General features: G+C 36.9%; 1 long non-coding RNA gene and 1 other non-coding gene across 2 annotated transcripts; both read right to left on the reverse strand.

Annotated features, from left to right (window-relative positions):
- Nucleotides 1-1,472: 1,472 nt before the first annotated feature.
- On the reverse strand, nt 1,473-486,262 carry LOC123601529. Its single transcript, XR_006714150.1, has 4 exons — nt 486,108-486,262; nt 239,536-239,646; nt 17,995-18,049; nt 1,473-3,972 (listed from the first exon to the last, which is right to left on the reverse strand). It is a non-coding gene; the product is annotated as an uncharacterized LOC123601529 (long non-coding RNA).
- Nucleotides 174,834-174,944, reverse strand: LOC123602775. The gene has a single exon (XR_006714551.1). It is a non-coding gene; the product is annotated as a U6 spliceosomal RNA (small nuclear RNA).
- Nucleotides 486,263-547,489: the final 61,227 nt, after the last annotated feature.

A 547,489-nucleotide genomic window follows, 5' to 3' on the forward strand; every position in this document is an offset into this window, starting at 1 on the left:
CCCCACCCTAGATCTCCATGCCTCAAATTAACACAAATTGGATCTTCTCACAGTGTTCTGCCTTACTTCTATAGCCAACAACTTACTGTAAATTGAGGCCCCAACCTCAATTTACTTAGAAATAGATTAATGCCAAAACCCAACATATATGTAAATTGCTCTGTCACAATGATCTTACCCTTAAAAGACACAAAATTTATTTTATCATTTTATTGTTGTATCTCACAAAGAGGGGCAAAGGCAAATTTTAAAAAAAGATACAGAGTAATAGCTGTAATGCAGACACTTGTGTAATTACACCTGAGCCAAGAAATAGAACACAGCTATCAACACAGATGTTCTTGTGAGGGTACTTTTCCTACAGACAGTCACACACATACATAGAAATAATGATATAGTGGAAAAGACATGAATTATAAGATTACACAGACCTGGGATTAATTGTATTTCCCTTACTTATAAACTATGGGATTTTTAGCCAAGTCACTTAATCTCTTTGGCCCTCAGCACTCACTTTTGTAAAATGGGAATGATAAAGCCTGCATTTCAGTATCGCTGTGAGATTAATATAAATACATAAGCATATATATTGTATGTGGGGGCATCTATAGTTCAGTGACAGTAGCTATTACCATTAGTAATTATATTTCAAAGCCATCACGATGTATACTGGCTTCAACACATGATAACTTCACTCATTTTAGTAATTTAAATTATAAACTTTTGCCTTGGCTAAAAAATTTGTCTTTGGAATAATTACGTATCTGAGGAATAATGATTTCTTAAGCAAATGGATATGTTATATTAGAATATAGAACATTTATTTAAATAACCTTTAAGCATTGTTTGTATACACTGCAAATTCAAAAGTTTTGTTAAAATATACCCAGCAGACTTTCCAATTTGATTGCACATTGTTGTTTACTAAAATATTATAGAAATGATATTTTACTGAAACATTCTAAGTTGAGACTTTTAATTAATTGACCATAATAGACTATCTCCAATTAATTGGATTTAGTGCTTTGATGGAGTATTACTACATTTCTATTAATAGTCTTTTGTATTGACACAGTTTTACAAATATGATTAAACTGAATTATTAAACAATCCCCTTATAGAATAAATTTCACACCAGGCTATTCTAGCATGTAATTCTTGGGAAAACCTACACATAAGCTGATAAGAGAGTGGTCCCAAATTTTCTAGAATTCTCAGGAAATACATCAGTCTGTTTAAATTACTTTTCCACCTGTGTTTCTTTCATGATGGCAAGATTAGGAAAGAGCTAATGGGAATATATTTAGATAATTAGCATTTAACCCTTTATGTTTAGTTTTGACTTATGCCCTACACCTGAGAATACATGCATGGACAATTATTTTATCTTCCCACAACAGTAAATACATGTTCTTGTTACATCTTGGGTTTGGGTCTCATCTCTGAAACTCTTCCTATTTGATATTGATATCTTTATATCTTTTAGATTTGGTTGTGTCACTCTTAAAATTGAAATAATAATACCAGCTGTACCTATAGCATAGATTTATATTAAGTATTAACTGACAATGTATGTAAAGTGCACTCTTTTAAAACCATAAATTCATATACTCATGGAAATTATGACTGCTATTTTCTCATCTGGACAGAGTTTAGTTAACTCAATTTTTATGAGTTGTGATAGTCTTGAGATGGATTATTTTACAGATCTTTCTTCACTGTTTACCTTACTTTGTGGATGTCTTTAGAATGTAAAAGGAAAAGTCATGTTTATGGCTACATACTTTGTGGATTAACACTTCCAAGAAGAATCTCAGCCTTCATCATTTTGTTAGGTCTATCAAGCGGGATCTCACCACTCAGGAATGCACTAGTTATGATTCAAAAACTTTCACAATTCACTTTTGCATTAAAATGGATAATACTCATTACTTTGACTAAGACTTGTAATTAAGATTATTCTTTAAATCATCTGACTAAAGATAAAGTGTGGATACAGCAACAAGCATATTAAGCTCATGTAGATCCATCAAGGAAGTTGCTGTAACATGGTTTCCTCTTCCTGAAAGGTTCTTACCTTTCTCTTCCTGTTGAAATCTGACACATAATTTAGAACCCAACTTAGCTGTTACCTTTTCTATGATAATTCCCCAAAGAGAATCAATGTATGGCCTTTCCTCATCCCTAAAATCTACCTCTCCTCTAGTGCATGTCTGCTGCCTCTCCCAACCATTGGTTCCTGGCCTCATTCATTCAGGTCAGGAAACTAGCCTCACTCATTCTTATATCCTTTGGGTGATCATAATGTTTTTCATGTTTGTCATTGTGGTGGTATATGCATTTCCCCCAATTATCTGATATCATTTTCTTTCTCATATTTTTCACTTGGGCATATGAGTACCCAGAATAATGACTATGTTTCCAAAGCTAGGTGTGGCCTTGTGACTAGGTCCATCTAGGTCATGATTTAAGAGCAGAAATTACATCAGAAAATTCTGGGTTGTGCCTCTTAAAAGGGAATGTACTTTTCTTTAACTTCTTTTCCCTTTCTTATGAGTCATCTTGAAACATGCAGATGAGGGCAACATTCTAGAGAGCATAAAACAACATGATATAAGAAGACTGCCTTCACACCATGGGGCTACCATCCTAATTCTGGTATTCTTATACTCAGGTGGTTAGTAGAGAGAAAAACAAAACTTCCACTATGTTTAAGCTTCTATTGTTTTGAGTTTCTGTCATGGCAGTCAAACTTATACCCTAATAAATACACTTCCATACTGGGGATGCAAATAATTCAGTTTGGACAGAATATATGTTTTCTAACACCCCTTTGGGTATTATTTGCTGGTATTTGTTCTTTTAGCTATACAGATTATATAAACTCTGGATTACAAATACATTTAGGTTATCTGTTAATAGTGATGACATTTTTTCAGGTATTTAACAGCAGTCTCTTCTCTTCAGGAATAAGATTCCAAAAAGAGATTGTAGAAAGAGCATCACTTTCTCGTTGATATAATGTTGACTATGGGTCTAAATCTAGACTATATTAGAGATTGTTTTGTTCATTTTCTTTGTCTTTCCATTTTCTGAGAGGCTTCTATATTTGGGATTGCTTTATGTATTATTTATCCTTTTAGTCTCAACAATGAATATTGTTTTCTTTGGGAAAGCCTTCCCTGAACTTACAGACTTATTAAAAATTAATATAATATAGTACTATATTTATTATTACTGAAATTACTGCAATATTATAACACTTTGTGTAAATTTTAATTTGATGCCTGATCCCCCAACCAGACTAAGTTCCACGAGGGCAAAGACAATGTGTATAAAGTTAACTGATGTATCCTAAGGGCCTGTAATATTCTATGTATTCAATAATTATTTGTAGGAAGAAAGGAAGGAAGTAAAAAAAGAGAGAAAGAGGAAAGCTACCTAGCCATGAAAAGGAGAAGAACTAGAAGCCATTTTGGGGATCTGATTATTTGAAATACCCATACAATGAGGGAAAGTATGTTTCTATAGGGGAGGGGTTTGGGTCATTAAGATTAATTTCCTCAGTTCTCTTCATTCTGTGTGGGTAATTATAAAAGAAAAGAAATAAGACTGTCCTTTTTATTATTATTATTATTTTCTTCCATATTCTAAACAAGTCAAAGCTTAAAAACTTTGCCTATTTGCAAATCAGCAATTACCTCCAAAAAATTCTCTATAGCGTGTTGGGATTTATGTCCAGGGTCTTCCCCTTTTTCTTATTTCTTGAACAAGAATTTGCCAAGAGGGACTTGATCAGGCCCACCTCTGGTGCTGCCTGCCTGACTGAATTTCCTGGTTCTCTAGGTGGTGTTGGAAATGTCACTTGAAGGAGTGCTGCCAAGCTAGGAAATGACTGCTTATGACTCCACATGCAGATAGGGACAGGTGTCTTCATCTGGCTGCTGGCAGTTTCTATGCCATGAGAAGTTTCTGTAAAAAAAGAATGATAAAGTCGCTTTTGAAATAGGGATTTTAAATTTCGAGTACATCTCAAATCAAAAATATTTGACAGAGTTGACCCTCCTGCACACTGATACACTTTGTTCACTTGGCTTCCAGAATACCACATTCTGCTGGCTTTCTTCTACCTCCTGACTATTTCCTCTCGGTCTCTTTTACTCATTAGGGTGCCTCATAACTCATTTCCAGGGTCTCTTCTCTTTCCTACTTGTACTTCCTAGAAGAATTTATTTGTATTCACAGTTCTGATCATGATGTCTGTTGATGAGTTCCAATTTTGTATCACTAGTTATACTGCAGACCCATGCACCCAACCATTTCATTTCATTTGGCTGTCCACAGTCACCACAAATTCACCATAACAAAAAATGAACTTCTGTCCCACCTCCAAACTTGCATAATCTCAGTTTATTGAAACCCAAACTTCGAGTTGTGGAAGGAAAAAGAAAAACGTGACATTAAGATAAAGCTTTGAGTCTTCTCTCTTACATTTTACTGCTGAGCCAGCAGGACATCTTGTGTACTCTACCTCAAGATATATCCATACTTTGGCCATTTTTCATATGACCTACAGCATATTTTGCCTGCATTATTAAATAACTTCCTATGTGGTCTCCCTGATTTTACAAAATGTTTTGTCCTTATCACCAAATCTTCAAATAACAACCAGGTGATTCTTTCAAAATGTAAGTCAGATAATGTCATCTGTCTCTCCAAACACTGTAGTGGTTCCCCATTCCATACCATGTTACAGCCAATGTCCTTTTCTCCACAGCTTTGTGTTATCTGCCCCCATGACCTGCCCAACCTCATCTCCTTTTCTCCTTGTTGCTCACTCTGCTTCAGCCATGCTAGCCTGTTCCCTGGTGTTCAAATGCACTGGGAAGCCTCTCATACCAGGGCCTTTACACTGGCATTCCCTCTGCCTGGAATGTTCTTTCTCCAGATGTCCACATGGCTAACTCTCTTACCACCTTTGGGCCCTACTAAAATATCATTTCCTCTGAGATCTAGCCTGCACCACCCTACTACAACCTAACCCCTCCAATTGTGTTGGGTTTTCTTTAACCATATTAATTTCATCTTCTAATATTTTCTCTAATTTATGTATTTTTGTTCATATTCTGTGTTGTGCATAATTCCTATGATAATATAAGTTTCATTAATGCAGGAATTTTTATTGTTTTATTTAATGACTGGAACTTGTTTCTGACACACAGTAGGGGGTTAATAAATATTTATTACACAGATAACAATTTGGTAGGAACAGGCCAAGTTTGCCTGCTATGACCACTACTGTTCAGTATGATATCAGCTGACCAAGTTGGTGAAAGAGAAAGAGGAAAAGAAATGAGTTATAAATAACAGAAAGGGAGAGCCAAAACTGACTACATGCATATATGATTATCTACCTATAAAACAAGAAAGTCACCTAAGAGATCTATAAGAATGAATGAGAGAATTCAGTAAAAAGGATACATTAATGTTCAATATGTATTTTTTATTAATAATTTTTCTATGTGCCAAAAGTAACCAAATTTTAAAAATAAAGTCATGGACAGAAAGATATCATATTTGCAATATCAAAAAAAAAATAGAATAAAATGTATAGGAACACACCTAATATAAGAAGCTCAAGGCTAACAATAAGAAAATTGTCAAATAAAATATCAAATAAATTAAATAGCATACCAATATCATGAACAGGAAGATGTATTATTATAGACAGAAATATTTCCGAAAGTAATTGATGATTTTAGTGCATTTGCATCAAAATACTGAAAGGAATTTTATAACTTTAACAACTTATTTCAGTTCAAATGGAAGAAAAATCTTTAAGTATATTCAATACACTTCTACCAATGGTTAAGAGAGAGAGAGAACCTGTATTATTAGTACAGGATAGACTGATCCATGATATTTCAAATTTATTAGCAAAAGATTGACTATTAAATCATGTGCAGATAATTTGCTTTTTATTTGGAAAATAATAAAGTCAAACTGTAATTCAGACATACATCAAGTTCAATTTGCAATGGACAAAAGCTATAACCAAACTACATAAATATTGTGAGAAATAATAAGAGAATATATTATAATTTTATAGTAGAGAAGGGCTTCCTTAAGAAAGATACAAAATCCAAAAACATCTAAGAAATACCTTACCCCCTTTGCCCTCATAAAAATGAACAAAAATAATTTTTAAAAATAGGTTAGCATAGACATCATTAACATTCTGGATAAATATCCAGGATGCATAAAGAGCTCTTTCAAATCAGTAGAAAAACAGACAAGCCTCCCAGAAGGCAAAATATATGAAAATATAGTTTACAGAAAAAAAAGAGAAATAAATATGGAAAAGCTTAATCTCACTGATAGGGAAACCTCAACTGAAAGAGAGCATTTTTTTTTTTTACACATCTAATGCATTAAAAAGTTTAAAATACTGGCAAAATTGGGGCACCTGGTTGGCTCAGTCAGCTAAGCATCTGACTTCAACTGAGATCATGATCTCACAGTCAATGAGTTCCATCCCAGCATTGGGCTCTGTGCTGACAGCTCAGAGCCTGGAGCCTGTCTCAGATTCTGTCTCCTCTCTCTGCCCCTTCCCTGCTTGCACTCTGTCCCTCTCACTCTCTCTCAAAAATAAACATTAAAAATATTTTAAAAATAACATTAAATATTGCCAAAATGGAGTATCAAACAAATATATACAGAAATGGAAATATATCATCCACTCCGGGTAATAGGTGAAAACGTTTGAAGCCACTTATTTAATGACTCAAATCCCCTGCCACTCTCTCTTAAATATTGCCTATAAACCCAGAAGTCTCAAAAGCTTGTTTTTTTTTCGTTTGTTTGTTTTGTTGTGTTGTGTTTTGCTTTTATTTCTTTCTAAATAAGGAAAAAATTAGGAGGGAATATAACACTCTCTCCTCTTTTTGATATAGATGTTATTCTTTCTCCTTGATTCCAATTACTCTTATCAACTCAACCATTTATTGACCACTTAGGGCCTCCCAGTTATAAATGCCATAGCAAAAAAAACAAAAACAAATTTTATATATACATACACGTACACACAGTGAATCAGAGTCCATGGGCTATACAACCTATTGGATGAAGAAGAGCCTCTATAAGTATCTCTTATTCAAGATAGATTGTTAAGTCCTCTGATAAAGGCACAATACCAACTGCTATGGTACCACTGGGGAGGAAGAGATTAATTGCTTCCATTACCACATTTTTAAAATCAATTTATCAGGATCCCAGCTTTGCAATTAAAGGAAATTTTCCAAGGCACTTAGAACAAAGTATCTTTATGTAAATTTTCTTTCACTAATCTCCTCCAGGTCCTTCCACTCAGTTACAAGTGATGGGATTTTTTTTTCTTTTTTCTTTATTCCTTTTCTTTTCTCTCCACTCCCCACCCCTCTCTCTGGTCACAGTATGACTCAGAATGAAAGACCGACTTTGGATACAGTGTTGATGCCTTAAATGGCTTCACTATTGCCATTTATAATCTCAGAAATATCATATAATAAAGGTCATTCATTCTACTAGCATGGCAAAAAGTTTTGGAGAAAAATTATGCACATAGGAAATTTGTGAATTCCTTACACTCTAAAATTGTGAAAGATTTCTACCAGTTATCTCTTTGGGAGATAATGTTCTGATTATTTCTTGTTTCTTATTTGTTGAAAATTATGTAATTTTTCCAACTTTATAACAAAACATTTAGAAAGTAAATTGAGAACAAGAAGCTAAATTTTGCTACCAATTTACAAATGAAATTTCTCAATTTTTATTTACTTATTCTTTCAACTAATATTTGTCAAATACCTATTAAGTTCAAAGAACTCTTCTACATGTCAGGAGACAGAGGTGAACAAAATATGCTAAGTCCCTAAACTCACTGGATTTGTTTCCTCATAGAAGAAACCAACAATAAATAAACATAAACACAGCACAATTTCATATAGCAATAGGTGTTAAAAGTGGCAAGAGAGGGATGGATTCAGGGGATAGCAAGTGATAGGAGAAAAGGCTAAGATCTACTGGTAAAGAAAAAATAAGTGATGTTTGAGTAAAGTTAACAAATGAGAACACATTCTATGTGGATATGAGGAAACACCATTCTAAGCAGAGAGACTCACAAGTGCAAAGACCCAGAGGGAACCAGGTATATTCCAAGAACTCTTAGAATTGTTACAGTTTGCCAAAACTGAGAAGGTCCCTAGGATGCTTCTCTTTCAGTGCAAAAACAGAAAATCCTGTAAAAACAATGAGTTGGAATCCTACCTTAGAAAGATACTCTGACCAGAGTGGATGAAGAATGGACAAAGTGGTGGGAGATGAGTTTACTGAGGCAGGCAGGTGCTGAATACTGTGGAACCTTCAGAATCAGGTAAAGAGACTGTACATTTTAGTGTGACAGAAGTTTGGAAGGATATAATCAGGAGAACCATGTGATCTATTTGTTTTATTGAAATAAGTAGGCATCCTTCATAATGGAAAGGCTTACTGATCTGAAGGTCAGGGTCAGAAAATTCTGGGCAGAAAATTCACCAGCCCTCAACAATATATTTAGAAATATTTTTTGTAAGTGCTTTACCACTTCTCTGTTAAGAATCTGGAGCAAACAGCCTTCACATAGAAGAAAATGTTGAAATAAACTACCGTGGGTTTGTTGACATAGGTAAGAGATCTCAGATTCTGGCCATGACCTATTCATCACCTCTCAGTCATTCTGAACTGAATGTGATCACTAATATGATTTGAGACCAAGAGCTCTTTATTCAGCAGAAACACTGAAGGTTTGTCCCACTACAGTTTCCGTGTTAATGTCTCTGTTTTTATAGTGTATTTCCTGGAAAGTCTCAAAGCAATTTCTCTAAGCTATGAAAATGTCCTTATGTTTTGGCCCAAATGGAGAAATATATCCCTTCATGGCTAGAATGACTACCTCTAAATGGACTGCTATGTTCAGTCTAAACTGTAACAGCAAAATACTAAAGTCTAACTTTCTTTGGTGCTGTCCTTCTCTCCACTGTGCTTCATTTTGTCTGAAGCACAATGCTCAGAGAAAAAAAAATTAATTAAATGATTGACAAAAGGGGGTAAAAAGATGGTGATATTACCAGTCAAGCAAGTAAAGGATGCAAGAAGAAAGAAAAGATGAAGTAAAGGTAAGAGAAGAATTCCATTTACCAAGGAAAAGCTAAAGCTTGCTCCCTCTTTTGGAGATCATAAAAGTCCTGTACATTTTCAAGTCCTTTTCAGTGGAGGAGCTTCTCAATAAATGGATGACATAGGATCCAAAGATGGAAAAGGTAAAGATAGCAAGAAAGAATAATTTACATGCACTCTGTTTTCTCTAATTTCCTTTGACATCACGTTCTCCATGAACTAGTCACTGCCTCTTTCTAATCAGAATGTAAAATATTTCTTCTTTGGAATAGAGAGTTGGAAAAAAATTAAAATTATTAATAATAGCTTGAAACAGTTATATCAGAGTGGATGGATTAATGGTGAATTGCTTTTATTTTAAATTTTCTTCCATGCCTTTATTATTATGCTAAAATTGATAAAACCAAATTATAGAATGATACATATAGATACATGTAGATGGAACCAAATTTATTGTTCAATGAATCTAGTTTAAATTTAATTAATTGGATTTTTAATGAGATTTAACATAGGTATATATAACAAAGTATATAGAGTACAAGGTATAAATAACATTAGGTTATATGTGCATAGCCTTACTGTATTTATAACAGATTTCCCACTTATCTATATAGTGCATTTAAGAATCCTAACATTTGGATTATGTATTTCATGAAATATTCATGTCTTCTTTAAGGAAAAAAAAATCTCATTTCACTGAAGTAGGGCAGATAGACTGCTTAGGAGATTCCAAGTCTCGAGTATCAAAATCATCAAAATCATCAAAATTTTATACAAAGAATGGCCCATACACAATGTGGTTTCCAGGTAGGCAGATAAGAGTATATACAAACTAAAATATATAATTATGTGCATAATCTTAGGAAGAGACTTTACGATAGAAAAAAAGAAGTAGGAGTCATTGAGTAAAATATTTCAAAATCAGATATGTCTTGGGAAAAAGCAACAGAAATTTCAAGAAGAAATAGGACCAAGTCAAGGATTGGTATGAGGGAGAAATTTCCTGAAAGCTTAAATTTCTTTAAATAAGCTTACTTATTTTTTTATAAGCTGATCACAATGTCACATTAGTTTCAGGTTTGTAGCATAGTGATTCCATATGTCATGCTATGCTCAGCACAAGTGTAGCTTGTCATCATACAAGAATAGTACAATACCATTGACTATATTCCCTATACCATGCCTTTTATCCTCATGAATCATTCCATAATTGGATGCCTGTACCCCCCAGTCCTCTTCCCCTCCCACCACTGTTTCATACAACTGTACAACAGTTTGTACTCTCTATTATAGGTCTGTTTCTGTTTTTGTTTGTTCGTTTATTTTACTTTTTTAGATTCTACATATATGTGAAATCATATGATATTTGTCTTTTTTTTAATGTTTATTTGTTGAAAGAAAGAGGGAGAGGTAGAGTGAGGGACAGAGAGAGATGGGGACAGAGGATCTGAAGCAGTCTCCATGCTGAGAACAGAGTGCCCAATGCAGGACTCAAACCTAGAAACTGAACTGTGAGATCATGACCTGAGCCGAAGTTGGGTGCTCAACCAACTGAGCCACCCAGGTGCCCTGACATTTGTCTTTATCTAATTACAACTAGCGTAATACCATCGAGGTCTACCCATGTTGTCACAAATGACAAAATATCATCCTTTTTACTTTATTTTTTTCCAGTATAGTTAACAGAGTGTTATGTTAATTTCAGGTGTACAATATAGTAATTCAACAATTCTATATAGGACAGTGCTCATCAAGAGAAGTGTACTCTTAGTCCCTTTGCCCTATTTCACCCATTCCCCATCTACCTCTCCTCTGGTAACCATCTATTTGTTCTCTATAGTTAAGAGTCTGTGTTTTGGTTTCTCTTTTTTTTTTTCCTTTCTTCATTTATTTCTTAAATTCCACATATCAGTGAAATAATATATTTGTTTCTCTCTGACTTCACTTAGCATTATAGTCTCTAGCTCCATCCATTTTTTTAGATAAAATATGCAATATATTTTCAGATCAGAAGGGCACAGTCAGGAATTCCACAGACAGAGGGAATTCTGTCTCTAGACTGACTTCAGACTAGAGCTGAACATCTACTATTCCCTGGATCTCCAGTTTATCCCTAAGATCTTAGACTTTATAGCCTCCACATTTTTGCAAACCAATTCCTTTAAAATCTCTCTCCCTTTCTCTCTTGTGTCTCTATTAACTATAGCCAATATTATTGGGGAAAATGAATAGAAAGTTTCTCCCTCTCTCTGTCTGTATATTGGTTCTGTTGCTCTGGAGAACTCGATGAATGAATAGTCTTTGAAATATTTCTGTGATCAATACAAAACTGCACACCCCATGTACTTTACTATTGGTCCCAGGGAGCTGGGTGCACATTATTTCATCAGTAATTTTATGTCTATAGCAAATTTCTGGGATAAGTACAAAGAAAGCGTTACTGAATCCAAGTTCTGCTGCCAGTTGCCTGAAAGATCTTTTCTGAAGAGACAAGTTTTGATTGGGAAGGAATCTGAGATTTATTTACGAGGCTGGCAACCTGGGGAGAAATTAGACTCTTGTCCAAAAACCAACTTTGAGGTGCTACCTGGCCTGGTGGTTTGTAAAGGGGTTTAGGGTGGTTATTCAACAAGGGGAGTGCAGTGGCCTGCAACGTTTCTTGGCACGGGATGACTTGATGGTGCCAGTTATAAACATTATCTCAGTGCTTGGCAGTTGTTTTGAGGGGGTCCAGTTCTGGTTAAGTGATGTGCAGGAGGATTCTTCTGTTCTTTTTGCAAAGGAGGGTAAGGTCTGGGCTATAACAGTAGCTTCTATAGTGACTGTCCTTCTTGCTCTCGAGCTCATAGTTTTTTGTTTGTTTGTTTGTTTGTTTGTTTTTTCCCACTCTGAAGCCAGATGAAGTCTCTTAAGACCTTGGTAACATCACCTACATCCTGGGTAGGGTCCCTGGGCATGGTCGCTGTCGGACTCTGTGGGCTGAGTGAAGTGATGACAGCTGAGCTACTGGAGCAGTCATGGTCACAGAGGTCTCCAGACCCACCTCGCTGGTGACGTTATCCCCCACCTCGCTGGTGACGTTATCCCCCACCCCAGACCCACCTCTATACAGCGGGGACAAAGCCTCCTTTCACACTCGGGGCGCACTGGCCCTCTGGAACCTCTCACAAGGTGAAGACACCTGCCCTCTATTCCCTTTACTACTATGTCTCTGTCTCTCTTGCCATTTTCTATGTGGTTTTTATGTAATTTCTTATGCAGAAGATGCTCAGTGAGCTCTCGCTACTTCTTCAGGAGGAATTGCTCTATAAATATGTGCAGATTTGTATGTCCATTTAGGAGTTCAGGGTCTTCCTATGTCACTTTCTTGGACAGTAACCTTAAATCTAGATGATTTACATTTAAAGTAATTATTGATAGTTGTGTACTTATTGCCATTTTATTCATTGTTTTTTGGCTGTTCTTGTAGTTGTCTGTGCCTTTCTTCTCTCACTCTCTTTCCTTGTTATTGATGATTCTTTAGAGTTCTTCCTGGCTTTTTTCTCTTAATTTTTTGTGTAGCTATTACAGGTTTTGGGTCTGTGGTTACCATGAGGTCCATATGTAAGTAACATCCTATGTATATAAGCAGTCTGCATTAAGTTGATGGTAACTTAGGTTCAAACACATTCTAAAAGAACTTCATTTATACTCCCCACTCCATGTTATTTGTGTGTGTGTGTGTGTGTGTGTGTTGTGTTTTACTTGGTATTAGCTTTAAAAGTGTTCTACCTTTACTGTATGTTTGCTTTTACTCATGACATTTTTTTCTTTCAAATTATGGTTTTTTACACTTAAAGTAGTTCCTTTAACATTTCTTGTAAGGCCAGTTTAGTGATGAGCTCCCTTAACTTTTGTTTGGGAAACTGTTTATCCCTTCTTTAATGCTGAATGGTAACCTAGCTGGGTAGAGTATTATTGGTGGTAGTTTTTGTTTTGGTTTGTTTTTTTGTTTGTTTTTTGTGTTGTTTTTTTTTTCTTTTTAGCACTTTGAATCTATCATTCCACTCCCTTCTAATGTGCAAAGTTTCTTCTGAAAAATCAACTGATGGCTTTATGGGGTTTCAGATGTATGTTACTAGTTGCTTCTGTATTGCTGCTTTTAAAAATTCTCTCTTTAAGGGTGCCTGGGTGGCTCAGTTTATTAAGCATCCAAATCCTGATTTCAGCTCAAGTCATGATCTCAGAGTCATAAGATCAAGCCCCAAGCTGAGATCTACTCTGGGTATGAGAGCCTGCTTTGGATTCTCTCTCTTTCAAAATAAAAATAAATTCTCTTTGAGATTTTAATTATTATGTGTCATGGTGTATACCTCCTTGGATTCATTTTGTTTGGGGCTCTCAGTGCTTCCTGAACCTTTTCTGCCCCTTTCTTCTCCTTCTGGGACCCCTAGTTTGTTCACTTGATGTTGTCCAAGAGATCATTTAATGTAGCCTCATTTTTAAATTATTTTTTTTTTCTTTTTAAGGTTCATCTTGCGTACATTCCATTACCCTGTTTTCCAGATCATTGATCCATTCTTCTGCATCCTCTAATCTGTTGCCTCCCTCTGGTAATTATTCATTTAATTTATTTTAATTAATATTTTAAATATTTTCTCTCTTTATTGAAGTTCTCACTGAGTTGAATCTACTTTTCCTCAGGTCTTGCAAAATTTCTGTGATCATTATTTTGAATTACTTATCAGGTAGACTGGTTATCTCTTTTTCATTTAGTTCTTTTTCTGAGGTTTTATCTTGTTCTTTCATTTGGAGCATATGCCCCTGTCTTCTCATTTTGCTTGAGTCTTCTTTTTCCCCTATTGATTAGGTAGAACAGCTATATCTCCTAAACTTCAAAGAATGATCTTCTATATGGTTGTCCCCTGTGTAGGCTGTATGTGTCTGATGACTTTGGTTAACTACAGCTGTGGCTGCTATAGGTTGGGGGTGGTGCTGGCCCCAGGGCACTCCATTCTGGGATTGCCCTTATGACATGGCCTGAGCTGAAGTTGGTATGGGTTGCAGTGATTCCAGTGCTCTTTCCAAAGTACACCCAGGCAGGACAGCTGAATTGGGCATGGGCCAGGGTAGTCTCTGGGCTCTCTGCACAAAGAGCAACTAGAAGGAAAACTGAAGCTTAAGTGGGTACAAACTGGAGTGTTCTGGGGTGCTGTGCTCAGGGGACACCCTAATGAGGCATCTGGAGCTTGTTGGGGGAGTCTGAGGTGCTCCATGCTGGAGGTACCCTGTGTGGCAACTGGAGCCAAGATGGGCATGAACTGGTGGTTTCCAGGTTGCTATATACACAGGACACTGGCTGGATGACTGAAGTAAAAGCAATGCAGACTGGGTGGCCCCAGGGCTCTATGAACGGGAGTGCTCCTGTCAAGGGCTTCATCTGGAGCTGAAGCAGTACAGACCTGGGATGTTTGGGGGACAGGGAGGCTTTGTGCCTGTGTCACTTTGGTGAGAGAGCTGGAGCTATAGTGAGCACTGACCAGTAGTGTCCCAGTGTATGTCAGGATGCAGCTGCCTTTGTGGGATGGCTGGCACTGGTGTGGGCCAGGGTACTGTGACTTACTGAGATGGCAGACTGGCTAGGGTGCCTGGACGCTGCTTCCATCTGCACTGTCAAGATGGAGGGGAAACAAACCACGGTACTCACCAGCCCTTCTGACCCAGAGAGAGTTCCAGCAGCTCCCTCTCCATTTGGCAGGGTTATAGGACTAATTCCTTTATTTTAGTTGCCCTTTTAAATGATGTTTTTTTTTTTTTTTCCTGTGCCCCAGGGCAGAAGAATGTGCTCATTGTCCCAAAGTATTATCCCTCCCTGCTGAGGTTTGCAATGTCAGAGGTGCAGGTTTCTTTTGTAACTGTGTCTCTATCTTGATCTTTTTTGTCATTATCTGTGTGGTCTATCATTTGTTTTTCAGAAGCTGTTCAGTCAACCCTCAGCTCTTCAAGAAGGATTGCTGTATAAATAGGTGTAGATGTGTTATGTCTGTTGAGAAGGTGAGTTTAGGGTTTTCTTACATTGCTATCTTGCTATCCTGCTTTAATTTCTAAACTTAGTAATACTTAGCCAGGTATGTGCTCAGGACCAAAGAGGCAAATAAGTGAGATTTAATTGGCCTTAAGAAACTCTTTTAGGGACTCCTGTGTGTCTCAGTCTGTTAAGCATCTGGCTTTTGATTTTGGCTAAGGTCGCAATCTTACAGTTCAGGGGATCCAGCCTCACAGCACAAAGCTGCTTGGGATCTCTCTCTCTCTCCATCTCTCTCTGCCCCTTGCTCACTCATTCTTTCTCTCTCTCTGTCAAAATAAATAAATATACTTTTTTAAAAAGTTCTTTTAGAAGATATTAGATTAATTTTCATTTATTGAGCTTCTATGTGCTGGATACTGGGCACTTTATTATCTCATTTTATTCTGAGAAAAAGAATGGGTATCTTAGCTAATTTAAATGACTCTTGTAATACATATCATTAGCACTCATCCCTATCCAGTTTTCATGTTCTTTCCCGCACCTAGAAAACAACAATTCCTAGGTGACTTGAAGTTAGGCAAAGCCATAGGACTAGTGCTAGCCAGTGATATGTGAGTTGAAATGAAAACAGCCACATTCTAGATAGGCCTTTATGAGCTTGTATGACACCTCCATACCTTTGTCTTTTCTAAACAAAGTTGGATGGGAACAACCTGTATCCTTTAGACGTTGTTTGAAAGAGCTTCCCAATCCACATTGGACTTATTATGAGCAAGAAATAAATCTTTCTTGCAATAAAGAGATGAGATTTAAGGATTTATTTACTCCCACAGAAAAGCAGAAAATCCTAACATACACACTTAACTAACATACTAATATACTTATAAACTAATATATAGATACTAATATATATAATAGTATGTAGAATATACATAATAGTATATATATATATGTCAAAGGTTAGGGTTAGATATTAAAATCTATACTTGCCTAACTCTAAAGACCAAGGTCTTTCTACTCTATGATATGGCCTCTAATAAGCAATGTAAAAACTGCTGTTACATGGTGACTTAGGCTCTATGTGCTCTATCAACTTAGAATAAAGTAGATATCATTTTTAACTCAAGGTCCCAATGGTAGGATAGCTGGGATTCGACTTGGATCTTGAAAAATGTAGGGCATTGTCAACAAAAAGAAAGGAAAGCCGTATAAAATCAGACCTTATGGGTGGGCATGAGTATAGTCTCCTTGGGGAGGAGATATATATACTGGGAAACCATAGAATATAAGATTAGAATGCAAGAAGAGCTATTTTCTTGAGTACCGCAATGCTACCCTGAGAAACTTCTATTTAGAACAGTAGAAAATGGCTGAGAAAGTACTAGACCAAGAGTCCAGAGCACTGGAACTGTTCATGCTCTTGTCAACAGATTTACCTCAGCTGAACACAAGGATCTCCTACTTAATGTATGGGGTAGATTCTGAATATGTTCTAAGAACCCTTACAATTCTGTATGTCTTCAAGTATACATCTCAAAGTTCCTTTGCATGAATTCACTAGTTACATTTAGGGAAAATTAAAACCAATGGCATTTGATAATCATCAGATTTTTAATAAAGTGGTAATCATCTAGAGTTATAAATGTTCCCATACTTATATCAGCACATAAATATTTTTATATTGATTTTGCCACAAGGAGTAATGTCAGTGGAATGATTCTGCTGCTAATAGTGATAGATGTCTACCTATATACAGGCTAAATTGAATAACTTTTTTTTTCTATTACAAGTAGGTTCTATCCTCATTGCCTTCTGGTGGGCAATTTATTATCACCACTTTCCTGGAAATTGATCACAAATTCCTCTAGTCCTCATTTCATCTTTCCCCAAAGCATTTCTTTCTTAGGAAGCCGCTCTGTTCAGAGGCAGTGGGAAAGGTAGCATTATATGACTGCATATGAGCATAGGCATACATTGACTGTCCTATAAATGCTAGCAATCTGTTGAACACTAAAGATTATATAAATCTTAGCAGCTTTACTGATGCTTCATACACAAGCAGCTGTTGTTTCTTGGTCGCCTGATTAAATATGCTGCAAAATTTCTCCCAAGAAAATCTCACCAAAGTTGATTCCAGCAAATCCTTCATAACATCTCTGCTAGCAACTTCAGTTTCTAAGCAATTCAAAGAAAAGACACAATCAATAGCAATTCTTTGAAGGGGGCTCCTCTTTCTCCTTTCAAGACAAGGTATTTATAACACCAGACCAAGTGTTCTAGTCTTGGCTCTGCATTAACCAGCAGTCACTCAACATTTTCAAAATGAACTTCTGAATATTTTAGAGACATGTGGATTGGAATGTGTTTTTGACAATATGTCTCTCTCGATATAACTGTATCTGTTTCTATATCATACATATATGTGTGTGTATACACACACACACATATATATATATTAAGTAGTATAATTATGGACTATATTTAGAGAAAAAAAAATAATAAAAATTCCTAAAGCTATTAAAAATTCACATTACATTCATTAAATTAACCATCTATGAGACATTCACTGGGGAAATCAAATTAGAAGTCTACCTAAGGTTCCAGTTGAAGATAGCAACATAGAAAGACCCTGAACTCATCTCCTCCATGGACACACCAAATCTATGTTTGTTTATAAAGCAATTCATCCACAAGAAGAATTGAAAGTTGACCTGAAGAGCTTCAGCACAATAAAAGATAGACCACACAGAGAATGGCAGGAGAGCTTAAGACATGATAACAAAGAGAACACCCACCTCTGATGTAGTCAGGAGGGAGAATACTTTGGGATTATGAGCAGATTCATCTGACCTGGGGAATAGAAAAAAGAAAAAAAAAACTTCGGTTTAAAAGAGCTACAGGAATATAGAGGAGCTATCCCTAGTACCCTGCCAAATGGTAGAGAAGTGACGGAACTCTCTCTCTGGATTGGAGGGGCTTGAAGGTGCCATGACCCCCTTCCACCTTAATAGTGTGGAGGAGAGAAGGGTCAGGCTGCCCTAGCTGGCCTCAGTGAGCCCAGACCCCTAACCCACTGGAGCCCTACCTATCCCATGAAGGGAGACCCTGTGCAGTGCACACTGAGATAGCCCAGTCATTGCTCATTGTAGCTCCAGCTGTTGTGTCAAGGTAACACAGATGCAATGCACCCCCAGAATTCTACAGGCCCACATCACTATGGCTCCAGCCTCCCAGCCAGGGCATCTACTGCTTGGAGAATCTCAAGAAACCTCAGCCCATTTTCACCTAGATTCTGGTCACCCTGTCAAGGTATCCCCTGTGCAGAGCTCCCTGGACACCCTGACCTGAGCCTACCTTGGTTCCAGCTACCCCACCAGGATACCTCCTATGCTGAGCAATCCAGGAAAACCTGGACTGCATCCTCTTCAGCTTTAGCTGTCCTACCAGGATACCCCCTGCAGAAGCACCCAAGAAATCCCCCAACCCATGTCCCACCTCAGCTCCATCTGCTGGAATGCCCCCTACATGGAGATTCAGCAGACCCTACCAGCCCACATGGAACTTGGGCTCCAGGGATCCCACAAAGTCACCCACTGTAAGAGAGACCCAAGAGACCTCAGTTTGCATCCACTTCAATATCAGCTATACTATCCAGATATCCTCTGCACAGAGAGCCCCATTACTGCCCAGGCCCACATACACTCTAGCTCTAGGCATCCCACCAGAAAAGCCTCAGGACCCTCAAAAGCCATACCAGCCAAATTGACCAGACACACAGTGTACACAGAGGACAGCCATACAAGAAGTAACTGTTCTAATTCATAGACACAAATACAGATAATGAAGCAGAGTGGAGAGACAGAGGTATATGCTCTAAATGAAAAAAAAAAAAAACAATACAACACTTCGGAAAAAGGGCTAAATGAAAAGTAAGTAACCAATCTACCTGATAAGAGATTAAAATAATGATCATATAGATGCTCACCAGACTGGAGAGAAGAATGTAAGATCTCATGGAGAACCTCAACAAAGAGATAGAAAATATCTATCTATACAATAACTAAAATGAAAAATACACTAGGGATAATCAACAGTAGATTAGAGGATGCAAAGAATGGATCAGTGATCTGGAAGACATGGTAATGGAAAGCCTCTAAGCTGAATAGCGAAAAGAAAATAGAATTTAAAAGAATGGGGATAGGTTAAGGAATCTATTGGACAACATCAAGCAAACAAACATCACATGATAGGGTCCCAGAAGTAGAAAAGAGAAAGGGGCAGAAAACTTATTTGAATAAATAATAATTGAAAACTCACCTAACCTAAAAAAGGAAATACTCAAGCTCAGGAAACACAGAGATTTCCAAATAAGATAAACCCAAAGAGGTCCATACCACCACACAATATTTAAAATTTCAAAGGTTAAAGATAAAATTTTAAAAACAGCAGGAGATAATCAAAAATCTATATACAAGGAAAATCCCATAAGCTATCGACCGATTTTTCAGCAGAAGCTTCACAAGCCAGAAGGGAATGGTATCAAATGCTGAAAGGAAAAAAAAATACAACCAAAAATACTCTAACCAGCAAGGTTATCATTCAGATTTAAAAAAGAGAGAAATAGTTTAACAGACAAATGAAAATTAAAAGTTTTATTACCACTAAACCAACCTTGGAAGGGAACTTCTTTAAGTGGAAAAGGCCAAAATTAAACATAAGAAAATGATGAATAACATATAATGTAACAGTGTATACATATAACATGGGAGTAAAAAAAATATATTTTAGGATGGGTTCAAACATAAGTGACCTTCAAGTTAATATACTGCTATATACTTAGATGTTATATGTGAACCATATAGTAACCACAAACCGAAAACCTACAGTAGAGACACAAAAAATAAAGAGAAAGAAAGCTAAGAAAAATGCAACAAAAAGTCATCACAAGGAAAGGGAGCAAGAGAAGAAGAAAAACATACTAAAAAGACAATCAGAAAGCAATTAACAAAATGACAATTAGTATACATCTCTCGATAATTACTTTAAATGCAAATGGTCTAAATGCTCCAACTGAATGATAAAGAAGGTGGAAAGGATAAAGAAACATCTATATGCTGCCTATAAAAGACAGACACATAAAGACTGAAAGTGAAAGATGGAGAAAGGTATTCCATGTAAATGGAAGAAAAAAAAAAGGTAGCAATACTTATCTCAAACAAAATAGACTTTAACACAAAGACTGTAATAAGAGATAAAGAAGGGCCTTACATAATGATAAAAGGATCAATTTAACGAGAGAATATAACAGTTGTAAATATCTATGCAGCCAATATTTGAGCACCTAAATACATACAGCAAATAATAATGGACATAAAGGGAGAAATTTATAGTATGGGATTTCAACACCCAACTTACATCAATGGATAGCTCATCCAGACAGAAAATCAATAAGGAAACATTCTCTGAATGACATATTAATCATATAGACTTAACAGATGTATACAAATATACCATCCCCCCAAAACATAATACACATTCTTTTTAAGTACACATGAAATATTCTCCAATATAGATACCATTCAGCCATGTTACTAAAAAGCCAATGAATCACTGAAGAAATCAAAGAAGTAATCACAATATGCATGGAGACAAATGAAAATTAAAACACAATGGCCCAAAAATCTTTAGGTTGGAGCAAAAGCAGTTCTAAGAGACAAATCCAAAATCATACAGACCTACTTCAAGAAAAAAGTAATCTCAAATAAATAACATTACACCTAAAAGAAGTGAAAAAAAAAAAAATAGCACAAAGCCCAAGATTAGTGGAAGGAAGGAAATAGTAAATATAAGGGCAAAAATAAATCAAATAAAGACTAAAAAATGGTAAAGATTAATGAAAACAAGAGCTGGTTCTTTGAAAAGATACACAAAATTGATAAACGTTTGGACAGACTTATCAAGAAAACGAAAGTACCAAAATAAATAAAATTAGAAATTCAAGAGGGGAAAGAACTGACAACACAGAAATACAAAAGATTATGAGACTACTACAAATATTGCATGCCAACAAATTAGATAACATAGAAGGAATACATAAAATCATAGAAACATACAATCTTCTGAAACTAAATTAAGAAGAAATAGAAAATCTGGAATGACCAATTTAGTGTTGAAATTGAATTGTATATCAAAGAACTCCCAACAAAAGTGCAGGACCAGATGGATTCACAGATGAATTCTACCAAACATTTAAAGAAGTATTAATACTTATTGTCTTCACTGTTCCAAAAAACAGAAGAGGAATGAAAGTGTTCAAGAACATTCTGTGAGACTGGCATTACCCTGATGCCAAAACCAGACAAAGACTACAAAAAAAAGAAAACTACATGCCAAATATCCCAGATCAACCTAGATGTAGATCCTCAAAAACATATCAGCAAACTACATGCAACATCACATTAACAATCACTGAGCAGAATCAAATGGGATTTATTCTGGGGATGCAAGGATGGTTCAATATTCACAAAGCAATGAGATATACCACACTAAGAAAATAAAGAATATAAATCATATGATCATCTCAATAGATGCAGAAAAAAGCATTTGACAAAATCCATCATCTGTTCATGATAAAAATTCACAAGGTAGGTTTAAAGAAACTGACTCAACATAATAAAGGCCACATATGACAAACTCACAGACAATACCATACTCAATGGTGAAAAACTGACAGCTTTTTCTAAGATGTCCACTTTTGCCACTTTTATTCTGTGCAGTCCTAGAAGTCCACAGCAATCAGACAAGGAGAAGGAGAAGAAGGAAAGAACAAAGAGGAGAGGAGAGAAAAGGAAAGGGAAAAGGAAAGAGAAGGAAGGAAGGAAAAGCAAAGCAAAGCAAAGCAAGCAGGCATCCTAATTGGTAGGGAAGAAGTCAAAGCGGTACTATTTGCAGAAGACATCGCACTACACATAGAAATGCCTAAAGCTTCCACCATAAAGCTATGAGAATAAATGAATTCAGTGTATTTGCAGGACACAAAATTAATATACATAAATCTGTTGTGTTTCTACACACTAATAACAAAGTATCATAAAGAGAAATTTTAAAAAATTTAATTTACAATCATACCAAAAAGAATAAAATACCTAACAGTATACTTAAGCAAGGAGGTTAAAGACCTGTACTTTTAAAACTATAAAATATTGATAAAAGAAAGTGAAGATGAAATACATAAGTGGAACACATCCCATGCTCATGGATAGGAAGAATTAATATTGTAAAATGTGTTTACTATCCAAGCCAATCTATAGATTCAATGCAATCCCTATCAAAACACTAGCAGCATTCATCATATAACTAGAATAATACTAAAATTGATATGGAACCACAAAAGACCCCAAATGTTGCCAATAGAGTCTTGAGGAAGAAGTACAAACCTGGAGGTATCACAATTCCAGATTCCAAAATATAAAGCTATAGTAATTAGAACAATATAGTAGTGGCAGAAAAATAGACACACATATAATTGGAACAGAATAGAGAACCCAGAAATAAATCCATACCTATATGGTAAATTACAACAAAGGACATAAGAATATACATTGGGGAACACAGTCTCTTCAATAACTGGTGTTAGGAAAACTGGACAGCTACATGCAAAATAATGAAACTGGACCACTTTCTTACACTAGCCACAAAAAATAAACTCAAAATAATTAAAGACCTAAATTGGAAACATAAAGCCATAAAACACCTAGAAGAAAACATAGGCAGCAATCTCTTTGATGTTGGCTTTAAAAACATTTTTCTAGATATGTCTCCTCAGCCATCAGAAACAAAATAAACAATTGAGACTATACCAAAATAAAAAGCTTTTCTCAGTGAAGGAAACCATCAACAAAACAAAAAGGCAACCTACTGAATGGGAGAATATACTTGATAAGGGGTTGATAACCAAAATACATAAAGAACTTACACAACTCAATACCAAAAAACACAATCTGATTAAAACTGGGTAGAGGACCTGAATAGACATTTTTCCAAAGAAGACATACAGATGGCCAGAAAACATATGACTAGATGCTCAACAGCACTAGTCATCAAGGAAATGTATATCAAAATCACTTGAGGTGTCACCTTACAACTGTCAGAATGGCTAAAATAAAAAGGACAAGATATAAGTTTTGGCAAGTATGTGAAGAAAAAGGAACTCTCATGTACTATTGGTGGTAATGTAGATTGCAACCTCTGTGGAAACAGTATGGAGTTTTCTTAAAAAACTAAAACTAGGGGCGCCTGGGTGGCGCAGTCGGTTAGGCGTCCGACTTCAGCCAGGTCACGATCTCACGGTCCGTGAGTTCGAGCCCCGCATCAGGCTCTGGGCTGATGGCTCAGAGCCTGGAGCCTGTTTCCGATTCTGTGTCTCCCTCTCTCTCTGCCCCTCCCCTGTTCATGCTCTGTCTCTCTCTGTCCCAAAAATAAATAAACGTTGAAAAAAAAAAACAAACTAAAACTAAAAATACCTTATGATCTAGTAATTCCATTAATCGGTACTTACCTAAAGAAAGTGAAAACACTAATTTGAAAAGATAAATGCACCCCTATGCTTGTTGCAGTATTATTTATAATAGCCTAAATATTAAAGCAACCAAAGTGTTCATTGATAGATGAATGGATAAAAAGTATGTGAGATGTGTGTACATACACACACATACATCTATGTATCATACGTATATAATAGAATATTAACTAAAAAGAATGAGATCTTGCCATTTGCAACTATAGAGATGAATCTAGAGGGTATTATGCTGAGTGAAATAAGTCAGAGAAAGACAAATACCATATGATTTCAGTTGTATGTAGAATCTAAAAAAGAAAACAAAAAAATAAACAAACAAAAATGCAGAAATATACCCATTTTACAGAGAATAATTGGTGGTTGTCAGAGGGGAAGGGATGGCACAAGGGAAAAATGGTGAAAGATGGAAGGTACGGGTTTCCAATTGTGGAATGAATAAATCATGGGGATAAAAGATACAGCATAGGTAATGCAGTCAATGGTATTGCAGTACTGTGGTATGGTGACAGATGGTACCTACATTGGCCATGAGCATAGAATAACCTATAGACATCTGAATTATGTTGTACACCTGAACCTGATGTAACATTGTATGTCAATTTTAGTTCAATTAAAAAAAAGTCTAAAATGTGGTTTGGCAGACCATTATTCACAAGGACAGCATTCTGCTTAAGTCTATGCAAGGATTTTGGGAAGTTTCCTGATGCCCAGTGCTTAATTTACACTTACATCTCAACTGAGATGTCACTTCCTCTAAGACTTGCTTAGCATTTCTGTATCTGAAATGCCTAGATTGTCCCCAGTAATTACGATAATCACATTTGCTTGATTCTCCATTAATATGTACTTTTAAGAAATGAACCATTCTGTCTCAATCATTGTATTCTTAGCAGTTAGCACAGTGCATGATACATAGTGTGTTCTCAGTTTTAAAAGTAAATTTTTGTAGGAATTATTTAAAATTTACATGTTTGATGTATTACCATCTTAGAAATGGTACACATAAATTACAATGTCACATTATAATGACAGATTTTCAGCGAATGCATGGTACTTCATCTTTTTCCTGAGACTTTTATATATGTTATTCCCTAATCCTGGAGTGCTTTCCCCAGTGAATTCCCTAGTGGCTGTCACTCCCCATTCCAAAATCTGGTGATATAGTACCCCTTCAGATACTCTTTGACTACTCACAAATCCAAATCCAAATACATGCTCTTGTATATCCACTAACATCTCCCATTGCATTTATAGTCTTTGCCATTTTGTATATAATTGTTTAAATATTTGTTTAATGTATGTTCTCCCACTAGAAAGTAAGTCCGATGATGGCAGATGAATGTTTTTGCCAATCACTGTATCCCATCATCAAGCAGAGTGCATGGCACACCGAAGGAATTCAATAATGATTTCTTAAGTTAATGAATAAGTGACTAGAAATAGATTTAAAAATGAGAAATTCCCAACAATATTCCAATATTGTTCAGGGAAATCATATATATTATTTACAATAATAAATATAAATTTATACAAAAGGAAATTCACTAGACTTTAAAAATGGAAATGGAAATGATTCCTTAAGAGTATATATATTTTTTTTTTAATTTTTTTTTTCAACGTTTATTTATTTTTGTGACAGAGAGAGACAGAGCATGAACGGGGGAGGGGCAGAGAGAGAGGGAGACACAGAATCGGAAACAGGCTCCAGGCTCTGAGCCATCAGCCCAGAGCCCGACGCGGGGCTCGAACTCACGGACCGCGAGATCGTGACCTGGCTGAAGTCGGACGCTTAACCGACTGCGCCACCCAGGCGCCCCAAGAGTATATATTTTTTGTTATTACTTGCACTAGCTTCCTGGTCACCCAGAGGCCTTCAGATCTGAAATTTGATCTTCTTTATTAATATACATAACAGGCAAGGCTATTTGTACAAATACCCAGAGCTAAGTCACCTGCCAGAAACATCCTCAACTATATAATAAATGTTTTATAAATCAGTTCATTGCATCTAGTCACTATGAGATGATAATCAAGAGATAGGCAATATTCATTATATACATATTCATTCACACATTCATACATTCTTCAAGTTATTTCCTGAAAACCTACTGGGTGCCAGCCCTGTGTCAGATATTACTTTGGTCTTCTTAACCATGTATAAGGGGTTAATATCAGGCCTGGGCTGATACAGAATTGGGAATTCAGTGTCTGTCTTTGCAGTACTGTTTCCTTGGAAACTACAGAGTTAAGATAAATGTGGAATGTTGGTTCTGCCTTGTCTGCTATATGGAAATACACCTGGATTGGAGCAGCTGGGATTGGGCATGCAGGCCTTGGGCCTTTGTAAATAGAGGTATAAAAGATTGCTGAGAAATTAGAGAGCAGTTTCTCTGAGTCAGAATGACCCACACACATCTTGGCTTTCCACAGAGGCGGCCATGCTCACCCCATATGGACACAAGGACTAAGGAATCTGTAAACTCAGGTAGCTGCAGGTCTTCCTTGAGATGAAGATGGCATTAAATGATGAAACTGCTTTCTTGTGAAACTAAACAAAGTAGGATTGGATTGAAGCCTATTTGTGTTCCAGGAGTTAGACTGCCTTCCCAAGCTTGTAGCAATGCTGTGGTGGTACACTGACAAACTTGGGACTGATCCCCCAAATTCAGAATTACACCTTCACCCCCCAAAAAAAACCTCCTTTTGTGGTACAACTCCTTTATAGTACAAAGGTCCCACTTTGCATCTTGCTGGCTTTTCCCTTTTGCTTTTGTCTACTCTGTGGCATCTGATGCTCTTAGTAGCTCATGATGATCAGCATCATGATAAGAGACAGACCTGCATTCATGTATCAGACCCACTACGTCTTGGCTCTGTGGCCTTGGCAACTAATTTAACTACTTACATAAGTTTTCTTCTGCAAAATTGGTTCATACTAAAGAAAGAGGAGAGCACATTTGTTAAAAATGGAATCTTTACAGCCTGATTGAATAAATGTAACTATCACTAATAAATAAATGGCTGGGTGTCCAACTTGTGGCCAGGTTACTGAACTTTTCTGTGTCTTAGTTTCCTTAAGTACAAAATGGAAAGAACAATTGCACGTATATTATAGAGTTGCTATGAGAATTTAAAAAGCTGGAATATATAATATAGTTGATGAAATGTCCAACACATAGTAAATCCTCAATAAATGCCAGCTATTAATTATATTTATGTTCAAATTACAACCTAATATTTATTCTTTCAGTGTTTCTACTTCATCAAAAGCAATGAAATGATAGGTCATTACCCTGGAAAGATTAAGTAGTGAAAAAAGGAGTACAAATTCCACGTATGCATGACAGAAAACAAAAAGCAAAACACAAGTAATACAGAATGGTTACTTTTCCTCTTATAGACTGGAGAAACAATTAAATGACGTTAAAATAAATAGCATAATGCACAAGTAGCAAATTAATTGAAGAACAAGAAGACCAGGGTATATACAAAGTCACCATGGTGATCCAGAACAAAGCATTTCAATTGGCTCAATCTATTTAATACTTATTCCTCCTTGTTTCACCGAGGATTTGTACAAATTGATACATTTCTTCCTTTCTCTGGGAGCCTCGGTTTTCTCTTGTCTCAAATGAGAGTGTAAGATGACTTCTATGGCCATTTGCAGTTTTTGTTTTGTTTTGTTTTTTAATATATGAAATTTATTGTCAAATTGGTTTCCTGGCCATTTGTAGTTTTAAGTTTCTATTACCCATCCAAGCTAAGAAGAATGAAGCAAAGGACTTTCAGATGTTTAGTACCACTGGATAAGAATTTTATATATACATATGTCTTGTTCTTAGTAGAAAAGAAAACAAGGGAGATAAAAAATGTAACTCATCTTCTCCTTTAATTAATGATCCCAGAGATTTTTAAAATGACTTGTCTATCTTATACTCTTCATCAGCTTACTTAAAGCTTTTGTGAGGAATTTCCATTCCCCTAGGGGGAAACAATATTGACCATCTTCCAGAATCTAAAGTCATGTTTGTCCCACACAGTCCAATTCTGAAATGTTTTTGTGTCATTTTCAGTAGTTCAATAAACCATCTGCAGTATACCCTCTCTCAAAAAAAATAAATAAATACAGTCTTTAAAGTCTAGATTGTCTGATATAAGTATGGTTACTCCGGCTTTCTTTTGTTGACCATTAGCATGATAGATGATTCTCCATCCCCTTATGTTCAATCTGAAGGTGTCTTTAGGTCTAAAGTGGGTCTCTTGTTAACAGCATATAGATGGATCTTGTTTTCTTATCCATTCTGTTACCCTGTATCTTTTGATTGGAGCATTGAGTCCATTGACGTTTAGAGTGAGTACTGAAAGATATGAATTTATTGCCATTATGATGTTTGTCCCCTCAGAGAGTCCCCCCTTAAAATTTTTTGCAGGGCTGGTTTAGTGGTCACGACCTCCTTCAATTTTTTCTTTGTCTTGGAAACTTTTATTTTTTTTATTTTTTAATTTTTTTTGCAGAAAAAGTTTCTTTTATTTTTTTTTAATTTTTTTTTCAATATATGAAGTTTATTGTCAAATCGGTCTCCATACAACACCCAGTGCTCATCCCAAAAGGTGCCCTCCTCAATACCCATCACCCACCCTCCCCTCCCTCTCACCCCCCATCAACCCTCAGTTTGTTCTCAGTTTTTAAGAGTCTCTTATGCTTTGGCTCTCTCCCACTCTAACCTCCTTTTTTTTTTCCTTCCCCTCTCCCATGGGTTTCTGTTAAGTTTCTCAGGATCCACCTAAGAGTGAAACCATATGGTATCTGTCTTTCTCTGTATGACTTATTTCACTTAGCATCACACTCTCCAGTTCCATCCATGTTGCTACAAAGGGCCATATTTCATTCTTTCTCATTGCCACGTAGTACTCCATTGTGTATATAAACCACAATTTCTTTATCCATTCATCAGTTGATGGGCATTTAGGCTCTTTCCATAATTTGGCTATTGTTGAGAGTGCTGCTATAAACATTGAGGTACAAGTGCCCCTATGCATCAGTACTCCTGTATCCCTTGGGTAAATTCCTAGCAGTGCTACTGCTGGGTCATAAGGTAGGTCTGTTTTTAATTTTTTGAGGAAACTCCACACTGTTTTCCAGAGTGGCTGTACCAATTTGCATTCCCACCAATAGTGCAAGAGGGTTCCCGTTTCTCCACATCCTCTCCAGCATCTATAGTCTCCCGATTTGTTCATTTTGGCCACTCTGGCACGAGGTGATATCTGAGTGTGGTTTTGATTTGTATTTCCCTGATGAGGAGCGACGTTGAGCATCTTTTCATGTGCCTGTTGGCCATGGGAAACTTTTAATCTCTCCTTCTATTTTGAATGACAGCCTTGCTGGATAAAGAATTCTTGGCTGCATGTTGGAAGTCTTAGCCTCTGCAATCAAACAACACAAAGAAACAAAAGGCATCCAAATCGGCCAGGAGGAGGTCGCACTTTCACTCTTCGCAGATGACATGATATTCTATATGGAAAACCCAAAAGATTCCACCAAAAAACTGCTAGAATTGACTCACAAATTCAGCAAAGATGCAGGATATACACTCAACACACAGAAATCAGTTGCATTCCTATACATCAACAATGAAGCGACAGAAAGAGAAATCAAGGAATCGATCCCATTTACAATTGCACCAAAAACCATAAAATATCTAGGAATAAATCTAACCAAAGAGGTGAAAAATCTATACACTGAAAACTATAGAAAGCTTATGAAAGAAACTGAAGAAGACACAAAAAAAATGGAGAAAGATTCCATGTTCCTGGATAGGAAGAACAAATATTGTTAAGATGTCGATACTACCCAAAGCAATCTACATATTCAATGCAATCTCTGTCAAAATAACACCAGCATTCTTCACAGAGCTAGAAAAAACAATCCTAAAATTTGTATGGAACCAGAAAAGACCCCAAATAGCCAAAGCAATCTTGAAAAAGAAAACCAAAGCAGGAGACATCACAATCCCAGATTTCAAGCTATACTATAAAGCTGTAATTATCAAGACAGTATGGTACTGGCACAAGAACAGACACTCATCAGTGGAACAGGATAGAGAACCCAGAAATGGACCCACCAACGTATGGTCAACTAATCTTTGACAAAACAGGAAAAAATATCCAATGGAATAAAGACAGTTTCTTCAGCGAGTAGTGCTGGCTGGGAAAATTGGACAGTGATATGCAGAAGAATGAACCTGGACCACTTTCTTATACCATACACAAAAATAAAATCAAAATGGATGAAAGACCTAAACGTAAGACAGGAAGCCATCAAAATCCTCGAAGAGAAAGTAGGCAAAAACCTCTTTGATCTTGGCCGCAGCATCTACTTACTCAACACGTCTCTGGAGACAAGGGAAACAAAAGCAAAAATGAACTACTGGGACCTCATCAAAATAAAAACCTTCTGCACAGCGAAGGAAATAATCAGCAAAACTAAAAGGGGACTGACAGAATGGGATAAGATATTTGCAAGTGACGTATCAGATCAGGGTTAGTATCCAAAATCTATAAAGAACTTATCAAACTCAACACCCAAAAAACAATCCAGTGAAGAAATGGGCAAAAGACATGAATAGACACTTCTCCAAAGAAGACATCCAGATGGCCAACCATGAACAAATGAAACACATGAAAAATGCTCAACATCACTCATCATCAGGGAAATACAAATCAAAACCACAATGAGATACCACCTGACACCTGTCAGAATGGCTAACATTAACAACTCAGGCAAAAACAGATGTTGGTGAGGATGCAGAGAAAGAGGATCTCTTTTGCACTGTTGGTGGGAATGCAAGCTGGTGCAGCCACTCTGGAAAACAGTATGGAGGTTCCTCAAAAAAACTAAAAATAGAACTACCCTACCACCCAGCAATTGTAGTACTAGGCATTTATCCAAAGGATACAGGTGTGCTGTTTCAAAGGGACACATGAATCCCAATGTTTATAGCAGCACTATCTACAATAGCCAAAGTATAGAAAGAGCCCAAATGTCCATCAATGGATGAATGGATAAAGAAGAAGTGGTATATATATATACAATGGAGTATTACCCGGCAATCAAAAAGAATGAAATCTTGCCATTTGCAACTACGTGGATGGAACTGGAGGGTATTATGCTAAGTAAAATCAGTCAGAGAAAGACAAAAATCATATGACTTCACTCATGTGAGGACTTTAAGAGATAAAACAGATGAACATAAGGGAAGGGAAACAAAAATAATATAAAAATGGAGGGGGACAAAACAGAAGAGACTCATAAATATGGAGAACAAACTGAGGGTTACTGGAGGGGTTGTGGGAGGGAGGATGGGTTAAATGGGTAAGGGACACTAAGGAATCTACTCCTGAAATAATTGTTGCACTGTATGCTAACTAATTTGGATGTAAATTTAAAAAAAGTAAAAAACAAAACTAAAAAATGAAAAAAATAATAAAATAAATTTAAAAATAAAAAATAAAATAAATTACTCTGCAGTATATACTTGCTTTTACTTTCATGCTTCCCCATCTAGAAGGAGATGGTGAGGGAGAAAGGAAGGGAGGGAGGGAGAAAGGAAGCAGGGAAGAGAGGTAGTGGAAAAGGGGGAAGGGGGAAGAAGGAAAGGGGGGAAGCGGGAAGGGGGTAAGGAGGAAAAGGGGAAAGGGGGAAGGGAGGGAGGGAGGGAGGGAGGAAGGAAGGAAGGAAGGAAGGAAGGAAGGAAGGTAGGAAGGTAGGTAAGGGTAAGGAAGGAGGAGGGGGGAGGAATGAGGGAAGGAGGAATATATAAATGAATCTGGTCTCAACTGCAGAAACTTTTCTAGTCACCTCCCACCCACACTCACCCAGCTCACCTGGCAGCTGTTCATAGCAATCATTTCAATTAAAGCAAAAATCATTTTAAATCAGAAAGGCTGGCTGGCTTTGTCTGTTATGTCTTGTTGCAAAGTTTCCTCAAGTTCCACAGATGCACTGTAGATGATTCAAACTCCTTTGTCATTTATTATGTTCCTACAAGAGTTTAATGTGACTGGGCTGGTTTAGAAATAATTAATTGTCTTTCTACAGCTGAGGAGGAGTCCTTCAGCTATAGCTCTCTGGGGCCAAAGAATGCTATGGAAATGTTCTCAGCCATCCAACCAGTGAGTGACTGCATAGACACAAGTAAAATCATAGGCTGGGAAGACTGATGTATAATAGGACTCTGTATGGAAATTCATGATCACTATACCATTCTCGGCTGGGGATAAACTCAGGAAGTTTACGTGGTGCATAGATGTACTGTGCCAGATCTTCATGAAAATCAGAAGCTATAATGTTGCATTACCCTAAGGGCTTTGGAATTGGAATGACCTCAGCTGAAGTATTCTCTTTAAAACTTATCTACTTCATGTTTTTGAAACCCAGATTTCCTATCTGAAAGACAGGGAAAATATTATGTACTTTATAGGATTTTTATCAAAATTAACCAAGTCAATTCACATAAGGTGCTTATTATTATGTTTGGCACCCAGTACTGGCTCAATAAATGCTTATCATTGTTATTACTTAGCCTACATCATGGGTGTGACTCCCATTGATTCATTCAATTTCATGTGCCAAAACACTCATCCCAAAGTTCTAGGCTTTTGTACATATGACACTTTTTTTGTACATACATACACTTTTTTACATATGACAAATGTGCCAGCACTATCAAAAAAGAATATGGTCATCCCTATTTCTACAGAGACATCTGGCATCTACATTTACAGAGACATATTTATTTCTGAAAATGGTTTGTAGCATCATTTTAGTATGCTTTATAATCATGTGGAGGACAATCTATGACATAATATCCATGTACAAACAGTATAAGATAAAGATCTAGAAATGGTTCAGGTGTGATGGAAAAATTCTTCAAATCTAAAATAGAACATTATCTAGAATCTTGAGGTCTGAGTAATAACTATTACTTGAGTAATAGCCAATATTAGGCTATTAAAGTTTACTATAAAATTTACTCTAAAGCTAGTCATAAAGGATGGATTCTAAGATCCTATTAATATTTTTATCTACATGTCTCAATAGCACCACTTTAACCCAAGTATAAGTAGTCAGGCAACACTTCAAATGGCAATGTGATCTGGGGGAAACTGTTCTCTTCCAACTATACTATTAGTGATGCTTCTGATTAAAATCTACCTAGAAAAAGGCTCAAGATAATTTAATATTCATAGACAGAAATAGCAAACATTTGATAAGCCACCAGAGATACTAGGATATTTATAAAGTTTTTGGCATAATAAAATAAGTATATAGTGTATGTGAGGCACTCTTATGCATTGTGCTTTTATGATTTCTAAGGTATTGATAACATTGGACATCTGTGAAACGTCAAAATCTTTGTGATACATCTCCAGCATGCATTGGCTGAAGAAAACTAGTTGATCCTATCTTCCAAGTGTGAATTTTACATATAGATAGAATTGGAACAAAAATATAGTATCAGGGGCACATATATTTCAGTTTTAAGCACTGTTTTACTAAGACACAGATTTATCTGTTGGGTACCTTTATATTCAAGACACAGAACTAGGTACTTTATATATGTTCATTTCATTTGATGTTAATCTTAGTCTGACACATTACTGTCTCCATTAAAAGGCTGAGAGAGAGAGGAGCACCTGGGTGGCTCAGTCAATTAAGCATCCAACTCTGGGTTTCAGCTCAGGTCATGATCTCAGGGTTCGTGGGTTCAAGCCCTGTGCCAGGCTCTGTGCTGACAGTGCAGAGCCTGCTTGGGATTCTCTCTCTTTCTGCCCTTCCCCACTTACTCGCTGTTTCTCTCTCTCTCAAAAATAAATAAACTTAAAACAAAAAAAAAGCTGAGGAAGAGTGAAGCTCAGAGAAGGAAAACAACTTGCCTATGATCTCATAGCTAAAATGCCAGTGCTGGGAAAAAAAAAGAAATAAAATAAAATAAAATGCCAGTGCTGGATTTTACATTCACTAATACAAATCTGATCTCCTCTTTCCTACATTAAAGAAAGGGGAGGAGTTGAGTAATGGGGTCTAAGGGATACTTAATATCCACCATATAGAGCTCCTTCTTGAAGCAGGCACCTATTCCAACATCATAACAATTGCAAAACATGAAAGGTCTTTGTTCATACCTTTATTTAATGAGTGCCTATTATTTGTCTATCATTGTTCTAGGCCTGACAAATACATATAGAAAAAGAGAAAGGAGGGAAACAAAATGATCTTTTTTTAAGAAGGTTATAATCAATAACCATCTATCCATCTAGCTTTGGAACTCTGTTATTTCAGACTAGTGTTTGATCCAACAGTAAATCTTCTGAATGATGCTACATTTTGAAACAGATCTATGACACATAGGATATATTGGTAATCCTACAACATGATCAATTCTCCCAAAAACATAATTAAATGTTAATATGTTGGAAACATTATATTAGAGGCTTATAGAATGGAGGAAGACAATCATACATTTCATGTAATCTTGCTATTGAATAAAAAAGGGTTGGTTGAAGACTAGTCACTAATTACCACATTTAAAATAGCCAATGATTTAATCATTTGAATGATAACCTAAAAATAATCCTTTTTTGAGAAAAAAAAAAAACCTAATGGAACTGAAGCTCTAAGATGGAAAAAAAAATTGCTAACCATGGAAACAACTATCAAAATAAGCCTTAGCATGTAGACTTAATTACTGACTCTTGTAAAGTATGTGTATAAATAGTTTGACTTTGCAAATAAATGCTATCTGACAGCTATTTAGTAAAATGAAATTTTGTTACAAAGCCTTAAATTTTATTTAATTATGTGTTACACATATAAAATGAGTCCAGAGAACAACATGAGAATCTCTCATTCGATTATTAAATTTCTTATGCCTTACTAGGTGAGGCTGCCTTTTGTTGCTGTTGTTCCCCTGTACATGCCATGGTGAGAGGTTTATTTTTCTAAAATACAGCTGCAGTCTCTTTGTTAAGACCATATCACTCCACATACGTTAAGTTTCAGGAACCCCTTGTCAACGAGACCTGGATTTTACTGAGTTGGAATTCAAGACCTTCTAGGATCTCATTAAACTCCTTTTTTTCCAGCATTATCTTCCACTTTCCCCTTCAACTGTGGCCTCTGTTTTGATATATTGTTATTTGCATTCCCCAGTCAGTGGTTTTGGGGGAGGGCTTTTCTTTTGCAAACCCCATGCTCTGCTCTCTCTCCACTTCCCTTTTCTCCTCTCCAAGAAAAGGTCTCCATCCCCACTGCAGGACACATGGCTTTTCTCTCCCCCAGTTCTCCTCTCCACACCACATCCTGGCCATGTTCTCTCCCTCAAATTATGTGGATTGTTCTCTTAATCCTCAAAATGAAATCCTGGGTATTCAAAATGATTGTATGTTGATCTAGCTGTGTTAGAGGGATGAGACAAGTCCAGGGTCCCCCTACTACTCCACCGTCTAATTCCTCCTGCATATGCTTCTCTGTCTACATGTGATTCTCTTCAAGACTCGCCTATCCTAAAAGGCTGTGACAAAACCATGGTGGGTCCCAAGCACAATCACCCATAATATCCATTATATCTCATAAATGAACACAAATAAACACACTTTCTAAATTGAAAAAAAAAAAACTGCAAATGAAGGCTTGGTGACTAAAAATGAACACTCATTATGAGGTTGTTTACTAGCATTTACTACTCAATCTGCAACTAAGCAGTTCAAAGGGAATATAGGATCAAAGATACAAGCAAGGGAACAAGACTCTCCAACGCCTTTCCTATTTTACAGAGATGTACACTGAAATTTGGGTCATTAATTAATCCATTAGAATGACAAGGCTGCTTGATCAGAGTAGCTCAGAACCATAGACTTACAATATCTGCCACACGTGGCTGAGGGACAGATCCTGTCAAGATTCAAGAGTGCACTTAATGAATTTTTTGTTATGCTAGAGTTTCATATTTCTGCATTCTTCTTACAACTGCACCTCTGGGCCTATAGGTAGTGGGTGGTGGTTCACCATATAAATAAAATAAGATGTGCTTGCCCTGCAAACATAGCACTAAGACAACTCACTTAGGCTGGGAACGCTTTCAGCTAGTCCTTCAACTTGATCACTACTTCTAAATGACTTGTAACCTCTTTCAAGATAATGTTGCAAGGTCAAGCTGGCATACCAACCATGTGGGACATTTTCTAGGTAATGCCATTTTTTTCTGCATCAGAGAATAACCTACCCCTCCAAACTATCAATAGCTCCTTGGGCTGCTCTCTTGGGTTTTCGCATTATATTTTCCATAAAAACCACTGGAGTGGATGTAAGTGTATTAAGCCTGGACTTGGCCAGAAACTTTATTGTGCCACTTATTAAAAGAACAAAAGAGGTGAATGAAGTGTTGTTGATTTACTTTGCTGCTTGGACAAGAAAGTTAATTCTCCTATTTCTAATGTCTGTGGTCCCCGCTCATCTCTCAATCTTGACCCTGAGTGCCCACCAGGATGATGAAGAGAGGTCAAAGGTAAAGCCACAAATGCTGTCAGATAGCCAAATTATAGAGATATTTATGGAATAAGTGCACATGCTTGGCCCACTGTTACAGGAATGAACTCAGAAAGAAGCATTTCTATATCTTTAAAAAAAAAAAAAAGAGGAATAGGGCAAACTGGACTTTGCACAATTCTTAAACAAAACAGTAACATAAATACCAGCTTCTTTCAACAAGAAAGATAAAGCCAAGAAAATAAGGGAATGAAAGAAAAGACTTATTTAATCTATTTCTTTATGAGATGCATGTTCACACCAACCAGAAAGGAGAGGAAGTAGCATCCAAAGCCAATAACTGTTCTAAGCCCTGAGGGCACTTGATGTTGCTCTTGTGGCAAGATCCTCGCAAGCTCCCAGGAGGTCTCCAGTTCACCAGTGAGGAAGGACATCAAGAAGTAGAGTGTACCTTGCCCAGGATCACATAGCCCCATGGGGCAGGGCTAAGATACAAACTAACTCTGACTCTGAAGTGCATGTTGCCTAATCTCTCTTGGCTGAGCAACTCTCTTGCTGTTTTGTAATAATTACTAGAGGATGGCGTATTATAGAATGACTATTTAAGGAGAAAAGTGAAACAGCTCTGGGAGACTAAAAATAGATTGAGGTTGTGGAGAGGTTCCAGTACCAGTGAGGTTAATTAAAAGTAGATATTTAATAAAGTTTTCACTGAAACACAGAATGGCAGCTGTAATCAAATCCATGGGAAGGGTAAAGTATACAGGCTCCCAGTGTGTGAAGGACAGAGCTATTTCTGAAATCAAAACAGTAACACGAAGAGATTACAGTTTGACCCATTTCCTGGCATAAGAACTTGGTATTTCCAGATTGCTTCAGAACACCAATAACCCTACCACAGCTTGAAAATATTACTTAGGATCAACTGATCTGCAGGCAATGTTGAGAATGGATGCTGAGGCACTTGAAACAGATTTATCTATTACTTAAATTAAAAATGTTATTAATGTCTTATATGCAGAGATGGCCTGGGGGCCAGATGGCTGTACAATCCCATATTCTAAAGCTTATAAAGCATATTAGATTTGAATTTTGAACTTAAAGTTTCCATATTTAAAAAAGAAATTATTAAAGCCACATATAGACCCCATTCTCAGTAATTAAAAATGACTCTTAAAGATTTCTTTAAACAAACAAACAAAAAAGCTAGCAAACAGCACAGATTTATTTCTAGGATGATTTGTGAGGGCAAGTGATATAGCATGAATGGTTGTTTTTCCCGGATACTTATATTCTCCTCCAGTGCCAACTAGAGGAAGTCAAAATGTTTTCGGTTATTAGGGATTGAACCTTGTTTCTAGAGGCTGTAAATCATTGTGTTTCTAAAAAAATAAATTGCTTTAGGAGCATATAAAAATATTTTTATCTACAAAATGAGAAGCCATTCCAATAAAAAGTGAAAAATGCAATCTATGGTTCAGTGATTTGGAAACATCTGGATATTTGTTTAAGTACAGCTCCTTGAAAACACATCATATTTGGCTTTGCGTATATGAGCCACGGAGATGTTTTTCTGAAATTATCACTTTTATATGAGTTAATGATAACACCCTTTAAAGAAATATTCGAAGATATTCTAAACATTTTCAGAAATATATACAAAAATAAGCAACTACCCTTAAGAGACAGTATATGGCTTAACAGCTTGGACTTTGGAGAAGGACAGACCTAGCTTTAAATGCTATTTCACTAATAGTGATTTGATTATAGGTAGTTTATTTTAACTTTTAAGATAATTTTCTAGTGGGTAAAATGAGAAATTTAAATGAAATAATGTATACAAAATATTTATATAATACTTGAAATATAGTAATTACTCAATAAATGTTAGCTCTTATTATATTAGATTGAACCACAAAATTGTCTTTTTTTGTATGGCAAATAGTCAAACATTGGCAGCTGCATATACTTCAGTTTAGCATTATAAATTCCAAAAATACTGGAATTAGTGAAGGCCTAACTTTCTCCACTGAATCAAGAAAGAAATTTCTCAAAAGGCAAGAAGCATCCAACAATAATAGTAAACATACAGCAATACCCATAAGCTCAGAAATGGCATTGAGTTTTCAGAAGAGGAGATGACAAATGATACATGCAAGAATAGGGTAGAGGGAAAATTCTCTGATAAACTTGGAATATTGAGTACAATAGAGGAGTAATTATCTACAGGGTTATAGTTTTTATTGGTGATTTTTAAAAAAAAGTATCTTAATGATCAAAATGGAATAAAAAAACAAACAACATGGAAAATAGTAAATTCAATTACTTTCTTTTTTTTTAATTTTTTAACATTTACTTATTTTTGAGAGACAGAGCATGAGCAGGGGAGGGAGATACAGGATCTGAAACAGTCTCCAGGCTCTGAGCTATTTGTTAGCACAGAGCCCAATGTGGGGCTTAAACTCACGAACTGCAAGACATGACCTGAGCTGAAGTCAGATGCTCAACCCACTGAGCCACCCAGGGGCCTGATACTTTCTTGATTGAGTAAACTTTCTATCAATCCAAATCAAGATAAACTGTTCAATGACAACAAAGGTTTCTTCTCCCTATTCATATTCTTTTTTCCAAACTTTCTAAAAAAAACTATCTAAGGACACATTTATTTCAATTCTCTCACATCCCGAACACAAAGTTGTAAAAATTCCTTCAATGCTGAAAAATGTAGGTAATTCTTTATATTTTTAAAATTCTGATAAGTTGCAGGCAATGACTATCCTGGTTTTCATATACTTTGAAGTAATTCTAGTGATCAGATTTATTGTGGTAGTGACTGAGAAATGACCAAGGATATTCAGGAAATATAATAATTGTATATTTAAATTTACCCTGATAAGAACCAAGGGTTCCTTAAAACCTTCCTTCCTTCTTTCCTTCCTTCCTTCCTTCCTTCCTTCCTTCCTTCCTTCCTTCCTTCCACTAAGATATACTGAACTTCCTGCAATTGGGCATATAATTGTGAGCAAAAACATTAAAAAGTTTCTGTTTTCATGAAATTTGCTGTCTGGAGGGGGGAACACTCAAATGAATAAATAAGTACTTCAAATTGACATATGTGTTACGCAGAAAACAAACAACATACTACAAAGGACTTTATCTGGTATGGGTTAATGAATTCCATCCCCAAGGAAGTAGCATTTGAGGTAGAAGATGAAGGGTGAAAGAGTTAGCTTGGAAAAGCTGAAAAGTAAATGGAAATTCTGGGAAGAAGGAAAGGAATATACAAAGGTCCTATGTCTAGGGGGGAAAAATGGCTTTTCCTATTATATGAAAGGCCAGAATGGATAGAGCACAGAGAATGAAGGAAATAGGTCTCTAAGATGAGGTTGGAGACATGAGCAGGTTCAAGACCACGGCTCTGGAGGGCCATATTAAGGCTTTTTACTTATTTTATATTGTTTTGTTTTATGTTATTGTCTTTTTCTTATGGGCTAGATGGATTAAATCAAGGGGTGAAAAAATCATCTTTATGCTTTGAAAAATTTACTCTTAAGTAGGGTAAGAATAACAAAGAGAATCAGGTAAAAGACCAATACTGTCATGGTGGTGACAAAGAACTAAAAGTCAATTGGGGCCAAGGACCCAGAGACAGTCTTCTTTTGAATCACTTCTTTTGCCTCAATAGGTGGCATAACGATGGAGGAAAGGGTGGGGTGCATTTCCCAGCCAGAAGCTTGAAGGCCAACTCACCATGGTCTCTGATTTCTGTTTACCAAGTTAGTATATTTGGAATCAAGGGACAAGAAATTTTGGAAAAACAAATTTTTCAGGAAGTTTTAGGGTTTTTTTTTTTTTTTTTTTTTGTTTGTTTGTTTGTTTTTTTTGGAACAGAGCATGAGCAAGGAAGGGGCAGAGAGAGAGAGTGAGGCATAGAATCCTTAGCAGGCTCCAGGCTCTGAGCTGTCAGCACAGAGCCAGTTGTGGGGCTTGAACTCACAAACTGTAAGATCATGACCTGGGATGAAGTCAGATGTTTAACCAAGTGAGCCACCCAGGCAACCTAAGTTTTAGTGTTTTAAGATTTTTCTTTTTTTGAGAGAGAGAGACAGAGAGAGGGAGAGAGGGAGAGATGGAGAGAATGTGTGTAAGCAGGGGAGGGGCAGAGGAAGAGGGAGAGAGAGAATCTTAAGCAGTCTTCAGGCTGGGTGTGAAGTCAGGACCTGGGGGCTCAATCTCACAACCCTGAGATCAGGACCCGAGCCAAAGTCAAGAGTTGGACTCTTAAATGACTGAGCCACCCAGGGGCCTCTAGTGCTTTTTTAAGGCAGAAATTCTCTCTACTTCATAAACTCAACTATCAGGAATTTAGCACTGAGTTAACTTATGATAAAAGATGCCTTCTAGAGTTTTTGTAATGATTATGTTTATTTATTTTTGAGAGGAGGGGAGGGTCAGAGAGAGAGGGAGACACAGAATCTGAAGCAGGCTCCAGGCTCTGAGTTGTCAGCACAGATGTGGGACTGGAACTCATGAATTGTGAGATCATGACCTGAGCCGAAGTTGGGATGCTTAACTGACTGATCCACCCAGGCGCCTCTAGATTTTTGTTTGTAAGAAACAAAGTTACCTGTTGAGGGGTCTTTGCCAATCAGCTCAAGGAGAATTTTAAAAGGCAGTGGAGGGAATGGTTGAAAAGACTCCAAGAACTGCATATGGGATTTGACAAAAGCAAATACAAACAGTGCTTATAGGAACTGGAAATGTTTAAGATAGCTACACTATCTTTCTGAGGCTATATTTTCTCTATCTGGTATTTTCTTCATACATGTTCCATTCTTCTCTGTAGACTGACTGACTTCCTCTGCTTATTCTTACCTCAGCTCACCCACAACTTCAAATTATTTATGGCTTTGCTTTGCCTGTGAAGCTCCTAGTCTGACACAGAGTGACTTTCCAATCCTAGAGCCATTTTCCTCTGAACTTAGGCTTTTTGTGTCTGGGTTCAAGTTATCTTTTTGGCATCTAAATGAGTAATTTCCGTTTGTGGTTGCTTTTCTCTTAGTTTAAATATCTACCCCAGAAACAATTTGTTATCACACTAGGAGAGTTTGATAAACATGACTGCCTACTTTAGAGTCTGTCACCAAATCAGATCAATTTAGAAGAGGTAGCTGAACCTAAAAGAAATTGAGTTCATATTATAGATTAAAAATGAAAGAATAACAGCTACAATGATTTTAAAAACTCAGAGAAAGCCAACAACTTGAGTTTCTATACTCACACCTCTAGGAAGGATATAAAAGGGCAACTCGGATAACAATAATGCCTAGCAACTTATCTGTAAGTCTCCCCTGATCAAATGAGACTTGAGCACTGGAGATCTTTTATCTGTTTTTGCAGGATTACATTCCCTAATAACCCAACCACCTAAGTTATGAAATGCTGTAATCAAGCTTAACGACGGAATGTTACTTCACACTTTCAGTACACACATATAATTTGCCTGAAGCTGGGTTTTGCAGTTTGCAATGTGGAGAAGCCAAGTGCTCTCCTGGTCTGAAACTCTTTTTTTTTTCTCTTAGAGACACCATCACTGGACTACTCTTGGAAGATGGAGGAGAGAATGAGACATCACTTTTGGTTGAGTGGGAGTTGATAGTGGAGGAAGAAGGCTGGGGCTGGCTCACCAAGTACACTCCAATTTTCAAATTTCTGGACTTTTATGGGCCGCCAGATAGACACTCTGGAGCCATCTAGTGGTGTAACATCATTGATCTAAAATGTTCAGAAGAGACGGGTTTAGCCTTGAAAAAAGTCCATATGCAGACAATGTCTCAGAATAATCTCACATGGAGGTAGCATCATTTTAGGAAGGCAACTCTAGCTGTGGGTGTCCTGGTCCTAGGAAAGCAATGGATATCCTAACTCTGACTCATTCCCTCTGACTACAGCTTCCTCTAGCACTGTTCCAAGCTGTACATCATTTAGTGACCTAGGTGGGGTGGAATTTAGAAACACCAGTTATTTTTTTAGCAAGTCCATCAAATACAAGACTGAATGTATCCAGTGGAAATGAGGTTTTGCTGGTGACTTTATTATTGACTCCTACATATACTCTACCTGTTTTCAGATGAACACATTTGGGCTGAGGTTGAGTTGTCAAGGGAGGGGGGGTATTCAATAGCTTTAAATTGTAAGGGTATTGCTATGTTTTGATGGATATTTATGGAACTTGAGGAATAGAAGGACTAGTGCCATTTCCTGTTCCTGAAGCTGAAAAACAATCCTCTCTATGAAGATTTGGACTAGGTGGGACAGATTTGCAATACTTGGAAAAGGTTTTTCTTGGAAACTGCAATGATAACTTCTTTCTATTCATTTAACCTCATTTCTTTTATTGGTAATCTAAATTAGGCTCTATGGCAATTGTTTTCAAAATTGAGCATGTGTTCATCACATCAACTGAAGGTTTGTTAAAATATATATTTCTAGACCCTACTCTCAGAGTTTCTGCTTCAGAAAGGTCTGGGTTTGGGGTCCAAGAATTTACATTTATAACAAGTTTCCAAGAGATGTCAATATTAGTGACTGAGGAACTGTACTTTATGAACTACTGATGTGAAGAATCAAGACAGAAAGGTTCAGCCTTTATTGTTTCACTGACTTAAGGACAAGACCCACATGTTCTGTTAGAGTTCCCCAATGAACAGCAGGTTTTTATTCTTGGTAATTCTTCTGTTTTTAAAAATAGACCTGATTCTTCAAATGAGATCATTTTCAGAATCCCAATATATTAAACAGAGAGAAATAAAGCCACTCTGATTATAATGAAGGTTGCAAGGGGTGCCTGAGTGGCTCAGATGGTTAAGCATCTGACCTTTGATTTCAGCTCAGGTCATGATCTCAGGGTCATGAGATCAAGTCCCATGTTGGGCTCCACACTCAGCATGGAGTCTGCTTAAGATTCATTCTCTCCCTGGCTCTCTGCCCCTCCCCCACTTGTGTATGCATGGACTTTCTATAAAAATAAATAAATAAATAAATAAATAAATAAATAAATAAATGTTTCTTAAAAAATGAAGTTTGAGGAACAACAGTGGCACACCTGCTATTCCTCACTCCCACAAATATCCATAACAAATATAGAATCACCTCTGCAGAACCCTTAAGCTATCACAGAGCAGTTGGAAAACAGCAGTCAATAGAACTGGTGTCTGCCTAACAGTCACCAGTTACACAACTTATCACACGGTTCTGTTTATGATCCAGACCTCTCTCCAGTTGTTCAATCCCAGTCTCAAATACTATTTCCTACCAAGTGCCCCCTTTTTACCTCATCACTATTTTTCAATGGGTGGACCATGAGGAAGAACTTTGAATAGAAAAAAAAATGTGCATTTATCTTTTGAGGATAACACGTGATTACAAATTTTGTTTCACAGTACTAGTCAAAGAGATACTGGGAATGAATGGTATAAAACATCAACACTGTATGAGGAGTATCTTCTGCACAGCCTGGTTCTTGAGTACCAATATTTGGAAACACTTTTAAACAATATCTTTTAACTGAAGATTCCTCTCCTGTAGTATCCAAAATCGGGCTTATTATAAAGCAAAGAAAGAGACAGAGGTTAAGAATGGTCATCAACTGGGACACCTGGGTGGCTCAGTTGGTTAAGTGTCTAACTTTGGCTCAGGTCATAATCTCACAGTTCATGTGTTCAAGTCTCGCATCAGGCCCTGTGCTGACAGCACAGAGCCTGGAGCCTGCTTTGGATTCTGTGTCTCTCTCTATCTCTTCCCCTCCCCTGCTTGCTGTCTGCCTCTCTTGAAAATAAAACAAAAAAAGTAAAAAAAAGAAAAAAAAAAAAAAGAATGGTCATCAACTTGCAGGTTTTCTAAGCCTCAGCCTTTATTCAGCTACCTATGGAAATGTGTAACCATGTGAATATTTATCTAATGTTGATATTTCTCTTTTTTCCCCCTCCAAATGAGTTCTTTAAACTATTATTTAAAAGCAGAAAGGTGGAAGGTTCTGTATCTCTGAGCACTGGGCTTGCTTTGGGATATAAATCTAGAATAAATTTGCTTTGGGCTGCAGAGAATTGTATTATTTTCTGTGAGATAGGAACCAAAGAGGAATAGTCTCATGAATTAACTGTTAAAGATATAACCTACTTTGATAATCAAGGGCAAACAGATCAATCATATTAAAGGCAGGGATTACTTTGTTACTGATATATCAGTATTGTAAAGGAGAGTTTCAGAATAAGAGAAACTCACTGAGATGTACTAGTTCACTTTTGGCTTGTTTTCTTATTCCCATAGACTAAATTATGAATTTCATTGAGCATGATTCAGATAGTCAATATTCTTTCTCCAGAAATTTCCATTACAGCCCCTATACCCATTCTCACTGATCATTTCCTTAATCTGAACTATTGGAAGACCCTAATCTGAAATCACTTACTATTTCATTACATCTAATACACACTTGATTGGATCCCCTTGATGGGGAATCCAAGCCTCTCTTGAAGAGGCCAAAGGCAAAATTAGCTAATGCAAAGTGGATTAAGAAGTTATAATAAGTGGGATGACCCAGAGGTAAAAACTAACTATTCTTACAAAAATGAGTCCTTCATCTATCACTAAGGATCAACATTAGAGAATCAAAATTTATATTTTAATTCAAGAGGAGAAAAAAGGGTTAGCAATAGGAGATAAATGTTTAAAAACCAATTTCTAAACAAATCTAGGGATGTGGAATTAAAATAAGAATAATGTGAGTGTATCCAAAACATAGGAAAATATATTTTGTCATATTATACAAAACAGGCACAATAAATGTTTGGTGACTCTATTTCATAGGTTTGTGTTGCAAGGCATATGTATTAAAGTATATATTCAGAATACGCATATAATATGCCATTATAATTCCCCAAATGTTTTGTCTACTCTTTTGCATTCCTTAGATTAGACACACCTCAGATGTCTGAAGAGCAGTCTAACAACAACAACAAGATCATCCAAATTGAGTTTCCAAGGGAACTATAATGGAATATACATGGAAAAAACATGATAGAATCTTATCATTTTCTCCTCCAACCCCTTGGAAGTTGTTGTCAATTACAACATTACCAAAGTTGCCTACTTATTTAGTCTCGAATTAGTTCACTCTGGATATGGAACATAGAAAACCTCAATGCAAACCCTTCAAAGAAATTCTTCCAAAGGCATTCATCAGGGACTCTTTACATAGATTGCTTAGGGACCCTATCCGTGGCAGGGTATGTGAGGTGTGACATCAAAATATGAAGGTAAATTGTCCAGCTTCCTATCACAAGGTGATATTGGAATTATAAAACCTCACCCAAGATTTACTGCACCTGTTCTAGTCACTCTTTCTCATAATCAGAACCTACATGTAACTCTGTCTGTATCCACTACTTTTATACTTAGGAAGGAAAAAGAAAAAAATATTTCTCCCTTAGATGCAACTGCTCGGTTTCTTATGGAAAAAAAAAATAAAGTATCTTATAATACACTGAGGAAATTTGGATAGTGGTCCAAATAAATCCTCCAAACTGACAGACCTATGATTTTTCAAGGGTTGTTACAAAGACTATGCCCTTAAGCCAAACAAGCATCATCTTTGGGGAGATTTTATTTGTGTGATCAATTCATATCTGGACAGGTCTTCTGCTGGTTGGCATAGCAACTAACTGAAGTTCATTGAACTTTTAGATGTGTGTGCTAACAGTCTAAAGCTGATTTTCCCCCCATTGGGACCAGAAAAGGCTTTCTTTGTTAAACCTCTCAATTGCATTCAAAAATACATCACTTTCCTCAAGCCTACAAATACACACATTCGAGATTTAAAAAGTAATATTAGGAAAATTGCTTCTATCATATAATACCATAATAATTTTATTCTATTTTCTGAGAGAAAGGCTAATGTTAAACATTATCCTGTTTTCTATTCATTTCTACGTCTTTCCATGCTAATCTTAGGAGATTCTTTCCAAGAATTTTTTGGGGTAACATTTGTTGAAGAAATCTGGGCAGTGATTTTTCAGAGTGGTGGTATTTACTCTGGCCTTGATAAAGTTTTCAATTTGAAAATGTTACATCTCTACTTTGTAGTTAGATAAGGATCTCCATAATTTATTTTCATGCTGTTTGTTAAGCAATGAGTTAATCAATGCATATTTAGAGGGGACAGCCTGTCATGAACCTATAGTAAGCACTGTGGAAGACGGTGAAGAATAGATGTCATTGTTTTTAAATAATTTATAATATCAAGCTACCTGGGTGGCTCAGTGGGTTAAGTGCGCAACTCTAGATTTTGGCTCAGGTCATGATCTCCTGGTTCGTGAGACTGAGCCCCGCTTTGGGCTCCATGCTGAATGTGGAGCCTGCTTAGGATTCTGTCTCTCCCTCTGTCCCTCTCCTCTGAGCTCCCTCTCTCTCTCTCTCTCTCTCTCTCTCTCTCTCTCAAAAATACAATAATAATAATAAAAACAAACACCTTTTAAATAATTTAAAACATATTTTTCTTTAAAAAAAGGACTAATGGAAAGGGAATATTAGCAAAGATGTTTCTACTACAGGAAACAGTACAAAATATACTTTAAAAGGACAAATTTCTAGTTCTATCACCTTCTTGTGGGTTAATTCCCAATTGTGAAGGCATTATTACTGTGGGAGTTGAAGAATTTTCAAGTGTAGGCTGTTTTTTTTTTCCTGAAGATGTAAAATCTGACCTATGTGTACCTTAGAAGATCATCTTACTATTTAAAGATATAAGAAGAAAAGATAGCTTTTAAAAATTACTTCCTTGTAAAGAATAGAATGATAATTATTTGTTCCAAGGATATCCTCGGTCCTTATTTAAAGTCTACAAGAGTATTCAATTTTCCTAATTTCAAAAATATTTTATTTGTCTCACTTCTTTTTTTCTGAATTATGGGAAAAACATCTCAAACATGATTTTGTAGTCATTTCTAGATACTGGATCTGTTGGAGGCCATGCTGCTCTGATGAAATAATTACCATCTGACTACTCACGAAGACTATTTTCTTCTAGCATGGACCTGAGCCAATCTACTGCCGATGAGGCTATTACACTTCAATGACTTTATTGATTAACAGCGATTAGGTCAAGTTGCTGACGATGTGCAACTGACCACTGCTATTTATATATACAACTACTCAGTATCCCCAAACTAAGGCTTGGTTGCCTGTGGTTTTGTGGGCAGCTAGACTCCGGCCTCCTGTGTCTGAGGGTCTTTGATAATGAAGCTGGTGTATTACATGGATCTTCATTTATAAATGTCCTTTTTGAACTGAAGGGGCTTCCTTTGTTTGATACAGAAAAAAAGGGGTGGGGGGAGTGAGAAATGTTTAAAGCAGGGGTTGCAGAAGGCTGTGGGCATATGGAGAAAAGGAGAGTTGAGTGCCAATTCTGAACAAAACCCTGCTATGGGATATTGAAGGGATTATGTGTGTGGTGAGGTTTAACATTAACCTATACTGCCATCCTGTGGAGAAAGGGAGAAATTTTTATCCTAGTGACCTAGCTGAAAACACTGTGGGGAACTTAAAGTGATAAATAGGAGGCCAAAGCCTGGCTTCAAACAACACACGTTTAATTAAAAATATCTCGAGTCCACTTTCCCGCTCCAAATGACAGGCTTTGGGGCATTTTCTAGAGTATTAAACAAAGGAATCCTCTGAGACTACTAACAGTCTCCAAGGGCCCGAGGCCAAAACTCTTCCACAATAGAAAGGTTGAGGCTCTGAACTTAGGGTCCTTCATCCAATCTGACAAACCAAGTAAAAACAATGAAAAGTTCACAAACAAAAGGTTCTAAAAGTTAGATTAGAGAAAAGAAGAAAAGGGAAGAGACACAATATCAAGTATGAGTGGAAGGGAAATGATAGAAGAAAACATTAGATTTGAAACCAAATGACTCTGCATTTAAGCCCTGACAATCATTTACAGAGGGTTCTTAAAGGAATCATCCCTGTTCTTATCAAAGAAAATATGTACAAGGTGGAGTTAAAGGGGAAAAGAAGACATTATTTAATAGTCTAGCTTTGTGTTGTGAACTAATTTCTAACAAGGTTTTCTCATTCCTGATTTGTTTCAAGCATCTGTCAGCTGTTTTCACAAAAATGTGACATAACGACTCACCCCCAAATCCAGTGTCTTACAAAAATGAGCATTTACTTCTTGAAAGAAGGAATGGAAATGTGCTATAGGTCTCATGCTGCTTTTGCACAAGGCTGGGATGTAAGTGATCTAGGCTGGATCAGTCTTGATTCAAATCCAGCTTGGAAGAGTTTGTTCCAGGTCTGCTCCATGCGCTTCTCTTTATTCTGGGACCAGTGAGCTATTACAGTGTGTGTTTCTCACGGTAATGGCACCAGTGCAAGAATGCCAGCCTTTGATCATGACACATCTACTGAAAAACAGCTGGCTAACCAAGTCATGTGGGCAAACCCAAAGGCAAGAGGTGGAAAAGTATGCTTCCCAGAAGGGCAAAAGGGTGAATATGTAATATTACTGAGAAGTAGAGAATTAAGACCAATAGCTCAATCTACCACAATTTATCATCACCGTTTGTATGTATTGTAGCTTTCCCCATACTTTGGTGCCCCAAATCTTCAGATCTTCAGTGGTGACTAATTATAGGAGTAGAGAAAGTGAGCATAAAGCAGAATCTCAGGAGAAAGGTAGGCGTATTCCCACCACATATTCCCTACCACATATTTGAAGGAAAACATGACCCAAACAAAGTCGTGCATCTGTTTGAAAAAAAAAAAATTCATTATGCAAGTGTCTTATATTTTTCAATTTCCTTAAATTGATTCCTTAAATCCCTTATTGAGGAATATTTCCTATGACAAATTAAATGAAATAGAGATGTCAGGCTGAAGTAAGGAATTTGAAAGAGTCTGCCAGGTACAGAGGAAATAACAACTATCAAAAGATAAGCAAGATGGGGCGCCTGGGTGACTCATTCAGTTGAGTGTCTGACTCTTGATTTTGGGTCAGGTCATGATCACAGCATCCTGGGACTGAGCCCCACATCAGTCTTTGTGCTGAGTGTGGAGCCTGCCTGAGATTCTCTCTCTTTCCCTCTGCCCCTCTCCCCCACTCATGCTCTCTAAAAAAAAAAAAAATTAAACTCTTTAAAAATAAAAAAATAAAAAAACTCAAAAGGTGAGTAAGAGATGGATAAGAATGAGTACTCCCCCCCTTCTTTAACTCCTCACCTCCTACTCATACCCAAACTAACAAACCTGCGTCATTTGAGCTGAAAGAAGAATTCATCTCTGAATATAGATCTGAGTTAAAATCATTCTGCAATGGTCCTACTGTGGCTTTTGAGAACAATGCCATCTCTTAAAATAACTGTTTTCAATCGTGACCTTCAGCATGTCTGAAAGTTTGCGATGATGAATAGTGAATGGCGAATGGCACGCTACAGAATGCAGCCCCTTAATTGCTCACAGAGAAGTCACATAGGATTTTCAATCCTTCTGTTTATGCCAATGCTTGGAAAAGATCACTGAGTTTGGATCTATGTAGAGCTACCAGACTGAATCAGAGATGAAAATTTCCATTTGAGCCAGCTACTCAGCCTTTCATGAAACAATTTGGAGAGGCGGAGGCAGGAAACACAGTGCATAATGATGGTGCGCAGACTTTGGCATCAGTCATGCGTGCGCTTAAATTCTCGTGTTACCATTTAATAGCTGCGTGGCCTTGAGCAAGTTTGTAATCCTTTGCAGTTCAGTAACTATATCTGCAAATTAGGAATCATCATCACTACCAGGGGTTGTTGTGAGGATTTAGCATGCTAATATATGTAAAATATGGCACAGGTAAGTACACAAAAGAAGACAGCTGTTGTTGTAGCTATTATACTGCATTAGGGAATTTCTTTTCAGCAAAGAATAAGGTAAGAAACCAGTCTGCTTTTGCAAGGACAAACTTGAGCCATGGATGGAGCAGGGTGGAGGCTGTGGAATTGGTGAAGAAGGAGTCCGATAAGATGGGTAGGTAAGGGAGGTGGGTCTGTAGGGAATCTATCTGGATAAAATCGAGACCAGAAACAGTAAAACAATAACAAAAACTACTTCTTCTCTGAGTCTGAGCATTGCAAGTTGGCTCATGCAGCATCAGATTCATGTTAACGATCCTGAATTTAGTGACTATAGTGGAAAGTATGTTTTTCAGCCACAGGAATAAAAGAAGAAAGGGTGTGATAGTTAATTTTACGTGACAACCTGTCTGCCCCATGGGATGCTTGGATACTTGATTAAATATTATTCTGGGTGTGTTTTTGAGGGTGTTTCTGGGTGAGATTAACATCTGAATCAGTAAAGCAGATAGCCCTCCCCAACGTGGGTGGGCCTCATCCAATCTGCTGAAAGCCTGAGGAGAAGAAAAAAGGCTAAGTGGGCATTCAACTCTCTTTACCTCCATGTCTTTGAGCTGCTACATTGGTTTTCTCCTGCCTTTGGACCCAGACTGAAACTTCCACCATCAGTGTTCTGGTTCTCAGGCCTTTGAACCTGGACTGGAACTGTATCATCAGTTCTTCTGGGTCTCCAGCTTGCTGAAGATCTTAGGACTTCTCAGCCTCTACAACCTCAAGAGCCAATTCTTCATAATAAATATATTTATGATACATATGTCACATGTGTGGTTCTGTTTCTCTCGAGAACCTAGACTAATACAGAGAATGCCATGCTTCTAGACACAACCCGAAAACAGTACCAAAATTATCTGGACTCAAGATGTGAGGCAAATATACTGGGAATACACCTCCAATATCTGTGTTATAGGGAAATCAGGTAATCATCAACATCACAGATAGCTCTGAAGAAGAAAAGCAGGAAGTTGTCAGGAAGTACAGCTAGAAAAAGCTTTGGGGGGCATTATTAGAAAACTAGAAAATAAGGACCTTTCCCTCCAAGTAGAGTGAGTATGGCAATGGGGAAATTATAGGAGCACTGGGGAGATTCTGGGAGACAACAGAGAGACTGCTGACAGCAAATCGCAGGAGTCCCACCTGAATGGGGAATGGAAGTGCGGGGAAGAATCCCCATTTGGGGAAGGAATGGGAACAATATCACCAGGATTTTTAAATTTTGTCAGAACATATTTGGAGCTGAGGATTGCAAGTAGGCCTAGATTTAAACACAGGGCACAACATGATGTCTTCTTGGCAGTAACTAGGTAGAAGCCTGGTCACTAGGACTAGAACATAAGACAGAGAAGGGCTGGAAGCTGATATGACTAGATGACAGGCACCTGAGATTCCAATTAGAGTCCTCTGAAAAGATCCAGACAGAGGACAACCCTGATCCAGGCTGGGCACTGCCTGGGGGACAAGAGACCCTAACAAGACTTTTGTAATGACCAGACTGCCAGGTGGGCTTTTGAGCAATAAATCTCCCCAACATCTCCTTTTCCACACTTGTCTTCATCCTTCTCCAGGACTTTCTATTCATGAAGCTTACCTTGGTGAAACCCCATAAGGTAGTATAGCTTTATAGACCAAATCCTGAAGTTCTGGCTCAACTCACTCTACTCATGATATAATCTCAAATTGCTCTTTAATCTCTGAGTCGTGACATTGTTACTGACTTTCTCATTTTTAACCTGGCTACCCCTCAAACTTTAAACTTGATGTTCAATACTGTTTTCTGAGAACCATTCTTGAATCCCTTCCTTGAATGTGTTGAAGTAGAATAATAAGTACACAGGGGTCTAATTATTGAAATAGACTTAGAAATTAACTTTCCCCATCTCTGTCAGAATTCTTGAAGGCAAGATGGATTTATTGATCAGGTGCATGCATAAAGGCTTTCCTTTACCTTGCCCTTGGTTTAGAATATGTCTGCTAAATGATCACTTCACCACACTCTGGACAGAACCATGTCAATCTTTACCAAACGAAGAATAAGACAGTAAGTTTCCTAGGTATGAAATACACAATTCAATTTTTTTAAGAATTAGCATGGGATGCCAAGCAGCCTGACAGGGAATCTTTGGAAAATTAAAGCATGAGATGAGAACTTTTAGACAAAGGGTAATTGTTACCACAATAGACTGTCTCTCCTGATACTCTTTCATCCATAGATACGTGCAATCACTCTGCATGTTGAAGTGTATTTGAAATTGGAAGATGAAAAGTTCCTAACGTTGAAGAGGTTTGAAGTTCATTACAAATACCTCTCTTTTGGAATTAGATTTGAATTGGAAAACTTTTCAAAGTCTAGTGTTATAGGGGCAATAAAATATTTTAAAAGTTAGCAAGCCAAATGGCTTCTCTTTCTTCCAAATTAATTTTTCTCCAATAGCAAACTAGGCAGAAATTCTTTACCATGACTGAATTTCAGAAGGTTGGAGGTTATCAAAGCAGTTTGTAGACTTTTTCTAGACATTTCCCTTCCCCCTGTTCTCACACTTATTCTCCAACCACTTAAGATGAATCAGTTTGAATGAAAGCAACAAATACATGTGAGCAGATTCTATGGCTTGAAGGCTGTCCACTATCTGGTAATGCCTAGGGAGCCTTTCCCATTAGGGGAGTGTTTGGACTATGACTTCAAAAAACAAAGACATCATGGAAGCAGAAATATGCTATGATGTTGTGATTTATAATAAGATATATATTTGCCACTTCTGGTGCAGAGCTCATAAAACCCTTGGACTTTCCTAAGTGATGAGACAAAGGTGTCTTTTGTTATTTTAATGAGGTGACTTTGGACAGCATCTAAGGATGGGGCTGGTTGCCAGGAGAACCAACCTGTAATTAGAGGGTTGGAACTTCAGTCCTATCCCCTTGATCTCTGGAGAGGGGAGAGGGCTGAAGATTGAGTTCAGTCTCCAGTGGCCAATGATGTAATTAATAGCTTTGTAATGAAGTCTCTACAAAAACCCAAAACAAAGGGCACCTGGGTGGCTCAGTCGGTTAAGCGTCTGACGCTTGATTTTGGCTCAGGTCATGATCTCATAGTTCATGAGATCGAGACTTGCACTGGGCTCATTAACAGTGTGGAGCCTGCTTGGGATTCATTCTCTCTCTCTCTCTCTCTCTCTCTCTCTCTCTCTCTCTCCCCCCTCCCCTACTTGCTTTCTCTCTCTCTCTCAGAAATAAATAAACATTAAGAAAAAGAGGACTGTGTTCAGAAATCTTTGGGGTTGAAGAATACATGGAGATTTGGGGAGAGGACACACCTGGGAAGAGCATGGGAGCTCTGTGCCCCTCTCCATCCCTTGCCCTATGCATCTCTTCTATCTGGCTGTTCCTAAGTTATATCAGTTTATAATAAACTGGTGATCCAATAAGCAAAATGTTTCTCTGACTTTTGTGAGCCACTATAGCAAAATAATCAAACCCAAGAAGAGGATCCCTGGAAACTTCAGTCTATATAGCCACTTAGACAGAAGCACAGGTGGACTTACGACTGGTGTCTGAAATATGTGTGGCGTAAGGAGGGGCAGTTTTGTGGGACTGAGCCCTTAAGCTGTGGAATCTGATGCTATCTTCAGGTAGATAGTCACAGAAGTCAGTTGAATTGTAAGATATCCAGCCAGTGCCTGAGAAATGTGTGTTGATGTGCGGACCTTCATACACATATTGTAATTGGGTGCCGAATTATACGTTTTAAAGGCCTTTCAAGTGTGGCCTGACTTTACCATCCCATAGTATCAGATATCCTGTCCTTCCCTCTGAGCTAGGCACCAGAAAGCCTGTTATTAAATATCCTCTTTTTTGGATACAGCCACCTTGTTCTGAGACCAAATGCGCTGTGTAAGAATTTATAAAAGATGTTGAGAGCAAAACATTCTTAAGTGAGTTACTGCAAGAAACATGTCCCATGCATTTAAATGCTGAGCTCAGATTATGCTTGCGTGTTTATAAAAATCCTTTATTATTTGAAGAAAATGCTCTAAAATGTAAACAGAAGCTGCCTTTGGGTTGCAGGATTACAGATGGCATATCCTTGGATTTTTTTCTTTTCTGCCTTTATTACTTTTTTTTTTTATTAAGTGTGTGCTATTTTTGTAACCTTAGTACAAAATTAAAATCCTATCCATTTTTTGAGCACTTTAATATCTTCCTATTTGTGTGTGTATGTGTGTGTTAATGTGGCTGCATCTCTGCATTACTATATCACAACAGACTATTTTCCTGTATTATACTTTCCTCTTCTTTGCTCCTCGGAATTATTTTTAAGCTATAATCACTGCAAAAGAAAATCCTGAGGTGGTTTACTTTTCTCACATCCAACTACCACTTTAATTTATTCTAAATGAATTCAGTATGTCAACAGTAAGGCATCATTACACAACAGAACATTCAAAAGACAATATACTTCCTTTTTTTTAATGTTTATTTATTTTTGAGACAGAGAGAGAGAGACAGAGCATGAACGGGGGAGGGTCAGAGAGAGAGGGAGACACAGAATCCGAAGCAGGCTCCAGGCTCTGAGCTCTCAGCACAGAGCCCGATGCGGGGCTCGAACTCACTGACCGTGAGATCATGACCTAAGCTGAAGTCAGACGCTTAACCGACTGAGCCACCCAGGCGCCCCAACAATATACTTCTTAAGTAATATATTGCATATTATACCTGCTTCTCAAGAGACCCGCAACAAGGCAGGCATCTCCAGAAGATTCAGCTTTACTAAAGACCAAGCATATATAATGAATTATCTATGACCCCAAGATTGTTCACAAATCCCCAAGAGGTCAAGATCATGGGGTCCTGAGAATGTCAAGATGTTACTTGGAAGCATTTAGAACAAGGAAGTGATAGATTAATTGAAGATTACGTGACTTCCCATGAATTGGGATGTATGCTCCAGGTTTGAGTTAATCTGTAAAATGTCACTTAGAGGTGGATATGTTATCCTCATTTTGTGGATGAAAGCACTGAAGATCAAAGAGTAAAGTGGCTTTCTTGATCTCATATATTCATTAAATGGCAGATTTCAGATTTCAGATCATGTCCTCTGACTACAAACTTCTAATCCATGACTGTACAGAAGAAAAGCCAAGAGTATACAGAAGTGTAAGCTGTTCTATATGTACAGTTGTGGGGGGGATTGGGAGGGAGAACACAGAATGAGAGCATACAAGGGGGTGGAGAAAGTGAATGTCCAAATCTTACCTATCTCTAAACCATAATGACTCTAAAGAGTCCTTTTCTTCCCTCCCCCCCCCCTTGTATAGCCTACATTTAAGTCCAATCTCTTATCTAGGTTGGGCTATAAAACAAGTGTAGGCTAAAACACACACACACACACACACACACACACACACAAACACACACACACACACACACACGAAGGAAGGAAGGAAGGAAGGAAAAGAAAAAAGGGCTCAAATAGTCATTAAATCTCAGAGAGTCTAAGATGACTTCTGAACTTTTAAAATTACCTTATTTTAAACAAATTGTCTTAGAAACTCTTGATTGTTTTTTTAGCAATGTGAGGAGGATATTGGTATTGGCAGGGCTAGTTATATAGACTGAGTAGGTGAGTCTTCAACTGAAAAATAATTTAAAGGGATACTTTGCTTCAAAATATCTGTAATCAGAGTATACCAGGATTTTAAATCAGACAAAGGGTTTGAAATCTAGCCTTGACCAGTAAAGGCTAGAACAAGCTACTTCACCTCTCTGGACCCAGGAATAAATGCCTAAGATATATGCTTACCCTAGGGTACACTGAGAGGTAATGAAATAACTGGGCTTGGAGCCCAGGTTGATTGATTCCTAGCCAACCATGTTAACCAAGAAATAACCCACAGTAGACCCCAAGTAATTGATTAATACTTTCTACTTTGACAACCTGCAGCTTAGAAGCTGTACTCTTTTTTCAGTCTTAATGATCACAAAAACTTTCTGCTACAAATGGTAAACTCTGAGAGCCCTGGAATATTTCCTTCCAGACCCCAGCCTCCAACACCATTCCCTCACCAGCATAGAACACAGCCTAGAGAGAAAAGAGAAGCGTCTTTGCTGTTTTAATAACCCACCAGCTGTCAAACACTATGATGTTTGCACATTAACTCACATGTTCATGCATGTTATCTCAAATCATCCTACCAAGTTATGTTATGATTATTGCTATTTTCAACTAAAAACTGGAGAAACTGAGGCCCAGAGAAGTGAAATAACTTTCCAAGTACCATACTACTAGAGAGTGACTAAAACAGGATTGAAGGTCCATGTTGTTTATGTGTCTCATGCTTTCTTCCACAGAACACTAAGGAATAGGTTCATTAGATTTGACAAGTTTTGATTAACCTACATGGTGCCTAGCCTACCAGGAACATGTCCTTAGATCCAAGAAAAGAGGGAAATGGAGAAGCCCATTCTGCACAGCAGTCTGCACTGTTGTCTTTCTCTCTGAACTCTACATTGGGTGGTAAAGCAGGTTCCTTTTCTACTACATGGGAGGGACAGACAAAAAGTGTAGAAGTAGGAAAGTAGCAGCAGCTCTGCTATCTAGAGTCCATGTGCCCCACGGGGGCCTGGAGTGCCTCCTTGGTTACCCCCTTCTCCGTGTGAGCTCTGTTGGTTTCTCGCCTGGGGTTGGCCAGGACTCCACAATGAGTGGGTTGAGGAATGCTGGCATGGCTTTCCATTTCTTGTCCTTTACAAGGAATGCAATTGGCTCTGGTTCAGCTGCCTCACAAATAAAAACCTTCCACAAAACAGCACTAGGAAGAAAAAGCAAGTCAAATCCTGCAGAGGGCATGGACAGCAGAAACCCTGTGTCTGTAACAAATAGGTTTATGATATTTCCTGAGGCCTTTAAAAAAAAAAAAAAAAACACCTTGCTGAGCTGCCTCAGAGAACAAATAGTTGTCCGCTAGGTGGCAGCACACCTTACCTCTGGCTTCCTGCCTGCTGCTTTGGAGTGCTTGCCTTTCTCAAAAGGAAAAGGGAGAAAAGCAGGGCATAAGGTGGGTACAGGGTGAGGGTCGGGGGATGAAAGGAAAAGAATATTTCTTGAGTGTCTCCAGTGTTCCACATTGTGATATATATGCTTTAAAATACATTGGTTCATTTAATCCCCACAGCTTATTGAGGTAGATATCCTTGCCTTAAAGTTACTTATGATTAGTAGCAAATATTGAGTATTTAGTTTATGCCAACCACTTTACTATATATTCATTATCTTATTTAACTCCATTAATACCACTTCCCCAAATGGGTATTATTACTAACCTTCTTTCACAGATGAGGGAACCAAGGTTTAAAAAGAGTAGACTTTTAAAATCACATAATTACTAAGCCAGGACATTGACAACTGAACTCTGGAAGGATAATATCAGAGTGTATGAGTGACTGAACACACTCCTTGTGTAAGAAAGACTAAATAACTCCAGATGTAAAAAGTAACAGAGCTAAAACCTATGCTTCTAAATATTTTTTCCTAAGTATAAAATGAACACACACACACACACACACACGCACACGCACACACATACACACACACATATATTTTATACAGAATTTTTACATATAGGAAACAGATAAAAAGAATGTAATTATCATCTGCAATCACACAATCCAGAGATAACTCTTATTACTTCTTCCCTTCTATTCCTCTCTGCAGGTATATGTATTTATCATAGTGAATATCATACAGCATATATAGTGTTCGAATAACATTTATTTCACTTAATATTTAAAAATTTTCCCAGACCATTAAAGTATGTTGAAAGTAAAATATTCCTTGGAATGCATGGCATAACTTAATTAATTATACACATATTTCAGAATCTGAATTGGTTCCAAGTTTTCACTACTCTAACTTTTGTTGTAATGCATAGCCTTAGCTATAAATCTGAATACCCATCTCTAATTTGTTCTGAAGACAAGTTTCCTATAAACAGAACTGTCAGGTCAAAGGATCTGACCACTTTTAATTCAATAGCTACTACCAAATTTATTTCCAGAAAGACTGTATTGATTTGCATTTGCTCCAACACTGTACATTTTCAGATTCATTTTCTCCTTTGCTTTTGAGCCTGTTCTTCTGACTCTTATGCATTATGTCACCTACAATTAGATCCCTTCTTTCTAGAATTATCAGTGTCTCTATCATCCTAGACTCCTTTGCCCTGCTTTCAAATATACACTACACTTCTCTTCTACCCCAACTGAAAATATTTTTTTTTATTTGACCCTGTGCTCCTTAAGCTGTACTCCATTGCTCTCTGCCAGTTCATTCTCAGTTTTCTGAAACACATGTGGTGTGTATCCTTTGGTGCTCTGCCATGTATCCACACAATGCCAGTTCCCTCCAACTACAGTTCTACCTTCTTTATTCTAATGTATCAGACCTCATACAGGTAACTGTTCACCTCTCACCAGTCTTGATCTCCATTATTACCAATTTCTCTGTATAATTTAGCGTCATCAAACTTTTTACCAGATTTCACTCACTTTAGTCCCTATGATATTGCACTTTCCTTGTTTGTCTCTTATGTTTGACGAACATAGCTTCTTTTACTAGAAGCTATTCCTTCTCCTTGGAAATCCTCAAACTTTTATCAGATTCCACTTTTTCTAGGCCCAGTTGAATACAAAGCTTGGCTATTTTGATGAAAATATAAACTTAAATTATAACAAACTTTAATCTCTCAAATAGGCATAAAATTTGTCCAAGCAGATGGAAAAGGTAGAATATATAGAGAATATTGAAGGCAGAATAGTAAAACAAAGATAGAGTTAGGGATGTGAATACTATTCTCAAGAATGGCTAGGGGCGCCTGGTGGTTCAGTCAATTGAGCATCCAACTCTTGATTTTGGCTCTGGGCATGATCCCAGGGTAATGAGATCCAGCCCATGTCTGGCTCTGTGATGAGCGTGAAGCCTGCTTAAGATATTCATTCTCTCTCTCTCTCTCTCTCTCTCTCTCTCTCCTTCTGCCTTTCTCCCGTGCTCACATGCTCTTTCTTTCTCTCTAAAAATAAAATTTTAGGGGCGCCTGGGTGGCTCAGTCGGTTAAACGTCCGACTTCAGCTCAGGTCACGATCTCGCGGTCCGTGAGTTCGAGCCCCGCGTCGGGCTCTGGGCTGATGGCTCAGAGCCTGGAGCCTGCTTCCAATTCTGTGTCTCCCTCTCTGTCTGCCCCTCCCCCGTTCATGCTCTGTCTCTGTCTCAAAAATAAATAAAATGTTAAAAAAAATTAAAAAAAAATAAAAATAAAATTTTAAAAAATCAGTAAGAATGGCCAATGTGGCATTTCACCTAGCATGCCAGGGCATTTGTTAGTTGTTCAAATTAAAAGAGGGAGAGTGTAAAAAAAGAGCATTCAAATGTGAAACAATTTGGAAAACATGGCAAGATGCTCCATAAATTTACCATATCACTTTACAGAGTGAGTCTTCGAGAAGCCCTACGGTACAAAGACCTGTTCTTATACTTATTTGACCGTTGGGCCTTTTGTGGGAGAAGACCTAGTGGGATATGAGCATGGGAAATTCTGGACCAAGAGGATAGGGTTCCCAATGATGAGGTTATAAAGTTATGGAAAGCCAGTTCGTGGCAGATCTTAGCTGTCCAGGAGTAATAAAAGGGCATTTTAGATGTTTTGTCCAGCTTTGAAGACTGACTAAAAGTATTTAAAAATGGATTAGTCAGACAGAAATTTGTTCTTTAGATAGATAACTTTTCATATTATGTAATCCCAGTTGTGCAGCAAGGAGATGAATTGAGAGGATTTTGAAATTGATGGAATTTCTCTACTGAAAAAAAGAGGTACTGCTCAATTCTCATCATGGTGCCTGAGATAGAGAGAAAAACACTGAAAAGAGATGCAAAGACCAAAACTTTGTAATTGATTAATAGAGAGGGTGAAGCAGAGAAAGGAATCATATGGCACTCACATCTATTAATTCACTTATTATGGATGTTATACTTACAACAAATGTCTGCAGTGCTAGTAAGTACAATTATAAATGTCAACTAATATTCTATAGCCTCTACTGTCAAATAATTCTTAGTATGTTAGTACAAGAGAATGCTTAGAACCCTATGTGTATCTGTATCTGTATCTATCGGTATCTGTTTCTATCCACATGGATAGAAATTTTAAATGTAAAAAATTAAATATATAAAAATACATAAAATTCATATAAAAATAATTACTTATACATAAGATAGATAAATAATACATAAAATATATATAATACATAAATGTATAAACATGATTATACACAAAACTACATAATGTATTCATGTACCTGAAGCATATTTATAAAAATAATTTTATGTTAGATGGGTATATATAAATAAAATATTGAACTGTAAGGGAAATTGTATGTGTTTATATGCATATATATCATGAAATATTCAAATTCTATAAAGAGATAAGATAAATCCTGTGAAGCAGAAGGTAACTGATATTATCATACCTCTAAGAAATCATGGCCTAATACTGATACAGCATTCAAAATTCTGCCTCCAAATCACTCAGCCCATTATGCACTATTTCATTGCACTGTTCCTTTTTTTATTTCTACAATAATGACAACAATCAATTCATCAATACCTGGTGAGCAGAGCATACTACCACCAAAGAACATCTATTGTGAAAGATAAACCAGATGCTCTGAGCTGAAATGACACTAAAATATCTATCTATCTATCTATCTATCTATCTATCTATCTATCTATCTATCTAAAAGAACACAAGGGGGAAAAAAGAAAGACAATGTGTTATCTGGAGGGAGAAAATTCACTCTCTTTGCTACAATTTTAGAAAATGGAATATAACAACCTCTTTTGGTTTGGTGTCTGTGCATGTCTCAATATTTTTATAGAAAATGGTAATATAATTCCCAGTCTCAGAAGTGAGCTGACATGGCCAGCAATTTTTAGTAGCCTCTAAAGAGGATATAAGGCCAATATGAATTACAGCTTTGAAGTTATCTGTGTACTCACCAGCATTATCCAATGAAATAAAACTCCAAAGTGTTATCTTAGAATCACAATGAGGCAGAAATGGACAAAACACTTGATCTCACGATATTTTGCTTCTCCTGGACAAATCACTAATTAAACTGGCAAGCATGTACGTAGCTGGCCAGTTGAGGAAGCCTCCTGCTAAGAGTAGGAGGACAGTAATACAAAAGTTTTGGGGTTGGAGTCAAATTGTAATACCTCTCTCCACTAATGACTAGACGAGTAATCTTAGGCAAGGCATTTGACCTCTTTGAAACATGATTTCCATTTTAGAAAAATGGGGAAAATAATCACAAAACATCTTATACGATTGCTATGAAGATTTTCAAAAGTGAAAACTTTGTGTCTTTCACAGAAAAGGAGCTCTTAGTTCTTGGTTATCTCACCTCACCCGACATCCTTGTTTTACTATACGGTCAAACTGAACCTAAATTCTTTGTGAATAGGGATATGGTTCCAATTGTTAGAGAGGCTGTGATCCAGCTAAAGAAACAAACAAACAAAAGTAGACTAAGCAATTTTTCATAAGGCCCATTCAAAAAAAAAAAAATCATGAGCTACTTCTCAATACATTTCACTGAGTCGTGTAAACAGCAAATGTTTCAGGCTTAAAATAGTCTCCCTTCATAAACACTGATCTAGGTGTTAAAGGATCCATAAAGTTCAATTAGGCAAGGAGCATTAGGCGAGAGCCCTCCAGTGGGCAGAGGGTTTCATCAAATGTGAAGGCAGAACAATGCATTTTAGAGTTAAAAGAGAGAACCCTTTCTTGTAGAATTGCTACTTGACTATATTTCATCTTCAACAGCTGGAACAAAAACTTTTCCACCTTAGGCCTGATTGAAAGGAAAGTTCATTAATAAAAAGAGAAACGTGTTAATTAAAAATGAGATGAAGGATGTAGCCAAAGAAATAAAAGAAAAAATAAAAGAAAAAATAAAATCACATTTAACCTTTCCATTCTTAAATATCATAAAAGGAGGAGGAGGGGGGAGGGGCAGGGAGAGAGGCAATAGCTAGTGTTGGTGCAAGTATGGGATAATAGCCATGCACACATAGCTGGTTGGCACGAATTGGCACAATCTTTCTGGAAGTCAATTTGCTGTTATTTAGCATAAAATTTTGAGTTTTTCATATAACTTAGTCCAACAATCCCTAAGAACTTCATCTTTTAAAATATAGTCATGGATACACACAAATGTATGGTTAAAAGAATGTTCATGACAGCCTTCAAATAGCAGTGAATCCTTGTCAACAGTCTACATACCTTACCATGAATGGCTGATTTAATAATTTATGTCATATCTATTCCTGGAAATTCTATGAAGTTGCTAAGCATGCTTTACATGTATAAGTAATGCCACATTACTTATGTAATGAATGTAATGTAATATAAAACAACAGTGCAATGTAAGTCATTTATAATATGTATATAAATGTATACAAGCAGAAAGAGCAATTGTTTTGACGTTAGTTGTCAATTGGTGATGTTTTTACTTTTAGTTTGTACATTTCTGTCTTCTGAATTTTCTTCAATAAACAAATGTCCTTTGATTAAAAAGATATAAAAAAAAACAAGTGAAAACTGAAAAAGACAAGAGCAAATGAGGAAATACTATTCAGTGTTAGTGGGAAGTAGTTCTTCAGGATCTGTATATGAGATTAAAATATGGAGGAAAAGACAGTGAAACTCTGAAGGGGAAGTGGTTGGTGTTTAGCCAAATTCTATCTTGTGTGATGTGTAATACATGTTTTATTCAAAAGTAATTAATATGCATCTTGAGTGGGCGTGAAATGGTAATGGAGACTAAATGGAGCATTTTCAGGGATATTCAAGGCAAACAGCTGATTTTGTGACATGGGAGAGTCTTGGTCTGTAGCCCCTGATAATAACTACATCTTGCAGCAATCCTAAGTGCCTTTCCCTGTGGAATTTTCTTTCTGTTATCATAAAGCCTTCAATAACATCTTATTAAACTATAGCTTTGCCTTATCTGTCCCATGGGGCATTATTAAGAAAGGATATATGCATAGTATCAGGATTATAGGGTTGTAGTGAACAGTGTCCATTAGATGGAAAGAAAGATAGATGATGAAGATCAGATTCTCGGTTAGGGTAACAGCAACACCAGGACCAACTGGTGGGTTATGAAAACATCTCCAGGATGTCTAGAATCAATTATATGTACAGTTAACCTGTTGTTTTGCATTCAATTAAAATATAAATGGTGAATTAAAATCACAGTGGTTTAATATTCCAGGTCTTCATACAGTCAGTGATACCTGGAGAACTCAGACCCAGCCCCATGTCATATGGTACTGTCTTGTTCCCAAACATCAACTGATCCCAATTCAAGAACTGTCATTAGTCCATGATGCACAATAATCATAGATAAGACTTAAAATGCACAAAATGCAGGTAAGGAGGCAGAGGAGCAGAAAAGAAGATTTACTTAGAGATGGAGTGCTTTGATGTGAGCTTCTCCTATGTTTTCTCTTTATACAGCTTCACTGATGGCTAGATGGTGAGCAAATCCTTATATTTACCCTTAAGCGGGGGCTCAGCGTAGGTAGTCATTCCAGTTATTTAGTCTATCTGATCCTCAGTTTCATTATCTACAAAAATAAAACATAACATTCTCTTTGCTAGACTATTATAATGATTAAACAGTTAAAATACATAAAAGACTTGGCAAAATATCTGATTCATAAAATAGGCACTCAGTAAGTATGGAAAAGCAGCATAAGGCGGGAGAAGTAGTAACTCTCAAACTCCATTAACACATTGGGGACCCCTGAAGGGCTTGTTAAACAGATTTTGGGGCCTTCCAAATAGTCAGATTCTGTAGGTTTGGGTGGCACCCAAGAATTTGCATTTCTAGCAATTCCCAAGTTCTGCTGCTGCTGTTGGTCCAGATACCACACTTGAGAAACACTGGCCTATGGAATCAGATACACTTGAAATCTCATCCAAAAGCCATTCTTTATGATGTCTGTGGTCAGGGGCCAATAACTTAGTTTCTCTTAGTTTCTAATCCCCTATCACTAAACTGGACATAATAACACTTACTCACAGGACTGCTTTGTAAAGGGCGCCCTAGTAGAGTTTGGGATATAGTATACGAGTAATAAATGTAAACTATCTGTCTTCAATTTTAGTCTGTTTCATTTATCTGAGCTCTGAAATTACCAACCAAACCTCTCAGCACTTTCTAATTTTTATGAAACTAATTCTGTTAGATTGTCTTTTCTACCTGACAGAAAGTTCTTCAAGAAAAAAAAAAAAAGATATTATTTTATATATCACTTGCCCCACACAGTGCCTGGAATATAATAGATACTCCCGCAGTTAATGAGCATTATCTTTATTAAACTGGGTCTTTCTAAAATTTTTTTTTCAACGTTTATTTATTTTTGGGACAGAGAGAGACAGAGCATGAACGGGGGAGGGGCAGAGAGAGAGGGAGACACAGAATCGGAAACAGGCTCCAGGCTCTGAGCCATCAGCCCAGAGCCTGACGCGGGGCTCGAACTCACGGACCGCGAGATCGTGACCTGGCTGAAGTCGGACGCTTAACCGACTGCGCCACCCAGGCACCCCAAAACTGGGTCTTTCTAAAGATACTGTATGCCTTCATTGTCTTCTCTTTGCTAATTTTTCCAAAATAAAAAGTTCAGATAAATAGAAAGTTGGAATAATTTTTCTCTGTTTCAAACATAACTCACATATCCTTGGCTACTGGTTAATCAGAAAACAAACAAACAAACAAAGAAAACTATTCCTAACATTTGAGCAGTTGTTGAAAAATAATGTAGCAAAGTTTCTAAGATGTGATATTAACCGTTCTTTTGGTCAGTGTTCATGGAAATGCTGTTCACCCTTGTTTCTCTACACACCTGACCTCCATATTATCTTGCTCACAACTCCCTTGTGACCCATTCTGTCATCCAATACTGGCACTCAGGGCTATCTTCGTAGGTGTGTAACCTGTGCAGTACACAAAGCCCCATGCTTAGAAAGGCTCTGTGCTTGGTTAATACTTACCGTCACCATCTATCTGTTCTTCATAATATTTGAACAAAGGAACCTGAATTTTCATTTTTTACGGGGCACTGAGAATTATGTATATGACCTTGCTGGCACAAAAGCTGGGATTCTAGGGAGATGAGACTGCTGCATCGACAATCAAAAAACTGCATATATATATATATATATATATATATATATATATATATATACATACACACACACATATATATATTCATTTATTCATTTTCTGGCAATCCATTGATAGGTTTCTCAATAACTATATAACCTTGGGAAAATCACTTCAATTTACTGAGCCTGGACAACCTTATCTATAAAACCACATCTAAACTTAGTGCTCTCTTATGTACTTCCAGTTAGTAACTACTATAAAATCTGTTAATTTCTAAATACAGAGAACTTTACAACTTAAAAAAAGGAACCCCTGCTTTAGAGAGACACATTTTCTAAATCTATCGAATCTATTTAAGAAGAAAAACAGATGGTGAATGTATCCTAAGATGCCATTATTTCTCATATAACTATATACCTTGCATTTCCATGTAATTTCCTGGGGACAGTCAATCTGAAAATCTTTCTATACCTTAGTCTGAAAAATGACACATCAACAACATGCTGAGTCTCCTAATTACCAGGAATGTAGGGCCCATTAAACTGTGAGCATGCATATGCACACCTAATTATGTTTATGCCTACTTATAAATCAGCAAAGTGAAAGCATATGCATGCTGAAAATTACCCATCATTAACTTTCCTAATTGCACACATATAAAAAGGGAAATAATTCACTTCAGAGTATGTTTTCATCCTTTGGGCAAAGCATACACTCATCTTGTTTAGGTTTTGAAAAATTGTCTTCTTGCTCATGAATGGAAATCAATTCTTTGGATGCCAAAACCAACATAGTTCTTCCCTGGGTGTTGAGCCAGAGAAAATGAAAAGATTCAGATACGAATGTCAGAAGACTAGAGCATGGATCTGGGAAGCAAACAGCACAGAGAGGAGATACTAGGTAAATGAAAACAATTCCATCATTCTGATGAAGAGCACAGTGTAGATGATGACAGGCCAACCACAGATACAATGGGATGCAACAAGGAGGGACAGATCCTCAGGGAAAAAGAAGCATTAAATTTAGATGTCGGACAGAAGACTCAATTTCATGACAGTAATTGAGATCAATTGGAGCACTGTCTGCTCTCCTCATTCACAATTTCCCTTGTAGTTTCTCGAACAATTACTGTTCTATTACTGGCAGGATTAAGATAAGACAGACAGGAGTTGTGCATGTCTAATTGGGCTTCCATATATGGTTTATTGCTGTCCTTAGAGACGGAAAGCAGAAAAAAGGGAGGAGGGCAAAAAAACAGTGCTTTTGATGTTCACAATAATGGGAAACCATTCTGGTACTAATTCAGAGGTGCAGAGACCTGAATAATAAAGCTGAGGATGTGTCTCCTGATAATTCTTCTCTAGGCACTGTGCATGCATTATTTCATTTAGTCCTCACAACAGCACTGCAGAGGCTTCGTTACTGTCCCCGTTATACAGATGAAGATGAGGGTAAGGAAATCACCCAAATGGCCCAACCACTAGTTGGTGGGGTAAAGAGTCAAATTTCAGCTCTTTCTGACTCCAAAACCCTTGTTTCATGCTATGCTGCCACCCAATTCAAAGTAGCTCAAATTCCCAGATTTAGTCACTTTCTCTTTGCTAAAGATTCAGATAGACTTATATTTTCTCTTCACTATATTGACAGTTTTTTTTTTAATAAAGCATCTGAATTAATGACTTTCTAAAATGCAACTTGTACCCTATGACTTTACTGACTTCTATTGACCTATGCTAGAACAATGTTTTCCTTTGAGCCTAACCACCATCTTTGAAACCCCTCTTCTATTCTAGTGTTTGCCAGAGTGTAAGTCAACTTTCCCTCAGGAAGAAGGTAGAAGAATCTGACCGAGTGTAAGTCAACTTTCCCTAAGGAAGAAGGTAGAGAAATCTGACCTAGACTCTACCAGTAAGATTCAATTGTGCAATATTTTGAATGAGAACTAAATAGCCCAAGGAAGCCAGGTCTGAGGCATTGAACTTTGGGAAAGCAGAAACTTATATGAGTCCAATTCTTCATGGATGGTAATGACATTGCTTCTGGTTTCCAACCATGGACATCCCAGTTGTTCCATGGCACCTGATATGGGGTTGAGCATTGATTTTGCACTGGGGCTCAGTTTCTGGCTCTCTCAACTCCTGAGGATTCTGAAAAACAATACTCCAATAATTCCCTTTTCTTGCTTTTACTAAGTAGAGTGCATAGTATTTTGCAACTAACAACTCTAATTTTGACACCAACTTAAGGAAATATGAACTCTCTTCCTTGTCACCCATAGTCTTCCCCACTAAAAAGGCTCCAGTAACATCCCCTATTACTTTGTTCTTCATACCAGTGTTCTATTCAGTGTGACTTGTACAGTGTTCCCTCTACTTGGAAATCAGTCCTATTCAATTAGACTTTGTGGTAGGCTTCCTGCACCTGAATCCACAGACTGACCAGCTTCAAGGGCCATCCAACGCTCCCAATTATTTTAGATATGAATACCTAGGCCGAGCCCCTGTTTGAGGGTAAATATAAGGATTTGCTCACCATCTAACCACCAGTAAAGCTGTGTAAAGAGAAAACATAGGAGAAGCTCACATCAAAGCACTCTATCTCTAAGTAAATCTTCTGTTCTGCTCCCCTGCCTCCTTTCCTACATTTTGTGCACTAGAAAAGACCAAGTGCTGGAAAATCTAAAGGTCACATTTACCTTCATTTCTTCTTCCTCTGTGTCAATTTTTCTATTTTTAATACATTCTATGTGACCCACTCTATCACCCAAGCCAAAACTCTGAGTCATCCCTGATTCTTTCTGTACCTTTAGTCCTTCAATCCTCCTAAATGTATCCCCCTCATATATATATATATATATATATATATATATATATATATATATATATACTTTAAATCTCCTATGTTCATCTGTTCATGCCCTATGGAGTAGCCTCCTGCTGTTTTTCTTGCTTCCAGTTCTCTGGTGTTCCTCTGTTCTTCATAAGTATAAGCAGAGAAACTTTTCCAGAACACACATATGATCACGTCTCTTCATGGCCTAAACCTTTTCCAATCAACCACTAAATCCAACTTTCTGGCACTGTGTATGAGACCTCCATGATCTGCCCCACTCTGTCTCCACCCCCCAAACCCACTTCATCTCCTGTGCTGTCCCACACACAGTATGTTACAGCCCTTGAACAAACTACAAAGACACATACATTTCTCCAAACAATCCTGCTTTCTATCTTCTTTTGCCATATTGTCCCACTTGGCTATGCATCTTGTATGGTGTGGCTCAAAAATCTCAGCTTTAACACATCAGCATCTTTAGACTATTCTGAGATCTCCCTCTGTGCCCCCACACTCCTAAAGCATCTTAGTCATTCACCCCTCTCTCTCTCTGCATTTATGATCTGTTTGTGGAGACCCTGCATAGTCTCCACACCTCCTTCTCTTCACCACCAGGAGGAAGAGACAGATTTGATGTCTGCCATGCTGCCTGGCTTTGGTCAGTGAATGATGCTTGACAGTTTGTGTAAATTTTATTATCCCAGCTGACTTCCATGATATTCTTAAATCTTATGAATTTGTGAGAGAGCCTTTTTTCACTCTTCATTGAATCCACCTGAGTCTAACAGTAGATGGGACACATTTTAATGATGATGATTAATAATGATGATAATTCTTAGCTACTATTTATGGAATGTTTAATACTCATCACAAAACTGTAATAATATCATTATCACTTGCAGCTGAGGAAAATGAAATATATAAGAATTAAGAAAAGTGCCCAGTGTCACAAAGCTTACACATTGCAGAACCTATAACTGAACCTCACTCTGTTTGATCCTCTGGCCCTTCTCCATTGGTGGTGATTTTCCACAGGATAAATCATTAGGACCTCATTCACGTAACTGGGACCCCAGAATTTCCTGCCTGCATGGTTGAGGGCCTGTGCCGCTTCTCTAGGCCTATTATTTCAAGAGTGGGCCCAATCACTGGTGGGGTGGTTGTTTGTGCTGGAGTATGAATAGGGCTTTGACCATGGGGGCTGTAGTGTCCATACACAGGCACACAATCTCCTTACACAGTGCAAGGGAGCTGACAGTGGGAAGGAAAAGTGGAGGGCAGTTGAATAACACAGAGATATCTGATTCTAGGTTTGAACCGGGGGTCTGGTGTTGTTAGAAAGAAGGAGGTACAACACATTTTATTTACAGTTTTTAGATTATGACTTTCAAATATTTGGATATAAGGTATGTTGACCTCTTTTTAAATACTTAATTACTTATTGAGAGAGAGAGAGAGAGAGAGAGAGAGAGAGAGAGAGCGTGCGAGCGGAGAAGGACAGAGAGAGAGAGGGGGAGAGAGAATCCCAAGCAGGCTCCATGCTGTCAGTGCACAGCCCCACACATATGGGAGTCAATTTCATGAACCATGAGATTATGACCTGAGCCAAAATCTTGATGGGGTTAGAAGCATGGAGACATGAGAATTTAGAGATCAAATTGGCAGGAATAGCCAATGGGATTTTTAAGATCTCTTGAATCTGCTATTTAAATTACTTACTGTGTATCAGTTAAGCTTATAGCCATGTAAGCTCCTATTTGTATGCTCAAATCTCCAGTAAAATTTACCTGTACATCTCTGCCTCATGTAAAATGAACTTGTAGGGAAAGTGTTTAAGAGATTGAGGCTGTTATTGACATCTGTGTCAATGAGAATACTGAAGCAGGAACAGATGCAAGGCACTTCTAGAAGCCAGAAATCAGAGCCAGAACAGACAAGGAAAAATACAATTTTTCAGAATGCGAGGAAATCTTGAAGTGTTAGATTTTCCATAGAATTTAGAACTGTCTTTGGAGCCAATTTTATCTTTTTTAAGTAGGTAGGTAACCTCAGCTGGTATCTCAGATAGTCTAACATTTTCTTAGTTCCTAAGAACTTGCAGAAGATAAGAACATTAATTATCTCATTTTATCCACTTAAAAGGTCTGTGAGGTGGGCTGTGTTTCCCATTTACAAATGAGGAAACTGAGGCCCAGAGTATAAAATAACCAAGATCACAGAACTCGACAGACTTGGCTCACAGAGCTGTCTGGCATTCTAACTCCTCTTCCTAACTAACCTCATGTCCTTTCCTCTGGGACTCACTCATATTTGAAAACAAATGCTAAAAAATGGACAGCTAGCACTTGATCTTTGTTATTGCTCTTTCTCCACTGTGCCTGTATGCTGCTGCTGAGTCCAGTCAGAGCCTCAATATGCTACTAAACACATTACTCCCATTAGAGAATTAGCAGGTAAAGTAAAAACCTATTCCACATCAGTCTGCAATTACTGGTTCGGACTTCTCCCAGAGCTTCATTGTGCTGATGAGGAAACAACAATCAGAATTAAGGAGATTTTACAGCAATGATTTGGCCACAGTACTTTTCAAAAGTTTTAGCTCTGGCTTTCACGCCTGTGTCCCAGTCTTAAACTTTGACCTCAAGCTTCCTACAAGACATTCCAATGTGGATATACTTGTGATTGGATAGTCCCCAAATCACACAGAGAAGCACATTTGCAGGAGTCTTGGTTGGTAGTGATCAATCATTCATGTTACATGAGTATATTTTACATTATAAAATAGTTTTGTGTGTTCAAAGAAAAACCCAAATATTTTCACTTGCAAGAGTTGTTTTCCTTTTTTTTTTTTAATTTATTTATTTTGGAAAGAGAGAAAGAGAGCACGTGCATGCATGAGTGGGGGCAGGGCTGAAGGAGAAGGAGAGAAAGAATTCCAAGCAGGCTCTGCCAGGGCAGAGCCCATCCCAACACAGGGCTTGATCCCACAAACCATGAGATCATGGCCTGAGCCTAAATCAAGAGTTGGAAATTAACTAGCTGAGCCATCCAGGCGCCCCAAGAGTTGTTTTCTGATTGCTGTGTTAGATTAGATTAGAAGAATGTTTCTTGCGGTTTAGCACCGTGCTCTTGCACGTTAAAGAGAGTATCTTGGTTCCCTTTGCCACCACAGATAAAGTAGGTCATTGTCAGAATCCTTCCCTTCCTCTTTCTTTTTTCAAAAAAATTTTTTAATGATTATTCATTTTTGAGAGACAGAGTGTGAGTAGGGGAGGGGCAAAGAGAGAGGGAGACACAGAATCCAAAGCAGGCTCCAGGCTGTGAGCTGTCAGCACAGAGCCTGATGTAGGGCTTGAACCCATGAACTGTGAGATCATGACCTGAGCCCAAGTCCGATGCCCAACTGACTGAGCCACCCAGGCACCCCACTGCCTCTTCTTTCTAATGTTCATTACCCCTATACTTGCCCCCTTATCCTCCATCACAGCTCCTGGTTAATTTCTTTCCTTGCACTTATCATGGGTGGTTTCATGATATCATCTCCACTCTGCTATAACCTCCACAAGGCAGATATCACATCTGTTTGGTTTACTAGGTTTCCAGCAGAGCACTTAACACATATTAGGTGTTCAACTAATATTTGTAGAATCAAATAATCTAAAATATATGAATGAATAAATGGATGGTGGTGCTATATTTATTGGAGACTTAGGAATCAGTCTAATGAAATCATACCCTACCCATACCTTCTGTTCTAATAAACAGACATGTTCTTCTGGACTGCCCCCATCCCCACTGTCATTTGTTTACCAGATTTAGGAACAATGTTCCTCTGTCCCCGAGTCCTTGCCTTGGACTGCTGCTAAGGACTGCCTTCCTCTGTCTTTCATTTCCTAATTCTCATAGGAACTACTTTATGTCCCTGAGTGCAACCAATTCTGTGTAGGTTTTCTTTTCTATTGTTTATTTACCTGACCCCACTATACTCTGCCTAAAATGAGGCTTGTTCTTCCTTTTCAGTGATGGTGAAAGTAAGGCAATGATTCATGAACCCTAATACCTGAGTGTTTGCATACCATAGCTACTCATATGCATAGGGCCATACCCTAGCATCAGAGTCTCTAGGGCTAGGTATAAGGAATCGATATTTTATAACAAGCTTCTAGGTGATCATGATAACCAAGGGGTAAGAGCTACTAGGGCAGAGGAGACCCCACAATCTGGGAACATGTGAATTTTGAATATTCCTTCAGAGAGGGATTAACTCAGTGGCTTTAGCTAGTTACCCTGAGTTTGTCTCCTGCTCTGCAAAATGGTAGAGGGTGGGGCAACCTACTGGTTCTTACCCCACCCCCAGTCCATTCAGAAGTAGATCATCTTTTAATATTGAGGGAAAATTCTGTCAGGGCCCAGGCCCAACATTTTTAACTTAAGCAAATAGTTTTCCTAGGCTCCAAATTGTAAGATAAATCCATTTCTTTAGAAAATGTATTCAAATCACAATAAACCAAGTAATAATTACACTTAAACACAAATGTAGTACAGAATGTATGATTATCCAAGTAATATATAATAAGTAGATTAAAAGAAAAACTTGTTTATACACTTTTCTACTCCTTCCAAAAGCCCTTTCCTTGCTGTCACCAGCACCCCAGTCACTGGCTCTACTCCCTCCCCTCCCTGCTCCTCCACCCAACACACACACACACACACACACACACACACACACACACACACAGTTTCCACTGCCAGCTGACCAGTGTCCTTTTACACTCTACTTCATGTGGGCTACAAGACATGCTGACTTAACACCATTGGAATCCCAAGGCTAGTAACTAATGTCCCCATTGTGGGAGCCAGTAGGAATCTCGCTTTTGCTATTGAGCTAATCCTTATTATCCTGTCCTAGAATGCCACATTAATCCCTTATTACAAGTGATATTACAAACAATGCATAGGAATTTAAGGGTCATTGTAGATAGTGCTGTAATTCACCACATTAAAAGTTAAATAGAAATTAGCGGTAGTTTAGTGTGGGTAAATAGGAATTTTCTTGTTCTGAAGGTGGAACAATAGCTGTTTCTTTGCCTCATTCAGACTTAAGGCCACTTCCTGCTAACCTTGACCCACTAGGGAGGGTAAGGCCCATCTCTTCCATCATAGGGTAAGGTACAGCTTCCCCACTCCTGACTGGACATTTCCCAGTGGTGTCTTTACCTCAGGGAATGTACCTACATCACCTAATGAACACACTGCCCTCTCCACACAAAACTAATCAACAGTCCAGCCTTTTCAGGCATCTGACAGTCAGACTCTCCTCCTGAATGAGACTACTCTTTTTCATGTCCAAGTACTGACACACCCCCTGCCTTCAGGGACAACTCTGCCTTTTGGTGCTAAACACAGACCAGGGTGGAGTTTTCCTTCAGGACTTTTGTGGAGGCAGGCAAGGGGTGTGTAAAAAAGAATTTAAAGTGATAGGGCAGAAAAGCTTAGCTGACCTGGAGGGCCAAAGTGGGAGGGAATGAAAAAAAAAAAAAAAAAAAGCACTTCTTCATTTTGTTCTCCCTCTTGCAGAAGGAAGAATGAGATAAAAGTTAATTTCACTGTGTATTTTCTTGCCACACTTGTGGTTCTCTAATGTTTCATTGAGGTGAAAAGACTATCGAAATTACAAAGGATCCAGCCAACACCAACTAAATTTTCAGTGTGCTTATGTCATTAAAGAAAATGATTTTTAGTAGATTATCCATTTCGAAAATATTGTTGGGGGAGAGGTGCCTGGATGGCTCAGTCAGTTTAGCATCTGACTCTTGGTTTTGGCTCAGGTCATGATCTCATTGGTTCCTGGGCTCAAGCCCCATGATGGGCTCTGCCCTGACAGCACAAAGTCTGCTTGGGATTCTCTCCCTCTTTCCCTGCCACCCACTTTCTATCTCTCTCAAAGTAAATAAACATTAAAAAAAAAACAATAAATATTGTTGGAGGAAATGCTAATAGGTATGTTTCATTCTCCAAAAGTAGTGTTCAAATAATTCTAGGAAATTTTCTGCTATTCTCCTTTTAGAGAGCCCCATTCATATTTTTTTTTAATTTTTTTTTCAATGTTTATTTATTTTTGGACAGAGAGAGACAGAGCATGAACAGGGGAGGGTCAGAGAGAGAGGGAGACACAGAATCGGAAACAGGCTCCAGGCTCTGAGCCATCAACCCAGAGCCTGACGCGGGGCTCGAACTCACGGACCGCGAGATCGTGACCTGGCTGAAGTCGGACGCCTAACCGACTGCGCCACCCAGGCGCCCCTCCCCATTCATATTTTAAAAGCTGGTCTAAATCCTGATATAAAAATCCTATTAAGCATTGTTTAACTCATTGTTTTCCCATTTCATTTATGTCCCCATCCCCTCAGGAAGAGCCTGTACCTTACTGACTTTAGAGATTGTGTTAATATTTTGAGCATGTTCAACTGGAAAAGATACTGGATCTGCCCTTGCCCCTCCCAACCATGTGTAAGTGTGTGTTTGGGGCTTGATAACCCTCTTCAGAGATGCTATGGAGACATTGGCAGAACTGAATTTCTTGGCTTCCATCTCTCTCATGTTGATTCTAAGGAAAGACATTGCAATTTGGAAGTAAAAATAGCTTGGGAGATTGTAAATGGCAAAAGCAGAGGGAAAAGGAGGCAGAAAATGATAAGAGATGTAGCTAAATATTTATATATACAAAAAATGAAAACATGAGAAACGTTCCTTCTGAAATACATAATTAAGCTCAAGACAGAGTAGGCAGATGGAGTCAGTAATTACAGGTTCCTAATGTATCTAAAATTCCTGGAGAATGAAAGTGTTGCTACTGATTTTGTAGTTTCACAGTTTATAGCTTGTTGCTGTTTGTAATAGGCTCTGCTCCATTAACACTTGATGTTCCAGTTAGATAACTTGCATTTTAAATATCAACCTAGCAGAGCAAAGCTATACAATTTCTGACCTACTTAGACTATATGTGAGAAAACACTGTATAAACTAAGGTTATTATACATGTATCATAATTATTCCTATTACTATTATCCTCACTCCTATTAACGAGGCAGCTGTGGTGTCATAAAAAAAAGACCCAGGATCCGGGACCTCACATCATTCCAACAAAGATTTATTGAATGCTTGCTACTAGCTAGATACCCTCCTGAGCCCTTGGGATACATTACTGAATGAAACAGACTTAGATTTCTGCCTCATGGAACTTTCATTCAGGTAGGAATTGGGGAGACAGAAAATAAATAGTAAAGCAAAATAAATAGGTAAATATATAGCATATTAGTAAATAAGTAAATTATATGGTGTATGAGAAGGTGATAAGGATGATTATAAAAGATGGGTTTTTTTTGTTTGTTTTTTGTTTTTGTTTTTTGTTTTTTTTTAGGCAAGTGAGTTTATCAACAGACTAGTCAAAGCAATGCTCATGGGAAACATGACATGGGGGCAAAGACTGAAGGAGTCGGCTATGTGGGTATCTGTGGGAAGGGAAGAGGGAACAGTCAGTGCAAAAGCTGTAAGGTGGGAGATGGCCTGTGTAGGAATAGCTTGAGATGAGTATGTCTGGAACAGGCTGAGAGGGTGGGAGCTATAAGACACATGGGGAGATCATATAGAGCCTTGTTGGCCATCATCAAGTTCTTGACTTTTATTTTGAGGAAAATTGGGATCTGTTTCAGGAATGCAGAGGAGTGCAGTAAATTGACTTACACTTAAATTTGGGACCTGGTTGCTAAAGGATTTGTTTTGAATTCTCTTTGAATTACACAGGTTCATATTTTCTTTCATGTGTATAGAAATAGAAAATAATACTGGGGCACCTGGGTGGCTCAGTTGGTAAAGTGTCCAACTGCAGCACAGGTCATGATCTCACATTTCATGAGTTCGAGCCCCACATTGGCTCTGTGCTGACAGCTCAGAGCCTGAAGCCTGCTTTGTTTCTGTGTCTCCCTTTCTCTCTGCCCCTCCCCTGCTCTCTCAAAAATAAATGAACATTTAAAAAATTGAGAAAAAAAAGAAAATAATACCAATTCCAACTACCTAGCTCTTAAACAAGGAGAATGAGGTAGGTGTTTTACTTTTTACCAACAGAGTTCTTCTTCAGAAAAGCACTCTAACATTTTTTTATAAAAGAGGTTCCAATTTGTTGCCATTTTGGAAGACTGCCAAGTGCATGCCAGGTCCACCACCTTTTCTCCACTGCCATACAGAAGTAATGTTTCTAACCCTGGTGTTAAGAGAGCAATCTCTGTTACAGTGAGAAGAGTTACACAGAGAACTCCAGTCCATGACTGCACACTGGAACTCCTCCCCCCATTCTCATGATCAGGGTTATAATTCTATTGCTTTTAACTCTAACGTCTCCATCCCTTTCAAAGTTAGGATCAACTACAGAAAGCCAAATCTGCTACCCACACCAATCACATAAGCAGGCCACTCATCCAGTTAGCCTGGTTCCATATTTCCCATGCCCACAACCTCCAACTGGAGAACACTCAAAGCTTTCCTTTTTATTATTATTATTATTATTATTATTATTATTATTATTTTCATTATAAAGCTTCCCCCACTCCCCTGCTTACTTTGGGGTATGCCAAGGGCAAACTATGGTAATGGACTCCCTTGCTAGTGCAAGCTTTGAAAAGACAGCCTGTTTCATGGGCCCTGTGTTTCTTTCTATAGAACCATCTTCATTCCCCATAAAAAAGGAAGGAAAGATGGAGAAGGGCAGGGAGGAGAGAAGTGCCCCAGAAAAAAATATGTCAGTTTAGTCTCTGCAGTTTCTCCTGTTTCTCCCATGAACTTTGTGGCTTAAGGCAAAAGCAAATTTAATTAATTAATTAATTAATTAATTAAATGTTTATTTGAGAGAGAGAGTCGGGGAGAGGCAGAGGTGGGGGTGGGGGAGAGAGAATCCCAAGCAGTCTCTACACTTTCAGCACAGAGTCCAACATGGGGCTAGATCCCAGGAACCTCAGAATCATGACCTGAGCTGAGATCAAGAGTCAGCCTCTTAACTGACTGAGCCACCCTGGTGCCCCACAAAACAAATTTTTTATATCACCAGAGTCTGTGGGTTGGAAGTCCAAATATGTGCTAGCTGAATCCTTTGCTGAGGGACTCAGTAAGCTGGAATAAGTGTCTTCCAGTGTCTGCAATCTCATTTGAGGTTTGGCGTTCTCTTCCCAGATCACTAGCTGTTGGCAGATTTTGGTTCCTTGTGGTTGTAGGACTTAGGCTTTCAGCTCCCAGAGGCCACTAACCATTTCCTGCCTTCTTTCTACCCTTCTCTACAACAGGGCAGTTTTCTTCCTTCAAGGCCTTTAGAAACGGCCCTCATTCTCCTCCTCCTTTTCCTCCTCTTCACCTTCCTCCTCTGCCTCCTTCTCCTCTTCTTCTCCTTCTACTCCTTCTCTTTCTCTTTCTTCTTTTGGAGGGTTTGCCTGATTATGTCAGACCTATAGCAGGATAATCACCTTCTTGAATAACTCAACATCAACTAATTGAAGACCTTAATTACATCTATGAAATCCCTTCATCTTTGCCTTATAACATAACATGATTCCATCATATTTGCAGGTTAACTCCAGGGAAAGACATTATACAAGAATGTGAGGCATTAGAGGGTTATCTTAGAAATCTACCTATCACAGATGGAATGACCATATTAATAGATTTCAGAGTAAGAAAATTACTTGAAGTAAACATTAATATTACCTATGGATAAAGTCTGGATTCAGCAAGAGAACATGATAATCCCAAACTTATGTATACCTAAGGACAAAACCAAAATAACTTTATGTGCACCTGGGAAACAAAAATTGAGAGTAAAGAAAAATAGAGAAATCCACAAATTTCTTTGGAGACTTCTACCATTCTCACTCAGTAATTGGTAGAACAATAAACAGGAAGTCATTAAACACAAAACAACTGAACAACACCATGAACCAAATGGAGATAAATGACATTTATAGACTATTCCACCAACAGTATATAATACATTCTTTTCAAAGGTACATGGAAGAACAGTCACCAAATATTCCATATTCTTGGCATTAAACACATTTTAAAACAATATATATCATACAAGGAATGTTCCCTAATCACAATAAACTTACTAGAAATTAATCATTGAAAGATACCTAGAATAGCTACAAATAATTGGAAGTTAAACCACACTCCTCCAAATAGTCGATAGGTCCTAGAGAAAGTACCAAGGGAAATTAGGAGCTATTTTTAACTTAACTACAACGAAAAGGCAACATATTATGAGATAATGAGAGCTAATTTTTTTCTATTCTATTTAAAGTCCTGATTTGAATTTTTTAAAATATTGCTTTACATTGATCTGAACTAAGTAGGCTTCCTTCGTTTTGGTATCAAAATATTTGACACTTAAGTTGGGTCTTCCAGGTAAGCATTCTATCTTTCAAAACAAAGCTAGAGTGAGATCTGTTGTGAAATGTGTTATATAGTATAATTTCATAAATACCTTGAACTTACTATCATCATCAGATTTTTCCATATGATTATTTTATTCTTAGAGCACAAATGTTTTTCTTTTATTTTTCTTTCTTTTTTTTTTTTAATTTTTTTTTTCAACGTTTATTTATTTTTGGGACAGAGAGAGACAGAGCATGAACGGGGGAGGGGCAGAGAGAGAGGGAGACACAGAATCAGAAACAGGCTCGGAGCCATCAGCCCAGAGCCCGACGCGGGGCTCGAACTCACGGACCGCGAGATCGTGACCTGGCTGAAGTCGGACGCTTAACCGACTGCGCCACCCAGGCACCCCTTATTTTTCTTTTTAATTGAAGTACAGTTGACATATAATATTAGTTTCATGTGTGCAACATAGTTATTCAACAATTGTATACATTGTGATATGCTTACATTGGTAAGTATAGTTGCAATCAGTCATTACACAAAGTTAATTCAATATTATTGGCTCTATTCTTTTAATCCCTGTGACTTATTTTATAATTGGAAATTTGTACCTCTTAATCCTTTTTACCTATTTTCCAGTCCCTCATCCTCTTTTCATAAAAATTATAGAATTGTACCAATTAGGAAACTAAAACCCAAGGATATGTGCCAAGTAGGCATATAGCTGAGACCAGAGAGAGCCAGTTGTTCAGATTTCTTATGTGTCCTCCTTCCATCAAATTATCTTATTATCCTCATAAAGCAAAGAATAATTTCATATGGCTGAAGACATTAAAAACAATCATTTCCTTGTTTATATATTAAACACAATGGCCTATTGGTAACTCCTTCCATAACTGTTTCTTCCATTCTTTTCTATATCGTTTGCTCCTCCCAACTCACTACTCATTACATGAAATGCCAGATTCAGAGAAAAGCAATTCACTTAAAATTAACCACAAAGAAAATTACTCATATTTTCATGTTCAAAACCTCCACTTCCTTGATTTCCTTTTCCAGGCTTTAATTCTTCAAGACTCTTCCATAACTTCATTAAGAAGGCCACTACACTACCATCATGTTCTTTCTTATTAACACCATTATTTCTAATATTTACTGAGGATTTAATAAGCACATGCAATGTTTTAATGCTTGACCTATATTATCTAATTTAACCTTCACAAAAATTTCAAGTGACAGAGAACAGTAGAATTTGATTCTCTCCTCTAGGCTGGATCAGAGTTAGCGAAAATAAGTTGAAGGATGAACTCAATTTCCAATTCTTTTAGAAAAACTAACTTCTAAGTCAGAGTAAATATAGATCCATATTTACAAGTTGCCCTGAAGGAAATATCCATCTCCCTGACAAGGCTTTTATTTTTGAATGTCTGTTCTCATTACAGACATCTATTTGTTTCATTTTTTAAGAGAAGAAAGATGAAATTACCGTATTTAGCCTTTTCTTCTGTTATTCCTTTGGGTTTTGGAAAAGTTCCTAGGATTAACTGACACACAAAGACAGGCCTGTAATCCCAGAGAGGCTGCACCAAGAAGGCATCATGGAGCTATGGCTGCAGAATCAGCAGACATCTGGGCATGGAATAAACATAAGAAGAGTACTAAATACTGTAGGTGTACCTTAATACCCGGTTGTTGGTAAGACTTTGGTGGAAAGAACACCAAACTAAAATCTAGCTCAGCAATTTATAGTAGTATTTTACATGAATTTGTGCAAGCCATTTTCTTTTTCTAGGCCTCAGCCGTTTTTCTCCTTGAGAAGAAGTGCTTAATTGGAAGGGAATCTGATGTACCAGTAAGGACACCAGTTTTGGAGTCCAAAAGAACGGAGTCTGGATATGAGCTCTGCTACTTACTAGTGTCCTTTGATAAGATATATGATTTCTCTCAACTTCAGCTGTGCCATAGGGAGTTACAGAATGGAATTTTTAAGAATGAGTGTTATTATTTCAAATATTTTATAAAAAGTTTCATAGATACTCATTTCTTTTTTTTTTTTAATTTTTTTAACGTTTATTTATTTTTGAGACAGAGAGAGACAGAGCATGAACGGGGGAGGGTCAGAGAGAGGGAGACACAGAATCGGAAACAGGCTCCAGGCTCTAAGCTGTCAGCACAGAGCCCAACGCGGGGCTTGAACTCACGGACCGCGAGATCGTGACCTGAGCCGAAGTCGGCCGTTCAACCGACTGAGCCACCCAGGCTCCCCCATAGATACTCATTTCTTAGGGATGTTTTAAAGATTAATCTAGAACATAGCTAAAATGCTAAACATATAGTATAAACACAATGAATGTATCGATATTCTTTTTTTCCAATAGTTGATACTTCTTTCATTTCTATTCCAGAGATAAGTGAAGAAGTCAATCCTATCATCCCTGCTTGTATGTATGTATATGTGTACATATATAGATATATACACACATATATGTGTGTATACATATACATACATACATACATATATGTAACACACACACATAGAAGATAGTATCATAATACATAAATGAACAGCTGATATTTAAGAGAAAATAAAAGTCCCCAAAAGACATCATAATGAGGAATGAGAAGGATGAGTCTCAGCTGTACCTTGTTAATTGCTATATATTGATATTCTATAGAGATTTTACATATAAGACTCAATCTTGACTCTCAGCCCAAATATCATTGTATCACTATCTTAGCAAAAGCTAAAGGAAAGGGATCACTGTTTCTTTTGAACTTCCTTGTAGTCCTTTGATTATAATATAATAATAATTTCCTCCCATCCAAAGCCTGTTCAGTAAACTAATCAGTTTGGTGTGATACTGCCAACATTAGATTTTCCAGACTTTTAAAAGTCCATCGGTAGTAGCTTCACCATTTCTTAACTACCTTTCTTTTTATAAATTAACTTTAATGACTTATAATTTACAAATAATAAAACATACAGATATTAGAAGCACACTTTTATGAGTCTTGACAAATGTGTATATCTATATACATACCACTATGATATAGATACCAATCATGATATAGCATATTACTCAATGAAGAAAAGTTCCCTCATGCCCTTTCTGTCAATTCCCTAGCCACTACTCCAAGAAACCCCTAACTAATGTCTATCTCTATAGTTTTGCCTAAATTATCATATGAATATAATCATATGGAATCTACACTATAGATAGATAGATAGATGATAGATAAATAGATAGATAGATAGATAGATAGATAGATAGATAGATAGATAGATACAGTACCCAATGTACTTGTGTTTTGGCTTCTTTTGTCCAAGATAATTCTTTTGAGATTCATCTTGTTGCCTGAATTCTTTATGGGACTTGGCTTGTTCCTTTACACTTCTAAGTAGCATTCCATTGCCTATTTTACTATTTCCTTAGCTTTTTTCTAAAAATGAATTTGTGTTCCTTTATTTATTGTTGTATGCATGTGAATTTTAAATTAAAATATAATTAAGACAATAAAATTAACTTTAAGAAACTTTTTTAATTTTTTTTAATTTATTTTTGAGAGAAAGAGAGAGAGCATGAGCAGGGGAGGGGCAGAGAGAGAGGGAGACACAGAATCCAAAGCAGGATCCAGGATCTGACCTGTCAGCACAGAGCCCAACACAGGGCTTGAACTCACAAACCAGGAGATTATGACCTGAGCCAGTCAGACATTCAACTAACTGAACCACCCAGGCGCCCCATAAAATTAGGTATTTTAAAGTGTACAATTCAGTGAGTTTTAGTATACCCACAGAGGTGCAACTACCACTGCTTCTAAATTCAGAACATTTTTATTTCCCTAAAAGAAGTCTCATATCCATTAGCAATCATTTCTCATTCTCCTCTTCTATCAGCCCCTGGAACCCAGTAATCTACATTCTGTCCCTATGGATCTATCTATTCTGGAAATTTGATATAAATGGAATTATATTATATGTCATCTTTTGTATCTAGCCTCTTTCACTTAACATTTTCAAGGCTCATTCATGATGTGGCATGTATCAGGGGACTAAAGTCACTGGAATTCAGGATGATTAGTCGACAATATACTGAAGTACTGAGCAAAGCATACAATAGTTTTGTTTTGTTTTCTTTAGAATGGAATTACTATTAGACTACAGGGGTGAATTGAATTTTGGTACTGCAGGAAGTTTGGAGAATAAAAAGCCGAGTATCTGAGGCCCTTTCTACCTATATTATGTTCTACTTTTCCATGAACAGGTTGAATCTAAGAAAGCACTTCATGAGGATTCATTGAATATTATTATTTGCATGACTTTATACTCAGAATAATGTAAATAATATTAGCACCTCAGTGACATGATGACTCATTTAAAAAGAAGTGAGACTATTGAGGGAGGTGGTCAGGAAAAACAGAATTTTGTACGGACTGTCTTCCTGTATTGTGTTTAAGACAATAGTCTGTACTCTGGAGATTTCCAGAAGAAATAAGCTTACAATTAGTTTCTTCAAAACCAGGCAATATCCAGATAAGCATATCTAAGTGTTGCACCATCACAAGGATAATTTCCTTAAGATTAATAAAAGTATCGGGGCACCTGGGTGGCTCAGTCGGTTAAGCGTCCGACTTCAACTCAGGTCACGATCTCGCGGTCTGTGGGTTCGAGCCCTGCGTCAGGCTCTGGGCTGATGGTTCAGAGCCTGGAGCCTGCTTCGGATTCTGTGTCTCCCTCTCTCTCTGACCCTCCCCCACTTATGCTCTGTCTCTCTCTGTCTCAAAAATAAATAAACGTTAAAAAAAAATTAAAAAAAAAAGTATCCACCTCTATATCCAAACATCCATCAATTCATTCAATATATAGTCATGGAACACCTACATTACTCAAGTTTGGTGCTAGATATACAAAATGCAGAGACTAGACATAATTCCTGTCCTAAAGGTAAACAGAACTGCTCCCACTGCTTTGGGAGAAATACGTGTTCAATGAATAGAATATAAATGGAAAATTATATTCTAGCAGTCAAAGACAGCACTAGAGAGTTAAGTAAAAATCAGACTTTTTTGGCAACTAAAGAATTTGAAACTATAAGGAAGCGTTTTTAGGGAATTGTACTGGAAAGTACCATGATTAGGTTAACATTTCAGGAAAATCACACTGATAGCAGCGTAATGGAAGGATTTGTTTAAGAGATCAGTTAATTGCAGGGGCAAGGCTAAAGTATCACAGTTGAGGTCCACTCCAGTCCTGATCATGTTACTTATCAGTTCAAAATCATGAATGGCTCATATTCAGTTTTGAGGTAGGTAATGGGTTTATAAGTATTGTGGTATGAGAAATGGTGATACTTTGCAGTGGAGTATCTTCAGTGTGGTTTCACTGAAGTTTCTCATCTGAGCTTGCTTGTTTGCATTTGAGGATGTCACAGAGGATACAAGCTGTATAAACCAGGAGCTATGTGAAATTAGATGTAACAACAAATGCCATTTAAGAATATAGCTGAAATAAGTCAGACTAAGAACAACAAACACCATATGACTTCATTCATATGCAGAACCTAAAAACAAAACAAAACAAAAAACCTCACAAATGAATAAACAAACAAAAAGTAGAATCAGACCTGTAAATACAGAGAACAAATTGATGGTTGCCAGAGGGAAGAAAGATAGGGGTGGGGCAAAATGGGTGAAGAGGATTGGGAGATCTAGGTTTCCAGTTATGGAATGAGTAAGTGTCGGGATAAAAGGCACAAAATAAGGAGCATAGTCAATGATATTATACTATCCATTTGTATGGTGACAGATGGTAGCTACACTTGTGGGGAACACAGCATAATCCATAAACTTGTTGAATCACTAATTTGTACACCTGAAAGTAATGTAACTCTGTGTGTCAACTACATTGCAAAAAAATTATCAAAAAAAAAAAAAAAAAAGAATATAGTTCAGGGTGCCTGGGTGGTTCAGTTGGTTGATTTTGGATTAAGTCATAGTCTCAAGGTCTGTGAGTTTGAGCCCCACACTGGGCTCTGCACTGACAGTGTGGAGCCTGCTTGGGATTCTCTGTCTTCCTCCCTGCGTGTGTGCAAAAGCAGAGGAAGCCCTCCCTGCTCTTGCACACACGCATGTGTTCTCTCTTGCTCTCTCTCTCTCTCTCTCTCTCAAAATAAATAAACCTTGGGGGGAGAAAAAAGAAAGAACATAGCTGAAACTACAGAGAACCAGGCATTCAGATTTTCTCTTTTTCTCTGTTTACTAAATGCTCGTATTCCCCTTGCAAACCAGAGAATACTTTTATAAACATTCTAAAATTAAAATTTTATTAAATATTGAAGAGGGATATATAGAAAGATGTCAGCTTAATGAATCCAGCTTTCTTCTAATTCCAGTATGAATTACAAAGCAGCCATATCACTGGATATAAATAGCTAAAAGGCAGCTGATGCCAATGTGTGGTAAAAGCCTCAAATTTGCGATCCAGAAATGAGTGTTTGCTTCCTTCTAGACTTTATATAGGCCTGGGTAGTAATATAGCAGAAGTTTGGGTAGAGAGAAATCCAGCAGTTGCCTGGATCCCAGATAGGGAAGGAATTAAGGAAGAGATCACCAAACACTAGTATTATTGTTCTCCATTTTCCTGACCCCCATAGTGCTGAGAAAGAGCTACATAGGTAGGCTGAGTTCTCTCCATCTTTGACACTTCTTATTTTCAATATATTTTTAAACTTTTATTTATTTAAGTAATCTCCACACCCAACATGGGGCTCCAACTCACAACCCTGAGATCAAGAGTAGCATGCTCTTCCAACAGAGCCAGCCAGGCACCTCCATCTTTGACACTTATAAAGAGAGTGAGTAAACATAAGGCCGATGACATATTGGCCTGCCCAAATGGCCACCCAGCCTTTCGCCACCTAGAGCATTATCTCCATTCATAATAATGAACAGTTGAAGAATACCAGAATTCCTAAGGGGGTTAAACAGCTAAAGGAAGAAATTCAGAAAAGTTAAAAGAAAACTCTAATGAAACAGAGCTTTTGAAGGAGAAAGACAACAGCTAATTTAAAAAAGTAGAGTATAAGTGCATAAAAATTACTCTTAACCCATGGATCAGAGAGAATATTGACAAGAATTGTAAGTCATATAAGCTTTCGTAGGAAGTAATGAAAAGGAGAACATTTTCTACAAATATCCGTAAGACATTACAAAATATATATTCTGAAGGAACCACACAGCTTTAAATTCATTGATAAACAAATGAGTAAGGTAAAAAATAAAAGAACTTATTATCCATCTGCAAAGTTCTATAAAGGACTACAAAACAATTCTAAATATGTTGGAAAAAGAAAAGCTATAAGCAAAAATCCAAATGGATAACATAGGAACTCCAAACTAGTCTGAAGAATAAATGAATTCAAAAGTTGTCTTTTTTTCAAAGGCCAATGAAACAGATAAACCCCTTTGTGAACATGATTAAGGGAAAGAAAAAAATAAACATGTACAAAATGTGACATTTAAAAAGAAAATAAGTAGAATTGGATGTGGGATGCAAGAGAAAGAAAGAAGTGAAAGAGAATTTAAAGAATCTGTTCTTAGTGACTGGAAGGACTGTGATGCCATATCCAAAATGTGGCTATGACTAAAAGGCTGAAGGCAATGATTATGAGTAGAGTTTGGACTTGTTAATTTTGAGATACTTATTATATATTAAGTGGTGATGTTGAGTTAGTATTTAGATACATAAATTGCATATGCAAGATGTAGTCGTTTTCATAGTTAACAGGCCTGGTTGGAATCATAAAATTTGGGAGGAAAAGAATGTAATCAAATAAGCATTTATAGCAAAGGATAAGATGAGATTACCAAGGGAATGGGTTTACTTATAGTATATTTAGAACTCTAGTGTGGTAGGGTTCCCCTCCCTAAGGAGAGAAACAAAACAAAACAAAACCCTCAAGGCAACCTGGCTATATGCTTATATGACAACATCCCTCAGACCTTGTAACATGAGACCACTTAATAAGACTACATGCTTGGGAGACAAAGAAATAGAAAATGTATAAAAAAACTATGCCATGTGGTGTTTGGGGCTCAGTTCCTGGGTAAGAACCCAACTGATCTGTGCAGGCATGATTAAAGTTGCTTCCTGGAAAGAAAAGCCTTTGTGTCATGACTTTCTGTGCAAGAATCCTGCTACACTAGGGCACTGCTATATTGTTTAAGTGAATAGAAAGGAACCAACAACATAAACTGAGAAGGAGAGGCTACAAAGGTATAAAGAAACAGGTGACAGCCATTTCTTATAAAGCTAAATATAGCAAGTAAGATGAGAGTTAAGAAACAATCATCTGGATCAAGATGATACAGTAGTCAATTTTACATTCTCATTTTATTTGACCTATTAGCAGAATTTAACTCAAAGAGGTAATTTCTTCCTCTATGAACAAAGTCTATATTTGTCTTCCATGAAACCTCTGTATCCTTAGTGTTGAGTAGTAAAATTAACAGGTATGGGATCATCTTTGGAGATGGGGCAGGCTTACCTAGAAAATGTGAGGTGAATTGTCTTTTGACTGCTGATAGAGTCCTAGAAGAAAGGGTTGGCTTACTCCAAGTATATGGATTTCTGTGACACCCTATGGATTATACTGCTGGAAGGGTAGAGGATGAAAGGAGTTGACTTCCCATAAGAATAATACAATAAGTATTGACCAAGTAGGTCTTTTCTAACAAATACAAGTATGGTTTAATTGCAGAAAATTTATTAACACAATTCATTTCATTAATGAAATATATAGGTCATATTAACAGCTGAGAGAAAAGCTATTATCAAATTCAAGAGCCATTAATATGAAGATAGAATAAGAAGGAAAAACTTAAGAATGATGAAGAGATAAAACATATTTAACAAAACTCAACACCAAACATAACTTGAAATGTTAAAAAAAATATATCAATAATAATCAGAAAATATATAGGGATTACCCTATCATTTAATAATGCCTTCTAAAAACTGCTGAACGTAATTAGATATGACAATAAAATAATCGACATAAATATTGGAAAAGTAAAACTACACTTTATTTTAGGATGATTTTATGGTATGCTTTGAAAACTCAAGTACTATTTAAAAATATACATAATTTATAAGGATTTGTTAAAGTAACTACATTATCAGATATTTGTACCAAAATCAAGTTTTCTCTATATAAATAATAATAAATACAAATTCAACAAATTTATTCATAGTATAGAAAAAATGATAAAAAATTAAGAATACATTTAACTATCAAAGCATAGAACTGTAAAGACATGACTTCCGGCATGAAAGCATGGGGAATTCACTGACCTACTTCTCAGTAAAAATGGTGAAAATTATGGAAAAATAAATAATAACCTTGGAAATTACTGTAAGGGCAAAGAGCCCTTGAAAAAATTTTAAGAAAACCCATAAAAATTCAGAATGAATTTCATTTTCATAAGAGTATGAAGAATTTTCAACATGAGAACACTCTCAAAAATAGTAGAGGATTTGACAGAAGTCAGTTAGGAGGATATTTGTGGCTCTAATGAAGATACAGTCTAGACTGTTGGCTAGCTAGTTTGTAGGAGAGAACTGTAGAATCAGAGAATTAGAGGAAGCCCTCTTAGAGTCAAAACAATTATCAAATGCTTACCTCATAGTATTCCATGAAAGAAGTCACAATTTGATTGCATTTGTTTGTATAGAAATGTATACCCTAGAGCATTATTGAAAATGCGTTTGGTTGGGAATTAGTGGAAATTAACGGCTGGGTATGGTCAGGGAAAGAATGGAAAAGAGCCCTACCAGTACTGCTCTCCTTATAGCATGACTGTGGGTGTACACAGAGCTGTGTCTCCCTGAGGAACAACATCAGAGGTTTCTCTCTATGGATGTAAAATATAATTCTGTAATATAATCCAGCCAGCAACTAAACAAATCAATAAGCAAATGAAAATAGCAAGCCCTGGACGGAGCGGATCAGTACTCAGAATTGTTATATTATCTAAAAAGCACAATTTCCAGGGGCACTTAAGTGGCTCAGTCGGTTGAGGGTTGAGTCTCCGACTCTTGATTGGCTCAGGTTATGAACCCAAGGTCATGGGATTGAGGTCCACTTGGGGCTCCAACCTGAGTTCAGAGTCTGTGCTCTCTGCTTTCTGCTTCTCTCCCCCACTTGCACTCTTTCTCTCTCTTTCAAAAAAAAAAAAGTACAATTTCCAACAACAAAAAAAGGATGCAAGAAAAAGAAAAGTGTGACCCAATCAAAAAAAAAAAAAAAAAAAAAAAAAAAAAAGGCACACAGTAGAAACTACCACATTACTGTCAGATGTTATATTTAACAGAAAAGAGATTTCAAAGTAGCATTTCTAAATATGTTCACAGAACTAAGGAAAGTATGATTAAAGAAGTAAATGAAGAATCACTATAATGCTCACCTGAAACTAATGTAACACTGTATGTTAGCTAATTGGAATTAAAATAATTTTTTAAAAAAAAAAAGAAGGAAAGATATTATGAAAATGTCATAACAATAAAAGAATATCAATAAAAAGATGGAAATTATAAAGAACTGAATGGAAATTTTGGAGTTGAAAAGTATAACTCAAAAATTCACTAGAGGGCCCCAACTTTAGAACTGACATGATAGAAGAAACAATTGGTGAATTTGAAGAAAAAATTACAGAGATTATTCAACCTAAAAAACTGAGGGAAAAAAAGATGAAGACAAATCAATGGAGCCTTGAGGAATTATGGTATAATGTTATCATTAGTCATACTAACATATATGTAATAAAAAAAGAGAGGAGAGCAAAAGGAAGAGAAAAAAAATATTCAAGAAATATAAATGAAAAGTTCCCAACGTTATTTAAAAGAAATAACCCCTACATCCTGGAAGCTTAATGAACTCCAAGTAGGATAAAAGTAAATAAACCCATAAAAAGACATCATATATTAAACATGCTAAAAATCAAAGACAAGGCAAAATTTTGAAAGCAGTAAGAGAGAAATAATGGACCATTGACCACTGACAAATGAATCCAAATAAGATTAACAGTTCACTTCTCAGGAAAAAAACAATGGTGTTCACAAGTAGTTGAAAACTGATACCAATACCAATCTTCACTTATATTTCTTTCAGAGCATTACCAAAAAAAAATTAAGTTTACATTTTTTTCTATATTCTCTTTTTCCCCCCCTATATTCTCACACCTCACATTTTTTCTATATTCTCTTTTTCCCCCCTTATATTCACACACCTTACTCCCCCCCTATATTCTCACACCTCACACCAAAAACGGTTCTTTCCAATGAAGAACAAAACTACCAGCTCTTGTCTTTTTGTCCTTTCTTTTTTATTTCCATTTCTCCAGTATTGTCTGTTTGTACCTATTCCAAAACCCAACTTACAAAAAATGATAACTCTCTTTAGGGCTTGAACTTAAACAGGAAAATATAAAATTCTCTTTTTTAAGGAGGGTTGGACTGTCGGAGTGCTGAGGAATATCACAAAGTAGCACAGGTTAATCTGTGGGACCTCATTCAGGGGTTATTTGGGTTTTCACTCTGAAAGAGAAGTTTGAACCAACATCTGAAGGATGACTAGTATTAGCTGGATGAAGAATGGGAAAGAACATTTCAAGCAAAGGGGATTATTTGCACAAATATCCTGAGGTAGAAATGAGAATGATGCATTGGAGAAGCAGAAAAAGAATTTTGTTGCTTGAAAAGCAATGAGTAAAGTTTAAAACAGCCATGAGGTAAGTTTTGTGGTTTACACAGGTACAGAATGTGTTATATTTTCTATTCCATATTAAGCCAGTGTTTTTCTCTATTTTCCTTCCCATAGTGGACATTTCATGACTCTAACTCTTTCAATCATGAATGATTAACCTACTGTCATTGACCTACCTGGAAAGGATCCACTCAAGTGCAATATCTTAATTCAGAGAGTTCCAAAGAAATATGGCTTTATTATTTTTAAGCACAGGCAGAAATTGGCAATGTTTACATGGTACTTCTTACAACTCCTTAGAGGGATGTTTAAGGGGGTGGAAGAGGCTATCAGTAATTAGTAGCAACATTTGAATATAATTAGACCTTTGATGCCTTATAAACTGATTCTGAATAAAAGTTTAAAGCTATGTTTGTATTCTTCATTTTTTTTTCAGAAAAAAAGCATTTCTGTCAAATTTCAAATAAGGAAGTGAGTTAAAGAGGTTTTACTAACATCATTTGGCTCACCTGGGAGGCCCTAAATACATACGCAGGATTTCCTAGAAGGCAATCAGTGTTGATTTTAGATCAGTAACTAAGGAAGCCTCCCTGCCTGAGGTGAGAAAAAGCAAACCAACAAACAAAAAAAAGGACAGAATTTCTTTCACCTTACTTAATGATGTTTTTGCATATCTTCCCCACCTGCCATGCAGCATTTAAATTTTCTCTACTTTGGAAATTTCTATCCTGATTGTGTCTACTTCTACACACTGCGATTTGGGGGGCAGGGGAGGGAAGAAATGAGGAGAGAATTATAAGGAAAAATGTGCCAGCTCATCAAGACTGCTCCCCTCCCAAAAGGTGATATATATGCACATAATTGTGTGAGGGAAAGAGGGACAATTTTACCAAGCATGAGTGTATGAAGTCTAGTGAACATGAGTGTGTTGAGTATTCTTGTATTTTTGTGATTTTTGCATCTGATTCAGTGTGAAAGATGAGAATGTATGTGATATATATACATATATCTCACACATATGTGTGTGTATATATCTTTCAAAACTTATTCATAAAACAATAAACTGAGACTTCTGGTCTATATATTGCAAGTCTCTTTTCTTTGGATGTCTGCCTGTAAAAAGCTTATGAAATAGAGACTAAATTACTTGTTTGAAATGTCTGGTTACAGCTACTTATTTTCTGTTTTTTAACTGTTACTGATCAACCTACTAATCAGGAACATTTATTAATTTTACTGTGCTGAGAAGGAAGGGGTGTTACATATGGAAACCTTCACTTTAAAGAACTCAGCAACAAAGAGAAATTGCAAGAAGGAATCAAGCTGCTAAATATAGTCTACTCTCTTGAGTAAACAAATGAAGACAGTTCTTTTCAAAGAGCACTCAAGAGTAAAAGCTGGTGAAGCACAGTGTTCTTGCAGGGAGAGATTATAATTCCTTTTTACTAAGTCCCACCTTATGGGCTACACATGTCAAGAAGGTGGTTTGTCGGTTGACTGGGTTTCATTTTGAGCCACTGTTTATCCAGAAACTCCCATTCTCTCTTCTTCTTTCTCATCAGTGAATATTGTGGAATAGAATGTATTTATTTCCTATTTGATAGTCTCAGATGTACAGAGATGGGAAAGAAACATGAAGAAAAGAAGGAAGGAAGGAGTGAATCCAAGAAAGAAAGGCACCGAGGATAAGCTGAAAAGATAAGAACATGAGAGTAGCCAGAGGTCTAGATCTAATAATTATTTGGCCATTCAAGATATGAAATCATATCCTCTGCCCTTTCAGTTAGTAGACTAAAATAGTTGTCATCAGTTTTCAAAATGTATTCTGTGGATGATAGATTACTTTGTGAGGTAAGAGGTAGGATTTTTATCTATTTCATGATATGAATTTGATTGGGAAAAGACTCTATCTCTAATACATATTTGAAAATCCTTGGATTTTTACTAGTCTTTGTTTTAAAATCTAGTTTGTCTGATACAAGTATGGCTACTTTGGCTTCCTTTTCACCTCCATTAACATAGTAGATAATTCTCCATCCCGTCACTTTCAATCTGCAGGTGTAACTAGGGCTAAAATGAGTCTCTTGTAAACAGGGTATAGATAGATCTTGTTTTTGTTTGTTTGTTTGTTGTTTTTTTTTTTAATCCATTCTGATACCCTATGTCTTTTTATTGGAGCATTTAGTCCCTTTACATTCAGAGTGGTTATTGAAAGATACGAATTTAGTGCCATTGGATTACCTGTAGAGTTGGTGTTTTTGGTGATGTTCCCCAGTCCTTTGTAGTCTTTGTTGCTTTGGTCTTCTTCTTCTGCTTTTTTTCCCCCTTCACTGAGAGAGCCCCCCTTAAAATTTCTTGCAGGGCTGGTTTAGTGGCCACAGGCTCCTTTAGCTTTTGTTTCTCTGGGAAACTATCTCTCCTTCTATTCTGAATGACAGCTTTGTTAGATAAAAGTCCTCTTGACTGCATATATTTTCCCATTCAGCACATTGAATATTTCCTGCCACTCCCTTCAGGTTTTTCAGTGGACAGGTCTGCTGCTAACTTTATGTGCCTACCCTTGTAGAAGGACCTTTTGCCCCTACCTACTTTCAGAATTCCTTCTTTATCTTTGTACTTTACAAGTTTCACTATGATATATCATGGTGTTGCTTTTTATTTTTTTAGGGGAGTTCTTTGTGCCTCTTGGACTTGAATTCCTGTTTCATTCCCCAGATTAAGGAAGTTCTCAGCTATAATTTATTCAAATAAACCTTCTGCCCCTTTTTACCACTCTCCTTCTTCTGGGACTCCTATGATACAGATATTTTATTTTATGGAATCACTAAGTTCCTTAATTCTCCCCTAGTGATCTAATAGTTTCCTTTCCCTCTTCTTTTCAGCTTCATCATTTTCCATAATTTTATCTTCTATATCACCTTTTCTCTCCTCTGCTTCTTCAATCCTTGTTGTGACTGTATCCAGTCAGTTTTGTATCTCAGTTATAGCATTTTTTTTAATTCAGCCTGACTAGTTTTTACGTCTGTGATCTCTGCAGCAAGGATTTCTCTGGTATTTTTTATTTTTTTTTTTAAAGCCCAGCCAGTAGTTTCTGACCGTTATTCTAAGTTCTTGTTCAAATATATTGCTTATGTCTGTTTTGAGAAAGTCCCTGGCTGTCATTTCTTCTTGACCTTTCTTTTGGTGAGAATTCCTCCATCTTGTTGTTTTGCTAAGTTTCTGTCTTTGCATATTTTAAAAACTTGTTTCCTGCACCTAAGAGTAATGCTATATTAAAAAGGGGTCATACATTGTCCAGGGTCTGGCACTTCAGGAAGTGTTTCTGGTGTATGCTGTGTGCACTCTGCTGTTGAATGTGGGTTGCTCTTTTCAGTAGTTAGTCCTCTATAGGGTTCCTCCTTGCTTGCAGTGGGGGAGTGTTTGGCCTTTTAAGTAGGCATGCTTTGATTTGTGTGTTAGAATAAGCCTGGAAAAAAAAGGGGGGAGGGAGCCTGATCCTAAAAAATGAGAAAAGGAAATGGAATAAAAAAAAAAACCCAGAGAATCAAAAACTGTAAATCTGTTTCCAAAGAAAACAAAAGGAAGGAAGGAAGGAAGGAAGGAAGGAAGGAAGGAAGGAAGGAAGGAAGGAAGGAGAAAAACTGAAGCCTGATCCAAGAGAGACAGAGAGAGATAGAGATAGAGACAGAGAGAGAGAGAAGGAAATGAAACAGACAAACAAGAAATTATGAGCCTAATTCCAAAAGGAAAAGAGAAGAAATAAAAACATGAAAAAGAAAGAAAACAAAAAATGAGCCTGGTTCTATTCCCACCAGAACTGCAGGTTTCATTATGAAACACTCATGTTTCAGTATTCTCATGGGATTCAGGGTGCTGCCTGTGCTGGTCTTCTGGAGGAGAGGGCTACTACATTGGCTTAGAATCAGTCTTTTCCCAGTAAATAAGCAGTTGCCAGACTCAGGGGGGCAGGCTTTGGTGTAAGTGGATCCCACCTCCATTGGGGGCCACTGTGCTGCTCACTGACATCCCATGGTGTTGGTGTTGGGCAGAAAATGGTGCCACCCCAATCTTTTGTCCTGGACTGAGGATCTCACCCCCCCCCATCACTATTCAGGCAGCCCTTACAGAATATTAAGGGCACTCACCTCACTCTGTACCACAACTCTACTGAGCTGGGATTCAAAACCTGAAGTCTTAAAGGACCTGGCACCACATGGACCCACCACCCTCCTCTAGAGTGGAGATTCTTCATTCATGTCTGAAGTCCTTCGTCCCAGAAAAACAGTCCCATACCTGCACAGTTGGGGAATCTATGGCTTAACACTGCTAAAAGCAGCAAAAAGGTTATATTCCCTCTGGGTGAGCCTCTTTCCCCAGCTGATGAAAGGCCTCTTGCTGGCACCTGCAGTCTTTTGTCCTTGGAGAGGCAATATACCCTCCAAAAGTATTCCAGGAAAGGTAATATTCTCTCCCAATGTGCCCTGGAGATCCCTACACCACACTATGCACTCTGGGGCCAGCTCCTTCCTTCTCCCCAGGAGTGCATGCCACAACTCCACTCTGAAGAAAGTCATGAACTTCCAAAACTTCAGAGTTTGAGCTGCAAATGCTGTTTGCAAAAACAAAACAAAACAAAACAAAACAGAACACCTGTGACACTTAGTACTTCCTACTCCCTGGTCTGTGGTCCAAAGAGGTTTTCCTCTTGTTTGAACCTAATGCCACACTCTCTCCACACTTTTCTCTTTCTCTCCCTTTTGTCTCTCCACAAAAAGCTTTCTCTCCCCTCCGCGGCACCACCATTTTTCTCTCACCCAATTCACTTCCATGCATCTCACACCCACCAAACTGTCTCCCTCCAACCTCGAAGCTCCTTCTACCACTTCACAGACCAATTTCCTGGGTCAATATCCTGGGAGTTATAAATGATTTGACCTTAATACAGCTGTGTTTGAAGGAAAGCCCAAGGACCCCCTACTTCTTCATCATCTTAACTCCTCCCCCAGAGATTCTCTTACTTCATCATAGTTTGGTCTCTTGAAGGTGACAGTTTCCTTTTACAGTGTCCAGGAGTTCAGAGAGAAAAGGATTTTTTAAAAGACCACACAGGAGGTATTTTTAAGATTTCAGTGATCTCAAAGGGAGGCAAAATACTGTCACAGATACTGCCACTTTTTTTACTCTCATTTTATCTATATTCCCTTTTTACACCAAATTAAATTCCATGGTCAATTAATATGATCACTGCTTCACATATATTTCAATTTTTCCCTCCATCTAATGTTATTGGACTCTTGCATTAAAAATGAGCCTTACTTAAATGCAACTCCTCACCCACTCAGAGCTTAATCAGTATAGCTAAATGTGGCTGGAGAAAAGCATATTAACCTATTTTAATATATTTTAGCCACTCAGGTTAAAATATGACCACAAACATCAAGTATGCCCTTTATTGCTCTTAAATCAAGCTACATTTCCCTAGTCCACTCATTTTATTACTTGCCTAGAGGGTTATTTCAAACACTCCTTTCTCTCTTCATATTCAATTTTTACCCTACTTTCTACTTTACTGGAAAACTTGAAGCAATCAGAAGAGAACTTCCACAAACTTCCCTTCCACAGCTTACTTACATACTAGCAGTTGTGTCCATTAACTTACTTTGTCTTCCATCACTGCATAGGGATTATTCATGCTTCTATCTAAAACCAACCCCCATACTGACATATGTATCACCCTTTCACCTGTTCAGGTACATCACTCAAAATGCTCCCCTCTGGGGGTGTCTGGGTGGCTCTGTCGGTTAAGCGTCCTACTTCAGCTCAGGTTATGATCTCACGGTTCATGGGTTCGAGCTCCATGTGGGGCTCTGTGCTGATGGTTCAGTGACTGCAGCCTGCTTCGGATTCTGTGTCTCCCTCTCTCTCCAATCCTTCCCTGCTTGCACTCTGTCTCTCTCTCAAAAGCAAACAATAAAAAAGTTAAAAAAAAATGTTCCCCTCTGTCTTCTATGTCATCATTATTACACCTTCAAACATACTGCTATTTCTTCTATCTTTAAAAAAAAATCTCTTTATTTCACTTCTCCTTCAACTCCCATCCTATTTCTTCATTACCCTTTATAGCAAGTCATCTAAAAAATACTGTATTTGCCCACCAGGCTCTTTCTTCCCATTTTTTTTCCAATCCACTGCTTCAAACTGGTCCCACTACCCCACTGAAACTGCTGTTACTAAAATATATGAATAGGGGCGCCTGGGTGGCGCAGTCGGTTGAGCGTCCGACTTCAGCCAGGTCACGATCTCGCGGTCCGTGAGTTCGAGCCCCGCGTCGGGCTCTGGGCTGGTGGCTCAGAGCCTGGAGCCTGTTTCCGATTCTGTGTCTCCCTCTCTCTCTGCCCCTCCCCCGTTCATGCTCTGTCTCTCTCTGTCCCCAAAATAAATAAACGTTGAAAAAAAAAATTAAAAAAAAAAAAAATAAAATATATGAATAATCTCCACATGTTCAGTTCAGTAACATATCCTGACTCCTCATTTTTACTTAATCTGTCATTAGAGTTTTACACAACTTATCACTCCCTTCTCTTGTAAATTCTATTTAGTTCTAGGGTACCATATGCTTTTGGTTCTCTCCCTTCCTTCTCATCTGTTATTAGTCTGTTTTGCAGGTTCCTCTTCTTTCTCAATTACCTCTCAGTTCTTAGACCTTCTGTCCTCTCTACCCATATCCACTACCAGAATGAAATCATCTCTAGTGTCATGGCTTTAAGTAATCATCTATCTATCTATCTATCTATCTATCTATTTCTATATCTATAAATGCTAATGATTACCATCCAGGTTGTCTCCTTTGAAATCCTCATAAATCCAGTCAGTATGTTTCCCTGAAATCTACACTCTTATGTCCAATTTCCTACTTGACAATTTCCCCTTGGATGTCTGATTAACATCTTACAATAACAGTGTCCAAAACAGAACTCATAACTTTCTGCCCCACTTCTAAACATGCAGCATTCACTTTCCTCATGTCACTTGAAGCACACAACTCTATTCTTTCATTACTCAGGCTGGAAATCATGGTATTCTTACTTTCTCTGTACCCCATGTCAGTCTAAAACAAAGTCCTCCACTTAAATTTTATATTCAGAATCACATCGCTTTATACTTTTCCAATCTAAGCCACTATCTTTGCTTTCATGGATAACTTCAATTGATTTCCAACTGATTTACCTACTTTCCCGTTGTGCCTTTCCAGTCTATTTCAGCATAATGGCCAGGAAGATCGTATTAAAATGTAACTGGGTCATGCCTCTTCTTTGCTCAGAACATTGTGGTCTTCTCCATCACACTCAAAATAAGAGTTACAATAGCCTGTGAAACCTTATACAACCTAACTTCCAATTAGCTCTATAAGCTCATCTGTTACTGGTTTTTTCTCAATCCATACAGACACTACAACCTCCTCACTTTACAGGTATATGCCAAACATGTGATTGCTTAAGAACATCATACAGCCTTTTCCTCTGTCTATAATTCTTTCCCCAGATAGTCACATGTCTCATTACCTTTTTCAAGACTGCTATAATGTTAATTTCCTAATGTATACCACCCTGGCCATCTGTTAAAACCTGCACACTTAATATCTAGTACTCATAAATCTAAAGTCTTTGTATAATTCAAATAGAAAAAAAAATGAATCACTCTAGATCTTTAAAACAGAGGACATTTAATATAAAGAATTAATGACAAAGTTTATGGAAGATCTGAGAAGCCAAAAAAGAGGATGGTGAGGCAACCCAAACATTAGCAACCCCTAGGACTAGAATCCCATAGGACTAGAAAGACTAACAAAGGGTCACCAGTGCTCAGAATCTGGGACTTTCTGGTTTGAGATAAAATCATGATGGAGACTGCCCACTATAGCTGAGACCATAGAAGAAGGGACTATGTGGCTAGATGCTCCAGAGAACAGAAAGATGCAGAAGGAGAAACACCTGAACTTCTACCCTCCTCCCAACCTCAACTGTTTCACACTGGGCAGACCCAGATAAAAGTCAGAAGGCCAGGGAGCTTAATAAATATAGTTCCCTGTAAAGCACGACCAAAACTGATCTTGGCAGAGAGTAAGTAGGCAGTTAACTTGAACTTACTGTCTTCTGAGTGTACCAGATAATGCAAATGGCTTGTTATCTCTTTACCACCACAAGACCAAAGGTCCACAGGGGCATGGATTCCTTCCATTTTATTCACTGGGATATCCCTAGGAGTTAGAAATATATCTTCCACATAGTAAGTGTCAAACATATTTGTTGAATTGAGTGAATATGGCAAAATATGAGGTTGAAAAATGAATTTAATTCCACAAAACTGGATAATTATTTTTATGAGGTAAATTTATCTACCTAACATGAAAATTTTTATTTCCTAGGAATTATCCATAAGGACTTAGTCACCCTTGGATTAATACAGGTCGCACCTTACATAAATCTGTGACAGCCTTCCTCACGAGATATGGGTATTGGGTGGCACCACTACTTTACTTTAGGAAACTAGATATTCCTAAATATTCCATATATTAATCAACATCGAATATTCATATCAATCTTATTTGTTCTCATTTTTTTAGTATATATTTACTAAACGTCTGTCTCAGGCTTTACAAATGTTGGATTTCCAAAAGTGGCACAATTGTTGCTCTCGAGAAGAATACAGATGAGGATTTATGAGGCCAGAAAAAAAAATAGATCAAAAGTTTAATATTGGAAAGCATTGTATAAACCATAAAATGCTATGTAATTCTTCTTTCCTCATCTGATAATTTTTAATAGTGACCCTCAGCTAGGGCATAATTACTACCTATTTACAAATATTGTGTTTCTCCTACAAATAAAAATTTTAGGATTAATGTGGAAAGTGCTCTTTAAAGAGAAAGGGTAGATGTTACCTTCTTGGCTCTGTTGAAGAAAAAGCCTTTAAAACTTCTTTTTACACCTAATAGCAGATGTTTTGTTTCCCTCTTTTAATTACTTAAGTCCTGAAATGTTTAATGTACATCCTTGAGCCTTCATGTATAAACTTCTGTGAGAATTTAGTGATAAATTTCGTGTTACTTCCTAAAATCCAGAGACTCAAGAGTTTATGTACATTAAACAGACCTATAAGGACTCTTCTGAGAAACTTCTAAAATAGAATAGCTTCATTTCGTTCTTCCTGCTCTCCCTCTCTGCAATTATTGATGAGAGGATTTCCTCCCTCCCTCAGCTGTTGACTTCCATAGCAATATGTTGTTGGAGTTCTTTCATTCCTCTCTAGCCACTCCAAAATTGAGGACTCTCCCTCTACTTGCCTTTGACATGCATCCTTCCCAAAATGCCCTTCACCACATCCCAGGATTCCACTTCTGTCCATTCTCTTCCTTCTCTTCCATTTTCTCACTTCTTCTGTTCCCTTTCCCTATCCCTTATTCTTTAATCTCCTTCTCTAATCTTTTAACTTTCTTATCTGCCCTATTGCCCACTCCTTCTCGCCACACTTCTCCTGGGGAATCTTATATACTACTGTAATTTAAATACTGCTCTTAAGGGGTACCTGGGTGTCTCAGTCGGTTGGACATCCAACTTCAGCTTAGGTCATGATCTCGCAGTTCATGAGTTCGAGCCCTGTGTCAGGCTCTGTGTTGACAGCTCAGAGCCTGGAGCCTGCTTCAGATTCTGTCTCCCTCTCTCTCTGCCCCTCTCCTGCTCACACTGTGTCTCTCCCTCTCCTTCAAAAATAAATAGACATTAAAAATAATTTATAAAGACTGCTGTTAATCTGAGAATGTTAAAATGGACATACCTCTCACACAACTCTTACATGGCTGCCAGACTCATCTTTCTTACTGCCAAAGAACAGTTCTACTATCCTCCACACTCCTATGCGCTTTCTCGAATACCTTCCCCACAACCTCATTTTTTATTGCATCATGCTGTAATGTGAGGCAGTGGCAAATGAAGGGACAACGGACTCATATCAATAGAACTTTTTTAAAGTTTATTTTATTTATTTATTTATTTATTTATTTATTTATTTATTTATTTATTTAAAGAGAAAGAGAGAAGGGAGAGAGAGAGAGAGAGAGAGAGAGAGAGAGAATCCTAAGCAGACTCCACACTGACAGCACAGATGCCACAGGTCATGTGGGGCTCAAACCCATGAACCATGAGATGATGACCTGAGTCAAAATCATGAGTTGGATGCTTAACAGGTTGAGCCACCCAGGCGCCCCATGTAAATCGAACTTTCAATCTTGGCTCAACCACTTGATTGCTGTGTAACCTTGTGCCATTGTTTGATTTCTGAGCTTAAGACTCAAGAACTTTTGTAGCTTCCACCACTGCTCTCTGAGAGAGAGAACTTACTGCATTGAGACCACCATGCCATCAAGAAGCCCTAGAAGTAGGGGCTCCTGGGTAGCTCAGTTGGTTGAGCAACCAACTCTTAGTTTCAGCTCAGGTCATGATCTCACAGTTTGTGAGATCGAGCTCCGCATCAGGCTCTGAGCTAACAGTGCAGAGCCTGCTTGGGATTCTGTCTCCCTCTCTCTGCCCCTCCTCTACTTGCATGTATTCTCTCTCTCTCTCTCTCTCTCTCTCTCTCTCTCTCTCAAAAATAAATAAACTTAAAAAGGAGAAGGAGAAGGAGAAGGAGAAGGAGAAGGAGAAGAAGAAGAAGAAGAAGAAGCAGAAGCAGCACGAGCAGCCTTAGAAGTAGATGGAAATGTTCTAAACCTGATTTATGGCAATGGTTGCAATACACAATAAAGTTATTAAAAATCATGGAATTCTACACTTGAAATAGGTAAGCTTTATGATGTTTAAAATATATCTTAATAAAACTGTTAAAAATCAAACAAAAAGAGGCCCTGAATGAACACCACATGGAGAGAAAGGCACAGTCCTCCCAGGTATCCCAGCTAAGCCCAGTCCCCAAGCAACTACTAGTTCAACAGAGCCAAATGAGTATGTCTAAGCAAGACCCGTCAAACCAAGAATTTTGAGACACTTTAAAATCAGAGCTATTTTAAGCATCAATAAATCATTGGTATAATCCATCTGCATAGATTATCCTTATTCTAATTTTTAACACATATCTGGAACTCAGGTTACTTCCTTGAATTTGCAACCCCATACACATATACACACATCTACAAACATTAAAAGAAAGTGCACACATTTATATGATAGACATTACTGAAGGGCTCCAGAAAGAATTTACAGAAGAATATTAGGTATCCTTAGGGGCACCTGAGGCTTAGCCCATTAAGTGTCTAACGCTTGGTTTCAGCTCAGGTCATGATCTCACAGTTCATGAGTTCAAGGGCTCTGTGCTGATGGTGTGGATCATGCTTGGGATTTCTCTCTCCCTTTCTCTCTGACCCTCCCCAGCTTGTGCAGGCTCTCTTTCTCTCCCCATCTGTCTCTCAAAAATAAATAAATAAACATAAAAATTTAAAAAAATAATATTAGGTATCCTTTTTCTTAAAGTTCGTTCACTTTATCACTCTCTCTTCCCTCCTTTCCTCTTCTTCCCTTCTCCCTGCTTCCAAATATCTGTATGATACACCCTTACTTACACAGCATGGCTTACTTCTTGGTTTCCTTATGTTTCATCATCTGAGGTCTCAGTTTTATTCCCAATGATCTGTCAAAATATTTTCCTAACTAAAAGCAATCCCTACAAAACCATCCCAGAGCTAACTGTTACGATTATTCATTATCTTACCACTGTATGTATGAAGATTTTATATATATATATGTATATATATATATATGTACATATATACATATATATATGTACATATATATGCATACATATATATGCACATACATATATATGCACATATATATGTGTATATATATTATATGTATTGTATATGTAATGTATATATACCATCCTGTACAATGACTGACACATATAAATTCTAATAAAGATTATCATTCTTCATGCCTTCCACATCTTGTTTCACCATATGTCAATCTATTCACTATATATCACTCTATCTAGTAGGTGGTTAGAAAATTTAAAAGCGTGCTGACCCTTCTCTACATCTGCCATTATCACTCTAATCTCTTGTGTTATTGTTTCCTTTTCAGCAATACCTTAAGCATGTATCCCCTTATCCACATGCCTGCACCAAAATTCTAGGTCAAACTCTCTTCATATGTCATCAGCATTGGCATAATCTCACCTTAATTTTCCTTTCTACCTTTAATTCATATCTCTTCTAAACAATGCTCCAGGGCAAAAGTTGCTGAATTATTTCACACAAGCCAAATGTGGCCCAACATCTATTTTTGTAAATAAAGTCTTACTGGAACACAGCCATGCCCACACATTTCGTGTATTGTCTAAGGCTGCTTTTGCATTTTAGCATCAAAATTGAGTTATTATGAGAAAGATCATATGACACACAAAGCCTCAAATATTTACTCTGGCTCTCAGAAAAAGTTTTCAGCAACCCCTGTTCTACAATCTGCCATAATGCTCTTTTTAGAGTACAAAACATTTTGCATGGCTCCTTTATTGTTTTTAAAAGTAATATAACTTACTATTTAACATTTTTTAAGCTGGAGGAACATTTGTCAATTTGTTAACAGGACTTCAACACGGATAGTGAAATTGTATTAATAAATTTCTATAACTTGGTATGTTGTAACTTGGTATTGAAATACTATTAACATGAAATACTATTTTATACAAAATCATGGATGACATGTTTTATAATAACAAAAAGTAATGATTTGGAAAGAATGTAAACTCACTTCTCTGAGACTTCCAATGATTATTTTTGCTTTCAAGAAAATATCTCAATCCTTTGTAAAATGCACAATGCCCTCATAATTTCCCCAAACTTCGCTTTCCAGCTGCCTATGCTCACTATGCCTCACACTCCCTCTCACAGACTCTAGCTTGGTGGATCTTAAACTTTAATGGGCTTAAGAACTGCTGAAAATTCAGGTTTCTAAGTTCCATTATTTAGTATATTTGCAGTGAGACCAAGAATTTATACTTTTAATAAGCACCCATGCTAGTAGTTTATGGGTCACATTTCAACACAGCTTTGCATTGTGAAATCAGACTTGCCTAGGTTAAAATCCTGACTCCAATATTCACTAGTTACCTGACTTTGGGAAAAATGACATAAACCCACTAAAGCTCAGTTTTCTTTTCTTTGAAATGGGACACTACACGTTTTTGCCTCATTAAGTTTTTTGTAAGGATTAAATAAGATGGTACAGATTAAAGATTTAACACAGTGCTTGACTCTGAATAAATATTTGGTAAAAGTTTTTTGTTTTCTCTATTGCTTCCTTGTTATTATCAATGATATCATTATTTTTTTAAATGTTTATTTTTGAAAGAGGGAGACAGAGTGCCAGCAGGGGAGGGGCAGAGAAGAAGAGAGACACAAAATCCAAAGCAGGCTCCAGGCTCTGAGCTGTCAGTACAGAGCCCAGTATGAGATTTGAACTCACAAAGCATGATATCATGACCTGAGCCAAAATTGGTCGCCTGACTGAGACACCCAGATGTCTAAGTCAATGATATCATTACTTTAATTATAGAACTCTCTTTGAATCATAATGAATTCCAGGCCATTCCCCACGTCACATATATGTCCTCAGGTCATATTCCCTTGCCATTACACATTAGTGTCTTTTTCTGTAATATCCTTCTTCACCCCAGCCCCATGTTTGTTTACTGAGTTAACTTCTACTCATCCTCTAGTGACCAATTCATACATTACCTTCATATATCTTTCCCTTAACTTGACTTTCCTCACCAAAGCTAAATCCATCTCTCTCTCTCTCTTTCTCTCTGCTGCATCCTCATAATACTCTGCATGTACCACAGTACTAGTACTTATTATATTAAATTTTGCATGTTTTTATGAGCCCAGAAGAGACTGATCTCTCTGAGAGTAGGTATCCTGCCAAAATCTATCTTTGCATTATCATTATTGTCATCATTGTGGCCACCGTTTATTCTGGGTCCCCATGAGATAAATCTCATATTAACCATGTGTTTCTGATGCCTTGACATCTGGGGAGTAGCTAACCTGGAGTGCCTGCCTCTCCCAGGACTAATTAATTCCTAGAGATAGGAAACGAATCACCTGTTAGAACTTTTTTTTTTTTTAATACACAGAAACCCACCAATCCCGAGCCCTAACCCCCAACCACCTCCTTTATCAATCTGTTACATTTAAAGCCGCTCTTCTGCCCTAATCACCCCAGGACCAGGTACCAGACAACTAGAGGTCGCCCCTGTGCCGCAGCGCCCACTGTAATAATTCAAACTGACCCGTCCTAAAACTGCCTATCCTGCTTGACCCATTCCTTCCCAAGGAAACCATAGTGAAGCCTCTTCTGCATTTTCCTCTCACTTGTGCTGCTTCGGGACACCCTGGTGGTTGTGTGTGTGCCCCACCTCAACCCCCCATGGAGTGGTGTGCCCCTTCCTTTTGAGATTTGAGTGTTTTTTCAATAGAAGTTGTCTCCTGATCTGTTGGATTTAATATGTTTAATGTTAACATAGCTAGTAAAATCTATATTTTAAAGCAGGCCCTTTCATGAATTTTAAAATTTTATTTATTTTTTATTTTTTTTAACGTTTATTTTTGAGACAGAGAGAGACAGAACATGAACGGGGGGAGGGTCAGAGAGAGAGGGAGACACAGAATCTGAAGGAGGCTCCAGGCTCTGAGCTGTCAGCACAGAGCCCACCGCGGAGCTCGAACTCACAGACCGCGAGATCATGACCTGAGCCGAAGTCAGACACTCAACCGACTGAGCCACCCATGCGCCCCTGTGAATTTTAAAATTTTAAAAACCACTTAAAAATTCTTACTGTAGCCATGTGCAGTTGGTTTCTTACCAAGATGAGAAAACTATACACAAGCTGTTTAAGTAACTTGTACAAGGTCACATGACTAGTAGGCAGCAGCCATAATTCAAATCCAGGTCTCCAGATCCTGAGTTCTCTTTTCTGTACAGCTTCTAACACTTCTCCATCACACCTGCCTCCTCTCAAGGATTAACTCAGGCATGCTTACTAAAATATGTTGCCTGAGTGCTAACACATTGATTCAAAGTATCTATGTTAGTTTCATTTATCTATTTTTTTCTATCTGCTCCCTTACAATATCAACAAAATCTACATCCTTTGGGGGATTCAGAGTTGGGGAAACTTATGGGAATTCTTACATGGTCCATTGAAAAAGTGGCTTACCTGATATTTCTAAATGACTGCAGGAAAGTTAATTTTGAAATGAAATTTGAAGAGAATGCTAATTTGTTTGGATGAAGCTAGTTTTAGATCAGTGTAAAAATAATTAAAGTAAAAATACCACCTCAACTTGATTCATTAGCTATTAACAGGAAACTAGTTCTATAAGTGATAAGAATTTGACATTGATTAAAATCTACTTGATGCTAAGCTCTAGGAATCTCTATCCCCCAGCAACTAGGACTATCAACATGGAATCAAAGAGATTGGAAATAAGGGCCTCTTCAGATCAAGAGAACAAGAAAAAAAAATCTCAAAGAAAGTTGGAAAAAAAGGATTCATGAGGAGCAACTCAAGTATAAGAGAAAAATCTATGTACTGTAGTCTAAAATCTCCTGAGCTGAGATTTCAGTGACAGTCAAGCTTGTAGCTATGAGACCTAGGACACATCACTTCCTTTCTTGGAGTCTTTTCTCATCTGTGAAATGAGGTGGAATCCATTAAGTAACTGCTCCCTGCAGTTCTTTGTATTTACCCTGAAGTCTGGATTCTATTTAACTTCTTTTTAATTTCCAGTATCGCCACTAGGTGGCAGCAGGAATTAAATAATACCTCTGCCTTAGTTTTCTGGTTTTCAAAATGCTTTTTGCAAGAGTGGGTGGGGAATCATTTTGGAGAATAATATCACTACCACTGCCGCCACAAAAGCATGGTTAAAAAAAGGGCTTAATGCTCACAATAATTAAAATAACCTCGACCACTTCAAACTCACTAGAGTCAGCATATTACTACCTCAGTAAAATGTCCGATTAAAGAATTTATTTAACCTGCTTTCCCAGTGGAAACATTGTCACAAGGTCTAAATTTTCATTATTTAATAGATTAAATTTATTAATTCTATGAACCCAAGGCACACATATACAACTACGTGCTCAATATTTCCATTTGGATGCCTAATAACTACCTCACATTTAAACAAAGCACTCAATTTCTCTCCCTCAGACCTGATACCTTACCAAACTTAAACCATGTCAGAAAACGAAAGCAACATTCTTTTCATTGCTTAATCCAAACATCTGGGAGCTGTAATTATTTCTCTCTCTTACTCCCATTCTACATCCTATACATCAGGGATGCTTTGACTCCACCTTCAAAACGCATTGCAGAAGTTACCACTTAATTTCCATCTTCACTGCTACAATTGCTATAGATAATTATCTATCCGCCATTATCTATCACAGGGATGACTTCAAAAGCCACCTACCTGGACTCTCCTTTTCTTGTTGTTACCCTACAACTCACGATCCATATGTTAACCAGCATGGTAGTTTAAAATATACTTGTCACACCACTTTCTTAAAATCTTCCCCAAAATTAACAGTGCCCTTAAAATAAAGTCCAAACTCCATAACATGACCTATGTATTTCTTCACACTTAGAAGGTTGCCTGCTCCTTTTACAATTTACACACTTGCTCACAGTGCTCCAGAAATATTGAACTTCTCCAACCCCTTCACACATGCACACCAATCGCTCACTCCTGCCTTAGAGCTTTGCATTAGTTATTTCTTCCACCTGGAATGCTCTATTCCCCATTCTGTCCACTGCTGGCACCTTCTCATCATTCAGATCTCAGATCATCCACATTTTACCTAGCCAGACCACTAATAGTGCCAATGGCCACTTTCTATTGCATTAACCTAATTAGTTCATATCTCTGCACTTGCCGCTCTCTGCATGATCCTGTTTGTCCATTTGTTAACTTGTTTATTGTCTTCTCTCACAAAAATGTGTCACTTAGGCTGGGAATATGTCCGTTATTTACCACAGTGCATTATACTTCATGTCTATAAGAGCATCGCATGTACTCAATAGATTTTAAAGTAAGTAAATTAATGAATTATGGACAGAGTTGGATCTTTCTTTAGAGACTGAAAAGACGTACCAACATGGCCCTGAGGAACAGGATCTCTGTATTGATCTTTGGTCTTCACTGAATCTAGTCATCGAGAATAACTTTGTTCTTTCTTGTGAAAATCCTCTTCTCACAAGCAAGTGGCATCCTTAATGTTTAGCAAATTTTTCTCTTTGGAGAACATTTAATAACAAAATCATGTTGTGTCCTAACATCTATTAACAATGACATGTAATAATGGAATTCTTACTCTGGGATAAGCTCTGGGCTAATACTTTACTTTCACAGTCTGTTAATTCTCATAACATCCCTATGATTAGGCTACATATTTTATGTATGTATAGGCTACATATTTTCTTAAATATTGTAGTCAATATGGCAAATGAGAGTGGGAGTTGTTGCCAGTCATGCCCAGGTTTTACAGCTAAGATGTACCGAAGCCAAAGTCAGCCTTCCCAATGTGGCCCCAGAGGCAGTCCACTTAACTGCTTTATCTTGCTCCCAGAGTTAGTTTCCCTTGGCTTTTGTCACAAATTACCACAAACTCAGTGGGTTAAAAAAAGACAATTAATTCTCTTGTAGTCCTAGAAGTCAGAAGTCTGAAATCAGTTCCACTGGGCTAAAGTCAAGGTGTAGACAGAGCTGGTTCCTTCCGAAGGCTCAAAGGAAAGAATTGATTTCCTTGCTTTTTTTCAACTTCTAGTGGCCATCTGCATCCATTGGCTGTCACTCCAAACCGTGTCACTCCAATCTCTGCTTCCATCATCACATCATTTTCTCCCCAGACTCTGATTCTGCCTGTGTTCCTCTATATAGACCCTAGTGACAATATCAGACCCACCCAGATAATCCAGGATAATCTCCTCATCTCAAGACCCTTAATTTACTCACGTCTGCAAAGCCCCTTCTGTCATATAAATGAACATAAAGGAACTTTTACAGATTCCAAGGATTAGGTTGTGGATATACTTAGGGGGCCATTTTTCAGCCTCCAAGATTCCCCATGCTGGCTGGTGGTAGGAAGGAGACACCAGGCAGACTCATTTGCTACCTAAATGACTTAGACACACACAAGCCTCTCTCTATATGCAATTCAAGCTAATGCTTCAGTAAAATTACAGAATACAGAACATCATGGAACTTTGGCATCACTCATAAGTAATTTATGCTGAAAATGCTTGTAGTCCAATATAATTGATAACAAAATGCCTACAAAAACTTTGAGACTATCTAAGCCTGAAAGATATTAAACACAGATATTTAAGACTAAGTCTTAATGCATCCCCTTTCTGCTTTCAGTTTGAGCTTCCTATCTAATAATCCCTCTGACGTGCTATGGATGATTTTTACTTAAAAGAGAAGACTATTTTACAAGGTTCAAAAGCCCTTGCCTCATTGAGATATGACTTAAGTGAATTAACTTGAAAGAGAATTGATGCTCGGTTTTATTAAACCAGCTCCTAGATGCTAGTTACAGAAAATGAACAATGATATCGCCAGCAGTAAAATACCTTGTAAAGTGCCCAATAGCTTCTATAAATAAATTTGCAACTCACTTAGGATGTAAACAGTACAGAGGAAGCCTTGAATACATCAGCAAGGCTGTAAAATGATGCTTTTGCTTTCCTTTACTTCTGACCTCTCAATTCCAAAGGCTTCTCAAAAGTGGGTTTGTGGTAGCATATCATCCCCAAGTTGCTGCTCTCAGCATGTCTGGCAATATAGAGCTTCCACTGAAACTTTCATTTTATCATATCCCTGGAGGCAGAACAACTTTCCAAGTCTAAAGTGGTTCTGTAAGAGGAATAGTTTAAGCACAGGACCATGTCCAATCAAGGTCAAATTGTCTCTCATGGCACATTTTTAAAAGCCACTACAACTGAGAGTTTCAATTCATTTTTCTTTTGCACACAGATGAAAATATATGATAACCCTAGGAGAAATGGTCATTTTGCTATAAAGCAACATTGTTCAAATTCTTTTTGGCAGAAGGTGAGGTCATATAGTAAGGAAAAAAAAAATGTCCCATTGCAAACGTTGTTGAATAATACTTTATTCTGTGTTCCTTTTCAGGAGATTGAAATAGCAGAGTAACATTGTAAAGGCTCTGAGAAGTCCTGCAATAAGAGAGCATCAATTACTTTGTTTAACCTAGCATTTTAGACCACTAACTCCCTTATCTCTCTGGATATTGACTACCCACATCTTATAGAAGGATGTTCTGTGGTACACATTGTGTAAAACACTGATCTAAAGTGTTTCATGTAGATGGGGTGGTTCATGTAATACAGGAACAGTAACATGAAAAAAAAAATGATGGTTTCTGAAATAGATGGGACTAAGGAATACTGATTAGAAAATTCAGAAATTAAAGGAGTTTCAAGAATAAGCCAAACTAGATCAGGTAAAATTCTAATGAGTGGATTAGATGCTCCTTGAGAACAAGAGTAGTATTTCTTATCCAGTTTTTTTTTTTAATTCCTAAAATATATCCCTTTATTCCATTAAAATGAAGGCTAGATCTTTATACCAAAGGTCTCTGAACCTGTCATTTTACAATGATTTCAAGTTGTACCGTGTGAAATTCCTGGTTCTCCACTGACTATATTTGGATATTTGGTAGAAAAGTAGATACTCTCTCTAAAAATTATAGTTTATGGAAGATAAAAATACAGTCCCTGTAATCAGACTCCCTTGAATTCCAATATCAGTTCTTCCAGTTAGTAATGTGGCTTCGGACAAATGAAGTGAATGCTAAGGAGAATTTCACGGAATTCTAGTCTTAAAGGAGTTCTGTGGCTACATAAATTTAGCAAACATTGGGCACTACATCTACTTTCTTGGAAAGTGAATCAAATGCTGAAAATAAGCCAGATTAACTGTAGTCCAGTTTTCCAAGATCTATGTGAATACAAAAATTCCATACATGTTTCCCACCCCCAGGCAGTAAAAATAGATACTCTGGGGAACTATCATGGAAAGTCCTTTGGAAGAAGATAGCGATAGCATGGTAAAATGAATACAGACTGTAGACAGTGACCAACTTAGATTGAAATTTTGGCTCTGCTACTTGCTAACTGCTTGACTTTGTATGAATTATTTCACCTCTCTGGGTTTTCAGTTTAGTTGGGGTCTTTGAGGCAGTTCATGGTAAATCAGATCCCTCCTCTCTGCCCAGGTTTTCAGGAAGTGGAAAGAAGAATTAAATATAAATATTCAGGCTTTCATATGTCTTCATATGACTTTCATGGTCAGGGGTTAGGACATGGCTGAAGGTTGATTAATCCCGGTGGACTTGATAATACAGAAAGCATCCATTTTAAAGAGGAATAAAGGAGGAGCTGAGTCCATCACGTCTGGATGTGTACTAATCAGATAAATCCCTTCAGCTCTCAGGGGCTGAGGGATGGAAGTGGTGGCAAGAAGCCAGAAGTGCCACACCCATGACCTTCTCTCTAAGGAAAAGAAACCATCCCCTGTCAACAATGCTATTTCATCTCTTATAAATATCTACACAAAACCTCACTGTCCACATGCAAACCCAAACATAAATACTTATAGCAGCTTATAAGAGCTCCAAATGGGAAGCATACCAGATATCCTTCAATAGGTGAGTGACTGAACAAACTGTGGTATATCCATACAATGGAATAGTATTCTGTGAAAATAAGAAATGAACTAATAAAGCTACAAAAAGACTTGGAAGAACCTTGAATATGTATTGCTAAGGGAATGAAGCCAGTCTGGAAAGCCTACATGCTATACAATCCCAAATATATGGCATTAGAAAAAAAGAAAATAAAAAGATCAGTGATTTTCAGGGGTTTCAGTTAAAGGAAGGGGAGGGATGAATATGCGAAGCACAGAGATCATTAGGTTGGTGAAACTATTTTGTATGATGCTGTATTGGTAAAGACATGATGTTATGCATTTGTCAAAACCCATACACCCGTACAGTACAGGAGTAAACCTTAATGAAATTACAGACTTTCGCTAATGACAATGTACTGATAGTGTTTCATTAATTGTAACTAATGCAAGAAATTAATAAGTTAATAATAAGGGAACAAACATATAGGTTCCTGTGGGAGGGGTTGGCATGGGGTAGGGTATATACTCTGTGCTCAATTTTTCTGTAAATCTAAAACTATACTAAAATAAAGTTTATTAATTATCAAAATGAGAAGCTATACTTAATGAAAGTGAAGGTATGAATACCTTATTTATATGGCTGCTCAAATGACTGAACCAAAGTGTATACTATGTATATATCCTCTACAACAGTAATCAATATTCATAGCAACCATATTGAATCTATCCATCGCATTTAGAATTTAGTTTCTGGGGGTGTCTGGGTGGCTCAGTCCGTTGAGCATCTGACTTCGGCTCAGGTCATGATCTCACAGTTTGTGAGTTCGAGCCCCGTGTCGGGATCTGTGCGGACAGCTCAGAGCCTGGAGCCTGCTTCAGATTCTGTCTCTGTCTCTGTCTCTGTTTCTCTCTCTCTCTCTCTCTGCCCCTCCCCCACTCACTCTCTGTCTCTCTCTCCTTCAAATATAAATAAGCATTAAAAAAATTTTTTTTAGAATTTACTTTCTGCTTTCTAGATTGAGATTATAATCAGTATTTTCTTCTTTTTTTTTTCCAAGTGTTTATTTATTTATTTATTTTTTTTTTAAGAGAGAGAGAGAGAAAGAGAGAGACAGACAGAGAGAGAGAGAGAACAAGCAGGGGAGAGGCAGAGAGAGAGGGAGACAGAAGATCCAAAGTAGGCTCTGTGCTGACAGCAGAGAGCCCAATATGGGGCTTGAACGTGCAAACCGTGAAATTATGACCTGAGCTGAAGTCCAATGCTTAACCAACTGAGCCATCCAGGTGCACCTATAATCAGTATTTGCAATCTCTGCCTAATTGGACATTCCCCCTGATATACAACCTAACATGATGGAGGTAACACAGTCAAGCCAAAATGTTTCCTCTCACCTTCTTGAGGTTTGCAAGGAGAAAAAAGAGAAGATTTCTAGCCAACATTGAGAATGTGGTGTAAGAATCAATACAGAAAGGGATTGGCATATGCTAATAACAGAGAAGGGGTATGATGGAGGTGAATAGTTTGTTATTGACCTAAAAAACAGACTTCATCCTCATCTGCTTGGGGCAGAATTTGCACTTTGATAAGATCTCAGAAGGTGGAAGAAAATTTGAAGACCAGGTTTGTATGTAGATGCTTCAGTGTATTTTCCAGAGATCAAATAACCATGCTTTTTGTTTTATACAACCAGCTGTGTGTTGTACTGATTCTTATCAAGAAAGGCTAAGCATTGAGGGACTAGGATGCCCATTCAAAAGCGATCCACTAATCCTCTAAGAAAAATCATTACAGGCCAATTGTATTCGTTTTCTATTGCTGTGTAACAAATTACCACAAATTTAGCAGTTTGAAACTACACCCATTTAACAACACTCAGGTTTTATAGGTCAGAGCCTGCTATGCCCAGCTTGTTTCTCTGCTTCAAGGCTTACGAAGCTAAAGTCAAATTGTCTGCAGGGCTGTGTTCTTTCCTGGAGGCTCAAAGGGACAATCTGCTTCCAGGATCATTTAGGTTGTTGTCAGAATTCAGCTCTACGCTGTTGTATGACTGAGCTCGCCATTTCCTTGCTGCCTGTCATCTGGGGGGCAGTTCTCATCTCTGGAAGCTACCTGCCTTCCTTGGCTTGTGGCCCCCTTTGTCCTCAAAGCCAGCAATGGTGGGTCGAGTCCCTTTCGTTCTTCTAATCTTTTGTCCTTCTTCTTCCATTTCATGTCTCTCCGATCTTCTGCCTTCCTCTTCCACTTTTAAGGGCCCATTTGATTATACTGAACTCAACCAGATGATGATTAAAACTCTGTTTTAAGGATAAATGATTAGAAACTTTAAAATTCCTTTTGACATGTAATGAAACATATTCAGAGACATCACATTGGGGGCAAACTATCATGGAGGCCGAAATCCCACCCGGCATACCTGTCTCACTTTAAATTTAAAACATAGGATTGGAATTTAAATACACACTGCTTATATTCTAATTAATTTTCTTTGCTCTTTTGATTTAATAGGTATACCATTGCTGGGGGACAATCTGTTGACTGAAGGAAGGAAGATTTGATACAAAGTGGTGTTTGCTTAAGGGATGTCCTGTCCCTCAAAAGAAATCAAAAAGAAAAGTCTCATTACTATGGAACAGTTGCCTAGGAGACTCAGATCCCATGAAATGTATTGTCCTGGGATTCCTCCCCAAGTGCACCTCACACCTGCACCTCAACCCACACTTATTTACTCTGAGTTTTCAAATCACTTACTGGCTTCTTAGTAAAAGGAGTGAATTCATTATCTGTGAACCCAGTCTACCAAACTGGTTTGCAAGGGATCACGCATTATCTGCCTTGAATTTCTTTGAATCCTCAGAAACAAATGCTCCAAAATATGAATAGGACCATACAATTACCAGGAGACAAAACAAGAAATTCAGTTACCTACAAACAAAGGAAACAAAATCTGCCCACTAAAAATGAGAGAAGTTAAGGAAATTAATAGAGAGAAATATCTTGGATGATTTGCTATGTGATCTATCGTTTCCTAATTTTTGATCATTTTCCTCATTTCTGATGAAAACTGGAGATACCAAGTTTCTTTTCCTACTTCTTATCCTGCGATTATACTAGCAACAACATCCCTTTTATTATATATCTTCATTTACAGCATTGAGTTAACATGTTTAAGGACTATTAATCACATACTACTTCCCTGATCAGTACTTATGCTGTAGCTATGTAGAAAATGAAATTATCAAACCAGCCATAAGGAACCTCAGGTTGGAAAGGAAAAAAAAAAGGGTAATGACTCAATGACCACAATACAAACAAGTGTGTTGAGTTAAAGTGCATGAAAGGGTATTCCTGAGACAGCTATGGAATTCCACCAAAGTCATCAGACAAACACATCACTGTAAGAACAGTTACGAATAGAGAGAATGAAATCTTATTTTATGATAGAAAGCTTCTCAACTTCTCAGGAAAATTTGACTTTCCACACCTTTTTTTAGGATTCACTGCATCTTGGAGACCCATGGCCTACTGTGTTGACTGAATCATTCCATGCTGGTTTGCTTACCTAACTAGGTGCTACAAAATAGGCACCACAGCAGTAACTATAAACTGATTCTATAATTGGGTGGTTTCTGTAGCTGCAGGACATTCAAGATAATGACATGTGCATAACAAATACTCTTTTTATATTTGGTTAAAAATATTAACTAAGATGAATGTGACTAGTAATGTTGCAGATTTTAGACTGAATACTCAAAAATTAAGATCAATAAAGATTCTGGGATATTCATATAGGAAATCAACCCTTTAGGGGCACCAAAAAGGTGCATTAGACATCCCTTAGTTAAGCATCGGACTTTGGCTCAGGTCATGATCTGATGGTTCCTGGGTTTGAGACCCACGTAAGGCTCTCTGATGTCAGGGCAGAGCCCGCTTGGGATCCTCTGTCTCCCTCTCTCTGCCCTTCCCCTCTCCCCATCCCAACTCAGGTTCACATGCTCATGCTCACTCTATCTCAAAAATAAATATTAAAAAAGAAAGAAAGAACATCAACACTTTCTAAAATTTCCTCTTATGAAAGAAAACATTCTCTTGTCATGCTCCAAAGTACCAGAAGAAGGCAGAAGATGCACATGGTTGAGACTATCCAATATCTCTGAATTCTGTTACATAAAGTAGCCTTTTTGACCATATCTTCCTTATACTTTTCTGAATTTAAATTGAGTGTTTTAATCTTCATTCAGAATTTTTCCTAACAAAATAATAAAAATATATAGATTTCAGTTTTACTATGTAGTGATACTTCTAAAGTCTGACGATTCTCTACTAAGGAATACTATATATTGAAATTTTAGTTATAAAATAATATCGAACATTTGTTAACTGTTTATGTGAATGGTGAGTTTTCTAAGGATTTTACAAGCATGAGATGTTAGGCAGAATTCTAAAATGTTACCCAAGATTTCCCACTCCCTGGTGTATGCATCCCACATAATCTCATGGATTATAATTCTGATGGATTTTCCTATATGATTAGGCTATGTTATTATTGGCACAGTTGACCTTAAGATAGGGAGATTTTCCAGGTAAGCTGAGCAAATCACATAAGCCTTTTAAAAGGAGAAGATTTTCTCTGGTTGGTAACTGAAGGAAGTCAAAGATTTGAAGCATGAAAAGTATTTGATGTCCCATTGCTGGCTTAAAGAGGAAGCAAGTCATGTGTCAAGGAATATGGTGGCCTACAGATGCTGACACTGGCCTCCAACTGATAGCCAGCAAGCAAACAGGAACCAAAGCACCACAACCACAAGGAAACAAATTCTGCCAGCAGCAAGAATGTAAGTAGAAGTCTATTTACCCTCAGAGATTCCAGCACTAACATAGTTTGGTCTACACTCTGATTTTAGCGTTGTCATACCCAGAGCAGAAAAATGACACATGCCATGCCATACCTCTGACTTATAAAAACTGTTAGATAATAACTAGGTGTTTGCAGCCTCTAAATTTCTGGTAATTTGTTATAGGGCAACAGAAAACTATAAAAATAAACTCAATTCTCATAACAAACCATATGAAATAGCAACTATTATTCTTATTTGTATTTTTTTCCAGTTTTATCAAGGTACAATTGACAAAAATTGTACATATTCAAGGTATACAACATGACGATGTCCAAGTTGTTGCAGACGGTATGAATTCCTTTTTATAGCTGAATAATATTCATGTGTGTGTGTGTGTGTGTGTGTGTGTGTGTATAATCTTTATCCATTGATGGTCAATTAGATTGTTTCCATATCTTACTTATTGTGAATAATGCTGCAGTGAACATGGGAGTAAAAGTATCTTTTTAAGATACTGATTTCATTTCCTTTGGATTTATATCCAGAGGTATAATTGCTCAGTCATGTGGTAACTTTAATTTTAATATTTTGAGGGATCACCATCCTGTTTTCCATAATGGCTGTACCAATTTACATTCCCACCAACACTGTGAAATGATAGATACCTCACTGTAGTTTTGATTTGCATTTTTTTGGTGATGATGTTGAATGCCATTTTACATACCTGTTGGCCATTTGTATGTGTTCTTTGGAAATATGTCTATTCAGGTTTTTGCTTATTTCTAAATGGCCTATTCGTTTCTTTGCTATTAAGTAGTATGAGCTCCTCATATATCTTAGATATTAAGCCCTTATTAGATCTATGGTTTGCAAATGTTTTCTTCCATTCTATAGGTAGCCTTTTCATTTATTTTTCTTGGCTGAGCAGAGGCTTTTAGTTTGATATAGTCCTATTAATTTATTTTTGCTTTGGTTGCTTATGTCTTTGGTGTCATATCCAAAAAATCATTGCTGAGACCAAAGTCAAGGAGCTTTTATCCCTGTTTTACTCTAGGAGTTTTATGGTTTCAGGTTTTATGTTTAACTTTTTTAATCTGTTTCTAGTTAATTTTTAGTATAGTGAAATATAAGGGTCCAATTTCTGATATTCTCCTTTTTAAAATTGAGGCTCCTGGGATAAAAAAAAAACGGATGGTAACTTGTCCAAATGATACCGGTAATAAATGGAAATGCCATGATTTAAAACTAGACAAAATGAGGGGCGCCTGGGTGGCTCAGTCAGTTAAGCGTCTGTCTTCGGCTCAGGTCATGATCTCACAGTCTGTGAGTTCAAGCCCCACGTCAGGCTCTGTGCTAACAGCTCAGAGCCTAGAGCCTGTTTCAGATTCTGTGTCTCCCTCTCTCTCTGACCCTCCCCCATTCATGCTCTATCTCTGTCTGTCTCAAAAATAAATAAGCGTTAAAAATATTAAAAAAAAAAAACTAGATAAAATGAATCCTATGTTCTCACTCACTAAGCTTGTTCACCTCTGAAGGGAAATGCTAGTAAACTCAGAACGAAATATTTAAAAGTTATTCAGCCACAGGACAAAAATTTACCACAAATTGACAGAAAGCCTTCCAGTGTATTTGTAAAAATAAATCCTTAAAGGGTATACTAGAGGGGGACCTGTGTGGCTCAGTCGGTTAAGCATCTGACTTCAGCTCAGGTCATGATCTCGCAGTTCGTGAGTTCGAGCCACGCATCAGGCTCAGAACCTGGAGCATGCTTGGGATTCTGTGTCTCCCTCTCTTTCTCTGCCCTTGCCCCACTCACACTCTGTCTCTCTTTGTCTCTGAAAAATAAATAAATGTTAAAAAAAAAAAGTTTAAAGGGTATAGTAGAAAGTAACAAGCATGTACTAAAAGACACCAGACTTGGACTTCATTATTTATCAAATCAGCTTAAGGAGTCAATTAACCATTGTAACTAAAAATATTCCATCTATAACTGATAAGAAGTCTACCTTCCAGCCTTATTGTTCAGTTATAAACTATATTATATGATACATTTAACAAATATCAGTAATGTTTTTACAGAAGAATGTTTAATAAAATGATAGACTCATGATAAAATGTTAAATAAAAATGGAAATTACATACATATAATTAAAATTCTCTGTGTGTGTGAGTGTAATTATCATGCTTATGTATGCATTTTAAAAAGTTTACAAGCATACCCACAGAAGTATTTGGGAAAATTTTAAGGAAGTACATTCAAATGTTAAACTCTTAGGGTTTTAGGATTACACTTTGTTAATGCTTTTTTTTTTTAATTTATTTTTGAGAGAGAGAGAGAGAGTGCATGAGTGGGGGAGGCAGAGAGAGGAGGAGACAGAATCCCAAGCATGCTCCAGGATCAGTGTGGAGCCCGACATGGGGCTCCATCTCACGACTCTGAGATCATGACCTGAACTGAAATCAAGAGTCAGATGAGTAACTGACTGAGCTACCCACCCAGGCATCCCATCCCAGGATTATACAATGACTTTTAAAATCTCTATTATATTTCATTGAAATTTATAAACATAAGTTAATATAAATTTATTAAATTTATGCTATATTCTTTGCCTACATGAGCATTATTAGGAAAAAAAAAAAGTATTTGTATCCTCTAAGAAGGTTCCCTCTACTCTCTCAGTATTCATTCTCAGATGCCCAGGACTTTCACCCTGTTTTTCACTACATCCAATACTAAATAGCAAAGGTTTTCTTGTTCACCTCTCCTGCTAGACAGAGCTTTCTGTCAAGGACTATATCTTGTCCTATTGTATTTTTAGCACCAGGCACATTGTCTGGCACATAATAGGATCTCAATAAAGTCTGAGTTAATTCTATTCTTTGTCATTTAAATAATAATGAATGAATCTTGAGAAATAAAATCAGATAGTGTGTTAGAATCTATTAAATTTTTGGCCATGTTATAAGAATGGCATATTATTTTGCTATTTCCTGGATCTTAATGCCATATTAGAAAGGCTGGTCAGATTCTGATAGGAGCCTCTTCCAGCCTTCTAGTAAATACCCATCCCTAAATTAAGCACAGGCATGCAGATTGTGTCTGTAAACAATTTGTTTAATCTAAAAGGAAAAGTGATTATCCAATTAAAATGAAGAAGGGAAGACTAATTTAGAATGCGCTCACTTCTAATGAGTAAGAGAAAAAAATCTATGATATTATGGAGCAGGTGTTGAGAGAGAAAAGGGGAGAGACAGGAAGGGAGGAAATGTATGTGTTTAATGAGAGCCTCAGGACTAGAAAGTACCAAGCAGAAAGCAGAGTTGAAAGCACCTCATAGACAAATTGACATTCCTTCCAGACAGTCTTAGATTCTTGGTGAAAAAAGACTGTGGGGGCTGTTGAGGAGGAATCATGCTGTGAAGAGTATATCAATACATATTTTATAAAGCTCCTTTCCTGGGAAATTTTCAGATCACACAAATAGTTAAAGAGGTATCATACTTATTTTTTAAGTCATTTTTTTCTGCTTCTGTAAAATTTTGACCAGTGGTCCCATTTCACCACACAAAGAAAGGATAAACAGAGGAATGATTTCTAATGACAACAAATTTGAGTGGCCTGAATTTTGCTTGCTCTTACACTTATGGACTGAATTATGTCCCCCTAACTTTTTTTAATGTGTACTTATTTTTGAAAGAGAGCATGTGAAAATGTGAGTAGGGGAGGGGCAGAGAGAGGGGGAGACACAGAATCTGAAGTAGGCTCCAGAGCCCAATGCAGGGCTTGAACTCATGAACTGTGAGATTGTGACCTGAGCCAAAGTTGGAAGCCCAACTGACTGAACTAACTACCCAGGTGCCCCTCTCACTTTTTTACGTCCAAGTCCTAAATCCCAACGTGACAATATTGGGAAATAGGGCCTTCACGGATATAGTTTAGGTTAAATGAGGTCATAAGGGTATGGCTCTATCCAATAGGATTGGTGGCTTTGTAAGAAGAGAAAGAGACCTACAGATCATCTTCTATCCACAAACAGAGAGAAGACAGGTTTCTGCAGATCAAGAAGAGAGCTCTCATCAGAAATCCACCCTGCCCACTTCTTGATCTTGGACTTTGAGCTTCTAAAACTATATGAAAATTAATTTTTGTTACTTAAGTCCACCAGTCTATGGTATTTGGTTATGGCAATCTGAGCTGCCTAATACATAGATCTCTGTGGTAGCAAAAAGTCAGTTAAGTTGGGGCACCCAGGTGGCTCAGTCAGTTAAGAGTCCAACTCTTGACTTTGGCTCAAGTCATGACCTCACGGTTCATGAGTTTGAGCCCTGAACTATGTTCCATGCTGACATCACAGAGCCTGCTTGGGATTCTCTCTCTCTTCCTCTCCGTCTGCCCTTCCTGCATCTCTCTCTCTTTCTCAACATAAATAAATAAATTCCTCTCCCCTACTCATGCTCGCGCTCTCTCTCTCTCTCTCTCTCTCGCTCTCTCTCTCTCTGTCTCTCTCAAAAACCAAACCAAACCAAATCAAACAAACAAACTCAGCTAAGTCAATAAACTGTGTGATCAACTGCATCTTCTCAGGAAATGTGACTCAATGTGACTGCTCTCCTCTTCCTGCCTCATTTCCTGGGCTGGGATCAGATAGACACTGCCAGGAACCCCTTACTTGCTCATGTCAGCACTGAGACTATAAAATAACTAGACGAGATAAGAATAAAGCCTGCAGGACAAAAGGAAAGAGCCACTCTCTGCCTCGGTGTTTGATGTGTGAATCCTAATCTGTCCATGGAAAGGGAAGGGCCATATCTTCGTGGTTAGGTCTGCAAGAAGGACATAACTGTGATTAAAAGTTTAAGAATCATGGTCATAGACTTGAATACTAAAAACCTAAAAGACAGAGACTCAAATGATATTCCAGGCCTATTAAGCACTCTATATTTGTAGTTAAAATTTGGCAACCAGCCCTAGCATAGCTTTCTAGTCAACTGGAATAGAAAACATGAAAGCCACAAGAATTTTTACTTAATAGGCAAGTCAAACAGGGTGACACAGACCTCTTTCTCCCTGAATCCCTTCCTAGTTTCTAAGATAGAATTCCAAGGTATGAATGGAAGATACATCTCTCCAATTAGGAGACTTTAGGCCCCTTTTATTGTACCAGTCATATTAAAGAAAACAGGTCATGAGTTTGATTCTCCAAATATAAGTGTCAAAAAGAAGAATCAGGTGGACCATTCTTCACAGTCACAAGGACTAGTTACCTTTCTCCACCTCCTATTGTGTACAAAAGGATTAATGTTTTAGCCCCATCACATAATTTTAGCATAGCATCTTGTCTTTGATGTGAGAGTTGGGACTTTAATCTAGATTATAGTACACTTAAATATTATGCACTGGTAGAATAGAATGCTATGATTAAAATGTCTCAGTTCCCCCATGTGCCATTGTTCATTCCATTTTACACATATTATATAAGCTTTACAGAAACCTAGTATATTGTAGTTATCTGCTATTTTTTGCATCTTAATATCCATTCATTCTCAACCTTTTTAATAAATCTCAATTTCCTTCTGGGAACTATCCCTTCTCCATTTTGTTAATTAACTTCCTGTGGATCGACAGTAGGGGTGAAGCATGTGACAAGTCTGAGCGGTCAGCAGTTCATAAACAGTATGAATGACAAAGGCATTTCCCCTAAAGTTTCTATTTTACATGTCTATTTTCCTCTTTGACTGAACTGGGATATACCTTTGGGAGTTGCTGATTTTGGTGTCTTAGATTAAACTGCTACAGATGGAATGGATGAATGAATGAGCGAATGAATGGTAAAGTTATAAAAGCAAAAAAGTAGAGATGCTATAAAACGCTATAAAAAGTAGAGATAGAAATTGGGTTCAGGTGATCTTATTTGAATCCTGGATCAAGCCTCAACTTCAGATGATATGTTCAGTTACATAAAGATTTTTAAAAAGTCTTTTCAGCTGAACCCAGCTTAAACCAGGTTTTCTGACACTTGTAACAGAATACTCACTATTACATCTCATTTTATACACAAGTCCCTGAATCTTAGAGAAACTGAGATTGTTAAGTAATTTAGCCTAAAGCAATACTGTTATCACAAAAAGAAAATTCTAGGCTGTATACACAAACATTTGGAGAACCTGAGTGCAAAATTCTCCATGTCTAAGCTGAAGATAACTAACCACCAACTGGTTTGGGGAGTTCATCAAAAGAAATGTACTTTGAAGGACATTGGCCTTCCCTTGCTGTTTTTCATTCAACATGTACATTGTCAAAGGAGGATTCCATCCCAGGTTTGACCAACTTTATAGTCTATACATAATATACTTTTTCATGCAGCACAATCAATAAATGATAACATTCTATCACAGAGAACCTGATCCTTTCTCATTGGAGCCAGGAGAAGAACAAGTAAAATATGGGAGGAGAGGTTATTAGTGTTCTACGATTAAGACTTGTGGGCCTGGAGGTGCGTGGGTGGGTCAGTCAGTTAAGCATCTGACTCTTGAACTCAGCTCAGGTCATGCTCACGGTTCATGTGTATGAGTCTGTATGTCTCCCCCTCTCTCTGCCCCTCCCCTGCTTGTTCTCTATCTGTCTCTTGAAATAAATAAAAATAAACAAAAAAAAAAAAAGACTTGTGGGCCTGAAACACATACTGAATTAGAGTATGTGAGCTGCCTTCAGAACATGTAACATAGACCTTCCATTCTTAAGCCTCTAGGAGGCCTTGGAGGGGATTGGGGTATCAGAAGAATCTGGGCCTTGGTCAGAGATGGCTAAAAAGACATGGCTGATGATATTATTTGGGAGGATATATGTGTATTAGTAAAATATTTTCCCACAAAATATGTTCCTGGCAGCACTACTATCAGAGATGCCCTACGAACATATTCTTGGTTACAACCAAAGAAAATTGAATTTGGTAAAAGAAAGAAAAAAAAACATATTGGGAAGATAGTGGTTAGCTCTTAAGTTGATAGTTAGTTGAGCATCCACCTTGGTTAATAGCAGGATCCTTTGTAGCTGGGAGCACAGCAGTCTTGTTAGAGAGAAGTTTTTCCCTGCCACCAGACACTAATTACCACTAGCACTGATGCACTGTTCATAAGATGTTGTCCCCATTCCATGAGGGGACTTCTAAACTGTGCCTCTGCTTTCTCCCATCATTGGTTCCAGATGAAAGTCCTTTGGAAGAATCTACTGGCAAAGCTTAGGTTATTTCCTTAAATTCTAGCTGTCTTGTTTGAAGGAAAACAAATGTTGGGTGTTTTTTGGCTCCTGTGGTATGAGGCAGAGCCCTGATCCATGTAAAGACTCACTTCAAATCAGAATCTTAAAACATAAAAATAAGCAAATAAATAAGCAATGAATACCTACTTCTTTCTGTAAAATATTTAAAACAGAACAATGGAAAGAACTGATACTCTAATTTTCTCTTGGATATTCACAATTTTCTTTATGTATTAAAGTCTCAGAATTCTTACAGCAAAACAAGTGAACAAAATGCCTGTTACCTCTACAACTCAGCATTCCTCAAACTTATTTGAGGAATAATGATAGAATAAATTAATGCATTGGATATTTTTCCTCAGGTTGTAATTTGAGAACAGTTATCTTGAACCTTTTATCTATCTATTTACCTATCTATCCAGACATTTTATGTATGTTCTCCTTTAACCTTCTTTTTTTTTTTAATGTTTTATTTCATTTTTGAAAGAGCACAAGCAGGGGAGGGGCACAGAGAGGGGTATGGAAGATCTGAAGTGAGCCCTGTGCTGACAGCAGCAAGCCCAATGTGGGGCTTGAACCCACGAACCCACAAAATCATGATCTGAGCCAAAGTCAGAAGTTTAACCAACTGAGAAACCCAGGCACCCCCTCCCTTTACCTTCTGTAAAAGTATCCTGAAATGGCAACCTAGAGACAGAAAAAAACAGCCTCATTTTTCCCTCCAATTAAGATTATATCTAATACCAGGATCCTTTGGAATTCATGAACAGAACTTAAATCCTGAATCAGGGTTTACAAAATAAAAGAAACTAATAAAAGCCAGGAAACTTCTGGTGTTGAGATGCTAAAGGAATGTCAAGGAGAGGACAAGAGATCAAAGTATAATGGCCAAATTTCATGATGCACATGACATCCTTTACCAGGATTATGTAGGAGAGACTCTAGCCTATAACCTCATGTGTGTATTCCTTAGTTATATCATGGATATCTCAAGTCTAGTTCATGTACATATTTTCCTTTTCCCTGGAATACTTTCCTTCTGCTCTCTTCTCACCTTTCAGGTTATCAATCTAAATAGACTTTCCTCTTGAAAGCCTTTCTTTGACTTCGCTTGCAACCTCTTTCTCCATTGACTAAATTAGACTAAATTGACTAATATGCTCCCATGACATCATGTAAGTTCTTTCCCACTTAACAAGTATCTCAGCTTATGTGATCGCTCATTTAATTACATCTCTACATGATGAATTGTATAAGAAAGAAAGCAATGGATCTATTTTCTTCCTTTTTTGGTAATCTCTAAAAATTTCATCCACTAAATAATAGGGTAGATGATATTTGGTTCCTGCCAAGTAAAGGTAGGCATGTTGGTTTCCTAAGATTGCTGTAACAATGCACCACAGGCTTGGTTACTTAAATCAACAGAAATTTATTCTATCACAAGTTTTGGAAGTTTGAAGCTTGAAATGAAAGTGTTGGCAGAGGGCCATGTTCCCTATAAAGCCTCTAGGGAAGGAAATTTCTTTGCCTCTTCCAGCTTCTGGTAGATCCAGATGTTCCTTGACTTGGAGCTGAAGTACTTCAATCTTTCCCCCCTGGGGTCACATAGCATTATCCTTGTGTGTTCCTTATGTAAACACCAGTCATATTGGACAAGGACCCACCCTAATGACCTTGTCTTAACCAGATGACATCTACAAAGGCCCTAATTCCAATAAAAGGTCATATTCACAGGTACTGGAGGTTAGGACTTCAACATACCTGTGGGGACATAACTCAATTCATAATAGTAGAGTTCATGTTCACCTGATACCTCCACAGCTTCCTCCTAAAAATGTTAAGACATAGCACATATTAAGTGGATGTTTTCTCTGTAGATAGACAGATGTGTGTGTGTGTAACAAATAAGTCATTTTTGAGAGAGGACTTTATGTGTTTCCTAATTGCTATGCTATTTTCCAGGAGGGGATTTCCTAGAAGGAATGCAAAGACAGATCTACTATAAATCCCTACTCTTAAAGAAAAGTTATGAGAGAATTGTTTTCCTTCAAATTCAAAGAGATGAGAATGCAGACTAAATCTGACTGGTAATCTGGGCAAATGAATTCGCAAAAAGAGAGAGGAACAAAAACAATCTTGCCATTGTGACAGGAGCAAGAACACGCAATCATCTTTTTCCTTCTTTCTTTTTCCTCACCCTCTTCTACTGCTTCTTCTCCTTTTGTCTTTTTTCCCAGTTTCCCTATAACCCCTACTAAAATTGAAAATGCTTTCTCCACCTACCTCTTTTTTCCCCAGGAAATCATTACCTCTCAATTTCTCCTTTCTTAACCAATGGTATACAATCCTGGCTAAGCATTAGAATCATTTGGAAGATGTTTAAAAATACAAATGCAATGGCTATATCGATGGGGTTTCTGTTTCAGCATCTGTGATTCTATGGTAGTATTGAGGGGAGATCCACTGGCCTTCTAATGCTTCAGGATGGCAGCTCCAGCATTATTATCTTCAGCTGCAGAATTCTGAAGGCTAAATAATTTCTTTAATAAACATTATCTTGAATATTTAGTATTTTTATTACCTTCAAGTTTGGATTATGTCTTTCATGTTATAAAATGGATTAGCCCTGTATTATTTAACTTCAGTAATTTAAATCACCTCCAGCCTACTCTCTCCTTCACCCTCTAGATTTCTACCTCTATCCTACCTAACAGACAGACAGCCCCTTAAGGAGGGCACTGTTTCTTTTATCTCTGTATCACAATTATCTACCACAGGAATCAGCATGCAGTGTATCCTTAATGCATTTAATTAAATGATGAATTGTTTCTACAGTTTGAGTTTCCAGGAAGTAGCAAATTTCTCCTACTCTAAACATCTCAGATTGGCTTCAGCCATAAACCAATCTAAGGTAAAGTGATGGCCAAATTTCAAGTTACATCTCCCATGCCAACATTAAAAATAAATTATTTTCCTTTGATCTCTGCTGCTTATGGGAAGACTATGAGGTAACAGAAAGTTCTTTTCTTCTTTAGGAAAAAAATGTGATACTAATGCCCAGGAGAGATCCAACGTTCTATTTTTATACCTTCTCTGAATTATCAATTTGCTGCTAGGCTTTGTTTTGAATTTCAGGGCTCTGACTGAGCAGGCTCTGTCTTTCAGAACTGACTGTTATGCAAGATCATTTAAAAAGTAGCCTTATTAAAGTAAACACAGTTAGAATCAAAACAACTTTGGTGCTTCTAGAGATATTTCCTAGAAAGGAGTGTGAAAAACAAGTCAACTGCCTAAGAATCATTTTGTTACTTCTAATTAGAAGTCGTTTTCTTCCTATGTTATGATGACCTTTTTAACAAAGAGGTGGGGCTTATTTAAGTAATTCCTCATATTTTCCAGGTACCACGTAGTTTGCACTTTTGCTTCCTGAGTCGATGCTTTTAGTGCCCTTCACAATACTTTCTCAGGTAATCTTCAGGTGCTCCAGATCCTATATTGCAGAATTTGCTTGACTTGGAATTTTCATAAATTTGCATTTAAATAAAAGAAACCTTCAAAACATTTCTGTTGAATTTATAGTGTAGCAAAGGCCAAAAGCCTGGAGAGGCAGTTAAATACAATAGGAAAAGACATAGATTTGGGAGATTTGGGGATCAAAGGACCTGAGTCCCTGCACATTAGTTATGTGACCTCTGGAAGGTTATTTCACATCCTTGAATTTTATCTCCCTTATGTGCAATGTGGAAATACTGAACATACAGTTTATATGCACTTTTGAGAGTGAGAGAGGATCAGATATAAAGCCCTTGACACATAGCAGTGAGTGCACAATAAAATAAGGTTCCCTCCACTTCCCATGATTGTTCTTTCTTCACAAAATTAAAAGAGCTACCATAACAATCTCTTCCCTTTCCAATCATCAGCTTTATTAACTCATATTTGTCTTCAATTGCATCTATATTCTGGCTGTAATTGCTTTAAAAAAGTAACAGGCAATGTAAATGAAATAAAGATACAGATAAATGAAAAGAGGTCAAAATTTAACTCACAAATGTAGTATGGAAAATGTCATTTGTACGTTCATATTTTTTGGGGCATCTCTGATATGTCAGAGACCATGCTTATTATTAACTCCTAATTCCTCTTCTCCAAATACTGGGAATCAAGTAGTGGGGCTAGACATGATACAAGAAGTTCCAATATGAGGTTGGTATTGATATACCTTGAGAAAAGCATAGAAAAAGACTGTGGCCTTTCAAAAAGGGAGTCATTCCTTCCATCTTGGGAAAAGAGCAGCAAGGATTGAATTAGCCCTTGAAATGAAATATGGTATTTGGAAATCGGGAAACTAGAAAGGAAAACATCATCAGTGGAGATAGGAATGTGATCAAAAGCATTGGGAGGACAAGCAATGGTGCATTTGGAGAAGTGAGAATTCAGTGTTGTTGAACCAAGTGGTTCACTGGAAGACAAAAGCCAGTAAAGGGCTCATTTCATGAGTGTTTTTCAGCTGGAAAGTACTATGATTATGCAATTTAGCAATTCTAGTAGGTATTTGAATTGGCCTTAAATAATTTGAAGCTGGGGATGCATCTTCCTGTGTTTGAAAGCAATACATTCTGGCTTCAAGATGACTCCTTTTTGAACGTAGTCTGATGGATTAAAACCTGGATTGAGCATATATATTGAGTTACATCAATAGATGCCCCAAATAACTGAACTGAGAGCACCATGATCCAGGTCAAAACCACACTGAACATTTCCAAAGCCAATAGGTGATGAAATGAGAAAATCAGTTTCTCACCAAATCAGTTACATAATTAGTTATTGGAAAGCAAATGGCCAAAAATGATCTTTTGTCTTGACTCACATGCTTATAAGAACTTTGCTTAACATTTGAGGCACACCTAAAATGCCATTTAATGCATTAAACCTTTTTGTCTCTTAATGTTTCCCCTACGTATTATCTTTGTTTTCCTCTCTTTATATTCACTCTTTTGGTGATTTTATTAGCCTCATGGCTTTAAATATCATCCATTTTTGACAATGACTCTTAAATATATATCTCCATTTCAGATGTAAGTCTTTAACTGCTGATATATTCCTCCAACTCATTCAGCATCACTACTTGTATGACTAGTAGACATCACATCCTAAAATGTCCAAAACAATTTCTTATCTTCCTCCTCAAAGCTGCTAAGCCATCACCCTTCCCTGTCTCAGTTAACACCCACTCCATTATTTCAATTTCCTTGGCCAAAAAACTTGGAGTAATTCTTGACTCTTCTCTTTCTCTCATAATATCCATCTATTCAATCGACTAGAGGACTCTGCTATCTCTGTCTTAAAAAAATCCAAAATCTTCTATGCCTCATTACCTCCTAGTCCAAATCACCATTTTCTTATTTCAAATAACCTTCTAAAAGATCTTCTTGCTTTTATACTTGTCATCTCCCCAAGCCCCAACTAGCTCTCAGCAGAGCAACTAGAATAATCCTTTTAGTATAAAAGTGAACGCATATCATGTTTCTGCTCAAATCCTTGCATTAGGTCACCATTACACTCAGAGTTAGAGAGCCACACAATGGTCTATAAGATCTGTGTGGCCCACCATGCTCTGTTCATACCTTACTGACCCCAGCTTCTACTAATCTCTCTCTTAAATCATGCTAGCTACACCTTATTCCTCCAACAGAATTCACTCCCATCCCAGAGCCTCTCTACCGCTTTTTCCCACTGCTTGGAATGATGCTCTTAAGATATCTTCAGGCTTTACTCTTTCAACTACTTCAAGTCTTTCTCAGATGTTACCTTCTCAGTAAGGCTGATTGTAATTCCTACTTGAAATTGCGACTACACCTCCATCGTTCCCAAACCCTCTTGCTCTTTGCATGTCTCCATCTCACTTTTTCATAGTGTTTATTATTTATTTTCTATGTCCCTACATTGGAAAATATGTTCTTTAGAGGGCTTGCATATTTCCTGTTGGTGCCATTTATGTTTTTTAAGTGCCCAGAAGAATGTCTGATATACGATAGATGCTGAAACAATAGATAATAAATGAAATTGATTAAAAGATCTTTCTCCTTCCCTTTCTACTCGCTCTTTCATTTTGTCCTTGATACCTGTAGCTTCTTGTAGAATTCATTACATGTGGAGGTGCTCAGTAAATGTGTCATGAATTCAAGTGTATGCCACATTTCAGTAGATTCTTTTAGAGTGTAGAGCTTGCACATTATTAATATACAAAACAAATCACTATTTGTTTATCTCTGTTGATACCAGTGGAAAAAATCATTTTATCTTTTACAAAAAGTTTATTTTGTTAGCAGCAGAATCTTGAACTTGAATTATCTGGATTAGTAGCTTTTAAACCATTTTTCATATCTTCCTTATGGTTCTAGGATGTGCCGCAAGGGTTAATGAAAGCAAAAGCAAAAAGTCACAAGGCACTTTCACCCCACCCATCAAGGGTCCTATCTGAACCTTCCTGAGTTTCTTCTCACCCAGGCCGGCTCTGCTATTTCTGCTTTCATATTGAGCTTTTGAGTAAGATTTTGTTGGAATAAAGGATTCCAGAGCAAAAGGAGATTTTGAAAACAACTAAATTAGGTCATTTTCTCAACTATCTACTTATTTTGATCTGAATAGACATCATTTCTCCTTTCAGTCCTTGCCAACTCTGAAGCTAAGTGGAATCACACTGAATACCAAAAATAAAAGATTTAAAAAAATTCTTTCCCTAACTGACACTTTCTATTTTTTTTTAAAACAGGGTGAATGATTTTTTCTTATCTTGTGTTGAACTACAGTTTTATTTTATTTATTTATTTTCCCATTGTATCTTCCCCTTGGTAGACTGAAAAGCTGAATAATAATTGCTACAATTGTGTCCAGGAAAATTCATGTTTGCTATTAAATAAAACCGATAGAGAAGGAAGAAAGAAAAATCAAAATGACAGAACTTATCATGTCATAACATGTCATGCTGTCAGAATCTTTAATTTGATGCATGGAAAAAAAAAAGCCCCCACCTACAGATGTGCTACAACTAGCAATTTTGAGTCATCCAGGGATATTTAACATCTACTTGTATTTTATCACCTTGCTTGGTACTTTTCCTTTTCATTTATTTTACATTTTCCCTTCTTTGGTTTGTAATTGTCGTCAACAAAAGTGTATTAATATGTATCATTGGGGCTCAGTTAGTTGAGCGTCCCACTCTTGATTTCCACTCAGGTCATGATCCCAGGGTCCTGGAGTCAAACCCCACATCAGGCTTCATGCTAATTACTGAGTATGCTTAAGATTCTCTCTCTTTCTCTTTCTGTCTCTCTCTCTCTCTCAATCTAGTCCTCTTCCCTGTTCTCTCTCTCTCTAAAATAAAATTTAAAAATACTTATCATGTTCTTTCTTATTTGTCTGATCCTTATTTTTCTAGGAAAAATAAATTTGGAATTTTCCAAATTCCTTTCTGCTCCTCCTCTCTCCTCTGCTTGGGGCATTCTTAAGTGAGTACTTAGTATGTGTGAGTAGTTTTATCCCATAAGCAACCTGAAATTAAGAGATAATATACTGTTTGATTTCCAATGACCAATAAAAATGTAGATTTTACTTGCCAAATATAATAAATATTTTAGAATCTTTCAATTCCCTGGCTTTACATGAGAATTATTTTGAGACTTTTTAAATGATGTTTTGGCCCCAGTAAGGACCACTTATATCAGAATCTCCCGGAATGAGGCTCAGGCATTGATATTTTTTAAAGGTGCCCTGGATCATTCTAATGTACGGTTTGTGTTGAAAAACAGTTCTCTAGGAGGCCTGAGTTACTGAAAAGTAGACTAGGCATTTATTTTAAATTTGGTTGCCAATGCATGATGCTTTAAGAAAAAATTAAAATACAATAAGAACTGACTTTGCTATTGCTTTACTAGTTCGAGATGACCTAAAGTGACTTAAAGTGGAACCAGAAGTGGATTTGCTGTGAACCTGATGAGATTTAAGCTTCAGAGTGCTCACTTGCTCCTGCCCCTATGAGGGCTGGGAGGTGCCAAGAATTGGACAGTGTTCATGTAGGATAAGTGAGGTAGCAACCAGAAAGCATCTCTAAGAATTACTTGTAAATTACCTAAAGAGATCTCAGAAAAAGGGGCCTGACTCATATAGTCTACAGTAATTTATGATAATACCTTATGCTACATGAATATTCATTTTCAAACCTAATTTTATATTTTTAATGTTTGCATTCCTTCTGTTAAAGAAAGACTCACAAATTGGATGTGCTTGAAGTCTTGCAAAACCTAGTTCTGTCCCTGAATGGGACAATTTTAAAGAAAGTAGAAGAGATTGTTGGTCATATTCCTTACTAGAAACTTCAATGTTAGAAATTCAGGGTAAAGAAAGGTTCTCTGTCTTTCAGTTCTTTTGAGTAGTTTTCATGTATATTTTGAAATGCCATTCTGAATTAGAAATGGCCCCAGAATTTCCTTTTGATAAGACTCCCATTTGATTTTCACAACTGTTTTTCCTGAATTCAACCACAAGACTTTGAGGCTCATTGTTATCATCATTACAGACATTTTATAGATAATATTTTCTTATATATTAAATCATTTGATATTTATAAGATATCTATAAGGTAGGTATTTTTACCCCCACTTTTAGAGAGGATGCAAACTGAGAGATCATTTTCTCTGATCAATATCCAGAATTCAAACCCAGAACTATCAGATACAGAAAGCTATATTCTTTCAGGGCACCTGGGTCGTTTGGTCAGTTAAACGTCTGACTCTTGGTTTTGGCTCAGGTCATTATCTCACTGTTCCAGTTCCACAGAGTTCGAGCCCGCATCAGGCTCCATGCTGATAGTGCAGAGCCTTCTTGGGATTCTCTGTCTCCTTTTCTCTCTGCCCCTCCCTCACTCATGCTGTGTCTGTCTCTCTCAAAATAAATACATTAAAAAATAAACCTATATTCTGTCCATCACTAAACTCTTATTTCAGCAAGACCTGTGTTTCTATATTGACCTGAAATGTAAGCATTATTCCGAGCTTTTCAAATTCCGGATTTCTGATGATATTACAAGATCATGACTGCAATCTTTTTTTTTTTGTTTGTTTTGTTTTGTTTTTATATAATTCTAAGGAAGATTCTATGGGGTGAGACTGGGATCAGCAGAGGACTATGGTGAGAAATTAATATCTGCCTTTATGCATGAAGAAGGGCTGGCCTACATACCAACACAATATTATATTTTCTCAGCTACTGATTATAACCAGCCCCTGATTTCCCTCATTTAAATTTTAACCAATAGTCTGTTGGCCTTACCAACAATTTCCAGTACTGAATGTTTCTCTCCAGACCAGTGGAGAGAAACACTCAACCAGACCACTCAACCAATATCAGTGATGGAACATTCACTAAATATTGCTCTACTTAGATTTCAATGCCATTAGGGAAGGTTAAAACTCATTAGATCTGGGGCGCCTGGGTGGCGCAGTCGGTTGAGCGTCCGACTTCAGCCAGGTCACGATCTCGCGGTCCTTGAGTTTGAGCCCCGCGGCGGGCTCTGGGCTGATGGCTCAGAGCCTGGAGCCTGTTTCCGATTCTGTGTCTCCCTCTCTCTCTGCCCCTCCCCCGTTCATGCTCTGTCTCTCTCTGTCTCAAAAATAAATAAACGTTGAAAAAAAAAAAAACTCATTAGATCTGTTTATTTCCCTTAATTTTCAAGTGAAAGATGTATACTGATTTTGGGCGGACATGGAGGAGCTTTGAAAATTAACTTTGGCTTAATGTAATGGACCTTATATATTGTGTCATTTCATATTTACAAATCTGGATACAGTTTTCTACCCAAATCCACCTCCGCATTTTTGATTTACCATTCAAAAGCGAATTAAGCTGTCCCCTTCTTAAGGAAGCTGTTCTTGATTTTATTTTCTCTTGTCTTTTATACAGCTAATTCTATAACTGAAATAGGAATGAATTTAACTTCAAGTAATGGGAAACTTTAAGAACAAGGGCTTAAATACATGAATATATAGTTTTTCACTTATTAAGAAATCTAGAATATGGAGTCTATTAGCATTTATTTTGTGGATCAGCAATCTCTGGATCCAGCATCTCTGGAATGCTCTTGGCCTTTCTGAAGAAGCACAAGGACTCACATCCATATTAAAAGCCATTAATGAGGGTAGTGCTTCTCTTCATCACCAGGAAAAAACTATGCCTTCCCAAAGCACCGTATCAAGTTTCAATTAGATCTAAATTGCAACAATTATGTCATATGATTCTCCAAGGTAAAAAGGAGTCTGTCAAACCAATTAATTAGTTTTTCCATCTTCTCTGGTAGAGATAATGGCCAGAGAGAAATGGATTGTGTACCGTGATGAGTTACCCAACTATCAGTGTCAGACAGAGTTACTCTTCTTACGTTAACTACAATATCTTTTTCATATTTTGTCCTTTTAATAAATGGTTTGCTAGGTGAGGAGAGAAACGGTGTCTTTCATTGCTGAACACAAGATTTGCACCTGGGGCAGAGTACTCACTACCTATTTACTGAACTGAACTGTGTAGTCCTACCATTCAGTGTCAGCTTGGCTACACTGACACTGCATTTCTCAGAATCTTCTACTGTGTGTGATCTAAGTTTACTGTTGGTACAGAAGTGAAATTTATGTAAGATTTGCAAAGCAGAGTGAGTTGGCAGCCCTTATTCTCTGAAGACTGTCATGGTTAGATACAGTGAGAGCCAGGTATGGAGATGCCCGTGTGTTTGAATTTATCCTTGCCCCTCCCTGCAGCGAGACAGACACAGACGTGCTAGTGTATTTCAGTTTGTTTTCCTCCTCTCCTGTCCTGTGTCCCAGCTCTTTCTCCCAACCACTAGCTCCACTAACCAACAACAACAAGACTGGGAGGAAACAGCTTTCCAAAGACTTCACCATTTCCCTTTATAGTTTCACACCATGGACCAGGCATGTCTGAATCCTGATTTCCCTGCAGCTCCACCCTGCCCTCCAGTGCAGTTGCTTCAAAGGAGAACATTAGGGACTTTCCTGGGATCTTCTAACTCCCCTTGGAAGCCCATGTTCCCCATTATATAAAGTTTAATTCTGTAAGAGATCCTTCATTTCAATCCATTTCCTTGATTTACTCAAACTGATACAGAGAAAATTAAGTGGCTCTTGTTCATGGCACCTCATTTTACCATTATCTATGTCACATTTTTTTGTGTGTGCATTAACAAAGATGTATAAATATATTATAATAGCTACATTATTTTATCCCAGATAACTGTCTGTATATCTGGGTGTCTGTTCTTGCAACTTCAGTAAGAATTATGAGAATTATGAAGCACTTCATGAATATTTGCAAAATAATTTTGTTTTAGAGACTTTGTTTTTAAGGGAACACTTAAAGGAAATGTCATAACCAATTTATTTAATTTCTCAACTCTTAATATTTGATATATAATGAGAGGAAATCTGAAATGAAGCTAAGAAATAAAACTGAATAGGTTCTTTTTATTCAGCAAATTGTTCAAGCATACTTTATGATTTAGTGCTTATTTCCCATTGACTATAGTCAGAATAGTTCTTCACTTTTCATTTGGTATCATGTGTGGTTAAGCAATAAAAAATGCCTGATTTTAGCAACATGGTCATTTTCTCTTCATATTTAAAAACCCATCCTCTCAGGAAGGAGATCATGTTCAGGAAGAAGAGGTGATACACCTCTTCTTTTTTAAACATTTTTTATTTACTGAAGTATAGTTGACATACAGTGTTATATTAGTTTCAGGTGTATAATATAATGATTCAACAGTTCTATACATTACTCAGTGCTCATCTTGATAAGTGTACTCTTAATCCCTTTTATTTTACCCTCCTCTGTGGTAACCATCAGTTTATTCTCTGATTTAAGAGTGTTTTTTTGCCTCTTTCCTTCTTTTTTTGTTCATTTGTTTTGCTTCTTACATTCCACATATGAATGAAATCATATGGTATTTGTCTTTCTCTGACTGACTTATTTCACTTGGCATAATAACCTCCAGGTCTGTCTATGTTGTTGTAAATGGCAAGATCACATTCTTTTTTATGTCTGAGTAATAATTCATTATATATTTTATAGATATTATATATGATTTATATATATATATAATGTTATATATATATATATATAGGTACATAATTCATAGATCATAGTATATATATTCCATTATATATACACAATAGTTTTTATTCATTCATCTATCAGTAGACACTTCGGTTGCTTCCATATCTTGACTATTATAAATAATGCTGCAATAAACATAGGGATGCATGTATCTTTTTGAACTCATGTTTTGTTTTCTTTGGATAGATACCCAGTAGTGAAATTACTGGAACACATGCTATTTCCAGTTTTAATTTTTTGAGTAGACTTTATATTGTTTTCCACAGTGTCTGTACCAATTTTCATTCCTTCCAACAATGTACCTCAATTATATATATTATATATATATATATATATATATATATATATATATGTGTGTGTGTGTACCTCAAATATATATATATATTATATGTATATGTATACACATATACATATGTGTATACATATGTGTGTGTGTGTATATACATATATATATATACATACACACACACATATCTCCATAGCTATAGCCTGCATTTGACATTTCTGGCAAGAACCAAAGGAAGCCTGTCTTCCTGGAGTTTTACCTGGAGGGATCTTTTCAACATTCAGGGGAGAAGGAAATATATTCGAAAATAAGTGCTGGATGCTTGCCTGCAAACACAGGTAAACCCAGAGCATTCCAGGTGTCAGTCAGCTAAAAGCCCAGCAGGGAATACAAAAGGCAAACTAGGCTTTGTTTCTTGAGAGTGAATAGTCAGAGCACATCACTAATTAATTTTATTTTCAAAAGTGAAATTTGTGTGAAGGAACCAGTGGTTACAGGATCACTTTTGTCTTTTCCAGGGAGCAACATACAAGCCTAAGTATTTGACCCCAGTATGGTGGAAAAAAATTTGTCAAGACCCATACGGGAAAAAAATTTGATTAGGAAATATGTTGGGGCACCTAGGTGGCTCAGTGGGTTAAGCATCCGACTTTGGCTCAGGTCATGATCTCGCGGTGCATGGGTTCAAGCCCCACATTGGGCTTTGTGCTGACAGCTCAGAGCCTAGAATCTGGAGGCTACTTTGGATTCTGTGTCTCCCTCTCTTTCTCTCTGCCTCTTCCCTGCTGTGCACGTGCTCTCTCTGTCTCTCAAAGATAAAATAAAAGAAAAAAAAAGAAATATGTTCAAATGGTTTAAAGAAGTAAAGCAAAAACAACTCATCTGTAAAAAAAAAAAATCTCAGTCTCACTTTTATCCTCAGGCCCCTGCCACATTTCCAACAACTTGTAATTGTTATGTATCCTTTCAGTGTTTCTATGCAAGTATAAGAAAATATTAATTCATATTGTAAGTTTCCTCCCGTACATCAAGAAATATACGATTTTATATGAATCTTGCTTTTCTTTTAACATATATTATAGAACTTTCCATATTTGTAAATAAAGAACTTCATATTTTTTTTTACAATCACATAATGTTTCATCTTGTACATGTACCATAGATTAATCATTCTCATATTGACGGAATCTCGGCTTCTTTTACAAAATACACATGCACACAAAGCATCTTATACATATGCAAGTATATCCGTTGAATAAATCCTAAACAGTGGGATTGTTGAATCGGAAGTTGAAGCATTTCTCATGAAGAAAGAAATTGCCAAGTTGCTTTATTAGCCATTGTAATCTCACCTGAGATATATGAAATAGATATGTTTTCCCATAACCTCACCAATATGGCTGTCAGAATTTTTGTTGATCTCAAAATTAAATCTGGTACTGGATTATTTTCAATTTTCAGTTCTTTTATCATAAAGGAAACTTAGCATCTTTTTCTATGTTTAAGGGACATTTGTACTCTTTCTGTGAGCTGTCTTTTTATATCCTTGGCCCATTTATATAATTTTGGAAAAATTTTTGGTCTTTAAATAACCAAATCTACCAAAATTAGCCTTGTAAGTAAGGGCATCCTCACTCTAAAATTATAGGAAAATCTTCCCACATATTCTTCTAAAATTTCTATGATATATTTTTCACACTTAAGTACTTGTTCAACTGGGGAGTTTATACTGATGTGTAGTATGAAGCATTCCTCCAACTGTATCTTTTATAGCTGACTGCCCCATAACCCAGTTATTCCATAGGCTTTCTATACTGTCCTATTGATCTACCCAAACACCACTACTATATTTTGGTAATTAAAGCATTATTATATAGTAAAGAAAAGTTCTTCCTCAATAGTCTTCCTCCCTCTCCCTCATCTTCACTTTGTTAATATTTCCTGTTTGTTTTTACATATGAATTTTAGAATCCTTAGGATCCGTAGGATTGTTATTTTATCAATGTAACATTAAAAGTTATAAAACAACTGTTTCCAAGTTTCTTCCACTAAGGTTTTCACATTTTAAAAACTTATCTCCAAGTATTTTATCTTTATCAATAACAATTTATTTTCTTTACTTCTATTATTTAACTATTTTTCGTTTCTACCTATAAAACTTACTAAATTCTGTTTATTTATTTTACCTTACAACTTCATTGAATATAATTCATAGTATTTTTTTTCAGTTGATTATCTTGGTTTTCTAGATATGTAAATCATTTTGTCTGAAAGTAGTGATCATTTTGCCCTCTTCTTTCCAATTCTTATGTCTTTAAGTTATTTATTTTATGAAATATTATTGGTTAAAATTGTAATACAATGTTAAATAGTATGGATGGTGGTGAGCATTTTTACCTTATTCCTAACTTTAGTGTGTCCCTATTAAGCATGATATTGGCTCTTCTTTTGAAATATACATGGTAGCGGCGCCTGGGTGGCGCAGTCGGTTAAGCGTCCGACTTCAGCCAGGTCACGATCTCGCGGTCCGGGAGTTCGAGCCCCGCGTCAGGCTCTGGGCTGATGGCTCAGAGCCTGGAGCCTGTTTCCAATTCTGTGTCTCCCTCTCTCTCTCTGCCCCTCCCCCGTTCATGCTCTGTCTCTCTCTGTCCCAAAAATAAATAAACGTTGAAAAAAAAAATTAAAAAAAAAATTGAAATATACATGGTATATCATACTGAGGAAAGATCAGTTAATCTTCCCTTCCTGTTGAGACGTTTAAAATCAAGAATGGGTGAAATTAAAAAAAAAAACCCTTTTCATAATTGTAAGCCTACAATAAAATAAAATGCAATTTATTTCATTACATTGATTTATGTTATATTAATATATTTCCCAATGTTGACCCAATATTATATTCCTGCTACAAAACACACTTGGTCCTGACATATTAGGTTTTTAATGACCTACTGAATTTTATTTGTTATTATGTTATTTGTGATTGTTTTCATCAATACTTATAGTAAAATAAAACCATAATTTTCTTTTCTTGCGCAGTCTTTGCCACAGTTTGGTAGTAAAGTAATGCTAACTTTAAAAATAATTTTTAAATTGCCTTTTTTTCTGTATTGAGGACTATGCTCCAATCTGGTTACTATGGAAGATGTAACATCATTGGAATCATCTGATCTTTAAACATGTGAAAAGAATTTCCCTTTGAAGTCATCGGGACTGTTTCTTTGTGGTGGGAGGGGAATATCTCTTATACTACTTTTGCTATTTTTTCCCTAGGAAAAATGTGTAAACACATTATTTTCTCATTCTAAAAGGTTTTGGTGGAGGGTTGGGGGGAGAGAAAGGAGTCATTTGGCAAGTGACAATGAAACACTGGAGAAATGATTATTAATTACTAATTGAGGAAGAAGGGAGACGTTTTTAGGTGATCATAGAGTGCTATTCCTTACATTTAATTTTAACTAAAACTGAAATAGGCAAATACTACCATCTCCACTTTATAGGTGAACAAAAGGAAGTTGTAAGAAGTTATAAAACTTTCTCAAGAACAGAAGCAGGAGAGCATCATTCAAACTCTTGCCTCTGCGACCACAAAGCCTAAATATTGTAGATTGCACTATTTTTTCTCTCTCCTGCTTTCATAGATGTGATGATTAATGTATAAATCAGGAGATATAACTATCAGTTAGTTATTAAGGTTTTTAATATCAAATAGATAATCAACAGCTTACATAATAACTCAAGTGGTTGTCATATCTGCATGACATGTCAGCTCAGCAAACAAAAGGAATAGGATGTAAAGACCTCTAAGGCATTAAGGGGTCTGACTGGGTAGTGAGAATTGGAGTTAGCTTTTGCTGGTAGTACTAGGACATGTTGGACAGAATCGTCCCATACTGAGTGGCTTATTAGTGTAATCATCCTGTCTCTTTTCTAGTGTCACATTGGGCCAATTCCTAAACAACTACTTAAGTTTTAAAAAAAAGTATTTTTATAACAAATGCAACCTATAGCTGTATTGACTTCCTTAAATAAATCTCAGACTCTTCTGGTAAAAAGAATTGTCGAACCGCTTTATCAATATCTTAGTGCTGAAGCTCATATGGGAATGGTAAAATATTAACCAAAAGTGTGAGAGCTTCCCCCAAATCCCAGCTTATTCACTCCAACAATAAACATGTATACTCCAATCACTCTTCATTTGAAACTTTATTGTTCCTAATTCTAGAATTATCAGCCTGAAAGCTTTTTCCTGTAAACTTATATCTTGAAATTTTGCACCACAGATTAAGCTATATAAATTTCAGGTTAATCTAGAAGCCCTCAATAGTGTGTTACCAAGTTATAGAAATTCTAAATAGCAACTGAAATGAGATATAAAAATAAGGGAACTTAGCACAAATCACAGCACACGTGAGTTTCTTCCATATTCTAGTGTTGTGAAGTATCTTAGACTCAACAACAAATTTGCTCATTAACTCCAATAATTTCATGAAACATGTATTCTTCTAAGACTTTGGAAGAAAATAAATCAATACCAATGGTTCTATTGAACTAATCTTTATTGTCTCCTCTTGTAATTGGTGGATGTCAGGGGAAAAAAAATAAAGCGAAATCAAATTACCTTGCTGATTTTTAATTAAATCCATATGCCTAACTAAATAACTAAATGTGATAAATAACAGCTTCATATCAACACACACACACACAGATACCTACCCATATTCTGTTCAGAAGATTATATAATTGCATATTGTGACTGTTTCCAAGATCATTAATAAAAAGTGCACATTCAGGCCAAAGAGAGACCAGAAGTAAAATTATCAATACTTTAAGTTGTTAAAACTATGACTCTCATATAGATATAAAATGAACATATATTAAAAATAGATGAAGATGCCACTATAAACCTACAAGAGAGAAAAAATAGAAAGACAAAAGGTGACAATATTAATTGCTGGTAAGGGTGTCACACAACAGGAACTCTCATTCATTGTGGTTAGGGATGCAAATGGTATGGCTGCTTTGGAAGACAGTTTGGTGGTTTCTTACAAAACTAAGCAGTTTTCCCATACCATCCAGGAATTGTGCTCCTATGTGTTTACCCAACTCATTTCAAAATTTTTGTCTACACAAAAGCCTGCATGGAAATCTTCACAGTAATTTTACTACAGAATGGAGGCACTAAAGATCTTCTTCAATAGGTAAATGAGTGAACTAGGACACAGCCATGCAATGGAATACTATTCATCAATAAAAAAGAATGAGCTAGCAAGTCATACTAGCTCTGCACCTTAAATGCATATTGCTAACTTAAATAAGCCAGTTTGAAAAGGTTACATACTGATCCATTCATATGACATTCTGAAAAAGCAAAACCATAGTGTAGCAGGATTCTTGCACAGAGTTGTGACACAGAGGCTTTTCTTTCAGGAAGCAATTTTATTCATGCCGGCAAGTCTCAGTTGGGTTTGTACCCAAAGGACTGAGCCCCAAATGCCACGTGGCATAGTTTTTTATACATTGTCTACTTCTTTGTCTCCCATATATGGTAACACACAAACATGCAGTCTGATTAAGTGCTCTCATGTTACAAGGTCATGAGGGATGTCACGCACACATATAGCCAGGTTGCCTTGAGTTTTGTTTTTGTTTTTGTTTTTTCATTCCTTAGGGAGGGGACCCTACCACAATTGATATTATAAATGGATCAGGAGTTTCCAGGAGTTCAGATCTGTTGGGGGTAGGAGGGGTGGAGGGTTGTTTAACAATATTAGAAGCACAAGGGAGTTTTTAGGATACTGAAACTATTCTGTATGATGCCATCACAGTGGGTATGTAACATTAAGAATTTGTCAAAATCCATAAAATTGAACAGCACAAAGAGTAAATGTTAATGTATATGACTTAAGTAAGAAAAAAAAAACTATTTAGAAAGCTGAAGCTGGGGCGCCTGGGTGGCGCAGTCGGTTAAGCGTCCGACTTCAGCCAGGTCACGATCTCGCGGTCCGTGGGTTCGAGCCCCGCGTCAGGCTCTGGGCTGATGGCTCAGAGCCTGGAGCCTGTTTCCGATTCTGTGTCTCCCTCTCTCTCTGCCCCTCCCCCGTTCATGCTCTGTCTCTCTCTGTCCCAAAAATAAATAAACGTTGAAAAAAAAAAATTTTTAGAAAGCTGAAGCTTCCCAGGGTGGATAGTAGACTGTGGCAAAGAGGGAAAAAAAAAAAAAAAAAAAAAAAAAGGCTAATTGGATTAGAAATATATGAAACAGCCTCACTGACAGGATAGGGGGTAAAAAGTGCTGAAATAAGTGGAGTCTGAACTCCTAAAGGCAAAAAGAAACAGTACATACACTCCATGCTTTAGTGATAAAGTTGTCTACCATAGAGATGTGGGTTAGCAATTGTGAAATCTCTGTCCCTGTATACTAGAATTGAATAATAAACTCTATAGATGGGAGTGAGTTTTCATAGTATTGAAGTGGGGTCTAGGAAGGTTTTTATAACAAGTGGTCTTTGAATAACATACAGAAGAATCTTAAACAGCATATAGAAACTCACAACCAGAAAAAGAAGAAAGCACATTTCAATGAAAGGAAACAGCTTTAGCCAATTGTCCTTAAACCTTTAGGTCTCAAAAACCCTTTACCCTTAGAAAATTATTTAGCACCAAAAAGGACATTAAAAAATGTGCATATATCTATTGATATTCTCATATTATAAATTAAAACTGCTAAAAATTTAAAATGTGCATTTACTAATTTATTTTAAAACAAAATAATAAACCCATTTTCCGGAAACCCAGTCTCCGGAAAACTCAACTTTACACTCATGTGAGAAAGAGATTGAAAAGACATGGACTATCTTAATATTAATATGATATAATCTTAGCCTTGGAGACCTTGCAGAATGTGTCTTGCGGACAGTGTAAAGTAATAATCACACACTTTGAGAACCACTGGCGTAAGAGGCACAGAAGAGAGAAAGCCTCCAGAACATTGAAGGGAAAGAAGGCAGAGGTTAGTAATAATATTATCATATTTGAACAGTGTAATAAAACGTAGCTAAATAAATAATTAACTGAGGGGCACCTGGGTGGCTCAGTGGGTTAAGCATCCAACTTCGGCTCAGGTCATGATCTCATGGTTTGTGAGTTTGAGCCCCGCATCAGGGCCCGTGCTGACAGCTCGGAGCCTGGAACCTGCTTTGGATTCTGTGTCTCCCTCTCTCTCTCTGCCCTTACCCTGCTCATGTTCTGTCTCTATCCCTCTCAAAAATAAATAAACATTAAAAAAAAGAATTAACTGAAAATTAAATTGTCAGATATTGGAGGGGTTTGAATATTATTCAGAGTAGTTTGGTTTATTGGTTTATTTTCTAACAATCATGGAGAGCAGTTTCTTGTGAAGAGTAACAGTATTTATTTTTTTTTATTTAAGGAGATAACTTCTAATAGCAATGTAAAATATAACTTGGAGTATCAAAAGTTTGGAAGTCGGAGAATATCACCTAGGAAGTAATTTCACAGTACTCATGAATTATAATGGGACCTAAGAATTTTTAAAAGGTGGCGAATTTTATAGCCAATATAAGGGTAGGATGAAGAGTACTGAGGGTTAGTAAATATGTGGTTGAAGGAAGAGAGAAAGATATGAAGGACAGGGGAATTTGAGACTATATTTGAAAGAAGCCCATATAACAATACATTTATATTCCCTGTACCTATGCCTTACAGAGGAAACTTGTAGTAGACTTTCCAAAGACAGTAATTTTTTTTTTTTCAGGGAAAGCTAAAACTATAAGAAGAACAATCTTAGCAATAGCATTCCTCTTAGGAAGATGGATGAATATCTTAGAAATATCTTTTGGAATTAGGTCTAAGACCATACGAAGGGCCCTCTTGGGAAATTATATATGGACTCTGTGTGTTTTTTAAAACGGGTCATTGTAGAAATCATGCAAGGATTCTTAAAACTTATCTTAATGAAAATGATGTTTGGTTAACTGGTGGTTTTGTTTTGCTGAGTGGGATATAAAGACAAAAATCCAGAGCTGGATTTCTTAATATAGGAAAATTTTGAAAGATGGTATTAAGGAGTGACTTGTGTCCTCCTGGAATTCATACATTAAAATACCAACACTTAGTGTCTAAGAACTGTAACTGTATTTGAAGATAAGCCTTTTAAAGAGGTAATTAAAGTTAAATGAGGCAATATGGATTAGTCTTAATCTAAGTAATTACATTTGGAGATAGGGCCTTCAAAAAGGTGATTAAGTTAAATGGAGGTCCAAAGGGTTGGGCTCAAATCCCACATGACCGGAGTACTTATAAAAGAGAGACCCCAGGAATGCACACATACAGAGAAAACACCATGTGAGGACACAGGAAGAGGGTGGCCGTCTGCAAGCCAAGGAGAGGAGACTTAGAAGCTACCAAACCTGCCGACACCTTGACCTTTGTTTCTAGTATCCAGGACTGTGAAAAATCAAATTTCTGTTGTCTCCTATTCTATGGTAGTTTGTATGACAGCCTTAGAAAACTAATACAAATGGTGAAAGAAAGAGAGATCAGAAAGATAAATTTGCTTAATGGAAAGGAATATTGGGGAATAAACACATACATTTAATGGGCATTTTGTTTACTTTATCTAGTAGCAAGCAGACTTCTCTTTACCTCCCAGAGCCTCGTTAGTAAAACTACATTACTTGCAGTATTTTGGAATTGGTTAGTTTTTTTCATTTTTTGGTGGACAAGACAAAACTTCAAGGCAGACTTGAGTTCAGTAGAGTTTGCACATGAAAACCCAGTTCATCTAAGTTAAATAAACAACTGGATTTACTCCAGTATGAAATACTGACATGACTGGAGCCATTTTAAAATGGAACTGAAGTGGCCAAAACTGTTTTAGCTGTCTGTTTGAAATGAGCCAAAACCTCTGGACTGGGAAAAATGACAATTATTTTAAGCAATTATTTGAAAAGTCAGCAGGAGAATGAACATCCTGATCACAAGACTGATGGTTGTGGTCTTTCTGAAGATAGCATTGGTAGTCAGTCAATGTATAACCCAGAGTAGTTTTTCTTGTTAAAACCCACAGAAAACTTACTTTTTTTTCTTTTATTCAACTCAGGTAATTGCCCTCTTCCTTTCCTTTATAAAAATTCCTGTTTTAGGGGCACCTGAGTGGCTCAGTCAGTTGAATGGCTGGTTCTTTGTTTTGTCTCAGGTCGTGATCTCATGGTTCATGGGTTCGAGCCCTGCACTGGGCTCTGCACTGACAGTGTGGAGCCTGCTTGGGATTCTCTCTCTCCCTCTCTCTGCCCCTTCCCCATTCTCTCTCTCAAAACAAATAAAGTTAAGAAAATGTAAAAAAAAATGTACGAAACAAAACAAACTCTTGCTTTCACCCTACAAGCAGAGCAGTATTTCAATTTCTACTTGAATCTGTATTCCCTGAATTGCAATTCTTTGACCCCAAGTAAAGATTCATTTGCCTCATTGCAGCTTTCTATTTTCAGGTTAACACGGTCTGACTTTGATTTATATGCTTCCCATACTCTATAATTCCTTTCATTAATCTAAAGACAGAAAATTGACTATTACCATCTAAGGGAAGTTTTTTATTTACTCTCTTACAAAGGTTTAGAACCTCATGTACACAATTTTCTGGAACTTCTGGAAACATTTTTTAAATAAAGGTGATCTTATTCTTGCATGTTCTGAAAACAAATTCCTCTTTAGATTGGTCTGCCCCAGGTAACTGAATTCTTACAAAACAGGAGTGTCAGATAAATTCTAAGAAAAAGTGGTCCTCTTGCTTTACAGAAATGGCAATATAGGGGAAAAAAATCGAGATTCAGGGTTATTTGCATGTGTTACTCAAGAGGTAGACTTTTAACCCCATTTGGCAAAAAAATGAGACATTTATAATCATGCCAACCACTTTCCTAGTCTTTCCTCCAGCAAAAAAAAAAAAAAAAAAAAAAAAAAAAAAAAAAAATCATGGGTATTCAAATCTAAAAAAATAAGAAAAAATGACTATGCATAAATTTTACTTTTCTCTTTTCCTAAATGGATGGCTTGGATTAGTCATATATTCTCTGATTACATTTCCTATTTATACAATCAAGAAAACCATACCTTTTTAAGAAGATCATAGCAAATATTTTTTTTTTAATTACAAAAAACAACTAGTCCAGTATTTGCCGTAATGGTGATTACATTTTCTTTCCTTCCTGTTTCCCCAAATAAAAGAACCACAATAGTCATTCTCAAAAGCTCCAGTTAAATAGAATTTTCCAACAAAATGTCTCAAAATATATGCTATTTCCTTTGGATTGAACAGGTAGCTGAAAGTGGCTTCATCCATTTTGCATACCAAATATATCAGAGTGGAGGTTTCTGTGATTAATTTGGCAGTAAGAATCATTATCCCCTTTCAGAGTGGCCAAAAGAGTCAGACTGGATGTATTATGTTTCATTTATTTCATAAATCTAGAGAAAGCTTTGGCTAAAGAAATGTGACCAATTTATTTACCTTTACCTTCAGTTGCTATGCTCTGGGCAATGATTATAGAAAATGTAAAAGACACAGCTGAAAGCTCCCAGAAGCTTCCAATTCCAAAGACAAAGATAAACCTAGGTAAGATTCTTTCCTCCTTTGGTGAAAATAATCAGCAAGAAATGGCATGGTTTTAATTTTTATAAATTTTATTTATGTTTTCTAATATTTAATGCATGTATTGTTGTAAAGTTAGAAGACAAAGAACATGAAGAAAGTGGAATAAGAACCCACATAATCGCATGATAAAAAGAAACCCTTCTCTCTGATAACCAATTTTTGACAGGTGGGAAGATGTTAACTGATGTCTTCTCACTAGAAAACTGATATATTTGTGTTTATAGTTATATTTAACAAATTCATAAACTAATATTAAATCAACAAACTAAGTGGGATAATCTTGCATATATTGATTTGTAACAATAAGTTTTTTAACTCAATATATCATAGATAAATTTCCAAGACTAATCATGGATCTTTTTATTTGAGTGGATAGCTATATCATGTCACATCTGATTCTGAAGGATATATATTCTTTCCCTTAGTTATTTTTTTTTAATTTTATAACGTTTATTTATTTTTGAGACAGAGAGTGACAGAGCATGAACGGGGGAGGGTCACGGAGAGAGGGAGACACAGAATCAGAAACAGGCTCCAGACTCTGAGCTGTCAGCACACAGCCTGACGCGAGACTCCAACTCATGTACCACAAGATCATGACCTGAGCCGAAGTCTAACGCTTAACCCACTGAGCCACCCAGGTGCCCCTCCCTTAGTTCTAAACATTGCCACAATGGACCGGTTTGCTGGTATGTATTGTGTGTGTGTGTGTGTATTTTTTAAGTGAAATTCTAGAATTGGAGAACCTTAGCCAAAGGCTTTTAAACCTTAGGTCAAACTGTTTTCTAGAAACAGCAATTATTAATCTTAAATAAAACAAACTGTGAAAAGATTTCAATCTAAAATGGAATTGGAGGATATGAAATAGAGAATCTCACGTGTGCATCTCAGAAGAATGAAACTTCAGAACTAAGAGACTGATTTCCTGTGAATACCTAATTTACAGAACACCAAAACTTATCTCATGAGCAGTTAACATCTGCCAAGAATCCCTCCACACCTTCAAGCCAATGAACTTAACTGCTGGGAACCTGGGTGGACTTTCCCCTCTCTGCACTCCTTGCCTGTACACACAGCCTGCCCAAACCCTCAAAGAACTCACCTACAGCTTGCTACAGCATGTGTTTCCCAAATTGCAATTCCTCTACTATTCTTGAGCAAACTCAATTTCTGATAATCTGAGCTTGCCTCAGTTTACCTCTTTTTTTAAGTTGACAAACCAGGTAAAAAAGCGTTCATTCTCCAAAGCTTGTGAAAACACTAGATATTATCTATCTTTTAATATTCTGTATTTTGTCAGTCCTCACAACCCAAAATAACAAGAACACCAACAAAAACCAGTACTTAATGTTTTCTTTAAATGTTCATGATTTTAAATATAAAACTTTATGCTACTTAGCCAAAGAAAACAAAAATACTAATTCAAAAAGTTATATCCAACCCTGTGTTTATTGCAGCATTATTTACAATGGCCAACATATGGAAGCAGTGCAAGTGTCCATACATAAAAGAATGCATAAAGAAGATGTGGTTTATATATAGAATGGAATATTGCTCAGCCATACAAAGGATGAGGTCTTGCCATTGGCAACAATATGGATGGATCTAGAGGGTAAAATGCTAAGTAAAACATGTCAGAGAAAGAAAAATACCATATGATTTCATTCATATATGGAATTTAAGAAAGAACACTGATGAACATAAGGGAGGGGAAGGAAAAATAAGATAAAAACAGAGAAGGAAGCAAAACATAAGAGAGTCTTACTATAGAGAACAAACTGAGGGTTGCTGGGAGGGAAGTGGATGGGGGGATGGGCTAACTGGGTGATGGGCATTAAGGAAGGCACTTGTTGTGATGAGCACTGGGTGTTATATGTAAGTGATGAATATCTAAATTCTATTCCTGAAACCAATACACCACTATATTAAATTAACCTGTATTTAAATAAAATCATGGATGAAAAAATAAAGAAAGAATAAACAATCACACTAAAAGAGAGAGAGAGAGAGAGAGAGAGAGAGAGAGAGAGAGAGAAAGAGGGAGGAAAAACAAAACAAAACAAAATGCCAGACTTTGAGATACAGAGAACAACCTGCTGTCAGAGGGAAGATGGGTGGGTAGAAGGTAAAATAAAGGGGATCAAGAGTATACTTATCTTGATGAGCACTGTGTAATGTATACGATTGTTGAATTATTATACTGTACACCTGAATTATAGCACTGTATGTTAATTATATCACAATTTAAAAAAAGTTAATGACCTCAAACAAAACTCTTTATTTCCATCACTCATATGTATTGTCTTTCAATTGCCTTTTCAAATTCTTTCTCCAATTGTCTTTCTGATCTTTCTCCTACATCTTATTGATTTTAAGATATATATCTATAACATGTATATTATATATTATATGATATATATTTATATATGCTATAGATACAAAATTCTATGTTTTATCTTCTATAAATATCTTCCTATTTTGCTATTTGTATTAATTTTGCTTGTTTTTCTTCTGGGGTGGTATATTCTGCTCCCCTTCACTTCAGTTACTATTAAGTAGTTTTTAATTTTTATTTAATATTTCATCATATCTTTTACCATGGTTTAGAAGTTTTCCTTGTACATTTCAATAACCCACTTTTTTATGTCTTCCACGTTGTTAAAATGATCACATATCTAATTCATTAGAGATTGTGATGTAAAGTATAAGAGATATAAATTTAAATTTTAATTATGTACAATTATTCTAGCACTGTTCACTATTTCTCACAATTCCTGGGTTCAAGCCCAGCCTCGGGCTCTGGGTTGACAGCTCAAAGCCTGGAGCCAGCTTCAGATTTTGTGTCTCCCTCTCTCTCTGCCCCTTCCCCACTAGTACTTTGTCTCTCTCAAAAATACTGTTAAAAAAATATTTCTTCCTATGTACTAGTCTTATATTATTATTCTTAAGTTAATTTTTGTGTGTAGTGTGAAGTAGTAAACACATATATATAAAAGATATACATAAAATATATATATATAAAGAAAGAAAGAATACACATAAAGAATTATCAGTTTTCACGGTATCATTTACGGAGTAATCTTTCCTTCCCATGTTTATAATGCTCAGTCTACATAATATCAAATGTCTGTATATGCAGGGGTTTGTTTTTGACCTATTTTATTTTACGATTCTATTTCTCTCCCTGTACCAATACTATAATATTTTTTAAACTATTATAGCTTTTCTTAAAGAAACTTTTTTTTAATGTTTATTTATTTTTCAGAGAGACAGAGACAATGCTAGTGGGTTGGGGCAGAGAGAGAGGGAGGCACAGAATCTGAAGCAGGCTCTAGGCTCTAAGCTGTCAGCACAGAGCCTAATGTGGGGCTCGAACTGACGAGGCGGGAGATCATGACCTGAGCCGAAGTCGGACGCTCAACCAACTGAGCCACCCAGGCACCGCAAAACTATTATAGCTTTATAATGAGTCTTAATGTCTTATAGGTTGTATCCTCAGCTCCTCAATCATTGTCTTCTTCAGGTATGACTTGGATTATCTTCACTCTGCTTTCCACATGAATTTGGAATTAGCTTGAAGGATTTTTATTGGAATTGGAATTTTATAACTCATTACAATAGTGAATACAGTTTTACTATCCAGAAAATAAAATATTTATACTATTTTAGCATTATTTCAACTCTTTAAATTATATTTTTTAATTTCTCCTGAAAGAACTTACACATATTTTGTTAGATTCTTAATTTCTTTATATATTTTTTACTAATGTAAATGGTATTTTTTTTTAGAGCTGCTAGTGTTTTGTTTTTTCTTTTTTCTTTTTTTTTTGCTATCATACAGGAATATCACTGGAGTTTTTATGCTTATCTAGTGTTTAGTATATTGATGTATTTGTGTTTGTTCTAAATGTTTATCTGTAGATTCTCTTGCATTTTCTATGTGGATAATCATATCTATCATCAGAAAATTACAATACTTTTTTTCTCCTCCTATTCATTCTTAGGTTTTAAATTTAATATGTTTGTCTTGCTGCATAAATCAGAGCAAATTTCTTAGCTTTTCTGGGGTCAATTGATGTGATATTGTGATTCATAGTAAGAAATATATATTTGGTTTTCATCCCCTTTCCTGGCACAGAACTCTTAAAAGCTGGTGGAATTTTCTCTGTGATAAGAGCTTTAAAGGAGAAAAAGTCTTTTGTTATTCATAACAAGCCCCTTTCAAAGACACCCAAATTATGTTAAGGAAAAGGCTTTCGAAAAACCCATAAGGATGGGTGTTGTTGGCCAAAAGAACTGACCTTGACATTAGAGGGTTGGAACTTTCACTTCCTCCCCACACTTTCTGGGGAGGTTGAACTAATCACTGATGGTCAATGATTTAATCATCATGACAAGTAATGGAGCCTCCAAAAAAACCGGAATGGATGGGGTTCAGAGAGCCTCCAGGTTGGTGAATGTGCAGAAGTGCTAAAAATGGGACACCCTAGGGACAGCATGAAAGCTCTGTGCTCCTTTCTACAGGCCTTGCCCTATGTATGGCTTCCATCTGGCTGTTCCTGAGTTATATTCTTTTATAATAAACCAGTAATCTATTAAGCGAACCCTCTCTGTCAGTTCTATGAGCCACTCAACAAATTAATTGCACCCAAGGAGGGGATTGTTGGTACCTCCAATTTATAGCTAGTCATTCAGAAGCACAGATAACAACATGGACTCTTGATTAGCATCTGAAGTTAGGAGCAGTCTGGTGGGACTGAACCCTTAACCTGTGAGATCTGATGTTATCTTCAGTTAGTATCGGATTTTAGCTAAATTATAAAACATTCAGCTAGTGTTTGAGAATTTTGTGGTGTGAGGAAACCCTTACACACTTGGTGATCAGAAGTGTCAAAAGTGTTCAGGACAGTATTGAAAATGAAATGCTGCTTTATGAGTAGAAAAAGAAATTTTTATTCCTATACTATAGAATATTCTTAGTATTCCATTTTTTATTCTCTACTGGTTTATCTTTACCTCTTTTTGATTATTTTTAGCGGTAGCTTTAGGGTTAGCATGCTTAATTTATGCACGTATTAGGGTCAATATTTTACCTTTCACACTTTTTACACTCACTACTCAGTTCCCAAGTCACAATTCTCTCTTCCTACTTTCCTTATTATAGTTTACACTTCAAAATCTCCATTTCTGGAATGCTGTAACTTACAATATTATCATTTAGTTTACCTACTTCTTTTCTTTTGCACTATTGTTGTTATTTATATTTCTGTATACATTATTAACCCCACATTACAACTGTATTATTTTTAGTTTTAGTCATTTTAAGAGAATTTAAAAAGAACAAATACAAATACTACTATGTTTATCCATTTAATTACTATTTCTAGGGCTCTTCATTCCTTTCTGAAAGCATCTTTCCCTTCATCTTAAAAACATGTTGAAGCATTTCATGTAATTCAGTACAGCTAAAGACATACTTTCTCAGTTATTTAATTTGTCTATAAAGGTTTTTCACTCTTGTTTCTATCAGATAGTTTTGCTGAATAATAAAGTGTAGATTGATAGATTTTTTTTCATTCAGAACTTTAAAGATATCATTTTATTATTTCTACCCTTCTCTCTATTTTCCCAATGAGAAGACAGATGTCATTCATCCTATTTCCTCTCATGTACTGTGTTTCTTTTCTCTTTTATTTCAAGATTTAAACTTTAACTTACAGAAATTTGGTTATGATTTGCTTTGGTGTGTGTGGGTTCTTTCATACTTATCTTGCTCAGGATTTGCTGAATTTATTAAATCTCTAGATCAAAGTTTTTAATAACATTTGAGAAACTTTTTACCTAAATTTTTTTTCAAATATTTTTTTTCTACCCAGTTGTCACTTTCTTCTCCTTTCAGTCTCAAATTACATGTATGTTGGACCATTTGATATTATTTAGGAAAATTTTGGAACTCTTTTCATTTTTCTTTGAAGTCAATTTTTTGTTGATATAGCCTTGTATTCATTTCCTCTTTCTTCTGCCATGTGCAATACAGTGAAGCACATATAGTAATTTTTTAATTGCCTGAAGCATTTTTTAAGTTCTAGAATTTCTATGTTATTATATTTCATTATTTCCATTTTCTGCTGGTATATTTATTTGGTTATTCTTTAAGGTAATATTTTCCTTAGATTCTGATTTTTAAAGTGTTAATGCTATTTTAAGTCTTTGTCTACTCTTCCCAATGTTATGTCACCATTAGGTAAGTTTTTATGGGTTGCTTAAAAAAATGGGGTCTATTTTCCTGCTTCTTTATACTTCTGACATTATTGATTATATATGGGGACATTGTGAATTACACTATGTAGATACTATAACTTCCATTGCCTTTCTCTGCAAAGTATTGATTTTTGTTCTGTTACATGGGTTGCTAACTGGATGCTCACTTTGAACTTGTATAGAGTTGGTTTTACAATTTGATAGGGCAGATCTGTGGAAAGCCCACAGTGTTCATCATGCTTCTCTAACCTGTTAGAACTTACCTTTCAAAGTCTTTGATCCTATGTTAATATTGTAAGAGCTTAATTTTAGTCTCTGTTCTTACTCTAGGACATAATCCTTATTACTAAGGCATCCTCTTCCTATGTCTCAACTGGAATTGGATGGTAAAGACAATAATGAAGATTTAAGGTTTCTCCACTTTGGCTGGATCCCAATGTTTCCAGCACTGCTTAGCCTTTAGTATCTTTTTTTGCAATCTCCATCCCATACCAGCCACTTTCTAAACCTGTGGTGGTCTCTTACCTATGTGTAGTACAGACTTCTGCCAAGGACTTGGATGAGACTTCCATACTGAACTCTGGGCTCTGCTTCTGTACAGATCTTTCCTTTATAGTGCTGCATCTAGCTGAATCCAATCATTTTAGCTCTGCCCTGAACTCAACACTCTGCTTTCTACTAGGGCTCTGCTTCAGTCATTGCACTGGATTCAGAATGCTGCAACTGAAATTAAGATATTTTCCTTGGGCCAGGCTAACCCTGGGGCTTACCTTGAGAATGTTCCTTCTCTTAGGGATTAAAATCTTGTATTGTCAGTTGTCCACAGACTGGTAAAAGTTATCTTACATAGTTTGTACAATTTTACAGTTGACTACAGCAGGAAGACTAGCCCAGTACCAATGCCTGCATCATAGCCAGAAGCAGAGATCTTTGCCCTAAAGTACTTTAAGGTATTTCTTCGGCTCACTTTTCTTACGTAAATTTTAATATGATGCAAGTGTGATATATATAAATTTTTGAAACTTTCTATTCTTAACACTAGAAGTATTTTTCACCATTGCTTAAAATAACGATTAACCATCTGAAACACTTGATAGAAACAAATTATGGGATTTGCAATAATTTTCTATAATTATAATTCAGAACTGTAAAAATCTTCTACTTTGTAACCATTCTTGTTTTATACCATAACTATTGTTCTTTCAGACTTTTGTATTTAATCCTTGCTGTCAGTCACCCTGAGGCATAATATATACAGTTGTCTCATGAAGAACAACTCAATTACAAATCGATGCTTATAATCTGAAGTGGCAAACGTGATTTATCACTAGTAATGGCAAATATGACACTCATAAATAACAGTAGGTAATTGAAAGTGAAAAGGTATGTTGCAGATAAATGTGTATTCACCTCTACTCTTGTCCTTCATTTTATTGTATTTATAGCCTCCTTCATCTTTTATAAAATGTACTATCTCCATTAAGAATTTTGAGGGCTTTGTTGAATTAATAACAGACTTCAATATGATCTCTATATTGATATAGCTCATCTTTTCATTTCAGGTATTGGCAGCCCTTTTTCTCCCCTAATGACTATTTAAGCAGTCACGTTTTTGAGTGAAATTGAGGAGATTTCAGATTTCTCTTTTTAGTTTTTCCCCAGATTTAATAAATTGGAAGATATTTAAGGTGTACAATGTGATAACTTGATATAAGTATACACTATGAAAAGATTCCCATCATTGAGTGAATTAACACATCCATCAACTCACATGTTCACCTTTTTTTTCTTAGTAAATTCAATTATACAAGCAATACAGTATTATGAGCTATAGTCACCATGTTATACACTAGATCCTCAGAACTAATTTATCTTATAACTAAACGTTTGTACTGTTTTTGTGAATCCTCCCCATTCTCCCTAAAACCTTGGAAACTTCAAACCAATTTTCTACTCTCTGTTTCTAGGAGTTTGACTTTTTTTTTTTAGATCCACATATGTGATACTATGCAGTATTTTTCTTTATTTCACTTAGCATAATGTCCTCAAGGTTTTCCCATATTGTTACAAATGATAAGAATTCCTTCTTTTTAAAGGCTGAGTAAAAAACCACCATGCTTTGTACATTCCAATATATATACATAGGTCTGTTTTTATACTAATACCATACTGTTTTAATTACTATAGATTTTTAATATAATTTAGAGTCAGGAAGTGTGTTGCTTCCTAGCTTTGTTCTTTTTCAAAATTGCTTTCGCTATTGAAGGTCTTTTGGGGTTCCAGATAAATTAGGATTGTTTTTTTTTCTCTTTAAAAACACCATGGAAATTCTGATAGAGATTGTGCTGAATCTGTTGATTGCTTTGGGTAGTATGGACATTTTAAGAATATTAATTCTTCTAATACATGAGCACAGAATAACTTCCCATTTATATGTTACTTCTTTAATTCTTTTCATTAATGCTTTATAATTTTCAATGTACAGATCTTGCATTTCTTTGGTTAAATATATTATTAAGTATGTTATTCTTTTTGATGCTATTATAAATGAGATTGTTTACTTAATTTCTCTTTTTGATAGTTCATTGTGGGTACATGGTTAGCTTTTGAATGTAAGGATTAATATAGATTTTGGGGGGTTTTCAGAACCACAGTTTGTCTGTCTTTGTATGTTACACACACACTCAAATATACACTGAAAGACACACATACACATTTCTTTCAGAAGTTCAAGCTTTCTCAAACCTTTTACTTAACTATGTAGAACTAAAACTAAGATGTACTGTAGAACAAAGTTTTTTGCTTCAGGTTGGCTATTTGGTATAATTTATTTAAATGTACTAAAATATAAATGAAAACAAATATGATTAATAACTGAAAAATCATCTTGTTATTCTTAGGATTTCTCTGATCATCCTTATTATTCTGTCATCTTACTTTATTTTTTATCAAAACACTTATGACTACCTGATATTATTCATTGTTCCATTTATAACACCAGGAACGGTATGTAACCAACAATAAGGATGTATTGAATTAATAATCTTAGAAAACTTAATTAGCATTTAAATTCCTCAGTCCCCACCAAAAATTTCCACTGAAATCAATTTAAAAACAAATTAAAACATATTCTGAACTTTTCTCATGGAGATATTTAAGTGTCATAATATTATACAAAATAAGAAAGTTTCTGAGTTGCTACATGGATCCAAAGTTAATTTCATGTGCTCCATATAGACTACATTTTAGGTCACAACCTCTATATATAGTTAAAATCCATTTAGGGATTTAGCTTGCTGAATTAATAAATATAAAGACAGATCTAGCTAGATATACTTATGTTTATTTACATATATGATTGTAAAAAGCTTTTTCATTTATATTGAAATTTCTGGAAATTATTTTTAATGGTTACATATTTTACCACCAAAAAATGTAATTGTTCACATATTAGCTACACAAGCTTCTCAAGAACTGTATAAATAGGGCTATATTTGCATTACTTATTCAAATTTCACTGGTTCTTGACATCACCTCCCTATGTAAGTCCTCAAAGCCTGTAGAGATTCTAGAAAGTGTTTTTGGACAGTCCCCAAGTGGTCACATAATAGTATCTCACACTTCCTCATGAATGTGGAGCTGATCTGTAGCCATGTAATCACTGACATTCTTGGATACCCACCAGGCAGTTCTATGCCCTCTGGCCACCACCATTCCTGCTGGGTTCCAAAATGTTGAGGAGGAATGGTGGACAATTATTCCACATTTACTGGGAATCACAGTTGCCGGCAAATACTATAGCCTCAACTAAATGGTGTCACTACTACTTTGGCCTCCGTCCAGGTGCACACGTAGCATACCGGGGTCTACCACAGACTCCCAGGAGCCACCACAGACACTAGAGTAATGTTCCACAGTGTGGGAAAGACTGTCACTTCCCATATTACACCGAAGTACTTTAAACTGTGCCCTGATACCATAGAGGTGAATTAGCTTTATTTAGCTGAGAGTCTTCTCAAATCATAGATTCAGAATCAGCCCTTTCCTTGTACCTACAACTTTACTACGTGACAACGCTGGATATACTTGGTTTGTTTTCTCCATAGGATTAGTTCTTTTCTAGCTTCATCTGTAGTCATTCGTTCAAATTGATTTCTGATAACTCTCCTTCCTTCAGCCACCTTTCCTATTAGTGTATGAAACATAAAAACAAACTAACTGCTACTGTATAACCATTCCTCTGTTGTTAAATGGTGGGTAGTTTATTTTTTTTTTTTCTTTGAGAATCCAGGGATCCCAAAACAGTGGGTGGTTTAAAGTTTTCTTCCTATTGTTAGGAAAATCTTGAAGTTTAAAGCTCTTTTCAGGGTTAGAGGTCAATCAGTCAGCCATTTATCTATTTTTATTATTTTGGAGGCTATTTATTTAAAATAGAAGATGGATCATTTGGGTAAAAGTTTTGATAAATTAAATCTCAATATATATTTGAAAGTAGATACTCTTACCTGAGTTTTGCTTATAGATAATCCCTTTCCTAATCTCAAGAAAGAAATTTCCTCATTAAGCAATTCCTGTGGTGAAATAACTATCATTCTTTAAAACACCATCACTTGCTATAAATACATCTAACTGTACTAATAATGGATCACATTAAAACACCAAAACCTTCTAATTCTTAAAAAAAAATTCCTTCAGTGCTCTTGCTAGCAGAGTATTATCCTCACAAAATTTTGCAATTTTTAAGCTTTCAAGTTTGAATGTCAAGGTTTAGGATCAGGCTTTGAAATCTTATACCCATAAATTTTGTGTGTGTTATATACAAAGAACAGCTCCTCCAGTCTACCGTGAGGTATTAGCAGCCTTGATAGTATGTCATCTCCTTGTCTTATCACTCACAGAGATTAAGTGAATGTCAACCTTCAAGAGTTTCCATAGATCCATGGAAAACAATGTTAATTATATCAGCTCTTCATGGCTCCAAACTAACCAATTCCTACCCTGTGACTCAGTGAGTTGTACACACCAATATTATGTTTTGTCCTTATCACCGTTAATGCGCCAGCTACTGACATTCAAAATTAGTTTTCTAATGTATTTATAATTGCTGACTAATTTTTAACCCTTTCATCCATTTTACTTTTCTTTCTCCTGCTTTTTACCAAAGTGCAAAATAAGACACGTATAGTAGATAAAGCAGTGTGTATGTATAGATGAAAACACTCAGACTAACTTGCCAACAGATTTGGAAGGCACACTGATGTAAATGTTTAAAAAATTTATCTTCTAAGCCTGTCAAAACAACCTAAAAAAAAGTCTTTTATAGGATTATGCGCATTGACTCTGCTGATTATAAAAGAAAATTATCATAATCCTCTTCATCATTATTCTCATCGTCTCAGATATTATTATTGAATGCCTACTAGGCCTCAGGTAATGTTTTAAGCCCTTTACTAATTTATTAGTTTTCTAGGGCTGCCATAATAAATTACATGAACTTGTTGACTTAAAACAACAGAAATTTATTCTCTCACAGCTCTGGAAGCCAAAAGTCTGAAAGCAAGCAGGGGTACATTCCTCCTAAGCATATAAGAAAGATTCCATTCCTTGCTTCTTCCAGCTTCTGGTGGCTGCCATCTTCTTTGAGGTTGTGGCCACATATAGGACCCCCCTGAATAATCCAAATTAAGCTCATCTCAAGATCCTTAATTTAATTACAACTGCAAAGACCCTTTTTCTAAGTAAGAAAACATTCACAGGCTCTGGAGATTAAGGCATGGACATATCTTTTTAAGAGACACGATGTTTACATTATTTCTAATTGTTACAAATACAGAGATAAACTGAAAATGATAGCAGTTAGAATTTTTTTTTAAAGTTTATTTGTTTATTTTGAAAGAGAAAGCAGGAACGGGGGAGGGGCAGAGAGAGAGGGAAAGAGAATCTCAGGCAGGCTCCAACGTTGTAGCACAGAGCCTCACACAGGGATTGAACTCATGAACCGTGAGATCATTACGTGAGCCAAAATCAAGAGTCAGATGCTTAATGGATGCTTGCTTAACCAACTCAGCTACTCAGGTGCCCCAGAGGTTAGCAATTTTTTAAGGTTGCACAGATCATGAGTGGTAGGATTGCATAAGGAGAACCCATCCCACTACATTTTGTTGTGTTTGTTTCATTTTTATTGAGATATTATTGACATACAAACAAGTTGTACATATTTAATGTACACATCTTGATGAGTTTAAAGATAAGCACACAACTCTGAAACTGTCAACATTGCTCTTAACTTGTTCATGTATTCATTTGTATCACTCTTTGACTTAGGTTTCTTCACAGCTGAGATGCTCTTGTTCTCTATGTTCACCAAACCTTACATGCAGCCTTTAAGACAGAGTAGGCACTAAATAACAAATTACTGGATAAATACATGTATGAATTCTCACCAGCAAGTCCTCTACTGATAACAAGCTAGGGCCAATATCCATAACATAAAGTAAATATATCTGTTATTTTACAGGTGTTTTACCTAAAGGTTGTAAAAAATCACTAGCAAAGACTAACTTCTTTCTGAAGACATTTAGTATGAAAATTTAATTCTTTAGACTTAGCTTCTCAAAGAACAAGATCCAAGATATAGCTCTATGAATAGGAATCAGCCATTGCTCACCTTCTTCCAGTTCTTTTTTTATTATATTTTGAAAACTCAGGGATAACTGAAAGAAGATGACCTTGATAAATTACCTCTTTATCTGATCTTTGGCACAGCCACTGCCATATATTGACTGGTGTGGAATTTGTAGAGAACAGCAGGATCCAATTTGTTACCTAGTTATTGCTGGTGACTGAAGATCGTTGTTGTTGTTGTTTTCCTCAGACAAATCGAGTGATAACTGAGAATGGCTAAACACCACGTCAGAACTGCTCAGTCACTGTGGCAATTGTTTTGTGAATGAATCGTTCAGACTGCCTTTCTCTCCTTGAGGGAATTTAGTCACACATTTCAAAAGGCAACTAAAATTTTGGTAACATAGAGGACTAGGATTGAAAATTGTAAGAGCTCATATATTTGATGAAAAATTTTCTCAAAGTTACATTTTTTTTCCCCTGAGTGTTTCATTCTGGTCTTTCTTTGTCATTCATTCATTAACATTGTTATGCCAGGGCAAATACCATCAAGGTAAATCTTCATGTTTTATCATAGACTCCTTGCTTTGTTTAGACGTAATTTCTTCTTGGGTTTTTTCGACATTGGGATTCCTTATTTGTTTTCTAAACTACTCTGAGTTTGGCAAGGACACTTTGGGCATTGCAAAGAAGAGTTCTATCTTAAATTCATATTTCTATCATAGCTCATTAAAAGGGAGTTGACATCAGATTTATAGATTTGAGAATGAAGAGATTTGAAGGAATAGAGTTCAGGGACACTGATATGTTAGTATTGAAATGTAATTGATTTGAAGTATACCATTGAAGCACCCTGATACAGAGGTACATTAAACCACAAGGAATTAACCCTTCCTGATATTTCTGATGTTGAAATTCTTAATTTATAAAATTCATATTATAAAATACTTCAATTAGTGTTCATATAAAAGTAGATTAGTAGTAGAGTGGTAGATGTTTAGCATCTAGTATAATGCCTGGAACATATTAGGTGCTTGAGTATTATAACTTAAAAGAAGTGGAAGGAGGGCAGATAATTTCATACTTTTTCTATATTTTGAGGGGAAATTTTAACATGTAGTTATTAATTTATTACTTTTGTAAGTTTTCCAGTGCCCCGTGTTTACTCCTCAAGCATACTAGCTCAAGAAACTAAGTTGAGACAGCAGATAAGTTTCTCAGAGAAAAATTTGCATTAACCAAATTTATGACACTGTCAGATAAAATCAGAATGCTAATTTCTAAGTTTCCTGGTTAAAACATAATTGTCATGCAGTTTGAAGTACTTGAGTCCTTATTATTTTATCTCTCTTGGCAGACTTCATGAGAAACCATATCATAATTAGAATGCTATGTGGAATCTGAATAAGGAACAGTAGATGAATAGAATTTTAATTACCATCAGGTTTATTCAGTTCAACAGATTAATCTCCACAACATGGGTGGTCTTGTTAACAACACTGGAATGTTTGAATTTATTGTCTACTTTTTTATTTCCTTTGAGTGTTGGTTGGATGGATATAACATTTATTTGTTTCTATCACTGGAATTTATGTGCAACTTCCTGGCAGATCAATCTTTTTTTTTTTCCCTTCAGGAGTATTGATGTCCTCAGTCAAGAGTAGTCAGTTACTGCTTGACAAGAGCAAATCTCTTTATAAGACATTCTCATCTCTCAACATTTTATTCATTGTGTGATTTTTATACTACAAATGCCAGAAAGCAATCTCATCTTTCTTCTTTCCACAATTCTTGGATCACCTCTAACTGAAGATGCTACTTAATTTTTTCTGATTTTAACAAATAAGAATTGACGTACTGCATTGTGTAAGCTTAAGGCATACAGCACGATAATTTGATTTACATATATTGTGAAGTGATTACTGCAATAGATTCAGTTAACATCATCTCATATATATACAATAAAAAGAAGAAAACAATATCTCCCTATGATAAGAACTCTTAGAATTAGCTCTCTTAACAACTCTCTTAGATCTCACACACCATTAGTATCCATAGTCATCATGTTGTACATTACATCCCTAGCCTTTAATTTATCTTAAAACTGGATATTTGTACTTTTAACCACCTGTTTCCAAATATTCCTCCCCCCTACCCTCCTCTGGCAACTACAAGTCTGATTTATCTTTCTATGAGTTTGTTTAAATTTTTTTTTTAGATTCTACATATAAGTAAGATCATACAGTATTTATCTTTCTCTCTTACTTCTTCCATTTAGCATAATGTCTTCAAGGTCCATCCATGTTGTTGCAAATGTTAAGATTTTCTCATTTTTTAGGGCTGAATAATATTCCACTGTGTGTGTGTATGTGTGTATGTGTGTGTGTGTGTATGTGTGTGTGTGTTTACCATAATTTCTTCATCCATTTATCCATTGATGGACACTTAGTTTGTTACTATGTCTTGGCTATTGTATATTATGCTGCTTTGAACATGTGGATGCATGTTTTAGTTAATGTTTTTGTTTCCTTTGGGGATATTCCCACAAGTGGAATTGTTGGATAATCTGGCAGTTCTTTTTTTTTTTTTTTAATTTTTTGAGGATCATCTATAAAATTTTCCACAGTGACTATACCAATTTATATTCCCACCAATAGTGTACAAGTGTTCCCTTTTCTCCACCTTTATGCCAGCATTTGTTACCTTTTGCCTTTCTGACAATGGCCGTATCTAACAGATATCTCAATGTGATTCTGATTTGCATTTCCCTAATGACTAGTGTTGTTGAGCATCTTTTCATGTACCTATTGGTATGTTTTATGTATCTTCTTTGGAAAAAAATGTCTGTGTAGGTCCTTTGCCCATTTTTAAATTCAGTTATTTTGTTGTTGTTGTTACTGAGTTGTATGAGTTCTTCATATAATTTGGTTATCAGTCCCTTATGAGATACATGGTTTGCAAATATCTTTTCTCATCCTGTGGGTTGTCTTTTTACTTTATTGGATTCTTTTGCTGTACAGAGGCTTTTTCAGTTTGATGTAGTTCCACTTGTTCATTTTTATTTTGTTACTTGCGTTTTAGGTGTCATATCCAAAAAAAATCACTACCAAGGCCAACGTCAAGTTGCTTTGTTCTTATTTATTTTTTTAGGAGTTTCATAATTTCAGGTCTTACATTTAAATCTTTAATTCATTTCAAGTTAATTTTTGTGAGTGATGAAAGAAAGGGGTCCATTTCCATTCTTTTACATGTGAATATCCAATTATCCCAGAACCACTTATTGAAGAGACTGCCTTTTCTCCATTTAGTATTCTTAGCTTTCTTGTTAAATAATAGTGGGAAGTATATGCTTGGGATTATTTCTGGGGTCTTGATTCTGCCCCTTTGGTTTGTCTGTTTTTATGCCAGCACCATACTGTTTGGATTACTATAGACTTATACTATGGTCTGAGATCAGAGTGTGATGCCTTTAGCTTTGTCCTTTCTCAAGATCGCTTTGGTATTTAGGGTATTCTGTGGTTCCATACAAATATTCATATTGTTTTTCCTAATGAAAAATGTTATTGGAATTTTTATAGAGATCACATGGAATTTGTAGATTGCTTTGGGTAGTAAAAGTATTTTAGCAATATTCGTTCTTTTGATCCATGAACACAGGATATCTTTATATCTGTGTGTATCTTCTTCAAATTCTCTTATCAGAGTCTTGAAGTTTTCAGAGTTCAGAGCTTTCACCTTCTTGTTTAAATTTATTCCTATTTTATTGTTCTTGATGATATCATAAAGGGACAATTTCTTTATTTCTTATACAGAAAATTCATTAATAGTATATGAAATGCTACTGATTTTTTATGTTAATGTTATATTCCACAGCTTTAGTGAATTCATTGGTTAGATCTAAGAGTTTTTAGGTTGAGTGCTACACATTTTCCTCACTTAAAAATGGAGATGAGAAACATATCTTCCTCATGTTGGTTTCTTTCATGTTGTGTTGTTTTCTTTTCAAGAGGTTTAATAAAATAATACTTTCAAAGGCCTTAACACAGTGCCTGCCGTAAGTATGGACTCAGTAAATGTTTTTTAAAAACTCTCATTCCCCTTACATTTACTAACTTTTCCTGTGGCCTGACTTGTCACAGAAAGGGAACACTGACATAGGAAACTTTTAATAATACATATAGCCCACACTCTGTCTCTAACATTTTCCCCTGATCATGTGAAAGAGTAAAGACCACCTTTATGCTGACTAGCTGGAGAAAGATGTTGGAAATGCTTGAATTACATTTGCTAAGGGTAACCTGAACTTGGAGCTTTAGATCCCAATTTTGAAGAGGAGTCAGGCAAACTCCATAGGGTAATGCACATGAATGATCTTCAAAAATGGCAAAACATGTGGCATATAAAGAGGGTAATCACTATTCTTAGGAGAAGGATGGTAACTTTGAAGATAACATGGGAGCAGTACATACAACAATGAGGCTTTCTGGAGTTGGGGAAGGGACAAATTCCACAAACTTTCATGCAATTCTTCTGATATAAAATCTTGAACAATCACTTGCTTCTTTAACAATAAAATTATCACAAGGCAATCTAACCACATAACAAGACAAAGTGCTCTGGTTGTTAACGCCTTCAGGTGACATCTCCAGAAAAAGAATCGCCCCTACAGAGATTACAAAATGGCATTATTCTTGCTTCACTATTTTCATGTGCAGCAAGAAGAAACTACAGGCTAATGAATCAACACGTCACTTATCCAGCCTCCTCCTCTCAGCAGCCTTGCTTTAAATAATTTCTTCTTTGAATTATTCAGTAATTTCACCAGAAGCACAGCAAGGATTATTAGTTGATCTTTCCTACATCAGGCATGGTTGAAAGGCTTAATAGTTTGAAACTTAACATTATTTCTTTGTTATGTAAATGTTTGTGATCTATCATTTGTTCATGAAATGTTTCATGAAATAGTGAAGCTAAAATAAAACTTTCACTTTGAAACAAGAAATCATTTACTATAATAAGAAGAGAGCAGTCACAGGTTTATCAAGTAGATAAAGTGGTCATGGGGCTTTAAGTCAGATACATACATATTAAAATATACAAACACTAGAATTCTTAGGAAGAAATGGATCCCAGTGCAGACTGCCTCTATATAAATTAGTCCACCTTTCAGCTAAAAACAGTCTATTGGAAAGTTTTGTTTTGTCTTTAATCCATTCTTCCAATTCGAAACACCAGAAATTTCTTTCTGACAATATCTCTGTGTAGAACAGTTGCCTCATGCTGGACATGCCTTGGTTGCTGCCATCTTGGGCAGAATCAATTTGATCTAGTTTGATCTAGATTAATGTAAGTTACTCTATTGGCCAATTTCTTTTGTTGCTCACATTATCAGATTGGACCAGAGCATGTGTTAGTAGTTTATGTCTTCAAAGATTCCCCAATCTTTATGCTTATCTTCTTTGCCTTTGGTTGACTTGAACAATCTGTAGAAATTATCTTTATTCTTTGGAATAATGGAATTATGTATGATCAGTCCATGCAAGTGAAATATGTCATGTCCTGACATTGTAGGGAAGGAGATGCAGGCTGAACATAAGCAGAATCAGGCAGGACATAAGCAGTTCTTAGTAACCAAAGAGGTGTAGGCCAAATAATTAATTGAAAGTCATGCATTTAAATGCATATATTTTCTTGTGGGGAGTTTTTCTAACAAAATATTTACTTAGCATCCCAAAGAGAAATAGTACCAGATATCTGAGAGATAACCTCAAAGCTGTTGAAGCACTGTACATTGATTTCAGGAGCTAAGTTGGCTTTTCTAAGCATGGCCATGTGCAGTAATATAGCAGAGCATCATTTGACTCCTCTTATATAGCTTACAGTCAATGGATGCTCAAACATGCTCATAATTAAATAGAAATGAAAGATGAGAAGTAAGAAATGAGGCATGAAAACAACTACTCTCCATGCCTCCATTGTAGGCTTCTAAACCTGAACTAGGATAAACATAGGAGTGGTGGGGAAGCTTTAAATTTTGATTAAGTAATGGGGTGCCTGGGTGGCTCAGTCAGTTAAGCATCCAACTTCAGCTCAGGTCATGATCTCACAGTTCATGAGTTCAAGCCCCACATCAGGCTCTGTGCTGACAGCTTAGAGTCTGGAGCCTGCTTAGAATTCTGTGTTTCCCTCTCTCTCTGCTCCTCCCCCACTCATGCTCTGTCTCTCTCTCTCCTTCAAAAATAAATAAAAACATTTAATGTTTTTTTAATTAAAAAATAATAATAATAAAATAAATTTGGATCAAGTAATTTACTAATTCATCTGTCAAATTCAGCCCACTCAATAAACCTGTTACACATATAGAAGCTATTGACTATAATAATGAATGGATAGATGAATTAATATATGAGTAAATAAATAAATAAAGACCTTAAAATACATGTGTTCCTTTCTTGGAAGTCAGGTCTGGGATAGCATAGTCATAGGAAAAACCAATGCCATTTTAGGGACTGCTAGAATTAGAACTGGATCTACCATGCCTCTTTTTCTCCTCTTCTGGTCTTTCTCCCTGGGTAGTGGTTTTATTTATTCAGAATCTATATTCTTACAGTTCCACCTACAGGGAGGAAAAGAAACTTTGGGAAAAAATCCCAAAGGATGGCTCCATTGACTAGGTTTTTGTCATGTGCCTATAATTAGACAAATCACTACGGGGGTGGGGGGGGGAAGGGGGAGTGGTACACAGTGACTGGTAAACCCAACAGGAAACACATGGGTGCAATGGAGAAGGAGTTGTTTGCCAAAGAAAATGGGGCATTTGTGGAAGCATTTTGGAAAGACAAAAATACTGAGGGTCTATTCCCTATGTCCTCCAGTTTTGTTCCTAAAAATAAATTGCTAAAGTGCTCCACTCACCGGTGAGAGGGATGACAAGGATTTATGAGCATTGAGAGTCAACAGTTTCTGTCAGTGTTCATGATGACTTACTGACAGCCACAGTTACCAACAACTGCGGGGGGCGGGGGTGGAGAGTAGCATATGCTCTGAAAAAGGTAGTCAAGTAACACTTAACAGTATTTCAGGTAAGGCAATGCTGCTCATTCCTCAGAAACTCTACTTCTGTATGAGTGAAAAATTCTTCAGGCAATTCCCAGGAGTGGTTTTGTTTATAAGAGTATCTCTATTAATTTTAATTTTGTCTTACCTATACAGAATAAGAACTAATGTATATTAACTGCATTTCAGAACACAGATGTTATCAAGCATTTTATATTTGTTTTCAGTTGATTTATTTGGATTTGCAGAGCTAGACTTCTATAGCCAGTTTCCACAGAAACATAGTTTTCCAATATTTTAAGTAAATTGTCACTATGTAAATACTGGTAAGTCTTCATGATACAAAAACTTATCTTACCATAAATGTACAAATAGTATTATTAGAACCATTTTACTTTTTTCAATATTGTAAAATGAACTTATTTTTATAATAAACTTGAAAACATTAATTTCCAAACTTTTTAAACAATCCAAAAAATTAAGGAAGAAAGTTACTCATAGTTTTTAATGGTAATATTTTTTCCTAAATATTTTCTATATACTTAGAGAAATACAATTACCAATTGTAATTGTTTTATTAATTTAACCAACTTAACCCATTACCTCACACTTCTGTAGGTTTTTAAAAATCATTTTTAGTTAATACCATTGGCTTTGCAAGCATTTTATTGGGGTTTATATCTAACTTTTAATGGAATCCTGCATTTATTAATTTTTGGTTGTTATTTAATGGTGTGTTTAAAGCTGAATGTCTTCAACTGGATATTTATATATTCTTCCATAGGTGATTCCATTTTCTGGAAACTTATAGGATTCTTTTGATCTTGTTTTTTGGTTTTTTTTTTTTGTTTTTTTTTTTTTTTGAAGGTCAAAATCCTCAGGATGTATTTTCCACATTTTCTACACTTGCTTTATACTTTTCTAAAAATCACTGAGTCTTTTTTATTTTCTACATTTTTTCCTTTTTTTTTTTTTTTTCATTTGGAAAACTTTGTTTTTAAATTTGGACATTTTTTATATTTTATTTTTTCTTTATATTTTAGCTCTCTATTGTATGTCCGGATTTTTTTTTTTTTTTTGCTTTTTTAAAAAATATGTGTATCTAGCCTGCCTAAAATCAAATTCCATTTTCTTTACTGCCATTTTTATATGTTGCTATTTCTAATTTAACTTAAAAATAGCATCATTAATTTTCTCTTAAATTTCTTAATTTCTTGGAATAATCCCATACTAATTTTGTTCAATTTTATTTTTATCTCCTGACTATCTTATGCATGCTTTAGATTTTTCCTCTTTTCTTAATGGGTTTAATTCAACACTTTTGCCCTACAGATAAACAATTTAGGACCACAGAAATTGAATGACTTTCTAAAAGTCACAGTGAGATGGATTACTCTACATATCCCTCCATGTTGTTTCTCCCTCTCTATTGCCAGTTCCAATAACAAATCCTTGGTCAGACTTTGGGCTATAAATTTTGTAAATTCAAAAAGAAAAACACAATTTAAACAGGGAATTGTTTATCTACCAGCTCCATAAATAAATATGGTCACGTTAAGAGTTAGTATAAAGTAAGTGAAATAAACCAGACCCAGAAAGATAAATACTGTATGATCTCACTTACATGTAGAATATAAAAAAAGGTCAAATTCATAGAATCTGAGAGTAGAATGATTGTTGCCAGGGGCTGAGTGGTGGGGGTGGGGGAGATGGGGAATGTTGGTCAAAGGGTTACAAATTTTCAGTTCTAAGATGAATTAGTTCTAAAGATCTATTGTATGACATAGTGACTATAGTTAATAATACAGTATTGCATACTTGAAATTTGCTAGGAGAATAGATCTTAAGTGTTCTTACCACAGACAAGAAAAGGTAATGGTGAGGTGATGGATGTGTTAATTAACTTGATTGTAGTAAGCATTACACAATGTATACATACATTAAATTATCATGTTGTACATCTTACAAAAAAAAAAAAAAAGAGTTAGTAGAGCATAGTGGTTAAGAACAGAGATGCTGGAGCCATAGTCCCTGGGTTAGAATCCCAACTCCTCCATTTCTAGTTCTGTGCCTTTGTAAAAGCCACTTAACTTCCCTGAGCCCCAGTGTCTCCATCTGTAAAAAGGGATGATAATACCAGTACTTACCTGGTACAAAGGGTTGTTGTAAAGATTAACTGGGTTAATACATATACAACTCTTAGAAATAGGGCGCCTGGGTGTTTCAGTTGGTTAAGCGTCTGACTTCAGGTCATGATCTCGTGGTTCATGGGTTCAAACCCCCCATCAGGCTCTGTGCTGACAGCTCAGAGCCTGGAGACTGCTTTGGATTCTGTGTTTCCCTCTCTCTCTGCCCCTCCCCTGCTCACACTCTCCCTCTCCTCTCCTTTCCTCTCTCTCTCTCTCAAAAATAAATAAATGTTAAAATTATTTTTAATTAAAAAATAAAACCCTTAGAAGTATCTGGCAAATATACCACAGCTGTTATTCCATAGCATTGTTCTTATAGTATTGAACCATGGATCTTTGGGCCATGGAGATGAATCATCGTGATGTGGTGAGGGTGAAGGCTAGCACTAAAGGAGTGCATAAAGACATCTGAAAGAAAAAGGGAAGACAGAAATATGCTGCCTCACTCATGTCCCTGACTGTCCTGAGCTTATTATGAAAATGATAATTTTTCTTTGTTTCTGTCAGTTCCATGCCTGTTATATAAGCACTTAAAAGACCCATATAATATATGGAATATAATTAGGCACATTCTAACAGTCAAAGCATTGGCAGGACCAAGATGGATCACTCCAAACAGATCATTGAAGAGAAAGGACTGTTTACAAAAGAGTGGTCAGGGTAAAGGAAATCAAACAGTCATCATGTATCCTCAGAGGAATAACATCTGGAAGTAACTATGACTCCTAGATGCAAGGAGAGGGAATGTTTGCCAGAATGAAGTGAGACCTGCTGCTTTAAGGAAGGGTTGCTTCACTGAAGCTCTGTCCCTCATGAAGAAAGGCAGCTAATGCTAGCCTGGGCCAGGGCAAGAATAAGTACCCAGAATTTTCTATTTTCCCATTCTCCAATCTCCTACTTGTACCTCTCATTGACTAAATTCAATGATAAATCAAAGGACAAGGATCTCAGCCTCTAAGCCATGTCCTGCTGATGTCGTCAACTGTTTAGATGCACATTAATGACTATATTAGTTTTCACCTTTTGTCTGACATTCAAGCCATCAACCAAATAACTCCAAATTACCTTAGGGCTCTGGGGTGGATGATATGAACTGGCTCATTCAACCTCTATTCCCTCTGCCTTTCAGGGTTCCTCTACTGCACAGGCTGAAAGGCTATAAACCAAGTTTCCTAGACACATTGTTAACTACTGCTCTGGATACAAAACAGGTTCTACTGATGAGATGCACATGTGTGAAATTCAGAATGCAGATATAATGCCAAGGTTATCCTGCTGCCACTGGTCCTGCGTTCTCCCTCAAGAAGGTGGGAACTAAATGCCAAGAGGAAATTAGAGAGCACACACTACACCATGCACTGTCTATTCACCAAATCTGGAAGGCTTAAAAGGCAGTTGTGGGTTGGTAGAAGCAGTGGTGGCAGCATTTTCAGATCACAGCTCTCCTGTGTGGTGTGCTCTTGAACTTTATCCTATTCAAGATTCCTGCTATTTCACAGCACTTTCAATAACTTTGTAAGTACATATTTATCTACATTAAATCCTTTGCTGCTTGAAAGAGCTGGAGTGTGCTTTGTTTCCTGCACTGAACTGTGTCTAATACAAACCCCACCACTCCTACTCTTCAGCACACACCATGCACTTCAGTGTCCTGGGTCGCTATTGGGCATCAAATGAAACTTGAGATTCTCTGATTCTAAGGTCTTTGCTTGAACTAACCTTCCTTTCTGAAAACCTCACCTTTATGTAATGTACTTTTATTCATTATTCTGCTCCAGGTTCAATGCCAATGACAACTCTCTCATGTGACCCTTTTCCTCCCCTCGCCTCCCCTTCTCTTCCTCCTCCTCTGCCTCTTCCTCTTTTATTGTTCTTTCTGTCTCTCTCTTTCCCTCAGCCTGGCTCACAACATACCTCCAAATGTCTATAGAAATAAACTCCTCTTCCTCACTGATCGGATAATATTTACATCTGTCTCATATATTTACGTCCAATTCCCCTAAACATATAAGGACATACCTCATGCCTTTTTGCTTGCTCATTGGATTTTTATGTATGTATGACAAATTTACCAGGACCTATTCCAATGTCTTGGATATAGCTAAAATGTTTTCAGGTTAATTATGTATAACCGAAATTTTGTTTTCCACATGCAGACCTAGTCTTCATAGACTCACACACAAAAGCCTATGACTTGCAAAATTAACACCCTAGAATCGCCATATGTCCTTGATATACTTTGGTATTCAAGCCAAAATAAAGTGTTGCAGAAATTGTCTATGACTTCTCGTGGAGGATGAATGTGTGCTTTTTAATCTTGAGGGCAGGAGAGAAACTAAGATAATTCAATCAACTTATGCATTGTTTTAAATCTGGCTCAAAAACCAGAAACTCACATCTGCCATTACTTTATTCCCAGAGAAGCACTTGTTGACTCCTAGAAAAAGTTGTTCTTTTTATGCTTTTATGTCATCTAAATATACACACAAACAGAGTTCCAGCTCTGTTTGAACATATATATTCAAATAACAAAGTTTTGGGCTTTTCAAAAGCATAATAAGAAGTGAATATATATTAACATGGCTACAGAGAATGAACTATGCCAAGAAATAGAAATGGACGCATTGCAAATTAAAAATCACCATATAAATACAAAATACTTTAAGTGAAGATGCCTTTCTTAGTAAGGAAATTATAGGCTTGAGATCAAGCTTTGGTGCCATACTTAGCTATATAAACTTGGGCAGGTTGCTTATTCATTGAGTTTCATTTTGGTCACACATCAAATGGGAAAACTGAGTTTTAGCTTCTTGGTTCTCTTGAATTAAAGCACAACAACTTCTGAGAATGCTCCTGAATACAGACTAGATTTATAGCAGATGTTCGTCACATCTTGAAAACATGTCACAGGTGTGAAACATGGCATGACAGCCAAATAGGACACTTTTGGCTTTTATCTATCATCTTGGGTCTTTGGTAAAGTTAAATGGCAAAAAGGAATCTGCAATGTAGTACTTCTAGAAGACACTAGTTCCTAAGATAAGATGCCAAAACAGTTGCATGCTTAAGAAGCATCCACTTCCCTTGATCACACAGATGTTTCGCAAGAAACAGTCCAGGATTCAGATGTTCAACCACAGTTAGTACTGCGTTTCCAGAAGTTAAAGCATGGTATAGAATTGGCTCTAACACATTGTTTTCTCCTCAGTAATAGCTTTCAACTTTCTTTCTCTTTTATAGTTCTCAAGACTGAACATCTTCATGTTTTCAATCTGCGATGGATCATCTTAGGCTCATATTTTCTATCTAACCATAATAAACATAAGTTTGTAATCATAATACTCATTTTAAGAAAAGTCGTGGTTTAATGGAAAAAAACAAAGCTTGAATGTTTTTGGCTTTAAAAATTATTTTCAATGATAGCAATTTTAATATAGCATTTTGAAGGAAATTACATTTGAATAAAGTCTAGATAAAGAGCATTTACATGTGGGAACAGAGATTATCTACGAATTGATGAATTATGTTTAAATTGATAACATGGCTTAACCCAGAATCCACTAGGTAGTATCCCAAAAATCATTTTTTTGGGTACAAAAAAAGCCAGTACCAATTAGGTTACAAATTGCAGAATATCCCCCCACCCCCAGTGAATACATTTCCTAAAAATGCTGCTTCATTACCATTCCATTATTCACACTGACGATTTCCATCTGGTACTAAGAACATTGCAATTTTTTGGTTATCAAATCTGTAGCTACTGATATATCTCAGGAAAGAAGCATAGACTATGTACAAATGATTGAATCTTCACCAATGTATTAAATCACCTTAACACCTTAACATGCTCCCCTCCCTCATCTCTCTTCTGGTTTTTGTTTTTGTTTTTGTTTTTGTTTTTTTTTTGGTGAAAGTTTGAACAATCAGGTAATACCCTGCTGATAAGTTAATGAGTGCAGCTGGTTTTATAGCCCAAATTTTCCAGTGGTGCAAATAGAATAGAATACAGATCTGTGATAATGTAATTAGAGCTGCCACTATAGTATATTGGAAATATTATTGAATTGGGAATAAGGAAACTGAGATTGCAGTTCTGTTTTATTATTAACACAATACAAAATAAAGATGTTTGGTTTATGCTGTTGAGTTTTATTTCCTTAGATATCAATAAGGGGTAGAAGGAGGTTGTCTCTAATGTGCCCACTGCCAATTAGCCTCCTGTTACAAGTCATGTGTCTGCCCTAGCATAAACAGGAAGTACTTGTATTTGCTTTGTTACCTAAACATACATTTTTTTTTAAATGTTTTTATTTATTTTTGTTTGAGACAGAGAGAGACAGAACACGAGCAGGGGAGGGTCAGAGAGAGAAGGAGACACAGAATCCGAAGCAGGCTCCAGGCTCTAAGCTGTCAGCACAGAGCCTGACGCGGGGCTTGAACTCACGGACTGTGAGATCATGACCTGAGCCAATGTCGGACACTTAACCAACTGAGCCACCCAGGCGCCCCAACATACATTTTTCTTCTCACACCCACGATATATATTTTTTCGTCATTAGATATGGAACTACTATATAAATTCTTCAACGTTTTAAGAGAAAGTGACTAATGACAAGCATCCCCAAAACAATAATTCTCTAAAAATGAAGATTACATGGCCAGAGCCCAGAGACTAACATATTAAAACTCTACAAATGTGGAAAATCCAAATCAGCTGAATATTGATTGTGAATTTAACATTTTAGTTGTGCTTTAAAGAAGGCTGATAAATATCACTCTATATGAGGCTACTTATACATAAACAGCTTTTAAAAATTACATGATTTAAGTTACCTTTAAATAAATTTTAAGGTACTTTAAATTATAAAGTATGTATCTTTTTTATGTTTATTTATTTTTGAGAGAGAGAGAGAGAGAGAGAGAGAGTGTGTGTGTGTGAGTTGGGGAGGGGCAGAGAGAAGAGGGAGACACAGAAGCTGAAGCAGGCTCCAGGCTCCGAGCTGTCAGCACAGGGCTCCACACAGAGCTCAAACTCATGGACTTTGAGATCATGACCTGAGATGAAGTAGGGTGCTTAACCTCCTGAACCACCCAGAAGCCCCATATCTGTTTTTAAGTTTAGAAAAGAGTCCATTAGACAAATCCAATAAAACACCAGTTTTTAAATGACTTTTCATTTTTCATTTGTTAAGGAAGAGGGAAATACATGAAGGCAAAGGGAGTCTAATAAAGGTAAAGAGACTAGGGAAGAGTCAAATGAGGAAAATCAGTTAATTCTGCTGTGGCTTTGCATAAGGAAAATTGATATTTCCAAACACTCAAATATTAATTCACTGAGATAGTGAGTTTTACAGCATCATTGAATGTCATTGCCCTTTGAAATGTCAATTTACCAATATTCACAGTTCATTAGCTGAATTAATCCTTAACCTTTGGAGGCCTTCTCTTTAGAAGGCACAATTCAATAAAGAAAAATTGTCTTCTGGACAGGGAGCAGCCATGAAACTTCAGCTCCTATGAACCACAGTACATAAGAACATGTGAGAGTACACACACACAGGTGTGCGCGCACACACACACACACACACCTTATACACAAAGTAGACTATCTGAAAAGATAAATGAAAATATTTATAGAAGTTATCTTTGGATAGGAGATTATGGGTAATTTTTGCAAGATATTTATCTTTGTTTTAAAACTTTCTAAACCATGGGGTGCCTGGGGGGCTCAGTTGGTTAAGAATCCAACTCTTGATTGCGATTCAGGTCATGATCTCATGGTTTGTGAGTTGGAGCCCCACATCAGGCTCTCTGCTGTCAGTGCAGAGCCTGCTTCAGAGCCTCTGTCTCTCCTTCTCCTTCTCTGCCCCTTCCACACTCACACTCTCCTCTCAAAAATAAATAATTAAAAAAATAATAAACCCAAAAATTTCTAAAACACATGAATCATTTAAAAATAATTTATTAACCAATTACCTAATTAACATATAATATAGGTAGGAGTCATTTGAGTATTTCAGCTATTCCTTAAGCAAATGGACACTACCACTTGCAACAGTAATTATAGAATTGTACTACACATTAGAATCATCTAAGGAGTTTTAAAAAAATCCCATTGCCCAGGCTGTACTCTATGACAATAAAATTAGCTCTGAGAATCAGACCTACACAACAGTATTTGTTTTCCTTTTTTTAATGCTTCATGATTTTGCATGCCATCCTTGCGCAGGAAGGGGCCATGCTAATCTTCTCCATATCACTCCAATTTTAGTATATGTGCTGCTGAAGTGAGCACTAGACATCAGTGTTTTTAACATAACCCCACCCGGTGAGTCCATTGTTCAACCAAATCTGAAAACCAGTGATATAGAAAACAGACATGTTATATATAAATTCAACGATTTTGAATTCTGAAAAAATGGCATAACAATGCAATTGCCCAGTAATAAGTGTCCAGTGTTGGTATTCTTAATCAAACTCTTTCTGTGATCTTGTCTTGGCAGACTTCAAAATAACCCATCCTTCCTTGATTCATCGCCCTTTTCACACCTGGCTCACCAAGACTTCTGTCAATTCTGTGAACTACTTGATATTCTTCTTATAAATTCTTTTATGACATAAGATACTCAGTTATTTAAAGCCTATACCCCTAAATGATATATTCTTAAAGCATTATTAATGTCATAAATAATTTGAACTAGGCAAAAAGAGAAATTAAACCTTTAAATAGGTAAAATTAAATGGTACATTTTTAATGAAAAAATTTGGACCAATACTATCTATAATAATTAGTACGATATATACTAATTATCATGTATATGACAGTATGTTTTACAAGTAGTTTCTCACTTATGATCCTACCGATATCATTAGGTAATTACTGTAACTATACTCATGCCACAAATGAGTGTTTATGGATAATGCTTATTTGTGGATATGGGTTGTTATGATGGTGAAAAGAATGTAGGGGGAAAAAGGAATTTGAAAGTGATTACAAAGCTGGAAGAGTCTTGAGCTACGTGTTTTGTAAATGCATATTCCTTTCGCAAGGTTTTGGTACATTACTTCAATCATGTTGTTGTGTTTAATTGTTAATAAAACACCCTAAGGTTCATTAAGTTTCTCTTATCCATGACTAAAGAATAAGGAGAAGCCTAAATCTCTGCGTATGTGGTAAAAAATATTATCTGTTTCAGCCTGATTGATAAGTTAATCATCCTATCATACAACCAGGGAATGAAATTCATGTCATATGAATGGTGGGATGATACAAACATCTTAAAATCAGGATCTGCTTTTGATACATCTTTGCATCCCTCATGACACCTAAATACTAGAGACTTTTTTTTCAGTTTTAAAAAATTTGCTGACATTACCAAGCCAGTAGACTCAAAGTTTTTCTATGTATTTATTATTTCAAGATGTATTTAATAGAAATCAGCTATATTTAGAAGATAGAGACACAAAATCAAAAGTAATGATCCTTTCCCTGAAAGGGTGTTCTCCAAAATGAGTTCAAATACTGGGGAAAAAAAGGAGAAATAGTATTATTCTATTTCAGGTGATTATTAGGTGAGATAATAAATAACACTCTTCTTACTTCTATGGTTCAGGCAAGAAAACTATCAAAATTCTATCTCCATTTCTGATCTTTCTCCTAAATCTCAGAATCTTATATCCAACTGCTTAACTGGTATGTACATGTGGACGTTTACACCTAACAACAACAAAATCAAACTACTAGTTTCTGAACTTAAATCTGCTCTATCCCATACTTCCCTAGGTCAGTAAATGGCAATTTCATTCTTCTATAGGCACAGCCAAAGTAGCTTGGAATTACTCTTGCTTCATTTTTTAATCTTTCTTGCACACCTCAAACCAAAGTTTATCAGCCAAACCTGTCATCTTGATCTTCCAAATTCATGTAAAATCTGACCCTTTTTCTTACCACCCTCACTGCTACTACCTTAGCAATATATGACAAGCCAACAGCTAACACTATATTTAACAATGAAAGGTTAAAAGCTTTTTAAATTTTTTTTAAATAAAAAGAATATTTTAGGACTAGGAACAAGTCAAATATGCCCACTATCACCATTCCTATTCAACATAGTATTGGAAGTCCTACATAGACCAATCAGGCAATATAAAGAAATAAAAGGCATACAAATTAAGACAAGAAATAAAATTGTATTTGTGAACCACATGATCTTACATTTAAAAAAAATCCTACAGTCTCAACTATAGAACCATTAACTAATCAACAAATTCAGTAAAGTTGCAGTATATAAAATTGACATACAGAAATCAGTTGCACTTCCAAACATCAACAATAAAATATTTGAAAAGAAATAAATAAAATAGCCTCATTCAGAATAGCATCAAAACTATGCAAACTTAAGAACAAATTCAAATAGGGAGACAAAAGATGTCTTCACTAAAAATTCTGACTCTGATGAGGGAAATTGAAGAAGATGCAAATAAATATAAAGATAGTCTATGTTCATGGATCAGAAGAATGAATGTTTTTAAAATGTCCACACTACCCAAAGCTATCTGTAGATTCAATGCAATCCTTATCAAAATCCAACAGATTTCAAACTATACTACAAAGCTATAACAATCAGAACAATATGATAGTGGAATAAAAAATAGACATATAGAATAGAACAAACAGCCCAGAAATAAAACCCTGCATATACAGTCATATAATACTTGGTAAGAGAGCCAAGAATACTCAATGAGAAAAGGAAAGTCTCCTCAACAAATGTTGGGGAAAACAGATAAGCACATGCAGAAAACTGAAATTGGACCTTGATCTTAAATAAGTCATAAAATTAACTTGAAATGGATTAAAGATTTAAATGTAAGATATGAAAATGTAAAACTCTGAGTAGAGAACAAGGGGAAAGCTTGTCACAGGTAATGGCAATAATTTTTTATATATGACACCAAACTGACAAGCAACAAAGTGAAAAAAAAAATAAATGGGGCTACATCAAAAGAAATGATTCTGCTTAGCAAAGGAAAGCATCAACAAAATGCAAGGACAACCTACAGAATGGGAGAAAACATTTGCAAACCATATATTTGATAAGGGATTAATATCCAAAACATATAAAGAACTCATATAAAAAAAAGCAGTTTGATTAAAAATGGGCAGATGAACTGAATAGACATACAAATAGCCAACAGGTAGATGTAAAGATGCTCAACATCATTAATCCTTAGTTAAATGCAAAACAAAACAAGGAGATGTTACCTTACACCTATTCAAATGGCTATCATCAAAAAGAAAAGAAATAAGAAATATAGGTGAAGGTATGGAGAAAAGGAACCCTTGTGCACTATTGAGAATGTAAATTAGTATACCCACTATGGGAAACAGTATGGAGGTTCCTCAAAAAATTTGAAATAGAATTACTTTATGATACAGCAATCCTACTTCTGGGTATATATCCAAAGGAAACTGAAAACGGGATATCAAAAAGACATCTACATTCCCATGTTTATTGCAGGATTATTCACTATAGCCAAGATATGGAAACAATCTAAGTTTCTGTCAATGAAAGAATGGATAAATCAATTGTGTGTGTGTGTGTGTATAAATGATGAATTATATATTATTCTGTATATAATTTCATATAATAGAATATATATTACATTGTATATTATATAACACATATATTTTATACATAACATATACACCATGTATATCATACTATGTACTTGAAAATTGCTAAGATTTTAAATGTTCTCACCACAAAATAGAAATGGTAATTATATGACTTGATAGAGATGTTAGATAACACTGTAGTGGTGATCATACTGTAGTATATAAACATATCAAATCAAACTTAACACATATTTTCTTTTTCTTTTCTTTCTTTTTTTTTTTGAGAGAGAGTGTGTACAAGTGGGGGAGAGGGGCAGAGGGAGAGAGACAGAGACAGAGACAGACAGACAGAAAGACAGAGAAAATCTTAAGCAGGCTCCACACTCAGTGTGGTGGGGCTGGATCCTAGGACCCTGGGACTATGACCTGAACCAAAATCAAGAGTTGGAGGGTCAACCGACTCAGCCACCCAGGTGCCTCAGACATAACACACTTTAAAGTTGTTGTACACTTTAAAGTTATATGTTATATATCAATTATATCTCAATAAAGTTTGGAGGAAAACAACTGAACTAAACTAAACAGAAATTCAGGTTAACATCAGACTCTTCAACATCAACACACAGAGAAAGACCACAGCGGACACTGTTTTTAAGAAACTGAAAGAAAGACACTATGAGACAACTGTGTTACACTCAACTAAATGGTGATGTTAAGGAAAGTGATATATTTTAGAATATATATCAAAAGAAGTACTCAGATGAACTGCAAAACCTCAAAAAAGTTATATAAGTAAGAATGAGAAAATTAAAATGAACACCCAATAAGAACAAAATAAACCAAAGACAAGCATTATAAAGACACATTAATAACAGAAGTTAACATGTTAGGTAACAGAATAATAATGAGATGAACAAACAAATTAAAAGTTGGTTCTCTGGGAAATAATTTAAAAGAAAAAAAGAACAACAAAAAAAATTGGCATATCAAAAATGACTGTTAACACTAGTTTCTTTAAAAAAAAATAAAGGAAATAAAATAAAGAATTCATTTTTACCCTGTCTTTTCATGAGGAAATATAGTTCATTAACAGTTGAAAAGAGAACCTTTTTTAAAGAAACAGAATTATGACAGCTAATAAATATGTATGTTAGTGTTTTGGACATCAAATACAATAATTGTGTCAGGAAAAGATCATCAGTGAATGCTAAAAAGAGGCAAAAATTGATGTAGACAGGATATTTGCATACTGCCAAAATATCACCACAGATTACTTTATAACTACAATGGAAAAAAATTATAATGGAGTAGTTTGGTTGTCACTCCCTTAAAAAAGTGACCAAATTTAACATCAAGTAAATTACTTGACAATATGTTTCTCCTGATGTGATATAATATGAAGTAAATAACTAACATTTTTTAATGTTTATTTATTTTTGAGAGAAAAAGAGAGCATGAGTAAGGGAGGGGCAGAGAGAGAGGGAGACACAGAATCCACAGCAGGCTCCAGGCTATCAGCAGAGAGCCTGACACAGGGCTCAAACTCACAAACCATGAGATAGATCATGATCCAAGCTGAAGTCAGATACTTAACTAACAGCCACCCAGATGCCCCAGAAGTAATTAAGTCTTAAGAAATATTCCCAACAGAAAAAATACTTAACATGAATGTAATCAAGCTATCATTTCTAACTTTTAAAAAGAAATTCAACAATACACACAATTATCTAAAATGACCCTATGAGGGGAAAACAAACAAACAAACAAAAAACAGAGATCTAAAAGAAAATTGGCCTAGTATCTTGAAAAATTATTACTATTTTAAAAGGGGGGAGGAAAATTGTTTTAAATTAAAAGAAATGTGGTGCATATTTCAATCAAATGCAAAGTGAAAACTTGGTTAAATGTTATCTTGAAAAGAACTTGATAACAAACTATAATTAGTTAAATCATTTTTAATTGATGTGGATATAATATTATGTTATTAAGGTTATTGAGGAGTATGTCTTTATGCAGCATTTTAGGGGTTAATTACCATGATGTCTACAACTTTTTTGAAATGGTCAATGAGGAAACTGAGATATCTATATACATATCTATATGTCTATCAGTATCTGCCACATCTATATCTATCGTAATAGTGCAAAGCATTAATGAGTTTTGAACGTATCTGTAATAGTGTATGTAGGTTGTTCATTGTCATAGTCTTTCATGGTTTGGAAATTTTAATAACAGGTGACAAATAGCGTGCTAATTAAAAAAAAACTGAAGTGTAAAAAATGCAACATTTTACCTACTTCCTTATTCTCAACCTCAGTCAAAAAAGTTCTTTACGTCTAGGTAGACATCATTTCTTCAGACAACCACCATCTGAGGTAAATACTACTAAAAAATTTATGGTTATTTTAGCAACTCCAAACTGAATTAGTACAATTGAAAACTTTTTATATGTGTCACTTTTTAAAGAATCTGAAGTACTCACTAAAAAATTATGCCACTAATCTTGTATCAATAAAATCCAAAAAACCAATCCTCAGCACAGGCAAATTATATTTTTGAAGTCCTGTACTTGACATTCACAAAGGCCAGAGGAATAGTTCATTACTAATTGACTAAAGGAGAGAGGGTGGAGAAGATACTCTTGATTTTCACTTCCCTATGACTCCTGTTATCTATGATCGTTGTGTAGAGTCCATCATCTGTGAATTCAAATTAAATTAGTCAAGAAATTATATTTGGCAGAAGAGTTTACCTGTATGGTGGTTGGGATTGAAGAGCATCCAGCCAAACATAATTTCCTCTTTCTCAGATAATGACATTTGATGATTTGCAAGGATGGTAGCCTTCATTACTTGGATTACTTATTATTGTGTCTTTTATTTTCTATCCATTTTATTCAAAGCTTAATAATTTTCATTTCACTTAGAGTTCTGTGATCCTGACTCACCAGTGCTGCCTTAGATGTGGGAAAATCCTAGCAATATCATGTGCTAAATGTTATCAGAGTTTACCAAAACTTTCCTTTCCAGGCACATGAATGCTCTTAACATTCTTTTTTTTAAAAATATTTTTAAATGTTTATTTTTTTTTTTGAGAGAGAGAGAGAGAAAGGTGAGGGAGGGGCAGAGAGAGAGGAAGACACAGAATCCAAAGCAGGCTCCAGGCTCTAAGCTGTCAGCACAGAGACAGATGCAGGGCTTGAACCCCCGAAACATGAGATCATGACCTGAGCCAAAGTCGGATGCTGAACTGGCTGGGCCACCCAGGCGCCCCCACACTCTTGTAGTTAAGGAGAATCATGTGACTAGATCTGGCCAATAAAATGTGAACAATGGAAAGTGATGTGAAACTTTCCTAGCCTGAAACAGTGAAAAATCACTGAGAAAAACACCAGCAGCTCTGCTTGCTTCATTGAGCAACATTACCCATGTGGGAAACAGAGCCTCTTCCATTGTATATTAATATAAACTAAGTCTTTTTATTTTTAGGCACTGAGATGCAGGAGTTAATTTGTTAGCACAGCATAAGCTAGCCTATCCTAATACACATGGCTTCTTCCTTCCCCTATGAGTGAGGATATTTGCTTGGTTGCTATATTGCCACTGACACGGCCATTTAATTTGGGATTGTTATGCCTGTGAAACTAGCTCAGTAGGAAATCTTAGCATCAGTTCTACATTTGTTTCAGCTAGAGAATCACGCTTCACAGATTATTGGGCCAAAACTGTAGTTGCTCCTGAAATCTGTATTTTCATCACCTCCTGAAGAGTAATACATCTGGCATGTACCCCCAAAGATACTTACTTTACTTGCTTACCCCAGCTATTGATGATATGTGCCTCAAGTAGCATTAGTTCTGCTGTATTTCTTTTGGCAATACTGGGATCTATTCTATTCCTTTCAGGGAGATCCTACTTAAATTTAGTAGTTTGATATGCCTGTTCATTTAGTTCCATTCCTTTTCAAATATACCTAGAATTCACATTTGTTTACTGGAATTCAGTGCCCTTTTAGATTTTAGTTTTAGTTTGCCCTTGGTTTTTGGATCAGAAGTTTGTTTTTTAAATAATCCCTTAGATTTTGAAATCTCTAGTCTCTCACAGTAAGATATGCGAAATCAGTGAATTCTGTTCAAACAAATCATGCCATTCTTCATCTCCCCAATTTGGATAACACTATCCTGATGAGTTCCCACACCAACTCTAAAACTGAACTCACTAGATCTACTTTGATATATTTCCAATGTGTTGTGAACTTTCCTTAATGTCCTCATTCTGTAACTTTCTTGAGTGTGTTGCCTAAAGGGAGAGACAATTGCTAAATTTCAATCTATAATAACCATGTTACATAGAATCCCATCTAATATTGATTTGATTGTTCACACTAATAATATTTTGGTCTTCCCTTTTCATGTCTGAACACATTTTCTTTTTCCTTCTTTCTCAATGTCTATCTATTCTGGACTATAGGATTCATATTTCCCTTTCATATATCATTAGCTTGGTTTCTAACATCTCAAATTTTAAGGAATTCTCCTTTTCATTTGCCTTTGTCAGTTGTTTTTTCTTTATTTTACTTTCCATCATACAGTGCTTTTACTCTGAAATAAAATTAATCCAAGTTTTCCAATATCCTACATATTGTCTGTTAAAAGCCCTGAGAAAATATGATTCCCAGAGACAGCTTTGCAGGCACAACCCTTTTTGGCCACCTACTTTGGGCATTTAGCTGTAGGTATACACTTCATAATAGGGGCTTCCATTCCTCCTTTTCCATTAAGTAAATCAATTGAATTATCATCTCAGTGCCACACATGCTTGCTAAGTGTGAGTTTCTAGGCACAATTGCTACAGTTCAAAGCCACACACACACACACACACACACACACACACACACATCACATCACATGAACTCATCAAGAATAAGACCCCCTTGGGGCGCCTGGGTGGCGCAGTCGGTTAAGCGTCCGACTTCAGCCAGGTCACGATCTCGCAGCCCGTGAGTTCGAGCCCCGCGTCAGGCTCTGGGCTGATGGCTCAGAGCCTGGAGCCTGTTTCCAATTCTGTGTCTCCCTCTCTCTCTGCCCCTCCCCCGTTCATGCTCTGTCTCTCTCTGTCCCAAAAATAAATAAACGTTGAAAAAAAAAAATTAAAAAAAAAAAAAAAAAAAAAAAAAAGAATAAGACCCCCTTACAGTTCCCTACCCAGTCCTGAAGGCTTCTCCAAATTGCAGATAGGAAGAACAAAATTTGGATCAAGTAATCTAGAAAGGACTTCTTACGTTTCACATTAAATACTTTGCGCTAGAAGTTCATACTAACTCTGTTATCAGAGACAGAATGTAGCTGTCTCTTCAGCATAACATCTTAGCCTACAGTTCTGTCTAATAAACATTATAAATGCAAGAAAAAATATTCAGTCCATTAATGCCATAACATCTCTTAGACCCTAATGGTTTGCTAAAGCTCAATGAATTCAAGTTGCCCCTAACTTCATTTTCAAGATTCTCCAACAAGGTCGGATTTTACAAAAACAGCATACTGTGGAAAGATGAGTAGGCTCTCCAGTGAAGACACAGAAGGGGTGTAGCCACTAATTTATTTTTCCATTTCATTAATTTCAGATTTTGTTTCTAACAATTAATTATTTTTACTTAGCTCTGGTTTATAATGCTGTCATTTTCAAGTTTCTTAAAAGAGCACTAAAGTCATTTATTTTTAGACTTTCATATTTAATAACGTAGGCATTTACCGCTATAAATTTTCTAGGTGACAAATTTCACCTTTTCATGGGATTTTTTTTATTACATGTACTTTTCATTAGTTTCAAGATAGCTTATAATTTGTTTTGATTTTATCTTTGATCCTATGCCATTTAAGAATGTTTCTCATATTCTAATTAGTAACTACTTTTGCTACAATTTTATTATCTTCTTAAAATGAGAAACTGGCCTGCACAATCTGCCTTTTAACACTTTCTGCATGTTATTGGCAACCAACACATGCCAATTTTTACAAATTTTAAAGTTACTCATCAAAATATGTAAAATAAATACAATTTTACCTGTTTTTATTAGATCTATGTGTTCGGAAAGAGGTTTATTTAAAATGTACCTCATAATTTTAATTTCATCAACTTCTTCTTGAATTCCATTGTTTTGTATTATAGATTTGTTTGATATATAGAGTAATAGGACTATAATCCTTTCCTAGTTAATTGTGGCTTTGATTATTATGCACAATTCCTCCTTACTCATACCTTGCCACTTTTTATGCTCTTAAACTTTGATTTTTGTTAACTAATATTTATGTTGATTTTTCCATTTATATTTTTGTTTGGATTTTAGGGTCTCTTTTAGTACACCACTGTGTAATCAAATGCAGTTTTATATAAAGTTTCTTTTTTAACAATTGAAATAAGCTTTGGGGGATATCATATAACAGTGTTTTTTGATGTGTGTCTTTGTTTGTTTGGTAACCCACTCAACAGTGTCCCATTTATGGTTGGAGAATTTGCTCCAATCACATTTCCTGTATAAAAACATTTCAGCTTATTTCTCCTACCTTCAATTATATCTATTATGAATTTTACTTTGCTCTTTTCTCCTTTCCAACTCTCTTTTTCTGGTTAGAATGAGTTACTATTGATCTTCCTCTTTGCCCTGTCAATGTGGGGATTTCATACCACTTCATTCTATTATTGCTTACCCACTGTTCCCAAATTCGATAATCACACATGTGGTTCTATTCTATGTAAAGAAATATTGTATAAAGAAATATTTCAATTATTTCTTTGAACTAAATACTCTATATTTCCTCACTACCCTGTCCCCAAAATGAAACTTTTAAAACAAGTTTCTCACCTTTTCACATCTATCACTGTGAGATTTTTAGATGCTTTTCTTCCACCTCATCATCCCAATCCTCAGTCACAAATTCCTAGAACATGCTAGTAACATCTACTTTAGCCTGTTAGGATTTCCCTACAGTGTATTCTGCTATGTTAACAGATTGCTTATTTAACACCTAAATTACATAGTCACAGTCACTCTTCGGCATCTTTTTATATTTAACTATACTTTTTAAGATTTCTTCTTATCACCATTCCCTCTCCTTTTAGAGTCCTCCTATCTAGAGGTCATTATTTCAATTTTTTTTTCTTTTTCTAGAGTTTTATCTCAAGGAAACCACAGATTGGAAATGTTAGTGATACATTCTCTCATTCTTGCAGTGCCTCAAATGTCTCTCAGTCTCCCTAATAGAAAAATTATACCCTGGCTTACTGCAGTATTCTTTGATTGTAGCCTCACTACTCTTTACTCTGCAGGTGTTATTACAAATTCATTGACTTACAAGGTGGTAGAAGAGAAGTCTGTAATTGGTCTGATTATTTTTATTTACTAAGGAACCTGTCTCTAAGTCTGCAAAATTATATACTTAACAACAACAATGAAAAAGTTATCCTTGGCATTTAGCAATGTTATGAGAATATGCCCAGGCAAGGACACTTTTTTATCAATGTTAAAAGGAACTTAGTGATTATTTGCAATCTGAAGCCTCAAGAGAAGAAAGTTTCCCTTAGTATTCGTTTATTTTTTTCCTGTCTTTCATCTATTCATGTTTCCCATCTGAAATACATCTACAAGGACTCCTGAACATATCCTCTTGTCTCCTATCTTTTCTTTCTTTATTTCCATTGTTCTGTAGTTTTACTCTGTATTTTGTTTTTTTTTTAATATGTAATTTTCTAGGAGGCTAATTTTGGTCTCATCAGTGTCCATAATTCTTAGTCTATTTGATGACTCTTTCAGTTTTAAAATTATTCAACTAATTGACAAAATGGCTTTTGTTTCAAATCAACTCCTATTAAATGAGTATATTATTAGATTGCTACTCTATTGCTTAATGTGTTGCCCGTGTCCCCTTATGTCTGATTATCTTGGAGCTTCCCATTTTCTACTTTCTACTTCTCCTTGCAAGCCATGTTACTTTTTTTTTTTTTTTTTTTTTTTTTTTTTTTACTACTACTCTGAGACTTAGTTATAATTTCTGGGAGATGTTATAGAGTGGAAGTTCCATAAATTGTAGGAGATAAAACATTATCTGACCCTCTGCTTTTACAGGTTGGCACTCTCTCCTGAGGCACCAGGAGAAAGCTACTCATCTCTCAGATTTCTTTTACCCCAGTAAGCCACAGATTACCTGCATGAACCTTTAGACCAACAAAGCCAGGATTATTGTTTGTTGCAAGGAGGAATGCCACACACACAAAAGAACTGTTAGGTCTGACCAAACAAAAGAAAACTAGAGTGATTATAGAAATAGGCAGAAAGAGGAGTTACAGGGACATTTAAAGGAAGCAGTGTTTTGATAGGCTTATAGCAAAGAAGGACTATATGCAAAGAGGTCAATGTCAGTGAATAAGGGAACCTGTGGGTCTTCCCCCGAGAACAGTCATCAAAGCCAGCCTTGCCCTTCCCATCTGGATATATGAATCTCTGCAGGCCACCTCTTCTCCATATTTTTAATATTCTGATCTTTGTACTTTACTGCTGATTCCTAGGTCCTGTCAATTTTTTTCTTCCTAGTTTCTTCCTGGAACTCACAGACTCTGAGGACCCTCTTGTACCTTCAGGACTGGCTTTCCTGCTGGCCTTAGCAGATTCTCAACTCAGAAAAGATAGCTATTGGTGCTCCTGGGTGGCTCAGTCACTTAAGCATCTGACTTCAGCTCAGGTCATGATCTCGCAGTCAGTGAGTTCAAGCCCTATGTCAGGCTCTGTGCTGACATCTCAGAGCCTGGAGCCTGCTTCGGATTCTGTGTCTTCCTCTCTCTCTTCCTGTCCTCCGCTCATGCTCCCTCTCAAAAATGAATAAACATTAAAAAAATTTTTTTTAAGAAAAGATAGCTATTAATTGATTTTGCATTGGAGAGGGAATCTTGAAAAAGAGTCGAGCCACTCTCTTCCTAGAATCTTCTAGCAGCTCCCATTTTAACTGTGTACCCCATGATATGTATTTTATGCATATTATTTCAAATATTCCTTGCCAGAAAGCCAATTAGGCTATGGTGTTCTTCTTATTTTATGGATGACAAAACAGAAGTTTGAAGAAATTCAGCAATTTTCCCCCAATTTTACAGATAGTCAATGTTGGCCCCAGACTGTGGACGTGGACACTTCAGTTTCGCCATTCGCTTTCTACCATATGTCATGAATATGTGTTGTGTAGCTGTGTTAAAATCTGACAGAGACACTATCTTAAGATGGACATGGAGCCTAAGGAGGTTCTTAGCACTGATACGCATCTTGACATGCATGTGCTTTTGCTAGCAATCGCCTTATCGAGGGATTAGAGCCTAAACTTCAGCTTTAATGGTAAGAAGAGAGATGCTGTCTCTTCCTCCTCTAGCTACCCATAAGGCCCACTTCCCATAGGCATTGGGAAGGTATTGCTGAGAGCCTAGTTAAATACTTGGCAAATACTTCTCAAGAAACAGATAAGAAAATCTGAACTCCCGGGCCTTATAGATTTCTCTACAATGTAGGAAACCTAGAAATGGATATTTAGAAAATTAGTGGGAAACTTTTGCCAGGAAGAATCCAAAGATTCAGAAAATATTTACTCCCCTATTTTCTGCTGTGAAGCATTTATAGTTTACCTTAGTTTTAGTCTCAGAAATACCCAACAGCATGCAGCAGCCTTTGATGTTTTATTAAAGAAGCAAGTGCTTTGATGATCTACTCATGGGCTCAGGGATTATACCTCTGCTGGTCAACCTTCCCACCCCCCACCCCCGCCGTTGCCAACCACCCCCACTAGAAGCTGATGCTATGACATAGGTTTGGCTTTGTGGTTTTGTTTTTATTTCTTTGCTTTTTTTAAAACTAGCTCATTCTTCAAAATTTGAAAAATGGTCCATGATGAAAACCATAGAAATATTTACTAGATAGTAAGTAAGAAAAGTTTAGGAAAGAAAGAAAGAAAGAAAGGAAGGAAGGAAGGAAGGAAGGAAGGAAGGAAGGAAGGAAAGAAAGAAAGAAAGAAAGAAAGAAAGAAAGAAAGAAAGAAAGAAAGAAAGAAAGTTTAGGTATTACCTTTAAAAAAATGTTTTAGTGTATGTTTATGAGTCTGTGTAAAAGCAAAATGTTTTTCTAAAATCATTAGCAATGCTTTACTCTTGGAATAATTAGTATAGGCTAGATATTTTCCGTTTGCTCCTCTGGATCATTCTCCATCCACCTTTCTTCATCCTGCTCTGCCCCTCAAGATACTGACTTCTTACTTCTGTTGATTGTATAAAAGGACTCCTTAGCTCATTAGTATCCAAGAGTTAGTTGAGTTATATGAACAGAAGTCAGTAAATGGAGGGCACAAGAAGGGAGGCTGAAACACAGTAAAGTTGGAGTATTTATTCTTTCTGTTCCCTTCTTTCTAAGCACCATAAGTTGGATTTTTCCTTTTACCAAAGACTCAGCTCCTGTTTGATGGCCCTCTTCATACAGCTACCCACTTCGGGTAGTAGTAACTGCTTTCTTTCCTTGCATTTTCAGATTTAGTGGTTGTAGTAACTTTCTGCTAGTAGTCAGGAAGTTGCTAGTACTGGGGAATTTACTATTTTTTCCTCATCCCTGATGAAAAATCTTTCCAAATAGTTCCTTTATTAAGCTCTCTCAAATAACCTAGGATGGGCAATGCCATGTGCTTCTTCCTGGAACCCTGACTGATATACAGTTAAAAAAGTATTCATTTGTGGATGGTATAATGTTAACAAAGGAAAACCTAAGGATTAATCACTAGCTGAAGTCAAAATACTTGGTCTTAATTTAAAATCTGATCTCTCTCTCTCAGTTTCTAGAAGTTTTAGAAAGGTTCATTGACCTATGTAACATCAGATTTCTCAAGGATGAAATACTTTCTCATATTTTTTATTCTTTTAAGTTTATTTAGTCATTTTGAAAGAGAGAAGGGGTAGAGACAGAAAGAGAGGGAGACAGAGAGAATCCTTAAGCATGCTCCATGGTCAGTGCAGAGCCTGATGCCTGGGGCTCCATCTCACAAACCATGAGGTCATGACCTGAGCCAAAATCAACAGTCAGACGCTTAACCGATGAAGCCACCCAGGCACCCCTCTCATGGGAGTATTTAAATGGGATAAAAATTGGTACAGTGCCCGGAAAACATGGTAGTGAATAAATATGTGTCATAACAGTTTTTTAATAGCATCTACATAGCTAAGCTAGAATTATGTTTCCTAGAATCCTTGCCTGTATAGTTCTAGGTTACTGTTGACTCTAAGAGAAATGTGCAGAAGTAAAGCAGAAGCCATTTTTCTCTGAATAAAGGTATTGGGTCAGGAGCTCTTGTGGATGCCATTCATCTTTATTAATCTGTTGGCTCACCTTGTTGGTATGAGGCAGCATCAGGACCCACATCTCCTCCAGTTTCCATTAGGACTCTCTTTCAGTTTTTCTGCGTCCTGGGCCAGAGGAAAGAGTGCCAGTGTCTTTTGCAAGTTGCCCACATCATTAAGACTGAAAGCCTTGAGAGGCAGATGCTAGTTCAATTCATCCTCACAAATTCCAATGTGTCCTCACTTTCCCCAATTTTATGTCCATGTTGTCTTCCCAACAATTGATTTTGTGGATTTGTGGCATCTTTAGTTTCCCACCAGACAAAGAGGCAATTTCCACAAGTTTAAAAAAAAAAACTGCCACAACTGTAGTTGGCCTAATCCTTATCATAGTCTTTTATTCTACATTACTCAAAGGGGCTCTGTTCACCTGATTGAATTCAGCCAATACACTGGTCCTCATCTCTTCTTCCCCTATTATTGACATGATCACAAACATGACTGAGCAGATCACAAAGAATATCAGAATCTGTTATCCAATAAAAATGGGGAGACTAAAATAACGTAATAAGTATTTTACCAGGTGGATCATGAAGTTAAAGAAATACAAAAATAAAAATAGAAATAAAAACACAATACTAAAATCTAGAAGTCTTTATTTCAGAAATTAAGCCCACCCCTTAACATTAGTCTGAGATTTCAAGAGTAGTCTGGAGTTCAAGTCTTTTTGGCTTTCTTTTTCTCCATTCTACAGGCACAATACAAAAGCTCTGTTCAGTGTTTGGGAAAGGAGATAGACAATTACTGATTATTAATTTTCACTGGGGTTATTGAGCAAACCCTTGGCTGCTTTTTTTCTCCTCAGATTCCTGTCATTGTCTAGTCAAGTTTAACTTCCAAGGCTTTGCTCCCAGATAAAATTTCATGCTCATTTAGCACATGATACCTTTAGAGCTGACAGAAGTGATCCACCTGGAACAGCCCAGCAACCCTATGCTTGGTCCCAGAAAGTGACAGAAATAGTCTTCTTTGTCTCCTGGATTCTCTATGGGTCATTTAATAGCAACAGTTCCTCTTTATTCTTTTCCTTTTTGAATGGTGCTTTTGTGAGTTGGAGTCTTGATGTAGCTGTCACAAACCTTCCACTTCAGAGGTTAAACTACAAGATCTAATGAGGGGAAATTATTTTTAGCTTAGCCTCTGGCACTATAAATTCCAGAAAATTTTTGAATTAAGCTTTATGACTTTATAGGAAAAAAATAGCAGGCCGCCAAACTGTTTTAACTCTTTCTCCCTCTCCCTTCTTCTAAGTAAAACCTAACTAGGTGGTTTTGTTTTTCAATAGTGTTTTAAATGACTTTTGGTAGCATAGCAGTTTAATTCAACAAAAATTCTTTTTTATGTGCTTGTTTTCTAATTGGAATTTTATCTGTGACAACTACTGTTAGACTGGCAAAGACTCTGCCCACAATCAATGATATGTGAACAAGGATTCTGTTGTCTTCATGTCACAGTGGAAAATAGAATTTACCTGTGCGGATGAATATTGAGGTTGAAAGAAAAATATATATACTACCACTTTATCCTTAAAAGTTGAAGTATTTCTAAGGTAGAATTCCATCCTAACTCAGAGTCAATAAATAAAATGGAAGCTGAGTCATATTGGAAAGAAGCCCAGTTGTGAATTGGGCTTTCTTCTCTGCATTATGTCTTATCCAAGCCCTAGGCTACTGTCCTCTGAATCATGGCTTTGGGCATTTCATTTCTTATTAACAACTTCACTGGAGAGAAAGGACTGGAAGAGATGGAAAGTAAAAGTAAAGAAAGCCCTTGTTTTCAGGCTGATGATCATGAAAAGAAAATATTTATTGCACAACTACTATCTTCCAGATAATGGGGGGTTGTGGGGATATCACTTTTATTACAGACTGGCTGGATAGAAAGCTACAAATTACAAATATAAAGCTAAGTAGCACAACTTTCTAAAAATGTTACAACATAAGCTTTTGTTCTCAAGAAATTTTAAATATCATTAGTGGGAACTGTTGGGCCTCATGACTGACTGACGGAAACTATCACTATTCTCTAATACCAGGGTAGGGTACATTTCAGGCAAAACCTGCAGGAAGTTGGAAACTCTCCTCTTTAAAGTGGTTATGCATAGTGTAAAAGCTATTTAAGGGCGGAGGTGTGCTAAGAAACAAAGGAAGACAATCTGATATAAACAAGATAGAGATCTTAGAGTCTTAGTCTGAATACTAAAAAGAGAGGCCCTTAAATTATTCCAACTATGGTAAAACCAGACTATCAGTCATGATGATAAGGCAACATTTATTGTTTTCTATGGCCCAGGAATTGTGCTAAATCCTTTATATATACCATCATATTTTTAAAAATTCTACTTTAGAGAGAGAAGGGCAAGGGGAGAGAGAGAGAATCTTTTTGTTTTTTTTAATGCTTATTTATTTTTGAGAGAGAGAATATGGGTTGGGGAGGTGCAGAGAAAGACGGGGGCAAAGGATCTGAAATGGGCTCCATGCTGACAGCAGAGTCCGATGTGGGGCTTGAACCCATTAACTGTGTGATCATGACCTGATGTTTATCCAAATGAGGCATCCATTAAGAGAGAGAATCTTAAGTAGGCTCCTCGCTCAGCAAAGAGCCAAGTTGGGATCATGACCTGAACTGAAATCAATAGTCTGACAGTCAACCAACTGAGATACCCAGGTACCCCAATACATAAACACATGTATTCTCAAATAAGTATTACTACCACCATTTTACAAAAGAGGGAACAGAGGATTTAAAACTCCATGTTCACACAGCAGTGAGTCAAAGTACTTAGACTCAAACTTCAAGTCAATTTTATTCCACAGCTCTTGATTTAAATGTTAAAGATAAATAGAATGGCTCAGACAACAAAGAAAAATTGTGCCATTGTGAGTTTAGGTAGATGAAATATTATGCAATCTGAAAGGTAAAATTTGAGTTGAGCCTGCAGGATAGAAGAAGCTAAATGAGAATACAGAATGTTTTTCGAAAATTAGTTGCAAGAACACAGTTATATAGACAAATAAAAAAGGAGTGTTTGGAATCAGTGAGCCACTGGTCTGAAGTTTTCAAAAGGCTTATGGGTTAGGGGTGCTTGGGTGGCTCAATTGTTTGAGTATCTGTTGATCCCAGCTCAGATCAAGATTTCACATTTTGTAAGATCAAGCCCCACATAGGGCTTTGGGCTGACAATGTGAAGCCTGCTTGGGATTCTCTCTCTCTCTTCCTCTTTTTCAGCCCCTCCCCCGGCTAACTCACTCTTGTACTCTCTCTCTCCCTCAAAATAAATAAATAATCATAAAAAAAGTTTTGTGTGTTAATAACATCCATCATTCATGGATCCATGAAAATTTACAATTGCAACATTTCCCCAAAATGATATCTAAATGTGTAAACATTTGGTATAGAAAATTATCTTCTTGGAGATTCCAAGGGGAAGATGGGGGCATAGGAGGACACTGGGCTACTGCGTCCTACTGATCACTTAGATTCCACCTATATCTGATTAAATAACCCAGAAAACTGCCAGAAGACTAGCAGAATGGATTCTCTGGAGCCACGCACAGATGAGAGGCCCACAGAAGAGGGTAGGAAGGGCAGAGAGGTGGTGCGTGCTACACGGACTGGCAGGAGGGAGCCGGGGCAGAGGGGCAGCCCGCCGGCCAAGCAGAGACCCCCAGTCTGCCTTGCAAAAGCAGAGGGGTCGGAGGGAGTGTGTTCTGACAGCAAGCGGGACTTAATATCTGGAAAGTTATAAGTTAACAGCTCTGCTCAGAGAGCGGGAGGGCTGGAGGACAACGGGAGGGAGAGTTGTTGAGCCCCAGACAACAGAGCTCAGCTTGGTGGGAGACAAAGGTGCTCGCCAGGGCCATCTCCCTCGCCCATCCTCCAGCCAAAATCCCAAAGGGAACCAGTTCCTACCAGGGAACTTGCTTGCACCACACAAACACCCAATGCTGTGCTTATGCAGATCCATCCCTCCTGCAGGTCTGACTCCCTCCTGCTGCCACAGGGCCCCTCCTGAAGGGGATCTCCGAAGGAAAAGCAAGCCAAGCCTGCCACTCCTGCCCCTGTGCACCTTGCCAATCCACCCCAGCTAATACGCCAGATCCCCAGCACCACAAGCCTGGCAATGTGCAAGTAGCCCAGACGGGCCACACCACCCCACAGTGAATCCCGCCCCAGGAGAGGGGAAGAGAAGGTACACACCAGTCTGACTGTGGCCCCAGTGGTGGGCTGGGGGCAGACATCAGGTCTGACTGCGACCCGCCCACCAACGCAAGTTTTTCAAGACAGCACAGGGGAAGTGCCCCTCAGTTCCACAACACTCCAGGGACTATCCAAAATGACCAAACAGAAGAATTCCCCTCAAAAACACTTCCAGGAAATAACAACAGCTAAAGAACTGATCACAAAGATTTAAACAATATAACAGAAAGAGAATTTAGAATAATAGTCATAAAATTAATCACTGGGCTTGAAAACAATATAGAAGACAGCAGAGAATCTATTGCTACAGAGATCAAGGGACTAAGGAACAGTCAGGAGGAGCTGAAAAATGCTATAAATGAACTGCAAAATAAAATGGAGACGACCATGGCTCAGATTGAAGAGGCAGAGGAGATAATAGGTGAACTAGAAGATAAAATTATGGAAAAAGAGGAAGCTGAGAATAAGAGAGATAAAAAAATCCAGGAGTATAAGGGGAAAATTAGAGAACTAAGTGATGCACTAAAGAGAAATCATCTACGCATAATTGGTATTCCAGAGGAGGAAGAGAGAGGGAAAGGTGCTGAAGGGGTACTTGAAGAAATCATAGCCGAGAACTTCCCTGACCTGGGGAAGGAAAAAGGCATTGAAATCCAAGAGGCACAGAGAACTCCCTTCAGACCTAACTTGAATCGATCTTCTGCAGAACATATCATAGTGAAACTGGCAAAATACAAGGATAAAGAGAAAATTCTGAAAGCAGCTAGGGATAAACGTGCTCTAACATATAAAGGGAGACCTATAAGACTCGTGACCGATATCTCTACTGAAACTTAGCAGGCCAGAAAGGAATGGAAGGAGATCTTCAATGTGATGAACAGAAAAAATATGCAGCCGAGAAACCTTTATCCAGCAAGTCTGTCATTTAGAATAGAAGGGAGATAAAGGTATTCCCAAACAAACAAAAACTGAAGCTATTTGTCACCACTAAACCAGCCCTACAAGAGATCCTAAGGGGGATCCTGTGAGACAAAGTTCCAGAGACATCGCTACAAGCATGAAACCTACGGACATCACAATGACTCTAAACCCATAACTTTCTATAATAACACTGAACGTAAATGGACTAAATATTCCAACCAAAAGACATAGGGTATCAGAATGGATAAAAAAAACAAGACCCATCTATTTGCTGTCTACAAGAGACTCATTTTAGACCTGAGGACACCTTCAGATTGAAAGTGAGGGGATGGAGAAATATTTATCATGCTACTGGAAGTCAAAAGAAAGCTGGAGTAGCCATACTTAGACAAACTAGACTTTAAATTAAAGGCTGTAACAAGAGATGAAGAAGGGCATTATATAATAATCACAGGGTCTATCCATCAAGAAGTACTAACAATTATAAATGTCTATGCATCGAATACAGGAGCCCCCAAATATATAAAACAATTACTCACAAACATAAGCAACCTTATTGATAAGAATGTGGTAATTGCAGGGGACTTTAACACTCCACTCACAGAAATGGATAGATCATCTAGACACATGGTCAATAAAGAAACAAGGGCCCTGAATGATACATTGGATCAGATGGACTTGGCAGATATATTTAGAACTCTGCATCCCAAAGCAACAGAATATACTTTCTTCTTGAGTGCACATGGAACATTCTCCAAGATCGATCACATACTGGGTCACAAAACAGCCCTTCATAAGTATACAAGAATTGAAATCATACCATGCATACTTTCAGACCACAATGCTATGAAGCTTGAAATCAACCACAGGAAAAAGTCTGGAAAACCTCCAAAAGCATGGAGGTTAAAGAACACCCTACTGAAGAATGAGTGGGTCAACCAGGCAGTTAGAGAAGACATTAAAAAATGTATGGAAACAAACAGAAATGAAAATACAACAATCCAAACGTTTTGGGATGCAGCGAAGGCAGTCCTGAGAGGAAAATACATTGCAATCCAGGCCTATCTCAAGAAACAAGAAAAATCCCAAATACAAAATCTAACAGCACACCTAAAGGAAATAGAAGCAGAACAGCAAAGACAGCCTAAACCCAGCAGAAGAAGAGAAATAATAAAGATCAGAGCAGAAATGAACAATATAGAATCTAAAAAAACTGTAGAGCAGATCAACGAAACCAAGAGTTGGTTTTTTGAAAACATAAACAAAATTGATAAACCTCTAGCCAGGCTTGTCAAAAAGAAAAGGGAGATGACCCAAATAGATAAAATCATGAATGAAAATGAAATGATTACAACCAATCCCTCAGACATACAAGCAATTATCAGGGAATACTATGAAAAATTATATGCCAACAAACCAGAACCCTCGAAGAAATGAACAAATTCCTAAACACCCACACACTTCCAAACATATGAGTCCAGGACCAGATGGCTTCCCAGGGGAGTTCTACCAGACGTTTAAAGCAGAGATAATACCTATTCTTCTCAAGCTATTCCAAAAAATAGAAAGGGAAGGAAAACTTCCAGACTCATTCTATGAAGCCAGTATTACTTTGATTCCTAAACCAGACAGAGACTCAGTAAAAAAAGAGAACTACAGGCCAATATCCCTGATGAATATGGATGCAAAAATTCTCAATAAGATACTAGCAAATCGAATTCAACAAAATATAAAAAGAATTATTCACCATGATCAAGTGGGATTCATTCCTGGGATTCAGGGCTGGTTTACATTCGCAAATCAATCAATGTGATACATCACATTAATAAAAGAAAAGATAAGAACCACATGATCCTGTCAATCGATGCAGAAAAGGCCTTTGACAAAATTCAGCAACCTTTCTTAATAAAAACCCTCGAGAAAGTCGGAATAGAAGGAACATACCTAAACATCATAAAAACCATTTATGAAAAGCCTACAGCTAACATCATCCTCAACGGGGAAAAACTGAGAGCTTTTTCCCTGAGATCAGGAACACGACAGGGATGTCCACTCTCACTGCTGTTGTTTAACATAGTGATGGAAGTTCTAGCACCAGCAATCAGACAAAAGGAAATCAAAGGCATCAAAATTGGCAAAGATGAAGTTAAGCTTTCACTTTTTGCAGATGACATGATCTTATACATGGAAAATCCGATAGACTCACCAAAAGTCTGCTAGAACTGATACATGAATTCAGCAAAGTTGCAGGATACAAAATCAATGTACAGAAATCAGTTGCATTCTTATACACTAATAATGAAGCAACAGAAAGACAAATAAAGAAACTGATCCCATTCACAATTGCACCAAGAAGCATATACTACCTAGGAATAAATCTAACCAAAGATGTAAAAGATCTGTTATGCTGAAAACTATAGAAAGCTTATGAAGGAAATCGAGAAGATTTAAAGAAATGGAAAAACATTCCATGCTCATGGATTGGAAGAATAAATATTGTCAAAATGTCAATACTACCCAAAGCGATCTACACATTCAATGCAATCCCAATCAACATTGCACCAGCATTCTTCTAGAAACTAGAATAAGCCATCCTAAAATTCATATGGAACCACAAAAGGCCCCGAATAGCCAAAGTAATTTTGAAGAAGAAGACCAAAGCAGGAGGCATCACAATCCCAGACTTTAGCCTCTACTACAAAGCTATAATCATCAAGACAGCATGGTATTGGCACAAAAACAGACACATAGACCAATGGAATAGAATAGAAACCCCAGAACCAGACCCACAAACGTATGGCCAACTAATCTTTGACAAAGCAGGAAAGAATATCCAATGGAAAAAAGACAGTCTCTTTAACAAATGGTGCTGGGAGAACTGGACAGCAACATGCAGAAGGTTGATACTAGACCACTTTCTCACACCATTCACAAAAATAAACTCAAAATGGATAAAGGACCTGAATGGGAGACAGGAAACCATCAAAACCCTAGAGGAGAAAGCAGGAAAAGACCTCTCTGACCTCAGCCGTAGCAATCTCTTACTTGACACATCCCCAAAGGCAAGGGAATTAAAAGCAAAAACGAATGACTGGGACCTTATGAAGATAAAAAGCTTCTGTACAGCAAAGGAAACAACCAACAAAACGGAACCAACATAATGGGAAAAGATATTTGCAAATGACATATCGGACAAAGCGCTAGTATCCAAAATCTGTAAAGAGCTCGCCAAACTCCACAGCCAAAAAACAAATAATCCAGTGAAGAAATGGGCAGAAAACATGAATAGACACTTCTCTAAAGAAGACATCCGGATGGCCAACAGGCATATGAAAAGATGCTCAACGTCGCTCTTCATCAGGGAAATACAAATCAAAACCACACTCAGATATCACCTCACGCCAGTCAGAGTGGCCAAAATGAACAAATCAGGAGACTATAGATGCTGGAGAGCATGTGGAGAAATGGGAAACCTCTTGCACTGTTGGTGGGAATGCAAATTGGTGCAGCCACTCTGGAAAACAGTGTGGAGGTTCCTCAGAAAATTAAAAATATATCTACCCTATGACCCAGCAATAGCACTGCTGGGAATTTACCCAAGGGATACAGGAGTACTGATGCATAGGGGCACTTGTACTCCAACGTTTATAGCAGCACTCTCAACAATAGCCAAATTATGGAGAGAGCCTAAATGTCCATCGACTGATGAATGGATAAAGAAATTGTGGTTTATATACACAATGGAGTACTACGTGGCAATGAGAAAGAATGAAATATGGCCCTTTGTAGCAATGTGGATGGAACTGGAGAGTGTGATGCTAAGTGAAATAAGCCATACAGAGAAAGACAGATACCATATGTTTTCACTCTTATGTGGATCCTGAGAAACTTAACAGAAACTCATGGGGGAGGGGAAGGAAAAAAAAAAGGAGGTTAGAGTGGGAGAGAGCCAAAGCATAAGAGACTCTTAAAAACTGAGAACAAACTGAGGGTTGATGGGGGGTTGGGGGGGGTGATGGGTATTGAGGACGGCACCTTTTGGGATGAGCACTGGGTGTTGTATGGAAACCAATTTGACAATAAATTTCAATAAATAAATAAATAAATAAATAAATAAATAAATAAATAAAAGAAAATTATCTTCTTTATTAAGTTGAAAGTTTATGAAAGATAGAAAAAAAAATATCTGACAGCTTATTAGAAATTTCTAATTGAGACATCTAGTTGTGTCAATGAAGTAATATAAATGTCAGATAAATGTGAAATATGCATTTTTTAATAAAATAAAATCCCCAGAACTTATCCAAAATAGGGCCAAGTCTCCATTTCCAAATATTTACAAGACCATTTTGGAATGACAAAATCAGAATGAACTTAGAACCAAATTATATTCTACTTTTTGGTTTATTCAATTTTTTGAAACATTTTTGTCTCCAGCAGAAACTCCTCATGCATGTCAACAGAGCCATACAAACACAAAACTTTGTTTTGAGAAAAATATTTTAGGAAATTTTGACAGCAGCCTCATTGAGCAAGAGCTCACACTGGAGAAAGAGAAGCAAAAAAGTGATGAGGGACCATAAGGCAAGTTGAGGGCCAAGTACAAGGTAGCACAATCCCCCACTCCCCAGAAAACAAATGGTTAATCTGATAGTCTTCATCAGTTTACAAATATCTTAGTAATATTATAAGAAAGGGATAATCTTATCAATAGATTCATCTCCAGGAACTCCCTACTATCTTAATGATAATGTTTTGCAAGAGGAAAAATCAACCTTAGCTTGACAATACCCAGGTCTCTAGTAATCTGTAAATCCTCTTTAGCGTATGGAAATCCCTTTAAGAAACTTCCTCTTGACTTTACCTCCCCCAACTCCACAGTATAAGCAGCCACTCTGCACAACCCCAGTTCAGCTCTTCCTGCCCAGGGTCCTGTCCCAGTGCTTTAATAAAACTGCCTTTTTGTACCAAAGATGTCTTCAAGAATTCTTTCTTGGTTGTTGGCTCTAAACCCCCACCAACACCCCAAAAACCTATTAAAAAGTATTAACTTTATTCTATCAATTACCCTTAGCAACATGTATATAGTGCTCTAGGAAAAGTGGGTCTGAGGTAGACTGAAGGTATGGAGGTCACACCTGTACAGGCTAAGTGAATCATAACCTCAATGTTCCTGATTCCAAATGTCTGCCAGTGTTACTTGTTAACATCAAAAAGATGTTAGGGATTAGATCTAGGGATGAGAATGATGCCATGGCAATATTTCCAGTGAATCTTTGGATCTTTGAATTAACCTTAAATTCTACAACACAAATTGCAGAAAACCTTGTTTCTTTATATAAATCAACCTTTGACACATATTATCAAGAATCTGCAGTAGTCCTTTGACCCAGATAAACATTAGCAGGTTCTTCTTTTCCAATGATTTAGGGATTATTGATTATCAAAGTTTCCTAGTAAAAAACTGTCTGTGATTGTAGATGAAACTGCATTTTATTTATTTGGAAAGAGTAATTTTCTGGTATGTGATTTAGAGGTGAAGATGGTTTCATAGCATGAAAGACAAAGCATAGTATGCTAGACTGTGGTTTTTGTTTTTGTTTTTTCCTGATGCAGATTTTTCCCTTAAATGGAAGATTTACATGCAAGTTCAAAGGTCAGGATAGGCATGGAAGGGGCAAAAAGCCAGCTTTAGCATTACTGTAGCTCAGAGGACAAGTGCAAGTCTGGCAAAAATAGCAGGTTACAGGAGAAGGTTGACACTGGGTCAGAAAGAATTTAAATCCAAGAGGCTTTATCATTAAAGCCTAGGTATATTTCTTTGTTTCTAAATATCCTGGAGACTCATCTTCTTTTATTCTAGATATATTATCTTTGGAATTCAGGTATCATCTTCATTTTACCATATTTTCTGGGTTTACTAGAGGTCCCATAAGGGAATCATGCTATAAGAATACAATTACACTCTCCTAGCATGAAAGGAGTATCTTTAGAACAACAAACCTTAATACCTTAACTTTTCTATCCTTCCCATCTCCCAGAATCCACACAGCTGAGAAATCACATGTAAATCCATTGGTAGCAGTGTTTCAAAAGTAGCAGTTCTTCTAACAGGGATGGTAGGAGGAGGAGAGTTACTCGTCTTTACCTGTGTGCATCAGGGTTTCAGCAAGACATGAGTAGACTGAAAAAGCACTCCAACTATCCTATACATCTTAGAGAAATGAACATCACCCTCTCCTTCTCTAAGCTCCCTGTTGAGAATCTTTTGTGTGGAAACTGTATAGGCCCAGCCTGGTATGGTACTATCTTATCAATAGCCAGACTAACCATAAGTTTAGGCCAATGACAACCATGGACACAAGTAGAAAGGAAAGAAATTAAGTATTCAGTGTTTGATAACTAAAAGGAAGGAAGGAAGGAAGGAAGGAAGGAAGGAAGGAAGGAAGGAAGGAAAGAAGGAAAGAGAAAGATAAAGAAAAGTCTCAACATAGTTAATTATTAAAAAATTAGAACTCCAATGTTCTCCAGGATAGATCACATGTCAGGCTACAAAACAATTTGCAATAAATTTAAGATTGAAATCATGTTATGCATCCCTTCTAAGCATGATAGTATGAAGCAAGAAATCAATAAAAAAAAACTGGAAAAATTACAAACACGTAGAGGGTAAACAACATGCCACTCAACAGTCATTGGGTTAATGAAGAAATCAAAGAGGAAATTAAAGAATACATGGAGACAAATGAAAATGAAATACAAGAACCCCAAATCTTTGGGACACAATGAAAGCAGTTATAAGAGTGAAATTTATAGCAATACAGATCCATCTCAAGAAACAAACAAAAATCTCAAAAACAAAAAACAATCCAAACATATCTAGAGGAATTAGAAAAAGAACAAACAGAGTCCAAGGTGAATAGAAGGAGGAAAATCATAGATATCAGAGCAAAAAAACTGAAATAGAGACTAAAAAGTCAATAGAAAAGATCAATGAAACCAATAGATGGTTCTATGAAAAGATAGGATAAACTTTTAGCCAGATGCATCAGGAAAAAGAGAAGACTCGAATAAATAAGATCAGAAATGAAATAATGAAGTAACAGCTGACAGCACAGAAATACAAAGGATCATATGAAAATTATATACCAATAAATTGGAAAACCTAGAAACAAATAAATTCCTAAAAACATACAACCTTCCAAAACTAAATCAGAAAGAAACAAAAAAAATCTGAACAGACCAATTGTAGTAATGAAATTAAATCAGTAATCGAAAAGCTCCCAACAAACAAAAGTCCAGGACCAGATGGATTCACTAAACATTTTATTCTGCTAAACATTTAAAGAAGGATTAATATCTATTTTTCCTCAAACTATTCCAAACAATAGAAGAAGGAAAGCTTCCAAATACATTCTACAAGGCCAGTATCACCCTGATACCAAAACCAGACAAAGATACTACATAAAAAGAAAACTACAGGCCAATATCCTTGATGAACATAGATGCAAAAATCCTTGACAAATATCAGCAAACTATATTCAACACTACATTCAAAGGGTTATCATTCAAGATCAAGTGAGATTTATTCCAGGGATGCAAGGATGGTTCAATAGTCACATTTCAATGTGATATACCACATCAACAAAATGTAGGATAAAAATCTCATAATCATATCAATAGATGCAGAAAAAGCATTTGACAAAATGCAACACCGATTCATGATAAAAACTCTCAACAAAGTGGCTTTAGAGGGAATATACCTTAACATAATAAAGGCCATATATGAAAAGTCCACAGCTAATATTATACTCAATGGTGAAAAACTAAGAGGTTTTCCTCGACAATCAGGAACAAGACTAAAATGTCAACTCTCACCATGATTATTCAAAATGGTACTAGAATCCTAGCCACAGCAACCAGACAAAACAAAAGTAAAAGATATCCAAATAGGTAAGGAAGAGGTTAAACTGTAGCTATTTGTAACAGACATGATACTACACATAGTAAACTCTAACCGTTCCACCAAAAAAATATTAGTATTAAATTAATTCAGTTAAGTTGAAGGATAAACAAAATTTTATGCAGAAATTGGTTGTGTTTCTATACACTAATAATGAAGTAGCAGAAAGAGAAATTAAGAAAAGAATCATATTTACAATTGCACAAAAAATAATAAAATACCTAGGAATAAACTTAACCAAGGAGGTGAAAAAACTGTACTCTGAAAACTATAATACATTGATGGAAGAAATTGAAGATGACACAAACAAATGGAAAGATATTCCATGCTCATTGATTGGAATAATTAATATTGTTAAAATATCCATACTATTCAAATCAGTCTACAGATTTAGTGCAATCCCTATGAAAATACCGACAACATTTTTCATAAAACTAGAACAAATATTCCTAAAATGTGTATGGAACCACAAAAGACTCCTAGTAGCCAAAACAATCTTAAGAACAAAGCTGGAGGCATCACAATCCCACACTTCAAGACATACTACAAAGCTGTAATAATCAAAACAATATGAAACTGGCACAAAAATGAGCATACAGATTAATGGAAGAGCACAGAGAACTCAGAAATAAAGCTACACTTTTATGATAAATAAATCTATGACAAAGGAGGCAAGAGTATACAATTGGGAAAAATAGTCTCTTCAATAATCAATGCTGGGAAAACAGGACAGGTACATGTAAAAAAAATGAAACTGGACTACTTTCTTACACCATACACAAAAATAAACTAAAAATGGATTAAAGATCTAAATGCAAGACCATAAAACTATTAAAAGAAAACATAAATAGTAATTTTTTCGACATTGGCCTCAGCAAAATTTCTCTAGATATGTCTCCTCAGACAAGGGAAACAAAAGCAAAAATAAACTATTGGGACTATATTAAAATAAAAAACTTTTTCATAGTAAAGGAAACAATCAACCAAACAAAAAGGCAACCTATGAATGGAAGAACATAAAGGTAAATGACAAATCCAGTAAGAGTTAATTTCCAAAATATATAAACAACTTCTAAAACCCAACACCAAAATCATCATCATCATCATCATCTGATTAAAAATGGCCAAAGGATTTGAATAGGTATTTTTCTAAAGAAGACACATAGATGGCATCAACTTCACTAATCATCAGGAAAATGCAAATCAAACCACAATGAGATATCATCTTATCCTCTCATAATAGCTAGAATCAAAGACAAGAAATAACAACTATTGCCAAGGATGTGGAAAAAAAGGAAGACTTGTACACTGTTGATGGGAATGTAAATTGGTATAGACCACTGTGGACAACAGTATGGAGAGTCCCCCAAAAATTAAAAATTTAAAATACCATAAGATCCAGTAATTCCACTACTGGATATTACCCAAAGAAAACAAAACACTAATTCAAAAAGACATATGCACCCCTATGTTTATTGCTGCATTATTTACAATGGCCATGATATAGAAGCAATCCAAGTGTCCATATACAGATGAATAAAGAGGGAATGGCATATTTATGCTCATACACACACACACACACACACACACACACACACACACACACTGGAATATTACTTAACCATAAAAAGATGAGATCATGGGTATGTCAAAACATGAACAGATCTAGAGGGTATTAAGCTCAGCAAAATAAGTTAGAGAAAGACAAATACCAGATGATTTCACTTATATGTGGAATCCAAAAAATGAATAAATGAACAAAGAGCCAAAACAGACCCATAAATACAGAGAACAAACTGATGGTTGCCAGATGGGCAAAACAGGTGAAGAGGAGTGAGAGATACAGGCTTCCAGGTATGGAATGAGTAAGTCATGGGAATAAAAGTTTCAGCAAAAGGAATATAGTCAGTGGTATGGTAATAGCACTGTATGGTGACAGATGGTAGCCACACTTGTGGTGAACATAGCATAACATATAGACCTATTGAATCACTACACTGTATACCTGAAACTAATGGAACACTGTGTCAACTACACTGCAATAAAGAAAAATAAAATTCTGCTCACTGCTTTATGCATATTTTACAGTATGACACTGTCTTTATTTTGAAATGTACTCCATGGGGCCATAGTGTCAGGAGACATTTATGGCTTTAATGTTAAAAGTGGTAAAGTTCTGGGGTGCCTGGCTGACTCAGTCAGAAGAACATGTGACTCTTGATCTCAGGGTTGTAAGTTCGAGCTCCACATTGGGTGTAGAGATTCATAAAAAACAAACTTTAAAAAAATAAAAATAAAGTGGTAAAGTTCTTAATCTTATTCTAGTTTAGGATCAGAGACTCAGCCTTGATAGACTCTGTTGAGATAGTCTCTGTGTATTAGTATTATGATAATTCTGGGGTCCCTCAAAAGCAGACAGGCACCCAGACACATACTCCTCTAAACATGTTGGCATACTGAGGCTTCAGATAGAAAGCCATGAGTCAACCTTTCCCAGTTTGTACTATGTAATTATAATAGGGTGGCTCCTAGAAACCAGCACACAAAAGAAGTGAATGGTAAAATATCATTTGAGGGGACTGGACATCATATTCTCCCTCAGGTGATACACCTTCCAACTCTGTCATGACTCATGGGTCGCCATGATGTGGCAGGCTGAAGAGCAATCAGTTCTTAGATCCAGCTTGCTTTTAATAGGCCTTAATCTGAGAGTAGGTTCTCTTTCTTGCTGTCATATATAAATAGAATCTGAAGAAAGGCAGTTATTAAGGGGGCTGGGCAATGATCTCACCCTTCCCATTACACCAGACATTGGTGTGTATGTATATATATATATATATATATATATATATATATATATATATATATATATATATATATTTTTTTTTTTTTTTTCTCCTTCACTTCTGGGTACCATATTTCAGTATTTGCAAATGCTCAGTGAGGCTGAAACTCAAGTTTCAAGCACCTCAAGTAAAAGAGCAATGTTCTTTTCTGAGAGACTTTAATATTATTTTAATCTGTTCTCTTTGTTGTTATTATTGTAACATATTTGCTTTCAAATAATTTCAGAAAAGCTTATGGAAAAGCTGTAAGAATAGTACAAAAAACTGTATAGTACTCTTGTCCCGACTCTGAAGTTGTTAACATTTTATAATACTTGCTTCATCATCATGTGTAATATTTTTTCTGAATAATTTGGCAAAATGTTGTAGTCAAAATGCTGCATATTCTAAGAATAAGAATATTCCCTTACATAACCACAGCACAATTATCAAAATAATGAAACCAATAATAGCACAGTCTACTATCTAATCAACAGATCTTATTCAAATTCCACTAATCGCCAGAACTAATGTATTTATTGCTATTCCAGGGTCCAATCTGGATGGGGCATTGTTTGTCAGGCTTTGTCTTCCATGATATTAACATTTTTGAAAAGTATAGGATAGTCATATTTTAGAGTGTCTCTCAGTTTGGGCTTGGCTGATGTTGCCTTGTGATCAGATTTAGTTGATTCATTTTTAGTAGAAATATTACACCACTGATAAAATGACCTTAGTGCATTGTATCTGGAGATGATGTTGATTTATCCCCTTCATGGTAATAAATTTGATTGCCTGGTTAAGGTTATGTCTGCCAAATCTCCATGGCAGAGTGATTGGATTTCCTCTTGCAATTAATAAGTACCTATAAAGAAGATACTTTGAAACTATGTAAATATCCTTTTCTCAGCAAATTTTACTCAGCAGTTTGATGATTTTTGCCTAAGTCAATTATTACTGTTTGCCAAATTGTAATTTTCTAACTCAATTATTTCTTGTCAGTTGGCATTTTACCATAAAGAGGAACTCTTTTTCTCCCATTTACATGTTTATAATTAAGAAACCCAGATCTGGGCCCAAGATAGGCTCATTGCTACTGAGGAGTCATATTTCTAGAACTTTTGGGGTGACAGAACTAGAAAACAAATATAATGTACACACACACACACACACACACACACACACAAATACACAAATATCTATCTCTATCTCTTCTATCTCTGTCCCTATCTATTATCTATATCTATCTGTCCTAGACATCTTAAAAACCATGAATTTATACTGACACCTTCAATGCAAATCCAACACCATATGTTTAATTTTCATCTTCTCTCCCTCCATATGCTTAGATTTCTTTTTTACTTATTTGCTCAATACTAGAATATAGAAAGAGTAGTTTCAGAAACATAAACCCACACTGCTTCTACAAACAAATTTAGCAACTAGTGTTCATTATTTGCTTACAGTTTTTTAAATCTTTAGTCTGAGGGTATAGAGAGAAGACACAATGTTCAAAGGTTCCCTTTTGAATTTGTTATTATACCCTCATTAAGTGTGTTATTCGTTTGAAACAAAATTCAGTCTATGAGTTTATTTGTATTCTAAATTTCACCTCCACATACACCTTTGTTGATTTATTTACTTTTTAATTTAAAGTATTAACATGGACCTGAAGTCAGAAATATACAAACAAATACACAGAAAAGTACTAGGCCTTTGGTCTAAATCCTTTTACTTTACTTTCAAATACTTTCTAAATATAATAAAAAACTAGTTTCCGGTTTATATTTCATATATGTGCTTGTGGTATTATTTTTTGTTTTTGAAAAATAAATACATATAGTTTTATTTTTTAATTTTTTAAATATTTATTTATTTTTGAGAAGGAGAGAGAGAGAGCCAGTGTGAGTGGGGAAAGGAAGAGAAGAGAGGGAACACAGAATCTGAGGCAGGCTTCAGGCTCTGAGCTGCCAGCACACAGCCCAACGTGGGCTTGAACCCATGAATTGCGAGATCATGACTTGAGTTGAAGTCGGACACTCAACCAACTGAGCCACGCAGGTGCCCCTATAAATATATTTTTCATTTTTTCCTTACCTTTCTTACAACATAGCTAAAATTAAATATATGTTTCATTTAATACTTTGCTTTTGCTTTTAACAATATATATTAAAATCATATCATTTCATTTCTCATGATTTATTGCGGCTTCATAGTCATCCATTGTGTGGGAGGACCATAGTTTATTTAACCAAATTCCTAGATATGAGCATGTAGGTTACTTCTGATATTTTATAATTCCAGCCAATAGTGCAGCTAATTACCATATAGATATTTTTCATATTGTTATATAATATGGAATATTAATATATTATATATTAATAATATATTATAATTATAATATACATTGACTATTAATATATACATAATATTGTTATATATAAATATAATATGTATACATATAAATATATTATACGTATGTGAATATAATTGCCATATATATATATATATATATATTTCATATTATTGGCGGTGTGTACAGGGTAACTGATTAGAAGTTGAATTTCCAGGTCAAACACATATATAGTTCTGATAGATTTGCCAAAGTTCCCTCCATAAAACGTTGTGCCAATTTGCATTCCCACCTGCAGTGCTTGTTTCCCCACAGCCTTGCCAACAGAAGGTGTTGTTAAGCTTTATTTTTTGCAGTCTAAAAAGTGAAAATGATATCTTGGTATGGTTTAAATTTACATTTCTCTTATTATGAGTGAAGTTGAACATCTTCCCAACTTTAGGAGTCAGTTTGGATTTTTTTTAAGGATTATCTGTTCATTTCTTTGGCCAATTATTATATCATGCTTGGGTCTTTTCCCCTCTAGATTTTAAAGAAAGAACTATAGTGATGGAGATATATATATATATATATATATATATATATATATATATATATACACACACACACACACACACACGGATATATATACACACATATATGTGTGTATATATATATACACAATATTCCATATATACTGGTTCATGATGGAATAATATATATGTAATATTGCTATGCTTTTATATTCCTCAGTTTTGCTCTGGATCATAATGTCATGGAGAGAGGGGATAGCAGAATCCTGAACTTCTTCTCTTTTCTCTGTAACCACACACTTTCTTTTCTTCTTTTCTTCCTAACCTAACTCTGTCTACACTCTCTTGTATCTCACTTCTCCACGAAGAGTTGTCTCTTGCCTAATCTTTAGACAATTTGTCCTTAGGCCTTCTGCCTGGGAAAAAGGCCCCCAATGCCTCTGTAGATGAGCTTAGGTTAATTTGAATATGAAATTTCAGAGTGCAGTGTACCCAGCATGGTTAAAAAGGAGTAACATGGGTTTGGTGTTCCAAGTACATGTGGTCTTGTGAAATTCTTGTCTCATGGAGAGAGGCATGACTAAAAAAGCACCAGAGTGGTCCTATAAAATAGCTTTTCTATTTTCTGTCCTTGTTGAGTCTAAAGACAGTAATGTTAAAGAGTAAAGCAAAAATTTTTTTGCCTATCAAATTTGTATGGTGTGTGTGTGTGTGTGTGTGTGTGTGTGTGTGTGTGTGTGTTATGAGGTACTAATGACAGTGTGGATAATGAGATTTCCATTTCATTAGTGGTAAAACTCTTTGAAAAGCAGTTTGATTACATGTACATATTAACCTAGTAATTACACATTTGGGAATCTAATTTTAGGAAATAATGCCAAGAATCTAAAATCTTTAGTTTTGATTACCATCACTGTAGAATTACAGTTGGTGGTCTAAAATAGGAAACAATAGATATTGCTAGTACTAAGAGATTAGCTAAGTAAACTATGATGCTTTCACCAAGTAGAATATTATTTAGGCTTTAAAATTGTTACTTGAAAAACTATATAATCCCACAGGAAAATGTTTCTGGCAAAATTAAGTGAAAAATAATATAAAAATTATATATAATTGTATACACAATTTGACTTAAAGTGGGTTAAGATAATCTCACAGAAATGGAGGAAAGGATAAAAATTATGCAGAGTATATCAGTGTATCAGTAGTTTAAGGCATAAAATTGTTTTCAAACTTCTCGAAAAAAAATTCTGTGCAATATATCGATGTTTGTTTTGGGGTGTTAAGTCTAAGGGTGAATTATATTTCCTGGTTTGCTTTTCTGAGTTTTCACATTTTTTTGTTTTTGAATTTATTACTCCTATAATTAACAGAATTATGATAAGGAGGGCACCCAGTTATCTCTAAGGTCCTTTCCAGATTCAGCATGGAAATATTTTTACCCATAATCAACAGCTTGCTGTGTTCTTTGCTGTTCCTTCTGTTTCTGCTGCATGTGTATTAATCCAGGATTTATAGTTAATGTCTGTCTTGAAATACATGAACATTAACTAAGCTCTCAAATAGATCCTGAAATTTTTAGGCAGATGCCTGTGCTGTACAGCCAATTTCCTCATAGTCAGTGTTCATTAAATGTGTCTATGATAAACTTGGAGTATAAATAGACTAGACCAAGACCTTTATCATTAAGGTAAATTTGCATTCCCCACATTGCCAGACATTTTGTTCCAGCTCAGAAACATATCAGAGGCAACGGAATTATCTGTTAGAAATTGCCTCACTGGCAATTTTTTTGTTTGCACCAGTTCCTCCTAGTACTAGTACTATGAAAAAAAAAATCTTTAGAAACTTTAGTTTCATGATAAATTTTCATGATAGATTTAAAAACCTACTCTTAGCTAAAATTCTGTCTATAGCTTAGATCTAGACCAGAATTTGATATTTCTAAAACAAAGAAGGGGGTGACACATCGTTGCAGAAATACATTGCTTGATTCTGAGAACCAAAGGCAGCGTTGGACACAGCATGGACTTCAAAGCCAGCCCAAAATGTGTTCAAATGAAAGTTTCATCGGTTTCTATCTGCCCAACTCTCTACTATTTATTTAACTCTTTTGAATTTCAGATTATACTTCTGTAAAATGTCAATAACCTTTGTTAACTTACAGGCTTGATGCAATATTAAATGATGTAATTTTAGGCAATATACAGTAGTTAAATAAAAATTTTAGTATCCTCATAATTGTACAATGATACGAATTCCAAGAATGTAACATAAAGAGTCACTAAATGTTAATTATTTTCCTTCTGCTGTGGAAATATTACACTAATAGATTCAACTAATGGGGGGAACACTTGTCCAAGTATGGATTCTTGCAGTGACTCATCAGCTGAAATCTCAAACATTAAGAAATGCTAAACTAGAGAAAAGATGAATTTTGGGGCTTCAAAATTGTAACACTATCATCAAGGCTGAAATAAGAAGGAAAAAGATACTTCATAGGATAAATGATAAGAAATTAGATATAGGAAGTTATATTCAAGAACCATTTTATTAATAAACTATTATTGGTTAATATGAGATATTACTTATAGTAATATATGCATATATATTTAATTTTTTAATGTTTATTTAGTTTTGAGAGAGACAGAGGGAGGGAGGGAGGGGGAGGGGGAAGGGCAGAGAAAAAAGGAAACACAGAATCCAAAGCAGGCTCCAGGCTCTGAGCTGTCAGTACAGAGCCTGACATGGGGCTTGAACTCACTAACCGTGAGATCATGCCCTGAGCTGAAGTCAACACGTAACTGACTGAGCCACACAGGCACTCCTATTATAGTTATATATTTAGACTTGCATTTTAGGTTATGGTAGAATTTTGTCCTTGTTAATCCTAAAATTGACTTACTTGTACAAAATAATCACCTCTTTGGTTTGATTTTCATATTATAAAATGTATACAAAAATAACTTCTCATAATTTTATTATGAACATTAAATAAAATGATGCCTTTAAAGCACCTAGCCATATGCTTGGCATTTGTGGATGCTCAATTATCATAGTCTCTCTATAACATGCACAGCTACTCTAGAATAAAATTCCGTCCCTGAAGGTAGACATTGAATGCTATAACTAATAGCTCAATATACTAGGCAGTGAGAAAAATCTAAGCCAAGATATTCAGTTTCTGACTCCAGTCTTTTTTTCTATCCTGACCTAAACATGGCTTCCTACAGCTCTGATATACATCAGGTGGGGCTGTGATAAAATGGATCATCTCTCAGCTGCATTTTCACCCTGGAGATATGTTCAGATTCAGATAGTACTGGGTGTTGCATAATTAGGAAGGTGTGGAGCAAAAGCAATTTGGCCTTGCTTTAACCAAAGCTTATCAGACTCTTCCAGATCTTCAGATACAGAAACATAGACCCATCTATGAGATCATGGATCTCTAGATGCCTATCTATGCATTAACACCACTTTAAGGAGCTTCCTGGGAATCCTGTTGAGTGGCCTTAGAACACACAGTGTGTGATCTGAAACAAAGAGCAGCTGTGGCCCATATTAGCTCTATGGCTTTACATAGTTTCCCCCAAGTCTCCATAGTTTCCTTGATTTAGTTTACCCAAGTCTCATTTGGAAAACTTGGAACAAAATTTCTTGTCCTGCCTACAATAGGGTCATATGAGGGTCAAATGGGGTAATGGATCTAAAAACACTGTGGAGAAAAAAAAAGTAACATTCTTTATAACATAAACTAGGATTATTATTATCTTCAGAGATTAAAAAATTAAAGGCTTTTAAACAATGTTAAAAAATATTGCTTTATAAATATAAGGAATAGCATACTTGTAGGGGCAGAGATTGAAGCTGCTAAGACTGACAAGGAGGTAATTGACAACTTTTGGAAATCACAAGCTCTGTTGGGGATCTTCCTCTGCTGGCATCCATTCTCTTGTTCCTGGTGTTGTTAGGATTTAGCTACTGGAACCCTGAATTTGTTTTCTTAACTGATATTTTATCCTATAAGTGCCTCTAACTTTATCTAGCCAGAAGAAAAGCAATGAATAGTGAACATGAAAAAGAAGCAAGATGAGAGAAGTAAAAGACTGGACAGAGAGAGTTCTTCTGCACAGTGCTCCAAGACAAGAAGTCTACTCTCACCTTACCGCCTCCTGTAGTTTAGATGTTAGGAACTAATGACCACCAAATCAAACATCATGGCTCCCATCGTGAGTGTGCTGGTATTCTCTCTGCTCTGTGGTATATTTACGTGTTTACTGATTATTCCAAGATGATATTTATCACTCTCTGAAAGTTTCAAGGGCAAAAAAATACACTAGAAATTTGGGAAACACTCAAGAAGCTATAAAATATTACCTCTCGATAGCAAGACATTTTATAATGATATTGTGTCCGGTGGGCAGGGCTGTCAGTGTAACATGAAGATTAAATCCTCACTGGCAGTGGATTTTTATCTATTTCCAAGGACAGAAATGTAAAAGGTCATTTTCAGGAAGGCAGCCTGTGCAGAAAGTGATGGGGCATAATGCTTGTGGATGGCTAGAGAAGCCAAATACGAGGGGATTTCTGCAAGGTAAAAGGTCACAGATGCTGTTACAGGAATGACTCAAGAAGATGGCAGCCTACATTGGCAGCCTACATTCACAAGAAGCTATCCAGATGAAAAGAAACTGAATTCTTAGAATTGCCATGAGAGCTCTTGCCCTTGATTGTGACACAGTTCTGACAATTCTGAGATCACTGCTAACTCACTACCAGTACTGGGAAACAGATAACTTTACAGGAGTTTAATCTTCTCTTATAAATGCATGATGTCAATATGCTAAGGTCCATTGCAACAGGCCATGATTAAAAAAGTATTTTCCCAAAGTACAGGTGAAGAAACTTAAAGTTTAGAGAACTCACAGAGCAAGCAAGTATTGAAGCAAGCTAGTGTGCAAATCCAAACCACTTCAGCTTCAAAGTCAATTCTGTTAATCAGCTTATTATATGTGTATAGGTCCTATTCATAACAAAGTATGAACCTGCAAGGAGGAACAGAAGATTGAGGAACACCGGATTTTCTGGATGTTAGTTTCTTTAATTTTTAAGGGAATTAGTGACAATACCTAAGGTATGATAACATTCAGTAATGAAGGCAAAAAATTACCGGTTTTAAAAGCCTTATCTAAATATTAGTGAATGATTTATTTCCAGTGCGTGAAACATTGTACACATGCAATAAGTTTTACTAACATAATTGAATCAAGTGTCTCCAAATTCCTGTTTTTAGGTATGAGTAGGTTAATTCCAAACAGGTTAGGCACCACCCTAAGAATTGGCAAATAGCAAAACAAACAAAAAACCAAAAACATGGTATATTGGAAGAGAAATACAATGGGGATTGTAGTGGAGACAGGGAACATATATCCCCACATTCCATAAACACTCTCAACACTGAATTTTGATATCTTAGAGGAAAGAAATTAAAACCATCAGAAATGATTTAGTGCCTAAAGACTGTCAAAGATAAATGAATCACCTGTGTAAAATATCAATAAAATAAGTGTTACATTTTCCAACAAGTATAAAAAAGAATCACTGTTTCGTTCATATATATGTCTTCAGCTAATTTTATTTATGTTTATTTGTTAGAAATTATGCTAGAAACATGTTAGAAATTATGTTAATAACAAAGGTGAATAAGACAAATGTGATTCCTCTCCTAATTGAGCTTACATTCTAATGGAAGATATAGAAAGAAAATAAGCACAAATTTTACAATTTAAGGTACTGTAAAGTGCTATGAAGTAGGCAAAAAGAATTTAGGACAGCATTGGTTATTAAGATAGGATGTTTACAGGCTGATTTTTTGGACATGAGACCAGATGGCTATAGTATTAAAAGGATCATCGCTAATTATTGGCTACATTCAGATTCCTGGTATGAAAAGGTAACCCAACATCCTTACCTTCTTTTGAGAAAGTTCAACTTTTGTTCTTAAGATAACAGAAAGGATTTATTTTCTTAAGAGTCAGTTATTTTTAGTGCTAAAGAGTTCAAATGTAGTTCAAAATGCCAACCTGATACATTGACTAGGAAAATATGGCAAAGCATAATTTCTAAGAATTAATTATATCATCTGATACATGACAGCAGGTTTTGCTGGTCTAAGAATTGTATCTAAAAGAATATACACCACAAATATAAAATGAAAAGACCATATTGTGTTTAATAAGTACACTTATAGCAAAGAGAAGGCAACTATAGTGAAATGGAGAAATTTGGAAATAGCCCTAAAAATATAAGCAAATCAGCTTATCTCATTAAGCCTATTTTTTTCCTATCTGAAACATAAATGTGGGTAATAAATTTGGGGAGGAAATGTTTCTTTGCTACTTCTGATGTTTCTTTCCAGGTGAAGGAAAAACAGTTTGGGTAACAATTCTGGCTTCTCTCTGCCCCTTTATTTGTTCTGCTCCAGGAAAAAAAAAAAAAACTAGATGACTTCCTTGAAATGGTAAATTTATGAATAACCTGGGCCAGTTAAACATCTCTCTCTCCTTTTTGGGAAGGAGCTATGAAAGAGGCAGGCTCACCCATAGGGAGGATGCAGTGGAGAGCCAACTGGCAGGTAGATAAATCAGTCAGTGTTAAGATACTTGATGATATTCTTCAAGGTCAAAAATCAAGATAACAAGGCAATAATGTGCAGATATCCTTAGATTTTTATTTTTCAATATGTCATATTCTGGTGTGGAAGACAAATTCTATTCAAACTCTCAACAATAATAATTTGTGATTTACAATTCAGTTGTGGCATTAAAATATGACAAATCTGAAATTGTTGCAAAAAATTCAACTGCATAGAAACATGTACATTTTTTTATTCTAGCAGTATACTTCATAACTAAAGCTCAATCTTCAAAACTAGAAATAATAGTGAAAGCATAGGATTGAGGCCCAGAAATTTTTAAGCAACCAAGAGACACTTCCAGGATACCTCAGCTTTAGGTGAAGGATGCTGTGTTCTATTGATCAATAAAGGACTCATTCCTGTCTGCTAGGTAATGGTCTCTGCTATAAGTTGGATTGGGTCCCCACCCCAGAAAATCTCCATTGATGTATTAACTCTTGGTACCTGTGAATGTGATCTTTTTTTGAAAATAGTCTTTGCATATGTAATCAAGTTATGATGAAGTCATACTGGAGTAGGGTGGGCCCTCACTCTAAAATGAGTGATGTCCTCATAAGAGAGGAGGAAAGACTCAGACACAGGTACACAGGGTAAGAAGACAGCCATGTGATGATGGAAGTACAGATTAAAGTGATGCATCTATAAGGCAAGGAACACCAAGGATTGTTAGCAAATATCAGAAGTTAGAAAAAGCAAGGAGGGGTTCTCCCCAACAGAGATCAGAGTATGACCCTTTAAATACCTTAATTTCAGACTTGTAGTCTCCAGAATGGTGAGACAATAAATTACTATTGTTTTAAGCCACCTGGTTGTAGAATTTGGTTATGGAAACCCTAAGAAACTAATACAGTCCTCACACCTAGTTACAAGAAAACCCAGGCATCACTTCCTGCTCCACTGAAAAGATCATATATCATTATGTAAGACTTCTGTTGTATAGCCTGGTCCTCCTTGAACTTGGAGAACACAACCAAAGCCATGCCCCAGTTGAGTGTGCTTTCTCAGATGCTGTTGAACTCAGTTCTACTTCCAAGAACTTGCCCAGACCAGTGTTGGTAAAGTAGTGTTGTGCCAAGGGGCTGTGTAAATGGAGAAGTCATGGAGGTTGAGAGGATGGCCAAGTGGGCTAAGAGTGAGCTGACTCTCAAATTCAGGAGAGACTCAGAGTCTCCTACTAATAAGGTAATAATCTGTGATTTACCAAAGTAACCCTGTGTATTTGAGTCTAGATTTAAGGGCCCAATACGTGAAAAATCACAGAATATAGTAGCTAAGGGATTTACCATCTCTCCCTATTGATCTGCTTCTAACCTTTCACCTTTGCTTCCAGGGTTTAATCATTCTAATACCTTGGACCCCATTCCTCTCAGCCACACATATTTCTTCCTTTTATTATGTTTAGTCTCTTGCCTATAATATCCTGCATATTTTTGTCTCCATATTTATAGCTGATGATGTTTCTCCAATCTAAAGATTCTCCTTGTTCCTCTTTGTCCATCCAAATGCAACCTTTAAGGCTCAAGTTATATAATCTACCTTCTCTATGAAAACTCTGCCAGTTATTGTAATCACGATCAACTACCTTGTGTGATCTTATTATGCAGTCCTTGTTCCTAAGTTATTTTATAACTTGATGCTATTACATTTATGGTGTGTGGTGGGGGAGGTGGGGAGTGAAGACAAGGTGGTAGCCTTATCTTTCAAGAGGATGCTTGGCTCATTTAGGGTAGGTGTAAATTAAATCGGTTGTACAATTTTAATATTCTCTCTAGTACATAGCAAAGTGAGGACTATAGCAGGTAGTCAATAAAAATTGGGTAATGAAGAAATCTAGTGCTATTTTAAATGAGAAAAAATACAGCTAAAGTGTAAATGTAGAATCTGGGTCAATCATGAGATTCCATTATTCTAAAACTATGCAAATCTTGATTGGTCCCCGATGAAAGTAGAAAATAAAGGAAAAAAAAATATTTATTGAACCGCTGTACTATGTCTCAGGTACTGCACCAAGCAACTTACATGTATAATCCTCCTAATCCTCTTTAAGATCATGATCATCATTCCCAATCTAAATATCAGAAAATTGAGAATCAAAGAGCTTCTTGAAGAACCAATATTGAGCAGAAGATCCTTGCATGATACTATGCTCTCCTTCTCTTTCAAAGTCATGTTTTAAAACATTTTGAGGAGCAGAGCAAAAGAATGCCTTTGGACTCTGTATGGGAATTCAAGGGTCACATTAAAAATAAATTGATTGACAGCAACTACATGTGTATGACAGGGCAATCTTGGTTCTTGGTGACATATGGGGCATTGTCCTCCCAAGAGATAAATGTCAACCAGAGGTTTTCTTGATGGAAAACATTATAAAAGAACTTCTTTGAAGGAAAAACATCTACTATTAAAGTCATTTCAGAGACATTAAAAATGTTCTTTATTCTCTTAGACTATAGTGAAAAAAGCATTTAACCTATCAGCCTGCAAATTGACCTTGTGGTCTTAGAAAAGACAGGCTAATCATTTTAAAAGGTTACACTTCCTCCCACTTTCAGAAAAGAAGAATGAGGCTCAGCGATATGGAATGACTAGAAGAATTATGGATGTTCCTCTTCAAAGTTGATGATTCCCTAGGCTCAGTAACAGTTCCAGGCACGGACATAGTAGGTGGGTGACGGATTCAAAATAGGTTCTTTTTCAATGTAGTATAACATAGTGATTAGGAAGCATATCTAAAAATGTACAAAGAGATATGCAAATATCTCATTTTTAAGTGCAGCCAACTATAGTGATTAAGAATAGAAATGCTAGAGTCAAGCCAATATTTTCAAATTTTGGCTCTACGTCTTAAAAGCTATGTAACTTAGGTCACGTTATTACACATTTCTGTTTCTTCATCTATATGAAGGTAATTATACTGCCTAATTTATAGAGCAGTTAAGATTAAATAAGCTCATATTTATAAAGTGCTTATAACAGTGGTAAAGAGTTATAACTGTGTTTTTATGTAAAGTACTATTAATCCCTGACATTATTTGTAGAATCATAAAATATAAATTATTTTCTTCAAAATCTTTGAATCTAAATGTACATTTTTTTTTTTTATTTGAAGAAAACTCTTGCCCAGGTTACACAGTGAAGTATGAGCAGAATGAAATCTTCCAACTCTTAGCGACTATTCCGGATCTTTCCCCAATTCATGTGGCACTTTCAATATTGTCAGCCATGAAAAGATGCCATTAGCTCTTCTGTTTCCTTCCTCTTATGCTGGGAGCTTCCCAGTTCTAGAACCCAGTTTGGGAACCTACAAGCAGGCTCCTGGGGCTTCAAAGCCTTCCTACTCACAGAAATTGAGAACCAGGAGGACACTATCCTCCAGAACTTGTGAGTTAGTAAATGATTTCCTGAAGGCTGTGATCAAAATGTAAACTATTCAATACACAGGGACACTAATTAATTTATCTGAAAGAAAAATGATTGATGGAGAATGGGACAAGGACAAGTAGATTGTTAGGAGATAATCAGTTTTTGGAAAATGTCATGGGTAGTAAATGACTTAGGAATTGGAGGTGGGGAATATGAGCAGGGTTCACAAAGAAAGAAAACACTAGAAGCCAGGCAACCCACACATTAAGAGAAAGAGTTAGCAACGCACATGATGTCTGCATATCTTTTAAATGTAGCTTTTCCTTCTTCCAGAATATAATTAATTGGACAGAGAAGAGTAGTGATAAAAGAACAAAAAGGACAAAGAAAAGATGGAAGGCAGGTCTGCTGGTACCGTGTGCAGATACTGTGTTGCATCTTCGTCACAATAACCCTATGAGGTAGGTTGTTTGCAACCCCACCTTCCGATGAGGAAACTCTGTTTAAAATAGGTTTTAAAACTTGCTTATTCAGCTAATAACAGGCAGAACTGGAATGTAAAGATAAGGTCATTCTGTGGTGTCCAAATGCCTGGCTCCCTCTCTATTGTAAAAATCCCTTTTCTTTTCTCCCCCTTGCTGAACCCAATTGAATGGGTTCTCACTTCGAAGCACTTCTTTTCTTACCACTGTCCCTGCCAAAAACTCATCACCCTGTATTAGAAGGCACTTGACTGCAGTCAAAGAGAGAAGAGAAACCGCTCTTCTCTAGGTAACTATTTTTAGCACAAATGAACCGACCCACTGGTTTGTCTTAAACGATGCTGGCAGTATTCTCGGGGCCTGGGCTAAGGCTGAGAACACACTACTGATCGTGCTTACAGCTGCAACTTGCACCTCACTCTCATTGAAAGGCAGACTACAGGGCCTGGTTCCACGTAAATTTGCATGAACTGGATAATTGTCTTAACTTCTCAGCCTGATCATCATGCTCTTTGCTACATTTAACATTATTTACTTCCCTAAATAACTCAGTTGCTGAAAATTCATCACATCCCTGTTTATTGGAAACAGAGAAAGAGGTCACTAAGAATAATATTAGAATGGATTTTGGAGGCTCCCTCATACTGAAAAACATCCTGTGGAAACCAGTTCAGAATTATATATATAAAAAAAACATGGCGAGTGAAAGGAAATATGATTCTTTACTTCACATGCTCCACATGACCCAGGTAACTCCAAAGAGAACACAAACGATAAAGGTCAGTTTGTGGCTGAAGAGGAAGACATTCCCATTCATAGTGAAAATTTTTATGACCAAATGAACATCATCAATAGAGGTAGTTAGAACATGAATACCAGTGTTGGGTCATAGATTTTTAATACACAGAACCATGAAATTTTCCTCCAACCTTCCCTGGCTGCCAGATGCTTTTCTGAATGATAGTGGTTAGGGATTCTTTAAAGCGCATGTCATGGCCTTGTAAATAATGTTCTGTTTTGCTTTTGCAGGTTTATGAATAATGTTGTATTTTGTTTTTGTGTAATTAAAAAAAAAACTCTTCCTCTATTTTCTATAATTGCTGTCTCTTCTCTGAGGCACCAGAAGATGATATTTATTAATTGACAGTAATTAGTGCTGAACATGTACACAGTACGGTGAAAGCTACAAGAAAAAGAAACATAATGTAAGAAAGATTCAATGTTAGCTTGCACATCAGTTCTGGCTCTGTCACTTGTGGGTGAATGAATGACTCTGAGAGAGTAATTTATATCTATAAGCAGCAGCTTCCTTAACTAACTCATAAGAAGATAAATAAAAAAGAGGAAATCCATTGCATTCTTATGTGAAAGGAGATTTGGGAGGAGAAAATGACATAACGCTGGTAAGTTGTTCAACACAGTGCTAGCCACATAACAAATGCTCCTGTGAGGGGAGCACCCTTACTTACTGTGAGGGGCACCCAGGTGACTCGGTTAAGCATCTGACTTCTGCTCAGGTAATGATCTTGTAGTTCTTGAGTTTGAGCCCCACATCTCCCTCTCTCTCTCTCCTCTCTCTCTCTGTTCCTCCCCTCTCATGCTCACACACACTCTCTCTCAAAAATAAACATTTAATAAAAGTACTTACTATGAGCAATAGTAAAATGGGCAATTTCTAATTCCATATCATCTTATTGTTTTCTGTAAAACAAGTGACTGGATATATAAGTAAACATTTTCTTTCATTTAGAGTAGCTTTTGATAGATTTCTTTAATTTTTTGCTATATATTGTTTTGTTTATATACCTACACTTATTTTGTTTATGACATTTTGCTTCCTGCCTTTTGAATGTATTATTATGTCATAAACACATTTACATATTATTCTCTATTCTGTGGCTAGACTGTATCCCATGAAGTATAGATACTGTATCACGTTTTGGTCATGGATGAAGTCATGAAATTTAGAAATCTTAATGCTTCATTCATTCCTTGCCCAACACTCAGGTCTATCTTTTGAATCTGTCCGCTTATCTATCCTTACTGTTGTAGCCCTCATTTAGACCATTTCACCTCCTTTATATTTCACCTGAAGATTATAACAGCTGCTTTATTGAACTTCCTGTCTCAGATCTTGTCCCTTTTATTTCAATCATCCCTCACTCTGTAAACAAAATAGAATCTTTTAGTGTCAAATTTCTTCTGTTTCTCAGAGCCTTTTCATTTGGAGTCTCAATAAATGCATTTAAACTCATTGACCTCAACAACAACAAAAAATCCTAACTCCTTGAGGTTTTTACAAGGCCTTTTAAGATCTGACTATCTTCTAAATGTATTGCTTCCAAATGTAGATAAATGCAATTTTGCACAGAATTTATTTTTTTAATAAATAGGTTAAAAAAAACTCAAATTTAACATGGAAAGGCAAACATCCTCAAATATCCATTTAAAAAATACTAAAACACCATTTTAAAAATACCGAAGAAAGATATGCATTTTTAATACTACATGAACTAGATTATGGTCTTAAAATTGTTTATTTTTTTAAATGTTTGTTTATGTTTGAGAGAGAGAGAGAGAGAGAGAGAGAGAACGTGAGTGGGGGAGGGGCAGACTGAGAGAGAGAGACAGAATTCGAAGTAGGCTCCAGGCTCTGGGTTATCAGCATAGAGCCCAATGTAGGGCTCAAACCCACGAACTGTGAGATCGTGACCTGAGCCAAAGTTGGAGTCGTAACCGACTGAGACACTGAGGAGCCCCTATGATGGTCTTAAACGTAAAGACATTTTATATGGACTCAGAAGTAGCTTAAGATTATAGTGACAGAATCAGAATTAATAAATTGAATAAAGTAGATATGAAAATTTAATATGTAGCAAAAATGGCAGTTTAAATCACAGGAAGAGGAAGCTTTATTTTTAAATTTTGCTAGAATAAAGGACCTCTCATTGGAAAGAAAATAAATCTAGATTTTGAATTCATATATATATATACATATATATATATATATAATGTTAAAACCACATACATGAATCATTAGATATGAAAATAAATAATTAAAATATTTGAAGAAAAAGTGGAAGTTAATTTTTAGTCTATAGAAAATAGCTTCTCATAGAATACATGGGTGGGAGGCCTTTTCTGACTAAGACAGTACCTCAGAATCCAGACGTATATAGATGTTTATAAATAGGCTGTTAGTGTGGAAAATACACCTTCTAAAAATTGTAAGAAAAATAATAGCATTGGATAATGTTTATGACAAAGTATGTGACAAAAAAGTTATTATATTTACTATTTTAAAAAATTCCTCCAATGATTAAAACAAATCAGACAACCTTATAATAAAGTTGTCACTGAATACAAACAGGCAACTCACAGAAGAGGAAATCAAAATGTCCAAAAAATGTGCAAAGGTGCTCAATCTAACCTGTGGTAAAGAAAATTTAAAAGAAAGCAACAATTAAATACATCTTCATCAGGTTGGCAACAATTATAAAGGGCAGTACCATCCACTACTGGTAGTGATGTGGATAAGTACCCAATATGTTCATGTTGGGGATGTGAATGAAACAGTATTTTGTCAAAGCAGTCTGTTTATGGCTGGTCCGATTAATATTACAGATAACAAATAACAAACAGTCAAATTTGTGGAATGTTCTCCAAAAGTACATGGGCAAAAGTAATGAGAAATTATATATATAATACATAATAAGCACATGTATATTATGTATTATATATGTACATAATCACATATATTTGCATATATTTACACACATGCTTATAGTTGAAAAAAGTAAAGAAAATATGGATAATGTAAATGCATATTGTACATTTGTAGGAGAAAATAGTTGAATCAATAAGTATTCATTTTATGGATATATTAAGAAGCATAAACTAAGATTTTGGACAAGAGAGCTAATTTAGAGTGTATGTTTTTGCTCTTCTTGTCAAGGTTCAACTGAATAACAATAAAGAGATAACTACATAATAAAGGGATAAGACAGACATAAATAAAAACAGAGATAGGAGGGATCTTTAAAAATCTTAAGCAAATTTCCACAAGACAGAAAGCAGATGGAAGATAGGAATCTGGTAAAGGAGATCAGAGAAAGCTGTAGCATAAAATAGAGGTAAAAAGGGACTTTATAACCAAGGAGAAAAATAATTTGCCTCAAAAATGCTAGCAAAGTCCAGAATTTAGGAATCTCAGGTACAATGATGGGTAGGATTGATACTATAAATAATAGGTAGGTTACTTTAAAACCTATATAAAGAATAGACAATCATCCTGTCCCTGCGTGAAGAATACACAGATGTTGAATGTCCTATTTTGAGGCATGAGAGAGAAAAAGCAAGAGATTGGGAGAAAAAAAATTCTTTTGATAAAGCTATTGAACAAATCAATGAAAAATATACATAAGTATCAGGGTACAATGAATTAGTTTGTCCATGCTTTATGTATTTACTTGTGATTTTACTTTTTGTTCAATATTACAATTTAATATTATCCTGTTGCAGCTCTAAAAATATGAAGCATCAGTTGATATACATAAGATTCATTCTAGATGTTTAAGTCTAACATTCTTTCATTTATTATTCACCAAAAAAGTTATTGAGCATCCACTATCCTGGGCAGTGAAGAACTTGACACAACTAAAATTAAAAACTTAGAAATGGATAAATATCTGGAACAATCTTAATTACCAAAACTGAATCAAGGAAAAATGAGAGACCTGAATCATTTAATAAATATATTGGTAGTGAAAGGTCTTTCTCACAAACGCAAAACCCACCATAAACAGATGGTTGCAGGTGAGTTCCCCAAATATTTGAAGAATGAACCCTTCCAATAAAGACTTCTAACAAATACTTCACAAAAAAGAAACATTTTCCAAATCATTTTATAAGTATTTATATAAGAGATACCAACTTTATACAAATATCTCATTTTCGGAATGAGGAATCTCAAGCCCAGAGAAAAGTCATACTATTTTCTAAATTTGTTCATAAATTTTTAATGTGACAAAACCACTATGTCATGTACTTCTTTCCCCATAAGGGATAAAACTTGTCATAAATAATATAAGTTTAACTTAAAGATATTTGAAAATCTGTCATCAATTATGCATGACGCTTTTTCTGTCATTTAGTTGAGGTTTATCTAAGTCAACAGGCTTGGAAATTACCATAAATTGAATAGAAATTGTTTATATAATCAATCAACCAACAAAATATTTCAACTCTACACAGGCCAAATCCAATATAATAGATGAATAAAAACAGGATTCTTGCTACTCTATTCCTCAAGAATTAAAAAAATATATATATATGTAGACAAGAAAACTACTGAAAATATAGTAAACAATACCACACAATGATGATGCAAATAGAAACCAGGGTGAGGAAAAATTCCGGTGGGTTGACAGGGACAATTTGGTCTCCAAGGAAGAGGAGACGGATTGTTAGGTAAACAAAGTCTACATACATAATGTGGAAAATGATTTAAAGGCCAACCTAGCACTCAAGTTGTCATTCATGGTATCCATTTCTTTTTCTTCTTTCTTTTTTAATTATGATAAGAACACTTAACAGTAAGACTTACCCTCTTAACAAACACTGAGGTCCACAAAAGAGTATCATTACCTATAGGCATAATGTTATACATCAGATCTCTAGAAGTTATTCATCTTGCATAACTGAAACATAATACCCACTTCCCCCTCTTCTATCCCCTGGCAACCTCCATTCTGCTGTTTCTATGAGTTTGACTATTTTAGATGCATCACATAAGTGGAATCATGCAATATTTGTTCTTCTGTGACTGGTTATTTCATTGAACACAATGATATGAAGGTTCACTTACATAAAGTGACAGGATTCCCTTCTTTATTAAAGCTGAATAATGTATTATTTGTATGTGCCGCATTTTCTTTATTCATCTGCCAATGAATACTTAGGTTGTTTCCATGTCTTGGCTACTGTGAATAATTCTATAATTTATATGAGATTGCAAACATCCTCTCAAGATCCTGATTTCAATTATTTTGGAGAAGTACCCAGAAGTGAAATTCCTGGATCATATGGTAATTCCATTTTTAACTTTTGAGGAATCTCCATACTAATTTCCATAATGGCTGTATCATTTTATGTTCCCACCAACAGTAGACAGTATAATTTCTCCACATCTTCTCCAACTCTTATCTTTTGTTTTTATTTTTGATAACACCCCTCCTAATAGGTGTGGGGTGATATTGTGGTATTGACTTGCATTCCTTCAGTGATAAGTGATGTTGAGCATCTTTTCATATATCAGCCATTTGTGTGTTTTCTTTAGGGGCATGTCAATCTAAGTCTTTTGCCCATTTTTTAATATTGGTTTGTCTTTTTGCTGATAAATTATGGGAGTTCTTTATGTATTTTTGATATTAACCCATTAGATAAATAATTTGTCAGTATTTTCACCCACTCTATAGGTTGCCTTTTCATTTTATTGATTGATTCCTTTGCTGTACAGAATCTTTTTTGTTCAAGGTAGTCCCACTTGTCTATTTTTGCTTTTGTTGACTGAGCTTCTGATGTAGCATTCAAGAAATCATTGCAACAATGTCATGAAGATTGTCCTCTATGTTTATTTTTCAAGAATTTTAGGGGCGCCTGGGTGGCGCAGTCGGTTAAGCGTCCGACTTCAGCCAGGTCACGATCTCGCGGTCCGTGAGTTCGAGCCCCGCGTCAGGCTCTGGGCTGATGGCGCAGAGCCTGGAGCCTGTTTCCGATTCTGTGTCTCCCTCTCTCTCTGCCCCTCCCCTGTTCATGCTCTGTCTCTCTCTGTCCCTAAAATAAATAAACGTTGGAAAAAAAATTTTTTTTAAAAAATTAAAAAAATAAATGAAAATAAAAAAGAATTTTACAGTTTTAGGTCATGGTATCCATGTCTAAATGAATATATTCACAAAGATTTTAGCATAGTAGGCACTGTGAACATGGTTACCCTTGATGATTTATTATCCAATTTTAAGAGCTCAGAAATTTTTATGAAAGATGGGGATTTCAAAGTGCTTAGAGAAACATTAATGCAGAGATACAAGTAAGCACAACTGAGGGAGATTAAGTCTGAGATAAAATCCTAAACTTAAAGAAAAGTCCCATTTTTTCCAAGGAACTGAGAGTGGAGAAATAAGCATCCTATAAAAATGAAAATTACAACTACAAAATCCGCTTTGGGGGAAAATATAATTTGTCAGTACACATTCATAACCACTTATTTGATAATATATTTTCTTTTTCTTTTTTAGAATGAATGTGCACAAATATTTATGTTGCTTTATTTTTCCAAATCTATTTTCCCAAATACAGCTCTGTGTCTCTGTGTGCATCTATAGCAGTCATTCTTAGTGAACACTTCTCCCTTTCCAGGATTGTCCAAGCAATTGGCTTTACATTGTATTTGAGGGTAGAATCTGGTCTTCAGTCAGTCACACTCCCTGATAACAGGCCCAAGCTCACATAGACCATTCAAATACCTGATACCCACCTCTCTCTCTGGCAATCTTGGGAATCAAGAACTTTCATACTAAGCACCAGACTTCCTCCTTCACCTTTCTCTCCAATTGTACTTATTTTTTTTCTTTGAGACTGGAGCACAAAATATTTTGTTCCCCTCTCCTATATACACACACACATGCTCGGACTTTAGAGATATACTACTGTCTTCCCTTTGCCATAATATAGGGGTTTAAAAATACGAGGGCTTAAAATAAAGAAGTCTATTTTCTCCTGGTGACTTCACAGCATGCGTTTGTGTGTGCACAAAACACAGTGTATTTTATTTTCCTTATAAGCTCAGCTTCTGTCATATTTTAACAATCTATGTTTCCAATGAATTATTTGAGCATCATCTTATGAAAATGGAAATTTAAGATGATTCAACATTTTAAAAATCTGAACTTTTTTAGTCCTGATCTTGTTTATTGGTTTGTTAAATTACAATTGTCAAAGAGTATCTGCATGGCTCTAGAAGTCTGGTTTCACTTTTTTTCCAGGCAAACGTGGACATGGGTAGAAGGGACTCTGGATTTAGGCTGAGAGGGGAGAGGGGAAAACATTATCAAGTCTAATGGCAATATAATCAGTGTGTCTTTTTACTAAAACTACTTGGGAAAGGCACTCTAGGAAATCCTTGGCTCTTTGAGGATTTCATACTGGGCACCTTTTGTTTATAACTAAGGTGATAAAAGGATTTAAAAGGGGAAGGTCTTAGTTGTACTCCATCTACAGCTTTCAAGGAAAAAATGCCACTTTTATGTTGAATAAAATTTGCACCATAGCACCGATTTGTATATAAATTGATTATTCTCCTTATCCCACCTCAGAAAAGATGATAGGAGAACGGATAACCTGAAGGAAATCTCTGCTTTGGGGGGAAATGAGATGTAAAAAAGTGGTTACCTGGAACAATAAAGAGGCATCTCACAAGAAGGGTATAACTGGAATTGTTGCCATTTGCTCCCACTTTGGGCAAAGACAATTTCATCTAAGTCTAAGCCAGAGCAACAACTGCCAATAAATGGTGTCAAACCCCAGCTAGGACAAAGAATTTGAATGGTATAACTGAACCCCTGGCCCTACCATCCAGTTAGCTTGTCCAGCTTCCCTGTTCATTTCATTAACCTCATAGTAACTTAGAACCATATTTTACTTGCATGAATTGTTTGGATTGGAAACTGGTATGAATCTTAGTAGGCAAGACAACATAATTTTTTAACTCATATTTTAAACTCATATTTATCAGACCAGCAGAAAAGAGTATCGATCAAATTGGAACTTCTCTTTTGTATTGGATTGTGTCTAAGAGGCTTATCCAGTTCTCAGGCAAGGTATATGGGTGAAAGGAAGGAAATAGGAGAAATAGCCCTTGAGATGTCCATTATTCCAAATGATCATCAATCACTGATTTCAAAGTCACTTTTGTCTTTCTATCGGCCTGTATGGGTCTGGAAGATCTTCTTTGCTATGTCCATAACACAGATGGTAGTCTATCTACAGACAGACCTATATAGATAGTCCTACAGATATATCCACAGCTTATCTAAGAATTCATCTGTTTGGCCCCCAATGGGCCTCACAGCTATGTGCTGTGTGAGGGCATATCACCTCTCTGGACTCTGCTTGGGGAAAAGCACAAAACCTTACTCTCTGGATCAAGCCTCCTTCCATCTCTCTTACTTCAATCTGGGAAAGTCTTTTTTTTTCTCGTTGCCACAGAGATCCCACTTTCTTTCATAAATAAAACTTGGTTCCCATGGAACTTTATTCCGGTACCATTTTTTTTTAATGGTTCAAGGTTCTAGGTCTCTCCTGACTGTGAACTTATCTCAAAATCAGTCACTAAATGTAGAATGGCTTAATTTTAGATCCTATTAATAAGGTTTGTCTGTATGCTTCAACATTGCAGGTATGCATGTTTATATAAACTATAGTCTCAGGCAGAAGCCATAACTTTCTTTTGATCACATTTCATAGGCTAGTGAGCTCTGCACCTGCCCCAGGTTTCATGCAATTAACTTGACTCTGATCTCTTGCCATTCACGTTGAGCTTTGAATCCCATTACTCTGCAGGAGGCAAATCCTAGCTGCATCCAGACCCAGAGGCCAGTAGGCCCTGGCTCTAGTCCTTGATTACTAACTTACCATTTTTCTATTTCCTTTCTAGTCCATGGAGATATTTTGTTTATTTTGAGTTTACCATAGCTTAATTATTTTCTTGTTCTTTAAAAATTTTATATCCTTGCCATGTTTAGAGTTGATTGAAAAGTTGAAGACTAAACTCCTAATATTATTCTGATCATTGGTCCCAACTTTTAAGTTTCAGCTTATCCAGCTGTAAGAGTGTCATTGTGCACATTAAAACCCAAGCAGATAGGCAAGTCAGCAATCCATCCTGTCCACAGTCCATCTGATGAGTGAGGCTGGGTCCATTATATTGCATGAAAAAGGAGCCTCTACCTACCTGATGGCTATTTCTGTATCACTTATTGTAAACAGATCATTTTCAAAGTAGTGGCTGTTGCATGTTTTCACTATCTTTACCATCATATAAAGAATTATGCATACAATAATACTGAAAAATTGTTTCTTGCAATGGGTTGAATTTACTATTTTATCTCAGATAAAACCTAATTTTAATCTTTGGTCTTCAACACTGGCATTGTGCATAGCAAGACAGCAAGACCAAGAAACTCAGAAACCTAAATACCAGCAGTATTCTTTCTGAAATTCTGTTGAGTGCAATGCAAAGCTAATCTTGAACTTTGTGACTATTGTTACCAATTTGTTAAACATTTTAATGAAAATTTTAAGACAGCAAAATTTCATCATTTTCTCCTGTGTTTTAATCAATGACATTTGATATGCAGGCTACTGCCTTGTGGACAATATTGCATTCTATAGCACACCATTTTTTACATTGTGAAGAATTTTTGTCTCCACTTTGGAATATCTAAATAGTTTCTAAATAAAGGAAAGTATCTGTTTGAGTAAAGTGTCTTTATGTTACAGTTGAAGGACCCAACCCATAGAGTGTCTTTTAATTAGCATACAGCTAAAAATTTATAGAACAGCACTTGAACCCCGAAGTTCTGACTCCCAGTTGAATGCTTTTTATCTTATACTATGCTTCCATTTATTATAGTAGTTCATCAGTCAAAAAGGAAGTTTCCTGCCTGCCACTGAGCGGATAAATGCCATTTAATTAAGTATTTGTGTGTTCATTAAAAAAATATATTTGTTGAGTTTCTCTTGTAGTTTAATGTTAAAAAAAACCATGCAGGGGCAAAATACCTGAAATCTGAAATTATATGAAGAATTACTTAGTTAAAATTTTAATAAATTATTTAAACAAAGATATAGGTGGCATGAGTATATGGAAAGAGGAGGTTAAGTTGGTTTAGGATAATAAGACTCCTCAATGAACATTTAAGTTAAGACCTTAATGACAAGTAGGTGCCTTGAGGAAATTGAGATTGCTTTGGACATAACATTTGAGTCCAGAATTCATATGTTGAAATCCTAACTCCCAATGTAATGGTATTAGGAAGTGTTGCCTCTGGGAGGTGATTATGTCATATGAGTGGAGCCTTCATGAAGGGAATGGTGCCCTTAGAAAAGAAACCCCAGAGAACTATCATCCTTTCTGCCACGTGAGGATACAGCAAAAACATGGCTATTTAGAACCAGGAAGCTAGCCTTCATCAGATGCCAAATCTGCCAGCACCTTGATTTTGGATTTCCCAGCCTCCAGAACTATGTGAAATAAACTTCTGTTGTTTATAAGCAAACCAGTCTACGGTATTTTGTTATTCACCCCAAAATGATTAAGACACAGATGGACAGAATCTTTTCAGCAAGAAAAATAAGTTCATATAAGATCCTCATATATGAGGAAATCTTTGTACATTAGAAAAGAAAATGAAGTCCAATGCTAGTGAAATATAATGAGTGATGGGGCAGAACATGCTCATAGATAAAGAAAAGCTTGTCCCACATGCAACTTCCAAAAAGCACTCTCTTTATTGCTGCATGATGTAAATCTGCTCCCAAGTACCCAAGGAGCAGTGATTACCTAGGATAGCTATTCCCCCTCGGTGCAGAGTCATTTTAAATTTCAATATATGATTCACAACTTGCCATTGCAAATGTTCCTATATGGATGCCTATTGTGGTACCTAGAGATGGAGAAATGGGAACAGATAAATAACCTAGCTGTAGAGTTTTGGAACATGGTGTAAGACTTAATTTCCTCTGGATTTCCATAGAGAGAAAATTCAAAAAAGGAATAAACATGCAGCTACAGTCCAAAAGAAAAAAAAAAAAAAGAGATACACACTTTAAATTAGAATGTTTTTAAACTATTCACTTTATAACCTGGCCACGCACTAAAGTCCCAGCAATTTTCATTATCAGAGAATTGAAAAGGTTCCAGCTGCTGAAGGGAATTTTTTTTCTCTTATTTTCTCTTACAGTGAAACTATGGGCCTTAGTTTTAATGCCTCATTCTCCCTGTTAGTTTCCTCTGTATTTGGGGACCAGAAATTTTTTATCCTAATTAATTGATTTTTTATTGATACTACCTGTTCTCTGAACTCTAAAGTTTATGAATTTTGTAAGTGTTGCATTTATTCTTTTCAATATTAGGAATACTAGAAAGAGACTATTTTTGCCCAAGGATAACATTTCTTAGATATTTCTTACCAGTTATCTTTCTTTTATTTTGTTTAGGACTACTTTCTATGAAAGAATTATACATATATATTCGTATACCTTTAAACTTTAATCATCATCATAATTTCACAAAAGAACTATTTATAACCTAATTATGCAAAATTATTGGAGATGCAAATGTCAGCTCAGCAAAAGATACTGTGTGACAAATGATTACATAGTCACTTAGCAATTGGATGAGAAAGTGGCGAATGCTACCACCTATTAACAGTACATCCTAATCCCTATCAGTACCATACATATTAAGGACTTATCCTGAAATAGAAAAACACTCTGAAATAATTTATGAGTGTTGCATATCATATATCTATCTGGCACATTGGAAAGCAACACAAAGCTAGAGAGCTGATAATGTCATTTCAGCATACGGCATCCATGTTCCCTAAACAATATCAAAGTCCAAGCTAAAGGAGAAGAGATTAGTTCCCACAGAATGCAAGAAAACACAATCATGCCCACAAAACCCATGTGCATAGACTGATCCTTCCATTGTCATGCTAGCTTTTGTAATTTATGAATGTCTTGGCTGACTCACTATATTGACATTAATCCTGACCTACTTTTTCCAATGTCAGGGGTAGTTCTGAACATACCTATGTACAACCACTTCCTACTATCTGTCAAAATAACCTATCATTTATTGAACACTTACTATGTGCTAGATACTTCATTCCCAATGTGGTACTCTTACCTCATATATAATACTATTTGATTTTAGTTTCACATATCTATAACTTAAAAATAAATGTATAAATGACTTACCTTAATGTATATAGAAAATATAGCTGGCCTTCTAAATTCAGGATATAATGCTATGATAACTAAAATCTCAGAACATAAGTTAAATAAAAACACTAAATAAGAGTGTAAGTGATAGGTATTCAGCAATGATTGTGGTGGTGTATTTTTTCATTGGGAGGGATAGAATGAATGTTTGGATCACTTTTAGTTAGTTTAGAAGCTATGTATCTTCAATGCCTATATTTGTTAATTTGAAAAAACTTTCTTATAGTTTTTCATACTTGCTGTGATCCCTTTCTTTGATTTGCTTCTTCATAGAGTCCCATTAGCCATACATAAAATCTTCATTGCCTATCTTTAATACTTGTCATTGTCATTTCTTTTTTCATTTCTTTTTTAATGTTTCACCTCTTATAATAGGTAGCTCTCAATGATTCCCACCTCTGGATATTCTCGTTATCCCTGAAATGTAGGCTGGATATAGGGACTTCTAATAAATGGAATACAACAATAACAATGAGATGCCACTTCTGAGATTAGGTTATAAAAGACTATCATTTCCACCTTCTTTGCCCTTCCTTCACTCTCTCATTTGTTCAGTTGGAGAGGCATACCTAGCAAGGAATTAATGTCTAGCCAATGACCAGAAAAGACATGAGGCCTGCAAGAGATACAGGAATAAGCCTGAAAACTGACTTTCTCCTATTAAACCTTGAGATGACTACTCAGGAAGATGTCTTGATTTCAGCCTCATGAGAGACCCTGAGCTAGAAACAGCCAGTAAACTGTAACCAATTTCTGTCTTGCACATACTGTGAAATAAATATGGTTTTTTTTTTTTGTTTCATTTTGGGGTGATCTACTAAGCATCAATAAATAATAGGCATTATTTTTGTCTTATGTCTCTTTTACATTTCACTTCTAAAATTATTTTTTCTTTTATTTCTAGTTCTTTCTCCATGTTCAACTATCTCATACCAGAGTTTTTGAAACAATTTATGTTGTTCTTTCATGTCTTCATCATTTTCTTAATGTCTTTGAGTAACTTTGGAGGTTACAGTTTTAATGTTTTTTAGTATGACTGTATTTAGTGCTACCTGTAAAAACATTTTGCTCCTCATTCTCTCTCTCTTTTTTTTTCAATGTTCATATTTGAGAGAGAGAGAGCGCGCGCACAAGTAGGGGAGGGGCAGAGACAGTTGGAGACAGACTCTGAAGCAGGCTCCAGTCTCTGAGCTGTCAGCACAGAGCTCAGTGAGGGGCCTGAAACCATGAACTGTGAGATCATAACTTGAGCTGAAGCTGGACCCTTAACCGACTGAGCCACCCAGACGCCCCTCTCTTTTTATAATAAACTTATATAGAATTTGACCTTGATATTCACTGAGTGCTCATTTTTATATAAAGTTAGTTTTCGTGAACTTTCTGAAAGCATATTCAAGGTAGCTTTCTTAGCACTTGCTGAGGGTCCTATGTACCCACTCACTCTCAGTGTGGGGATAAAAACTTTATTTTCAGGGACAATTCTCAAATTAGCCTACCAACCTTCCCAGTAAACTCCTTCTGGCTATTTTCAGGCTTGTCTTGTTTCCAGGTCTATAACATTCCATATTGCATTCCTCTACTTTCATACCAAATAAACCACATAACTTTGGTGGTTTTCCCTTACCACTTGTATATTGATGCTTATGGGGATAACTTGTACTGAAATTTGTTGTAAGTATCCATGGCTTTTTTATTTCTGCTATGTACCTTCTTTTATGTTTTTGTGTGGGATTCTCAGAAATTTTAAAACTCTGTCCTGCCACTACACTCATTGTTCCAAAGTCTGTACAGATTGTTCATGCAAATCCCATCTGCTACCTCTCTTTATGACCAAGAGTATACACTGCAAGAGGATAGGTGAGGTATAAGGTGGAAGGAAGAGAAGTTTGTTACAGTGAGGAAATACAGCTTAAATATCTATAAAATATGACATCTAACAATTAATAACAATTAGCTGTAAAATGCCTCTTTTCCCAGCCCCTCTGATTAAATTCCCGGTGGCCTACTTATTGCTGAGTGAGCATGCTCTATCTTCCAAATGAGTCTGTTGACAATAGAATGCTAATTTGTTTAGGCACACAGATTTTAAGAATGTCATGGAAGGGGAAAAAGAGTATATTAGCATTTGGTTTAACTGAAGAGAATGGACTATTTAAGTCCCTTACAGAAAACTCCAGGTTCCCACATACTTTCATTATAATAGATGGAATAGCACTAAAAAGCATAATTACCATTTCAGACATAAAAATATAATAAAAAGCAACACTGGAATCCTAGTTTCTCCCCCCTCCAATCCCTTTATTCCTTGCCATGAGATCATTTAAAAGAGTTAGCAATGTTATCCAACAAATATTTAGCTGTAAGACTGCATTTCCTTAGATATTCTTTTTTTATGATAATGTGGCAGAGAAATGGATACAGCATTCAATTACCAAAGTCAAAATGCATGATTGAGTGCCCCTCTAGGCAGTTGTCCATGCTCCTGGAAGAGACCTGCTTTCCAACGACTTCCTTCTCTCTCTGTATTTATGAGCCACTGCTCAGAATAGGAAATATATTTGTGCATCCCGTAAGAGCTGGAGGCAATGAGAAGGGGAGAATTTATGGCAATAAAAATGGAATGAACTTGTTTTAAAGCCAGGTCTGCTCTTTTAATTGTACATAAAAAATAAGAGTATGAGCAACACAGTGCTGAGAGTTCACACTATAATCTAGGCTGGCTGCATTTTCATCTAAAATGCTCCTAGACAATCACATCTACACTACAAACAACTTTTATTTCCAAAATCAATGGGCTTGAAAGCAAGTTTGGCATGTTTTAAATGCATGTCTGTTGTGTGTGTGTTATATGAATGTGTTTATGTTTGTGCTCACACATACTCAAGCATATAAATCTCTATACTTAAAAAAGGCCAAAGAGAAGAAATAAAAGAGTAAACCCATTTAGAACATATTTGACATTCAGCTGCTGAGGAATTTTCATTGATATCTTTAAAGGAAATAAAAAATATTAAACCTACTTTCCATTTGAGAAAGTATCATTCCACAAATCTTGAGGAAAACTGATGCCCATAAGGATATCGAAGGGCTTTATTTTCATTTTTCAGTGAACTCAGGAAGAGGACAAGACAACCACAATACTATGTAATTGAACAACATCTGCTAGAAACAACATATTTAAATCTCCTATTTTTTCTTATGAAATTAAGCAAAAATAAATAAATAAATAATACTAAGTATTATCTAGTGTCAGCATTAATGATCTTGTCTTCAAGTTACAATCACTGTACATCAAAATTAATAGCAAAAGGTTTAAAAACTAGAGGGTTTGCTCATTAACTAAACTGAAGAATAGAAATCCAAAGCTAAAATGCAAATAGACATTGCTATATATTGACAACAATTTGAAAATTTGTATTTGGTCTTCAGATAGCATGACTGAAATTTATATTTTTAACACATATTTTGGTTTATAAAGACTTCAATGTCAAACATATACATACACATAAATGCTGCGGTATAATGGTAAGTGTGCAATAAACATTTGTGAAATTATTTAATTTTAGCACATACACTCTTAAAGGGATACTTATTATCTAATCAAATATGTTCTATGCCTTGCAGTGACAAAGTCGTGTGGGGAAACAAATGTCATACATGTTATCCACAATAGCCAAAACACAGAAGCAACCTAAATTTCCATCAATGGATAAATGGATAAGGAAAATGTGATATATACACACAACTGACCATTATTCAGCCTTAAAAAAGAAGGAAATCCTGCCATTCGTGACAACATGGATAAACCTAGCAATATTATCTAACGAATCTTTAGCTGTTACACTGCATTTCCTTTTACATCATGCTGAGCAAAAGAAGTCAGACACAGAAAGACAAATGCTACATGATACCACTTATATGAAGAATCTAAAATTGTCAAACTCACGGGAACAGAGAATAAAATGGTGGTTGTTCATGATAGGATTAGGGGAAAATGAGGAAATATTAATCAAAGAATACAGAGTTAGAGCTACACAAAATAAATAAGTCCTAGAGATCTACTGTACAGCATAAAGCCTATAGTTAATAACATTGTTAAACTACAATAAATACAATATTGTACTGTATACTTACAAATACTTAAAATTTACCAAGAGGGTAGATCTTATGTTAATTTTTCTTATCACAAAAAATTATAATAAGTTGAAGAGGGTGGAAGGAAACTTTTGGAAGTGATAGATATGCTTATGGCATAGGCTGTAATCGTGGTTTTAGAGGTACATACTTATCTCCTAACTTCAAGTTGGATTCATTACACGTGTAGAGTTTTTGAATGTCAACCATACTCACTAAAGTGGTGGAAAATATTTACCCATGACTAACCAGTTATAAAATACTTGCTATTTACACATGTAACAGTAAATTCTATTTCCCATGTTATGTCATGATCTCTATTGGTAGATCTTTCCTATATTTAACAATACAGTAAAAAAGTAATTCAAATTAATTTTAAAGAAAAATAACAAATATACAAAGATGTAGCATTTTATAAAGTCTCTAAGTGGGATATTGGATGTGATTGTTGAATGTCTTGAATTACTGATTTCATGAAAAATTCAGATCAGGTAGAACACTATCATTTAACAACTGAAGAAAAAGAAGCCACGTGGATGATGACACAGCAGGTGATTAAATAGCATAAGGATTTTAATATCAAAAAAGAAAATCCTCGTATATTTTTAATAAATTTTTATAACCGTGCTATGACAGTTTAAAAAAGGAACATTTATCTTTTCTTATTTGTATCTCCTTATTTTCCTTTTCCTAAAAACAGCTCACAGCTTCATTTGGAATCTAAATTTTATTAAGTAAAAAATGAGACAGGGTGCTCACCATTCCTATTGAATACAGTACTGGATATCCTAGACAGAGCAATCACAAAAATATAGGTAGAAAGATAGATAGGTAAACAGATAGATGGCATAAGAACTAGAAAGAATTAGAAAGATTAGAAAATCATGTGCAGATGGCATGATTTTATATATAGAAAATCCTAAAGACCACCAAAAAATGGTTAGATCCAATAAATCAGTGAATTTGTAGGATACAAAATTAACAAACAAAAGTAGTAGTGTTTTTGTGCACTAACAATGAATTATCTGAAAAAAAAAATTAAAATTGTCCCCTTTACAAGAGCAACAAATTGTAATTTAACCAGGGGGGAATAAATATATCCAAGGAGGTTAAAGACCTCTAAATTGAAAACTGCAAACCACTGATGAAAGAAATTGAAGAATATACAAATAAATGTAAATATATCACCTGCATATAGATTGGACGAATTAATTTGTTAAAATGTCCATACTACCCAATGTTATCTATAAATTCAATGCAATCCCCATCAAAATTCCAATGGTGTTTTTTACAGAAGTCGAAGAAACAATTCTACAACTCATATGGAACCACAAAAGAACTTAAGCAACCGAGGCAATACTGAGAAAGAAAAACAAAGCAGGAGGCATCATACTTCCTGATTTCAAGCTACATTATAAAGCTATAGTAATTAAAATAGTACGATACTGTCATAAAAACAAATTGATAAGAATCAAGAGCCCAGAAATAAACCTAAATATAGATGTTCAACTAATATGTTCTTTAGTAATATTTACTCATTTGTTAAAGATAATGTCTCATTTTTTTCAAATTTATTAAAATACGTTGATGTCTGTTTTAGTGGAATCATCGAAGGAAGTGTTTTCTTACCAACTGTCGTCAGATATTTCCACAGTGCCCGTTGGGAGGCCATTTTATCTATTAGGCTTCCATTTCATTAGTGTATAAAAGAAAGGATAATAAATAATATCTAATATCCCTTTTAAGTCTAGATTTTAATTAAATAATCCTGTCAATTATTTCATTATGATCTCCTCCACATGTGTTCTTTCTTAACATTCCCACAGCTGCCCCTTTAATTCATGCTTGGACTACACTACTTCATACCTTATATTTTTCCTGCCTTATTTTAACAGTCATTACAGAAAGATGTTACTGAGCCAATTTAGATGACAATGTCAAGAAATAAGCACACACTAATACAGTTACAAGTAATGCTTCCTGCTTTAATTAATGATCATAAAAAATTTTTTGATTGCTGTTGGACAAAGACGTAAGAATTGCTTTAAGCTATAAAAATGCTCAAGCAAGCAATTTATCATAATGGTTGACAACATGAGTTTTGGAGTTAGGCAGTCTTCAGATCAAACTCCAATTAAGTGTTAATTAAATGCATATCTTGGGGCAAGTTAAACCTCTCTACGTCCTATTTTCATTAACTGAAATAGTACTAATTAATATTACTTGGCTGATGGATTAAATAAGATACTACTTATGAGGTAAACACAGTGACTGCCCATAACATAGAAATCATTCCATAACTAATGTGAGTTTCATGATAAAGCTAAGATTATGGTGTACTTTTCTTCTTTTTTAGTTCACATATAGTGTATTTGCAAATGGATTGTTTCTTGCAGATGGGTGCTGAACCAAATTGAGTCCCATTGATTTGAACATTAAAAGACTTCTAAGTTAATCTGAAATACATTCTTTGAAAAAATAAAACACTACATACACACACACACACACACACACACACACACATATGAATTAAGTGAAAGCCATTGTATTACAATTTCAGTAATATAAATCAATAATTTATAACCACTTCCCCCAAAATATGTTTTTAAAACATTTTATATGAGTTTAAAATTAACTGTTTTCTAATTCCCTGAAAATGTCTTAAAGTTCTCTGATAGCTTTCTAAGGCTTGAATGAAGGTTTTATCTGACAATTTCCAGGTGGAAAGAAGTTTATCAAGCAGTCAATTTATCCACATGAATAGTATGTATCAGTGTAATCAGGATGTATTCAAAATACGTGTCAATACAGATTCCTGGCAGCCAGTCATTAGCAACAATATGGCTGTTATTAATGCAAACCAACTGAATATCCTTAAATATTACACATAGATACTTTTTCATCTCTCATTATCATTCATCACTCATAGTACTCACCATTTGTATCACAATTCAGCTTTTTTTTTTTTTTTTAAGGTTGAAAGTTGTATGTAGCTAACAGGCTCCCTTACATCATACTCAGAGATAAGACAAATAGATATCCCATTCACTCAAACCTGTAGCACGTTAACACTAGTAAATCATGCAGGGTTCCTTCAGGAAATACCACAGTCACATTTATAAGAAAATTACGAGGGATAGTGCAGAACCATGAAACCACTAATTGTAAACCTGCTACAACGTCTAAGCCTGGAGAAACGGGACAAGAGTCCCCAGCATCTAGATGGAAAGTCCTATATGGAGGGTCATCTTTAGTGGAGCAGCAACATTTCATGGAAAAAAAAAAAAATACAGCTAGCCTGGAGCAACCTCCCAAGAAGGGATCCAGGGGACACAAAATCCTACCTTTCTCCTCTCTTCCTCTGATGCCATATGACTTCTTATTGACCGAACACTGTATGCAGTCAGAAATCAAGGGAGCTCAGTCTCCTCCACTGTGTCCATGAAGTTCAGATCCTTAAAGCAAAATACATAATGGAGATCACTAAAGAATAGATTTGGAGGGACAGAAAACAGGTACCTGATACAACTAGCTTGTCTTTTCCTATCTCATTTTCCTATCAAATATTTAACTCTGAGACCAAACAAAATTAAAGATGGTTTTAACCTAGGTTTTACTCTGATTTAAACCTTAACAAAAGGACAAATCTCTAAGAATAGAATAAATATGATACCATCTGTCATCTGAATTTTTCCCTTAGAAAGGTTAAATTTCTACTGTTCTTAATATTTAAACATTTACATTATAGGTTAATCCAGCCTTCAGACTGACATAGGAAGAGTGAAAAACTTAGATCCTCCAACCTATTACAGAGATGTGTTTTCCTTAAATCAAAAAGAGTTACTGCACGGTTTGAATTGGGAAGGCACATTCAGTGCTCACATGAGTAATTGGTTCTGATGCTACCAGTTGAGTGCTCTTATGAATTTTAATAAAATATTATTAATTCCAAATGAGCATAATCACTTTGCTGACATTTATTATTTAATGTCAGTCACTGACTCCATGCTTTGCCCTGTGGGGAAACAGCTATAAACTGCAGAAATAGTCCACTAGAAAATAAAGTTCCAAGATACAAATAGGGGAGTTAATGGAGCAGTAGAATTTTCTAATAGTCTGTGAACACAGTAACCATCTCCCAAGAACAGTGGTAGCTAAATGTTTTCTAGGAGACCAGGCACAGCTGGGTTCAGACAAAGTTGTTTATCAAGGAGGGAGATGAAAGAAATATACCTGGAATCTCCCAAACAAAAGAATCCAGTCCCTGTGAGGCCCATGGAGTTCAGGAGTGATGTTATTAAGGCATTGTAAGAATGAATTAAAAAAATCTAGAAATTAGTAAAGGCAATGGGGTGTTATAGGACAATTCTGCTTGTGGTGAACAAAAGTGTATTTTATAATGACAACCAGATAATTCTCCACCCAATCTAAAAATCTCACAGTAAAATCAAATGAGAAAATCATCTCTGGATCTCATGACTACCCTTAAATAATTGGTGTAAGGAAGGCCAGGTGATCAGGTTAAAACATCAAAGAACCAGTACTGATGATCTGCTGTCAGAAAGATCATTCTGCACCTGCTACCTCAATAAGCCAATACTATAGTCTTCTTTAGAGCGGTATGCATTTATTTCCTTATTGAATAAACTATCTAGTTCTAGAAAATCCAAGCCAGGAAGTTTGGGAATCAAGACATGTTGGGGCGCCTGGGTGGCTCAGTCAGTTGAGCACCCAACTTCGGCTCAGGTCATGATCTCACAGTTTGTGAGTTCTAGCCCCACATCCGGCTCGCTGATGTCAGCACAAGTGCCCACTTCAAATTCTCTGTCCTCCTCTCTCTGCCACTCCCCTGCTTGTGCTCTCCCTCCATCTCTTTCCCTCTCTTTCAAAAATAAACAATTTTTTTAAAAAAAGTTTAAAAAAAATTCATGGACTACATGTCAAATAGTGTATATTTGATTGAATTTCCACTCTCAAAATGAAATGCATTGTATTACCTCTTATGCATCAAACTCTGAACCCTTCTTAGACAGCCTTAGAGATTCATCATTGACCCAGTGACATCACTCCGGATTAGAATTCTTCCAGAAAGGATAGCTTCATTGAAAACCCTCTTGGGCCACGGGTGATCAAATATTCAAGAATTACCCAGGAAAGCCAAAATCCCCCTTGGGCCTTTCCAAGGGCTCAAAGCCTTCATTTTTCTCGTGTCTATTCAACTTTGAAAAATGATCAACAGAGTAGAATCTACTAGGGTAAGATATTGACTAATCCTGTCTTCTTCATCTTATGACAACTACAGAAAAGTAAAGGATTCTGTAAAAGAAAAACAGAAATATCTGCTTTCAACAACCTGAACTTTTTGAGAAATTTATATTAGGTGGGGCTTAGAACTGAAATTTTAACTCTTAGAAGGGACTATGTCTAAACCATTTACATGATCAATTCCTGACAGAAATATTAGGTAATCTAATAACTATGTAAGTATACTCTGTGCCTAAATCCTCACTGCAGCCACAAGGGGAAACAGGAGTCACATCAGAAAGCAGTTGGAGGAGTTTAGACATCCACTTCAATGAAAGCCCAAATGAAAGCTCAAATTTAGTACCAGTTTCAAAGGACAAATAGGAAACTCAGAAATATTGATGTTACACAGAGTGTAGATACAGGGAGTAAACTAAAATCTCTACTTGTTTAAGTAAAAGTGATTTTTTAAAGCATCAACCAAAATGTCCCTAAATTTTCAAGGCCTGCACAACACACAAGAAATAGTAAAAGCTTGCTAAGTCATAATTAACATTTTTAGTGATACACTTATCTAAACTTATGTTTTTAGATTTGTCACCAAGACTTTCATAGAGCAGATAGACAAAAAACCTATCTTTATAGCCAGGTAGAATTCCTTCACTTAAAGGTACTTTAGTGGAGGGAGGGATGGGTGGCTCAGTCAGTTAAGCATCCAACTTCAGTTCAGGCCATGATCTCACAGCTCCTGAAGCCCCGTGTCAGGTTCTGTGTTGACAGCTCAGAGCTTAGAGATTCCTTTGGGCTCTGTGTCTCCGGCTCTCTCTGCCCCTCCCCAACTTGTGCTCTGTCTCTCTCTCTCTCTCTCAAAAATAAATAAACATTAAAAAAATTTTTTGGTAAAAAAGGTATTACAGTGGATATAAAATGTTATTGGTTCTCAATCTTCACTATGCATAATAATCAGCTTAGAAAATTAAAAGAAATGGTAGTCTGGGGCTCCTGGGTGGCTCAGTCATTAGAAGTCCAACTTCAGCTCAGCTCATGATCTCGCGGTTCATGGGTTCAAGCCCCGAAGCGGGCTCTGTGCTGACAGCTTGGAGCCTGGAGTCTGCTTCGGATTCTGTGTCTTCCTCTCTCTCTGCCCCTCCCCCACTCACACTCTGTCTCTCTCTCAAAAATTAAAGCAAATACGTTAAAAAAAATTAAAAAAAAAAAAAGGGGGGCACCTGGGTGGCTCAGTCGGTTAAGGGTCCGACTTCGGCTCAGGTCACGATCTCACGGTCCGTGAGTTCGAGCCCGGCATCCGGCTCTGTGCTGACTGCTCAGAGCCTGGAGCCTGTTTCAGATTCTGTGTCTCCCTCTCTCTCTGACCCTCCCCCATTCATGCTCTGTCTCTCTCTGTCTCAAAATAAATAAACTTTAAAAAATTAAAAATAAATAAATAAAAATAAAAACAAATAAAATAAGCATTAAAAAAAAAAAAAGAAGAAAAGAAATGGTATCCTGGCTCCACTCTTGATGGTTCCGGCTCAATTGCTCTGGAATGGGGCTAGTCACTAGTATTATTTTTTGTGTTCCCAACATAATTTGGTTGCACAATGAAGGCTGATAACCACTGGTCTAGTTGAACCTGAATCACCCATTTCATAAGGAAGAGAGGGGCTATGGAATTTATGTGATCCACACAAAATCTACTGTTAGGAGAAAGAACACCATATTTGTGTTCAGAGATATGGTCAGATTTGGTCAGAGATATGAATTAGAGTCATGGCTCTCTTGATGAATAATAATGTGAAATTGTGCAAATCACATCAACTTTCAGTTTTGGGTTACTCATAAGGAAAATGAAGGAAAATGCATGCTTGACTTATTTCACAGGGTTTTTAAGGGATCATCATAAAACTAAGCAACATATACTATGTAAAATTGCTTTGTAAAAGGAAAGTAATACACACTTATTAGGGATAACTGTTACATGTAGTAAAGGCAAGATTAGAAAATTCTGCTATCTTCTGATTCTGTAAATTTTAAACAATTCCTTTTTTTTTTTTTTATCAGAGACATATTACACTACTAGTTATCAGGCATCATACAAATCAGCACATAGTATTAACTAGCTTATCCCCTTGCAGTGGTAATTAATTTTCATAATCATGACCCAGATGCTCCATAAGCTCACTATTCAAACTATGGTTGGTCCAAGAACCAGCAGCATTGACCTCACCAGGCAGCTTACTAGAAATGCATACCATGCCTCACCTCAGACCTATAGAATCTGCATCTTCTGTTTAACAATGTCTCCAGGTGATCTGAGGCACATTAAAATTTGAAAAGTCCCGTTTTATGAGATCTCAAATGTCTTTGGATGATGAAACCAGGTCCGGTGCCATTTGAGCAATTATTTTTCCATTTTAATTCATCAAAAACTAGAAGTGCATTTAATATATGTGCGTAAAGAAGTGTGATTCCATCTGAAACTACTGGATGAAGTAAATGTTCCTTTTCTCTGTTTAAGCTGAAGAAAGCATTACATTAATTTAATCAAACTCTCTTTAGATTTCTCTTCATAATAATCAATTCTTAGCAGCAATTTAGATACATTTGAACTAATCACTATTAGGTCCTGTGGAGGCTTAGGAATTTAGCATTGTCATTTTAAATGAGATTTTGTGAACAGAAGTGATTAGACTCTATAAGATCAAAGTCCCTCATCGACTAATACTTGCCTTTTTCCCATTCTCCAGAGCCACAGACTCATTTTATCCAGCCCAGGTTGAAACTAATTTGTGATTCTAAGGGGTGACCAAAACATGCAGTTTATTATTTGGATTACATTTTCTTTTTTTTTTTTAAGTTTATTTATTTTTAACAGACAGAGAGGCAGAGAATGAGCAGGGGAGAGGCAGAGAGAGATGGAGACACAGACTTGGAAGCAGGCTTCAGGCTCTGAGTTGTCAGCACAGAGCCTGATGTGGGGCTCGAACTCACAAACTGCGAGATCATGACCTGAGCTGAAGTCAGATGCTCAACCAACTGAGCCACCCAGGCGCCCCTGGATTACATTTTCTTAGGGAAGATGAATTCTTGGTGATTTTAATTCAATCAGAATATTGCAATTTGGGAGGAGTTCATGGAGGAGAATATGGTCTCATTATTCAAACTTAAAAAAAAAAAAGGAAAGAAAATAAGTAAATAGTTTTGTCTTTTTTTTTTTCTTCAAAGATGCTATGCTCCAGTTAATTACCTTGTCTTAAGTCATTCCCTAGGCTCTGCACAAATTAGGAGTGTCTGAGTGGAGATTAAATAAGGTGAAATCTTAACAAATGGCAGTTACATCAGTCACTCAGCCATCACACAGATCTTGCATACTGAGTGGCTGGAAATTTTCCTGCAACCCCAGATTTCCCTCCACATCTAATTGGGTGTAAATTGGTGCCTATTTATAGTCAATCTATGAATAGATGTCAGTCCAAAAGTGTCATGGGCTTGAGGTATATTTCAAGAGGCTTATGATGAATTTGTTTCCACCGGAGGTAATGATTTTTGAAAAGTGTGGGCACAACACGTGAACAGGGCAACAAGATGTGGCAGGAAAGATGTTTCCTAGAACATCTTTTCAACCTTTTGTGAAATGAGCCAGCAGTAAGGAAATTCAAAGTGATCTACAGGGCTCTGGCAGAGGAAGGCAGGTAGGGGCTCCCACTTTGTGCAAGTGTCAATTTCACTTAGGAAGGTCTAAGCACAGAGAGAGAATCTAAGGCTCAGACATAAGGTAAAAGCTTGCTCGGGAGAATGAATTTCTTGAATGTATTTCATCCCCCACGTCCACCCCAAGGAAGTTACTGATTGTCAGCTATTAAACATAGGTAGCTAGTCAATATTTCTGGCATAGTTCTCTGGAATGCAACTTGTAGTGAATGAATTAAATAATGCAAAATGTGCAGCCTTACTGCTAGAAATAACATAATCAGCTTTGAATAGAGCCAGGCCTGTTTTACATTAATTTATGTAAGTCTATATCATGTAATATGTCCTTTTCAATTCAATACTGCATGGAGCTGTATCTTTTTTTTTTTTTTTTCACTTTCTACAGGAATATTTCATGCTAAGGCAACAAGAAATGCTCACTGGTACATTCACCAACTTTGTCACTTTGATTATGTTTTCAATGAATTTCTCCCTAGCGGTATTTCTCCCTGTGCTTCCTCATCCCTATTCCAGTCAGAAGGACTCATCTCTGTCAGGGACATAGAAGCACGCTGTACAAACACATTCTTTATGGCTAGATGCGTGTTCTTCCTCAGTTTATAGACAAAGAGATGATCTATCAGATGTAGTGTGTGAAGATGACAGAATGGGCATTTACAATTGACAATAAAAAAAGTCTAAAATGCTCAGAAGTTTCCCTGAACATGGAAAAGTCTCTAAAAGTTTTCACTTTTCAGTAAACACTATTATGGAGTACTTGAGAGTTTCTACACACAATTCACTCTAATTAGCTAGGTTTCATAGGGCACGAAAACACAATTATTCTAGCTTCAGGCAGAGTATAACAGAAAGAGAATCAACCAGACAGATTTCTGTTTCCATTCCTGGCTCTGACACTTACAAAATATCCTCAGATCCTTTAATATCCTCACTTATAAAATGTCCACCTTGGTGTGGCTACTGCAATGAAAAACTGAAACGATAGAACACATCTAGAATAGTGCCCAGTGCACAATAACTTCTTCAGTAAGTGCCATTTTATTTTCTTATTTCTAAAATAGTTCACAGTATTTTCAAGAAGACAGAAGGACATGAACTGTGTGCAAATTAACACAACATAAGGATAGGCTATGGAAATATACTAAAGGATACAATGTGAATGCCCATATGCTATTTGTGACTGATAATTCTGAGACCCCCATCGAGATTGATTTGAGGTTCTAAGGTGATTTTGAGTTTACTAAGTATCATTGAAAAATGGAGTGTCACAGAAACTCAAGCTGTGTGTCCAGATTTTTTCTAGACCTTCTTGTCTGCCGATTCATGAATCTAGCATCCCACACTGAAAAAGCTGTTGCTCCTGGAAAATAAAATTATATTTTGATCTGGAATTTTTTTTTCAATGAAGGGTTCATCAATCCCGTTTCTAGCCAACATCTTCTGGGACATATGTATATAACAGTACCTCAGCTCCTTAGAAGGACTGTACACTCATAAACACAGCATATGCCAACCCAGCATAGCACGTCTATCTTCTGAAACTTTGATATTCTGCCTTTGTGTATCAATAGAGCTATATCCGTGACCCAAATAAACACTAAAATACTGCTATACACTAGGTAAAGAGCTAGCTACTGCCTTGAGCCTTGACAGTGTCCACCTACCCCACAACCTTCCTGTGGAAACCCTACATATCTCCACAATCCAACAACCAAACATGCTTGTGCTTCCAAGGCCCTGCTCTGACACTGGTGCTAGAGTCTGTTTTCATTGAGCAGTGTCTGTGCGGTACTTGTTACTAAACAGCTGTATCACGTATTCATCTGTGTCTAGGTCTTTGTCCTTATTGCTCTCCAGTAGAGCACAGAATAGTGCCACTAGCTTGTTTCCACAACTGCTTTGATTTCTGCTGCACCCACACCATCATCCCACTGATCCTTGGCAAGCATGGTACTGATAGAGCCTGAGAATAAATCTCATCTTTTTTTTAAATGTTTATTCATTTTTGAGGGAGAGAGCATGAGCGGGGGGGGGGGGGAACAGAAGATCCAAAGTAGGCAAGTAGACTCTGAGCTGAGAAGATAGAGCTTAATGTTGGCTCGAACCCATGAACCATGAGATCATGAACTGAGCCGAAGTCAGATGCTCAACCAACTGAGCCACCCAAGCCCCTAAATCTCATCTTTTCAATCTTTAGTTTTATCTCTTAAAACTCAACCCTCCTTTCCGCACGTGGGAAATTTTGGGAACTTCATCCTACTTTACTGCCATGGCACTGACCTGTCCTTCAAAGCTTTCTAGTCTAGTTTACCTACTCTGACTGCAGTCTACTGTAAGTATCACCATGTCCATCTCTGTAATGAAGACTGTAAGTATGAGTGGTTATTCCTAGTGCTATGGAAGGAGTCGTGACATTTATACTAAGAAATTCTAGATGCTTCTTAAAGGGCAGGCACAGAGATATAAAAGAGGAATAGTTGGTCTTGGTTGGTTCTGTCAGAATGCCTTTCAGAAGATGTAACCACATCAGGATAGACAATGGTCAATGGTTTTAATGAATTATAGACTGTGGCTCTATAACAGAATAGAAATAACATTAATTCTTATGAATTTTGTATTTCATTCTTTGGAGGTGTGGTGATGAATTTCTATAGAACATTAGGAATATTTGAAAATAATGAAAGACCCAAAACCGAAGGCTCTCCTCCAGCTGGCCCACCCATGACAAGAGCCCCAATTTGTCAAATTCTATCCCAGTTCTCTCTGCCTTCTGCCTTCTGCCATTGGTCTGTGTTAACATCTCTGATTTTTTTTCCATTCACCTAGCTTCTAATATTTCTGTCCTATGTTTCCCAGCCTGCTCCCAGCTTTTGAGAACAGAGATTTGAATTTGCCCTATAACTCTATCCAATTTCTGTGACTCTTAAAAACTACCCTTCCCTCTTCTGCTTTCCACTTATTTCACTGATTTCTGTATAGCTGTAACCCAACAAAATGTAACCTTCCAAAATTGTTTGTATTTATTATAGAATTATTCAACATTAAAAACTGACTATAAAATTATTCAGTTTATGTAAACTAAGTCTTTCTATTAATAAATAAACCATTTATTTATTCTCCCCAGATATGGAAAAAGACCATAGGACCTTGACACAGTCTGTGAATTGGCCCACTAAACATTGTGTAGGAAGGAGGATCTCTCTTCTTCTCCAGTGCCTAAACAGCCTCTGCAGATCAATTATGGTATGAGGCCTATTATTAGAGCAATATTGAGTCTTCAGTGAGAGACTTCAAGCTATGTAAAAGCAGAAGGACCTCATGTACCCTGCAACAAGAATAAGTAATACTGAACTATGGAAGCACAGAGATCTTAAGCCCTTTCGTGAGGAACTGCTTTCCTCCGATTGGTTCTATTTTCACTCTTGATATGATTTTATATGCAAAGTAACTAATCTTAATTTATTGACTCTAAATATGGTTAGCAAACATGTTAGCACAGTGACTCCTCCCATTTGGCATTGGTTTTCTGAATATACAAATTAGAGAATCTTGATGTGCTGATGCTGATACAGTGCTGTGGCTAGAACTGAGACAGAATAATTCCAATTAATCACTTAATCCTCCTGGTTCTCCCCATTTGGCTAATGCTCCAGCCTGGCCTACCTCAGGTTCAACAACTAGTATGTCATTAAGTGATGCCAAAGGAATTCACACCCACTAATTAGGGTGATAGTCAAAAAGTGTTGCAATCTGAGCTGTAATAGCTCCTTCCTGGTTTTGCAGCTTATATGGTAAAACAGACTATCTTTCTGTGGATTTACGAAAAGAAAGGATCAAATAAGCATCCATTATAAAAATGTTGAATGGATTTTCCTTCCCTCCATCTCTAAACTTCATCTGAATATTAGTTGTCAAATTTATTTTCAAATAAATGTGAAAATGGGTCCCATCCCCATTCTGATGGAGACTTTCTTGAAATCAGAGTCCAGGAATCCAGTCTTAACAAATATCCAGTATAATGTGGATGTAAACTATGCATTGAGACATACTCCACAAGGGACTCGAGGCCAATTCTGAACAGATGCTGCTGACTTCTTCACTGTTCAGCAGATGCAGTTGCATACATTAAATATGCATCAGTTATTTAATCAGAGAGACCAATGAAATACAATAGAAAATCCAGAAATAAAGCAAAGTGCATATGGCAATTTGGTATTATAAAGGCGGGTTCTCAAAGTAAGTAGAGGAGAGAAAAATTTTTAGGAAATTGTATCAGGGCAAATATTCATTTGAGAAAGAAGATAAATTTGGATTTACACTTCCAACTTTATATCACACAGAAGGTAAATGTAAATGATTAGAAATATAACTGTAAAAATAAAACCATATAAGTATTGAAAAAAGAAAAATCAGTGTATTCCTTTGCAATCTCTAAGTGAGGAAATCTTAACTATGATTTGATTTAGGAGTAATTATAATAAAAAGTAATATATTCGGCTACATATTTTTTAAGTTTCCTTGAGGAAATCAAGGAAATAAAGTGGGGGAGGCACTTATGTTCCTATACATAAAAAGCTCCTAGAAACAAAACAAAGAACAAAACCTAATTTTAGGTAAATAAAACATATAGACATTTCACAGAAAAAGAAATGCACAGAGCCATTAGACACAACAAAATGCTTAGAGAGCGAGCCATGTTGCTATCTGGAAGTGTTTCAGGCAGAGGGAAGAGCAAGTACAAAGGTCCTGCAGCAGGAGCATGTTTGGTGTAACTAGGAAAGAGTGTGTTGATTTCATACATTGAAGCACAGTAAGCAAGGGGGAAGAGTAGTTAGAGACCAGGGAATGGATTGTTTGGGATTTTGTAGGCTCAGTTTAGGACATGGACTTCATTCTGAAGAAAATGGGAAACCATTGGCTTCAAGCAAGGGAGAAGCCTACTATAATAACTTGCATTATATAAGGATAATTCTGCTACAAAGTAGGGGATAGAGTGATGGTAGATTGGCCCATACTCTGCTTATTGTACTATGAGCAATACGCTTAAGGCAAAAACATAGAACCATGACCTGTCTTGTCCCAAACTTTCCAAGAAACACACACATACACACTCAAAAAAAACAAACAAAAAAAAAAAAAAAAAAAAAAAAAAAAACCAAAAACCAAACCAAAAAAAAAACAAAAAACCAAAAAACCACATTTCTTAAGTTCCAGAAAGAACCGGGTTATGATGTGGCTCTGATGTACATTAGCTGTTCACCATGACCAAAATACTTATCTTCCCTAAACTTCAACACATCCTCATCTGTTGCATGGGTTAGAAACAAATGCTTACTAAGACTGTAGTCAGAATTAAATGAGATAGAGTGCATAGGCACCTAATTTAGATGCCTGTCAACCATTTCTTCCGTTGTTTCTCTTTCCTTTCAGGCTAGTCTCTAAGGCTTAACTTTCATATATGAAGTTGCTTGAGGTAAAGTGACAGAATTAGGGATGGGGAACCCAGTGAGGAACTGTCCTCTGTCTATAGGAAGAAGGCCCCATTCTCAGAATTTTGACATTACTCACAATCTAGCCCCAAGCTAAAAAAGATCTTCCATATTTGATGGTATGATTGACTTTTCTGAGTTCTTCAAAATTCTATTTTTTTCCCTCTCTAGTCCCAACAGGAATTCAATATAGAGTTCTTTATGCCTTAAGTTTGCCCTATATGGTCTTATATTTTCCCTCAACTTGACTAAACTTTAAACAGGTTTATTTCTGACATAGGTCCCTGACTTCCCTTTGTTTAGAACATTTATTTTAGAAAACTTGCAATTGTAAATTCTTTCTCTGCCCCTTTGAGATATAAATCTTCTCCCAGCCTCTTGCCAGTTTTACAGCCCAGTAATGTCTTTCTCCAGGACCTGGGAGCCATCCCCTCAAGTCAAAATCACTAATATAGATAGTGCTTCTATATTCTAGTTTCAGTAGGAAACTATAGTCTCTAGTCTATAGATTATAGCCTATAGGAGCAAAACTTTGATAAGCAGCAATTAGAAAAATCAGATGGCCTAATCACACCAACCAACATCCCCACTAAAATCCTTCTATTATTTTCCACTAGCTCACCCAGTGCCTAAAACCTCTCCTGCTTTTTGTGTCAGTAGAGTTGAATTCAATCTTTTCCCTCTGCTGTAATAGTCTTGAATGAAATCTTCCTTGACTGTTTGACCCAGTCCTGTGCATTTTTTCTCTGATAATAGATGCCATCTTTTGAAGACCAGAGCACTCACTGAGACCCATGCTTAAAACTTAAAATCCAAGATTCCAAGGAAAAGAGTCCCCTGTTTTAATGCTACCTATGAAATTCCTATAGCCACACTGAGTAGTTATCCATGCAATGAGAAACTACCTACACAATTCCCCCCACCCCCGCAAATAGAAATGTGTTCAGAAAGACATCACAACTTGCTAATAAATCTTTACCTATGACATTATTATTGGTTAGCATTTTTAGTTATTCAACTGTATCATGTGGGAAAATGAAATGCCAACTTTATGCATATGGCCATGCTTCCCCCATCTCCACAGTTGTCCAGTAAATTCAATTTCCTACATTTGCTGTCTTTCTCTGAAGCATCTGTCTGGTAACTTCAGCAGGGAACCAGGTGCACCTAAGAGCCCACTGGTTGTGGGGCTCTAGTTCACTGTATCTCTTTGATACTAAAGCTGAGGAAAAAGATCCCAGATGCTGGAAACATTTATAGACAGAAGACTGTCCCTAGTTTTCATTTGCATCTCTTTGTTCTCATCATCAAAGACACTTGTACAGTAATAGCTATAAAGAAGATCCATCTACTTGCTTATTATATGCTTCTTTCTGGGGTAGCATCATAGCTGACATTTCCCTTGCTAAATCATAAAAACTCTGATTAAGGCACTGCCCTGAGGAAGGAGCTTATCCATCCCCAGGTGAAATGCGAGTCTCCTGCTTCTTAGAGCTTTCTTTAAATACCACCTTCACTCTGAGGTAAGATCTGTGCATATGAGAGCAACAAAGGGCACATGAAATAATGATCTCTACTTAATCAAGACCAATGGGAGCCTTGATTGCACCCACTTTCCCCAAAGAAAAATGTTGCCTTAGACATGTTTGTCTAGAGTGAAGGCTGAAAAAAAAAAAGGCTGTTTATTAAATCAGATGAGTGTTAACCTCGAATCTAGCATCATACCATTGTGAATTGGTAGAATTAGAATTTTGTGGCTACTTCAAAAGGCAGAGTGAAGGTCCGAAGTTTGGGGTTCAACTTAAGGAAGTGAATTTTAACAGGTGAAATGCATAGGACAAGCTGCCTTGAGAGGTGGTGAAATAGTTACAAAGGGAATTCATGCATGAGAGAATCACTACCATTTCTACCATTTCTGAAATGATTGGATCCTTTATGTCAAATTTTCAACAAGAACAATTTGAAGATATCAATGAACTGCAACAGGAATCTGAAAATTCTTTCAGACTTTTGCAAGGCTTTCCTTTCAGTAAATTTAGAGGAATATTCTAAGCAATGGAATTCTTAGAGATTGTCAATATTTTCCTTTATACAGGTTATATCAAGTTACACTTCTGCTAGTGAATTATGAGAAAGCATATTTCCCTATACTCTAACAGACCCATAGTGTATAATCAAGATTTTTGACGTTTTCCAATCTGAGAAGTAAATGTGAAGACCTGGGCAGTTTGGATTCACATTCCTTACATGATGTGTGAAGTCAAACAGGTTTTTATGTGTTTAACAGCCAGTTGTGTTTCCTTTCTGTGAATTCTTTGTTCATTTCCTTTGCTTATTTATTTATTGAATTGTTGGCCTATTTCTTATTGATTTATAGAGCTCACAGCCATTTCCCTTTGATATTAGCAAATGCTTCCCAGAGTTCCATGTTTTCTCATGACCTTATTTATGTTTTTTTTATAATATAAATTTCAAAAACTTTTTAAGTGGTATTTATCTATTTTCTCTTTTTTCCCTTTCACCTTTGGACATAGTGTCATACTAGGAAAAATATTTTTTTAAATTATTCTCCATTTATTGGACCAATATTTTTAGCAGTTTATAACTTGTGTTTAAATCTGGAGTTCATTTAGGTGTGAACTATGAAAGTAATTTTAATATTTTACAGGTAACTGCTTAGATATTCTAACAACATTCATTGAATAGTCTATCAGTTCCTTACCAGTGTGAAATGTCACTTTTACCACATACTTAAGTTCTCACATATATTTGGTACTATTTCTAAAATTTGTATGGTATCCCATTGACCGGTCCATGTGGGTAATAGTATACACTTTTAATTATTCTAGTTTTGTAATATGTTTTAGTATCAATTAAGACTATCCCCTATCCCAATCAAATAATGTCCTAGACATTATTTTTTTCATATGAAATTTGTTCAGTAAGAAAATGAATAAAATTTTTAGTAATATCATACCAAATGTATAGAATGAATGAATTAATATGAATTGTTAGCATGATTATGTGAGTCCTTTCAAGAATAGAGCATTTTATTTCATTCGTTTATATTTGAGGTCCCCAACAGTACACTTCAGTTCTCTTCATGTAGATCTTGCATATTATTTGTTAAGTTTATTCTCTAATGTGTGTTCCTCCATATTTCATTCTTGTTTGTTTTTTCTTCGAAATGGGGTATTTACAATAGTGAACATATTTTTTTTAAAGGAGAGAGTTGGTTTGTCTCAAATAAAAAATGTGTGATAAGGAATGGCTGGAGTCAATACTGGAGAAGGACATTGGGGTCAGGTTTAAAAGGAGCCTGAGGGCATTTGGAAGGCTCAGTCATTAAGCATCTGACCTCAGCTCAGGTCATGATTTCACAGTTCATGAGTTCGGGTCCCACATCAGGTGAACTCAAGCCCTACTTTGGGTAAAACACAAACCCTGCTTTGGGTGAGCTCCTCTTCTCTCTCTCTCTCTCTCTCTCTCTCTCTCAAATAAATAAATAAGTAAATAAGTAAATAAATAAGTAAATAAATAAATAAATAGGCAGGCCTTGAATACCAGGAAATTTGAATCTTAGTTTTTAAACAATAATTAATATAGTTATTTTAAAAGGTTATCTATTATTTTTGGAAGATGATAGTTCTGGAATCAGTATGAAGAAAGGACTAGAATCAGATCAACTTGTTGCAAGGCATGTAATTTAGAAAAATGCTATGCTTTCCCTCATATTCAGGAAGAAAGAAGACAGAAAGCCAGTACTTACTAAAGACCTGTTATGTTCCAGTCATTGTGCTAGTACTTACAGAATTTTCCCCCAAAGTAGGCTCAAACTGTACCCCTCCCTCTGGATATTTAAACCAAGGTAGCTATTCGTTTACCATTAACTGCTGGTCTATTAAAATAAGCTTAAATAAAACTGCTTTATTCTTTGTAATTTATCAGCACTGTTCCTGTAAATGATCCCTCTTTCCATGACAATTGCTCTCTACCTGCTTGCCATTTATCTTGTTTCCCTAGGTCAAGGTCATATCTGTGTGACGCCATTTTGAATCCATGGCTTTGGCAACTTTAGATTAGACCTCATCCTCACCTACTATGACATTTGGGCCTCTATTTTTCCTTACCGATTCTGGCTCAGCCTTATTTCTGAACCAACATTTTAATGATCTCAATCCAGAATCCCAGTTATCAGCTTTGGCCCCATGAAATTATGTCCTCAGTTCAGCTATTGGACCAACACTTTATATTTGAGAATTGGGAAATTGAAGGTGGATTATGTCTGAAAATCAGTAAAACTAAATTTCACAAGTCAGTATAAAAATGAAGTTACACCTCATGAGTACCTGGCCTGTATTTGTTTAATATCTTCCATCTGCAGAATGGCTGACTCTCAATAACACCGTCAATTGTTTAGGATCATCGTCCTCCTTTAAAATCTTACAATGTTCCCATTGTTAGCACACAATATTTGCAAATCCCTCTGGTAAGGGTGACCAACTTGTCCCAGTTTGCCCAGTACTTTCCCAGTTTAACATGGAAAGTTCCCATTCTGAAAAATTTCTCAGTCCTAGGTAAACTGCTTTGATTGGTCACCCTACCACCAGTGCTCAATTCAGGCTCCTTCTCATGTTTTCTCTTCTCTTCTCTACTCTTCTCTTCTCTTCTCGTATGTTTATTTTTATTTTCGGGAGACAGAGTGTGAGCGGGGGGAGGGGGGGTGCAGACAGAGAGGGGGACAGAGAACCTGAAGTGGGCTTTGCACTGACAGCAGTGAGCCTGATGCAGGCTTGGACTTGGGAACTGTGAGATCATGACCTGAGCCAAAGTCGGATGCTCAATCGACTGAGCCACTCAGGTGCCCCTCATGTTTTTTTTTTCTTTTAGCATTGCTGTGTGCTTTATTCAGAAATGAAATTTCACATCATCATGGCCTCTACTCATGCAGTTCTCTACTTCCAAGACACTAACCCATTCCTTTTGGCCGCTGTCGGCATCATTGTCACCTCTAATTCTGACACCTCGGGTACTTACTTCTCTCCAATCTACTTGAGCACATTCACCTCTTCCCCACCCCACCTGCCCCTGAATCTCACTGTTCTGATCATTTGCAGGATTCCTCAGTCAGCTGGCTTGAGCAACTAGGTGTTACAAATATTTTAATATTTATGGATATAATACTTCCCTTTCTAGGAAACATACACATTACACAGATGGTTCATTCTGGCTCATTTCAGGTACAAAAACAATGCACTTATACTTAGAGCCACTTTTTTCCCTATGACCCTCAGGCTCTAGTGTGGAGTCTGGCTTACTGACCTATATCCTTTTTCTCTCAGGTTGGATGAATCCTCTTCTAAGATTACTGTGTTTGTGTATTCTTTGCACCACTTCCATAGGCCTCATAGAAGCTCATACATCCCTGACCCCCAAGGATGAATAGGATGGAGTTCATAAATTCATTTCCAGGAGGCTCCAGACCCCCATGCAAATCACTGGATACTTAGATACAGAAACAGAGGTATGGGTAGATAACAGATCTTCAGTGAACCTCTGCTCTGTAATAAGCTGATGTACCTCCAGACTCAGCAAATATTCACTCAACTGTCAAGTTAAATGTGGCTTCTTTGTTTCTTAATTTTCTCAGTTGGAAATAACTGTTTTCCACATATGTTTTCACATCATTTGATTCAGACCCTTTCTCTACTATAGCCAATACAAGTCACTATTACAGCTTTTGTTGTTGATGATTTTTTTTTACTTTGCCATGTACCTTTGTATCCCAGATATCCAACACATAACTGATGTCCAAATACCTGCTGTTTGTTTAACTGCCTGAAAACAGTACCTCTGGCCTCTTTGGTAATCTTTGCTCACTATCATGGTTCCCAGCATTGATAACAGACCCTATGATACTCTCTTAATCTATATATCCATGGGTTGGCTCAAGCCAATAGAACAACATGACATACCTGGGGCCCTGCTTTGTTAGTTCAATTCCTGGTTCATTCTAGAACGAAGCAGAGCAAAATCTCCTATGTATAGACACCAGTGTTTACACCACCACAGAAGATCACTGGCTTCTCTATCACTGGAAGCACTCATAGTTGCTTCCGATTCATTCTCCTTTGAATGGGCTCAGTACTTCCTCTAAGGCATCATAACCAGCCAGCCAATGTTAAATTCTGAGACCAAGAAATCATAAGACAGCATCCTTTAGTAACTTAGTTTCCACAAGACACATAAGAAAGGCAATATAAAGGAGAGGGCTTCTGAAAAATGAGAACTGATTTTTATTTCTGGTCTCTACATTCATAAAAACTATTTTTCATGCTAGCAAATAGCTGAGGATTACAGGCAGACCACATGGATTCTAATCCATGTCTATGCTTTTAAATTTCTCTAAGAATTATGATTTCTGGGCACCTGGGTGGCTCAGTCAGTTGAGCATCCAACTTCTGCCCAGGTCATGATCTCACAGCTCATGACTTCAAGCTCCACATCTGACTCACCACTGTCATCTCACAGCCCACTTGGGATCCTCTGTCCCCCTTTCTATCTCTGCACCTTCCCCGTTCATGTTCTCTCTCTCTCCCTCTCTCAAAAATAAACATTAAAAAAAGAATTATGATTTCCTCTTCAACTAAACTCTCTTTTAAGTTTTAATTACTTAAGTAATCTCTACACCTAATGTGGGGCTCAAACTCAGGATCCTGAAATCAAGAGTCAAATGCTCTTCTGACTGAGCCAGCCAGGAGCCCCTCAACTAAACTTTCTAACACACCACCTCAACATCAGATCTAATGAATTTCCTTAAAGCCTCATATATTCTAGATGCTCTAACAGATATCTGTAATTACATTCAGTCATTTATAATTCTTAATAATGCTGTGAACAAAGAACTATTATTGGCACTTAAAAATGAGCAGAGATTTAGAGAGGCTAAAATAATTACCCTTCCTATACATCTACTACATTTTGGAATCCTTATTGAAACCTAAGGCTAATAATTCTAATTCTCAAAAAAAAATACTTCTCATTATTTCTATAAAATAAGTATTTTTATATTCCAGCAAGTGTTAAGATGTATAATATGTGGCAAGCAGACTTCTAAAATGGTCCTCAATGATCCCTGTCCCCTGGTAGTGAGATCTTTGTATAATCCCCTTTTCCTGGTTGAGGACCAGATCTGTGACTTGCTTCTCATGAGTAGAATATGGTAAATGAGATAGGATGTCATTTCTATGATTAGGTTCCAAAATATTGTGATTTTGCTGTTGTTATTTTTCTGTGACTCTTTTGCTTTCTTGCTTTCATTGAAATGCTATATGGAAAAGCCAATGTGGTAAGAAACCAAGAGAGTCCTCCAGCCGACAGCTAAACAGAGTCTGGATATTGGAAGATGACGATACTTGGGAGCCTGGCTACTATACTGTTCCATATCTGTTTCTCTTCTTATCTCATCACATGTCAAAGGCTACCTTCAAAGAAAAAAGCGTGGCAGTAGAACAGATCTGCTGCTTACTGTCTTTGTTTTAAGTAAAACACTTAGCTTTGATGTACCCTTGTGTCCTGATGCAAGAAATTAGGGTAAATATCTATACTTTTGATGGATTTTGGTGAAAATTAATGATAAAAAAATATGTAAACGCTGAAGCTGAATGCTAGTACTTAATGTGCTCCATGCATAATGGATATTTCCAGTTTTCTAATTCCTATATCCTCCTCTGGACCCATATTTTTTTTTTTAATTTTTTTTTTGGACCCATATTTTTTAAAAAATATCTTCTTTGCTAGGTTTTACCACTTCTTGCCTTTTATTATAGTCATTTATTATCTTACCTAACAAGTTACAAAAACACTTAGAAGTAGGAGTTATATTTGTCTTTATAACCCTATTAATTCAGTACCTGGTAGGTGCTTAATAAATAATCATCAATTAAAGGTTCACTACTTACTTGCGCTATTCATCTGGCACTCTTTATTCATGGCCTTGTCCACTAATGAAGGGTCAGCTCCTTAGTAGAAGTGACTGTACCTTGTAACTCTTTGTCTCCATTGTCAGCCTCAGGCCCTGTACAAACTGTTTGCTAACTGAAGTCTATGGAACAAATTGTAATATCCACTGTTTTCTTAACACATTCTCTTATTCTTTCGATCGGACCTTTCCTATCTCCTAGTAGGAAACAGTAGGACAAAGTGGAAGAAGGCAGTAGAACAGAGGTTAGGCTCTAATACTCGGGGGTCAGACAACCTGGTTTGAACCAGATTTACGCAATTACTACTTGTAAACTTTAGAAATTGTTAAATCTAAGTCTCTTTTTATCATTTGTAAAATCAGGAAAAATATCTTTTCCTCATAGGGTAGTTTTGAGAATAAATGGAATCATTCATATATATAAACACTTAACATAGTTCTTACACAAAGCAAAGCACTGTAAATTTCAATTTTTAGTAAATGTCACCTCTTCCAGGAATCCTTCTTAAATTGCCCAGCCTGAATCTCTGCCCACAATACCAATGTATTTTCTTGATTTTTCCACATGGAATATATCTTACTCAACCCTTTTTAATAGTGAACTATGTGGTTCACTTTATCTTCCTTACTTGATTGCAAATTCTTAGGCCACAACATCTGGATAAGATTCAGCAGCAAGCCCTGAGTATAGCACAGGTAAAGGGATATTTTTTGTGTCCTTTCCCCATACCTCTAACTCAATCTGTCCTCCTTGTAGCAATTATATAGATTAAAAGGAGTTGCTAATATTATTGGTTGAAATCTGATATTGGGCCGTCTTTTTTCAGGCAGAACTTTTGATTAAGCCTGTCACTCTGATTACTGTTCTTTTGATAAATAGACCTAGGGTTTCACTTGTAACCAGCATGTCTCTCTCTCTCACTCTTGTTCTTGCCCTTTGAAGCTATGCTTAAGTATGTGTTACTCTTAATAGTTATCCCTTTTCCACTATCTTGGAGATGAAGACATGAGTAAATACCTAAAGTTCATTTTAGAACTCATCTTTAGCCAGGGAAACTTGCTTTCAGAATTATTGAGCACCAACTCAATATCCTTCACTCTTCTTTTGTTCCATATATATATTTCTCTCAGTCCAGAATTCTGTTAGGAGGCAATGTAAATGGAGAGCAGGCCTTGGCTGTACATTTTTTCCTGGAGGTAATACCACCAAACCCCCACCCCCTGAATATCTAGTGCATAACAGTAGTATTACTAGTAATAACTACAGAGGATAATATGCAGTGAGCTCCTTGAGAGCCCCTCTAAATTTTTCCTATATATTAACTCATGAAATCCTCAGAACAACTCAGTGAACTAAGTGCTGAGGCACAAGTATGTTAACTACATTACCAGTGTCAACTTGCTGGTAAGTAGCAAAGCTGGGATGTAAAGCCAAAAAAACTTGGTGCTAGCAAGAGATAGCTCTTATCCTTTGCAATATACTGCCTCTTGCTGGGTGCCTATAGAGAGTGAGTGCAGAAATGTAACTGCTCCAATCTACCCCATTATTCTTCCTTAATTAGAAAGTCATAACAAGAAGAATATCCAATGGAAAAAAAATATATAATCTCTTCAAAACATGATGTTGGGAAAACTGGACGACAACATACAAAAGAATGAAACTGAATCACTTTCTTATACCATACATGAAAATAAATTCTACATGGATAAAAGACCTAAAAGTGAGACAGGAAACTATCAAAATCCTGGAGGAGAACACAGACAGCAACTTCTTTGACATCAGCCATAGCAACTTCTTACTAGATACATCTTCAAAGGCAAGAGAAACAAAAGCAAAAACGAACTATTGGAATTTCATCAACATAAAAAGCTTCTATACGGTGAAGGAAACAATCAACAAAACTAAAAGACACTCTTTAGAATAGGAAAAGATATTTGCATATAACATATTGGATAAAGGGTTAGTATCCAAAATCTATAAAGAACATATCAAACTCAATACCCCAAAAGCAAATAGTTCAGTGAAGAAATGGGCAGAAGACATGAATAGACACTTTTCCAAGAAAGACATACAAATGGCTAACAGATACATGAAAAAATGTTCAACATCACTCATCATTAGGGAAATACAAATCAAAACTACAATGAGTTATCACCTCACACTTGTCAGAATGGCTAAAAAAATAACTCAGGAAACAAAAGTTGGCAAGGTGGAGAAAGTGGAACCCACTTGCACTGTTGGTGGAAATGCAAAATGGTGCCACCATTCTGAACACAGTATGTAGGCACCTCAAAAAGTTAAAAATAGAACTATCATACAATCCAGCAATTACACCATTAGGTGTTTATCCAAAGGATACAAAAAATACTGATTTGAAGTGACATATGCACCCTAATATTTATAGCAACATTATCAACAATAGCCAATTTATGGAAAGAACCCTAATTTCCATCGAATAATGAATAAATATGTGGTGGATATATATATATATATATATATATATATATATATATATATATATATGCACACACACACACACACACATATATATATACACACACATATATATATATACACACACACGTGTGTGTGTATAATGGAATATTACTTAGCCATAAAAAAGAATGAAATCTTGCAATTTGCAATGACATGGATGGAGCTAAAGTATATAATGCTAAGTGACATCACTCATATGTGGAACTTAAGAAACAAAACAGGTGAACATGGGGGAATAAAAGAGACAAGCAAACCATAAAACAGACTCTTAACTACAGAGAACAAACTGAGAGTTGCTGGACAGGAGGTGGGCAGGGGGATGGATTATATGGGGAATGGGTATTAATGAGGGCACTTGTGATGAACACTAGGCATTATATGTAAGTGATGAATCACAAAATTCTTCTAAAACTAATATAACACTATATGTTAACTAACTGGAATTTAAAGAAAAACTTTAAAAAAAGAGAAAGTTATGACAACCCTCTTGTTAGATAAACCTAAATAAATAAAAATAAAGCAAGTATAAATCCACATACAGGCAAAAGTAGGGGGAAGGCATTTGAGGTTATAAAAGAAATTTTAGGACAAATATCTGATACGAGTAAAAACAAAGCAAAATTATGAAAGCCTGGGTGTAGTCTGCAACAATAGCTTCTCTTCTCAAATGGCTTTGAAGTTTTTATATTTTGTATTGGGAAATAAGTAATCGGATCCCATCCACATTTCAACCACCAAGCAGAAATTCAGATTCAATGAAGCTCTACCATCCACTAATAACGATTTATGTCGCTCCTTCATTCCTTTGTTTCCCTTAGGTAGCAGATAGGTCTAAATCCAACATGCTTCTATATCAACACTGAGCAGTATGAGGTTAGTATGTTAATTGAAATAAGTTCAACTTTGGTAATTTACCTGCAAAGTCATGGAGCCAAGAAAGTTGGTTAACACTGCCTTTTATGATTTGCAACAAGATTTGTAACCTTGAAAAATAGTCAAAAATAGGTATAGTTATGAGGCTACAATGATCCTGACCATTGATCAATGTCCCTCCAGTTATAACCTATAAGCAGGAAGAAATGTATAAGCAAATCAATGCATATCATTTAAGTACATATTGGAGCCAAAGTCTGTCCAGCAGCATAGTAACCATTGATCAATGTCCCTCCAGTTATAACCTATAAGCAGGAAGAAATGTATAAGCAAATCAATGCATATCATTTAAGTACATATTGGAGCCAAAGTCTGTCCAGCAGCATAGTAACCAGGTATGGACCTGCCTTTAAGGAGCCTGGGGTCTGCATAGAGAACTAAGACTTAAATAAATAAGACAGTGGTCAACACAAGACAATATCAAAGGTATCAAAGGCAGCGATACACACACACACACACACATATGTATTGTACACATATATATTTATATATATACATAATACATATGTGTGTGTGTGTACACACCAGTTCCTGAACAATCCTGAACAATATCATGGCATATATACATTATCATGCACATAGAAATAGAAATTTCAAAAAAGTTTGAAAATGTATTTTTCATATTTTTTTTACACAATGTAGGTATAAAAGAGTAGTTCAAACACAGAATTCCAGGATATATATTCTGGGGGATGGGGAAATGTTAACAGAAGGAAGATGTAATATCTAAAACAAAAAATAAAATAGGGGTGCCTGTGTGGCTCATTTAGGCTCAGGTCATGATATCACAGTTCATGGAATCAAGCCCTGCATCAGGCTCCACACTAAGCATGGAGCCTGCTTGGGATTCTCTCTCTCCCTCACTCTCTGCCCCTCCCCTGCTCACATGATCTCTCTCACTCTCTCTTCTCTCTTTCAAAATAAATAAACATTAAAAATAAAATAAAATAATAACAAACAAAAATAGTAACCTTTGTTTTTCATTTGTGGTACATATGGCTATTGTACTTAGTAAATCATTCATGGGATTAATTGCTTAATATCAGTCTAGCCCTTTTAGAGAATAATTCTATTTTTGTCATTGTTGCTGATTTCCAGAGTCTATTACAGCACCTAAAGCAAAGTAGGTGCTCAGTAAATAACTGTTAAATAAATGAATGAACAAATAAGTGGATGAAAAAGTTTTTCATTAAGGACATTAACAAATCCCATTCAAGTTAACATGAAATTGAGAACCATAGCCTGACAACAATCAAATTATACACAAAAGAGCTAGTTTGTTTTTTTAGGAGGAAATGACATGTGTGCACTATATACACAGGTTCTGTGTGCACACGAAGACTAACACTCCATTTCTCCATATGTGACTCTGTGATTTGCCTAACAGGTTAGACAGTGATGTTTTCCTGGACTCCAAAATTCGCTGAGGGAACTTGTTAAATGGTGTGTTGTACAAATGCCAAACACCCCAAATAGTCAGCATTCCCCAGCCATTTCATAAACAAACTTCAAAAGTCAACTGGTTTAATTGAACTGTCAAAGTAGGTCAGACTGAAAGGGTGGAGAGTATATATAAATAGTCCAGTGACTGTCAGTCTGAGGGAGCTAGTCATTAGATTTCAATCTGATCATAATTAATATGTTATTAAAATACTCACAAAATAAATTAGTTTCATTTAAGTCCCAAAGTTGAAGTCATGCAAAAGAAGTGAGGAGGGAGAGTATTCAGGCTAAAGCTCTGTACTTTACTAGAATTCCAAATCTAAGCAAAGCATATATATGTGCTACATTATTTTTATGCCTGGAGAAAATGATAGATTTTTTTCACTTAGTAGCAATCCATTTATATTTTAAACACTTGAAACTTAAAACAAATATCTGCAAATCTAACCATTTTAGGTCAGAGTCAAGAACTTCTCAATCCAATATTTGTCTCCAACTAAAGACATAACTGGAGTATTTTGCCCACCTGTACATCATCCACAAGGTTTAGATAGGTCTACAAAATATATGTGTACCTAGCACAGTGCCTAGAACACACAGAAGAGTAGACACATAACAAATTTTGTTGAAATGTCTCAAATTCTAACTTCCAAGAATAACTCATTCATTGATTTTCTCAACCACTGTCTACTTTTTCTCTGAATTTTCTTATGGATTTTACTATGGAATTATCCTGTATCATGTAGGAAGCACAATCTTTGTAATTAATTTTAGGAAAATTTTTATTGAATATCCATTGTGCCAAGCACCGTATTTCATTTTAACTTCACAACAATCTTATGAAAGGGGTGTTATTAGTATGTCTATTCTATAGATGAGGAAGTTGACACTTTAAGAAATCCGATAAGGTGTTCAAGTTTACTCAGGTAAATAATAAGAGAGCCAAGATTTAAACAAAATCTTTATGTCTTCAAAGCATCAGCTTCCCTTCACACTAGATTTCAAATTAAATGCAGTGAGAGAACTAGCTCTCTCCTCTCAGCATGGTCTTTGTGTCCTGGGATCATCTAGTTCAGAATGTTTGGGACTAGGGCAGGGGTGGGGAGAGGTCTTGTTAAAAATGCAAGCTCATCAGCTTTGCACAGACCTGCTGAAAAACCATGATCCAGAACTACAGAAGAAAGATGGACCCTGAAAAAATTAAACACCCATGACGTTGGAAGGAAGCTGAAATGAAATTAAATGGAATTTTGAGTAAATATTATTGGTCTTTTCTGAACTGGCTGATGTGATGGGCACTATGTTATATATCTGTGGCAGCTAAGATTAAACTTGAAGCAGAATTTCAATCATTTCATATACCACAGTTATTCATAGAAGCTAAGGATAACAGGTTGTTAACAGAGCAAGTTTAGTACCGTTGAAAGGATGGGAAGAATTTTTAAGATAGAAGTAGGTGATCAATTTACTTACTTAACTAGGTAGCCCTGAACACGTTATTTAACTCTAAGCTTCAGGTTATTTATGTATAAAATGGGGAAAATAACATCTGTAAAGGAATAATAATACTGTAAGTAAAAATGTGTAACTGAGCATCCGATGTGTAACAGGCACTTAGCTAAAAATACCTTCTTTTTTCTTAAAATAGCTAGCTTCACCTAAGCAGATAGTCCTAAATTCTCTGGTATATTTGTACAGCTCTCTGTTTAATTTTGGCTACACACTAAGCTAGAATGCTATTTCTCTAGCCCAGTAACTATCCTGCAAAGCCATCCCTAGGATAAAAAATGGAAAAAAAAAATTAACATTGTCTTGTAGGTCCCCAGAATAGCGATGTGTTCATCTTCTCGCAAACGAAATGCCCTTTACAAACACGGTCTAATGCCGAGATCATTCTGCTCCAGATATTCTAAAAATGGCATAAAGACTTTTTCAAGTTAACTATCTTTATTGAGTCAGACACATGACCTTGGAGCTACAACAGCAGGGGTTATCGGAAAGAAATTCAGCAACCTCTTTAGAGTCAGTTCTGCTGGGTAGAGTTGCTAATAAGGACTGGGTCACAGGTTCAATCCCTGTGTGTACCCATTATATTAGCTTTCTTATAAGACCTCATTGGCAGTATGACTTGGGCCAGTCTTATCCCAAGTACAGCAGTGACCACAGAAGAGATGGAGCAGAGGGCAAGGCATCAGCAGAAACCAACTCTATTCTTTAAAAACTTCCATTCACTAAGTTGATGAGGAGCGTTTCTGTCATATTCCCTTAGGAAAGACACCAACCTTTGTTCTACTCTCAAAACCTATTCTGAATCTGTTTTCACTGCAAGAGAAACGTGAAGTTAAAGTGTTTTCTTGAATCAATGATTGGGGAGGTAGGGAGAGGAAAGATTTGTGTGCACAATTTGGATAATGAGGACATGTGGATATTGCAGTATTTGTATTTTGAGAGAGATGTGCTTCTGGTGAAAAAAAAAGAGGGAAGGCAGAAAAAGAGCAGAAAGGCATTCCCATTTATTAAGCACTGTGAGAACGACTTCATATACACTCTTTATTTATCCACCTATTAACTATTTCTAGGTGTCAGGCACTGTGCTCATAAGGACCAAGGAAAAGAGGAACAGGGCAGACAATCTTCCTTGTTTTTATAGAATTTACTCTTTGGTAAGGGAAACAAATGTTGAGTAATTAATTATAAGTGTGACATGTTATAAGAACAAGAGCAAAGGGCACTATGAAAGCATATGGCAAGAGATAGCTCCAGTTAAGATTTCTGAATGTAAAACACAGAAACCATTTCTGACTAAATTTAAACAGAAATGGGTTTACAAAATTAATTTTATAGTTCACAGAATCCAGGAAGGAATATAGAATCCAGGCCCTTAGAGGACAAGCTATAGTGCAGCCCAGAATCTCATTAGCAGGACATGAGTGAGTCCACTTGGAGATCCTACCATCACATGACTCCACTATAACCACAGCCAGTCTCTGTTTCTCCAGATAAGGATATTAGAAGAAAAAATATCTGCTTGGTTTATTTATGGTCATCTGCTAACCTTTGATCAAGGTGGCAGGATCTATTAGCAGACGGAGGATGAGGTGGGAGTGAAGTAGATATGTCTGCAGACAAAAATATCATGAAGATCTCACTGAGATTAAAAATTAAAAATAGAAATACCATATGATACAGTGATTGCACTACTGAATATTTACCCAAAGAAAATGAAAACACTAATTTGAAAAGATATATGCACCCTTAGTGTTACCGTAAACAATTCTGCTATGTTTAGCAGCATTATTTACAATAGCCAAGATATGGAAGCAACCCAAGTGTCCATCAATAGGTGAACAGATAAGGAAGATGTGGTGTGTGCGTATATGTATACACACACTTCCATACACCATGTGGAATGCGATATTACTCAGCCATAAAAAAGAGTGAGATTTTTGCCATTTGTGACAACATGGAAGGATCTAGAGAGAATTATACTAAGTGAAATAAGTCAGAAAAAGAAAAATACCAGATGCTTTCACTTAGGTGTGGAATCTAAAAAACAGAGCACACCGGGGCACCTGGGTGGCTCAGTTGGTTAAGTGTCTGATTCTTGATTTCGGCTCAGGTCAGGATCTCATGGTTTGTAAGTTTCAGCCCCATGTTGGGCTCTGCATGGTCAGTGCTTAGGATTCTCTCTGCCCATCCGCTCCCCCCAAAATAAATAAATAAACATTTATTTTATTAATAAATAATAAGCAGACTCAGGTCCTGATCTCATGGTTTGTGAGTTCAAGCCCCTCATCAGGCTGTCTGCTTTCAGTACAGACCCTGCCTCGGATCCTCTGTCCCCATCTCTCTGCTCCTCCCTCCCCCTCTTGTGTTCTCTCTGTCTTTCTCAAAATAGATAAATAAACTTATCTGATGTCAGAATTTACTATACATTTATGGCAACTAGGCAGTATGATATTGGCATAAGAAGAATCATATAGATCAATGGTAGAAAATACAAATTGTACACATAGATCTCATATTTTTAGTCAACTGGTTTCTACAAAGGCACCAAGGTACTTGATTGAGAAATAAAAATCTTTTTAACAAATGGTACTTATTCTAGTACTTATTCTAATAGACATACTTACAAAAATAAACTTGAACCCTTACCTCACACTATACACCACACAGTTAAAAGGACCATTGATCTAAATGTAAAATGTAAAAATAGAAAACTTTCAAAAGAAAACATAGGAGACAATCTTTATGACTGTATACAAACATTTCTTAGTATACGAAAAGAAGAAACTATTTATTAAAAAAAAACCTTTCAAATTGGGCTTTGTGAAAATTCAAACTTCTATTCACTGAAAGACATTGCTAAACTATAAAAGGGAAGCTGTGGACTGGAATAAAATATTCACAAGACGTAAATTTGACAAAGTACTTGTATCCAAAACAGATAAAGAACTCTTCTGACTCAGGAAGATGGCAAACAACCCAACAAATGGGCAAAAAATTTTGAATTGGTTCTACACATAAGAAGATATACAATTAGCTGATAGGCCTTTGAAAAGCTGGTCAAAATCATTACTTATCAAAGGAACACAAACCAAAACTAGAACTAGATACCACTATCTACACACTAGAACAGATAAAATTAAAAGGATTGACAATGCCAAGTATTGGTGAGAATGTTGAGAAACTAAAGCTCCTATATACAGCAGGGAGGAATGTAAACATTACAATCACTTCTGAAAACAGTATGCAGTTTCTTGTAAAGTTAAATGTACGATTGATGTATATCCCAGCAATTTCACTCCCAGGAATCTAAAAAAGAGAAATTAAAACATATATTCATACAAAAACTTGTACGTGAATGTTCACAGTTTTATTTATACAAGTCCAAAACTGGAAACAAGATAAATGTCCATCAACTTATGAAAAGGTTGTGTGCTAGCCACATAATGAATATCAGCAATAAAAAAGAACTACTGATAGACACCATATGGATGAACCTGAAAAAAACATTATACTAAGTAAAACAAGCCCAATATAAAAGAAAATATTCTATATGATTTCATTTAGATACACAATTACAAAGACAAATCTTGTCTATAATGACAGAAAGCAGGCCAGTGGTTATTTGGAGCCAAGATGGCAGATGAACTGTGATGGGGCCTAAATGAACTTTTTGGGGTAACTCTCTATATCTTGATTGTGGTTAGTATAACATGTTCATTTAATTTTTTCAAATTCATAGATATATACAACTACAATAGGTGCATTTCATTATATTTAAATTATATTTCAATAAAATTGAATTAAAAATTAAATATAAGGGGCGCCTGGATTGCTCACCTCTTGATTTCAGCTCAACTCATCATCTCATGGTTCAGTGTGTAAGCTAGTATCCTGCATCAGGCTCTGTGCTGGCAGTGTGGAGCCTGCTTTGGATTCTCTGTCTCCCTCTTTCTCTGCCCCTCACCCACTCATGCTCTCACTCAATCTCAAAATAAATAAAAAATAAACAAAATATAAATACAAAGGGATTGAGGAGATGGGCAAAATGGGTGAAGGAGAGTGGGAGATACAGGCTTCCAGTTACACAATGAATAAGTCATGGGGATAAAAGGTACAGCATAGGGAATATGCTCCCTATATGGGGAATACGGAATAGTCATCGGTATTGCATTAGCATTGTATGGTGAATAATGGTAGTGGCTACACTTGTGTTGAGCATAACATATAGAGATGGTGAATAACTATATTATACATCTGAAACTAATGTGACATTGTATATCAACTTCATTTTAATAACAATATACAGGAAAAACTTTAGATACAACTCCCATGACAACATTTCTCATCTCTCCCTATTTTCAGTCCTTTCTAAATGCTATCACACAGGGCAGGAATGGAGGAAACATATTGTCAAGAGATATAAGTGTTGTCAGACTGTCACTGGCATCTTCACCACCTTTTCAATCAACTCACCTCTTCTGTTTGTTCTCTGTTAGAACTGTGTGACCTTCAGAACCTGCCCATAAACACTTAAGCATCTCAACTTTAGTGAGCATTTAATAGTAAAACCTTCGTTTGAATTAACTTGGTCCATACCAGAGAAACATCTAAATGTTATAGATACATCTCATCATCTATAGAAGTGAGAATTATTTCCTGTGTTTCTGATTGAGTGACATGGATCCAAGATGACAGAGGATTGCAACATTACCTAATCTAAGACAGCAGTGATGAAGAAATCTAGAGCAGAGAAGATTTAGTTCTGCTGGTTAAGAAAAAGAGTCCAGATAACTTCATAATTTCAATAATTTATCCATCCTTGTGTGTTTCCCACACCCAATTAACACTAATACATTTCAGATAATTTTATCTTCTCATTTCATAAATAGGAGAAGGTTTTATTTTTAAATTAAAGAAAGGATAAGTGAAAACTGAATGGAGGAAGGAGGATGGACAGGTGACAGAGATAACATGAAATATATTATATAATTAACCTTGTTTGCTTGGTCAACCCCTGAACTTATACATCTTTTGTTTTATAGAATCTGATAATAATGGACAATGAAAAAAGAGAAAGCAAAAGAAGCCAGAAAATCTTGATTAATTTACCAAAAAAGGAGGATGAAGTGGAGAAAATAGTAAGAGAGAGCAGAGCATCACAATCCACAATTTAGCTTCAATTTGAATATAGAGCCTGAAAAATAGAAGTTGACATTATGAAAAAATTACAGAACACTTAAGAACCACTTCAGTGTGTGTGAGCAAAATCATGACAGAATTGGGAGAGAAGGTGTTAAAAGTTTTGTTTATACATGAATTAATATACCAGTCGACGTGCTTTGAAAGACTCCCATAATAACTGAGTTAAATTTTTGATTATTCTTGGTAATGGAATGGAAAATGATTTCTTGTAGACAGTATCAGGGCTGTAAAGTCCTCTTCAAAAGGCAAAGAAAAGAAAAGGAAGGAAAGAAATGGCTTCCCTTAGGTGCCATGTTGGATACTGAAATGCTTTTGGTGAAAAGCACGAGATTCCTTCAAGCCTTTAGATTTCTATCGTCTTAGCTTCTTTCCTGAATGACACTCTCAGGGTTACAGGATGCTTGAATCCCTTCTTGGAAATACAGTAATGGTTAAATTCAAGTTGTATCCCCTCCTGTTCTCTTTATTTTGCTCTCTTCTCAGGTTTTTAATGGGGAGGGTGGCACTATTTCTTTATTTCACATATTTTGATACCCTGAGGAAGGTACACAAAAAAACATATCCTAACTATCATAAAGTTGAGAGACAGTAGGGTATATTATGTATATAAATATGTTTTGAGCCATCAAGCTTACACATACGATAGCTTAAGTAATCGTAGTTTTAGGATATGAGTACAGGGTATAACAAATCCACAAGAAGAAAGGATTCAGAGATCAGAAGGTTTTGCAGAGGCTTCATCACATTACCTGTGGGGCAGTTTGGTGGTCCATATTTTAAGATATTTCATACTTGTAAGCACACATAAGAAACAGTCTTCTCTAATTATAGAAGACATTACAGAAGATTATGTAGCATTACTATTAGCAAAAACAAAATGAATTTGAATGAGTGGTGTTAATACAATTCTACTTTTCAACCTGGATTTGGGATTGAGTAGTCTGAAAACTCAGGCTATAGGATTCTAAGTTACCTTAGAATATTTTTTTGCAAGTGGAAATGATATGTAAAAAAGAATAATGCCTCCTAGGTAAAATATAAATAAATTTCCTCTCTTACACCCCCTTAATCCAGATGGCCTCTTTTTGAAAATTATATAAATGCTTATGTGATATTCTAGATAGCACAAAAATTATTCTCACTGCTTCTAGAGGATTTTCAAATTATCTGTTATCCTCTCTATAAAAATTTAAACTGAAATTTTCTTGAAAAATGACATAAAGAATTTCTTTTCCATTAGATCATAAATGATGCCTTTTTTCACTTACTCATGTAAATGAGAATATCTAAGATTTGAAAAGAAAATGAGAGCTGACCAAATCGGCAAAAGTCATTCACAAAACCATCAGGCCTTCTGCTAGAGATGGATCATAAATCACATCAGGGCCTCCTTTCTTCCAATTTGCACACAATGTTAAATAATGGAATATAATTTGATTTCTCACTGTCAAAGAAGCTATCAAGGTCATTTACAGAATTCTATGCTATATCCATCTTTCTAGGCATTCATCATCTTCTGAAAATATTATCCAACATTTAAAACTAAGATTTAGGGTAATTTTTAACCATATCATAAAGGTCTTGAGTCAACTATAACCAAATCTTATTTCCTGGAAATATCCAATATTTATGATTTAGAAGGAGAAATATCCCAACCACCTATACTCACTTTTATTCATATCATCTCTTCAGAGCTGGCATTTCACCCATTTTTTATAATTGTGCATAATTTTCACTTATTGCATATAGTTCATTTGTTCTTTTGATAAATGCTTGTTGAGGATCTATTACATGCCAAGTACTGAGTGTGGCGTGGTGGACAAAGTAGCAAATAAAACACAGGAAATTTCTACCTCATATACTTACATCTTAGTTGTTAAGGATTTCCCTTCAAAAATATATTTATTGAGGGGCGCCTGGGTGGCGCAGTCGGTTAAGCGTCCAACTTCAGCCAGGTCACGATCTCGCGGTCCGTGAGTTCGAGCCCCGCGTCGGGCTCTGGGCTGATGGCTCAGAGCCTGGAGCCTGTTTCTGATTCTGTGTCTCCCTCTCTCTCTGCCCCTCCCCCGTTCATGCTCTGACTCTCTCTGTCCCAAAAATAAATAAAAAACGTTGAAAAAAAAATTAAAAAAAAAAAAAAATATATATATATATATATATATATATATATTTATTGAATATTCAATACATGTGTGTCAAAGTCCATTGGTGCTGAGGATACAGAGATGAGGCTGAGTGTGCCCAGTGAAGTATATGGACAAATCACGATGTTCCCTTTAGTAAGACTCTAGAGAGATCCTAGTGGAGACACATGGTATTTTAAACCAAAGGCATTCCCTCTTCATGTCCAAAATCACTTTTGACTTGTTGCTGTACCTGGTAGAGACTGAACACCCAGTCTTGGAATACTCTGTGGCTTTGAGATCCAAACAGCTGATGTAAAGGAAACATGGGTTTGGTAGCAGAGGAGGGAAGAATAGACACCAGTTATGACACTATGGCTGAAAGGGAAATGAGGACCACTGTATCTATCCATGTTTTCTCTCCTACTGTCTATTTAACTTAAATAAATTTCTTCTGTTTTCCTCTTCCTTTGCCCTCCTGTGTTATGTCAAATGTGTTATCAGTGGTTAACATTACAATTTACTGCATAACTTGCATAACTTCAAGAATATTGAGTAGCTCAACATGTAACTAAAGACCAAATGGAAGCAGTAGGGGCCAAGATGGCAGAACAGCATGGAAGTCTTTTTTGTGTCTCGTGTGCATGAAATATAGCCAGATCAATACTAAACCATCCTGCACACCTAGAAAACTGATTTGAGTATTAACACAACAATCTGAACAACCTGAACCACAGAACTCAACAGGCACGTGGCGCAGAAAGGTGAACTGGGGGAGAGAGAAGCCTCAGAGGGGAGGGAGCTGTTTTTGCTTGCAGAGGACAGAGATGGGGCGGGAGGAGTACGGGAAAAGCACCCTCCCCCCAAAAGCAGCTGGAGAGAAAGTGCAAAAGTGGAAACAGCCACAGGGACTGAACAAAAAAGGGAGAAAGGAGAAAGGAGAGGGTTTAAATTCCATTAAGACTCTATAAACAGGGGGAGTGCACAGTCTGAAACTCTGTAGCTTGATACCTGGAAGTAACCTGTTGGCAAGGGCAAATCCCCAGGAGCAGAGAGGGGTCCGAGGGCCACGTGGGGAAAGGCAGTACCCCTGCTGGGAGGACATTTGGTAGAGGCTGTGTGGCCACCTGACAGGCAAAGGTCCCAGCAGATCTGAAGAGTAACCACATTTTCTGGTGCTGAAACAAGGATGTTAAGAATGAAGCCTGGGGCCAGATGTGTGTTTTGATTTTCTATATCCTGAAATGCCGCTGCTACACAATTGTGTGAACTTTTTCTGGGGCGGGCTGGCACCCAGCTGCAGTCTCTGGGCATCGGCAGCAGCACGGACCCACGAATGTTCCTGGGTGTGACCGGAAACTGGACATTGTTCGGTGAGACCCCCCCACAAGGAGCAGAATGGGTCAAAACCACAGTCCCTCAGAATTGAGGGGTTGGGAAACATAGCTGCATCTGAGATAAAACTCAGGAGGGAGCTGCCACCTGGCAACCTCATGGCTTGGTCACAGACATGGTAAAAGCAGGGAGTGGACGGGAGCTGAAGACAAAGGACGGTTGTGTGATTGCTGACTGGGGAGAATGGATTTCCAATACTAGAGACTGGGTAACGGGGTGACACCATTTCACCCCTCTCGTGCATGTGCATACACACCTACAAGCACCACAACAATCCACCCCAGTAAGCTAAGCAGCGCCATCTAGTGGAGAACAGAGCTGTTACACTAAGCCCAGCCCAACTGGGCCAACCTCGCTCTTCAGGAACACCACAAGTCTCTCCACCTGCTTACTTTACAGACTATAAAGTGCTTCATTGTTTGACTTCTAGAGGAAAATGATGTAATTTCAATTGTAATTCAGTCTGTTTGCTCGTCCATCTATTCAATTTTTGTTTCTTTTTCTTTTCTTTTTCTTGTATACAGAAAGAAAAAATTATTTTTATTTTCAATTTTTATTAAAAATATTTTTAATTTTTTTAATACCGAATTTTTTATTTTTGGAAAATTTTCAAATTCTATTTTACTTCCATCATTTCATTTTATTCTATTTCACTGTATTCATATTTTCAAATTTTCAAATGTTTTCCTTTTCTTTTCTTTTCTTTTCTTTCCTTTTTTTTTTTCTAAAAAGCTCCTTACAACACTCAGGCCAAAATACACCTAGGATCTAGCATCATTTATTTTATTTTTTGTGTGTTGTTTTAATTTATGAATTTTAATTTTTTTCACCTTATTAATTCCTTTTCTTTTTTCAAAATGACAAAACAAATGAATTCACCCCAAAAGAAAGAGGAGGAAAAAAACAACAGCCAGCAACTTAATCTACACAGATACAAGCAAGATGTCTGAACCAGAATTTAGAATCATGATAATACGAATACTAGCTGGGGTTGAAAATAGATTAGAATCCCATTCTGTGGAGATAAAAAAAAATAAAAGCTAGTCAGGATTAAATAAAAAATGCCACAACTGAGCTGCAATCTTGAATGGATGCCACAGCAGCAAGGATAGATGAGGCAGGGCAGTGAATCAGTGATATAGAGAACAAATTTATGGAGAATAATGAAGCAGAAAAAAAGAGGGAGACTAAGGCAAAAGAGCATGATTAAAGAATTAGAGAAAATAGTTACTTATTAAAAAGAAACAACATCAGAATCATAGGGGTCCCAGAAAATGAAGAGAGAAAAAGGGAGAGAAGAAGGTTTATGTGAGCAAATCATAGCAGAAAACTTTCCTAACCTGGGGAAACACATAGACATCAAAATCCAAGAAGCACAAAGGACTCCCATTAGATTCAACAAAAACTGCCCATCAACAAGGCATATCATAGTCAAATCCACAAAACACTCAGGCAAGTAAAGAATCATGAAAGCATCAAGTGAAAAAAAAGTCCTTAACCTACAAGGCAAAACAGATCAGGTTTGCAGCAGACCTATCCACAGAAACTTGGGGTCCATAAAGGAATAGCAGGATATATTCAATGTGCTGAATCAGAAAAATATGCAGCTAAGAATTCTTTTTTTTAATTAATTAATTAATTTATTTATTTATTTATTTGGTAATGGAAACAATATATTTCTCCACTGACATAAAGAATTCTTTATCCAGCAGGGTTGTCATTCAAAACTGAAGGAGATATAAAGTTTCTGAGACAAACAAAAATTAAAGGAATTTGTGACCACTAAACCAGCCCTGCAAGAAATTTTAAGGTGGACTCTCTGAGGGGAGAAAAGATAGGAAAAAAAGACCAAAAGCAATAAAGACTAGAAAGGACCAGAGAATGCCACTAGAAAGCCCAACTATAGAGGAAATATAATGGCAATAAATTTATATCTTTCAGAACTCACTCTAAATGTCAATGGACTAAATGCTCCAATCAAAAGACATAAGGTAACAGAATGGATAAGAAAACAAGATTTATCTATATGGTGTTTACAAGAGAACCACTTTAGACCTAGACACCTTCAGATTAAACATAAGGGGATGGAAAACCATCTATCATGTTAATGGTCAACAAAAGAAAGCCAGAGTAGTCATACTGATATCAGACAATCTACACTTTAAAATAAAGACTGTAACAAGAGAGGAAGAAGGGCATCATATCATAATTAAGGGGTCTATCCACCAAGAAGACCTAACAAGTGTAAAAATTTACGCTCCAAATGTGAGGGAACCCAAATATATAAATCAATTAATCACAGACATAAAGAAACTCATTGCTAATAATCCCATAATAGTAGAAGACTTCAACACCACACTCAGAGCAGTGGACAGATCATCTAAACATAAAATCGACAAGGAAACAATGGCTTTGAATGACACACTGGGCCAGATGGACTTAACAGATATATTCAGAACATTTCATCCTAAAGCAGAATACACATTCTTCTCCAGTGCACATGGAACATTCTCCAGAATAGATCACATACTGGAAAACAAATCAGCCCCCAACAAGTACAAAAAGATCGAAATCACACCATGCATATTTTCAGACCACAATGCTATGAAACTCGAAATCAACTACAAGAAAAAGTTTGGACAGATAACAAATACTTGGAGACTAAAGGACAACCTACTAAAGAATGAATGGGCTAACCAAGAAGCTAAAGAGGAAATTAAAAAGTACATGGAAGCCAATGAAAATGATAACACCACATCCCCAAACCTCTGGGACACAGCAAAGGCAGTCATAAGAGGTAAGTATATAGCAATCCAGGCCTTCCTAAAGAAAGAAGAAAGGTCTCAGACACACAACCTAACCTTACACCTTAAAGAGCTGGAAAAAGAACAGAAAATAAAACCCAAAGCCAGGAGAAGCCAGGAAACAATAAAAATTAGAGCAGAATTCAATGCTATCCAAAAAAAAAAAAAAAAATAGAACAGATCAATGAAACCAGAAGCTGGTTCTTTGAAAGAATTAACAAAATTGATAAACCCATAGCCAGTTTGATCAAAAAGAAAAAGGAAAGGACCCAAATAAATAAAATAAGAATGAAAGAGGAAAGATCACAACCAACACAGCAGAAATATAAACAATAATAAGAGAATATTATGAACAATTATATACCAATAAAATGGGCAATCTGGAAGAAATGGGCAAATTCCTAGAAACATATAAACTACCTAGAAACATATAAACTCCCTGTTAGGGATACAAAGATGCTGATTTGAAGGGGCATATGCACCCCAATGTTTATATAGCAGCACTATCAACAATAGCCAAAGTATGAAAAGACCCCCAATGTCCATCGATTGATGAATGGATAAAGAAGAGGTAGTGTGTACACACACACACACACATATATATACATATACATATATATATATAACTCAGCAATCAGAAAGAATGAAATCTTGCCCTTAGCAACAACATGGATGGAACTAGAATGTATTATGGCTTGGCATAAAATAAGACAGTATATATGTATTTACTGATCTATTACTACTTCCATTCTTTTTTTTTAATATCTTATGCAGTCTTTCATTCTTTTTTTTCCTTCCTTCCTTCCTTTCTTTCTTTCTTTCTTTCTTTCTTTCTTTCTTTCTTTCTTTCTTTCTTTCTTTCTATTTATATCCAAGTTAGTTAGCATATAGTGCAGCAATGATTTCAGGAGTAGATTTCTTAATACTCCTTACCGATTTAGCCCATCTCCCCCTCCCACAACCCCTCCAGAAATCCTCTCTTTGTTTTCCATATTTAAGAGTCTCTATGTTTTGTCCCCCTCTGTTTTTATATTATTTTTGCTTCCCTTCCCTTATGTCCATCTGTTTTGTATCTTAAAGTCCTCATATGAATAGTCATATGATATGTAATTTTCTCTAATTTTGCTTAGCATAATACCGTCTTCTTGCATCCATATAGTTGCAAATGGCACAATTTCATTCTTTTTGATTGCTTAGTAATACTCCATTGTATATGTATACCACATCTTCTTTATCCATTCATCCATTGGTGGACATTTGGGCTCTTTGTATACTTTGACTATTGTTGAGGGTGATGTAGTATCACTGTATCCCTTGGATAAATACCTTGTAGTGCAATTCCTGGGTCATAGGGTAGTTCTATTTTTAATTTTTTGAGGAACCTCCACACTGTTTTCCAGAGTGGCTGCACCAGTTTGTATTCTTACCAGCAGTGCAAAAGAGATCCTTGTTTTCCACATCCTTGCCAACATCTGTTGTTGCCTGAGTTGTTAATATTAGCCATTCTGACAGGTGTGAGTGAGGTGGTATCTCATTGTGGTTTTGATTTGCATTTCCCTGATGAGGAGTGAGGTTGAGCATTTTTTCATGTGTGGGTTGACCATCTGGATGTCTTCTTTGGAGAAGTGCCTGTTAATGTCTTTCGCCCATTTCTTCACTGGATTATTTGTTTTATGGGTGTTGATTTTGTAAGTTCTTTATAGATTTGCATACTAACCCTTTATATGATATATAATTTGCGAATATCTTCTCCCATTCCGTTGATTGCCTTTTAGTTGTGCTGATCGTTTCCTTCACTGTGCGGAAGCTTCTTATTTTGATGAGGTCCCAATAGTACATTTTTGCTTTTCTTTCCCACGCCTCTGGAGACATGTTGAGTAAGAAGTTGCTGCAGCCAATGTCAAAGAGGTTTTTGCCAGCTTTCTCCTCTAGGATTTTGATGGCTTCCTGTCTTACACTTAGGGCTTTAATCCATTTTGAATTTATTTTTGTGTATTATGTAAGAAAGTGGTCCGCGTTCATTCTTCTGCATGCCACTGCCCAGTTTTCCCAGCACCATCTGCTGTACAGACTGTCTTCTTTCCACTGGATATTCTTTCCTGCTTAGTCCAAGATTATTTGGCCATACATTTTTTGGTCCATTTCTGGGTTGTCTATTCTGTTCCATTGATCTGAGTGTCTGTTTTTGTGCCAATACCATACTGTCTTGATGATTACAACTTTGTAATATAGCTTGAAGTCTGGGATTGTGATGCCTCCTGCTTTGGTTTTCTTTTTCAACATTACTTTGGCTATTTAGCATCTTTTCTGGTTCCATACAAATTTTAGGATTGTTCTAGCTCTGTGAAGAATGCTTGTGTTATTTTGATAGAGATTGCATTGAATGTGTAGAATCCTCATTCTTAACCACAGTACTGATCAAATGTTGAGTTGGACTTCATACAGCAGCTTGATTTTCCAAAGTTATCTTGAATATCATTGGCTCCATCAAATCATAGGAGTCATATGAGAGGCACTTGTACTACAGTCTGGATTAGCAACAACACAGAACTGAAATATACTCTGTATTGAGACACTTGCCATAAATATTACACTCTTCTACTTCTTAAAGGAGAATAAATGATTTTTTATTTTATTTAATAAAAACTTTATTACGTCAGGCAGGAATATTGGTTGGAATAAGATTTTGAAATTTAAATATTGTCCATGTCTATAATTTGATATTGGGCAAAAAATAAAGGGTGGACTGTAGTAGATAATTTTGTTTAATTTGGGTGCATTAAGTTTTTGAACACTCTCCCTAAATCTAAGGAATTCAGTACCTTATCAGACTACAAGGTTCTTTACAAGAAGCCAGATGAACAAGTTTCCAACAAAAATATACACCCATATCAAATTATTTTGAATAAAAATCTAGTGACTCATAATAATATGAATGCACTTAATACCACATGACTGTATACTTAAAAACAGTAAATTTATGTTATGTATATTATACCACAATAAAAAATAATTTTAAAAAGCTAGTGATGTGAAACAGCAGGCTTTATGCAGAAATAATTTTGTTGAGGGTGGCACATGTACATCTCCATCCTAGAGGGAACAGTTCATAGGTTCTAGAAGTAGCCTGCAGAGTCCAGCATCCATGGAATTAGCTATGCAAATTTCAGGGTCACTCTCCAGTAATAGTGTCACCATTGCATCACTTCTGGAACATGATTTTTGACATTATTCCTACTGTAAATCCTCAAAATATAGTTTTCTCATCCTTCTAGGAATCTACTGAACTATACAAATTATTTTAATAAGTTTATGTTTTTTGCATAAACAAATTTAAATAGTTTTTGATATTTGTAACAATGATTACTGATTGAAACAAACAATGATTTTAAGTACCACTTATTAGTATTTAGCTTGTGCTAGACACTGTATTAAATTATTAGACAGTATTTGACTCTCAGAAAAATAAAAAAGAGATGCAAATGATTATCCTCATGGAGTTTAAGAAATTTAAATTGAGTGGGATTAAGTAATTTCTCCAAAGCCACATAGCTAGTGAATGGAAGAACTAAGACAAGGACCCAGGTTTGATTGATGCCAATGACTATGTTCTTAACCACTGTCCTGTAAAAGTTATTGATTGATTGTCTTACATAAATATATTCCAGTAGTACTATACTTTACTTACTTGAGAGAATATAAGATTGTAAATTGATGACTACCAAACATAAAGCCTGAAGAACTGATTTGTAGATCTGGCTCTTCTTTCTCTATGACATACATGACCTTGAGCCACTGACCCATCTTCCTGGACCTGAGTTCTCTCCTCTGTAAAGTGAGGGATGGGTCAACTAAGATTCTCTAATGCTGTTCCATTCCACAGTTCTAGCTCTCTAATTAAAAACTTCTCTTCTTACCTGCCTAGTTAAGAAGGAAATGTATAAAAAAATGATTATTCACAGAGCTTTGAAGCTGTCCTCACATCCTCCTCATCCCCCTCCTTTCTATGCCTGGATAGAGTCATGTTATGATTAAAAGTCTAAGGAGCATTTTTATGTATAGTGCAGATAATCCAAGGTCAGGCTTCAGAGGCTGTTGTGTAACTGCCAGTTCAAAATCAATAGTACATGTCCTGTGTTCAGAGACATACACACACAAATAAGCACAAATCACTTAGGATGACATTTGGTCCTTTGTTTCATAATGAAAATGCCAAAGGGTTATATTTTTCTCAATGTCATCTTATAAAGGCAATGTATTCCATGGGGCAGGTTTTGGACCCAACTATGAGAAAGGTCATCATTGGATTTGAGAATTTTCCCTAGGACTCTAGGTGTCATTGTAGAGGCCTTTCTTTACCCATACACCCGTTCTTTATTCAATATGACTGCTGTATCAGCTCCAATATTACTGATACTTTCATCACCCACATTAGATTTCAGGATCTACTGCCAGACTATGAACCCAAATTGGAGATTGTGTCATCTATTGTAGTTTTTAAGATGGCTGAGTATCAATAATAATAAAAATAGAAAAATCTATATAATTTCTATAGTATGTATTGGAAAAAGAGGTAAAAAAGCATTATCACCTCTACAAGCATGGCAACCTTATATGATAGGTACTATTATCATCTTTATATTATATATGGAAAAACTGAGCCTTGGAGTAAAGGTGTGATTTTTTCCAAAGTCACAAGGATAATACTGTAGGTCTACCTCACTTCAAGGACTTAACATCCTAATTATTCAGATAATAATTCCCGCTGAGAATCAGCCTGTCTAAAAGATACATGAAATAAAATATTGTTTAGAGATTCTAACAGAATAACCAAGCTCATCTTCCATCCACTACTGCATAGTTTCTTTTTATCTGAGAAGGCCATTGTCTGAGACAGAGTTTCACTAGCAGGAGACACATATGAATGTACAAATGTGACTAGGTAGGTGGCAATGAGATAAGACCAAAGAGCATATAAGGACAAAAGTAGTGATTTAATTCCAAGTCCAAACCTAAGGCAGAGGCAAAGGATGGAATGAGGATTAAAGGCAAGGTCACCTACTAGATCTCCAAATCAAACATGCCAAGAAAAGGAAGAAGTCATAAAATCATCAATTAGCAACAATAACAACAACAATAACAAAGGTAGCTAGAAACTGGTATTTATGGAGGATCTTCAGGTGGTTCAATATAAGATCACAAGATAGCCTATGGGTTCAGGACTATTTCTGAAGAGATTGAATCATGCATATTTACTGAGATATGATTCTTTATGAAAAGATGAATTGAATCAAAGCTGGTGTGGAAGAAATGGACAGATTGTATACTCAGATGAGAAAATATTTCTGAAGACTCTTGCAATATAAAGAAAAAGGTGCTAATTCTAAATTGGACAATCCTAGGTTTTGAAATAAACACCTAGCATAAAAAAGGGCAAATAATAAGGTTTACAAAATGTAATAGATACTTCTATTAAATCCCATTTTGCAAACAAGCAATTGTATGCTGGGAAATTAAGGCTTGCTGAATAAGCCCACCCAGGTTGGGAGTGGGAGATCTGAGAAGGTCACTAGTGGGGTACCACTCACAGACACCAGAGTCTGATTGACACATATTTCTCTCATTGTACAAGTTTATTCATTCTGAATTATTCAACGGCAAATATTTTTTGTGCATATTTGAGTTCTGGAAATATAATGGTGAACAAAATAGTTCCCACCCTCACTAAACTGAGTCAATTTAAAGAAACAAGAAAGTGAACGGTGACAGCTGAATGATAGGTACAGGGTGAAAAGAAACCCAATCAGAACTAAGAAGTTGGCAATGGCTTTCCAGAAGAATTCATACTTCATATGGCACTAGGGGATTAGTAAGAGTGATTCTAGAGAACAGAAGCAGGGATAAGAGTATTCTAGGATACAGGAACATCTGGAAAGACCCAGAGTCTACTAAAACTATGGTAATGTACTAAGTGTCAAAACTTTAATATGTTTGGAGTATCATTTAACAAGAGAAAATGGTAAGAGATGAGGATGGCAAGGTTTATGGGAGGCAACACAGGGCTTTGCAAACTTATATTAAGAAGTTTCAGGGAGCCTGGGTGGCTCAGTTGTTTAAGCATCCAACTTTGGCTCAGGTCATGATCTTGTGGTTTATGAGTTCAAGCCCCACGTTGGGCTCTGTGCTGATAGCTCAGAGCCTGGAGCTTGTTTTAGATTCTTTGTCTCTCCCTCCCCCTCCCATCCTTCCTCCCCACTCCCTCCCTTCTTCCTTCTCTTCCTTCCTCCCCCCCACCTCTTCCCTTCCCTGCTAGTGCTCTGTCTCTCTCAAAAATAAATAAACATTAAAAAAAATTTAAGTGAAAAAAGAAAGAAGTTTCTTTTTTTTTTTTTTTTTTTTTTTTTAAATTTTTTTTTTCAACGTTTATTTATTTTTGGGACAGAGAGAGACAGAGCATGAACGGGGGAGGGGCAGAGAGAGAGGGAGACACAGAATCGGAAACAGGCTCCAGGCTCTGAGCCATCAGCCCAGAGCCCGACGCGGGGCTCGAACTCACGGACCGCGAGATCGTGACCTGGCTAAAGTCGGACGCTTAACCGACTGCGCCACCCAGGCGCCCCAAGAAAGAAGTTTCTACCTCTTCCTGAGACCAGTTGGGAGCCATTGATGCATGGCAAGGAAGGAAATCACATGATCATATTTGATTTTAGAAATAGAGCTTTGGCTTACCACTATGCCAGGTTAGTTTGAACAGCATATGTTATGTCCCCAAGATAAACTCATGAATGTCTTTAGTGACCCCAGAGTAAGCTAATGAAATTTACCCTCTGAAACTATGAAGTTGAGGCTATTTCCTCAAGGTAAAACCACCAATAGAATCATCTAGATGTTCTCAACATTTTACTACCAAAATATAGTACACAATAACCATGACTTGGGAGTCCCAGTGCTCTATTTAAAGATACAAACCCTCCCCATGTAGTTAATTCTGATTCCAAACTGATCACTAGTTCACACAACTCATTTGTAGAGAGTAAGAGTAGCTTAAAATAGTAAAGGTAAAGACATAATATTAGCTTTCTTGGATCAAAATCTTCAATGGCCTTACGCTTTTAAAACAGAACCACAAAGAAAAATGCCTACTACCCATTTTAATAGGTTTCAGAAACTATTATAAATACTCTATGTGCATTACCTCACTTAACTTCATGAAAATTATCCATGGTTGGTACTAGTATCATGTCTACTTTTTTAGATAATAAAACTCAGATTTAGTGAGATGAAATAGCTTGCCTAAGGATGTACAGTTGCCAGGTATCAAAGTTTATCTTCAAACCCAGATCTGTTCTATTGCAAAGCATGTGCTTTTCATCACAATTCAACCCTTTTTCCATTTTCGTGGAGTGTTAAGAGAATTGTCACAGTGCTAAATATCCTATTGGGAATGGAGGAAACCATTGAATAAATCTGTCAATTGAAATTCAATTATTTTAGCTCAAATGTGATTGTGCTGTAGAACTTAGTAGGACAACCACATTGAAAGCAACAAATACATGCTACCATTAATAATATCTGCTTTTGCCACCAAGCAGGCAAGGACCTGGAACCTCAGACTCAGATGAGGATTCTAGAAGTCAGGATTATGTAAGTGAGTATATGTGCACTATGGTGATGGGAGATTATTTAGTCAGCATCTTCAGAATAAGATGTTAGAGAGAAAAAGTCAAAATGGGAAAAATGTCCAATCAAAAGAGAGACTAGACAGAGACATGCAATTTTAGATCAAATTAAAGGGGAAACAATTGATATCAGCAAGGCTGACTGAGCAGTTTTTACAGTTGAGAGCATGAAGAAAGGCAGAAAGAAAGATTCTACAGACAGTCCCTGACATATAGATCCAGGCCCCTTTCATAGAAAATAATGATTTGGTTTGGATTCACCCTCCACTCGTATGCAGGAGATTTACCACTTACCTCTACTCCAAAGAAGACTCTGGTTAGTACATTATGATCATAGGTATTCAGGACATTTTATGGAGTCCGGAAAGTCCCATAAAATGTAAGAGGCAGTACAGAAGAATGGTTGAGTCTCTAGAAGCAGACTTCTTAAGTTTGATACACAACTTTAGCTCTACATGTATGTTCTCTGGCACCTGGCTTATTCTCTTTATACTTGTTTCATCCTCTATAAATTCAGGATGAGAATATTAATATCTATAAGACTGATAAAAGGAACACATGAAGAAACCCAGTGAAATACCTAGCCCAGTTACTTGAACAAAATCAGAATTCCCAAAATGTCATCATCAGTGTCATAATTATACTTGCATTCTACACTCGTTAAGGCAGATGCTCTGAGTACAGAATTTTGGTAATAGGATAGAATTTCAAGAGAAAAAACTGAAATGTCTAAAAAGATGAAGGATACTGAATAAGGCCAGTGTGACTTAATATATCAAACAAATGATAAAGTGCTAAGATGAAACAGTGTAGGTAGCAGGGCTCTGATCCAGAAACCCCTACAATTCTGTTGAAACATTTAGTTATATTCCAAGGACAGCACAGATATCAATAAATGAGTTTCTTTCCCCAGGAAAGAAAAATGAGTAAATAGGTATGTCAGTGCAATGTAATAGCTATGGCAGATATCAGAACAGGGTTTTTGGAGCAAAGAGAAGAGAAATTTCACTCAGCCTTCTACAAGTTCACACTTTGAAAATAGGGGAGATATGCATAGGTTACATTTTCATAAAAAGAAAAGAGGCATTAGTTTGATCCACATTGTATCAGAAGGTATTTCCTTTCTTATTGAATACAAAATACCGGTGATCTGGTTCACTATTACAATGAAACACAACAGTTAATTTAGATTATACATGTGCCACTAAATCCAACTTTCTCACCAATACATCTCTTGCCAGGAAGAACCCGCTGTTAAAAGTTCAGACCTTTAGAACATCACATCTCATGACAGGTTGGATGGAAACTCAAATCCATTAATGTCAGCTGGGCAGAAATTAGCAGGCAAGCAGAGGTAAGTTGCAACAACATCCTCAGAGGAGAAATTAAAGCTGCTTACTTATTTTCACTGATGTTCATACATGGAAAATTGCTTGTGATAGCTGGAGAATTCCTGGGAGTTCACAAGATGCTGAAGGACAGAGGCACCATCTTCAGACTTCTCCAGACTTCTGTCATTTTGAAAGCACACATGGCCAATTGTATTGGAAATATTAGCTGGAAATTTTATCTCAGGCTAAGATACCATCAAGCAAGGTCCCAGGGCCCAGAGGACTGGCAGGGCCATAACACCAGATGACATCCGGCTTTTGTATTAATGAAAGCATTTGAATTTTGACCATTTAGCCAAAGTCACTCACTAAAGGTATTAAAAGGCTCAGACAGATCCTAATGTCAGAAGGTAGATAGCCTAATCCCATACAGGAAAAAGATTCCAAATTAAAGTTATCTTAACATCACAATTAAGCAAAAATTTCATTCTTATCTACCAACCACCTCCAATAAGCCTTCCATTTCAGCCATTTTAGCCTGAATAGACTATACATGACATGAACTATCTTCCATCTTTGACTCCTGCTGGTCACCCCTCCTCTCTAGTTGTCAAAATCCTGTTAATCCTTTAAGATTTAGTTCCAGCGATAGCTAAGGAAAAGGTCAGGATTATTCTACCCCAGAATAGAGTAATTGCCTTTCTGAAAACTTCTCCATAATCAACTTTATAGGTCTAGAAGGAAATCTGAACCAAATCCCACATAATACATGTAAAAAGGTAGCCATCATAAATTTTTATTCACAAATATGCTGTCAAATGAAATAAGCTATGCCTAGCTTTTTCTATTAAATACATGGTTGATGATTTCTTTTGTCTTTAGTGAGCACTTATTAGCAGGTAAGAGGTATAAGGATTAGTGTTTAGGGGCGCCTGGGTGGCTCAGTGGGTTAAGTGTCCGACTTCGGCTCAGGTCATGATCTCACAGTTTATGGGTTCGGGCCCCACATCGGGCTCTGTCATGACAGCTCAGAGCCTGGACCCTGCTTTGGATTCTGTGTCTCCCTCTCACTCTGCTCCTCCCCCACTCATGCTCTGTATCTCTTTCTCAAAAATAAATAAACATTAAAATTTTTTTAAAAAGGATTAGCGTTTAAAAAAAGATTTGTGGAAGAAAAACACAAGCTAGTGAATAGATCTATGTCACTTTTAATACTCTTCTCGTAATTGTAGAAATGTTAACATTAAAAGATTTCAAGTATGGGACATTTCAGTATAACCTATAGAATACCAATGTTTGTTCTAAACATATTGGAACCCAGTGACCCAGATTCTTTAATAACCTGTGTTCAGCTCTGTCCTTCTATATTTAGTATGCTTCCTCCAGAAGGGGACTGAGCCTTCTGCACCAGACAAGGAATGTTGAACTAACTGCATTTTTGCCTGACTGATCAGCTGGCAGGCAGACTTAATGTTTGATCAAGTAACTGGCAAATTCCACTGGAAATATATAAGCCTAGTAGAAATACACACACGCATACATGCGCATGCATGCGCGCGCACACACACACACACACACACACACACACACCCTGAGTTCTTATCTCAAGAGAAAGTCAGTACTTTTGTTGTTGTTGTTAAATCCCAGTTAATTAACATACAGTGTAATAACGGTTTCAGGAGTAGAATTTAGTGATTCACCCTTTACACATAACACCCAGTGTTTATCCCAACAAGTGTCCTCCTTAATGCCCATCACCCATTTAGCCCATACCCCACCCAACACCCCTCCAGCAACCCTCAGTTTGTTCTCTGTCTTTAAGAGTCTCTTATGGTTTGCCGCCCTCTTTTTATCTTATTTTTCTTTCTCTCCCCTATGTTTATCTCTTGTGTTTCTTAAATTCCACATGAGTGAAATCATATGATATTTGTGTTTCTCTGACTTATTTCACTTAGCATAATACATTCTAGTTCCATCCATGTTGTTGCAAATGGCAAGATTTCATTCTTATTGATTGCTGAGCAATATTCCACTGTATATATTTATATCTTGTTTATCCATTCATCAGTCAATGGATATTCAGACTCTTTCCAAAATTTGGCTATTGTTGACACTGCAGCTATAAACATTGGGGTGCATGTGCCCTTTCAAATCAGCATATTTGTATCCCTAGGAGAGCTACCTAGTAGTGAAATAGCTGGGTTGTAGAGTAGCTCTGGTTTTAATTTTTTTAGGAACCTCTATATTGTTCTCCAGAGTGGCTGCACCAGTTTGCATTCCTACCAACAATTCGAAAGAGTTCCTCTTTCTCTGCATGTGCACCATCATCTGTTTTTTTCCTGAGTTATTAATTTTAGCCATTCTGACAGGTGTTAAGTGGTACCTCATGGTTTTGATTTGTATTTCCCTGATGTGGAATGATGTTGAGCATCTTTTCATGTATCTGTTAAACATCTGATGTCTTCTTTGGAGAAGCGTCTGTTCATGTCTTTTGCTCATTTCTTCACTGGATCATGTGTTTTGGGGTGTTGAGTTTGGTAAGTTCTTTATAGATTTTGTATACTAATCCTTTATCCAATATGCCATTTGCAAATATCTTTTCCCTTTCTGAAAAGATATTTGTTTAGTTTTGTTGATTGTTTCCTTTGCTATGCAGAAGCTTTTTATCTAATAGTTCATTTTTGCCTTCATTTCCCTTGCCTCCAGAGACTTGTCTAGTAAGAAGTTGCTGCAGCCAGGTCAAAAAGGTTGTTGCCTGTTTTCTCCAAAAGCCACTACTTTTGAAATAGTGTCCTCTTTAGAAAGACTAAATCAAACAGGATTAGATATTTTTACCTTTTTTAAAGCAAATTTCCTAAAATAGATCTCTGAATGTGGGGAAGGCAAGGAGGAGCATCTGTGGCCACAACAGGAAATTGGTAATATAAAATGTGTTCCATAGGCCAACAGGAGGAGCTTTTATTGTAATCCATAGTGCACCCTGCCTTAGGGCTGAAGGAAATATCTAGGACTTGTTTGAGGCTTGATCTCTGTTTACCTGTTCAGAAGGCCAATTAAGCAAAGAATGCAGAATCTGTGTGTCTCTAACCATTCTCTTGACCAGACTCTCAGCTTGGGACTGAATGAACAGTAGGAAGCCAAGGGTTATACAGATATCAGCTGGTAACCTGGCTGAAACATTGCTTCTCAGCAGTCAAATCTCAGCAGCATGGAAGGGCACTGTATCTCAATTTTTAAAACTTGGTTTGAATCAATTAACCTCCAATACTTGAGGACTAGGAAAAAAATAAACATTTTCCAATTCATATGGAAAATTTTTTTTCAGCCTCTTAGCTTTCTCTCCTAACCCTCCACCTCTCTGTCTTATTCACTTAACATATACCACATTTTCACACATTACTTTACTTGGATAATAACCTATTAGAAGTATGAATATATATATATATATATATATATATATATATATATATATATAAATATATATGATTTTATAGCATATACAATTCCGAATACTCAAAATAGATGAATATATATATACCAATATATACATATATGTGTATACATATGTATATATATATACATATATATAAAATATAGGATGAAAATACAATTATGTATATATCAGACCAATTGCCCATATTCAATTTTACCTTGTAGATACCTCAAAAAATCATTTGATTTTCATTGTCTTCAATATACCTAGCTTTAATATTAAGAATAATTTCAGATCCATTGTTTTATGATTAAGTGAAATCAAGAAAACTTTTCTTATGCTAAGCATCAATTCAGTAAGGTATTATCAAGAAAACCATAAGATGATGAAAATTGAAAATGATAGGATCTTCAACTCTGAAGGCTTTATAATCAATATCACTGAATCCAAGTCCCAAGTCTACCACATTAATTGTGCAAACGATGTCAAATCTCCAAACTTGACCACTGGCTTCCTCATTTGTAAGAGAGAACAATGATAATATTTACCTCACAAAGTCATTTTTTAGGTTTAAATTATGTAATGAATATGAAGCTCAAAACAGTGTCAGGCAAGGAATAAGTGCTTAATACATCATCAGCCAGGATCCTATTGGGGAATATGTGGCTTATACAGTTTAATTTGAGAAGTGTTCAATAAAGAAACAATTTGCAAAGATGTTTAGAAGGCTTTGGGAAATCACAAGAGATAGAGCAGGGTTATCACCATTGCACTATGAGAGGAGATTGTGGAGTTATATGAATAGAGTAAGGAACAGAGAGCTGCCTTGAGAAGAATTAAGAGTTTGACAGGGAGACTCCCTAGCTCAGGGAGATCTTTCCTAAAGCTTGCTCTATTTATCTCTCTCCAAGCTCTTACTCTGTGTTCCATTGACCAACCAACTGGAACTTAAAAGAAGCCCACGGATATAGTCTAGAACTCAGCTTTTATTTTTTCCCTGTTAAGAGTCAGATAGTAAAGATTTATAAATTATAGAGTCTCGAGGACCCTGGGAAGATGGCGGCATAGGAGGACGCTGGGCTCACTGTGCGTCCTGCAGATCACTTAGATTACACCTACACCTGCCTAAATAACCCAGAAACTGCCAGAAGACTAGCAGAACAGTTCTCCGGAGTCAAGCGCAGACGAGAGGCCCACAGAAGAGGGTAGGAAGGGCAGCGAGGCTGTGCGTGCTACATGGACTGGCGGGAGGGAGCCAGGGCCGAGGGGCGGCATGCTGGCCAAGCAGAGCCCCCGAGTCTGGCTGGCAAAAGCGAAGGGGCTGGACAGAGTGTGTTCTCACAGCAAGCGGGACTTGACATCTGGAAGGTTATAAGGTAACAGCTCTTCTTGGGGAACGGGAAGGCTGGAGGACAACGGGAGGGAGAGTTGTTGAGCCCCAGACAACAGAGCTCAGCTTGGCGGGGAACAAAGGTGATTGCCAGCGCCATCTCCCTTGCCCATCCCCCAGCCAAAATCGCAAAGGGAACCAGTTACTGCCAGGGAACTTGCTTGCACCACGCAAACACCCAATGCTGTGCTTCTGCGGATCCATCCCTCCGGCAGGTCTGACTCCCTCCCGGTGCCGCAGGGCCCCTCCTGAAGCGGATCTCCGAAGGAAAAGCGAGCTGAGCCGCCCGTCCCACCCCTGTGCACCTTGCGGATCCACCCCAGCTAATATGCCACATCCCCAGCACCACAAGCCTGGCACTGTGCAAGTAGCCCAGACGGGCCACACCACCCCACAGTGAATCCTACCCCTAGGAGAGGGGAAGAGAAGGCACACACCAGTCTGACTGTGGCCCCAGCAGTGGGCTGGGGGCAGTCATCAGGTCTGACTGCGGCCCTGCCCACCAACACAAGTTATTCAAGACAGCACAGGGGAAGAGCCCCACCTTTCCCACCAGGGACCACTCCAGGGACTATCCAAAATGACCAAACGGAAGAATTCCCCTCAAAAACATGTCCAAGAAATAACAACAGCTAACGAACTGATCAAAAACAATTTAAACAATATAACAGAGGGGCGCCTGGGTGGCGCAGTCGGTTAAGCGTCCGACTTCAGCCAGGTCACGATCTCGCGGTCCGTGAGTTCGAGCCCCGCGTCGGGCTCTGGGCTGATGGCTCAGAGCCTGGAGCCTGTTTCCGATTCTGTGTCTCCCTCTCTCTCTGCCCCTCCCCCGTTCATGCTCTGTCTCTCTCTGTCCCAAAAATAAATAAACGTTGAAAAAAAAAATTAAACAATATAACAGAAAGTGAATTTAGAATAATAGTTATAAAATTAATCACTGGGCTTGAAAACAGTATAAAGGACAGCAAAGAATCTATTGCTACAGAGATCAAGGGACTAAGGAACAGCCAGGAGGAGCTAAAAAATACTATCAACGAGCTGCAAAATAAAATGGAGACAACCACGGCTCAGATTGAAGAGGCAGAAGAGAGAATAGGTGAACTAGAAGATAAAATTATGGAAAAAGAAGAAGCTGAAAAAAAGAGAGATAAAAAAAATCCAGTATGAGGGGAAAATTAGAGAACTAAGTGATACACTAAAGAGAAATCATCTACGCATAATTGGTATTCCAGAGGAGGAAGAGAGAGGGAAAGGTGCTGAAGGGGTACTTGAAGAAATCATAGCCGAGAACTTCCCTGATCTGGGGAAGGAAAAAGGCATTGAAATCCAAGAGGCACAGAGAACTCCCTTCAGACCTAACTTGAATCGATCTTCTGCAGAACATATCATAGTGAAACTGGCAAAATACAAGGATAAATAGAAAATTCTGAAAGCAGCTAGAGAAAAACGTGCTCTAACATATATAGGGAGACCTATAAGACTCGTGACCGATCTCTCTACTGAAACTTGCAGGCCAGAAAGGAATGGCAGGAGCTCTTCAATGTGATGAACAGAAAAAAATATGCAGCCGAGAATCCTTTATCCAGCAAGTCTGCCATTTAGAATAGAAGCAGAAATAAAGGTCTTCCCAAACAAACAAAAACTGAAGGAATTTGTCACTACTAAACCAGCCCTACAAGAGATCCTAAGGGGGATCCTGTGAGACAAAGTACCAGAGACATCGCTACAAGCATGAAACCTACAGACATCACAATAACTCTAAACCCATATCTTTCTATAATAACACTGAATGTAAATGGACTAAATGCACCAACCAAAAGACATAGGGTATCAGAATGGATAAAAAAACAAGACCCATCTATTTGCTGTCTACAAGAGACTCATTTTAGACAAGAGGACACCTTCAGATTGAGAATGAGTGGATGGAGAACTATTTATCATGACACTGGAAGTCGAAAGAAGGACAGAGTGCCTGACTTCTGGAAGCTTCTTTGGTTGGAGAGGAGACAACAGATAATACCAAATAACCTTAATCAAGGTTTAATGGATATATGTCTTATACCATTTATATTTTTAATTCTAAGACAATTCAGAAACAAGAGAAAGCAAGTAAGTCATTTCAGATGGGTTTTGTGTATGTGTGTGTGTTTATTAGTTTTGTTTTTAACCAGGAAAAAAAGAGGAAACAGGGCATATAGGATAAAATAAGGAAAAGAAGCAGAAAGTATGGAATAGGGCACCGGGTCTCAAATTCCATAAAGAATTAGACTCATTCAGAGCCCTTAAAATGCAGATTTCTGGGCTAATCTCCAGGAATGGGAGCAGATAATTTGCATTTCTAGTAAGTTCCTATGTATGCTCTTGATCTGGAAACCACAGCTGGAGAAACCACTCTTATAAAGGAACTACTCAAATAATAGTAAAGGAATGTGTAAAGAACAGCTAATAGGTAAAATTGAATAATAATTTGAAAAAATACTTCAAATTTAAATGTTTTTCATTTGACTAAAGCACAGGGGTTAAGTATAGAGTTCTGGCATATAAGATCATGAGCAATTTGGGCCAGGATTATGAAAAAAAAAAAAAACAAACCTCTAATTTACTAAGAAACGTGATGGCCATGCACATAGCAAGGAGTATAATTACTTTACAAAATCATTTCTCCTGAGCCAGCATCCCATTATCTCCATAACCTTATAAATAGTGCAATTTCCCTATCCAATATTTCTTCTAAAATCCAGCCTGATTAGTTTAAGAGGTGTTAGTAGCACTCCATGATAATTGAACATATTAATAATTGTAAGGAACAAACTCACTATACAGCATTTTTTTAATTACTTTCCATATGACTATCATTTTTTTCTTTTTCTTTTTTAATTTTTAAAAATGTTTATTTACTTTTGAGAGAGAGCGAGAGAGACATAGCACGAGCAGGGGAGGAGCAGAGAGAAAAGGAGACACAGAATCCAAAGCAGGCTCCAGGCCCTAAGCTGTCAACACAGAGCCTGATGTGGGATTGGAACCCACGAACTGGAGGATCGTGACCTGAGCCGAAGTCGGACACTCAACCAACTGAGCTACCCAGGTGCCCCGTGACTATCACCTTCTATCAACTACATGCCTGAGATAGAGTGTAGTTGAAATATCACTTATGATAGAATGAATCTATGTGAAATAAATTTCCTTCAACATCAGGGGAAAAGTTTTAATAAAAATGTCAATTTAGAAAAAAATTAAAGTTAATATTTAGATACAGAAAACATTACATTTACAGGTTTCTGAAAAACCAAAAGGAAATAATTGTGGTAAAATTAAAATTAAGGTAAATTTCCATATAATCATCATATTGCTTCTATAAACTAAAGGTTAAGTTTCAGTATTAAATAAAATCTAATTATGGAAAAGAAAATTTCAACTTCATATTCCTCAATCTTCACTTGGAAAAGTATATCTAGGTGTCTTCAATAATTATGTAACTATTTTCTTTACGTGAAATGCATGTTATTGTTTTAGGAAAGTTGGATATATTTAAAGAAGGGGCAAACACTCTGGCAAGTCTTACTGACTATCATTCCAGCCTAGTTTAACAGCTGATGATGGGTTCATCCACAGTATTTCTGAGAATTCTTGTACAGACAAAAATCATAGTGGAAATTGCCAGAACTCAGTACATTAATACATTAACAATATGAAAAAAGGTAATGAATCTGGAGATAGAATAGCTGAAAACCTGGGGAAATGTCAATCATGATAACATCAATAATAAAATTTATTCTATTCAGTTATAGATGAGACTTGCTGAGCTAAATCTCTCAGCTCTTCATAATTATTCTAAAATGTCCAATAGTTTCCATCACTCTCAACCTGGGGCTGATCTGCTAGCAATGAAGGAAAGGCAAATTGGATTTCTAAGCTTTAAGAACTGGGCCAGCAAATCCCCTATTGGTTCTTGGGTCTTTTAAATAATTGAATGTGTGATCTTATTAAGCAGACATTAAATCCAGAGGAGGTAAAAGACTCCATGGGACGCTGTATACAAAGAATCATTTTGATATAATCAAAATAGAATTCTCTGCTTTTTGTAGTAAAGCATCAATTTGTTTGTGGTTACCTAGAAAGAATCTGAAGAGTTCTGGAATTCATTACCTCCTTCATTATTGAGTAAAGCACAATGTGTCCTCTCAAAAAGTTCCAGTCTTTGGTGATCAAGCAAATGCAGTCTTTTGGATTTCTGGGGGTTGATGGGGTACTATTCCCTGGGGATCACTGTGGGGCTGCTACAGTTCATCAGGCTGTCTAGAGACACTCCCATTGCCTTCTTGCCCACAGGGGGAATAAAATCAGTCTGCAAGACACAGTTCCTTCTTCCTGTAGCCTACCCAGAAACAATAGAGTTGAACTACATGTTTATTAATTGCAGTATTTGTTGAATGGCTTTATATTTTGCTTTCTTAATATCAAATTTACAAAAATTATAGATTTTCTCTCTGCCACAACAGAAACTTAACCCCTCTATCACACACTAAATTTATCTTACTGGCATGGAGACTTTGATAAATGCTTTCAGTGTTTTAGAGTTCTTCAATATGCAAAAGTTATGTACTCTTGCTTTTAGTTCAGAATATGGAAAACTATGTCATTAAAAAGCTGTATTTTACAGACTACATGGGCTGTGTCACAACTATTCTATTCTCCCATCATAGCAGCATTTAAACTGAAAACAGAATGGCCAGAGTTTGAGGTCTAGCTCTGCCATTATATGACCCAGGGTAAGATATGTAACAGCTCTGGGTCATAATATGCTTGTAAAATGGAATAACAAGGTCTCTATCACAGGCTTGTTGGAAAGCTTGCTCTTGAGTCACTAGTATGTTTCAGGGATAGTACAATACAATTCCACATAGTGTCTCAACCTCATCCTCCCAATAGGGGCTTGTTAATACCAATGCATTCAGAGAGAATAGTATTGGGTCATTCACCCAGTAAGGCAGAGCTAGTATTCTGAACTAAATTTTCTGAGACTCCAAAGTCCTCTGTTCCTTCTAATCCAGGAGGTCTGGTTCTCACTATACCTCCTGTCACAAATGAAAAAGCATGCAAAAAATGTGACTAGTGTATTTTGTGGACTGTGGTAGGTACTAAATAAATGTTGCCTTTCTTTCTCTCCCTAGAGAAGCAACCCAAGGCTTGTTAACAACAGCACTGGAAAGATAGCCTGATAAATCTTCCTGAGGAGAGGAGAGAAGGAGGAAGTCACCTATCAGATGATACTGACAGCTCCAAGTGGAAAATTCAGTAGCTCCATGCAACAGCAATTTCTGATAGACACAAAAATTGGACTTGGGACTCAAAGTCTGGCTGTAGCTGTGAAGTTTCCATAAAGAACGTGTGTCTGTGAAATTTTCAATTCCAGTTCCCATCTCAAGTTTGTAACATTCTCATTACTTTCAGTGGTATGTGTTCAGTATGCCTAGGAATTAGCAATATGAAGTTTCTCTCTTAAACTTGCATTGTGTCCCAGCAGCCCAGAGATGAATTAGAGTGCACGGCAAGGCCAGTTCTAGAAAAGGAGATGTCTGCAATCAGGCCCCTTGGTACTAAATAATTCCACATAATCTCAAAAAACACAGATGCCCACATATTATCCCCTGGTTCTTCTTTCCTTTTTCAAAGGGGACTTTTCTGGGTCTGGCATTCCTATCTAACAAGGGTGGTGTGGGGTCCCAGAGGACTTAACTACAATTATCCAAGCCACATAGCCATTTTTATTAAGCATGGCAACAAAAATACTGTATCAATCATATTGAGCTTGTGCTTGTCTGTGCTGTGCCAACCAATTAGGCTTGAAATCTCAGTGATGTCATACGACAATGACTTATTTACTTATTTTTTGCTATTATAAACTCTCACGCAATCTGATGATTCTCTGGAGAAGCAGCATTCTAGTGGTAACTCAGTACTCAGTTTCCACCCAAGCTGTTAGATATGTTAGTCCAGAAGTGAGATATTTTCCTAAGACTTATAGCCCATTACCTGGAGCTGGTCGTAGGACCTCTTTTCATTGCAAAGGTATGGAGGTGAGGTGGAAGGGAGAACAGATGGAAATTCGTTCAGCCATACATGTTTCTTCCAGAGATGTGTCTGCTAACAACCAGTGCAATAGAAATAGATCTTTACCTGGATGCAAAATCATTTAATGCTCTTTCCCATTGTCTTTAATTTCCATTGGAGGATTACAATGTATGATGAACTACTCATTATAAAAAATATGGATTGTCTTAGGTTTGTTTGAATTTTCCCTGGATGTCATCCTTTGCCAAATTAATACCTTAAGGATGGCATGTCTGTGCTATTCTAGGAGATAGACCTAAGACCACTAGATGTTACTAGGAGATATGTTTTGTTCTTACATTAGTGGAGAAAGTCTGCATTGGGTCTACTCTGTGTTTTCATTTACAGTAGAGAGAAAGAAGGGAACTCTGGGGTACAGATTAGACTCTCAGTCTATTCTTCTTTCCTAAAGGGCACGAAGTTGTGATCTCAATCACCAGGCTCATCAAAGATAGAGCTAAGGGAAGAGAGTTTGTCCTCTATTCTGTTCTGGTATAAAGTTATGCGAATCTCTTATCTGAGCATAATATTAGAGAAAAAAAAACACTCAAATTCTCTTCTAGATAAGAGAACCAGAAGAGAGTTGAAGAGTCAAGAAGATATCAGGTTCAGAATAGAATAATCTGGACAAACTGCTCTTGTTGGCTAACATCTATAGCTAAGGTGTTTACTTCTTTTAACTGTATAGAGAAGACCATTTAAAGGGGCCAGGAATGCATGAGATGAACACAGTGGAAATTTTGACTAAAAGACCTTTGGCTGAAGAAGAGATGAATAATTGCCCAACTCCTATCAGTGAGTTAAGGACCCTTGAGAAGGCAAGGGTAGCCCACTCAGGGTGGGGGGATTGAGGACCATGCACCTTGTCCTGCTACAGTTTTGGTAGAGGTAAAAGAAACTGATCATCCAGCGTAAGATGTACCTTCACCAGAAGCTTTTCAATCTTCTCCTTGAGAGCATGGTACAAGCCCCTGTTGAACTGAGTTATGAAACAGAAAGAACAAAGAATGTCTTGTGGGGTAAAGAATGATTATGGAGAAAACAAAACATCTTTAACTGGCACAGAAAGCACCATGCACTAAAGTAGCTAAGAGGAAGGCAGCAGCAATACTTAAGGTGAGCCATTCTACCAGAACTAGTTCCATGAGTCTGCATTGGCATCGGTAGTCATGAGGTTAGTGGCATTGCATAAAGTAAGCAAGCTAAGGGGGGAGGGGTGCTGCTGGAATTGGAGACACAAGATCCAAATTGAGCCAGGGTTGCATGTCAGTGTTAAAGAGTTGATTTCTCCCATCATCGCTAGGCCTGGGGCATATGGAAAAGGAGGAGCCCAGAGGTGTGGCTGAATGCAATAGAATAAGCTGCCACAGGAAGTGGTGACATTACTGTTAATGGAAACATTTAAGAGACAGCAGGATGACCACCTGCCCAGGTTATTATAGAAGACTTCCTGTTTTGACTGAGAAATTATGAAGGATGCCCAAAGTTCCTTATAATATTTATCGAATTGTGAAACTCTGTTTTTCATGGGGTTTAGTTATACTAGGTCACATGTGTCTGTCCTTTTATTATTTAAACCTCTGTAAATCCATGGTCATGGTCATTTCAAGAACCAAGGAGACAATGTATAGGACAATGAAAGAAGAGATGAACACAATGGGCACGCTGTCTAATACTTTCATTTGTAGCTTTCTCCCGATTTCTGTTCCTATCATCAGGCGCAGACATGCTATCAAATAGCTGTTCCCAATCCACAGTGGCAGTGCCTCTTTAATGACAGTCTGAACCTGGGTATTGATTCAGAGCAAAGCTTGAGATTAGTTGGTGAGGCAGAATTTTGTGTTTTTCACTGTAAACAACAAGAGGCAAAGATGAAGCTGGTGAATCCCAGTGTACCTCTTGACAGAGGAGCCTCTGAGCTCTCTCTGGAAGTCTGCCTCATTCCTGTTCCAAAGGCACCATAATTCCTGTCCCCATCCCAGCCAGGTGGCCCATTTGCTACCAGCTCAGAGTAAAAGGAGCTGGATGTCATAGCTTCCTTGAGGCCTGGGGCCCCACTGCACAGCAGCTTCCCCCCTGAGCATTTCCAAAGCTTGGACCTGCTCTGCAGCTTCCATTGGAACAGCCAGTATTTCCCTTCCAGGCCTCCCACAAGGAGGGCCAGGTTCATTTGGATGCAGCACAGTCTGCCTCCTGCCAACATGATTTTTCTTCCATTCTTGATCAATAAGTCACAGGCCTATTTGGCCTTTCCCCAGCCACGAGAGAAACACGGCTTGAAGTCAAAAGGAAAGAAGACCAAAATAGACTCCCTCTTTTGCCCTGGATTCCTCTCCCACGTATTCCCAGCCCCACTGCTGTGCCCAGGTTCCTCTCCATTCCTAGGTTAGAATTTATATCAAAGGGAGCAAAGAAAGGAGGAAAGTAAAAAGAAGAAAAATGGGAAGAAGGAATGAAAAGACAGAAAAAAGAGAGAGGAGAGGCAGGAATGGGATAAGAGGAAGTAATTATTTGTTGAATAAATATAGAAAGGAAGATGACAAAAGTTATCTTTCTATTCTGGAAATAGGTACACACACTCTTATTCTTCCCACTGGCTTGAACCTGAGGTCACAGCCCTTTCCTGATCCCTCCAAAAGACCTCCTTCTCCCCTATAATCTGACCCTATGTCCCCAGCCATGCTCCCACTATCCTCCTTCAGGTTCATAGGCTCCCAAACTTGGAGGCAATATTTGACCAGCTGCTTTTACTTGACAAAATAATAGCAAGTAGCTATTGATTGCTGTATGTGATCCAGGCTCCATTCCAAGTGCCCAATAAGTATTCTAACCTCCAGTTGTCATTACCTCCCTGTAAATTACTATGAGCTCAGTTTTATGGTGAAGAAACGGAGGTTAAATAAGTTGCCTCAGAGTGTGAAGCAAGTAAGAAAGCATGATTCAACCCTGTGCAATCTGAGGCTGGAACTCCTGCTAATTCCCCTCCTTCAACACTGCTCCCCATGAAGGGAGGAAAAGAAGGACACACAACAAATGGTTAGCTCGGACTCTGAAAGCAGATGTCTCCACAAGCTACCATATCCTCCAACAAGAGTAATAAGACTTCTTCAGAATCAGTGGGGATTTCAGAGATGCTATCACTCTTTTCTCCCCCTAGGAGGTGGTCTGGGACAAAACGGAGCAGTCTGGCTATATCACAGAACTTCAGAGCTGGAAGAAAGTGCATCCAAACATTATTTTATAATTGGAATCCCCAAGGCTTTCAAATCTGAGTAGACTCATACATTATTTTGCTGAGTTTAATTAAGACCAAAGCTGCTAGATCAAAGAACCTTAGAACTAGAAGATATCTGCTAACATACCTAGTCTAAGCCACTCATTTCTACCTGCCATTCTTTTACAGATATGAAGCTTAAGTAACTGCTGTATCTTCAAATCACAGCATCTACTTTTCCACAAAATGTGAAGGCAGCTGTTGTGGTCAATTCCAGAAGTATATTAGGGTTCTCTACAGAATAGATGGCATCTAGAATGAGCAGGCCAAGTAAAGGACACAGTATATAGTGCATGGATATAGAAGGCATTCAAGAGATGTTGGGTAACTGAATAGATGTATGAATGAATGAATAAAAATATAAAAGTAGAGTCAGAAATAAATGAAGTCTTTCCATGTAGTTCCAAATATGCCATATTATAATATTCCACAATCACAAAAAAAAAACTTCTGGAAGAAAAATTCAAGCATCTTTATTATTAAGAATATATTTTCTTGTGCTTGGGTGGCTCAAGTTGGTTGGGTGTCGGACTCTTGGTTTTGGGTCAGGTCATGATCTCATTCATGGTTCATGGGTTTGAGCCCCATGTCAGGCTCAGTGCTGACAGTTCAGAGCCTGCTTGGGATTCTCTCTTACTCTGCCCCTCCAATGCTCTATAACTCCCAAAATGAATAAATAAATTTAAAATAAAAAGAAAAGAAAATCTTTTCACTGATAAAGTGAGTGGGACATTTTGACACTGGATAAAAGTATGATAGGCTCCAAATTGCTATTAGATGTACAGCCTCATCAACTTTCACTGGTCTGGCAGATTGAAACAGGAGACAAGCTTCAGTTATCCCAATGACCTTGCAACAAGGTTCCAGGTTCTCGTGGCTTAGGCTGCCATCTTGAACAGAACTTCATCAAAGGTGTCCTCAGTGTTTGCAGATTGCTCTGCTTACTTCACATCCATCCCAAATCACCTGGTATTGTTAGCTATCATTTTAAGTATGTCCCCCCAAATTTAGTACTAGTTCACAGTATAATTTAGTGGTTAGTTAGAAGTTTAGGCTTTAGTGTTGTCTAGGTCAGACAGTTCTTGTTCACATTGTGTCTAAATCACTTAGTAATTCTAAGATCATCCATGCATTACTGAATTTCTCTAAACTCCATTCAGAATTCATCTATAAAATGGACCAAGGTAATAATAGTTATCTATACTCCAGACCTGCCCTTATCAATTCCTCTCCTGACCACTAGTGGACAATGTTATAATGACCTCATCTCCCTCCCTAGTTTTATTTTTACAAAACAAACTTCTCCTCTGGTTAATCATTAACATGTTTAATCCCCAGACACTAACTATTGAGTCAGAGTCTGAATTAAGGCTGTCCCCCACTTTAAAAGACAATTTCAGGCTAGAGTGAAGACAAATTGCTTGAGAAAAGAGGTTTGATTCCATTTATGCATATATGCACTGTCCCCATGGTCAGTGAACAGTATCTCATTCAAAATTCAATTTGGGGAATTATGGTGCTTCTGAATGAGAAAAAGAGAAGCATAGATGAAATCACCATAAGTGGCATTTGTCTATTTCTTACAGGTTAGACACGTCACTGCAGATAGAAGAGTCTTGTTCAGAGGTCTCTCCTGCTAGGAATCCTAGAAGGAGAGCAAAAGTCAGAAAATAAGGAAGGTATTCTCTCTCTAAAGATTCTGCCTGGCACTGGTGGGTGGTCTACCAGGCAGCTAAAGGGAGAAAGTTATGGATGGAGGGAGAAGCCAGAGGACCTCTTTCTCCCCCCCCCCCCGCCTTTTTTTAACTAATGAGACAGAAACCTTATGATGCTCTCAGAGATGTCATATTATACAACTAAGCAAAAGATGTCTTGGGTCAGACATTTCTCCTTTGTTAGTGGAGGTCACTGAGAGGACATGATCACAGACTGACTTGTAAGTTGTACTCCGACAATCACAGGCTCCTTACCCCACCTCTGTCCCTGGAACATGCATTCTGCTTGCCTTCCACACTCCCAGAAGGTGCCCCAAAGACATAGCCTTGAGATGTGATGTGGTATTGAGACCATCTGGATGGTATATGTGACTGAACCCAGTTAATGACTCCATATAAACATTTAAGATTCTGGAGGGCAGATGTGGAGATCTACTGTCTTGTTGCCACTCAAGATGAGCCTCATATATAAGTTCATTTGCTTATTAAACCTACCAATCTGGAGTGTACCGCCTTTTTCTTGGGATTTTCCCTACCCTCCCTCATAGGGCTGTTCCAGATTACACCCTGGAAGCTCCTAAGGAAGTTGTGAACCAACATTCTTTCTCTGTATTCATAAGAATTTAATACTTAACTTCAGCCCCTTGTATTTGAGGCTGCTACTAAAATTTAGTCCTAGCATTTGATCCTTCTCAGGAGGGTCAATTAAAACAATTACTAATGTTATTTTTCTTTTCCTATCTTTCATGGTACAGGAAGGCAACCCACCAGCACCATGGAATAATTGACGAGCCAACTTAGTTTGGCAGAAGCTAGGAAGTATGGACATGCTCAGAAAAAAAAGGGTCCAGACAGGAGACAAGAAAGAACATTCAAGCATCTATTCTGCAGCTAGCTTTCTGTACATCATCTCATTTAGAACTCACCACAAGCCCCTGATATGAGTGTATTATATCCATTTAAAATATGGAAGAGCTGGGACACCTGGGTGGCTCAGTCTGCTAAGTGTCTGACTTGATTTTGGCTCAGGTCATGATCTTGTGGTTCATGAGTTCAAGCTCTGAGCTGGGCTCTGTGCTGACAGGGTGAAGCCTGCTTGGAATTCTCAGTCTCCCTCTTTCTGCCCCTCCCCCACCAAAATAAATAAACATTAAGAAACATGGGAGAACTTAGGTTCAAACAGTTAATAGCTTGCTCAAGGTCACATAGCTATTAAGAGGTGAGGTCAGGTTAGTATTTCTGGTTTGGATTAGAGTCCTCATTTATGAATCCAACTCCATACTTTGTGCCTCAGAATAAAATACCTTAACAGCTAGAACAAGAGAGAAATAATTTGTTTTGTAAAAATGAAACTTGGAAAAGAAGATGAGGTCATTAATTAGATCACTGTTCACTTCTATCCCTTTCTCTTGCCAAATCATTCTCATTTCTAAGCAGAAGTGACTTTGTCAATTAGACCAAGAGAGAATTTCTTCTTCTTCACAAGATCATCAGCCTGTTGCTAAATGATCACAACAGGGGAGAAAGTTCTCTTTTCTTCATACAAACAGATGCATACACACATCTACATACATATCAATGAGTTTAAGAAGGGTAATCAAAATGAATTTTATGCACCTTCTTCATCATCATCATCCAAGTACAAAGCTTAATTAAATAGATAAGGAATTTCCTTTACTGTTAATTTTGGCAAATGTTTCCCCTCTCTCCAAAACAGAACTCTTAGGCAGTTCCAAGGACCAGAAGGGAACCAGAGTCTTCCAATATGTGTCTTTCAAGCAGCACCAGGCAGAGAAGACTTTTGAGACCCCCGATAAATATTTAACATTTTTCTTCCTTCCTTCTTTACTCTTCCTTCCTTCAGAAAATGTTTATTGATTGTTTGTGATGTGGTAAGAACTGGACAAGACCCTGGGGATGAAATCGTCATTCAGAATCAAATGTACCTGTTGAATAGAGCTTTGCAAGTACTGGGGTAGAAGGCATTAATCATGTGGCACAAACAATTATGAAGTTAAAACTGTGGCAGGTGTACTGAAGAAGAAGTGCAAGGGGCTTTTAGAGAGGGGCTGGTCAAGGAGGAAAGGAACAAGTTTCTGAAGAAGGGATGTTTGAGTTGCTGTCTAAAGGACAAGTAGGAATTAACTTTTCAAAGGAAGTAAGGAACATGTTTCAGACAGGTGGGACAGCATGTGCAATGGTCCTGTGGTAAAGGAGATTATGACAATTTGAAGGGAATAAACAAATGCCAGTGCAGATGAAGGACAAATACAAAATGGAAGTATGACGCAAGATAAGGCTGAAAAGATGAGTAGGACCATGACCATAAAGGAACATGTAGATTACTATAAAGAGTTTTGTCATGACAACCTCAGAAGAGTTCTAAGTAGGAGATTTCATGATCAGATCTGTGTTTTCAAAACTTCATTTTTGCTTAGATGGGAAGAATTAATTCTCTGTGCAGAGTGGGGTAGGGGGCACAAATGAGTTCTCCTGCCCATCTTGTGCTCCGAGTGTCTGTTCTCATTTAATTTCTATCATCTCACACATCAACATGCATCCTGTGGCTACACTTCTGTCTTTCATCCTTTGATCCCAACACTGGATATTGTCCTGTTATCTTGATTCTTCCAAACACTGCTAACACAAGGTGGCATGTGCTGTGTTTTTTACTAATGTTTAGTGATTATAGAAGGTAGTTCAGCAGAGTACAAAAAGGGGCAAAAACTGAATGTATAACATTAGATTTCATTCTTTTAAAGTCCCTTGAATAATTTCTACCAGGATTTTCTCACTGACTTCCATTTATCTTCAGCCCCACCTTACTGATACCTTGTCACAGCACTTTTTTTTTTCTATTGATATCTTTTCCACCATCTTCTCCAGGCCTCAGGATCTTCACCCAAGCTCCTGTCTACCCCTCATCAGCAATCAGAGGCAGGTTCAGAATTCCTGCTTCTATTAAGTTTCTCAGGATCCACTTAACAGAAACCCATGGGAGAAGGGAAGAAAAAAAAAAGAGTTTAGAGTGGAAGAGAGCCAAAGCATAAGAGACTCTTAAAAACTGAGAACAAACTGAGGGTTGATGGGGGGTGGGAGGGAGGGGAGGGTGGGTGATGGGTATTGAGGAGGGCACCTTTTGGGATGAGCACTGGGTGTTGTATGGAAACCAATTTGACAATAATCTTCATATATTGGGGAAAAAAAAAGAATTCCTGCTTCTATTTATCCAAGTCTCTTCTCAAGGCAGTGGGGAAAAGGACAAGAGATGGAAGGCTTGGCTTTTCAGAACCAAACAAGACTAGAGAACAGGTTTTCCTAAGCAAAGAAGGCAAATCTCTTCCCAACAGGAATTCTACCTAGCTGGTTTCAAATACAGTCATATTTTAAATTAATGATTATTTTTCTTTCTTTTACATGTGCAAGAATCATTTGTTTCTGTTTTACCCACTTGACCCTATATGATTATGCTGTGCTAATACCAAAACACAAGATGTTTGAGGGATATTTAATAAAAGGTGACTTTGAACAAATCAAAGCTGGAAGATAATAAATCAAATGCCCATCACCCAAATTTAAAAGAGAGGAGATAAAAAGCATGTCCTTATAAGCAAGTAGATAAAATATATCTGCAGATGAATTTTGAGATTTTAAAAAAAGCAAATTTGTTATAGGAAACATCACCTTCCAAAAGACACTGAGAAGTGACAGCATAAACAGCAATAAAGGCAGAAAGGGAGATTAAAAAAAGAGAGAGAATGAGAAAAAAATGAAAGCTGCCAAGATGAACAGAACAATTTGCCAACACGTGTGTCATCCCTCCCATAAATTAATTTCATTGATGGGCTTAATTGTTTGAACAAATGGGAAGGAGCTATTTTCAGAGCAATTATTTATTCTAATCACCAATTCCCTTACAGTGAAGGGAACTGCAGAGAAACCATGCTTTTCTAGACTTCATTATTTCAGTTAAATATTTATACATTCAAACTGATACTAAAAGTAGATGGTGCTTCTTGGGTCTCTGAGAGATAAGGGCTCAGGACAATAGAGAGTTTGAATGGTTACAGATGGGTCCATCAGAGAAGAAGCCCATCTCTCTGTGCACTACCTGCTGTCAAAAAGCGGCTTCTTTCTGTTCAGACTCCTCCTGTCCCATCACCAAGCCCAAAGCCCAATCACACCTGGTCCCAGACCCTTATCAGTTTATCCCTCAATTTTATTGAAGTTTCACTTCTTTCCTTTTTTAAAATTTGCACCTTAACTCTTCAGGCAATACACGATACTTTAATCAAATGAGAAAGATAAAAGAAATATTACATATTAAATATATGTATGTTTGGGGAGCCTGGGTGGCTCAGTCGGTTGAGCGTCCGACTTCGGCTCAGGTCACGATCTCGTAGTCTGTGAGTTCGAGCCCCGCGTCGGGCTCTGTGCTGACAGCTCAGAGCCTGGAGCCTGTTTCTGATTCTGTGTCTCCCTCTCTCTCTGACCCTCCCCTGTTCATGCTCTGTCTCTCTCTGTCTCAAAAATAAATAAACATTAAAAAAAATATATATATATATATATACACACATTAAGTCCACACAAGCATGAATTAATTAAATTTCTAGAAAACCAGATGGCCTAGGTTCAAATACTGACTCCATCATTGCCAAGCTGAGTGACCTTGACCAAGTTACTTATCTTCTCTAAACCTCAATTGCCTGTAAAATGGGAAAAATAATAGTTTCTACCTCATAGGGTTGTTGTGATACTAAGAGAAAACATGTAAACACTTAGATGTAAACACATAGATATCACATTGTAGCCCTCAAAAGTTTAACTTATTATTTCTTATTATAAAGTTAGTAGATGAGGGGTGCCTGGGTGGCTCAGTCGGTTAGGCATCTGACTTCGGCTCAAGCCATGATTTCACTGATCTCACGTTCAGAGATTTCAAGCCCCGCGTAGGGCTCTGCTCTGACAGCAATATGAGGAGGGAGTCAATACAATTAAGTCAGCCATCACACTGGGTGACTGAAGCTTAATCCTGCAGGGAATTTCCAGAAAATGCTTGCATATCACTTGAAGGTTTAGAGAACGGGTATATTTATATATGCACCTGCTTCAGTAATTGGTGGAGGGTGCTAATTCCCCAGCATTTCTCTAGCCTACTGTCAATGAACAGAACAGCCTCCTGGAAGAAGCCCCCAGGCAAAGAGCTATACAGGAAACTAGAAGATGTCTAGATCATTGGACATCTTAAATTAATAATAAGGTCACAGACTTGAACACAACTGATTTCATGACACACCTCTGAACTATAGCAAGGGACTTCCTTGTAGCTCTAATTTTTAAGTAGCCTTTGAAATGGCCACACAATATGTGTTCCAGACAAGTTATCACTTTAGAGATTTATTGTCCCCAAAGAGAATTACATTTTTTTTCAAAAACAGTAAGGGATGAAGTATTAAGCAAATTGAATAAGTTGACAAAATTGAATAAACATATAGTAAAATAAAAATAATTTGGGGTACAGAATATATGTAATTGAGTCTTGCCTATGTAATTTACCAGTTTGACTTTTTAACCAAGTTATGTAATTTCTTTGAGCCTCTCTTCTCACTTAATTTGATTGGAAATTATATTTACCATTCAAAGATCTTATATTAAAGTCACTTGAAGATGTTAAATGTTTTATAGTTGTAATGTATTCTCACAATCATCACGTCCAGATAACTGAATTAACAAACTTAATTTTGGGGGGATATTTTGATGGAAATGTTTGCAAAATACAAATCCCTAATAAACGGTATTTGATATAAATGATCGAACTATTTCTCAGACCTGTAACACTGCAACAGCAATGGTCTCTAGGCTAATATGATGTGTCACACTAATTGCTTTTATTCAACCTCTCCCTCATGGTATGCCTGTCCCTCCTTATTACTATTCGTTTCTATGGCAACTAAATAAGCTCATTAAAGCAATAATTCAAGTTAACACTTAATACTAACCAAGTAAGTTCCAGCTAGCTTGAGGGTAGGCACCAATGTAAATAAATTTTGTGATAGCTATTTTCTTTGCTGCTTAGAATAATTTTTCACTTAATTTCAGCTTCTTTGCTGTAATTGGATAGTTGAGGATTCCTGAAATCTCATCATTTCATAGAAGAGTAATGCTAGGTGTAAATTGGCTGTAGCATTAAAGAAGATATGGCACCTAGATAGTCCTTGATAAATACCTCATTCATTCACTCAATATTGTGTTCACTTATTCATTCATTCCATAACTTATTCAACAAATATTTCTCCTCCACAGTATACACTGAAAATATAAGAAGAAATCAGACATTTACCTCACTGTAAAGGAAAATTGCACACCTGATTAGAATTTTATTGTATTCTACATTCATCATTATGTTTTCTTAAATTTTATAAGTTTCAGTTGCAGATAAAGTGCTTTGAAGTTTAGAGTTCAAGTAGAGAAAAAAATACTCCTAGTTTGGGAGATCAAGAATAATTTAATAAATAAATTGAGATAGTAACTGAGTCCTCATGAATGAGTAGAATATGGATTTAAGAAGGGAAATGGAAAGGCTATTACAGGTGTAAAATAAAAGCATGAACAGGCACAGAGGAAGCTCCCTAGGAGATATAGCATGTGGACTGGTAAGTGGTCAGTTTGACTTGAAGTAGACATGTAAAGAAAGACATAGGAGATCAGTTTCTTAAAGTGAGTGTAGCCTGAAAGTAGAAAGCATTGAAAGCCTGACTAATAGATGTGGACAGTGAGAGCTACTGAATGATTAACAGGTGTGGGTAGGGGTCGCGGCTATTCAAGGGGATTATGTATTATGTACAGCAGGCAAAGGCTGGACTAGAAGAGGCAAGTAAATAAGTGTTATGGAGAGAGGAAGAAAGCCATGAGAGAAGAGTTACAACTTACTGGGAAGGAGAAACATAAATGAGGTCTCCTAAGGAAAAGACAGAGAGATGAGGAAGAGTCTTGGGACTCTGTCAAAGGCAGAGGGACACTCTGTGTCACTCAGCTCTACAAATCATTTTCTTCTCTTGGAAATGAGGTTATCTATTATGAACTTGTTCTGCTTTTCCCTTGTCTGTCACCAAAACATTTATCTCAAAATAATTGCCCCTTAGTCATCTCTCACCCTAAAGAACAAGTACATGAATCATAATTTCTATTTTATAGCAAAAAAAAAAATGAGGAGGCATAAAAAGTTCTGAAATTCAGTCATCATTAAAAGTTCAGGTAGGAGCTAAGATGATAACTCAAAATATTAATGAAGTAAAGCAAGTCTAAGAAGAACAAAAAAGCCATGAGCTTATTCAAGTTATAATAAGGTATATGGTAAGTAGTAGGCACAAAATAAATGTATAATAGTTGCATTAATAAATAAATGAAGGAATGAATACATTAAAGGAAGAGAGTCCTAAATGTGACAGTAGCATTGCCTCAATCTTTTACATTTTTCAAAAAAATTTTTACATGCAGAACAAGTTTCAACTTGTTCAAGTCAGGTCCAAATTTACTCAATCAAGTCACAATTATCTATGTGTTATGATGAGATGTTTATTCAACACACATTTGAGCAGCAACTATGTGCCAATCAATGTATTAGTTGCCATGGGTACAAAGACATATAGAAGGACCTTGATCTTGAGAAGTTTACAGTTTGGGGAAGTAAGCTTTTGAACAACTATAAATTTGATAGGAGTTAAAAGTAGGCAGTTTTTAAGGGACAATAAGATCTCTGTAGAGTGTACGGATACATTTTAGTTGCACTCACTCTTTACTTTGTAAGTTTTTTTAAATCATAAGACAGCAATAATAATGTTCGACTGCTCGATAGGATGCAGGGTTATTGTGCAAGTCTTCGGAGTCAAAAAAATTTAAAAACTCTGCTATGAAATGACATTATTATTATTATTATTATTTTTTTTTTTCATTGGAAATTTATGGCATCATTGCATAAATATTCCAATAGGCTATTAGCAAAACTTTCCATATCTAGAAATTGATTAAATCAGTGCTCATTGACCAAAATTTCAGAAAGTTCTCTCCAATTATACAAGTTGAATGACTACTTTATAAAAATAAAATTCTGTTACCATAATTTAAATCTGGCCCAAAACTTTCAGACATATTATTTTCTCTGAGAAATGATAGAAAACCAGTCCTTTAAAGTGTGTCAGGCACCTGTTTTAGATTCTGTGTCTCCCTCTCTCTGACCCTCCCCCGTTCATGCTCTCTCTCTGTCTCAAAAGTAAATAAACGTTAAAAAAAATTTTTTAAAGAAAAATGGGGCACCTGGGTGGGTCAGTCAGTTAAGCGGCTGACTTCAGCTCAGGTCATGATCTCACGGTCTGTGAGTTCGAGCCCCGCGTCAGGCTCTGTGCTGACAGCTCAGAGCCTGGATCCTGTTTCAGATTCTGTGTCTCCCTCTCTCTGACCCTCCCCCATTCATGCTCTGTCTCTCTCTGTCTCAAAAATAAACGCTAAAAAAAATAAAAAAAAAATAAAGTGTGCCAGGCAATATATATATATATATATATATATATATATATATATATATATATTCATTTGAAATGGTATATGATAGAATGTCTTTGTCCCAGGTGAGGGTACTTGAATACTTATCATATTCAAGGGAAGGAAATTTGCAACTCTGACTTGCATTCCTGTTGCTGCTGGTATGAAAAACTTCATAGAATTTACGTACAAAAGTTTATCATCAAAAAATGTAATGCTTTTTAAATAAGATTACTCATCAACAGGGAATGAAATGCACCTCTTACCAGTGATAAGGGCTGGTCACAGCTTGAGTACAGGACACTTGCAAAAGCCAAGAGGAGGTGGATTTAATTTTTTCAGCGATGTTTCAGTTTGCATCAAGTCTCATATCCTAGATTCTTCACGAAGTATGCTAGCAAACTGGATTGCATATTGGTTGGATTTATAATTCATGGTATTAAATTATGACAGTGAAGGGAGAAATAAACAGAAAGAGTAATCTATCACTTTCTTATTGCCAAACATCATTCACAAACACATTGAATTTTGGATCAGCACCCAATTATTATCCTGAACTTAATGGATCTTTGAAGTTTGGAACCAGAAAGAATCTTGGAAATCATCCTCTCCATCACATCACTTTCCCCATCCTTCACAGATGAAAAAAAAAATGACAAGAACACTGAAGTTATTGTTCCAAGGAGCCAAGAAGAAAATACAGTATACCAAGCTTCTATCATGTACCAGACACACTATCTATGGGTGTTGTGTGTCCCAGATCAACATCATCAGGCTGAATTTTCAGGTTAGGAACTATTTCAGTTTTTGTTCTTCTTTTATCCTCACTATGTAGCATAGCACCTGACACTTAACAACTTCTCAATAAATATGGATGACATAAATGAATAGCTGTCTCATTGAAGACAAAGCTATAGAGCAAGCCAATAGCAGAATGTGGCTTAGAACCCAGTTTTCCTGACACCTAGACCAATGTGTTTTCAGTGTGCCACAAAGGCATCCCTAAGGTTGGTACCCAAACTTGAGAGATTCCCAAGTGAACTGGCCTCAGTACACAGCAGGAAAGGAGAGACCTGAGAAACAGGCAGACCACTCCAGATTGGTAAGTGACAGGTTTAATAAGCAAAGGAACTGATATACAAGGCTCGTCTTGGGACACCTCAAGATGAGTAGATCTCCACACTCACCCACCACTCTTAGAAGTTTATGTAGAGGATCTGACAGGGTTCAGTCATGTACACTGTCCAGAATAACACATTGTTTTCTCAAGGGCACATCCTTGAAAGTGACTCATAGTATGAGAATGGTGGGCAGAAGTTACATTCCGAGAACAAGGTAGGGGGAAAGGAGCTTCCAATTGCCTGGGTCCAGCTTGTGGGTCAATGGTGGCTATGTCTTCTCTTCTCAATAACTTCCTCAAACACCAGGTTTTATAACTGGGAACTTACTACCAAGAACAAGCCTTTTGGCACTGCTGAGTCCTGTTTGCTAAATTTAGTCCTGGGCAAATATGCACAAAAAAGATGCCTATCTGATGTCAAGTTAAAACTTATTTTCCAGATTTTAGTAATGTCTGGTAATTGTTTGCTGCTCAATATATCTTTTGAAGCTATACTTCCCAAATAGTTTGACCAAAATAGAGTTCAGAATCATGAACAATTCAGTCTAAGAACCAGGCCCATAGTGGTTTAGCAAATTAAGAGATAATCTCAAAAAGAAGAGTAATAAGATTAAATAACCCCTAACATCTCATTCAGCTTTCATATTCTATAAAATTATTTAAAGTTAAAAAAAACTGGGGAAATAAAATCAGGAAACTAATACATAAGGATTCATTCATTATTCATGATAGCAATAATAACATAAAGCTGCAATTATACAACATATAAAATTTACAAAGCACACTTGCATAAATAAGATTATTTTGATGATTAAATAGTACACAAAGCCTACTTAGAACAATGCCTGGCACATGGGAAGTATGAAAAGTTTGTTATCCTCAGTATTCTTATTTATCCTAGTAATCATCACATTTGAAATTTAAAGTTAGGAAACCAGAGGTGAAAGAATCAGATATACTGGATTTGAAATTCAGTTTCTTCACCTGCTATCTGTGTGATGTTGAGAAACCCACTTAACAATTCTGAGTCACAGTCTGCTCATCTCCAAAATGAGGAAAATAATAACCTTTTCTTATGGGTGCCACAAAGATTAAAAAAGATAGTGTGTGAAACACCTAAACTTTTTCCTGGCAGTTATAAGGACAAAGTAAATGTTGCTCTTTTAACAGTTTTATTATTGTTACTATTTAGTCATAATATTCATGCGAGGTAGTTTTTGTTACTATGTCCACACTATTGAAGAAGAAATTGGAGCTTCTAGAGAGAAAAGAGCTTGAACAAGTTCCTCTTAATGTTTAGAACTGAGATGATGATATAGATCTGGTTCTTAAATAGTCCAATTTGCACTTAGACAAAACTGTATCATAGAAAATAGCACTCACTCTTCTGGCACAACTTGTTGGTAAAAGCTCACGGTTATGTGTGCAAACTGTCCCAGCTAATACCGTTGACATTTTTGTGAGCAGTTTCTAGAGGCATGGTACCCTAAATAAGCACTTTTTAGAAGTGTCTTTTATGGGACAAAATGCTGTTGTAATACTTAGAAATAAAAAATAAAAAGGAAGGGGGACAGTGTCCCCATATCTTCATTGAGAATTACTCTAGTATTTTATCTAACAGTTGTGAATTCATAATGCACATTATCATATCAAAAGAATCCTGCAAAAGATACTTCAAGAAGAAACTGTATTTAACCCCATACTTAATTCCAAATCCCTGGACTCTTTGAACACAAAACACCTATTAATAGCCCACAGAACCCACTTTGGGAAACACCATCTTCTTGAGGCTGGGAGTTACAGATACATTGGCAAATTGTTAAAGCAGACAGTAAAGAGCAAGGTAGATTTTTATTTACTCTCAAATTCCACAATGTATGTGAATACCTAATCTAGTTATACATGATTATCTTTGAGATTATTAAATGCTTCATTAGGGGCGCCTGGGTGGCGCAGTCGGTTAAGCGTCCGACTTCAGCCAGGTCACGATCTCGCGGTCCGTGAGTTCCAGCCCCGCGTCAGGCTCTGGGCTGATGGCTCGGAGCCTGGAGCCTGTTTCCGATTCTGTGTCTCCCTCTCTCTCTGCCCCTCCCCCGTTCATGCTCTGTCTCTCTCTGTCCCAAAAGTAAATAAACGTTGAAAAAAAAAAATTAAAAAAAAAAAAAATAAATAAATGCTTCATTAAAAATTTTGAGGTACAGGGGCACCTGGGTGGCTCAGTCGGTTAAACATTCAACTTAGGCTCAGGTCATGATCTCATGGTTCGTGTGTTCAAGCCCCGCATCAGGCTCTGTGCTGACAGCTCAGAGCCTGGAGCCTGCTTCAGATTCTGTCTCTCCCTCTCTCTCTCTGCCCCACCCCCCACCTTTGGTTCTCAGTCTGTCTGTCTGTCTGTCCGTCTGTCTGTCTCTCTCTCTCTCTCTCTCTTTCTCTCTCTCAAAAATAAATAAACATTTAAAAAATTAAAAATAAATTTTTGAGTTACAAAAACTAGGGGCACCTAGCTGGCTCAGTCAGTGCAACATGTGACTCTTGATCTCAGGGTTGTGAGTTCAAGCCCCATGTTGGGTATAGAGATTATTTAAAAAGTAAATAAAAATATTTTTGAAATGAGAATGAGAGTTAAATTGAAACCCTGGGCTTAATGTCAGAGAGCCTAGGTTCTAGTTCCCTCCTCCCCACCTTTTTTCTTAGCTGCAGCTTTATAGCTGGATTGACTTGGGGTAAAAATCCTACCCCTGCCACTCACTAGTTATATAACTTCAGTCAAGTCTATGATATTTATGAGCCTTTATCTACACATCTGCAAAATGGGGATAAAAATAAGTACCTTTCATGACTGCTATCGAGTTGAATGTGAAATGGGGCTATTACCATCTACTGGGAATGGATATTGCAGGTATAATGGTAATGCATGGAAAGTAACCATCAGGGCTGGAGCATGATAGGTATTCGGTAAATTTCAACTAAAAGTGTGACTACTTTAATATCCCTCATTGTCACCTTTCTTTTCAGTAAACTAGAGTTGATACAGGACCTACACATCACTCAGGATCACCCCCATTCTTTCACTCACTCATTCGTTCATTGTTTCTTTTTCTTTCATTTATCAAACACTATCTTCACATGGCAGAGATGAATAAGGTATATATCTGGTATTCAAAGAGCACACAATCCAAGAGAGAAGACAAATGTGCATATAATACAGTAGAAATTGTTTAGGGCCACAGGAAAGTTGCATATTGTACTATGGGAGCACAATCAAATGGGAAAAATTATTCCTGCCAGAGAGGGAGAAAGCAAAGTTAAGAATGTTTCAAAGAAAAAATAATCTTTGAATTGGACTTCAGAGGTTGAGAAGTTCACAAGGCAAAGAAGTAATATCATTAAAAATGGCTACCATTTAATGAGCCCTTAAAATATGCCAAGCATGCAGGAAATTGTAATTCCAATTGGCAACCAGGGTCTAGAACGGTGTCCCCAGGTCAACTATATCAAGGAATTTATTCTGGAAGGTGACGGCTTCATCCCTATGTGTTCCTCTTGAAAGCATTGATACCACTATGCCACTGGCTCCCACATCTTACTGTTTGCAGTCTTGGTTTGTTTTAATTCTGTCCCAACCCATACCGTAACCAAGATTTAAAAAGGAAATTATATAGCATCTGAGGAGGAGGAGAATTGTCTATGAAAACAGGTTAATTTTTTTTTTTTACTCCTCTATCAATTTCCTGATGCCTTGCTTTCATTAACATATCTTTCAGAATTAGAGCTTTAATATTTACATATATGTGATCTCAGTTCCTTATTCTAATTTTTTTTTCATTTTCAGTTACAGAAAAACATTACCCCTTCAAACTATGTTGAATACACAGTTCATATTCTGTTTTTTGCTGCTTTCTTTGGTTTTTAAGAAAGGAGGATGTCTTCTTTGTGCCAGGTACACTAATTTTAGCTTACGTCTTCCACTTCATTAAGACTGAAACTAGATTGGTTTCCTTGGAGTATTCCTTGGAGGGAGTTAAAATTTCCAGGGAGATCACATTCTCAGGTTCCTTTTTGGTTCTTATTTCTTGAGTCTGTTCTTTGCCGGTTCCCTGAACAGTCTTACTTCTGCACTCCCCTAATCTCTACACACTTCCTCTCCTTTCCAGGAACATTTCAGAGTCATCCTGAAGGACTCACATAGCACATACCAAATTACTCAGCCAGCTGGCAAAGCACTCACCTGAATAAAGAATCTTTTAAGACAGCTTACTGTCTTTAAAAGGCAACTGTGTTTATAACTAATACTTTTGCCTTTCTATTAGCCTCTTCTTTTTGTACTCTGAATGACTGAAGATGACTTCTTATCTTCCACCTCATCTTTTGACAAATGTTTACTGAGGACCTCCTACTATATGCCAAGTATATTTCTTGGCACTGATGATACTCCAGGAACAAAGCAAATTGATCTCCTCTGGAGCCTTAGCTTTTGTTGTTGTTGCTCTGTTTTTCTTATTTTTTTTTTAAGTTTATTTATTTATTTTGAGAGAGAGACAGAGAGAGAGACAGCTAGCAGGGGAGAGGGTCAGAGGGAGAGAAAGACAAGAATCCCAATTAGGCCCTCCACTGTTGGTGCAGAGCCAGACACGGGGCTTGAAGTCACTAACTATGAGATCATGACTTGAGACAAAATCAAGAAGCAGACATTTAACCCACTGAGCCTCCCAAGCACCACTGTTTCATTTTTCATTTGTAAAGAAGTGAAGGTAGACAGCTACTGTGAATTTTTGTTGTAAGGGTTAAATTAAGTATATGAATAAAGTACACAATAAAGTACATGACACATTTTACTACCACTACTAATGTCATCATCAGAACCAATGATAACATTGAGGAGAAGCTTAAACTTGAGGAGAAACATGGGAAAAAACATCCCTTACATTCTACCAGGGGTAGCAATGTGGTTGTGACTAAGAGACAAATAGTAAAAAAATAAATATTAAATTATTATAGAGTGTGTAACTACTAAGAAAATAAAGCACAGAGAAGTTGATAGGTGGTGAGAGACCTATGTTAGGACAGACTATACACTGAAACATTTAAGACATGCCTACAAAGTACTTTATGGCACACGACCATAATTGTAAAAGTCAATGGGAAAGAATGCTCATTGGGACCATCTTTCATGCTTGGTAGAGGGTTATAGCAAAGTGTAGTTATAGGAGAATTTAATCTTCCATTTTTGTTTCTTTTGGAGTAATTTATTTTTGCTTTATATAAAAAATAAAATTTATTCTAAAAATGAATGATCTATAATTATCATGATGAATATACACTGACAAGCTCCAAAACATACACTGACTTTAAGGTGAGAAGCCTGCCATGCAGTGGCAAACTTGCAATCTAGGATGCAAGGTGTTAGAAATAGACATGATGAGGATTCCAAAATGGCAGCCCACCAAATCATAACTCCAAAGAAAGGCATAGCCCATTTACCTCAATCACTTTTGGTGCCAGCAAGAAAAACAACATCAACCAACCTGTGTTTCTGCCTCAAAGTGATTTTCTTCTGGTGCATTTGTACCTGTTATCCAATTTGTACAGCTAGACAGGATTGATGGACTGAGTCTCTGAGCCCAGGTGTGCTTGTAGAACAAGGTCTCTGCCCACAAGTAGGATTTAAGAGCAGAGAAAGGAGGTTGGTAGGTTGTTTAGTTGGATGAGAGACTCCTGTTGATATTCCCCAGCCAGGATTTCTTTTCGCAGCTTACAGAATGGAGTTGAGGAAAGGAGTTAGAAAGATCTTCTGTTTCACTAGATAACTGAGGTGGCTGTAAAAATGTACCAGCATGTCTGTGAAGAGTCCTAGCACATAAACAAGACAACTCAGCAGAAGGCTTTTTTCCTTAGTGGTATGCTTTGACTGGCTCCCTAACACTGACCCCAGCCCCACCCTGTCTCGCATCATTGACGTCTCCCTCTTGATTTCCTCCTCCCATTTTTCAGCTTCACAGGTCCCCTCAGGAACTTGCTCTGAAGTCTATCATATCTACAGGTAAGGGAATCTAAGGAGCCAAATCCAGTAACTTGGATGACTTCTAAGTCACCTTTGCTTTCCTTCCACTGCGACCTACTATCCCAGCCCCAGGAAATAAACTTCTCATTTTTGATCAGGTCTCAATCTTGGACTTCGTTTTGAGAAAAATATTTGCCAAATTTCTCTCCATGCCTGAATTTCACCCTTAATAAGGTTGCTATTTTTGCAATTAGTAGTAGTAGTAGTAGTAGTAGTAGTAGTAGTATGAGGAGTAATATTTATGTCAGACACTTGTTATGTGATTAATACAAATAACTTTAATTCATCCTCCCAAGAAAAATTCTAAGTAGTCATTTTTACTCCCAATTATTTTTGAGATAAGAAAACTAAGGAGAAGATAAATAATGTGCCCAAGTGTAAAGAGCTAATAAATGGAGGGCTGAGATTTACATCCGTATCTGTGCAATATAAAGCCAATGATTTAACCAGAATACTATCTTGATAAATATTGACCTATCCAATTCTTCTATGTTATCATCTCCAGCCCTTCCAACATACAAGGTCATGCTAAATGCTCTCACACCTGACTCCTGTCAACTTCCTTCCTACTTTCATCACCACATCCTGGTTCCTGTTCGAATCCTTACTGTAGTACCCTGTTCTTGTTTAGACCTTAAATATTCTCTCCTGACATCTACCAAAGGCCAAAAAACACATGCTCTTCTTGCTCTAGAGAGCATGTATTCTACCCTCTGGACCCTCCCTAACTGTGTGGCTACAGCACCCTCACAATGGGCGTCTATTTCCCTATCTGGGTCCTGCTTGGCCTTCCTATCCCACTGTGTGCCAAATTTGGCCATCATTCATTACATGGAATAGACAGAGTTGATAACTAAATTCAAGGAGGTGGAAAAATCATTTTTCTCTAAGCAAGGCCACAGAAAAGCAATACCAAGTACCCAGGAGACAATACTTCAAAAGGTTAAGATTAACAAACCTCTTTATAATTTTAGTTGCTTGTCCATCAATTGATTTCATCAAACTCATTTTGAGATAAGTCCCCCTAAAATTCCAGGTGTCTAAACTCTCTTAGGAAATACTTGTTGCTCAGAGTTATCCATATTTTTCTATCACTAAAAGGCTTCCCTGTTACTATTTCATTAGCTAACTAAATTGAGAGTTGTGCCTACTACACCTCAAAACTGATTTATAGTCCCTAGAAGAATCATTTCTGCACACAAACCATTGTTTTTCTCATTATTTTACAGTATTTCAGAAAGTTTCAAATGTCAACTCAAAAAGAAAAAAGCATCCTGTAACTGTAATTACTTTAATCCCATTGCTGACTTTCCAATATCATTTCTGCCACCTTCTACAATGAAAAATCTTTAACACTTGAAGTATGTTTACTTACTTGTTTTAAATTTTATGACATGTAGAGCAAATCAACATATTTCCTGCAAAAATGAGTATTTTGTGAAATATATAGAGGAAGCCAAAAGCATTAAGGAATAACATCTGAAAGCATTTCTTATATACTGGACACATTCCTGGGCACTTTACGTAATTTTTTATACTGGAAATCAATATACCCGAGTTCTATTTGAAGCTATCATTACCTGTGTGTGATGGATGACACATAGCTATAATTCCTCCCATTCTGTGTACTTTCCCTTCTGCATTTTGATGTTACCACTCCTCCCATAGCGAGAGGGAGTCAACTTCTTCACCCCTTGAATCTCTACTGATCTTATAACTTGCTTTGACCAATACATGTAGCATAAGTGATATACTGTCTCAGCCTGAAGCTTAAAGAGGCCCTGCTATTTCTGCACTTATTCTCTTGAAATCTTGATGTCAATATGCTGTGAGGAATCTTCGGTTAAAGGATGTGATAGAGAAAGAAAGGTTTAGTTACTTTGGCAATGTTTGCTGATTCACCAGCATACTGAAGTTGTATGATTGATGTCAAGAAAAAACAGCAGACCTGCCTAAGTTATCACATAGGAGCATAAGAAATAATGTTATTGTTGTTTCTACTAAGCAACAACTAAAAGAGATATTGGCATCAGAAGTGTGGTGTCCCCATAACTAAAACCTAAGGCATGTGACACTGGTTCTTAGGTAAAGCAACAGGCAGAGACAGGAAAAAGCAAGGAAACATTTAGTGGAAATATACCCAATGTACCTCAAGAAACTGCTCTTGGAGACTAAGACAAGGGAAACCTATATTATGTTGTAAATTTGGAAAATCTGTCATTTGGGATAATCACAAAATGTAACTAATGAATTTGTGGATCTGTCTCAAGTTTCAGGGCAGAATGTTAAATATGTCAATTTTTATTTTTAAGCTGATAATTATAAATTATGATACTAGAATGATGAATGAAAAAAGGAATTCTCCCCTATAAAAACAGAATTTAAAAGAAATGTAAATAAAGCCTTCTGGGTTGGAAAATAAGACTATTTCACATTTCTGGTCTCTGGGTGACAAAATCTCTCAAGGTAAGAAATGACTTCGGGGTAGAAATCAAAGCAAGGGTATAATTCTTAACCCGTTGTTAAGATTGCAGAGAGATTTAAGGTGGTAGCTATCAGACATTGTTGAAATCTTAAAGCTGTGGTTCCATAGCAGCCATACGTGCATCTTAAGGTAAGAAATGTCTGTCACACAAAGAATTATGGATATGACTTTTGGGGCATAGAGTTAACCTCTACCAGATTTATAAAAAAAAAAAAAATCACAAAATTTTTATGGGTGACTAACCAACTCGGACTAGAAGAGATAGTTCAAAATGAAAAGAAGCTTGTTGTTCCCCGAAATTCTATAAGTGGAAAGCAGGATAATTAAACCACCTACCTATAAACATGGAATATTAATTACATCTCAGTGGGCACAGTCAGGAGCCAGAGGTCAGAGCCGACGGCAGAAGAGAACAGAGGACCAAAGAATTACACTCGGAAAGCAGGAGATGACCCCTAAACTAATCTAAAAATATGTCCTTTCCCACAGATAGGAGAACCTGACAACATGAGACCTTCAAGTTTGATGCTGAAACTAAATAAGACACTGTGGATACTGTGACAAGATGGAGTATATTTTTATGTGGGAGAAATGTGAATAACTTATGGCTAGAGAGCCAGAAATTTATCAAATTTTCTAGTAAAATGTAGTAAGTTGTAAAACATGGCCATATTCTTCCATTCCTACCATGCAAGCCTCTTTGCAACACGACTTTGCCATTTCTCTCATCAATATATGGGGTTTAATTTTTGCCTCTTGCATCTGGGCCGGCCTGGTGATTAGCTTTGACCAAAAGAATATTGAGAAAGCCAAGGCTTCTAAGCCAAGGCCTCAACGGGCATTGTAGCTTCTTTCCTGTCATAACCCGAGACCACCACACTATGAAAAAGAGCCAGATGAAAACCCATGGGGATAGAAAGAGTTTGGTCATCTGAGTTATTCCAGTCCTCCCATCTGACCCATTAGATGATTATGGTTGCATGGGATCTGCAGAAAAACTACCCATTCAACCTCCAGTGTCATGAGAACTAATAAATTGAGTTTTCTTAAACCACTAAATTTGGTCTTAGTTTGATGTCTTGTTATACCTCCATAGATAATTGAAACACCACACAATACATTGTGGAAGTGCTTATCCTTCATCTATCTCTAATCACCTGTGATAGAGAAACAATATCAAGTTTACCCTTTTTTCCAGAGATTTTGAAATAAAGGTGACCCTAAGCATTTGAATAAAACTGAATAATGCTTTCATTTATGCAGCCTATTATATTTTTCAAAATTATTTTACATTCAAGTAGTATTATTGAACTGTATTTAAAAATCTTGGCCACAAATTTCTCAGAAGACACATTGGAGTCAACTGTAGTAAGGAAATGGTAAGGAGCTCAAGAACAGGGAAAAGAAAGAAGAGAGGGAGAAGGGAGGAAAGTGGGGGGGTTATACAAAAAGGAAAAGAAAAGGGCAAAATTAATAATAAACTATCAACCAAAACAAAGGTCTTTACTCAAATTAATAGATTGGAAATTACCTTTTTTTTTTGCTGAAGTATAAAGTTAGGGGTGAGCTGAACCTTGATATCACAGCAGCACACGTACCAGTGTTGGGAATGTTTTAAAAGATGTGGGGTTCAGCTTCCTATGCCAAATTTAGGCAAGTGGGTATCTATGCTTGGTTGAACACATTTAGGAATAAATAATTTGCTTTCTCCCTATTTTTTTTTAACAACGTCGCTCCTTATCAGGGAAATACAAATCAAAACCACACTCAGATATCACCTCACGCCAGTCAGAGTGGCCAAAATGAACAAATCAGGAGACTATAGATGCTGGAGAGGATGTGGAGAAACGGGAACCCTCTTGCACTGTTGGTGGGAATGCAAATTGGTGCAGCCGCTCTGGAAAGCAGTGTGGAGGTTCCTCAGAAAATTAAAAATAGACCTACCCTATGACCCAGCAATAGCACTGCTAGGAATTTATCCAAGGGATACAGGAGAACTTATGCGTAGGGGCACTTGTACCCCAATGTTTAAGTATTTTGTTTTATTTCAATGCAGGTCAAAATGCTAGACTTTTCCTCTTCTGCACTGAAATTTGATGGTTTACACAGAAAACATCTCTCTAGAGACACTCCTATGTATCTAAATCAGAATTCTCCAGACATTGGCCTCAATTTAGATTGATCAGCATCTCCTGTGGTGTTCCCAATCCACTTAATCCACATCTCAAGGTGGGTACCTACATCTGAATGTTTAACTTGTGTCCCAGGTCATTCTTATGCATATCAACATCTGAGAACTTCTGCCTGATACTCTAAGCTCTTCAAGGACAGTAACAAAATCATATTTCACCTTGGATCCCCGGCCTTTGGCATAGAGCCTGATATATATAGGAACTCAATAGTTTTTCTCAAAGAAATGAGTGAATTAAAGAGAAAACAATGAAAAATGACCTGCACAGTTCTAAGATTTGGATACAGTCATGTCCTATGAATCACTGCTTCCATTTAGATAACTACTTTAAGTGAAGCCAAACCCAAATCCTATCTAAAACTACTAGTTACAAACATATCTGAAGCTGTATTCATTTGCCCTCACTAAGTTCACTGGTCTTCCTTTCCAGATTCTGAAACCAAAATTTTAGAAATGTGGCCTAATAGTCTGGTCCCCAGTTCCTGGCACATAGTAGGTGGTTAACACTAAACTGTTGAAAGATTTTGCTTTCAAATTTTTTTCTGGTCTATTTCTTATTTCTTCTTATAATCTGAGTGGTTGAGGTTTATTCTGATAACTGAGAATATAGTTAATATTCTGTCCTAAAAACCTTTCCATGACACCAGACCCCTTGTATGGGGGCCTGTCAATATTTTACCAAAATCCTCAGATAGGATACCTGACCCAAACATACCCAGAAGTGCTGAGTTCCTTTGAACTGCTGCCTGACTGCCTTGTAGATGCCTTTCCAGAACCCAAATAGTGCCTACTCTTGCATAGCCCACCTCTGTGATCTACCCACTAGATCTCCTTGAAGGTAACTGATGATCTGATCTCATTATCTATTTCTTGGAATACCATATCCTAACTCCTTTCACCATTCATAGGTTAAACTTAATTTTTTTTCTAACTTTTATTTAGTTATTTTGAGACAGAGAGGGGTGGTAGAGGGGCAGAGAGAGGGAAAGAGAATCTCAAGCAGACTCCATGCTCATAGCATGGAGCCCAATGCCAGGCTTGATCTCATGAACTGTGAGATCATGACCTGACCTGAAATCAAGAGTTGGACGCTTAACCTACTGAGCCACCTAGGATCTCCTCATAGGTCCAACTTTGGATTCTGGACACTTGTTGGAAGAATTTTTCCAGAGACATGGAATATTATCACAATCTAAATTCACTGATTTATTTTCAGTCCATGGGCTAGAGAGCAAGGTGCCTTTAAACTAATAAAAGGCTAGGGAATTGTTTCTCTAATGTTATTTAAGAGCTGAGATCTTAAACTAATTATATCCCATTTTCCCTTTCCAATTGTGCTTGGAATTTGAGGTCAGCCAGAGATGGACTTGAAACCAGCTCTGTTAGTCACATCCAAAAAGGTATTTAACTCCTCAAAGTGGCAGTTTCATCGGTAAAATGGGAACAATATTAGTGTCTCCTTATTGGATTATTGTTGGGATTCACTGTGAGGACAAGCTTTGCACAGTTTTGGGTACATAATAAGTGCTTGATAAGTGGTACTGTTATTTAGGACTCTTTCTATATGGTTCCTCTCCAGAACACCATCATCTTACACACAGCAACAGGGTGGTAGGAAAGAAAACAGTGTGGGCATGTTTTAGGATCCTCTAAGATAAGAATGCATCTGGATCATCTCTGGTGCATAGCTCCTCTTTCCTAAAAATAGAACACCTTCTGCTTTATGTCAGGAACTATCATTATTCCATTAGCAGCTTTGCTGAAAGCCACAGACAGCTCAGCAGAACCACTGTGTCTGCAGCTTGCTCTTTGACCCCCTAAAGAACCACAGGGGCTGAATTTCATTTCACTTGCTGGTACATCAGACCACACATCCCTCACAGCTCTCCTTGTTTCTTATATCACCTACCCCATTAATGAATATACATTCCTCTCTAGAAAGGAGGAAATCACAGAAACCACCATGGCCATGCCCATATGATAATTGATTGATCAATTCATTCATTTTAAAGAAGTAACTATAAGAAGCTTACAAACATTGAAAAATAATTTATGCTAGTTGGGAAATTTGCACTCTGGTTTCTCCATCAGAGTAGAGAGACAGGTGACAGCTCAGGCAGCCATGAAAAGGTAGTTTGCATGCTGTTAAGTAAATACTAATATTTGAACCTGACACAAAGTCTTTATCAAAAGGAAGCTGCTTTAATTTTCCCCCCCTAGCTGTAAGGATCATGGATTTGGCTAAGCAAAGAAAGAATTTAAAGCTTAACAATTGTAAAGTAAAAATAATGATGATAAAAATAATTACAGCTTACATTTACTGAGTATTCATTCACTCTGTATTACCCGTTATATTAAAGGATTAACATGCACTAATACATTTAATTTGGAGAAGGCTTCAGAGGTAAATATTATCATCCCAAATTATAAAGGTGGGAAACTTTGATTATGAAAGTTGAATACCATGTCCAATGCCCCGTGGCTAGTGGGTGACAGATCCAGGATCTCAACAGGACAATCTAACTCTAGAGTCACGGATTGAACACCCATTTTGCTCAAGACTGGGGCCAACAAACTTTTCTACAAAGGGCCACATAGTAATTATTTTAGGTTTTATGGGCCATGATATCTCTGTGAAAACCAGTCAACTTCACTGGTAGAAGGCAAAAGCAGACACAGATAATACATCTGTGAATAAACTTGGCTGTGTTCCACTTTACGTAAATAGGTACACAGCCAGACCCTGCTCAACATTGCTGCCTTTCCTGCAAACAAAGGAAGGAAAAATAAATGATTAAATGTTCTTTCAAAGTGAAATCTTTATATGACATCACAACAGGAGAGCAAAACAATTCTGACAAACTCTTTCACTTCAGTGAGTTATTATACTAGAACTAATGAATAATTACTTTATCACTATTTATTAGTGTACCACTTCCTTACTAAGTAGTCTTTACTAAGCAGAGAGGCCCTCTCATGCAATGAGTGGACCCAGAGCCAGACCACCTGCCTTCAAATCCTGCACTGGCACTTGTTAGCTATATAACCTTGAACAAATTAACTTAAAATTCTATGTCTCAGTTTATAGATCTTTAAAATGAGTATAATTATTAAACTCACTTAATTTGGTAAGAACTAAATGAGTTAATATATGCATGTTAAATGTTAAGAAGAGTACCTAGTGCAGAATATTTTAAAAATGGTAACTATTTTTATTAAAATACATAGGGAAAAAGTTCTTAATTGTGTCTTTTTTTGTTAAGGAACTACTGATTGAGCCCATACCTTGGACAAGGGTCTTTACTGAGTTTTATCCTGCATAAAACATATCCTAGCCATTAAGGAATTTAAAATATAGTAGTCATTAAAACTCTGAGCTATTTCAAGGATGTTTTAGGAAGTGATGTTGCCATTACATTAAAATATTGTGAGCATATTTGCCTTGTTTCTCTTCCTTCTTATGTACCACAGACATCTATCAAAAGTTTCATATACATATTTAGTGGAGAAACATATAGTAAGGGAATATAGTGCGGAAAACATGAAAAGGCATATCATAGGTGGAGGAAGGACAATGTGACTTAGAAATGAAATATAAAAATAAAAGTTAGCAGAGAAAATATTGGGAAACTGCAATGCAAAGTAATGATTTCCATGGACAATAATATATATCATGACAGTATGATAGCCTCACACTGCTTGAGAGGTCAAATTTCATTTTGATAAATTCTAAGCAAGATTCATAATTCCTAGATTACCTTGGGATCTAGTGGTATTAAAAAGTTGTCATTTGTGATGGTGGTTTAAAATTATGCCATTTACAACATGTTCAACCTTCAATAAGAATGATAATCTCAAAATGTCAATTCTCTCATCTGTAAAATGTCTTAAAATAATAATGATTACCTCATCACATTCTTATACAATGTAAATGCGATAGTGCATGTAAACCACCTAGCATGGGGCTAGTTCACAGAATAAAGTCAAAACATAGTATTTATCATCTTATTTTCACCAAGGGCTCAGAAAAATCTGTTATCTAGAACCTATCACAAAGGGATATGTTCAATATTACTCAACCCAGTTTAAGTATGACAGCCATATTAGGGTCCACTGGGTACTATGGCTGCCTCAAAAAACGTACTACGTAGGTTTCCTGTTGTGAGAGTGTAGGTGATTGACAGCCCTAGAAGCTGCCTTTCTGGATTCATCCTCACATTCATGAAGAGGGAACATTTCCAGCGGGCTACTCCCAGTCAATGGCTAGGCATAATGGGAATAGTAGTGTATATACATCTTATAAAACACAGGACTATTTTAACAAGTGCCTTTGACTGGAGGACTCATCATCAGCTTGGCCACAACCTTCTTAGAACTGCTCCAAACTGACTCTTTCTGCCTGGTCCTCTTCTTTACCACTTCCTCCTCAAGTGTCAGACCTGCATAGTGGTGTAAAGTCCCCCTTTCCTCCTTTGACTCCCTCTCCCCTTTTATCCTTCACAGAGCTTTCCCCTAATGTCCTACAATTTAATCCTATCTTGGCATCTGCTTCTTAGTGGACCCAAACTGAAACAGATCCCCAAAATTTATTGATACAGATCCTGACCTGTTTGGATTTCCCAACTTTACCTTTACTCCTGGCTCCATTTTTCAACCCTGTTTTATTGGTTATTCAGTACAAACCCAATCAACTGGACACATGATACATATTTTTCAAGCTACTGACTTCTGCTCTAATTCCAAGCCACAATATTATCCCTCTGTCCCAAATAAGTGCTTCCATTACTTGTATCAACAATACCATTTCCCTCATCTGTACCTAACATGGGCCATATGTGCACTGGTGCTTCTCCTTTCGTAGACTGCCCAGTGACTACCCACCTCTATGGGAAATCTCTCTTCACTCATGGTGACCTTTCAAAACAGTTTGTCTAAGCAAGGTGATAGTCAGGACCTATTTGATTTCTTAATGGTACTTATTAAAACAGAAATCTAGGGAAACGAATATTTTACTGCTAGATTGAAGAAATTTCTTAGGGGCACCTGGGTGGCTCAGTTGGTTAAGCATCAGACTCTTGATTTTGGCTCAGGTCATGATTTCACAGTTCATGAAACTGAGCCTTGCATCGGGCTCTGCACTGACAGCATGACCTGCTTGGAATTTTCCCTCTTGCTCTCTCTCTTCTCCTCCCCACCTCATGCATGTTCATACTTTCTATCTCTCTCCCTAAATGAATAAATAACCATTAAAATAAAGAAGAAGAAGAAGCTTCAATAGTACATGAAGCAACTTTATGAAGAGCTCCAGCACCCAAAACTGAGGGAAATAGAAATTTGAAGACTACATGTCGGGACAAAGATTCTAAAAGAGGAAAAGATGTATGCTCATAAGAAGGTGGTGTACAAAAAAACATAGTTGCTAATAAAATTACGATTCAGAATAATGCTCTAGACAATCAAATGCTTAATAAATCAATTTTAGTAATCAAGGAATTTTGTCTGGACATTTAGCTACAGGCTCACATATAATTATGAGTGTTTTAGTAATCATCATATGCAAATATAGCCACATTGGCCTTCCAGATAAGAAGAATATATTTTAAGTTAATAGGCACTGTTTTTTCCTAACAGTAAAATTTGGTCATTTATCCTCAAAATTGTTTTTTTTTTTTGTCCTTTAAACAGTGATGAATATAATGTTTTTCTTTTTCCCTAGGTGGGTGGGGGGTGAAGATTACCTTTTTGTTTTTGTCATATATTTGGTCTATACTTCAACATTAACTATACACAAGCAGCAGGACATTTTCACCACCAGTGGGCAACATGTTTAATAACTTGATGTTACATTGGTTATTTTCAGTTAGAAAATAAATGAAAATTTAGATCAATAATCTACAAACCCTAACAATCATATCACACACAACTATCAGTAAAAAATTGGGGGAGATGCACATTCTGCAATACATATACATTAGTTTATTTATAAATTATGCACAGGACTATACTAGTTGAACATATCATGCATAACAGTACCTAAGCCAAAATAGTACTTCAAGGAAGAATGAAAAAATAAATATTAATGTTAGGGCTAATATTTTTCATTCTCTCCCTCATGGATCATTTTGCATATCCTACTTTTTATACCATTTGTTTACTTCATGAAAATATAAGTGAAGTCCTCAGAATATTTTCAAAACAAAGTTCCATTTCATTTTCTTCATATATTTCTACCAGGGATGCATTCCAACCACTTTTTTCTACTATTTTTGCCTGTTGTTGACAATTTCTAGATTATCTATATGATTTATATCTCTCAACATTTCCCTACATCAAAGCTTACAAACAGGCAGGCAATGGTGAAAATCAAACTTATTCTACATGGCCTAAACAGTATTTCTTAAATACCTGAAATCTAAAGTACATAGGAAGGGGGAAATGCCCTCTAAGCTGCATGTTACCTACCACTTTTTTTTTTTAACTCACATGTATACTGCTTAATTAAAAATGGCCACAAATTCCTTGGCATACCTTCCAGAGTTGAGTATATTTCCTCTCCACTTGAATTTGGCTTAGCCCTATGATTTGCTCTGACTGATAGAACTAAATGGAAAATGGCAATGCGTAAATGTCTGATAGCTTCTGTTTCACACATTTTCCATAGATTTCAGGAAACCCAGGTTATATGAAGAGGCCATGTGGAGGAGAACCAATGCGCTCCAGCCTAAATTCCAGCCGAGCCCCTAGCTGACAGCCATCACTATCTGTGAACTATCTTTGTAAGTAATCTTACAATTCAACGGATTCAAGCCTCTGGACCACCACAGCTGCATTTGATAACATATGAAGCAGAAGAACCACCTTACTGAGCCCAGTCTACCTACAGAATTTTGAATGATAATAAATGGTTGTCATTATTCCAAGCCAACAGGTTTTGGGGTGGTTTGTTACACAGTAATAGATAATCAAAGCATACATTACCTTTAAATGCTATGTGAATTTGTGATATCTTCCCTATACAAACTTTTCATTCTAGTTGGATTAATGGGTTTTTAATGTGACTTCATATGTGCATTCTCCATGTCTTTGCTTGTGATACAGGTTTGGTGCTTATGTACAAAATTCTAACCATCTTTCAAGACACAACTGGTTACATATTCTAGCTCCCATGTCCTAATTAAATAATCATGGATGAATTGCTTCATCTCCATAATCCTCTTCTTATTTATAGAATATGTGTAGTAATAGCAACTATCTCACAAGGTTATTAGGAAGATTAAAAGACATACTGCATGTAAAGAGCTTAACAGAGTCTGGCTCCCAATAAGTATTCAAAGAAGGCTATTTATTATTGAAACCCAACTCAAGTATTTAAATAGCCTTTATCTTCCTTCATTGTAGTGTTGTTTAGCGGAGTGGTTCTCTGTTTCCAGAACTCTATTCCCAAAGATATGAATGAATTCTCTTCCATCCCTTCAAATCTTGGTTCAAAATAGATCACTGAAGAGAGTATCAAAAACTAAGACTGATCTTTCAAAGTGGAAACATTTTGGTCAGAGTAAGCTCTATAAACAATAGGAAGTCAATGGATACTTGTTGAATTAACAAATAAATGAAAAAACCAGAAGGCACAGCCGATGTTCACCCAAAAATTGGAAAACAATTATTTCAGATGCTTTGTGTTTTATAATGTGTTACCAATACATTATATTTCATTTACAAATTGGACTGATTATTAGCCTTATTAGTTCTTTGTCATGTGCCCTGTGTTATACCATCTTATGAAATGTATAATCCATAAATATGTATAAAATAAAAGAGTTGAACTTCATCAAGTCCATTGTCTAAGAAATATTGTCAGAATCCATGAGTATCTCAGTGTTATTTAATGGTGTTGTTGTATAGCATAAGAGCAGGTCTACAAGATGTTAGTATTTAATGTTATGTCTAACTTTTGGCCCTCACTCTTATATTGTACCCCTCATTGAGTAAAAGTTCTAGATACCCCACTGATTAGGAAAAAAAAGAACAGCAGAGAAGGTGACTCTAGAGAGGATAACATAAAGCCAAGTAGAGTGTCAACACAACAACTTAGAAATACAGATATCTCTTGTTTATGTGTTAGTAACCCACTCCTAAAAATCACATGTGCTATGGGGGGAAAAAACAAAGCAAAACAAAATAGCTGGAAAGTATTTCCATTGTTTTATATAGCAAAAATGTGCGTGTGTGTGTGTGTGTGTGTGTGCACGTGTTCACTATACTTCAACCCAACACTCTCAACATATTTATAAATATGACTAAAACATACACAAAAAGGCTCTACAGAATTAACAAACTCATATTATGATATAAAATAGTTAGAATATATGTCTGTGGTTATCAAATAATTAGTAGTTTTTTTAAAATTACATTTTCTGCAGTAACATTTCAGTTCTATTGCAATCACTTTCTCATTTGCTTTGCTTATTTCCACACAATTTTCCTGAATACTTCCTTGTGTTTGGGAGGTCACATTGTAAACTTCTTGGCAAAAATCTGGCAACAATATGAAAGACATTCAGAACAAACACCCAGTGGCAGATAATGGCTCACCTTGAGTTGACACTGCGATGCCTTTCTTAGCATCAGACACGTCCAACCTACACATCTCCTTTGTTGACACTCATTGTACTTTACACTTTTCAAAATATTTATCATGATTTTGACATTCTACTAATTGTTTTTGGAACACAACTGAAGGCTTTTCCAAAACATCATTTTCTTTAAAATTTCATATTGAACTCTGGGGACAAAAATATAAATTTTCCGATGCAAATATAGGCTGAAATGTTGGAGTTGAGTGTTACAAGCACAATGAAGTTTAGATATCAAAAACTAAAATAAATCAGGCCATTGGGATATATTAAAGAGATAATCTACAGGGCATACCTGTACAATGTTGCCTAGAATTATAAGGAAATTATTTCTATATTGAAAACAGAAACTAATGTGGGCTTTTTGTCTCCCAGCATCAACTCACTCTTTTTTAGTAATAGCAATTCTGTTTTATTTGGGGGAAACACTCCCACTCATTTTTAGTCTGTATGACGTGGGTAGGACTGACCATACCTCCTGGTGCTGGCCAGGCCAATCATAACACATTAAACCTATGGCCACAATTCATATTTATGGATAGAAATATAAATACATGATCCAAGCTAGTACAATGATATTCAATTCCAGGTTTGTTTGTTCTGTTCAGAATGAAGTTCTGCATCAGAACTTCAAAAGCCTCTTTTTTACTGGACTGCTAAGCTGTAAGGAACCTGATCTACTAGGAACAGAGTCAACACAGAGAAACACAAAACAAAGATGGATTTAAATCACTTAAATCGAGCTCTTCCATAAAGTCAGTTACCTCTAGAGTTTAGGCTATGTGATTTATTATTTATTTATTTATTTATTTATTTATTTATTTATTTATTGCACAAGCTACACTGACTTAGAATATCAAGCAAAATAGGGGCACCTGGGTGGCTTAGCTGGTTAAGCGTCCAACTCTTGGTTTCAACTCAGGTAATGATCTCACGGTTTCACAAGTTCAAGCCCCATGTTGGGTCTTGGGATTCTCTATCTCCTCTCTGATTCTCCCCCACTTGCACTGTCCCTGTCCCTCTCAAAATAAATAAACTTAAAAAAAAAGGATATCAGACAAGATATATAAGCAAGGCCATGGTGGCAAGTAAACACAGTGGCTTAACATTTATTTCTCACTCCCACAAAATCTGATGTGGATCAGGTAACTCTCAAGGGAAGTTCTTCATGCAGTGACTCAAGGATCCAATCTGATTCAACATGTGGCCTGCACAAAGTGCCCCTCAAAGAGGAAGAGACAGTGTTAGGTAAAACATTCTTCTTAAATACTTTGGACTAGATGTTACATGCATCATATTTGCTCATGCGCTGTTGGCTAAAGCTAGTCATATGGCTTTTGTGCCAAGAAAATGGGCACACTGAATCTTGTTAGCAATAATACTCTTCTCCAAAAAATCATTTTTGGATATTTTTAACTAAGTGTCCTGACTAATACAGAAATATTTTCAAGTAAATTATAAAGATTTCCTTTCCCATAATTGCCTACAAGAAAGAGGTTGAGAAAGAAAGATATTAGGGTGAAACATGGTAACGAAGGCAAAGCTGGGTCTCTTTGGAGAGAATATGCCCTGTATAAACTACTGGATAAATTGCCTAATATGATTCCATGTGATGGGTGCACACTAGTGCCATTCATCTTGTCACTTTGCAGAAATGATATTATTTGCTCAAACAATGTAGCATTATGTACCTCACCCCAACATCCAGTAATCACCCTCTTTTCGTTCTGCATCCTGGCATCAATCACACTTCATAGCTGAGAAATGACATTGGCAGCTTGGGCTCAGCTGTGAGGTACGGGGCTTAGAGCTTTCATTCATCTTTATCAACTCCTCTATAGACTTTCTTTGCCACTCTCAGCAGCACCACCAGCTTCTCCACCACCAAGGCATGGTATTACACAGTTTAACCTTTTCAACTCCATTTATTCAACAAATCTAGCAACATTCCCTTCCCATCCAGACTGATAGCATTTAAACCCAGGACCCCATCATCTAGCTCCTCATTCAGATCAATATCCTTCTTCTTGGTTCTCCTGATATTAGGTGCACTCCTCTCTGACTCATCAGGTACACCCTTGCCAGTCCGATTTTACATAAACACCCACAATGTATTCCTTCATATTATTTCACTGACTTTCCAGTGAGTCTCTATTTTCTACCAAAACCAATATAAACTCATTCATTTTATTAATATTACCCCATCCTTTCTGCTCAAGTTTGTGGTACATTATTTCTGACATTTATCTGTTATTCTACACAAGGCTGTCTTCAAACAATCTCACGTGGAATATTCTAGCAGTGTTGACTATAAGGCCTGCTACTTCTGCAGAAGAAAGCTGGTTTGGAAGAAAAAAAATCTGCAATCATGAGTTCAATAAATATTCTCAGCAGTAGACTTGGACTCCAAAATAGATAATCATCTAAATATTCAGATATGGGAAACTCATTAATTGGATTTAAAGGGGTTCTGTCGGACTTTGGCTCAGATCACAGTTTCATGGTTTGTGCGTTCCAGCCCCATGTAGGGCTCTGTTCTGACAGTGAGGAAGGAACCTGCTTTAGATTCTCTGTCTCCTTTTCTCTCTCTGTCCCTCCCCCACTCATGCTTACTCACTCTCTCTTGCTTTCCCTCTCAAAAATAAATACATAAATAAAAATTTTAAAAATAAAATAAAGGGATCTATACTATATATAAAGGTACTGCAGTGTAAGTCTCCAGGATAGATTATTTAAAAAAAAACAAACAAACTCAAGAGCACATCTTGAATGTAATTAGACCACTAAATTGAATTCTTTAAAAGATATAAAAAGGTAAGATGGCGGCGTAGGAGGATGCTGGGCTCACCGCGCGTCCTGCTGATCACTTAGATTCCACCTACACCTGCCTAAATAACCCAGAAAACCACCAGAGGATTAGCAGAACGGAGTCGCCGGAGCCAAGCACAGACGAGAGGCCCACAGAAGAGGGTAGGAAGGGCTGCGAGGCGGTGCGCGCTCCACGGACTGGCGGGAAGGAGCCGGGGTGGAGGGTCGGCTCGCTGGCCAAGCAGAGCCCGGAGTCTGGCTGGCAAAAGCGGAGGGGCCTGACGGACTGTGTTCCGACAGCAAGCGGGACTTAGGGTCTGGGAGGTCATAAGTTAACAGCTCTGCTCGGAAAGCGGGAAGGCTGGAGGACAAAGGGAGGGAGAGCTGCTAAGCCCCCGGATGACAGAGCTCAGTTTGGTGGGGAACAAAGGCGCTCGCCAGTGCCATCTCCCCCGCCCATCCCCCAGCCAAAATCCCAAAGAGAACCAGTTCCTGCCAGGGAACTTCCTCGCTCCGTGCAAACACCCAACTCTGTGCTTCTGCGGAGGAGCCAAACCTCCGGCAGCGGATCTGACTCCCTCCCGCTGCCACAGGGCCCCTCCTGAAGTGGATCACCTAAGGAGAAGCGAGCTAAGCCTGCCCCTCCTGCCCCCGTGCACCTTGCCTACCCACCCCAGCTAATACGCCAGATCCCCAGCATCACAAGCCTGGCAGTGTGCAAGTAGCCCAGACGGGCCACGCCACCCCCACAGTGAATCCCGCCCCTAGGAGAGGGGAAGAGAAGGCACACACCAGTCTGACTGTGGCCCCAGCGGTGGGCGAGGGGCAGACATCAGGTCTGACTGCGACTCCGCCCACCAACTCCAGTTATACACCACAGCACAGGGGAAGTGCCCTGCAGGTCCTCACCACGCCAGGGACTATCCAAAATGACCAAGCGGAAGAATTCCCCTCAGGAGAACCTCCAGGAAATAACAACAGCTAATGAGCTGGTCAAAAAGGATTTAAATAATATAACAGAAAGTGAATTTAGAATAATAGTCATAAAATTAATCGCTGGGCTTGAAAACAGTATAGAGGACAGCAGAGAATCTCTTGCTACAGAGATCAAGGGACTAAGGAACAGTCACGAGGAGCTGAAAAACACTTTAAATGAAATGCAAAACAAAATGGAAACCACCACGGCTCGGATTGAAGAGGCAGAGGAGAGAATAGGTGAACTAGAAGATAAAGTTATGGAAAAAGAGGAAGCTGAGAAAAAGAGAGATAAAAAAATCCAGGAGTATGAGGGGAAATTTAGAGAACTAAATGATACACTAAAAAGAAATAATATACGCATAATTGGTGTCCCAGAGGAGGAAGAGAGAGGGAAAGGTGCTGAAGGGGTACTTGAAGAAATAATAGCTGAGAACTTCCCTGAACTGGGGAAGGAAAAAGGCATTGAAATCCAAGAGGCACAGAGAACTCCCTTCAGACGTAACTTGAACCGATCTTCTGCACGACATATCATAGTGAAACTGGCAAAATACAAGGATAAAGAGAAAATTCTGAAAGCAGCGAGGGGTAAACGTGCCCTCACATATAAAGGGAGACCTATAAGACTCGTGACTGATCTCTCTTTTGAAACTTGGCAGGCCAGAAAGAATTGGCACGAGATTTTCAGTGTGCTAGACAGAAAAAATATGCAGCCGAGAATCCTTTATCCAGCAAGTTTGTCATTTAGAATAGAAGGAGAGATAAAGGTCTTCCCAAACAAACAAAAACTGAAGGAATTTGTCACCACTAAACCAGCCCTACAAGAGATCCTAAGGGGGATCCTGTGACACAAAGTACCAGAGACAAAACTACAAGCATAAAACAAACAGACATCACAATGACTCTAAACCCGTATCTTTCTATAATAACACTGAATGTAAATGGATTAAATGCGCCAACCAAAAGACATAGGGTATCAGAATGGATAAAAAAACAAGACCCATCTATTTGCTGTCTACAAGAGACTCATTTTAGACCTGAGGACACCTTTAGATTGAGAGTGAGGGGATGAAGAACTATTTATCATGCTACTGGAAGCCAAAAGAAAGCAGGAGTAGCCATACTTATATCAGACAAACTAGACATTAAATTAAAGTCTGTAACAAGAGATGAAGAAGGACATTATATAATAGTTACAGGGTCTATTCATCAGGAAGAGCTAACAATTATAAATGTCTATGCGCCGAATACCGGAGCCCCCAAATATATAAAACAACTACTCATAAACATAAGCAACCTTATTGATAAGAATGTGGTAATTGCAGGGGACTTTAACACCCCACTTACAGAAATGGATAGATCATCTAGACACACGGTCAGTAAAGAAACAAGGGCCCTGAATGAGACATTGGATCAGATGGATATATTTAGAACTCTGCATCCCAAAGCAACAGAATATACTTTCTTCTCGAGTGCACATGGAACATTCTCCAAGATAGATCATATACTGGGTCACAAAACAGCCCTCCATAAGTTTACCAGAATTGAAATTATACCATGCATACTTTCAGACCACAATGCTATGAAGCTTGAAATCAACCACAGAAAAAAGTCTGGAAAACCTCCAAAAGCATGGAGGTTAAAGAACACCCTACTAACGAATGAGTGGGTCAACCAGGCAATTAGAGAAGAAATTAAAAAATATATGGAAACAAACGAAAATGAAAATACAAGAATCCAAACGCTTTGGGACGCAGCGAAGGCAGTCCTGAGAGGAAAATACATTGCAATCCAGGCCTATCTCAAGAAACAAGAAAAATCCCAAATACAAAATCTAACAGCACACCTAAAGGAAATAGAAGCAGAACAGCAAAGGCAGCCTAAACCCAGCAGAAGAAGAGAAATAATAAAGATCAGAGCAGAAATAAACAATATAGAGTCTAAAAAAACTGTAGAGCAGATCAACGAAACCAAGAGTTGGTTTTTTGAAAAAATAAACAAAATTGACAAACCTCTAGCCAGGCTTCTCAAAAAGAAAAGGGAGATGACCCAAATAGATAAAATCATGAATGAAAATGGAATTATTACAACCAATCCCTCAGAGATACAAACAATTATCAGAGAATACTATGAAAAATTATATGCCAACAAACTGGACAACCTGGAAGAAATGGACAAATTCCTGAACACCCACACTCTTCCAAAACTCAATCAGGAGGAAATAGAAAGCTTGAACAGACCCATAACCAGAGAAGAAATTGAATCAGTTATCAAAAATCTCCCAACAAATAAGAGTCCAGGACCAGATGGCTTCCCAGGGGAGTTCTACCAGACGTTTAAAGCAGAGATAATACCTATCCTTTTCAAGCTATTCCAAGAAATAGAAAGGGAAGGAAAACTTCCAGACTCATTCTATGAAGCCAGTATTACTTTGATTCCTAAACCAGACAGAGACCCAGTAAAAAAAGAGAACTACCGGCCAATATCCCTGATGAATATGGATGCAAAAATTCTCAATAAGATACTAGCAAATCGAATTCAATGGCATATAAAAAGAATTATTCACCATGATCAAGTGGGATTCATTCCTGGGATGCAGGGCTGGTTCAACATTCGCAAATCAATCAATGTGATACATCACATTAACAAAAAAAAAAGAGAAGAACCATATGATCTTATCAATCAATGCAGAAAAGGCCTTTGACAAAATCCAGCACCCTTTCTTAATAAAAACCCTTGAGAAAGTCGGGATAGAAGGAACATACTTAAAGATCATAAAAGCCATTTATGAAAAGCCCACAGCTAACATCATCCTCAACGGGGAAAAACTGAGAGCTTTTTCCCTGAGATCAGGAACACGACAGGGATGCCCACTCTCACCGCTGTTGTTTAACATAGTGCTGGAAGTTCTAGCATCAGCAAACAGACAACAAAAGGAAATCAAAGGCATCAAAATTGGCAAAGATGAAGTCAAGCTTTCGCTTTTTGCAGATGACATGATATTATACATGGAAAATCCGATAGACTCCACCAAAAGTCTGCTAGAACTGATACATGAATTCAGCAAAGTTGCAGGATACAAAATCAATGTACAGAAATCAGTTGCATTCTTATACACTAACAATGAAGCAACAGAAAGACAAATAAAGAAACTGATCCCATTCACAATTGCACCAAGAAGCATAAAATACCTAGGAATAAATCTAACCAAAGATGTAAAGGATCTGTATGCTGAAAACTATAGAAAGCTTATGAAGGAAATGGAAGAAGATTTAAAGAAATGGAAAGACATTCCCTGCTCATGGATTGGAAAAATAAATATTGTCAAAATGTCAATACTACCCAAAGCTATCTACACATTCAATGCAATCCCAATCAAAATTGCACCAGCATTCTTCTCGAAACTAGAACAAGCAATCCTAAAATTCATATGGAACCACAAAAGGCCCCGAATAGCCAAAGGAATTTTGAAGAAGAAAACCAAAGCAGGAGGCATCACAATCTCAGACTTTAGCCTCTACTACAAAGCCGTCATCATCAAGACAGCATGGTATTGGCACAAAAACAGACACATAGACCAATGGAATAGAATAGAAACCCCAGAACTAGACCCACAAACGTATGGCCAACTCATCTTTGACAAAGCAGGAAAGAACATCCAATGGAAAAAAGACAGCCTCTTTAACAAATGGTGCTGGGAGAACTGGACAGCAACATGCAGAAAGTTGAAACTAGACCACTTTCTCACACCATTCACCAAAATAAACTCAAAATGGATAAAGGACCTGAATGTGAGACAGGAAACCATCAAAACCTTAGAGGAGAAAGCAGGAAAAGACCTCTCTGACCTCAGCCGTAGCAATCTCTTACTTGACACATCCCCAAAGGCAAGGGAATTAAAAGCAAAAGTGAATTACTGGGACCTTATGAAGATAAAAAGCTTCTGCACAGCAAAGGAAACAACCAACAAAACTAAAAGGCAACCAACGGAATGGGAAAAGATATTTGCAAATGACATATCGGACAAAGGGCTAGTATCCAAAATCTATAAAGAGCTCACCAAACTCCACACCCGAAAAACAAATAACCCAGTGAAGAAATGGGCAGAAAACATGAATAGACACTTCTCTAAAGAACACATCCGGATGGCCAACAGGCACATGAAAAGATGTTCAGCGTCACTCCTTATCAGGGAAATACAAATCAAAACCACACTCAGGTATCACCTCACGCCAGTCAGAGTGGCCAAAATGAAAAAACCAGGAGACTATAGATGCTGGAGAGGATGTGGAGAAACGGGAACCCTCTTGCACTGTTGGTGGGAATGCAAATTGGTGCAGCCGCTCTGGAAAGCAGTGTGGAGGTTCCTCAGAAAATTAAAAATAGACCTACCCTATGACCCAGCAATAGCACTGCTAGGAATTTATCCAAGGGATACAGGAGTACTGATGCATAGGGGCACTTGTACCCCAATGTTCATAGCAGCACTCTCAACAATAGCCAAATTATGGAAAGAGCTTAAATGTCCATCAACTGATGAATGGATAAAGAAATTGTGGTTTATATACACAATGGAATACTACGTGGCAAAGAGAAAAAATGAAATATGGCCTTTTGTAGCAACATGGATGGAACTGGAGAGTGTGATGCTAAGTGAAATAAGCCATACAGAGAAAGACAGATACCATATGGTTTCACTCTTATGTGGGTCCTGAGAGACTTGGCGGGAACCCATGGGGGAGGGGGAGGAAAAAAGAAAAAAAAAAAAAAGAGGTTAGAGTGGGAGAGAGCCAAAGCATAAGAGACTGTTAAAAACTGAGAACAAACTGAGGGTTGATGGAGGGTGGGAGGGAGGAGAGGGTGGGTGATGGGTATTGAGGAGGGCACCTTTTGGGATGAGCACTGGGTGTTGTATGGAAACCAATTTGACAATAAATTTCATATAATAAAAAAAATAAAATAAAATAAAATAAAAAAATAAAAGATATAAAATAATTACATCTTTATTTGGGTATAGCCCTCAATGGCAGATATATAAGCTATAGTTATATTTCTCAAACTTTAGTGTAATGCTTCTCAAACAAGACAGCTGGGAAATGGAATATTTAACTTTTCAATCAACTTCAGAAAAACAAGGTGCTAAATTGGCTGCCTCTACTCATTACAAACACCAGCAGAAAGCTAGGAATTAGAGGGTCTCCTAGGTGGCTTAGTCAGTTGAGCAACCAATTATAAGATTGCTTCTCAAACTTTAGCATAATGCTTATCAAACTTTTTTCCAGTCTTATTGAGATATAATTGACATACAGCACTGTTTAAGTTTATGGTATACAGTATGATGATTGACTTACATATATCATGAAATAATTGCCATCACAGGTTAACATCCATAATCTCATATAGGCACACAAAAAAGAAAAGAATATATATATGTTCTTTACTCCAACTTTTTCAAAGTGTGCAGTTTGTTCACTTGCAAAGCCTTGAGGTCTATGCATAAAGATTATAATTTTGTAAGTCTATAGCAGGGTACTGAAATGTGTACTTTATCAATCATTCTAGGAAACTATAGATATCCCATGTCCCATACCTTAAAATAATTGTAACAACAACACTGGTTTATACAGTAACCAGTCCTATGAAAAGAAGTTGACCATGGCTGAAGGAGTTGTCAAAGCATCAATCAAATGTATTGATCAGGGGAAAATTCAAGATTTGGTGAAGTATAACTGGACATACAAGACACTTTTCACTTAGAGTATCCAAATATGGCAGATGCAGTGGCTAGGGCAAGGCTGCAGTTCATTAACTACGAAAGTTACATTACTACTACATTAACTCTTGAGCTGACCTGAGGGATTCAAATGATCAGGCTTTATCTAAGGATTAATACAGAAAAACTAATTTTTTTACACTAATTCATAGGTATGATGAGCAGATAATATACTATCTATTTTGGACTGAGTTGACTCAGAAACTGGCATAGTGGCTGCAGGTTGAAGACATCAGAGCTGGAAAATAAGCAAATATAAGGCTGTAAACATAAGGAATGTCCAACAGTACAAATGCCCATACTCAATGCTACTCCCCTACATCAAGAGCCTTACATGCAAAAAGCATCTTTTAAATGAATAGAGTGCTCAGAGTGGAAGAGTAATTATATAAAGTGTATACATGCAAGGTCAATTCTGGGTATTCAGAAGCTGCTGACCACAATAATGTGTGATTTTGAAGGCAGGTTAGAGAGCAGATGGGTTCGAAGGGGACAAAAGGTGATGCTTAGAACTCATCAAGAAAGAAAATGATCTTCTTTTTCCAGAAAGAAGAAATGACACCTGAGGAGTAGTCTCAAATTAAGAAACAGAAAAATGGGTTCAGTCAAAGCAAAGAAGCTGCAACTTTGTTACACTAAGGTGGCCTCTTTCAGGCCATGATTTAAGCCATGACTTTAATCAAAGCAATCTTAAAAATCACTATTAAATATATGACATAAGATCTCATGCCTTCTAGCTATTTTTTTTCCTTCTTACCAGGGCTTTATTTAAAATCATCTATGCTATATCATTCAGCCCTAAGTTCTTTCCTTTCCTTTTCTAATCTGTCATGAATTCATTTAGTAAACATTTACTGAATACTTTATTGAGCTAAAATGGTAAGGAAAATTTTCTTATTCTCAAAGGGCTTAGAGTCCACTATAACTCACTCTTTTACCCCAAATAAATAAGCACTAGTTCAGTCAATGACTGGACCATATCTCCCAGCTGTGTCCATTTTAATATCTGTCACAACTAGAATCAATGTTGTCTTTGAATACATTTTTGCTGAATATCACACACATTTATTAAACACTGGCTTTCTTATGAGAATATTCCTGGCACCATGAGTTGGGTTGTGCCTCAGGATGACTGGGACTTATAACCTACAACACTGGAGATGCCAATATCTACAATTAGTTTGGAACTTTTCACTGAAATGAAACATTATTCTGTATTTTTAAAGCTATTTAATATTTAGGTTTTAATATCAAATAAAGTATCTGGAGTGGTTCCCAGATAGAGGGAACTTGTATAGGTACCAGACTGGATTTTATAAATTGTCAGAAAAAATAGCTAAGTATTACCATGTCTATACAACAATGAGAATCAACTAAGTGGGAAAGGTTAAAATTGGAGGAAAACTAACAGTAAATTAGTTGTTTGAAATGAATAATCTAAACAAGACAGGTGGGAAATGGAATCTTTAACTTTTCAATCAACTTCAGAAAAACAAGGTGCTACATTGGCTGCCTCTACTCATTACAAACACCATCAGAAAGCTAGGAATTAGAGGGGTGCTTGGGTGGCTCAGTCAGTTGAGCGACCAATTCTTGGTTTGGGCTCAGGTCATGATCTCATGGTTTGTGATATCAAGCCTTGTGTCAGGCTCTGTGCTGACAACATGGAACCTGCTTGGAATTCTCTCTCTCCCTCTCTGTGCCCCTCCCCTGCTTGCACACTCTCCCTCTCTCTCCAAATAAATAAACATTAAAAAAAAGATAATTAGAAATTAGTCACATTTACATAAATTATTTATTCATTATCCTAGTATCCTATTATCCTATTTATTCAGTATCCTATTTATTCAGTATCCTAGTATTACTATCAACCAACTTAATCAGGTTTTATAAGCCATCTAGACAATGTCAGTTATGGAGCAAATGATGGGGGCTAAGATCTGGTGATGGGCACTGTGATTGATAAAATCAGTGTTCTCTCTCAAACTTATACTTATCATTATATTTAAGCCTGGGCTTTACCAGCAAAGGAAGAGAAGATTTAATTTCCTACATTTCCTATGAGCACTATTCTTACTGACTAAGACATAAGTGAAATGTTCTTGGTAGGACATCTAGGGGCAGCAGTTTAGGCTTTATTTGTCAAGATCATTAAACCCATAAGATTAAGAAGATCCAGTCTCAAGTAATAGAATCATTCATTCAAATGTCTACTTAACAATGATGATGCAGTGATGTTACATCAAAATAATACATGAGAAAAGACAAATATAAGAAAAAAAATAAGTCCCTTCAGGTCTTTTACAATCATTATGCAGACTTAGTAATTTTCTTGATTAATACAAGAGGAATATTTAAAAGATATTACATAGCTATGTTCTGTTTAGGAGACAAAAAATATCTCTTTGCAGAGATAATTCACAAGTTGTTTCAAAATGGAACTACAAACACCAATTGTCATTTGTTATTTATAGTTGCAATAATGTTGTAGATAAATGCCATTTCTTAGCTAAAACAAATCTAAGTTTATGTTGAAATCCTAGTTAAACCATTTTTATGGGTCAGGTCAAAGGAGTCGTTGGGTGATTTCTGGTCACCAGAACTTACTTGGAAGAAAAGGAAGCAGGATAAAGTTTTTCAAGGTCCTATGCGTGAAAATTGGTTGGCTGGAAGAAAATTGGTCAGCTATCGTTATTGAAGGAACGTGGAAGAGAAAAGCTGGAATAGGAGAAATCTGTGATGTCATATAAAGGACATCATTTGGCTGCCAAAATGAAAAGTGAAAATCAGCTGATGACCAAGACAGATTGAGACTCAGTCGAATATATATGTTGCCAGGAGTGCAGCAAGCAGCACATTTTGTCTGGACCCTCCTCTGGTTCTAATTTACTAGGGGCTAGAAAGCTATTATTGACCAGTCAGTAGAGCAAAACAGCTAGAATTCAGACCTATCAATAGCACTATATCAATCACATTGCCTTTTTGTTTTGTTTTGTTTGATTTTGTTTTGTTGCTACTCTAGCATCTTAAGTATACAGATGCCATCTCAACAAGAAGGGGGAGAGAAGAGGAAATTAAATTAGGTCCTTGTGTGAGTTCAGTTGCTTCCAGAAGCAAATACCATCACAGAATTAGAAGTACAAGATATTTAGTAGAGAAAGACAAATAAAAAAAAATAAGTAGGAGAGGGATCAAGAGTAGGTGGTGAGTTACTTTAGACTGGTGCAGGTCTGACACCTATGAAGGGAGAGAGGAAAGGAAGGAGAATGCAGTAGGAAGAGCTTCATGATGCACTGTTCCTCTGAGAAACTCAGCCAGCTCAATGAGGAGTCCAAAATAGAAATACTGCACTGACCATAAACAGCCAGAGTCTAGTACCCCTGCTGCATTCAGTCGCTGGATGGAGAGATTATAACCTTGGTGTGAACAATGTAGCATATTCCAATAACAAGATTGGCTACCACACTCCTCACAGGACCTCTTCTCTGACCATGACATCTGAGCCACAGAACTCTATTGTTGCCATAGTCCACCCTTCACACTTCACTCTGCACAGATCCATTTTTCTATACAGTTTCAAAGCAGTTGCTCCATTTTTCCTTTGACCCTCTCTTCAGAAAAGGAAACTTGAAATAGAGAGGTTAATAGGATGAATTACATCCTCCATTGTTGCATTTGATCTGGAAACTGCAACTGATGATCATCTTCCTCCCTCTGCTATCCGTTCTAAATTCCTCTCACCTTCAGTTATCACCTCTGCAGGTCTCAGTAGCTTACCAAGTATTACCTAAATCTTCATTCCTAAGTCTCTGGTAATCATACACATCCCTGGCTGGGATAATTTCATGTCATAATTCATAGTAAAAATAGTCCAACAGAGTACCAAGAGGAACCAAGTAGAGCACTTGAGTTCCACATACATTCTTCTCTGCCCCAAAGTATAAAAGCAACCCCATCTACTCCTGCTGATCAGGATCAATTTTTACTGCCAGGATGGTGACATTTCTCATCTGCTCATCCTTATTCCCAGGAGTCCAAAGTTCTCAGGCAGCTGCCATAGCTTATAGTTTAATGGGATCTGCTCTGTCTCCTGGAAATTTATTTTTTTTCCTTTGGGGGACTAAGATCTCCAACCTGCATATCTGTAAGCTTCAGGGATGAAAAGTATAAAGTATTCAGTTGTTCAAGAACATGATGACAAAGAAAAAGTTAAAAAGAAATAGGGGAGAGATCTAAGGATACATTAAACTACTGCATTCTATCAGACAACTCTCCTTCCTTGTACGTCTATTTCTGTTTACAACAGTGATCTCATAAATGTACCTGAAATAATGTTATATACTAAAATAATACATTGACAAAAAACATCATGAGACAGCCTTCTCTCAAGCCATTTAAAATACAAATTATAAAACAAATAGTGTATTTTTCAAAATCTCTGATTTCAAGGGCTTCCTGTGATGCTCATGACCATCTCTCCACCATCAATGTTCTATATAAATGATATACTTGAGAGCAAGATGTATTCTTTGTTTCATCATTGTGCAACTGCCCATGTCCCCATTTTCCTAGAGGAAATATGATACTTTCCCAATTTTGATGCCAGTATCCCTTGTTTAAAGTTGATAAAGGACTTCCATTCTCAAGACATCTGTATACTTTCCCTCCTGCAACATTCACCTCTGTCTGTGACTTCTGGATTCAGAGCCCCTTTTGATGGTTCCTTCCTCATGCTGATTATTAAGTGTGGACTTTGTTTTAAGCCTCACTTAGTAAGATATAGGAAAAAGATTACTTAACACCTAAAGTTTAAGGTACTTTACCATGCATACATCCATGCATGCAAAATACTTTCAATGTCTCCTCTATGAGTAGCAGTAGTAAAAAATAACTGTAAAAAGAAAATCTGAACTAGAATTTGAAGTGAGTGGGTTTGAGATCTGCATCAACAAGTCAAATCAGCATGAGGGTAAGGCAGTTACCCGCTCTTTCTGACTTATCTTTTTATTTGTAAAATGAAGATAAAAACCAACCAGATGAGTATTTTCTGAAGATAAAATGAAATAAAAGATGTGAGAGATCATTGTAAACTCTGAAATGGATTATATATGAAGTGATGTAATTATTAATAATATTATAAGTATTTATAATCCAAAGAAATACTTCATCATTAACCAAATCTTCATTTGGTCAGAACAAAATAATAAAAGGAAGACACTTGAAGTGAGTTGTACTTTTTGGAATCCTTTAAAATGTGCAAAGGATTCCTACTCAGTACATTCTAAGATTAACCAACCTCATTCCTCTCTTTTACTGTATGATCTTGGCCAATTATTTAGAGTTTAGCCAAGGATTCTTAATCTATCATTAGGATTAGTAACTCTTGTCCTACTCATTTATAAAGCTAATTTGAAACCACATAGAATAATAAAATTAAAGCATTTTATACATTGTAATGTGACAAGCAAATTATAGGCTTTGTCTTTCTTCACTTTACTGTCCTAGATAGTGCTTTGGAAGTCTTAGTTTGGTCCTCTACTCAAACAGGCTTAAAGATAGTATTCAATATCATATATATTTGAAATTTCATATCAGAGGAATTTAAATCAAACACTTTTGGTTTCAAGGATTTTTTTTTCATTCTTATGTGTTATATCAACTATATGGTTCCAGGTCAGAGTTGGCCAAAAGAGGAACTTGCATATGGTTTGGAAGACAGAAGTGAGGTAGAGCCAACACTCCCTGAAAACTATAGCATTCAGACATGGTAAAGGTCAAAACAATAAGGACAGACGAAGAGGTGCTCAGAAAATCCAAGCTTGCCCATATTCTCCTCTGCTCCACATCTAGCTAGTGTCTGACTACAGGCTTCCTTGGCCAACAGAAATACCAGGCCCAGCACCAGAGACTTGGGTAAAAATTCAAAGAGATAAAATCATTTCAGTAGAGGCAACAGCTTTCTCTGAGCTTCCATAATCTCTTGTGCTGTCCACATTGGCTCTGACCTGTCCATTTGCACCAGTGTCTCAGGCAGGCTGGTTAGCAACATATTACTCTGACTCTGACTCTTCCCCTTTTCAGACTTCCACTTTACCTTATCCTCCTAATTTCTCAATAATCCCCCAGTTTCCATAAAATGTATGCTGCCTCTGTTTGCTGACTGATACAAAAGTTACATAATTCTCATGCCTGCTGCAAAACTCTGACAGATGTTATACCTATGCAAAGCTAAATATGCAAAAATAAAAAGTTTAAAATTTTTGTTTTCTTAGTTTAAAACCAATAGGAATTTAGTTATTTTTTTTTCCTTTTGCTATGTGGGTTTTATTACTGATAACATTTTAGTAGCCAAAGTATAAAATGCCTTTAAGTGCTCCAAAAAACTTAGTGACTCTTGGGTAACCAAGGACCTTAGAAAACTACTTTCTCTATATCTTTACAAGGCAAATGAGGAAACTGACTTCCAGAGAAATCACTTACCTCAGGTCCCTCAGAACAGCCATTCTGTTAAAAGCAAATTTCTTAACATGCCCCCTTACCTAATCATAAAGAATACAAACCATCTACCCAGGGGATCCATTCCATTCAGAATGTCGGAGGCTATGTTTCAAACAGCTTCATTTTTCTATCCATGACCTATTCCTGACTCTTTGGTCCACTTCCGTTTTGTTTCCCATTCTAGAAGCTTCTATGCCAGGCAATATGAATTGTGTTGCTCTTATCTTACCTAAACATACACTAAGGTTCCTTCTCCCTTCCTCATTTTGGCCTTAAATAATAACAAACAATCTCCTAATCCTATCATCAGACATTTGGTGCATTTCCTATAACCTGCTCTATTAGTATTATCCATTCTCTATTATCTTTGCTTACTGGTTGTTATTTCAAAGATAATGAAAAAAGGAAGAGGGTGCAGATTGGATTTTTCATGAATAAAACTATCAAATGAATGGTGCACCGAAATCTATTCAGGCAGAGGAAATACCCTCCATTATAACAGATGTCAGTGCATGTTGATGAGTACCCATCTGAATATAATCATTGGAAATGAACATTTCAGAGGCCTGAAATACCTGCAGGCAGCTTTTTCTTAGGTCAGCATTGGAAAGTTTGAGAAATGATGCATTGCTCCCTCAAAATTCATTGGTACTAAATGAATTCTGAATACTAAATTCATTGGTACTTCTCCAAAATTAAATCTTATCTTGCCTGAAAAAGAAGAAATGTTTCTTAAAACACTTCACCTGCCTTTTACTGTTTCCTTTGCCTGGAATATTCTCGGGATAGGTTTTATTTATTATAACTAGATGTTGGTAAATTCAATCATTTATCTTAATAGGTTTGTTACCTACACATCTAGTTTTTTTTTTAATGTTCATTTATTTATTTTTAAATATTTATTTTTGTGAGAGGGAGAGCACAAGCAGGGGAGGGGCAGGCAGACACATACACACACACAATCCAAAGCAGGATCCACGCCCTGAGCTGTCAGCACAGAGCCTGACAAGGGGACTCAAACTCAAGAAATGTGAGATCATGACTTGAGCCGAAGGGATGCTCAACTGACTGAAGCACTCAGGTGTCCCTCTATTTATTTTTTTGAGAGAGAAGCCTGGGGAGGGGCAGAAAGAGAGGAGGAGAGAGAATCCCAAGCAGACTCTGCACTATCAGCACAGAGCCCAATGTGGGCTCGAATTCACCAGTCCTGAGATCATGACCTGAGTAGAAATCAAGAGTTGGTCACTTAACAAATGAACTACACAGGTGCCCCAACATCTAGTTTTTTGTTATTTAATCTGACATTTCCTGACTACCTCTTGTATGCCAGACTTGGTAGAAAGTGTTAGAGGTATAGAATACAAATCATTAGATTCTAAATTTTGTGAGAGTAGGAACTTCGTACTGCTTATTCACCAGTAATATAATCTATGCCTACCACTTAACTGAGAGCTCTCTAGTTGAAAACAGTGCAGAGTCTGGTAAGAATAATTACACTACTTGTAATGAGTGTGATAATAGTGCTATAAATGCAGAATTGACAGAGCTGACAGGAGGAAAATATAATTGATATTCTAATTCGAACATCTCACTATACAAAGTGGGTTGGGTGCCTTTTAGGACAACCTATGGATGAAATTCACCTACAGTAAAACAGTGAAGAAGAAGGTCAAGCCTGATCTCAATCTAGAAAGTGCAATTAGAGGGGAAGAATATTCAAATGTAAAAAAAAAAAAAAAACCCTAGACATGTTGTACAATAATTGCCATTACTCATGGAGACTCTAATAACCAGAAAAAGGAGCTGAGATCCCTGAAAAATGAATGGCTTTGCTAACAAGTTAGAGGAACCTTCTAATCTGACAAACAAAGCTTGTTGAAATATATTTATACTTCTTCCAAACACATAGAATAAAAATGAAAACTGATGAAAAGCAAGCTAATCAAATAAACAAAATAAAGAGCCCTTCATTTCATTACCTATCATCCAATTGGCTTTGTTAATGAAAACGGGGTTAAATATGAAAGGAACTGGTTGGTAAAGCATCTAAAGATTCATGTCCTGGCAAAAGAGACAGAGCAAATAAGCAAGTTCACACTAATGGGCTGCTGTAGCATTTTGTATATTTACAATAAGGTCTAAAACTACAGAATCTGCTGGTAAATCACAAACATGTTAAATTCAGTTAGGAAATCAAGAATATCTAGAGTAGTAGGAAAAATATGAAGCTTAAATCTAAAATTAAACCCACGAGTATAAACAATTCAACCAAGAGCCAGGTGTTGGATACAAAATCAACTAAAATTTTAGCGACTTCAGTGTTATTTTAGCTAGCAGGAATCATTTCAGAAGGCTGGGAGGCACAGCTTGCCATACCCAAGAGATTGAGCTTACATCCCAAACTTAGAACAGAGCCTTTCCTGGTTATGCTGTTGGTATTTTAAGAAACATGACAGCCCCATCTGCCATCCATATGAGAAGTCACTCTTTCCAAGATGTCACTGAATTTATGCCTGTAACCCCAAACTAACAGGAAAAGGAAATATCATTCTCCCTCATCTCCTTCCAAGAAAGGTTTAATGTGCAATAGTCTAGCACTCTTTCCAAGAAGATAACCAAAGATTTTTTCTACAAATATATATATCAAAGTATGTCAATATCTAAAGAGTATGAGGTAAAAAAAGGGTAGCAATACACACAATGATTATTTTTAACCTGAAACTTCTTTGCCAAACCTTTACTAATCACTCCAAATGCATTATCTCATTTAAACCTAATCCTTACAATGATTCTAGGATTAGTTATAGCTATATTCATTTGGTAAATGGAAAAAAAAATAAAAATACCTTAGAAGGTAAGACACTAGTTCAATCAATCAACAAAGATAGCAAAGTTTAGGACTGGGACTCAATCCCATATTTTTATGATGCCAAATTTCATGCTTTTAACTATTCTGACATAGTGTCTCTATAATCACATTACCCTTGAGATTATAATCTTGTGACAGCTCCCATCATCTGTATCAAGGCTCTTCATTCTGCCATTAGTTGGCCATGGATAGAATTCTGGGTATCTATGAACATGGATGTGAAAAACTTAGCATCTGTATTTTTACCAACCTCTAATGCACTTTAGCATATCCTTCATTTATGAATGTAGGCAAAACATCATAGTGATATCAGTAGCACCTCTAACCTTATCACTGATATTTCCATACCACTTTACAGTTGCAAAATAACTCAAAATATTATTTATTGTGATTGCCATTTTTGTAATTATGTTAGTTTTTAGGTCTGCCACTAAAACTTGTCCTTTAGTATACTAATAAAGAAGCCATAGATATCACAATTTTAAAAATATTTTGGCTCAATCCAAATGCCTTACTTTGAAATTCTAATAGTATTGTTTTATATCATTTGAAAACATCATTCTGAGAAGGGTTCCATAGGCTTCACTAGACTACCAAAGAGGTCTGTGGCACACAAAAATTTAAGAAACCCTTCTCCATAAGATATAATCCAAATTCTTTTATAAGGCATCCAACTTTTTTCATGTAGTCTATTGGATAAAGAGCATTTCTCACGGGTCCAATCTGATCCCATGAGAGTATTTCTTAATGATTATTTTGAGCTGGAATTAAGGATTGAGTCAGCTTCTCTCTGGAAACTTCTGAAGTTGTTAGGCTGTGAACTCTTTGGTGTGTGTCCCCCATCATGCCCAAAGGAGCATGTATGTGTTAGAGAAAAATAAAGCTAAGTAAACACATCTATAAATACAAATGAATCAGTGAGATTCAGTCACCTCTATTGCCTTACTATCTCCCCCCAGCTCAATCTAAAATCTAAGTGGTTATCCTTGCGTTTTCTATTCCCTTCCAAGTCAACCCCGTTTATCATTAAGTAGCACAACCAGGCTAATTTTTCTAAACAACGACTATGTTAACATCCCATCACTCTTCAAAAAAATCCCATGACTCCTTATCGCCTGCAAACCCAAGTTCAGACTCCTTCAATGGATAGCATTCGAGGATTTCCATGTAACGGACCCACTTTAGACTTTCCAACTTAGTCTTCCAACTTCTTCCTCTCCATCATCCCGTATAATAGACAAAATGGATCAATCACTGTTTCCTGTTTGTGACCCCATAATTTTTTTCCCTTTCTCTGTGCTTTTAATTACCCTCCTCCCTGTTGCTGGGATGCTTCTGTAATCTTCACATATCTAAATCACATTTATTTGTCCAGATCCAGTACAAATGGCAACCATCCTCATCCAGTCCTAATTTCTGATTCTTCCCAGGAGACATAAAATCTCTTCTCTGAGCTTTATGTATAATCCACCTATGCCTTTCACTGGCCATCTCCCCTATTCTGTCTAATTTGTAATTATTTAATATATAACATCACTCCCATAATGGTAATAGTAACAGCAATTGAGCATTTATGCCGAGAACTACTAAACACTTTAGCTGAACTGCCTTATTTAACTTTCACAACCACCCTGTGAGTTAGAATCTATTACTAGTACCATTTTATAGGTGAAGAAACTGAGGCATTAATGATTAGACTATCTTGCCAAAGGATTTAAATACTAGCCTTCAAACTCAAGCACTCTAACCCTAGAATTCACCCTTGGCCATCCTTCACTATTCTGCCTTATCTAATAGACTGTAAGCTCACTGAAAACATTTCTGAGTTTGGTACAACTTAATTGTTTACACAATGCCCAGCACTGTGTTTTGGGTGTAATCTGTGTTCAATAAATATTTGAGTAAATAATTTTTAGATATTCACCTATGAATCACAGTGTTTGAGACAAAATGAAAGTTAGGGAAAACAGTGTCTCCTTCTAAAAAATATTTTATTTCTTTTTACTGGAGTCATCAGTGAACTTAACTTTTCTTTTATATGTATTAAGCTTAATAAAGTATGTAACATGATGGCTCCACTTAATAATTGTTTAATGAATGTTACTGATAGTTACTGTTTTTCTCTTGCTATTATTATTGTTCTTGTTACCACAGTGACTTAGGAAGAAATGTTTAAGACTCCCATTGCATATAAGAGAATACTGTCTTCAAAGCCAGAACTTAAGCCAGTGGCTTTTCATTTCCAGCCTTTGGCTCAAACTGATAGAGCCCACAGCTATCACCTAATCTCAAGAATCACATCTACTTCTTTAACAAAGAGTAGAAATGAAATCCATTCATTACTGGCCTGTGACATATTTAGTAGCATTCAGAAATTCAATTTCTATGATCATCTTTATTCATTTATTTGAAACAGAAGTTGTAATGGAAAAAAAAAATTGAAGACGATTTGTGTGCTTAACTAGCACCAGAAAATTCAAGATGTTATGCAACTTCCATTTTTAAATAGCTTCTTCTTCTACCTCAGAATTGCAAGTATAGGAGAAATAATCAACCTTTGTTTTGAAGTCTCTGGCTTTTGTCATTTCATAGCAAATTTTAAAATGCTTAAAGATAACATCTTTGATTCATTCTGGCTGGAAAAATAAAGCCAGTATGCTAGTATTCCAACTTCAAAAGATATATACTGCTAAGTCACTCCCTGCTTGTGATCTATCATCCTTTCTGAGGAATAAAAACTGTTGCATAGACCAAATGGACAGAAGGGGAAAAATTAAATTTAACAGCTTTCTGCAACAGACATGCCTTTCTCTAGAGACCACTCCAATTATCTTAACCGTAATAAAAAGTTAATTGTTAGTAGCCTTCCCTCTGCCAGCTTTCTTCAAGTTCAGTTCTCAAACAAGCAGATTGCCTTCAAAGTAAATAGAAATTCATTGCAGGGATGCAGAAATGTGAGTGCTCAACCTGGAAGCAATGACCCAAGTGCTTCATACTCCATTTCTATCTCTGACTTTCACTGTGACTCTAAACAGATGACAAATTACCCTTGATTTGAACTTAACAGCTGTCTACTCTCCCCACCTCAGCCTGCTTCCCCTCCCCTTACCTTCTCTAATATGATCCTCTTCCTATATATCCCATATCTCTGTTAATGACACCATGATCTACCCGGTCACTGTGTCCCTTTCACAGTCCTTACGAAGATATTCATTCAACTGTGTTAGCCCTCTCCTAATGCCTTCCCAGATGCTGAAGAATTAGGTCCCTTTCGTACTATTTGTTCTATGCTCCCTCTCCAGAGTTTGTGAGTTCACCTTGCCACTTTAACATTTTATCAAAAGCAAAAATAGCCATTGTGCCAGACTGGAAAGGTTCTATACCTTTAAACCAAAAGGGAACATGCTCCAACAGGTATATTAGCAACAATATAGCCTTTGCTTGTAAAGGGCTTGGCAAACCGTCAGACCTCAACTAGCATTCCCCTCTTTTGAGATTGCTAAACCTTCATTTCTTACCAGCATTTTTCTTGTCCCTCAAGTACAACTGAAAGAGGGAACTCAGGACTGGAATTCAGATAGCACCACGTCACACAGTCTTACTGTTCCTGTCAAAAACAACTGCCACCACTTTTATTATTTGGGTCAGTTTTATAGTTTCCCAAGCACTAAAACAATGCTGCTTAAAATGGCCACTGGCCACTTTTGATTATTCTCTTCAACTGTTCCATACAAGTACTCTTCTAACAGAAAAAGAGAGGAACTGAAAGAGAGAGAGAAAAGGTGATGTAAACCTGGCTTTTGTTGGACTTCTGATAGTAGAGATATTCTAGAATGACTGTGAATGATGCAATTTCGACTAGAACAGGCCTTTTAGATTAAGACAGCATTATCCAAATGAATAAACATGATTTTAAATTAAAAAAAAAACATAAAAATAAAAATAAAGGTGCAAATATTGGTGGAAACTCAAAATTAGTTTACCTGTATTGGTGTATTATCAAAAATATTTGGAAACTGCTGGATGATCACATTACCCAAATAACAGAAAGATGCTTAGAGGTACAGTAACCTCTCAGCTATTCACTTTTGTTGAGCTATTTCCCCTTCTCCCATGGATTCAGAGCCAAAGCCATTTTTATGCTTTTATATATAGTCCAGTTTACAAGAATAAAGGGCAGGGTGGTTGGCATTTCTGCCCATAAGAATACTGTTGAAACATAATCTTCACATCTTTAAATTCCTCTAAACCAGAAACCTCATAGTCTCCCTAAAACCTCCCTTGTCATACAAATACTAACTGCTCACCAAGGACCACTGAATTTTATCCCTGAATACTGCCTCGGTCTGTCCCTCCACCCCATTTGCCCTACAGCGATGCCACAATGCATGCAGCAAAGGGTGGTGCTCCTGGCATCACAGCACAGGGTCTGGACATCAACACAAACTCTTTCGCATGGACAGTAGATGTATTCTATCCAGGTTCATTTCCCAACATTCCCCTTACATGCACACTCCTGAAATACTGAATTTGCTATAGTGTCCCACCCATACCTGATGTTTCTTTGGGTCTCCATATTTTGGGGAACTTCCAATTACCTAGAATGCCCTTCATTCCCCATTATCAACTTTTACTTGCCTAGTTAATTCTTGTCCCTTCTTCAAAATTCCTCTGTTCTGTTCCCACACAAGACTTACTTTAACCTTCACTCTTGATCCCAGTCCCTGTTAGACTTCTATCACTTTATTCATTAAACTTAGTCTTACCAGATTATATTCATATGATGTGTTTATGTGTCAGCCTCTTCCACTAGATTGGGAGTTCTTTGAAGTCAAAGACTTTCTCTTATTATTTTTGCATTTCCAGAGCATTTAATATATAATGGAGGTTCAAAAATATTTATTAAACTTAACTGAATGTGTATTTTTATTTCTCCATAATGTCATATGCAATAGGTGATTCAGATATCTACCTAGGGCATCCCTAACCAAATGCTCAGACAATGTATCCCTTCACATTGAGCTAGTCCACAGCTTATGCATGTGGGTAAGCCTATAAGAAAATAGAAAAAAAAAAAACTTCTTTTATCGTATCAACTATTGCCTAAAGCAAATGGATTCTGGTCATTTCCTTGGTCTGCCACACTTTGATGGATTTGGGTTTGCAAGTTTGCTCAGGAGCTGAGACGAACTGAAGTTCTATGGACAAGAGAGGGAAGAAGTGAGAGGTGTAAGCAAATTGATAAGATGGTAGACATTTGAGCGCTTCATGAGACAGTGCTCTCATTACCCACCCCGACCTCTTCAGTTAATATTACTAATTCACAAAATTTGTGGGAGTATATTTCTTGAGGAACCTGGAGAAAAGGATAAAGGATAAGCATATGCATGTGTGCAGGTGAGAGATGAAATGAGCATGACAGCAAAAGTCCATAGAACTTATATATAAATACATGTGAATTCTATAAATATAAATTATGAATATGTACACACACACACACACACACACACACACATGCAGTACTAGCACTCTGCACTTGAAAAGACACATCAGGAATCCATTGACAGGGTCTGTATTTTAGCAATACAATCCAAAAAGTAAAACTAATAGACATCATCAGATTTTAGAGAAGACAGCAATAACACTGGGTCAGTAATATTAGTCACCAAAAACATTTTTGGAAAAGGCTGAATTAAAACTGGGCTCCAAGTGACCTGGAGAAATGAGTTAATGGGATGTGATTTAGGAAAGGGATAGCCATAAATTCAGAAGCAGCAATTGAGAAACAAAAAAGAATCAATCTGACTAGGGCAGAGGGTGTATTTGAGGCAAATACTATATTTTTTATCCAGGAATGTAGCATCTCACCTCTTTGAACTGGTATCAAGTAGCTTAGCACTCTGACCAAATGCTTTCATTCAGCTATCAGTCATCTCATTACCAATTTTTATGCTTTAAAAACCAGACCATCCTATTAAGAACTTTCAGGAGTAAGAGTACTCTGAGCATCTGTGTCTAATAATTTCAAATCTCTCCCTTGGCCCTTTCCTAACCATAGTATTTGAATTATTTTGACAAAAAACAATTATTTCTCTTATTATATTTTGAAGACTGACCTTAGCACTTTATACAACAGTAAAGTCTTTCTACGTCTTCGGTATCACCAAGACTCAATTTCTCACACTGGCATCTAGAACATGAGGTAACTAGATGGTGCTTTGTAAAGTTCCATTAAAATTATGACAAATTGCATTTGCCACTTTACATTTATTAGTACCATGGATGCTCATTGCTTTTGCCAAAAAGGCTGAGTTTCCTTTTCTTGTTTCTCAGGTAGGTGATAGTTAGGAAATCCTAGAAAAGGCCTGCATCAGTTCAAATCCTTGTTCAACTCCTTATGGAGATATCTGACCTTAGGCAACTTACTTCACTGACCTCTAAAACTCTTTCTTCATCTGTGGAATGTTGATGTTAATAATGAAACCTGTCTTATTTGTATGGATTAAGTGACCTAATGTTAACATGTCTATTAATTACCATTAGGCTCATTATGAGAAATAAAGTCCAGAGAAAGAAGTCCACAGATGAGCGATCTGTATGGTGGCTTCATTGTACCAGGGATTCAGGATCTCTCTGTCTTGTTACTAGACAGTACTTAGCTTCTATTCTCATGGTCATTTCATTATCCTAGAAGGAGAACTATTAACCAGGACACATCACATTTCAAGCAACAGGAGGAAGGGGAAAAGGAGGGAGTATTGCTTACTTGTAAAAGACGATTCTTGGACACCCTATCTGGCAGCCTCACTATTAACTCACCAGGCAAAATTTGTCACTTATGATCTACATGTGAAGGAGACTAGTGAAATGGTCAAGGACAGTTATTGTAACTGTAGTGGCCAAGGGCAGGCCGCCTAAAGATGGGCCAGATGGCATGAAGATTATTTTGAGTTAAAAAACAATCAAAATAGGGTGCCTCGGTGGCTCAGTCTGTTGAGGGTCTGACTTCAGTTCAGGTCATGATCTCACCATTCATGGGTTTAAGCCTGTGTCAGACTTTGCACTGACAATGAGGACCCTGCTTTGGATTCTCTGTCTCCCTCTCTCTCTGTCTCTCCCCAACTCTTGTGCATGCTCTCTCCCTCTCAAAAATAAATAAACATTAAAAAAAAATCTTTAAAGCAATCAAAACCCAGCAGATTCAGGAAAAGTTTTTTTTACTTCCTTTTCAACTTTCTAAAAATTTTTACATAGAGGACCAGCTCCAGTAACAGAGCTATCACTATAGCTGAATAATTATAATATGAACTATGCATGGTAGACAGGGAGGAACCTAGCAAGGCCTGTTTGATCACAGTCCTATGTCCCATTGTTTTTCAGCAGCCCAGCAAACATTTGTTTACCAAACATTTGCTCTTTTTCATTTTCCTGTGAATTGCATTTCTTTTATTTGAAGTCCGAGACCCCTACACACTTCTCCTTAGTTCAAAATGAAATATATACCTCATTTTTGCCTGTCTTTGGAATCTCATGTCTGTGTGGATTCTCTATACATAGGAAATTAAATTTGATTTGTTCCTGTTCATCTGTGAGGAGCAAATCTGACAATCCATCAGTTTGATTCTTAGTCTTGGTAGAGGATGTTGAAGAGTAGTGGAAATTCTTCTTCCCTGATCTAATCTTTTTAGTTTTTGGTTAGGTTTTTGTTTAAACTATAATCAACAGATTTTCTTATCTACAACATCATTATCATAGAAATATTAATTCTATTTAGAATCCCAATTAGATGATAATCAAATAAAGATTTCATATGCCATTGGAATCCTGGGTCCAACTAATGCCCGTCTAATGTTCATTATGTAGAATGTCAATACAATTTAGCATTAATACAAGCCTAAAATTATACTTTGCCTCAGAATGACCCACTCTAAGCATTACTTTGGAAAAATATGAAAAATAGCTATTTGGGAAAAATATATGTATTTGCTGTCCCAAACTAAGAACTTTACAGTTTATCCAATTCCCATATATGGTTCAAACCAGAATATCATAAATTATTAGCATGTAAGTAGCCAAAAGTAAATAGGCATGCTGATAAATGATTACCTGCAAAATGTCATCCGTTAACATCCTTTCTGAACAAACATAAAAGTCCGTTTTCCCAATTTGTTTTTATGCCCAAGAAACTCATTAGGATGTGATTAATGTACTGTTACTTCAATATCACTGACGCATGTACTTAGTCACATGGATCACATACATAGAATAAAAACTTGCCAGAAGTGAATTACTGGAAAAGTTGAGATCTCAAAGCAGTGAAATCACTTGTAATTTAATCAATAATATCTTCAGGAATTAAGGCACCTGGTTCAATTGAGAATAGAGCTGCTCTGAAAATTACATGGTTAACTTTGCTATTTCTTTTTTTAGGAATAAAATTATTTTGCAGCACTATATTGGACAAGAATTTGGGTTCATGTTCAAAATGGCTGCAAGTATCCAAAAATAGACTTCTATAACCATATGTTCCAAAAAAAATAGTTATCTCATCAGAAAACTATAATGAAGGCTGCTAATGTTTCAAGGACTTACTGTAGATACATTAGTATCTGATGGAAATAATCTTTAAAAATTGGGGGTAGGGTGCTAAGAACTATAAACAGAACTAAAATGAGTGATAGACTATGAATATTTTTGCAAGGCAGCTTTAGGGAAGCTAAAGGAAGGCAAAGAAATCTGTACTCAAGCCAGAACTTAGAATGCTGAGTTGGTTACTGAGAAAAAAATGATGTTGATATAGAAAAGGAGTAAAGAGGACTGATAAAATCAGCTTTTATGATGTCTTCTGCTGTGTTCTTATGTACTCAATCATGAAATACCTAATCCTGCAAATTGGGAAAGGATTTTGAAACAACATACTTTTAGTGCACATGGTTACTTCCTGTTAGCTATTTTGGTTGAAAGATGGGGGCAAAAAGTATTGCCAAATTTTTTTCTCATTTAAAGAAAACAATATGAAAGTATAGTGGGCCCTAGGAGACAGGAGTCAACTGATTCCTTTATAGAAGAATACTATAAGTAATGGCACACCTGATGAAATATATCTTCTACTGAATATGGCACACAGAATGAAATATTTCTTCTACTGAATATAGGTTCTGTGTTTAAGATATCTATCCAAAGACAGTGTGTGGGAAGGACAAGTTTTCTTGCCTATGGTCATATCTAATGGGATACTGAAGCTGCTAGTAGATAGCAAGAGCCAAGTGTTAAATTTTCAGGAATTCTGCCAACTAGTTTTTAAATGGAGCTACTGTTAAAAATTACATTACATAAACTTAAAATAGAAAAATTATACTAAGGGGTACCTGGGTGGCTTAGTCAGTTGAGCATCCAACTTCAGCTCAGGTCATGATCTCATGGTTCTGAGTTCAAGCCCTACATCAGGCTCTCTGCTGTCAGCATGGTGCCTGGAGTCTGCTTCCGATTTCTATGTCTCTCCCTCTCTCTCTGCCTCTCACCTGTTTGTTCTGTCTCTCTGTCTCTCTCTCTCTGTCTCTCTCTATCTATGTCTCTCTCTCTCTCTCTCTGTCTCTCTGTTTCTCTCAAAAATAAATAAATAAATAAGCTTAAAAACAGGAATTATATTAAAAACAAAAGTAATAAATACCAAAAGCTGATCACTTCTTAATTATTTTTTACCATATTTATTAACTATGGTCTTGAGGCTATTTACATCTATTTTGTCTGTATAATGGAAATACTATATAATGCCAGACTTTGTGCATCTCTTCCCAATTCCAAGTTCAAGGACATCATATTAATAGTTTGAAATTGGCCATGCTGGAAGTATTTACATCATGGAAACCATTAAATGCTGTAAATCAAGGGTTGATCTATTATTTTGTTGATTAGTATCTAAATTTAAAGTTCTGGAAAAATGTTAAATATTAAGATTAAAGTGGATCATGTCCCCAGGTGTTACGAATTTCCCCCCAAAATGAGAAAATATGCTTCTAGTATTCAAAAACTCTTATCCAATTCAGCAGAGAAATAGCTTGCATGATTAAAGAATGAGTAAAGTTGCAATGGGCATCTTCATTGTTTCACTTTTATCTTATTAAACTAAATTAGAGTATCAGTCAACATTCATGTTGGTTCTGCATTCATTTATCAATGTCATGAGTGACTCCTATTGTCAACTATGATAGTAATAAAGAATTTATTGCAACGTGACTTTGTCAGATCATTGTTGAATCGCAACCATAGGGTAAACTGTAATAGAAGAGTTTAACAAAATCAGCAAAAGCATTTGTTGAGAATCAGTTGATTGTGTGGATTAACAATAAAGAATATTGTTTAATTTCGTAATTATTTATAAATGTATTATACAGCCTTCATATCATTAAAGTTTATTATAAACTTACATATGCACATATATGCATGTTCTTTTATCAGAGGGTCTGTTGTTAAACATATCCAATATACCACCATGAATATCTAAGTTATAGAGCATTCTTCTAAAAGTATGCTTCCCCAGGGGTGCCTGGGTGCCTCAGTTGGTTAAGTGACCAACTTTGGCTCAGGTCATGGTCTCGCAGTTCATGAGTTCGAGCTCTGTGTTGGACTCTATGTTGACAGCTCAGAGCCTGGATCCTGCTTCAGATTCTGTGTCTCCCTCTCTCTCCACCCCTCTCCCATTCACATTCTGTCTCTCTCTTTCAAAAATAAACATTAAAAAACATTAAAAATATGCTACCCCCAAAACACTGTGGCTTTGTGCTTTAGTCAATCCATTCTTGAATTTATTTATATTTTTAACCTGCATTCCCTTTTACCCTTAATGGTATCACTTACAGCGTAAAGTATTGCTTCTGTCAGACTAGTTCACTTTTCCATTTGTGACTTCATGTATCTCAGTGACTTCCCTCTCAGCTTCCATTACTTCAAAATGAAGATCTCTCATCTAACTGATTCAGCCTCTATCTTTGTTTATTTCTGTTGTTCAGAATCCCCTATAAACCAAAGGCCATGATATGCATTCACTTGATCAAAAAATTTTTTTTTCCATATTATCCATTGATATTGCCAAGATGTAGAAAGCCTGGGAAAAGTTATGCCACCATCAGAGACGTCAATAAAAGGAAGTCAGTTCTACTCTCAACCCTGCACCAGAGACTGCAAATGGCAGATGAACAAAAGGTTCAAGATCCAGGCAGAAATGAGATTAGTTTCAGAATGGGAAAAGGAAATCATGAGACTACTGGAATGTAATCAAGAAAGCATTCCAATGCCTTTGGATTACCATTAATGTTTTCCAAATTGAGGTGCATCCATAAGTAATTGGCTATAAGTAGAGGGTTCCATATTTTTTTTAATATTAGTAATAACTCAACATACTATGTGCTGCACTAGGTGCTGGGGATACAACTGTAAGTAGGCTATACTTAGTGCCTACCCTCAGGAAGCCTGTATCCCAAGGTTGGAAAGGATAACTTCTTTGTCATTTTGCTTCTTAAGGAAGCATGTTTTCTATTTCTATAGCAGTACCTGTCCTTTCCTTGACCTTCTCTAGACCTGTACCATCCCAAGACCATTCTGAGAAATATCTTGACTTCAAATATTTCTACACATATGTATATGTCTATAACTATATCCCACTAATTTAGTGTTACATTTATCCACTCCATGGTTATTCTTCTTTTATCTCATCATTAAATAGACTACCTTAAATAGACTACATCCGACATTATTGCTTCTTTCACCTTACTCCCTGATCATATATTTTGTTATTTTCTCACTCCTTCACTCCACTCCAGCCACACTGGCCTCATTGCTGGTCATCAGACATGCCAGGCACACTCCAAATTTAGGAAATTTGCACTGGATATTTCCTATGCCTGGAACATTCACATGAGTAACTCCTTTACATCTAAATCTTAGTTCACTGTCACCTTCTTAATAAGACTTGCCCTGACTACCTGTGATGGTTATTATATGTGTTAATTTGGCAAGGCTATGGTGCCCAGTTTGTTAGTGCTTCTGTGAAGGCTTATTATAAATGAGCAACATTTAAAATCAGTTGACTTTAACTAAAAGAGGTTACTTTTGCCAATATGGATGGGACTTATCCAATCAGTTAAAGGCTAAAGAGAAAAAATTGATGCTTCCAGGAGAATTCTACCTCAAGATTGTAACAAAGATCCTGCCTAAGTTACGAGCATGTTCATTGGCCCTATAGATTTCATCACTTGTCAGCTCCCCAATATGTAAGCCAATTCCTTAAAATCTGTGTGTATACAAATATGTGTGTATGTGTGTGTATAAAATCTCTTTCTCTCTATATATATACATATATATAATAAATATAAATTTAAGATTTTAAGGAATTTTTAAAAATATTTTTAAGTTTATTTAGTGTGTGTGTGTGTGACAGAGAGAGAGAGACAGAGAGACAGAGAGAGAGAGAGAGAAGGGCAGAGAGAGAGAATCCCAAGCAGGCTCTGCACTGTCAGTGTGGAATTCAATGTGGAGCTTGAACTCACGAACTGTGAGATCATGACCTGAGCCGAAATCAAGAGTCAAACGCTTAACCAACTGAGCCACCCAGATTTTAAGGAATTTTTAATGGAATGTGTGCACAGAACCAATAAGAAAATGATGATTGACATACTATCCTACTTAAAATTGCACTTTCTGGAACTGCCAAGTCTGTTTATTTTTCTATACTCATTTTCCCCCATAAAATTTCTTACATTAAAACATACTGTTGAATTCATTTCCTTTTTAGTTCATTATTTATTGACTATCTCTCATCCATACTAGGAAAATATACCATAATGGAAGACAATTTTGTCAGTTTGTTCACTGATGTGTCCCAGTGAACAACACCAAACCAAAACACTGCCCGACACATGATGGATGCTGAATAAATATTCGTTGAGTGTATTAATGGTCTATGACGTCCAAATATAATGCATAAGACATTATGCAAAAACAACTTTGCTACCATTATCTTAATGTTAACAATTTCTGCAATTTACCAAGAATTACTACAAACAAGATACACCATAATTTCATCTTTTTGTGTTTATGTCACTTAAAATCACAAAAACCCTATGAGGTGAGTTGGATGATTAATCTTGTTTTTCTAACAAGGATTCTGATTTACAGAGAGTTAGATGATTTCCCAAGATCACAAAGCTCACAAGTGTCAGGATTTAGTAAGTGGACTAAAACACATGTCGATTTTCTTCTGGAGCCTATTGATCTTAATTACTCTGATATTGGGAACTATTGAGATATTAAATCTTTACCCCAATTCCCTGAACTACTCCACATAATTGGAAAGAGTAACAAAGCTAAGCTTGGCCAAGTTACTTTGTAAAGACAGCAAGGTTTTGCCCTAATGAAACCCATCTCAAATGTATACTCATCTAATATTTTGCCTTGTTTTCATTCTGATCTAAAGAAAGACGAGGGTTTTATTTTAGCAAGACTTTTTATCTTTCCACTCATTTCTTCCACTGTTATGAACAGTTCATCTGTAATTTAAAACTATGAACTATAAATCTTGCTGATAGCCATGCATATCTCCTGAAAAGACACTTCATACTGCCTGGGTTTTATTATTACAATTTGTCAGATCAGTTGGCAATTGAGAAACTTGTTCTTATCTATCAGCTATAATGGGTAGTGAAATAATAAGTGAGTGAAGAACATATTCATTAATCATCTTTCTCCAATTCTTTTCTTAGCAAAACTCATGTGGCTTTGAAATCAAGTTGCTTTATAAACTTTTAGGAAATAACCAGAGAATGAATGTGAAGAGAAGTAGATTCTATTAAGGTTATGTTTCAAGGATATGCCCATTATAATGAGGTTCCAAGAAATGTCTGTGTCTGAGATAAAGTGATCAGTATGTACAGGAGAGTTCAGGGTGGCTGCTGGGTTGTTTGCTTGAGCACACTTAAAAATTGTGAATGTGATTGCATTTCATTCTTAGGATATGTATAACTCATAGGATATTCAGCTTACATCTAAGATAATGGCATTTTCTTTTGCTTTTATTACATCAAGATCAAACTTTTTCTCATGAGAATCTATTTCTTAGTTCCCTCATGTAAGAAATGAATCTTAAGGCACCATCTCTAAATAAATTATAACCATAATCTAAAAATATCCAGGCCTCAAATGCTAGTAAACCACTGTACTACTTTGATTGCAAAGAATAGTAGAGTCAGCTGGCTTAGGCAAAAAATAAAAATGACTGCCTCACATAACTAAAAGTTCAGGAATAATTTAACATCAGCAACATCTGAATCCACGTCCTCTCCATTTGTCTATGGCACTTTCTTCTCTGTCACCTTTCTGCCCAGAAGATTTTTCATGCTGTGCTAGGAAGCCAGCCACCACTAGTTCCAGACATGTCTCTTCACAGTTAACAACTCTATTTGGGATGGGGGGAAAGAATTTTTTAATATTTTCTTCTGAATATTTTTAGATAGGAGTTCTGGACTTGAGTCCCATTGACCTGATAGGTTGTGGGACGGGCAAGCAAAACCAATCAGTGAAGTCAGGGAAATAGAATATTCTTACTGACTAAGGATGTGTCATACGCCCATTCTCAACCTGGGGATAGGTCTGGGGACAGATCAGAATCACCCAGGAACACACACTGAGAGTTGAGAAAACTGCATCCCTTCCTCAGGATTCACTAAACTAGCCTACTTTTCCCTCTACCTTTTTTTTTTTTTTTTTTTTTATGAAACGGGATCTGAAACACAACAGAAAACCATTATCTCTTAAAACGGAAAAAAAAAATGTAAAGAAACTGCTGCTTTTAGCTTGTAGTTTGTTTGTTTGTTTGTTTGTTTGTTTGTTTTTTCATGAGTAGCAGCCTGGCAGGGAATGAAAGCCAGTCACCTGGCAATCATGAAGCTCAAGTACCAGTCCTGGCTCATCCACCATCTAAATAAATGAATTTCTGTAAGTTTTACTGCTTAAGAATTCAAGTTTAAGAAACAGCGTGCCTGGGATCAAATCTGTAATACTTCTTTCTAAATAGTGGGTCTTTTGAAATGTTAGAAATCGAATTATGTTCTCCAAAAATACATGTTGAAGTCTTAACCCTTGGTACTGAATAAATATGACTTTATTTGAAAACAGGGTCCTTGAATATGTAATCAAGTTAAGATGAAGTAATTGGAGGGGGTTTTACTCTAATATGAGTAGTGTCCTTAGAAGGAAGGGAAAACAGAGACACAAAAACACAGAGAGAGAATTCCATGTGATGACAGAGACAGAGATTATAGTGATGCATCTACAAGATAACAAATACCAAAGACTGCTACCAACAGAAGGAAGAATTCTCCGCTACAGGTTTCAGAGAGAGTACGACTATGTCAGTTGGACTTCTAGCTTCAATAACTGTGAGAGAGTAAATTTCTGTTTTAAACCACCCACTTTGGGGGTACTTTGTTAGAACACCCTCAAGAAACTATTATAACAATATTCCTAAATGGTTTAAGACCCAGTTTCCTCAATTATGAAATGGAAGAACCTCAGCCTTATTTGATTGTTGTGACAATGTATACTACTGGATGAGTACTGGGTCTAGTACAGAATAGGTACAAAATAAATGGGAGAGGGCATTTACTACCACTGAATGCTATTGTGATTAATAATAACTCACCATTCACAACTTCACATATTTCAGGGAGTTCTCATAAAAACCCTGTTAGCTAGACAGAATGGGGATTCTTGTCCCTATTTTACATATGACATACTGAGACTAAAAGAAATTCAAACTTATGCAAATTCACACAGCTACCTTGTGATAGATCTTTGATCTAGATTGATCTACATCTAGATCTAGATCGATATAGATCTAAATCTTGATTAACCTTGTGATAGATCTAGGGTTTGATCTTAAGCATTCTGAATGTTAGTGGGAATTTCTTCACCTTTAAGAAAGTATCTTTCCGGGGTACCTGGGTGGTTCAGTCAGTTAAGTATCTGACTTGGGCTCTGGTCATGATCTCACAGCTTGTGAATTTGAGCCCCATGTTGGGCTCTGTGCTGATAGCTCAGAGCCTGGAGCCTGCTTCAGATTCTGTGTCTCCCTCTGTCTCTGACCCTGCCCACGCTCTATCCCTCTGTCAAAAATAAATGAACATTAAGAAAGAAAGAAAGAAAGAAAGAAAGAAAGAAAGAAAGAAAGAAAGAAAGAAGAAAGAAAGAAAATATCTCTCAGACTAGCATAGTCTCTTTACCCTTCAGGTTGAGGGTCTAATATTACTGAACATCTTCTGTGTGTGTCACTTTTCTAGGTGAAATATTATCATTAATACATTGATCTCTATAATAACCATCCAGGCAGTGTGTGCCCATTTTCCAGGAGAGGAAATTGAGATTCAGAGAGGAGTCATACAACTTGTAATGGAAGAAGTGAGATTCAAAAACCTAGATTCCTTCTACTTCTCATTTCATTTTGTCCCCCACACAAGGGGTCAACAAAGATTATGTGTATGCTTTTGGCTGTTCATTATTCATTTGCATCATTTATCACAAGCAGTTTGGATGATATAATTCAAAGCTCTTCCAATTCTAATTTGAATATGTCAAGGTAACCTTTAATTCTTTTTCAATACCTGCTTTTTGCCTGCCCAGCACCATTAAGAAGCAGACAACTTGTCACAATATTTAGCTGCACAAAATTATATGAATATAAATGGTGCTGTCTTCTTTAAGAGGCAACTTCTAGATGCTTCATTTGCAGCTGCAGTCTGAAAACTCTGGATCCTTTTGTGACATTCTGTTTCACCTAGCATCTTTGATCAGGGAAATAAATAAGGCATGATTATGGAGTTATGTAAAATAATATCCAAAGGAAAATGAAATTTAAGATCGGGGAAGAGGTAAGCAATACAGAGAAGATGAAGCAAAAGAGCTCTGATTCTCAGAACTAGACATTCAGGTAGAAAAGTAGATATGATTTCACTTGTAAATATGTTGACATAAATACCACCACCCTCTGATGCCCAGCTGATGTTTTCTTTGTTGCTTTAGTGGATGACTGGAAATCCAAAGATCGTGTGATAATCATGCAGTACAAATAGCTTGTGCTGTTACATACCATATATTGAGAAGATATCTTACTAGAAATGATCATCTCCTGTCAAGTTTAGCCAGTAAAGGAATCAGGATGGCAGAAATAAAGAAGGAAAGGAATATACCCTACAAGTCCACATTCAATCACCTTTAATTGATCACCTACTTTTGTAAGTTAGTAGTCTAAGTCACTTAAAATGCAGCACTGAATAAAGCCAGTTGCCTTCCCTCATGGAGCATTCATTTCAGGGTAGTCTATTATGTGTCCAGAGCTTTATGAATGTTATATTGCTTAATCTTTACCAGACTCCAACATAGTAGATACAATAGAGATATTCTTCCTTTTATCCATATTTTTGGGGGTACTTGACACTTCCTTACCTTTCTTGTGGCACATACCTTTGGGGGGAATTACCTCTCATTCATTGTGTGTAATCTTTGCAAGTCTATAAATCAAAATGTCCTGTGCTTACCTACTCAAACTGTCATGTTAAGCCAATTGTACTTTCCAGGAGTCCAGAAAGTTGATCAGAGTAATTAAAGGGGAGAGGGATAAGCAGTGAGGGGTATTCATTATAGCAATGGTCTCTAAAAACATTATAAAGTGTTTCCGCCTCTTGAACCCCTCCATGGCAGCCCTATTTCTTGCCCATCTATAAGTGTAGTTTTACAGCCTTTCCATATATTCTGGGAATTTCCCCAACATCCTTCCAATAAATTTTCTTTCTTTTAAGTTTACCAATGACTATTTGTTGCTAGCGACCAATGAACCCTAACTATAATAATAGGTATTATTATCACAATGTTATAGATGAGAAAACTAAGTCTCAGAGAAGTTAAAAATATATCCAGGTTCACAGAACTACTACACAATGATAAGTGTGTCTAGTCCCAAAGGTCAAGCTCTATCCTCAATACCATGGTTCATACTTCTTGATGACAGCAATTTAAAGAAGAGCATTCTTTCCATAACTGTTGATATAGTTATTACTTCTAAGAGGGTTTGTTAAATGATAGAAATAACATCAAAGCAAACAGAATAGACTTTAGACCCTCTTTATAGAAAAATGCAAAAACCAGAAAATGTAAAGGCGAACTGCTTGAAGGCTCCAAGTTCTACCTATTGTTTGAAACAAACAGAAAGAAATGCTGCAATAGATCTGTAAAGGGATTTATTATAACACTTTCCTCTAATCCTTTGTTTGCAGTTTCTTAATGCCTAAAATTATCATGTTCCCTTAACCCTCTGGCAATTAAAAACAGGCATGCCAGGAAAGAGCCCAAATGCCCAAATGCCCATCGATTGATGGATGGAGATTATATATATATGGAGCATATATATATATATATATATATATATATATATATATATGGAGATTTTATATGTATATATAACTCAGCAATCAAAAAGAATGAAATCTTATCATTTGCAACTACATGTTTGGAGCTAGAATGTATTATGCTAGGCACTATAAGTCAATCAGAGAAAGAAAAATAGCATATGATTTCACTCATATGTGGAACTTAAGAAATAAGACAGATGAACATAGGGGGGAGGAAAAGACAGGTAAACCATAAAACAACACTTCACTATAGAGAATAAACTGAGGGCTGATAGAGGGAGGTAGCCAGGGGATGGGCTACATGGGTGATGGATAAGGGCACTTGTGATGAGCACTGGGTATTATATGTAAGTGATGAATCACTAAATTCTATGCCTAAAACTAATTTTACCATATATGTTAATCAACTAGAATTTAAATAACACTTGAAAAATAAATAAACTAATAAATGAAAATAAAAAATAAGTAAAAAAGTAGAAACAGGCATGCCATGGCTTACAATGCCAAATAACTAAATTCCACAGTAAAATACATTAGGAAGAAAAAAGCTGTACATAATTATCAATGATATGCTTTTTTTTAATGGATCTAGCACCCTCCATATTCCATGTATCCCCATGACAATTCTTTTATTATATTGCATTTAGCCCACAATGCTTTTAGCCCATAGTGAAGGTTGGCAAAAGAAACATCTTTGGAAATGCATGGTCTTATTTACTCTAAAACTATTGCTCATTATAATGTAATTTTCTACTTAGTGAGGACTCATTCAAGAAGACTTCGACCAAATCTGCCTATGCTGGTCCTGAACTGCTGTATTTTGTTTCTCACAATGATTCATGCATCAGATTATATTTCTGTCTTTCCCTCGATTGGTAAAAACTTAGACGCAAGGGTGTGTAGGGAACTCCGAGCTGGCTTCATTTTTACCTTACTATGTTTTTCTATTATTGACTCAGATCCCCTCACTTTACCTACATGTATTCCTGTGTTCTGTTCTAACTTTATTGAAATTAAAATAATATATAGATAACCAAACACAATATGTAATACATGTTGACTTAATTTGCCTGCAATGTGTTGAGTTCCTAGTAGATCTTGATCTATGCCAGCCTGTGCCTCTACTGTACATAATGTTAGTGCTGCAAATAATTTGATAATCAAAATATAAAAATGTGTAGAATATTCTGATCTAACCCTTTGGGGAATCAGAGTGATTTGAGAATGTTACTGAAATGTAATATTTAGGTAACTGTGGAAATTCCCAATATCCTAGTGCCAAAGATATCAGCTTTATGGTTATAGATGAAGTCTAAGTAAACACTAGAAACAGTTTTTCTTACTGATTTTCCTCTTTTCTGACAGTGTTATTGAAATGAGTCATCAGGGCTGAGTTCATTTTTTACTACCAAATTTATGTTCAATTTCCTTTTTGAATTGCAAGAGCCTTGGTAAAGATTTTTCTTTCAGCAATGCTTATGTTGTTTTTTTTATATTAAATATAATTTATTGTCTAATTGGTTTCCATACAACACCCAGTGCTCATCCCAACAGGTGCCCTCCTCAATGCCCATCACCCACTTTCTCCTCTCCCCCACCCCCCCCCAACCCTTAGTTTGTTCTCAGTATTTAAGAGTCTCTTATGGTTTGCCTTCCACCCTCTCTGTAACTTTTTTCCCCTTCCCCTCCCCCATGGTCTTCTGTTAAGTTTCTCAGGATCCACATATGAGTAAAAACATACGGTATCTGTCTTTCTCTGCCTGACTTATTTCCCTTAGCATAAAACCTTCCAGTTCCATCCACATCGCTACAAATGGCCAGATTTCACTCTTTCTCATTGCCAAGTAGTATTCCGTCGTATATACAAACCACATCTTCTTTATCCATTCATCATGTTGTTTTTAAATACAGATAATTACTGGGGCGTCTGGGTGGCTCAGTCGGTTAAGCCTCTGACTTCAGCTCAGGTCACGGACATGAGTTCAAGCCCCGCATTGGGCTCTGTGCCAACAGCTTGGAGCCTGGAGCCTGCTTCAGACTCTGTGTCTCCCTCTCGCTCTGTTCCTCCCCACTTGCACTCTCTCTCAAAAGTAAATAAAGATTAAAAAAATTAAAAATATAAGTACAGATAATTACTTCCAAATAGATAGATGTGAGAACTTTCATAGAAGGGAGTGGGAAGCAGGTTGAATGCCTTTAGAACTAATGGAATTAATTGCCAATCAAACATTTATTCTAAGACATGAGATTTTTAGGGGCGCCTGGGTGGCTCAGTCAGTTAAGTGTCTGACTTTGGCTCAGGTCATGATCTCGCAGTTTATGGGTTCAAGCCCCTCATCGGGCACTGTGCTGACGACAGCTCAGAGCCTGAAGCCTTCTTCAGATTCTGTGTCTCTGTCTCTCTCTCTACCCCCCTCCACTCATTCTCTCTCTCTCTCTCTCTCCCCACCCCTCTCAAAAATAAATAAACATGAAATTAAAAAAATAAATAAACAAGATATGAGGGATTTTTTGTTTTGTTTTGTTTTTTCACCCAAATTATACCCTAAGACTTAATCATCTAAAAGCCCTGGACGTATCACACCTCATTTAATCAGTGTAATACCATTGCTAAAAGCAGAGAGACAGGAACAGACCTAATATGGTTGGTCTCCACTTACTAATGATAAAGTCTTTATGTAACCTCTCTAATCCCCTGTTGTTTTTTCTTCAGTAAAATGTGAATAGGCAATTCTAATGTCTCATTGTTGCTCAGAATATTAAATAAGATAATATGAATTTATTAGCTCAGTGCCCAGTAAATAACATTTAATAAAAGTATCATTTTATGTATGTACATGTATTCGTGTCTAGTGAGGATCTCCTATGTGTCAAATACTCTACTATTTAGGGAAATGTAAAAAAGAAAACAAAAACAAAAACAAAAACAAAAAACATGTATTAGATATAGTCCTAGCCTCAAACAAAAGTTTGTGGGAGATAAAGACCAAACTGCCAAAGTATGTGGTAAAAATATAAGTTCAAAATTAGTCCTGAAAATAAATGTAAAATTTAGAGAAAAAAATTATTTTAAAAACAGGTTTGAAATGAGCATTAAAATCTGATATTAATAATCCATCTAAATGGGTACTGAATCCAAATCAGAAGTTTTAAAATTTAAACTTTACTAAATTTACGTATCTTGTTACCTTTTCTTTTAGCCAAGCACAGGTTCCTAATTCTTTTTTTTAATGTTTTATTTATTTTTGAGAGAGAGAGTGGGTGAGCAGGGGAGAGGCATAGAGAGAGGGGGCAGAGGATCCAAAGCAGGCTATGCACTGACAGCAGAGAGCCCAATGAGGGGCTCAAATCCACAAACCGTGAGATCATGACCTGAGCTGAAGTTGAATGCTCAACCAATTGAACCACCCAGGTGTCCTACAGGCTCCTAATTTTTAATAAACCCATCACTAGAAAATATTCTTTTTATCTCATATACATGTAGTCCAAGTTGGCAACTTCTCCATATATAGAGATTTGGTATTTTTGAAATTACCATATGCTATTTTTAGTTTGACACATAGTTGATCCGTCAGTGCATCTCTCTTTTTCCCTCTAACCAATTCAGAACAACTTTGGTAAAGTATGTATTCGGTGCCACTATGGAAATCATGGTATATGATACTATATAATAATGCCACATGGTTCCTATTTACTGAACATTAAGAACATACCAGGTAGTGTATTGTTTCTTGCAATAACACTGGAAGGTATGATCATCTCGTTTTTATAAGTGAGGAGACTGAAACTGAGAAAAGTAAGTGACAGAGATAAATTTTTTAAAATAGTTTTATTACAAATAGAAGAATTTCTGTATGACCTTTCTTTCCATTAGCTGGACACATTGGATAAAATCTGTTCTGACTAAACACACAGCCACACGAAGGATGGTCCCTCTGAAGTTACTTGCACAAACTGGCTCTTTTCCTTTGCTTGCAGTTGAGTTTAGGCTAAAATATTTGTTGAAACGGGCATAATTTACTTGTACCTTTAGTGATGAACACAGGAATGTCCAATAAATAACTACCAATCCACTTTTTAGAGTTTTCTTTTCTTCTTCTTTTTTTTTTTTTAAGTTCATTCCCCTTACCCGTGACTGATCCTAATATATTTCTTGGGACTTTTTCAAGACATGAAGATCAGAACTTAGAATAAATTCTAAGAATAAAAGCATAAGAAATAAAGGAAAATGGAAAATGAGACTTTTAATAAATTGAGCATAAACCTATATGGGTATAATCTTGCATAGCACTTTCTTAAGCCAAGAGAATGCTCTTTCCTGGGAAACATGGACACTCAGATTGCTTCAAGTTGATCCTATTACTGATAGGTTCAAAATATGCCTGGCAAAATATTTGTAAAGCAGTCAGTTGGGAGCATAGGCTGGGGGTAGGGGACATTCGTTCATTTGACTGCTTTCACATGCTTTTGGAGAATGTATTGGGCCTTCCTTAGTGGAAATACAGGTGGATGAGAAGGACCAGATCCAAAATTAGCTATTATGTTCTTACCTCTCCGCACTACTACAAATGCGGAGTATTTGTTTCTGTTTTCTGATGGAAGTGAGGTAGAAAGTTTATTTCCCCCAAAAGGTGGGTTTAAATCTTAACCCTCTAGTACCTATGAATGTATCCTTTTCGGAAATGGATCATTGCAGAGGTAATAAAGTTAAAATGAGGTCACGTTAGATCAGAATAAGCCTAAATCCAAATACTGCTGCCCTTATAGAAAGAGGAGAGGGTACACAGAGACCCAGGGAAGAAGGCCATGAGGCCACCGAGGCAGAGCTTGGAGTGATGGAACTACAAAGGAAGAAAGGCCAAGGCTTGCCCAAGGCACCGAGAAGCTAGGAAATGGCCAGGAAGAATTCTTCCATAGAGCCCCCAGAGAGAGCATGGTGCTGCTGGTCCCTTGGTTTCCAGACTTCTAGCCTCCAGAACTGTGAGAGAATTAGTTTTTGTTGTTTTATGCCACCAAGCTTATAGTAATTTGTTTCTGCAGCCCTAGGAAACTACTACAGGAACTATTGGCCATTCCTCTCTTTGTCAGTCTCTATGCAGAGTAGGACTGTGCCCACCTCTCCTCTACCTTTCCTCTCTGCAAGGTGTACTGACAGGTCTCTTGTTACAGGCTACACTGCTCATCACTCCATGGAAGTGGGTTGGGGGAGGCAGGGCTGGGAGGATCAAAATCAGCAAATGGGAAAGACATGGGAAGGCATATACAACATTCACTGGGCTAAGTGTGTCTCTCCTTTATTTCACTAAATCTGCACCATGATGCTGGATGATAGATATTTTGAAACTGCTCTATTAAGATGAAAAAGCTATGTTTCAGGAAGTTTAGGTCACTTATGCTGAAGCACACTGTCATCCATCTAAAACAGGAGAGCCAGGATTCAGACTGAAATGACTCCAAAAAGACTCCAGAGAACTTTCAAGTTGTACTAATTTGCAATTAATATTTCTTTTTTTCTTTAATGTTTGTAAAAATGTTATATAGACATTACTCTCTATACTCTTATGATTAGTTTTATAGTAAAATATTATATATTTTTAGTAAAGAAAGAATTTTTGTAGTAAACATTTCCAATATATATCTTATTAACATTTCTTATATATGTGTGCCTACATATATATGTACAAACATGTATTTGTGTACATCTAGATAGATAGAGATGAGAAGTAAATCTCCCTTCTCCTCTCAGACATAACCACTTAGTTCTCTTGCCTGGAGTCAGTCACTGTTATCAGTTTCTTATACATTCTTATGAGAATATCAATGAATTTATACATTTATGCATATAGATATCATTGCTTTTCTCCCAAATGGCAGCACAGAATATACTCGGTCCTTTGTTTTTCTGACACTGCTCTTAGCCAGCCACAGAAACCTTCCAGCCCATATAATGTTCCTCTATTTCCTGAAATACTGGTGAACAATCCACATCATTCCTCTTATTCTTCTTTCTTTCTCTCAATGTTCCCCTTCCTAATGCTGGCAACTTCAAAGTTGTTTTGTTTCTGTCACACTATTATTGAAGAAAACATTTAGTAAACCAAAACTCCCAAACATTCCGTAAACCAGAACTCCCTAGCTCTACCTACCTAGTCCTAACAATCATTATCATAATCTAGTAACCAAAATTTTACTGTTCTAGAAGTTTTACTAATTGGAGTGTGGAGTTCAGGGATTTTTCTTGGTTTGTCTTTGTGAAAGATTTATCCCCAGGATACACGGCAGAGATTGCCCCCAAAAGGAACCCAGGTCCATCATGAAAAAATCCATTTGTCAGTTTTCCTTTCCAAAGAAAGCTCATCCATTTTAGTACAAACGAGCAAAAGAGACTAACTTTGTTTGAAGATTAAGGAAAGCAAAACTGTCACTCCATTTGAATTTTTTAAAACATTTGTAGCAGTGTACCTGACTCACATTCTCATTTTCTTTTTTTTTTTTTTTTTTTTTTTAATTTTTTTTTCAACGTTTATTTATTTTTGGGACAGAGAGAGACAGAGCATGAACGGGGGAGGGGCAGAGAGAGAGGGAGACACAGAATCGGAAACAGGCTCCAGGCTCTGAGCCATCAGCCCAGAGCCTGACGCGGGGCTCGAACTCCCGGACCGCGAGATCGTGACCTGGCTGAAGTCGGACGCTTAACCGACTGCGCCACCCAGGCGCCCCCACATTCTCATTTTCAATATCACATAGTTTATTTGCTCGGCTTTGTCCACATCCTCCAGCTCAAGACCATCAGAAATGCACCTAAAATTTAACAACTTGGGTTTATTACAACTTGTGGAAGTGAGGGAGAATACACACCAGAGAGAACCATGGGGCATCTCAGTAAAAGAGTGTTGGAAAACACATAGATTTAGGCTTGTGTTGGACGATGTTAGAATGTGAGGAGGTGGAGTTTTCTTTGGATTGTATGCATCATAAAGTAGGGATAACTCCATGACTCCCTGTCTTAATTTTATCTAGAAAGAGGGAAGACTAGACTGAGACTTAAAAACTATTGAATAGGGGCACCTAGGTGGCTCAGTGGTTAAGCATCCACCTCCTGATTTTGGCTCAGGTCATGGTCTCTTGGTTCTTGGGTTTGAGCCTCACTTCGGGTTCTATGTTGACAGCGTGGAGCCTGCTTGATATTCTCTCTCTCTCTCTCTCTCTCCTTCTCTCTCTGACATCCCTACCTCTCTCTCTCAATATAAATAAATAAGCTTAAATAAATCAAAAAACTTAAAACTATCGAATAAAGAAGCAGAAGTCATTCATACTAGCCAAGGTGAGAAAAATGTTTGGTCATTGTTATGGCTTGGACAAAAGTATGCATTTTGTCTTTATTCAGACACAATTACAGAATGGTCTTGTTTTTGTCTTGAATCAAAGATCACAAAGTTGCATTGTCTGATATCGGTGTTCTTGGAAATTATCTATGCTCAACAGAAAAACATCAAGCCGGCATAGTTGTGAGTACCAGGCCAGCTTATAGAAACATTAAGCCCTAGCTGATAGCACCAGGCCAGCTTCTGGGTGTCAGGGACTGATTATCTCTTTCTCATTCCTCCCCTTCTGGCCAAGGGCAAAGTTAGACTACAGGACATTATCTAAAATTGAGGTAATGAATCCAGCTGGGTCTCTTTTAAAGAGTCAAGTGGTAAATAAATAAATATAAAGATTAGTCAAGTGGCTATTTTTTCCTTTTTTTAAGTTTATTTATTTATTTTGAGAGAGGAGAGGGAGGAAGAGTGAGCAGGAGAGGGGCAGAGAGAGGGGGGCGGGTGGAGAGAGAATGCCAAGCAGGCTCCACGCTGTCAGCACAGAACCCGATGCGGGGATCCAACTCATGAACCATGAGATCATGACCAGAGCTGAAACCAATAGTTAGAAGCTTAACTGACAGAGCCAACCAGATGCCCCTATTTTTTTTTTTTTTAATTACAAACTTGGTTATCAGCTTTTTTGTATGTAGGCGCAGCAAGAAGTGCTTGTTATACCATAAATATTCTTTTGGTTAGCTAAGAGGAAATCAAGAAGTGTATGATTGTCCATTAACAACCCTTAATAAATGAATTTAGACATGTTGGACTTTCAGAACAGTAGTTGTATTAAAACGCAATTTTGAATGAAAACAAAAGTAATAATGGTAATATTCATGGTAGCTCTGCACTTATTGAATTTAATCCTCAAAGAAATTTTCTGAGGTGTTATTTGTCTTTATTGCAGATAGACAGTAAAGCATGAAAAACAAAATTCCCCCAAGGTCATAGCACTAATAAGTAGAAGAAATGAGGATTCATCCTCAGGTTTGTCTGACCCTTTAGAGCCTGCATCCTTGGCAATCACTCTGTAGTGTCACCATGCTTCTGGAATCAATTCCAATAATCCATTCCATGAGTAATAGGACTGGGAAACTGCCTTTATAAACAAATCTTCCACTGTCATTCTCTGTGCCTACATGCCTGGAGTGCCACCACTCGCAGCATAGTAAAAGTATGGATGAGAGACTGAGAGATGCCATGTGGTTACCCTCATTCCATAACCATCTTCTGGCTTCTCCCTGAATTGACATGATAAGTATCCATTTTGGAGTGGTTGAAGTATTGGAAGTAAAATTTTCAAATAATAATTCAGAAGGTATTCCTGTGTCCTATATCTTTCCCCAGTAAGTATGGCTACAGAGCTTTTAGACAGTTATTCACTTTACCTACCTTTTTAAATGCTTTGTTTTGTTAAAATGTTCCCACTGAAATGTAATAGAGTAACCTGTCAAACTGCTAACGCTGCACCATATCATTTAACTTAGCAAAGTGTGCTGATGGATACCCCCAACTAATTAGAAAGAGGACTCGAAGACCATATCCCAATGACTCAGAAAAATCCACCTCAACTATTTTTTTCTAAGTTAATTATTGGTTTGGGAATACACATCCTATTTTGAGGGCTAAATTCCTCTTCCCTGGAATAAAAAAACTACAAAAGTCTATATCGGTGTTGATTTTTATGTCCATGGTTCTGATTAAACTTTTCCATTTATACATATTGTATCCTCACCCGTACAAATCACATTTAAAACAAAGTTCCATAAAGGTTCATGTCTACCTATTTTTTACCCTGAAGCTTAGAATATCACATAATTATTTTTAAAGCAATTTAAAGTAGAAAGCTGCTCTATGAATATGTGTTCTTCATTTCATGTGATAGGTAGGATACTGAAAAGTTGTATGAAGAAAAAAAGGCCCAGGAAATTTAATCATATTGTGAATATCTCAATGCATACAAAATTATTCCATTATAGAGTTGCTTTAAAGCCAGGTGTTGTTTTCGAACTTTCTAATTTATCTGTACCCAAAGTTCATATGCTCCCATCTCAAGTTTTCCCAAAGTAGGCAGGCCTATGCTGTTGAACACATTGCAATTCTGGGGGAAGAAACTGTGTATTCTCACAATACTGCTTACATAAATATCAAGTATGGTGCTGCGTAATCTAGAGAAAATGGTATGCAGTGTAGTCATGCAAATGCATCAAAATTCAAGGGTTATATTTATTCTCTGGAACTTTCAATGAAATGGATGACATTAACTGCAATTTAACAGAAACCAGTGGCCTATTCAGCTGAACATAAATTTCGAACCAAATCCAGCATGAATATAATCTTTAGACACATTATTGTTGGCTCTATGAAGTTAGGTTTATTTTAACTTTATTTTTAAAATAATGCTCATTTCTAAGGAATTGAGATGCGGAAATCAGATCTTGATCCATTCCAGATGGACTATGGCAAAGAGTTTATTTTGTTTTATATGTAATGTCATGTTTGGGATGCATTTAGAAGAGGAGAGAAAGAGGAGGAGGAGAAAGAAGGGAAAAAAAAGGAAGAGGAAGATAAAGTAGGACTGGAGAAAGCAGGGAATGTTCACACTGATCTAATAGAAAGTGGAATGAAAGACCAAAGAAAAATCAAAATTTGTTCTATATCCAACAGTTCATGTGATTTCTAAATTTGGCAAACCTCGAATCATGTCTTCTCTCTATAGTGAAATCTCTTCACACTCTGAGACTCCTAACAGAAAACCTTCTGGAAGGTAGGACTATTCATATTTTGCTCTCAGATGTTCCTACAAAATATTCTGAAAATTTAATTAGACCTTCTTTCTCATGAATAGGTACAAAGGCCTTTTTAAATGCCATGTAAGAGAATAAGAGCTTAGGAGATCACCTTAGTAATTTGTCTGACATATAAAAAGCCCACTTCTAACCCCATCCTGTTCAATAAACATTCTTGATCACCTCAGTCCAAAATAAACCGTATTTCTATACTCTCATAAACAACCTATTCTTATTTATCCCAATAAGTGCCTACTTATTCTTACAAAACATAATTCCTACTTATTCCTGGGGTTCTTAAGGATCCAAATCCTACAGTCTTATCATAGGAGTTGAAAATCTTGCCTTACTTCCTAATAACCAGGTGGTATTGAGCAAAACACTTAACCTATTAGTTACGAGATACCATCAGTTATATCTTGACTCTATCTCGACTGTCAAATGGAGATGATACTTATTTTGCATTGTTATTGTAGTAGTAAAGGTGTTAAAACATTTAATCCTCTTAGAAAAATGTCCAGCAGATTATAAGAGTAAAATGAGTGTTAGCTGCTATTGTTACCATAACTATCACCATTATAATTATTATTAGTAGCACTTCTGTGATGGAATGTACCATATGCTTTCTTTAAAATATTTTGACTAATTTTCAGGCACCTAGGTGTCTCAGTCAGTTAAGCATCCGTTAAGCATCCAACTCTTGACTTGGACTCAGGTCATGAACTCACTGTTGGAGATCGAACCTCATGTCAGGCCCTGAGCTAACAGCGTGGAGCCTACTTGGGATTCTCTCTCTCTCTCTCTCTCTCTCGCTCTCGCTCTCGCTCTCTCTCTCTGTTCTTCCCCCACTCATTTCCTCATGCTCTCTCTCTCTCAAAACAAATAAACATTTAAAAATAAAATAAAATATCTTGACTAGTTTTTTTTTTTTAATTTTTTTTTTCAACGTTTATTTGTTTTTGGGACAGAGAAAGACAGAGCATGAACGGGGGAGGGGCAGAGGGAGAGGGAGACACAGAATCGGAAACAGGCTCCAGGCTCTGAGCCATCAGCCCAGAGCCTGACGCGGGGCTCGAACTCACGGACCGCGAGATCGTGACCTGGCTGAAGTCGGACGCTTAACCAACTGCGCCACCCAGGCGCCCCGTTGACTAGTTTTAATCAGAACTATAAGCCCCACAAATGGCAAGGATCACAATCTATCCTTTATGCTCAGCTCTGACACAGTTCTTTGAGATTTAGAAGTGCTCATCAAATATGTGTGAAACAGTTGGAAGATGAACTTGTTTACTGCTTACAACACTAGCTCTATAGATTAAATTTCTTTGCCATGAATAATATATAGTCTCTGGGAGGTCATGCACTTCATCCATTTTTGTTCACGTAGCACAGGATCTAGCATAAGTAGATAATACATGTTTTTGAGAAAGCTAAATGCATATGCACCATACATGGAAGTACTCCATTTTGTTTATCATTACTTCACACATATTATCACTTCACACAGACCTAGGACAAAGTAGCACCCAACCAATCGAAATGAAGAGTATATTTACTAATACTCAATTACTTCTGGGGGCGCCTGGGTGGCGCAGTCGGTTAAGCGTCCGACTTCAGCCAGGTCACGATCTCGCGATCCGTGAGTTCGAGCCCCACGTCAGGCTCTGGGCTGATGGCTCAGAGCCTGGAGCCTGTTTCCGATTCTGTGTCTCCCTCTCTCTCTGCCCCTCCCCCGTTCATGCTCTGTCTCTCTCTGTCCCAAAAATAAATAAACGTTGAAAAAAAAAAATTGTTTCTATTTGGCAATGAGAAAGAATGAAATATGGCCTTTTGTAGCAACATGGATGGAACTGGAGAGTGTTATGCTAAGTGAAATAAGTCATACAGAGAAAGACAGATACCATATGTTTTCACTCTTATGTGGATTCTGAGAAACGTAACAGAAGACCATGGGGGAGGGGAAGGGAAAAAAGGTTAGACAGGGAGAGAGCCAAACCATAAGAAACTCTTAAAAACTGAGAATAAACTGAGGGTTGATGGGGGGTGGGAGGGAGAGGTGGGTGGGTGATGGATATTGAGGAGGGCACCTTTTGGGATGAGCACTGGGTGTTGTATGGAAACCAATTTGATAATAAATTTCAAATTAAAAAATAAAAATAATAAAAATAAAAATTGTTTCAAGTAAGCTCCATGATAGATAAAAACCCTGAAAAAAAATTAGTATCCAAAATGCCTATCATCTAATATCAAGTGAGGTTGAATGTAGGAAGTATGAAACCATATTTGAACAAAAATGACTGACATGACCATGCAACAGAACAATGAATGGCTTTCAGTAACATTCGATACTACTTCTTCTGGGGTGACCTATCCAATTTGCAGAAAACTTCTATAAAGTCTCTCTTCCTAGTCCTCTGCTTCTGCAAAATGCAAACACTAATCTATTTCCCTAGAATGACGGCCCATATATCTAAGGTTTTGGGAGAAGTACAGCAGTAAAGGAAAGATTAATATCCTCATCCTGCTTTTCTTTTCTCCAAAATGAACATTGGGTTCAGCAGTAACAAACACCAGCCTCTGACTTTCCTTCTGAGATTTCCAAATCCACAGGCTCACAGTTCTTTCAAGCAGAAAATAACTTATTTTCTTCTCTGTGCTATCTTTCTCTTTCATTTCGGTTTGCAACTTCTTGAGTTAATATGCTATATAATTGATCACAAAAGAGAAGGAGGAAGGGAACTGTGTGCAGCCAGAAGCCTTGGGGCTAAACTGGACTAACGATTACAAGGGGATGGTTTCTGAGCAACAGAGTGAGTCTCATGGCTTTTGTATAAGGAGCTGTTACCTGCCAAGTGGTTTTCAGTTATTATAGAGGGAGAAAACAGAGTTTGTTATCAAAATATTTGGGGGAGGAATCATGAGGACAAAAATCCTTCAGCTTTATCTTACTTCTTCCTCTATAATAGCAGTAAAGCAAGCAACCATTCAACTTTCTGAGTATGTCAAGTGTGTTACCACTGTTAGAGGGTGAGACATAGACATGATTATTAACAGCACCATAATATATGATAAAACACACACACACACACACACACACACACACACACACACACACACACACCAGTCTTCTGGGTTAAAACCATTAAAAAAATAGAAATAAACAGATATTATACTCGCACTGACATTAATTATATGATTGTTCCTAATTATTTATTCTCCCTCTTCCTACAATAGGATGATATGTCCCTGTTTCATTGACATCAGGCTTATCCATGTGACCAGCTTTGGCCAAAAAAATTGGAACAGGAAGCATGAAAGTCACTATTGCATGTTCTACCATTGTTCTTTTCCCAGAGTCATAAGCCTAGATAGGAACTGTTTTTGTTTTTGTTTTTTTTGTTTTTTTTAGTCTGTATTCTGATGTGAAGAGGCTTAGAGCAGAACCACAACTCAAATGTATTAGTGAGAAATAAAATCTCTTTTTGTAAAGTACTGAGATTTGGGAATAGTTTGTTACTACAGTGAAACCTAATATAAACTGATTATACACATAACTTAATACATCTCATACTCTGTTATTTTGTTTCAGTTTCTTCCCTACTTCAAATTTTTCTAAGGTTCTTCTCTGTTTAGAATGTAAAGTAAAAACTCTTAATATAGAATTCAAAATCCCATAGGATATAGAATTTGACCCCTCTTTGGCTTCATCTCCTTCCTTCCATTCCACTCAATACAATCATACTCATACATCTACAATTCATCCATTTCCCCAAGATGTGTAACTTCCATATGTGGTTTTCAATGTTCCCCCTTCTTCGAATTCTATCTACACCCATCCTCTGCTTTCACTTTATCTGCAAGGTCAATTTCTACTTGTTTGCAAAACCCTTCTTCTCCTTTTCCCTTAAGCCTCTAACCTACCCAAAAAATTACTCTCTTTCTGCTTCTTGTCACCAGTGCAATATATTAGACTTCACTGCAATTACCTTTTGATATTTCTGACACTGGGAGTTTCTTAAAAACAAATTAATATGCTTTAGAGATCTTTAGATCTCCAGCACCTAGTATAGAGTCTGACATATAATAGATATCTGATAAATATTTTGAAACTCTCAATGAGTTAATGGCCTTCCTGTTTCTCCTTTCACACTGGCATGACTAAAAGAGAAAAAAGTAACTGGTTTGCATATGTTGATTTCGCTCTAAAATAAAAAATGTTATTATCTCCTTACTAGTGTGCTCTCTCACAATAAAAGGAATATTTCTATCCGTGGAATAAAAATTGTGTATACTAGACAGTTTCATCTCAACTAGAGATTATTCTTCTAGTCTTTAACTTGGCTTTAATTTCTATAGTAATGGTGATAATTACTTGAATACATAGTGGATATTGCATCAATCTTAGATGATCAATCTTTCTATCATATTTATTTTTGCGTATTTTCCAATACAACATCATCCTAACCCTCTTAGTATGCTCTTCACTTCATCTAGAAGGTCAACACTAAAGAAGTCAACCCTTCAAGCTTCTATATGACACTTCTTTATATCTTAATGCAGGAAATAAATAAATATCCCATAATTCTCAACCAATTGAGGCCAAATTTATTTCTGACCAAACCATACTACTTTTGTCCTTTGGTGTTAGAAACACTCAGTGGGACATACAAGCATAAAACACGAACTCAAGAAACAGCTCAATTACAAACAGGTTGTATGACTCAGGTTGTTGCTTTTCCTTTATTTTTGGTTTTCTCATCTTTCTGAAATGAGAGTGGAAGAGGGGAGGAAAAATGAAACTTATTTTACATTATAGCTGTGAGAAACAAATGAGAGTAAATGAATTCACTTATAAATTTAGAAGCAAACAAGAGGGCTGATATTCAGATTTAAAATCAACTAACAAAACTCCCCGAAAAACTGAGTCTTCCTTTGTACCTAAAACTGAAATCTACAGAACAGGTTGTGTAGCCAGATACACCTGGGTTGGAATTCCAACTCTACTGTTTCTTGACCATGTGATCTCAGACAAGTTGTCTGATCCATTTGAACTTAGTTTTCTCATGTATAAGAAGAAGATCAATTGATTTTTCCTGGAGAGTTTTTACAAAACTCAAATGTCTCCACATCTCAGTTTATGACAACTTCCTTCTTCTGGTTGCTCAAACCATAAATTATGGTGTCATCTTTGATTATCTTTCTTTCTTTCTTATTCCACATCTTACAACTATAAAGGCATCATGTATTTGGAATGCAACATTTTTCACAACCTTCACTAGACCATTTAATCCTCACAACAACCTTATGAATGAATAATAGTTGTGATGCTAATGGTATCAATCAACTCTTCATACTTACTATCTGTGTGTCAGGAGCTGTTCTAAAGAAATGGACTACCTCATTTAATCCTTATAATAACATAAGAAAGTAGATAGTAAGACCTGGTATTTGAATTCAAATGATTTAGCTCCAGTACTCTTAACCTGGATGCTCTACTACCTTCCAAATAATGCTGAATAATACATGGAATCCTAGAGCGATGGGAAGAACACTAAGATTCAAACCAAAGCTTTAAATGAAATGCATTCTTTAAATGAAGTGCATCCTTTGAAATCTGAAAATATGGGCTTGAATTCCAGCTTCACTAGTTTCTATGTTACCCTATGCACTTTCTGAATCTCTCTGAGATTTAAATTCCTCAATTAGACTTGCCATTTTGGTTTTCATCTCGGATATCTGTTAAGTGTCACTCCAATATCCATTTCTACTTATCCATTCCTAGCAGTACCTCTAATCTCTTAGCTATATGTATGGGGAAGGTATTAACTGAACTCTGATCCAGGCGTGGGCCTATATCTGTAGGAGAGGACCACCATTAAGGAATGTGAACTTTGGTTGAAAATCAGAGCTATCAACTCTTAGCTTTGCAGGCAGTAAGCTGAGAAAAAATTCCCTAGCTTCACTTTTTACTGCCCAACAGTTTCCTGCTGAAACCAAGTGGAAACCAATGGGCAACCGAGACTATGGCTGTAGTCCATGAAAAGTCAGCATCCTGGTACACAGCAATATAAAAAAGGACACAGGGTGGGTCTGAAGAGGCAAATGAAACTGGCACATTTTGATCATCAATATAAAGTCTTAATGCCTGGACTTCCAAACCTCCATCACCACAGGGAGAGGCAAGAAGAAAATCCAAGGGACCCCTAAAAAATGAAAATCTACCTCAGGACATTGTAAGTAAACACATTTCTTTTCAACTTATTAATAAAATGGAGGACAAGAAGTAGTAGTAAACATATTTGTGTTATAATAACAAAAAGTTCTTGTAGTGTTATTACATTTTTATTTCTTAGCCTTGGCATTTTATCCTGAACAGACTTCCCAGCTTTACATTTTGCAAGCTCACCTCAGTCAATCCCTATTTTTGTTTATTGAAAGTCTTTCCACCTTGACTAAATCATGTCTGGCCTGGCAGTTGCTGTTCACATAAAATTGAGGACTGAGAAAAGTCTGAACTGATAATAATTCCTCTTTGAAGAAAGTACCTAGAGTTTTCCAAAATTGGTTTTCTTGATAAAAATAAGTCTCTTCAATTTCCCCCCAGACTCTACTGTAGAGCGCTACCTGCATTTTCAATCAAGCCACCATGTAATACTTGCCTTCAAACTTACCCTTTAAAGTGTTTTCTGTCTGATACTATGATCACTTGTACTCTAGTTTATCTTATTAATAATTAAAGCGTTTCAAGCTTTCCATCCAGCCATCCCTGTGAATTAGATGGGTTCTTTTTGCTTTCGCTTTTTTCTTTTTCTTTTTCTTTTTTTTTTTTTTGTGGGGGTGGGGGAGTGGGGGAGAAAGTGAGGAAGTTAGGTTTGCTTTTGCTTGAGTTTTCATGGAACAGTAAAGATGTTTCTTCTTCTATACACATTACTTGTCACTAGACAAGAAACAAGAATGGCCCCAAATTTACCCTGGGAGACCTCTCTTCTGTCCAATCCATATCACTGCAGATTCAAGACAGTCTATTCTAGACAGGGAAAGAGTCTTCAGGGGAAATATCTGTACAATCCTTCTAAGCATCTTTGGTGAAAGAATTCTTTAAATCTCGGAAGCTGAAAATTTTAAGATCTGAGACTTCTTTTAAAAGTATATAGAATTGAAATTCACTACATGGGGCAACAATTTCGAGCCTCCTAAGGAAATGAAAAAAGCAGAAATAAGGTTGCCATTTGGAAGCTAAGCTATATAATCAGAACAAAAATGCATCAAAGTAGAGTTATGCAGTTATCTTAGAGAAGCAAAACTGGCCATGAAGAGTAAAGGAACAATATCAGCAAAAATAGTAATACTAGCAACAAACTAGAAAAAAAAGTGTTTTTTTTATTTTTAACATTTATTATTATTGTTATTGTTATTATTATTATTATTATTATTATTGAGGGGGGAGAGAGAGAGAGAGAGAGAGAGAGTGTGTGTGTGTGTGTGTGTGTGTGTGTGTGTGTGTGTGTGAGCAGGGGAGGGGCAGAGAGAGAGGGAGACAGAATTCCAGTCAGGCTCTGTGCTGTCAGTGCAGAGCCCGATGCAGGGCTTAAACTCATGAACAGTGAGATCATGACCTGAGCTGAAATCAAGAGTCAGACACTTAACTAAGCCACCCAGGCGTCCCCAAATTAGAAAAAAAAAAATTAAATCAATATACAGTATGCGTCAGACACTATCTTAGGCACATGCTGTAGTTATTTTATTTAATTCTGATGAAACCTTATGAAGAAAATGTTATTAGGGTTCTCTCTTGCTGATGAGAAAACAAAGCTTAGGGCCATTAAGTAAGTTACTTGTTCAAGGTTCATACAGATTAGTAAATGAGAGTTGGGACTTGAACCTTGAGAACCAGTACAATCTATGTATCCAATCAAAGAGAAAGCACAGACAATGGAAATTCAGGCAGTCACATACTGGTAGATCTGTGCAAAGTAGCTCTCCCCTGAAGAAATTTCCCATTCTCTCTGGAAGGCACTTGCTATTGCAGAAATAGACATGGCAGCCTGCCTTGGGTTGAAGTTATTAAACACTGCAATCATAGAGCTGACTCCCCCTACTCTAATTCCAGGCTTAGTAGTGAGCCTTAATAACTTGGTTGCTCCTGTAGCTCTCCTATACAGAAATGATGTATTGAATCTTTTGGCAGTTTAATTATTTGCTGCATACTCTTATGAGTTATTAGTGAGATGTGGTTTTACACCTTCAGAAATGGAACACTAACAAGCTTGAATTTAAGGACCTGTGAAGAGGCATGTGTTGCTTTTATCTTCCTGGGTCAGGAACCAACTTCTGAGTACCTTTCTTTCCTCTCACTGTAAGCATGTATTTGGAATGGAAGTTTCCAGATTTTTGCATATCCAATCAGTATCCACAGTCAACCTCTGGCCCATGATGGATCTATCCTAGTATTCAGCCAAGTTGTGAGTCCAAAGATGTGCACCGACTTCTCCTTAGGACTGCTTAACATGGAACTAGAGAGAGAATGCATTTCATGTTCTTTCCTAAAATGGTGCTATATGACTTTAGAGCTTTGAGAGGCCACATTCTCCATCTTGCTAAAAAAAAAAAAATCTTTGGTAATAAGAAAGGTACACAGAGAGAAAGGTAGAGATGAAAGCCTGAGATGACCAAGTTATCATAGATGCCAGTTCTTTCTTGTCCTGATTGCTCTTGCTACCCCACCCTCTGTTAAATAAGCTTTCTAATTTCCCACTTTTAATTTTTTTAATGTTTATTTATTTTTGAGAGAGACAGTGAGAGTGTGAGTGGGGCAGAGAGAAAAGGAGACACAGAATCTAAAGCAGGCTCCAGGCTCTGAACTGCCAGCACAGAGCCTGACGCGGTGCTCGAACTCACAAACTGTAAGATCATGACCTAAACCAAAGTCAAACACTTAACCGAACGAGCCACTGAGGCACCCCTCCCTCTTTTTAGGCCAAAGCTAATTCATATCTGGTTTCAGAGTACTGACTGATCCAGCAATTCTACTTCTGGGTATTTAGCAGAAGAAAACAAAAAACAGTAATTCAAAAAGAGATCCATCTCTGTGCTCACTGCAGCATTATTTACAACATCCAAGATATGGAAAAAAACTTAAGTACTCATCGATGGATGAATGGATAAAAAAGATGTGGCACGGGGCGCCTGGGTGGCGCAGTCGGTTGAGCGTCCGACTTCAGCCAGGTCACGATCTCGCGGTCCGGGAGTTCGAGCCCCGCATCGGGCTCTGGGCTGATGGCTCAGAGCCTGGAGCCTGTTTCCGAGATTCTGTGTCTCCCTCTCTCTCTGCCCCTCCCCCGTTCATGCTCTGTCTCTCTCTGTCCCAAAAATGAATAAACGTTGAAAAAAAAAAAGACCAAGGCTGCTTGGTATTCTAAAAAAAGATGTGGCACATGTGCACACACTGAAATACTATTCACCCATTAAAAAAAGAATTAAATCTTGCCATTTGCAACTACATGGGTGGAAGTTGAGGGCATGCTGAGTGAATTAAGTCATACAGAGAAAGATACATATCACATGACTGTGATCTCCCTTATATAAGAAATCTAAAAAAACAAACAAACAAAAACCCATCATGGTCATAGATACGGAGAAGAGATTGGTAGTTGTCAAAATCACCTTGGGGGATGGGGAGTTGAAAAGCAGGTGGAGAGGATGGGCAAAATGAGTGAGGAGGTCAAAAGGTACAAACTTACAAGTCATGGGGATGTAATATACAACATGGCAACTATAGTTAATAATACTGTATTGCATATTTGAAAGTTATTAAAAGAGTAGATCTTAAAAGTCCTCAAAAGATTCAGCTGACAATTCCTGGGTTAGATATGGTTTTCTTATAAGTTTTAGGAAATAATATGTGCATGTGAACACCCAGGCCAAACTTCCCATTGCAAGCCATACGAACTATGCAAATGCTCAGCCACTTGGATAGGATATTAAGTGTTTCCAAGTCCACAAGCAATACTTAATCATTTCCTGAGTATCTCAAAAGAGTTCTGTTGTTGTCATTGTGGTAAGTAAGCCAGCCATGTCATACGGCCTATTACCACCAGCAACCGGCCTTAAACTCACCATAACTATCTTTCATATTCTTCTTGACTATTATTAGGGAATGTATAAAGATGAAAACTGGGCTACTTGCTTTTACATTTATCCAGTGAGTCACTTTTTCTGTAAGCCATATAGGAAATTGTAGGAGGGGTGAGGATTTAAACTTTCACTGCAGTAACAAGCAACCAAATGGGGAAATAGGCCATGATTCTTATTATGCAGGCTTCTCAATGCCAATCAAATCTCTAGCCAAACACTGTCACTGGAGCTCCTGAAAATACAGCTTCTGATACCCACCTAACATTTCCATTCATTTGGATTAATCACCAGTTATTTATTCTTTTAGTTAAGAGACCATATAATACAATGGCTAAGAGTATAGGCTTTCCAGTTGGTACCTGATCTTAATAAAGTTATTGAAATTCTCTGGGTCTCCGTTTCTTTGTTGGTAAAATAATGATAAATGTAATGCCTATGATATAGAGTTATGCTAAGTATGATAATACGTACAAAGTGTTAAGAACCACTCCTAATATGGCAAAGACTCCACAAGTATTACTTTTTATTAGCTTGTACATATGTCATAAGTATTTATTAAGTTTTTTCATATGCTGGTTATTGTATTAAGAAATGAAGAAGGAAGGGGCGCCTGGGTGGCTCAGTCGGTTGAGGATCTGACTTTGGCTCAGGTCATGATCTCACTGTCTGTGAGTTCGAGCCCCACATCATGCTCTGTGCTGTCAGTTCAGAGCCTGGAGCCTGCTTCGGGTTCTGTGTCTCCCTCTCTCTGGCCCTCCCCCATTCATACTCTGTCTCTGTCTCTCAAAAAATGAATAAAGGTTAAAAAAAAATTGTAAAAAAGAAATGAAGAAGGAAAATTTAAAAATGAGTAAGACAATACTGCTGTGAAAGAGACATATTATGTAATGGGGTGAGGAAATACATAGACAATTAACTCCAACAAAAAGCAGAATGCATTAGATGTTCAACAAAATTAAAAAACACACATTATATGCTATAGATATTCCAGGTGACTGGTTCTCACTGGGACTTTGAGAAAGTCTTCTCATTGGGACTTCTCAATGTAGGGAGAGGATAAATAGTAGGTGATTTAGTTAAATGAGATATAAAGTGGAATGTAAGAGAGCATGAAAACTTCCAAAAAATTCATGATTTAACTCCCTCCTTACATATCCTGACCCCATAGTAGCTCCTCAATTAGTCTTTCCTAAAGAAAAAAAATATATATGTCTTTCCATCTCTTACTGTCGATGAGTTTATGACACCTGTGCCTGCTCAATCACTCTGCATTTGGATGCTCATCAACCTGAACTTTCACAGTGAACCTACTATTGTAAGAAGAATCAGATGAAACCAACCCTTATCATTGTGTCAGCAGCCCTGAGGTTTCATTCTCTTATGCACTATTTGTTTCTATTCTAAAACAAAACAAAAACCTCCTGGGTAATAAGATACCAAAAAATAAGAAAAGGGAATAACTCTGGAAATTCATACTAATGTGCATTTATCCTCTGGTTTTATGTTTGTTTTAATGACCATGATGCTGAAAATGTTTTTTTAATGTTTATTTTTCAGAGAGAGAGAGAACATGAGCAGGAAAGGGGCAGAGAGGGAGACCGAGGATCCAAAGTGGGCCCCATGCTGACAGCAGAAAGCCGGATGCAGGGCTCGAACTCATGAACTGTTGAGATCATGAGCTGAGCCAAAATCAGATGCTTAACCAACTGAGCCACCCAGGCACCCCTAAAAATGTTTTTATAGTTTCAGTGGTGTTTCACTGGAAGGAAACTTAGAGATAGTCTTACCTCCTCCCATCCTATGCTGTAAATTATACAGATGAGGAAACAGAGGTGTCAAATTATGCAACCAGCCTTCCAGCCTGGAAGGCCTTGTCCTTTCACCACACAGTGCTGCATTTCTGATGGGTCCGTTCCTTTATTCTTTATTACACACTGGAGTTTTCTTCTGCCTCCTAGAAGTACTGATCTACCTGACTCAGAGATGCTTTGAAAGATTCTTTGATGTGCCTTTAATTCAACATGAGAACTTCCTATTTAGAAGCAAGCCTGAAGAGCTGGACCCAGGAGCTGGACCCAGGAGCTGGCATTATCCCTCATTCAGACCCTGCATATGGAAATATTTCATGCCTCCTGTGTGTGGTCAAGTGGATAGTGGGAAAAAAAAGGGCCTCATTTATAAAATGTCTGTCAGAGCAGCAGGAGAAAGGAATTGGAATCAAGATTGTAAATGTTGCTCCTTTGCCTGTGTTAAAAAAAAAAATCTATTTCTAGAGCCAAATGGCCTTCAGCTAAGGACATAAACATATAGTGAAAGTTATTCAAAAACTTAGAATTGTGTTCACTGATTAGATGACTATGTTCCCTTTCTTACCTCAAAAATCTCCTGAATCTAGTCCCAATTAACCTAGTTCAACCGTATTTCAATTTAATAAACATTTTAATTATCACCTCTATTTCTACTTTAATGCTTATAAATTATAAGTTTAATCAAGAAAAAAAAAAAGGTTAATCAGGTTCTTTTGCCTCCAAACCCCTCAGACTAAGACCTATTCTAGAAACCTATAACCAGAGGGTGCCTTGAGAAATTCTCAAGTTCAGCCTGTAGTCTCCTGAGAAATGATTATCTATGGGGCACCTGGGTGGCTCAGTCGGTTGAGGGCCCAACTTCAACTCAGGTCATGATCTCACAGTTCATGGGTTTAAGCGCCATGTCGTGCTCTGTGCTGATAGCTCAGAGCTTGGAGCCTGCTTCAGATTCTGCGTCTCCCTCGCTCTCTGCCTCTCCCCTGCTTGTGCTCACTCTATCTCTCTCTCTAAAAATAAATAAACATTAAAATTTTTTTAAAAAAGAAATGAATATCTAAGACACCCAAGATTAGGAGCCATGTATTATTTTCACACACATTTCCAGGATTAGAGACTCTTCAATTGAATTTCTTGGGTTGCGATCACTCTGATAGAATGGACCTCCATATTTCCATTTGAAACCATATGGTTTTTTTAAGTTTGTTACACTTTATTCTAGTTTTCATTCATAAGGAAACAACCAACTACCAGATGTCTAGTTGGCCTCTAGGATTCCTTCCAACTCTCAGATTTTATGTCCCTATTAAACTCAGCATCTCCCATATAAACTTGAAAATAGTAATTAAATCTGCCCTCAGCTTCTCTAAGCTAAACCACTGTTTTTCCTTATAATGCATTCATTTACATAGAATATGCCCTGTGCCAAGCATTGTAAATGACCCTGGGGACACAGAATTAAAAGAAAGTCTCTAAACTCTATTTGCTCATGGTCTAGCAAGAGTGACAAACAACTAAATGTGATGAGATCTGGGATAGACATAAGTATGGAGTATCATGGAAAGAAGAGAGGCAAAGCATAGAACTCACTGTGTGGTTTCATTGCCAGGTAGAGAATGGGTGATTAACACGTCCAAAGGAGGCAACCAAAAGACTTGAGAGCAGAATGAATTCAGGTGTGAGAAATGGTTTTGGGGAAACGGTTCTCATCTAAGATTGCAAGACAAGTAGGTGCAGCCTGGAAAAAAGAAGCAGTTAGGGAAAGATAGAGTCAAACAGAATAAGCGTGAAGTAGAAAGCCTTCACAATGACAGATGAAAAGACCAAAAACCAGGCACATACAGAAGTTGGGACCAGGCACATACAGAGGACATGGTGATAAATCATGCTTTGGGCTTGAGCTCAAGGCAGAATCGAAATGTATGTGGCTCAAGATGTCCGAGTAAACAGAACTCACACATGCTAGTCCAGTAGAGAAATTTTAATGCCAAAACTAGTTATAAAGATCTAGGGCAACCTGAAAATAAACTAGGAGGTATGAGACAAGATTAACAACACCAAGAGGGCCATAATGATACCTGGAGATGGAAATATGAAGAAAGTATCTAGGATAAAATATTACCACATCCCAGGACCATGGGCAAACAAGAGAGGCTTTACAGAAAAGTCTGGAATCATTGAGGAGACACTGTACCTGGCAGAGATATCACAGGGAGCAGAGGAATGAGGGAAGGAACACCCTGGCTTTTTCCTTCCTCTGGTCCTCCAATTTCTTGTCAGCGCTTCCACTGGCTGAACCTAACATGAAGTCAATTGGCAAAAATGTCTTAGAAATAACAACTGTTAGCCCCCCTGAGATTCAGAACATAACAGGGGTCAGGAGAGGAAGGGACATAAGAGCAAACAGGCAAGTGACTGGCAGAGTAGATAAGAAATCAGAGAAGATGAAACCAGAATCCAAAGACATTCACTGAATACTGCACCAAGAAGAAAAGACATTCAAAAACTAAAAGTGGCACAAGTGGTTCAAGATTCCTTCTTTTAAAAAAAATTTTTCACAACATATTTTATAATAAGTGTTCAGAATATGTCGGTGCTATGAGTTAATTACACAGCAACATCCTTATCTTGATCCAAGCATAGACAATGCAAGTAGATTGAAGGGAGCATAACTGCAAAGTAAGCAGCCCAGAAACTTCTACAAAGAGCTTTGTGTATGGATGGTTTTGTATCTTCAAGTCATGGTGGTGATAAAAGGTACATTAAATGAATGTCTGGTATACAATATACAATGTACTGTACACTTCAAATGCACTATTCCCAAACAGCACTGCAAGGTAGCATAATAATCACACTTAACCGTTACAAAACATGAGGTGCAGAAAGGTAAGACAACTGCCCAAGGTAGGACAACCAATGAATTGGGAAGCTAGTATTGGAATTCCAGTCCTCCCATGTTCATGACATTAAATAACTCTATAAACTATAGAGTGAACTATAGTTCACTCAGTAAACTATAATGAATGATCTCAAATTCATGTATAGAGAGAGAGTAGATTTAGTAACTAAACACACAGATGGTGGAACCAGACTGGTTCAAATCCCAGCTCTGCCATTTAATGATTGTGTTACCTTGGAAGATGATTTGGTTCCCTGATGCTACTAGAACAAATTACCACAAATACAGTGTCTTAAAACAACAAAATTTTGTTTGTTTATAGTTCTGAAAGCCAGCAGTCAGAACGGAATCTCAAAGAGCTAAAAACAAAGTGATGGATGGCATGGCTGGTTCTTTCCCAGGGCTCCAGGGGAGATTCTGTTTTCTTATTTTCAAATAAGTCATATACTGAGGTTCTAGGTGAATGTGAATTTTTGAGAGACACTATTCAACCCAGTATAAAACTTAATAAATATTAATTTGTATGAGTGAATAAATTAGTTCTGATCTTGAACTAACAAAGTAGGCTTATTATTATGGGTAGTATAGAAAAATGAGAAAGAAAACAGAAATTCAAGAAAACCATTCAAGAAAACAGAATGGCTGAGACTCAAGTGCTCGATGCATGATGGGAGAAATCTCTCCACATTTAACCTTGATTAGTGGCAGTCAATAATGAAATCAAGGTCTACCTGAAGTGAAATGAAGGATGTTTTTCTCCCTTGTCTCTCTACACATAAAGACAAAAATTTGAGAGGCTCAGCTGGGATTAGAAAAGAAATTTTCAGTTTGTATGTAGTCACTGAACTAGACATTCAGAGTCATGAAAATAGCATTAACTGGGGACATATATTTTGATTTGAGCAAAAAATAAAAAGGACATGCCATCTCTAGTAGCCCACAGCAATTAAAAGAGGCTGCTGGAAAAGGTGCAAAACACCAATTTAGTTCACTTTTGTGGAAGCAACATTATTCTATTGACTTGAATCTTCTGTCTACAAGTACAAAGTTAAAAATCTTCAACATTTATTTATTTTTGGGACAGAGAGAGACAGAGCGTGAACGGGGGAGGGGCAGACAGAGAGGGAGACACAGAATCGGAAACAGGCTCCAGGCTCTGAGCCATCAGCCCAGAGCCTGACGCGGGGGCGCGAACTCACCCACCGCGAGATCGTGACCTGGCTGAAGTCGGACACTTAACCGACTGTGCCACCCAGGCGCCCCAAAAGTTAAAAAGCTTCTTGACAATACATATTTCTCAATACAGACTCTAAAAATACATCCTACATGCACACACGTATGGTGACTAGTAATTAGTCATTGCTTTATCCATCTCATAAGCCAAAGTGCAGTAGATACCACACATTAATAAAAACCAACCAATGCAGAAGAGCTGAAAATGGACTTCATTGAGATGGAGTAGAGTGAGGCTAGTAGATTACCATATCTACTAGTTACCTACTCCTCCTTTCTGTAGATGTGCATGGCCTCCACAAAAGATACAGTTAATATTCTGTTCCACAATAAAAATAATTATAATCTAGGTAATTCTCCACCTGGGAAACATCCATTTACTTTGCTTATTCTCTATGTAAAATTTTACCTCAAGAGTATTAAAAACATTTCTAATCAAATCTATTAACAGTATTAATATTTATTAATTATCAGTATCCAAGTAGGTACCTCCCTTCCTATTATTCTTTTGCCTTGTAATTTTTTCCACACATAAAAATTCATTCCTATATGGAAATTAGTAACCAACATCACCCATCATCCCCTTTGCCATAGCATCTGGTATATTCCAATAGCCAAAAATGTCTGCTTCGAAGGAGGGGATTAAATGTCTCTAATGCATGTAATTGTTCAATATAATCCTCTTTTGTCAGAAGTAGAGAGAAATTCTTCCTGACACGAGTAAGTCATTAGCTTATACTGGACCTCAATGCCACAAATTAACATGGTCCCAAAGTTCAAGGTACCAAAAGGGATTGGGCTTGACCTACAATAAAATTCAGCTGGAGGTTAAAGAGGAACAAGAATTTTATCCTCTCTTCTGTATGCTTCTGCTGCTGAGGCTCAATTGCTGAAGGCAGATAGTCTTTCAGAAGCAGCAGGCAGATTGTTCTGAGGTTTGGGAACTAGTTCTGAACATGTACTCCTTCTCTGATTGAATATTACAGTAAGATAGCAGCCTCTAAGGCTATGTCAGCAGGCACTGCACATTTGACCATTTCAGCTTAGTGATCCCTGATCTACTGCCAGTGAAGCTGGACCAGTGGGGGAGTGATGGGCAGAGGATGGAAAGTCCCCAGACTTGAAATGGGGAAGAGAGAGAATGGGAGAGAGAGAGAGGAGGGAGGGAGGGAGGGAGAGAGAGAGAGAGGAGGGAGGGAGGGAGAGAGAGGAGGGAGGGAGAGAGAGAGGAGGGAGGGAGGGAGGGAGAGAGAGAGGGAGGGAGGGAGGGAGAGAGGAGGGAGGGAGGGAGGGAGAGAGGAGGGAGGGAGGGAGGGAGAGAGAGGAGGGAGGGAGGGAGAGAGAGAGGAGGGAGGGAGGGAGAGAGAGAGGAGGGAGGGAGGGAGAGAGGAGGGAGGGAAAGGAGGGAGGGAGGGAGAGAGAGAGGAGGGAGGGAAAGGAGGGAGGGAGAGAGAGAAGAAGAGAGAGGGAAGGAGGGAGGCAGAGGGAGAGAAAAAGATAGAGGGAGAGAGACAGAGGGAGAGGGAGAGAGAAAGAGGGAGAGGGAGAGAGACAGAGGGAGAGGGAGAGAGACAGGGGAGAGAGGGAGAGAAGCACAGTATTCTTTCAGGAAAATAATATGGATTTATAATTTCAGTGCATCCTTTTAATGAAAGAATAATTGAATAGAAAGGGTTTTCTTAAGAAATAAACCATATCTATAACAAAAAGAAGTTTACAAGAAATAAAAATAGCACCTCACTATGTTTTCTTCAGTTTTGTATCCCTAACAACTATCACACCTGCAGAAACACACAAATTGTTAACATCAGGGCAAAAGTGCCCATGAAAACATCTCAAAAGGAGCTACCAGAAGAATTCAAGTCTGCACTAAATGTGTGCTTCTTTGTGCTTCCAGTACTGTTAAGAGCATTTGTTTTCAGATAATTCCTTTTGAAAGATGTTTAGCCATTTAACAAATTGTACCAATTCTTAACTTTTTTCCCACTTCTGTCTCTGCTAAAATCTTAGGCTGTGACTTTTGCATCCTACAGGACAAATGTACCTAGTCCCCACTTTATTTAGTTATTATCAAAGAGCCTTTGTTCCTCTGAAAACAAAATGTTCAAATAGCTCTTGCTACCATGATAGAGAACCATGGGCTGGGAACTTTCATTTCTTCTATGGAATCCTTCATTATTATCCTCATTATGTCAGAAGTGATTCATGCAAATATGGGCAAAACAGGTGAAGAGGAGTGGGAGATACAGACTTCCTGTTATGGAGCCTATAAGTCATGGGGCTAGAAGGTACAGCACAGGGAATATAGTCAATGGTATTATACTAGCCTTTTATGGTGACAGATAGTAGCTATGCTTGTGGTGAGCATCCCATGAAGTATATAGACTTGTGTAATCACTATGCTGTACATGTGGAACTAATGTAACATTGTGTGTCAATTACATTTCAATTTAAAAAAAAAAGTAATCCCTCCTTTCCCCAATTATTCTCCCCTTATCCTGTATTATTTTCTTCATGTCACTTACTACTAACAGAAATTATCTTTATACATCTCTTTCCTGAATTCGTGCAATATTCCCTCACCGTTCACGTTCACAATGAGGGCAGGGACCCTTGTCCATCTTGGTCATAGCAGTACAGCAAGTACTCAAAACTTGGCTGGCATAAGATAGAAATGTAATAAATTAAATACATAGAAAATGAAAGTAACTTTTTTGCATATCTTGATATTTATTTAGCAAAATAATTTCACTCAACAAACAATAGCAGCCATCATTTTGGATAATCTCTTAGTTTCCTCTTGTTAAACCTTTGAAGGAGGCCAAATCATCTGGTTTTCTTTTATACACAGTAATAACATTTATCATCACACCAAGAAGTTTCCAATATAGAACTTCCTTCTTGTTAGACTCTGAATTCAATTATCCAGAATACTTGAGAAAAATCCCAAATTCCTCTTCATATATTCCCCATCCACTTTATCCACATTTATACACTAAAACTGTATCCCATGAAACAAGACTAGGTATTGTACAACTGTCCACAACAAAGGTACCACCTACATTCCTTAGTAACCCTGCATACAGCATTAGATTTGCCTGAAACATGTACAAAGTAAGACTTTCATCCAAATGAGCTCCAAGTTTTCTGCACTTTTTTTTTTTTGTACAAGTGGTAACTAGAACCTAAAAGTGTTCATTTCCTCAGAAATAGTTAATAAAATATATAAATCACCCTGGAATTACAGTCTACATAAGAAATTCAAAATCAGGTTTCTCCAGCATTTTTTCACAGCCCTTCCACATTTTGACTTAAATTCAGGATGTCCATGGTGCTACTAGTAAGGTGATTTACTTCCCTTCCACATGTAGTACAATAAACACATTTGTTGTGGAGACAATAGTGTTGGTACCTCACATTTAGTCCAATTCAGTCCCCCAAGAAAAGAGATCAAGTGAGGTTTACCGAACAAGTATCAAAATCCTTGAAAAGTACACACTTTAGTTATAGACATGATACACACAGTCTGCAAATAGTAAATAAAGACAAATGTGCTGTTTAGCGCAATTTCATTATAGAACTTCTCACAGTACACATTTCTTTCAGATTCTCTTTGCATGAAAAATGGCTCCTAGAAAATAGACTTTATTGCAAGTTAAATTAAAGTCTACATTAACCAAGAGAAGAAAATATGCTCATTGTTACTAGAAGGAAGAATTAATATTTGTTGTGTAGCTTTCACATATTGGGTTATTGTGTTATTTTTATTTAGTGCAAACCATCCATGATAGATATTATTATTCCCATTTTCAGATGGGTAAATTGAGTCCTAGAGATGCCAGCAAGATAGTTAGAGAAATAATTGGCTCCAATGTCCATGCTGTTTTACTTGTTCCATGTTAATTTTCTCTGCACTAATGCCAACCTGAATCATTAGGATCTTAAACTTAAATCTGCTACAAGGACTTCAAGGAAACGGTCTTAGTCAGCTCAGGCTACTATATCAAAACACCATAGACTAGGCCACATAAACAACAGACATTTATTTTTCACAGTTCTGGAGGCTGAGAAGTCCAAGATTAAGGTGCCAACAGATTTTTTTCTTGGTGAGGGTGCTCTCCCTGACTTGCATAGAGCAGCCTTCTCCTATCCCATAGCAATAATACAGCACTATTCAGCAAGTTTCAAAAATTTCTTTTTTTTAAGTGTATTTATTATTTTGAAAGGGAGAGAGAAAGCATGAGTGGGGGAAAGGCAAAGACAGCGGTGAGAGTGGGAATCTCAAGCAGGCTCCGCACTGCCAGCAGGGAGCCCAACGCGGAGCACCAGCTCACAAACCCTGAGATCATGACCTGAGCTGAAGTCTAATGCATAACAGACTGAGCCACTCAGGCACCACAGCAAGTTTCAGAAATTTCTTGATCTGAACTCCCCTGGAGAAAACGTCTGTTTCAGTCAGAATACTTCTACCTACTTATTTGATATATTTTGATCATTCACGGCATAAATTATTATTCTCTTAGTCGTGTTCAAATCTCTTTTAATAATTTTTAATACTCTGGCCACTCTTTATCTTTCTAAATTGCTTCCAAAACAACACATATCCCTCCCCTCTTTTCCTGTCACCTTGCTTTCTTCTTCTTTCCAGCTAAAGGTGCTTTGTTTTGCTATTTCTTATTTGAAGATTGTTTTTCTGAATCCACAAGCCAATCCCATTCCTTCACACAAGGAACGACTTGTACTTTTTCTTTTTTTCCCCAAAAAACATAACTTTTTTTAGGGCCTTTGATTTGTTCCCTTTGCTTCTGCCCTGACTGAAGCAGGCTTCACTCTTTGGAAGCAATGGTCTTTGATCTCCACTGGATCAGCTCCCCCGAACCACCTAATGAGATGTTGGATTTTGGATGGATGTAGAAATAATAAAAAGCCAATGACTTAAAGGAAAAGTGAGAGAATCAGAAAAAGATTGCCTTGTCTCTAGTGTAGTCATCAATTAATATTTATTCAATACCCACTGGGTCATGAGGTTAAAACTAGATAAAACTTGGTGATCAGCTAGCTGAATAATGAGAAATGTTACATTGTACCTTTCGAATCACAGACAGTGAGAAGCAGAGAAACTTTAGAGATCATCTACCCCAATCCTGCTATTTAAGAATGACTAGGTGGGTTAAATGACTGGCCCATGACCATACAGACAGTTAATGCCAGAACTGCTATTAGGCTCAAATGTCTGAAAACCATAGCATTGTGGTCTGGAAGAATTTCAAGAAGTTTTTACAAAAAACAAAAACAAAAAACAAAAACAAAAACAGGTTAATAGGGACAAGTTTACAGGTCAGCTGTGGAATAGGAAGGACAGGGAAGAAACATCATTTTCCTCATTTTGTATTTTATTAAAAAATGGATTCAAATCTCTGCTTCACTTACTGCATGTAAAATTTGTGACATTAGGCAGATTACTTAGTTTATGTCTCAATATCCTTAATATAAAATAGATTTGATAATAATAATGTCAAGAGATTTATCTGAGTAAAATGTAAGACAATGTACACATATTGTTTAGACATTGCATTTGGTTGCACGTATAAAACCTCTATTATAAAAGTTTAACCAAAAAGAAGACATTTAATCCACAAATTCAAAATCTAAAGGTAGGCATTCCAAGGTTGGTAAGAGGCTCCACAATGCCTCAGGATCCTTCTATCCTTCTGCTCCATAATCCTGTAAAAGGCTTGCATCCTCATGGTTGCATGATCGAAGCCAGAGGGCTATTTTCCTCTAGGATTGTTATCTGCTTATAGGCAGAACAGAAAGAGGAAGTAACAAGGAAGTGGCAGAGCTTTTCCAGAAACTGGCAGCATACTTCTAAATCTAAATCTGTTGCCAGAACTTTGTTATGTGGTTGTTCCCAGTTTCAAGAGAGGCTAAAAAATCTATCTTTTAAGCTATAATTTAGGATTCTGTTAACAAAGAACAGATATAGGAATGACAATTGACCATATCTGCTCCAATAATGAAAGTAGTTAATGTACTGCCTGGAATATATTAAGTGTTTAAGAAATATGATATATTATTATTGTTCTCATCATTAATAAAGAACCTGAACTCCAAGAAAAATGAGAGTACCTACCATATCCCAGCACTGTGCTGAAGAGTTACACGTATGTTATCTTGTTCAATAATAACTACAACCCTATGAGATCAATTTGTGTGGTATGCCATCAATATTTTGACTTAAAGAATATTAAGTTTAGAAAGGAGGGAAGGGTCTTGTCCAATGCCCCATAACAAAGGAATGATTGAACTGAGATTCAGATCCATCTGACTCTAGAGGCTCACTCTTTTACCCATTCTGCCACTCTGTGACATCATTTTTTGAAAGGTGTCAAGAATGTCAACACCATGGACATGGAAATAGTTTCTAATGTGATCTTTTTGGGGCTTGCCTCAACTGTACTGGTCATCTAGCGCCCAGGCCATTCTAGGCTGTAAGATGTGAGTACAAGCTGTTAGAAAGGTACTTAGGTGCAATGTGAGATAGAAAGCACAAGCAGCAGATCCAAAGAAACATCCCTAACAGACATCTGACTCATTTGGAGCGTGTTCCACAGCACACGCAGCCCCCACACACTCAATACCTTAGAACTGAACAATGCACTCCCACACTTTATTCCTGAGATAAAGCACAGGGTTCTTACTGCCAATAGTGGATCAATAGGACCAAATACACTGCACAGATGAGTTACATGGTGGACTTGTTGCTACATCTATACCACAGAACTCTTAGAGCTTCTGACTTTCTGAAAGACCTTTACAAGGTGGGATTTCTCACTTCCTTCCCAGACAGGATGAGTGTTTGGCTGTGCATCTTTAATCTCCCTGTAACTCCCTCAGAAGGTTTCAACATTAAACAGGTGGGAACTGTGTTTTGATACTATATGATAATTTATTCCTGACTATTACATAAAGAAAAAGATTTCAAACCAAATGAAATCAGTACCCTCACCACTACCATTTGCAAAGTACCTAAATAATATGAAAGCTGACACATGATTTTAGGGATCTAATAATATGGAGAAGTGTAAGAATATTCCCCAGTAGGGAAATATTCTTATATACATTTGCATGGCCTACAAATGTGGGCAAATATAAAAATTAGTGGTTTGAATAGATTAGGAATAAAAACAAATCAGAATGCAGATCAAATGTTATGAAGATCATCTTTTTTGGGCTCTTGCTTTGGAAAAACTGAAGTGGATGGTCATCTTAAGAGACTCTACATTAATATGGGCACCAATAGCCCCTATAGCCTCTGTGTCCTAGGTTTATACTACATTGTGTTTGGAATAAAAGAAGTCTCTTCAAAATAGCTGGAGTGACAGTGAAGATTTATTATATCTATTATTTATTCAAAAAGTACTTATTCTATATATTCTAGTATTGGTAAAAAAGGGGGGAGGTAGAACCAAATATACAAGGTTTCTGTTGTCATGTGGTGTATTCAAGCAGGAATTTGATAATAAAATAAAAGGTCAAACATGTAAAGTTCATTTGCACCCATTTATGATGTTAAATGCTATGAGGAAAATACAGCAGAGTGACCTGGGGTAAAGAACATAACTCTTGTCTACTGGGAGATGACATTCAAGCTAAGACCAAAGTGACAAGAGAAATCAGCCATGTTAAGATCTGGAAAGAGTGTCCATGAACTCAAGAGTAGAAATGTAGAACCTAGAATCTGGAATGGAAAAGTCATCAGGGACTACAAAGCCATCAGAAACCAAAATAACCATTCTCTTAAGGGATACATCATCCCTGTCTCTGCTTCTCTCTGTACCCATCATTAATTCTTCTCTTTATAAACCAGCTTTATCAACACTGTTTGACAAAAATTCATCCAGATTACTGATCTGAGTCACTATACCACAAATTCAGATTTCAAGAAGAATCATTTTGGTCCAACTTGGACCAGCTGATTGCCCTTGATTCAACATATGATTGCTTGGGCAGATTTCCAGCCTCTACTCTTCATGAAGCAGGGTAAAGAGAGGACAAGCTGGTTTGCTAAAAGGGGGTATGGAGTTTCGTAAAGTGGACTTGCTGAGAACATTCTATTCTTTAAGTCTCCAATAGTTTATCTAATTATTCAGCCATTCATTCACCCAAATTAATATATGATTTAAAGAGTCAACTCTGTATCTGTTACTCTGTATCTGGGTACAGGGAATGGGGTGAGGAGAGGAGTAGTATGGGTTTGGCATACAAATATGGAAGCAAAGGCTCTATTAGGGAAGATGTGTCATAAACAAAAATATCTATAATGTAGAGATAAAAGTGCCATAAGAGATACAAATAGAGCACAGGGTATTTTAGCATAAGCAGAAAGATATATACATTTGTCTATATGATATACATTTAGTCCCATTTCTCAGAGAGGTGGTAGAATTAAAGTTCCAAGCCATTGGCAAGATTTTGAATCTACTACTGCCTTCTCATGACATCCTACAAAGTTAATTTCCATCAGAAAAGTAAGCATAGCAGGTGAGGTTAAAGGGTTCTGTCAGGGAAAGTGTTGGGAGGCCAGAAGGCTAAGTGCTATATCAATAATATATGTGTGTGAATACTCTATGGTTTGTGATTAAACCAGGCTTTTCAAAGAGTCAATAGAGTGGGATTTCAGAAAGACAATTATCGTTGCCAAGGTACTACTGTGCTAGTAAAAATGGAGTTGAGATGTTTTGATAAATTATACTGGTATAGCATTTTATATTCCCCCAACCACATTCACATCCATGATCAAATTTTAGTCTAAAAATTAGCAATTGCAGGGGCACCTGGGTGGCTCAGTCGGTTGAGCGGTGGACTTCGGCTCAGGTCATGATCTCGCGGTCCGTGAGTTCGAGCTCTGCGTCGGGCTCTGTGCTGACAGCTCAGAGCCTGGAGCCTGTTTCGGATTCTGTGTCTCCCTCTCTCTGTGACCCTCCCCCGTTCATGCTCTGTCTCTCTGTGTCTCAAAAATAAATAAACGTTAAAAAAATTAGCAATTGCATTAGGAGTTTGGGAATCAAAGCTGTTACTCTTAATCACATACATAAGTTTTCTTGGCCCCATTTTTAGGAGAAAAAAATATGTGAGCTGATGTTTAAGAATTTAAGATGTGAGGAATTGTCAGTCACTCTATATAGGTGTAATAAGATGTTACATATATTTTTTCTATTATTTTAAAGTCCTACAGAGGTCTCAGCAGTTGAAGACAATGAAATAGGCAGCAGGCCACAAAATCAAGTTATTTAAAAGATGGTGATATTGGATATTCAATCCTTCATTGATCAAGCACCTTGAGGCTGAAGATTTGAAGTGTGGATAGAGAAAACAATTTGGAAGAGTTTTTCTACTGTGCTGGATGCAAATGCTCTCAACCACCAACCATTACCCCCAGTGTGGGAATGAGAAGAGTATTTCTTTCTCATCTAAAGCTTAACGAGATTTTTAAAAGAACCATTGAAGAGCTTGGTTGTGCCTTGAGTGGCCTTTAGTGACAGAGTAAGAAGACAGGCTGAATACAGAGTTTTAAGTGACCATACAGAGATGTCATTTTCATAGCTATATCTGTGAGTGGAGAGGCTCCAAGAAGAAACCTTGAAGACCCCAAAAGGGCTCAATAAGAGAAACTCCTTGGGGCGCCTGGGTGGCGCAGTCGGTTGAGCGTCCGACTTCAGCCAGGTCACGATCTCGCGGTCCGTGAGTTCGAGCCCCGCGTCGGGCTCTGGGCTGATGGCTCAGAGCCTGGAGCCTGTTTCCGATTCTGTGTCTCCCTCTCTCTCTGCCCCTCCCCCGTTCATGCTCTGTCTCTCTCTGTCCCAAAAATAAATAAACGTTGAAAAAAAAAATTAAAAAAAAAAAAATAATAAGAGAAACTCCCAAATCTGGCACTACTAAACACAGACATTAACTAAACCAGACTACTATGCCTTCTATAACTTGCTCCAAACTCACAAATGCTCGACTGTGAAGGAGTTGCCTAATATGAATGGGGATAGAGAAGAAGGCAGGATCAACCAAATTCCCCCTTCCTTTTAGGGACCCAGCCCAAACTGGGAGAAGTGAGAAACTTGAATAAGGGTTTTTGTTAGACTGGGCTGGAACTTTTACTATCTGAGAATGACCAAAAGAATTGTGAGCTATACCTAACATTTCATTCAGGGAAGCAGTATGCTGTGGTTTCAAAATGTGTCCACAAATTCTTTGATGCTCCCTCCTTCAGATGGTAAAGTATAATACTCCTTTTGAGTGCAAGCTACTCTTAGTGACTCCTTTCTAAAGAATAGAATATGGTGGAAACAATGTTATAGGACCCTGGTCATATAAGGCAGGGCAAGCTTCTTCCTTCCATGCTCTCTTGGATCATATGTTCTAGAGAAAGACAGCTTCCCTTCCATGAGGAGATTCATGCAGCCTTTGTGTGGCCTGTACCTGTTTGCAATTTTCATATGCAAGCTCAAGCTATTAGAGCTAAGTCAGGAGTGGCTCCATATACAGCATCACTCCTGGGGCATCAGAGACCTCAAGTTCCCCCCATTAATTTCTGACCCAAGGTTTTATCTCTGATAAGATGAACTGTCTTTGGAGGGAAGACATGATTAAGACAGCCTTGCTACCTATTAGCTGACTTTTACAGCTTTATGAATGACATGGTTTGTCAACACCAGCACTGTTGAGACTTTGGGCCAGATGATTTTTTGTTCTAGGGTCCTATCCTGTGCATTGGGAGATGGTTAGCAACATCTCTTGCCTCTGTCCATTGAATGCCCATGGCAGTCTTTTTCCCAGCTGTGACAAACAAAAATGTTTCCAGACATTGACAAATATCCACCAGGGGTAAAATTCTTTCCAGTTGAAAAGCAGTGTTTTCCTGTGCTAGATAAATCAAATCCAAACTAACCACACAGTACAAAAGGATCTTACTGGTTCACAAGATGAAAAAGTTTAGGCATAAAACCTGCCTCAAAAGCAACTGGATCCAGGGGCTCAGATGAAATCAGACACTGTCCCTCTCCCTTTTCTTTAATCCTTTGGTATTAACTCTATTTTCATGCGGGCCCTCCCTAAGAAATTATTGCCAAAATTTTTAAATTGCATCTTTCATTTCTAAGATCAACTTAAAAAATTTATCTATTCTCATCCTCACTGGCCTTTGTTGATTCTCAGGCTCATTCCTAAACCATTATAGTAGTTTCATGATATACTGGGTTCTGGATTACAAGCCCATCCTTGGGTGTTGGGTCAGTCCTACTCAATCTGATGTGTTGAAAATAAGGGTGGGATGTTTCCTCTAAAGCAAAGTTGGATCTAGTGCAACCGAAGTGTTGGGGTAGGGTGTGGACATTGGCTGCAAAACTAAGGTTGACACTACAGGTGACTTTACTCCATGATGCTTCTGGCTTGTGCCCTTTTTGTGGTGAAAAATAGGCAAGGCTGGCCTCCTAAGCTTACCCCTGACCCCAGGCCCCCTCATTAAGAAATATTAGTCACAAAGCCTTAGAGAATCAATAACACTGAGGAAATGACACAGCACATAATTCATCCCCTTGGAAACTTTTCAAAAGTATCACCTCACTGATGCAGAGGAGGATTTCTTTCCCTACTATAAATTAGAAAAAAAAAAGGAGAAAAGAAAAAATCTGAGATGCCTGACAATTACCCTCACTGGCATCACTCACACTGCAATCACGCCCACATCTCTGTGCCAGCACTCTAGCAACCACAGGCACACACGCTCACAGCACCCTCACACACCCTCTCACACACCTACCACCTCAGAGTCAGCCCCCCCCCCCCTGGGCTGACAATCACACTGGAGATTCAGCACAGCCAAAGCCTTCTTCCCCCGCGCCCATTATTTCCTAGGTTACCAGCTCCCCAACACCAGAGCGGCTACAGATAGGGGAAAGAAATGCCCCTAGACATGCAGCCAACCCAGTCACATAAAAAATACGGTCTTGGTAGGTGGAGAAATCCTTCTAACAAACCTTCCCAGAGGGCTACCTGCAGGTGAGGATCTGCCGCTGGTAATTCACTCCCCATTCCCTTTCTGAAAAGTGAGATGCCAGAGGCATTGGCCAGACTTCAGTAACCAAATTGCGACCCCTAAGCCAAGGGCCATGCTTGCTCTGTGCCTGAGCTAAAAGACAAACTGAATATAGGCATTACTAAGAGAGATGAGCAGCGTATGAGGAGGAGGAGAATGAAGACAGTGCCAGGAATTCCAAAGAGCAGTCCTCCCCCAGGGAGCTGGGTGCCAGGCTCTGTGGGATGGGCAGGAGACATAAATAGCATTCTCCTGGATCCCTGTGGGGCCGGTAGTGGGTGGGCAGCTGGAACCCTCTGTGACCCAGTTAAAGGAAAGCTTTCCGAGGGCTGGAGCTGGCCTCGTGTACAATGAATATAATAGCAATAGTGATATTATTTCCTCAACTGTAAAATGATGATAACAATATTTAATTTCTCCCTTAGGGTAATGTTGTGAGTATTAAATGAAGTGAAAGACACAAAGCTCATTGAGTAGTGCCTGGCTTATAGTAAAAGCCCAATAGATATTGGCTAATAACAGGCAGGATGGCATAAAGAAAACAGCACAGACCTCAGTCCAAAACCTGATCCTACCACTTACTTGTCCAACTCAACCTTCAGTATCATCTTCGAGCTTCAAGTTCCTTAGCTGCAAAATACTTATTTCGTGTGTTTTTTTAAATGAGAATACATATGTAAAATCTTCTTAGCTCTATGCCTGATAAATAATATTTCAGAATTAGCTAGTGATTTCATCATCATCATCACCACCACCACCACCACCACCGCTTTCCACTTTTGGGCTTTTTTCTTAACAAAACAGTATTATATTCAGTATCTCACTTTTCCTCATTCAATTCTGTGGAATATGTAAATAAACAGGACAGGCATTACCCTCATTTTCCAGATTAGAAAACTAGGGGCCAGAAAGGTTAAATGACTCATCTATAACCAAACAATTAGGAAGGGCATTTGGAATATATGTGGCCTTTGGATTCGAAGGTGATGCTCATTGTATTTTACCACAACACCTCCCAACTAGAGTGAGACACCAGCGATCCACAACAATAATCACAGCTGTTGTTTACTGAGTGCCTCTTAGGCTACAGGTCCTGTTCTAGACACTTCTCAGGCTCAAAAAGGATGAACACAGATCCTGGGAAATCTTGTTGGCCGACCCTTACAGGTGTCCTACAATCTATTTTAGGTTGCTCATCTCTCTAAATAGCACTTCTCTGCAAACTGCATGATTTCTGGCAAGGCCCAGCCTCCATCTCATCCACAGATGCACCGTCTTATGTACTATTTAGAAGACTCAGTTTCTGCATAACCTTCCAGAGCTTTCCTCTTGCCTCCTCCACTTTCCTCCCAGTCTTAAAAAAGACTCCCTTAACCTCATAGCCAGCTGGGTGAGTCATGGGGGAGGAGGCCAGCTTTCTTCATCTCTCCCCCAAACAAGGACCTGTTTTTATTTTGATTTTCCCATTCCATACACCAGTGCACCAGCACACCAAGGAGAAAATCTTAGGCAGACCACAGTAGGGGGAACACCTCCCTGCATTCATGTTTTTGGGGGGGGGTACCAAACCCCTCCAGGGTCTAATATCTCCCCCTCTCTCGTGGTAACATTTCATTTAGTGTACAATCTAGATTATTCTGTTCACAAGTTCTTCATTTTTCTCGATAAGAACACTGCTCATTAAATGGTCTCTTTTGATATTAATGTGGGTGTCAAAATGTGGGTTTGTTTGATGAGTGCCCTAACATATAAGCAATTTCTAAAGCAAGTGTTTAAAAAAAGAAAATAAAATGGTTGGGAATCAACTTGTTATATACTTTTACTGTACAAGACTGGTAAGAAAGATCTATCCTTAAAGTGTCAGATTTGACAAGACAAGGGAAATGCAGAGAGGGATTTCAAAGGCACACAAATGATACTAAGGTTTGATGTTGCTCATCTGACACAGGTATGAAATGAATCATATTTATCAGAGGCTTTTATAAGAGGGGGATATATATCCCTACACCTGAACCAAGCAGTGAAAGGTGGTTATTTGCTTAAATGCTATGTTTCACAATTGGAGTAGTACTCATTTTGAATGGCATGCATTAGTCTCCCACCTAACTCAACTTCTCTGACAAGAGTTTATAAATAAGAAACCTCAGTGGCCATAAAAGTATAATTTTTAAAATGGTTTTTGAGATAACTCATAATTTCTTTCTTCTGCTTAACTCATACCTTGACCTGGAAATCTCCTCAGCCTCCAAATGAATCCCAAATTTGTACTTCCTGTTTATTTTCCTCATTTGGGGTTAATATTAGTCAGTTATGGAATGCTTCTGGCCTCTTACAGCTATGAGAAATGAAGATTTATGTGTGACACATAGAAAGGCACTTGGGGTTCAAGTTCCACCAGAAATTAGCCATTGTGACCACAAGGAAACCATCTTCATTCTTTGGGATACACGTGTCTTGTTCATAAGCAAAGGCTATTTACTAGAGTAGACATTGTCAGTTGAAATGTCTGCAGCAACAAATAGAAGCACAGACGGCTGTTGGGGGAAACTGAGCTTAAAGGCTCTGGGTTTTAGGAAGCAGTGAGTTGCCAGTGTCAGCTGAACTGCAGTTTTACTGATTAAATTTCTCAGTAGATGGAAGTTTGAATTTCACTCATTCACTCATTCATTCATTCAGTAAATACTTTCCTGGGAATCTGCTATATTTCAGGCATTGTTATAGGCATAGAGATGCAATAAAGGGAAAGAAAAATTCCTTTCTTTTTTGGAGTTTACATTCTGATGGGAGAGACAGGCAATGAACAAGTAAATTTTTAAAATAGAACTTGAGCTAGGAATAAGTGTCATGAAAACAATAAAGATCTCTATTGCCAGCAACATGGGGGAAGGACTATGAGAAAACAGACCAGGCAAATTCGGGGACTTCCTTCCAAACTTTATCACCTCCCATCCAAGAAATATTAATAGATCCATGAATAGAGAATGCTTAATAGTGTTGTCTCATGGGGAAGAAAAGAAATAAAATAATGGAAAGAATCAACAAACTGAAATTTGAATTGTGCTCAGTAAGCCAAGGAGAAAGCTGAAGTTGTTCTAGAGAGATGCCAATGTGGTGTTCACCCTGCATTAAGTCAGGATCCTCAAGGGGAAGAAAATGGTCCCCAGTGAGTAGAACCAGCTGGTTGTAGGCAAGAAGTAAATACAAGTATCCCCCAGGGCATCCCTAATTTATATCCTCAGGATTTCACATATTAAGTTCAACAAAATATGATCTATTTGACCTCAATTAGAATTGCAACTACAGAATATAAAAATACATGGAAGACTTAAAGAACTGAAAGAGCAGAATAAAGGATAAGTGGACAACAAAATACTATCAAAGATGAGGGTCACATTTTTTAAAGGCTCAAATGGATCTCTATTGCTAGTTTTTCTAGTGATGAGCTAGGTTATTCAGACCAATGCTCTGCTGAAAACAAAATAAAAAAAGTCATGCTGAAATTTCCTTAAACACATGTTTAAGAACTAAAAAGAGGGGTGCCTGGGTGGCACAGTCGGTTAAGCGTCCGACTTCAGCCAGGTCACGATCTCGCGGTCCGTGAGTTCGAGCCCCGCGTCAGGCTCTGGGCTGATGGCTCAGAGCCTGGAGCCTGTTTCCGATTCTGTGTCTCCCTCTCTCTGCCCCTCCCCCGTTCATGCTCTGTCTCTCTCTGCCCCCAAAAAAATAAATAAACGTTGAAAAAAAAATTAAAAAAAAAAAAAAAAGAACTAAAAAGATATAAAGGATTTATAGGGCCCAAATCTAAGCCAACACTTCTCAAATTGTTTCCACCAATGCCTGAGGGAACCCAAGACCCACCCAAAAGATCTAGGAGATCAAAACTATTTTTATAATAATAGTAAAATGTTATTTTCCTTTTTCACTTGGTTAATACATGTACCATTGGTGGGAACAGAGGGGTAGGAGGGAGAGGCAATACAGCTGATACCTTAGCCCAATTCAAAGCAGTAGTCCCAATATACTAGCAGGTCAGAGTACTGGCATTCCAAAAGCCAGTTTCACTAAATACCTTTAATTGAATAGTAAAACTATTTATTAAATGTTGACCATTGAATGAGCCTTTTTAATATTTTGTGTGATAAAATGGACAGAACACAGAAGGCATTTTTGCTGCATACTAAACTGTAACGTCAAGAGGGAAAGCCCCTGTGCTATTTGAGCTATAGCTCTACTGGCTGCTTTTTTCTTGAATCATCACTTTTACCTGAAAGAACGACTGACAGACAACTATGGTTTTTCAAACTTAGGTGTTTCCTAGGATTTTTCCTGAAAATGAACGAAAGAGCCTATCACTTCAAGGAAAACAACAGATCGTGTTTGTTGCCAATGATAAAATCTGAGCTTTCTTGGAAAACTTATGTCTGCTACCATGAGCTTGACAGCTTTCCTATACATAAAGATTTTTCTGATGATATCACTGTGATAGTAACAAACTGTTCATATTAATCAGGAGACTTTCTGCTTTTTTTTTTTTTTTTTTTTTTTTAGAAAAGCTCTAGGTTTAGGGAGAAATTGAGCAGAGAGACCAGAGCTTCCATAGACTACCTCTCTCCTACAGTTTCCCTTATTAACATCTTGTATTAGTGTGGTACATTGGTTAAATTGATAAACTGGCATTGATACATTACTACAAACTCAATTCCATAGTGTATATACATTAGGGTTCATTCCTTATGTTATATGGTTCTATATCTGGACAAATGAATCATGTCATATATACACACTACAGTATCGTACGTAGTGTCACTGCCCTAAAAATCCTTTGTGCTTTATCTATCCATCCTTGGCCCTCCCCTGCCCCAATTCATGTTCTTTTTATTTCTGTAGTTTTGTCTTTTCCAGAATATCATACAGTTAGAATCATACAGTACGTAGACTTTTCATACTGACTTCTTTCATTTAGCAATATGCATTTAAGTTTTCTCCATATCTTTTATTGGCTTTAAAGCTCATTTCTTTTTATCACCTAATATTCCATTGTGTGGATATGCCAAATTTTATGTATTGATTCACGCACTGAAGAACATCTTTGTTGCTTCCGTTTTTTGGCAATTTTGTAAAACTGCTACAAACACTTGTGTGCAGGTTTTTGTGTAGATTTAAGTTTTCAATTCATTTGGGCAAATTCCTAGGAGTGCAATCATTAGATCATAGGATCAAATGGTTTCATTTTGTTTTTTGGGTTTTTTTTTTTTTTTTAAGTTTATTTATTCTTGAGAGATAGAGACAGAGCATGAGCAAGGGAGGGGGAGAGAGAGGGGGAGACACGGAATCCAAAGCAGGCTCCAGGCTCCGAGCTGTCAGCACAGAGCCTGACGCAGGGCTCAAACCCACGAACCGCGAGATCATGACCCCAGCCGAAGCCAGACGCTTAACCGACTGAGCCACCCAGGTGCCCCAAATGGTTTCATTTTCTAAGAAACCGCAAAACTATCTTCCAAAGTACCACTTTTCATTTCCTCCAACAGCAAATAAGAGTTTCTGCTGCTCCACACCCTTGAAAGCACTTGGTGTTGTCAGGTGTTTAGATTTTAGTAATTTTAGTAGGTATGTAGTAGAATCTCATTGTTTGTTTTAATTTGAAATTCCCTAATAACATACAGTGTTGAGCATGTTTTCGTATACTAATTTGTCATTTGTATATTTTCTTTGGTAAAGCATCTTTCAGATCTTTGTTACATCATAATTGTGAGTTTTTTGTTTTTGTTAAGTGCTGAGTTTTGAGGATTCTTTGTATATTTTGGATATAAGTCCTTTATCAAATACGTGTTTTGCAAATATTTTTTCCCAGTCTATGGTTTGTCTTTTCTTTCTCTGATTTTTTAATGTTTATTTATTTTTGAGAGAGAGAGAGACAGAGAGACAGAGTGTAAGCAGGGGAGGGGCAGGGAGAGAGATACCCAGAATCGAATGCAGGCTCCAGGCCCTGAGCTGTCAGCACAGAGCCCAACACGGGGTTCAAACTCACGAGCCTTGAGATCATGACCTGAGCCAAAGTCAGACGCTTAACCGATTGAGCCACCCAAGCACCCCTGTCTTTTCTCTCTCTTAATAGTGTCTTTGCACAGAAGTTTTATTTAAAATCCAATTTATCAATTTTCTTTCAGGGATTGTACTTTTGATGTTGTATCTAAAACCTTATCGCCAAACAGGTCACCTAGATTTTCTCCTCTAGAAATTTTACAGTTTTACATTTTACATTTAGGTCTATGATCCATTTTGAGGTAATTTTTGTGAAAAGTGTAAAGTTTGTATCTTTTTTTTGCATTTGGATGTCCAGTTGTTTCTGGCACCATTAGTTGAGAAGACTATTTCTACACTGAATCACCTTTGCTCTTTTGTCAGATATACATGTATATATATGTCAGGTATATATGTATATGTGTGTGTGTATATGTATGTGTGTGTGTGCGTGTGTGTATGTGTGTGAGTGTATGTATGCGTATGCGTATGCATGTATGCATATGGGTGTGTGGGTGTATGTGTATGTGCATATGTGTGTGTATATATATAGACCTATTTCTGGACCCTCTATCCTGTTCCATTGTTCTGTTTATTCTTTCACCATAACCACCCTGTCCTGGTTACAATGGCTTTATAATAAGTTTTGAAGTCAGGTCAAGTCAATCCTCCAAGTTTGTTCTTTCTGTTTCATATTATGTTGGCTATTTGAGACTTTTGCATGTCCAAATAGATATAAATTATTTCTTTAGAATCTGTTCATCAAGGGGTGCCTGGGTGGCTCAGTCGGTGTAGCATCTGACTTCGGCTCAGGTCATGAGCTCACTGCTCATGAGTGTGAGCCCTACATTGGGCTCTCTGCCATCAGCATGGAGCCTGCTTTGAATCTTCTGCCTCCCTCTTTCTGCCTCGCCCCTACTTGCCTCCCCTCCTCTATCAAAAATAAACATTAAAAATTATTAAAAAGAAAAAGAATCAGTTTATCAATATCCACAAAGTAACTTCCTAGAATTTTGATTAGGATTACACTGAATTTATAAATCAAGTTGGGGAGAGTTAACATCTTAATAATCTTCCTATTCATGAACATGGAATACCTCTGCATTTATTTAGACCTTTGATTTCTTTCATAATTTTTTTTAGTTTTCCTCATATAGATCCTATACATATTTTATTAGTTTTATTAGTTTTATGCTTAAGTATTTCTCCATTTTTTGGTGCTAATGAAAATGGTATTGTGGGTTGTTTTAATTTTTTTTCATTTTTATTTATTTATTTTTTTTTAGAGAGAGAGAGATAGCACACAAGCAGGGAAAAGGGATGGGGGAGGGAGGGAGGGAAAGAAAGAGAGAAAGAAACAGAGATTGAGTGTGTGTGTGTGACAGAGAGAGAGAGAGAGAGAGAGAGAGAAAGAGAGAGAAAGAGAATCTTAAGCAGACTCCACACTCAGCACAGATCCTGATGCAGGGCTTAATCCCACAACCATTGGATCAAGACCTGAGTTGAAAGCAAGAGTTGGACACTCAACCGACTGAGCCACCCAGGTACCCCAGTATTGTTTTTAATTTCAAATTCCAGTTGCTCATTTGTTGATGTACAGGAAAGCATTAGCTCTTCTATATTAACTGTGTATCCTAGCCTTACTATAATTGGTTATTAATTCCAGGAATTATTTTTGTTTGGTTTTGGTTTCTTGGTTATTTTGGTTTTAGCTTCTTGTCATTTCTTTGGATTTTCTACATAGATGATTATGAACAAAAACAGTTTTATTTCTTCTTTCCCAATCTGTATGACTTTTCTTTTCTTTTCTTGTCTCATTTCATTAACTGGGACAAGTACCCAGTGATTTACCTAGCAGGTTCTAGGGATGATGAAGAATGGGCCATAATAGATATTATTTCCCAACTGGGAGAGATATAAAAGCTTCACTATAATCATAATTTAATCTTTTGTGATGTTTATTTATCTACTTTTGATATAACTAGCTGAAGAAATTTACAGTATACATGCAGCTGTAGTGGAAATTAATCTTAGGTAGAGGGAATCCTCTCTATGACATTTACAAGACTAGTTACCTACCTAACAGACAATCCCAGAGTCTCCTGTATGACCATACTCTCCAGTGACAAAATTGCTGTTAGCTTGACATTTAATTTGATGCATTGTAATGGATTAAACACAGAGTGATGCTAATAAATACGTTTGGCGGCAGTTTTATTTGTATTGAAGAAACAGCAGCTCAAAAGTATCAGCATCAACTGGGTGACTGTAACTGTATCATGAGATCTCATTTCACAACACCAGAGTTGTAACAGCAGGAAGCTAATTCTGCAATCACAATTTAAGCAAAGCTCTGACAATGCAAGCTGCTCGCTTCCATGTAAACAGGAATAGGAAGCTCTGTGAAGAATTGGTAGAAAGGAAGGGAAGAATGGACCATTTATTTCAATTTATTATAGGATAAAAAGTATTTTATTCTGAAAATCAGAAACAGTCATTAAAGTTTTCATTACAGTTAAAAAGAATGATTTCCCCTAAGAAATTCTGCCTCTCTATAATCACAGCTAGCAACACAGTCCTCTTCCACATTCTTTATTACTATTATTACCATCCAGGTTATAACAGAACCTGGATCTGTTAGGATCCTGGACACTGAAATCTGTGAAGTCTAGATTGGAAAGCCACTTAGCTGTGGACCTAAGAAAGTTACATAACTTTTCTAATCTTCTGTTTCTTCATTTGTAAAGTTAAAAAAATAATTATATCTACGTTAGATTGCTGAAAGAATTAAAAGAATTAATGCCTGTAAAAGACACAGTGGTACCTGACACATAGTAAGATCTTTATAATATTGTTGATAGTATGTGGCTTAAGAGTCCCACCAACTCTACTGAAAAAAAAATTGTCACATATTCACTTCCTGTCTATTGCTATCTTATTACAGACCCATACTAATGATCACTTGGCCCACTCAGTAGCCTCCAGTCTCTAGTCTTTCCCCTGTTTTATTTTACACACAGATGCCAAGTTAATTTCTCTAAAGCAAACCCTTTTAAAAACCTTTATTGGGGCCACAGTGTCTACAGAAAAGAGTATAAACTCTTTGCTTTGGCACTCAAGGCCTCCATAATCTGACCACAACCTTCAGCTCTGAATGCTCTATCCCTGGCATGCATTTAAATTCCAGCCAGCTTCAATAGGGCAGCCAAGCTCAGGCTTGATTGAACTTCACAATTTCCCAGAATGGTCAGGTGGGAATGAAGCCAGATGAGGAGTGTAAGCTGCATCCAGAGGAGAATGCCAAGGTTTAAAACTATAGAAAAGAAGTCAGATCTGTTGTCAAGACCAAGGGATAAATGGGGAATCAGGAATAATAGATAAAGCCAGGAAGGTCTGAGGACAGTAAGCAACAAGAGTGAAATCAAAGAACAAACACTGAAAAGGAACAGGATTCATGACTTTTTATGTGAACAAGGCTAAAATTGACAAAACACACTTTCATTTGGTTCTAGCTCTATGATGTGAAGAGAGCACAGTTGAAAATATGACTAGGGCTAGGAAAAGAGTACATTGCATAAAAAATTAACTGTAAAATTGTTGTAACCTAAAACTAGAATACATATGTAAGTAAATTGCTAAGAAAAATATATTAAATGATTAATATTGGTGGTTGAAATTTACATAATGTTTATACATGCATATTTATGTATGTATATATATTTATATAGGTTAATATGTAATTGTCTAACAAATATTTTTATTTTATATAAATGTATATTTAGATATGCATACATATATTATGTATGTTTATATTCTATATACACATTTATATGTTGTGTATATGCAAATTTATCAAAAAGACACATATTAGAATGTTAATCATAGTTAAGAGTCATTTCAGAGTTGCCTGGGTTGCTTAGGAGGTTAAAGGTCTGACTCTTGATTTTGGCTCAGATCATGATCCCAGGGTTGTGGGATTGAGTCCGATTGGGCTCTGCACTAAATGTGGAGCTTGCTTAAGATTTTATCTCTCTCTCTCTTCCTCTGCCCCTCCACAGATCATGCATGTGCTTACTCGCACACTCTCTCTAAAATAAAAATTTTTTAGGGCGCCTGGGTGGCGCAGTCGGTTAAGTGGCCGACTTCAGCCCAGGTCATGATCTCGCGGGCCGTGAGTTCGAGCCCCGCGTCGGGCTCTGTGCTGACAGCTCGGAGCCTGGAGCCTGTTTCAGATTCTGTGTCTCCCTCTCTCTGACCCTCCCCCATTCATGCTTTGTCTCTCTCTGTCTCAAAAATAAATAAACGTTAAAAAAAATTTTTTTAATATATTTTTAAAAAGTCATTTGAGGTTAGGCAATTCATTCTCTTCTTTCTTCTACATAAGTTGAAATTTTCTGAAGTGAACATGTATTGAAACAACAACTGGGATAAGTCAATTGCCCAAGCCACATCATTAATCACAAAGAAATTAGAACTTTATCTCTCCATGAAATGTCCCAATCCACTCATTATATAACAGGAAATCAAGAAACAGATTCAGTTATATAAAGAAGTTTAACTTCTGAACAAATATACTGATTTTTTAGCAAAACAGCAATAAATGTAAGAGAATAAAAGACATAAAACTCCATGATTATTACCAGCCTTGGATACAGGTGCTCTATATTTTTTAGAGCACTTTTGCCGACCTAGTCACATTTTGTTCTCAGGAAAATCCCTTATGCACAGATGTGGAAACCTAGACACAGAGGGATTTTTAAAGGGATTTCTGTCAATTTCACAAAGTGACATTGCACAGCAGTGGAACTAGATAACATCCAGATATCCTTGCAAATAACATGAAGTTTGATATACTTCATAGAACATTTAATTGCATGGGGATTTTGTTTTTTCAAGCTAAATGACATTTTACATGATATAGCAAGAATATCTGCAACTGTTTTTGAAGGAAAAATTTAGAAAGACATTAAGTTCTCTATTATGATTGAGCAGTATCACAAATAAAAGGAACCAAACCAAAATAGAGAACAATGGGGAAAAAAAAGGAAGAGAGGAAAGAATGAAAGGAAGGAGCAAGGGAGGGATAGAGGAAAGAAGTAAAGAAAAAACAGATTCTTTAAGGAGTAGAGATTCAGTTTTAGAGAAAAGATGTTATTTATTTCCTTCTTTGCACATTTTCTTACAAATAGTACAATCCCATAAATCCACTGCTAATATGACATCAGGGACTAATTAAACATATAAACCAAAAACTCATTAGAATGGATTGATGGGATTTAGACTCTGGTGAATAGTCAACAGAAGAAAAGCAAGCAACTAGCAAGTCTCCTATAGTCCATTTTAAATGATTTATTATTTATTAAAGGATTCTAGATATGGATAGACCTCTTAATTTTTTTTTTTTTTTTGTACCTGCCTTGAATTCAAAAGTACTCTCTGATAGATGGACGAAAAGGTATACACCACTTCTGAGTAGTTTCATTTCTATCTCTGTGTACTGGGCTATCATTCTATTTTATTACTCCTTTCAATAATAATCCTTATTGCATTACAGCAATACCCATGGTACCTTCCAGAGTACAGAGAGCTGGGCGTGTTTTCCCATTTCCTGTAAATAGTGGAAAATGCCAGTGAGGAAAACCTGAGCTAGAGTCTGAAGCCAATTCTTTCAGCTCCATTGAGACCAGACGGAGGCTATCTATGCTGTGAAAGTACCATGTGGGCTCCCTAAAGTGAATGTTTGGTCCATAAATAAAAACAACAAGCAAAAATTTCTGGTTTTCGGCTTGATGACTTTCCATGCAATGATTGTACACATTCCACCCATTCTCTTGAGTCCAGTTCCTACCTCACCTTCTGACCAAGGCCAACATCGATCTCGCCTGCTTTTGAATTCGTGTATTATTTGTTCTGCTCATTTGGCACTTTCTTCATATTGCCTTGCACTGACATTTTTTTCTTTTTTCTTTTTTTTTTTTTTAACGTTTATTTATTTATTTATTTATTTTTTTTGAGACAGAGAGAGACAGAGCATGAACGGGGGAGGGTCAGAGAGAGGGAGACACAGAATCTGAAACAGGCTCCAGGCTCTGAGCTATCAGCACAGAGCCCGACGCGGGGCTCGAACTCGCAGACCCCGAGATCATGACCTGAGCTGAAGTCCACCGCTTAATCGACTGAGCCACCCAAGGTGCCCCGACACTTTTTTCTATGAACATTTTTTGATATGCTATCTAGATATCAGTGTAATTTGTAACCAACCAGAAAGAAATAAGCCATATTATGCAGCTTTCTATGCAAAGCTCTGCTTAAGTGGTCCTGGGGATGAGAATCATGACTTTAGTGGTCAGGTAAGGCCTATCTATGTCTGTCTATAACAATATCCAAGGAGATTCAACCAAAAAAAAAAAAAAGTCACAATTTATTGGGTAATTCAACAAATGCATACTGAACATTTGCTACATACCAGGCATTATTGACATGGATATACAACATACAGACCCTTCCCTGAACGAGCTCAGGCTATTGAGAGTTCAATAAATAAAGATTAAAGGACATAATAAAAGAGTGTTCTGAAACCATACCTTGGAAGGATTTTGCTATACTGACTTATAAAAGGAATGCAGTGAGATCTTATTTGGAATTCCAGATTCTTCTCAATGAAAAACAATCCAAAAGTAAGCTTGAACCCAGGAGGGCCTTATCTGGCTGGGTGGTCCTTGCAGTTTTGTTAAATGTCTTGGGTTTGCCCCCATGTTGTTCTCGCATGCCAAGCTACACAGGGGTGTCACTTCCTTACAACAAAGCCACTGCTGAAATTATGGCAGTATCATTGGTTTTTCATAAATTTTTTTTTCAAAGTTTAGATTTAAAATACAGAAGTGTTTACCCATCATCTCACACAGCTGGTAAAATGCCTAATTGCAATTATCAGATTTTCTTGTTGTGTAGTGTTAAGTGTCCACATCTCTCCTTGGGCATGTTGTAAGCTGGGGGCGTTCTGACCCTCTGCCTCTGAACTTCTTACTCTGAAACTGTCTCAATGGGAGGGGTATTTGTTAATTCTTAGGGGCTGGAAGAGGAAGGGGACGAAATACAGTTGGAGAGTGACTCCACTAGTGTCCTGGTTATAAAAAAAAAATAGCTCTTCTTGGATAGAAACATAAGTAAAAAAACAAATTCCCTTGTAGTATTAGTTTACATTGTCCTACCTACCCCTCCCTCGGTGCAGCCATGCAGGAATTTTTAGGCTCCTTAGACATGGAACAATGAGAAACTATATTTTATACTCCTGCTAACAACCTCACTTTCACCACATCCCAGCACCTAGTACATAGTACATACTTAATACATGATTGACTGATTCTTAATTGTTTTTATGGCAGTATCCATAAAAGTCTTTAATGCAAATTTTCATCATGCAAAAACCTATTTTTACATCCATCATTGAAAAGTCTAGGCCTGCACTGCTCAATAAGGCAGCCACTAGCTACCTGGAAATGTGGTTTGATCAAGTTCAGATGTGCTGTAAATATAAATACATACTAAATCTCACAAACTTGGTACAAAGGATGTAAAATATCTCATTAATAATCTTTACCTTGATTATACATTGTATGATGATATTTTGTGTTAATCAAAACATTAAAAATAACTTTACCTTTTTCTTTTTACGTTTTTTAAACAATGTCATCAATACAAAGTTGAAAATTACACATGTAGTTTGCATTTTATCTCTATTGGATAGCTCTGGTCCAGGCAAGATGAGGTTACTTTGTTTTCATGTTTATTTATTCATTCTGAGTGAATGAGAGAGAGAGAAACAGAGAAAGCGGACATGTGCACATACACAAGTGGGATAGGGGCAGACAGAGAAGGAGAGAGAATCTCAAGCAGGCTCCACACTGTCAGTGCAGAGCCTGGTACAGAGCTTGATCACATGAACTGTGAGATCATGACTTGAGCCAAAATCAAGAGTCAGAGACTCAATTTACTGAACCATCCAGGTGCCCTGAGATTACTTTTTTTTTTTAAAGCGAATTGTTTGTTTTCACAGTAAGGGCCCAAAAGAAGATAATCCAGGTTGAGATCCATATGCAGCAGTGCTCGGTCAATATATCAAAATGTTACAAAACCTGGGGAAACTGTACCATGGTGGAGCCTGGGACCAGACAGGAAGAAAGACTTGAGCAGAGTTTCAGAGTTCCCATGAGAACTTCTATCTAGTCTGTAATAGCTTTGGTTGGTATTTTAACAACCTGTTTTGGAGTCCTACAGAAAATTATCATAGGATATATCGTCCTGATGGCAGTGAAAACTGTTGGGCTTATTGCAGTGAAATAGGAGTTGGGATACTGTTTGTTGAATGATACTAAATTACAATCACATGAAACAAAGCCTATTCATTGAGGCAAAGTTAGAAGTAAACCAAGCAAGCAAATACAAATAAAAGCTCTATCTAGTTTCAGGCCAAGTAGACAATAGATATCAATGCTATAAAAGCATTTACGTTTCACTTCCCTGGTGCATTAATTGCCACATTTTTCACTGAAAATCATCTTTTCTCATAGGTAATTTTCATGGACAAAAAAAATTCCTTCTTTAACTTATTTTAATAAATATCCCAATTCATCATTGCCAGCAAACCATTACTTTAACTTTATTAATTGCACAGACCATCTCATAAATGCAGTGATTTGTATACTTTGGAAAAATCCATGAAGTCTCACTATATCGCTTCAAGTGTTGCTGTGGATCAATCACTTCAAAACCTCTGGCACTATTTTCTCACCTGTACAACAGGTGGAGCAATGCTTTCTATATTTACCTTACTTAGCTATGAAATAGTCTCCTAATAAAAAAAAAGTCACCTAATAAAAAAGAGTGGGGGATAGCATGAAAGAACTTGGGTTGAGAACTTAATCCTGGTATGAAAACTACCACTTTCTGACTTAGGAAAGTTATGTAACCTGAGCCTTGGTTTCCTTTTTTATAAAATATAGTAATGACATATATCTTGCAAAATCACTAGAGGATTAGAGGATTAACTGAGACCATTTATGTGATGGTCTTAATACAGAACCTAACATAAAATAGGCACTCAAAACAAAGTAGCTGTTATTTGGAATATGTATGCTCAGCAATAAAAGCGATATTTTTCAAGTAACTTTACAGAATTGCTTATGAGTCTATTCTCAATAGCATTTTTCCCCATTCTTCAGTTAGGAATAGATAAACCCATTGTAAAATATCATGGGTTAAATGGAAGTTTATGCAAAATGGTAGATTTGCTTAAGTTAAAAGTGTAAGGCATGATGGTAGGTGACCAGAAGAAGCTTTGAAGGGAAACATTTCAATTCCCTCTGCTGGATTCTGGACAATGTCCCTGAGGAAACTTCCAGGTAGTTAAGACTTTGAAGAGAGTCACAGACTTAATCACATGACCTCTCCTGGGCCTTCTGAATTAACTAGAAAGAGGTTTCAGTATCACTCCTAGTCTTGGAAAAAGAAGTCACCTCTCTCCTAAAAACATGTATTATTGTACTTAATAGAAAAAGTAAGGCAGAGAAGAAGGCAAGGAAGAAGGAAGGAAAGATGTGAGGAAGGTAAGAAGGAGTCAAACTCTCTGCTCAGAAGTTTCCTATTTTCTTCTTTATTCGTTATCTCCACCAATGACAGTTTTGTGCGCCTTAACCAGATTTTTTGCTCTGCCAGTAACATGGGTGTTTAAATATAGGTCATTGTTTTTTTAGAAGGCAGTTAGCTTGTGAAGAAAAAAAAAAAAAGGAAAAATCCAGCTGGCATGCTAATTGGATCTTTAAATTGTTATTTCAGATAAGTTCTCAGCTCTGTAAATGGCTTTTATGGACCCAGGCAATGGGTCATACCCCATCTGCATAGAGCCAGGCATCCTGTGTGCTTCCCATTGTTAGTCTCCTTAACAATTCCAGGGTTGGAATTTCTGGAAACCACCTTTCTTGTCAATGGAAACTACATCCTGGGTTGTATGTGGACTCACTCCTTCCCCACTCACAGCTGGTTCCTAACTGTACAATGAGAAGAAAAACAGATTGCTGGCCTGTCCTATTTATGCATCCCTAATGTCACTGTGCCTGAAAGGACAGGGAAGACCGAACTGCCTTTTTGCTAAGCCTGCCCTGTTGGCCAGTATGGCACCAGACTGCCCCATCTGGGTGATGACTAAGGGTCAGATTAGATGTTAAAGGCCTCTCAGCCCAACTAGCAATGCAATTGTTATTATTTTAATAATTCATAATGATTAAAATAGTATTTCACATTTGTGTATTACTTCAAATATTACAAAATTTTTCCTTGACTACATTACCACATTTAATTGTGCATGAATCAGAATGCAGTTGTAGAAAGAACTGTAGAGGTAGGTGAATACATGTTAAATTCCAGTGTTGCCAATTATCAGCTGTGGGACTTTATGGCAATTACCTAACCTCTCTAAGCCTTGGTTAATAATGTGTCAACTGGGGAAAATATCTAAGATTCTGGTTTAGATTAAATGGATTAACATATATAAAGCTTCTGGACATCACTAGGCCCAGGTCATATTATATTTACTCTAGCATGCCTCAGGGGTTTAGCCTCTGTGGAGAAGGAGGAAAAGGAGGACAGAGACTTGAAAAAGACAAGTGGAGGAAGGAGAAAAGAAGCTAACTCACCTAATGAAATATAATATTTATCATTAGCAGAGTGCTCGTTATCTATGATGAATACTACTTTTTGTGTATTACCAGATCTACTCTTACAAAAATTCTGTCAAATAAATACTATTATTATTTGTGGTGTGGAAATTTAATGGAATTTAAATAACTTGCCTAAAGTTGCACAGTTGACAAGTGGAAGAACCAGGCTTAAAACCTAAATCCATCTGAACCAAAACCCATGCTATTAACAATGTTGCTACCAGAATTTGCTGTAGATCTCTAAAAGTCTATAGGCCCTGTGAACACAGAACACTTTCCTTCTAGTAAAAAGTTAAAGCAAAATAAAATTATAGTGCTTTATGCAGAAATAAAAAATAAGGGGCACCTCAGTGGCTCAATCAGTTAAGCATCCACCTTCAGCTCAAGTCATGATCTTGTGGTTCATGAGTTCGATCTCCACATCAGACTCCACACTGACAGTGCTGAACCTGCTTGGGATTCTCTCTCCTTCTCTCTCTGCCCCTCCCCACTTGTGCATATGCTGGCTCTCACTCAAAATAAATAAACAAACTTTTTTTAAAAGTTTAAAAGCAAATTAACAATAAACAATTACGCTTTTGCATACATTGGCTTATCCTAGCAATTGCAAAAAAGAATCAGAGGTCTGTTTTCTTCATTCTACGGATAAGAAACTGAAGGTGACAGTAATTAGCTCAATTCTATATAAAGGGTAGAGTAAGGACTTGAACCCTGTTCCTGACATTGAAACATACATTTTAGTCCTGTGTTCCACTTACGTACTGTTGAACTGTTCACATTAATAGCATGAAAAGGTCCCAGATGGCTAGATGTCCCCTATGAAGAAGAGGAATATTCTACTTCCCTAGGACCTGTCACTAGATATTTAACAGAAATGTTATCAAAGCCAATGCACTCCCAACATTACAAAAGTGTGCGTATTTGTGTGTGTGTGTGTGTGTGTGTGTGTGTGTGTGTGTGTGTGTGTTCAAGTGCAGGTCAGAGCTGAGAAGTGGAGATGTGGAATTAAGAAGTGTTATTTCTAGGGGTACCTGGGTGGCTCAGTCAGTTGAGCATCAGACTACAGTTCAGGTCATAATCTTATGGTTCATGAGTTTGAGCCCCACATGAGGCTCTCTGATGTCAACACAAGGCCTGCTTTGGATTCTCTGTCCTCCTCTCTGCCCGTCCCCTGCTTGTGTTCTCACTCTCTCTCAAAAATAAATAAAAATTTAAAAAACAACAAAAAAGCAGTGCTATTTCTCATCTCAATTTTCAGAGGACTAAGTAATTTTTAGAGATATTTGCTTTGAAGGAACAAGCTTCAAATGACCTAGACCCAGCCATCCTCACACCAAGAGAGGACATTGGTCCCATCTCATCTCAAATATTCATACTCTTGTCAGCCTACTTCTTCCCAGTGCTGTGTCATCCTGTCCCACCCAAGTGCACTTATCTACACTTTACCCTCACAGGACACCATTGCTTGTCATACCAAGATTGCCCTCACAAGGCTTCCAGCATCTTTCCTTCTTTTCCCTATAACTTTTGTGCTGTTTCTGTTCTGCTTTCCAGTCTCAAGAACCTGCTACTGAACAGCACATGCTGTCTTTTGCCCTACAGATCCACACTTCATTTTTGGCTTCCTTGCCCTCCACCCCAGGTGGCTGATTTGTGCGGCCTACAACAACATATGAAATTGTTCTCTGTTCCCAATTGGTTTGTCCAGTGGTGAGCCCAATAGGTATACTAAAGGGAAGAGAGAGAAGTCTGGATGTTTATTTCCCCAGCTTCCTCCCTGCTGGGTCTCAATGGACTGGCTCAGCCTCACATATCACTGCTCCTTTCAAGGACCCCTGTCTGTACTGTGCTTTCCTTTAGGATCTGGTAACCACTCCTTGCTGTTCTTTGGGCCTACGGTGGTTTAAGTTCCTCTGGTTTAACCTGCCTTAGGATTCTATCTCTCACTGTTTGCTTTATCCTACACAAATTTGTATGAATAGGTCCCTTTTTACACCCTCTTTAAATTAACCTATTTTAGGGACACCTGGGTGGCTCAGTCGGTTAAGCCTCTCTTGCTTGATTTTGGCTCAGGTCATGATCTTTTATTTCATGAGTTCCAGCCCCTCCTTGAGCTCCGCACTGACAGCATGGAGACTGCTTGAGATTCTCTCCCTCTCTCCCTCTCCCTCCCTCCCCCACCTCACTCAATAAATAAACAAATTTTAAAAAATTAACCTATTTTAAATATGCATTTATTTTGTTGATATCCCTGACTGATACATGTACCAGGTAACCAGCTTTTAGATATTACCTTAAAAGTCTCCATCTGTCACAAATTCTACACCAAATTGAGGCCACCGTACAATTATAAAACTTACCCAATAATCTCTCTAGGCAACTTTAACCTTTCCACTGTATCCTACACCAAGCAGCCTCATGAATCTTTCATTACAACTCTGATATTATTTTCATCTTTAATGCCTTTAGTGATTTCCTATGTTCTTCAGGTTAAAGCCATGCCTCTCAGCACAAGAGGCCATAAATACACCCAGCTCTTCCTCTCCCTTCCACTTTCCCTGCCCTCTTACTGTGAGTCCCTCCACTCACCCACAAAGCAGACCCTGAGATAAGGATTCAGCTCAAAGTAATTTAGTGGAAGATGATGCCAGAAAAAAAAGGAGGTCAGAAAAGTGAGAAAAGATCATAAAATATACATTAAAAAGCCAGGCAGCTGGAGTCCAATTCTACTAGAAAGTTTCTGTGAAACTGTTTAGATTGAGCCTCAGGAGGTCCCCACCAGTGAACCAAGGGACTGTTTTGTGCCAGTCTTAGCCTATCAATGACCAAAGTTGTGGTTGGACCAGTGCTTGTGATTCTTATTCAGATTGCAAGACACCTTTCAGCAACAAACCATCAGGAAACTTTGGAAAAAATAGAGGTCTACTACTTACAAGATCTGGAACTTACACAGCACATATGGGGCCTCACGGTGAGGTTGTAGTTAGAGAAAGGAGGAGGCAGAGTGCACTGGAAAAAGGGGAGGGGCTTCTGCTTTTATTGGAATTGAGTGTGGGGGCATAGGATTTCAAGGGCTCCTTTCTTATTGGTGAATTTAAAACCTAAGGGTGGGAATTTAAAATACAGGGAAGAGAAAAGACAGGTGGCCCAAATGATGAGTTAATGGAAATCAGCCAAGATTTCTAAATCAAGGGAGCCTCAGTTGGGGAAGGTGGCCTGACTTTGCATCCAGTCCTGTGGCTGGCAATGTGTTTATTCAAGACATCTGTCTTTGAAGTGGATGCCTCTTTGGATGCTTAGCAATCAAAGCTTAAGGCATGTGCTTGCATTGTAAAAAAAAAAAAAAAAAAAAAAAGGGGTGGTGGGGTGGTGGGGAGAAGCAACTGTCAAGGCTTACACTGTAGGAACTAAAGTATTACCACTGACTCCTAATTCCCCTAGGTTGAGGAGTGCCCCTCGGGTTAACTCTCCACATGTCCATCTCACAGCTATCTGCAATTGAGCAAATGTCTCTGCTGACAGAAAAAGTCTCCAGGCTGAGAAGCAGAGGCCCTGGTGTTTAAATTGGCAAATGATCCACAACAGCTTCAGGTGGATTCAGAGGTGAGTTTAAGGATATGGGTTGGCGCATTAACAGCATCCACTACCCCCACTTTGCTGCATGAGCCACCTTGCAATGTACCCTGTACCTGAGAAATGTCCACCTACTCCCTGTCTCATTCACTTTCACCTGTGCAAAAACTTGCTCAATCCAATCCTTCAGTCAGAAAGACGGCTGCTCCCATCGTTCTCATACGACTTCCAAACCCCAACCGAAATATTACCTTGGAACCACACCTGGGAAAGAACAACTTGTTTTTTCCTGAGTTCCCAGATCGTTTGTTCATGATTCCGTATTAGAATTCAGACACATAAACTAATAAATATTACAGAATATTTTAATTCTCCCCCACCATATATATTAAGCTGAATGATCTTAGCTTTAATAGCTTAGAGCCTCAGTTTCTGGATCTGAAAAAGAATACATAGTATTGGGGTGTTAGATGAGATGGTATGCATAGAGTGCCCAACACAATGTTTGGCTCATAATAGATATGATCCAAAACTCATTTCCCATTGTGCTAACCCTCTCATGTTTTCACCTTTGAAATTCAAACATCTGGCACAACCCCTACATACAGCAAACTCGTGTAGTAAGAATGCCTCAGTAGCACTAAATTATCCCATGTCATTCCTATAACAGTTCTGTCATAGGCAAGTGAAGGATGATGGATCTTCAAAAATAACTTTAGAATTTAAAATTTCAGGCAGGAGCGCCTAGATGGCTCAGTCAGTTAAGCATCAGACTCCTGGTTTCAGCTTAGGTCATGATCTTGCAGTTTCATCAATTCAAGCCCCGCATCGAGCTCTGTGCTGGCAGCATGGAATCTGCTTGGGATTCTCTGTCTCCCTCTCTCTCTTCCCCTCCCCCACTCATACTGCCTGTGTCTCTCTCAAAATAAATAAACTTAAAAAAAATAATAAATATTAAGATTACAGGTAAATTAATGTTTTATTTTGGGAAAAAGACAAAAGCAATGTCTGGAACATTGTTGCCTTACCATTATGTCAGAACATAGGGCAGAAAGTCCTCTATGGAGAATTTCAACTAGCTGTAGTAATGATAGGGAACTGGATTGCAGGAGTTCTGAAATGATCTGACCTGTGGCGAGTTGTTTAAAATGAGTGTTGTCTTCCTATAAAGCCCATAGTTTTAATTGCTTACCTCCTCTCAGAAGCAATTTCAAGTGCAATATCAGCTAACTAAAATGGTATTACACACTTTAAATAATTCAATAAAAACGCACTGAACAGCTCAAATTGAATTTCCTTTGCCCAGAGAGTATGATAAGTTGATACCAGGATTTCTAAAAAAACAGACTTGAGCAAAAATATTTTATTAGAAATAAGATGTGACTCAAGGGCTTTAAAACATCTTAGAGGAGAGGGTCACATGGGTGGCTCAGTCGGTTAAGCATCTGACTTGATTTTGGCTCAGGTCATGATCTCACCATTGTGAGAGAGTGGAGAGCCTGTTTGGTTTTCTCTCTCTCCCTCTCTCTCTGCCCCTCCCCCACACATGCATGTTCTCTCATTCTCACTCTCTCTTTCTCCCAAAAATAAAAATAAAACTTTAAAAAAATGCATCAGATAAATTAATTCAGACCTAGCTAGAAGAATATTCTTGAGGGAGAGTCAATGTGTTATAAGCTATTATTAATCTTGATGATGATGATTACCATTCATTTATTGCTTACCCTTACTTAGGGAGCTGCCCAAGGGACTTTGTATTCTTGTTATTACATCCTACTAACAAATCTACAAAGGAAAGAATCATTTAATATTATATATATATACATATATATATAATATTATATAAATTGAAGAACTGAGGTTCAGATGTTAGTAAAATGCTTTGTAGTTCTAAAGTTGGAATATTGAAGAACCACAGTTCAACATTATACCTAATGGCTCTGGAGCTCACTCTCTTTTCATTTTCACCCGTAGAACACTATGACCATGAGATTTAAGTTTAACTGAATGGGCTTCAAAATAAATAAATAAATAGAAATAGAAAAGGTAGGGAAATTACAAGATGGGTTAAAGACCAAATACTGAACCTGAGGATGACCAAGATTATAAATATATCTAAACTTACCCATTTTAAGGATTAAAAAAAAAACTTGGCTATAAGACTTTAGTCACTCCCCTATTGAGTATCTCTTAACGCTGTGTGCTCAACACAGCTGGAAGAAATTTGAAAAATACGTAGGATCAAGGGAAGATATGAAATGGGGAACAACAAGGTAGAATGTAAATAGTTAGACATAGAAGATCCCTCAGGAAACTAAGGAAACAAAGCAGTGAAAGAATCTAGCTGGCAGCCAGAAGTCTCTGTTGCAAATTGCATGATTTCCTAGAGAACTGCATTGTAGAGAGAAGTCAATGACAGATGACAGTGGCTAGGGTTAATGCTGTTGCAATAGCAATGTTGGAAATGATCATGTTCAGAATATATATTTATTCCAAATAAATATGCTACAGTTCTATCAGTTATCTATTACTATGTAACAAACTCCCCAAAATCAGAGGCCTAAAGTAACAACCATTTATTTTCTCAATATTCTGCAATTTGGGCTGGATCCAGCTGGCAGTTTTTCTGTCTGGTCTCTCCTGGAGTCCCTCATGAAGCTGTAATCACTTGGCAGTTCAAATGAAGCTGGATGGTCCTATGTGGCCTCAGTCACATATCTGTTGGTTCTCTGGGAACTGATAGCCAGAGAACCTTGGTAAACCGCTACATGGCCTCTTCAGAAAAATAGCCTCGGCTTTGAACAGAGTGATAACAGCATTCTAAAGGGTAGACCTCAATGTTCCAGCACTTAAAGACTGCTGCTTATTAAAGGCATAGATATCAATGGGTATAATTAATTCGATATCATTGATGTAGCAATCTAACACAATGGTTAAAAGAATGAACAGAAATTACATATTATGTATTTCTCTCAGAGATATATAGATATAAATGTATCTCTCAATGCCTTTCAACCTAAGATAAGTCTGATAATACTTGTATTCTTTTGACCAAAATGATACAAAATTAGCAGAATACTAAAACAAAGATATCAAATATTACTAATAGGATTTCATGCTTACTTTATTCATTATCAAAGACAAGGTTAAGTGAAAATTATTACCTGCATTGCTTTCAGCATGGAAAAAAAGAAGGAAATTTCAATGGTCTCTTCAATCCTAGATCTGGCACTAACTCACTTGGCAATGGGAGAGTACCTGAGGGCTCTAACCCACAACCTATAACGACTGGCCCTAGGAACCATGGTATTCCAATCAAATAATGACTTTGTTTATTCTCATTGTAAATACAAGGGACATATTTCTCTCTAATTAGTGTATAGTGAGATAACAAAGGGCAAATAAATATTACTAAACAAACAGGCTTAAAGCAAAGACTATAAATTGTTATAATCAGAATTATTAAGAGTATCTATTGGGAGAAGTAAAGTAATGTGATGCATCGCATACTAAGACACCAGTTAGAATTTTAGTGCTATCTAAAAAAAAAAAAAAAAAAAAAAAAAAAAAAAAAAAAGGGGCGCCTGGGTGGCGCAGTCGGTTAAGTGTCCGACTTCAGCCAGGTCACGATCTCGCGGTCTGTGAGTTCGAGCCCCGCGTCAGGCTCTGGGCTGATGGCTCAGAGCCTGGAGCCTGTTTCCGATTCTGTGTCTCCCTCTCTCTCTGCCCCTCCCCCGTTCATGCTCTGTCTCTCTCTGTCCCAAAAATAAATAAACGTTGAAAAAAAAAAAAAAAAGAATTTTAGTGCTATCTATCTGCTCCTGAGAGGAGAAAAAATATATATATTACCAAGCAATGCCAGAGTTTCAAGCTTAAGGAGGCAATGGCTACAAGAGAAATTCCTACTAAGTGGAGTAAAGATTGTAGACAAGAATCTCTTTTCTCCCTGTCTACAAAACTCAGAAACTAAAGGGGCTCCTGCAACCACTTCTCTTCTCTGGATCAGGGTTAGTCAAATGGTGAAAGATTCTGCCTCCAGGCCGATCTACATGAAGTAACAAAGTGGAACACTGGATTTTTCCCAATTGGAAGGGATAGTTTATTCTTGTTTGCAAAGAAGGGTGCATATCCATAACTGGTGGCAAGGGAGGGAGCTTGTGGTAGATGTGACTAGCTGCTCATAAAAGAGTGAAGTTCCCTTCCATTGTATACATCCATTGTCAGGAAAGGGCTGGAAGATTAAACACTACATTTCCGGGGAGCCTGGGTGGCTCAGTCAGTTAAGTATCTGACTTTGACTCAGGTCATTATCTCACACGCATGGGTTCGAGCCCAGCGTTGGGCTCTGTGCTGAGAGGTCAGGGCCTGGAGCCTGCTTCAGATTCTGGGTCTCCCTCTCTCTCTGCTCCTCCCCCACTCGCTTGCGCTCTCTCTCTGTCTCTCTCTCTCAACATCACACACACACACACACACACACACAAAAACAACAACAACAACAACAAAAAAACCCACTACATTTCCGAACCTGCTTTGAATCCCTGTGGGGCAATGTGACCAACTACTGGTCAATCCAATGCCAGTAGTTCTGTGTACTATTCCTAGACCTGGACATATCCTCTTCCTCTAATTTTGCTGGCTCATTGCCACTTTAGTAGCTGAGTATTAAGGATGGCACATCTCCAATCTGCTTAGGACCCTGAATGACTGCATGGAACAAAATACCAACTCATCCTCCTCAAATTTTACCCATGTGGTTTATATGAGCAAAAATAAACTTTTATTGTGTCAAACCACTGAAATGTTTCATTTGTTTTACTAGATGGAATTCCCCTAATTAATATGTGGGATGTCAGGAATTTTAGCCCCACTGGAATTCTGATGTCAAGTGAATTAGAATAAGCCACTTGGCAAATGGAGCGGCTGGGAAGAATGACTATGCAGTGAAAGGGATCAGAACCAAAGGCAGGATTTTTGGAGCCAACCAAATTCAGATTTGAACTCAAGATACACCATTTATGAATAAGTGAGTGACTGTCATAAAGTGGCATTTTTTTTAAATTGCCTCCTATTTGCCAGACACTGTTGAGTACACTAGGGATATTGTAGCAAATGAACTAGAAAATCCCCTATCATTGGGTGTTTATATTCTAGTCAGGGAGGCAGATAATACAGATTAAAAAAAAAAAAAAAGTAAAAGTTCAGAATGTGATAGGACTTGCAAAAAATAATGAAGAACAAGGAGATATAAGAGCAGAGCACGCTGTGTTAGAATGATATTCAGAAAAGTTTTCTCTAAGTAGGTAAGTGACATTTGATTAGAAATGTGTATGAAGAGGGAGAGTGAGCCTAGTTGCTACTGAGAGAACAGAGTTTCAGGTGGAGGGAAGAATATGGATACATACCCTGAAAATGGCAGATGTGTATCACATCAAGCATATCATATCCCAGCAAGAAGGCTGGGACTAGCTGGAATCAAGTATGTCAGAGGAGAAGCAGAAAGAAATGAGATTAGCAAGGTAGGCGGTGACCAGATCATATAGGATTTTGTTTTAGTTCTGGTCTCCCAGAAACAAAACCTAAAACAAGAATTTGTGTGCAATTGATTTGTGAAGGGAATCCTCTCGAGAGAGGGACATGAGGTAGGAAGTAAAGGATCCAGAAGGGGCACCTGGGTGGCTCAGTCGGTTGAGCGTCTGACTCAGTCGGTTGAGCCCGCGTCGGGCTCTGTGCTGACAGCTCAGAGCCTGGAGTCTGCTTCCGATTCTGTGCCTCCCTCTCTGTCTGCCCCTAACCCGTTCGCATTCTGTCTCTGTCTCTCTCAAAAATAAATAAACATTAAAAAAATTTTTTTAATCATATGACTTCACTCATACGAGGACTTTAAGAGAAAAAACAGATGAACATAAGGGAAGGGAAACAAAAATAATACAAAAACAGGGAGAGGGACAAAACAGAAGAGACTCATAAATATGGAGAACAAACTGAGGGTTACTTGAGGGGGTGTGGGAGGAGGGATGGGCTAAATGGGTAAGGGGCACTAAGGAATCTACTCCTGAAATCATTGTTGCGCTATATGCTAACTAATTTGGTTGTAAAATTTAAAAAATAAAAAAAAAATTAAAAAAAAAGAAGTATAGGATACAGGGGAGCAAAACAAAGCAAGATCGTGAGCTCTGATGGAGACTAGTTGCAGCCCAATGCCACAGGGAGCTCTAGAGAATGAAGAGCACAATAGAGTTGATCCCACTTCATAGCAAGAGAGATATCCCTTTGTTCCCTCATGTCACCAGTCATTAACAAGCTGCTCCTGGGAAGAACTTCCCAGCCAAGGCAGCGCCTGTACAGCCAAGGGCAATTCTCAGAAGTGGACAGATGTGAGCCATTAGAAGCCACGAACAGGTAGGTACATTGGCCTGCTAAATGAGATCTGGCTGAAGCACTAAGCGTCCACCACATCCCACCCTGGCACCACTCAGGTGCACTTGCTTCTCACACAAACTTCACTCTATTCAAACAATGTTGTTTCCAAGATTCTGGTTGGTCACAATTTCCAGGAAAGCTTATAAAGAAGGAGAGGTTAGTGCTGCTGCTACTGATCCTAAGGCTGTAAGTGATATTCCTCATCTCTTTCCTCCATCACTGATTCTAGACTCCCCTGCTGGCTCATCTACAACTTCCACTAAATTGCTAGCTTGCCAGTTAGGGTGGCCCTCGTCTATGAGGGATCGGAGCCTCTTGCACCCCTGCTCTTACTGAAAGAAACATGGTGGCTGCACTGCACATTCCAGTTAAAATTGTGCATGCAACAAACAAGAGATGCCCCAGGATATCAACCAATTGACAAAACTATGTAACAGCAACCCAATCTCTTGATAATCAAGGACAATCACCCCATTCTTTGCACAGGTATCCAAAGTAACCTGGTGGCAGTTGTAGTTTTAAATTTAGTGGAACTCTTACTCTATGCCCTAGTAGAAGAATCCTTCTCTGGGATCCAGCACCTCTAGCCAAGGATCAGCCAACTTTTTCTGCAAAGGGCCAGAGAGTAAATATTTTAGGCTTTTAAACCTAGATACAGTTTCTACCACATATTCATTGATATGTATAAATTAAAAAAAATTTTTTAAAGATATATATATCTGTAAAAAAAATTTGTAATTATTCTTTGCTCATAGGGCTGTGAGAAAACAGGCTATGGGCCAGATTTGGTCCATCAGCCCTGGTTTGCTGAACCCTGCTCTAGACCCAAAGAGCCTAAAGCTGTGGGGACAGGAAACAGAAATTACCTACATGGGTCACAAGCAGTGACATGAATAGGTCACCCTATTCTTCCACCCTTAGGTTCTTGAATTCATATATTCTACCTACTGGAGACCCAAAACTAACAGCCTGATGAGAAGGAGCACCTGCTGTTGCGTTTACATACAGCTTCTGACTCTGCCAATAGAGTTACCTCATTAATAATCCTGTGCTAGTACTGAGGTGCCTGGGGTGGTCAGGGACAGATGCTGGCTGATGCCAACTGGCCAAGTCATTCTGTCCGCTTGATTATTTAGTGCCTCTTTTGCAGAGAATGTTCTCTGGTGGTATTCAAATGCCGTACCAAGACTGTCACACTTTGAATTTGCTCTCTGAATTTGATACCAAACAGCCATAGCCTCCCCTGACTTGCTGCCCTCCTCTATTCTGTTTTTAAGTTTATTTATTTATTTTGAGAGAGAGAGAGAGAGAGAGACAGCACACATGTACAAGTTGGGGAGGGCAAAGAGAGAGAGAATCCCAAGCAGGCTCCCCACTGTCAGTGCAGAGCCCAAGGCTGGGCTTAAACCCACGATCTGTGAGATTATGACCTGAGCTAAAAGCAAGAGTCCAGCGCTTAACCAATGGAGGCATCCAGGCACCACCAGGGTTCCTCTATTCTTGTTATTAGACATTTTGAGAATGAGGAGGGAGAAGCCCAGGTGAGAAACTTTGCATCATCAAACTCCAATGACATAAGGTCTTTTTTATATCTTTTCCTTGCCCTCCATGTGCAGCCCCTTACTCCTCTTCCCTCTACAGTGCCATCAGATAAAATACAACATGCCTAACAAAAGCAGAACTTAAATAAACAAATACACTTTACTATGCATATGCACCAACCAATATTTCTTTTTTTTTTTTTCATCTTTATTTATTTTGAGAGAGAGACAGAGTGTGAGCAGGGGAGGGGCAGAGAGAGAGGGAGACAAAGAATCAGAAGCAGGAGCTTCTGATTCTTCCTGAGAAAGGGAGACACAGAATCAGAAGCTGTCAGCACAAAGCCCGACGCGGGGCTCGAACTCACAAACCGTGAGATCATGACCTGAGCCGAAGTCGGACGCTCAACTGACTGAGCCACCCAGGTGCCCCAATATTTCTGACACACATCTGTTTTTTAGCTAAATTTCTAACTTAACTGGTCATTCTGTAATTCTATTTGCTGTTTTTAATAGAATGACCTGTTTTTTAGCTAAATTTCTAACTTAACTGGTCATTCTGTAATTCTATTTGCTCAATCTGGCAGGCCTATATCTCTAAATACCAGTACTGTTTCATGCCTGAAACACCTCACCTTTATTCTAATTCTCTAGTGATATTTCCAATTCTCCCAACACTTGTGCTTTTCCAAATGTCTTTTCTTACCCCTCGACCTCTGTCTGCTCTTGCTCTTCCCTCAGCCTAGAGTCCCCTCTCCGCCAGCTCCTACATAGGGAAAAAAAAAGATTATCCATGAAAACCCAGCTCATATGTCACACCTCTGTGGAACCCTCCCAGGTTTCCCTGACAAATTCGATTGCTTTTTCATTTTTGCCCCCCTGGCACTATTTACCTATAGAATCGCATGTATTTCATTCAGCCTTATATCTTCAATAGTTGTTGAATACCTTTTCCTCTCATTGGCTTTTTAAGCTCCCCACCCACCAAGCACAATACTTTCAATATAAGAGATACAAAAGTATTTTTCCATTTCAGTTGGATTGGACCACAATGTGTCAATCCAATTCATCAGCAGACTAGACATGAAATATGATTCTGCTGACAACAATTAGCATTGATAGTAACAATGAGAGTCACTTTGGTTGTATGTTGCCCTGTTTGGCAGACAGCTTTAGAGATAGTCTAAAATCTATGACAAGAGGAGTTGCATATGAGAAGGGCCAATGTTAAATAGGTTTTTAAAAGTGGTATTAAAAAACTGTATTGCATTAACAACACAGGGTAAAAACTCAACATTTTAAATCACAACCATTGGGGCACCTGGGTGCTCAGTAGGTTAAGCATTCACTTTGGCTCAGGTCATGATCTCATGGTTTGTGGGTTCAAGCCCCGTGTCGGGCTCTGTGCTGATAGCTCAGAGCCTGGAGCCTGCTTCAGATTCTGTGTTTCCCTCTCTCTCTACCCCTCGTCTGCTCGTGCTCTCTTTCCATCTCTCTCAAAGGTAAATAAACATTCAAAAATTAAAAAAAAAAAAGCACAACCATTAACAAAATAGTTTAGGAAACACACAATAAAGGGTATGATTATTACATAGTCACATATAATATTACCATCACAACTCATTTTAGAAAGTGTTACTGTTTTTTTTGTTTTGTTTTGTTTTGTTTTAGGTTTGTTTTGTTTTAGGTTTGTTTTTTCTATGGTCAAATTAGTTTGTCTCTGTCTCATGGTCTTGAGTCATTCTTAATTCTTGATAAGTCATAATAGATACATGTCCTCTTTCAACCAAATTCTAAGAAACACTGCTGGAAAATCTTCTAACCAATAATAAGTCTTCAGCCTCATTATATTCAGAAATCAACATATATGGATAAATTATATAAAAAGCATGAGCCCTAGAATATAAAGATATGGGACAGAGTTTCAGCTCCACCATTTCCTAACTTGATAACTGTGGGCAACTTCCTTAATGTTCATGAATTTTCATTTCCTACCAGATAAGTTCATGAGTTCTTCTGGTAATGAAAAACAGTAACCTTTAGTAAAGGAAATATCAGTTATATTTAGAGATTAAATTAATCTGCAACAAAAAGTTCTTTCATCAAAGTCCTGAATCTCAGCCCTTTGCCCCTAGTAACACGTATTTTGATAACTTTGGTCATTACTAAAGTCTTTACAACCAAATGAACTGGCGGGAAAATGTTCTATTTAGCATCTGTTCATAAGACAGTTGGACAGCTGTTGTAATGAAAGTATTTCCTTGCAGGATTAAAGTCAGCCACACACCTGCTTTTGAGAAAATGAGGTTTGCTGCTCTATACTTTTATTAGCAGCAATTCCCCAGAGCTGAGAGGAGCATGGAGCTTTCACCATCAGCAATTTGCCAGAGTTTTATTCCTCAGGCCCTTCTTAGGTGACACTAGTTAGGATTCCTTGAGGATAGAGTGACTGAATGCTGTGGATAGCATTTGGCAGGCCATCAGCACCAGCTTTGGTGGGGTAGGGAGAAAGGAAATGACTTCTTTTTCTTCTGTCTAGTAGTGGAGATCAAAGATGGGGGGGGAGGGGGGAGGGATAAAGGTGATGTCACTATTTTCCCTCCTGGCTGGGAAGAGCTTCTCACAACTCTAATCAACAGAATCCTTTTTTTCACACAAGCTTGTGGAATGATAAATGCATCCAACCACTCAGGTTCAAAATAGGTCACTTCGTTGGTATAAAATTGCTTTGGGGGTTGGAAAACATGGTGGGGAATAGATTTTTGTGACAGGGTATACACTGGGGACTAGACCTACATCTGCTATTACCCTCTTTTGGAAATTCTGAAAATCTACATGAAATATCATTCCACAGGTTTGCTGTAGTCCCACTCCAGCCCCGAAGCCATATAAGGTATAGTACCTTATACAGCCTGTAGGATCAATGAATACATTGTGCAAATGAACAAAAAAGTAATAAGCAAGCATCACTCAAGAAGCAAAAAAACAAAAACAAAAACAAAAACAAAAACAAAGATATATAAGAACCTCTCCTCTCGGGAGGAGACTTTGTCCCTGAGGAGACATCTGATATTTCAAATATTGGGACCTGTCCTTGGGACAGTACTATTTAAAAGAGTTACACTTGTTTAGTGTAATCCAATCACTTGCTGTGCATAAAAATAGGTACCTTTAATTTTATTCACTCCTACATGGTCTACACAAATAGAGGAATAACTTCCACATGATTATAAAAACAATAAATATTCTAAAACAAAAATATAATTAGCTTCAACATAGAATCAAGACACATTCAAATACATGCAATAAGTGTCTACAGCCATTGGCTCATGCCCTCCGCTCTCCAATACACATATAAGATTAAATGGGGCAACACAGATTTGGTATACTTGTTTGTGAGAGGGAAATATCCCGGCATTCATCCATTCAAAATGAGTAGTTTTATCCAAATTAGTATCTCTGTCTACCCAATTTCCATCTCCCATAACCTAGCTTATTTAAATACGAAGAGTTATCCTTTCTTCCTATCATAACAGTACCTTTGGCTTAACTATTCTTTGCACAAAATGCCTCTCATCTCTTTATTTTACCTTATCAACCTTTATTATCTATTACATGTCAGACCCTACCCTTAGCCTTTGGGACAAGAAAGAAGGGAAATGTGGTCACATTTCCATGGTCTGTTGAGGGCAAACAAAATAGTAAAAACAGAAACAAAAAATCCCCAAGAGCAGATATGATGATTCTCTGGGCTTTGTATCCCAGTGCCTATCTCAGTGTCTGACACGTGCCTTAAGTATTGATGGAAAGAAATGCTTTCTAACAGAGATAAATACAAGTGCCTTAGGAAAGGGAAGAGGTTTAAGTGCAATGTCAAAGAAACTGAGGACTGAATGATGGGTCAGCAGGTAGATGAAGAGGATAAAGTCATACAAAGGAGTGGAATCAGTAAAGATAGAGGGATGCGAGCTTGGTGCATGGTAGGCTCACAGGTAGAAAGTAATTTGGTACAGCTTGTGTGTTGGTATCAGCTTGTGTTAGGAGTAGTAGCAAGGGATGAGCAAGAGAGGGGTAGGAGGAGACATAATTAGTGGCCTTGACATCGAATGAAGGAGTTAGAACTTTATTCCTATATAACTTGTAACCTGTGACCGTTACATATGCCAGGTTAAGTCATAATCCCTATGTAAGAGTATATTTGTTATACCCTAGATGCATAATATAGTGCTATGCACAGAAGGAAATCATCATCATCACCAACACCACCCTCATCATCATCTAAGATTTTCTGAGGTTTAAGTGTATGTCATATCCTGTCCTGACCTTTTAAATGTCACAACACCCCCATTGAGGTAGGTACTATTCTTGATTTATGCTTGAGCAAACAGGCTTATGGAAAATTAGGTAACTTCTTCAATTCAGTATGGCTACCAGAGCTGCTAAGTTTTTAACTCACTTTGACTTGAAGCTTTGTCCCTCAGATAATCTGTCTCTCTTATTAAACATCTGTTGATTTACTGAATTTACATTTTTCCCTCTACCCCAAAATAGTTGCATTCAATGATCAGTTTAACTATTTTACTAAGGTTCATTTTTCTTCTTTCCATTTCTTTTCAGCTAATATCATGATGAGGTGGGCAATATGGCAGAACATGGCATTAGGTTAGCCTAGCCACTGACTTTCTGGCAAGGTCTGAGACCCTCCACCCACCCACCCATCACTCATTATACACATTTACTCTGGTAAATCAGAGTATAGACATCTGAGTGCCTTTCACCAGCTATGATAAGCTTTTTTCCCTCTTTACCTTCCCAAAACTGACAGGTGTCATTAAAACCTCCTCCATAGAACTTTTTAGCAGTTAACTAAGTTGCAGTCTCCATGGGAAGAATAAATGAAGGCACATTTTTTTAAATGTATAAACTGAATCTTCAGAGGTACAGCGTTGGAGGTTGCCATGGAAACTTTTCTCTCTCCTTCCCACTGTTTTTGGCGAGTTTTTTATTAAACAAAACAAAAAAAAAATTAAATGCCCTCATTAGCCCCATATGCATTTCCAGCAGAATCAGATCTTTTATTCCCATGTCTAGAACGCAAGTCACTGGCTCACAGTCCCCTGAGTGCTGAGAAACACAGGTACTTTAGTTCCCCAATATGAAGAAGTGAGAACTGAATGTATTCACTCACTCATTCACTGCATGTAATCCAGGACTCCCTCTTTACAAAGCTCTAGTCTAGGCCCCTTGTGAATACAGACTTGTGAAAAGGCCCACACTCAAAGGAGCCAATCACCCAGTGGGAGAGATAAAATGAGCACATGGCTATGATTTAAGCCAGAATTAAAGAGAAGTTCAAAATTCTGTAAGGGTTCACAGGGTAAAAGCAGTCATGTCCAGCTAGCACCAACGGGTAAGGCTTCTCAGAGGGAGTAGCACTTAAAATGATCTTAGAGGGGCCTCTGGGTGGCTCAGTCAGTTAAGCATCCAACTCTTGGTTTCAGCTCAGGTCATGATCTCATGGTTCAAGAGTTCAAGCCCTGCTTAGGGCTCTGTGCTGGCAGCATGGAGCCTGCTTGGTTCTCTTTCTCTCTCTCTCTCTCTGTCTCTCTCTCTCTCTCTCTCCCCCCCTCCTCTGCTCATGCTATCTCTGTCTCTCTCAAAATAAATGAATAAACTTTAAAAAAATAAAATAAAATAAAATAAAATAAAATAAAATAAAATAAAATAAAATAAGCTGATCTTGGGAAGCTGACTAAGAATTAAAGGGTAAGAGTTCAGATTTAATCCACTTGATCTCCTATGTCAGGCTGAAGAGCCTAGTCTTTACTTACCAGAAAAGGTATTTTTGAGTCCCAGTATGGTATAATATCATATTATATATCTGGATAACAAATCTGAAAGTGTGGAACACTGTTGAATTGGAAGAGAACCTGAGGGCTTGGGAGAATAGAGATGAGGAATACAGGGAATTTAGAAGTGTGGGGAACAGGACAGTGTTTCATTTCCCATATTCCAGGCTTGAGGTAGAAAAGATCATCTTTCCTCCAAATTAATTGGAAAGATAGAAAAAAGTCACATAAATATTTCTTTTAGCAATGCTAAATGAAATCCTAGTCAAGGATGAAAATAAACTTTTTTTAAAGCACAGAGTTTTAGGAGGAAAGGCCCCATGGTTCTTTCTTGATAAATAATGACTACACTTTTTTATATGCAAATTAGCTATCCTCCTCATTTTTCTCAGTCTTTACTTTGATCATGTATTCTGAACCACATTTATTCCATGGTAGAGGTTAGAAACCAAATCTGCTCTTGAATAAGAAATGCTGAAAGCCTGCTCACCCTACATCATCATTTCAGTGAGGCAAAGTACAGAAACTCAGTTCTGTTGGACCTACTAATTCCTGGCACTTAGCAGATATAAGCAGGTATTTGTGCATTATGGTAAAAATGCTTCTTGAACATTCAGATAAGATGCTGACCCTAAAGTAATGGCAAAGATCTCCCACTAAAAGAAAAAAAAATTACCCTGCTGGACACTGATAACTCCTAAAAGTTTTACCCTAAAATTCAACCCAAGAACTATGACTTGTCTTAAGTCAGTTGTTCTTAGCCTACGTTTCCTCCAAAAAAGTATTTTTTAAACAGAGGAAAATAGATTTTCAAGAGAAAAAGATATATATAAATTAAATTTAAATATTAATATAAAATATAAATATATATATTTAAAGGCTAATTGCAGTTCTTGATTTACATATGGCAAGGCTGGAAATTTCCTTGCTTTTCACTGGATATAATCATCTCAGGATAGTCATGCTGCTTATATCTCATGCTGATCAGGAGTTCTCTGGCAGCTGTTTAAGTCCCTGGTTAATTAAAAATGGAAAAACAAATTAATTATTACTTAATATATGCAGTTGGCTTGATAGCCAAATCTTTTAGAGCAAGTGAATCCACAGAGGATATAAAAATAAAAATGAAATGATTCTTAGGTATAAAAATATGGGGCCCAGAAAATTCTTGTGAGTGCTCAACTAAGTACCTATTACCTCCATTCCCATATTAAGAAGAATTCACCTTTCTTAGGCACTGGGGACAGGACATGGGACAAATAAGCTTTGATGGAAAAGGACAAGGGTAAATAATTACAGCAGAACTTGATAGAAGGCCAGGAATACCTGGGGCTTTGGGTTCCTCAGCAGCAAAGCAAACTTAGCCTCTTTCACAATTTAGTTGTAAGCTTGCCTGGTCTGAAGCAAGCAGCTGACGCTTGAACAACACAGGTTTGAATTGCACTGGTACACTTATACGTGGATTTTTTTTATATGTATAGTACTATATGTATTTTCTCTTCCTTATACTTTCCTTAACAACATTGTCTTTTCACTAGCTTACTTCATTGTAAGAATACAGTATATGATACATACAACATAAAAGTATGTATTAATAGACCATTATTGATAAGGCTTCCAGTCAAAAGAGGCTATTAGTAATAAAGAGTTGGAAAAGTCTAAAGTTATATGAGTTTTGACTGTGTGGGGTCAGTGCCCTTAACCCTTGCGTCAACTGCATACCATTAAAACAGCGGTATAATGGACAAATAGCTGTTTATGATGATAAACATAAACATAAACAGCTGTGATTGACGATTCAGTGGGAAGAAATGGCAGAATTATTTTGCCATGATGGTTTGTGATGCAGCTTAGTAGAAAAGCCCAGTGAATTCCCAGGTCAAGCTGTGGTATCAATCAGGTCTAGTAAGTTCTGATTCTAGACTCAAAATCAGAAAATAATAGATTCTAATAGTTGCTGACTTAGTATATGACCTTAGGCAAGTCATTTGACTTCTCTAGTGATTCAGTTGCTTCTAATATAAAAGAGATGCACTGCACTCTTGTCTATTTGTCCCCAAAATGCAGTGGAAAAAATTTATGCTGGACTATTCTGAGTTCTGAGGAAGGTATTTAGATTCTTCTTGGCTCTGAAAGCTAATGGCTTTTTTGCCTTAGGGTATTTATCTTAATTGATATTTCTTCAGCTTTGCTAATACCAGGGAGGCCAGCTATGTCTAGACTTCTTCAGGGTCATTTCATGTTGCTGTTACAGAGCAAATTATTAAGGGGAATTCACAGTGTAAATCAATCACCTTTCAACCACAGCATTAAAAATGACAGCAGCTTCCTTGAATTTATATTGTCATTTTCTTTCAAAGAGCTCTGAGCTCTTATAGCTCATTTTGACCTCACAACATCCCAAGGAAAGACTCTTACTAAGATCTCCAATCCCCATTACAGATGGAGAGACTGAGAATCAGAGATAAATAACTCATCCAAGGAGATGAAATGGATTTCCAGTAGAGGTGAGAATAGGACATACGTCTCTTGACTTTCTGCCCTGTAGGAATAGCTTGCTCGATAGAATTCAACTGAGAGATACAGAAAGATGCACCTCTCACAAAATAGGACTTTATCAGCTTTCTAAAGTGTCTTATATTCGCCCTGACCCTTATATGTTATAATAATATAACAATATCTGATCATTGTGGCTAATGTTTACTGAGAATGCACCTCTGTCAAATATTTACAGCCCATTTAATTTTCAAGACAGTCCTAGAGATGTGGAAAATGACATGTAGTAAGATTAAATAAATTATCCAAGGTCACACAGTTGGTGGACTAGGCATTAAAAGTCCTTATTAAAGGGCAGATGTGTATCTAAGTGAGTTGATCTGTTGGGAATGGTAGGGCAGTTTACAGGAAAAAGGCAGAACTATGAAGTAGGTCTAAGCTCAAACAAAACCTACCCAGCAGTCCAAACATCATGCAACATTTGGCATGCTACACATCCAAAACAAAATACAAATTGAATTGTGTTACTTTGAGACCATTTTCTGGCTTCCCAGTGCTCTGGGTCCCTGCATAGTTCACCTTTCCTGCTTCTCCTGCATCCTTTCCTATCAGCCTCCTCCCTACTCCCTGGGTCAGATCATGTACCCCCATCTTTCAGTTTTCAAACAGGTCATAATCTTTCACCTACCTCAGAGCTTTATAGCATCCTGTTCCCTTTCGCTGAAGCATATCCCCACCCACCTCTCACCTTGCTTCAGCAGCCAAGCACCCTGCCATACATCAGGTGACCTTCGCCTCAGTCTAACGGTCATTATTCCACAACTCTGTGCAGCACACATTATTCTTCACACATTTTGGACAAGGACACTGAAGTTCAGAAAGTCTCACTTGCTGCCTGGAGTCACATCACTAGTGAGTGAGTGGCTGAGCTAAAATTCAAATCTAGCTGTAACTCCAGTTTGGACTCTTTGCACTTAACCAAGCTGGCCCTGACTTTGCTCTCTGATACACCTGTAAAGAAAGCAAGCATGTCTCACCCTTTTCGACTGACCATCAGTTTACTACTGAAAACTACTGAAAATGACGGCATCACAGACTATGGCTTAGGCCCTTCCCACAATACCAGGCCAAAGCCTCGCACTGTCAAAGAATGCATGAAATCCTTCAAAACTCTACCCACTTGGCCCTATGATACCTTCTGCCAAGTGGTATGTCCCTATGTTATTCTCCAAATGAAGGCTACAAGAGCTAAGTAACTCTGTTCTACTATTCTTCATGAATGTGGTAACCCAAAAGGGACTTGTGATAAAATCAGGATCACTGAAATTAGATTGTGGTAAGGATTACTGGACTTGAACAAACTTGGAAAAGTTCCCCATAGTATGCCGTTTGTTCTCTTACTCGGCACACTCAAGATGAGCGGCTACCACACCGGGTACACTGCATAGGTACTTAACACACTGAGAGGCATAGGCAACACATGGGCCTTACCATTTTCCTATCTTGGGGGAAATCAAACAAGAGACAAGTAAACAAATAAAGCAATAATTATTTGCAAACTGTGGTGTGATAGGGAATAATGAAGGGGGTTGGGAGGCAATCTCTTCTTGGAGCCTGGCACCCTGAAGGATGGTAAGTTTCCTCCACATGCAAACATCTAGAAGAGAAAACTGCAACTGGAGGGGATTACAAATGCCAAAACCACAATTCAGCAAGAAGTTTGATGTGATCAAGGTATTGAAGAGAGGAGGAAGGTTTATTATGGCGGTTGGAGAAGGAGATCTTCAGAATGAGAAGACATTATTCAATCATTCACACATTTACTGGAGCACCAACCATTTGCTAGGCATTATTGCAGGCGCTGAAGATTAACTAATGACCAAGACAGAGAAGCCTCTGGCCCCCCTGAGTTGACTTTCCAGCAAGAGTTTGGAGCAACAGGCAGGCTTCAAGCTTTTAAGGTTTTATAAGACATACAAAAGAGTTTGGAGTTTATTCTAATTGGAATGTAAAGCCAGGAAGTAACTTGATATGATAAATATTTTAAAAGCTCACCCTGGTTTCCTCTCTGTGATGACAGCCAGAAACCTCCAGAATTATTGTTGTTGTGGTTTTGATTATTATCAATAATAAATATCCTGGGTCTATCTTGCTTACATTTTTAAAGACAGAAGTCTTGTCAACACAGTGACAAATATTTCAAACCACTAGAGGGAATCGTTTACAAAAGGACACCAACAGAGCACAGCATTGTTTGTTCTCAGAGACTTTCTCCTCCAGATAATTTCTAAGCTAAAACTAATTGACATACTAGCCAATAATGTTTACAAGGCAGAAGCACCTGAGGTAAGTTGAAAGGGAGCAGAAAAAAACATTGCCCATCTGTAAATGCAGGGATAGTTTATAATCAATCATATTCCTTTCCTCTCTAAGCCTATCCCTTTCTAATCACGGACTACTTTAGAAAGTGACAAATAATCAAATTCCATTCAATTCTTTTATACAAGGAGGTAGAAAGCTCTAGAAAGAACATAGCTTGGGATTGTAAAGTCCTGATTCATATCCCAATTCCAGTATTAGCTATTAAACTTAGGCAAACTACATAGCTTCTCAAAAATAAGAAGTTGAAAACAGGTAATTAAACAAAAGCTTGTACATGAAAGTTGATAGCAGTACTATTTACAATAGCCAAAAAGTAAAAATAACTCAAATGTCTACCAGCTGATGAACAGATAAACAAAATGTGGTGCATACATACAAATGGAATATTAGTAAGCCATAAAAAGGAATAAAGTACTGATACATGTTTTCACATGGATAAACCTCAAAAATATTATGTTAATTAAAGGAAGCTAGACCCAAAAGGCTCTATATTGCATGATTCAATTTTTATGAAATACCCATAACATGTAAACCCAGAGACGGGAAGCAGAATAGTGGGTGCCAGGGGCTGGAGGAATGGTTGGAGAATGACAGCTTAATGGGCACAGGTTGCCTTTCTGGATGATGAAAGTATTTTGGTTCTAGGTAGAAGTGATGATTGTGTAATATTGTGAATATGCCAAATGTCACTAATTTGTATACATTAAAATGGTTAATTCTGTTATGTAAATTTTATCTCAATTAAAAAAAAAGTCCCAGGAGCCCTCCTGTTTTTCAATAGGTATGACTCAAATTTGGCATGAAAGTCACATTTGCAAACTGTGTGTTCGTGGAAACCCAGTTACTCGTGGCCTTTTGGAATCCTGGGATAATGGTCTTTTCTGCTGTACACCTTGGTGTCCCATTTAACAGTCATTATCTGCCTGCCATAGGGTTCTTTGTCGACATGGGATTTTTTTTTTAATCTCATATTTACAACAAGTAGTCTTTATCTATTTCTTTAAGTTGATAAAATATCATTTATTGTATTTTTTATTTTTTTAATTTACATCCAAATTAGTTAGCATATAGTGCAACAGCGATTTCAGGAGTAGAGTCCTTAGTGCCCCTTACCTCTTTAGCCCATCCCCCTCCCCCAGCCCCTCCCATAACCCTCAGTTTGTTCTCTATATGTATGAGTCTCTTCTGTTTTGTCCCCCTCCCTGTTTTTATATTATTTTTGTTTCCCTTCCCTTATGTCCGTCTGTTTTGTCTTTTAAAGTCCTCATAGGAGTGAAGTCATATGATTTTTGTCTTTCTCTGACTAATTTCACTTAGCATAATACCCTCCAGTTCCATCCATGTAGTTGTAAATGGCAAGATGTCATTCTTTTTGATTGCCGAGTAGTACTCTATTGTATGTGTGTGTGTGTATATATATATATATATATATACACACACATATATATGTATATATGTATATGTGTATATATGTATATATACATATATGTGTGTGTATGTATATATATATATATATATATATATATATATATATATACCACATATTCTTTATCCATTCATCTATCAATGGACATTTGGGCTCTTTCCATACTTTGGCTATTGTTGATAGTGCTGCTATAAACATGGGGGTGCATGTGTCCTTTTGAAACAGCACACCTATATCCCTTGGATAAATGCCTAGTAGTGCAATTGCTGGGTTGTAGGGTAGTTCTATTTTTAGTTTTTTGAGGAACCTCCATACTGTTTTCCAGAGTGGCTGTACCAGCTTGCATTCCCACCAACAATGTAAAAGAGATCCTCTTTCTCTACATCCTCGCCAACATCCGTTGTTGCCTGAGTTGTTCATGTTAGCCATTCTGAGAGGTGTGAGGTGGTATCTCATTGTGGCTTTGATTTGTATTTCCCTGCTGATGAGTGATGTTGAGCATTTTTTCATGTGTCAGTTGGCCATCTGGATGTCTTCTTTGGAGAAGTGTCCATTCATGTCTTTTGCCCATTTCTTCAATGGATTATTTGTTTTTTGGGTGTTGAGTTTGATAAGTTCCTTGTAGATTTTGGATACTAACCCTTTATCTGATATGTCATTTGCAAATATCTTCTCCCATTTTGTCAGTTGCCTTTTAGTTTTGCTGATTGTTTCCTTAGAGGTTACAAAATAAAATAACAACTTAACTTGAACTTGGGAGCACATGTTTTACATTTAAATTATCTTTAATGTTTAAAAGTATTTGATACTTTAGAGTATCTAATAGATTAGCCTTGAGTTTATGGAGTAATTGATCTTAGACTTATGATTTCTGCTTGAAAAGTATAATGGCATTTAATCTTGGGAAACAGTTTTAGATTCACCATATGTAATTTATTTTTCTAGAATTGCTTAAGTATTTGGGAAGATTTTGATGGTTAGTCATTTATCTGAACTGTTTAAAAAGTAATAAATTAAGCTTAAAATATTTGAGGAGAATAAAATAATAAAATATTTGAGGAAGTTTAATAGGCCAAGTTTATAAATGAAACCCATCTTATTTTACTAGACTTATAAACAGAATAAGATGAATCAAGAATCTTAAAGAAAAACAAACTTTCTGAATTTATGTTTGATAAAATGAATATTACTTTTAAAATAACCAAAAAAAAATAGCCTTTTCTATGCATAAAAATCGTCTCCAAGGAAATCTAAAACTTCATTCTGACATTTTCCATTCAAGGAAGCTATCCACACTCCCTCTAATCTTCTGTGACTAAAGCACATATACATGTCACCTCCCTTATCTGGACCTGTACCAAATTTTTAGAGCCTAATTCTCGATCACAGTGTATTATGGTACAGCAATATGACCCTGTATTCATGTGCACCCATGGCTTTCTCTTTTCTTATAATTTATAGCAATCTTACCTTCTATGTACAAGAGATGCCAAAAAGGAAAAAAAGAGACAGACAGACATAAAAGTGCTTTCACTTTCCCCTTCTTTACCTAGACTTAGAGCAGTCACTATTAATTGATCATGGCATATTTTCCTGCAGAGCTTGGCTACTGCCTCAGAATATTTCTCAAAATAGCCTTTTAGGTAACTGCTACCAAATTATCAGAAATAATGCACAAAATGAAATCTGTTTGTCACCTTCAGTCTTCCTTGCTGAATTATTTTGTCAGCCCCACTTCTCTATCCTAGGCCCCTTAAGAAATAGAGTAACACTAACATTCTATACCATATCTGATATATGTGATTGGACAGGCTCCATTAAAAAGTAACTGCTTAACACCTCTGATATATGGTCACACTCTATTCCTAGGCAGAGAACCCATTCAAGTTAATTAGTGAAAATATCCAAAGCTAGGTAACTCTAAAAATGGGCCCCTTTCTATTGCAAAATTCCGGGGAAAAGAACAGTCTCTTTCTAGGGTCCACAGATATCAATTCCTCCATGCAAGGCCTATCTGCAAATTGTTCTGCATCTAAGGATTAAAACAGTTCATGGTGTCATTGCACATTCCAGAGTAATTAAATGAAATCATCTTCAGGACTTATCATTCCCTAGGCAGTCTTTTGGAGGAACGTAATATAAAAGCTCCACTCCAGTGGCATATTACGGTGTGTTAATCTATCATCGGGATGCATTACCAGTAATTCTTTTGATACATTAGTGAGTACACTGAGGTTTACTAAAGGTCAACTACATCATCAAATGAGTTTCCAACTGACAAGATCACTTAAAATTGCAGAACAAAGAGTCTAGAAGCAAATTTATTAATGGGTCTTATTCTCAAAATAGCCCCATCAATGGTTTCCAGAATATTTAACTAATTTTAACTAATTCTGCACAGTAATTTCAGATACTAACAGATTTGCAATATGTTTTCTCAGCACCCAAGGGCCCTCCCCCCAAACTATCATACACACAAACAAATTCTATGTCTGTTTCAAAAAGTTCTTTAGCGCCATATCTCCATGTTTCATAACGTCTTACATTCCATGAGTTCCTTCCAGATTATATAAGCATTAAGGGGTAGAACCAGGACCGTGATCTGGTGATCCAGAAGTGAAACATATTCAAAAACTTTCTTTCTAGAACATCTGGACATATGACAATGATTTCTTTACAGCTCCAACTGTCTCAAGAAAATAATGTTTTATTTAATTCTTTGTTTATGTCATCAATCTATTAATTGTGCATAAGTAGTTTAGAAATAGATATATGAGAAAGTTTTTCAAAGAGTTTCAGCTGGCGAATGGTCCTCTAAAAGTCAAAGATTTTTGCTTCTGGTCATGATAGAACAACTGGCATGGGATTGCCCACTTTGCCATAAACAGCTACAAACCTGGACAAAGTGTATATTTCAATATTGCCTAACAAGAAGGGCAGGACTGTGATTATGAAAAGAAAGAAAAAAGGATACGATTGTCAAAACCCACAAATTTCACACTCAGATGAATGTAATTTGGGGCTCCTGGGTGGCTCACTGGGTTGAGTGACCGACTCTTGATTTCAGCTCAGGTCATGATCTGAGTTATGGAAATGAGCCCCACTAAGCCTGGAGTCTGCTTGAGATTCCATCTCTCTCTCTCTCCCTCTGCTTCTCTCCCTCACTCATGTTCTCTTTCTCCCTCTCTAAAATAAAAATAGTAAAATAAAATAAAATAAAATAAAATAAAATAAAATAAAATGTATTTTACTGAATGTAAATTATATATGTAAGTATATGTATACACTTAGGAATATGTGTGTGTGCATATAGGGTTGACTATTAAATAAAATATTGCATAATCTCCAGTGGAACCCCCATATATAAACAAATAAAAGCATAGATTCAATGTCTGCGAAGGAGTAAATGTCTTGCAGACCCACCCACTGTAATTTCCCTTTACACAGTATCCCTTAAGAAACTGTGAAGGATCAGGAGAACTCAAAGGAATAAAAAGTAAACACCCACTATCCACAGTAGCTATCTGAGGAATGGCAATAAAGAAATTTAACAATTTTTATCATTTCCATATTTCTCTTCAATAAGAATAATTAATAGCCTATCTGATCTAATCTAATATACTTTACTTAGTTGAATAAGTCTCAAAAAGAAAATTAATGTCAGAAAGATTACCTTTTGAAAATATCTGGAGTGAAGTTAAAGATCAAAGTATCTGCCTGTAACGTTTTCCCAACAGGTGAAATCTGAGCTGTGTCAGTCTTGGCATCCATGGAGAGGCAAGTGATGTGGAAAATGTTGGTGTTCAGAGTTGATGGCCAAGAAAGAATTCTTGAGACATCTTCGTGCAAAAACGTGGTTTTATTAAAGCACTGAGACAGGGTCATGGGCAGAAAAAGCTGCCCTGGGATTGTGAGGAGTGACTGATTAAATACTTGGGAGATGGGGGGAGGTAAAGGCAAGAGAAAGTTTCCAAAGAATTTTCCTTTGTTAAAGAAGACTTACTGGGTACTGGAGGCCTAGCTATTGTCAAGCTAAAGTTGATTTTCCCTCTAGCAAAGCATTAACATTAAGACAGTAGGGAGTTGCTGTACTCTGCCTACAGAATGCTATACTCTGCCTGCCTCAAGTATTTGTCAGTGGGCTGAAGGTTATAAGGAAATTTAATTTTACCTACCATTTCCTTCTTACTTTGTTTCCCACATCAGCAAGGGCTACTTACAAAGAAAGATATACTTGTGGGGCACCTGGGTGGCTCAGTCAGTTAAGGCATCCAACGTCATCTCAGTTCATAATCTCATGGTTCGTGAGTTTGAGCCTTGCATTGGGCTCTGTGCTTCAGGCTGGGAACCTGGAGCCTGCTTCAGATTCTCTCTGTCTCTCTCTCTCTCTCTCTCCCTCTTTCTCTCTCTCCCTCTCAAAAATAAATAAATATTTAAAATTTTTTTTTAAAAACAAAGAAAGATGCACTTGTGATAAAAAGTCTTTCATTTAAGGCTGAGGAAGCCTGGAATAATATCACTGGCTTCTTTATTCACAGTTGAACTGTACCAATGTCTAGGCTTCACATTTAATTTAAAAAATGTGTTTTTGTGTCTTCTCATTCATTTGGGTTGATCAAGAGACAAGTTCTAATAACCCGGACATAGGCACAGCAAGAAAAGTGGTGCCAAGTTTTTTTTTTAAAGATAAAGAAGTTCACCAATGTCAGTAGAATTTGACTTTTATCTACGCATTGCCAGAATCAAAAATTGTGCTGAAAAGTCAACTCTTTATACCAAATGCTGGAATGAAATGATTCTTCCTTCTTTCCATCAAAATCCATCAGTTAGAAGCACTTCGTTGCAAGCAAAAGTGATATTTCAAGTATCAACCATGATGATAATATAATAAGTCTACAAATAAATATTCAACTCAAACATTTAAATATACATTTCCTTTTAAACCAAAAGTAAACTATTTTTTTTTATAAAATTTTTTTTAACGTTTATTTATTTTTGAGACAGAGAGAGACAGAGCATGAACGGGGGAGGGGCAGAGAGAGAGGGAGACACAGAATCGGAAACAGGCTCCAGGCTCTGAGCCATCAGCCCAGAGCCTGACGCAGGGCTCGAACTCACGGACCGCGAGATCGTGACCTGGCTGAAGTCGGACGCTTAACCGACTGCGCCACCCAGGCGCCCCAAAAGTAAACCATTTTTTAAGTGAAATACATCATTCATCAAATCTTCCAATGATTGCCAAAGCATTTGTCGATTTTTATAAATTGTTGCTGTGATTTTGTTTGACAGAGCTGCCACTAGCTAAGTGATGTCCTTGTCTGAGCCATAATTTATTGTGGTGAACCACATCAACTCTTCCAAAAACTTTTCCAATTAGTTGACAGTCATTCTATTACTTATGGCCTTGATAAGTAGAACATTTTTGTAAATTTCCCAATACTGTTATCTGATAGTTGCTCTGTCCATCTTCTTCCACTGTTCTCTGCAGCCCCAGGAGGCTAACCTCTGGGAAAGGAGCTGAAAGAAAAGAAGAGCTCATTGAGGGAGAGCCCCCATTAGTAGCTGGATTGATGGCAGCAGCATAAGCCCTACCTGGCCCTGCCTACCAGGACAAGTAGGTAAACACGTGGGCCACCAATCTTTCTGTCCTAGCCCACCTCCTGTAAGACAGCCTCAGCAATCCAAGTGCCCTTCTCTCAGCCAATCTCAGTGGAGTTTAACCCAGAGACAGAAACAGGGAAGGAGAAGATATTTGGAACTCTAATATCTCCTATTCCTATTCCCAGTGTAAACCAGAACCCGCCCTGCACAGAGCGGAAGAGATTCCAGTCCAGGGAAGCATGACCTGCACAAGTAAAGTTATTTAATAGGCCACACTTGAGCTTCTAAAAGCAGAGTACTTCTTGACAACCCCAGAGCAAAGCTGTGCTGCTTTCCAGGGCAAAGACTGAGCTAGCAAGAAAAGTGCTTTGGTAGTTTTTCAAACATCACCATAAAAAAGAAGACCATTCCTCAATGGTTAATGCAACATTTTAAAACAATAAGTAATCTGCATGCCCTCAAGAGGCTCTGCTCTTTGTTTTTCTGCTTTAGAATCTTCGGCAAGTTGGCTTTTCTTCCTTATGCCTTTCACCTAAAAACCATACCATGGATTTCATAAGTCTGAGCATCACACAGCCAGGAGGAAGGAAGGAAGGAGGCGCAGAGGCCACAATGTCAAGAGATATCCATGTGTACCTTCCTATTATCAGGAGTGATAAATGTTTCTTGAAAGCTTCTCAGGAAACCTCCTTCTATCATAACTTCATCCAATGCAAGACAGTCTGAAGATGAGTCATATGCAAAAAGGTCCAGAAGAATGAGATCATAGTGTCTCCTTTAGACCAATAGTGACTTAACCTTCTTGAACCAGTGGAATGGGAAAGGCTAACTTCCTTAAGATCTACAACTGCCTATTAATGTACAAAATGAGGGTTCTGTTTAGAAAGATGGCAGCTGTCAAATGGGATCTACCACATTGGATTTTTTTTTTTTTTTTTGCAGATGTATTCACAACTATTATTGGTACAACTATTACCATTATTACCACTATTAGTACCATCATCTTTCATCAAGGGAGTGCACTTTGCCAGGAAATTCGTTGTACTAAATATTAACATTTTTTAAGTTTATTTATTTATTTTGAGAGAAACAGAAACAGCACGAGTAGGGGAGGGCAGCGCAGAGCCCAATGTGGGGGTTGAACACAAGAAAACCGTGAGATCATGACCAGAGCCAAAACCAAAAGTCAGACGCTTAACCACTGAGCTACCCAAGTGCCCGTTTACTTACATTTTTTATTTCATTTATGCAATAATTTTCAAAGACAGAAAAGGCCAATAGAATTCATATAGTTAGACGGTGCTGATTTCATCGAAGATCTGCATGATTCCATAGCCCAAATAACTTCATATTCTTCTGATGACCCATATTTCTACACATGGATAAATCTTAAAAACAGCCCTCCTCACAGTTAAGTCTTGGCATTATTCTTATTCTTTAATTCCATGCAGAAGGATGCTCACTGAAAATAGGTGTAACTCACTACTCTACCTTTGTACATAATTGTCTTTAAATTGTGTCAATGGACATTGATTTTACCAAGGCCTTTAGAAGAAAGGATTTCAGCAATGCTATTAGGAAGTGACGATAGCACAGGAGTTCTCTTCATAGGAGGATTAAGTAAAATAATACATGTGAGCTTTACTAAACTATGGCTTGTCACAGAATAAGTGACCAATGAGTGTTAGCTGCATGGATGAATGGGATTCAAAGACACAAAGAACTGTTACTTTGGACACTTCTGGTGCTACTAAGCACACAGAAAAAATGGGGGGGAGGTGATTTTTCTACAAACTTTGAAGATTACAGGCAGGCATCTGGATTTTGAGTTTGGTTTGGGGGCTCTTGACCAAAAATCAAGGTTTAATACATAAATTCCTTTTGGCCTTCATTTTTCACACCTATATCAACACTTCCAAAAACTATTCAGCATGATCTGGATTTGAATAAATTGGATGCATTTTGAAATAAAGGTGGTGTTAAGCCATGTTATTTTAAATAATTAAAGTTAACATTTATTCACCATTTATTAAATGCCAGGTGCTGTGCTAAGAAATTTAAATGCAACTCATTTAATTATCACGATAACCCTATGAGGTATTCACTGGAGATAGTCACTGGAGTTTTTGGCAGCCCAATAAGTAACATAAATGTCTCATCATGCCTGAATTCAGAACTGTAAGATAGATGATGCAATTAGACAGACAGAAATAAAGTATCATTATCATATATCAAGCTGATCAAAGAACATGACTTTAGATCTGGAAAAAGCAGTCCCACCCTGTCACAGATAGCATTACACCATGGTTACCTCCTAGAAGGTTAGGATCCTTCAGTGACAAGATAGTGAGCTGACTAAAGCACACAGTCCCTGAAGATGAAAAGATCTACAAGGAGACAAGAGCCATTAGAGAACTGAGAAGTACCTGTAGGCCTTCCTTATTGCCTATTCACCAATCAGAGAAGTTGTCTCTCTTAGATCTGGTTCCCTGGAAGGAGACTCTGAAATAAAGATTTATTTACAGGAGGTTCATTGAGAATTTCCTAGGGATCAGTGTTTTGGGGGGATTGAGGGAAGCAGGACTGGGCAGATAGACAAGTTGAACTGCAATACAATTGCAACAGAGGCCTCTGGAGATCACCCAAGGAATATTGGAGCAGGGCGGACTGGCAGACATATCTTGTGTTGAGGCAAAAAGCCCAGGTCTTTGTGCCCTATGTTGACTAGTCATGACTAGTGTCAAGCTGCCCTTGAGAGGTGACAGAACTTGGACAAGGCTGCTCTTCAGTTGCGGGCCATTCTTACAATATGACTTAGCTGTGAGCTGTGGGCTGTCAACATCCTTGCAGAGAAAGAAATGAATACATTTGTCCTAAGGGGAAGACTTGGGCTGAGCAGAACAGCCTTCCTCAGTGGAGCTTTTTCCAGTGGAGCTTCCTCCATATGGAAACAGAAAACAAGGGAAAAGGAGACTCCCCAAGAATGGATATCACAGTTATATTTATTTTTAAACATGAGTAAAAATTAATGAGAATACACGACAACTGGTAAAGATGGGAAGAGTCTGAACTCACTCTGCTATACTGTCTTTTGCTACAGAGCTTGGATATAAGTAGCTTATAAGAAAATATGAGGACATTTTAGACTTACACTGATATAAGTGACATCACATGGGTTGGAAATATTTGACTCATGACGAAAATTAAAAGTAATTGTTCAGCACAGGTTACTTTGGCCAATAGTATGCATATAAGCATATCTCTGAATATTAGTACTAAGTTTTTTTATTCAAATTTGATATCCTACTTATGCTGACTCTTGACAGTTATATTTGTTTTAGAAAGTTCTCTCTTTGGGGCATCTGGGTGACTCAGTCGGTTAAGCATCTGACTCTTGATTTTGGCTCAAGTCATGATCTCGTGGTGGTTGGGATCGAGCCCTGTATCAGACCCTGTACTGAGAGTACAGAGCCTGCTTAGGATTCTCTCTCTCCCTCTATCTCTCTCTGTCTCTCAAAATAAATAAACAATTTTTTAAAAGTTCTCCTTTTGCACGGAATCAAATTCTGCCTTTCTATAAATAATGCACACTGTTTATAAATACTAATTTTATTATCTATGGAGCTATTAAATATAAACATCTATACTCTACCTAAGATCTACAGAAAATCAGAGCCTCCTTAGTTGGAATCTAGATTCCATTTACTTTTTTTTTTTTAATTTTCTTAGTTAATTCTGTCCTTTCTCCAGGTTAATCACCATTGTTCTGGTGTGACACATATTAATTTACTTTTTATAACATTGAATAGACATTTACTATTTGCATGATACATTAATTTCCTTTTACATATTATAAATTCAAATGCTCCAATATAAATTTTCTAGGTAAAACAAGCATGTTCTTTCAAGCAATACTCTGAAATAATGGTTTATACCATACTTTTATGGTTTATACCATACTTCAACATCCTGCTACCACAACTCAATCTCCAGTGCTCCAATTTAAAAATATATTTTTGCCTTTTAACAACATAATACTACATTTAACGCAAAATATTTAACACAAAATACTGTAGATTTGGTTTAGTCTTTCCAGTATCTGTGCATATCAAGTACCATGAATTTATGGTTCCAATTTCTAAAAGAAAGGAAAAATGAGAAGTCTGAAGTAGATAGCTAAATACAATTTTCAACCTTCTTCAATTCTTTACTATATTTAAATTGTGAATCCACAGCCACTCTGTTTGGTATTTTAAATGCATTTAAAATGTTTACTTTTGTAGCCAAACTATAGTCACAGTCACACTAACACATTGTTGGCATATGAGGAAATTGTTGGGCAACATAAATGCCCACTAGAATGTAAGTTCCATGAGGATGGGACTTCATTCTTTGGTTCCTGTCTGCACCCCCAGCACCTACAACAGTAGCTAACACATAGTCCATGCCCATCAAAATTTTTAATTGCCTTAATAAATATCAAAGTTGCATACAAGTGGAAAGTAGCTCATAAAAGTGACTATTAAATAAAATCCAATAAGTTCATAAACAGAGGGGCCATGGTGGCAGGGATAGATCACAGTGTTCGTAGGATTACAAAGATTGGGAGTTAACTAGGATAACTTTTATAATCAGACAAAATCAAGAGCTAACAAGTAGAAGGCTGAGGTCAGCTGCCAAGAGTCCACTGATTGAAGAAGAGACCATGTTCTCTGAAGGAGAGAGTCTAGAACCAAATCAAGTATACTCAATAAGCATTCCCCACTTCTTCCCAAAAGGACTTGCAACTATTTATCAGAGTAACTATATTTTGGGAGGTGACAATACATAGACCATTCCAGGGCTAATGAATGCACAGACCATTGCAGGGTCTGTGCTATTACTAATATTGAGACCAAAAATATAATCATGGACTTTGGTTATATTAGGTGCTAATGGAAGCCAATTAATAAACTGAAACCTGACTCAAATCCATTTCACATGATCCAAAGGGTCCATGGACCCACCTTGTAGTTACTTCCCCAGTCCCTGAATACATAATTGGAATAAGTGTACTTAGCAGCTGGCAGGATTCCCGTATCAGTTCCCTGAAATAAAATACAAAACATTGTGGTAGCAAATGTTTTGTGGAAGCCCCTTAAATTGCACCCCATTCACCGACCAAAATAATAAATCAGAAGCAATTCCACAGCCTCGGCAAAATCAACCATAGTTTGTGTTACTACCAAAGACTTGCCAAATAATATGGCATTTTAAAAGCCCATTTATTATGGTCATGATGGCATATCTGTGGGCAAAGAAGGAGAAACCATATTCTGAGTATGCATTAATTCCAGTTGCAATCAATTTTTGTTCCCTCCAAAGAGGAAAGGATGTGATATAATCAACCTGCTACCAGGGGACTGTTTAGTCTCCCTAAAGAATAGTGACCTATCATTTAGCATAGATCTCTGAGTCTGGCAGGCTAACCTTCTAGGAGGAGCTGTAGCTGGATTATCTTTGACAAAAGGGACCCCATAATGGTTGACTTATTATTGCCTGCACTCCTGTTACATGCATTCTCTGTTCATGGGCCCATTAAGCAAGTACTGAGACGGCTAAGAACATCCATAGAATAGGTTATCTTAATTCTTATATAAGCAGTATTTTCTAGATACTGTAATCAGTCACCACTTTTAAGATTGTACCATGAATTACACATAACTAGAATAACCTGTTGAATTAGGACACAGGTTCAAAGTGTGAACTGCATGACACACCTCGTTTGCCCAGCTCACATTCTTTTGGCCAACTTTTTTACTCCAGCCTTGCTGTTACGGCACTCAGGGGACTCAGCTATGGGTAGGTGTAATGTGACAGCATGCTACCTCAACTGTGTTGTATAACTCCTGCTTTTTGTCCTGTAACTTCTTTAACCCAACCAGTTATACTACCTCCATGATCCCTCTCAGTTATTCTAAGGTGCACACCTCAGTGAGAAGGAATTATTACACAATGGCAACCCGTGACCAATGGAAAAAGGAACCTGTGGACAAATACTTTCTTCCTCTGTCCCTTGGGCAGGAAATTCTGAATTTCACTCTATACAACTCAAAAAGTCTCCAGGAAGATCAATCCCCTGTTGTCCATAGCAGATACTAGGTGGTAACACATCCTTAAATGGGTGTTTGATCCTATTTCACTATTTCACTCTTCCCCTTCTCCTACTCCTTATTTTTTAGGTCACTCCTTAAAGTGAATAATCACCATGAAAGCCTTCATTTCTGGCTCTGTTTTTGGAGAAACCTAAACTAAGTTTCCAGTTTACAGACAGAAGTCTGAGCAGAAGACCCTGTTCAATTGAAAGGAAGGGAGTCAAGATAAAAATGGCAATACTGTACAAAAAGGAGACAAACTACAAAAACTTTCAAATTTCAACTTGGGATGTTCCTATATATTCTATTTGTGGGCCTACAACAACAACAACAAAAGTCCCATGTCCAAACACTGGGAAATTAATGGGATTATGGCTCTCAACACAGGTTACTTGATATAACCAAAATATGGAGTTACTGCTTCATATTTTTTTTTCTTTCCCCCTTTCCTTGGCCCTCTCCTTGTGTACAAACCCTTTCCACAAATATCTTTGTAACAGAGCTCATACCCACTTCTTCCTTTACAGTTCCAAAGCCTGCCTCCTCATTTCAGTCTCTCAGTATTTCATATCTGAACTTTCTTACTCCAACGCCTCTACCACTACTCTAACAATATTTCTAAAATATCATTCTGCTTATATTGCTGACCCAAAGCTTCAGGGTCTTTTTCACTTCAGAATAATGTAAATAATCTCTCATACAAAAATATTTATTAATCACATATGAAATGTCAGGCAGTCTAGTCAAGGACTAGAAATAAAATGCTGAGCAAAGCAGGGTGTCATCCTTTTCACCTATATGTTTAATATTTATCTCCTATTACTCCTAAAATCTGTGGTCTAATTCAGTTAGCTAAATGATTCTTTAGTCTCAGGAAACATGATATTCAAGTGTCCATTTTAACTGTTTCTGAAAAGAACTAGTCCCTGCTTATGTTAAGCATAGTCTTTATTCCTAATATTTACCTGTTCTCCAACGAATCTGACCAGATTTTTTTGCCTGCAAGTACTATTTCCTTCCTCTGAATTTTTACTCTAATCACTGTCCTTAGCATTTATCTAACCCTATGTGTGCACAAGCACCTGACAAAGACTGATGTTTTGCATTAAAGCACTTGTTACATGTAGTCTTAAAATTTGCTCCTTGTTATGTTACTATTTTCCTCACTGATTTATAAATTAAATACAATCTTAGGTTCAACTTTTCTAAAATATCCTTTTCAACAAGGTTTTAAAACTCAACCTTGAGCAATGCTGCCTCTCATACATTTAAAGCTTCTCCTCTCCCCCTGCTTGGACCTGCCTTGGGTGAGGAAATGTGCAGTGGGGAGGTGGTGAAGGGCATAATGTCCTTTTGCATTATTTGTCCATTGTGTTCCTCTATCCCCCCCCCACCCTCTTTTTCACCAGTACTCTTGATTCTTCCATAGGAGGAGTAGGTAGGGAAGGAAGAGGTGAGGGTAAGGAAAGGCCTTGCTCGACTGATAAGGTTATCATCTGTCTTGGGGCCTTAGTCAACTGGAAGCCTGTTTCATATCTAATCATTTGGGGAGTACTCAGAGACGCTCTTCCTGGAGATTTCTGACTGCAGCTTCCTTGGTGTGGGTGACACCTTCTCTCGTTGCTCCAGTCTTCAAATTTTCCACCATTCTGTGGAGACCCCTTGCACTCCAGGTGGTCCTGTTGGGTGCTGTGCCTTTGGATAAGTCCCCCTCGTGTTTCCTTTTGGGATCTATATATGCATAGATTCTGGAATCTGCCCAAATTCTGGAAGTGTAGGCCTATCTCTTTTTCTGCTACCACAGACCACTTCAGGCAGAAGTCACATGCTAGGCCTTACATTAAAAAAAAAATCTAGAGAAAACAAGCCAAGTCCTCTAAATGTGTTTTAAGGACCCTTCACCTGGCTTCAAGATTAGGAAGGCCTATCCCCTGCTCTCTCTCAATAGATGCAAGAATCACTCAGTACACTTACAAGTATCTCTGAAAATACTCACATTCTGACTGTTCTCAAGAACTCTTAGTTTTCTAGGAGTTTATTATGTAGCCAGAATTTAATGTGGGTAATAAGCTTACCCTGAGAGGATTTTTTTGGCCACCCCATTGCATGTCCTGCATTGATGGTCAAGCACTTCAATGTAGATCTAGAGGTATTTAACAATTTAACATCTATTTCTCTCATTTCTGAGAACTCAGCTGAAATTCCAAATCAAGAACATTTTAACATCCCTTCATGAATGCATAAACACACACTGTTTGTTTTTAAAACAACAGGTACTCTACATATGGTTACACAACCTGCTCTTTTCACTTGCCATGTCTTGGATGTCTTTCCAAATTTCAAATTTCTTTTGGTCAATAATTCTAGGCATAATATAGTAATGGTTTAGGGATATCAATATACATATACCTTTCTGATCCATAAGCAAGAAAGTCATTAGAAAGTTTTGCAGGAGGACTTTTCATTTTCCATAATGAATGTCATAAATGTCACTGGTGAGATTAAAAGCTTAGCTATTAACTGTGAATGTCAGGATTATCATATGAATGGCAGGCAAAAAACAGGTGTGAAAGATTGAATCTAAGACAACTGAGTATCTAGACTAAAATGAGCCACCTTGTACAGAAAATGTGGACCAAGGGCTAAAATTGTGAATTCAGAAAATACCAATATTATGTGTGTGTTCCCAATTGCAATAAAAGTGGAGAAAAATAGTCATTCACTTTTTTACCTTTAAGGCTCTGTGCTAAGTGTTTGTGCATACGATATTATTTAATCTTTATGCTAGTCATAATTTATAACTATCAGATGGACATATTTGCCCCTTTTTTTCCTTCTTTGGGTAAAAAAAAAAAAACTAGAAAATTCACAGTGATCTCTCCTGTGAAGTTTTAATTTCAACAACCTCAGAGGGACTGGGATCAACATCCAGGAGAGGAACAGTGGCCTCAGGTTTATCTTTTAAATTCTAAAGTAACAATTTGGTTTTAAGGAGCAGATTCTTAGCATATTGGTAAGGAACAGCACTTAATAGTGCCTAGGCATGTCAACTTGGAGATTTACCATCTCAGATAAGCTGAAAAACCTCCTCAGTTGTCAGGGGTGGTAGAAACAAAATGTTCCTTTCTCTTTTCTTTTTTCATTAAGCACTGAGCCACCAGTCTCCAAGGATGGGATCCCTCATATCCTACAGGTCAAGGAACAAACTATATCAGCAGTAGGACAAGCAACAATAAAGAGATTTGCCTGTAAAGCAACATTTAAGCCTCCTGGGTGCCAAAGCTCCCATAAGAAGAGCACCCCATACTGTGTTGCCAGTGGGTCCCTATAGCTTCCCAAGTGATACTGTGCCCAGATTTTTTTCAGAGATGTTCTCTAAAAGTGCAAGCCAGTGAAAAAAATTGCTTATGGGAAGAAAACAACCCAATCTGACCAATTGACTCTACCATTGACTTCAGTGCTGTTGGGTCAGTGGATCAGACTTACTCTAACACAATCTTTCTGGAATAAGTCTCCACTCACTCCCTTCAGGGATCCTTTGCCTTGCATGTTAGCCAATCAACCTAATTGCCCTTTCCTGAGCATGGCATAAAGCATTAAACAAGATCCACAGGGGCGCCTGGGTGGCGCAGTCGGTTAAGCGTCCGACTTCAGCCAGGTCACGATCTCGCGGTCCGTGAGTTCGAGCCCCGCGTCAGGCTCTGGGCTGATGGCTCAGAGCCTGGAGCCTGTTTCGGATTCTGTGTTTCCCTCTCTCTCTGCCCCTCCCCCGTTCATGCTCTGTCTCTCTCTGTCCCGAAAAATAAAATAAAAACGTTGGAAAAAGAAAAAAAAAATTTAAAAAAATAAATAAATAAATAAACAAGATCCACATCCAGTCATATATCCCAGAATGTGGCTAATCTTTCCCCAAAACTAAATTTGATTCAACGAGGTATACTATAGAAGCAAATGCCTTAGAGATTGTCTTACAATTTACATTAGAACACCATGGCAATATATGGCACACACAGCATAAAGCTGTGACAGCTGAAGCACAAACACAAGCATACCTTCCCAGGGAGCACTCACTGGTGAATCCAGTTAATAAGGCCAGCGCAAGCTAGGGGCATGCCCCTCCACTGAACACCAAGTCACCCTGCTCACTGTACCAACTGTCTCAACTGTATACACAGACTTTTAATTTATACAGGTTACTGAGGAACATACAGAAAGGTCAATGAAATTTAAAAAAAAGAGTTAATTACTCATAGTTAAGAAGAGGAAACATTTCACATCATGCAGGGCCATGATAGAGTCAACAGGTTTGGTCAGAAGGCAGGAGTGAGGGGCAAGCATGGTTTAGAACCTTTATTGCTATAAAGTTGTCAGGTAGGCACCTTCCCTACTGGGAAGGAAGTACAACATAAATGTTGGGGTTTGTGGTTGGGGAATTTATAATATATTTTTTATTTATGGACTCCATGGGAGATATAGCCATCTTTGACTGTTAGTTTGGCCCTATGATCAATTGATGCCAAATCACAAATTACAAGATGTTGGTTAGAACCCAGGATATCCAATGAAAAGCAGCTTATATGTTATACATTTATTATCCCATATATTAAGAGCTCTGAATGTTGATAAATTCCAGGATTGGTGAAATGCCTTTGCAACAATATTAAGGCTCAGGGTCTCTCCATCTTACTAGTCGACCATCCACAACAAGCCTCAGCATGTTGACTTTTTCCCTCAGGTCTGTCCTCATCATATTTACAAAACTACTGCCACACTCTAGGATTCACATTCTTGTAAGTTTTGCATCAAGTACCTTTTTTATTAAAGAACTTTTCTGCCTGAAGTATCTAAAACTCAATCAGGTTTTCTTAGCATGGAAAGTGATGTAAATGGTTGCTGGATAGATAACCAATGGTACCTGCTATAACCAATGTGCTTGGATTATATCTTTACTGCCAAGCTGTTTCCAATGCCTAGGAGTCTAGAGGATCTAATCCTTGTGGACAAGGGATAAGGACTGTGAAAATGAGAATGTTTTGCATGTAGTTAAGATGATTAAGACCATGGAGATATATTTAAAACAGAATCATAATTCCTCCCCCAAATGGTACAGAATGTGTGAAATGAAAACTCTAGTAAAATCTAGGATTTGTGTGTGTGTGCTGAATCTATATGATTATATATTTATCTAATTAGGTTAATTCATTAAAAGCAATAAGAAATGGTGAATTTAGAGTCAAAGAGGAAATATAGAGATTATTAGATTAATTCTTTCAGTCTTGATCAATTTTTATGATAAAGTAGAGGATCATCCTAAGTAATACAAGGATGCTATAAACAGGTTTGATCACTCACATACTTTTGAATAAGGTCTTGTCTACAATTAATATGGAAATCTATTATAATTTTTCTCTTGTTCAGGTCTAGCTATTTTCCTCCTAGACTGTGACATTGTTTGTTTAATGGTATTTTTTCATAAGGGCCCAAAACAGCAATGTGTGTAATTTACATACTTATATATCACCCAGAGAGATTGACTTCCTTAGTACGAATGATTCCTTCATTGTCAGGATTCAAGAGAGTATATTAAAGGCGAGTGTAGATTTTTAGAAATTTCATGAACTCTTTCTCTCAAACTTGCATAGGAAAGAAAGTCAGGTTTGGTTAAAGAAAGGGCTTTTTAATCATCTTCAAAGAAATAAAGCAGTTGCTCAGTTCCACAGCAGGGAGAGATGCCTTCCCCCACAAAAAGTCTACATTTAAATGTAAAACCATATAGCATTTCAACTCTTGAGAGCTGTTCAAAAATACCAAGTGTATCGCTAGGAAAATGTGAGCTCTATACTATGTTAAGATAGTTTATATGCCAAGATATGCAAGAGGAAAAAGGTAAAAGCTCAGTTTAAATTTCTATCCATTGTTTCAACATAGTTGCTCTGTTAAGACCCAAAATATTCCAACAGCTATAAATCAGTTGGTATAGAATGTAATATGCCCTTTATGTGAACTGTTTATTGATGAATGGCAAATGAATGGAAATTGAAGACTAATTTTAAGAACAATGAAATAGACTGTGGTTGTTTTACACTAAGTGTGATAGGTTTATATTACACATCAGTGTGTTTCACTTAGAGTCCAATTACAAAAAGAGAAACCATACCAGCCATTAAAAAAATGAATCTAACATAGAGGATTGATTACACAGGTGTTATAAGACTTAATATGAAACAACACAGAGAAAATAACTGTAGCAAACAGCTACCACTGCCTTGGATTAGGGAGAAAATGGAGGAGTTTGAAGTTCTCAAAATCTCGTACTTCAAATAAGGAGCCTCACAAATCTGGGGCTCTGACTTATGTGAAGAGGTATGGCCCAAACATGTGGGTACCTCAGGAACTCAGGGAGGAAGGCTTTGGAACTGGAGAATATCTACATCTCTTTCTCTCATACCCCTTCACTTTTCTCCTTCTACCCTTCTCTTTTCCTTTCTTTCCTTATCATATACATTAAATTCCATAAAATATTTTTTAAAAATTAATCTTAATCTAAAATCTTTAGCATGAAATATCAATTTTTAAAATCAAGCTCATTTAGGGGCGCCTGGGTGGCTCAGTCGGTTAAGCATCCCACTTCGGCTCAGGTCATGATCTCACAGTTTGTGAGTTCGAGCCCCACAACAGGCTCTGCTGCAGACTCTGTGTCTCCCTCTCTCTCTATCCCTCCCCCACTTATGCTCTGTCTCTCTCTCTCTCTCAAAAATAAATAAACACTAAAATAAATAAAATAAAATAAAATAAAATAAAATAAAATAAAGCTCATTTGATTCATTACAATTTTCATCTTTGAGAACATCCAGCATGGAATCAATATTAAAGAATTCTCCCTTGTGTCTAGCTATCCCTCAATGAGACCCTGATCTTTCTTTTTCCAATACACATTCACACTTCTCACACACACACAATCTGATCCACCATGTCCCCCATCTCAGTAATTGTTAATTCCATTCTACCCATTGCTCAAGCTAAGAAATTTGGGAGTTATTCTTGACTCCTCTTTCTCTCATACTACAGACCGAATCTATTTGGAAACCCTATAGCTTCTATCTTCAAGATATATCCAGAATCAATTTATGTCTTACCATCTTCATTGCTATGTACAAACCACCATCACCTATGTTCTAGATTATTGTAGTAATTAGTTTTTTTTCCCTGATTTCATCCTTGCCCAATTACATCAGAGAGATCCCTTTAAATGTAGGGCAGATTACATCTCCCTTCTGTTCAAAATCCATCCTTCTTTCACTCAGTGTATAAAGCAAATCTTTACAAAGCCTACAGGCCCTGAACTCTCTGATTCCTTATTGACACACTACACACATGGACCTAACAGATACATTCAGAACATTCCATCCAAAAACAACAGAATACACATTCTTTTCAAGTGCACATGGAACATTCTCCAGAAGAGATCACATATTAAGCCACAAAACAAGTATCAATAAATTCAAAAAGTCTGAAATAATATTATGCACCTTTTCCAATCACGTGGTATAAAACTAGAAATAAATCACAAGAAAAAAAATCTGAAAAATACAAATATGTGGAGGATAAAAAAAATTCAGCATGCTAAATAACATGTTACAAAACAATGAATGGGTTAATCAAGAATCAAACAGGAAATAATAAAATACACAGACAAAAGTGAAAATGAAAAACCGGGGTCCAAAATCATTGGGATGCAGCAAAACCTGTTCTAAGAAGTAAGATTATAGCAATACAGGTCTACCTCAAGAAACAAGAAAAAATCTCAAATAAACAACCTAATCTTATACCTAAAGGAGCTCAAAAAAGAGCAAACTCAAAGCCAGTAGAAGAAAGGAAATAATAAATATTAGAGCAGGAATAAATGGAGACTTAAACAATAGAACAAATCAATGAAATCAGGAGCTGGTTTTTGGAAAAGCTAAACAAAATTGATACACCTTTAGCCAGACTCACCAAGAAAAAAAAGAGAACTCAAATAAAATCATAAATGAAAGAGCAGAAGTAACAACTGACACCACAAAAATACAAAGAATTTTAGAGAATATTATGAAAAATTGTATGCCAACAAATTGGACAACCTAGAAGAGAGGAATAATTTTCCAGAAACCTATAACCTTCCAAAACAGAATCAGGAAGAAATAGAAAATGTGAACAGACTTATTTACTAGCAATGAAATTGAATCAGTAATCAAAAAACTTCCAAAAAAGTCAAGGACCAGATGGACAGGACAAGTGAATTCTACCAAACATCAAAAGAAGAATTAATACCTATTCTTCTCAAACTATTCAAAAAAATACAAGACAAAGGAAAGTCTCCAAATTCATTCTATGAGGCCAGCATTACCCTGATGCCAAAACCAGATAAAGACACCACAAAAAAAGAAACTGCAGGCCAATAACCCTGATAAACATAGATGCAAAAATCCTGAACAAAATATCAGCAAATGGGATCCACACTACAGTTAAAAAAATAACTCAACATGATCAAGTGGGAGTTTTTCCTAGGATGCAAGCATGGTTTAATATTTGCAAATCAATGTGATACATCATATTAACAAGAATAAAAACCATATGATCACCTCAATAGATACAGAAAAAGCATTTGACAAAGTACATCATCCACTCATGATAAACTCTCAAAAAAGTAAGTTAAGAAGAAATAAATCTCAAGATAATAAAGGACATATGTGAAAAATCTACACTTAACATCATATGCAATGGTGAAAGACTGAGAGCTTTTCCTCTAAGATTAGGAACAAGACAGAGAGGTCTACTCTTACCACTTTTATTCAACATAGTACTGGAAGTCCTAGCCACAGAAATCAGACAAGAAATAAAAGACATTCAAATTGGAAAGAAAGAAAATTTTCACTCTTTGTAGATTACATGACACTATTTATAGAAAACCCTAAAAGTCCACCAAAAAAGTACTAGAACTGATAAATAAATTTGGTGAAGTTGCAGGATACAAAATTAATATACAGAAATATGTTTCTTTTTATATACTAATAATGAAGCAGCAGAAAGAGAAATTAAGAAAACAATTTCATCCACAATAGCATCAAAAAGAATAAAATACTTAGGAATAAACCTAACCAAAGAGGTGAAATACATATACTCTAAAGGTTGCCTGGGTGGCTCAGTCAGTTAAGCATCTGACTTTGGCTCAAGTCATGATCTTGTGGTACATGAGTTCAAGCCCTTTGTCAGGCTCTGTGCCAACAGCTCAGAGCCTAGAACCTACTTCAGATTGTGTCTCCCTCTGTCTCTGCCCTTCCCTGCTCAAGCTCTGTCTCTCTCTCTCTCTCTCTTTCTCAAAACACGATAAACATTTTTAAAAAATTAAAAAATAAAATAAAACTCTGAAAATAAAATACACTCTGAAAACTGTAAAAATTGATGAAAGAAATTGAAGATGACACAAACAAATGGAAAGATATTCTATGTTCATGAATTGGAAGAATCAATATTGTTAAAATACCCATAGTATTCAAAGCAATCTACAAATTTAATGCAATCTTTATCAAAATACCAATAGTATTTTTCACAGAACTAGAACAAATAATCCTAAAATTTGTATGGAACTACAAAAGACCCCAAATATCCAAAGCAATCTTGAGAAAGGAGAAAAAGGCTAGAGATATCACCATTACAGATTTATAAACATATTACAAAGCAGTAGTAATGGAAACAATATGGTACTGGAACAGAAATAGACATGTAGATCAATAGGACAGAGGAGGAAGCTCAGAAATAAACTCATACTTATATGGTTAATTAATCAATTGATTAATCTTGGAGGTAAAAATATGCACTAGGGAAAGACAGTCTCTTCAACAAATGGTGCTAGGAAAACTGGACAGCTAAATGTAAAAGAATGAAAGTAGGTCACTTTCTAACATCATTCACAAAATAAACCCAAAATAGATTAAAGACTTAAATGTGAGACCTTAAACTGAAATAAAACTCCTAGAAAAAAAAAACATAGGCAGTAATTTCTTTGACATCAGCCATAGAAACATTTTTCTAGATGTCTCCTCAGTCAAGGGAAACAAAGGCAAAATTAAATTATTGGGACTACACCAAAATAAAAAGCTTTTCAACAGAGAAGAAAACCATTAACAGAACAAAAAGACAACCTGATGTATCCGATGAGGGGTTAATATCCAAAATACATAAAGAACTTACACAACTCAACACTAAAAAAACAAGTAATTAAAAAAAATGGGCAGAGGATCTAAATAAACATTTTTCCAAAGAAGACATACAGATGGTCAACAGATATATGAAAAGATGCTCAACATCACTTGCCATCAGGGAAATTCAAATCAAAACAACAACGAGACATCATCTTACACCTGTCAAAATGGTTAGAAACAAAAACACAAGAAATAACAAGTGCTGGCAAGGATGTGGAGAAAAAAGCAATTCTTCTACACTGTTGGCGGGTGAAATTGATATAGCCACTGTGGAAAATAGTATGGAGTTCCTCAAAAAATTAAAAATAGGGGTGCCTGGGTGAGTCTATTGAGTGCCTGACTCTTGATTTTACTTTAGGTCAGGATCTCATGGTTTGTGGGATTAAGCACCACGTGGAGCTCCATGCTGAAACCACAGAGCCTGCTTGGGATTCTCTCTCTCCCTCTCTCTCTGCCCCTCCCCATCCTCTCAAAATAAATAAATAAACAAAAAAAAAATAAATAAAAAATAGAAATACCATAAGCTCCCACTACTGGATACTTATCCCACCAAAAAAAAACCCAAAACCCTAATTCAAAAAGATAAATGCACCCTTATATTTATTGCAGCATTATTGACAATACCCAAGATATAAAAGCAAACCAAGAGCAACCCAAGTGTCCATTGACAGATGAATGGATAAAGAAGATGTGTGTGCGTGTGTGTGTGTGTGTGTGTGTGTGTGTGTGTATAGGAGATGCAGATTTCCAGTTATGGAATGGATAACTCACAGAGGTAAAAGGTACAGCATGGGAATATAGTCAATGGTATTTTATTAGCATTGTATGGCCATAGATGGTTGCTACAGTTGTGGTGGGCACAGCAAAATATACATTCCTGTTGAATCACTATGCCGTACACCTAAAATTAATGTAACATTGTGTGCCAATGCCACTTCAATTTTTAAAAAAGAATTTTCCAGTGCATTTTATGAAATACTTACTGGCATAAAGTAGGCACTCAAGAAATATCTTTCTCTTTCTCTAAAAACCAAATACATATGATATGTGTATTATGGAAGAGAAAATATGTAAGGAAAGAACATATGAACCTTTTCAAAACCTAACAGATTATGTTTGAGTTTGATTGTAAGTGCATTTTACTTCTGAAACTTCATTCAAACAAGTTCCCCTTAGTCTCATTTTTTAATAGTTCACATGCACATGACAAATTATTTTTAATGAATTCCATATACTTTGAACCAAATAATTAAAATTAAAACAGCTGAAAGGAGCTTACTACACAAAATTGAAAGATTTTGTTTGAGAATATCAAATGTTATAGCAGGAAAGAACAATTGATGGGCTTCATTATAGAAATCTGCTAGGTTTAAAAAGGATGACATTGAAATTGCCCCATAATTGGATTTCATTTTTAGTACATAACAGTTCATAGAACATTTGATTATACTAGTCACTGTGCTTTGTAAAAAAGCTGGAAAGGTAATAAATGCTGTTAATTAAATAATAGAATGTATAATTTCATAGGTATAAATTGTCAGAAAATATACCACGTGGCTGTAAGTACTTTGCACTTTGTGGCAAAGATAGGTTCTATAGATGTCACCATTCTGAAAGTGCATATTTTCCATTAAAATTGTCCCTGATATCTCTAAACACTATTCAGAAATAGTCATGATGGATGCAGTAATCAAGTTAAGTCTTTTACCATGATTCTAAATGCTCTGCAACATAATTGATACCAAATTCCCCATTTCAGTTCTGTTGCCTTGAGTATTACATTTTCTATTGACTCTAACACAAGACTCACTGTCTTCAAGTCTTCAGTGTCAAAAAACAAAAACATGAAAAATGGACCACTTACGCTACCAATGTGAAATCATCTTGCAGACTAAATTTAAACACTATCTGCTCCACATTAGCAAAACCAGGATATATTGCAATTTATTTCCCTGTATTCAGAGGAACAGGAAGAAATAAAGACAAGCAATATTAAAGCTATGTTTAAAAGTGGGCATCTGACTTAAAGTGCACTAGGCCAAGGACTTTAAAATCACACAGCACCCTGTTTTTAATTATGATTTTATAGTGTATAATTGCAAAACTAATTTCTCATATTGATTTTGGTTGACAGTATTCTTTATAAGTGGCAGTTGTAAATATTGTCTGAATTAACTAAAGTATTGCCCAAGTTTCTTGTAAATCAAAATTTTCAGGGCACCTGCATGGCTCAGTCAGTTAAGCGCCCGACTCGATTTAGGCTCAGGTCATGATCTCACTATTCGTGAGATTGGGCTCTGCATAAGATTCTCTCTCCCCCTTGCTCTCTCCTCCCTCCTCCTCATGTGCACGTGCACACACTCTCTCTCTCTCTCAAAAAAATTTGCTAGCCACTTTGCATGGCCTCAATAGTATTACAAGAATAGGGCACAAACAAAAATAAGTTTTGTGAACTCATTTTTTAAAGAAAATTGTTACATTACCTAATTTTTAATTTCCATTGATTTTGCACAAGAATTGTTCAGTGTGCATAAAAGACATAGGTTAGGAGTGCCTGGGTGGCTCAGTCGGTTAAGCATCTGTCTTGACTTCAGCTTGGGTCATGGTCTCAGGGTTCATGGGTTCAGCCCCACACGGGGTGCCATGCTGACAGTGTAGAGCCTGCTTGGGATTCTCTCTCTCTCTCTCTCTCTCTCTCTCTCTCTCTGCCCCTCCTTGGCTCAGGAAGTCTCTCTTTCTCTCTCACAAAATAAGTAAGAAGAAAAAGATATAGCTTGTTTTCAAGGACTACACTAGCAGTTTCTTTTATTTGCATATTGTTCCTGAGTTGTCTACAATTATTTACAGAAATTTTATATAGTCTGGCAGTTTTCAAAGAACATATGAAGCTAAAGGAAAAGAAAATGTATCCATGATATCCCTGAGCCATTACACCATTATCAGCAAGTATAATTTTTCTTTCTTTCTATTGATAAAAATAAAATATCCCTTTGACACTGACATTTTTGATCACTCCTGTTGGCTCTCTATCTTCCATGCACTTATGACTCTGCAAATGCATCGTTCAGTATTCCACATTAGGGGACAATTATTGGGAATTACAGAGATCTGTAATCTTTTATTCTAAAAAAATTAAGTTGCTGGTATTTCAAATATTGATGGTTTTCTTATACAAGTGAAACATCTCTTATATGTTCATTATTTGGACTGAATGGAATTTTGATACACATATTGCACCTGATTATTTTTTAGTCATTCTACAGAACTAAATACTGTAATGCAATTCAATCTGTTCTCCAAATGTATTTCCAAACTCAATTTCATCTAGAAATTGGAATTTTGCACTTATCAATTGCTTACCATCAAAATCTCCATTGTTTTCCAGAGCACCCTTAGTCTTAAACTTGCCAAATTCTGTTCCAAATAATGTAAATTCCTTTATGGAGTGCTTTAGACCTCTCTCTTCTTATGGACTTTGTCTCCACCTAAGCAAAATCTCTGAGCCACTGCTCCAGAAGTAGGGCCATGGACAATGGCCAGCTTCTCCTAAAGTGATACTTTGGCTTTACTAGCAGTTTTGAGTGGGGAAAGTAGCTTCTGGTTTTCTCAAATTTCTTCTTCTACTGTGGAACTTATGCTCTATGAGCAAGGTAAGGTGAGGGTGATTACCTGCCCCACAGTGGATAGAACCTCTGCCCTATGAGTAGAACCTGGACTGAAGAAGAGATCACCTCCAACTTCTCAGCTGCTCCTTCCTGGAATAGAGTCTCTGCAACATGAAGCAGGGAAAGATGAGAAATACTGGTGACCCACTCCTCTACATGAGATATTATAATTCTCAGCTGGAAGCCAAAAGGGGAGATAGTTTCATCCCTTTAGTTCCATCTGTTCACAGTGATGCTTCCATTATACTGAGCTGAGAGATGGTGTGAGAGGAAGCAGGTCATGGTTCAAATGCCCTAGACTTATCGTCCTTACAGAATTTTTCTTGAATAAGTGGTTACTTTTTAAATGATTTTCAACAGTTGCGATTGTTTCACTGGAAAAGTCCATGGGGCTCCTCATGCCACCATTCCAAAAGAGTAGCTGCCAGGTCAGTCTTTTGATATTTGCTCTACATGTGTTGTAATCAAGTTTATCCATTTCCAAAGGCACAGTGATAGTCTAGCCACTCAACCACATTGTTGAATTATGCTCATGGTAACTTCCCAGGTTCCTAGGCCTTGTAGATATGCTTTTCTTTTATAAAGAATTAGAATTTCCTGGAACATAAATGTTGAATTGGAGCAGGTGGAGGAGAAACTGCTCTAACAAGTCATTTTCTTATTTTCTAGTAAAATAGAATTATATAAATGAACTACTGAAAAATATCCCGCAGAGTGACAATCTTTAACTGCAACCTCCAACTGTCTAAACCTATCTGACAGGCATAAACTGTGACATCTACGTGAGTGGCAGTCTTTATCATGCAAAGAAATACAGAGTTTACTCATATGACAATAGCAATTCTCCAAAGAAAGTATTTGACTTTTCACAGATTTAACAATAATGTGTAAATTTATCAAGCTGTAATTTTACAAGTGCTGGGATATAGTGATTTCTTATAAAGGTGGAGTGTTTTCATAAACTGTTACCTTGACTAGTTTACTTCTTAAACTAGTGCCATGCATCATTTTGATGACCAGTGAAGTTAAAAATAGAAGTCGCATCTTCTACTAGCTTGCAAATATAACAGCCTTGATATTTGCATTGAAGAGTGAATTCACTGAATTATAAACCCAATTTATAGGACTAAAAATAACTTGAAGTGCATTTCTGCTTAAATAGGCAATTAAAATTGGCACAAAATCAAAGATGACTATTTCAAACAATCGCATATTTGAATGCATTAACTCCAGCAATTCAGAATGGCCATAATTCTCATATGTAAAGACTTTCATTACTCATCTTTCCAGGACAAGAAAACAGCATTCTTAAATATGCTTATACTATAAGCAGTGGGACTTAGTATAACATCCCTTCCAAGGCCTATAGAAATTTACATTTTTGATGAGGAAGCCAGTGATGGTACAGTATTTGGAGATGGAGCCTTTAGGAGGTAATTAGTTCATGAGGGTGGAGCCCTCATGATGGGATTGGTGCTCTTATAAAAAGAAACACAAACATCTTTCTTTTTTCCCCCTTTTGAGGACACAGCAAGAAGATGGCCATCTTTAAGTCAGAAACAGGATTTTCTCTTGAAAATCCTGACCAAACTGGCCAGCACCTTGATCTTGGACTTTTCAGCTTCTAGAATGATGAGAAATAAATGTCTAATGTTTAAGTTACTTGGCTTATGGTATTTTGTTATAGCAGCCTGAGTGGATGAATACAATTTTAGACCCAAAATGGAGCACCTAGGTGGCTCAGTTGGTTAAGTGTCTGACTTTGGTTCAGGTCATGATCTCACAGTCTGTGGGTTTGAGCCCCACTTTGGGCTCTGTTCTCCAGCTTAGAACTTGGAAACTGCTTCGGATTCTGTGTCTACCTCTCTTTCTGCTCCTCCCCAGTTTGTGCTCTTTTTCGTTCAATAATAAATAAATTAACTTAAAAAATATTTTTAAAAATGTTGGACCCAAAATAAGAGCACATATGTAACTACTTAGTGATTCACTTGCTCATACTAGTTGATCAGCAAATGTTAGTTTCTTCCCTTGACATTTTCAACCTCTCCCATACTTCCATTCAGAAGACTTCTTCCTTATCTTTTTCTCTTCTACCTTCATTCATTCCATCTTTATTTAAGAGATAGTACAATAAATTGCTGATGGCATAACACTTATTAGTTTAATTTTGTGTTATGTTTCAGATAACATACTTACTTTTAAGTAGCAGCCTCTGAAACAATAACTAAAACAAAAAGCAATGTTGAACATTTAAAAGATAGCTCAGTATTAAAATTTGGGGGGTGGGTAGTTGGACCTTTGCATACCAGTCTCATTGTCTCTTAAGGTCTTTACACTTACTCTTTCCCCAGGGTTTTTCTTGGCAGCCACATCTTTATCACTCAAGTCTGTTCTTTCCTTCCTTCCTTCATTTGACAAATATTCACAAAGCACCCACTATGCCAGACACTGTCATAAACCCATAAGTTTATGAAGATTAGCTTCCAGGAGGGGAGATAAGCAATAATCAATATCATATTATATAACTAAGCAATATGACATGTTAGAAGATGCCATAGAAGCCAAATCCAGGTAAGACAATCAGAAGGAAAGTATAGGATTGCAACTGGCAAGGTCACAAGTAAGTCTATTTGATAGAGAAAAGATAACCCTTCAGATATCTAAGGGAAGAACATTCCAAGCAAGAGTATCTGCCAGCACAAAGGCCAGAAGTTGAAGTGTAATGAATAAAAGAAGTGAAATAAGAGACAAGGAGTAATGGAGAGAGCTGGGAGACATGGGGATTCTCAAAGGATTTAGAACAGAGGACTAACATGATGTGACTCACAACTTCAAAGAACCAACGTGGATGTCTTGATCAGAATAAACCAGTTCCTCGACTTCAGCACTGTTGATATTTTGAAATGGATAATTCTTTTTGGGAGGTTGTCCTGTACACTGTAGAATGTTTAGCAACATCCTTGGCCCTCTTCCCTCACTACATATCAGTAGCAAATACCCCTCTAGCTGTGACAACCAAAGTATCTCCAGATAATATCAAATGTTCTTTGGGAGGGTGATGTGAAATCATCCCTAGTTGGGAACCACTGCTGTAGGGGAGAAGGGTGAAGGCTCAAATGTCGTCTCTGCAAGGAAAGTCCTCCTTTATCACCCAAACTAAAAATCTCAATCAACAACCAGCAGCCCTAGTCACCATCCATCACATCACCCAGTCTTGTTTTCTTTACAGGAAACATCATACTCCAAGAAATTATCCTGGCCATTCGTTGCTTTGCTTGCTTATTGATTCTCTCTCTGCCTAATGATAATATAAATTATATAAGATTAAGGACCTCATCTGCATTATTCACTGCTCTGCTACCCAATGCCTTGGATGAGTCTTTGCTGAAAATCACAGCTGAAACCACTTAAGATTTTAATTAGTTTTCCATTGCCAGAGCAAGCCATGTACATACACTCAACAAATACAGAATGCTATGATTCTATGATGGATATGGAAAGAGGTCTGGAGGGATTTTTAAAGGGCTCATAAAATATTATCAAATGCATTTGGAACAAAACTTACTGCTTGGAACGGGGAACAGGGAGGAAGGTAGAAAAGTCTACATGGATGCTTCCTTGACCAGTTTGGCCCACATTTTTACCCTCTAGGTTTCTTTTTTTAATTTAAAAAAATATATTCATTTGAGAGAGAGAGAGAGAGAAAGAGAGAGAGAGGGAGAGAGAACGAGTAGGGGAGGGGCAAAGAGAGAGGAGGACAGAGGATCTGAAGTGGGCTCCAGGCTCTGTGCTGACAGCAGCGAGCAGGACACGGGGCTTCAACTTAAGAACCACGAGACCACGAACTGAGCTGGAGTCAGACTCTCAACCAATTAGCCAGAAGGCACCCCTCCAGTTCTTTTTTTTAAATTATTTATGTCTATGAATAGTTCCTTCGGGTACTTGGGTAATATCCTATTGCTGAATAACATTTCGTATTCTATTCTATATTGAAATTATTTGCAATCTTTGTGTTCACTTTATCTTTCAAAGATCAAGGCTAAACATAAGGATCTCTGGGTTTGAAACAGTAATCCTGGAGGCAGAATGCTGGTAGTGAAAAAAGCTGTAAAAAAAAAAACAAAACAAAACATTCAGCTGCTTATTATCCATAGTGAGCATCTGAGTACATCAGGGCCACCTGAGTCAAGACTTTTGAACACTGTATTGTAGACCCTTTGTGTATGACTTCAATCCTCACAGTAGGATTATGGTGACCCTGGAGATGCCTCAATTAATAGTAACAGACTAGGTTTTATTAACAATATCTTTTTACAAGAATCATAAGAGATTGAGAGATGAAAAGATCCATTCATTACTTCATTCATCCTACAAATGTCTGCTGTCTCATTGTTTTAGGCATTGAGTGGAAGCACTGAGCAAACCTGAGGTCTTTTGTAGTTAGTCTAGTCAGAGAGCTATGAATTAGATAATTAAACATTCTGTTAAGGGAAACATGCTGTAAAGGGAAAGTAGGATGTTATGAAGTTTTTTATGTGGAGGTTAAATCTAATCTCAGGAAATAAGAAAAGATTTCCATGCAAAAATAACATTTGAAATAAAATCTTTAAATTGGACAGGAGCTAAAAGGTGAAAGATGAGTGTTCCAGAAGGAAGGATGATTATATACAATAATAGTCCTATGCTGGAGAATTGAAGGAACTTCATATATTACTACAAATAGTTATTCTAGTGCTTGCCATAGACTTTGATCAGTTTACCTAATTGATCTTTTATAAAAATGAAAGATGTAGGGGTATCTGGGCAGTTCAATCAGTTAAGCGTCTTACTTTGGCTCAGGCCATGATCTCACAGTCCATGAGTTCAACCTCATGTCAGGCTCTGTGCTAACAGCTCAGAGCCTGGAGCCTGCTTCAGATTCTGTGTCTCCCTCTCTCTCTGTCCCTCTCCTGCTCTCACACACTCTCTCTCTCTCTCTCTCTCTCTCTCTCTCTCTCTCTCTCTCTCAAGAATAAATAATAAAATATTTTTAAAAATTAAAAAAATGAAAAGTGTAGACAAATAAGCTTTAAACCCTATTAGGTTAACCTTTATTAAGAACCTATTAAGTACTAACAGGATTTCTGGAATGAGGAGATACTCAGTAGATATTTGTAAGTAAAATGAATTAACGAATGCATCCTTTCATGTCCTGATCTCTTGAGTCGGTTATGAAAAGAGATTGGTAGTAAAACCCAAGATTCTTATTCTTAGGCTTTCACTAGTAAATGAGTCATATAACACAGTCATATTGTGAAGCTTGAAGTCAAGGAAAGAGAGTCTAGGGGCACCTGGGTAGCTCAGTCAGTTAAGCATCCAACTCTTGGTTTCAGTGTCTTGGTTGCAGCTCAGGTCATGATCTCATGGTTTTATGGGTTCAAGCCCCATGTTGGACTCCACGCTGACAGTGTGGAACCTGTGTGGGATTCTCTGTCTTCCTCTAAGTCTGCCCCTCCCCCACTTGTGCTATCTTTGTCTCTCTCAAAATAAATAAATAAACTTTCAAAAAAGAAAAGAAAAGAGAGTCTGCAATACAGTGATGCTTTTCCTCAAAGGTCTTACCTCATATGACTTGATGTCATAAGGTACTGCCTAATGGATCATGGGCATTTCTTTTACATGCATTTTTGCACTACCAGCAACCTACTTCTAGCCTTACTGTTCTGATGCCAGATACTTATAAAATTAGCCTTGATTTATGAAAGATAAAGCAAATACAGTGATTGCAAATAATCTCAATATAGAATGGGATGTAAATGTTACCCAACAATGAAATGAAGAGAACTGTGCTTTTGGAGATTAACTTTGTAATGATATTAGTTTAAAAAATAGATTGAATTATGAAAAGACAGGGGCAGAAAAAAATAGGGCCCATTGGAATAAACCACAGATAGGTAAGGAGAATCTGAACCTGGGAAAGTCATCCAAAATGAAGGGGAAGGGATAAATTTTAGTAAAACTAAAGGGGTAGAATCAATATGACAGAACAACTGATTGGCTATCGAGATGAAGAAAGATGGGAAGTGTGCATTTTAATTATATCAATCTGCTCTTTATGCAGTTAAAACATTAGGGCAGGTTTTAAATATCTGCTTCTCACCCCTCCTCACCACCTCCTAAATCCTCCCTTCACAGAAGTAGAAGAATTATTGAGGGGAAGTTGTCTGGTTGTTCTCTTGTATCAAATTAATTTTCTTCATCCCCCATATGCCAATCGTTACACAGCCTGTTCTAAATTTTGATCTGGTGCATTATTGATGAGCTCTTAAAAAGAGATTAGAACAACAATCTCCCACTCTCTTTTTGGAGAAAAAGAAAAAAAATTATGCAAAAAAGAACTGACGATTTTGACTAACATGGGCCATCCAACAAATCAGTAAATCATATTTATGATAGATTTTTTGTTACTGGATAAGTACCTCTGAAGGAATACTGTGTATAAAGCACCACACGATTTATTCGACATTTGACTAGATCTATATTAACATTCCATGACTAGTACTCTCAGGTTGTGAAAAGAAAATATTTGCCCTTAGCTAATTTTAATTCTAAAGATAAGTCTTAGTACCTCAATAATTTCTTATTTCTCTCAGGAAAGAAGTTCAAGAAATAATTTTGCAGTCCAGCACATTGGTCTTTTGGGGTACATTCAGAGATTTTCATTGCTCATTTCATTTTTATGCTTAGTTATTCCTTGTTAAAGTAAGGTGTTTTTTAATGGAATTCTCTACACCTGAATTTGAACACTTCTAATTAAAATTCAAGTTCTATATTACCAACATAATAAATTGAATAAGTAATACTGATTTTGAAGTGCACAGGATGAAATCCAACCTGTTTTCATATACTCTATCTGCTAATTGACAGGCATGATCAGCCCAACTGAAAGGGGGGAAAAATGATTGTTTGTAGAAATAATCTGGACTGAATTTTAAAAAACCTAAATGGTAATTAATTCCTTTAAAAATTAATTTTCAAGATTTTAGTAAAGAGTTTTTAATAATTTTATTTTTAATTCACTTGTGACTCCTTTTTAAATTTACAAATTACTCTTATTATCGCAGAAGCACTATATACTTTTGGTATATAAGCAATATATACTTATTTACTTTATGGTAGAAAATTTAAAAAAAAAGAAAGAAGAAAAAGAAAAGTACATTTAGTATTACACTACCCAGAGAGAGTAACTGTTAATATCTTGTTTTGTGTCTTTCCAAATCTTTTTTTAATGAAAGATTTTTTTCCAAAATAAAATGTAATCATACTATGCATATTGTTTTGTAATGTTATTTCCTTGAATAAAACACTGTCATGTCAGTTAGTATTCTGCAACATACTTTTAATGATTAATTACCTAGGAGTTACATAATATGGTATACACCACCATGATTTCTGTAACAAATTCCCAAATGTTTGGTACTTACATTATTTCCAAAATATAGCATATGTTATGGTAAGTCATTATCATCTCTGGGAACTTTAAAATGTTTCTGAAACTCAAATGCCACTCTATGCAACACAGTCTGAGTTGTGCTAACTTCCTCATTTACAGAATTGGCCTGCCTTTGACTGGATATCTCTACATCAATGACTCTGATTGGCCAGGCCTACTGTTTAAACCATTTATTGTATTGTTGCTAATTCACTTTCCTCTTTTAACTGTCACAATAATTTTCAAATCTCGGCCAACTGCCTCTCCACTCAGGGCCAACATCTTTCATCATAAAACATGCAAACTGATTAAGCTTCAACAATTGGCAGCACAGAAAATTCAAAGGACTTGTAGCTTTATCTGCTTACCCCAGATTTTGCCTCTTAGCCTGTCTGAACTCTTCTCCAACAGGGGTCTTTTGAAATAATATGTGCTTATATTATCCTTGCTGCTACCTTAAGGCTAAGAAGGATATGGGGGTAGCTTCCAGAGATGTCTGGGAAAGCACACCCATCTTCCCACCTACGCATGATTTCTAACCACTAGTAGGTCAGTAGATGAAATTTCTGTCCCAACTTGCACCTTCCTGACTATCCAGTAACATAAACATAACTAATGACAATATTTTTCTCATAATTATTGGGTACTTGTGACTTTCCAGAGATTGTGCTAATCATGTTTCAAGTGTTATTCCATTTAATTCTTACAACCATATGAGGTACATACTATTATGGCCTCTATTTTATAGGTGAATGAACTGAGGCATGGGGTTATTCAGAAACTCACTCAAGGCTATATAGCTAAAAGGACTGTGTTCTGAATATAGATTCTGTGTGTGTGTGTGTGTGTGTGTGTATGTGTGTATACATAAAGCATACATATATGGAAATATAGGTAATATTTGTGTATGTGTACCGAGATCTACGTATAAGGATCGTCATTACAACATTGCTTATAACAGTGAAAAAATGAAAACCTAAGTGTCAAATAATAAAGGTAGTTAAAATAAGAAACATCCAAATAATAAAATACTCTTCATTATTCATAAATGATATGGTGGGATAATATTAATGACAAAAAAATGTTTACAAGTGTTAAGTAAAAAGGTTTGCAAACTATTCAGTGTAAGCTAGTACTTCATAAACATATATCAGAGGAGGAGTGGAAGGATATATAACAATATATTAACTGTATTTATGGCTAGAGAGGACTGTGGATGATTTCTTATTTTCTTATTTTTGTCCTTTACCTAACTATTCTGCAATAGCGTTTATTATTTTTATACCTAGGAAATTCTATTAAAGCTAATTACAAAACAAGTCACTTTTGTCCCAGTTCTAAAATGGACATCTCTTACAAGAGAAGCAATATGGTATGGTTATTGTAGTGAGAGCTGAGCAAGTTATTTATGTCCCAGTTATCTGTAGGTAGCTGTCCAGCTCTTCCTTTGAGGTGAGGCAGCCCTCCATCTGTGATAGCTAATTAGTGATGATAGCTGCAATCTGTAACTTTGCTGTTTTGCTTAAGTGGAAATCATTTCTTTTCTTTGTAGAGTGCCAGCTTGTTTTAGGAACTACACACTTCAAGGTTATTTTTTTAAGTCAAGGCTTTGAATTTAAGCTAAAGTCTCAGGGGTGCCTGGGTGGCTCAGGTGGTTAAGTGTCGGACTTCAGCTCAGGTCATGGTTTGTGAGTTTGAGCCCCACATTGGGCTCTGTGCTGATAGTTCAGAGCCTGGAGCCTGCTTCAGATTCTGTGTCTCCCTCTCTCTTTGCCTCTCCCCTGCTCATGCTCTGTCTCTGTCTCTCATTCTCTCTCGAAAATAATTAAACATTAAAAAAAATTAAACTGGAGTCTCATTTATCAAGCAGGTGACCAAATAAACAAAGGAAAAACAAAGGGAGTGAGGAAAAGAAAGAAAAAAAGAAAGAAAGAAAGAAAGAAAGAAAGAAAGAAAGAAAGAAAGAAAGAAAAGTGTAGGAAATTTATTTTAGGTTAGTCTTCAGTCACACAATACCAGTATGAGGATGAATTTTGAAGGATATGTCCTTCAACTTCCCCATCACACAAATGAGAAAACTTCAGTCAGAGCAAGGAGAAAAGTGCCTGGTGTTCTGGCAAATTATGGATTCAGATAATGAGGAAGCAAATACAGAAGGGGGCACTTAGAAAAGCTTAACTCTGGGCTTATTTTGCAGTCATTATTTTCACTCCTTGAAAGCCTGGAGGATTTCCACCAACATAATATGCTTGTCATAATAGTCAAAGCCAACTTTAAGTGTTTCGGTTTTTTCCGTTACATCAGTGTCTAAAAGGCAAAGCCCCTAGCGAAGTGCTCTATCTTGAAATTTGCCCTCTGATGAAATTAATACAGATATCTGAATAAAACTCAATGGCAACTTGACATATTTCCTGAAAATGAAGACCTGAAAAAAATCAATATGGAATATGAAAGGCAACTTAGAAGAAAATTGAGATTGAAATGTCTTTTTGTCATATACCGAGTATTAGAATCAAGCATCGCAGAAAGCCAACCACAGCACTCTGTGTACACTTCAAGACTGCTATGGCAGCCTATCTCTTGTTGGACAGCTCCAACTTATATAAAGGGATGCAGCAGAAAGAACTTAGAATTTGCAGTCCAAGGGACCTATGTTGAATTCTAGATCTCCCCATTGATAAGCATTCCTAAACTCCAGCTTTCCTTATGTGTAAAAATGAGGAAATAATTCTCATTTTATGAGATAGTTATAAAAATTAAGTGACATGTGAATGCATATTCCTAACACATCCTAGGTACTAAATATTTCCTTCCTTCCTTCTAGTCCCCCACGTATTGGTTCTATTTTTATCTGAAACCCATTGGGCTCCATACTAAGTATCTATTCTCTCCTTCAGTTCAATCATCATATTTCAAAATGTTTTTTTTTCTCCTCATGTTCTGTGGTCTGCTCACCATCCCATGGTACACTATATCATATACCCTGTAGATACACTATAACTTCTCAATGCCCATCATATTTACTGCCACACCAGTCTCACTACTCAACCATGGTTGCTCCTGAAAAGGAAAGTTTAAGATTGATTTTTAATGTGATGTTTTTGATAAATACAGTCTCAGAGCAACAGGTATGTGTGTATGTCTACTTAGTTATACTAACTCATTGAGACTAAAAACCCTTCACAGTTTTTAATGCATGGCAATAGCTAATATTTGTCAAGCAGTTTTTCTGTGCCAGCCACTGTTCTAAGTCTTTTCCATGAAGTACTAACTTAATTATCAAAGCATCCAGAGTGGCAGTTACCATTATAATCTCCATTTCAGGGATGAGAGGACAAACAGAGAGGCTATTTTTCAACATACTAAGTTAAACACCAAGGATCTGAGCCTGTGCAATCTGACACTAGAATTTCTGTGCTTTCTTGGTGATAATAAGATAATTAAAATGTCATGTAAAGATGCCTGATATTTCTTTAGAAAATAAAAAGAAGTTCTTGCTCCAGATATGAATATCTGCACAGGGCAAGCCATAAACTCGTACATTATGACACAGAACCCCCAGTGCTCACACAGCAGAGGCAAAGACAAGAGTCAAAGAATAGAAATGCTCCCTAATGACTAAAGGCAAGTATAGGTAGGGGGAGAGGGAGGATAATAGGCTTAGACCAAGGCAGCTGTGTCCTTTATATCTGAGGCAGCAAGAGTAGAACTTGAGCCCTTCAAGGCCCAGGTTTCTACTGAGGTATCTTGGTGTGGGCCAGTAAGTACAGTAGGAAGAATCTAAACAGGCAGGGTCCCCAAGGTTCTGTAACTTGAGTTCAGCCTCAACAGTCCCATTCCCTTTGGCTTCATCACATATTAGGTTTCTCCATAATATTTTGTTTGGATAAGTGTTTTTTTTTATTTTGAAAAATTTGAAAACCACTTATAGAATGAGCATTTATTTAGTATTCAAGGATTCCCTTGTAACCTTCCTCCTGCCCAGCACTTTCTCTGAACATTAACTTCAACTTTGCTTTACAGAGTTACTATAAGGAACAAATACGACATTTAGGAGCAGCTCTTTTAACTTACTATTAATTATAATATTTGGCACATTAAAAACACTAATGATCTGTGTCATTGTGAATGATTTCTGTGGCCCATCAGCCATGTACTTATGATTCTTAGCTACTCGTGAGAGGTAAAACTGTTTAAGAAAAATGGGATTTGGGGTCAGAATCAGCTGAAATCAAATCCCAACTGATTACTGGGTTACATGACTATGGGAAAGTTACTTCAGCTTCCCAAGCCTTTGCCCCATACCCATGAACCAGAGCTACTGACAGCATGTGTTTGTGAGGACTCACTTCAGTGAAGTTATGTATTTAACATGCTTTCATGCTTTGAACAGGGCATAGTACATTCTATAAATGGAAGCATTGATGACCTGTTAATATTCTTATAACAATTCCTATCTCTCAAGTTTTCTACCTGCCTTGTGAGGGAGGCTCCAGGGAAAAATAGACTTCAGGCACATTCCTTTATACAGGAGTGAATCCTGAGCCCCCACATCTGATTTCCCTTTGCCAACAGGCATAAATATTCTGTAACCGCTTCAGAGTGTACTGTTAACAACATGGCCAACTGTTCCCCATGATGACTCAGGCGTTGCTCTGAAACAGAACGGATTTGTGCAATGGGAGGCTGTAAAGCTCTCAGGTCTGAGTCACTGTGATGCTGCAGCCTTCAGGCTCTGATGTTCACAAGTGCCTTGACAACATCACACACATATGTCCACCACTTAGCCCAAGGACACCTCAATACTTTTCACATCATTGAAACAACACAGCTCAACAACCACTTGCTACATACTCTCCTGCCTACTAATAGTCTAGCCATCCCATACCAGGGACATCTCAAATGCCACCTCTTCAGGAAAGCCTTTCTGGATGACCCTAGTCAATCCAAATGACAGCCTTCATTAGCACCACCACAAGATACCACAAGCCCACAAATTTTGTTTATGCACACTTTACATTTTAACGTGAACTTTTTGACTTGGCCAAGGAGGTATCTAGACTTAGTCTCAAAGAAACTGTTTAGATCCTAAATTTGTTGAGAGCAAGAATGCTTTCTTATTCATTCTATATTCACCCAAATTGTAATGTACACAGTGAGTGCTTAATCCATGATAAAGTGAAATGAGAGCATAAAATACATCCAACTATTCAATCTAGGCCTAGCAATGATATGTTATCTCGTATGACATGTAAAAACTGGCAAGGTTAACAATGACTTTTAATGTCTTCTCATGTATTTTATAATCCAATATTTTATATGAAAGCATCTTTATACTGATAATGGCATTGAATTTTTACTGAATACTATAAAAAGAAAAGTGATAAGAAATATTTTACTACAGCCATTCTTATTTATTTTCTCCCTTAAAAATTAGCTGATAAATCTATGTGTTTCTGAAACAATAATTTGTGAGGATTAGGGTAGTCACAGAGCCCTGGCTTCTTCTGTATTTCAATAGCATATTACTACTTGGAGAGTTTGCTCTCACCACAAACTTAAAACAACTAAACTGAGCTTGTTAACCTCCTCCAACAGCAGTTCCTGCTCTCAATGCCTCTGCCTTTGTCAATAACATCACATCTGCCCAGTGGCTCCAAACTTTAGAGTTAAGTACTATGGAAAACAGAAAGCACTATATATATATATATAATCTGGCATATTTTTACCTACCAACACTTAGCAATTCCTCTTGAAATTTTGTGCAGTGTTTCTCTTCTCATCTATGTCTTTCTGTCGATTCTCCTGGACATGACTTTCCTCCTCCCCACAAACCATCCCCTCATACCTAAATTACAGCATTGGTCTCTTGTCAGCCTCCTTGAGTTTAAGCTCTCTTGATCTGATCTATTTTAAGTGTAACTTCAATGCATTTTCTTCCATAAATAGCACTTTCATAATACTGTTCCTGTGCTTAAAAACCTTTTATGGTTTGTGAGTTCTTACAACTTCACAGCTAAGCTCTTTTCCCTGATCTTGTGTAGGCACTTTATTTTCTACTTGCTCCTGTTAGATGAGCTTCTGACCCATTCTACCAACATACAAGGAAGGTGATTCTCTTAACCAACCAGTGAACTCAGTGCCAAGCACTGCATGACATGCTGGATGAATGAGAGGCCACTGATTTTGAGAATGTCACCATGAGCCAGGGAAGCTAGAATAGAATTAGACTGTCAGAGTAGAATGGTGATGTCTAAATGGGCATAAAACACAATGAAAATATAAAATAGACTAGCAAAATGAGCTGCACAGATTAGAAGGACCTTGTGTCAAGATGACATAGTTCTTCATGAACTATGAAAGTGCAATGCTATTCACACTCTATCTTTCACCCAGTCTTCTACTCACACTTTGCTTTTCTCCAGTCTACTCCTTCACCAATGGTTAACTCAAGCCCAACACTATATGGTGAGTCAGAAGATGTCTTCATTTGATTTTGCTCCCAAACAGATCCTCAGACAAGGACACCAGTGAAAAAAGTTCATTAGTGCTATGATCCAAGGAAACTCTGGAAGAGGAATAAGAAAATAAATAGGTATATTATATAAGAAGCATATTATCAAGTAAATTACCCCTATGGATAACTACAGCTTAATCCCACAGGGCAAATCCCAGAACAACAGTATAGACTCTTTACATGTAAAGAGCAAAAAAGTTAGGGTAGTTCTACACAAACTTCTGTTATTTATTGTTTGGGCTTGATCACAGGGGTTGTTAATTCTTCAGGCTTTCCATCCTTCCCCACATTCCAGCAGAGCAGCCTCCCTACGGAAAGTCCTCAAGTGAAGAGATACCAATACAGGTAATTAAAAGTCTTCCCTTGTAACTTTGAGAGGCCAGGATAATATCACTCTGCACCAATGGGACCCTCTATAGGAATCAGCTATGAGCTCTAATGATGGTACTGCTTCTGCCTCTTGTTATGAATGTGACTTTGAGGTGGTCAATCTTCTGAGTCTCAGTTTCTTCATTTTTAAAAGGGGGTGGTGTTTATTATTGGTGACTTTTCAATTTATGAAAGTAGAACCTGGGATCCCCAAAGAAACTCTTGAATAGAACCCTAATTTGTAAAACAAGCAAAAATCAAGTTGTTCAGGTTGAAGCATTGGCAGGGAGTCTCAATTGAGAAACATTTTCTTGGATACCTATAGTTTCCAGAGAGCAACAAGTAAAATACTCTGCATCACTGGGTGGTATCTAAGATCCCCCTAGCATCATTGTATTCCCTCCACCACTAATGTTCTATGATGCTTAGTACTCAGTTTGGTTCTTTGTCAAGGAAAAGAAGGCACAAAGCATTCACTGAGCAGTAGACATCTTGGCTGATATTGTATAAACAATCTCTAGCCAGTGATGATGGTTCAAGCATTTCTATATGGGAAAATAGTGGTTGGTGAATAAGCCAGAGTATAGGTTGTGGTGCTAGGGTTCTTAAAACTGTGATTGAATAACAAACAAATGACTAATTTTATTTAGACTGCACAACCTATTTGCAGTGACTTTGGGGATGGGGAGAGAGAGATTGTGGGTAATTAAAAATTCACAAGGTTGGGGCATCTGGGTGGCTCAGTCAATTAAGCATCCAACTTGATTTTGGCTCAGGTCATGATCTTGTTGTCCATGAGATCAAACCCCACATCTGCACTGGCAGTGTGAAACCTGCTTGGGATTCTCTCTCTCCCTCTGTATCTTTGTCCTGCCCCCACTTGCACATGTGCATGTGTGTTCTCTTCCTCTCTAAAAATAAATAAATATTTTTTTAAAAAAACTCACAAGGTTAACTTTTTCATGCCACCACACTAATCCTCACAGCTATATGAAATAGGTATTACTACTGTTGTTACCATTATTTTTTAAAAAAAATTTTATAATTATTAACATTGTAATAATGTGTGCCTAGATTACTACAGGTGTTCAAAATGTGTTAGCTATTTGATAATGGTAATGACTAAGATGATGAAGATGACTTTGAGAGTCATGTACATAGTATGTTACTTAAAGCCATGAGTGCAGATGGAGTGAGCAAGTGAACAATTATGGAAAGAAAAGTAGAGCAGGAAAAGAACAGAATCTTTGGAAACAGCTATAGTCTGGATCTGTTAGATTACATGTTGCATAAATGGCCTCAAGATTTTTATTCCTGCATGCTTCTCTAGATTCTTGCCATTTTTCCATCAAGAAGTGGAGTCTATTCCCTTCTTCTTCAACCTGAGTGTGCCTTTGTGATCATCTAACTAAATGAAATGCAGAAATATGCATGACTTCCAAGAAAAGTCATGAAAGGCTGGCCTTCTATCTTGAGACATGTATCTTTGACTCCATGAACTGCCAAATAAAGTCTGGCTAGCCTAAAGGCATTGTCAGAAAATTTAGCAACACCCTCGCCTGCTATAATGTAGAAAATAGGGAAAATGCACCTAATGGACTAGATGATATAAGATCTCCAGGCAGAGCATTGAAGTGGCTGCCTGCTTTCTAGCTGACTATAGTAAAGTGCATGAGGAGAGCAATAACCAAAAGAAAGAATTGTTAAATATAAAGGAGCCAGGGCTTGCTGCATAAATAAAACATTCATCCTGAGCCTCTCTGGAGGAAAACAATCCTAAAAATACGAAATAGCTTCAGGGTACAGAAAAAAAATCTAGTATGCAATCAGGAAAACATGGTCTAAAGAGAAAGCCATGATAAAAACATATATGAAGAAAAATTTAAGGTAGTACCTGAAAAAAACAAAAAGACTTTCTAAGCATACCAAGGCCTGTCTCACAGATCCTTTCAATTACACAATAGGACTTCTAAGAATCTGAAATGCACTGTCCCATAACCATCTCAGAGGAAGCTACCTCAGGGGTACCGTGGAGATTACCCTGAAGAGATCCATGGGTGTTACTTTTGTCTAATGTAATGGTTTAGAGATTGATACATTAAAAAACATGCCAAGTTTTAAAAAAAGAATTATATCAGCTTGGCTGGAAAAGGACAGAAACAGCACCAAATGAAAGAGGCCGTGCTTGAGCTTCTCCCAGCAGGAAACAGACTAAAAAAACCAGAGCTGCAAACATAGGAACCATTTTATGAGAAAGGCAAAGACAAATGCTGTGGAAAATCATTCCCAGGCAGTACGCCTAAACCTGAATCAAACAATTGGCAATATACGCCCAGTTACTTTTTCCAAATTGCTGCAGACCACTGACTGCTGTCCTGCCTATTTCTTCCTTTCTGAAAGGGAACCACTCTGGAGAGGCTCACCCATATCTAAACCTGATTATATGCCAAGATCCTGGCCCTTGAGAATTAGCCAAATGCCATAATAGCATGACATCCGTGGGGGATGGTGTCTTAGGGGACTGAGTGAACGTATTTTTCATGTAAAAGGGATGTACAGTGTTGGGGCCCAAGGACAAACGGTGATAAGTTCTATTTTCTCAAAGTGCCAACAAAAGTATTTGATTCCATGTGCTCTTTCAGAATCTTGTCTCACCATCAACAAGAGCAGAGTTTATTTCTCCTCCCTTTGAAACTGAGCAGGCCTTTGTGACTCTCTTGATAAATAAAATGTTTCAGAAGTGACAATGCTTGACTTCTGAGGCTAGGTCAGAAAATGTTATCATTCTCTCTTTCTCCCCACTCTCTTCATCTACCTTCCGAGCTAAGAAATGTATCTTTGAAGGCCTGATTCACCACGTGAGAAGCATGTTTACCCCAAAGCTGCTGTATATAAAAGACTATGAAGAGAGATGACATATATACAGAGAGAGATGCCCAGGGATCTTCAGCTGATGCAGCCGCCATCTATTCACATCTCCCGGCTCCTCCTAGGAGACAGACATGAGTGAGTAAGTCTTCAGATGATTCCAGCCCTGTGTTCCTGATGGCAACTGCATGAGAGAACCTGAGAACCACCCAGTTGCGCTAGTCAACCTCCAGAACTGTAAAGGGTAAAAATAAAATGACATTGTTTTACTCCAAAAAGTTTGGAGGTGGTTTGTTATGCAGTGATGGATAACCAGAACACAATTTTTTTTCAAAAGCTGGAGGAAGTGGTAGTCACATATTTAAGGAGAACTAAGATAGTAGAGCCTTGCAGAAGTCAAAGAAAAATCCAAGAGGAAGTACTGTTCATTATCAAAGTCTTCAGAGCAGAAAAGTAAAATGAGAACTGAAGAAAGTTCATTGGAAATTAAATCCATTTGTCATCTTGTGTCTAGTAGGTAAAACTGACTAGCCCTCTTAACACAGAAACATTATCAAATATAGGAAAGCACCAGTATGTTCCCCCCTACCTGGATTCGTCATGTCCCACTCATCAAGTCCTTCTCCAACCCATCCAAAAGTCTGGGATGCAAAGGAAAGTGGCACTCATTATCAACTATGAGCAAGGTACAATGTAGGTGCTTTTATTTCCATTAATAATAATAATGTCCAAATGAATATTATCCTTACATTAACTGATGATTAAGATGAGGTTTAGAAAAATTAGGTAATTTGAAAATAGACACACAGCTAGTAAATGGTGGACCTGTTATTTTAACCTAGACTTATATGAGTTGAGTAGCCATAATAGAGAGAACTATAGTCAGCTCTTCATGATCAAATCTAGTCCAGTGGAGACTAAAATGGGTCTGATGATTTAAGTGCTGGTCTCCTCTGAACTCTTCCCTCCTCCATATGGCATCCTCCAGATGGTTGGAAGCTCAAGAGAATTATCTGTGGCAATCAGTTTTTCTCTCTCCCCACCAATGCCAATTCATGTATTACTTTCCCATCATACCCCCAGACTCTAAGATAACTGCCTTCTGTAGGCACAAATTAAACCTTCCCTATAAAAGCATGAGGAAGCTAAGTTCAAAATTCTAAAAATGAACTACAGAAAAGTGTGTTTAATACAGGAATCAGGTTCCAGATTGTGTCCTGTTTACAAAGGCACATATTGTGCTGATAGTAAAAGCAAGTGAGTTCTACTTTCATAATGGTGGCCTAAAATGAATGCCGCCCACCCATACTCCCACCCTACCCACACTCACACTCCATCAGAGCAATTCAATCTTAAATTCACCTTGCTCTGAACTGCACAGACAAATAGAACTCTGAGCACATATTTGTGTGGCTTATCACCTTCCCCAAACTTCTTTACCAATTGAAATGAAAGAACTAGCTCATCCACATATGTATTCTGGTATTTTAAGTTTTAACTCATAAGATAAATGCACTCCTGTAGTGACCATAGGAAAAAACCATTTACATGAAACAAGTGTCATTCACTGCCAGAAGTCAGTGTTTCAAACTGTACTCCAGAGAATTCTAGGTTCTCTAAGATTCTAATAGTTATTAAATAAGATTAGGGTTTTGTAGTCAAATAATTTATGGAAACACAGCAGCTCATTTCACTCTCTTGGAAATCTATACCGTACATTAACATTTTAAGATATGGGAAGTCCTACAAGGTACAAATTTGTTTAACTGTTTAAACCAGGATTTCCCAAATTTATTTTACCATAGGTTCTTATCTTCATATAATATCTATTATATTTCTTTTAGAACATCAATTCTTCAAGAAATACAAAAGGGCACACCATTCTCATTCCTTTGCATGGAATTATTTTTGATCAATTGGTGGAACAATGGAAGGATGAGCTTTTATCCTTTTCAACTTGCTTAAATATCTGATGTGATTGTTGGAGAAGGTGAGAAAGAGAGAGGCAAATCAAATGCTGTGAATATGCATGTGAGTTTGAGAAGGAAGCATACAGAATTGAATAGATATGAAGTTACCAAATTCAAGTTCAGTGTAGTTTTCTCAGGGAAATGATTTGATATGATGAAAAACTGATGGGCTTTGGATTAAACAGGGCCTGACTAAAATTCTTCTCTACCACTTATTAGCAGAATAAGTGCTTTTTAAAACTAGCTTAAAGCAAGTTATTTAATCTTCCTTGGATTTAGTGTCTTTGTGTGTAAAATGGGGATAAAAATAGTTACTTTGGGGGAGCGGTTATGAGAAATCAAGTATAGTATAAAAATGTCTGCCACACTATAGGCATGAAATACTATTTTTTTTTCCTTTTTGGTTAAATTACTTTAATTCTTCACTTAAGCGATTTTATATTTAATGCATAGAATAATGGACCCAGATGAAGTAGATAAGAACACATGAATTTAAGTCACAGGCCTTCTAACTCAGGTTTATACAGCTATGTAAATACCTTGAGGAGCACAGAAGGAAAGGAAGATTGATTGATAGACCTCTCTAGGCTGCTCTGGTCTATATTCTGACAATTCTAAGCAATCATAAGGGAATTATCTTAAAGGAAGAACTTCTATTTTTCCCACCATGCCTTCTTGTGCAACCCAAAACTCAAGATTTTCCTCCTCCTTGATGACCAAACCAAAAAGCATTCTGCCATTTTAAAAACCTTAATAGGGAATTATGTCTCTGTATCTTTGTTTTCTTACTAAAAGATCTATCTAAATTTATTAAAATTCAAATCAACTTCTTATTCATGTCCTCCTTCTTTTTATAGCTCCCATAGAATCCAGCACATTCCTGGGCTCATACCAATCGCTTGGTGAATACTTATTGATTGTTTTAAACCATTCACAACTGTAAAGAGGTGCTAGATACAAAACTGTAATCCTCAAAATTCCTATGTTGAAGCCCTAAAACCATGTGATTATTTGGAAATGGGATGGTTGAGAGATGATTAGGTTTAGATGTGATCATGAGGGTGGGGCCCTTATGATGAGACTAGTGTCCTTAGGAGACAAAACACCAGAGTTTACTCATTCTCCTCTCCCCCCGACACACCACCACTGAAGAACAGAGCAAGAAGGCTACTATCCACAAGCCAAGAAGAGAGCCCTCACCAGAAACTGCCATGGTAATGGTCTTAATCTTGGTCTTGGGCTTGATCTTAGATTTCTAGCCTCCAGAATTCTAAGAAAATAAGTCTCTGTCATTCAAGCCATCCAGTCTATGGCGTCCCAAATTAAGGTAAGAGGAATAAGATTTGGAATGTTAGGCTACCCCAAACTGACAAAAACAAGAGGAATAAGTTTTGGAATGCTGGGAACTAAAATCAATGAGACAATTCCCCTTCTTGACATTTTTTCCCTTGTGTGTTTATATGTGCTGATGTTTTAAAATGTCTCTTTTCAGTTAGTTGTATTGGGACTAAAGGAATCAATCACAATCATTTCTTTCCTAGGTGACCTGAAGAAATATTTTATCAAAACATCAGTGAAACCTAAGTCCTAGAAGTCTCAGGTTTCAAACACAAAATTTTGCACCTAGGAAAAAGAGCTCCATGTATAAAGTATACAGTTCTATGTATAAAGTTTGCTATGTGGTTGATCAATGGAAATGCAGTTGTTTGAGCACTTATAATTATCAATGTATCAATGAATCATTCTGTGGTTATATGTGGGCTGAAGGAGTGATACAGGGATTAAGAAAGGTAATGATAATAGTAATAAATATCTGCTGGATACCCAGAATATATTTGTTACCTGATGCAGTGGTGGAAAAAGAATAAAAAATTTGGCAAAATAAGACCATGCTCTGAAATCATTCAGCTTTGGAAGACGTAATTAATCAAACAGAGGTGAAGAATGCAGAATGGGTCTACACCTAGATAGTATTCAGATAGCAACCTTCAACTCAAGTAATGAAATAAGTAATAACCATTAGGTAGTCCATTGGGCATCAAGGTGATATACAGAATAAATATTTCTGACTTGATTTGTTCCAGAACAACCCTATTTAATTTTCAATTAAAACAAAGCAAAACTTGGAGAGATACTAAGGAAATTAATGCATTCCACCCACCAAATGGCAATCCATCAACTATCAAAATTGAGGAAAAATTTTAACTGTTAAATGAAGGTGAATTCTGCATATCAAACAGAAAAGGGGATATTAGCAACATATACATGGGTATAAATATGAATGTTTGTACTGTAGAATTACAATCTGGATATAACAAGACAATATAAAGACAATTTATGTTTTACTGTCTCATCAGCATAATTTTTGAACCACAATCCTTCCAAGTCTAGGCTTTTCCCTGTTAGAGTCCAGGATAGCTTATTAACATAGGCTTGTGAAGAAGCTGTTCCTCTTTCCATTCCTCCTTTGCTATAGTATGAATGTTTGTGTCCCCCTACCCTCTAAATTCATATGTTAAATCTTAATACCCAAAATAATAGTATTAGGAAATAGGGTTTTGGGGCATTTATTAGCCCTATCTGCCATGTAAAGATACAGTGAGAAATCTCCAACCCAGAAGAAGTTCTTCATACAACTATATTGGCACTGTGATCTGAGGTTTCCAGCCTCTAAAACTGTGAGAAATGAATCTCTGTTGTTTATTAGCCACCTAGTCTGTCATATTTTGCCATAGCAGTCCAAGTTGACTAACACACCCTTTGGGAGGTGTTGGCTGCCTGTGTTCTCTCTTTTTGGCACCTATTGACCTTCATCAGGACTTTTCTCAGACACTCCTCAGGATATCATTCCTTTCTTAATCCCTAGCATTAACCCCAGCACTCCTGCAGTTCTGATGTTAAAGTGTTCATCTCCATGTGACACCAATTATTTTTTCAATGAGAAAGGAAAGTGTTCCCTCAACATTATTAGGACTCATATCAGACTCCCAAATAAGAATGTTTCATTCTTTTAGATTTTGATCATGCCCATGGTGTTTCAAACATTCTAATTGCCTTGTTCTTGTCATTTCTCAGATTTACTTGTTTCTGTCATGGCAATAAGGCACGTTTTCTGAGGAACCAGATTCAAAGGCAATTGTCAAAGTAAGACCCTTACAAAAAAAGACACATTCAAAATCATCTTTTTCCAGTCCCAGTACTCAACCAATGTTCTTAAACTATTCTACTGATGGTAGACTCTATTATAGAAAAGCATGTTTCCCTTACTTTAAATTTACCTTAAATTTTAATAAGTCTCAGTCTGAGACTAATCATTGGGATCTATCTTGACCAATCATTCTATGTTCTTCAATGTCCATCAGAACTTTAGGGGGCAGAAGAAAATAATAGTTAACATCATTCTTTGAAGTCAAAAAACAGCTTCAACTCCTGTTTCTATCATTTACTGATTGTGTGACCTTGAGCAAGTTACTGAATTTTGCTTAGCCTCAATTTCCTTATTTATCCAATCAAGGCAATAAACAATTTTCTCAAAAGGTTGTTGAGAAGAATAATGAAATGATGCCTATAATTTAACCAAGGACTGAAACATAGTAAGAATTCAACACATGATAGTTAATGTGAGAATAAGGATAATGATCTAAAATGAATCAGAGTTGGCTCACCTTGTTATGTATATATCCTCATAAATAACTAAAAGATGAGAACTTCTTCAGTCATCTTCGTATTCAGGGAGTCTAATTAGAAGGCAAGTAGGATTGGTGCCTCATTAAATATTATATATATTCCTATCCTATAATAAACATTTAGAGACAGTAATCATAAATAAAACCCACTTTCTATTCATACACATAGTTTTATGAGCTAAAAATCCATAAAAAGTACTGCAAATACTGTGATATATAAAATATGTAAGATGCAAACCACTGTTATGAGAAAGTTAAATTAAGTAAGAAAACATAGGAGTAGACTTCATTTTTAATGTAATGATGGTTAACACACCCCATAAGGAAAGAGCTAAAATATAAGTGTACTTAAGTATTCCAGACAACTTCATCACCAGGACGTTAGAAATATGTCTAAATAAAATAGAATCAACTGGTATTCTAAACACAATGTGGAAAAAAAAGACAAATAACAGCTAAATTGAGGACAAATCTTTATCTTTGGTTTTTCTACATATAGACTGAAAAGTGAGATTGTTCAGAATTTTAGGCACATACACTCAAATAAAATAGCTTATTACCAATCATTCCATAAGAAACAAGAAACCTTCAAGAATCAAGCCAGACAAAAAAATGGGAAACTATTGACAGTTGGTGAAACTATTGACAATTGTCTCTGTATCACTACAAATTGAGCAGTAGCAATCTTTAGGTATACAATGGAATTACTGTGGGTAGAGATAAATCTCTTTTATGCCTTATCAATTACTGAGCCACAAATATGATAAGATATACTGCCTAAGAAACTTAAATTTCCTGTCTCTTAAGAAGCAGACAGTAAAATAAAAAGTTACAGCCATTTTTAAAAATGGGCAGAACTAATATATTTTTAAGAGTAGCGTATAATGAAATACTAATTCCACAATAAAAACCCCATTTTTGTTATGTCCACAACACTTGGATTTGTCTGAATTAGGTGCATCTAATATATATTTTGAAAACACATAATCCACATGGTTGTTGTTCAGAAAATAAGTATACGTTTTTTTTCTAGTGGATTATACAAGGAAATAAACCCCGGAGCAGAATCGCATTTCAGGACTAGCAGCTAGAAAGTTTACTTTTATTGGGTAGGCGGGGGTGGGGGTGGGGTGGGGGGTTCCAAAGTTGACTCCTCGTAATTCAGCACAGTAGGAGTGAATGTCATTTTCTGTTCTAAGCATTAGTGCACGTCTTGTACAGGTATGACACCCATCATCTCACTGTCAGTGTTGGAAGACTGTAGGAGTATTTGAAAAAAAAAAAAAATCTACCTCATGAGAGCTGGTGCCCTTGTAGGTAACAACATACTTTGATGTCTGACTGGTCTCTTAGGCAATATTCATTTTTCTTCTTTTCCATCTTATTCACCAGCATTTGTTTTGGTTTGTCTGTGTTCCTTCTTACATACAAATAATTCAGTGATTAATACTAGGCAAATATAAAGTATAGAATTAAAAGATAATCCTATTTAATTACTTATATATGTTCAAAAGAATGGTATTGTCAAGCAATCTCCCTCAGGAAGTACAATGTGCAATCTGAATGAGTTGGGCAGAAGTTCAGTCTAAATTTTTAGTTACAAAAATCTTAGAACCAGACACCTGAAATGTTGCTCCCCATTTTTTTATATTTCAACTTTTATAACACATGATATTTTCTAAACATGATAAAAACAATGATGACAACATCAGTAGCTACCATTTTAACAAGATCATTTCTTTTTGTCATGTCAACACATTCTGGATCATTTGAAAGGCAGAAGTGCCCTATAAGAAAATACAAGCTTTTCATAATAGCAAAGTGAAAATATATTAAAACTCATAAGTCAACATGATGTTAGTTTCGGGTTTTAGAATCAGACGTATTTGGTCATGTTGGAATCCCAGCTCTGCCACTTATGTGACTTTGGGAAAGTTAATATTTTTCAGTCTCAATTGTTTATTAGAAAAAAAGACTAGATATAAAAGCACTTGCCTCCAGCAATTCCATTTCTAGGTATATATCCCAAAGAACTAAAACCAGGGACTCAAACAGATACATGTACAATAATGTTCATAGCAATATTATTCACCTTAACCAAAAGGTACCAACAACTCAAGTGCCCATCAACAGATGAGTAGACAAATATTGTTACACAAACAATTGGATATTATTCAACCACAAAAAAGAATGAAATTCTGATACATGCTACAGCATGAGTGAAACTTGAAAACATTATGCTAAGTGAAATCAGTCCAACACAAAAGGATAGTGTATGATTCCACCTTTATGAGGTAACTAGAATAGGTAAATTCATAAAGACAAAAATATAAGTTACCAAGGTCTGAGAGAGGGAGGGAGGGTTGAATGGGGAGTTAGTGTTTAATGGAAAGTTTCTGTTTGGGATGATGAAAAAGTTCTGGAAATGGACAATGGTGACAGTTGTACAAAATTGTGAATGTCCTTAATATCATTGAACTGTATACTTAAAAGAGATTAAAATGGTAAGATATAGATAGATATATATGTGTATATATATATATATGTATATATATATATATACACACACACATATAAAATGCAAAAATATATGTATATTCTAAACCACAGTAAGAAAAGCATCTGCCTTATGGAGTTGTGAAGATTAAATTAGATGAAATATCTTGCATCAATAAGTATCTGACCAATGCAACTCTGAAGTCACCCCAACTCTAATGCCTTTTCCTTGCCTTTTTTAGAGAATAGCACACATATTTTGAAGCCAGTGCTATGTTAATTCACATTGGCACAAAAAAGGTAAGAGGAACCATCAGTATCAAAGTCAAAGTATATTGTCTTGATGAGAAACATACACCCAAATATTTTGACCAAAGAACTCATGAACTGCTGTGGGCCTTTCCATTAGATTAAAAGCATTCTCCAAATTCTCAGTGAACTATCTACCTTCTGCTTATATAAACCCCCTGAGTTTCAAATCTCTATTATAAAATGTTGTGAGCATCAGTTAAGGCTTTCTTCTATCTCAGAGAATTTATTTTTCTTACCTCTTTGGAGTAACCCTTGATACAAATAAGATACATTTATTCATATAGACCACAAATTAATAATGAGCATTAAATGTATAAGTCACTGTAGGAGATCTCAAGAAATATCTAGCTGCCTATCCCCAGAAATGCAGTAAAGAAAAGAGACAGAAATAACATATTCCCTTCTGGAGACTGAAAGTTCCTCAGAGGAGTGTTCTCCAAGGGACTCACACACAATAATTGTCATTTTTGTTATATCTACTGTTGTTGAACCTCACTTGCAGTTACCTGTTTTCTCCAGCTTCTTCTACAGTCCTAACTGTTCCTTAATATATATGTAGGAATTCTGACAATACTGATCCATCTTTGGCCCTCCATCTTGTTCATGACCATGTAAAGACTTCCTTTGGGGCTATGTGTAGGAAGGCTTATTCTCAACTTCCCTAAAGTTGTTAAGATAACTTGTAGAGATAACATAGTTTCTTCTCCTCCTTCCCCTCTGGCACACAGATGGCACCATAAGGTCTATTAAATGTTAAACTCTTTGGCCTCACTATAGTGGTCTCCACACATTTCCTCACTCTATAAAATCTATGGATTAAGGTTCAGACTTTGCAGAGAATTGCTGCGGGGCACCTGGATTATCATCTACCTGACCCCCCCTGTCAGTAAATTAGCCTGAATAAATCTCTGTGTAAATGATATGGAGTGGCTTCCTTCATTATGCATCTCAAAGTAGCTTTCAGTTGACAGGATACTTTCCTGTCCCTCCTTCATCTTCTAACAAGGTCTACGTGTGTTTGTGTATGTATGTATGTATATATGTATGTCACATATATAACAACATACATACATATATTTATATGTATATACACACAAGCACACCCACATACAGAAAGAGGGAAGGATGAGAAAGAACCAGCAGAGACGTTGTTCATGAATTACCTTCACTACCCTCTCTAGTTACTACTATTCTGCTGTCTTCCTTCCACTTGCAAAGTGAATAACAATAATTTTCTCAAATTTTTCATAAGTTCCTCAATCTATTGCATTGTTTCCAACCTCAACAAGTTTCTCTTTCAAGATTCACCAACAGCTTCTTTAATCCAGAATCCCAGAATCCAGTGGCCTCTTTCAGACTTCTTTGCCAAGAAGCTTCTGCTGTATTGAATTTTTTGAAATCACTTCATTCTTTGGTGTCTGTCAGTTTTTGAAATCACTTCATTCCTTGGTGTCTATGCCATATACAATCTCCTTCCTACTTTTTGTCTCAGTCAACTCTGTGCATTACTCCACTTTCTCCTCCTACATCCTAAATTATGGTTTTCCCCAAAACTCAATGCATTCATATCCCTTTGTCGCTCTACAATTTTGTCTTTGAAAAGCTAGTTTACTGTGACCTTTCAAATTATACCTCCACTTATATTCTTTATCCTTATATCCCGAGTTTTAAAACATTTTTTTCAGAAACCTTGTGAATATTTTATTTCCATGTCTTATTTTCATCAAAAACTCAACACTTCCAGAATCTAATTAGTTTTCCCTGCTTCTTTTCTCAAAATTCATTCCTGTAACTTTTTCATTGACCCAACCATTTGCCCAAGAAATTAGGCCCAATACCATTAATTCATCTCTAATTTGTCTACTGTTTGTTCTTTCAATATGATATCCAGAAACCTCCCCTAAATTTCTAAATAGCACCCTCATCAAGGTCCTCATCATTTCATGGTTGGGTTACTGGAATGGCCTTCAATTAGTTTCCCTGATATCAATCTTTGTTACAAACTGCTAGAAGACCAATCTTTAATAGTATAGTACCTAAATGCTATAAGCTCTATGTTTAAAATAAAATTACATTGGAAATGAATAACAAAAACCTTTCATGAACAACTCAGAACCATCTACTATTCCTTACTGCCTTCTAAATTCAATATAAACTTTGGTATCTGGATTTGAGCTTCTTTGTGATTGGAAACTCTCTTCCTAGTTGACCCACTATTCCCCAGGATATACACTACATTCCATCATCCAGTTAATCATCTTACTGCCCTCTCACTTGTTGGTCACAATCACTCTTGCCCATTAATCTCCCCCTCTCTTCCTCTTCCTGGTGGGATTTGACCATTCCTCTAAATTCTGACAAAGGCAATTTCTTCTGATATCCAAGCCAGTATTACAACTCAACGACACATTTCTTTAACTTCTTTGCTTCTGTGATGTAATTTAAAATGTAATGACATACACTAGAATTATCGGCCCTTAATTCACTAGTCTTCATTTTGATGTAGTTCAAAAGTCACCTAATTAGAATTTAAATTTTTGCTTTGCTATCTACTAGATGAATGGCTTGCAATAATTTGTACACCCATGAGCACAGTTTGAGTTTCTTCAGAGGAATACCAATAACCTTTCCATGGCATCAATAAGAACAGGAGATGAGATAATGTAATAGTATATTAGTTTACTATTGCTGCTACGGTAAATTACCTCAAGTTTAGTGGCCCAAGACAATGCAAAGTTATTATCTCATATTTCTGGAGATCAAAAGTTTAAAATGGGTAGGCATTATCCAGTAATTCCAGTACTAAATATTTGCCCAAAGAAAATAAAACACCAATTCAAAAAGATATATGTACCTGTTTATTTCAGGATTATTTACAATAGCCAAGTGATGGAAGCAACCTAAGTCCAAAGTCCATAAATAGATGAATGTATAAAGATGTAGTGTACACACATACACACACACACACACACACACACACACACACACACAATGGATTATTACTGAGCCATTAAAAAAAAAGAAGAAGAAGAAAAATGAAGTCTTGCTATTTGTGACACATAGATGGACCCAGAGGGTATCATGCTAAGTAAAAAAGAAAGGTAAATGCCATATCATTTCACTCATATGTGGGATCTAAAAGCAAAAATGAGCCAACAAACAACATAACAAATCGACTCTTAAAAACAGACAACAAACTCATGGTTGCCAGAAGGGAGGTGGATGGGAGAGAGAGTCAAAATAGATGAAGGGGATTAAGAGGTACAAACTTCTAGTTATAAAATAAGTAAGTCACAGAGAGGAAAATTATAGCATAGGGAATATATTCAATATTATAATAGTGTTGTATGGTGACCACACTTATTGTGGTGAGCATTGAGTAACATACAGAATTATTAAACCAATATGTTATATACCTGAAACTAATATATGTCTATTATACTTCAATAATTAATTTAAAATCATATGAAATTAAAAAATTAAAATTAAATGGGTAGGCAGACCTATGCTCATTGTGGAGGTTCTAGAGGAGAATCCATTTCTTTGTCGCAGCTTCTACTGGCTGCAAACTTCCTTTAGTTCATGGCTCCGTTTCTCTTCAACCCCTGCTTCCATGGTCACATCTCCTCTCTGATTCTCCTGCATCCCTCCTTCACTGATAAGAGCCTTGTGATGACATTGGGCCATCCTGAACATCCCAGAATAATCTCCTCACTCAAGATACTTTGCTCAATGGCATGTGCAAAGTCTCTTTTACCATGTAAGGGAATATATGCACAGGTTCTGGGGATTAAGACACAGACATCTTCAGTGTACTGAATATAAGTTACACAATAAATTTTGGTTTCTTTCTCTCATCCTGTAGAGTATAAATTGTATGAAAGCAAATACCAAGTCTCATCCTCTTTCTATAGCTTTCTCATCATCTATCACGTGCAAAGCTAATGACAACGTTGAATAAAGGCTGTTAATACTGGTCAAACTCTGTATGTGTCAGATTGGGGCAGACTGAATCATGCCCTCCTGTTTCTATTACACATCTTATTTTGTAGAAGCATCATATACAGACCCTAAAGCCTAGCACAAATACATAAATACATTCCAATTCATTCCAGGAGGGTTTATCCAAGAAGTTCAATTTTGCTCTAGTGCTACAGTAACATTTTATTCTCAGGGCACCCAGGTGGCTCAGTTGGTAAAGTGCCTGACTTCAACTCAGGTCATGATCTCCTGGTTCGTGAGTTCAAGCCCCACCTTGGGTTGTGTGCTGACAGCTTGAAGCCTGGAGCCTGCTTCAGATCTGTGTCTCCCTCTCTCTCTGCTGCTCATGATCTGTCTCTCTCTCAAAAATAAATAAACATTTAAAAAATTTAAAAAAAACAATTTCATTCTTATTTTCTTGGGTTACTTCACCTGACTTCTCAGGTTTTCTTTATAAAAACTATGTAGGTTGTAGTCTATAGCTTCTTATCCCAACCAGGGATTTGATTGAAAAATACATAAGATATTTATTTCCTGATGAAAATAGATATATTACAAATAGTCAGATTTTCTATAAATTAACATTGTAGAAAACCCATCCTAATGATAAATGATTCTTTAAGGACATAAATTCTTTGTTTTGGTTTGGTTTTTTTGCTCTTAAGCTGCACCGCTCATACACACTGCTGAAGCTCCCCTTCAAAGAAAAAAATAAAACCTCATCTTCATTTCCAAATAGTGAAACCACAATATTCTTCTCAGGAGGCATATGAGTATGAAATTCTATACTTCAAAATAGAAACTGTCTAGGTTAGATTTTGGGTTTTTTTCCCTCTTTTTTACATTTGTTTTAATGATACATGTTTTCCTAGGTCATTTCAAGGCTCCTTTGCTGTGAGATGGGTTTTATGTATTATCCTCACCAAATACTGTTAAAGCAGTCTTCATAGTCACATCAATTTAGCCATCATAGCTGAAAATGAAAAATGCCTCTGAGCTAGAATGTCTGTAGAACACACGCACACACACACACACACACACACACAAACACACACACAGTACTATGAATGAAAACAGATGCAGGGGTTCTCACTTAAATGTGGAATCTTAAACAGTCTAATACATAGAAGCAGAGAGTAAACTGGGGTTACCCAAGGCAGGGAAATGGGGCAACTGGTGAGATGTTGGTCAAAAGGTAAAAAGTTGCACTGATGTAGGATGAATAAATATAGAGGTCTAGTGTGCCTATAATTAATTATCTTCTATTGAATACTGGAAATGTGCTAACAGTGGATTTCAAGTGCTCTCATCACACACACACACACACACACACACACACACACACACACACAGTATATAAGGAGACAGTGTTATTAATTAGCTTAACCACAGAAGTCATTTCACTATGTATATGCATAAAATCATCATGCTGTACACCTTCAATATGTATAATTTTTATTAAAGAGAAAAGAAATACAGGGAGGAGGAGTCTTAAATCAACCACCAACATAGTGTCACATGGGTCATTTAAAAAGGGACTCAAACCTGATCATTTGACTCTGTGCTACACTCAAGCCCAGAAAGCTTTTCACTGGCAGAAATGTCTCCTGATGCCTGAGGAATTATGCATTCATAGATTAGCAGAAGTTAATGTGTCATACTTTGACCTTCTTAGACCTTACTTGATTGAGTCATATTTCTAATGTTGTTTTAATGAACTTTTCGAAGTTCAGTTAATTGTCCAGTTATCCCAGTACTAAAGCTTAAAAAAAAAAAAAACCAGGATCTTATCTGGTGTCTCTATTTCCTATTACCCAGTGCTATTATCCCTGAAGGAAAGTAGCTACCAAGTCTTCAATGCTTTCATAGGCAACAACAGGCAAGTTTATTACCAAGCTTTGCCAACAGATTAAAATGCTGGATTGCAGAAAACTCTCTGCCCTTTTCTCTACTGGAGAAAAACTCAGGGCTTTATATAATGCTAAATCTTTCTATGACATAAAAGCATTAATTTTTTCTCCTACATTTGATAAATAACCTATATTATGTATGTTGCATACATAACATACATTACATAAAATGGCACACATAACATAACATTCTAGAAAACTTAGAGCTGGTTACAAAAGACTGAACTATTTCAATTTGGAAAAATTTAACATCATGTATTATAACACTGTCTTTCACAATATCCTTTCCCCTCATAAATCTATGAACTTTATCTAATTGTCACATCATTTTAAAATTTTTGGATAAATCATCATTAAAAGTTTTGTTTTTTTAAATAAGCACCTGCTATGAAAAGGCCCTTGTAGGTTGAGCAAGAAATTCAGATCTGAACATGGGCTCTGCCTGCAAAGAGCTGTTTATAAAAATAGCCTGGAATAAGTGGAATAAAACTTCTATTTTAGAATTCTGTTTCTTTGCTGATTGAATCCCCCAAAGGATCACAATCACACACAATATATACACAAGGTAGCTTCTGGGAAAGACAGAAAGGTTAAGTCAGGTTTACCAGCCCTACAAACGATAATACACAGGGTACCAACCGAAAGCAAACCAAATATATTCCATTACATTTTCCTGCAGAATTTCCATTAAAGGTGCAAGAAAAAAGAGTACCTATCCACAAAGGCACCTGGGAGTGAAAGAAAAATACAGTACCTTTGTATAGAACACAGGGTCTTGAAATATCTGACCCCCATACATCTGTGATCTTATAAAGCAGGACAATGTTGCGGGCAGGAGAATTCCTGCTGACAATAAGAAAAAGAGACAGAGCACTCTTTACTCCAACCGTTTGGGTGCACTCTTAGGGGCGGGAGCTCTTCTATTGCAGTGATTCAGCACCTGCTGGACCCCTACTACTGACTCATTCATTCAAAGCCATAATTGATTAAATTTACTATAAGTGCAGCAAAAGAAAAAGGAAGGAAAGAAGTTTTTAAAGCTCATTTTAAGTAACTATTCTGAAAGAGAAAAGTAAAATATAACGTTTATTCTATCCTCCATTCTCTCTTTCTCACCCCTACCCTCTCATTTCTCTGTCTTAGACACACAGACCACATACTTATTTCATATACTTATTTTTCCCTGAAGCCAAAGAATTTAAGAGCCATACACAGCTACACCTAGGGTCATAAATGTACAATAGTTAAGTCTCTCTGTAAGTCATGCACTTGTTTGAAGCTTCCAAAGTCTTTGTTTCTTTAGAAGCTCACTGAAACATTGATTAAATGGAATCAGTGTGGATACCAATGTGGTATGTGGATAAGAAACAGAGCCACACATTTAGTGTCTTTTAAAAAATTTTTTTAATCTTTATTTATTTTTGACCGAGAGAGAGTCAGAGGGTGAGCAAGGGAGGAAGAGAGAGAGAGAGAGAGAGAGAGAGAGAGAGAGAATCTGAAGCAGGATTCAGGCTCTGAGATGTCAGCACCGAACCTGACACAAGGCTCAAACTCATGAACCGTGAGATCATGACCTGAGCCGAAGTTGGCTGCTTAATCACCTGAGCCACCCAGGTGCCCCAGACACATTCCATGTCTAAGTAGATTCTCCATTCAGGACAGGTTAGGGCATATATTTCCACCCTAGGACTTAATAGCCATGTGAACCTAGACTAGTTTTCTTTCTCCTATAAAGCTGAGGTTCCTCTTGGGTAAAGAGGAGATAATAATGCCTACCTTATTTAATTATTGTGAGTTAAGCTGCAATGGTTGTGGCATAGCCTCTACAATTTAGTACCTGGTATGTAGCGAATGCTCAATAACTATTGTTTTTTTTTTAAAGGAAACAAATAAGAAAATACAGTAAGGGAAAGATTGCTAAAATCTGTTGATTGTCTTTTCTGCATTAGCAAGAAGACATTTGTGATCTAGCAAGTTCTCAGAGTCATCAAACCAAGTCAGAGCTGCAGGCATAAAAGAATTAGATTCCAGGGGCGCCTGGGTGGCTCAGTCGGTTAAGCGTCCGACTTCTGCTCAGGTCATGATCTCACGGTCCAGTCCGTGAGTTCGAGCCCCGCGTCGGGCTCTGTGCTGACAGCTCAGAGCCTGGAGCCTGTTTCAGTCTGTGTCTCCCTCTCTCTCTCTGACCCTCCCCCGTTCATGCTCTATCTCTCCCTGTCTCAAAAATAAAAATAAAATGTTAAAAAAAAAATTAAAAAAAAAAAAGAATTAGATTCCAGACCAAATATCAAATCAGAACCTACCTTTCTTTCGTCTTTCCATCATTCCCTCATTCCATCCTTCCTTTTTGACTTTCCTTTTTCATAAAGAAACGTACATTGACAACTATTCTGTGATTAGCCTATGCCTTGTGTTTGAGATAGAGAAAAACTGTCAAATGCTTTTAGGAAAGTCCCAGTCTACTCAGGAAAAGCAGTAAAATGGTAGTTGTGAAACAGGAAACCAATGTCCTGACAGGTAAGTTCTAAGGTGTTGCTGAATCATCAAGGAATAGCTGGATAAGGTGTAGGGAGCAGTGATGACTAAGGCAAGCCCAGGCAAAACACACAGGCATTCAATCTTTGAATATATATATAAACACAACACTCTCAACCTTAAATAAACCTTCTTAAGGCCATGCGTACCTAAGGAACTGCTTTCTTGATTTGGCACACTAGAATCTTTGATCTCAGATTTTCAGGTTGGTCCTCTCAATTCTGAATTCAGAGCTTAACAAAATCTACAAAGGCCTTCATTAGGAATGACCAAGTTCTTGCTATGACATGGGAATAACCTACATTTTACACCAGAGCTGAACTAGGCAAACTAATAAAACAAACTACAAAAGATATACAGTGTGATTCTAATAATAAATTTCACTTCTCTCTTCTCTAAAAACTAGTGAAAATCCTTAGCAGGTCAATGTTTTATACGTTTCAATTTCTCTTCTTGCATTATCCACATTTTTCTGTTCCATACTGTTCTTCTGATTTGCCAGTCTAAGGTGACCTAACTTTCTTAAATTGGGGTTATTATTATTATATACAGATGTTTTCCATCTCTATGAACATGACAGCATTTGCCTTGTTCACTGTCATATTCACAGGAACTAGAACTACTATATGCTTGGCATATAGCATGTGCCAAGCACATAGTAGTTACATAATACATATTTGATGTATCAACAAGCAAATGTCCTTTTCCAAAAACAAAAACAAAAACAAAAGAAACAAAAAAACAAAAAAACCTGTGGCACCTTCCACAAAATTGGCTTCTATCTCTGTACAGTCTTTCTGCTTTTTGTCTCTCTTTAATCTAGCTTCATTGTGGCTGGAAGAAATACCTCAGAATTGGAATACAAATTTAAAACCATAGTGCCATTGGGCAGGAATATGGATACTTATATTGAATCAGTTAGAATTCGTAGTGTCTAACCTAGGGCTACCCTTGATGACAACCCACCAGTGAGTAGAATACACAAGAACATGAAAAAAAGAGACACACAGATCAGTTGGGAGCTTCATGGTGTTCATTTTGCAGGATGTGGAGGGCCAGGGAGGAAGGATGCAAAGAAAATCTGATGAGAAGCCTCAGGTGGAATCTGGACAGCTTCTCTGAGCCATGCCTTGGAGTGAGGCACAGCTCTAGGTATGGTGGGAATGTAAAACTGACTCAAAACTAAACTCCCCAAGATTTTTAGAAATATTTTTAAAATTATAAATTATAATACACAATTTAGATAAGATTTAGTAATATAGGCACATTTAGTGATTTCGATTTAGTGATTTAGATTTAGTGATTATAGGCACGCATGCACACACACACACACACACACACACACATACATATGACACAAATGCATAAGGTACATAAACAGATATACAGTGTATCTGTATAAAATTTGGGGAGGATAGCAATGGGGGTGGGGAATTCTTGAAAATCTCCTTTGCAGGACAATAAAGAACAAAAGGCTGAGAAATACTACTATAGAAGAACATGTATTAAGAAAGAATATATTTCTGATAAAAATTATAATAACCACAATAATCACTTTGTTTCTGTTATTATAACAATAGCTAATCAAATGTGCCCAGTGGTATGTGCTTTCTATAAACAATAATGGTTTAATTCTCAGGCAGTACCTATGAAATAGTTGTTATTATTCCCACTATATAAATGAGGAAATGGAAATTTAGAAAGGCCATTATTTTTCCCAGATGAGAAAAGTGGAAGCCAAGAAGGTTATGAAATTTATCCAGTGTGATACAACAGTAAAAGATTCTGTTCCAGGTCTAGATTTGATTGAATCTAGGCTACTTACTCTTAACCATTATGCAGGTTTCCAAGTGGTGTAATTATGTACATGCACTTACACACAAATACTAATGAATGGAAGTATGCAAACCAAATTATTAATGAAAATACATGGAAGTTTAAATGTTCAAATTTCTTTGGCACTTCCTTGTTACCAAGTTTTCCGACTGCATTAATTTTAATAAAAAATAAACATAAAATGCCAGTAGTTAGTTATAAAGCTTGCCCAAGGAGCATTCAGATATTTAGGAGGGAGAAGACATGACTATCAGACAGTTCTGATAGTAGTGGAAATAAATGCTACTTCATTCACTCACTGCCTATATTCCTTGGGCAAGTTCTCCAAACTTTGAGTCACAGCTAAAAAACAGAAATGAGAATATCTATGAGGATGAAAAGTGTCACAAGTTCAAAGTAAAGCCCCCTCCCCCTTGAGCCTCATTCCCAGGGCCTACATTCACTGGTACCAAGGCCTCAGAGTCAGTGTCCGAGGTAGTGTGCTATGGACATCAAAGTGACCTTGAATGCCATTAGGAGTCTGGACTAAACCTAGCAAATGTACTCTTGAATTAATCCCTAATGACAGTGGGCTCCATTTTCTTTCCTTTTTTCCTTTTCTTATCTTTCCTTTCAACACTTCACTTGTAGGAGAAGAGGCTAAGAGATTTTTAAAGTTAACCTCAGGGTTCATATTAATTGAATTTTTCCTTTATTGCTTGCTGTAAAGATTGCTGGAGATGTCTCCTGTGTTGAAGGACTTATTAGCAGGGAAAATGGCACATTTTGCAGCCTGCCAGCAGAATTCAGAGCAGCCTGGCACCTGCCTTGCTCAATTAATAAGCAAGTAAGGGTTTTATCTGAGTGTACATTCCCCCTTTCCCTCTCCTCATCCACCTTGAACAATCATTAGAGCTAAACGGGTTCTGTTCTATGCTCCTGGGAAAGGCTCCATCCCAAAGTCATCCTTCTCCGGACCTCCACTTGTTGTGGCCCTTCTTGGGCAGATGGTGTCTGGAAGGCTTGATTGATAAACATGTTTAAATATAGAAGGCAATCTTTTCTGTGTGCCAAGCAATTACTCAGCATCACAGATAGGACTGCCATGGACCAACAAAATAGCTATAGTTTGTGATTTAACACATGAAGAAAAAGAAAATTATTAAGAAAGCATCAAATGTCAGTGTGACAGCAGATTCTAGAAAACATTTACCAGTCACCATTTGCAAGCAAAACTACCAAAATATAGGAAGGCTGAAAGTCACCTTGCCTTCTTCTCCATACGCTGTATATTCACAGTTTGGAGAGGTTCATCTCCTTTTAAGGAAAATGGCTCTACTACAGAACATATATTAAACCAATCAAACTACATCTCTTCATCAGAACCTGTTTTCTTCCCTCTACCTGACCTGAATGAGTATAATAATCGTAAGTGTCATAAGGTCTTTGACGTCCCATGTGTGAGGTACTGTGTTAAGCACTTTACATACATGGTCCTGTTTAATGGCCATAAATAACACCCTGGTTATCTCCAAAATAATAGCTGTAGTATTAAAGATCAGGAAGGTTAAATTGCATATAAGAACAGAGTTTATAAGTGTAGAGACAGAATTTGTGTCAAGGGATAGTCCAACTTCAAATCCTATGCTTGTTCCACAGGACTAGTCTGACCCTCATTCACTGACTGGTCCACTCATTGCAGGGATCTCCAAGTCTTTGTCACCGAAAATAGTCCCTACCCTATCAAATATCCCTACTCTCCTCTAACCCCAAGTTGTGGCTACATGACAAGATGATTACAAATTGGAGATGATCTTCTCAGGCAAAACAATGGCTTCAATTTTCAAAGGTTAATTATGGTCACTGCATATTATTTATTAAGAGAAAGGGTAGACTGACCCATTTTATATAGAAAAAAATTTTCCAACAAAAACAACAACAACAAGAGATCAGAATCAGAGGGAGGGGTTTTGGCATGGAGGGATTCAACTATAACCTAACCAGTTTGATATCCCTCCCTACCAACAACCCATGGGTTTATGCTAACGGTATTAGAGGTTTAAAAAGAGGTGAGACTTGAGGTGCCTCAATGGCTCAGTTGGTTAAGTCTCCATCTCTTGATTTCAGCTCAGGTCTTGATCTCACAGTCATGAGATTGAGCACATCAGGTTCCACACTAGGCATGAAGCCTGCTTGGGATTCTCTCTCTTCCTCTCCCTCTGGGTCACAAGTTCGAGCCCCGCATCAGGCTCTATGCTGACAGCTCAGAGCCTAGAGCCTGCTTTGGATTCTGTGTCTCCCTCTTTCTCTCTCTCTCTCATCCCCTCCCCCATTAGTACTCTGTGTGTCTCTCTCTCAAAAATAAATAAAACACCTTTTAAAAAGTTAAAGGATGGTATTAGTGTGTGTGTATCTGCATATTCATGGTTATAAAGACAGAAAGAGGTTGACATACAAATTAAGTCCTACATGCCCATTTGATTTTATAGTCAAGGACATGGCAATAAAAGTGACTCTATCACCACTGGTTTCCCCTTTAGGCTTCTCTGCATCACCCTCTACCAAAGAGCATGAATTTTCACAATATGACGCTCTCTTCCTAGTTTAATATCTGGAGAAAAGGATTTTCACATCACATATAGACTGGTAGACCTAGGAACAACAGCTAACATTTATTATTAATCATTTAGTGTGTATCCCTCAGTGGCTAGATGTTTGACATGATTACCTAACTTACTTTTACAATAACCTTATGGGTAGAAGTTATCATTATACCTATTTTACAGATGAAACTAAATTCAAGAAGGCTAAGTAACTTATTCAGGATTTGATCTAGAACTTGAGCCCAGGTCTGCCCTGCTCTAAACCCATACTTTTAATAGTCATTCTATTGGTAGACTTTCTGACTTTGATGCTTGTTTTTACCAATCTGTCAGGGCAGTGAGCATTTTTCTCTGAACATGCCAATAGAGAATATAAGGACTCTGAAACAGATATTCATTCCTTTTAACTATATGGCTTTGCACAATCATTTAAAGGCAAAAATTGTCAATAAATAATTCAAGACTGTAACATAAAATATTCCATTTATATCAGCAACCAAAGTATAAGATGGCTCATTATAAATTTAATTTTTTAAAAAATAAGCAGGACCTATAAGAAAAAGGGTACAAAACATTCCCAGTAATAGATATAAAGAGAGACAATGTTCCTAGAAGGAAATGACTTCATTTTGAAAAGATGAAGCTCTTTCCGAATTAATGAAGAGGTTTAATGCAATTCTAATTACAACTTCAATAAGAAAACTGTAGGAGAGACTAAAAGAAAGGTCCAGGAATCCACCTGGTAGAATAAACTAACTATAACATTAAAAAATTTCTCTAGAGGAATGGGTCAGAGAAATATGCAAAATATATTATAAAGCTACAACATACCCTCTTGCTAGCTGTTTGATCTTAAGCATGTACTTAAACTCTCAGTGCTTCTGCTTTGTTACCTATTAGAGGGAGATTTAATAGCACTATTATTAAGTGCTATTTGCAGTAATAAACTTCAGTATGTCCTCAATAAGCAGATCCTATTTGGTGGATTATGTGAAATAATGCTTAGTAAAACACTTAGTTGACTATCACAGAATAAGCACTCAGTAAATTTAGCTATTACTGTTGTCATTATCTTTACATTATTATACTTCACAAATAACACACAACAATTCATTCATTTATTTGAGGAACATATTAATTGAAAGTGTACTATGTTCCACACTTCAAGCTGTATTACAAAGCTGTAATCATAAAGACAGTATGGCACTGGCACAAAAACAGACACTCAGATCAATGTAACAGAATAGAGAACCTAGAAATAGACCCACAAACATGTGGCCAACTAATCTTTGACAAAGCAGAGAAAAATATCCAATAGAATAAAGACAGTCTCTTCAGCAAGTGGTGCTGGGAAAACTGGATGGCAACATGCAGAAAACTGAACCTAGACCACTTTCTTACACCATAAACAAAAATAAACTCAAAATGGATGAAAGACCTAAATGTAAGACAGGAAGCCATCAAAGTCCTCAAGGAGAAAGCAGGCAAAAACTTCTTTCACCTTGGCCACAGCAACTTCTTATTCAACACGTCTCTGGAGGCAAGGGAAACAAAAGCAAAAATAAACTATTGGGACCTCATCCAAATAAAAATCTCTCTACAGTGAAGGAAACAATCAGCAAAACTAAAAGGCAACTGACAGAATGGGAGAAGATATTTGCAAATGACATATCAGATAAAGGGTTAGTATCCAAAATCTATAAAGAACTTATCAAACTCAATATCCAAAAAATAAATAATTCAGTGAAGAAATTGGCAAAAGACATGAATAGACACTTCTCCAAAGAAGGCATCCAGATGGCCAACCGACACATGAAAAAATGCTCAACATTACTCATCAGGGAAATGCAAATCAAAACCACAATGAGATACCACCTCACACCTGTCAGAAAGGCTAACATTAACAACTCAGACAACAACAGATGATGGCGAGGATGCGGAGAAAGAGAATCTCTTTTGCACTGCTGGTGGGAATGCAAACTGGTGCAGCCACTCTGGAAAACAGTATGGAGGTTCCTCAAAAAGTTAAAAATGAAACTACCCTACAACCCAGCAATTGCACTACTAGGTATTTATCCCAAGGATACAGCTGTGCTATTTCGAAGGGACACATGCACCCCCATGTTTATAGCAGCACTATCAACAATAGCCAAAGTATGGAAAGAGCCCAAATGCACATCAATGGATGAATGGATAGAGAAGATGTGGTGTATATATACAATGGAGTATTACTCAGCAATCAAAAAGAATGAAATCTTGCCATTTGCAACTATGTGGATGGAACTGGGGGTATTATGCTAAGCAAAATTAGTCAGTCAGAGAAAGACAAATATAATATCACTTCACTCATATGAGGATAAAGATACAAAACAGATGCACATAAGGGAAGGGAAGCAAAAATAATATAAAAACAGGGAAAGAGACAAAACATAAGAGACTCTTAAATATGGAGAACAAACAGAGGGTTACTGGAGGGATTGTGGGAGGGGGGTTGGGCTAAATGGGTAAGGGGCATTAAGGAATCTACTCCTGAAATCACTGTTGCACTATATGCTAACTAACTTGGATGTAAATTTAAAAAAATAAATTAAAAATGAATGAATGAATGAATGAATGAATGAAAAGAAAGCGTACTGTGTTCCAGGCCAATCTAATTCTCAGTGTTGGGGAAATGGTAGTGACACACAGGCAAAGTCCATATTCCCATGGAACTTACATTTTGGTGTTGGACACAATAACTGTACGAGTAAGTGGACAATTAATTTTGGATATTGCTAAGTCCCAGGGAGATAATATAATAAGATCAAGGGACCAGTAGGGATAGGGGACCAGTGTTTAGATAGAGTGGTTAAGAAGGCCTTTTTGAAAGAGATAGGCATGATGACAAGTAAGTCATATGGAGATCTGGGGAGGGGGTCCAAGCATAAGAAACCAAAGGTCAAGTGTATTGAGGGAGGAACCAGCTTGAGTATAAAGAAAGAGTAGGAAAGAGAGTGTTGCTACAAAGTATTGAATCAGGGAGAGCGAGGGACATGAATGGGTTTACTGAAATAGGCAGGGTCTGGGTCACATAGGGCCCTATGAGCTAAGGCAAGGAGTTCAGGGGTGAACAAATCGAAGTAGGCCCAACATCATGCTATGAACCAAGGTAAGATCAAGAGAGATCAAAGTATTAAATATAAAATATGAAAAAAACTATAAGAAAGTGTATAGGATTATTTATCTGATTGTGAAATGGCAAAAACCTTTTTAAGCATAAAATTAGAGGCAGAAATCATATAGGAATAGGTCGGTTATGTGAACACATGGCATCTTAAAATTCCCATATGTTAAAAAACAAAAAAAAAAAGGGATGACTGGGTGGGTGGCTCAGTCAGTTGAGCATCCAACTTTGGCTCTGGTCATAATCTCACAGTTCTTGAGTTCGAGCCCCGCATCAGGCTTACTGCTGTCAGCGCAGAGCCTGTTTCAGATCCTCTGTCCCCAACTCTCTCTGTCCCTCACCCACTCGTGCTCTCTCTCTCTCTCTCTCAAAAATAAATAAACATTAAACACACACAAAATAAATTGTATGTTTAACAGTAAACATACAAAGCATTTGATAAGCTCTGAAAAATACGTGTAATTCATTTAACAAAGCACTAAAATCCATAAGCATGGAAAATATTAAAATATGTGAAGTTACATAAAAAATATACTGGAATAAAAATATATAAATGCATAAATAGAAAAAATATACAAATACATGAATAGATAATTCATAAAAAGTGAAACAATGATGGTCAATAAACACATGGAAAATGTTATTACTAATAATCAAAGACATGCAAAAGTAAAAAGCAGAAGATAACTTTCTGATTTTTTACTTATATATTTTATCAAATTCATAAATTCAATAAAAATTATCAATTCAGCATTGATGAAAGTCAATTATGCTACCCAATGGGATAGGCATTCCCATGGAGGACTTTAGAAAGTGTAAATCAGAGTATAAATTGGATTATAGAATGGAAATGTAAATTAGCAGAGCCTTCTGGAGGTTAAGAGCCTCAAGAGTATATATATGTTTAACTCTATTTCTGGAAATCCAAATTTTGAGATAATCTAAAAGATTAAGTATTTATTCACAAAGACAGTGGTTCTATGATATACTATTGAGTGAACCAAGGAAAGTATAAAATTGTATATATTGAATGAACACAACTATGTAAAATTAAAGAAAAAAAAAGATAAAATCCTGGAAGGATATATACAGAAATTCTATCAAGTTGCCTTGGAGTGGTAGGTTTCATGTTGGGATTTTCTCTGCTCTATACTGTTTAATACTGTCAGTGTTTTTGAAAATGAGCATGTATTTCAAATTTAACATAAACAAGAAAATTATTGAGTATAAATAGCATTCTATATCATACAATATCCATTCCAAAATTTGCCCCAGTCTTTTTTCCCATAAACATCCTCTGTTATATCATTTGGTCTCTTCTTTTCAACAGACAACCTCTATCAAGCAGGTATAAATCACAGCACACAAATATTTTAGGCCCATACCAGTGACACCTACATATACATATATATCTGGATATACAAATTTAATTCATATAAAAATGTTATAAACCAAACAGAATATATAGACTAAAATAATTAGAATGGAACATTTAGGAAATAGGCAAATAAAGAAAAACATTACTTCCACTCTTACCCTGAAGGCATAGCTACATAATTAAATATCCAACTGAACAAGTATTTTTATGCAGCATCTAAAAGCCAATGGTAGGCTGTTGTATGTCTAAGGTATCATTGTTTCAAGCTCTGACTTGACCTTACATGTAACTGTTTGCTTAGCTTATTTTGATTATTCTAAGAATATTCACACAATTTGTTTTGCTTCGGGCAAAGCTAAGAATATGCACTTCCCAAAGTGGCGTATACTTCTCTAACCTCACATCGGTTCACCAGACCAGTTCTATTCACTCTGTGAACACATGAAAATGTTAATGGACACGCAGGATAAATGAATGAGCTAAAAGAACTCCCAGATTTCAAGGAGGATTGAGAATTCCAGGGCAGCTGAACTCCAACCTTTCAGGACACACACTGAAGAAGGAGGAGATATTTTTGAGCAAAGAAGCCCAATCTGTCTGAGCCTATTAATTCCCCTGTTGACCAAATATATCAAGTGTGATTCAGGATTATTTCAACAAATCATCTTGGCAGGTAAACATTTTCCGCAGACCGGGGCTCATTCTGCCTGTTGCAAAATGAATTGTACGAACAATGCTGAGGTAATATTGATATGAATCAAACAATAAGGCAATATTGTGCTTGTGTACCCAGCTGCCAAAGCTTGAAGAGTCTAAACATGCTATTCAAAACAGTCCTTCATGTTTTCCTTTAGCCCATACTGGTTTTCTGGTGCTATTTTTAGCAATAGTATCTTTTTTTTCCTACCCTAAAAAGATTCACACATAAAACCCCAATTCACAAAACATAGAATTAGGAGCATTTCTGGCTGACATGTGGCAGAAGCCCAGCCATTCCACACATCTCTTCCAAGTACTCTTGGGCACTTACCTGCAACACTAGGCTGTATGCAAGATAAATTCTCCTACTTTTGAAGAACTAGGAGAAGCTACTAGAAAAGAATTGGCTGAAAATGTCTATTTATCTTGAGAAGGTATATGAAATTCATTGGGCATAAAACGATTCTGTAAGGAAAATTACTGGTATTTATCTTTTGAGTGCCCTCTTACTCTACTTCCCTAACCTCCATTCCTCCTCCTTTGTACTCCCTCACCGTTTTCCCCAAAGTATGCAGCCCTTCCATTCAGAGCTCAGAGACTCCTGCCCCACCCATACCACAGACATCTCTGTACCCTCTTAACCGCTTGCCCTCCCACTGGAATAAGCACACTACAATCTTTACAGTGAGCACTGTTTTTGCTAGCGAATTTCCATTCCTGGATTTCCCCTGACAGCATTTCCTTTCCCTCTGCGTTGGCAGTCTTGATGGTCTGTTAATAAGTCTAGCTGGTCCAGGTGGAGGGCTTCTGCCCCAACATGAGGACATTTAGTCTTGGTCTAGCTCTCTCCAGGGATTATGAATCTTCAGCAGAAGATCTCAAAGAGACAAAGGCAGAAGTGATTCATGCTGGTGATGGCATCCTGACAAGGCCACCTACTGGTTTGTGTCTTTTGGATCCCTGGTCCAGCCCTGGTTATTGTGCTCCTGCTTTGTCCTCTATTTGGTGAGTTACCCAAGGGCCTTCCAATAAGTTCCCTTTTGGGTTATGTTAGATGGAATCTGTTGCTTATATCCAAAGACTCCTACATGATGGAAGGTTTTATAAGCAGTTTCAGACTCCTTATTTAATTTGCCCCCAGCAAAATCCTTTGGAATAGAATAGGGAAATACTATCAATCCCATTGTACAGGGAAGAAAATGCAGGCTTGAACTATTGAGTTTTATTGTCCAAAGTGTTGTATTCGGGACGCAATGCAGCATCGTGATTCAAATCCAGCACATTCTGGATCTAGCCCTCTCAGAGAAATGTGCTTTCTTATGTCTAATTCCCTCAGAGCCTCCTGGAATTACCATTAGTTAATTCAAAAAACCACATCCTATGGAATAAGAGACTAACAGAGGATTCATGTGTTTTCCTCCTCAGGGGGGCATTTATTTTCAACAGGAAGTCAAGCAAGCTTACACTCCCTTAGCCACAAAAACACTTATTAAAATAGATGCCTTAAGATGATAGGTTTATATATATATAAACCTATATATAGGTCATATATATGTCATATATATATGAAATATTTTCATATACATATGAAATATATGTTTTATATCAAATTCTATATTTCATATTTTCAAAAGATACTGATCCAAATATTGTTTGTCAGGTACTCTGTAGAGAGTACTCCTGTAGAAAGCATCCAAACTCAGCCATTATCTGATTTCAGTCTGATGGTTAAATTCATATGTAACACTAACCATTACAAAGAGGAAAAAAAAGATTTTAAATACATTGGAAAATTAATAATAAGCCACTCAGATTATAATGGAAAGGGAAAGAAATAATTAAATTTCCAACCTTTGGGAGAGAACTAAATGACCCAGACCATAAAACCATAAAATTCTCTTTTGCATCTGGAATCAACAAGGGATGAATTATTATTGTCTTACTATGCTTATCAGAGCTGCTTGTAAAGTAAAGGGAATTCAATCACAGGGAAAAAAATTCCAGGTTCCCTTGCCCATACAAACACACACACACACACACACACACACACACACAGCCACACACACATACAGAGCCACACACGTGCGCGCACACACACACACACACACACACACGCACACACTATGCACATTATTAGATTTTTCAGGGAGGTCTGGTCCAGGATGATGGACAGTTTATGAAAAAGATGATTTTTTAAAAGATGCTTAACTATAGTTTCAACAATCTGTCTAGAATTATTGCCCCTTTCCAATGAAAAAAAAGAAACTTCCCTCCCCCTCTTTCATCTATACCTCCAGGCTTCAGGTTGTCTCACTAGCCACAGAAGAAAAGAAATTAAACAACAGAGTATTTAGAGTCAGAATACCAAACTTGGACTTAACCCCAATGTGACTTCAGGCAACCCGTTAGCCCTTCTGAGCCTTTGCTCAATTCCATTTAAAATGGACAAAAATAATATTACCCATCCTTCTAACTCATGAGGATTTTCAGATGACTATTTTAAGGAAAAATTTTTTTAACGTTTATTTATTTTTGAGACAGAGAGAGACAGAGCATGAACGGGGGACGGTTAGAGAGAAGGAGACACAGAATCTGAAACAGGCTCCAGGCTCTGAGATGTCAGCACAGAGCCCGACGGGGGGTTCGAACTCACGGACCGCGAGATCATGACCTGAGCCAAAGTCGGCTGCTTAACTGACTGAGCCACCCAGGCGCCCCGAGATAACTATTGATGCAGATAAAAGAAAAAGCAGTAAAGGGAATTTGGATATCATCTGAGAGAAACTGGCTAGCCACTCACACAGGTCTATTAGCCACTTTCCTCAGGCTTACAGAGCAGACTCAAAAAACTGGCCTGCTAATAGATTAAGAGGATCTGTATCCCAGGGGAGTAACTTCATGTTAACTATTATATAAATCCAGAATGTCCTGGTATTATTTTACATTAATAATTAGTATAACTGCCTCCCAAAACATTTTAACCTTCCTCTAAGCTTGGTCAGTGCATCTATATTAATTTAATATGGGCCTAAAATCAAACAGAGTCATACTTACATTAGTACATAATTTACAATGGCTCTGCATTCTCACCTACTCTTTGAGCAATAACCCCAATGTGTTGTACAAGTGTCTTTCCCCAAAGATCTCTAAGGATCTCCAGGAGTGTTCATGTGTCCAAGAGCCATTGCTTATCTGCTGCTCCCTGTCTAAAGAGAGGAATTTAGACCTTAAGACTGAACTTGACACCCACTGAAATTAGCATTATATTTGCTGACCCCCAACAGTTCGGCTTGTTAGTTTTAATTAACAGCATTGTCACTGAGTATCTGGTGGTAAAGGTGGGCTTTCATTCCCCACTTTTGTGTCTTGCATACATCCTCACATTGCTTTTGGTAAAGATAGCTTCATGGATTCCCAGGCAAAGATGCTGTTGACTTTCAGCTATACTTTGTAATCCCAGAGAAAAACTGCCTGATGCCTAAGATCTTCCCTGCTTTAGTGAAGTTCCTTCAACTAAAATACATACAGTTTCCCAAGGCATATCCAAGATGTCAGGGTGGTTTCAAAATGGTTCCAGGGTCATTCATCCTGAGCATGGAATCAGGACTTCCTCTCCTCCAAAGCTTAACTACTAATGAGAGAAAGGCTTCCTGATCCAAACTTTTTATTTTTATTTTTATTTTTATGCTCTCGTATTTTTTTTATTTTTTGAGTATAGTTGGCATGTGTTTACATCAATGCAACATACTGATTCAACATGTTTATATATCACCATGATTATTACAGTTACTGTCTGTCACAATACAATGCTATTACAATACCATTGACTATATTCCCTATGCTATATCTTTTATTCCCATGGCTCATTCATTCCATAACTGGAAGCCTGTATCTCCTACTCACTTCACCCACTTTGCTCATCCCCCACCTCCCTCCCTTCTGGCAACAACCAGTTGTTCTCTGTATTATGGATATATTTATGCTTTTTGTTTGTTTATTCATTTGTTTTGCTTATCAGATTCTACATGTAAGTGAAATCATATCATCTTTGTCTTTCTCTGACTGAGTTATTTCACTTACCATAATACCCTCTAGCTCCATCCATGTTGTCACAAATGGCACAATCTCATCCTTTTTTTTTTGGCTGAGTAACATTCCATTTTGTATATATATATATATATATAAATGGAATGATATATATATACCATTCCATTTGTGTATATATATATATATATATATATATATGGCATATATATATTTATATAAATATAAATATATATATATATATATATATATATATATATATATATATATATACCATTATATTTTGGCTGAGTAACATTCCATTTTATATACATAACCATTCACCTATTGATGGACACTTGGGTTGCTTCCATATCTTGGCTATTTGTAAATAATGCTGCAATAAACAGGGGTGCATGTTTCTTTTCAAATTATTTTCATTTTCTTTGAGTAAATATCCAGTAGTAGAATTACTGGATGATATGGTAGTTCTATTTTTCTTCTTCTGAGGAATGTCCATACTGTTTACCACAGTGCTGCACTAGTTTGCATTCCCACCAACAATGCACAAGGGTTCCTTTTTTTCCACATCCTCACCAACACTTGTTATTTCTTCTCTTTTTGATTCTAGCCACTCTGACAGGTGTAAGGTCAGGTGTAAGGTGTAAGGTGGCATTGTGGTTTTGACTTGTATTTGCCCAATGACTAGTGGTATTGAGCATCTTTTCCTATGTCCGTTGGCTATCTGTGTTTCTTATTTGGAAAAATATCTATTCAGGTTCTCTGCTCATTTTTTAATTAGATAATGGGGGGGGTTGGCGTTGACTTGTATAAGTCCTTTATATATTTGGATATTAACCCCTTATTGAACGTATCATTTGTAAATATCTTCTCCCATTTAGTAGGTTGCTTTTCTGCTTTGCTGATGGTTTCCCTCGCTGTGTAAAACCTTTTTATTTCGGTGTAGACCCAATAGTTTAATTTTGCTTTAATTTCCCTTACCTGAGGAGATGTATCTAGAAAAACATTTCTATGGCCAATGTCAAAGAAATTACTGCCTGTGTTCCCTTCTAGGAGTTTTACAGTTTCAGGCCTCACATTTAGGTCTTTAATGCACCTTGAGATTTGTGTGTGTGTGTGTGTGTGTGTGTGTGTGTGTGTGTGTGTGTGGCATTATAAAGTGGTGGTCTAGTTTCATTCTTTTGCATGCTGTCCAGTTTTCCCAGCACCATGTATTAAAGAAACAGTCTATTCCTCATTGTATATTCTTCCTTTGTTGCAGATTAATTGACCATATATGTATGGGTTTATTTCTGGGCTCTTTGTTCTGTTCCACTGATCTGCGTATCTGGTTTTGTGCCACTACCATAGTGTTTTGATTATAATAGCTTTGTAGTATATCTTGAAACCTGGGACTGTGCTACCTCCCGTTTTGTTCTTCTTTCTCAAGATTGCTTTGGCTATTCAGAGTCTTTTGTTGTTCCACACACATTTTAGGATTATTTATTCTAGTTCTGTGAAAACTGGGTCAAGATTCTTTATGCCTTCAAGATGAGTTGCTTTTCAAGCACCTCATTCCTCTTTTCTACAATTTGGCCTTTATCAAGTTCATCCTAATCCATCAGACATATTTTAATACCTTTGAACCTTAAAGAAAGACTTAGGTCCAATTTTTTCTCTCTAGAAGTTCTTTCTCATGTAAATCAGTGGATGCAAAAAAAATTCAAGCAAGACCAATGTTGCCTAATTTTATCCTGCAGCATCCAAGCTGCAAGAGTTAATAGATATTTGAGAAAAATGTTAAGGCAATCATTTGCACCAACAAAGTTTGGGTTCACAAACCTAGCCAAAAGGTCTTTCTCCCTCATTCTCTCTTCCTCTCCCCCTACCCCTTTCACACAGACACAGACAGACACATACGCCCACACAGTTATCATCTACAGAAAGCAATGTTCAAAAAGCTGTAGTGCTAATGAAAGTGTACCAAATGAAAATCTAGACTGAAAAATGGGATGAAAAATAGAGAGAGACATTAAATGAGCAAATAGGCTACATGATGAGCTGGTTGATGGAGCCTGGAAATGTAATGAGCAACTTGAAAAATCATTTAATATCTGGTTAGGAAGGAACTTAAAGATCATTTAGTCCAACCCCTTCATTTTACAGCTGAGCAAATGGAAACCTATACTGAGGAAGTGACTTGCCCAAGGTCACAATGTTCCTGTGAGATAAATGAACTAAAGTTTTTCCGTGATACCCTCTCACAGAAGGTGATTCCTTCATAGGTAATATTTGCTAGAAATTTTGTTCTGCTAATAGACAAAGGGTAAGGAATCATTTTCATTAAATCAATCAAATGTTATGAATCATGATGCATTTCTCTGACTTAGAATACACAGGGAAAAAAAAGTTTCATAGACGACTCATTCCATCCAATGGCACTACACTGTTACTCGTAGACTTCACAAGTAATAAAAGCAATAGTACTAATAGTTATTACCAATAATTGACTATTTTCCATTCATCAGGCACCATGCTAAATATAGTCTGTTTTTTTTCCATCAATCCTCTTATTAAATACACAGAAATGAGTTTAAAGAACTCAGTATTCACTCGACATTGGACAAGTTATCTAAGTGGCAGACTAGGATTCAGGGCTGGGAAGATTGATAGTATTCTGAAGGGAAAAGCAGATTGAAGCCAGTTATTTGGGATACTAAACTACTGAATAACATTGTATCCTTTAGACCATTAACATCTATTCTCCTTTATCTGCCCCATCACTGGTATCTATATATTCTGTCTACCCCTTCCTTCCACCAATCTATACTGGACACTTCTACCACAGACTAATTTCTTGGTGACACATACTCACTCTAAAACTTTAGTGGTTTCCCACAGTCTATTTAATGCCTTCATAATTGCCCTAAATCTATCTTTCTAACATTAGATCCCACTTCTTCTGTATCAAATACTTGCTCTTGTAAAACTAGATAACCCTATCCTCAATATACACTTTGAAATTCATCCTTCATTCTTTAATACTTACTGTGTACCTACTATGTGCCTGACATTGTGTTAAACATTGGAAATACAAATAGAAAAGAGATCCCCCCTCCTGTCTTCTTAAAGATGTTTAGAGTGTTATAGACAAACAGGGAAACAACTGATTATAGTCAAGAAAGGTGATTGCTACAACTCAATCTTGTCAAAGTGCAGGGGGAACCAAGACAAACTCTGAGTTTCTAGTATGTAACTATGGGTTTCTTTGTTTTGTTTTTTTTTTTCCCTGATATGCCTTCCACAATCCACACTTCCATCTTCATATAACTATATCCCAAAGAATTAAGTTCAAATGCCTCATGACCATGTGGATATGTTTCTTCCCATTTTTTTTTTTTTTTGTGAATGCCTTCTCCCAAAAATGTAGTGCAAGTTCCTAATAAGTAAACAAAAAAAAAGTTTTACTTTTTTAAACACCTTGAATATTCATGCTTAGAAAAGCAAGAGAAGCAGAAAATAAATTTGCCAAATCCTGAAGGTGATTACAGGGGGTCCAGTGGTTACAGGCTATAACAGCATCTAATTTTACTTCAAAACTTCTGCCTTTCCTTCCTCTATATATATTTGAGTATGATTAGGGTCTTTTATTGGGTCACAGATGGAATGAGAAGAAGGAAAGATTTTTTTTCCTGGTGTGAATAGCTAAAAAAGAGAAAAGCACCAAAAAGGATATGGGTATATTGTGACAGCAAAGCTGTCTGAAGTGAAATAAACTGGATTTTAGCAATGAAAGGTACAGGAAAATAATGGTACAAGTAAAAAAGACTCTTCCCCAGAGATACAGCCAGGGATGGACTGAAGAAATGCAAAACCAAGCAGTTCCCCAGATCATCCACTAGGCGTCCCATCCTGCTTAGTCCCTCAGGGCTCCCTCTAGGCAACAAGAAAATTAGGAAGCTCTCTCTAGGCAGCCAATCATATTGCAGTGCTCTAAATATGTCCTACCTTGAGGCTTCTTGAGCTCAGGGGCCTCATCAAAATCATGTTCATATTCCACAATGTCTAACACACTCTTGGGCACACAATAGGTATTTGGAAATATGTGCCGAATGCATGTTAAATAAAGGAACAAACAGGCACTTACGTGGTTGTAAAGAGCACTTCTAAACCACTGTATTGAGAGTTTTCCAGACCTTTTCCTTGACATACTATATGCGTAGTGCTTCTGAGGGCTTCATCATCCCAGCCTATGCTGCAATAAATCTCTGAGCATGTCTAGCCTACAGCACACCCAAGAAATTTGCTCATACCTTTCCTCTATTTCTTTATATAGAAAAGAAAGTAAAAGATGCTAACTATTGGGCTGAAGCAAAAAGTCAAGAGGTAGAATGTTCCAAAAGCGTTCCTGGACTTGGACAACTTGCAAAATTTAACAAGCACTCTAGATGGGGTTCAGTGTTCACCACAGTGACAGACAATTACTGCCCAATGGTTCTGAGTGCCCAGGAGGCCACAGTGAAACCAATGCAGGAAGCCTTTTGATATCCTACTCACTCTATATTTATTGGCCCCCATGGCTTTCTACCCTAAGCCATAAGAACATTTTGTAAAAAAGAATATGATCCTGGAGAATTAACTGGACTCTTCCCTGTGCCCATGGTAAATCATGAGACTGGATGGCCTACAGCTAACTAAGCCTACAAATTACCAGCCCGCTTCAGAGGCCATGATGCAAAGAACAGTCGTTTCAGCACATAAAATAACAGCCAGACAGTGTAATAGATTTTTAGGACTAGGAACATCCCTAAAATCATTCAAGAAGAGCAGCTTCCAAACTATTTTAGTCATGGAGTCCTTGTTTCAAGTTACAAAATTTCAGATCTTTAGTATAACCTAGTAAGTAAAAGTTACTCCTGGGGTATGGAAGACAATGAAGGCAGAATCTCTAGAGCTTCAGAAAATTGTATTTGAAAAAAATCATTCTAATCCACTCCCTGATTTTAGATATGCAAAAGGTCTATGAGAAATTATTTTTCTTCCACTTTACACATGAGGATTTTTGGGGCACCTGACTGGCTCAGTCTGTTAAGCATCCGACTTCAGCTCAGGTCATGATCTCATGGTTTGTGAGTTCGAGCCCTGCATCGGGCTCTGGGCTGACAGCTCAGAGCCTGAAGCCCGCTTCAGAATCTGTGTCTCCCTCTGTCTGCCTCTCTGCTGCTTGCACTGTGTCTCTAGCATTGTCTCAAAAATAAAGAAACATTAAAAAAAATTATAGATGAGGATTCTTACTGAAGAACAACTTAAAATTTTTTGTCAACATTATACAGCTAATGCATCAGTCAGAGTCCCTTTAGAAACCAGATGGCACACCTAAATTCAAATACTTTGAAGAGGTAACAAAGGGACTATTTACAAAGCTGTGGGCAGGGTTTCCAGAACAAATAAGGGATGGTGCAGTACCCTGGAGTTGGGGATTTGGGCCTAAAAAGAGGAGAGGGAACAGTTACATGTAAGAAGAGAATCATGAGCCACCTTAAGGAAACATGCGATCTATAGTAGAAAGATATAGGCAGCTCTCAGCAAGCCTACAAGAAGGAAACTAGAGGAATATGTATACCATCCTCATTCTCCTCCTTCTCCCTGATCTCCTGCCAGGGCTTCCACTGGCTGAACTAACTAGAAATAAGACAACAGAGCATCTATCAATGTATTCCATACAGATCAGCCTCCTGAAGCAAAAGAGTAGGATAGAGAAGAGCAGAGAGTAGACATGAAGGGGTAAACTGAGGTTATCTGCCACAGTCAACCAATGCCTGAAACAGAATTATTCAGATATCTAATGGCAAAATCTATATTCTTTTAATTTTTAAAATGTATTTATCTTTGAGAGAGAGAGAGAGAGAGAGAGCAAGGGAAGGGCAGAGAGAGTTGGGGACAGAGGATCCCTACTGACAGCAAAGAGCCCAATGCAGGGCTCAAACTCACGAACCATGGGATTATGGCCTGAGCTAAAGTCGGACATTTAACTGACTGAGCCACCACCCAGGCACCTGGCAAAATCTATATTCTTGGTCACAATGGTGTTTTATGCTACGTGAATTTTTTTTAACCCATATACTGTTTGGTAACAAAGCTAGTATTGAATAGGATTTCCTGTCCATTGGCCCACAAATATGTCTCCCATTACTCTATTAATCTATTGAGAATGGTCCTTCCAAATATTCAGCAATACTTTCAACCTCTTAGGTAACTCAAATCATGTTCTCTTAATATAAATATAGAGATTATTATACTAGTCCTAATGTTCTTCATAACATTAAAATGGGGATCTGTGTTGTAGTAAATACTGAACCACATTCCAGTTCAGTGTGTGGCAGTTCATCTTCACCAGATGAAATGTTTAACATCTGAAAGAATGTTTGGCAAACACATGAGACCCTACCTGTTCCATCTATGCCCATAGCAGACATCATTTGATAATGGTTTTCTGTCTTGATGAGAATAGGTACGAATTCTGGATCCTTCTCAGCGTAGTCAACAACTTCCAAATGATCAGTTAGCACATGAGAAGAAGCCCATATTTATCTCAATAGTGAAGAAGAAAAATATAGAACAGAAAAAGTCTGTGTGAATCTAAGAACATAAGACTGAAAGCCCCAACACGTTGAATGCCATTTTTAAAGAGCTCTCATCCTGAGTCACTTTTAGACCAGGCAAGAGAAAATAAATACATGTTGAAACAAAATACCTCTTTGCTCTAGAGAACAAATCTACCCTTAGTTAAATCTGAGAATATATAACAAAGTGGGTAGTTTTAAATTGTTACAATATGAATATAATTTCACAATGAAAATCATTTATAAACAACTATTGGATGGACAGGTCAACACTCTCTTAAGGTTATAAGGGGATTTATTCTGAAGGAAACCTGTGGGAAGGATTTTGATCCAAGAAGCTATTCTCCCTTCCAGCAAAGAAAAAAAGAAAAGAAAAGAAAAAGATGTAAACAGAGATTAAAGGAAGAGGAGGGCAGAGGGAAAAGAATAGAGAATGAACTTTGCTCAGGAAACAAAAAAAAAATGATATGAAGTTTCTATAAAATACAGAAGAGAAATCCTCTCTTGCTTATACCTCATTTTATTAGATCAGGGTGTTTAGAAATAATCCAATGTCTTTCCTTGAAACTTGCAGAGTAAAAAGCAAACTCCATACCATTAGCAACAAGATCCTACATGCCTAGTTCTCCCATTTAATTCCTTTCTACTTCTTGGTCATCACACTCTATCCACACACACACACACACACACACACACACACACACACACCCCACCTTCCTGTGGTCTACTCGCAGCTACTTGAATATTCCAAGCTCTTTTCTACCTCAGGATCCCTGCACGTTGGTTGCTCTCTGCCTGGAATGCTTCCACCCTTCCTACTTCGTGACTAGCTCCTACCCATTCTTTAGAAATCAGCTTAAATAAAGACCTTCTCTGAAAACTTTATTTAAAGTAGGTCCCTTCTGTTATTCTCCAACTCTGTTACTTATGTTTTTTTTTTCCTTTGAACTTTATAGTTGGATATATTTTATTTATACTCCTATTTGTTCATTGCTTGGCTCCTACGCTGGGATATGAGTCCTATAAGAGCAAAAACGATCTCAATCTTACTCACTGTTACATCCACGGAACCTACTACAGTGGCAACCACACATTGAAACATTCTATAAATGTTTGTGAAATAAATGAATGGCAAGCTATTTTGTTTGTAACCTATAAATCTTTTCAATCTTATCTCCCGGACCCACAAGACAAAAGCATATGAAATTTTGTGATTTGATTTGCAGGTAATAATCATTGAAGCTTATTGAGCACCATTTGCTATGTCTAGACACAACTCTAAACATAAATAAATAAATAAATAAATAAACAAACAAACAAACAAACAAACATGGGTGCATGTATATGTGTAATTTTAAATCTCACAAAATCCCAATGGATTATTATTGGCCCCATTTTACCGATGAAGAAAATGAGGTATCTATAGATTTAGTTAGCGAGACAGAGAACGGTCTATTAAAATGAGAGGTCTTAGAAATATCATGATAGGTGATCTTCAAATATATTTTCAACATATCCAAGCAACCAATGTGACCCAGACACATCCTCTGGGGGTTGTTCCTGAGAGACAGTCACAACAGAATGAAAAGGAAATAAGCAGAGTCAGGGACACTAGAATCAGACTGCTTCTCTCCCACTTACTGCTTGTATGACTGTATTAAAATCCTTTCTCTCTCTTACCTGACCTCAGATTCTACATCCGGCCAAGGAGAAGCTGGGTCTAGGTGAATTACCTGGTGATTTATGTAACTTAAAGACCCACCACAAAGTCTAAGAAATGGCTCATATGTTCTGGCATGATATTGATTGCCAGGATCTGTGCTTTGTGATAACTGTTCCTCAATAAGTAGTAAGAGATCACAATACTGGGTTTGACTGTAGGGAATTTAAAATTAATGCTAGCAAGCAAGAGGAGTTGCATGCTGGGATTAAAGTGGTAGCAGTAGAGTTGAGAATGGAAAGATTCAGGGATATGTTTGAGTTAACAGAGAACTGAATGAAAAGAATTAAATTTAAATTCACTTTAATTACACCAGAGAGGTGTTTTCATTTCAAACCACTTGAACTAGGGAACACAATGTAATATTACATCATCAAAAATAAAGTTAACATATCAAAAAATAACCTCTGGTATGTTTCAATACTCAACAGCAAGCTATGGGTATTTGGGAGAGAATACGGTAATCAGAGATTTCTCTTCTGTAAAATAAAGGAGCTAGACAGTATTATGCTAAATGAAATAAGTCAGTCAGAGAAAGACAAATACCGTATGATTTCACTCATATGAGGAATTTAAGAAATAAAACAAATGAACATGTGAGGGGAGGAAGAGAGGCAAACCATGAAACTCTTAACTATAGAGAACAAATGATGGTTACCAGGGGAGATGGGCAGGGGGAAGGGGAAAATAAGGGATGGGGATTAAGGAGTTCACCTGTTACGATGAGCACTGGGTGTTATATGGAAACACTGAATCACTAAATTCTACACCTGAAACTAAGATTACGCTGTATGTTAACTAACTGGAATTTTAATTAAAACGTGAAAGCAGGTCACAATCTCACAGTTTGGGGGTTTGAGCCCCATGTCGGGCTCTGTGCTGATAGCTCAGAGCCTGGAGCCTGCTTCAGATTCTGTCTTTCTTTCTCTCTGCCCCTCCTCTGCTCGTGCTCTGTTTCTGTCTCAAAAATAAATAAATAAACATTATTTAAAAAAAAAAACTTGTAAGAAAAAAATAAATTCAAAACAAAATAAAGTAAAATAAAATAAAGGAGTTGAAACAGATAATTCTATAGGCCTCCTCAATATCTCTACAATTCTTTATTCAGTATTTCATAAGTACTTATTGAGCATTTCACATGGACTTCACCCCATCATAGGCAGAGCAAGTCATAGAGAATAAAATAACATCATCCATGCCTTCAGAGATGCTAATCTAATTATGAGATCACTATAGATGAAACTGATGGAAACAAAATACAGAATTGTAATATAATACATAATTTCAATTTATCCCTGTTTTGTTATATAAATCATAACATATTAACTAAAACCCTGACTTTTTGAAATAATGGAAAGTATTAAAATTAAGACATTAAAAATAGTAACATATTGGGGCCAAAAAAGGTAACCGATTAATTATTTTTATTTGTTGACCAGACAATATAAACGTAGTGTATTTTCATAGGGATGGGTTTAGAATGTAATTGGAAAATTACATTTGCAGGAAGCAGAGTTCTCTCATGATAAACATAATGGATAGCAATGAAAAGAAAATAGAACAATTGCCTCTGGTTTAGAAAAAGCGAAAGGGATGCAAGTGTTAGTAGCATTAAAACTTCATGGGGTGGCTCAGTGGGTTAAGCATCTGACTCTTGATTTCAGTTCAGGTAATAATCTTAAAGTTTGTGAGCTCAAGCCCCACATTGGGCTCTGTGCTCTCAGCTTGGGATTCTCTCTCTCTCTCCCCCCACCTCTCTCTTTCAAAATAAATAAATAAACTTAAAAAAAAAAACCTTCAACTGTTGCCTACACCAAAATGATTGTCACTGTAGTGATACTGACCCAGGACAAGCATCAAATAGGAGGGTCAAAATGAAAGATAAATTGCCCCCAAATATAAAGTGTACACACTCAGATGGGCAGCAGTAACATGGAAGGCAGATTATTCTCATAAATTTCCCTTTTCATGAACTTGTGTTCATAAAATATGAAAATTCTTGTGGAATTGTCTCTCAGAATTCTATTTCTTTTTGTTAATGGACTGTCCACAAAAATCAGATTTTGAAAAATAGTTGAATTAATGAAAACAAAGGTAAATATTAAAATTTTAAATATTTCTAGTATCTTAATGGAAATATAATGCATATATTAAGATTAAATCAAGCTCTTAAAAGATCAAGTAGATGAATTATATTAATTATTATCTAACTTTAAAAATGAGGGAGGAGAAACCAAATCCATTATCATCATAAGACAGAAATTTTCATACTGTGAATAAAAATATTGCTTTAAGAAAAATTTCCCAGATGATTTTTTAAATGCTTATTTATTTATTTTGAGAGACAGAGAGAGAGAGAGAATGTGAGCTGAGGAGGGGCAGAAAGAGAAGAGGAGAGAGAATCCCAAGCAACCTCCATGCTGTCAGTGTAGAGCCTGATGCAGGGCTTGATCTCAGAAACTATGAGATCATGACCTGAGTCAAAATCAAAAGTTGAACAATTAACTGACTGAGCCACCTAGGCACCCCTTCCAGATAATTTTTATGAGACATTTTATCCACATTGGAAAAAAAATGTAAGATTTCAACAAAGTAGAGATAACTTAAAATTATATATATAATGGAAAGAAACAAAAGCATGAAAAATTATTCATGCACTCATTCATTCAACAAATACTTTTAGAGCATTTCTATGTGTTAGGTGCTGTGTCCAGTGATCATATAAGATATAATATGCATATGGAATGAATTTCAAAATCCTAAGGGACTCACAGTGAGGAATGGGGGTAGGGCAAATAAATATACAACAAACATTAAAAAGGCTATCAAACTATACCCCATGATAATCATAAAGGTAGTAAAGGTTATAGGAGATATGTTAATGATCAGTTCAGATGATTGAAGATGGCTAACAAAGTAGGCAGCAAAATGAGATAAATATTGAAGGATGTAGGACTTTTTAAATGAATTGGGAGGGATAGAAATAATAAAGATGTTAACATAAGAAACTGACACAAAATACTGAGCAGGTATAAAAGGGTCAGGAGGGGCGCCTGGGTGGCGCAGTCGGTTAAGCGTCCGACTTCAGCCAGGTCACGATCTCGCGGTCCGTGAGTTCGAGCCCCGCGTCAGGCTCTGGGCTGACGGCTCAGAGCCTGGAGCCTGTTTCCGATTCTGTGTCTCCCTCTCTCTCTGCCCCTCCCCCATTCATGCTCTGTCTCTCTCTGTCCCAAAAATAAATAAACGTTGAAAAAAAAAAATTTAAAAGGGTCAGGAATTAGAAAGCCTTGACGGCTGCAGTAAATATTCTGTGCCTTAAATGTATAGGTAATCACAAGCCACTGTCATTTATGCCAGGTATAAAATCATGGAATCATAAAACAGTTGGAGGCTTGTGGGGAGCAAGGGCTGGGGTGGGAAGTGTTGAGAAGAGTAATGATGTCATTCCCTCCTTCCCTGTCCCTGGAAGAATTCTTAAATTAGCCACTACACTTTTCCACTGATTCTGTACATGACTCTAGAATGCCATCTCAACATTCCAAGAAATCACTGCCAATCTCACTAAGTGTGAATTTGAATATTCATCCAGTATTTTGTTGTTTTTATTTTATTTACTCTTTCGCATTTCATATGCAATCACTTGACCAGAACAAATTATCAACCCAGATTCTATACTAGGCACTAGTGAAGAAGAAAATAGACCCAAACTTAATGAATACTGTTTTTAGGAATGTAAGAAAAAAAGAGCAGTTTTATATTCACTGAGATGGTGTCAGCACTTGGGGTAAAGAATCTTTACATTCTTCTAATAATCTCAGCTTTCTGGGTACTGTCTGAACTGGGATGATGGAAGTGGGCCTGGAAAGGGAAGCAGAAGTGAAATTGAATACAGAGCTATATCCAAAGTACTTACTGAATTTCTATCACTCACCTTCACCTGCCCTATAATCCAGGCATCTCACGATTTTCCCTGACTATGCCTTCTTCTTCATGTCTTTTTATGGGTTATTCCCTTCACTGGAACCCGCTTTGCCTTCTTCACTGTTTGGTGAACTTCCTGCTTATCAAACTTAAATTACATGGGCCGTCTTCCATTCCGCTTCCTTGCCGCTTCCGTAATATTGTATACATTTATTTTAGTATTTGTCAGCTATGTTTATTCTCTTGCCTTTCTGTTCCTAGAGTCTAACATGACTCTTGATCTTCATACTACCAATATTCAACACTGTTCCCACCACCCAACAGGGTGTTCAATAGTGATTTGACTGAATAAATAAACGCTTAAGTTGAACATCAGAGTATAGGATATGGGGTTTTCACCAGGTTTGTTTTATCATGCTTCCTAATGCTCACATTATAAACTTAAACATAAAGAGTTTAAAGACATCTACTTGGTGGTGTTTCTGAAATACTGGATTGCATATGAGAAACCCAGGTCAAAATTGCAGATTTCCTGTGACTAATATCCAAAACGAATAATCCTAAAAGGTGATGTATGAGTTTCTGTATTCAAAATAGGTATGTTTAGGTTGGAAGTTTGGTGTCTCTCTTGAAGGACAAGTCTCAAACCCATCTTTTAAAAGAACTCTGACCACCTGGAAAACTTGCCTGAATCTTTTCCAAAAAAATATTGTTTATATCCTATTGTAAATATTTAAGTATCTTATCTCTTGTACCAGAGTACAGGATCTTCAAAGGTAGGTCCATGGACATTTTTTATCACCATACTATCTAAAACAGTGCTTTGAAAATAATAGGTACTTAATAAACAGAGGACTTCAGCTTTGCATGCTTTAAATTAGAAATACCAGCTCTAGTATGACCTATCCCAATATTACTTTCTTTTCTTTATGGAGTCAGGGACATCAACATCATCTTGGATGAGTCATTTCCATGTTACTCAATAATTCTTAACCTAAGCCCTCTTTTGATGGATATCTCTATTTATAAATACGATACCCTTTTACTTAACAATATGATATCCTTTTACTTAACACTCACGCTAGCACACTAGCACCTATGAACAACAGAACATGTGGTCAAATTTACCTGTATAAGCTTTACCTCTATGGCTTGTAGTCTGAGACAATAGTTGAATTTTTTTTCCAATTATAGAATGTCCCTTACATTGAAAAATCATTGTAGTATTGACATACAAACATTGAATATTAATGATAATCTTTGCCTTGACCTCAGATGGTACATGGCCTTATATGATTTCATTTAGAGCACTTGCAGAAATGTGCTCTCAGCCTATTCATTTAGCCTGGTATATGTGTCTGATATTTTTTTTCCCTTTCATAACAGTGTAACAACAGCAGAATTTAACTAATCACCCTGATGACTAGAGACCCTTTGTGGATTTTATGAATTAGTGATAAAGTGGAACAAATCTGCAAAATAAAGGAAAATGCCTCATCAAATTTATTCATTTATTTTGACAAGAGCAATTTTGTTTTAATTAATTATGATAGCATCTCAGTAAATGTGCTGTAGCATGTTTTCTCAAATTAATTAAAGCCCCTTTTCCCACCAAGGCACTGTGCTTATACAGAAAGGAAAAAAGGGAGGAAAAAGCACAGATTTCATTGAGACAATCATTGGTTCTCTGGATTATTTTAGGAGAATACATGAACATTTTTCAAAAGACAGTGTCTGCTCCTTTTGAATATACATTCCGTAAGCTCATTGGAAGAGAAAATTAGGAATTGCTTTTAAAAGATAAATTTGGATAGGAATTTAATTTTGAGCTGAATTTGCTTTTCAATTTTAAAAGTGTTTTGAAATAGGTCCTAAGGAAAAAAAAGTAGTTTCAACTAAGCCATTTTTACTAATGTATAGACTTTCAGGATAAAAAACAATTTAAGAATTGTCTAATCTATTAATAGACACAGTATTTTATATTTTATACCCCATTTATCACCTCACAAAAGAACTGAATTCTACCACAGTTTAAATGAAGATTTTTGGTTCTGTTAAAAACATCTACATTTTGGCTGGCTCTAAATTACCCTCTTGGACCCAGTCTACATATTAGTTAGAAGTAAAGATGCTGCAGACAGACTAATTGGGGTCATACTCCCTTTCTACTATTTCCCACCCACATGGCCTTGGACAAGATATGAACCTCAGTTTGTAATCTTTTTTAAACTGTAGATAATAATTGGGGCGCCTGGGTGGCTCAGTTGCTTGAGCGTCCAACTTCGGCTCAGGTCATGATCTCCCGGTTTGTGAGTTTGAGCCCAGCGTTGGGCTTTGTGCTGACAGCTCAGAGCCTGAAGCCTACTTCGGATTCTGTCTCCCTCTCTCTCTGCCCCTCCCCACTTGTGCTCTGTCTCTCTGTCTCTCAAAAAATGAATAAATGTAAAAAAAAATTTTAATGTAGGTAATAATATATTCGTTATATCATTGAGAGAACAAAATGAAATAATGCATATAAAATGCCTCACATACTCTCTGGCATATTATAAGCACTAATACATGTTAGCTATTTTTAGTAAGTTGCTAACCTCACACTGTTGCCTTGAGAAGCTGCTTGGTGCAAACACAGGATTCAAAATTGAATGTTTACTAACACAAATCCACTCACTGACTTGGAGCAAATTAAGAAAATCTCCCAGGACACTGATTCTTCACCCTACAAAATGGGGTTTGGTGGATAACCAAAAAATTCATACACTAGAGGAGTTTAGGTCAACCATAAATTTCCAGGACTTACAGCACATAATCACAGTATCCATTACCTTTATTTTGTACAGAGAGTAAAATACATAATCTTCCCTGGTGAATAATAGCATATTTTAATTCAGTGAAGACTTTCTCTGACCTTGGAGAAAGATATTTAAATGACTGAGTTTTATGTTTCAATTAATGCTGTGGCACTGGTTCAAATCTACTGCAAACATTTTTAAGTAGCACTTAAGCAAACTCAATTAAGATTCATTGCTAAAGTTCCGCATTCTAATGTTATTTTCCCATCATTCTCTTGGAGCAAACAGAAGACAACCATATTATGGGTTGAACGTAGGCACCAATTATATATGCATAATCAATTGCCTGGCATCAAGTTGCAGTGTGAAATACCTTCCTGTTTATATAAAGTATTACATAAGGATACTTAAAACTCAAATTCCCTTTTATTTCTCTTTAAAGCTAAAAACTCCCATTTTGTTTGCATGTAGTAACGACTTCTGATAACTGACTGTTGACTCTGTGAGTGGATAAAACATTTGTCTTAACCCTAATTCTCAGTGCTGCCTAGGAAAGAGCAAGGCTGAGCCCAGAGGAGCGATTCACAAACAGGAAAAACATACTCAAGGAAATTATGTATCTGTATCTGACACACTAAAACCAAGGTAATTGTATTTACTTTTTAAAGGTAAGATTGAAATTTTTGAACAAACTCAAATAACCTACATTTTATTACAATAATTGATTTTGCACTTGTGATGACTAAATCGATACTTTTGATTCCTTCTTTGCCCCTCCCCCACCATAACTCACTTGTGATTAGCACTTTCCCTTGAATTGGTTCATGTTATAGACCCTGTTTATTGCCTTTATCTGATTTTATGCCTGCTTACAGCCCAAAGACAAATTGACATGATTTGGGGATTCCACAATCAATACATTGCTTTGCAGAGAGCCCAGTGGAGGGTGTGCAGGGATGGAAATATAAGACATGGTCCCTGCTCTCAAAGAGGATTATCCCTCATGCTCTGATCTCTTTTCCCCCATGCATTAGACAGTGTGATTTATATAAAGCTACATGAACGCAAATACACAAACATAAGAATGTAAGTGTGAGATTACAAGGAGCTCTGACACAAATTTCTCCATTCTTTCTCTGACTAATAATCTACATTTTCATCTTTCCTAATACACAAATGAGAAAACAATATTCTGTACACAAATTTGAATTCGCTTTTTTATTTTCTTCAAATGCAGTATCGTAATTGTATAGCATCAGGCGCTGAATTTACAGTAATGTAAGTGTGATAAGTTTAGCATTCTTATATTACATAGCTATGACACAGACCTTGTTATGGCGGTCAGCGCCAGCCATCTAAACATATGAAGAGGGGGACACAAGAGTAGCCCAACAGATTATATACAACTTAGAAATGGAGGACAGATCAGCCAGCTCTCTATCCTGACTTTCTACCACCAAGTCAGAAAAGCTCTTATTTGGTTTAATATAGGGAACAAGAAAACAAAACAAAGCCAAAACAATATACACCACCAACAACAACACAAGAACATATACACAAGAATATGCACAAGTGCCCAGGATATTTTATGTCCCCCTTTTAAAAATGTAGTTTATAGTTGAGTACATCACTGGATAATTTGAATCTGTTTTTCTTTTCCACTGGCATCTATAGTTTGTCGTATCTTTTCTGCTCCAACAAATTGAGTGTAACACATTAAAAAAGTATCATAATTGTTAATATTGTTAATGCTTTATTACACAAATCTAGGAATATTATAAAATCATGATTTGGACTCGATTAATTTAAAATTTTGATATGACTAAGGATTAAACTAAAGTTTCACTTTGTAACAATGACAAAGTGTCTGTAAAGCAACTGCAGGAAACGTTTAACCTACTGAAGAAAGACTTTTCATAACTCCATCAATTGTTTGCAAATAGGAGTTTTGGGTTACATACAAATAAATCTCTATTAGGAAGAATTTCTTAGCAAGGAATTTGAGGAGTAATCAATCCAAGCACTGAGAGGGGGACTGAAGGAATAACACTGCACTTATTTTTAGCACAATCCAGATACTTCACTGGAATCTTGGCCCAGTTACTCTGAGTACACAGCCTAAAAAGCAATCTTAGTATTAAAAAAAAATAGAATGGAATTTGAAACAAATTATTTTTATAATAGCTTTAGCCAATATTTAAGTATTTGACAATGGATGCTAACCAAAGCACAGGGTGCAAAGACCATCTGCTGTCAATGTGGTGTCAGCATAACCTAATGTTTTATCAGAGATGTCAAATAAGCACCTCAGCTTCTGTGAGGATATTTCCTTCCCCCCCATCCCCCGCTAATCATTTCTGTTGCTCTTTCTCATCAAGCTCAAACAGTAGCCTTAGAACCTGTCTACAGAGATCGCTTCAGATATCAAAGAACAAATAAATGGAGTTAACCTAAGAGATAAACCTTATTTGTTATTTTAGCCTTAAATAATTAAAACTTCGTCTGATAAGCTTTCACAAAGAGTCAGTTAAGACTTTGGCCTAGGCTGGGTGCATGAATGTTGATATGGGTAAACAATTAAACAGGTGGATCAAACTAAGAATTGCTCTAGATGTGGAATTTAACAGTCAAAGTTATTGTTTACAGAACAGAGACTCAAACTCTCCCACTAGGGACTTCTCAAAAAAAAAAATTGGAATACTTCAAACACACACAGTGCAGTGTTAATGCACATAGCTATATGCTATTTTACTCTATATTTATGAGTGAGTGAATGAGTGAGTACCCGTCCTAACCTGGTAAAATCATAAAGAAAAATAAACGGAACAATAACCATTTACTCAGCTCCAACTCCCTGTTTTGTAAGGAAATGCCCCTCTAACCAGCTCACTGCCAAGCTCCAGGCAACAGAAACCATTTAAACAATTTTCAACCAGGAACACAAAGTGTTTTGCAGGGGCCAGTATCATCAGTCACCTGGGACCTTAGAAATGCAAAATCACTGGCCCCACTGAGACCTACCAAATCCAATTCTGCATATTAACAGACTATCCAGCAAATTTGCATGCAATTAAAGTTTTAGGAGCACTTTATCTAGACTCCTAGAAATCCAGATTCAAGAGATAGGTTATAGAATTTTAATAAAAATTGTCAAAAATTCTCTTTTCCAGATTCTATAAACAGTATTGGCCAAATTCTGTTCTGTGAAACAAAACATCAATGAGATGCTTTGCAAAGAGATAAAAAGAGTAGAGGAGGAAGGTTTGCTTTAAAAATGTGAGAAAGTCCACACATCATCCTCTTAGAAATTCACTATACACATCAGCATATTGTAGGCTCTGAGAAGTACCATCACAAAGAAACCAGTTCTACTTTAACTCAATCATTCAAAAATGACCTCTTCTTTTCAACTAATAGCTATTAACTACTGTTGAGATGCTTTGGGAAAACTGCTATAGATTATAATTTATTTCAACCCACAAAAATATGTAGCACATGTAGGCCTCCCACTATCTCACCTTTCATTATGCAGACATGAGGTACAGTGAGGACCTTTTGGCATGTCTGGTTAAAACTGAGAAATAAATGAAAAATGAACATCTTGGCTAGAGCCCCAGAATAACTTGCATCAAAGTGAATTTTGGCTTCGTGAAGCTCCCTTATGTTTGCCTGGAGCCAAAGTATAAAGATCTAGAGTTTGAAACTGACTCATGTCAATAAACCAGCACATCTAAAAGCTTGACAACATAAGGTTTTGATGCTCTAAGCCCCATGCTTTATTTAGTTTAAGTTTATTTATTTTTTTCAGTAATCTCCACACCCAGTGTGGGTCTCAAACTCACAACCCCGAGATCAAGAGTCACATGCTCTTCCAACTGAGCAGCCAGGAATCAGCCGCATGCCCTAGAGTTAGAAGTTCTTAGAGTGAGTGACATTGCCCAAGATGAACAAATACTACAAAGAGTTGTGTCTTCATTTATGAGTAGATTCACAATATGAACATCATCGCTCCCTGAAAACTGTGATTAATAAATTAGTCAAATTGGGGCGCCTGGGTGGCGCAGTCGGTTAAGCGTCCGACTTCAGCCAGGTCACGATCTCGCGGTCCGTGAGTTCGAGCCCCGCGTCGGGCTCTGGGCTGATGGCTCAGAGCCTGGAGCCTGTTTCCGATTCTGTGTCTCCCTCTCTCTCTGCCCCTCCCCCGTTCATGCTCTGTTTCTCTCTGTCCCAAAAATAAATAAACGTTGAAAAAAAAAATTTAAAAAAAAAAAAAATAAAAAAAAAAAATAAATTAGTCAAATATAAGGTACTACCCAGTACTGAATCAGGCTAACCATTTAGTACCACCTGAATCCATATATTTAAAGAAAGCAGATAGAGCTTAAGACACAGAGAAACAACAGCTGAATGAGAAAATACAGTGACAACAGAATGAAGAAAACTATTCTGGGTTTTTACACTCCCCATCAGCCCCTCCACCCATACACATGTCAAAACCTGGTTATATGGACTTATATACCTATATTCATGTTAAGTTCTCAATTTCTGTTCTCTTCCAAAAGATATATCAAGTAGGTCTAAAATTTCACAATCCCCACCCTTTTTTTAACTTTTATATTATGGACAGTTAGTGTAAGGCAAAACTTCAACCTGTTGTTAAGAGTAGCTGAGGGACCCCAGGGAAATCGTATACTCTGTAACCCATGCATCACTCAGACGAGCAACACCTGATCATAGGATCAAGGATAGAGTCCCTTCTTTCCCCACAAATCCTTGCTTATTAGATCCTAAATACAAAGACAGGAACAAAATAATGCCACAGGCTACTGTCTGGGGAGGCAGATATTCCCCTCTGAATCCTCACCACCAAGACCTCAGAGACTGATTCTTTTTAAGGGTGAAGGGTGCCCAGCCAAGAATGGAGGACGAAGCCACACCAGGAGACAAGTGTTTTGATCCCAAACCAAAATTAATAGAGCCCTCAGGGTATGTTTCATTATGAACCAGGAACAAACAACCATACAACCACTTATCTGAACATTCCCCCAAAATGTAAACACAAGCTCCTATCTTATTAACAGCTATTAATAATTAAGAGCTCTTAAAATCTATACTCAGATTTGCCCACCTTAGGACCAAAACTTCAGTGCTGCAATTTAAAGATATTAAACTTTTTTTTGAGACAGAAAGAGGAGAAAAGGGTCCATTTGATAGTAATAGAGGTAGAGCAACCAACCAGGTTTGAGCTATACACACACACACACGCACACACACACACAAATACACACATACATTAGGTACATCAGGCCCCCAAATTGGATCCTATGTCATACAATATATTCCAACTTTCAATTCAGAAAATATGGTCACTCTAACATTAACAAGAGTAGAAGTATGGGAAATATATTGAACCAAATTTGGTAAAGATTGCATGACTTCAGAGGTAAATAAGGAGGAAATGCCATATTTTGGACTCTCAAACTAGTTCAAGCTGTAAGTCGCTAGAAGGTAGGACCTCCAAACAGCTGCTCAGTAGCTTGTGCAAAATGAGTCAGTTTTCTAAATCAGGTCTTCAGTGAGTTGTAGAGGCCAATGGAGGTTATACTGCTTTCAAGAGGGGCTATGATGCTGTCACACAGATGGAAACAGCTGTGTGGGCAACTATGGGAAACAGAGGATTTCCAGCATCACACACCTAAAAGAAAAAATGAATCTGACCATTTCTTTCTTCTCTGAAAGAAAATCTTGGTTCCACGGGCCATGAATAATTTCTATCAAGGACTTTCCCCAAAACTAGCCTAAATCTCTGCAAACCAACCACATGAGATTACTCTAATTGGACCCATCTCACTATCAGAAGTTATTTCAGGGGAAAACATGACTTGCCTTTTAAAAAATTAATAAATTTATCCTATTTAAATTACATATAACTTTGACAAGTATAGAAGCATCAACCCAGAGTGCCTTTGCAGGAAAGGACATTAATCCTTGATGATATATGAACACAGCCAGAAGTTGGACTACAAGAGACAAAACTGGAAAACTCGAGCACTGGATAATGCACAAAATAGGGCACAGAAAGCAAGCTCATGGGGAGATCATTCAGGAGACAAGTGCATAAATCACAGAGCCTGTATCTCTAAATATCTAAATCCCCTTCCTCTTTTAAGGGCCAGCTAAATGTCATGAAAATGCTCCAAGAAGCCTTTTCTGGTCCCCATAACATAGTTTACCTCTGAACTCCAACGGCTTCCTGTTTGGACCTTTCTTGTGCCACATAGCACTTTGCCTTGTATACAGTTATTCATAGATATCAGTTATTCATAGATATGTTTCTTACCAGACTGTGAGCTTTTTGAAAATAGAAATGAACATTTATGAAGCACCTCTGCATGAGCCACTGCACTTGGTGTTTTCACATGCACTATCTCAATTTAATCCTTTTAACACCCCTGTAGTATGCGTCTCGTTTTCCTACTTTTGGAGGTCAGGCAACAGGTTCAAAGCGGTTATGCATTTGCTCACAGTCTTTCTTTTACTAAGGGCTAGAGAGGAAATGAAAACTAAAGTTGCATCTGAAGTTGATGGCTTTTCCATTATAAAGAGTTGTAGCTAATTCATCTTGATAACCCAGTACAGTTTTTTCAACATAGGAGATACTCAATATCATTGCTTATTTGGTTAGATAATTTAGACATGTCTAGTGAATATAAATGACAAGATCAATTGTCTATAATTCACGTCATCTTCTGAAATGCAGCACAGAATGTAAAATAGCATCAAAATGACCATGTGTATCCTCTACAGACTGTAAAAATTCAAACCGCAAAAAGAATAAAAAAGAAAACGAAATAGAGGCATCAAGCCAGTTTCTAATTTATTCTTGGGAGAGCTCCATAAAAACTACATATATTGTACATAAGAGCACACTGTTCTAATTCACTATAGCATCCGGGTACATTACACAGATGAGACGTGGGAAAGTAGATGGTACCGAGTTTTCTCAACAGATCATTAAGTAGTCTATAAAAACAATCAATGACTAAGCTCTAATTGTGCCCTCTGTTCATAAAAATCAAAAGTTTGCCATTTTTAGTATGTAAATTTCTTAGTTGTGGCCTAAATGAGAAGTATTCACAAAGATCATATTTTCCCCTCTAAGAATTCTAGGCGGCACAATTTCAACTGGAACCACACTTATAAATTTTATAAGCTTCTTGGAAAAGCCTTAAGGTATTTTTCCCTTAAAACAATATCGGGGGGGCGCCTGGGTAGCGCAGTCGGTTAAGCGTCCGACTTCAGCCAGGTCACGATCTCGCGGTCCGTGAGTTCGAGCCCCGCGTCAGGCTCTGGGCTGATGGCTCAGAGCCTGGAGCCTGTTTCCGATTCTGTGTCTCCCTCTCTCTCTGCCCCTCCCCCGTTCATGCTCTGTCTCTCTCTGTCCCAAAAATAAATAAACGTTGAAAAAAAAAATTAAAAAAAAAAAAAACAATATCAGGGTACTTGGGTGGCTCAGTTGGTTAAGTGTTGGACTTTGGCTCAGGTCATGATCTTGTGATTCGTGAGTTCAAGCCTGGCATCAGGCTCTGTGCTGACAGCTCGGGGCCTGGAGCCTGTTTTGGATTCTGTCTGTCTCTCTGTCTCTCTCTCTCTCTGCCCCTCCCCCATTAGCACGCACACCTGTGCACGCTCGCTCTCGCTCTCTCTCAAAAATAAACCTTAAAAAAATTTTTTTAATGCGACTGAGCTAATTTTGAAATATTCTGTTAAGTGTGTCTACAAATGAAGTCCAAGTGGCTAGACTATCTTCAGATTTCAAAGTGGCCTCAAATTCAGTTTAAAACTACTACTGGGAATTTTATAATGTGGCCTCTTAATCACAAACCAATTAATTGGCTAATGGATACACTTTTAAGAAATGCTGTGTGAAGGGGCACTTGGGTGGCTCAGTTGGCTAAGTGTCTGACTTCAGGTCAGGTCATGGTTTCACATTCACGAGTTCTAGCCCCATATTGGGCTCTGTGCTGACAGCTTGGAGCCTAGAACCTGCTTCAAATTCTGTGTCTCCCTCTCTCTCTGCCCCTCCCCTGCTCATGCTCTCTCTCTCTCTCTCTCTCAGAAATAAACATTAAAAAATTTAATAAAAAAAAAAAAAGAAATGTTACATGAAAACAGTTGAAAAAGTCTCCTGATTAACGATCCAGGACCTGGGTTTTAGTTCCAAATGGTATAATCCTCTCTGCTATGTTTTATTTTCCTCATCTCTAAAATTAGTGATCTAATGTACTTTTCAGATCCAAAATCTGTGATTCTACCCACCAAGTAATGGCCATGGTTTCCAATGAACCTTCTTTCAGGCACAATTATGGACCCCAGATATATTCACATCCTGATTCCCAGAACTTGTGAGAGAGCTTTTGTTCATGTAATTCCATTACAGATCTTGAGATGGGGAGATTATCATGCTTTATTCAGATGGGCCCAGTGCAGTCACAAGGATCCTTACAAGAGAGAGACCAAGGGTCAGAGTCAGAGAAGGGAATGTGACGCGGAGGTTGGAATGATGTGATTGTTAGCTTTGGAGATGCAAGAGGATCAGGAGGCTAGGATTCGGGCAGGCCCTAAAGGCTGAAAAAGGCTCTGCTAGAGCCTCCAGAAGGAATGCAACTCTACTGATAGCTTGCTGTCTGATCAAGGACCTTTGATCTCCATAACTATAGAATAATACCTGTGTGCTGTTTCAAGCCACTTGATTTGTGGTAATGTTTTAAAGCAGCAATTGGAAACTAACACAGACCTGAATATGTTTCAGTATGATTGTATCAGATATGCCACAAAAATATGAAAAGACATTGTTCTCTTGCTTACGTGCGTCAATTGGATATATTCAAAGGTGAAAATTTTGTGTTGCTAATGATTATGGGGAATGGTATAGAAATGCTTTATGTAATCCTACATAATCATAAGACATTCATGTAAAAGCAAAGTGAAGTAATGAGAATAATAATTATGATAATAAATAAGCATTGAGCATTTATTATACACTAGGTACCGCTTTCATCACTTTGCATGTGTTAACTTTGTTGTGGCATGCTCTGATGTCACTGATTATACATCACTGCATTCTTGTCTGCTCCATAAAGCAACATTTGATACCTGCAGGTGGGGAACCATAGAGTAGGAAGGCAAGGTAAGATTAGTTAGTACTAGGTAATAGTCTTCAGAAAGAAGAACTAAGGGTCATTTTTCTTATTTAATTCAGAGAATACTCATGTTATAATAATGAAATATGAGTCAGCCCTCTCAGACAAGTCAGACACTAGTTTACAATGTACCAGAAAACCTCTCTTCCATTTGAGACTAAATACTTTGTTCAAAATCCATCCCTGGAAGCCAAGAGCAGAAACTTAAAAATTAATGCTTAATTGAGCTGCTTACCTAGAAATTCCCATAAGAAGAGTCATATTATTATTACCTAACTGGGGCCCATTATATTATGTGTATGTGTATGTGTATGTGTATGTGTATGTGTATGTGTGTGTGTGAGGGAGAGAGAGAGAGAGAGAGAGAGAGAGAGAGAGAGAATGAGAGAGAGAGAACACAGCAATGGGTTAGGTGCTTTCACATTTAATTCAATTACCTGGAAAGGCAAAAGGCCAGAAGTCAAATTTCACTGTTGTAAGGGATACATGTTAAGAAACAACCACAGCCATATCTCTATAAACAACATAATAATCAGCTGATGAAATAACAAGTTAGTGGTACATGAAGAAATCATGACAATTAACAAAGATAGACATCCGAATTATACACCCCAATATCCAATTTTACAATCATATGCAGAGAAAATATGTCATCATTTGTGAAAATATCACTGCTTTCACCTGATCGTAATCAATTTCTACCAGTATCTCTCTAAATATGGGATATAAAATGCTTCTTTCCAATAGGAAACGCTATTTCAAAAATAAGTTACAAAATAAAATTGACACTATTAAAAGAATATGAAAACTACAGTTCTAAATACATATTTGCAAGAGTTTAAAATAAAAATAACCATAAGGTTAAAATTGTGTGTTTTCTTCAAACTAAGTCTTACCAAAGCAACAGAATGGGTTTAGCAACAAAATTACATTTCTTCCCCCATAAGTTTTCCAGAAAGCTCTGGTATGAAAGAAATGCCAAGTCAACAAAGAATTTAAAATTCCCATGACACTGGGTAATGCCACTTGATACTCACTAAGAGTTTTTTGAATGATAAATTAACAAGTTAATACCAAAGACTTTGACCTGAATATACACTGAAGTCAAGAGTATGCCTCATCTATGTTATTGACACAGCACAGGTTTCTGCATATAAAATAGGTTCACTAAATATTGGTTGAAGACAGAATTAATGAACAATTACACCATATGCCATCCATGGCATTTAAAAATTTTAAAATCAGTGACATCAAATTATAACTATATTTCAAGATCCTTAACTATCCACTAGCCAAGTCTGATGTATTCTCTCCCCGCTGGAGTGGTTGTAAATAAAATAATAAATGGCAATTTTTATTAATGCTCAATGACAACCCATCCCAGGGTATCAATACCTCTTCTCTCTACTTCTCCCATTTCTCCATTCACCCATCCACTTAGCCAACTGGTTCACAAGGGTCCCAGTCTGCATTTGAAAGCACAATAGAACTGCCTAATTGTTATATCATGACAACTAAACTAAAGAATGCTGTGATTAGTTTAATGTGAGATGGAATGTGATAGAATCCCAGGAGCCTCACAGTCAGTTCAGCCAAAGCAACTGTGGAGTAAGAGGAAGAAAATGTTTCTGGGGTAGAAGAGGAAGATACCTCCAGGAGCTTAGTTAGTGTAGAGATATACATATGTGTGTTTGTATATACCTGAATATACACAAACACACATATGTTTGTATTTTTATGTACATAATCTTTATACTGATGAAGTGGTCAAGTATTTTGACAAAACATTTTGAGGACAGCATTTGGCTAAAATTCTTTTAGGAAAGCAAATGGAACAATGCTACGAAGATCTCAAGGCAGCTTCTAAAACAGAAATCCCACTGGGACTGGTTCTAGGAGCTTTGCCAGGGTATAGGATAGAGAATTTGCTCCAGCAATATCATTGAGATTTCTGTGTTAGGAAAGCAAAATTTCATAGGCAAGATGGTCAAAGTAGAGCCAAAAGAATTTCTTTCGTGGTAGTCAGTCCTTCCCTGGAGAATCTTTGTGGCTAGAGGGAAAAAGGAGAAAAAGAGAAAAATGTAAATGCAGATGGAAAATAGAGGAAGAAAACCTCAAAGGAGAGGACAAATGAAGAAGGCCCCAGAGAACTTAAAAATGTGAATGCACTTAGACATTAATATTAGATTTAAGAGGATAAGTCTGGAGATTTAAAAGAAGAGATGTTAAAAGAAAGATTTAAAAGAATAGGCCTCCTAGACTCACATTGCTCTTAACTTAAGTAACTATACTAAGTTTGACAGAGATAAAAATGGTCTTTTTCCTCAGAATACATTTGCCTCAGAAGAGAGACTGCAGCTCCCCTGGTGAATGCAACTTCTGGTTGAAATGATTGTCACAAGAAGAAAGAAAAAGGAAGGAAGGAAGGAAGGAAGGAAGGAAGGAAGGAAGGAAGAAAGAAAGAAAGAAAGAAAGAAAGAAAGAAAGAAAGAAAGAAAGAAAGAAAGAAAGAAACAGAGGCAGGGAGGGAGGGGAAGGAGGGAGGGAGGGAGGAAGGAAGGAAAAAAGAGAGGAAGGAAGGAAAGAAAAAAAGAAAGGAAGGAAGGAAGGATGGATGGATGGAAGGAAGGAAGGAAGGGAGGGAGGGATGAAGGAAGGAAGGAAAGGAAAGAAAAAGAAATCTAATGAAAGTCTCAAAGAGCTTAATTTTAAATGGAGAACATAGAAAACTCTGCATTTCACTTATCAACTCTTATAACTAAAATCCATTTAAATGTCATGTACTGTTTCTTCAAACAAAGAAGTGCTCTGTCAGCATACTGCTGGTCTACTTATACGTCAACATGTATTTCTACAGAAATCCTCATCATTGCTGCCATCAAAGTGACAAATGGCCCAGAGATAAAAGTGACCTCTGGAAGAAAAGATTGTGCATTCTTGATTAGAACCAATTTCCTTTGGGAAATAAATCATTTCTGAATTATCATTTCTGAATTTTTAAATACTAAGTAATTCAATTTAAATATACATATCTTGTTAACTTTTAATCATCTGTTATTTTCCTGTAGTGTACAGAGAAAATACATATCCAAGTATTATAGTAAATGACAAAAGATGAAATTTAGTTCTAAGGGACATGAAACAATTAGCAGGTGGCACTGAAAACAACTTGGTGAAAAACATCAAAATAGGGCTTAGAAAACCTAAAT

Source organism: Leopardus geoffroyi, chromosome D1, assembly GCF_018350155.1.
Source record: "Leopardus geoffroyi isolate Oge1 chromosome D1, O.geoffroyi_Oge1_pat1.0, whole genome shotgun sequence".
NCBI lineage: Eukaryota > Metazoa > Chordata > Mammalia > Carnivora > Felidae > Leopardus > Leopardus geoffroyi.